The sequence below is a fragment of the Leucopleurus acutus genome, assembly GCF_964270905.1.
Source record: "Leucopleurus acutus genome assembly, chromosome: 10".
NCBI lineage: Eukaryota > Metazoa > Chordata > Mammalia > Artiodactyla > Delphinidae > Leucopleurus > Leucopleurus acutus.
The window spans coordinates 63,470,409-63,960,129 of NC_139153.1; the positions used below are offsets into that span (position 1 = coordinate 63,470,409).

General features: G+C 38.0%; 2 protein-coding genes across 2 annotated transcripts; both read right to left on the reverse strand.

Moving 5' to 3' along the window:
- Positions 1–8,732: 8,732 nt before the first annotated feature.
- TINAG (tubulointerstitial nephritis antigen) lies at positions 8,733–110,706 on the reverse strand (the record flags this gene model as incomplete). Its single annotated transcript, XM_082848569.1, has 11 exons — positions 8,733–8,867; positions 24,059–24,104; positions 46,583–46,706; positions 62,365–62,410; positions 63,907–64,087; positions 66,351–66,501; positions 70,060–70,183; positions 95,333–95,447; positions 101,435–101,524; positions 102,152–102,215; positions 110,352–110,706. 11 exons carry the CDS (start codon positions 110,704–110,706, stop codon positions 8,733–8,735), a joined length of 1,431 nt encoding a protein of 476 aa, XP_082704695.1.
- A 28,771-nt stretch (positions 110,707–139,477) lies between these two features.
- MLIP (muscular LMNA interacting protein) lies at positions 139,478–428,786 on the reverse strand (the record flags this gene model as incomplete). The annotated part of the gene is made up of 15 exons (XM_082847426.1): positions 139,478–139,550; positions 139,875–139,963; positions 150,682–150,735; positions 189,127–189,333; positions 222,165–222,293; positions 233,951–233,995; positions 244,582–244,626; positions 257,430–257,489; positions 257,606–257,689; positions 257,773–257,838; positions 268,075–268,146; positions 277,763–279,322; positions 293,521–293,913; positions 295,567–295,722; positions 428,724–428,786. The coding sequence occupies 15 exons, from the start codon at positions 428,784–428,786 to the stop codon at positions 139,478–139,480; spliced, it is 3,096 nt and encodes a 1,031-aa protein (XP_082703552.1).
- Between the last annotated feature and the right edge of the window lie 60,935 nt (positions 428,787–489,721).

A 489,721-nucleotide genomic window follows, 5' to 3' on the forward strand; every position in this document is an offset into this window, starting at 1 on the left:
TGCAAAAGAACCTCTCCTTGACTTCTCTGAGATTGCTCCTGCCTCCGGACCTCCCTAGAACATTATCATCTGCCATCCAGGCCAGACTTTCTCTAGTCTACTCCTACTTTTCCTTCAGTAACGAACCTAGACATTCCTCCTGAAAAGCCCTTCTGCTGCCAATACTCTGAACTAGACCAATTCCTCCTGTTACGTTTCTAGTCACATGGAATTTTCTGTCAAAATATCCCTCATAATTTATTGTAATTATACATTGGATGTCTATTTTTTCACTTCAGACTAAAAATACACATTTCTGAAAGGAGAGCCTAAGTCTGACTTCTTGTCCCAAATATCAGCAGTACCTGGCACAGTCTAATATAGAGCAGACCCTTGACAAATTTCTATTTAAATAACAAGCTTGGACATGAAAGAGACTCCTATCTCCAAAGTTCCAAAAAGACCACATGTGTCTGTGTCTGCATGTGTGCACACGTTTGCACGTGTCTGTGTTCTCACCATAGACAACATCAGATTATTAAAACCATAGGTAACAAATGAATGTTGAAACTCTCCCACTGCAAGAAGCCCAGAGAATCCTGGAAGATGCAGATTTCCATTTCCATCTCCTAAAATGAGACAATGTGTGTTTACCTCCAGATTCTATCTGGAAATTGGGAACCCCCTCCTTTCTCCCGCTGCCCCAGGCAGTCCTTGGAGGATAATTTGAAAACTAGAGGAGAGTCTATTCTGTCTTTCTAGAAGCCTTTATACACACACAGCATCCTTGGGTCATAGATTTTCCAGAGCAGTCATGATGTCAAATAGAAGATCTCATTATCTCCCTAAGCACACTTGTAAATATCTGACGTGGCATCCTAATGGTTGGGTCAGAAAATATGGACACTGGCCCTACACAGAACTACTCTGAGGGCAAGATGCCCACCCTTAGCAACCTGCAGCATTGGGTGTCAGGAGTGGGAAAAAAGTTTCAAAGAATTGTTTGGACCATCTGTATTCCCTCCACTCTGCCTTCACTGCACCTGACACCACCTTAAGATGAGGAGAAAGGTATTCTGTCATTAAAAGTCCCTGTGTCCTTTTTAAATTATATCTTCTGGAACTGCATGTACCACCTACTAAATTAAGTGGAGCCTATATACAGCACTTGTCATTATCACTCAATACATAGCAAAGGCTCAATGAATGATGGTTTGATTAATGTGTTAACTTAGTTGAACGTGATCCCCAAAGAGTAATAGATATTTAGTAACTTCTCAGAGGCCTTAAAGCTGCTTTACCTGATAATTTAATATTCATAAGGAAGATTGAGTCTTAGTTTTACTGTACAGTTACCCCTTGAACAACATGGGTTTGAACTGCATGGGTCCACTTATACAGGGATTTTCTTCAATAATTACTACATGATCCATGGTTGGTTGCATCCATGGATGTGGATGTGGAAAGCTGACTGTAAAGTTATACATGGATTTTTTACTTTGCAGAAGTTCAGAGCCCCTAACCACTACATTGTTCAAGAATCAACTGTAATTCACAGGTGTCTTTCAAAACTGTATTAAAATAGAAAAAAAATGTTATTTTTACTACTTCAACTATATCATCATCTTAATTACTCTATAATCCTTCTAAGCACTGTTCATATGCATATCATATGCATATGTAAAATATTCTGACAAATGATCAAAAGGAGGCTTTTTCTACAATGGTGTTACTTCCATTTTAAATTAATATTTATTTCCAAGGAAAGATATCTCATGCCGTATTAATTCATGAATCAAAAGCATAAATTAGACAGAGTTGGTTAAATGCTAAAGAGATTGCAAATGGTAATTATCAATAGTAACTGCAACAGTAAGAATAAAACTTTCTTCCTTTGCACAAATATCTCTTTACTGGGAACATACCTGTGAATTTAACATGGCAAACACTAAATACTGTAAAGAGAAATACAACATACTACAAAATCAGAAACAGATTTTTAAATACCAAAGTCATTTACAGCTTGCTTGACTTTTCTGCTACTTTATTTTCTTTGTCTCTGTAGGAAACTGGTGGGCTAAGAAAGGAGAGATCTATGGTTAGCAGTTTTTAAAAAGAGCATGTTATCACTTGAAATGAAAAAACTAACACTTAATGGCCTGGCCACAGAGAGTGGCTCTTCCTGGAAACATGGTTTTCATAAGTAAATATATCTGTGAACTAGCCTGTTGTGAATTTTCCAGTGTCAAACGTATATTAGAGACCTAAACACTAAAACATGTTTCTTACAATGCAAAGTACATCAGTGCAACGAGTTACCAAATCACATAGTTGATATATTATGCTATTAAATTATTTATACATTGTATTTGTAAATATACTGAATAGAGATGATCTAAGAGAGTACATAAGAAGTAAAATATAACTGCTCATACAATTGATACAACTTTTCTCCAGGTTTAACTAATTAGAAAGTGTGTGGTTTTTTTGTTTTTTGTTTTTTTTGGTTTTTTTTTTAGCATTTAAGTAATTACAATTATAAAGAGCTAAAGGGAATTGTGATTATACTGAGAGGCATCTTTTAGAGAGCACAGTACAGAAATACTTAAATTAGAACACCAGAAAAGCTCAAAATTAATGAGTTAAGGGTTTACTTTAAGAAGTTAGAAAAGAATTCCAGAATAAATACAAAGAAATTAAAAAGAAGATAACAAAGATGAGATCATTAACTCTACAGAAAATAAAGTCGCAGAAGAGAATATCAAAAAACCCCAATCTGTTTCTTCAAAAAGGAAAAGGAAATAGACAAATCTCTGATAAATTTTTTCAAGAAAGAAAAAGAGAGAATGCATATATTAAAGGATAAATAATATTAGGAAGGAAAAGTGAGAAATAAATGCAGATCCAGAAAAATTAAAAGAATGTTAGTAAAAATATGAATAATATAAACCAATATCTTCTAATAATATGAAAACATGAAATGGGCAAATATATATATATTTTTATTGCTTACATATGTTGCATATATTTTCTCCTCATATACCTCACCTGTTCATTTTCCTTATTGTGTCAATTGTGTCTTTTGGTGAGCAATGTTCTAAATTTCATGTAGCAAAATTTACCAAACCTATTTATTTCATGGTTAATGCTTCTTCTGTCTTACTATTTATTTCTTCTTGAGTCACTTTGTGTTTTATATATATATTTATCTCATATAATTTATATAATTATATAATATTTAATATATGTATATATAAAAAACACAAAATGACTATACTTACTATTTCATAAAACAGTCATTTGTGAGATAATACATATAGTTGAATCTGCAGATGTGAAACCCGGGGGTAAGGAGTAACTCTCATCATTGAACTATGCTATTTTATACATAAAAGGGACCTGAGTATCTGCGGATTTGGTTATCTGTGGGGGCCCCTGGAACCAATTCCCCATGGATATTGAGGGACAACTGTAATAAATATTGAATGGATAATGTGTTATTTAATGAGGATTTTTAGGAGAAAAGGGTCTGTGGACATACATGGAACCACTGTATACAACATGTACAGTTGTATACAATGTTGTGTATGTTGTATAAAATGAACCATTATATACAACTGTACATTGTATACAGCTGTACATTGTGTACAACTGTACATGCTTATCCCCACAATGAGTACGTGGCCAGGTGAGTGAGGACTGAGCCAGCCTGGGCTTTGCCAGGTGTTACTACTACTCTAGGACTTCCCAGTGGCCTAACTGTGACCTGGGAGTCTTTAAAATAGTGGATGTAACACAAGATATATCTTAAATTCTGTATAACTGACACTTTTTCTCCTTATAATCTCAGAAGAAACACAGAGTTAGCTCATTTTATAGGGGGTGGATGTTACAGACAGGGGACCAGGGAACAGATGATGGAGGGAAAAGTTATTTCCAGCTGCTCTACTTCTAACTAATGAGGCTCTTTCTGCCAGTTCTCAGGAGAAATCCCACTTTATTGGGTTTACACATCAATGACTTTTTAAAGATTTCCTTTGGATATCTTACAAAATGATGTACAATAGTGTTCACAGCTGAAGGTGGAGAAGGTTTTCCTCCCTTCATTCAACCACCCCATTCCTGACAGCGCTGGACTGATTCTCCCTCCTTCATTGGCCACTCTGGGGAGGGAATGTCTGTGTGTCCTTTAGGACTTTCCTTTCTGATACAATGGCACCTGATGGAGTGATGCTTCTCTATCTTGAAACATTTCATAAAATGTAGTTTATGAGATGATACCCACTCTCTTTTTCCTTTTGAATATGGAATCAACCTCTACCCAAAGAAAAATAAATGTCCTAGATCATAATCCTTTTGATAAGCAATCATGGTGAAACAACATACAAAGTCCCTATAAATTACTGTGAAGAAGTGGGAAAAAAATCTTTCCCTACATAGATTGTAATACATTCCCTATAAGTCAAAAGAGTTTAACCAATAAAAAGGACATATAATAGCAAGCATTATAGTACATAAGACATAATTAAACAAGGTATTGAGAGCATGAGCTAGTCGATCATTGAGAAATTATTCCTTTATTCAATCTTAATTTCCAATATCTATATGGAATGAACCAAAAATGTATTTTCTGTTCATCCTATTATTTATTCCTGGCCCTCATCCTATTCTCCTCTGTATCTGGTAAAGGGTGGAAGCTGACCTTGACAGCCTAATTTCATCATCTCCTGTATCAGTTGTCTTTCTGCAGGATCAGCCAATGAGGGGCACTGATGAGAGTTCGGAAAGCTTGAGCAAGGGAGAAGCCTCAGTGTTTCTTTCCCTTCCTCTCTGCTTCAGGTGGCAAATTTGGCCACAACATGTCTTTTCATAACTCCAGCTTCCACCAGACAGTCCAGTCATGCTCCCAGCTACCACCAGGAAAATTGCAGTCCCCAGATCCCAGTGACCCACTTCTTCACTCTGTCCTGTCAGTCTAGGGCTTATGGCAGCTTCCTACTTTTGCTCATCCCTGGACTGACTCAGCATCCTTTATTGCTTTCTCTGCTCCTCCATCACCTATGTAACCAAGTCTTTTCATTATACTCTTCCTGTTGCAAATACTTAGAGACGTTCCCATTTTTTCTGGTTGAATATCAACTAACAAACAATTCCATTTTATGGGTTTAAAGAGAATCTTTGAACATGCATTTTAAAAACCTGGAGAAGGCTTTTTATTGTTTAGGATACAATGAGATGGGACTCAAACATGGTGAAGCAAGAGAGGGCCTGAGCCCTGTCTTCAAGATCTTTCCTACTTCTTTCTTATGTATGTTTCCTAATGACACCTGAAGAAAGAAGCATTGTTCAATGTGCTACATTGGGACTATTTCCCCAGTTTTCCAGGAAAAACTAGACATAGTAATCAGTTTCAATTAGAACCCATGAAGAGCACATAAATGGCAAATACTTTGGATTGAACAGGAAGAAAACCAGGTCTGTGTGCTCACAGTATCACTCAATCTGAGACATATTGTCTTGGCTGAATTACGTGATCACAAGGACAGTGCTTCCCTCCTGTGCTCTAAACACAAAATAATAAGACTTCATATATGCAAGCAAAGACTGGAATGCTAAAGACATATGGACCAAATGTGTCATCCTTCCCATTGCTCAGTTCAGGCTGAGGTGAGTAGAGCACACCTGTAGGCCAAGAGAAGCCACAGTGTAGGGGGATACTGTCTAGTCATCTGTCAAATCCGTTCTACAAATAGCCACTCAGTCCCCAGTGTGGGCAAAGGAAGACGCCAAGCACTATTTTTTGAAGGTCACCTCAGGGCCTTTAGATAAGAAATAGAACCAAATATCCTCTTTAAAGTTGTAAAAATGAGAAAAATCTGATTATTATATCTTATTAGAAGATAATGAATACATATGCTCTATAGTAGGTCCTGTACTATACAGTAGTCCTTGTTGTTTATCTATTTTACATATGGTAGCGTGTATCAGTTAAGCCCAAACTCCCAATTCATCCCTCCTCTCCTTTGCCCTTTGATAACCATAAGTTTGTTTTCTATGTCTGTGAGTCTGTTTCTGTTTTTTAAATAAATTTATTTGTATCATTTTTTAGATTCCACATATAAGTGTAACATATGATATTTGTCTTTCTCTGTCTGATTTACTTCACTTAGTATGATAATCTCTAGGTCTATCCATGTTGCTGAAAATGGCATTATTTCTTTTATTCGGGCTGAGTAATATTCCTGTGTGTGTGTGTGTGTGTGTGTGTGTGTGTGTGTGTGTGTGTGTGTGTGTACACACACTGGATCTTCTTTATCCATTCATCTGTCAGTGGACATTTAGGTTGCTTCCATGTCTTGGCTATTGTGAATACTGCCGCTATGAATATTGGGATGCATTTATCTTTTCAAATTAAGAGTTTTCTCCAGATCTATGCCTAGGATATGATTGCTGGATCATATGATAGCTCTATTTTTAGTTTTTAAGTAACCTCCATACTGGTTTCCATAGTGGCTGCAAAAGTAGGAAATTTTAAAACAGCAGAATCTGGACCTACAATCTAGACCCACAAGCCACAGTGTGAAAATTCATTCCAACAATTTTCGTCCATTTACATACTGAATCAACTTAATCCCATTAAGTATTTTTAAAAACAATGTTAGCCATCTGGCATATTTATGCATTAGCATTTATTACTTCTTCAGTCTTCAGCATCTGAAGAATGTTTTAAAAGTGTAAGGCTTCCCTGGTGGCGCAGTGGTTGAGAGTCTGCCTGCCGATGCCGGGGACGTGGGTTCGTGCCCCGGTCCGGGAAGATCCCACATGCCACAGAGCGGCTGGGCCCATAATCCATGGCCGCTGGGCCTGCGCGTCTGGAGCCTGTGCTCCGCAACGGGGGAGGCCACAGCGGTGAGAGGCCAGCATATCACAAAAAAAAAAAAAGAAAAGAAAAAAGTGTCTTAATACCTGTAGCAAAGACACTGCTGGTGCCCTCCCCACATCACCTCACCTGTGCCATTTCAGTGGCCATCAAACTCACATCCACCTACTGGAACCTGCTTTTCTTTGTCTATGGATTTTTTCTTGACACTGGAAACTGTTTCTTACACCCTTGTGCCAGGTAAGAACAGCCAGGAAATTCATGGCCCCAGGAGCAGCCCTCAACCAATAAGCTTCCTTCTTTGGTGGCATTTATCTGAGGGATGATATAGAGAGTCCCTAGTACATAAGAACTAGTTGCCTGATGCTTTGCTTGGTAATGTGCCTTTCATTGTCTGCCTTTGCTGCCCTGAATCACTGCCCTACTCCCTTCTCAGGGTTCCCTTCACCGCCAAAACCAACTAGTATTTACACTCAAAACCTTGTCTCAGGGAATCCAAACAGACAAACCCAAATTATGTCTCAATCCTCTGGAGGCACATCAGCCAACCACAGCAAAGTGAATTAGACTCATGTATAGTTTCTAGGGGAGAAGTAAGTGAATAGATGCTTCTTCTGATAAAGCTGCAGTGATTACTGGAGAAAACAATCATTAAGGAAACACTTTACCTTTCTGTGCTCTATTTTCTCACAATTTCAGCACATCTGGCTTATCTAACCAGGGTACCTTTGGGCACAACCCCATTAAAAAAAGCCCTACTCTGGAAATCCAGATAATAGAGGGCCCAGAAACAAAGGCTATGGATATCTCACCATTGTCATTATAATCCACCATGCTCACTAACAGATCAGCTTTGCTTCTTCATTTATTAGTTTGCCATTTAAGATGCCAGTGAATTATTAAAAGATTGTATCCTTTCCCAACCAGGATGATGATAGTATTTTTGTTTCTCTGACTATAGAGAATTAAAATTAGTTGCAAATTAGTGCCAATTTAGCTTACTTTTCAGCATCTCAAGCAGTGAACTGTGAAATGGTTGTGATAAAAGTGTGTTTATTCTTTCTGAGTCATGGCATCAGGTTGCTGTTTGGGGGAGGTAAATGTGTGATCTTTCCAGATACAGTTTTGCAGCTCATTTTAATAGACTTTACACAAAGGGCACTGGCTTCCAAAAACAGGAGTATGTGTGTATATCAGGACGGTACTTGCATCGTCAGCATCAGCCCCTAAGTCTTTTCATTACTTATCATCTTTCCCACCTCACAAGCCATTACACAGTAGGGTAAAGAGTAGCTCTTTCCTGTGAGAGTGAGTCACCTTTTGAGTTCAGATTGTGAGTTCAGCTTAGACAAATGAAAAGAAGCAAAATGTGAGCTTATTGAGGGAAACAATCTATTTCCATCTCTTTCTGGCAAAACATAAGCAAGGTCTGAATTAAGAAGGCATTATTGGATTGAAAAAAATCGTAACAATGGTAAATTGGTGTTTTCAGTGCTTTTTGTCAGTTCTCATTGGTCAAAGAGAGAGAAACCAGATCACATCTACAAACAAATGCTGTGAATGTTTAGAACAAGTGCCATCACACTGTTAAATGATAAAAGTCAAAAAGAACATTGTCAGGAGAGGGAAATAAAGACTTCCAGGGAACTCGAAAGGTATTTGAAGCCACTTTCCATGCTCTGTTAGTGTTTTTACATACTCGGTAATATAAAGGAAGCAGGAGCTTAGAGCCCAGGGTGAAACAAGAAAACAAGCACGTTATACTAACAAGGCGAAGAGGCAGAGATTCCACTGTCACAGAGAACGTCACGTTGCTTAATTTCAACTTAAAGGGTGACTTGAATGCCTGGCCTTATGGAAATTTAGTGCTTTGTTATGGTTCATCTGAACTTGTCAGTTGGCCCCAAGCTGCGATAATCAACTTTTCAATGTCAGACTCATTTACTCCTCGAAGAATCCTGAAATAGCCATTCTCTCCCCAGGACTTTCCCCAGGAATTGGCAGCAATCTGCAGAAAAAAAAAAAACAACAACTGAATAATACTTGGATATTTTTTAATCCAACCTGTAAAGTTACAGGGGACTCTTATGTAGCTTTCTTTATATGCTTTTGACTTATAGATTGTGATTATTAAGAACCTACACATTTTGAAAAGAAGAACAAAACAATTTATTATTCATTAATTACATTAATATGCATATATACTCATGTTCATGATAACCAGAATTGATGAATTCCCCCAGAGTACAATAATAACATATGAGACTTTGAAATGCCACATCAGAAAATGACACACGCTGCAGTTACAGAGTGTCTATTATGTGACTGGCCCTGTGCTAAGCACGGGAGGAACCATGATAAAAAATATCCTGTGTTCAGGGAGCTTATGGTCTAATGAAGGCTGGTCAATGAAAGGCAAGTACTAAGGTAGATATATGCACATGGAGAAGCATCTCACTCATCTAAATGGTTCAGGGAAGTTGTCATGATGTACCACATGTGATGCATATTAAAGCCTAGGAGTAAATTAACCAGATTAAAAACATGGAGGAAGGGAGATTCAGGTAAACAGTAAAAACATAAATATCAAAGCATGAAGCAGCATGAAGCAGAGAAATGAAGCAACAAAATTGTTATCATTAGATCATAAAACAGAAGCAGGTTGGTAGTTTATGAGGCTAGAAGGGGAGGAGAGGAAATCTATACTGAGAAAATAATGGTGAAAATGATGACAAGTTGTTGAGTTGCTTCCAGCAGGAGTGCAGGTGGACAAATTTATATTTTGATTACATTATTCTGTATGAACTGAAATGGATGAATTTAAAAGGGTAGGAAAAAAACCCCACAGGGATGTAAACAGCTCTTTGCAGGAAACCGTCCTCAGCAGGAAACCCCTTTTCTTGTCACTTTAGCAAAGCTATATTTTAACTAAACTTAAACCGTCCACCCCCACGCTCTGCTCATCTCTGACCCAAGCACAGTTTTCAAATCTTTTGATCACACACTACCTTGCCTAATCTGTTGGTTCTTCCCATAGATCAAAGAAGTAGAAACGAAGAATAAATAACTAACAGATGACCAGATCTCTTCCCTAGCTTCCCCTTCAGTGATCTCCAGAACAAACTGTGTGAACAAGACAGAGACTAAAGAAAGATCACAAAAGTGCACAAGCCTGCAGGCAGTAGGGGATGGCAAGAACTCTGACCCCCTATCCCAATGATTAACTGAGATTACTTCCCCTTTTCCCTTTAAAACTTTCATGGCCAAGAAGAATCTTTGGAGTTGGTTTTTGGGGGACACAAGTCTGCCTTCTCCCCAGATTTCTGACTTTCTGATTAAAAGCAATTTTCCCTTCCACCTTTATTTCTGGACTCTCAATTCTGTTGCATTAATCTATTTGTCTGTTTTTATGCCAGTATCATACTGTTTTGATCACTATAAATTTATAGTATAACTTGAAATCAGGAAATGTGATACTCCTTGCTTTGTTTTTCTTTCAAAGGACTGCTTTGGCTACTTGGGGTCTTTTTTGTTTCCATATAAATTTTAGGATTTTTTTTTCAATTTCTGTAAAAAATGCCATTGGAATCTTGATAGGGATTGCATTGAAGATATAGATGTTTTCGGTAGTATTGAAATTTTAACAATATCAATTCTTCCCCTTCATGAACACAGGATACCTTTTCATTTATTTGTGACATTTTTGATATCTTTCATCAATGTCTTATAGTTTGCAGAGTAGAGACCTTTCACCTCCTTGGTTAAGTTTATTCCGAAGTTTTTTCTTTTTTGATGCTATTGTACATGGGATTGTTTGTTTTCTTTATTTCTTTTTCAGATAATCTGTTGCTAGTGTCTAAAAGGCTACTGATTTTTGTATGTTAGTTTTGTTATCCTGTAATTTTACTGAATTAATTGATTTGATCTAACAACTTTTGGATGAAGTCTTTAGGATTTTCCAAACAGGTATACCTTGGAGATTTTGCAGGTTCAGTTCCAGAACATTGCAATAAAATGAATAGCACAATAAAGTGAGTCACATAAATTTTTTGGTTTCCTAGTGCATATAAAAGTTATGTTTACACTATACTGTAGTCTTTTAAGTGTACAATAGCATTACATCTAAAAACAAATGTGCATACTTTAATTAAGGATACTTTATTGTTAAAAAATGCTAACCATCATCTGATTATTTAGCAAGTTGAAATATTTTTGCTGGTAGAAGGTTTAAAATATTGCAAGAATTACCAAAATGTGACACAGAGACACAAAGTGAGCAAATGCTTTTGGAAAAATGGTGCCAATAGACTACTCAATATGGCCTATTGCCACAGATCTTCAATTTCTACAACAAAACAAAACAAAAAAAACAATATTTGTAAAGTGAAGTGCAATGAAACATGGTATGCCTATATAAACTGCAAATAGAGACAGTTTTACTTCTTCCTTTCCAATTCTGATAGTTTTTATTTCTTTTTCTTGCCAGATGGCTCTGGAAAGGACTTCCAGTACTATGTTGAATAGGAGTGGTGGGAATGGGCACCATTGTCTTGTATCTCATCTTAGAGGAAAAGCTTTCAACTTTTCACCATTAAGTATAATGTTATCTGTGAGGTACATTCCTTCTATACTTGTTAAGAGTTTTTATCATTAACAAATGTAGAATTTTGTTTTTTCTGAATCTATTAAAATTGCTATATAATTTTTTCTTTCATTCTATTAATGTGATGTTTCACATTGATTGGTTCATGTGCGTTGAACCATCCTTGCATACCAGGTATAAATCACATGTGATCATGGTGAATGAGTCTTTTAATGTGCTGCTAAATCAAATTTGCTGGCAATAAAATGCTGTCTTTTTTTTTTTTTTTTTTGGTACACAGGCCTCTCACTGTTGGGGCCTCTCCCGTTGTGGAGCACAAGCTCTGGACGGGCAGGCTCAGTGGCCATGGCTCATGGGCCCAGCTGCTCCGTGGCATGTGGAATCTTCCCAGACCAGGGCATGAACCCACGTCCGCTGCATCGGCAGGCAGACTCTCAACCACTGAGCCACCAGGGAAGCCCTAAAATGCTGTCTTAATTGCTGTAGATTTATATAGTCTTGAAACCTGATAGTGTACATCCTCCAACTTTGTTCTTCTTTACTGTGACTATCTTGGGTACTCTAGGTCTTATGCATTTCCATTTAAAGTTTAGAATCATCTTTTCCGTATAATCCTCTCTCCCCCTCCAAAAAAAAAAAATCTCTGCTGGGACATAGATTAGGATGTTACTAAATTAATAGATCAATTTGGGAAAGTTAATCTAGAGACTTCCAGGTCATCAATATGGTATAATTCTCCTTTTAGCTAGGTCTTCTTTAATTTCTCATAACACTAAAAATCTTGCACATTTTTCATTGACATATTCCCTAGGTTTTTATTTATTTATTTTTGGCTGCATTGGGTCTTCGTTGCTGCACACAGGCTTTTCTCTAGTTGCATCATGTAGGGGACTACTCTTCATTGTGGTGCACGGGCTTCTCATTGTGGTGGCTTCTCTTGTTGCGGAGCATGGGCTCTAGGCACATGGGCTTCAGTAGTTGTGGCATGCAGGCTCAGTAGTTGTGGCTCGTCAGCTCTAGAGTGCAGGCTCAGTAGTTGTGGTGCAGGGGCTTAGTTGCTCCACAGCATGTGGAATCTTCCCAGACCAGGGCTCGAACCCATGTCCCCTGCATTGGCAGGTGGACTTTCAAGCACCACCAGGGAAATACTTCCCCAGGTTTTTAACTAGTTACATCATTTTTTTTTTTTTGTATTAGGACTTTAATTGGGCAAAAAGGTTATTTTCTTCACAACGGTTACATTAATAAAAGGCTTTAAGCTGAAATTAGTCATTAAACCTAAGTCACTTGTATTTTCAAAAAACCAAGAAACAAATATAGACCAAAAATAATTACTTTCTCTTCAAAATATTTATAAAACTGGAAAGACTATCATATATAAAAAATTCTAATACTTCAAAGTAAAGCTGTGTTTTCCCTGGAAACTTGCTAAATTTTTCCTCAAAGATGTAGCAGGAGTGCAGTATAGCAGAAACTGGACAGAGGACAGTCACAGTTTATGCCCCTGACTAGATATTTCCTATACTTTGTCTAAGCCATCCAACTTTTGGTACTGTGCTACAGCAGCCCTAGCAAACTGATATACTTCTGTATTCCCTAGGGTTCATTTTTGATGTTGCCTACTAAATATCCCAGTAATATTCCTTAAAAAGAATAATTCAGTATAACTCTTTAAAAAGCCAGACCATGACCTAGAGACTCTGTTCAGCTTATCTCCTCCCAGCTTATCTCCTCCTCTCTATTAAATTAAACCTTCATTTAATAGAGACAGCACTTCACTTTCCTTTCAGAAATAGTTCTGTAATTTGTTCTCAGTTTTTCAAAAATAAAAAATATATTGTTGAGGGACTTCCCTGGCAGTCCACTGGTTAAGACTCTGCACTTCCACTGCAGGGGGCACGGGTTCGATCCCTAGTCGGGCAACTAAGATCCCATGTGCTGCACAGTGCAGCCAAAAAAAAAAAAAAAAATCTGGGAACTAAAAGAGCTAAGCAAAGTCCCAGAAGGCAAGAGGGAGAGGTAATATGAAAGAGAGGTTGAGAGACATAGAGGATAATACGAGAAGTACAATCACCTATTTAATAGAAAGGTCCAAAAGTAAAGGAAGGAAAGATGGTATATTCAGCTATCATAACTGAGACCTTTATAATAGTCATCAATACTGTGAATCCTCAGAATTGGAACACAAAAAGCCTCAATTCTTACACAAAATTTAACACTACAGATACTACAGCAATATAATCAGAATTATTTTGGTAATGTCAGGTCTACTCTCAGATTAGAAATTTCCTGGAGAGTAATATCTCTCTCTCCTGGAATTTTAATTTCTGTAAGTAAAGACAGCAAGGTGTTTCTCTCACTGCTATAGATATAAGTAGAAATAATTATGAACTAGATGCAATACATGTAAGAAAAGGCAATAAGTTCATTATGAATTACAGTAATTATGACCCTTAGTAAAATGACATATCCCATCCAAAGAATTTCACACAAATATAAGAGTCTAAAATATATCCTAATTTTCAGGGACTGGCAATCAAATCTGCTATTTTAGGATTCAATATGAAGTATAAAATACTTTCACCAGTAAGGGTTGGATTAAACAAATTTTCCTTTTAACACTTCACTCTGATTCTCCCTTGTCGCTTCTAAAACTATGATTTTTTTTGTTTATTTATTTATATATTTATTTATTATTAGTCATCCATTTTACACACATCAGTGTATACATGTCAGTCCCAATCTCCCGATCCATCACTCCCCCACCCCCACCCCACACCGCTTTCCCCCCTTGGTGTCCACACATTTGTTCTCTACATCTGTGTCTCAATTTCTGCTCTGTAAACCACTTCGTCTGTACCATTTTCTACGTTCCACATATATGTGTTAATATAAGATATTTATTTTTCTCTTTCTGACTTACTTCACTCTGTATGACAGTCTCTAGATGCATCCACGCCTCTACAAAAGACCCAATTTTGTTCCTTTTTAAGGCAGAGTAATATTCCATTGTAGATATGTACCACATCTTCTTTATCCATTCATCTGTCGATGAGCATTTAGGTTGCTTCCATGACCTGGCTATTGTAAATAGTGCTACAATGAATATTGGGGTGCATGTGTCTTTTTGAACTATGGTTTTCTCTGGGTTTTGGGTCATATGGTAATTCTATTTTTAGTTTTTTAAGGAATCTCCCTACTGTTCTCCATAGTGGCTGTATCAATTTACATTCCCACCAACAGTGCAAGAGGGTTCCCTTTGCTCCACACCCTCTCCAGAAACTGTTGTTTGTAGATTTTCTGATGATGCCCATTCTAACTGGTGTGAGGTGATACCTCATTGTAATTTTGATTTGCATTTCTCTAATAATTAGTGATGTTGAGAAGCTTTTCATGTGCTTCTTGGCCATCTGAATGTCTTCTTTGGAGAAATGTCTATTTAGCTCTTCTGCCCATTTTTGGATTGGTCTGTTTGTTTTTTTAATATTGAGCTGCATGTGCTGTTTATATATTTTGGGTATTAATCCGCTGTCCATTGATTCATTTGAAAATATTATCTCCCATTCTGAGGATTGTCTTTTGGTCTTGTTTATGGTTTCCTTTACTGTGCAAAATCTTTGAAGTTTCATTAGGTCCCATTTGTTTATTTTTGGTTTTATTTCCATTACTCTAGGAGGTGGATCAAAAAATATCTTGCTGTGATTTATATCAAAGAGTATTCTTCTTATGTTTTCTGCTAAGAGTTTTACAGTGCCCGGTCTTACATCTAGGTCTCTAATCCATTTTCAGTTTATTTTTGTGTATCGTGTTAGGGAGTGTTCTATTTTCATTCTTTCACATGTAACTGTCCAGTTTTCCCAGCACCACTTAGTGAAGAGACTGTCTTTTCTCCATTGTATGTCCTTGCCTCCTTGGTAATAGATTAGTTGACCATAGGTGCGTGGGTATATCTCTGGATTTTCTATCCTGTTCCACTGATCTATGTTTCTGTTTTTGTGCCAGTACCATGTTGTCTTGATTACAGTTGCTTTGTAGTATAGTCTGAAGTCAGGGATTCTAATTCCTCCAATTCCATTTTTATCCCTCAAGACTGCTTTGGCTATTCGGGGTCTTTTGTGTCTCCATACAAATTTTAAGATTTTTTGTTCTAGTTCTGTAAAAAATGCCACTGGTAATTTGATGGGGATTACATTGAATCTGTAGATTGCTTTGGGTAGTATAGTCATTTTCACGATATTGATTCTTCCAATGCAAGAGCATGGTATATCTCTCCATCTGTTTGTATCACCTTTAATTTCTTTCATCAGTGTCTTATACTTTTCTGCATACAGGTCTTTTGTCTCCCTAGGTAGGTTTATTCCTAGGTATTTTATTCTTTCTGTTGCAATAGTAAATGGGAGTGTTTCCTTAATTTCTCTTTCAGAGTTTTCATCATTAGTGTATAGGATTGCAAGAGATTTCTGTGCATTAATTTTGTATCCTGCAACTTTACCAAATACATTGATTAGCCCTAGTAGTTTTCTGGTGGTATCTTTAGGATCCTCTATGTATAGTATCATGTCATCTGCAAATAGCGACAGTTTTACTTCTTCTTTTCCGATTTGTATTCTTATTATTTCTTTTTCTTCTCTGATTGCCGTGGCTAGGACTTCCAAAACTATATTGAATAACAACGGTGAGACTCAACATTCTTGCCTTGTTCCTGATCTTAGAGGAAATGCTTTCAGTTTTTCACCATTGAGAATGATGTTTGCTGTGGGTTTATCATTTATGGCCTTTATTATGTTGAAGTAGTTTCCCTCTATGCCCACTTTCTGGAGAGTTTTTAATCATAAATCAGTGTTGAATTTTGTCAAAAGCATTTTCTGCATCTATTGAGATGATCATATGGTTTTTATTCTTCAATTTGTTCATATGGTGCATCACATTGATTGATTTGCGTATATTGAAGAATCCTTGCATCTCTGGGATAAATCTCACTTGATCATGGTGTATGATCCTTTTAATGTGTTTTTGCAGTCTGTTTGCTAGTATTTTGTTGAGGATTTTTGCATCTATATTCATCATTGAATCATTGGTCTGTAATTTTGCATCATTGGTCTGTAATTATCTGTTTTTATAGTATCTTTGTCTGCTTTTGGTATCAGGGTGATGGTGGCCTCATAGGATGAGCTTGGGAGTGTTTCTTCCTCTGCAATTTTTTGGAAGAGTTTGAGAAGGATGGGTGTTAGCTCTTCTATGAATGTTTAATAGAATTCACCTGTGAAGCCATCTGGTCCTAGACTTTTATTTGTTGGAAGATTTTTAATCACAGTTTCAGTTTCATTACTCGTGGTGGGTCTGTTCATATTTTCTATTTCTTCCTGGTTCAGTCTTGGAAAGTTATACCTTTCTAAGAATTTGTCAGTTTCTTCCAGGTTGTCCATTTTATTGGCATAGAGTTGCTTGTAGTAGTCTCTTAGGATGCTTTGTATTTCTGCGGTGGCTATTGTAACTTCTCTTTTTCGTTTCTAATTTTATTGATTTTGTTCCTCTCCCTCTTTTTCTTGATGAGTCTGCCTAATAATGGTTTATCAATTTTGTTTATCTTCTCAAAGAACCAGCTTTTAGTTTTATTGATCTTTGCTATTGTTTTCTTTGTTTCTATTTCATTTGTTTCTGCTCTGATCTTTATGCTTTCTTTCCTTCTGCTAACTTTGGATTCTGTTTGTTCTTCTTTCTTTCTTGTTCTTCTTTCTCTTCTTTCTTCTTGTTCTTCTTTCTCTAGTTCATTTAGGTGTAATGTTAGATTGTTTATTTGAGATTTTTCTTGTTTCTTGAGACAGGCTTGTATAGCTATAAGCTTCCCTCTTAGAACTGTTTTGCTGCATCCCATAGGTTTTGGATTGCTGTGTTTTCATTGTCATTAGCCTCTAGGTATTTTTTGATTTCCTCTTTGATTTCTTCAGTGATCTCTTGGCTATTTAGTAATGTATTGTTTAGCCTCCATGTGTTTGAGTTTTTTACGTTTTTTTCCCTGTAATTGATTCCTAATCTCATAGCATTGTTGTCAGAAAAGATGCTTGATATGATTTCAATTTTCTTCAATTTACTGAGGCTTGACTTGTGACACAAGATGTGATCTATCCCGGAAAATGTTCTGAGTGCACTTGAGAAGAAAGTGTAACGTGCTGTTTTTGGATGGAATGTCCTATAAATATCAATTAAATCCGTCTGGTCTATTGTGTCATTTAAAGCTTGTGTTTCCTTATTAATTGTCTGGATGATCTATCCATTGGTGTAAGTTAGGTGTTAAAGTCCCCTACTATTATTGTGTTTTGTCGATTTCCTCTTTTAGAGCTGTTAGCAGTTGCCTTATGTATTGAGGTGCTTCTATGTTGGGTGCATATATATTTATAATTTTTATATCTTCTTCTTGGATTGATATCTAGATCATTACATAGTGTCCTTTCTTGTCTCTTGTACCATTCTTTATTTTAAAGTCTATTTTATCCGATATGAGTATTGCTACCCCAGCTTTCTTTTGATTTCCATTTGCATGGAATATGTTTTTCCATCCCCACACCTTCAGTCTGTATGTGTCCTTAGGTCTGAAGTGGGCCTCTTGTAGACAGCATATATATGGGTCTTGTTTTTGTATCCATTCAGCCAATCTGTGTCTTTTGGTTGGATAATTTAATCCATTTACATTTAAGGTAATTTTCAATATGTATGTTCCTATTCCCATTTTCTTAATTGTTTTGGGTTTGTTTTGGTCGGTCCTTTTCTTCTCTTGTGTTTCCCACTTAGAGAAGTTCCTTTAGCATTTGTTGTGTAGCTGGTTTGGTGGTGATGAATTCTCTTAGCTTTTGCTTGTCTGTAAAGCTTTTGATTTCTCCATCGAATCTGAATGAGATCCTTGCCAGGTAGAGTAATCTTGGTTGTAGGTTCTTCCCTTTCATCACTTTAAATATGTCATGTCACTCCCTTCTGGCTTGTAGAGTTTCTGCTGAGAAATCAGCTGTTAACCTTATGGGAGTTCCCTTGTATGTTATTTGTCATTTTTCCCTTGCTGCTTTCAATAATTTTTCTTTGCCTTTAATTTTTGTCAATTTGATTACTATGTGTCTCAGCATGTTTCTCCTTGGGTTTATCCTGTATGGGACTCACTGTGCTTCTTGGACTTGGGTGGCTATTTCCTTTCCCATGTTAGGGAAGTTTTCAACTATAATCTCTTCAAATATTTTCTCAGGTCCTTTCTCTCTTTCTTCTCCTTCTGGGACCCCTGTAATGCGAATGTTGTTATGTTTAATGTTGTCCCAGAGGTCCTTAGGCTGTCTTCATTTCTTTTCATTCTTTTTCTTTATTCTGTTCCACAGCAGTGAATCCCACCATTCTCTCTTCCAGGTCACTTACCTGTTCTTCTGCCTCAGTTATTCTGCTATTGATTCCTTCTAGTGTATTTTTCATTTCAGTTATTGTATTGTTCATCTCTCTTTGTTTGTTCTTTAATTTTTCTAGGTCCTTGTTAAACATTTCTTTCATCTTCTTGATCTTTGCCTCTATTCTTTTTCCGAGGTCCTCGATCATCTTCACTATCATTATTCTGAATTCTTTTTCTGAAACATTTCCTATCTCCATTTCATTTAGTTGTTTTTATGGGGTTTTATCTTGTTCCTTCATCTGGCACATAGCCCTCTGCTTTTACATCTTTTTATCTTTATGTGAATGTGGTTTTTGTTCCACAGGCTGCAGGATTGTAGTTCTTCTTGCTTCTGCTGTCTGCCCTCTGGTGGATGAGGCTATCTAAGAGGCTTGTGGAAGTTTCCTGATGGGAGGGACTGGTCTAGTTACATCATTTTAGGTCATGTTTATTTTTAATTTCCCATTGTTTCTTGTTACTATATAGAACTATAATTTGTTTCTTATATTTTTCTAATATCAAGAAAACTTGTTAAATATGCTTACTGTTTCTAATAGTTTATTTCTATATATATATTTTGATTTTCCATATTCATAATCATGTCATCTACAAATAACATCAGTTATATTTCTTTCCACACCCCCCTTTATTTTTTGTTTGTTTTACTGTACTAGGTGGAACCTTCAGTAAAATTTTGATTAAAATGTTGAGAATGAATGTTTTATTTTTCAGTGATAAGAGAAAAGCATTCAGTATTTTACCATTAATTATGATGTTAGCTATAGGGTTTTTGTGGATAAAGTTTATAAGGTGAAGGAAGGTAGGTTCTACTCCTAATTTTCTGAGGTTTTAGATCATAAATGACTTCTTTGGTCAGCAGGATTCTAAAATGACCCCTAAATTCCTCCTCCCTTGTGTAATTTCCCCATATAATCCTTTCCATTTGAGTGTGGGAAGGACCTGAGAATATAATGGGATATCACTTCTGTGATTAGGTTATGTTATCTCACAAAGTTGAACAGATTTTGAAGATGTGATTCAAATTCCCAATCAACTGACTGTGAGTTAATTAAAAGGGAGATTATTCTGCCTATGTGAGCCCTGTAGAAGAGAGTCTAGAAATCAGAAATTGCTCTTTCCTAATGATCTTGAAGTTACCATGTTTGGAAAGGATTTATGAGAGTACATATGAGGGGGCAGGTGGCAAAAAAACTGTTATTATTGCATCTTCTGTACAAATTAAGATAATCATGTTTATTTTTCCATCTTTAGTCTGGCATGTGAGGAACTATATTCATTGCTTTTACATGTAAAACCAACTTTGCACTCCTGCAATAAACCTCACTTGATCATAGTATATTGTCCTTTTAATATATTTTACAGATGTGATATTTTGTGTAGAATTTTGTGTTCATAAGAGATATTGCCCAGTAGTTTTCCTTTCTTGTGTTGTCCCTGTCAAGTCTTAGTATTGGTGTTATGCTCGTTCATGAAGTGTGTTGGGAACAGTTTTTTCTCTATTTCCTAAAAGATATTGACATAAAATTGATTTCATTTGTTCTTTAAATGTTTGGAAGAATTTACCAGTGAAGCAATTAGAGACTGGTGTTTCCTGTAAGTTTCTTTTTAATACAGAATCAGCTTTTCAAATAGTATTATAACTAGACTTTTCTATTTTCACCTTGTGTGAGTTTTGATGCTTTGCTTTCCAAGGAGCTTATTCATTTCATCTATATTTTCAAATATATTGGCATAATGCTTGCATAGCATCTTATATTACCTACTTAATATCTATTGAAACTGAAGAAAGTCCTCGTTTTTCATTTCTATGTTAATTTTTTTTTTCTCTCTTGGTTTCTTTATGATCCTTCCTAGGAATTTAATCTTTTCAAAGAATCATATCTTTGCCCTCTTGATATTCTCTATTGTATGTCCAATTTTTTTCATTGATTTCTGTCCTTCTCCTTTTCATTCCCTTCATTCTATTTTTTGGAGGTCTGAGTTCTTTATCTAGCTTACTGGATTACTATCTTCAACTTTTCCTTTTTTAATATATGCATTGGTTTTAACTTTTCTTTTTTTCAAATACATGCATCTTCTATTACATTAAGTACTGCTTTAGCTAAGTAACACAAGTTTTGACATAACATACTCTGTAAAATTTCAATCCTTTCAGTTTGTTGAACGTACCTTATGACCCAGCATATAGTCAACTTTGGCAACTATTCCATATGCACTAAAAGAATGTATATTCATTAATAGTTGTATCTAGTATTCTATGAATTTTAATTACATAAAGCTAGCTAATAGTATTTTTTTTAATCTTCTATATCTTTACCTATATTTTAGCTGCTTACTCTGTGAAAAAATAAGTGGGATGTGTTGAAATATACAACAAAATTGTGGATTTGTCTTTCTCTTTTCTTCTGTAACTTTTGCTTTATATTTTTGATGCTGTGTTATCTTAGCTTTTGTTTGAATGAAAATGTTTCTGATTGCCTTCTCTGAAGAAAGTTGCCACTGGATATAAAATTCTAGTTTCTCTTACTTAGAGTTTATTGAGCTTCCGAATTTAGGTTGGTGTCTTTCTATTTTGGAAAACTTTTGGTCGTCAGTTCTTCACATATTGGTTCCACTTCATTCTCTCTCTCATCCTTCTGAGAATGCAGTTACATGTATGTTAAAACATTTGATTGTGTCCCACCCGTCTCTTCCCAGTGTTCTGGATTTTTCATTATATTTTCCTCTGTGTACTGCAAGTTGGATATATTTTATTGCATTTATTTAAGATATCTAAGTCTGCCTGCTATTTAACCCATATGTTGAGTTCTTAATTTCAGACATTGCACTCACACCTACAATAATTCTTTTCTTTTTGTGTATTGAAATCATTTGTTGAAATTCTCTATCTTTTCATCCATATTTTAAAAATTTTTTTACAATGGTTATTACATCTATTGCTTCTATTGATAGTTTTTTCCCTTGGTTATTGGTCACATTTTTCTGCTACACATCTCAAAATTTTTAAATGCATGCTGGATACTTTGTCATAATAATTACAGTTGTCCCTTGGTATCGGTGGGGGATTGGTTCCAGGGGACCCCTCTCTCACTGCACCAAAATCCACAGATGCTCAAGTCTGCCAACTAAAAACTGACACCTGACATCTGCCTCTACAAGGATAAAGTCATTAGCCACTTCAGTCTCTGAGTTTCAACACACCTGAAAGGAGCTCAGGGTGTAGATGAGGCACACTGTGCTCTGGGAAAAACTGGAAGAACAGGCCTTCAGATAATTAGATATTTTCAGAAGAAGATTTTATGAGTCCAAATTCTTACATCTTCTCATATATAGAAAAGCACTAAAATCCTGAACGGAGACATCTGCTCCTTGTGACTAGCACTAACCTTCATGAAACTAGCAGCAAACTTCTGCAAAAATGTGTGCTTGATTACATGTATTCCCTCGTCACTAAAATCATATATACACAGACCTCTTCCCTATCTCTTCTGAGCAGTTCTTCAGAGCTATCTGAGATGCTGTCTCCTGAGCTATAGTCCCTATTTTGCCCCAAATAAAACTTAACTCACAACCCTCACATTGTGCAATTTTTTTAGTTGACAAGTCCCTTATTTAAAATGGCATAATATTTGTATGTAACCTACACACATCCTCTCGTATGCTTTAAACCATCTCCGGGTTACTTATAATACCTAATGCAATGTAAATGTTATGTAAATAGTTGTAAATGCAATGTAAGCGATATGTAAATAGTTGCCCGTGTACAGCAAATACAAGTTTTGCCTTTTGGAACTTTCTGGAATTTTAAAAATATTTTTGATCCACAGTTGGTTGAATCTGTGGATGCAGAACCCTCAGATATGGAGGGCGGACTACATAGAGATTGACACTGAGATTATTTTCCAAAGAAGATTAGCCTTTTCTTCTCCTAGAGAGATATGATAAGGGACTATTCCCCTCAATTTAGTAAAGAACTGAGTAAAATCAGGGCTAGAGAAAAGTTTTGGTTAAACTTAATTGCACCTGGTTTCAAATATTTCAGGGCTGTATCTACCATGTGTGTGTTTCAGGCTCTTTTCAGGCTTCTCCTACCCCGGGTTTGGCAATGCTGTAGATGATTTCACTCTGCCGTCCCCCAACCCTTAACTACTCACATTATTCTGCATTCAGAAATATTCCAGGAGGCTCAAATAATATATTCTCTTTCACATATCATAAATGTTAACTATTGAACACTAATTTTATTGACTATCTCAAGCTATTTTAATAAGGAAAATGATATTTAAGAAAGCTCAGTTCAAATACAAAGAAATGTCATTCTACTCAAAAGCATAACACCTCCATATGTCAACAAGACAAATACGAGTGGTGACCACATACTTGGGTGATTGATTTTTGTGAGTGCCTTGTGGAGAAATCTAATTAACAAGAGTCACTTGAGTGAGCACATGCCCTAATATTTAGTGTTTTATAAGTTATAATATGCCCTGTAATGCATACATTCAAGTTCAAATTCTATGATGAATATCATTACCTAAACTTTATTTCTGGGGGAAAAAAGGTATATAATATAAGGACCTGGGATAATTTTCTTTATTGTAATCAACTGAATATTTGAGATAATATATTCCAATCTTCTTCAAACTTTCTTACATATAACTTCTATTATTTTTTTAGACTAGATATTAGTTTTTTCTCAGTAAAGAATCATGTATATGTTATAGTTGGCAAAAACAAAACTATATATATATATGTGTGTGTGTGTGTGTGTGTGTGTGTGTGTGTGTGTGTGTGTATTTGATACTAACATTACAAAAGCATCACCCATAGAAAAAATAATGTAAGAATACAAAGTTGATTGACACATATGTGAGAACTCTAATCATTTCTTTAATTTTAATATAGGTGATAATAGAACAAAAGTTATTCTGTTGATTCTCATTTTGAAAAATAATACTGATTCATCTGTTACAATTTGAGATAAGAGGAGTTGTAAAATGTTACTATAATATAAATGATTATAATGGATTTTCTGTTGGAGAAAATACCAGTATTACAAATATATTACAGTGACTTAGGATATGACTAAATAATACAAAGCTGGGAATACAGACACAGATGATTCTAAAATACTCACTTCACAGTAGAAATTTAATTGAAAAGCATTACATACCCAAAATTTTTCTTTCCGCCCCTTTGCTCCTCTCAGTGTGCCCCATCTAAAAATAACAATAAAAAACATGGTTTAAAATGTTTGAGTTGCATATTGATAAAATTCAAATTATTATCAGAATTATATCTTTTCTTTTCTCTTTGCCTCATTGTGTTTTATTATGGAACTGTCATCATTGCCTACAGAAATGTGCATGTATCATTTTCATTTTAACCAAAACTTCATTGACTTCTTCAGAATATACTCATCTATGTCCAAATGGCTTGAAATCAAATTCTTTGACCAAAGGATATAAGTCTTAGGGCAGCGGGGATGCAGGGGTTTTAAAGTACTTAAAGATGCCTCCTTTCTTCATATCTCACCTTCTGAAACTCTGCCAAAAATCTCCAAGACTACTGATAAAAAACATAATGTAAATGAAAATAACTGTTGTAGAAAAGAGCATTTATGTAAAAATATTCATATGCATATATTATTCTAGAAAATGGCTGTATGCCTAATGTGGCATTTCTATATATACATGTACCTATGGAAATCAAATACTATATTCTCAGTACTGAGCCATTTTCAATGTAGCAGGTAACAGTTCATAAAATATACAGGCCTACAATACCTCATTTCTTTTCTCTTGACTAAACCCAGTGACATAGATGTTACTAACATGTTCTATTTACTAACGAAATATCAAGACCTGTCCAAGATCACAGAATGTTGTTGAGCCAGCATTCCAAATTTCATGTTCTTAACATGCCATATTGCCTCTCTTGTAAATATACAGTCCCCAACTACAGTGTGTCCTGAATGACATCAGTTTTATGTTGAGAAAGTATATTGACCACCACTTTCATGCACTTTGGTGGATTATGAGAAAATAATCCTGCCCACTTCAATTCATTCCTAATACCCCAAATCTCAACGTCAGAGTTGTATGCCATTGTATAAAAGAACATTCTGGAAGAGGTATAAATTTGTTGTTCAAATATTTTCAACATATTCATTTGCCAGAAAGCTGTTTTTCATAGGGTATAAAATAGAATGATGGCACCACAGCATAGAAGTATTGCTTAAAGATGACAGGTTTATTGTAAGGATCTTGGGGCATTCAAGAGAGTATGCAATAATGCATTTGGATCCTTTGGTACGAGAGTGAGGGAAGAAAAAAGTGATTTGGGAAATAGGAAAACACTAAAGAACAATTTTTCTTTAGTTTGTTCCTGATGGAGACTAGGACTGGTAATTGCACTGATTGCCATGTCTTTTTTAGTTATCTATGCACAGAGCAGTGGACTGAAACACTTTAGGGTTTCAAATATTCTAGCCGCTTTAACATGTAAGTTCAAACTGGTTCAGTTTTCAAAATCATTTTGCAGTTTTGTAATTGTACCTACCTCCTTGTAACTTTTCTAAAAAAGCTATCACCATTGAAAAAATTTACCAATCATACTATGTGCCCCCAAATCTTCTAAGGTCATTATGTACTTCAAGCAGTGACCATATCTGAAACCTTGAGTTGCTCATTTTCTACTCACGACTTTTATGACAATTTCAGGAAGCCTGTACCACTCAAGCAAACTTCCTTTCAGGCAGTCTGAACACTAGTTACTTTAGCTATTTACATGAAATACAAAATATCAATACAAGACTAAATCAGAAAAATTTAAGGAATCGTATGACTCCAAAACAATACAGGCAGGAGAGGATCCCCATATCTGAGATCCCACCAGACATGGTGAGAAGTTGAGATCCGTCTTGCTTGAGGCACTAAGGAGCCTCATAAGAAAGAACTCCCAATCAAGAAAGAGGTATTCAGACATGACAAGCTCAATCCAGTAATTAAGCCCTCATCAAAAGCGAGGAAGAGACATTGAGAGTAGGATTTGTTCCCAGCCACTCAGATACATCCAAACTTAGCTCCACACTGAACTCAGCTAAGTTTGGAGTTGGAGGAGAAGCAAGTCAGACTTGTTACTAAAATCTGATAGAGCTATTTCACTAAAAACTGTATATTCCATAAAACACTTTAATGATAATCAAATAGAGGGTAATACCAAAAGTGGATAAAGGTTTCTTTCCCACTTTGGAAGATATTTCTAACTTCCTGGGCTCCACTGCATTGAGAATGGTGCATGGGAAGACAAAGTAGTATAACAGAGGGAATTGGAAGACATACAGGCAAAATACACTATGAAGTAAGTATTGCATTTATTATTAAGTCCATTTTAGATACTACTAGGCACTCTCAGAAATATTGAGACATTGTTTTGGGGCATGAAGATCCACAACTGCACATAGGGTTAAGATTTACCAAAATGATGACTACACATAATTCCATTAACAGCAGATCAAAGATTAACTACAGTGGACCCTTGAACAATATGGGTTTGAACTGTGCAGGTCCACTTATACAGGGGTTCCTTTAACTAAATACATATTACAGTACTATAGGGTCTGCAGTTGGTTGAATCCGTGGATGAGGACTATGGAGTTAAAAAAGTAAAAAAGTTACATGCAGGATTCCAAATGTGTGGGTCAGTGGCCCTAACCCCAGCATTGTTCAAGGGTCAATTGTAATTCTAAGGAAACATTTCCTCACAAAGGAGGAGAGGCACTTCAGAATGTAGTTGTATAATTTTTCTTATTGTAGTATTATCAAATAAGTTAAAAGTGGACTAAGCTACTTTAATTTGGAGATATCTAGGAAATACAAACTATCACTTTTGTTCAAATGGCCATATTTTTCATATGTTCCTATATATTTTGTTATGATTATCTAAATAATATTTTTAGTGATATAATAGCATAATTATCTTGCAAATCTATCAACTCTTTGAAGTTGCTATAAATTTCTTTTCAGGAAGTACTGTTGTTTATTATAACCTTAAGATGCATTATTTTGAGCACCATTTTTAACCCAGGGAGAATGCCAGCATTAAAATTATTATAAACATTCTCAAAATGGACAGAAAAAGTTAATCAAGGCTTCAAATAAAGGTGAGGGATGAAAAGGAAAATAAGTCTGCTGAAGCTGATAGTTTCAGGGGCTTGGATGCTTGTGAAAAAAATTATAAACAAAGAATGTGGACCTTTATGCAAAATTCAGTTGGAAAGAAAATACCACAGCTCATCAGAGAAGCTAATGTTCAGTTCCCCTATGTTACAACCTCTGTGTCAAATGACAAGCAAGTTTCATCCATCAGAGGGTCTAATGTTTGCACTGCAACCTTCAGCTATCTTTTGTTTCCTCTATCTTCAGTAGACTGTTCCTCAGATGGCAATCAAATATCCCATAAAGTCGCAAAGGGGTGTTGTAGAGAAATAGGTGAGTGGGTTATTTTCTAAATACCCCAGGTTCTGAACAACTGGGAAAAATCACTTGACCACAGGTAATTTTTCATTGGTTTAAGAGTGAATTCATGTAATTAAAACATTTATCCAAACAAAGATAAATGTTAACTAGTACAAAACAAGAAGACTACTATTATTCATTTACAGAGAGAGTCTCTCTATTTTTGACCTAAGAAGGGCATTTTTCCCATATATATACTTTCCTGAATTGTGGTACTGATTGTACCAATAGGTTGAAAATTTTAGAAATATGTATATATTTTCACAAATATCTTCTTGTCAGGCAGTGGGTGTCTTTGAGGACAGGACATGAGGATTTTCATTACAGTCATACTTGCTCTAAGCCTATGTACACACTTCTTTCCTTCCATTACACCTCTTCATTTAGGACTATTCAAAAACATTTGTTTAGACGAATCAGAACCTTAGCCGTCTTCTGCCGAGATTGTTTCCTTAAACTTGTTCATCTAAAACAACTGTACAGGGACTCCCTGGTGGCGCAGTGGTTAAGAATCCATCGGCCAATGCAGGGGACACGGGTTTGATCCCTGGTCCCAGGAAGATCCCACATGCTGCAGAGCAACTAAGCCCATGTGTCACAACTACTGAGCCTGTGCTCTAGAACCTGTGCTCTGCAAAAGAGAAGCCACTGCAACAAAGAGTAGACCCTGCTCGCCACAACTAGAGAAAGCCCACGCACAGCAACGAAGACCCAACACAGCCAAAAATAAATAAATTAATTAATTAAAAAAAATAAAACTACTGTACTATGGGTTCACCAGCTGGAGAGACCTTAAGAGCAGCTGTTCTTGCCTTGAGGGATTCAATTGCCTATGAACTTATACTATTCTTTTCATTTTTTCTACCTCATTAAATTAAATCATTTCCACTATTTGTTAAGACACATTAATGCTCCTTTTTCTTACAATTTAGTGACTCCTTGGGAAATGCTGGTATTGGAAAACTTCAGGCAGCTTGCAGCTCATTGCCATATTACCTGATGATGCCTGAGGAGCGATGGTTCCTACACTGAGTCTATTGCTACATCTCTCACTTCAAGCACATGATCACCTAAGCTCTTCCTCCTGGATTATTCTTATATGCTCATTTTTAGGTAGTTCTGGAAACACTACTCTTTTGCATAATATTAAAAGTTTTTCTTGGAGATATCATAAATTCTTCAAAGTAAACTTTAAAGAATGATGTAAGATTTTGTATGGCTAAGGTCCTTTGAAAAGGATGTTGTTCTTTTCAGACAACAGTGCTAAACAATACTAGACCTCTTAAAACCCTATTTTAAGCTCTGCCTAGATAGTAAAACAATTGGAACTGAATAAGTACTTTGTATAAGACTTTAAATGATATTTTTTTTTCTCTTCCTTGGTTTTGTTTGATTTTGCCATTGAGGTCAATTTATACAATGTGGTCGTATTAAACATGGTAAATAAGAGAAAAATGAATATACAATTTTCTTAAAGTAACATTGATATTCTTATAAGTATCCCTTTTAATAATGAAAGTACAGCATCTCTTGTGTACTTCACCCATTTGTTTCTGCCTTTATTCAGCAAACTACTCTTTAGTACAAAGAAAATGTATCTTCTACCTTCAAGAAGCTGATAATCTAATGGGAATGACGTTGGGAAGTAAAAACACAAACAAGTATAAAAATAATTTGAATTCTATAATTGCTACCTTTATAAAAGCATGTTTCACAATTTTTCTATGAGTTACAGGTGAGGAAATTAACTGTGGAGGGCAAAGACAACTGCCTTCACAGAGTGGAGTAGAAATTCTTCAGGTGGAAATGGGAGTGTAGAATTGTAGGTACGGTAAGTGCAAAGTCACAAGAGAGCCATGAAAACCTCATCTCAGCCTATTCTTAGAGCAGCACTTGGTTCAGTGTGACTGGAGAACAGAGGTGGGAGTGGCTGGAAATAAAGTTAGAAAAGGAGATTTGGCTCAGCCCGTAAAGAGCACTCAAGGCTACCGAGCTTGGCATTTATAAAGTGATGGTAAAGAGTCATCCACATATGGGATGTGACATGATCCAGATAGTTTTTCACAGAGACAACTCTGGTGTTAGCATGAGGATAGATTCCAAGGGGGAGGAGATTGAAAGCTTAAGATGAATATTTTCATTAAAGCAAGACATAATGAAATACTGAATAAGAATGTAAGTTTTCTCAAGCAAATGTTGATTCTTTTAACAGTTGTGTCTCCAACATCTGGGATAGTGACTATCACACAGGAAACCCTCCATAGATATTTTTTGAGCAAGTACACTGGCAGTGGGAATGAAAAGGAGGGCACAGATTTGAGAGCTATTTTGGAGATAAAAGGGAGGAATTTATTGGCTAATTTATTTTGACTGAAAGGAAGAAGAAGGAGTCAAGGTTAACTGCAGGATTTCAAGATTGAATGAGTAGGGAGGTACATCAAATGTGGCAAATCTTGGGGTACACTTCACACTGTAGAGAGATGTGTTCCTGATGACCAGGTTGATTGATCATCGCCAAGACTAATTACAGAGTTGCTTCATCTTCTTTAGAGTAGTTCTGCATATACACCTTTAAATTCATGGATTTTCAGGGTTTCTGACAGGTAAACCACTGAAGGAACCAAGGAAAGCTGATAATTAGAAATAATTGTGAAAGAGACTTTCTGCAGAGTGAGGAATTCTTCTGTGACAAGAACAATTATTTCTAACTCACATGTCAGGATCATATTTGCTTAGGAATCAACTTCTTTAAAGCAGATCTCACCTCCAGCTAAGAATTCGGAGTTACAAGAAGAAAAAAAATTACTTTATATTGATGGTAGGCATATTACACTGTAGCCCAATCATCTAGATCAAAATGTTGCAATGCTTCTGGTGATCTGTTACTTCTGGGGTCACAGCATGTACCCAATAGACTGACAAGAGGAATTCAAACTCATGTTTTCTGGGCAGACCAATTCCGTATTAGTGAATATAGATCCAGACAGATAAAAAGCAAAGTTTCTAAACAGTGGACATGTAAAGAAACTTGATGCAGTACAGACAACTAGAACAGGAAATTTTGGAGGAAAACAGGGAACAGATACATAAGAGAGACTGATATGAAACTCCAACCCTTCTTATTAAGGAAATGAAAGTCAGATAGGATACAAGTATAAAGAAACCACCAGATGAGTTTCAAGTCAATAACAGTGATATGACTACTCTGGATATAGGAATTTACTTCTAAAGGTGAGACAGCAGATAGATGATTAGGTCCCTTTAACACAAAGATTTGAAAGATAACTGCAGTAATAATGAAGCAGAGATACACAGGCTTTTTTTGTCTTATGAATGTTCTAGCAGAGACACTTAGTAACTTTATTCAAAAAAATACTCAGGCTTGGTGAGAGTGGCAGTGTTGAATATGACGAGAGCCATCACAAAGTGCTAATTAATGTTAGATCAGAGATGAATGAAAATAGACAGCATGGGAAAGCAAAATAAAATGAGGGTCTTACCCATTCCCCTTCACTTTCTACTGAAACGAAATGTACATTAAGCCAGGGTGCACTGAATCTAAGACTGGGTACTTTTATTGATGCATTCTGCCAAGGAGCTACAAACTTTATCATTGATTGAAGAAGTAGATGGAGATTTCTGAAAGATAATTATTTTGTATGAAAATGTCAGAGAAGATTGTGTGTACTGTGTGCTCCTCACTTATTAATCATCCAAACAACACTGTTTATTGAACTGCTGACATATTGCTTACACTACCCTCTCTTAATATTTCAGGAAGCAAAAAGATTGCTGAGTATACTGTCACATTTAATTTGACCTATAAAAAGGATTATGGAGGAAATTGATGACAAGGTTGTACCCAGTTTATGCTCTGGTCAGAAGGATCTGCTGTGAAACTGGGAGAAGTATCCCAGAATATGTGTTAAGATGTCCACACCATGTGAAATATACTAGGGAGAGATTGCAGAACCAGAACTGTCCATCATCGTCAATGACAAAGAACTAGGGTAATATCTAATGATGACACACCATGAGGGAAAACTTCAGCCCTTTGATGTTAGGAATAGAAATGGCTTTCTATTTTCTTATAAAATCTTAGCACTGAAAGGAGACTTCAGGGGTTGGAGTGTATGACTCACAGGCTAAATCTGGCCCACAGCCTGTTTGTTTGTTTTTTAGTTATTTTTTTTAATTGAAGTATAGTTGATTTACAATGCTGTGTTAGTTTCAGATGTACAGCAAAGTGACTCAGTTATGGAACAGCCAAGCTCATTCTTCTACATATTATCCATATCTACAAATGACAGAGTTGAATAGTCAAGACCATAGAGTTCCCCAAATTAATCTGACTCTAATCCAATTTCTTTGCTTCATAGATAAGGCAACTAAAGCCCCAAGAGGTTAAGTAACAGTTCAAAATTATATGGTAAGTGACTAAATTGTCACTAGTATCTAAGGAGCAACCTATAACATTAGCGACAAAAAGTAGGACCAGGAGAAGATAGAAATGGATGGAGTCATTTCCAGCTGTGAAGAGGAAGGGCATGATCAGCCTTGAGTAATTTGCAGAAGATACCAAGAAGAAAGGGGCACACCTGAGAGAAGAGAAGGAGATAATGCCAGGGTTTACCTTTTGTGTCTTCATAGAGGAGTCGTGAAAGGTTTGGAAGGGGAGGGATTGTAGGCAACCATAGAAAGATAAAGCTGGTGATGGTGAACAAGATGGACTAAAATGAAAAAGTGTGGGGCAGGCAGAACAGCTTGGTCATGATAACAATATTCCAATCAGGGTTGCGTTCATCACATCCAACCAACTCATTTATATCCAAAAATGTAATGACCCTAATGATTAGAATCATGGGGATGGAAAAGAATAATATTTGTTACATTTATTTTGAGGATCAAAGTAAATCAAATGCGTCACTTAGTATCACAAATAGTACTCATTCATCATCTGTGAAATTCATTTTTTCTGCAACCTTTCCCCTTTTCGGGTAACATAGACTTGGCTCTACCTTCTCTTTGGTCATATTGAAGGAGTCCGTCATATCCTACATGCTTTTGTTCAGAGGAGACATTATAAATCACCATAGCAACACACGCCTTTTAAGAAAATCTCCCAGTTCATTCACTCATCAGAATTGTCCTGTAGATTATGTTTTCTGGAGCGTAAGAGAAAATCCTGATCCTAGATTCCAAAATGGTAAGCTTGTATTATATACTTTCTAAAAATGTGCTGTGATTATCCTGAAAGTGCTCTCTCTTTCAAGGGACAACCAGTCCACGCTTCTTCCTGACAAAAGAAGTCAGAAGCCACTCTACTTCGTATTCCCGATATCCCCCCAACACCACCACATGTCAGGAAATTCACAAGCATATGCTTTACCTAACCTCCATTGTGAATTCTATCATATTTGAAATTTTAAGGACAACACCTACCACAGAAGGTATTTGCTTTTAAAACAGAATCACCACAAGTAATGTATTAAGCTGAATTTTGAAGATAACCCTGTACCAGGGATAAATAACGCTCCATCAGACAGGCCCCCCAAATCTTAAGTATCCACAGACATTAAAACTCATCTTAGCAAGAAAGTAAAGTATACTTTCCCAATAACTGAAAGCCATAATTTTTATATTATTATATTATATTATTATATTATATTATATTATATATTATATATTATATTATATATTATATAATATATTATATATTATATTATATATTATATATTATATTATATATAATTTAATATAATATATTATATAATATATTATAATATATTAATAATAATTAATATATAATAATTAATTAATAATTATTATTATATTAATAATATAATATAATATAATAATATTATAATAAGATACTATAATAATAATAATTTATATATATATTATATATATAATATTATATATATTATATATTATATATTATTATTAATTATTATTAATATATTATATAATAATATATTATATATATTAATATAATATATATATTATTATATATATTAATATAATATATATTATATTAATATTTATAATATAATATATATTATTATATATATTAATATAATATATAATATATATAATATATTACTATATAATATATTAATAATAATTAATAATAATATATAATATATTTATATATTATATATATTATATATTATATATAATATATAATAATATATATTATATATAAAATAATTAATTATAATATATAATATATAAATAATAATTAATTATTGTTATTAATATATTAATATTAATATATTATAATAATAAATATATAATTTATTATATATAATATATATTATATAATATATTATAATATATTAATAATAATAAATATATATAATAAATAATTAATTATAATATAATATAATAATAATAATAATATATATTATATTATATTATAATATATAATATATATAATATTATATATTATAATATAATATATTATATATTATAATATATTATTATATTATAATAACGGTAAATATTTATTGAATGCTTCCATACATGAAGCATACAAGTACTGTGTATGCATGATCCCATTTATTCCGCACAAGCATCATTTTATCCCCAGGTTACAAAAAGCTAAACACATCTCAGTAAATGGCAGCAAGAGATTTTTGATATAGATTGTCTGACTTCAACACACATACTCGTAACACTGTGTTGTGTCCCAGGGGTCTACTAAACAAGATTAGTATTGAAGCGGCTTGAGCTTAGCATCGATTCTGCAACTAGACAGCATGGGAATCTCTGGAAAATCTCTATCACTATACCCTCTTCTTTTACATTAGGTTATTGGGTAGATAAAATCTGGGTCCTTTACAGATCTTAGATGGATAAGATATTTTAAGTTTGAAAAGTAGTATATTCTTTAATCAATTTAATTAAATTATCCTTTTAATACTTCTTTTATTTTTAATAGTATTTACTACTAAAATACCTCAACCTGGTAATGAAAGTGAAATAAAATAACAGTTTAGCAGTCAAATAGCTTCGTATTTAAAAGTTGCATTTAATAAACATATAGAAATCTTAGGATATAGGGAAGAGAAAAAAAGTTTTATAAAAATGAAATCCTTGAAAAATAGAATTTCTCTAAAGAAAAATAAGTGCAGGATACTTAATAATAGTCTTTAAAAAGTAAGAAAGTTTATGTTATCTTCTTTATAAATAAAACATTCAAGTTCCAATTAAGTTGCTCTGAGTTTGTTTGTTTTAATCTCATTAGGAAAATAACTAGATAAACATTGAAAAAATGAGAACAATGCAACAATGTGAATACTATGTAATATTAAAATAAAGTGGTAGAAATTGAATGATAGTGTGTATTTTGAACAGGGCACCTCAGAATCAAACCTTAATAAATTTATGTAAGAATTTAATAAGCTATAAAAAATGCATTTCAAAGAGTAAGGAAGGAATGGATTATTCATTATGTGGTCTTGGTGCTTTTAGCTCAGAGTCTGGAGGAAAAAATTAGATCATCACCACACATCATCACCCAAATATCTTCCAGGTAGATCTTTGACTTAATTACTTTAGAAATAGAACTTTAAAAATTTAGAATAAAAGTTAAAGTATTGCCCAGGTCAAAATCATTAAAAATAAATTTATGAAGCCAACAATAAACTGGGGTTTAGTCTTAAAAATGAAGACTCTGTTAGAAAAGCAAATAAAGAGCAAGAATAATAAGTTCACAGTAGAGGAAATGCAAAGGCTTAATTAACATCCTAGTAACCTTTACTCCAGGGTCATTTCCTACTCTAGTCCTGACTTGTACGTTCTCTAATGCACCTGCACTCTCTTAGGTGAGGTTCCCCTCCTCTATGCTCTCTAACATTTTGATTCCATCTGTGCAAAACCAATGCACTTACATTATATGGGTTTTTTGTTTGTTTGTTTGTTTTACTTCTTGTAGATTAGTCAAGATGGCAGAGGAGAGAGACCCTGAGCTCACCTCCTCTCACATTGTATGTTTACAGGACTGTTCTCACTACTAGATCAAAAACACTTCCAGCCCAGGCCAGTGTATGAACATGGTTTCCCAGAGCTCAGGTCTGCCACGATGTGTCAGGGGAAGAAAGATTACTTTTCGTTTTTGAATGTTATTCAGTTTGTGCTACTTGCTTTATAGCAGAAACTGCACAGTGGATCTAGTCTATTGAGATCCCATTTCTATTCTTTGGTGACAGTTTCTGCTCTCAAATTTACCCACATCTCAAAGTAGAATGACCCAGAACTAGGAGACTGAACTGAACCGAACATCACAGAATAGGAGATAGAGAAATGCCACCTGGACACTTGGAACTTTCACTGTAAACCAAACAATGTCGTTGTGAAGGCATATAAATTCATACAGAGATGATGGAGGACAGGGGGTGAGGGCAAACCCAGAGATGCTGAAGCAGTCAGACCAGGTGAGGCTCCAGGACAGGTTAGTAAATTATCATTAATAGCAGAATACCCCGAGACTGGGCTACCTCTTAGTCTCAGTTTTCACTAGATTCCTCCTCACTCTACACCCAACCTATTTACCCTTTCCAATTTCTTAAGTAGGTAATATTCTCTCTCACTGTGAGATTGTCCATTTGCTGCTCACTTTTCCTGGGACATGCTCTTCTCTTGCCATGTACCTTTAACAATTCCTACCTGCTTTACTCACCTCCACAGCAGGTGCTACCTCTTCCCACAAGTCTTCTCTGGCCCCAGAATTGGAGTTATGTGCCTTTCTATATGACTCACACCCTCACTACTCAATTTAAATTCCTATCCTATTTCCATCTCCACGCTTAAGACATTGTGCGTCAGAACTGCTTGTTCCTCTCTGTCCCGCTCTGTCTCCTTCTCTGCCTCCTCTCTCTCTCTCTCTCTCTCTCTCTCCCTTTCTATCTCTCTCTCCCACTTGCTTGAAAACAGGAGCAGGATATTTTTGCTATTGGTATTCTTAATGTCTAGCACACTACATGATTGACACATATTACATACTGAAAAAAAAGTTTCTAATTGAAAAATTAGGCAAAGGTCTTTATGTGCAGATTAAAGATGTGTGGTCAAAGCAAGTGAGAATAGAATTTTTAAATAGGAAAAAAAGGATATATTTATTTTTACCCTAAGGACACTTTTACTAAAAGAAAAAATATAGCAGTTTCTTGAGAAAACCTAGATGATAAATAAACATTGAGTGAATCTTGACACTGGACCTTCCTTGTTCCTATATATACGTGTGTGTCTGTGTGTGTGTGTATATATAATATTTATATAGAAATGTAGTATGGTTAAAAGAGTTGTTTTGAAGTCAGAAGAACTTTAAAAATTTTCTAAAACACTCTGTCTCTTATTTCTAGTAAAATGGAATACTAATTCCCATCTTATAAGGTTTTTTGAACAGGAGGATTGTGTGACGGTACTACTTCAGTGATTATGGATATAGTTGGTACCAAATGCATTTATTAATTGATTCAATCTTGTAAAGCAGTAATTCTTAGAATTTCCCAGTGAAGATTCTCTAAAAACTGAACACAATCACAGAGAGTCTGGGAAATGTAGATCAAGTCAGCTCTCCACAAACTCAAATTTGTGTCTCTGTTTTTTTTTTTTCTTTAAAATTTATGCAAATTTGGAATTCTGCTCCAAACTATAGCTCTATTTGTTCTCATGTTATAATGTCACTGCCAAATCTTTTATACTTCCCAGCCTCATTTGCAGCTGGGTAGAGGCATGTGAATGAGTTTTAGCCAAATGAATGTGAATGGACTTGTAAGTGCCATTTCTGAGTCAAGGCTTTAAAAGAAGTGAATTTAAGAAGCCCTCCTCATGCTCTTCTTCATTTTCCAGAGGCAGAATAAAATCAAAACGTGTGACCCTAAGAGATGGCAGAGCAACAAGGTAGAAAGAGCTTGGAGTCCCTGAAACCATATGGAAGAAAACGACCCCAAATCTAGGATCTCCCATCTTGAACTAATATATGAATAAGAAATAAACTTTAAGATATTTGAATTATTAAATATTTTGAGTTTATTTATTGTAGCAGCTAGTGTTATTGAAGCCAGTGCACCCCAAGACCCAAATTAAATGTTTTTGCATTGTCTATACTAATTATCACATATTTATTTTCATTTTCTAAATAAGTGTAGTTGAAAGTTTCATTCTACTGTCTTGGACTTCACCATGCATTAAAAACCTCTAATTAAAACTTCTGCTTAGAACTTACCAATTTGCCAAGGGTTAAACATAACATAGCATGAAATTTCAGGCTTACCATTAGTGGTTATTCAGAAAAGAAGAAGGAAAAAAAGATGAATGGGGGAAAACAAGGGGTGGCCCTAATATAGCTATGTTAAATAATTTATAATCTCGCTAAATAATGATTTACGCTCCTGGAGTCCTTGCTGTTTATATGTTTAGACAATATGGGGAAAATATATGAGAAATTTAACTCTGAAGCATTATTTTTAAATTGTTTTTGAAATATAGTTGATTTGCAATGTTGTGTTAGTACAGTAAAGTGATTCAGTTACACATACATATATATAAATATATCAATTCTTTTTTTACATTATTCAAACCAAATTTAATAAGTAGAAAAACCATAATGTGAAACTTATTCTTTTTTGTTTAGCATTCTTTCACTACAATACATGAAGAACAAAGGCAAACAAGAGAAATCAAAAACCGACAAGCAAACAAAATCAGAGAATATTTATGAAAAAAAGTACAATATTCACAGTTGTAAGTCATTTTCCTGATTTTATGCTACTTACTGGTAATTAAGAAGAGCTATGATTGATTTTGTATCAGTTTTTGACAAACTATGAGCCTAGAGTGGCCACTTATTTTTGTAAATAAAGTTTTACTGGGACTTGGCCATATCTAATTCATTTACTTATTATCTGTGGCTTCTCTGGAGTTCTAATGACAGAGTTTATTTGCAGCAGGAATTTATGCCTTGCCAAGCCTAAAATATTTTAAAAAATTTTTATTGGTGTATTGATTTACCTTGTTGTGTTAGTTTCAGGTGTACAGCAAAGTGAATCAGTTATACATATACATATATCCACTCTTCTTTTTTTTTTAGATTCTTTTCCCACATAGGCCATTACAGAGAATGCTGTACATATACAGCAGTTTCTTATTAGTTACCTATTTTATATATGGTAGTGTTTATATGTCAGTCCCAATCTCCCAATTTATCCCTCCCTCCCATCCCCTGGTAACCATAAGTTTGTTTTCTGCATTCGTAACTCTACTTCCGTTTTGTAAATAAGTTCATCTGTACCCTTATTTTAGATTTCACATATAAGCGATATCATATGATATTTGTCTGTGTCTGACTTATTTCACTCAGTATGGCAATCTCTAGGTTCATTTGTTGCTGCAAATGGCATTATTTTGTTCTTTTTTATGGCTAATATTCCTTTGTATATATGTACCACATCATCTTTACCCATTCCTCTGTTGATGGTCACTTATATATATTCTTTTTTTAATTCTCTTCCATCATACATTATTACAAGACAAAGCATTATTTTTATAGTCTCTGGGGGCAACTATCTTTAAATGGATAGATAGATAGATGATAGATACCTAGATACATAGATACATAGATGATAGATAGATCAGTATCAAACATTTAGGATCTAAAAGCAGACAATGAATACTACAAGATAATTAGGCACTAAGTCATATAAAATTATGACTTAGTCACTCTCTACCACTGTATTCATAATCTGTAAAATATTACCTCATTATTACATGATTACTTTTCTCTCATAAACAATAAAAAGATTAAAAATCTAAAAGGTAAGAAAAATAAGTTAGACAATCATAAAAATCACAGCGATTAGAATCACCATGGTCTCTAGTCCAATGATTTTTCTATTTTCTTTGAATCCATCAACCCTCTCTTTTCAGCAGGTTTATTAAGCTTTCACCATCTCAGCAACACTTAGGTCAATACTCATACCCTAAACCCCTTGTTTTTCTGACTCCTCATTGCACCCATCTGGAAAACTGTCCATCTTGTATGAACTCAACTACCCACTTCTCTTTGCATCCACCCAAGTGGCTGACTACAACTGCAGAAAGCACATACAAGAGCGCAGAATGGTGCCATTAGCAACACGAGGCAATTCCTGTAGGTAGGTTCCTGGGGCAACTCCCTCACCTAAACATCCAGAGGACGATTGCAAACCATCTCTATTCTCAAATTTCTGATCATGTATCCTCCCACCACCTCTTCCCTCTACAGATAACCTTGCCTCCTGCTTCCTGGAGATTAAAAAAAAGAAGAAATATGATAGGAATTTTCCTCAACCTACCACTACGTTAAATGTTAAAAGTTTCATTTAACCTCCTCTCTTCCTTGTCTCCTGATAAAATAGACTTGTAACTCAGTCTTTCTCTAAGACCAATGTCTTCACAGACTCTGGATCCCAACCTTACAGTTTCCCAGTTTTCTCGAAATCTTACACTAGCCACTTTTGGGATGAATTGGGAGATTGAGATTGACATATATACACTAATATGTATAAAATAGATAACTAATAAGAACCTGCTGTATAAAAAAATAGATAAATAAAATTTTAAAATAAATAAATTAAAATTAAAAAAAACCTCACTGGCCTCTCCTTCTTTTTGTAGACTCATCATGTTCTAGCCAGTCATGAAATACTGGATTTTCCCATGGCTTAACCTCAATCAGTCTTTCTATTCTGTTCAGTACCATCCATCTTCAACCCTTGTCTCTATTATGACCTTGAGATCAATATATCTACCTGTCTTCTCTGACATCTATCAGCATTCTTATGTCTCAAAGACATCTTGAAATTACCAGACCCAGTAGTGACTGCCTTCCCCACTTTGTTGTCCACCATGATTCCAAATCCATATCCCTTCTTCCAGCTTTTCTCTTTAAATATTTCTTGATCCACCTATATCTCCCCAACTCTTTCACTATCTTACCAGGTCCAGGCTGTTGTCTTCTACTAGAATTACCACCATTTGCCTTTTATATCACATCCTTTATAGTTAAAGCAATCTTTTAAAAAATAAAAAGAAAGATCATGCCACTTTCCTATTTAAATCTCTTCAGTGACTTCCCTTTGCTCTTAAGATCCTTAATGAAATACTTAACATCCTTGACTAAATTCTGTAAACTGGTCTACAAGTCCTTGCCTTCCAAGATTCAGCAAACACAGCATTCTTTGCATTCATATAGTGTTTTGTATCCTTCTGACCACAGGGCCTTTACACAAGCTGCTCCGTTTGCCTGCTGCTAAACAACCTATAAATCTTAGCTCATACTTTTCTTCCTCAAGGACATTTGCTGGATCCTCAGGTCTAGATCAAGTACTTTTTTCTTTTATTTATTTATTTATATTTATATGGTTGCGCCAGGTCTTAGTTGCATTAGGCAGGCTCCTTAGTTGCGGCACTTGGGCTCCTTGGTTGTGGCATGTGAACTCAGTTGCAGCATGCATGTGGGATCTAGTTCCCTGACCAGGGATCAAACCTGGGCCTCCTGCATTGGGAGTGCATAGTCTTACCCACTGCACCACCTGGGAAGTCCCTAGATCAAGTACTAAACATCCTCTTACCACTTTCTTCCCTGCCTTTATGAAATGTGGCATAACTTTACATTTTTGTGTGTTTTGGGTTAATATCTAGTTGCACTGTGACAGCAAGGACTTTTTTTTTTTCTCATCATGCCTACTACTCAGCACAGCACCGGGAACAACATGGATTTTCTTTGAATTTTTGTTGAATATATAGAAAAGAGAAATATATAATTCATTCTATCTGTGCCCAATTTTAAGTCACATTATGGGTTTGCATCACAGTTTACAGAAATCTCTGACTTGAATTCTTAATGATTTACTCAAACCAAATAAATGTCTTCACAGTCATTTATTGGAAACATGCCCAGTTTCTATCACTTTGCAACATTTTAAATTTATTTTAGGGTGTTCGGTTTAATTTTAAAAACTGCAATTCTCATTCACAATCTACTTGAAAACATTTTTGTTATTCTTTCCTCTGTTCTTCTCAGACTGTTTTCATGTTTACTTTCCTTTTGGCCTCCATTTCCCAATTGTTTGTCTTCTCTCTCTCTGAGTCACTACTCAATATTTATGCATTAAAAATTTGATATTGTTGACACCAGACACACACACCCAAACTTTAGCACCAAAACTCTGGCCTTTTATAAAATACTATTGTATTTGCCTAACAGCTATATATCAATTTGTAGAATATAAATTTGATGAAGACCAGAATCTGTGTCTATTTTGTTTCCTGATGTATCCCTACTTCTAAAACCACATCTGGAAGATAGAGGTACTCAATAAATGTTTGCTGAAAAAATAAACTTTCACAAAAAACATTATTGAATGATGCCAAAAATATGTCCTAAAATGATTTTATTGTTCTCTTCTGTAAAGATAGACTCAATCCTCAATAAAATTCTGTCATACAAGCAGGATTGACAGTGATTTATCCCCATTATTTCCCTTAATTTTCTAAAATGTCTGACTGCTAATATTTTTTTTTCGTTTGTCGTAGTGGTAATTCCTGGAATCATATACAAAAGTAAATGGATTTAATGCACTGTTTTATAAACTTCCGAGTGAGGGTTTCAAGAAAGCTCAGAAACTTTGGTGGGCAGGGACACAAGATGAACTGCAATGTATAAAGAGATGTGGAATAGAACCATAACATAAAGAACATTGGCCACGATGAAAATCTTATATATCATATTTTTTTATTATATGACACTTTTTTTCCCCACATTTTAGCATCTCAAAAATTGAAATGAATCTAACAATCAATGGAGTTGTTTAGTATAATTGATAATATTTTATTCTTATTATTGGTATATAAAATAATGCCATGTTTCAAAACATCTGGTATTTTTAATTCAATTAAATGCTTTTATGACTTCAGTATCCATAACGGGGTTAGACAGAGGTTATGGAAAGAGAAGAGAGAGGAGTGAACTAAAATTATGAGGAACAAAGAAAGGCATTACAAATGTATATCTACCTATCACTATTCTGTGTTTTATATATGTAAAACCCTATATGTATGGAAATATATGCCAGAAGCAGTTGTGAATGTCTCTACCTTATTCCCTAAACTCCTTAAGAGCAGGACTATGTATTAATCCTCCTTGTATTCCCCAGTGATGAGCATTCAATAGAAGTTTAAATTTATTTGTTCAAGTAAGTTAAATCTAATAACTTTGTCTTTAACAGAATGGACAGCAAATAGAATTTGTTGCGATAAATTTGTAAAGTACTTCTATGAAGTACATTAAGCTCTCTGATAAGGAACATTAACTTACTTGGGCTATTTGATTCCTCTCTAATTCACTGATGCATTCATTTTCTAAATACAGTAATTACCAAATCAGTTATTACTAATAGAGAAATGAATTAAAATCTACTGCTCCAGGGCATTTAACAATGCCTAGGGGACCTAAAATATTTCTGAAAAATAAACAAATTCTCCAGAAGTTGCTTGCCTACTAGCAGAATTAACCTTGTTAATTGTCACACATGTGAGGTAAATTTATAAATGTCTCAATCTTCTAGGAGTTTATAAAAGTGAACACATTACTGCAACTGACACACTGTACACAGAAAATATACAAACAGTGCAGAGTGATTAAATAGAAACACATTCATAATTTGTTCAACCTCAACATGAATAAATTTAGAAGTAGAATGAAGAAAACATGGCCAGCATGTTTAAATACATGATAGAGATGATAAAGGATCAGTTCTGATAAATCAAGGAAGGCACCACATCAATGTTGCCATTTCCAGAGTTCTCTGAATGATAGGAAAAATTATTTCAATTACCAAGTGTGTGGGAAAAATTTTTTCCAAATCATGGATATTACTAGAGAAAACAAAAATTGATAATGAAACATACACAGGAAGGAGGGGTTTAGAAGAGATATGACTTTCAAACTGAAGGAAAACAGAACTCAGGTGGTACTGAATTCCCAGTTCCAGTGGCAGTATAAAGGCATTCTTATTCCATTTGCCTTCCTGAAAAGTCACTGAACAGCTAAGAAGGGGAAAACAAAATAAAACGAAACAAGTTTTAAAACCTCAGTAGTACCTTCCTTCTATCTTTAGTAAACCAGGCAAACAGCCACAATCCAACCCCCCAAAAACAATAAACAACTTTGAGGAATAATGGAAAAAAACACATTTTGTTCTGTATCAAAGCAAAAGTAGATTCTGAGAACAAGACTCACCGCAACCCTCTCCCTCCCCCTCTAGACCTGAATAGGAATTTTTTCCCTTTAAAAGTATGTGGGACAATCCAGAACTGTTCCCTCAAGCTGTTTATAGCAAGGGCCATGAGCAAGGCTAGGTGATCAGACTGTCAGTCCCTCCCCATCCTACCCTGGGGGGATCAGCTGAAGAGGAAGTCACACTGGGAGCCCACTGGGCTGCCCAAGTCCTGGCCAAGCCACCAGGGACAATGGTTGAAAGATGAACGTGAAGCAAAAAGGAAAGGCAAAGGGTAGCACATGGCAGCAAAGACCGCTGGAGGGCATTTATTGTGAGTCCCACAAAGCTCTCTGGGCTGAGAAATAGGGGCAGAGTTGATCAGATGAGTGTGGGTCCAAGAATTACAAACCAATCGAAGCTGAGCAGCTACCTCATTGAAAGATGAGTATCAGGCTAGAACTAGTGTAGAGTATGCTAAAAATATTCATTATTTGAATAGAAAAAGCATGAGGTGTATGAAGGACCAGAATTGTATGCTTTGGCTACTTCAGCCAATAAGATAGACACCTGCTCTCACGGAGCTTCGTTCCAGTAACGGAGACAGACAATACACAATCATCAAAAGCTAATTAAATTAGTATGTTAGAAAGTGATCATTGTTATGGAAACAATTTTAAATAGATCAGGTGAGGGGGATCAGAGGTGCTGAAGCAGAGGGCAGGTGGCAGTATTAAATAGGACAGTCAGGGATGCCACGCTGAGAAGATGAGATCTGTGCAAAGACTAGATGGAGACACAGACACTAAGGAATCAGATGTCTGATAAAGGATCAGTGTAGGCACAGGGAAAGACTCTGGGTGTGGGTGCCTGAAACATAATGGAGCAGGAGATCAGGAAGAACAAGGTACAGAACAGAAATTGAGATCAGATCACTTTCTTACTGTCTATTGTAGGGTTCTGATCAAAGGAGTGATGAAAATCTGATTAATGCTCTAAAAGAACACACTGATTTCTCTGTTGAGAATAGACTGTCCAGGGCAAACTTAAATGCAAAAGGAGCTGTTAGAAGCTTCTCCAGTAACCCATGTACAAAATGATGGGTAATGGTGGTTCAGGCAAGGGTGGAGATGATTTAGATGGTGAAAAGTGGTTGGATTCTGGTTATAAGTTAAAAGAACCAGCGGAGTTTCCAACATCTTAAGAGTGAGTGGCAAGGAGAATAAAGGATGATTCTAAGGTTTCCAGTGAGAGCACATGGAAGGGTCATCAGCTAAGAAGGAGACGGTAGATGCTGTGTAGTAAGTGTAAAGGGGGAGATCAGGGGTTCTGTTTTGGAAGCACTGAATGTGAGCCATCCATTAGGTACCCAGGTGGAGGTGTCCAGGAGGCCTTGGAATGGATGAGTCTGGAGGTCAGAATCAGGTCTGGGCTGGAGATATAAATTCAACCAGTGTCAGGGTTCGATGGGACTCAAAGCCAGGATGAGCTCAGAGACCGATGACTTCACCAGGAAATAAGTGAGGGGGGAAGGGACTAAGACCTCAGTCTGGGGCTCTCCAACATGAAGTATGGAAGTACAGAAAAAGGAAAAAGAAGAGCAAAGAACCTTGAAAAGTCACGGCAGTAAGGAAAATCCAGAAGGAGGGGACAGGTAGATGTGTATTCTGACAGATGAATATAACAATGGGGACATCGCTGAGAACCTTGACCCAGGTACTGTTGTGAAGAGGAGGAAGGAAGTAAAAAAAAGTGATTGGAGAGGTTTAAGAAAAAAATGGGCAGAGAAGAAGTGAAGAGAGTACAGACGAGTCTCGCTAAGAATTTACTGTATGGAAAGAACATAAAAGGAATGTAGAGGAAGTGAAGATGAGAGAAAATTTTTTTGTTGTTTTGTTTGTCTTTCATAATATCTGAGAAATAATGGCGCATTTGTATGGTGGGAAAAATAAAATTGATTACAGAGAAGAAAACGGGAAAATTGCCTCTGAATATTCTTGAATATGGAGAGAGGTTGAGGTCTACACTATAGCAAGAGGGGTTTAGATAGGATCAGAGAAGGTTCAACTCTGTGAAAAGTGGGAAGAAAGGGAGGAGTACTTATGGGAAGAGCGTGTGATGCTGGGAGCTGTTTCCTGATTGCTTGAATTTCTTTGGTGAAATACAATGCATGGTAAGAGCACAAGGTCACATTATTGGTGATTCGAGATAAAAGGAAAAATTTTGAGATCATCACCTGAAGAGTGGGACAGTAAGCATTTCATCTGAAGCGGAATGAGACATGAGAAAGCTTGGAGACTGGGCAGAGTCAGAATGAAATTGAAAAAGTGCTCCCCAAGGACCACACTCTCTGAGTAAGGTCTATTTGTGAGATGACTTACTCTTGAAATGCAACCAAATTTTGAACTTCTTTCTTGCTCTTGCAGAGGTGAATGTATTTGACCTACAAATTTGATAAATTTCATTTCTACAATTCTCACATAAATATAAAAAGTAATCTTACATTGAATGAAAGGTGATCCTACCCTCTCTTCTTGCTTAATCTCTACCATTTGTTATTCCATCCAAAACCTTCTCCCCAAACCCTGATACACTGTGGTTTTGTACCCTTTCCTCGATTATTCCATATGCAGAATCTATTACAGTAATCAATGTCCCTTACCCATAGAACAGATTCTTAGGATGGATTCCCAAGTAAGTGAGAGACAGAATTACCTTTCCCAAAATATTGAGTTAATTTTCCACCAGACTTTAAAATACTGACTAAACTAATGTCAATCCTTTTATAATTTTTAATTTGTTTGAGAATCTCTCATACCAAGAGGAATTCCAGAACCTAAATGCACACTACATACTCTTATTTTCATTTTTATTTTCCAAAAGCACTCAATGAAGATTTTTAAGCAAGTGACTTACCCAGTGAGTTTGACTGCATGTGTATGAAGCTTTTGATATTTTTCTGATTCTTCATTTGTGCTGGTAACATGTCTATATATCCCTTTCTTATAATTGAAGAAATCCTCATGGACTTGCATTATGGCTAAAATACAACACAACAGGATAAATGACACAGTTTTAAACCATTATCTTTAAACGCTTCCAGAAATTCTCACAGAACAGTCCAGGAGAAAATTGCCAGGGGTAGAATCTAAGAAGGAATTTTGCAATTCAGCCTAATTTTCTTTCCTACTTAATTGGCTGCAATATTTTCTTGTTCTCTTATAAAAATAACTTTTAGCTACTTAGAATATTACTTAAGGTCACATTATACTTTTAGAATGCCATCTATTTTTTAATAGATCTTTATTGGAGTATAATTGCTTCACAATACCATGTTAGTTTCTGTTGCACAAAAAAGTGTATCAGCCATATACATACACATGTCTCCATATGCCCTCCCTCTTGACCCTCCCTCCTATCCTCCCTATCCCACCCCTCTAAGTCATGACAAAGCACTGAGCTGATCTCCCTGTGCTATGCTGCTACTTCCCACCAGCCAACTATTTTATATTCGGTAGTGTATATATGTCGATGTTACTCTCACTTCACCCCAGCTTTGCCGTCCCACCCCATGTCATCAAGTCCATTCTCTATGTCTACCTCTTTGTCCCTGTCCTACAACTAAGTTCGTCAGTACCATTTTTTTTTTTTTTAGATTCCATATATATGCATTACTATACAGTATTTGTTTTTCTCTTTCTGACTTACTTCACTTTGTATGACAGACTCTAGGTCCAACCACCTCACTACAAATAACTCAATTTCATTTCTTTTTATGGCCAAATAATATTCCTTTGTATATATGTGCCACATCTTCTTCATCCATTCATCTGTTGATGGACATCTATGTTGGCTCCATGTCTTAGCCATTGTAAATAATGCTGCAATGAACATTGTGGTGCATGTCTCCTTTTGAATTATGGTTTACTCAGGGTATATACCCAGCAGTGAGATTGCTGGTCATATGGTAGTTCTATTTTTACTTTTTTAAGGAACCCCCATACTGTTTACCATAGTGGTTATATCAATTTACATTCCCACCAGCAGTGTAGGAGGGTTCCCTTTTCACCACACTCATTCCAGCACTTATTCTTTCTAGCTTTTTTGATAATGGCCATTCTGACTGGTGTGAGATGATACCTCATTGTAGTTTTGATTTGCATTTCTCTAATAATTAGTGATTAGTATCTTTTCATGTGCCTCATGGATATCTGTATGTCTTCCTTGGTGAAATGTCTATGTAAGTCTTCTGCCCACTTTTTAACTGGATTGTTTAGTTTTTTGATATTGAGCTCCATGAGCTGTTTGTATATTTTGGAGATTAATCCTTTGTCAGTTGCCTCATTTGCAAATATTTTCTCCCATTCTGAGGTTTGTCTTTTTGTCTTGTTTATGGTTTCTTTTGCTGCGCAAAAACTTTTAAGTTTAATGAAGTTCCATTTGTTTATTTTTGTTTTTATTTCCGTTACTCTAGGAGGTGGGTCAAAAAAGATCTTGCTGTGGTTTATGTCAAAGAGTGTTTTTCCTGTTTTCCTCTAAAAGTTTTATAGTGTCCAGTCTAACATTTAAGTCTTACATCTATTTGGAGTTTATTTTTGTGTCTGGTGTTAGGTAGTGTTCTAATTTCATTCTTTTACATGTAGCTGTCCAGTTTTCCCAGAACCACTTATTGAAGAGGCTGTCTTTTCTCCATTGTATGTTCTTGCCTCCTTTGTCATAAATTAGGTATCCATATGTGCGTGGGTTCATCTCTGGGCAGTCGATCCTGTACCATTGATCTATATTTATGTTTTTGGGCCAGTACCATATTGTCTTGATTACTGTAGCTTTGTGGTATAGTTTGAAGTCAGAGAGCCTGATTCCTCCAGCTCCGTTTTTCTTTGTCAAGATGGCTTTGGCAATTTGAGGGCTTTTCTGTTTCCATACGAATTGTAAGATTTTTTGTTCTAATTCTGTGAAGAATGCCATTGGTAGTTTGATAGGGATTGCATTGAATCTGTAGATTGCTTTGGGTAGTATAGTCATTTTCACAATATTGATTCCTCCAATCCAAGAACATGGTATATTTCTCCATCTGTTTATGTCATCTTTGATTTCTTTCATCAACGTTTTATAGTTTTCTGAGTACAAGTCTTTTGCCTCCTTAGGCAGGTTTATTCCTAGGTATTTTATTCTTTCTGTTGCAATGGTAAATGGGAGTGTTTCCCTAATTTCTTTTTCTGATTTTTCATTGTTGGTGTGTAGGAATGGCAGAGATTTCTGTGCATTAATTTTATATCCTGCAACCTTACCAAATTCATTGATTAGTTCTAGTAGTTTTCTGGGGGCATCTTTAGGATTTTCTCTGTATAGTGTCATGTCATCAGCAAATAGTGACAGTTTTACTTCCTCTTTTCCAATTTGTATTCCTTTTATTTCTTTTTCTTCTCTGATTGCCATGGCTAGGACTTCCAAAACTATGTTGAATAATAGTGGTGAGAGTGGACATCCTTGGCTTTTTCCTGATCCTAGTGGAAAAACTTTCAGTTTTTCACCATTGAGTATGATGCTTGCTGTGGGTTTGCCATATATGGCCTTTATTATGTTGAGGTAGTTTCCCTCTATGCTCATTTTCTAGAGAGTTTTTATCATAAATGGTATTGAATTTTGTCAAAAGCTTTTTCTGCATCTATTGAGATGATCATATGGTTTTTATTCCTTAATTTGTTAATATGGTGTATCACATTGATTGACTTGTATCTATTGAAGAATCCTTGCATCCCTGGGATAAATTCCAGTTGATCATGGTGTATGATCCTTTTAATGTGCTGTTGGATTCTGTTTGCTAGTATTTTGCTGAGGATTTTTGCATCTATGTTCATCAGTGATATTGGTCTATAATTTTCTTTTTTGTGATATCTTCTGGTTTTGGTGTCAGGGTGATGGTGGCTTTCTTGAATGGATTTGGGAGTGTTTCTCTCTCTGCAATTTTTTGGAAGAGTTTGAGAAGTGTCACTGTTAGCTCTTCTCTAAATGTTTGATAGAATTTGCCTGTGAAGCCATCTGGTCCTGGACTTTTGTTTGTTGGAAGATTTTTAATTATGGTTTCACTTTCATTACTTGTTATTGGTCTGTTCATATTTTCTAATTCTTCCTGGTTCAGTCTTGGAAAATTGTACCTTTCCAAGAACTTGTCCCTTTCTCCATGGTTGTCTATTTTATTGGCATATAGTTCTTTATAGTAGTCTCTTATAATCCTTTGATTTCTACAGTGTCAGTAGTGATTTCCCCTTTTTCATTTCTAATTTTATTGATTTGCATCCTCTCCCTTTTTTTCTTAATGAGTCTGGCTAAGGGTCTATCAATTTTGTTTATCTTCTCAAAGAACGCACTTTTAGTTTTATTGATCTTTGCTATTGTTTTCTTTGTTTCTATTTCATTTATTTTTGCTCTGATCTCTATTCTTCCCTTCTGTTGACTTTGGATTTTCTTTGTTCTTCTCTCCCTAGTTGTTTTAAGTGTAGGGTTACATTTTTTATTTGTGATTTTTCTTGTTTCTTTAGGTGAGATTGAATTGCTATAAACTTCCCTCATAGAACTGCTTTTGCTGCATCCCATAGGTTTTGGGTCATCATGTTTTCATTGTCATTTGTTTCTATGTATTTTTTAAATTTCTTCTTTGATTTCTTCAGTGATCTCTTGGTTATTTAGTAGTGCACTATTTAGCCTCCAGGTATTTGTTTTTTTTACAGTTTTTTCCTGCAATTGATTTTCAATCTCATAAAGTTGTAGTCAGAAAAGATGCTTGATATGATTTCAATTTTCTGAGGCTTGAGTTTTGACCCAAGATGTGATCCATCTTGGAGAATGTTCCACATGCACTTGAGAAGAAAGTGTATTCTGACACTTTTGGGTGGAATGTTCTATAAATATCTATTAGTTCTATCTGGTCTATTGTGTCATTTAAAGCTTGTGTTTCCTTATTTATTTTCTGTTTGGATGATCTGTCCATTGGTGTAAGTGGGGTGTTAATGTCCCCTACTATTTTTGTGTTACTGTCGATTTCTTCTTTCATGGTTGTTAGCATTTGCCTTATGTATTGGGGTGTTCCTATGTTGGGTGCATAAATATTTATAGTTGTTATATCTTCTTGGATTGATCCTTTGATCATTATGTAGTGTCCCTCCTTATCTCTTGTAACAGTCTTTATTTTAGAGTCTATTTTATCTGATATGAGTGTTGCTATTCCAGCTTTCTTTTGATTTCCATTTGCATGGAATATCTTTTTCCATCCCTTCACTTTCAGTCTGTACGTGTCCCTAGGTCTGCAGTGGGTCTCTTGTAGACAGCATATATATGAGTTTTGTTTTTGTATCCCTTCAGCCAGTCTGTGTCTTTTGGTTGGGGCATTTAATCCATTTACATTTAAGGTTATTATCAGTATGTATGTTACTATTACAATTTTCTTAATTGTTTGGGGTTTGTTTTTGTGGGTATTTTCCTTCTCTTGTGTTTCCTGCTTAGAGAAGTTTCTTTATCATTTGTTGTAAAGCTGGTTTGATAGTGCTGAATTCTCTTAGTTTTTGTTTGTCTGAAAAACTTTTGACTTCTCTATTGAATCTGAAGGAGACCCTTGCTGGGTAGAGTAATCTTGGTCGTAGATTTTTCTCTTTCATCACTTTAAGTATATCTTGCCACTCCCTTCTGGCCTGCAGAGTTTCCACTGAAAAATCAGCTGTTATCCTTATGGGGATTCCTTTGTACGTTAATTTTTGTTTTTCCCTTGCCACTTTTAATATTTTTTCTTGGAATTTAATTTTTGCTAGTTTGATTAATGTGTGTCTTGCTGTGTTTTTCCTAGGGTTTATCCTTTATGTAACTCTGTGTGCTTCCTGGACTTGGGTGACTATTTCCTTTCCCATGTTAAGGAAGTTTTCCAGTATAATCTCTTCAAATATTTTCTCAGACCCTTTCTTTTTCTCTTCTTCTGGGACCCCTATAATTCAAATGCCAGTGCATTTAGTGTTGTTCCAGAGGTCTCTGAGCTTGTCTTCATTCTTTTTACTTTATTCTGCTCCTTGGCAGTTATTTCCACCATTTTGTCTTCCAGCTCACTTATTTGTTCTTCTGCCTCCATTATTCTGTTATTGATTCCTTCTGGTGTATTTTTCATTTCAATTATTGTGTTGTTCACATCTGTTTGTTTGTTCTTTAGTTCTTCTAGATCTTTGTTAAGCATTTCTTGTATTTTCTCAATCCATGCTTCCATTCTATTTCTGAGATTCTGGATCGTCTTTATTATCATTACTTTGAATTATTTTTCAGGTAGACTGCCTATTTCTCTTCATTTACTTGGTCTTATAGGTTTTTACCTTGCTCCTTCATCTGTGACATAATATTTTGCCATCTAATTTTTTTTTTTAATGAGTGTGATTGTGTTTCTGTCTTACTGGCTATTTGGTCTGAAGCTTCCAGCACTGGAGTTTCTAGGCTGTTGGGTAGAGCTGGGTCTTGGTGCTGAGATGAGGTACTCTGTGAGACCTCTCTCCAATCAATATTCCCTGGAGTTGGAGCTTCTCTGTTAGTCCAGTGGTTCAGACTTGGAGCTCCCACCACAGGAGCTTCTCCCCAACCACATGGTCATAAATCAAGATCCTGCAAGCTGTGTGGTGTGGCAAAAAAAAAAAAATGAGCAAGAGAAATAACAAAGTAAAAAATAAAATTACAATCGGAAACAATAAATATGTTTGAAAAACTTTAAAATAAAAATATAGATGAATCAATAACTGGAAGTTACATCAGTACCACAATAAAAAAAAAGAGGAGGAGGGAATGGAAAAACAAAAACCGGTGGGGGGATAAAGGCCTTGGCTGTGGAGAGTGTGGCCTAAGCAAGGGTGAGGTTTGGGTATTGGGCGGGGCCAATGCTCAAGACCCACAGGGCTGGAAAAGGCCCTGGGAGATGTGGGGGGTGGGACTTAGGTTCAAGGAACAAAAGGGGCCCAGGCATGCTACCCAGCCCAGTCTCAGGGGGAGGGAACCTGACCTGGGGGGCTAGCAGTCTTCCTGGGCTCGAGAGGGCAGGACAAATGCCCTCCTCTCCTCTCCTGCTCCTCTGATCTGTGGTCTGGGAGGGCTCCTCCCGCCTGCCTCTCCTGATCTCCCCAGCCTCCCTCCTATGCCCCCAGGACCAATGCAGCTGGTCGGTGGAGGGTGAGGGAAGGTGGGTTTTGAGGACAAGGGACTGGGCAGGGAGCTCAGCAGGCTCCCCATGCCTGAGTGGGCCAGGCAATTGCCCTCTTCTTCTCCTGCAGGGCCTCTCTCACCTGCCTCTCCTGATCTCCCCAGCCTCCCTCCTAAGCCCCCAGGACCCAAGAGGCCTGGATGGGGCTTTGGATGGGGGTGGGGGAAGCGGCTTCAGAACTCAGCAGGCTTCACTGCCCGAATGGACCAGGTGATCGCCCTCAGCTCCTCTCTCACTCTTCCCAGAGAGTCCATCCCACCTGCTTCTCCTGATCTCCCTGGCCTCAGGGAGGCTGATCTTGTCTGACCTCTATTTCTCCTCCACCTACGGTCCCCCTATGTCCTACCGGTTCATTTTGGAATTCCTCCCATCTCCCTGGGGGTCAGAGTCCCTGACCGTGACCAGCAGACTAGTTGTGATGAGACACTAGTTGTGAGGAGACACTAACTCTGCATCTTCCCACACCACCACCTTGACTCCTCACCCCATCATCATTTGTTTTTTCCTCTTGCACACATTTTATTTTATTTTTAATTTTTGAATTTTCTTTTATTTATTTTTTTATATAGCAGGTTCTTATTAGTCATCAATTTTATACACATCAGTGTATACATCTCAATCCCAATCGCCCAATTCATCACACACACCCCACCCTCCACCACTTTCTGCCTTAGTGTCCATACATTTGTTCTCTACATCTGTGTCTCAATTTCTGCCCTGCAAACCAGTTCATCTGTACAATTTTTCTAAGTTCCACATATATGCGTTAATATACGATATTTGTTTTTCTCTTTCTAACTTACTTCACTCTGTATGACAGTCTCTAGATCCATACACGTCTCAACAAATGACCAAATTTTGTTCCTTTTTATGGCTGAGTAATATTCCATTCTATATATTTACAACATCTTCTTTATCCATTCATCTGTCAATGGGCATTTAGGTTGCTTTCATGACCTGGCTATTGTAAATAGTTCTGCAATGAACATTGGGGTGTATGTGTCTTTTTGAACTATAGTTTTCTCTGGGTGCTGGGTCATATGGTAATTCTATTTTAGTTTTTTAAGGAACCTCCATACTGTTCTCCATAGTGGCTGTATCAATTTACATTCCCACCAACAGTGCAAGAGGGTTCCCTTTGCTCCACACCCTCTCCAGCATTTGTTGTTTGTAGGTTTTCCGATGATGCCTTTTCTAACTGGTGTGAGGTGATACCTCATTGTAATTTTAATTTGCATTTCTCTAATAATTAGTGATGTTGAGCAGCTTTTCATGTGCTTCTTGGCCATCTGTATGTCTTCTTTGGAGAAAATGTCTATTTAGGTCTTCTGCCCATTTTTGGATTAGGTTGTTTGTTTTTTAATATTGAGCTGCATGTGCTTTTTATATATTTTGGATATTAATCCTTTGTCCATTGATTCATTTGCATATATTATCACCCATTCTGAGGGTTGTCTTTTGGTCTTGTTTATGTTTTCCTTTGCTGTGCAAAAGCTTTTAAGTTTCATTAGGTCTCATTTGTTTATTTTTGGTTTTATTTCCATTACTCTGGGAGGTGGATCAAAAAATATCTTGCGGGCTTCCCTGGTGGCGCAGTGGTTGGGAGTCCGCCTGCCGATGCAGGGGACACGGGTTCATGCCCCGGTCCAGGAAGATCCCGTGGAGTACCTAGGCCTGTGAGCCATGGCCGCTGAGCCTGCGTGTCCGGAGCCTGTGCTCCGCAACGGGAGAGGCCACAACAGTGAGAGGCCCACATACCGCAAAAAAAAAAAAAAAAAAAAAAATCTTGCTGTGATTTATGTCAAAGAGTGTTCTTCCTATGTTTTCCTCTAAGAGTTTTATAGTGTCTGGCCTTACATTTAGGGCTTTAATCCATTTCAAGTTTATTTTTGTGTATGGTGTTAAGGAGTATTCTAACTTCATTCTTTTTCATGTAGCTGTCCAGTTTTCCCAGCACCACTTATTGAAGAGACTGTCTTTTCTCCATTGTATATCCTTGCCTCCTTTGTAATAGATTAGTTGACCTTGGTGCATGGGTTTATCGCTGGGCTTTCAATCCTGTTCCATTGATCTATATTCTGTTTTTGTGCCAGTACCATATTGTCTTGATTAATGTAGCTTTGTACTATAGTCTGAAGTCAGGGAGTCTGATTCCTCTAGCTCTGCTTTTTTTCCCTCAAGACTGCATTGGCTAGTTGGGGTCTTTTATTTCTCCATACAAATTTTAAATTTTCTGTTCAAGTTCTGTAAAAAATGCCTTTGGTAATTTGATAGGGATTGCATTGAATCTGTAGATTGCTTTGAGTAGTATAGTCATTTTCACAATATTCATTCTTCCAAACCACGAATATTGTATATCTCTCCATCTGCTTGTATCAACTTTAAATTCTTTAGGCAGTGTCTTATAGTTTTCTGCATACAGGTATTTTGTCTCCCTAGGTGGTTTATTCCTACATATTTTATTCTTTTGTTGCAATGGTAAATGGGAGTGTTTCCTTAATTTCTCTTTCACATTTTTCACCATTAGTATATAGGAATGCAAGAGATTTCTGTGCATTAATTTTGTATCCTGCAACTACCAAATTCATTGATTAGCTCTAGTAGTTTTCTGTGGCATGTTTAGGATTCTCTATGTATACTACCATGTCATCTGCAAACAGTGACACTTTACTTCTTTTCCAATTTGTATTCCTTTCAGTTCTTTTTCTTCTCTGATTGCCATGGCTAGGACTTCCAAAACTATATTGAATAATAGTGGTGAGAGTAGACATCCTTGTCTTGTTCCTAATCTTAGAGGAAATGCTTTCAATTTTTCACCATTGAGTATGATGCTCGCTGTGGGTTTGCCATATATGGCTTTTATTATGTTGAGGTAGGTTTCCTCTATGCCCACTTTCTAGAGAGTTTTTATCATAAATGTTGCTGAACTTTGTCAAAAGCTTTTTATGCATCTACTGAGATGATTATATGGTTTTTATTCTACAATTGGTTAATATGCATATCACATTGATTGATTTGCATATATTGAAGAATCCTTGCATCCCTGGGATAAATCCCACTTGACCATGGTGTATAATCCTTTTAATATGTGGTTGGATTCTGTTTGCAAGTATTTTGTTGAGGATTTATGCATCTATATTCATAAGTGACATTGGTCTGTAATTTTCTTTTTTTATAGTATCTTTGTCTGGTTTTGGTATCAGGGTGACAGCAGCCTCATAGAATAAGTTTGAGAGTGCTCCTTCCTCTGGAATTTTTTGGAAGAGTTTGAGGAGGATGGGTGTTAGCTCTTCTCTAAGTGTTTGATAGAATTCACCTTTGCAGCCATCTGGTCCTGGACTTTTGTTTGTTGGAAGATTTTTAATCATAGTTTCAATTTCATTACTTGTGATTGATCTGTTCATATTTTCTATTTCTTCCTGGTTCAGTCTTGGAAGGTTATACTTTTCTAGAATTTGTCCATTTCTTCCTGGTTGTCCATTTTATTGGCATAGAGTTGCTTGTAGTAGTGTCTTAGAATGCTCTGTATTTCTGCAGTGTCTGTTGTAACTTCTCCTTTTTCATTTCCAGTTTTATTGATTTGAATCCTCTCCCTCTTTTTCTTGGTGAGTCTGGCTAAAGGCTTATCAATTTTGTTTATCTTATCAAAGAACGAGCTTTTAGTTTTATTGATTTTTGTTTTTGTTTTCTTTGTTTCTATTTCATTTATTTCTGCTCTGATCTTTATGATTCCTTTCCTTCTGCTAACTTTGCACTTTGTTTATTCTTCTTTCTCTAGTTCCTTTGGGTGTAACGTTAGATTGTTTGAGATTTTTCTTGTTTCTTGAGACAGGCTTGTATAGCTATAACTTCTCTTTTAGAACTGCTTTTGCTGCATCCCTAAAGTTTTGGATCATCGTGTTTCCATTGCCATTTGTGTCTAGGTATTTTTCAATTTCCTCTTTGATTTCTTCAGTGATCTTTTGGTTATTTAGTAACGTATTGTTTAGCCTCCATGTGTTTGTGTTTTTTACATTTTTTTCCCTGTCATTGATTTCTAATCTCATAGCATTGTGGTCATAAAAGATGCTTGATATGATTTCAATTTTCTTAAATTTACTGAGGCTTGATTTATGACCCAAGATGTGGTCTATCCTGGAGAATGTTCTGTACGCACTTGAGAAGAAAGTGTAACCTGCTCTTTTTGGATTGAATGTCATATAAATATGAATTAAATCCATCTGGTCTATTGTGTCATTTAAAACTTGCGTTTCCTTATTAATTTTCCATTTGGATGATCTGTCCATTGGTGTAAGTGAGGTGTTAAAGCCCCCAACTGTTATTGTGTTACTGTCAATTTCCTCTTTTATATCTGTTAGCAGTTGCCTTATTTATTGAGGTGCTCCTATGTTGCATGCATATATATTTATAATTTTTATATCTTCTTCTTGGATTGATCCCTTGATCATTATGTAGTGTCCTTCCTTGTCCCTTGTAATATTCTTTATTTTAAAGTCTATTTTATCTGAGTATTGCTACTACAGCTTTCTTTAGACTTCCATTTGCAGGGAATATATTTTTCCATCCCCTCACTTTCAGTCTGTATGTGTCCCTAAGTCTGAAGTGGGTCTCTTGTAGATAGCATATATATGGGTCTGGTTTTTGTATCCATTCAGCAAGCTTGTGTCTTTTGGATGGAGCATTTAACCCTTTCACGTTTAAGGTAATTATCAATATGTATGTTCCTATTCCCATTTTCTTAATTGTTTTGGGTTTGTTTTTGTAGGTCCTTTTCTTCTGTTGTGTTTCCCACTTAGAGAAGTTCCTTTAGCATTTGTTGTAGAGCTGATTTGATGGTGCTGAATTGTCTTAGCTTTTCTTGTCTGTAAAGTTTTTGATTTCTCCATTGAATCTGAATGAGATCCTTGCCAGGTAGAGTAATCGTGTTTGTAAGTTCTTCCCTTTCATCACTTTACGTATGTCATGCCACTCCCTTCTGACTTGAAGAGTTTCTGCAGAGAAATCAGCTGCTAACCATATGGGAATTCCTTTGTATGTTATTTGTCATTTTTCCCTTCCTGCTTTCAATAATTTTCTTTGTCTTTAAGTTTTGCCAATTTGATTATTATGTGTCTTGGCGTGTTTCTCCTTGAGTTTATCCTGCATGGGACTCTCTGCACTTCCCAGACTTGGATGGCTCTTTTCTTTCCCATGTTAGGGAAATTTTAAACTATAATCTCTTCAAATATTTTCTTGGGAGATTTCTCTCTCTATTCTCTTTCTGGGACCCTTATAATGCTAATGTTGTTGCATTTAATGTTGTCCCAGAGATCTCTTAGGCTGTCTTCATTTCTTTTCATTCTTTTTTCTTTATTTTGTTCCACAGCAGTGAATTCCACCATTCTGTCTTCCAGGTCACTTATCCATTCTTCTGCCTCAGTTATTCTTCTATTGATTCTTTCTAGTGTATTTTTCATTTCAGTTATTGTATTGTTCATTTCTGTTTGTTTGTTCTTTATTCTTCTAGATCTTTGTTTAACATTTCTTGCATCTTCTCCATCTTTGCCTCCATTCTTTTTCTGAGGTCCTGGATCATCTTCACTATCATTATTCAGAATTCTTTTTCTGGAAGATTGCTTATCTCCACTTCATTTAGTTGTTTTTATGGGGTTTTATTTGTTCCTTCATCTGGTACATAGCCCTCTGCCTTTACATCTTGTCTATCTTTCTTTGAATGTGGTTTTTGCTCCACAGGCTGCAGGATTGTAGTTCTTCTTGCTTCTGCTGTCTGCCCTCTGTTGGATGAGGCTATCTAAGAGTCTTGTGTATGTTTCCTGATAGGAAGGACTGGTGGTGGGTAGAGCTGGCTGTTTCTCTGTTGGGCAGAGCTTAGTAAAACCTTAATCCACTTGACTGCTCATGGGTGGGGCTGGTTTCCCTCCCTGTTGTTTGTTTGGCTCGAGGCAACCCAATACTGGAGCCTACCCAGGCTCTTTTGTGGGGTTAATGGCAGACTCTGTGAGGGCTCATGCCAAGGAGTACTTCCAGAACTTCTGCTGCCATTGTCCTTGCCCTCACGGTGAGACAGAGCCACCCCCACCTCTGCAGGAGACCCTCCAACACTAGCAGGTAGTTCTGGTTCAGTCTCCCCTGGGGTCACTGCTCCTTTCCCTGGGTCCCAATGCACACACTACTTTGTGTGTGTCCTCCAAGAGTAGAGTCTCTGTTTCCCCCAGGTCCTGTCGAAGACCTGCAGTCAAATCCTACTAGCCCTCAAAGTCTGATTCTCTAGGAATTCCTCCTCTCATTTCTGGAACCCCAGGTTGGGAAGCTTGACATGGGGCTCAGAACCTTCACTCCAGTGGGTGCACTTCTGTAGTATAAGTGTTCTCCACTTTGTGAGTCACCCACCCAGCAGTTATGGGATTTGTTTTTATTGTGATTGCGCCCCTCCTACCATCTCATTGTGTCTTTTTCTTTGTCTTTGGATGTGGGGTATCTTTTTTGGTGAGTTCCAGTGTCTTCCTGTTGATGATTGTTCAGCAGTTAGTTGTGATTCTGGTGTTCTCGCAAGATGGAGTGAGAGCATGTCCTTCTACTCTGCCATCTTGAACCACCTGCCATCTATTTTTAATTGACAGAAGCACAATTACCAGGAACTGAGACTTTGCAAGAAGCCTACTACCCTTGACTGATGATCACTATTTCTTGGGCTTCTTGGGCTTCTCCACAAGTCTCTTTAAATTCCAATTAAGTAGCAGCAAAGTGTGAACCTAGCAAACAGGGTGTAAAATAATTGTCCTTCATCCTTGGAAGTCAATACAAAACTTTCCTTGGTGAGTTTGAATAAAAAGCAAACCCTTGGCAAAAGAATACTCTGACAAGATTGCATCCCTGCAGCTCTGAAGAACTAAGCCAATAGTGTATTGTTTAGAAAGAAAGAGCTTATACTTTATAAAACTCTCCTTCCTTCCCTCACCTAGATTATTTCTTTTCTGTATTGTGTGCTGTTTTATTGAAGGGCTTGGACAATTCAGGGTGAACACTTTAAACTTCTCCTTTTGAAGACTTGAATTGAAAATATTTTTAGTTGGGCTAGTTAAGTATACCTTGACAACTGTGCACAATGCTTGTCTTAGTTTGATGTACATTTTAAATAAAATAAGAAATTTTTGATAGATACTAAAATGAAGCTTCTCTTCCAAAGTCAAATATTACTTTTGATTCCACTTTTTATTTCATTTATTAATGTTTCATGCCTTTTCTGTTGCTGTCTAAATATTCTCAAAAGAGGTTAAATCTTCTTTATTTACTTTAAAACACCTTTCCATAGGATTTCAAGAATTTATATAACTGTACGCTATGCAGATCTTTTCTTTTGTTCTCTTTACAGTACATAAACTTATTTTTAATTCTATAGATTTCAGAAGAATGCACATGGTATTATTTATTCAGAATTCTATTGCCTTTTACATTAATTGTACCAAGCAGGAGAAAGTCCTGTACATTAGCCCAGGCAACAATATGTAGACAACCATGTTGCATTGACAGCAAGATGAGGCAACCAGCATTTATAAAAGTGTGAAATATTGCTATTGGTTTTCTCTTCCATAGAATCATTGACTCCATTAGCTTTTCTCAATTCTAAGCACTGTGAATAAAATATACTCTTCAATGTGGAAAAATACCACTGTAAACAAAAGAAACATGAGTGAGATACCATGACAATTAACTTGAAGACGGATCCTTCCTTGAGTTTCTGACACCAAAATAGACTTGATGAACTTGATCAACGTATAAGTACATAAACTACTGTAGTGCAATTATACTTCTGGAGAATAGCAGCAAACTTATTACACAGAATTATGACACATCTGAGGGTAGGACGGTGGGCTCTATCTCATGATCCTGATTCAGGCTAGCAGGAGGAAGGTTCTCAGCAAACATTTGTTACATAGATGTTGAATAATCTGAATTTCAACATTATTATTTACAAATTTTATTTCTTTATTTTTGATTCATTATGTAAAATTCATGACCACTTATATATTTGACCATAAAATAAACCTAAGGTGTTCTCAATTTTAAATCATTATGATGCAAGTTTCTTCTGACTGATTAAAAGAAAGAGAGAGAGAAAAACTTGAAACAGTAATATAACTATTGTAGATTCAGAGAGGTTTAAATAACTTGACCAAAGTCATTTAAGTTGCAAATGTCAAAACTGGAATTTCAAATTCAGCCTTGACTTCAAATGCCTGTGTTCCTTCAAATTTGTCACATAAACTCCACTTAACGAAGCATATATTTAAATTACATATGAATTCCCCTGTTATTTTACCAGCCTTCAAAAATTACACAACTGTAAGGAGGAAAAAAATTTCTCTTTATTTGTTTCAGTTTTTGTGTATTGTTCCAGGATTTTAAAAGTTAAATTCAGGGCATGATTAGAGTAAGTTTTGGTTTTCCAATAAATGTTAAGTGATGATAAAGATCAATAAAAATCCTTCCATCACAGTTTTAAAATCTGTGGTTCCTGCAAATGTTGAACCAGTACTAATTAGGCCAGCATTCAGAAAAACAAAAATACATTTTGGCCAATAGCTCCTTGGGTATATATCAGATGTTTTCAATTTAATTTTGTTATGTTTAACCAAGTTCTTTAATTTATTTATCAATTCCACTGCACTGATACTATATTATGGGCCTTTCAGTATTCACACCCTGAATTTCTATTTTAGGCCTCACTGGTTTTGTTTTTCCAAGAATTTCAAGGCAGTGTTTAGCATAGAAAATATACACTGTGAACCTATTTTTGTTCATGCCATTGGTGCAAAATCAAATCAAATAGGTAAGCAGAGGAACTATGTATCAGAAATAATATCTTCATATCAAAATCAATGGACAGAAAGTCAGTATATTATTTCCTTACTTACTGTTAGTTTACCATACATAACACATTTACAAAATTGATCAAAATGGAATGCATGTTATAAAACACAAAAATTATACTGGCCTATTCGATTTCTTTTGGGTTTATAGAAAAATTAAAGTGTCCACTTTGTTTCTACTGCTAAACCTTGATTTTTTTTCAATCCATTACCTAATCCATTTAAACCGAAGTGAGAAAATTTCTAACATTATGTATGAGTCCTAAATATAAGTAAACAATTAAATGAACTCTATCAGTTAGTATTTCCTGTTCGAATGTCTTTTGGATACACTTAGCAGACTTTCATCCAATGTGTCATTAACATTCGTTTAAGAATTCAATGTATGAATGAGTTTATCTTCTTCAAATAAAAGGTCAGCTAATTAGGTTATTAGGTGAGTGTATCTCCTATAATTACTTTGGTCTTACAACCACTGAATCCTTAAGAGTAATTTAAAAGTAAAAAATTTCTATCATTTATTAAACTCTTTATACAGGAGCTAAAATGTAATGTTGTTTATTAAAGGAATAAATAAGACACAACCATATTTCAACCAAGCTTACCTTGAACTGGTCCATTTTGCATGATTTCTTTCATTATCTCAGTTTCCTGGAAGGAAAAAAATCAGTGAGCATCATTTCTGTTATCAGAGCACACTAAACCTATTGTTTGGTGTGTAATGTTAGGTACTGTACAATCAGTTTAGGAATTATGCGACCCAGTGTGCCTTGACCACTTGCAATTTACTCTTAATCATCTTTTGAAATACATGTGAACTGCCACATTGATGAAGTTGCTAAAGACAAGACACATACACGTTTCAATGACTCTTACCACTAACAATAATTTTGGAATGAAGAAAAATACAAAGATGTTTATGGTCACAAAGGAAAACTAATTCAGTTAAAGCTCTGTTTATCAGTAGAGATTAGTGTCATCTCCATTCTTAGGATCACAAAAGTGATCCCAGAAGATAGTGAGGTTCCTCAATTTTAGCATACAAATATTTCTCTGTTGTCCCCTGTGTAATGCAACCCTTAGGAAAGAGGCAGGTCATTCATTCATTTATTCATATAAATGTGAGCACATTGATCAGAGTAAAGACAAGAAACTAGGACAGAAAAAAATATTGACCTTGCCTCTGTCCTGAAGATATTTGCATTTTGGTGGAATAGACAGGCACTAACAAAACTAATTGCATTATGAGATACTAAGTTTTATTACAGAGACAAGCACAAAGTGCCATGGATGCAAACAAGAAAGGGACATTTGTTCTGCCTAGGAGTCAAGAAAAAACTTCTCAAAGAAGATGAAGTTTTGACCTACTTCCTTGACATGGAAGTAGGTGGGATAACCATTTGGGTAAGAGGAATCATCACCTGGCTAAGTAGAGAAGCATGAAGGTCATGGTGCACCTGGGGAGCAGACAGCAGGTCAACTTACCAGGAGCATTATGGGCAGGTGGGGGGGTGGGTTAGAGCCTGGTGGGAAATTAATCTGTGAAAGCAGTAGGTCAGAACCAAATCATGAAGCCCTGTATGTTATGGTAAGAATGTCAAACTGTATTCTATAGGTATCTGGAAGCCATTGAAGTTTCAACTATTCTGAAAATGAGAATGTCTTGCTGACACTGATACAATGGAGTACAATTTTCCTAGGCTTTTAACATGACAAACTGGAATCCAAGAGAATCTTTTTTCCATTATGACTGTGTCCATTTCAATTATTCTGTGGAGTAAGGCAAAGGATTGATAAAATGAGCTACTATCACAAAAAAGTCAGTGAAAAAGGTTTTGCTGTAGCTTTTATCTGTCAAGTATTTTTATATATATATATATATATGTATATATATATACATAAAATTATAAAACTTTATTTCCATGGGCATTTTTGAATTTAAGGCAATCATTTGGACTGCTAATACTACAAAGATCAAAAATTATACCCAAATTGGAGGTCTTTAATAGACATCTTAAGAATATCAAAAATTATACCTGAAAGCATAGCATTATTTTAGAATATACTAGTTTTTAAATAGTTTTAGTAACAGTAGTATATATTTTTGAGAAAGTTAACTCTTTCTAATTCTTGCAATTCAGACTTACATTGGAAGAGACCCTGTATGGAGGAGAACATTGGTAGATCCTATTGGATTTCTCGATGCTGTTGGGACAGGGCTTGGTGGCATGTCGCTTTCCCCGCCCATCAGACCTACTTGTCATGGCGCAGCCATTATTGGTAGCATTTTGATCCTTGAAAAGTGGATAGCATGCATGGGATACCAGTCTATGAGGAATAAGCAAAGATGTCAAAGTAATACTTAGGAAAATGCCATAGTTACCTATCTATATGCAATTTTACTGAATAAAACATTTGTAAATTATTCTGGCTATGTACATGCAAGTTTAATGACATTGAACACAGTCGTTCAATCATATTAACTGTTCTCCACTCCATTCCTATTTCTTCATTATAATTTTTTTTTCATGGAAAGGCATTTTATTTTAAATATAGCAGTGTGTACATGTCGATCCCAAACTCCCAATCTATCCCTCCCCTGTACCCCTTTCCCCCGGTAACCATAAATTCCTTCTCTAAATCTGTGAGTCTATTTCTGTTTTATAAATAAGTTCATTTATATCATTTTTTTAATATTTTAAAATCTTGCTCAAATCCATTATAATAAATAAATTTATCTACTGAAGAGAATTTTCCAAAGATGAAAACTGTTCATCAATTAAATCTGTGGTAATATTAATAGGGAAAGGACTCCTTAAGTCTGCATCTATAATGATAATGTAGAAGAGCCAAATTTAATGTGAAAGAGAATGAACTTTATCATACTCAGATGTAATATTCTGATAAATTATGTAAGTTTTAGAATTAAGGGGTTTTTTTTACATTTTTATTAAGTTATAGATACCTTCTCATAAGACTTCAATTATTATGTGTCTGTAATTTATGATACTTTAGAAGGAATTGTATATACTAATATAGTATTAAAGTTAATAAGGTAGAAAGTTATAAGATTTATACAAACAATAAAATAATTTTGATTTCTTATTTTGAAATTGAACATTGAAAAGTACAAATTATTTGGATCCAAATCTAACATAATTTATTGAATATAGAAGCAGGTAGTAAGGAAAATAAAACAATGGAATTGATTTTATGGATAGTCAATGTTGAGCTGGCCATGGAATTATCTGGTAGAATTGCCTCAAGAAAATTCAATAGTGTTCAACAAAGTAAGAGAATCCGAGCAAAGGAGCATGATGAAAACAAAGCCATTTCCTAAAAAGGTCTCAACTTGGGGACAATGAGGACTATGGATTGAAGTGTGTCAGCCCACATTCATATGTTGAAGCCCTAACTGCCATGTAATGGTATCAGGAGATGGGGGTCTTTGGGAGAAAATTAGCTTTAAATGAAGTCATAAGGGTGGGGCCCTCATGCTGGGATCAGTGCCCTTATAACAGGAAAAGACACTAGCGCTAGACGAGAAGACAAGCCAGGAGGAGTGTTCTCACCAGGAACTGAACTGACTAACACCCCAGTCTTGGGCTTCTCAGTCTCCAGAACTGTGGGAAACAAGTGCCTGTTGTTCAGGCCACACAGTCTATGACATTTTGTTATGTTAACCTGACCAGACCAATACAATAAGATTTCACTGACTCTCATGTTGTTATATTTTTAAGCTCCTAAAAGGCTTTAATTTTTATTATAGTACAAAACAGAGGCCAACCAAGCACTACTACACCAGGAAGGTATTAGCCCAAGTTGTCCATTCTAAGTACCATCTTATTAGGCAAAACATAAGAAAAACATTTTAAAGGACTTTATATAAAATTCCTAACACCCACTCTCTCATAGCACCTAACTTCTCTGTAGCAGACCCAGATCACTCAGTGGAGGAGGAAAGAACACAGGGGCAGCACATACATGTACTACTAGTTATCAGCTGCAGTTTCCTTAGACAGATATCTCAGCTTTTAAGTAGATTAGTTCTTATAGGTGACACGAGAATGCTGTGTGAGTATCAGACTACACGAGCATAAAGAAATGCAACCTGCCTCTTCTCATCAGATGGGATGGATAGTGACAATGATGTTCATGAGTTGTGGCAACTATACAGGAAGTTTTTATGTTATTCCTCTGATTCTTAACCTAATTTTTACCTGGGATTATTTATTCATCTACTTGGGGAACTAAAGTTCTCAAGAGAGGTATCAGCAATGTCAACTACTCTCCTCCCTCCGTGGCGACTCAGTAGAACCATTTGGGTCAGAGCCACAAGAAGACAATGCTTACTTGACTCTTCATTAATTTAGCTAGAAATATATACATTCTTCAAACAATTGTTTCCAATAGCTTATAATCTCAATAGATACCAAATATAGTATATATTTAAATATAATCCATGTGTTTATATAGATACAGCATATATATTTGTAAATTTTTTGGGAAACTCTTAATATATATGTTTTCTTATTCTAACCTAAGCCACACTCTTAAGAATCCTAGAGACGTGTGTTGGGCAGCTATTTACCCACGTTTTCTCAGGTACCACCAAGCCCTATCAATGCTTCCACTGTTGCATCCATGGTGGTTCTTGCCACAGCAAGAGATCAAATTCTGAGGGGATAGGTTGGCTGTGTATCGACCTTTGGACTGAATCGCTATGCGGTCAGCTGCTACACCTGTTTCAAAGAGAATATTGATTAATAGTCAAGTGACACATGGTATTGTCAAGAATTTACATAGCGCTTTTTGTTTGAATCTTAAGCTAGTCTTGGAAACTTAATGTAACTAAAAATCAAGGCTAAATGTGATGAATATATCTGTGTATTCCAACAAATTCAACTGTGTCATCATTTCAGTTACAGTTTTTGTCCAGTTTTGGCATTGCTTCATTGTCTTACCAACTTCACAGACTTCTCTAGTTCCTTGTTCCTTTCATGTTCTATATATTTCTGAATTTTTCATTAAGAAATTTGCCAAGTGAAACTCCTTGAGGGCAAGAGCCATATCTTACATTTATATCTCCTGTACCTAAAACATATAATCATGGCTTAAAATATATTTTTGAAGTGAATGTAACTAAACTCAGGAAATCAGAAAAACTGATCATAGAAATATTAATTGGAAATTCATCCATGTTAATCTGATATATTGGAATACATTAAATCTTTGGTTTTTAAACTAATCGAGACTAACATGAATCTACATTATAAACTATCAAAAAGCTACATAGCACATTTTTATGCTTACAATTTTCTTGAACATTATGATCCTAATCTTATCTTAGTAGATGTGGAATTCACCTTGTTATATATATATATATATACATATATATATATGTATATATATATATATACCTTTTGTGATTGAACCCTCTATTTGTTTAAATAATTCCCTAGCATGGTTGTTGTTAATCAGTTTGTTCCTTTCCCCAACACACAGTTGTTGACCACCTACTAGGTGACAGGCACAGGACTAAGCAGTAGAAATTGCAACAATGAACAAAAACCAAAAGAGTCATCATACTGTCCTCATAGAATAATAGACTAGGGAAATTAATCAACCAGTGGCAGAAAACTACTATGTGAGCATTTTGATCATGCTACCATGATAATATGTGTGTTGAGATCACAAGAAAATTGGAGTCAGTGATATTCTGGTACAGATTTTTTGTTGTTGTTGGAGACCTGATATAGTCTTGTTCTTAATCTCTTACTTTTGATGAAAGGCAACAAAGTCATAACCTTCCTTCTATCTATGCACTTTTCTCAGAAGTTATTGTTTTCATTCATCAAAATTATCTGTGTACTGAAACCCCTCAAGATGCTAGTTTAGAATTATTCTAAAATAATTCATTTTAAAATAATTCCTTTACATATGTATTTCTTCATATACATGTTTTTTATGTAACTACAGCATATGTACAATTCTGTAGTGTAATTGCTGGCACATTTTAGACACTCAGTGTGTGTTGAATCTATATCCTCCTACTTCCTTCTCAATTCCCATCTATTTTGTGCTAGGTACATTTCATAAGAGCAAATGCCATTATACTACCATCTCTCTTAGTCTCAAGAAAATAATTCCCTGTTTCATAAAAGAAAATAGAAATTCTTTGATGCTTCAACTTTCAGTACAAGCATTCAGAATCAAGTATATTTTTTAAATGTTAGTGTAACTATTCTTGGTTCAGAAAAGACTTTCACAAATAATACTGAAGGAGTCAGAAGCCTGGCTTCTGGGATCACTTCCGAGACTTCTCGCCTTTCACTTTGGTCAGGTCACTTCCCCTCTTTGTGCCTCTTTTACAAAACCAAAGGCTTGAAAAAGGGGACCTCTAACATCGCCTCCAGCCCCATGAATCTGTAGATTTCAACTAAAGGATGAGGGTTTAAATTGTGATGATCTTCAATACATTGCTTTTTTACAGACATTTCTGAATCTCAGTGAAGGTTTAATCCAAATTCACTTGAAATACTTGGAAAAGGTCAGAAGATTTAAGAATGACTCAGTTCAGCAAATTGCTTTCCACTCTCTCTCTGAAAACTTTCATTGGGCTTTACCTCTGAGACTCACACTATTATTTTCCCTGCTTATTTTATTCTGTCTCCAAGTTTGCTCTGCAGTATGTATTGCCCTCACCATTTCAAACTCCTTCACCTATTAACTTCTGACATCTTGCTTGAATTTTATTTGGCTGCATAACAATATTTTTATATGTGTGTATATTTTAAAATTGTATTTATCCCATTTTATAGTTTTTAGCTTCTTTGAAAGACTTTTCTTATTTTAACTACAACCTCCTGACAATTTTCTAGGTCTTTAAGAGACCGCAAAATATTCTCTTCTTTACTTAACACATTAAAAAAATATATAGCATCAGCCTGATTTGATGTATTGAATACACAGGATACAAAACTGTGTCATCTGTTAGGTAGAGGGACAAATCCAGACTTAGCCCTGTGCTGAGGCCATCTATGGGGCTGTGACCTGGGGATACCAGAGTACACAGGCCAAATCAGCCTAGTAAATTACTTTCAGTATTTTACCACCAATGTCTTTCCTAAGACATGTTCGGAAATACTGGTCTACCTTAAAGTAAAATTCTTATATAACCCCTAGGAGGTGTAATACATTAAGCACATGAACATAAAATGACAAATGATTTATATGATTAAATCTGTCCCCACCCAACTAGAATAGGGCTCAAAGAGGTCAAGAGAACGTTTATACTGGGGGAGTAGGCATTAGTGTAGAGGTAACAGATGGAGATGCTCCAGAGGTGAGTTCAGCCAAATGTATCTTTTCTAGAACGAACTAGCTCATACTATGAAGTGATGATATTTAGACAAAGGATCAGCACTCCTCTGTGCCAAGGAGTGCAACCCTTCAGAGCTTATGAACTTATTTCATGATGCTTTCAGTACTTAGTCTTTTGAGCACTTTTTTGGAATTATTTTTAAGCCTAGACCACAGTTTTATGAAACTGATCTTTGATAGTAGACAATCAATGTCATATTAGTCTTAATTGCTGTAATACAACCAACACGCTTTTGAGGATAATTTGGAGACCAAATCTTGGGATTAACCTGAATATCGATTTACTGGACTTGTGAAAATATATGAAAGTTGCTGCAACAGAGGTATGTATTCCTCACACAGTGGAAGCAAGAGCAACCCTAATTTGGAAACTACTCTTATTAGAAGATCGATTATATCACTTTAGAGTCAGAATCTACATAGTTGCTTTTATCTAAAATGAGATAAAACCCATTTAATCCATTATTATTAGTTCTGAATTCTTACTTTACATCAAATCTACTAGTTTAATAATCAAATATATTCTTGCAGATCTTATCAAGAAAAAAGAACATAAGAATTATATGTCTGTGTGATATACATATTAGGATTACAGATGGTACTATAGGTAAAGAGGAACTTTATACTCTTTTTATTTGGCCTTAACTCTCAAAGAACAAATAAATTTTGGTAACTTCTTTGCTGCTCTTTTGATCTACTCTCTATTTAAAATTAGATGCTAAAAATAAACGCCAATTTTCAGAGTAAAAACATATTTTTATATCATTTTCAGGCTGCTTTCTCTGGCCAGAGTAAGATTTTAAATTGACCAAATGTTAATATTTAACCGTTCTAAATTAAAAACCCTTTTAATTACTATGCCAAGATCTAGAGTCAAAGGGAGATTTATAAGGAAGTAATTAAAATGATTTTATTACTTGCAGTAGAAAAAGCCCAGGATGCAGCACAATTTTTTTGATCCAATGGGCCATGGGTCCATCCAGGCCATTTGTAAGAAGCAATAAAGAATTCTGGAAGATCAGTTGTTTCAGGTAAAGAAGCCTAAAGAAGAAGTAGAGGCAGAGGTGTCAACGTTTTTCAAATATATTCCAAAAACCATTATGAGAAAACACCATGCCCTTTTAAAATGTTTGTCACTGTTTTTTATTTTGTACATTCAATTTTCTGAATGGCATCCCTGAAAAGAGTTATTTGTGTAAGATATCTATTTCACTCTATCTTTAAAAATGGCAATTCAATGTGGGGAATCATAATATATATAGTAAAAAATCGTAAGAACAAACATAGAATGTGGTACCATATGGTGCAATAATTTCGACCATTGTTTCTGTCATCTTGAATCAGAGTTTTGGTTATCCCTGTGGAAGACCACATGATGTTATTTAAATTTGGCCTCATAAACAATGTTTACTTTTATATCCCTCCTACATTGGAGAGTGTGTGCACTTCGGATGTGAAATTAATTTGGAAACAATGCATTTGTGACAAATATGCATTAACTCACTTGGAGCCCCAAGAAACACAAATTTTGTACCAGCTATTGGGAAACAAAACTGGGATAAATTGATGGATAGCTATAAAATCCTTGAAGAATAAAAAGAACTTCAGAAATCATGTAATGTCAAACATACAATGAATGCCAAGATGTCTTCAGAGTCTATGTTAGGTCCTGACGATTTCAGCTGCTCTCTTTCCAAGAAGTCAAATTAAACCTATGGACCTTGCTCTGTTCATGTCACTCAAAGAAAGTCTGAAGCCCTATAACCTGGTTTTTTTCTTTCAAATAAGTTTCACTTCCATAAATAATCAGTATTCCAACAAAATAAGGATGTGTTTATTAATTTTCTATCACTTATGCATACACATACATTCACACACACACATAATTTTTGAGAGTGCTTTAACGTTTTTAAAGTGTTTTATTTTCTCAATAGCTTTATGTGATATAATCAGGGAAAATATTATTTACTCTATTTTACAAATGAGGAAACAAACCTCTAAGAGTTAAATGACATACTAAGTCCTCTCACTTAAATAAGAAATACCCCTGAGACGAGACCCAGATATTAGATTTCTTAACACTGTGTTTCATTCATCATTTAGCCACCTTATCAGAAATAAATGGATACTTTGCAACAGAAGTAAAATGTTTACTGAAAATTTTTATGATTGTTCATTGAACAAGTCAGGCTACTGATCCAATATCTTGCCCTGCAAAATTACTTCTGACAAGTATAAAACAACTTAAGAGAATAAAGGAAAATTTTAAATGTACACTTCTGCTTGAAAATATATCCATCCAAAATATTTATAAATTCGAATTTCAATGAAAGAGTTCAGTTTTGACTCAAAAAACTATTATCATCTGATAAGAAAGTGATTAAATCCTGAGTTTCATTACTAAAAACACTGCTATTTAGGTGATAGAAGAAAAGTGCCAGATCTTTAAGCAGATCATGATAGGGTATCTACATGATAACTTAAAGAACAGTATCATAGAAATCCTAGAAATTCAGGTGATTTTAGATTCCTGTGCCATCAGATTGGCCATAGAATTGGAGCAGAATAAATTTACTGCTCTGAGTAGATAGTTTCAGGAACATAGACTAATTCTCCAAAGGAGCCTTTCTACCTGGGACAGAGATACACGTACCCTATACATTACTCATATTTTCCAATTGTATTACTATTGGCTAATCAGTGTGCTTTTAGGAATTTATAGTATTAAGTTGCCTCATGTTCCAGAAAAATAGCTAGAGTGTCATTGTTATTTTAATTTATCACTTTATAATTCTAATTTAATAGCAGAACTAGGATATTTCCGTTCTGCTCTGTGGAAGCAGTAAAAATATAACTATGACTTCAGACAGATCTCATCAGGATTAGGCTATTCAGAATCTGATGTCCCCATTCCAAAGTTGACCAGAGAACTTTGCACATGGAGGTATTCCATAAATATCTGATAATAATGAGGAGATACATATCTAGCTGGTAGATTTCATCATTTTAAAATATCATTTTCCTCCTAAAGGCACATTAAATTAAATTATAATGACAGCATGCACTTGTTTTCTTATGATTTATTGTTTAAAAATAAAAATCTATGAAAGGATAATCCTTCTCCATAAGATAAGGCAATAGAAAAACAACAGGAAAAATGCCATATTCATTAAAAACATGTTTACCAACCCACTAAACCAGGTCAATTCATGAAGCTCACCTGTTGGCTCTGTCATGATTTTTACCAATTAATTAATATTGTGTTTCCTAAAAATAAACCCATAGGATTTGAAGCCCAGTAAGCACATATTACCTTACAATTTTATTTACCTTATGATACCAGATGATCTGATATAATAAACTCATGGCAAATTTTACATCTCATTACTCCATAATTATTTCATTCCCCTATAAAGTAAGAGTGTTTTTAAGGGCTTATAAATAAAAGTAAACACCACAGAATAACAGCTTTTAGGAATTGGTAATAGAAGTCTGGCTTCAATAAATGATTTTTTTTTTTTTTTGGTCAAAGGATAGCTTCATAAAGCAAAAAAGTCAAGCGAGTCAGCTGACAGAGACAAAAATTCCAAAATGATAGTGGTTTAAGATAGAAATTTAATTTTAAAAAGTTTTACACTATTACATATGGGCATTTTTAATTATTTCCATTATAATGTTGAAAATTTTCAGTCATAATCTAATTCTATTTCAAAATTAATATTAGTCAAACTTGAATAGTCTCCCTGCTTTAATATTTCAATTTAAATATTAAAGATACTGTGAACAAATGTAAGAATTAAATTCAGTGGTGAACACTGGAGAATTTTTTACAATAATTCGTGCATTTTAATCGAATCAAAATCTCTAAAAGTAATGGAAACCTAGTCACAGAACAGCTTGAGAACAAACCAATCAAATTCTGGACATTCAGGACATTCTTATTAAAAGTCCATATAGGGGCTTCCCTGGTGGCGCAGTGGTTGAGAGTCCGCCTGCCAATGCAGGGGACACGGGTTTGTGCCCGGACCCGGGAAGATCCCACATGCCGCGGAGCGTCTAGGCCCGTGAGTCATGGCCACTGAGCCTGCGCGTCCGGAGCCTGTGCTCTGCAACGGGAGAGGCCACAACAGTGAGAGGCCCGCATACTACAAAAAAAAAAAAAAAAAAAAAAGCCCATATCTACACAATATCCACTCAGTGAATCACTCTCTTCATCCCTAGTTGCATTTACTCCCACTTAAACTTGGATAATGAGTGACCTGAGAATCAGAAGAAGGTAACAGAGAACATCATTCTCTTCTGACCTTCACAATCCAAGGTCAGTGGCCATGCATACTAAGAAATGTCTTCTAAGGTACTTGATATTGGCGGGGAAAAGGCTAAGTTTTTCGTTGTTGACGGCAAAATGAATTTTTCATCTTCAATATTTGCCTTGATGTCTTAACTCTGAAAGAGTTATGCTTTGATAATTTGCTAGTTACTGTTTTTTTTTAACAATCTAATTTCTTGTACATATAAATAATCAGTGACCACGCTATGGCTGGTGGTGCCAGTTCTCCAGGGCTCCTCGTTTGAATAGGCTTTCTTTTTATTCGTAGTGATAATTTTAGCTCAGTACCTGCAAGCTCAGAAAAATGACTATATTTCCTGGTCCCCCTTGGATCCCAGGTGTGGCCACATTATTAAATTCTGGCCCATGGAGTGTAAGCACAAGTGTCACTGGCAGCTTCTGAGAACTCTTCCTTAAGAGAAGTTTGGCACTTGATTTTACTCCTTTTTATTGATCTTTTTTAAAATTTTCCTGTTGGCAGGAATTTGGGTATAGATGGACATGCAGCAGCTTCTTGAACGATTATATGACCTCGGATATAAAGGCTCTGGAAAATAGAACAAGGAGGAAGAAGCCTGGGTATCCAACACCAAGGAGTGCAATTCTACCATCCACCTCCAGTTTTGTTGGTAAGAAATCAATTTCTATTTAAGTCACTATCATTTTGGACTTTTGTCACTCTCTGATGAGCCCAATCAAAGCTAAAACAGCACGCAGAACTGACATTAAAGATGCTATGGCAGGAGAGAGGGGGAAGATGGTGGAAGAGTAAGACGTAGAGATCACCTTCCTCCCCACAAATACATCAGAAATACGTCTACACATGGAACAATTCCTACAGAACACCTACTGAACGCTGGCAGAAGACCTCAGACCTCCCAAAAGGTAAGAAACTCCCCACGTACCTGGGTAGGGCAAAAGAAAAAAGAATAAACAGAGGCAAAAGAATAGGGACGGGACCTGCACCAGTGGGAGGGAGCCTTGAAGGAGGAAAGGTTTCCACACACTAGAAGTCCCTTCACGGGCGGAGACTGCAGATAGCGGAGGGGTGGAGCTTCGGAGCTGTGAAGGAGAGCACAGCCACAGGGGTGCGGAGGGCAAAGCAGAGAGATTGCCAGGCCTTTGCAGCTGCACGCTCGCCCTGCCTTCCGTACCCCTCCCTCCCCCGGCCTGAGTGAGCCAGAGCCCCCATATCAGCGTCTCCTTTAACCCCATCCTGTCTGAGAAGAATAGACACCCTCTGGCGACCTACACGCAGAGGCGGGGCCAAATCCAAAGCTGAACCCCGGGAGCTGTGCGAACAAAGAAGAGAAAGGGAAATCTCTCCCAGCAGCCTCAGAAGCAGCGGATTAAAGCTCCACAATCAACTTGATGTAACCTGCATCTGTGGAATACCTGAATAGACAACAAATCACCCCAAATTAGAAGGTGGACTTTGAGAGCAAGATTTATTATTTTTTCCCCTTTTCCTCTTTTTGTGAGTGTGTATGTGTATGCTTCTGGGTGAGATTTTGTCTGTATAGCTTTTCTTTCACCATTTGTCCTAGGGTTCTATCTGTCCGTTTTTTGTTTTGTTTTGTTTTGTTTTGTCTTCTACTTTTTAAAAAAATTTATTTCTGAGTAATTATATTTTAATAACTTTATTTTATTTTACCTTACTTTATTTTATTTTCTTTTATCCTCTTTCTTTCTTTCTTTCTACTTTTTCTCTTTTATTCTGAGCTGAGATGAAAGGCTCTTGGTGCTGCAGCCAGGAGTCAGTGCTGTGCCTCTGAGGTGGGAGAGCCAACTTCAGGACACTGGTCCACAAGAGACCTCCCAGCTCCATGTAATATCAAATGGCAAAAATCTCCCAGAGATCTCCATCTCAACACCAACACCCAGCTTCACTCAATGAACAGCAAGCTTTAGTGCTGGACACCCTATGCCAAACAACTAGCAAGACAGGAATACAACCCCACCCATTAGCAGAGAGGCTGCCTAAAATCATAATGAGTCCACAGACACCCCAAAACACACCACCAGACATGGACCTGCCCACCAGAAAGACAGAATCCAGCCACATCCACCAGAACACAGGCACTAGTCCCCTCCACCAGGAAGCCTACACAACCCATTGAACCAACTTTAGCCACTAGAGACAGATACCAAAAACAATGGGAACTACAAATTTGCAGCCTGCAAAAAGGAGACCCCAAAAACAGTAAGATAAGCAAAATGAGAAGAGAGAAAAACACACAGCAGATGAAGGAGCAAGATAAAAACCCACCAGACCTAATAAATGAAGAGTAAATAGGCAGTCTACCTGAAAAATAATGCAGAATAATGATAATAAAGACAATCAAAATCTTGGAAACAGAATAGAGAATATGCGAGAAACCATTAACAAGAATCGAGAAGAACTAAAGATGAAACAAGCAATGATGAAAAACACAATAAATGAAATTATAAATACTCTAGAAGAGATCAGTAGCAGAATAACTGAGGCAGAAGAACGGATAAGTGACCTGGAAGATAGAATAGTGGAAATAACTACTGCAGAGAAGAATAAAGAAAAAAGAATGAAAAGAACTGAGGACAGTCTCAGAGACCTCTGGGACAATATTAAACGCACCAACATTCAAATTATAGGGGTTCCAGAAGAAGAAGAGAAAAAGGAAGGGACTGAGAAAATATTTGAAGAGATTATAGTTGAAAACTTCCCTAATATGGAAAAGGAAATAGTTAATCAAGTCCAGGAAGCACAGAGAGTCCCATACAGGATGAATCCAAGGAGAAACATGCCAAGACACATATTAATCAAACTGTCAAAAATTAAATTCAAAGAAAACATATTAAAAGCAGCAAGGGGAAAACAACAAATAACACACAAGGGAATCCCCGTAAGGTTAACAGCTGACCTTTCAGCAGAAACTCTGCAAGCCAGAGGGACTGGCAAGACATATTTAAAGTGATGAAGGAGAAAAACCTACAACCAAGTTTACTCTACCCAGCAAGGATCTCTTTCAGATTTGATGGAGAAATTAAAACCTTTACAGACAAGCAAAAGCTAAGAGAGTTCAGCACCACTAAACCACCTTTACAAAAAATGCTAAAGGATCTTCTCTAGGCAAGAAACACAAGAGAAGGAAAAGACCTACAATAACAAACACAAAACAATTAAGAAAATGGGAATAGGAACATACATATCAATAATTACCTTAAATGTAAATGGATTAAATGCTCCCACCAAAAGTCACAGATTGGCTGAATGGATACAAAAGAAAGACCCATATATACGCTGTCTACAAGAGACCCACTTCAGACCTAGAGACACATACAGACTGAAAGTGAAGGGATGGAAAAAGATATTCCATGCAAATGGAAACCAAAAGAAAGCTGGAGTAGCAATTCTCATATCAGACAAAATAGACTTTAAAATAAAGGCTATTAGAAGAGACAAAGAAGGACACCACATAATGATCAAGGGATCGATCCAAGAAGAATATATAACGATTGTAAATATTTATGCACCCAACATAGGAGCACCTCAATACATAAGGCAAATACTAACAGCCATAAAAGAGGAAATCGACAGTAACACATTCATAGTAGGGGACTTTAACACCCCACTTTCACCCATGGACAGATCATCCAAAATGAAAATAAATAAGGAAACACAAGCTTTAAATGATACATTAAACAAGATGGACTTAATTGATATTTATAGGACATTCCATCCAAAAACAGCAGAATACACTTTATTCTCAAGTACTCATGGAGCATTCTCCAGGATAGATCATATCTTGGGTCACAAATCAAGTCTTGGTAAATTTAAGAAAATTGAAATCGTATCAAGTATCCTTCCAACCACAACACTATGAGACTAGATATCAATTACAGGAAAAGATCTGTAAAAAATACAAACACATGGAGGCTAAACCATACACTACTTAATAACAAAGTGATCACTGAAGAAATCAAAGAGGAAATCAAGAAATACCTAGAAACAAATGACAATGGAGACAAGACAACCCAAAACCTATGGGATGCAGCAAAAGCAGTTCTAAGAGGGAAGTTTATAGCAATACAATCCTACCTTAAGAAACAAGAAACATCTCGAATAAACAACCTAACCTTGCACCTAAAGGAATTAGAGAAAGAAGAACAAAAAAAAACCCAAAGTTAACAGAAGGAAAGAAATCATAAAGATCAGATCAGAAATAAATGAAAAAGAAATGAAGGAAATGATAGCAAAGATCAATAAAACTAAAAGCTGCCTTTGAGAAGATAAACAAAATTGATAAACCATTAGCTAGACTCATCAAGAAAAAAAGGGAGAAGACTCAAATCAATAGAATTAGAAATGAAAAAGGAGAAGTAACAACTGACACTGCAGAAATACAAATGATCATGAGAGATTAATAAAAGCAACTCTATGCCAATAAAATGGACAACCTGGAAGAAATGGACAAATTCTTAGAAATTCACAACCTGCCAAGACTGAATCAGGAAGAAATAGAAAATATGAACAGACCAATCACAAGCACTGAAATTGAAACTGTGATTAAAAATCTTCCAACAAACAAAAGTCCAGGATCAGATGGCTTCACAGGCGAATTCTATCAAACACTTAGAGAAGAGCTAACACCTATCTTTCTCAAACTCTTCCAAAATATAGCAGAGGGAGGAACACACCCAAACTCATTCTACGAGGCCACCATCACTCTGATATCAAAACCAGACAAAGATGTCACAAAGAAAGAAAACTACAGGCCAATATCACTGATGAACATAGTTGCAAAAATCCTCAACAAAATACTAGCAAACAGAATCCAACAGCACATTAAAAGAATCATACACTATGATCAAGTGGGGTTTATCCCAGGAATGGAAGGATTCTTCAATATATGCAAATCGAGGGGGAGTTCCGGGAAGATGGCGGAAGAGTAAGACGCGGAGATCACCTTCCTCTCCACAGATACACCAGAAATACATCTACGCGTGGAACAACTCCTACGGAGCACCTACTGAACGCTGGCAGAAGACCTCAGACCTCCCAAAAGGCAAGGAACCCCCCCACGTACCTGGTTAGGGCAAAAGAAAAAACTAAACAGAGACAAAAGAATAGGGACGGGTCCTGCACCAGCGGGAGAGAGCTGTGAAGGAGGAAAAGTGTCCACACACTAGGAGCCCCTTCGCGGGTGGAGACTTCGGGAGGCGGAGTGGGGGAGCTTGGGAGCCGCGGAGGAGAGCACAGCAACAGGGGTGCGGAGGGCAAAGCGGAGAGATTCCAGCGCAGAGGATCGGGCCGACCGGCACTCACCAGCCGAGAGGCTTGTCTGCTCGCCCGCCGGGGCGGGCGGGACTGGGAGCTGAGGCTCCGGCTTTTGTCGGAGCGCCGGGAGAGGACTGAGGTTGGCGGCGTGAACACAGCCTGCAGGGCGTTGGTGCGCCGCGGCTGGCCGGGAGAGAGTCTGGGGAGGGGTCTGGACCTGCCGAAGAGGCAAGAGACTTTTACGTCCCTCTTTGTTTCCTCGTGCACGAGGAGGGGGGATTGGGAACGCTGCTTGGGAGAGCTCCGGAGACGGGCGCGAGCCGCGGCTAAGAGTGCGGAGCCCAGAGACGGACATGGGACGCTAAGGCCGCTGCTGCCGCCGCCAGGAGGCCTGTGTGCGAGCGCAGGTCACTAGCCACACGCCCTTCCGGGGAGCCTGTGCAGCCCGCCGCTGCCGGGGTCCCGGGATCCGGGGACGGCTCCCCCGGGAGAGCGCACGGCGCGCCTCAGGCTGCAGCGTCACGCCGGCCTCTGCCGCTGCAGGCCCGCCCTGCACTCCGTGACCCTCCCTACCCCCCGGCCTGGGTGAGCCAGAGCCTCCGAATCAGTGGCTCCTTTAACCCCGTCCTGTCTGAGCAAAGAACAGACGCCCTCCGGCGACCTACACGCACAGGCGGGGCCAAATCCAAAGCTGAGCCCCTGGGAGCTGTGAGAACAAAGAAGAGAAAGGGAAATCTCTTCCAGCAGCCTCAGAAGCAGCGGATTAAAGCTCCACAATCAACTTGATATACCCTGCATCTGTGGAATACCTGAATAGACAACGAATCATCCCAAATTAAGGAGCCCTGTGGATGAAAGGCTCTTGGTGCTGCAGCCAGGACTCAGTGCTGTGCCTCTGAGGTGGGAGAGCCAACTTCAGGACACTGGTCCACAAGAGGCCTCCCAGCTGCACATAATATCAAACAGCAAAAATCTCCGAGAGATCTCCATCTCAACGCCAGCACCCAGCTTCACTCAACGACCAGCAAGCTACAGTGCTGGACATCCTATGCCAAACAACTAGCAAGACAGGAACACAACCCCACCCATTAGCAGAGAGGCTGCCCAAAATCATAATAAGTCTACAGACACCCCAAAACACACCACCAGACGTGGACCTGCCCACCAGAAAGACAAGATCCAGCCTCATACACCAGAACACAGGCACTAGTACCCTCCACCAGGAAGCCTACACAACCCACTGAACCAACCTTAGCCACTGGGGACAGACTCAAAAAACAACAGGAACTACGAACCTTCAGCCTGCAAAAAAAAAAAAAAGGAGACCCCAAACACAGTAAGATAAGCAAAATGAGAAGACAGAAAAACACACAGCAGATGAAGGAGCAAGATAAAAACCCACCAGACCTAACAAATGAAGAGGAAATAGGCAGTCTACCTGAAAAAGAATTCAGAATAATGATAGTAAGGTTGATCCGAAATCTTGGAGATAGAATGGACAATAGAATGGACAAATTGCAAGAATCAGTTAACGAGGACCTAGAAGAACTAAAGATGAAACAAGCAACGATGAACAACACAATAAATGAAATTAAAAGTACTCTAGATGGGATCAATAGCAGAATAACTGAGGCAGAAGAACGGATAAGTGACCTGGAAGATAAAATAGTGGAAATAACTACTGCAGAGCAGAATAAAGAAAAAAGAATGAAAAGAACTGAGGACAGTCTCAGAGACCTCTGGGACAACATTAAACGCACCAACATTCGAATTATAGGGGTTCCAGAAGAAGAAGAGAAAAAGAAAGGGACTGAGAAAATATTTGAAGAGATTATAGTTGAAAACTTCCCTAATATGGGAAAGGAAATAGTTAATCAAGTCCAGGAAGCACAGAGAGTCCCATACAGGATAAATCCAAGGAGAAATACGCCAAGACACATATTAATCAAACTGTCAAAAACTAAATACAAAGAAAACATAGTAAAAGCAGCAAGGGAAAAACAACAAATAACACACAAGGGAATCCCCATAAGGTTAACAGCTGATCTTTCAGCAGAAACTCTGCAAGTCAGAAGGGAGTGGCAGGACATATTGAAAGTGTTGAAGGAGAAAAACCTGCAACCAAGATTACTCTACCCAGCAAGGATCTCATTCAGATTTGATGGAGAAATTAAAACCTTTACAGACAAGCAAAAGCTGAGAGAGTTCAGCACCACCAAACCAGCTCTACAACAACTGCTAAAGGAACTTCTCTAGGCAAGAAACACAAAAGAAGGAAAGGACCTACAATAACAAACCCAAAACAATGAAGAAAATGGGAATAGGAACACACATATCGATAATTACCTTAAATGTAAATGGACTAAATGCTCCCACCAAAAGACACAGATTGGCTGAATGGATACAAAAACAAGACCCATATATTTGCTGTCTACAAGAGACCCACTTCAGACCTAGAGACACATACAGACTGAAAGTAAGGGGATGGAAAAAGGTATTTCATGCAAGTGGAAACCAAAAGAAAGCTGGAGTAGCAATTCTCATATCAGACAAAATAGACTTTAAAACAAAGACTATTAGAAGAGACAAAGAAGGACACTACATAATGATCAAGGGATCAATCCAAGAGGAAGATATAACAATTGTAAATATTTATGCACCCAACATAGGTGCACCTCAATACATAAGGCAAATACTGACAACCATAAAAGGGGAAATCGACAGTAACACATTCATAGTAGGGGACTTTAACACCCCACTTTCACCAATGGACAGATCATCCAAAATGAAAATAAATAAGGAAACACAAGCTTTAAATGATACATTAAACGAGATGGAGTTAATTGATATTTATAGGACATTCCATCCAAAAACAACAGAATACACATTTTTCTCAAGTGCTCATGGAACATTCTCCAGGATAGATCATATCTTGGGTCACAAATCAAGCCTTGGTAAATTTAAGAAAATTGAAATTGTATCAAGTATCTTTTCTGACCACAACGCCATGAGACTAGATATCAATTACAGGAAAAGATCTGTAAAAAATACAAACACATGGAGGCTAAACAATACACTACTTAATAATGAAGATATCACTGAAGAAATCAAAGAAGAAATCAAAAAATACCTAGAAACAAATGACAATGGAGACACAACGACCCAAAACCTGTGGGATGCAGCAAAAGCAGTTCTAAGGGGGAAGTTTATAGCAATACAAGCCCACCTTAAGAAGCAGGAAGCATCTCGAATAAACAACCTAACCTTGCACCTCAAGCAATTAGAGAAAGAAGAACAAAAAAACCCCAAAGCTAGCAGAAGGAAAGAAATCATAAAAATCAGATCAGAAATAAATGAAAAAGAAATGAAGGAAACAATAGCAAAGATCAATAAAACTAAAAGCTGGTTCTTTGAGAAGATAAACAAAATAGATAAACCACTAGCCAGACTCATCAAGAAAAAAAGGGAGAAGACCCAAATCAATAGAATTAGAAATGAAAAAGGAGAGGTAACAACTGACACTGCAGAAATAAAAGAGATCATGAGAGATTACTACAAGCAACTCTATGCCAATAAAATGGACAATCTGGAAGAAATGGACAAATTCTTAGAGAGGCACAACCTGCCAAGACTGAATCAGGAAGAAATAGAAAATATGAACAGACCAATCACAAGCACTGAAATTGAAACTGTGATTAAAAATCTTCCAACAAAGAAAAGCCCAGGACCAGATGGCTTCACAGGCGAATTCTATCAAACATTTAGAGAAGAGCTAACACCTATCCTTCTCAAACTCTTCCAAAATATAGCAGAGGGAGGAACACTCCCAAACTCCTTCTACGAGGCCACCATCACCTTGATACCAAAACCAGACAAGGATGTCACAAAGAAAGAAAACTACAGGCCAATATCACTGATGAACATAGATGCAAAAATCCTCAACAAAATACTAGCAAACAGAATCCAACAGCACATTAAAAAGATCATACACCATGATCAAGTGGGGTTTATTCCAGGAATGCAAGGATTCTTCAATATACGCAAATCTATCAATGTGATAAACCATATTAACAAACTGAAGGAGAAAAACCATATGATCATCTCAATAGATGCAGAGAAAGCTTTTGACAAAATTCAACACCCATTTATGATAAAAACCCTGCAGAAAGTAGGCATAGAGGGAACTTTCCTCAACATAATAAAGGCCATATATGACAAGCCCACAGCAAACATCATCCTCAATGGTGAAAAACTGAAAGCATTTCCACTAAGATCAGGAACAAGACAAGGTTGCCCACTCTCACCACTCTTATTCAACATAGTTTTGGAAGTTTTAGCCACAGCAATCAGAGAAGAAAAGGAAATAAAAGGAATCCAAATCGGAAAAGAAGAAGTAAAGCTGTCACTGTTTGCAGATGACATGATCCTATACATAGAGAACCCTAAAGATGCTACCAGAAAACTACTAGAGCTAATCAATGAATTTGGTAAAGTGGCAGGATACAAAATTAATGCACAGAAATCTCTGGCATTCCTATATACTAATGATGAAAAATCTGAAAGTGAAATCAAGAAAACACTCCCATTTACCATTGCAACAAAAAGAATAAAATATCTAGGAATAAACCTACCTAAGGAGACAAAAGATCTGTATGCAGAAAATTATAAGACACTGATGAAAGAAATTAAAGATGATACAAATAGATGGAGAGATATACCATGTTCTTGGATTGGAAGAATCAACATTGTGAAAATGACTCTACTACCGAAAGCAATCTATAGATTCAATGCAATCCCTATCAAACTACCACTGGCATTTTTCACAGAACTAGAACAAAAAATTTTGCAATTTGTATGGAAACACAAAAGACCCCGAATAGCCAAAGCAATCTTGAGAACGAAAGAAGGAACTGGAGGAATCAGGCTCCCAGACTTCAGACTATACTACAAAGCTACAGTAATCAAGACGGTATGGTACTGGCACAAAAACAGAAAGATAGATCAATGGAACAGGATAGAAAGCCCAGAGATAAACCCACGCACATATGGTCACCTTATCTTTGACAAAGGAGGCAGAAATGTACAGTGGAGAAAGGACAGCCTATTCAATAAGTGGTGCTGGGAAAACTGGACAGCTACATGTAAAAGTATGAAATTAGATCACTCCCTAACACCGTACACAAAAATAAGCTCAAAATGGATTAAAGACCTAAATGTAAGGCCAGAAACTATCAAACTCTTAGAGGAAAACATAGGCAGAACACTCTATGACATAAATCACAGCAAGGTCCTTTTTGACCCACCTCCTAGAGAAATGGAAATAAAAAGAAGAGTAAACAAATGGGACCTAATGAAACTTAAAAGCTTTTGCGCAGCAAAGGAAACCATAAAGAAGACCAAAAGACAACCCTCAGAATGGGAGAAAATATTTGCAAATGAAGCAACTGACAAAGGATTGATCTCCAAAATTTATAAGCAGCTCATGCAGCTTAATAACAAAAAAACAAACAACCCAATCCAAAAATGGGCAGAAGACCTAAATAGACATTTCTCCAAAGAAGATATACAGAGTGCCAACAAACACATGAAAGAATGCTCAACATCACTAATCATGAGAGAAATGCAAATCAAAACTACAATGAGATATCATCTCACACCAGTCAGAATGGCCATCATCAAAAAATCTAGAAACAATAAATGCTGGAGAGGGTGTGGAGAAAAGGGAACCCTCTTACACTGTTGGTGGGAATGTAAATTGATACAGCCACTGTGGAGAACAGTATGGAGGTTCCTTAAAAAGCTACAAATAGAACTACCATATGACCCAGCAATCCCACTACTGGGCATATACCCTGAGAAAACCATAATTCAAAAAGAGTCATGTACCAAAATGTTCATTGCAGCTCTATTTACAATAGCCCAGAGATGGAAACAACCTAAGTGTCCATCATCGGATGAATGGATAAAGAAGATGTGGCACATATATACAATGGAATATTACTCAGCCATAAAAAGAGACGAAATTGAGCTATTTGTAATGAGGTGGATAGACCTAGAGTCTGTCATACAGAGTGAAGTAAGTCAGAAAGAGAGAGACAAATACCGTATGCTAACACATATATATGGAATTTAAAAAATAAAAATGTCATGAAAAACCTAGGGGTGAAACAGGAATAAAGACACAGACTTACTAGAGAATGGACTTGAGGCTATGGGGAGGGGGAAGGGTAAATGGTGACAAAGCGATAAAGAGGCATGGACATATATACACTACCAAACGTAAGGTAGATAGCTAGTGGGAAGCAGCCGCATAGCACAGGGAGATCAGCTCGGTGCTTTGTGACCGCCTGGAGGGGTGGGATAGGGAGGGTGGGAGGGAGGGAGATGCAAGCGGGAAGAGATATGGGAATATATGTATATATATAACTGATTCATTTTGTTGTGAAGCTGAAACTAACATACCATTGTAAAGCAATTATACTCCAATAAAGATGTTAAAAAAAAAAAAAAATCAACACACAAAAAAAAAAAAAATATATGCAAATCAATCAATGTGATACACCGTATTAACTAATTGAAGGAGAAAAACCATATGGTCATCTCAATAGATGCAAAGAAAGCTTTTGACAAAATTCAATGCCCATTTATGATAAAAAACCCTCCAGGAAGTAGGCATAGAGGGAACTTTCCTCAACATATTAAAGGCCATATATGACAAACCCACAGCCAACAGCATCCTCAATGGTGAAAAACTGAAAGCATTTCCACTAAGATCAGGAAGAAGATAAGGTTGCCCACTCTCACCACTCTTATTCAACATAGTTTTGGAAGTTTTAGCGACAGCAATCAGAGGAGAAAAGAAAATAAATGAATCCAAATTGGAAAATAAGAAGTAAAGCTGTCACTGTTTGCAGATGACATGATACTATACATAGAGAATCCTAAAGATGCTACCAGAAAACTACTAGAGCTAATCAATGAATTTGGTAAAGTAGCAGGATACAAAATTAATGCACAGAAATCTCTGGCATTCCTATACACGAATGATGAAAAATCTGAAATTGAAATCAAGAAAACACTCCCATTTACCATTGCAACAAAAAGAATAAAATATCTAGGAATAAACCTACCTAAGGAGACAAAAGACCTGTATGCAGAAAATTATAAGACACTGATGAAAGAAATTAAAGGTGATACAAATAGATGGAGAGATATACCATGTTCTTGGATTGGAAGAATCAACATTGTGAAAATGACTCTACTACCCAAAGCAATCTACAGATTCAATGCAATCCCTATCAAACTATCACTGGCATTTTTCACAGAACTAGAACAAAAAATTTCACAATTTGTATGGAAACACAAAAGACCCCGAATAGCCAAAGCAATCTTGAGAAGGAAAAAGTAGCTGGAAGAATCAGGCTTCCTGACTTCAGACTATACTGCAAAGCTACAGTAATCAAGACAGTATGGTACTGGTACAAAAACAGAAATATAGATCAATGGAACAGGATAGAAAGCCCAGAGATAAACCCACACACATATGGTCACCCTGTCTTTGATAAAGGAGGCAGGAATGTACAGTAGAGAAAGGACAGTCTCTTCAATAAGTGGTGCTGGGAAAACTGGACAGGTACATGAAAAAATATGAGATTAGATCAATCCCTAACACCATACACAAAAATAAGCTCAAAATGGATTAAAGACCTAAATGTAAGGCCAGAAACTATCAAATTCTTAGAGAAAAACATAGGCAGAACACTCTATGACATAAATCACAGCAAGATCCTTTTTGACCCACCTCCTAGAGAAATGGAAATAAAAACAAAAATAAACAAATGGGACCTAATGAAACTACAAAGCTTTTGCACAGCAAAGGAAACCATAAACAAATCCAAAAGACAACCCTCAGAATGGGAAAAAATATTTGCAAATGAAGCAACTGACAAAGGATTAATCGCCAAAATTTACAAGCAGCTCATGCAGCTCAATAACGAAAAAACAAACAACCCAATCCAAAAATGGGCTGAAGACCTAAATAGACATTTCTCCAAAGAAGATATACAGACTGCCAACAAACACATGAAAGAATGCTCAACATCATTAATCATTAGGGCAATGCATATCAAAACTGCAATGTGATATCATCTCACATCAGTCAGAATGGCATCATCATAAAATCTAGAAACCATAAATGCTGGAGAGGGTGTGGAGAAAAGGGAACACTCTTGCACTGCTGGTGGGAATGTGAATTGGTACAGCCACTATGGAGAACAGTAGGGAGATTCCTTAAAAAACTGCAAATAGAACCACCATATGACCCAGCAATCCCACTACTGGGCATATACCCTGAGAAAACCATAATTCAAAAAGAGTCATGTACCAAAATGTTCATTGCAGCTCTATTTACAATAGCCAGGAGATGAAAACAACCTAAGTGTCCATCATCGGATGAATGGATAAAGAAGATGTGGCACATATATACAATGGAATATTACTCAGCCATAAAAAGAAATGAAATTGAGCTATTTGTAATGAGGCGGATGGACCTAGATTCTGTCATACAGAGTGACGTAAGTCAGAAGGAGAAAGACAAATACCGTATGCTAACACATATATATGGAATTTTTAAAAAAATGTCATGAAGAGCCTAGGGGTAAGACAGGAATAAAGACACAGATCTACTAGAGAATGGACTTGAGGATATGGGGAGGGGGAAGGGTAAGCTGTGACAAAGTGAGAGAGTGTCATGGACATATATACACTACCAAACGTAAAATAGATAGCTAGTGGGAAGCAGCCACATAGCACAGGGAGATCAGCTCGGTGCTTTGTGACCACCTAGAGGGGTTGGATAAGGAGGGTGGGAGGGAGGGAGACACAAGAGGGAAGAGATATGGGAACATACATATATGTATAACAGATTCACTTTGTTATAAAGCAGAAACTAACACACCATTGTAAAGCAATTATATTCCAATAAAGATGTTAAAAAAGAAAAAAGAAATAATTCCCAAAAGAAAAAAAAAAAAAAGATGCTATGGTAGGGCAATACCATATTTCATTGAACCCAGGACATCATCAAATGTAAGAAGCCTCCCAATTTTAGAGTTGTAAAAAAATGAAGAAAATGTGCCTCTGGAGATTGATGAACTGATATTTCCTAAAACGACTTCATTAGAACACTAGTTCTGAGAAATTGTAATAGATAATTACAAAAAGAGGAGCTGATTAATCAAACAGTTCTGAGAAACTGGTTTTAACAATTAAATAGATTTTTGTCCTCAATGCAGTAGTTTTTATAAACTACCTAAGTGCTGCTGAGAGTCTCTAAGAAATGAAAATAATGTTTGTGATTTTTAATGTGCATGACCCAATGCAAGGTATTTTACTTACTTTCCTTTGATTTCACATCAGTTTTACTGTGAAGCAGATCAGAGGACTAGTGTTTCATGGAATGCACTTTGGCAAGAACCACAGTATGGACTAGATAGACCCAAATTTGGGGAGTCCATGTAACCAAGCCAGACCATATGAGGCCTTCCAAAATAGACCCACACCCATGTCCTCTGCCTGCCTTCTGTCTGTAGAAAAACTTTAGTCAAAGAATAAATTTAATCAGAGAGGTGAGAAAATGCAGAAAGAAAGGGAAACAGTCAAGTAAGACAAAATAAGAATACTTTAACCATTAAACTAAGTCAAGGACCTTTAGTTCTTTCTCAAGGACTAGAGATAATATTCTGAGCCATGTCCTTTGAGCTGTTTTGCAGATACTGAAACCCTTACCAGGTGGAAGAAGTTAACTGTATGCTGCCCACAAGCACTTAGACTGCAGACCGGTGGAGCTGGAAGGTTGATAATGCTGACTCCCAATTACCTCACCACCAACCAATGAGAAGAATGTCTACAAACTGACCACGCCCTGCTCCTTGAACACTGTAAGACTCCACACTACCCCCTCCAGGGCGGGACACACGGTTTTGAGGGCATTAGCCCTCTGTGGCCCCCTTTGCCTGGCAAAGCAATGAAGCTATTCTTTTCTACTTCACCCAAAACTCTGTCTCTGCATTTCTATTCGGCACTGGTGAAGATATCAACACACAGGCTCCTTATATCAACACACCAAATCACCTCAGGAATCTACCTTTTAATAGCCCCAAATTTTTGTTCCCAGAGAAGGGAAAAAATGAATTTTCACATTTCTTTTTGAAGATATGTCCTGCAGTGATCAATTCAGCCCCATGGCATTGGTCAAGTCATGCTCAATTACATCACAGTGCTATGCATCAGACCTTAGTAAAGAAAATAAACTGACAACTCGGAAACTGATTTGACAGATGAGACATTCACTCTGCCACAAGTTAAGCTGGATAAGGAGTGAGGCCAGTGCGTATTTCCTGAAGTTTGCTGAAGGGTTTGAGGTTCTATTTGGAGAAGGAGAGAAAGAAAGGAAAGAGCCTGGAGGAGACGTGAGGAAATGTTTCAATGCTCTTTGAATTTTAACTCTTAATTCAGAGACAAATCATTCTGTCCCTGGTTCTTTACCCACTGAGCAGAGGAGATTCTGAAATGAGCTGAGCGAAGTATGTACTTAAACAGAATCCACCATAACATCTGGCTGTGATGCTCTTTTGCAGCATCAGTGGCGCCTACTCTATGCTATACAATTATTATAAAAGCCTGACGCCAATTGCCTCATGTTCATATGGAGCTAAACATCAATTTTATGGAAAAGAATAGTTATTTTTGTTCAATAATATATTAAGAATATAACTATAGAACTGTGTTTTTCACTTTTCTAATTAGTGTTTTGGTTTCTACAAGATGCTTTACACGGGTGACACACATTATTGATATTAAGTAGATGTTTGTTCAGGTAGGTTAGTTAATTAAATTAAATTTTAATTAAATAATTAAATTAAAACTAATCAAATAAAAAAATTCAATAACATATGAGAGGTAAAAACAAAAGCTGGTAGTAGTCACTCTGATTTTTTCCAAAGGTACCTTTCATCCCTCAGTACTTACTATCACTAAAATATTTTTCAGAGAGGAAAAAACAAATTCTTCCTAGAGAAATAGATCCAGTCAATCAAATACCATGTCTTATCTAAATAATGATAAAGTATCCAGACGATGAAATAAATTTCCCTTTCTCGTCTCAATGATCAGTGGTTTTAAAAGTTATTACATAACACATAAAATACAATTTTACTTTAACTTCCAGAAAACAATAGAAAAAGATGTTATTTTTTCTTTGTTGGTAATGCCAACTTAGACACACTAAAATCTTCTGTATTGGGTGACTGAGAAAAGATGTACTAGTAAACTATGAGGCTGACAAAAAAAAATTTAGAACATTTTTACATACATCAATCGATACTGTATAATATAGTAAAGCTACAGGCTTTAAATGCTATACCAGCCTTCTTAATGTTTCAATAATTTCTAAATATTGATAGCTCCACCTAAGATGCGATATTTATCTGTGATAGCTTTGTTAACTTTATTGTTCTCCCTGGGAAATGAACAACAAAACTATTAAAAACATATTTTTTAACTAAGCCAAGTAGAAAAATGAACTCTGAATTTCCCTATCTCTGTTTGAAAATAGTATGTTTTATTCAAAACGTTTGCAGTATTTATAATATAATATAACACAGGGAAGCCTCTTGAAGTTATCTCCCAAATTTAAATTCCTGGAAAAATAATCAGGTACAGAACGGTTGCTTTGATTAGATTTGATTTGACATGATTTGATTTGATTTGATTTAGGAGCATAGTAGAAGAACTTTCAGGTTATCAAAGATATATACTCTCTGTCAGGGCCAATAAACCCAGAGCTACACCTTTCTTTATGAAAGAAACTGCTCCAAATGATTAAGTTCTGGGTAATTTAGCTCTTACAAAATTTACCTGTTTCAGAAACTTGCTAGTTTCCCAAGCTTAATCCAAGGGAGAAAGAACCACTTTGTATACTATATAATAACATTTCATTAATGCTCTACTATACAGTCTGTGTGCTAAAACACTCCTTAGTCATCATTTCATGGACTTCGTACAGCCCTGTGAACTGGGTACCACTGCTACCATCATTTCAGCCAGACTAAGAGCCAAGCACACAGGATGCAGAGCTCATGTCCATCTCGGTATGTGAAATGGGGCCACGTGACTAAACGCACTGCCTACATGTGCCTATTAACAGACTTCAACTGTGATGCTTCTGCTGGATCCAAAGGACCTCAGCCCATGCCAATTTTGCATACAGTCATAATAATTGCTTTCTTTCTGAGACATTAAGTTCTGTTTTAGCCCTGAATATACTTCTGCTCTCTCCAGCACTTTTCTTTCAATATTTTAGCTTATGTTAGCAGCTCCTAAAGTGTGTTCTGTGGAATCTAATCTAATCTAATCTTGGGAAGTATTAACAGTCATTATAAACAAACAAAGAAGAAAAGGTTCTCTGATGTCATGAGTTTAGGAAACACTGGGTGGAAAAAAGGTCATTGGAGGAAGAGTTCTTAGTGTCCTCAATATACTAATGAATAGTGTGCCTCTTCGGAAGAAAGATACAATACACCATTTCACAAGTGTATTTGACCACAGATGGGACACCTGTATTCCAAATCTTGCAGGATTGGTGGTCCATGGCACAAATGTTGAGAAATATTGAAATAAGATTTTAACTGTGTAATCACCTGTTTTGTACCATAAGGAGACAAAAGGCTCAAGTGGCAGAATTTAAAGTTTCTGTAGGGAGCTACATCAGTCCCGTTGTGAATCTATGCAAGCAAATACACAGTCTCAAGGGACTGACAGAGAATCGTCTAATCATTCTTAACATATTTAGTGTACAACAATTTGGAACAGAGCTGTCCAATCAAGGCATTGCTTTGAACAATCTCAAGAAAACGCTTTTAGGAAAAAGTTAGTCAAAGATTGATCAGCTGGCATTTTTGACCTGACACTAGACATAATTTTAAAGTGGGTGAAGCGAATCTTCACACAAAACAAGAAGCTGCATGGTCTAGGCAGGACCCTCTTAGCCTTCTTTCTTTCCCTTTTTCTCACTTCCTCTCATCCAGTCTGCTTGTACCCAGAGAAAACAGTAAGTTTTTGTTTCCTTTTGTCTGCCCTCACATAGGACTGCCATCAAGGAGAGGCTCCCAAAATCCTTAAGTTAGTTTTTTCTAACCGTCCATGATCAACATATTTCTATTCCTCATTATTATGAATCACACTCCACAAAAAATCATTTGAATTGAACTAATTCATCCAGATTAAACAGATTTTTTCATATTTATATAATCATGGAACTCTTTGTATAAGACCTGTTGATATTCTTCTAATGTACGTTCAGCAGACACATTATGTGACTAGTGACTGAAGTCAAGCAACGTAGCCAGGGAACCAGCTAGAGGAGAGCTTTCCCAGGACCTGGGAATGACTCATTGCTCATCTTTCCTACCCAAGATAAAGAATTTGGTGAATCTCTGTTCTCATCCAGGTAATGGGCTCAAGGAAAGGGAGATGTTTTAGGCTGGGGATGCAGTGAATTTTCTCAGAAAAATCATTCCCACTGTTGGCAACTGCCTACCCTAAGTGTGTATATATATATATATATATACCATCCTATGTTGAAAATGGTATTTTAAAAAATTGGGGAAAAGTTGAGGGGGAGGGAGTTATCCAGAAGCATACCCACGCAAAAGAATTCATTTTCACCATTCAGAGGCAATTTGATGTATTGAGGGTATTTTCTATGTAGTCACCAGGCAAAGAATTAATCTATTTTTTAAGCTCTTCCTGTGGCTACCAGTTTAACTTCGTTCATATAGACCCCACATTCTTCATTGAAGTTCTTGTTGTATTTCTGATTTTCTGATATCTTCTGACCAGGTATTAGGACAACTCCAACACTCAGAAACTTTTTTTTTTTTTTTTTTTTTTGCCGTACGCGGGCCTCTCACTGTTGTGGCCTCTCCCGCTGCGGAGCACAGGCTCTGGACGCGCAGGCTCAGCGTCCATGGCTCACGGGCCCAGCCGCTCTGCGGCATGTGGGATCTTCCCGGACCGGGGCACTCGTGCCCGCGTCCCCTGCATGGGCAGGCGGACTCTCAACCACTGCGCCACCAGGGAAACACTCAGAAACTTTTTGAAAGGACCTCAGCCCTCAAGCTACTGTGCCTTAGAAATGGGAAGCTATGTCCTTGTGTGTAACAGAAGTCTTACAGATCAGCCAAATTTTCCTTATTGCTTTCCTGGAATTGCTTAGCTACTTTATTACATGAGTTCATAGCACTAAGTAATTTAAATTCTCCCAGAGTACTAATCATTAAGATTTTTCATTTAAATATCACCATAGTCACTTTTATGCAAACAAATCCCTAGGAGCCAATAAATGATTTAGAATTAGATTGCCTTTTTCTATGCTACAGTGAGTGGCAACCTGGGAAAGAAACATACCTCATTTTCTCTATAATATAAAATACTCTAAATTGCAAAAAAATAAAGCTTCAAAAGGAAATGTTAGAAAGAATCAAGAAAAAATGTATATTGACACCCAAATGAGTATTTGGCTAACTGGGACCCCTCACTAAAAGCAAGAGAAAGAGTAATCCTTATAAAGAGGGTGAATTTATTATTTTCCTAAACACTTCTGTCTCTTTTTTTCCAGATAGATAAGGACAAAATTGAAAAAGTAAACAGCCAGAAAAAATAACTCTTTTCCAATTGATCTTATAAGTAAGTCAATAAAAGCTATGAATATGAGCCACACCTCTAAAGATGTTATGTCTTACTGATTGTGGAAAAAATCCAAAAATATATCTAAGCTGATCATTTCATAAAGTTAGTTCTGGCTCCAAGATGAAAAGACTTTTTGCTGTTTTGAACCTGAACTGGCCAAAGCTAACTGATTAAACCGGAAGTCTAGGAACCATTTGGGGGCAGATCTTTTAAAGTCCTGACTCTGCCATTTAAGTAATTCTATGGTGGCTTTTCTCTCCTCTCCATCTCCGTGTGACTTGGCCTCTCTCTGTGTCAATGTTCTTGTCTTTAAAATGTGGAGAATTACAGTATCCACTACATCAAGCTGGGAATTGGATGAGATAATGTATGAAAGTGCTGATAAGAGTGATTGGCACACAACTACTCAATACATGGCAGCTATTATGATCTTTTCTGATACTAGTTATAATTTAGCAGGTCCTGCTACTGGAATTTGAACTGGAATAATTAGTCAGGGGATTACATCTTTTGAAAGCAAAGCACATTGAACATTTAATGAGGAACTTGTGGATTTACAACTCATCCAACAGCATAAATAACAGCCCTGCTTGCTCTGAGATGCTGAGAGCTTCCGGGCAGCCAGGACCTGCCACCTTCATTGCAGAGGGAAGAGCCAGTTCTCCAGCAGCCAGGAAACCCCTCTCTGCCCTGGACATTTTTTTAAATTTAATTTTTAGTTTATATTGGAGTATAGTTAATTTACAGTGCTGCGTTAGTTTCAGGTATACAGCAAAGTGATCCATTTATCCATATACACATATCCATTCTTTTTCAGATTCTTTCCCATATAGGTTATTACAGAATACTGAGTATAGTTCCCTGTGCTATAGAGTAGGTCTTTGTTGATAATCTATTTTGTATATAGTAGTGTGCATATGTTAATCCCAAACTCCTAATTTATTCCTCCCTCCCACCCTTCCCCTTTGGTAACCAAAAGTTTGTTTTTGAAGTAAGTCAGACAGAGAAAGACAAATATCATATGATATCACTTATATGTGGAATCTAAAAAAAAATGATACAAATGCCTCGGGCATTTGTAGCAGGCCTTGAATACAATCAAAATCTCAACTGAGAGACACCACAAATGGGATGGTAAAACTGCAGCTCTAAGTTAGACATCTGTGATAACTAGACAGGTGGAAGATTCTTTATGCAAGGTACATATTATCAGAAGATAACACCACTTGAAAATGAAAGGGAAAACCAATACAATAGTATTAGAAACATGAGGGTGTTACGAAACATGGCAATTTCATGAAGGAGTTTGCCAGCTCATCAGGGAAATTTGAAGCTGTTCTTTAAATGGAAAATGTGAGGATTTTTGAGGATAAACTTCTGCTAGTCATCATAGCATACCTGTCTGCAGTTACTGGCATGTATTTTATCTTCATTTCATAATGGAGTACCCAAGAGCTGTCAAAACTCTGTTTTGATGAATTCACAAAATAACTAAGTTTACTTAGAAAAAGAAAAATAAGGACAACTAATGACTTGCTTAAGCATTGGGTCACCGACAAGCCAATCATCAGAAACATGAATTTCTCTGCAATGATTAGCAATGTAAATGAACACAATCATTCCTGAAGAGAGGAAACTATATCTAATTAATATTAGTGAAATTTCAAAGTCCACATGAAAATTTGGGGGGATGTAACAACCATTTTGGGGAAAGGTTTTTTTTAATTTATATAACAAAATTATCTCGGAAAGCACTAAACTCACTATTTTAGTTATTTAAAATTGCTTTATATGCACCTATGAACACACTTATACAAACACACACATACATGAGTCAAACAGAGAGGATACCTACTGCCACTTCATTCATACTCAGAAGCAAGGGGCTGGGTGGCAGGGTGCCAAGGCGATATGTGAAACCCTCCTCCAAAGTCATTCCCCAGAATTGGCTGTAGTTCTGGGCTGTCCATCTGCCTTACAAATTAAAGAGAAAAATAGGTACAGGTTACATGATGTCACTTTTATCATTACATGTTCATTTATATTTCTGAAATTATATAGAAGCAAATCTGACAAAATTGGAACTGTTACTGAAAGCTAGATATTCATTATATTAAGGATGCATTATTGATTAATAGGGAAGCATATCACTCTTCTTAAAGTGGGTCTATATCAATTATTTTAGTGTCTCAAATGAGGAACCTAAGGCTGTATTAATATAGACTAAATTTAAGAATATTGAATCTCCACATACAGTAAAGGGATTTTAGTGATAATAAGGCCAATATATGCAGTTTCTTCTAAATGTCATTAAATGTATTTTAGAAAGAAGCTTGAATGTTCAGAAATGTACTTATAGGTTAAATTGGGAAATCTGTTTTATTTATAATTTAGATTTGAAAAGAAGCTGACCATGTAAAAACAAGTATCCATGAAAAATTGAGGATAAAATAGTTATACTTAAAAAGATTACAGCAACACTAATTAATTTTATTGAAATATTTTATTGAAATATTGAAATATTCTATTATATATTAAATGAGTTAATTTGTGGTAAATGCTCAATAATATTAGTCATTATTAATATAATATAAATTTAACTGATGTAAAATTAGATAACAAAAAAGTACCTTTTTTTTAGAGACATATTTTGTGCCCTTACATAAAAAAGTAAGCTTTGTTTTCAAAACCTAATGTTGAGGGCTTCCCTGGTGGTGCAGTGGTTGAGAGTCCGCCTGCCGATGCAGGGGACATGGGTTCGTGCCCTGGTCCAGGGGGATCCCACATGCCGCGGAGCGGCTGGTCCCGTGAGCCATGGCCGCTGGGCCTGCGCGTCCGGAGCCTATGCTCCGCAGTGGGAGAGGCCACAACAGTGAGAGGCCCGCATAACGCAAAAAAAAAAAAAAACCTAATGTTGAGATTTCAAGACAACAATTCCTTAAGAGATGATAGGAGATGAAAAATGAGAAAGATGAAAGTAATTTAATCATTGTTTGTTTGAATTAGCTACAACTTAAGGACAATATATTTTCAGTACTTAAGGCAAATCTAAACTCTATCATGTTGTGTTTATCACCAAAATTGTTTACAGTGTGAAAGGCTCTTATGAATGATTGAAAATATGACTCAATTTTCAATACTATGCCTGGTGGGCTTCCCTGGTGGGCTTCCCTGGTGGCGCAGTGGCTGAGAGTCCGCCTGCCGATGCAGGGGACACGGGTTCGTCCCCCGGTCCGCAAAGATCTCACATGCTGCGGAGCGGCTGGGCCCGTGAGCCATGTCTGCTGAGCCTGCGCGTCCGGAGCCTGTGCTCCGCAGCGGGAGAGGCCACAACAGTGAGAGGCCCGCGTACCGCAAAAAAAATAAAATAAAATAAAAAATAATATGCCTGGCAAGTTAATTCTTTTCTTTTACAAGATCTGTTAGTTCATAAAACTTGAAGCAACTTTGAGCCACAATTTTTAAATGTAATCTCCATCATCCAGGGAATTTCAATAAAGAAACTTTTGAATATATTAGACATTGCAGGTTTATTTAAGAGACCACCAGGATCAGCCTTAGGCAAAATCACGCAACAGTAAAATATGTTTTTGGTGCCCTACACTAGTAGTTTTCAAACATTGAGACATTTGGGGGCCACTTAATTAATCATTCAATTTAGTGAATAGGGATCAGTATTTTAAAAGATAAAATAGACTATAAGACAAACAATAGGAAATATTAGAGTTTATAGGACAGAGTGAGGGTAAGTAATATTTATATACATTTAAGTATATGTACAAGTGCATGTGTGTGTGTGTGTGTGTGTGTGTGTGTGTACTAGGTCATAAAGTTACATGTATGATTTACTATAATTTATGCTCAAAAAAGCATGAATAGCACCACTGCTCTGCATCATCCTTTTTGACCTAGGCTCATCACTTTGTTTTTTTAATTGAAGTATATTTGATTTACAATGTTGTGTTAATTTCTGCCGTACAGCAAAGTGATTCAGTTATATATACATATATATATATATATTCTCTTTCATATTCTTTTCCATTATGCTTTATCACAGGATATTGAATATAGTTCCTGTGCTATACAGTAGGACCTTGCTGTTTATCCATCCTATATATACTAGTTTGATTCTGCTAGTCCCAAACTCCCAATCCATCCTTCTCCTACCCCACCTCTCCCTTGGCAACAACCAGTCTGTCCTCTATGTCTGTCATCACTTTCCTTTTAACTCAAGTTAGGATTTACTGAACATTCTTAATTTATCTACCACATTCTTCAGTAAACACTGGGAACATAGAAATAAATTTCTCTACCTTCAGAAAGCTCATACTCTAAAAAAGCCTACAAAGAGGGAAATGACTTCAGTATGTATAATTTCTTAGCGGTAGGTCAAAATCTGTTCGGAGTAGAGGACTGAAACATAACTCTTCCTGAAGGAGTTAGAAGAATTTGTTATAGAAAGTGACTTTTTAGTGCTCAGCCTGGAAGGATGAGAATGAATTAGACAGCCAGATGTGAGAGAAGAGATAATTTATTCTAAATAAAGGCAACTCTGGAGCAAAGCAGGTTTGAAATTTGGAATAACATTTAGGGAATAGCAGATAAGTAGAACACTTAAACTCTGAGAGCGAGCAGAGAGACAGGGGTTGGAAAGAGTGTAAAAGATGAGGGAGTAAAGCATTTGGGACAGATTGTTATTTATGCTGAGGAGTAAAATTATATTCTAAAGCAATGGAGTGTCATTGAAGACTTTTTAAGAACCTGAGTGGCAGAATCAAAGCTTTGTTTTAGAAGGATAACCATGAAAGTATAAAGGATTGGTTGGAATTTGGTCAGACGAAACAGAGAGTAAAGTCAGGTCATTTCAAACTAGGCTTGATAAAGAAATGCACTAGAATATAGCATAAGAATAAAGGAAATACATTTCTAAAGTAAACTTTGTGAGGATTACAAGAGTGTAGTGACTGAGAGTGAAGAGGAAAGAAGCCTCAAACTAACTTCAGATTTTCTGGCTTAGTTGACATGGTAGTGGGGGATGCCAGTAACCAAGGACAAGTCAAAAGGTTAATCCTTTTGGTTTGGAGTATTTTTGACTTTGAGAAATCAGTAAGAAATCAAAGTCAACTTATTCAATAGATAGTCTATAGACTTTGAGTTCATAAGAAAAATCAGGGTTAGAGATAGGATGGATTAAAAATGGGTACAAATTCTTTGTAGCTCTTTCCATCAAGAGATGGAGTCCATTTTTCCAACTGTTGAATGTGAGCTGGCCTGGTAACTTGCTTTGCCTAGTAGAAAGCAGTGAAATTGACAATGTGCAAATTTCAAGCTTTGGCCTCACCTGAGGCCATTTCCACCCTCCACTCATGTCCTGCTTGAACACTGTCATTATGTGAAGAAACCAAGGCTGTCCTGCTGGAGGCACATGGGCCCCCCAACAACCAGCACCAACCACCAGAAATGGGCAGGGGGCCACCTGGACAATGCAGCCCCAGCTGAGGCCCTAGATGTCTGTGGACACATGAGTAACCCCAGGAGAGACCAGGAAAAGAGCTTCAGCTAAGTCCATCCCAAATTGCCGGTATGAACAAATAAAAAGCTTGTGCTTTCAGGACACTAAATTCTGAAGTGGTTTGTTTCACAGCATCTGATAAACTGAGACTGTTCTCTCTCTCCCTTTGTTCCACTAACTTGCTGATTATTATTTGTGCTACTAATTTGCCACTTATAACTGCCCTATCACTAGAAATCCTTTTACAAAGTTATGATATGTGGATTCCTCTAGATTGTAAATTCCTCTAAGAAATTATTTATTTGTATCCTCAGCAGTGCCAAAAGGGAAACACATGTTTTGTTAATATTAATTGCATTACAACATAATACAGGGAATAAATAAGCACTGAAGTGGGCTATGCAGAATGAATAAAGATTTGGATCTAAATACAACCAAGATGCCAGAAATAAATGTTTTAAAGCAAAGGCTGTATATATTTGTATGTAGGCTATTTTAAAAAGCGCTTAAAATAGACATTGAATACTATAATATGACTCTGTTTTCATACATGAAAATAACTTGAACATCAGGAACAGTAAATATCTGAGAATTAGAACTTTCTTTTTTTTTTTGCCTTACGCGGGCCTCTCACTGTTGTGGCCTCTCCCGCTGCGGAGCACAGGCTCCGGACGCGCAGGCTCAGTGGCCATGGCTCACGGGCCCAGCCGCTCAGCAGCATGTGGGATCCTCCCAGACCGGGGCACGAACCCGTGTCCACTGCATCGGCAGGCAGACTCTCAACCACTGCGCCACCAGGGAAGCCCTAGAACTTTCTTTTAAATTCAAGGACTTTCTACACTCCCTCCTGTTGTTTCCTGGTAAATAATTTTAGTTTTACTCCTTTTCTTCATACTTTGTCTCTTTTACTTAACTTTTTTCTTTGATCTGAGTATATTTTCTTTTGCTGCAATTTTACTTCACCTTTTTTTTTTTCAAGTCATCTATGTTTGCTACTAAAAGGCAAATCCTGTGCCTCTTAAATTGACCTAGAGTACTCTCAGAATAAACAAATGATGGAAAGAAAATTCTTCCTTCCAAGGAAGGCAGCATTCCCAACAGATCTGTACACTCTTATATGACTTTCTTTCCACATTGCTTTGGACGGTGGTTTCTCCTGGGTTCTGTTACAGTGGAAAGCTTGCCTGCTTATCTTGGCTTCTTGGAAGTGTGTGTTTGTTAGCTCAAGCATTTGAATCCTTTTAGGAACCTGATTCAGATAATCTCTCATGATGACACATACTCTCATGTCCTTTTAATGATTTAAATATCACTTAGCCATAGAAAATAATTGTTTTTCCCTAGAAATACTTAAAATGTCATCATATTATCACCTAAAATATTGTCAAAACACATACACACACACAGAGGAGTTGAGAATGGTTTAAGAATATTAATATCAACAAATGTGACTTCCAAGTGTCTTTTGTGTCTTCCAAGAAAATACTCTGGGTGCATCGAAAATTAGTGTCCCCACTGTCCTGGGAAACATATGTCTTAGGTGTAGCAAGAAGTGATTATTTCTATGTTCTAAAAATGCATTTCAGGATGACTTCACTTTTATAGTTGCTTGACAATAGGTCTTCTCACGTGAAATCTTTTCCTGAAGGTAGAAAATGTTTTCAAGAGTGTATAGAAATTTGATCAGTGACAGTGGAGAAATCCTGAAGCAGAAAACAGCTGGCCCATCCCTTCTCCCTTCAGTTCAGTAAAGAAAGCCAGTGTCAGCACTTACACCTAATTCCCTCTATGTAAGTGGAAAAGTGACTTAATTTATTAATCTATCAGAGCGCATCAAACAGTTACTTCCTTTAAGTGTCAATCAGTTCAAGCTTCTGTTTATTAGCAAAGTAAAATGGCTCAACCAGTCTTTTTACTAAACCGTGAGTGAAATTGGCTAGATATCAGTCATGTCGATGACGCTGTCTAGATGGACTGGTCGTTTGGGGGATCATCGAGATAAAATACTGCTTTCTGAAGGTCGGAGTCTACCCAGGTTAGATGAGCATATGATTGGCTGGGTCAGGGCAGCACCGGAAGGAAAGATGATGAACATGAATGAACCTGTTTGCTTACTTCCTGATTTTGCCTGAATACTTATTTAAACTAAAGCTCCCCCTACTAGCCTCACTCACACCTTGACACTGCTCCTTCCTAAACAATTTAAGACCATGCTCTATTTTTCCTCTTTGTGCATTTTAATTTTAATCATTTAATGTTCCCCTCTGTTCATTCCAATTTCACATGCCTTTCTACCACCCTCCCCATTTCTCACCCACTCTTTTTTTTTGTTTTTGAAAGAATGATAATTTTTAGAAGGAAATGATAGGAAATACATTGTTTAAAACCTGAGGGGCAATGAGGGGGCGAGGCGCCAAAAAGCCTAGAAAGCAAGATTTCTCTCACCCATAGTCTCCTTTATTGACATGTTCAATTAATCCTGGTTGAACAAGGCATACGTGCTGGGAACATTTCCATTGCTGTCCTGAGCATGTGCTGTAAAGATACAAAAGTTATGAAAGTGTCCTGGTCTTTAGGGAGTATACTTATAAAATTAGTAACCAGAGTTGCACCTTGTTAAGGCATAAAAGATATTTTTGACTAATGTTAACCATATGACTATTTAATTCTTGGCAAAAATAAATCACAACACGTGCATTAGCTACCACTCAATATCTTCCACTTCAGGCAATTAATAAATGAAATGATCACTGAGTCATTGGAGTTTGAAAACATAAGACAATGGAGACAGTAGATTCGACACATTTGTAATTGTAAATTTTTTGCAGGATAATCAATTTCAAGGCAGCTTTGTTTTATATATAGTTACTGTGTTCAAGAACACGTGATTTTCCTGTAGTGTATCAGAATGTTTAAAATTAAGAGGTTTGTGAAAGCAGGCCACTGTCACAAACACCAAACTCAAACGTTAAAAGAAATATTCATGATTAACTTTTAAACATTTATTAAAATTAAATATGCTTATAAAAACTATGGGTATGTGATATCTTATGACTTATGATTCTATCTGTGTTTAAATATATGCTTTGTTTCACAAATGTTCCTTTGAAGAAAACATACACAGACAGTAGAATTCAGTTCTGTGCCACTTAAATTCATTACCAGGAATTGCAGTTTTCTTTAATTACTGATCCTTCTTCATAACGTTGACCATCTCTGTGGCAACCTGTCAACATACCATGTAAACAAATCAAAATTCTAAATTGAGTAATAAGTAAATTAAAATTGTATTTAGTTTTTTCAAATATGCAAAAAAATTTGGTGCCCATCTGAAGGAAATTCACATAGGGTTTGTGTCAAAGTTTGTATATCGAATTCTTATGGGCTTGTTCCATAAGCTTCTATCTTTACATTGTGTATTTGTTCCAACTGAGAGGATTTGTAAAGCATAAAAACTAGATTACTGAGGTATTGATCACTAAACGCACTCAAAAAAATAATGTATTCAAGTAAGTAAGCAGTAAAACAGTGTTTGAATTAATTTATGGCATTTCTTATCTTAAAAATCTAATCAACTCTCATATGTAAATATGATTAATTACATATGCTTAGAGGAAGGAGCTCAAAGTGTTGGACCAAAATATAAAGCTATTTCAGTGAATTCACCTTACAAAGATAAACTCTATTTTTTTTTTTAACTCTATTTTTTCTTCAAAATTTAGATCAGGAGAAAAATTTATACGGTTCCAGTCCTTTGTGTTCCAAGTCTAAATGTTTCTCAACCATTAACCAAAACTCGTTGCTATTTTACCAGACTCTATAAACTACTCCAAAGAGATGAATGGTGAATTATCATTATATGAAAAACAATCAGTAAAATATGGTGAAAATAATACCCTGGCTACAAATTAAATCCCTTTTGAAAATATAACTTACACAAATTTAAATTCATGCTGAACTAGCAAAGGTAGCAAAATTCACTCCTTTGTCATGTGAAAACTTTTTTGACGGAGACATGTCACTGATAGATCACAACAATGGCCCCTAGTTAAATAAAATGAATTCTAACATTTTATTCATACAATCACAGGAGGAAATCTACATGTTTAGAAAGTATTCCAAGGGACCTGGCTTAACCACCAGCCACAATGTCACAAAAGCCACTTACAAATTAGCTATCCTCCGATTTTTCCAAAAATTGTTTCACAGGAAATATTTTACAAGTGCCCCTCTTCAGCGTGCACTGTGTTCTCACAGTTCAATCTTTTGCTTAATGAACCTAAAACTCTCCTTGTATTTGCATCTATCCACCTCTTTTCTATGGATTTTTGACATTCCACTCTCACGAGAAGAGAGAAGGAAACCACCTCTCTCCTGAACCACAGGGGAGGGGAAAGATTTAACTTTAAATCAAGTTCAGAGTTTTAATTACTACCCAGGATTAAACACTTTTTGTAAATGAATTTCTATGTTTGTAACTTACAAAGACCCTGGAATTTTTACTACCTAAGAAAGCAACAGAAAATTCATGCAACAATTCAAGTTTTATTCAAAGTCAAGGGAAGTACTTCCTTGACTAGTTCTAAAGGAGATGAGGGGTAAAATCAAAGCTGATTTTTAAAAATTTATACTGAAGTATAGTTGATTTACAATGTTGGGTTAATTTCTGCTGTACAACAAAGTGATTCAGTTATACATATATATGTTCTCAAACCTGGTTTTTAATCAAAACCGATGAATGTTGCTTGTCCAGGATACCAGTTATATAGATAAAGGGACGAGAAAGCACAAAGGTCCTAAGGAAAAGAAGGATGTCCCTTCTCTAACCTGTACCCCAGCTATTAATTTTGAAGTAAAGAGAATGTTATCACCGTACCCACCCAAGATCATTAGTACTATGTCTAGTGTTAGCAAAAGTTCCATTTCTTGGTCTTCCCTCCTTAATATCAAGTCAGAGTTGACTATAAGAAACAACGTTTGCTGTAATCTCACTTGAGAGTTGGCTTCTTGAACAAACACCATAATCTGTTCACTTGAGTCTGGCCAAGGTGCTAACAAAGTGAAGCATCAACTTCTACACAATGCAGAAACGCAGTCCACTCCCTTCCTCCACTCTTCCCCACTCTGGTGTATCCCTCATCCCCTGAACAGCATTTAGTGAGATCTTTTAAAATCTACATTGTGTCATCCTTTGCTTAAAATCCTCAAGTTATTCCCCATCAAATTTAAAATAAAACCAAACTTCTTACAATGACCTATAAGACCTTATCCAAAATCTCTCTTCCATAATCTTTGTCCTCGTCACTCCTGTTGTGCTGGCTAAAGGGTTTCCATGATACTGATGAGGATGGAGAGAAGTGGATGAACATAATTTGGAGGCAAAGCAAATGGGACTAGCTCTTGGATTGAGTTTGGAGAATGAGGAAAAAGAGGAATTAAGGGTGTCTCACTAGGATTTTGGCCTGAACCATAGAGAGGCTGTGAAGCTAATATTGAAATAAGGAACAGGCTTATGGCAAGAAATCAAGAGTTCTGTTTTGCATATTTTAGATTTAGATTAAGTCTAGGTTAGCCATCCTAATGGAGAATATCAAGTAGAGTAGTAATGGAAATTTGGAGTTAAGTCATGATTGGAGCATGAATTTGAGAGCCAGCAACATACATATCTTTAAAGCCTTGAGACTACGTAAGAGGCTGCTTGAGAGAGGGTTTGTAGGTAAGAGAAAGACATCCAGGACTGAGCTCAAACTCTGTAGCTAACAGACATTCAGAAGAGGAAACAGGGAAGGAGTGACCTATGAGAAAGAAGGAAATTCAGGTGAGGGTAGAGTCTTGAAAAGTAAGAGAAGAAAGTATTCCAAGCAAGCAAAAGTTGTCACCTACACAGAGTACCACTGAGGGATCAAGAAAAGAACAGACATCTTAATATTGCATTTGGAAACATGGAAGTCTTCAATAACACTGCCAAGACAGAGCTCGGTAAAGTAGCAGGAAACAAGGTCTTGTAAGAATGAGCTGATGAGAGGCTTGGAGTCAGGAAGTGAAATGTTTCCTTCAGATATTTTTGCCGTTAAAGGAAAGAAGGAAATGTGATAATAGTTGGTTAGGGACATGGAGTTGAGGGAGGGCTTTTTCAAAGTTGGGAGTTACAACTACCTACTAACCTCCTGCAAGAGAATATCTTGTAAATGATGTTTGCTCACTTTCTTAGTTATTTCCTTGGGGAAAGTCCCTAGAAGTGGAAATTCTGGGTCCAAATTGATGTTTGGACATCTTTAAGGCATTTAATTCATATCGTCATTTTTTTTTTCTTTTCAGAATGATTTTACCAATTTATATTCACCAGCAGTTGAATGAATGAGTTATTCTGTGTCACCCTAATGCATAGACTGTAACTTTGGTTCCCATGTTAGGTACCACCTCATCATGGAAACAGAGTCAGGGTTAGAAATTAACCTTTGATGCTGTCTAGCACCATCTCCCAAGCAATGCCTGAATCCTCTTTTGGATTCTACTAGTTTTGAATGAAAAATATTTCTTTTAAAATGCTAATTTGAGAACATGATTGACGTTTAAAGGTAGCAGAAAAATTGGGGGAGTTAAAAAAAAAATTTTTGTAAATCAATAGTTTTGTAAAATGATTGATCCAGGAGAGAAAGGGAGAAACGATGTTTTAGGAGAGAAAGAGGGAGAGGAGAGAGGAGAGAAGAGGAGAGAGAGGGAGGGAGGGAGGGACAATTGTAAGGGTGGAGATTTTGAAAAGATAAGAGACAGTGGGAATAAAGACAGACCTACTAGAGAATGGACTTGAGGATATGGGGAGGGGGAAGGGTAAGCTGTGACAAAGTGAGAGAGTGACATGGACATATATACACTACCAAACATAAAATAGATAGCTAGTGGGAAGCAGCCGCATAGCACAGGGAGATCAGCTCGATGCTTTGTGACCACCTGGAGGGGTGGGATAGGGAGGGTGGGAAGGAGGGAGACGCAAGAGGGAAGAGATATGAGAACATATGTATATGTATAACTGATTCACTTTGTTATAAAGCAGAAACTAATACACCATTGTAAAGCAATTATACTCCAATAAAGATGTTAAAAAAAAAAAAAGAGTGAGGAAGGAGACATGAGCCAAGAAATGCAGACAGCCTCTAGAAACTGGAAAAGGCAAGGAGAGGGATTCTCCCCTAGACCCTCCAGAAGGAATGCAGCCCTGCTGACAGCTTGACTTTCTTCCAGTGAGACCCATTTCAAACTCTGGCTTCCAGAACTGTAAAGTAATTATTTTGTGTTGTGATAATTTGTCATAGCAATAGGAAACTAATACAGTGCCCATACATCATTTGAATAAATGATATATTCACACACACACACACACACACACACACACAAAGAGACACTGGGATTTAGAGCTCAAGAGGAGAAATCTACTCCATGGAAACAGTAACCAATATGGGGGTACTTTGAAAATTATGATGATGGAGAGATGAGAAAATTCCTGGTGGCTTTATTTCCTCAAGGAAAAATGTATAAAGCACTTCAGAGTGAGTTAATCAAACTGATTACACCTTGACATGATAGATAGATGATAGATAGATAGATAGATAGATAGATGATAGTAATGGTTGTTGAAATTAAAGGAGTTTTGAAACTTTAACAGCCATTAATACAAAAATGAGGCAAATCAGATATTTGGAAAGTGAAATCCATCTCTTGATTTGAGAAAAGATGACAATATGATGTAACTTATTTTAAAATAACTTCATCATAAAGTGTTCTAATAAATGTGCTGGTCTCAATGTCACTTCAGGGAAGGCAGTTGCCTGCTCTAATCAGGAGTCCGCATTGCAGGGGCGGTCAGTAGCACTGATCCTGAAAGGTCAGACTCCAGGTAAGCTGCTACAAGGGGTTCCATTATCCATCTTTTAATGAACACTAGAGTAGCAGTATAATGAGTATCAGAAATGGGCTTTCACTGGCAAAATTAGTGGCTTGTTAATCAGCGTAATGGATATAAGTAATCAGCTCTTATCAGTTAAATTAACAGCAATAAATTGATGTAGATTAGCTAAAACACTTAAAAATCACATCCCACTCTCATACTCCACAGTTTTTATGTATCTCTTAAGGTCAAAAGCCTTCACTCTTAGACCTGGTGCCCTAGGATTGATCTTTACAAGGTCCTGTGTCCAGCCACTGGGTGGGAGGATTTATCATAACCTGACACCCTCTGTAATATTATCACATGGGAAAATTCCAGTAAATTTTTCAAGCAAGGTAGATGTGGGAACATCTAACAGGATGGGGACCTGAGACTTCATGGAGCTTACAGAGGTTTATGGATTAGTGTATATCTCCTTACCAGTATATATTTTTGTAACAGTATGCACGGCAGAATTTGGACTGTGATTTATCTTCATTGTAATGTGGTTAAGGAGGTCATGAAGGGATAAATAATCCTCATTCAATTCAAATGTGTCAGTGGTTTACATCCATTTTTTACCAATGTGAACATAAGAGTTGTGTGTAATCAAATTAGCTTAGGTCTGTTCACAGCACATGGTCCACTAGACTCTTTTCTTAAGATCTGCTACACCGAGAGATTTTGTCTGGAAAAACCACTCTGGTACTGTTTCAAATTCTATCACTTGTTTTCTGTATCTGACATTTGAAATCCTCCAATGACTGGAAATAACCAGCAGAGATGGGACAAAACCCAGAAGGAAGATGTTTGCTCATATGTCCAAACCAATTTACACAAAAGGTACATATCTATTTGTTTATTTTTTGACACATTTATATTTTTAAACCTTAAGATAATATACATAGTTTTAAGTCCCAGGTTGAAAAAGAAATGCAGTATAAGAGACTAGACAATAACATGTAACTAGATACTTGAAAAATATTTAATAAATTAGTGAACGAACTAGACAATACCATGTAAGTAGATAACTGAAAAATATTTAATAAATCAGTGAATAACTGAAAAATATTTAACAAATCAGTGATGCTTTACTAGCATCTCAGAGGAAAGCCTCTTTATATGGCAAAAAAAAAATAGTATAAATAGTATATCATTTTCTATTTATTTTAGTTAATTTTGTACAATTTTTAAATATTGTGTAGTGCTATTTTCTTTTAACCAGCTACTTTCATAAGGAAGATAAAACAAAAGAAAAAAATCACCTTCATGAGTGCAAATATAGTTTACTGTGAACATTTGCTACTAAATAAACTGATGAATTGCTTCCCTCCATCATGAATGGAATAAAAACTATGCTGGGAACATAAGTTCTACCTAAAACATGACCCTAAATTAAAGTCTTAGCAAAATCCTAGCTTTCAAGCAAAAATGGACATTGAAGAAGCAGCAATTTCTTTTCCAAATGGGTTACATGATTCAAATAAGAAAAGCTCAAATATGTTTTATCACATCAAAAGCACCACAGCTGATCCATAATACTTATCCTCAACTTCCAGGAAGCTGACCCTATTCGTACTTAACATCTCTCAATGAGTTCTCATAACAGGATAAAATCCTAAACTCTTGATGTGGCCTATAAATCCTGGAAAAATCTGACTTCTACTCACCTCTCAAACCTCATCTTATGTCACCCCCAACCCTCCACTGATCATGACTCTCTGGAAGTGGTGGCCTCCATCCAATTCCTAGGCAGCACCAAGCTCCTGGCTCCCAGATCCCTTTCTGTTGGCCCTTCCTCAGGTCACCTCACTCCTCACTCCTCAAGTCTCCCACCCAAGCTAATGTTATGCATTATTTTACATGTTAATGTTATATTCTGATATACTTTCTCACCGCACCCTAAGCGTTTCCTTCAAAGAATTTAACACAATTTGCAATTGTACGGTGAATTTGTTAAATATCTTATAACCCCCACATATAACTTGACTGTCACTTCCATGAGGATAATGTCTTGTCTTTTTTCTTCCCCATGGTTGCCCCCAGCAAAAGCACAATGACTGGCCTGGTGGAGGTAGTCAATGAATATTTTTTTGATGAATGGCTAGGTCTGCCATTTCTAAGAGACTATCTGCCACTTTTTAGGGTGAAATAAATGTTTGCTGAACTGTTTACTGGTAAAGACAAAGGCCTGGCATTATTTTTTTATTCAAATTAGTTGATTTACAATGTTGTGTTAATTTCTGCTGTACAGCAAAGTGATTCAGTTATACATATATATATTCTTTTTCATATTCTTTTCCATATGGTTTATCACAGAACATTGAATATAATTCCCTGTACTATACAGTAGGACCTTGTTTATCCATCCTATACCTAAAAGCTTATAATACATGTGTGTTTTAAGGAGTACTTCCTCAATTTTACAAACAAGATGACATTACTGAGAATGAAGGCAACAGTCAGCATCTGGATCTTGCTAGGAGGATACCAAATCCTAGCTTATCCTACATTTTCTTCTAATTGTAATCTCCACTCACCATCACCCACTTAAAGTCATGTGACATAGCTCCGAGGAAACCTGCACTTCTGCCTGTATAAGTGGAGCAATAGAATTTTATTTTGTGTTTTTGGCAAATTTTGGATATATCGATTGCTCAGATTCTATAGCCATTTTACTATAATTAGACCAATACAGGAAATACCACCATTCTCCTTATGAATTATTTGTATTTATTTGCTCAGTCTTAGACTTTTAAAACTACCTTATATGGAGCACTCTTTTGTTTTTAATAGTTTAAAACCCCAGATTGGCAAAATGAAACAAAACAAAAACACATTGTGACTCTATTTGGTATTACTTAGGCAGAGAGGGTGGTCAACTTTATTTTGCCTTTGCACTGGTTTAAATGACATTGCTATAACATAGGTTCTAATGCTACAAGGTCCAATAGTCTCATGAAATAGTAAGTAAACTGTTACATAAATCTGCAGAGGATCAGGCTTGTGAACTTGATGAGATTCTCTAAGAGGTTACACTCAAAAAAGTGTGAGCGATATTTTTCTTGTCAATACATATTACAAAAAAAAGGAAATAAAGAATTTTAAGTAACTTTTATATAAGTTGAGTGAGTATTCAGGACAGAATCTAGACCAGCCTTCGTGGCTGTCACAGCAGAACTTTCCTGAAGGCTCTAGTCTGATGCGTGTAACCGGCATCTAAACCAAAGCACGTTAACAATCCTAAGAAATTTATTCTGGTGATCAAAATATTCATTTTTCATTTCAACTTAAAAAAGGAAGGGAGGAGGGAAGGGAGGGAGGGAGGAAGGGAGGGAGGGAGGGAGGGAGGGAGGAAAGAGAAAGAGAAAGAAAAAGAAAGTTGGACAGATCTTGTTATGAACTAGAATAATGCTTGAACACATTCCCAAAGCCTACCTTCTGGATACCAAGGCTTTGTGTGAGGAGGCCATCCCTTCTTTCCACGGCAAAATGACTTGTAATCAGGACAGCAATCAGAATTCTCCCGTTCACAGAATTTATCACAGTAACACAGTGCATTTCTCTCATAGAACTGAGTCACACAGGCATCATCTCTGTCTTCACAACAACCAAAACTTCTACAGTATTGCCCTTTGAAAATGGCTCTTTTGAATCGAGTACCTTCCAAAATGGTGTGATTCCTAGTGAAATTAGCTCCTCGGTCCACTTCTCTTTGAGATAAATACTGTCTCTCCATCCAAATTTCTGTGGTGAGATAAGAAAGGATTAAAATCTTATATCCAGTCCACATTCTCCAGAGGTCAGGTGTGGCTCCCACTTGCTATTATATTCAATACCCTTGGCCTTGGGGCTTCTCCTTAGAGCCTGAATTCTAATCATCAAGACAACTCAGCCTGAATCCTGAAACTGATCCTTTACTTGAACTGAGTGTAATTCTTGTAGTTAAACATTAAACAAGAATTTCAATGTTTGCTCAAGATAAGGTAAGTGTTAGAAAGAGACCATTGTCATTCCTCCAACGTTTAAATTTTATATTTAATATAATGAGAAAAAATGTCCATCGCCATGAAAATAAATACCTAAAAATCTTAGGTATAGATGATATATTGAATATTGCTTGCTTCCAAAATAATCTAGATTCTTAAATCAAAAACCTCTCTGGAATACACATGGCCCAAATTATGGCTGTAATAACTACTGGCAAAGTGTAGGGAATTCAAAAGTCAAAAACAATTTTTCATCACCTACTTGCACTGCAACTAAAATCCAATCTCTCCTGAGGTTGTCTGCTAGGATCTGTCATAACAATAACACATGCCCAGTCACACACTGGCTTGACTTTTCCATGTGTACCCCAGTCACCTACCAGAAGCATTTTGATTTCAAGGCTTAGTGGAGCCTAATTCAGCTAGAAATTCCCTGATGGTGACCTTAGTTTTCTCTACCTGAATCTCTACTTGACATCAATGCAGGAATCTGCAGTATCTGAAAAGCAGCTTATAGTCAAGAAAAGTCAATCCTGTGTGCTAAAGAGCTTGGGCGGGGGGTGCGGGTAGGGGGCAGTTGTGAAGGAAACTCAAATGTCAAGATGTCTTTCGTGTTTCTGTAAAGCTGTGCAGTTTGCTATACCGTATTTATTCATTAACTATAATAACTCCCTTTGGGTTGTGGATAAATAACCAGCAGACGATGATTCAGCAAGAGTGGCCAGGTTGCCTAGAGGAAAGGACTTCTCTTGATGATCAGAAAACCTGGACTCTTGTCCCTGAGCTTACTGCTGAATTGGCTTTATGATCTTGGGCTCACAATTTTCTTCTCTGGTCCTCAGTTATTTTCCTATAAAATGAGTGCCTTCCTCTCCAAGGTTAATCCATATTGCCAACCATTCGAACTTGTTCCCCGACTTTGCTCTGTAAATTATCTGACTCACACTTCTATTTTCATTGTTTCCCTTTCTTCTGGCACCTTCCCCTCAGGCTATAAACCAGTGCAAGTCTCTTTATCTTTTGTCGTTTTACTTTTACATCATCATGGTGTCAATTTCCATAATCCCACTGTCTCTCCAATCCCAAAACTGCTGGCTCCACTTCCTTGCCACCAGCTGAGTCACTAAACTACTGCAAAGTACTGTCTCCAGTCCCACCCATCGCTAACATCGATTCCCATTGACCTGTGTCCATCTTGATCACACCTGAACCCTTTGCAGCATTTAACCCTGTGTAGTGAACTAGTCAAGAACAGGAGCCAAAGAGTTAGACTAATGAAGTTCAAATCCTAGTTTCACCACTGACCAGCAGCACATCTTTGAGAAAGTGGCTTAGTCTCCCTATACTTTAATTTCATCATCTGCAACATTTAGATAACAATATTTATTATCATATCAGGTAGGTGGGAAACTTAAATGAGGTAATACATAAAGTACTTAGCACATCATTCATGCTCAATAAATGTTAGTTATCATTCAAAAGTACAATCTCCAACTAAAAACTCTTTCCTCCTTTAAATCCGATGCTTTCATGCTCTCCTGCTTCACGTCCCATTTTTCATAAAACTCCCAATTTATCTGCTTACTCTTGGACTCACTTCCTTCTCTTCTCTGTGGTCATTTAAAGTGTTCTCATCAAAATCCTCAATCCTTTCCCTCCTTGGTCCTCACGTATCATCTTTCCTCAAAACACCCAGCATTGAATCAACCTAAAAGCCATAGGTTACAAGACTCTGTATGAGGTGGACCTCCAAACCTGGTATCTCTCTGGCCTCAATTTAAACCATTTTACCCCTCAACCTTATTGGTCTGGTCATCACAATAACCTTGCCCTTCCTCACCATGCCAGGCACACTCCTATCTTAGGACCCTTGCACTTGCCTGAACCATGCTTCCCTGATATACACATGGCTCAATCTCTCATCTCTTTCAAGCCCTTTTTCAAATGACACCTTCTCAGAGAGACCTTGCCTACATTTCCTACCTAAAATGACACCACATCTCCAGTCCCAGCTCACTCTATCCCCATTCTCTGTGCCTATTACTGATATATTAACATTATATTCATCAATCTTATTTATTTTCTGTATTTCCTCTCCAGAAAGCTCTACAAAATCATAGAATTGTGTCTATGTATAATTTGTCTGTTGACCATTTTATCTTCATCACTTAGTTCCTGACACATATTAGGCACTCAAAAAGCATTTATTCAATAAATATATGAATCCTACAATTTGCATTTTCTACCCCTGTACTATGTCTACTGTTGGAGATGATCCACCAGCTTGCAGAATTGCTACCACAACAAATTTTTTGACTTTGGACTCAGCTACGCTCTTAAGTGCTTCTCATATTTCTTTAACTTGTTCCCTTTGGAGCCATTACAAACCTTGATTTCCTAACTTCCTAGAGAACGTCACTTTTAGGGAAGACATTCTCTCAGAGGTTACCAAGAAAACAAAGACAGCAAATGTTAATCCCATGCCTTCCTGTCATCAAACTCATAAACCAATCTACATTTGCAGCCATCCTCTCCATCTTCCTTCCAGACACAGAAGATGAGGTGTCATCCTGTTCCTGAGGAATTCTTCCATCTATGATTTTTAGTCTTCCACCATTTCTCTTAGTCCTTCACTTATCACTTGGTTCATAGACATCTTCAACCCTTTTCTCATCCAATGACTTCAGCCCCTGGGTAGGATTCAGCAGACGCTGTTGACACTCTGTCCATATTCCCATCATCTGTACCATTTTAGGAAAAGCTGGCTGAAATTGCATCCCTATGAGTTAGTGACCAGAGCTCCCTCCTTCCCCAGCCCCACTGCATAACAATCCAGAAGTGCTAAGAATTAACACCCTCCCTGTAATCCAGAAGAAGCCCTTTAAATAATGCATGGAAGAGTTGATATATAAGTACCCCACTCTCCTTATTCTTTGATGGGTTATGTCTGATACCCACATACACATAACTCTCACCCTGAGGTAAGATTGGGAGCCCCACAGTCAGAAGGGATTGACAGTGGTGCCCTAACTTATTTGTTTATAACACATGGTTAAATATTACAGTTTAAGTGTATCTACTGATTATACTATCTCACTTCAATCATCTCACTGTCTCAAAATTTACGAAAGCCTTCAAATATCCCTGCAAAGAAACTTCACATTGAAAGTGACATATTTGACACAAGTTCTACTACTAATATATTCCTTTAGACTAGTAGTTTTTAATAGAGGATGACTTTGCCTCCCAAGAGAAGTTTAGCAATGTCTGGAGACTGCTTTGATTGTCTGGACCACAAGCATCTGGTGGATGGAGGCTAGGGAAGCTGCAGAGCTTCCTAGAGTGCACAGGACAGAACACACAACAGAGAATTATCTGGCCAAAATTGTCCATAATGACACTGGCAATTAATGCTGATTGACAAATTACAAACATTTTAAAACAACTAACAAGAAATCAGAAAAAAATAAAATGCTCGTATTTACTTGCAATTTGGATTTACATGAAGGTTGATCAGATGAATCTCCAATAAATGATTCTTCAACATAATAATCAATAACTGTAATACAGTGGGTGGATTTTCAAAAACTGGAGGTGTAACATATGCATAACTAGAAGGGTTAGAGTCCACCATGCCACACCCTCTTTCAACATGACCATTCTCCTTGGATGAGCTTCATTTCCGATGAGAAGAAAGTGTTGCATTTCCTCTTTCTGTGATTTTTACTACCTTCATTACACAGGAACAATGGAGGAAATCAACACCTTTGGGTGTTTCCTAGGAAAGAATGAAGGCAATCAAATAAGTTGTCTTAACACTAGATCTTAGCTAGATCCTATGAAAAAGGACTGGACACTGGTGATTTTAGTCACATTTATCCAATTGTCCCCTCTTATCCACAGTTTCCCCTTCCGTGGTTTCAGTTCCCCACAGTCAATCGTGGTCTGAAAAAATTAAATGGAAAATTCCAGAAATAAACAATTCATAAGTTTTAAATTGTGCACTGTTCTGAGTAGCGTAATGAAATCTCACACCGACTAGCTCCATCCCACCCAGTATATGAATCATCACTCTTTCTGGCATGCCCAGGTTGTATGTGCTACCCACCTATTCATCCCTTAGTGGCCATCTCGGTTATCAGATCGACTGTTGGGATATCCCAGTCCTTGTGTTCCAGGAACCCTTATCTTACTTATAATGGCCCCAAAGCACAAGAGTAGTGATACTGGCAATTCAGATATTCTCTTACTGTGCCTAATTTATAAATTGAACTTTACCATAGGTATGTATGTATAGGAAAAAACATAGTATTATACATACAGGTTGGTACTATCCAAGGTTTCAGGCATTCACTGGGGCTTTTAGAATGTATACCCTGTGGTTAAGAGTGTAGTACCATAACTGGAAGTTTTTAGATATATTTAAATAGGCAAAAATGGGGAGAGAGGGAGAGAAAGAGAGAGAACTCAAATTTTAGAGTAAAGAGTTTCAATGAGACATAAAGAAAACTTTTGCCTACAAAGTGTAGTTGTCTTTGGATTAGGTTGCTAATCGGGACTGGAAGATTTTACACATTGTAATTACAATATATGTCTGTATATGTACATATATATGCCTATTTAATACACAATACACATTGTGTGTTAGAGAGTGCACATAATCTCTTTGGATCTTGCAGTAGTCCATGATGGTAGAATTTATAATTATTATCCCTATTTTCATTTTTACAAATGAAGAACTAAGACTCAAGTGACTACGCAAGTACACAGTCAATGATGAAGCTGTTGACCCCAAGATCAGGGCACACATTCCTGCCCCATCCAGCCTTTCTGTTTAAGTATTCACCTGGCCATCTTGACTAAACTCTGCCCTTAGCCCAGGACATGGATAATCTATCCAGATTCTTTCCAACCCAGTGAGTCCTGAGGTGGGGAGAATATGAGAGGGGGTAGAGATCTAGCAAAGGATCATGGGGTTTTTCACTGACTGGTTCTACATTGTAAAAACACTCAAGTGAAACCCTAATCCTCTGTGGAAGTTTACCAGTTAATGCAGACTTGGTCTCTAAGTATACATTACTGAGAAAATTGAAAAAAAAAATTAGTAGATCAATGAAATGGAAAAGAGAATCTTACGATAGCTCCCTAACAAGTAATAGTTCAGGATGCTGGGCCCAGGTCTAGGCATGTAGCAATTTGTCTCAAAATCTTCTCACCTCTCACAGTAATTAAACAGATAATTTGGGTTTACTTTCCCCTTGTCTTTTACTTTTTTTGAAATAGCAATGTCAACATCTTTTTCCATTAAAAATTTTTTTTCCAACATAGAATTACATGTACAGCTATTTATGTAGCATGCATTTGCAGATTAAGAGAGTCTAGTGGGAATATTTGATTTAGACCAATAGGCACCAAAGCAAACCTCTAATGGGCCAAGAGAATGCATCCAGTTTGGGCCTGGAAGGAAAAGAGGCACTGACCAAGGCCGCATTTTACCTCCCACCTGGTCTCCACTCTGCTTCAAAGACCTCCTACAGAGATTATGCTGCCCATTCTTTGTTTTGTTTTGTGTTGTTTTGGGGTTTTTTGCGTTACGCGGGCCTCTCACTGTTGTGGCCTCTCCCATTGCGGAGCACAGGCTCTGGACGTGCAGGCTCAGCGGCCATGGCTCACGGGCCCAGCTGCTCTGTGGCATGTGGGATCTTCCTGGACTGGGGCACGAACCCGTGTTCCCTGCATCGGCAGGTGGACTCTCAACCACTGCGCCATCAGGGAAGCCCGTATGCTGCCCATTCTTTGCCTTGATGTAAATAAGGGAGGAGCCTATGAAATCTCATAATGATAAGACCCAAAAAGAAAGAAAAAAAATCAAAGAAAATGAAAGAAAATTCAGGAAGGCAAAGGAGATCATAAAAGACTACAAAAGAGAAAAAGCTAACAGAAAAAAAGGTTATTAGAGGAAAAGGTGTGCATATGAGTGAGAACAAAATTTTCTTTCACATCAAAATTCTAATTTCAATATATTTAAACAGGAAACAATAGGGGATGCAAACAGTTATCCTCTAGAGCTAATAAAATTTTTTTAATTAATGCTTTATTTCACATGAGGCAGTTGAAAATAAGAAATAGGTCTGCCATCTAATTCTCTTAGCATGCTTTTAGCAGAACAACACTTTGAGAAAAGGCAGTTTTAGTCACTCATTATTTTATTCAAAAAAAAAATATATATATATATAAAACTTCAAATGTACTCCAGACACTACTATATTTGGGGGATGCACAGATTAATAAAACCGAATCCTAATCCTTACAGAGCAACCCAGTATAGCCAGGGAAGCCAGCTTGTAAAAACATCTTTGCAAGGAGCCTTGATAATTGTTATTACAGAGACCATCAGTGGGTTTTATAAGAGCACAAAGGATGCAGTGGCCAACTCTTCCTGGTGGAATTAGGAAGGATGTTACTAAGGAAATGACATTTCATTTGAGGCTTAAAGTAAGTAAGTAGGATATTTGTCATGTAAAGTAGACATAATTCTAGACTGAGAAACAGAACATAACACAAGACACATTTGAAAAATTAGTAGAGGCCAGATACTTTTGGATCTTGAATGACAAGGACACACCAAGTACAGACTTCACTTTAAAAATAAGAAGCAATATTAGTCAGTTGTTTTCCCTCACCCCCAAACTTTTTTAAGTAACAACATATATTTTCCTTTAGGGATCTACTCTTCCTCCAAGCCATGGAGTCTTGGTGAAGGTGACCATCATAGGTCTTCATCTCACCACTTCTGGAGACCTCATGTGACATAAACTGAGCCTGTCACTCTCTCCTGAGAACTGAATCTTGAGTGGAGTGACTGGTTTGAGGTATTCAGATACTGACACCCCCACAACTGGCCAGGAGGTACTGACCAAGATCCTCGGTCAGTCACCTTTCCTTTAATTTCTGTGAATACCAATATCCTTCAAAAAATTCTTTTGGGGAGACCTTCGATTAACCATAGTCAGTATCTGTCATTTTTAACTAATGAATCCTTGGGACAGGAAGTTATTCCAAATTCATAACAAGACAAGGATATGGTCAGGATGGCATTTTTTGGTAGATCATCATGTTAGCAAAACAAAGGATGGATCAGATGAAGGTGAGACTGGAGACTGGGAAACTATTGCAGGAGTCTCAGCAAGGATGATGAGAACTTGGCCTTGAAAAGTGGTTCTGAAATAGAGTAAAATAAGAAAGATATGAAGCAGGTAATACTTGTAAAATGTTTCACTGAATGTGGAGATAAAGGAATAGGGGTCACCCAGGGTGAGTTCCAGGGTTCTTGCACTTATGACTAGATAGTAGCAGTAGCTACAGAAGAAGAAGTTTGGGGTAAAAGTTAGCTCAGTTTGGAATCTATTTTGATTTTCTGGCGGCTTATCCAGATGGGGATGTCTAATGAGAAACTGACTTCCATCTTTGCTAGAGTGTAGATTTGCAAGTCATCAACATATAGTAAGAGCCATGAACATGAATGGCAGTGCCCATGGTCAGCCAGGGCTAAGGCAAGACTCTGGAAGGAAGCTATTTGAATAGTTTAAATGTGTTTGTAAATGTGTTTGCAAGGAATTTTATTTTAGAATCTCATGGGCTATACTGAAAGGTTTTTTTTATAATTTTTTTCATAAACTATATGAAAATTCCAAATATTCCTCAGATATTTGTTTTATGAGAGACATGATGATATATCAGAATGATTCTTAGCTTTGGATTCAAGTCAAAAGTAGATCGAAATTCCTTACCAGCCATGTGACATGAGTCAAGTTATTTTATCTTCTTATGGGCTTGGTTAACTCACGTATCAAAATAGGAAGCATAATACCAATCTTATAAAGTTGTTTTGAGGATTAAATAAATAATCTATGAGAAAGTACTGGAAACATGCAGAAGCTCCTTTCCTTGCAAAGGATTAGTTCACAAAATGCTGATCTTAAGCCAATGTATTTAAAATCCAAAGGGACTCCACTGTTTCAGCTTGTGGTCCTAATTCATTCTCCTAAAATGACTTAAAATTAAACCTAATCTTATCTTCTTTGTTGATTTGTATTTATTTAGAAATCTTTTTCAAAACCTAACTGTTTCATCTATATGAAAATATGTGAATAAGGCCAGCCACTTTCTCAATGATCTCTGCACAAGTGATAGGGGCATTCCTAGAATATGGCAATAGCGTTTACTGCCTCATCACTACTTTTAATTTGCAAAATGTGAAAAAGCTTTGAGCCTGTGGAATCTCCACTAGCTTGAGGTAATCATCCTAAATGTACAATTCCAGTACACCTAATGTTTAGAACCCCTTTCAATTACAAACCCATCACCTCCCTCTGAACTCCTAACCTAGTGGTTTGCACACTGGCTGTAGAATAGAATCACTGAGGAAGTAAAAATTATGAAAAAATAAAAGTAAACCAGTCTCCAGGTCTTATCCCAAGAAATGATCTCATTGGTACAGTATGAAATATGGTAAAACTCAAAAACAGCTGCTGGAACCACACACTCAAAAGCTGTTTCATTTTTTCAATCACTTTTTTTCATCTCTTGTCTATTAATTTCAATGTTACAGACCCAGGGCCTTCCTTCAAGTATTTCATGATTTGTGATATGTCCTCTGGATTCATTGAAAAATGAGTCATTCCATATACTTGTGCAATACTCATCCATTTCTTTATCACTTTTAATTTTTATCTCTAGGCTTCCCTGGTGGCGCAGTGGTTGAGGGTCCGCCTGCCGATGCGGGGGACACAGGTTCGTGCCCCAGTCTGGGAAGATTCCACATGCCGTGGAGCGGCTGGGCCCATGAGCCATGGCCACTGAGCCTGCGCGTCCGGAGCCTGTGCTCTGCAAAGGGGGAGGCCACAACAGTGAGAGGCCCGTGTACCACAAAAAAAAAAAAAAAAAAATTATCTCTAGTTTCCATCCCATCATGTCTTTTTCACTTTGGCACTTATTTTGTACTTATCTACCAGAATGGGGTTTATCATGATGATAAATTATCTCAAAACTAACACATGAGTGGCAGTCTATGACTCAAGAAACACAATGACCAAAAATGACCTAACATTACTACTAACCCCATCTATTGGTGATGGGTGCTTTTAATTGCAGCGTAATTTCATTCACAGAGTGAGAGTCCATGAATTGAAAATTTATAAGTGGAAACGCTTCTGTGAAATAATGCCATTTTCAGCAACATGGGTATAACTAGAAATGATCATACTAACTAAAGTAAGTCAGAAAGAGAAAGAAGAATACTATATATATCACTTATATGTGGAATCTAAAATATGACACAAATGAACCTATCTATGAAACAGAAACAGACTCAGACATAGAGAACAGATTTGTCATTGCCAAGGGGGTTGGGGGAGGGATGGAGTGGGAGGCTGGGGTTAGCAGATGTAAGCTTTTAGATATAGAATGAATAAACAACAAGTTCCTACTGTATAGTACTGGGAACTATATTCAATATCCTGTGATAACTATAATGGGAAAGAATATTAAAAAAGAATGTATATATATGTATAACTGAATCACTTTGCTGTACAGCAGAAATTAACACAACATTGTAAATCAACTATACTTCAATTTAAAAATAAGAAAAGCTTCTGTACCAGATATATAATAGTCACTCAATATATATTAGTTTCTTCTCTAGATTATGCCCTTGCTCCACCCCTCTCTTTCCTATCATTCACCTTTGGATAAAAATATGCATTAGGCAGACCTTAAATTGTCTAACCTTAAATTCTAAACTCTTGTGGGGTATTAATATTTGGCAATCTATTTCCTTTTTTTTAGAATAGAAGGGAGTTTGTATTCATAAGCGGGGATCCTGAGGGCATTCACTTCCCATTTACTCACAGACACAGTGGTAACAACCCATTCGAAAATGATGATGTTCAATCAGACCAGAATGAGGCAAATGAGATAAAACACTGTGTGAGATGGTTGTATGTGGGTTGAGGGAAGGATGACGGTTCCAGACAAGGATAGGGCTCCCTGTTTCTCATCATAAATAGGCACATTTTTGTGTGTTTTACAGACATCATATGTTGTGGGTCCTTCCCTCCCCAGCGTGAAGCAGGAACCACAGCTGATTGGAAAACCTGAGTGATTTTCAGCAGCTGCTCTAGTGAAAACCAGGAGAGAGAAAGGGAAGTGTTTCCATTATCACAAACAAAAGGGAGATTGGAGATGAAGGACTACCTCTAAAATATTTCAAAGCTCCAAGAACAAAAAAAAAAAGGAAAAAAAAAAGAAAGAAAGAAACAGGAACACATCCCTTCCACAATACAGAGGGATATAAATAACACACCTGAAATGATCTCATTCAAAGCAGTGTGTTCAAGAAAAGAAAGTGTTGTGTTTGGAATTAAAGAGGACCAAACTTGGGTTTCGACTTTAGCCCTGAAATTTTGGTGTATTGTTTTTAGAAGTCACTTAATACTTCTGTGAATCAGTTTCTAAGTGAAATGACAATAAATAGACCAGTTCAGCATATTTTTCTCCCATGCAGGCTGTCTGTGTGAAGGACATCAACAGTAAAGACCATGAGCCAAGCTGAACCTTCTTCCATGTTTCTGCCCCTCCTGCAACATGGTGCAAATCTCATGCCCATACATTTTTGCTGCTGGACTCAGAGTCAGTCTAGGCATCTAATGACCATCTGAAGCTGTATTGGCCTCTGTATTCCAGTACTGAATTAAATCTTGGAGACAGAGTTTTGGGTGAAGGAGAAAAGAATAACTTTATTGCTTTGCCAGGCAAAGAGGGCCACAGCGGACTAATGTCCTCAAAACTGTGTGTCCCAACCTGGAGGGGATAGTGAGGAGTCTTATAGTAATAGTTCAAAGATGGTATGATCCACTCCTGGACATTTTTCTGATTGGTTGATGGTGAGGTAAGTGGGAGTCAGAATCATCAACCTTCTGGTTCCAACCAGTCTGGGGTCTACGTGCTTGTGGGCAGCACACAGTTAACTTCTCCCACCTGGTGGGGGTTTCAGTATCTGCAAAACAGCCCAAAGATATCATTATGTGTATCCCTTGAGGGGGAACCTGGCCCCCGCCCCAAGGCTGCACTATTGTTTCTTGACTGCTCTTCCCTTGTCTCTGCATCCCTTCCCTTCCCTGATTAATAAATACTTGAACCTGCCCATTGGAACTCATGGAAGGTCATGGAGGCTGAATGAAGCCTATTTTCTGTAATCAAGAAACAAGGGACGCAGAATGGCTTTTGTGCCCAGGAGCCGAACAGGGTCCTGCTTGGTATCACATCTAATGAATTAGTATCAGATTCTGTCTTACATTTTTATACCCCCAAAGCAACAAAATCTTCAGCATTATAAAGTCTAGTTCAGTCGTGTAAAACTTACACCACCAAATGGCTTTCCTAGCTTCGGTGTGTAAAATAATGACATTCAGCTTATTTTATAGCTGTCCACAATAATATTTTGGTACTTATGTTAAAAGGTTCCTTTTAGATAATTTTTCAAAACAACTCTTAGTTTGAGTTTGAGACATCACTTAGATAAAAACTAGTTGCAGATTTTTAATAGTAATTTTTTGACTTGCCTGCCCTTCTGTGAGGTGGAAGTTGGTTCTTACACTTACATTCAGGCACCCAGATGCCTACAGTATCATGAAGAAGGGAAAAAGAGAAAATTGCTTTATACTGTATGACAATATCGAGATTGACTTATGCAATTTTAAAAGTAAAAGGTAAAGTTTTCTTTTGGAATTCTATTGCTTTCTCTAAAGGACCAACCAACAAACAGAGACCGTTCCCAGGAAAATGATATGCTCAGATGATTTTAGATCAGATTATTTAGGAATCTCATTCCTCACATAGCTTCATTTATTGGCTATGATGCCTTTTGAAATCTATATCTCCATCTAGATTTTGCTTCAAATTCCTCATCCACATTTTAACTGTATACTGGATATGTCCACTTAAACATCTCTCAGTGATCTTAAACTCAACATTTGTAAAACTAAATTTACCATCTGCCTTTTCCATTCCCCTCTCTTTTTGCCTCCATTCCCACCCACAACACACACACACATACACATACATACACACACACACACACACTCTTCCTATGTTCCAATATTTGTCAGAATAGGCTAGCCTTATTCTGTATGAACAAACAGCCCCAAAATCTCAAAGCATAACATATGAAGTTTATTTCCAGCTCACACAAAGTCCTCTCTTGACTGGGCAACAATCCAGAGCAGCTGCCCTCCACGGCATGACTCAGGGTTCTCAGCTGCTGTGATTCTGTGGCTCTACCATCTCCACATATGGCCTCCCTGCTTCTTGCCAAAGAGAAAGAAAGAGAGGAGAGGATGGCACCAAGCTTTCTATGGCTTCATCTCAGAAGTAGCAGTCATCACCTCCACTCACGTCTTATTAGCTGGCAATGGTTACACGGTCTCTCCTCACTGCAAGGGTGTTGCCAAGTCTAGTTGTCCACGTGGCAGAAAGAAGGAACAGGAAATAAAAATCACACAGCATGGTCTTTAACTAAATTTCAGATTCCCAGGCCAGAACCTATGACTTCATCCCTTTCTCTCCATCACGCCCACACTCCATCCATGCATAAGTGGATACCATTAATTTTGCTTTCTCTATATCTCCTTAGTCAGTCCACTTTTCTTTATTCCCCCACTTAGTAAATTCAAACTCATATCACCTCTGTCTTTGATGACCACAGCCACTTTCTCACAGGGCTCCCTGCCCACAGTATTCTCTCCATTCAATTATCTACACAGCAAACATGGTGATCCTTTAAAAATACCAACATGATCATGTTGACTTAACCTCCAGCTTAAAATCCTTCAGTAGCTCCCCGTTGCTTTAAAAAAAAATGCCCAAACCTGCAAATATGATTTATAAGACCCTGTATTACTTGGTATGTGCTTACCTCTCTAACTGCACCTTTTACAAATTCACGCCTTGTAGTGGGTGCGGTGCTGCGCTGCTCAGAGCCCCTTCAAGTCCCAGGCCCTTCTCTTGAGTCACTAGAAGGTGGCCAGCTAATGGCTCATGGCTGAAACCCTTTTCCAGAATTGCCTTCTACCAAAGGAAGCTGCCTCACCCTAGTTTACTCCTTCACTGCCACCCCACTCCCCGGGCAACATTATCCAACGTCAGTGGAAGATACAAAGTCCCTCTACTTGCTTCAGTCTGTGATACATTTAAAGAGCCATCCTGGTTCTAGAACACACTATGTGGGAGCCCGAGATCCCTGTTGTAACTTCATCACATCCCAACTTCTCCCACTGCCCAGTCCTGCCTCCCTCCCCCCGTGACAGGTGCTGTCAACTGAACACACTTTCCAATAACCTCCTACACTGACATCTCTGTCCTCGACTCCATTTCTGGGGGAACCTAAAACGTGCCTCAAACTCTGTGCTGAAGCCACTTGAAATACTCACAGCACCTAGAAAAGTCCTTCTAGACCTTTGCTCATGTGATGTCTGAGGCCAGGAACACCAATCCCACCTCCTTGATTTTGCCTGATCTACTCATCCTTAAGGACGTGAAGATCACATCAAGTCAACAAAGAACATCACAATCTAAAGAAGCCCTCTCATCAAGTCCATACTGAGTTAGGGGATATATATATTTCCTTCTGCCCTCAAAACCCTACCTACTGTATAGCACAGGGAACTTTACTCAATATTCTGTAATAACGTATGTGGGAAAACAATCTGAAAAAGAATGAATATATGCATATGTATAACTGAACCACTATGCTGTACATCTGAAACTAACACAACATTGCAAATCAACTATACTCCAATAAAATTAATTTTTTTAAAAATGAACATACCCAGACTCTGAGCAATGCAATCTTATCAAATTACATTGTAGTCCCCTGTGAAGTGGGGTCCTGTGTACTCTCAGATATACAGTGAAAACCATTTGGAGTGACAGGATGGACCTACCATAAAATCTGTGATCCCAGCTATTGGCTCTGGGCTTAAAGCTCAAATACATTGTTTTTTTTTTAAATTCTGAACATAGCCCTTGCTAGCGCCCTGGGCCTTTAGCACCTTCTTCTGACCTGGGAACCTCTGAATCCTCAGAACTTTGCATGGAGGTCTTGGGGAGACAGAGATCTCCCTGGATTCCTTCTATTGCACCTCCACCCCACCACTTATAGGGCATGTGGATGTGGCAGCAAGCTGAAGGCTAGGATTCATCCAGACATCTTCAGCTTCTCCCATGTTACATCTTTCCTTTCTCTTCTCTCACCAACCTCAGGGGTAACAGCTGGCTTTCTCCATCTTCCCCCAATACCCTGAGATTTCCTCTACTTCTTCAGTGAAGTCTTCCACTTATCTTTGGATATGCTAAGGGCATAGAGCAGGACCTAGGGAGTCTTCCAGGGCAGACCCCTTCCCCATATCCTCTGCTTTAGCTCCTCTCTGAGGTACCCAGATAATAGTATCTGATGCACATTTCCTGAGTTATTTTACAGATGCCAAAACCCCAGCAATTAACTACTTGATGATCATGAGTATGTAGCCGCTAGACCTACTGGAGCCTGAGGATTCATAATGCTAACCCTTGTTACCTCACCATGAACCAATCAGAGAACCGTGCACTAGCTGACCACTTACCATGGGATGCCCTTCCCTCACGTGGCCTTTAAAAATTCTTGCTGAAACCCATCAGGGAGTTCATATGTTTTGATCACTTAGCTGCCCTGGACTCCTTGCTTGGCACCTGCAGTAAACACTGCACTTTCCTTCATATTGACCCAGTGTCAGTAGATTGGCTTTACTGTGCATGGGTGAATGGACCCAAGTTTGGTTTGGAAACAAAGGAAAATAAAGTCATTTAGAAAATCATTTTCTCTCTCTGTTGCAGAGCTACTGACTACCTACAAGGGTCAAGAAAGCCAGCTTTAAAATTTAAGACCAATCAGTGGTCTCTTTTTTAAGCAATTTCTTCCCTTCTTCCTTGAAACAAGAAGCCTGGAGGCTCAGCTTGAGCTGCAGAAGAGCTGCAAGGAAACACGTTCAGGAAGGATATGAAAATGTGTGGGTTTCATATTTGCAAGAAAAAAGTCCCACGTCACATCTATTCATGTGTCTGCTGCTCCAGAATATAAGTGTCCTGTCAGCAGTAAATATTTTTATTTGTCTTTGAAAATTCAGTGACTAATAAAGTGCATAGTACATGGCAGGTGTGCAAACATTATTTGTTGAAAGACATTAAGAATATCTCCACCTCTGACTTCAGGTCTATTACAATATTTCTCCTGTTCTGAAGAGCTCCATCTTCTATCTCTTTAAACTCTTGCTTCTTCTCTTTTATTTATTTTTTCCTTCAAAGTTAGGAACTGCTTATAATTTTATTTTGTATTGGAGTATAGTTGATCAACAATGTTGTGTTAGTTTAAGGTGTACAGCAAAGTGATTCAGTTATACATATACTTGTATCTATGCTTTATCAAATTCTTTTCCCATTCCCTGTGCTATACATTAGGTCCTTGTTGGTTATCTATTTTAAATATAGCAGTGTGTATATGTCAATCCCAAACTCCCAGTCTATCCCTCCACCCCCATTTTTGCCCCCTATAACCATAAGTTCATTCTTTAAGTCTATGAGACTCTTTTTGTTTAGTAAATAAGTTAATTTTTATATATATTTTTTAGATTCTGCATATAAGCAATATTTGTCTTTGTCTGACTTACCTTCATTTAGTATAATAATCTCCAGGTCCATCCATATTGCTGCAAATATTACCTCTTCTCTTTTAATTTCAGTTAAAATGTATACTCTGAGATACTGGTCTCCTCCATTTTCACCAGTAATCCACACATTTGGATTAATAAGAAAAACAGGCTACATCCTTGTACATATAGTAAATATTTGCACTTGTGGTATACATTCAATGTATTTATTTTTTGTTTATTAATAATTTATTTTTTAATCTTTTTAACTATTGCCCAGACTCTAATCTCCTAAAGACAGAAAATTATTTTTTATACCACTTGTCTTTGACTGGTATAAATTTTTTCTACATACAATAAAAATAATGTTAACCAGCACACAGAAATATATAAGTAAAGGAGTTAGACTTTAGAATCGTGAATAACTTCAAGATATTGATTCCAATTAGGGGTTGAGGCACACATGAATTTCTAAACCTGGCTAAGGCTACATAGCTGTAACAATCAAAACAATAGATAACATTTTTTGAACTATTACTCTAAACCAGACCATGTATTAATAATTTTACATGTACTACTTCACAGCATCTTAGAACATTACTACTGGAAATGTTACTATTTTACAGGTGAGTTTAAATAACTTGTTCAAAGTCACACAGTTGCTAAGTGTCAAAATCATAATTCAGATTAAGACATTTTAGTCTATAGTCCATGATTTTAAATATTACAGTACAACACTGGCTACTTTCTGCATATCTGAGGAATCTTTCTGTTATTTCTATGAAACACACTTTCTACTCTACATACTAGTTTTCTAATGTGATGAAAGGGTTGTTATGCAGTGAGGCGATTTAAATGGACTCTAAGAGTATGGTGCTTTAACCTCAGTTTGAGTCCTCTGCTTTAAACCCAGGCTATCTCTTCTTAGGGTGTGTTTTAATGAAAGTTCCCCCAAAATGTTCCAATTTATTCTAACAAACCACCCTCCTTAATAAGTCTAAGCTAAGCTAAAAGTAACCTGGAAAACCTATATCTGAATATAATTAGAACATGGACATACTTATTAGGAGTAAAGGCTGCTGCAGGAAACATATGTACAAGGAAATCTTTGAAAAGAGATCTTTTGTCTCTAAGTGCTGCTGCGGCCACCCAAGAAGCTGCAGCTGTGAGTTTTAATATCACTATCAGTCAGGTTAAACTTCTTTTGGTTACATGTAACAGAATGCAACTTGAACTAATGAAGGTAAAAATAAGAACATCATTGGAAGGGCACATGGAGAGCTAATGTAAGCAGGGAGGCAGGTGCCCCTTAAGAGTCAGTGGGACCAGTGGCTGCAAAGCCAGAGGGAATTCAGATGAGTCCCTCTCATCATATTTCCCTCCATGCCTTTCCTTCTTTTGACTCTCATTGCAAATCACATTTCTGTGTTTATCTGTATCCAGTGTGGAAAAGGACCCTGAAAGCTTCTGAGACAATTCAACATCCAGCCACCTACATAGGAGGTGAAATTAATTCTCTCAGGTCAAAATCCAAATTTATGGAGAAGAAATGTATTAGTCCAGCCTGAAACATGTGCTCATTATGACCAACTAGATGTGGACTGAGCTATATTCTTGAGCTGGGATTTTGTTTCTGTACAATTGAACTGGGAGCTGGGGGTGTCATCACAATTGTATGTGCACCAATGCCCCTGCAAGAACTGTGTAGGTAGAAGGCTGGGAGTTCCTAGGAAAAAAGAGTATGTGTTGGGTAAATTAATAGATGTTCACCTTGAACAAGAAAGGTGGAAAGCATAGCTATAATTCTCAAACTTGTTTGTGTATGTCATAGACTTTGAAGAATAAAAGAATCACAACCTCAAACACCCATGAATGAGCGTATACATGGTGTACACCTTCCTGTATCTGATGCAGAGATTGGCTGAGTATGAGTGACGCTAAAGGAAAAATAAAGGACAAAGACGCTTAATGGGACTTGTTCTTGGTAATCCAAAGGAAGGCACAAGAAAACTAATCTTTATTGTGTAGGGTACAATATCAGCTCTTTTCACTTACTATCTCATTTAATCCTCACAACAATATTTTTATGTATAAAGTGGTCTATAGTTTCTCCATTTAGCAGGTGTGAAATTACCTAAAAGAGGTAATAACTTTCCTAAAATCAATTTTTTTAATTATAAATTATTTATTTATTTATTTTTGGCTGTGTTGAGTCTTTGTTGCTGTGCACCGGCTTTCTCTAGTAGCGGCAAGCGGGGGCTACTCTTCATTGCAGTGCGCGGGCTTCTCACTGTGGTGGCTTCTCTTGTTGTGGAACACTGGCTCTGGGCATGCAGGTTTCAGTAGTTGTGATTCACGGGCTCAGTAGTTGTGGCTCACGGGCTCTAGAGCACAGGCTCAGAGAAATGCACACAGAAATGCATTTTAGAATAAGAAGGGAAACAAAAATTCAAGCTCTGAAGAATTTGGGCAGCAAAGTATAAAATACAAATAATATAGTAAATCATATAGATGGAGAAAACATCAGGGAAAGAAGGAAAGGAGAAAAGCCTTAGCTAATGAAAAAGCTCAGGATCTGGGAGTATAAAGGCAAGAATGACTGTGTAGTGATGGAATCTATAAGACATGCTTGGTAACTAGTTCAGGATTTCCACTGACCATTGCCTAGGAAAATCATGTCATATAAGTCAGGACTTGGACAGCCAGCCTGGTTAATGAATAGTCTGCTAGTGAACTCTGAAGCTCTGACCACAGTTCCCTCGGCCTAGTCGCCAGGGTTAACAACCTCATTCAATCATTTTTGCTTAGTGAAACATTATCTGGTACATATTAATCACAGAATCTCTGAGTATAAATTCCAGGAAGATTCTGAGCTATCACTCAGTGAGGGAAGGGGTAGAATCCTCACTTCACAGATGAAGAAACTGAGGCACAAACAGAAACACTGACTCAGCCACACTCACACCAAGCATCAGGGGTAGAGCCACTGTCCTACCTCCTACCAGCACACCAAGAAGGGAAAAGGCTGAGCCTAAGGCAGGGCCAGTGTGTCCCCAAATAGAGGACGAGTCCATGCTGGCAGTGGAAGGGCCCTGAATCTGAGGTCAGAGGGCACGGTCCTCAAACCAGCCACTTCAAATATAAAGCCAGTTACCAAAACACAGCTCAGAGCCTCCAGAGGTCCTCACCCTTAATGAAATAGTCATGTTCAACTGTTGTTCGGTTCTGAGAATAGTCTAATGTTCTTATTTTAGGAAAAACAACTGGACAGAAGATTTCAGTTCACCAAGGCTGATCTCCTCCCCAACACAGGGACTGTGGCCACATGGTGATCTAGCCTTTCAATCCCCTCATTTGATGGAGCCTTTTTACCTCTCTTTTCTGAAACATTTTTAATTAAAACATTTAACCTTTTTTTTTAATTGAAGTATACTTGATTTACAATGTTTCAGATGTACAGCAAAGTATACATTTTTTTCAATTTTCCATTATAGGTTACTACAAGATATTGAATGTAGCTCCTGTGCTTTATAATAGGACCTTGTTGACTATCTATTTTATATATAGTAGAGTGTATCTGTTAATCCCAATCCCCTATTTTTTTTTTTTTTTTTTGCGGTACGTGGGCCTCTCACTGCTGTGGCCTCCCCACCACGGAGCACAGGCTCCGGACGCACAGGCTCAGCGGCCATGGCTCACGGGCCCAGCCGCTCCGCAGCATGTGGGATCCTCCCAGACCGGGGCACGAACCTGCGTCCCCTGCATCGGCAGGTGGACTCTCAACCACTGCGCCACCAGGGAAACCCTCAATCCCCTAATTTATCTCTCCCCCCACACACCTTTCCCCTTTGGTAACCATAAGTTTGTTTTCTATGTCTGTGAGTCTCTTTCTGTTTTGTACATAAGTTCATTTGTATCATTTTTTTGATACACATATCACATATAAGTGATATCATATGATATTTGTCTTTGTCTGGCTTACTTAGTATAATAATTTCTAAGTCCATCCTTGTTGCTGCAAATGGCATTATTTCATTCTTTTTATGGCTGAGTGGTATTCCACTGTGTGTATGTACCACATCTTCTTTATCCATTCATCTGTCAATGGACACTTAGGTTGCTTCCATGTCTTGGCTATTGTGAATAGTGCTGCTTTGAAACTTTTAATAATACAATGATACATGAAACCATGAATGCCCTTGCACTGGCACTAACTCAGCCCTCCAGTTCCACACTGAGTAAGCCAGAACTTAGTTTAGTTTCAATTCAACTTGATTCATAGCCTTCAGCTCATTCTCCCAAATTTTTTGACTCGGTATGTAATTCAGTTATAATGAGAGACAGAGAGGCAGAATGAGAGATTGTCATTTGTTGCAAGTTCAATTCATTCCAGGTTCACTTTGGATGCAAATGTTTGGTTTTAGCTTTGGTTTGGTTTTACTTTTCTAATGTCACTCGTCCTTAAATAGGTTCTGCAAAGAAAGGGCTGAGGTTTAAATACCAGGAAGACTCAGAAACTCTTTCCATGGTTCCTAGAATGCACCCTTGTCATCTGTGCCCCCAATGCCTTTACACCTGCAGTGCCCTCTCTGCTAATCTGTCCATCCTCCTTGGCCTTGGCCGACCGTACTTCATCCTTCAGTCTCAGTCTCACCTCCATTCCTCAATGAAACCACATCCCATTCCACTGCTAAGCACTCCGTGGTAACTTCTGTCTTTCTGTGAGTCTGCAAGCAACCGGAGAGTCCGGAGGGAACTGCAGCCCAGCTCGGCACACTGCTTGGCACAGAGCAGATGCTCGACAACAAAAAAAAAATTGTAAAATAATGGAATGAATCAATTGATTAATAAACCCCAAACCCATCCTCCTTGAAAGCTGCTTTTGCTACCTGAGTTAGCCAGAAATCTTTCCTTAGGTGGGGAATATTTGACCCCAAGGAGGTCTAGTAATGATGTGAATTCAGTCATGTTACTTAACATCTTTGTGCCTCAGTTTTGTCATTTGTAAAATGAAAATAACACTAGTAAATGATGACATAATACAAATAAAGAAGCTACAGTAATTCTTGGGGTATAATAGGAACTCGTTTAATTTGAACTATTCTTATTATTGTGAGTGTAGTAGTATATCAATGGATGATTATATGGGTGATATACTTAGGGTGGGTGGATTATGGATTGTGAAACAGTTGCACACCACCCAGCTCTTTTTTCATTCTCAACAGGTCCCAGACATCTAGATTATTCCAGTTCCCATACATTCTCCAAGAGATTTGAAACAGAAATCAGTCCTTTGAGTAGCCCCACAAAAGTCAGAATGTTGGCTATAGGTCCAGTATTCTCTTTCCATCTCCAGGGAGAAGCCAGGAGTTGAGAGTTTTCCTCTCAATGTGGCACTACCCCCAGGGTAGGGATTGTTAAGAGCCATGAATTTTCCTACTGGCTTTGATGCACCCGGTTTTGTGCTTGTCCGGAGTACGGGAGCCTCTTAACTGGCTTCTGGATCTCTCGCAAAGACAACTGATCCCTGTATTGTTATTGAATCGGTGTCTCCATGGCAGGAAGGAGGAAATAGGGCCTCCTACTGTAATGGAGAGAGACCATATGAGGCCTTCCAAAATAGACCCCCATGTCCTCCACCTGCATTTTGTCTGTAGAAAAACTTTAGTCAAAGAATATATTTAATCAGAAAAGTGAGAAAAGGCAGAAAGAAAGGAAAACAGTCAAGCAAGACAAAATAATAACACTTTAGCCATTAAACAAAGTCAAGGACCTTCAGTTCCTCCTCAAGGACTATAGATAATATTCTGAGCCATGTCTTTTGAGTAGTTTTGCAGATACTGAAACCCTCACCAGGTGGAAGAAGTTAACTGTGCGCTGCTCACAAGCTCATAGACCCCAGACCGGTTGGAACCAGAAGGCTGATGATGCTGACTCCCAATTACCTCACCACCAACCAATCAGAAGAATGTCCAGGAGCTGATCACACACTTCACAAACCCCCTGGCTCATCCTGTCTTTATAAATCTTTCCCTGAAAGCCTTCAGAGAGTTTGGGTCTTTAAAGCAGTAGCTGCCTGGACTCTGCTTGGCGCCTGCAATAAAGCTATTCTTTTCTAATTCGCCCAAAACTCTGTCTCTGAGATTCAATTTGGCGTAGGTGCACAGAGGCTGGGTTTTGCCATCAACACTCTGCCATCTTGCTGACTTCCCCCCCCCCCACACCCCATTGTGTCTCTTTCTAAGAGCTAAGTAATTCTTACTAGAAGACCCTGAGCAGATTTCCTCTTAAATTTCATGGACCAGAATCAAGTCTCTTCTTACACCATCAATGACAGTGGGTTCCAATGGCACTAGGAACTAGCACAAGTAGGTTTTAATTTTAGAAGCAAAATATTGGGAGAACTTTTCTGCAGAAAAAAAAAATAGTGGTTTTTAGAAATTGGGAGGAAGGAAAGATGCAGTAGAACACAAAAGGTGTCAACATTTCAGGAAGACTATGTTTTGTGAAGCCTGTACCTATATAAGCAATTTGAGTCAGCAGAAATCAGCCTGTCAGCACCCTGTAGAGGTCCAATCTTGCATGATTCTGGGGAAGAAATAACACATAGGGCAGCCAGAATGATCCATTCACCAGACCAATTTCCTAAAACTGGGGCCTGGCTGCAGAACCATGGGACAACACTCTAGGCATAAATCTCTGTGCATCTTAGAGAACCTAGCTGCCCCAAGTATGATGTAGATGATTGAGATACCCTGAATGGGAGATACAGGGTCTAGCTAGAGCCTATGATGTTTCCTACCAAACTCAGGATGCCCCATTTGGGTGGTGTTGTTGACCTGTACTCATTCCAGCAACTAAAGAGGGGTCCAGACATTTTTGAAGAAAGCACTTCAAAGCTCAGCCACCCCTAAACTGGAGATTCCAGAGCATCAGCCCCAGTTGCCCAGGGATACGGGGAGTACAGGGGATCTGGGTTGATTTAGACAATCAGAGGGAACAGTCCTTGGGGAGGAGGAATAAGAGCACAGAGGAAAGTGTTGTCCAAGAGCTAACTTGCAATACATCAGGGCAGGAGTCATAACAGGTTTCCTCTTGAACGTGAATTACAGCCATTGGATTATGGCTGCTTGGACCTCTGTGTGGGAGGTTCTGAACCCAAACCTAGACTCCGTAGCTCAAGACCATGATCAGGAAAGGATTCTTCATGAGTACTGGATGGGGGTTGGGGAAACTGATGTCAGATGTTTTCCACTCTGGCTGAGAAGAGTTGTCTCAACCCCTTACACCTTGGATCTCTATAAAAGCTTACATAAACCATCATATTGGTACTCACTGGTTTGTATTGTAATGTTCAGGATTATGTTTAGATTATTCTAGAGCCATCAGAATGGAAAAAAAAGAATACTTATAACTCAGCTGCCAGTGATGAAGTACAGTGCAACTATTAGTGGTGTGTATAGGTATGTGAGGGAGAGAATGTGTGTGTGTGAGAGTGTGCATGTGCGTGTGTGTGTGTGTGTGTGTGTGTGTGTGTGTGTGTGTGTGTTGTGATGTAAGTTTGTAAGTGGAGAAGCACTCAGAAACTGGAGAATTGTGATTGGATTAAAAATGAAAGATTGATTTGACACCCCATCTGCTTTTGTTCCCTGTCTACCCTACTCCCATCCCCAAATCTGGTGATAGTGCTAACAGGCTGTGACACTGCCAATGCCCAGGCCCTGAGATGTCGGCTTGAACAGCTTTCCTGCCCTGAGAGCTGACTGGGAAGTGTCTGCAAGGAAAACCTTCACTGAGGTTGTGTATGGACTGGCCCTGACAGCCAAGGACACTCTTCGCAGGAAATATTTGAAACTCACTCCCCAGGGCAATTCAACAAAGCATAACCTTATCAGGTGTACAAAGCATATTTTCTTAGTTAAATTCTGTCTCCAGGCATATATGGCAGTAGGATGCAAGCTGAAAGGACTGTTCAGTCACCTGCAGGTTTCCATTTATATTTCCTATTAATTGTAGAGATAAATCACTTACTAGTCAGGAGAGGGCCGGACATGACATACTGGTAATAAGTCTAAAAAGGTATCTTATAAAACAAACGTGACTTTGGGTTTCACAACTGACAGACAACCTCAGCTTTGTATATTCTGCTCCATTTAGATCTTCTAAAGGAAGCACACCTCTCACATAGCCAGTCAATAGAAACAAAAAGGTTTTTTGGGCGTTTTTTCCAGATAGTCAAGCGCATTATTTTTAACCTCTTTATTGGCGCTTTACAATGGTGTGTTAGTTTCTGCTGTATAACAAAGTGAATCAGCTATACATATACATATATCCCCATATCTCCTCCTTCTTGCATCTCCCTCACACCCTCCCTATCCCACCCCTCTAGGTGGACACAAAGCACCGAGCTGATCTCCCTGTGCTGTGCGGCTGCTTCCCACTAGCTATCTATTTTACATTTGGTAGTATATATATGTCCATGCCACTCTCTCACTTCGTCCCACAGCACTTTTCACTGTTTCTCCCCATACTCTGAGACAGAGTGAAAAGCACAGGTCCCCTTCACCATAGCTTATCATTCAATTCATAACCACAAATTGAGACTCCCAAATGGTTCAAGTCTAAGGTCAAGTCTCCCCCATCCCCTTTGCTGTGTAGGTTAGCCCTGGGGCTTGAGATTACAGCTGCACCAAAGACCTGAATATGGCAAATTTTCTAGCATAGAGGTCCCTAGAGTTAAGGGATCAGCCCCTCGGGCAAGCGTCAGGTCAGAGCCTAGGATGAGTTTCAAATTCAGGGGACCTGGCGATGAGGGAGAACATGACAGAGGAATGTTTTTCAGTCCCATCCTCATTATTATCCAAAATTTTGCCTCTCTATTGGTACTGCCATGAGGCACGCTTTCAGCTAAATATTGCACAGGGATTTCTTTTTTCCGTTGGGTTGAATCTTTCACTGTTTTCATTTTAGAGATTCTGTTCAGTATCTGAGTCACCATCTGTAGCCCCCTGGAAAAATTTTGTCTTTTATTTACATTATTTACTAAGCTTCCTTTGCCTGTTGTATAGCTTCATTTTTTTAAAAGTTATTCCCAGAGTTTTCAGTTAAGGAAAGTCTAGACTCAGGTGCCTAAGTGATATTGAACAATTCCAAATAAATCCATTAGAAAACCTTTACAAAAATAAAGTGTGTTCATTAAAGTATAAAATAAAGAAAAAGGATTTCTAGTCAAATATATTGAGAATAATATGTTCTAAAGTATGAGGGAATTATAATTTTATGACATACCACAGGAATATGTGGAAAGTCCCCAAAATGTAATATATATATATATATATATATATATATATATATATATTAAACAAATTCAGTAATATTTCCTAATTACTATTTAATTATTCTAAGGCCTCTAGACTTGCTTTAGGAAAACAATCTTTCCTTCTTACAAACCAAATGACCTTCTCACACAGTTTATTTAATTTCTAATAGAGAAAGATTATTTCAAATGTGAAAATCCAGGGCAGTCGAGTTAAAGAAAGATTTTTGTTCCTAGTCTTAATTGCAGAATTGTCTGCTTGTTTAATAAATAAAATCCTGAGAATTCCCCTTATTCCTTAAGCTTTCCATTAACTAGTCCTTCCTGTATGTTCTTCAGAGACTATAAAGAACAATATTCAAGAGACTTCCCATTTTTTCCAAATTAAAATTTCATAAGGAAATAATGAGTCTTATTAGAAATGTATCATGAAAAGTCAAAAAAAAAAAAAAACTTTACAAAGAAAGAAATCAGGGCTGAGTAAAGGTTGATAGTCCAGCTTTAGAATGACAACCCCAGTTTCCCTTCCTCTGAGTTGAATCAACTGTGAGACATATTCAACCTTGTGTCCTAGAACCTCCCTGCACAGGGGGGTTGAGCTCCAGGGGGAGGAGCTCCAGTCATCCACTGTAGTAACTGGCCTTCTGATGGATTCTTTACTGGTTCCTTCGCTCCCCTGACTCACTGCCTCACTCCGTTACCAGGGATGCCTATGGTCACCTCCCAGGTAAACTCATCACGCTAAATACTTGTCTTCAAATCTGCTTGCCACAGAACCCAAATAAAGATACACCCTTGGCATCTGTCTATGCCACACTACCTACTCCCACTTCCTTCCTCCTCACAAGAATCAGTTGTGCTCCTAAGCTGCTCAGGACACTGATGCTAGTACCAACCAACCTGAAAAGCACTCTGTTCTCCATGTTCTCCCTGCAACCAAATTGTCCATCTTGTTTTCATGGTCTCAACACTCTGATCTTTGCTGAGAAGCTGAACAGATTGGACTATGATGTTCGGATGCAGGTTGTTTGGGTAGAAATAGCATGGTAGGAAAGCCAAAAGGCCTTGTACTAGGTTTATCCATCAATACCTTATTTGACTGAGGTCAAATAATCCTTCAGAAATAAGGCTTTCATCGATGATATGAAAACAATAACACCTAAGTGACAACTGCTCTGAGTTAGAGGGTCTAGAAGTCTCTGAGAATTGGAAAACCTGAGGTGAATAGGACACCATATTCAAACAAATTTCCTGTCTTATAAGTTGCCTTCAAAGATGGTAAAGCCTGAGGTTTCAAAGCTCATATCTCCAAGTAGAGAGATACTCAGGGACATAAGAGCCCTAACACATTGCTGGTGTGAATAAAAATGAGGACATGCATTCTAGAGAATAGCAGTCTGGGAGCACTTCATCAAATTAAGCACATACAGACTTAAGCAATTCTAAACCTGGGTATATAGTCCAGAGAAATTCTCACAAAGTCCACAGGAGGTTACATGCAACAATACACATCACAGCTGTTCCTGGTAGAGGGATGCATCCTGAGAGCTCACCGTGGGGCAGGTGGGCAGGTGAGATGTGAAGACCGTACCCCAGGTAGCTGTGAGGAAACAATCCACTAGGTATTTATAGAACAATGTGGATAGAGCTTAAAAAACATGTGCTAAGTGGAAAAAGAAAAGAAACAAAATATAAACTATAATGTCATTTACTTTTATTAAATACATATGCAGAGAAAAACAATGCACATCCTCAAAACATATATCAGTAAAGAATATTTAACACAAGAATGTGTGCTTTTAGCAGAAGGGAAGATAGAAATTGTTATAAAAGTTAATCAATCAGTCATCCAATCAACAAGTACACAGAAGAGGGGGTCTTGCCCAAACTTATAACAGCAATGAACTAGGGAGTGTGATCAACTCAACCTTTCATTCTCAAAGTCAAAAATGAATGGATAAATGATTGAATAAATAACTTGGCCTTAGAATCTGATTATCTGAATGTTAATTCTGTCTCTACCACTTACTAGCTTGATTTAACCTTTTGAAGCCTATTCTTACAAACATAAAATCTGAAAAATACTATTACCTGTCTCACAGGCTCATTGTGAAGGTTAAATCAAATTCATGGTGCCTGACACATGATCAGAGCACACTGAATACTAGAGATGGTTATCAATAATCTAAAGTGATGCCTCACACAATTTAGCAGGTAGAGATTTTTGTTTAGGGGAGGAGAGAGAGCAGAAAGCTTTATTAAAGTTCCACTGCTTCTCACGCACTAATGGAGGAGATGATGAGAACTTTGTGTTTCCAGGTGCCAACTGATGACTGGCAATGGAGCCTTCCAAAATGGCCTGTGGCAGGATGATGGGGGTGATGGAGCAGTGGTCTGAGGGAGCCATGGCTCAGACAGAGCTGGCTCCCAGGGGAGCATGTGTTGTGTGCGAGGGTATAGTCTCCACTGAGAGTCCTCTGCTACCAGGAGCTCACTGTCCAGAACTATTGTGGACTCTTAGTGTGTTGCCCGAGTAGAAGGCTAGAAAAAAGAAACCACTTAGAAAAGGTGAGCACAGGATACTGAGGATGGCAGCTGGAAAAAAAGAGACCACTGCCAATATGGTGGGCATTGGGCCTGCTGGAGGTTGGCTCCGGGATTGTCACCAACAGTGTGGTTTGCTCTATAGTCTTGGCTGCTCCCAAAATTATGGGTACAAACTAACACTGAAGTAGCCTTTGCAAGAATCATGTGGTGATGGTCAGAGAGACAGTGATGTTAGAAACATTCCAGCAACACCACCTCAACATGACTGTCTGTCCCATCAAGCACAGAACCCAAACAGAACAGGAAAATAGCATGCGTTTTGTGAAAATACCAACTTTCTCACATTCAAGAGCTCCCCCAATGAACTCCTGAAAGCAGGCAGGGGCTCCTTTTTAAAAAGTTGCTGTTCTTTTTTTTTTACATGAAAAAGAAATTAAGCAGAAGGGGAATAAATCTTGATTCAGGGAGTAATGTGTGCATTAAATAAAACTGGTGTTGGGCTTCCCTGGTGGCGCAGTGGTTGAGAGTCCGCCTGCCGATGCAGGGGACACGGGTTCGTGCCCCAGTCCGGGAAGATCCCACATGCCGCGGAGCGGCTGGGCCCGTGAGCCATGGCCGCTGAGCCTGCGCGTCCGGAGCCTGTGCTCCGCGATGGGAGAGGCCACAACAGTGAGAGGCCCGCGTACCGCAAAAACAACAACAACAAAAAAAACTGGTGTTGAAAAATCGTCACACCCATCCTTCTATTTCCCTGTGATTTGGCTGCTAAACAGAGGGGCATGTTAATATTGCTGTCAGCTTAATAGAAGGCATTCAAGGCTCTAACAGTGGTGGGAGAAACTGTAGGTAAATATCTCCTATGTCAGGTATTAGTGAGTACTTCCATGTTATATGCCTGCAGGAAACTTTTTTTTAGTTCCACTGCAGTTCATAAAGGAAACACTAAGACTGAAAAAAATAGTAATAAAGTTAAATCTAGCAAGTGATTAGCACCAGCACTCCAAAAATCTTCAGCCCAGTCTGGGTTTTCACTTCTTCATCTTCATTGCTGCAAAATAAGAGAAAATAGTAGTCAGGTTAATGGAGATATAGAATTTTAAAAACTATGCCCCATTCATATTCAGGTGTAGCATCTCATATAAAAAATGGTTTGGAGTAGGAAGTTTTTGTTTATTTTTTTCCTCAGTAGCTGTTTTCTTGTTATACAGTTAATGGCAGGATAAAGACACACAGCTGTATCTTCAGATCAGACCCTGATCTCTCAAGAGCTCAGCAGAGCAGTTCTGGCCTACTGAGGGGGGTGACCATGGCTTTGAGGGGCTGATGCCACCTTAAGGAACAGCCCTGCCATAACCCACCCACACTTCCTCACCCTTCAATCGCTTGGTTACCTTTTCCTTTAGTACTGAGTGCGTCGTTCCGTAAAATGTAACCTCTAAAACACGGAGGAGGTAAAGTGAACTGGGATTGGATTAAGTCCCAGCTTTCACAAAAGGGAACATTACAAAAGTGAGAGACAGCAAATGAACCTCTTGCTATGGAGTATGGAGTGGAGTGGTTGCACTGATTTCTTTATCCATCAATCTCTATTTGATAGGGTTACACTGTCTGGAGCGGACAAGATAAACTTAACTGAGTGGAGATTGGTATTAGCAGATCATACCAGTCGAGAAAGAAGTATAAAAGAAAATATCAGATAGGAGGGCAAAAGAGAAATTTAGTTCTAAAACTGTACTCTAATAGAACAATGTGATGAAATGACGTCAGTGGAAGGAAATGACCGTAAGTTTGTATTTCCAGGTGCCAATGCATGGCTGTCAAAGGAGCATTTCATCCCAAAATGGCTGCTGGAAATTGAGGGAGGTCAGTTTCTCTTCTTTGGGCAACTCTCTCTGTTTTTTGGTTTTTTTCTTTCTTTTTTCTTTTTTTTTTTTTTTGCAGTACACGGGCCTCTCACTGTTGTGGCCTCTCCCGTCACGGAGCACAGGCTCCGGACGCACAGGCTCAGCGGCCATGGCTCACAGGCCCAGCCGCTCTGCGGCATGTGGGATCTTCCCGGACCGGGGCACGAACCCGTGTCCCCTGCATCGGCAGGCGGACTCTCAACCACTGCGCCACCAGGGAAGCCCTGTTTGTTTGTTTTTTTAATTTTTATTGGCGTACAGTTGATTTACAGTGTTGTGTTGGTTTCAGGTGTACAGCCAAGTGAATCAGTTATACATATATCCACGCTTTTTTAGATTCTTTTCGCATATAGGTCATTACAGAGTGTTAGGTACAGTTCCCTGTGCTATACAGTAGGTCCTTATTCATTATCTATTTTATATGTAGTAGTGTGTATATGTCAGTCCCCAACTCCCAATTTATCCCTCCCCCCTCCCATTTCCCCCTGGTAACCATAGGTTTGTTTTCCACATCTGAGACTCTATTTCTGTTTTGTAAGTAAGTTGTTTTTTTGTTTGTTTGGTTCGTTGTTGGTTGTTTGGTTCGTTGTTTTGTCCTGGGCTGGATCACAGGGTGAAGAAGCAATCGTCTGAGAAAGCTGTGGCTCAAAGTTGGCTCCAAGGTGGACATGGGGTATGTGCAAGGCGTAAGGAAAGCAGACAGGAAAACTGCAGGTGGCATAGCCAAGTGGCTGAGCAGGATGGTGAAACAGGACACGTCCTGCATCATGCAAGAGGAGCTGCATTTGTTAGATGAGAAGGAGTAGGTGGAGGAAAAGTTGCTAAAACAAGAAGTAGCTTCACTCCTGCACTGATTTGTTCTAGCCACAGAAAATCAATAGTCATGAAATAACTGAGTTGTAGCTTTCAACATCTGGAATTCTCTGAAGGTTTCGAATGAAAGGAGAAAAAGCCTCAATTCCTCCTTTTCTTTCTAACAAATAAAAATTAGCATGTTTTTGATTTTCCTGAGAGTAACAACATTTGGTAGTTACTCTCACAAAAGATTTAAAGAAATCATCTTCTTTGGCTAACCTTTATGAAGGGCTATTTATTTTACATATCAATACTAAGCACTTTACATGCATGAATGCAAATCTTCACCATAATCCTTTGATCTCATATTACAGAGAATGAAATTGAGGCTCCAAAGATTAAATATCATGCCCAAGGCCACAGTATTTGAAACTAAACCCTCGTTTGTTCAATGTTTCTTGGGTTTTTTTTGTTGTTGTTCATGCAGTCATTAGTTTGTTTCATCCATATTAAAACATATACCACGTCTGGCTTATAAATGGTAAACTCTCTGTCACCAGAAGAGTTTCAACAGAAGACTTATAAGGCTATACGGGATTATAACATTCAATAAAATATTGGACTAAATGCCCTCTCAATTATCTTTCAAATGTAAGATGTTATAATTATAGGAATAATTAAATGAGATTGAAGAAGAATAAGTATCTCATCCTCTGGCACCAGGCTGGCAAACTGAGCACTATTTCTCAGCTCTTCCTGAATGCGATGGAAGGTCAAAGTAATGTTTGCCACCACGATTCAGCAGCTGGTTTGAAATGGCATGATGCTATGACAGATAGAGTCATGATTTTGGGCCTTTTGTGGCGTTTCTACTTTCCTTTGCCAATCTGAGTATAGGTAAAGAGCTGAATAACCTGGGAAAATCAAATGTCTACATTTAAGAAAGATGGAGATCATTAATAAAATAAATAAATCATTATTTTCAGACTAGACCGCTGACAGTGAAGGCTCAGTATTATATCCTATCACCAGTTGAACAACAGAGTTATTTTGGATAAGAAAATATAAATAAGAAAGACCTTAAGACATTTACAAAATCATAATTTTGAAAGGAGTCACATTCCAAAATTTGTTTTGCTTAGAGTTAACTTTGGGTAATAAATGATGTAGCTGTGAAACTTTAATCCAATATTACAGAAAGAACGTTCTTAAAGAATGTGCTGTGTAAATTGATTTTTCCTTCCCTTTTAATACATAACCAACTCTGAATATTCTTATCTGCCAAATGAAAGCAGAATGATCTACATATATGTTTTTATAAAGATGAAACCAGAGCAAATTGTCATTTCCAGAAAATGTATATCATAATTTATTGACAGCTACATATTCATTTTTTTCTGAAAGATTTTAAATATATTTTGGACATTTACATAACTACTAACTATGGTGTAAAAATACAAGATCTAGTATCAGAATTTATTATCCGTAAGCCAGAAGTGATAAGATGTTCATTAGCTAAGGTCCTGCAAAGGTAGGATGGTAGGTGGAGAATGTGGATATAATTAACTCTAGGAAAGACAATATTGAATCTGGGGTCAAAACGTTTAATATCTGGGTTACCTGACCTCCACATAGTTATTAACCCTGATTCTATTATTTTGTTTGTTTATCTTGAAAAACTAGCACACACAGGAATGTCTGTCCTTCTACTTTCTGACTTCTGCTCAGCTTTTTACTGTGATTCACTACAATATAAAAATCAACATTGAGCTCTTGAAAAGACTTTGAAGGAGAAACCCCCAAACTGTCAACACCCACTTCTCCTACAGTATTATCAACGGAGTCCCTAGAAAAGAAAAATCAGTGAGACTTCTTTCTTTTTAGTGGCTATTTCAGGGTCAGACTCTGAGATTTCAGTTCTGCCCCATGTCAGCCAGGTGTAAGGACAAAGAGAAACGTTCGAAAAGAGGCTTAATTCCCCTTGTTGAAAATAAGTGAAGAGATTTCCCTCCCTTGTTCCTAGAGCAATTTATTTTAGAAAACTTGTCTTTATAAGTACATTTTCCTCTCTTTGAAATGGTGATAAATCCTTGTGAAAACTAGATGGGCATTTTGTCAGCTTTAAGACTCAGGAAAGTCTCAAGGACTTGAGAACCATCTCCTTTGAAGGTAAACATCCGAGGGAGATAGCAGCCTTATCTCCGAGTTTCTCCTAGTTTCTGAGGGAGGGTGGGAGCCTAACTTTAGCTGACACCTGGCTCTAAGTTATAAAACTACCTCCTGTCATAAAGATATGAGAAGTTTCTTTTTCCTTTGGGTAAAGCCAATGAACTAACATAGATGGTCCCCCCAATTAACAGGTGATTTAGGATGAACTGTGTGTAATAAATGGTACTTGTCAAGCCCTCTTACTTGAGGATAAATTGAATTATTGTTTATCTTGAGAACATATATATAATGGGTTACACCTGCTCGGCTATATGAAGCGTGAGATTTCTTCTCTCTTTTCAGTCTCTTAGTGTTTGTGATAGGTATCACATTCTGGTTTGAATGCTTAGTCAATAATATAAGTGTTTTCTTTCTCCAGCACCTTTGTGAAGAGGACTCCTGGGTTGGCAAATATATATATTTTAAAATTTTATTTCCTCAACACAGGCTGTGGGCTTACAACACAGGAAGGTCATCTTGATGGGGTCCACTGTTGCTAAATCTGGTTGTCAGAATGTCCTTGCCCACCTGGATGGCTGGGCAAGGTAGCTACTCATTCAGGTATTCATATGAGGTTTCTTTATAAGACAGATTTACTCTGGCCCTCTAGCAAGTTGTCGATCAAAGCATATGAATCTTCTTTTCATCAGCAGTTAAAAATATCCAGATACCAAGTTCTTCTCTACGGTTACAACCTTGAATGTTGCAATCCAAGATTTACCAAAGCTTGATTTTGGTAAATAATATTTATGGGAAATTGCCTGAAGAGAATAGAGTGGGCCCATTCCTCTTGGTAATTTCATTTTTACCCTTAAATCAAACCAGAAAATGAGAGTTGCTTCCATGGACAAATAACTTATTTTTCTCTTTTATGTGTTCTAATCTGGAGAATAAAGATAAAGGAATGAGACACCTGTCCCATAAAATTAGAACTCGAGTCATCAATGGAGGTTCTGGTATTCAAAATAAAATGAACACAAAAACTTATATTTTTGTTTTTGTTTTGCAGTTTATATACACTGCAGGAACAAATCAATCCTAGATGGTCACCTTGCCAGCAGAATTGTTATCTTGGGAACCCTGAAGTGTTTATTAAAAATCCGCAAAGAGAAGGAATAAGATAACAGGAGAAGAATTTGCCTAGTATGTGTTCTATGGGCAGGTAGTGAATGATTAGCTCTCCAGTTGTGTTAATAACAAGTGGATATGAAAGGTCAGAACCAAATGCGTTTAATCATGTTTTTGAAAATCAATTGACCCTCAGTTAAAAATAAAATAGGCCTAGGACTGAGTGTAGCAGGTGATGTGAAGAGTGGCAGGTCGGTTTTTATCTCATCCCCAGTATGACTTTCACATTTAAACCTGTAGAGAGAGAAGTGGGTATAGAGACGTGTTGTGGATCCAAGTTGTTGAATTCACCAGATGTGATGAATACAATCATAAATTATGGTTGCTAGTGGAATTTAATTTTTTCTAAGTAACTATAATCAAAAAGCATTTATCTCAGGCAGAGAGTCTGCTTTAAATTAGATGGTGTTGTATGTACACCTACTTGGAGATTACTGCATTGGTGTCAACAGTTGTTGGTGGGAATGTAAATTGGTGCAGCCACTATGGCAAACAGTATGGAGGGTCCTCAAAAAACTAAAAATAGAGTTACCATGCAATCCAGAAATCCCATCCCTGGGCATATATCTGGACAAAACTAGTTCAAAAAGATACCTGTGTCCCTATGCTCATAGCAGGACTATTCACAATAGCCAAGACATGGAAACAACCTAAATGTCCATCAACAGAGGAATGGATAAAGAAGTTGTGGTATATATATATATACATATCTATATATATATATATACACACACACACACACAATGGAATACTAGTCAGCCATATAAAAGAATGAAATAATGCCATTTACAGCAACATGGATAGAACTAGAGATTATTATACTAAGCGAAGTAAGTCAGAAAGAGACAAACACCATATGATATCACTTATATGTGGAATCTAAAATACAACACAAATGAACATCTCTATGATGCAGAAACAGACTCACAGACATAGAGAACAGACTTGTGGTTGCCAAGGGGTTGGGGGAAGGGAAAAAGGATTGGGAGTCTGGGATTAGCAGATGCAAACTATTATATATAGGATGGATGAACAACAAGGTTCTACTGTATAGCACAGGGAACTATATTCAATATCCTGTGATAAACCATAATGGAAAAGAATATGAAAAAGAGTATATATATGTATAGCTGAATCACTTTGCTGTGAAGCAGAAATTAACACATTTTAAATAAACTATACTTCAATAAAATTTAAAAAATAAATGCAAGCACACTCAAAAGAAAAATATATGAAAATGATCTTCCTTTGAAAATTGATCAACCAGCTGATCACAATGGTTAAGTCCATTGTTTAGGGGTCTCTCTTCTATGAGGATTAATCAGTGGCCAAGTATTTTTTAAAGTGCCAAATAAAATGCTAAATAAAACATTCTTTGGAAGTACTAGCCCTCAGACTCAACTCACAACAAATGCTACGCCTGACCCCAGCCTAAGTATTTTCCAAACCTGTGTAGAATGTCAAAGGAAGCATAAAGCATTAGGTTTTACTAACTCAATTACAGTGAATCTCAGCATAGAACAGATATCTCAGAAGTAACCTACCATAGATTAAAGTACAGGTTAAACTTTTATGACATTAGACAGGAAGAATTTGTGACCCAAATTTTTGTTAATTCAAAGCATTCCCTGAAACACCATTTCTTATGATCCTCCTGCTTTTACTTTCAAATTTGTGTTTCCAAGGTTCCAAATGATTGACTTTTCTAGACTGCCAATGAAGGAGCTAGAATTTGAGGATCTCAATTCCTGTTGTACATGTAAATCACCAGTGGAGATTTTAAACCAGCATTTGCCCACCCCCAGAGATTCTTTTTTTTTGAGTTTAACAGTTTACTTTGATTTTGACTTTTAAAAAATACTTTTAAGCATTGCTTTAAAAAAAAAAAAACGTGATTTTAAGAGCACCAGAGCAATAATGAGATTTTTTTTTCCATTTCAATTTCTCTGATTTCTAAAGAGAATCTAAAACTTATCAAGGGACCAGCGGAGACATTTTTTTTTTTTGGATTGATAGTTTTTTGTTTTATTGGAGTACAGTTGTTTTACAGTATTGTGTTAGTTTATACCATACAGCAAAGTGAATCAGCTATACGTATACATATATCCCCTCTTTTTTGGATTTCCTTCTCACTTAGGTCACCACAGAGCACTGAGTAGAGTTCCCTGAGCTATACAGTAGGTTCTCATTAGGTATCTATTTTATACATAGTATTAATAGTGTATGTACGTCAATCCCAATCTCCCAGTTCATTCCAGCACCCCCTTCCCCTTGATATCTATACATTTGTTCTCTATGTCTGTGTCTCTATTTCTGCTTTGTAAATAAGATTGTCTATACTAATTTTTTCAGATTCCACATATATGCATTAATATATGATATTTGTTTTTCTTTCTGACTTACTTCACTCTGTATGACAGTCTCTAGGTCTATCCATATCTCTACAAATGATCCAATTTTGTTCCTTTTTATGGCTGAGTAGTATTCCATTGTATATATGTGCCACATCTTCTTTATCCATTCCTCTGTTGATGGACATTTAGGTTGCTTCCATGTCCTGGCTATTGTAAATAGTGCTGCAATGAACATTGGAGTGCATGTGTCTTTTTGAATTAAGGTTTTCTATGGGTATATGCCCAGTAGTGGGATTGCTGAGTCATATGGTAGTTCTATTTTAAGTTTTTTGATTTCATTTTCCTAGAGTGGAACCCTGTTCTTGGGGCTTTTAAAAAGTCCCAGGAGATACTAATGTTGAGCCAGAGCTGAGAACCACTGACCTAGATGAGAAGTCAAATTGTCATTTTGAGTTAGTTGTCTTTAAATGGATTTCATAAATCATAGGACTTGTAAAAATGATGATCATATTAAATCAGATAAATCTGAGGTCTCTGTTTTTAAATGAATTACTGATCTATTTGAAAAACTAGTGTCTACAAATAGCAGGATCAAATGCAAGAAACAGGAGTCTGGCAGTAAGAAAGGGAGACTGCTGTCTTTAGGAAATGAGAGAAAACCAAGAGGGAAATTCTCAGATCTGATCAAGGTTCTTCCATGAGTGTTTATTTGCACTGGATTTGTAACTAGCTTTACTCCTTAGTTCATATGGTCGTAAGACGAGAATTGCTTTATAAAAACAGGTAGTTTTCTTGTTTGGTGCTTTATAAAAACAGGTAGTTTTCTTATTTTGTGGGTAAATACATATCAAAAAGAGGGTTTGGGAAAAATACATGGGTAAATATTACAGTCTGATCACATATCATAAGGAATTGTAAAAAGTTGTTAAATTGCTCCCAAATGTGCCAGTATAACTAAGAAGTAAAATCCAGCATACTAGGTGGATAAAATGGTAGTTTAATTATTTATGTTTCTTTTATTTTTTTTAGTTTAGTTTTATATTTTTAGTTTTATATATTTATTTATTTTTATTGAAGTATAGGATTTACCATGTTGTGTTATTTTCAGGTGTATAGCAAAGTGATTCAGATATATATATATATATTCTTTTTCAGATTCTTTTCCATTAGAGGTTATTACAAGATACTGAATATAGTTCCCTGTGCTATACAGTAGGACCTTGTTGTTTATCTATTTTACACATAGTAGTGTATATCTGTTAATCCCAAACTCCCAATTTATCCCCCCTCTTTCCCCTTTGGTAACCTTGCTGGTTTCCTATACCTATGAGTCTATCTCTGTTTTGCAAATAAGTTCATTTGTGTCAAATTTTAGATTCCACATATAAGTGATATCATATGATATTTGACTTTCTCTGTATGACTTACTTCACTCAGTATGACAATCTCTAGGTCCATCCATGTTGCTGCAAATGGCATTATTTTGTTCTTTCTTATGGCTGAGTAATATTCCATTTTGTGATTTTTTTTGTGTGTGTGTGTGTGTGTTTGTGTACATTTCTTTTAATACTAAGAGTAACTCACTATCTCTCACAACTGTTAAACTTCAAACTGTAGGGGTTTTTATGGTATTGCTTTATATATTCTAAACATGAAAGTTGAAATCATTTTTTCACAATCTTATCCACTAGCTTAATGCTAAGTTTTATCTCTAGGATTGTGATAACTGGTGCCCCAAAAGTGTAAATACTACATCTACTCTGTTCTTTTCAGCAATGGAGTCTTTCACATTACATAAGATTCTCTTAATTCAGCATTTGTTATCTGAACCAGATGCTTTTGTTATTTAAACAACCAACTGACTTTCTGTTATTGTGTAGAAACATTCTTATTTCTATCTGTAGTCTCTGTAAGCTTGAGCCAAAATTATGATGTTTGAAAGAGAACATTTGATTATTTTTTAACATTCATTGAAAATGTACAAAATTTATTCAAACTTTCTCCTTTTTTTGGAGCTACATATTTGTCCAATTGTTTTACTATTACACAATTTGCCACCATCACAGTGAAAGAGCTGGCACATTTGACAGAGTTAATCTCCTTAATATATAAAGGGAGTTTACAACTCAATAATAAAAATATTACTAGACCAGTAGATAAATGCTTAACATGATGCAAAAGCAAAATAGACAAGAATAACAGAAAAAGACAGAACTTTTAAATGCAAATAAAAATGAAAGATAATTTCCTCTTTTAAACTGCAAATATTTTAAAGCATGATTTCAAAGGGGAAAAAGATTTAAATAGTATAGATAGAGATTTAGATAAAGATAGCTGGATAGAGGAAAGTAGATTGTTTAAGAGCATAGGCCCCAGGCAGTCATATCTGGGTCCCCTTCTTGACTGTACAGACACTTGTCAGCTATTTGACATTAGGCAATAAATGGATTTCTCTTGGCCCCAGTTTCCTCATCTGTAAAATGGGAACAATAATACTTAACTTACAATGTTTTGTGAAGATTAAGTAAAATAATGCATCTAAAGTGCATAGCATGGTAACATATAATAAACTCTCAATAAATTGGCAATTATAATAATTCTCAATGCTGACATATATATAGTACACAGAAACAGGTATTATAACAAGTTTCTGGGAAGGTGAATTACTACAGTTGTTCAGCGATGCAACTTGGCTACATGTATCAACAGTTTCCCATATGTCCATACTCATTACACCAATAATCCTGATTTTTTTAAAAAATCAGAGATATGGTCAAGGATACAAATTCACCCCTATTCATAACATGCCTTTATATTTTAATGACTAAAGTATAGCAGAGAGACACATTGGTCCTGTATGATACGTTTTAAAATTTACAGAAATAGGGATGTCACTTTATGAAATACACCCTAAATTGTGGAAAATATGCTTGGCAAAATATTCAGATTGCATTTAGAACCTTATTTGGAATTGTATTATTCTTATTGCTCTTTTGTATTATTACTATTTTTTTCTATACTTAGAGGCTACAAAACTGAGCAGGCCTCATTTGTGAGGGTATCTGGAATGAATGAATAAGCTCACTTTTTACCATCTTAAAGATAAGTCCTTTAAAAAGCATTCTTTTTTTCCATATTTACCACTTTGTCTGAAGGGATATAGAAAAAGAAAACATTGTTCAGTGATTCTTGCTCTTAACACAAAATTTAAATTTTTTTACAAAACTTTTTTGTGTCTCTTTGGCATAACATTTATAAAAATAAAAAGGTTTTTTGCATTTATTTTTATCTGTTAGCTCAAAATGTGAAAGTGGTTAAACATTGCATGAAATTCAGAGGTATGTTTGAGATGGCACACGCTGGTCTGTATGCTACCCGCCATATGCAAAATTCACTTGGGGGATGGGAAACTGAGCTACCACGAGGTCCTGAGACCTCTGACTCAGAAGACACATATAAGTATTATTGGATATCCATTGACCCTCTAGAAAAAGAAGACAACAGTGGTTTCACATATGAATCCAAAGAGAAAATCACGAAGACAGAGGGGATAGAAGTTAGTTTGTGACCAAGGTGCTACACACATGGGGACCTCTAGTACAACTTCCACATTGAGAAGCAGCAAGAATTTACTCATGTGACTATCAGAGTAGACCAGTTCATTCTTTCTTTTTTTTTTAAAAAAAAACCTGATTTTATTAATATTTTTAAAAAATAAGATTGGTTTATTTCTATAACCTAATATCACATGGAAACAGATAACCAGATCTCAATTGTATCTTCCATTTACCTCTTCGGAATCAAGAGTTTCGTGTTCCGGAATAGCCATCATTGGATGACTCAACTTCACAGAAAAGACGCCCAGGAAGTGAACAGGGATAGAAGTAAGGAGAGATAAATGTTTAAATTTCATTTAAGTTGACAGTTAAATGATGATGTAAGTATATTATTGCTGATCATATTCTACCAATGTAAACATTAAGATTTGATTGTTATTAAAAACAAAGGAAGATATTCTTAACATAGAAAAAAATTTTAGCAGATGGTGAATCCTTGGAGCCTAAGACCACATCTTATTTATCTCTGTGTCCCACATAAACTCTAACAGTGTTTGGCACACAGCATAGACAGTTATTAATGTTTATTGAATGAATGAATTGTTAAAACACACTGGTAGTTATCAGAGAGAGGAAACAAAGTTAAATTTATGTTGCCACTGTCACAATAGCTCTCAAATCGAAAAGCTCCAAAGCAAAAGAGACAAATCACGCTTAGACCTGCAATGCAGATGCATCTGTAGTGAACGCTTAAGTGAAATGTAAAACATTGTGCATTATTGTAAGCATTAAGAATCTCAAAACACCAGGACTTCATAAACATTGTAATCTTACCAGATGACACTATCATCATGCAGTTTACGACACAGCGACACTTTAACAGAGGGAGGTTCTTTTGTTTATATAGGAATTTTTATTATTGCATGGGTCTTCTGAGCACTATACATACACTTAAACCTATTCAGACAGAAGAAAAGTCATAGATATGCAAGCAAATGAGACAGAATGAGGGACACAGACAAGGAGAAAACAATCATTTATAATAAATCTGCTTACCCCCTTTATTTTTTAACCGTCTCTCCTCACTCCAACATTAGAGTAACCATAATACCTGATTTTACTGGAGCATCCCCAGTTTCTACAACTATCCTGGGCAAATCCGGGCTGTGGAAATAATTGGCTCCCTTTTACTCTCAACCTGGTCCTGATTTGATCAATAAATCATCGGATCAGTGATCCGCCCCTGATGCTCCAGGGCGATTCCGGGGGTCTTAGCGATACACTCTTGGCCCTAGGAGGACATCACCAGAGGCTGCTGGGGAGGCCAAGGAGGTCAAATCTCACTTTCCCTCTGTTCTAGCTGACTTTCAAGAAAGGAGCCTGCTTTTATTTAAAGCTAGAGCTTCGTTAAATTCCAACCATCAAACTCTGTCCCAACTATGAAATTCTTGGAGTGTCATAACATCAGGGATCCCAGCTTCCTGAGACCATTACCTTAAATAGAAACATGATCTGTCCCTAAGCCAGCTAGAGATTCAAATAGTTTTCCAAAAATCAGCTGAAAGCACCTACTTTCTCCTGTTCATCAGGGTCCCCTGAGATTGTAAACCTGGCTTAGGATCAGATGCTATGTACCCCTTCAAACTTCAGACCAAGACAATTGGTCCTAGAGACAGCAAAATCTTTAGCATACCTAGGCTAAATGGTATGATAATTCTATGAATCATTGAAGTTTGTACCATGGCAAATCCCCATTCTCCTAGTCTCCTAATATAGAGTAGAATAAACATCCTAAAATTTGAAAATGTTGTTGCCCCAATAAAATATTCAACTGAGATTGGAAAAGCAATTGAGTAATTATGTGATATCTATTTTACATTCTATCCCATCTTTCCAATATAGGTATTCATTCATTTAAATCCATTTTATTCTAATCTTCAGTTTCAAAAACTATGTATTAACTATGCTAACCAACAAAAGAGAACAGCAAATGACTGATCCTAATTAATTGTTAATCCCCAAATCATTTATATTTGGCTTTGGAATGTTTTCCTCTATTTATGATCTTGGGTCCCAATAGGTTTGCTTTCTTATTATCCTCAAGGTGACCAAAAACATTACATAAAATGTGATACTGTTAATGGAGTTAGTCATAGTAATTTATTGTGTGCTCACATGATAAATTCGTTATATGTATTTGTTTATTTAGTGTTGACAGCAACCTAGTGAGGTGAGCGCTAATTTTACCCTGATTCACAGATGAGGAAACAAAAGCACCAAGAGGCAGGATAACTTCTTCAAGGTCCAGAGCTAGTGGCAGAGTCATGATTGGAATCCAGAGTGACAGTCTCTGGAGACCGTTCTTTCAAAGCAGTAAGAAGTGGTAACATGTCACTGGGAAGAAGCTCGGGAGACAGGAGCGGGGAGACAGAGGGAGGGAGTGGTGTGTGTGCCATTTTGCAAAAGGGAAAGCCATGTGTAAGAGTGTCAGAGTCAGAAGCAGTTTGGAGTGGTTGGTGTAGCTGGTGTCTTCATTCAGGAGACACAGACAATGAAGTTCGTATGTCAGATGAAGAATCTGGGATTCATTCTCTAGGCAGTGAGAAACCACTGAATCTCCAAGCAAGAAGGGGACACGTGTGATCAGATTTTCATGTCAAATAATGTCACCCTGGCTGATGTGCAGAATATAGATGGGGGAGGGGGTTGGAAACTATGTAAGTAATCAGAGAGACAGAGCATAAAGAAGAAAGTCTAAATGAAAGAGTTGCCTTAGAGAACAGAATAAATTCAAGATTTCCTGGGTGACTCTAGGCCCCCCTACTCTCTAGTGTGAGTGAAGGAGCATCAGGCAGACACATTGATATTTTGTTGATTAGGGAAGAAAAACTACAAAATGTTCCAGAGGAATACTGTTGAAGTTGGCATGTGTGCAGAATGCAGAAGTTTTGTAAAACATGAGGTCTGGAGATGTCATATGGGGAGAACAAATATGGCAGGAACATCCTCTCACAGTCAGAATGAGAATGATGACACTAAAACATTGAAATAAATTCCATATAGGTGGATGGCTTGTTATCCAGAGTCAGTGGATACAGGAAGACAGAGTCCTCCAAGCCTGTTTACTTGGTGGTGAGTGTTCTAGAGGACAAATTACTATTTTGTCTCAAAAAAAAAAAAACCTGAAAAGTTACAAATTTTATCATCAGACCATTATTCAACATAGATGGATCAATGAAATGGAAAGCTTGAGTGAAATGAGACAAATCATCCTTTCATCCTGGATGGAAACTCCAGTCCCAGATATTGTATAACATCATCAGACCTTTGCTCACTCACCACTGTGGGCTAATCAACAAGCTGTATTTGAATGAAATCTTCGGTTGAGTTTTATTACATTCTTTATCACAGCTGCCACCACACAAATATAAAGCCTTGTGGAGTGTTTGTTATCCGTGTGGGGCTTTCTCATAAATGTCACTGCATCTCCAGAGCTAACTTCTCTGACAAAGACAGATAAAATTACCTCCAACCAACTGGAGAGAACCCTACAACTAGAAAAGAAGAAAATATGCCGAATGTGGTGAAATCAATTAAGTCTTAATCTACCCGAGGAATGGCATTCAGAGCTGTAACTTTGTGAAAGAGCTCTCCCGCCTGTGCAAAGATGAAGTAGATTTTCTTGCCTTCCAAAAATGATGAAGTGTTACAAGAAACGTTCCCATTTTTAAATCACTGAGGGTGCTACACCTGCTATTCAGAATTCACTCCTTGGGATTGCTTTTTAGCTGAACCACATCCTCTTGTAAACCTCCTTTGCTCCATTTGTCTTCAGGAAGCTGTCCCCCCTACTGTCTCCCACTGAGATTTGTGAACCACTCAAGCTAGAGTGTAACCTTCTTAAGAACATCTCTCAGAAATAGACGTGACAATTATTGCAGTGATACCTACATAAAGCACTGTGTTTCCTGAGTACAGTGTTGTCATCGTGAGACTGTGAGCCACTGCATGTCATGTACATTCAATGCTATTCACTTTTAGGTCGATTGTACCTGGCAAAGGGACCACTCAGCACAGGAGACACAGAATGTGTATTGAATCAATAAATTAATAATGAAAGAGAGAAGGAATGAAATAGAGAAAAGAGAACTCTGCATTAGTGAAGACTTAGAATTGTTTACTGCATTCCCCAAAGTCTCTTCATTGATAAGAAATTTTGCAAACTAGAGATGTTTCAACCAGCACTATGGCACGTGTGCATTCGGCTTAAGTCTTTCATGATTCTTCTGCTTAAAGTCAGACAGAGGAAGACAAATGTCATATGATATCCCTTACATATGGAATCTAAAAAGGTGATATAAATGAACTTATATACGAAACAGAAACAGACCCACAGACATGGAAAACAAACTTATGGTTACCAAAGAGGAAACGGGGGAGGATAAATTGGGAATTTGGGATTAACAGATACACACTACTCTATATAAAACAGATAAACAACAAGGACCTACTGTATAGCACAGGGAACTATATTCAATATCTTTTAATAGCCTGTAATGGAAAAGAATCTGAAAAAGAATATATATATATATATATGTGTGTGTGTGTGTGTGTGTGTGTGTGTGTGTGTGTGTGTATAAATGAATCACTTTGCTGCACACCTGAAACTAACACATTGTATATTAATTATACTTTAATTTTAAAAGAAAGAAAAAATAATAAATAAAAAGAACTGAATTTAGTTGTCAGTGCTTGAGTCCACAGATTCTACTTGCAGGTTTGTGTCTTTTTCTCTTGAACTGCTCAAGGGTCCTGCAACCCTAGGCCTGCAATCGTCTTGATATGCACATGGCTGTCCCTGTTAGATGAAGCTAATCTCCAGGTCAACACAGTGCCCACCACTCCCAGTGAGGGAGGTCAAGGGTCAGAAGTCACCTATGATCATGCTTATACATAAATGTCTGATTTACTTCACTCACCTAGGGGATCTGCCTGGCCAAACAAAACACTTGAGTTTTTAATCTCTGATTTACAACACATCCCAGCCCATAGGAAGCACCTGGCGAGTCCTGTAAATTTCAGTTTCTGACACAGCTGGTCTGGGGAGGGTCCTGAGCGTCTGCATTTCTAACAGGTCTCAGCTGAGACCAACAATACCATAAGTTGAGGAGCGAGACCACAGCCAAGATTTTTGTATGAACTGATGGAATTGATGTTTTTCAAATATTTATCTATTCACAACTGAAATTAGCTGTATTCAAAATGTCCTCGTCAGTTAAGTTACACTGTGCTTGAGTAATTAAATACTTTACCACAGCACTTTTTTATTGAGTACGTGCTCATGTACCAGACACTTTACTGGATGTTAGAGATATGACAGCAAGTGAACAGGCATCCTCCCTGTTCTTGGAGACCACAGTGCAGTGGGAGAGGAAGATATTAACTATATAATCAGGAATATACGGAAACAAACACAATATAATGTGTTCTGAAGGACAAGTTCAGAGTGCTAGGAGGGTTCATCACAGATAAATCAGACCTGGTCTAGAAATAGGAAGGAATCTCTTCCCAAGAGGCTGAAATCTACAGGATAATTCTCATCATAGAGATAAGAGAGACACAGTTCATGTGGTGTAAGTAGCTGAAAAGAAGTTACTCACCGTTGGGCTGATGGGAAAATAAGGAGAAAATTCAGAATGAATGGACCAAACGAGTGAGAAAATCAGAAACCCAGGCTAGAGAATTACTGTGCAGGGATTTTGCCTGCATCAGCTCCACTTCGGAAGTCAAGGATTAAGCCCTTGAAAATACCCATTAAATGAATCAAGGCTGTTTAATATGAGTCCGTCTCATTGCCCAGAAAGACTGCAAGCTGCTAGAGGACAGGGTCCATAATATGCTAGCACTAGTTGGTTGATTTTACTGCTCAAGATTCTATGCCTGGTTGCAGCAACATGGATGGACCTAGAGATTATCATACTAAGTAAGCCAGAGAAAGACATATATCATATTATATCACTTATATGTGGAATCTAAAAAAAAATGATACAAATGAATTTATATACAAAACAGAAATGGATCCACAGACATAGAAAACAAACTTACGGTTACCAAAGGGGAAAGGGGTTGGGGGAGGAATAAATTTGGAGTTTGGGATTTACATATCCACCTACTATATATAAAATAGATAAACAACAGGGACCTACTGTATAGCACAGGGGACTATACTCAATGTCTTGTAATAGCCTATATGGGAAAAGAATCTGAGAAAGAATATATATATATACACACACACATATATATATAACTGAATCACTTTACTGTACACCTGAAACTAACACAACATTGTATTAAATCAATTATACTTTATTTTTTTTAAAAAAAGTCAGGAGATTAGACTATGTGCATTAAAAAAAAAAGATTCTATTCCTGGAACAAAACATGGGAAGTGCTCTGAATTTGTCCTTAATGAGGTCAGTTCACGATATGTGCTATGAGGACACACCTACTTTCATGATGATCAGAAACATGCCACTCCTATCCATATGTCTTAAAGATTTCATCTGCATTAGCCTGGGATATTTTTTTTAAATTATAAAACTTCAGTAGCTTGAATATTTATTTTTAGAATTTAAAGGTACAGCATCTTTTTTGGGTGATGCCCAAAGGTTTACACATTTGTCTATGTCACTACCTTCTGATGTAAACTGGGAAAAACCATTTTGTCTCTGGACCTCAGTGTTCTCATCTTTAAATTCTGGGTGCTAACTAGGTGATTGCCAGTTCCTTCTATCCTTGGATGAAGCAAAAATCTCTTCATTGATAAATGATGCTGTCTCCGAAAAAAAAGAGTTCTTCCTTTTTGGAATCTCCTGCACTGAGCCACAGCTGAGGCAGAAGTTACACCTACAGGGACGGTAAAAATGACCTCTCCATGGAATCTTACCTGGGATCTTTAATATCAGTTCTTAGCTGTGCCACTTGCTCCATGTGTGAAGTTTTATAAACACTATGAAGTTTCGCAGCATTCCTTTGGGTATTCCCTGAGTATTCTCAAATGCTGAGCTGGAATTTGGTACATGTTAATTGTTTTAAAAACCCACAGGCAACTACCTGTTAAGTTCTGATCATTAATATCATTATATGGGTGTCTAAGGACCAGTTGAGTCTTATACCAGTAAGAAAACAGGAATTTTCTGCTCTGATCTTTGTAATAGGTCTTTTGAGATATGGCTGTAAATTCCGCAATTATACTATTTTTTATTCTTGGCCTTTTCTTTCCACCCTAGGAGGCCCAGACTCGGGACACATTTGAATTCCCTCTTCCTCAAAAGACCACCTTCAAAAGGGCAGCAGGATGGAATTTTTTCTTCTATGTGTTCATCCTGTTTTGAAGGCAAACACCACCTCCCCGTGTTTACTCACATTTTTCATCTAAAGTTGCTTCTTTCTTAACTGAAAAATCTTAATCCCCTGGGGGATTAACCACCTCATTCACTTTCTTCATTGCACACTTCCCGGGTTGGAATGGAAAGGAAGCAAAATCTACCTTCTAACAACATTTTAGGACTCAAAATAAATTCCGGAACCTGAAGTTGGAATTGACAAGGAAGCATATTTGCTGTTCTCTTTCTTTCCTCTATCCTTTAAGGGCACAATTAGTTGCTTAGTACTACAGGCAAAACATCCTTTTCAGTTGTTCTCAGAATCTAGTACTAACTCTAGTACAATCATAAACCAAATGTCTCCTTCACAAAAGATAATGTTGGCAGAATTTTTCTCCCTCTATTCTCTCTCTTCTATAGAACAGAAAGGGTATTAGCCATTTTATTCCAATGTGACATACAATCCCTGCCCTGCCTTAGCCCCACCCCAGCTATTCCTAATTTGTAACTAGTTGCAAGAAACTTAGCCTAGAACCCAGGAGTATGTCAAGAGATGTCAACTGGTGTATCATAAAAATTTGGAAGTGTTCCTGAAGATGAAGAACAGGCATGACTGTGATGGGGTCAGTCTGTGCCCCCATCACCTCCAGAGACCCCGGACCAGACCCCACTCTGCTCTCTCCTAAAACGACAACCCCAGCAGCATCTTTGAGGGAAAGGATATGTGAATCGTTGGTAGGCAGATGAGCTGAGGACAGTAAGCCTACAGGTCAAGTGGAAGGCTGCCTCCTGCATGGTGCCTGCCAGTCCTGCCTCCCTGGACTCGGACCTTGTTCCTTCATCCCCACATCTCCCTCTGCATTATTCCAAGCCACATTTCAGGAACGATGTAAGTACCTCCTAACACTCTTATCGTGTCAGTTATATGCCTTTGAGCTTTCAGTGCACGCATATTCTCTGCCCCACCACCAGCCCCTGCCCCAACTGTATTGTCCTGCCAGGCGCTGCAACTTGGTCTTAGATGGCAGCCATTCCTGAGGGATTCCGACAGCCTTGCTTTCTGGAGCCTTGTTGTAATCTAAGATCTCCCCTCTGGAGACTGTCTTCTTTCACTCCCTGCTACGTTCCTGCTAGAACCACATCCTAACATCAAGGTATCTCTTTATCCAAGTTAAAAATCATGAAATAGGTGGGGTATTTACTGGTTGCTAAAAACCCATGGAAAAACTCTATGTTTAGTTATGTTATGTTAGTAGGTTTCAGCCATTCCAAAGAGTGAGTGAGACCTTTTGAAAATCAGGGTAAAAATGCTACCATATTTGTCTAAGATTTTTATCACCTAAAATTAGATGCACTGATAGAATATCATATAAATACAGAAGCATAAAGTATGTTCTCAGTCATACAGGGCCTGAGAATATTTGTCAAATAAAGACCCACCTTAAAACTTTCTTGGACCAAGGACTCAAATAAGAAGATAAATAAACACAGAAGGAGGGAGCAAAAAATATAGGAAGGTAAGGTAATAAAACACCCTGAACAAGTGTATCATTGCCATAAAAAAAAGCCACAAAAAGCTATGGGAAAGAAAGAGAGAAATTATAACCATAAAATCCCAGAAATAAAAATCTAGAATTGGACAATATGAACATGATGAAGGATAATGGAAGGGACCAAATGAACTTGTCTTCCTGGGAGAAAACATAGATATTGACAGGGGTGTATAAAAGTGAGTATAAGCCCTAAGCTAAGGGCAACCATAACAACAAAGTAGGATGAATAAATTCTATGCTAATAAACCCATATCTCTTGGATGGAAAACTGGAAAGAAGAGATAAGAAATTATAGTAATGGAAAATGTAAAATAATATGGCAGAATTAATGTCATGTAATAAGATAATCTCAGACACGAAGAGAAGTCTCTTGTGATAAAATAATCAAGATGGGAGAATATACACTCAATAAGAGACACACACAAACAAGAAGACATATAAAAATTGAAAAAAAGGAGGAAAAGATGTATATGTCCAATATGAGCCAAGATAAAACTAGAAGTGCAGCCTTATTATCTTTAAAATGGAATTCAAGAAAAAGTTTTATAAGGGGCCAAAAATAATTATATACTGGTAAAAAAAAACTCACTGAACAGGAAGATGTGACCATCATAAACATGCATTCCTAATAATATAGTCCCAAAGTTTTAAGATGTCCTAATGATTGAGCTGTAATTCTTTGAGGAGTGATCTTACACGTCGTTTGAATGTCTTAAGAACTAAGGAAGCATTTCAGTGTCCAGTTGGAGCTAAGTGAACACTTTTATACAACCTGAGGAAAGGTCCAATCCCACTGTGATATCCTTCTTGTGCAAAAGAGATTTCTATTTGATTCAAAGGACATATGGAACATATGGCTTATATGTGGACAAATGGGTATCATTATTTGATGGCTGTTAATCAACTGTCTAGTTGTACTTTGATCAGTCACACATGGGTAAACGTCAACAAATTTAGTAATCGGAAACAATTTTATGGTCATATTTTAGTAAAAGAAGTAAAACAGTAGTTACATTAAGCAAAAGGAAGCAACATAGGAAACTTGCCCTTAAGTTTCAAAATAAGAGACTCCTTTATGTAAATGCCACATATCACATATGGCTTTTGTTGCATGGAATAAGTAGAAAGGTAAAATAAATGAAAGCAATGAGACCAACAATTAGGTTGAACTATGTGAAACTGATAAAACTGATGTTTTCCTACATCAAGAACTATTGAATAAGGCAATTTCATAGGGATCAACCCCATATAAAAGATAGTTGCATATCTAACCTTCTTTTAATGCTATTCCTTTTCTTAAATATCTTTTAAGAAATACATATTTAAATATCTTTTAAATATATGTATGTATTTTGTATATATGTATGTGCCGAAGTGAGCACAGAATACATACGTACAAAATACATATATTTTAAAGACTCAGTTTGCAAAGATAAACGCCTCCATCAGGGATTTCATTTATTTCAGAGCCCGCAGCTGCCTCCTTCTACAGACCATCGCCCTCAGCTGAGAAGAGCATCCCAACGCTGAGTTCCTTGACCCTCTACCCACACCGAGACCCACAGCTGATGATGACTGGTAAGGTGTATCCAAGGGCAGCTCCTTTGCCTCAAGTGTGGGTGACCTTGCAATTTATGCTCCAGAGCCCTCTCCCTGTGAATTAGGCAATGGCTAGTCTGTCTGAGATCACTCTTCCTCTTCTCCTTGCCCTTCCAAATCACAATGTACACCCTCCCTTACAGGACGTTTTTCTGGAGAGCCATGCCCTCAGCAAATCACAAATACCAGAAACCCTGTCTCAGGCTCAGCTTCTAAGGAACCTGGTCTAAGACACCAGGCAGTGGGGATGGGACAGGTGGCAGCTGAGTGCTTTGAAACACCAGGGGCTCATTTTTCCTTAGTGCCTCCATCTGAACAAGGTGCAAACAATGCCTACGAAACACAAGCATGGTCTATCAATTCTAAGGGGCCAGCATGTTATTTTACAAGAGCTTTAAAACGAATCTTTCTCCAAATATACTTTTCCATGCTAAAAATGCCATCCAGCCTGCATCCTACTGCACGTCTCTTTCGAATTAGCAAATTCTTAATTTTAAGGTGATTTTATTAAAAGAATTACAATGAAAACTTTCAGCTAGATGGCAATACGTGGGCTTAGGGACAGATACATAAAAATTGGATTGTTCTTCTTTCCTGGAATAAATACACAAGTCAACTGCTTGTGATTATATTAAGTACATTTTTAAATGATAACTGACAGTGAGATAACACAAAACATGCCTGGTTTCAAATGCCAGCCTGTCATTAAGGCACCTATTGTGTTGATATGTTCTTTTTGCCCTCTAGTGGAGAACCTAACAAAATATAATTAATACTTAATTTTTCAGAACTGCTTCTATTAAAATACCTGCTCACTGGCATTCCTTTTTTTTAATGTTAAAAGTCCAATTAGTTTGCATTTAGCCATTTTAAACAGAATGTTCTTCCTGAACATATTATACAAATTCATCCATTTAGAAAACAATTTGGCATAGGCCAACAGGGCTCAGGTTTTGGTTTCCGGAAAAATCTCAAACATTAAAAACCAATTTTGAGTTTATAGAGGTTCTTCTCCCACTCCACCCACCTCAAATGTTCTCTTCTAAAGCATCTTAATAGTTATCCAATTCTCATTAACTCCAAAAGTTGTCAGAGAAGTTTTAGAATTAGGAGCAAGGCAGGTTATCTCCATGATGATAGAAAATAAATTACCTTGATTTACTCAGAAGGATTTCTAATTATGTAGACAGAACACAAACAGACATTATTAATGAGGAGGATAAAAAGAGGTTTTGCTTCCAAAAGTCAAGATGACTTTTTTCAATAAATGTGGCTACCTCAGTAAACTTTTGTCAGAGTTTTAGATAAACAATGGCTCTCTTAGCCATTAACCTTTGGAACTGTGGCTGCCAAAGAAGGTGGTTCACAATAAACCCAGGCTCTGGCAATCACTCACACTGGCCCTTGGGTGTGTCACTTGGCATCTTTAGTCTTCAGTTTCCTCATCTGGAAAGTGAAGGAAGTCAGGTGGCCTCGGTGGTTACTTAGTTCCTGTTCTGATATCTCCGTCCTATCCTGTCATTTAACCAGCAGGCAGCCTGTGATTCCAGAGGGGAGATGTCCAAGAGGGTGGTGATGCAGCTTCAGCGATAGATTTTTTTTTGGGGGAGGGGGGGCAGTTTCTTAAGAAAAATTAGTCAAGTACCAGCTTTTACGCCCATTCTGTGGAATCCTGTACACATTATTTACATTTTCTGAGCCTCAGTTTCTCCATATGTAAAATAAAGGGGATAAAACCTACTTTATGATTGTTTTGAAACTGAAATAAAATACTGTCTACAAAGGAAGTGGCCTGTGGTCTACTTTTTATAAATATCAATTCCTCTTGCACAAAATCTTAGAGATGCCTCACCTCACTCCCTGCTTTCTTCTCACAAGTTCAGATGAGGCCAGAGAGGAAGAGTGGTCCAGTAGTCTTACTTCTTGCTAACTTTAAACCGTATTTCCCAATCCCAGTGGTTTCCTCAATACTCTGGCTTGCTTTCATTTTCTCAAGCTCATCCTGTTCCTTTTCTTTCCTGCCTGGAAAACTTTAACCATGCTGTTCCCTCTGCCTGGATGTCCAGCCCGGCCCCATCTTTTGCTTCCTTCCAAACCTCAGATGAGACATCATTTCCTTACTAAGCCTTTCCTGATTCATCACATGAGATCAGGACCTCTGTTCTATGTGCTCATAACTACTTGTTTTCTGCATAGCAGGTGTCACAACGATCATTTACAATGATTTTTTTTTTTGCTTATTTGTTATATCTGTTTTTCCCCAATAGAGAAGAGGTACCTGGCAAAGGCCCTTGCTTTCTAATGCATGACCGTCACAGACACAGCTCTTTGCAAATAAGGGGTACTCAATAAATCTTTGTGAAATGAATATAGTGTGCTTTGTCAACTGCCAGACTCCAGAGTTCCTAGATTTTGTGTTGAAATTAAAAAGTTGCAAGGTCTATGCTCTTTGTTATTGGTGGGGAATTAGGCTATTTGTTGGACAAGGATTTTGTAAACTTGAACCCAGTCACATAACTTAGTGTTCATTTTCTCCTTCTGAAGCTATGCCCAGTTATAAACTGCTTAGCTCAAAGGGGTGTTGCTTTATTCTTTATATATTTGTAGAAGATTTTTCACATCTTTAGATCTAAATATTTACAGCTTACATTAGAAAAGCAAGTTTTTATTTTGAAGTCCCTTCAGCCTTTGAAGCAGTTGATGAAAGTTAGAATTACTTTAAATTTTTCCATTCTCCAGCTGAGTCATAATCTGCTTTAACTTCTGTTGATTGATTTTGTTAAAATATCAAAAGAAACCTCAGAAAAGAAATCTCATTTCAGAGGAGCTACTAAAAAATTTAACTCATGTTGGAAATATGTCTTTAATATTAATATTTTAATTCATTTATTGAATTTCTATAGGTTCATAGGGTCAGTTCTCCAAGTAGCTATGCAATGATTGTACCAGTTAAGATAGTCTCAATAATGGTAAAAATATAAACTTCACAAATGGATTAAATTTGAAAATTAAGAAGTAGGAGATAAAAATAGGGGAAAAAAGAATGAGAAAAGTCAATATTAAAGGTGAAATATCCAAAACTTTTAAAGAAAGGATGGTCATGATCTAGGAAGCAGGCTAAAGCCAATTTATAGAGAGACCTGTCCCTCTGACCATCCTGGATATAAAAGTTTCTTTCCTTCCTTGGCTTCCTACCTCATTCATAGTCCGTGCACCTACCCCCTAATACTCTGTTATGTGAAAATAAAAGTCAGTAGGACCCAGTTCCCTCAAAGATGTGACTGTCTATTACAATCGTCTTTTTTTTTTCCTCCTATTTCTGAAACTGTGTACTTCTCCTTCATAATACATTTTCTAGGTAGATTCCTCACTATTCTAATAGATGTCTCACCCTTGGCTTATTATAAGTGGAATGATCCTTTATGTAGAAAAGACAAATAATGGATGGAACTGGGCTGAAAACACCACCGTTTTGCTCACTGAACTCTCATTTTTCATCACAGAGAAGTTATATTTCCTTTTTATTCTTAATCTACAATCTCAAAAGCAGCTGCTTGGAAAACAGCCTAATAAAACGGATCAGTAAATATTCTGTTGACATATCATAAGGATAAAATACATTTCAAGTAAAATACTTCGTCTTTCTTAGTAAAAACATAATTCTAATATAAAAGATTGTTATATTTTAAAATCTCTTTTTATGAAAAAGACACTTTAATTTCTTAAAAAGTAAATCATAAGAAAGTGCATGTTGGCAGCTGTGGTATTTTTTCAAAGAGAAATGACTTTTAATGATTGAAGTAGTGCACTGGAAAAAAGATATGTACCTCTGATTCAATAAGTCCAAGAATACTGGATGTATAAACACTCAACCCAATTGTAAATGCTACAAGCACATAGGTACAATTTTGACTAAGAACTCAACCTTACATTTTACAACTTACTCTAATAAAAAAAAAATCCTGTGACCTAAGTATGTATATATACTATTTAACAGTTGTTTTTACTTACTAGCGGTTTTATGAGAAAAAAATCAATTATAATCAAACACTTATAAACATGTCAGTATAAACAGTTTTTTTTTGTAAAGTTATTTTTCATAATGAAGTTCATTTTCTTGCTGAATTATTACAGAATTTAAAAAGCAAAAGAGGAAATTTTTGCTATCATGGAAGAAGCATAGACTTTTCAATGGAGTAAATACTTTAAGATCACTCAGGCCAGTGGAAGTTCTGAGTTTAGAAGTTCCAACTAAGTTCCATTAATTTGCATTTGTCTAAGATCTCCAGGTAATTCTGATGCAGTCAGCCCAGTTTATCTCCAAGAGTAAGAGTTTTGGAACCAAACCCAATACGCTACTATTACTGATGAGAAAAAGAAACCCACAGAAGGTTAGGTTGTTTATTTGAGGTGTTTCTTGTTTCTTAAGGTAGGATTGTATTGCTAAAAACTTCCCTCTTTGAACTGCTTTTACTGCATACCATAGGTTTTGGGTTGTCGTGTTTTCATTGTCATTTGTTTCTATGTATTTTTTGATTTCCTCTTTGATTTCTTCAGTGATCCCTTGGTTATTAAGTAGTGCATTGCTTAGCCTCCATGTGTTTGTATTTTTTACAGATTTTTTTTCCTGTACTTGATATCTAGTCTCATAGCATTGTGGTCAGAAAAGATACTCGATATGATTTCAATTTTCTTAAATTTACCAAGGCTTGATTTGTGACCCAAGATATGATCTATCCTGGAGAATGTTCCATGAGCACTTGAGAGTAATGTGTATTCTGTTGTTTTTGGATGGAATGTCCTATAAATATCAATTAAGTCCATCTTGTTTAATGTATCATTTAAAGTTTGTGTTTCCCTATTTATTTTCATTTGGCATGACCTGTCCATTGGTGGGAATGTAAATTGATACAGCCACTATGGAAAACAGTATGGAGGTTCTTTAAAAAACTAAAAATAGAACTACCATACAACCCAGAAATCCCACTACTGGGCATATACCCTGAGAAAGCCATAATTCAAAAAGAGTCATGTACCACAATGTTCATTGCAGCTCTATTTACAATAGCCAGGACATGGAAGCAACCTAAGTGTCCATTGACAGATGAATGGATAAAGAAGATGTGGCACATATATACAATGGAATATTACTCAGCCATAAAAAGAAACAAAATTGAGTTATTTGTAGTGAGGTGGATGGACCTAGAGTCTGTCATACAGAGCGAAGTAAGTTAGAAAGAGGAAAACAAATACCATATGCTAACACATATATATGGAATCCAAAAAAAAAAGTCATGAAGAACCTAGGGGCAAGACAGGAATAAAGATGCAGACCTACTAGAAAATGGAATTGAAGATACAGGGAGGGGGAAGTGTAAGCTGTGACAAAGTGAGAGAGTGGTAGTGTATATATGGACATATATACACTACTGAGCCAAATGTAAAATAGATAACTAGTGGGAAGCAGTTGCATAGCACAGGGAGATCAGCTTGGTGCTTTGTGACCAGCTAGAAGGGTGGGATAGGAAGGGTAGGAGGGAGGGAGATGCAAGAGGGAAGAGATATGGGGATATATGTGTATGTATAACTGATTCACTTTGTTATAAAGCAGAAACTAACCAAATAAATAAAGCTAAAAAAATAGAAACCCACAGAAAAAGAGTGAAGTATGTGACACAATAGCATTTATGTAAATTTAATTATAGACACACAAAATAATAATGCAACTTTTGAAAGCAAATATACTAAAAAAAAAAAACGGAAACAAAAAAACACTTCAGTATAGTTGCCTAGGGGAGGAAGGAAAGCAAAGTGAAAAATCAGAATGAAAGAGAATACATATGTGAATAAATTTGGAGGGATTAAAAGTAATGAATAGATTGTAATAAAAGAAAAAAGACAATATTAGATGAGAGTATTGTCCTACTAGCTATGTTGATGGATTATTTCTTTACTCCAGCACCAAAATTCTACAAATAATAGACAGCATGTTGAAAAATATATAAAACTGGGTACTTAAGGTGGAATGTGAAAGTTTCATTTACCAGTTGATCATGGTAACAATTCTATGCTAGAGACTCTATTTTTATTGCTATTTTATAGGTAAGGAAACTAAAGAAAGAGTTTGAATTGCTTTTCCAAATACAGACATAAGACAATTCATTTATTCAACCAAATTGTCAGTAACTGATATCTTATTATAAAGTCTGTAGACAAACTTTAAGCTGTATTTCACTATAGGTATACCCACTGATCAAATCAAAACACCTGCTAATGAGAAGGCTCAGTAAAAATAACTGAAACCATATCATTTTTAAATATTTATTGATTGATTAAAATGGTTTGTTACATTAATACACCTATAAAATATTTACTTACAAAAAAGCTTTTTTTAAATAAAATTATTTTTAAAAATAGGAAAAGACATTAGTATACTTAAAAAGAAAATTTCTGGGAAAGATCAAGATGAATGGTTATCCTATGTAGGAGTATACATTTTCCTCTCTCTGTGGGAGACCTTAAAGTCTTGCCCTAACATCTAGCAATGGTGACAGCAGCCTGGGCGTCTGCACTAGGAGTGGTCATGACCTTGGGGAGACAGCAGTGAGCAGTGGCTTGAAGTGAGATCTTAGTTCCCTGCCCAGGAATTGAACCTGGGCAGCCTGGGTAAAAACCAGGAATCCTAACTGCTAGTCCACCAGGGGAGAGTGGCTGGAACTAGAGCCACCCTGGCTCTTGTCCCCCTTGAAAACAAGAATTTTTCAAGGAGACAGAAGCTGTAAAAATAGGCACAAAGTTTATTATTAGAGGCACAGCACAACATGTGGGAGAGCACACAAAGAAGCAGTTTATTTAAGACAGAAGCAAGGCAGAAATACACATCCAGAGAAGAGTGCAGGTGTCCTCCTGAATGAGGAGTGCACTCTCCTTCAGGAGTTCTCCTGAAGGAGAACTGCCCACTTATATAGGGCAGTTCTTCTGGGTCTTTGTTTACCTCTGTCCAATCATCTCACTTAGTTTCCCACATCTGCCCTGGCCCAGGGCCCTCTCCGATACGTGTATGCATCTTTTAGCCAAGATGGATGCCAGTGTTGGGGGGCAGTCCTCTGGGAGATTGACAGCACCCAGAGGGATAGCATCCCCTGCTTTTTTGACCCCCAAGGAGCCTTTCTGCACATGTGCAGTCAAGGAGGTCCCCTTGACCCCAAGAATGATAGATGTGGTCATCTTATCCCTTTACTCTAGCAGAGCTCAGCTCCTGCCATTAACTTTTTCCTTGAAGTTGGAGACAAGCCCCAATTTACTCAGCTTGACAAATTCCAGCTGCTCATCCCCAGAGCCCATCTACCTCCTACCTCAGACAGGGCTGAGAAGTGTTCTGGACAGGAAGAATAGAGGTGGGAGATGAATAACTACCTCTCTCCTTCTCTGAAGGGAAAGCTAGAGTGGAAGGGATTTTCAGAGGCTACTCCAGAGAGAAGCACTGAAATATTCAAATTGAAAATGCTGGAAATATAAGAAATAACATCCTGTCTCCATAGCCTATGGTTGTGCTAAATAAAAGGTCAAAAATGTAGGTGGGATAAGAAAAGAGGAAAAGGTGCACAAAGCTGAGTACTTCTGTGAGTACCCACTGTGAGTACTTCTGAGTACCCACTGTGAAAGTGGGCCAGAAGAGTTAGAATTTGGGTTAGACTAAAAAGACAGGGCTACCTCAGATATTGTGAGAGTGGAAGACAGAATAAATGAGGCAGAGGCTGGAGAAAAGGTTAAACATTTGGGAGAGCGATAAACTTCCCACAGATGCACGTTATATGCATGTAGGTTTTCTCACCTGAGGGTCAAGAAAGTAGCTGAGACCCCACGGCGATGTATTAATGGGGCCAGAGAAGAGGAGTCTTTCTAAATGAACTGAATTCTTAAAAACAGAGAGTGGGTGGCACTAGACCTAAACACAAAAGATGTGTTGTGGGTGGTACTTTATTAGCTTTGAAGATAAACCTTTTTAAATGCATTGCAAAATGGAGGAAAAATTGGCAAAATGACTCTAGATGAGAGACAATTTTAAGATAGTAGCCTCACACACCCAGACACAAATTCCTTGGTAGCTTTATTTTTTCAGCAGTTATAGGTAGCAAATCATAATTATCAAAAATAAAGAAAATTCTCTCTATTTTTGATAGCCAAAGTTTTGGTTTTCAGGATCCCGGACTTCAAATTTAGATCAGAAACATGGTATGTGTGGATATATATTTTATAAATCATGGAACCACATGTGTCATCTCAGACCCTGACATTTTAATACCAGCCTCTCAACTTTAAAAAGCCTGTCCCTGCTTCTCTTGGCCTGAGGGCTCTTTCTGAGGAGGACTGCTCCCCTCCCCAACCTCAGGTTGTCCAACTCTGAGTTGTCTGCTCTCCACTGGCTCCCAGAATCCCTTGGGAAACTCAAGCTCCAGTTATCTACAGTGGCACCTTGCTTGGTGATACACCTTTTATTTTACCCTTGTCTCAGTCTCCACTACCTTAATTGCTATTCCTTGGAACCTCCCAAATTAACTACTAATATATGAATCCTTTTCTCAGGGAAATCCAAACCAAGATATGACTGATTCTCATTACTTGCGGTAGTTCTGTCCCATAAAGTAACTACAACCATGGAATTAGCAAATCCTGAACCATAGCTCTGAGAAGAAATACAGGATTGGGTTCCTGTGAGCTTCTAATTACATTTTCATCAGCCAATCAGACATCACCTTGTTTACCTTGTCTTCTGTTTAAAGACATCTGATTTAATATATATTATTGATTCATTAACACTGAACTCACAGCTAACAGCACCATAACTCATGCCTGAAGGAAGCTTACCTGACATGCACATTTTCTCTGTAAGGCACATCCATCACAACATTCTTGCATTTGAAACACTAGACAGCACTGCAGCACTAGGCTTAGGGGCCATTTAAAATAGCAAAATCACCAACAAAAAAGCACAATAATTCCAAACACGTGGGACCAGATGGTCCGTGAAAAGAACCATTACTTATAACGTAAGAAAAACAAAACAAAACATCACCTTGTTCACCTCAGCTGGGAACATGTGCACAGGTCAATCAAGTTTTCCACTGTTCCCATATGTCCACACATGACCACAGAAGTGCAGTGAGTACTGACTTTTTAGTGAGTAGGCAAATTCACAAATATGGAATCTTGTGGAATTCCCTATGGCAAAGGGAGCAGGAAGAGAAGAGGAGAGAATATGTAGAGTCTCTAAGCTGATGGTTCTGAGATGGCCTCAGAATTTATCTGCTCCCAGAATGTAGGTAACAATAGCAATACATGCTATAGATGCTCCCATACATGCTATAGATGTTCAGGATTAGCTGACCTAGAGCCAATGAAGTCATGTCGTGCAGGTGAAGAAAGAAGGATGCAGTGATGTATGATAGGATTGATGGTCATGTACCAGCCAGAACTGAGGACACGCCAAAGGATATCAGCATCCACATATAACAGAGGAAGGTCAGAGACCTCCTGGTACCCTGAGGTTTGGGTTTCTAATAAGGTTGTGCTAGGAGCATTTGTTTTAGGGTTAGTGGTGGAGTTTTTAGTAGTGTTATACATTTTAGAGAGTGAGAAGGTGGAGATTGTGTTTGAGTTTAATGGGTTGGGAGATTGGGTTGTTTACGATATAGGGGATTTTGGGTCTTTTAATGAGGAAGCTATGGGAATTGCTGCTTTATACAGTTATGGTACTTGATTGGTGATTGTTACAGGTTGGTCATTGTTTATTGGTGTTGTGGTTATTATGGAGATTACTCGGGGTAACTAAATAAGAGCATACCAAGGGTAATAGTGATAAGGAAAGATAAAAAGTAGAGTTTGATACGGGCTTGTTGGTTTGAGGTTAGTATGGAAGCCTTTAGTTGAATAAAGGCTGTAGTTTTTGGTAAGATGATTTCTAGTCAAGTTAGGTCTAGTAGGGAGGTTGCTAGTTTTTGGCTTATTGATAGGTTTAGGTGAGGGGGTAGGCGATGTATGATTGTGGGGAAATATCCTAATAGAGTGGAGAATTTAGTAGGGTTTGAGGGGCGGTTGTGTTTGCGTCTGTCCATCCGAATCATCAGCCTATGAGTAAGAAGGATATAATGCCTACTCCTTCTCATCCAATGAAGAGTTGAAAGAGATTGTTAGCTGTGATGAGGATAAGTACAGTGATGAGGAAGAGGAGCAGGTATTTGAAGAATTGGTTGATGTGGGGGTCAGAGTGTATATATCATATTGAGAATTCTATGATTGATCATGTGATGAACAGTGCCAAGGGCATGAACATGAGTGAAAAGTAGTCTATTTTGAAGCTAAGTGTTAGTTTAAGGGTTTGGATGGTAATTCAGTGTCAATTTGAAATAAGTGCTTCTTGGTTTGTGTGAAGATATATTATTATTGGGATTAGGTTAGTGAAGAAGGTGGAAAGGACAATATTTTTTACATAGTGTTGGTATTTGTTGCTTTTGTAGAGGTTTGTGTTGGATATTATGATTGGAGCAGTTAAGATTAGTAATGTGAGTAAAGAAGAGGAAGTGAATAGGTTTATTACTTTTATTTGGAGTTGCACCAATTTTTTGGTTCTTAAGACCAATGGATAACTGTTATCCTTTAAAAGTTTGAAAAAGCCACATTGTTAGGTGTGGAGGCATGAGTTAGCAGTTCTTGCAATACTTTTTCGGTAAATAAGAAGTTTTGTTCTTCTGTCACTAGTTTCACAAACTAGTGTTTTTCTTAAACTATATTTACAATAAAGGGGACCTAGGACAATTTTGGGGTTTAGTGATAGAAGTAGTAGGAGAATGACGTGTAGGGCTACTGAAGCGTGCTGTCGCGTGAAGGAGGGGGTGAGGTTGTTGATATGGTGAGTATGTTTGCCGCGTTCTGTTGTGATTAGCATATACAGGGAGTAGAGGGCGGTGATTACAATATTTGTTCCTATTAGGATAATAGTGAGGTTTGATCATGAGGCTGATACAACCACGAATAGTTCTCCGATCAGGTGGATGGTGGGGGGTAGAGCGAGGTTTGTGAGGCTTGCTAGTAGTCATCAGGTGGCTATTAGTGGGAGAAAGATTTGTGGGCCTCGTGCTAGGATTATGGTTCGGCAGTGGATTCGTCCATAGTTTGAGTCTGCCAGGCAGAATAGTATAGAGGATGTGAGGTCATGGGCGATTATTAGAGCGGTAGCTCCTATGTAACTTCAGGGGGTTTGGATAAGGATAGCTGCGATAATGAGTGCTATGTGGTTAACTGAGGAGTATGCGATGAGTGATTTTAGGTCTGTTTGATGTAAGCAGATAGAGCTGGTTATGATTATTCCTCACAAGGAGAGCATGAGGAAAGGGTAGGCTACATGTTCTCTCAAAGGGTTAAGCATTGATGTAATTCATAGTATGCCGTAACCTCCAAGTTTTAGTAGTACAGCTGCAAGGACTATTGAACCTGCGATAGGGGCTTCTACGTGTGCTTTGGGTAGTCAAAGGTGTAGTAGTCCGTACAGAGGTATTTTTACTAGGAAAGCTATTATACAGGCTAGTCATATGAGAGCGTTGGATCAGGAAGTGGATAGTGGTTGGACTCAGTGTTGTAATAATAGGAAATTTAGAGATCCTGTTGTATTTTGCAGATATGTTAATACTACTAATAAAGGGAGGCACCCGATTAGTGTGTAGAATAGGAAGTAGAGTCCTGCATTGAGTCGTTCTGTTTGGTTACCTCAGCGATTAATAATAATGAGAGTGAGGATTAGTGTGGCTTCAAATATGATGTAGAATAAGATTAGTTCTGTGGCGGTGAATGTTATAATTAGGAGTGTTTGTAATATAATTAGTATTGTATATAAAGCTTTTTTCAGATGAGTGGTTCTTTGAGAAGGTGGGATTGGCTTGCTATTAGTATCAAGGGAAGAAGTCATATTGTTAGGATTAGGAGTGGTGTGGAGAGGGGGTCGGTGAAGAATGTTAGGGAGTAATTAAGGCTGTTGTCCTTGAGTTGATTGAGGAGGAGTAGGCTTGTAAAGCTGATTAGTAGGCTATGAGTTGTGGAACTAATTCAGATAAAGTTGCTTTTTGATAGTCAGGTTAGGGGTATTAGTATGATAGTGGGAATGATGAATTTTAGCATTGGAGGAGATTGAGGCTTTGTACGTAGTCAGTGCTGTATGTGTCAGAGATTATGACTAGTAGGGCTAGTCCAATGGCTGCTTCACAGGCTGTGAATACTAGGAGAATAATTGGTATCATGCTGGCCAAGGTGAAGTGTGAATTTAGGATTGTGAGGGCTGCTAGGATGAAGAGTGATACCATTATACCCTCTAGGCCGAGTAGTGCAGATATTAGGTGGGATCGGTATATTAATAGGCCTACAAGAGATGTGGTGAAGGCTATTAGGATATTTATATGGATTAGAGACATTTGGTAATTGTGAGTTTGAATCACAGTCTAGTGGGTCGAAATCACTTGTTTTGTTTTAAACTAAGTACCATATTTGTCTCATTCTAAGCCCTTTTGGGTTCATTCATAGGCTAAGCTGGCTGCTAGTAGGGAGATTAAGAATAAGGTTATAGTAAGTATTGTGCTTAGGTTGTTTGTTTGGGTTGCTCAGGGGAGGGGAAGTAGGAGGGCGATTTCCAAGTCAAAGAGAAGAAAGGTAATTGCTACCAGAAAGAATTTTATGGAGAAAGGTAGGCGGGCAGATCCTATAGGGTCAAATCCGCATTCATAGAGGCTTGTTTTTTCTGCATACATGTTTAGTTGAGGGAGTCAAAAAGCGATAAATACGAATAGTAAGGCTAGTGTTGTATTTGTTAGTAGTCTTAATAGGAGATTTATTGTTCTTTTTCGGAGTGTACCAAACTAACTGATTGGAAGTCAGTTGTACTTATTAATACTAAAAGGACTATGAACCTCATCAATAGATAGATACGTAGAGAAATAGTCATATGACGTCTACGAAATGTCAGTATCAAGCAGCGTCTTCGAAACCGACGTGGTGATTTGATGTGAAGTGGAATTATATTTGGCGTATGAAACAAATGATGAGAAAAGTGGATCTGATGATGACGTGTAGTCCGTGGAAGCCTGTGGCCACAAAGAAAGTGGACCCGTAGATTCCATCTGAGATTGTGAATGGAGCTTCGAGTAGGGTAAAATAGCTTGGAGTAGGGTAAAATAAAGGCTGAGTATGATTGTGATGAAAAGGGCTTGAAGTATATGTTTGCGGCTTCCTTCTCTGAGACTGTGATGGGCTCAGGTGATAGATACACCAGAGGCTAGTAATACAGAGGTGTTAAGGAGTGGGACTTCTAAAGGGTTAAAGGGGTGGATGCCTATTGGTGGCCAGCAACCACCTAGTTCGGGAGTGGGGGCAAGGCTTGAGTGGTAAAAGGCTTAAAAAAAGCCTGTGAAAAATAGGACTTCTGATAAGATGAATAAGATTATTCGGTATCGAAGTCCTTTTTGGACGGTTGGTGTGTGGTGGCCCTGGAAAGTGTTTTCTCGGATGATGTCTTGCCATCATTGGCACATTGTTAGGATGTTTGTGAGTAAGCCCAAGATTAGTAGAATTATTGAGTTGAAGTGGAATCATATGCTTAGGCCTGATGTTATAAGAAGTGCTGGGAGAGCTCCTGTGAGGGGCCAAGGACTGGGGTTTACTATGTGGTATGAGTGGGTTTGGTGGGTCATTATGTATTGTCATGCATGTATAAGCTTACTGGGACAGTGAATACGTAGGCTTGAATTAAGGCGACAGCGAATCCCAGGATGGTTAACAGAGTAAGAATGGAGAATGTGATGAGAGCTGTGAATAGGCTGGTGCTTATTAGTGCAAGAGTTGTTTTTCCAATTAGATGTAATAATAAGTGGCCTGCTGTAATGTTGGTGATTAGTCATACGGCTAGTGCTACTGGTTGAATAAGTAGGCTAATAGTTTCGATAATTACTAATATGGGAATGAGGAAAGTGGGTGTGCCTTGTGGTAGAAGGTGGGCTACGGATGTTTTTGCTTTGTTGCGGAAACCTGTAATAATGGTGCCAGCTCATAAAGAAATAGCCATTCCTATGTTTATTGAGAGTTGTGTGGTAGGTGTAAATGAGTGGGGTAATATTCCAAGAAGATTTGTGAAGGCAATAAATAGGAGAAGTGAGATAAGTATTAGAGATCAGCTTTGTCCTTTAAGGTTATGTGTATTTATTAACTGTTTTGATGTAAATTTGGTTAGTCATTGTTGAATGGAAATTGTGAGATTGTTAATTAGTTGATTTGGTGTTGGGAATAACATAGTGGGGAATATAATAATTAGAGTGGTGATAAGGATGCCTAGTATTACTGGGACCATGAAAGGGGTAAATAGATTTTCGTTCATATAATGTTTCAAGGGGTTTGTTGTTTTTGTGTTTTGGTGAATATTAATTTGGGGTTGGGGGAGTAGAAATGTTTTGAGATTTTTAGTTGGAATAGTGTGAAGAGGGTTAGGAATATAGATAGGATAGTAAGGAGTCATGTTGATGTATCTAGTTGTGGCATGTCATTAAGGGGAGCTTTGGCTCTCAATCTTTAACTTAAAAGGTTAACGCTAGTTTAGCTTCTTAATGAGATGATAGTATGGATGCAGATCATTTTTCAAAGTTCTCTAAGGGTACTAGTTCGAGAACAATTGGTATAAAACTATGATTTGAGCCACAGATTTCTGAACATTGCCCATAGAATAAGCCTGGTCGTGTTGATATTAAGGTTGTTTGGTTTAGGCGTCCAGGGATTGCATCTGTTTTTAGGCCTAGGGAGGGAACAGCTCATGAGTGTAGCACGTCTTTGGAGGAGACTAGTATTCGGATTATTATTTGTATAGGTAAGACTATTCAATTGTCCACTTCTAGTAGTCGTAGTTCTCCTGGTTTTAGGTCTGATGTTGGGATTATGTAAGAGTCGAAGTTTAGGTCTTCATAGTTGGTGTATTCGTAGCTTCAGTATCATTGGTGGCCTATTGTTTTTACAGTCAGAGAAGGGTTATTAATTTCATCTATTATGTAGAGGATTCATAGGGAGGGTAAGGCAATTAGAATTAAAATGGTGGCTGGGAGGATAGTTCAAACAGTCTCTACTTCTTGGGCGTCTATTGTGCTGGTATGTGTTAGTTTGGTTGTAAGTATTATGGTGATGATATAGAGGACTAGGGAGCTAATTAGGAAAATAATTATTAATGTATGATCATGGAAGTGTAGGAGTTCTTCTATAATGGATGATGTTGCATCTTGAAAGCCTAGATGAAAGGGATATGCCATGGAGATATACAGAATTTTCACTTGTGACTTAACTTTGACGAAGTTATGTAAGGCTTTACTAATAACTCATTTATAAAGAAAGATATAGTTGTTATGGTGTTGGCTTGAAACCGATTAGAGAGGGTTCAATTCCTTCCTTTCTCGATCATTTTGGGTTGACATATGCTAGTTCTTCAAATGTATGATATGGTGGAGGACATCCATTTAGTCATTCAAGGTTTGTGGAGGTGAGGTCTACTGTTAATACTTCTCGTTTGGATGTAAATGCTTCTCAGATAATGAAAATTATTAGTATAACTGTTGTTAGTGAGATGAAAGAGCCTATTGATGAAATAGTGTTTCATGTTGTGTAGGCGTCTGGGTAATCGGAATATCATCGAGGTATGCTGGATAAGCCTAAGAAATGTTGTGGGAAGAATGTTAGGTTTACACCTACGAATATAATTATAAAGTGGATTTTTGCTCATGTTGAGTTAAGTGTGTATCCTGAGAATAGTGGGAATCAGTGGACAAACGATCCTATGATGGTGAAGACAGCTCCTATTGAAAGTACATAGTGAAATTGGGCGACTACGTAGTAGGTATCATGGAGAACAATATCTAGTGATGAATTAGCTAGAACGATGCCAGTTAGGCCACCTACTGTGAAGAGGAAAATAAAGCCTAGGGCTCATATTAGAGCAGGGGATCATTTAATATTCCCTCCGTGAAGTGATGCTAATCAACTAAAGACTTTTACTCCTGTGGGGATAGCAATGATTATAGTGGCTGATGTAAAATATGCTCACGTGTCGACGTCTATACCAACCGTGAATATATGATGAGCCCATACAATAAAGCCTAAGAACCCGATAGAAACTATGGCTCAGACTATTCCCATATACCCGAAAGGTTCTTTTTTTCCTGAGTAGTAAGTTACAGTGTGTGAAATTATTCCGAAGCCAGGTAAGATTAGAATATATACTTCGGGGTGGCCAAAGAATCAAAATAGGTGCTGATACAGGATTGGGTCTCCTCCTCCTGCAGGGTCAAAGAAGGTTGTGTTTAGGTTCCGGCCAGTTAATAGTATGGTAATTCCGGCTGCTAAGATGGGTAGTGATAATAGGAATAATACTGCTGTGCCTAGGACTGATCATACGAAGAGGGGTGTTTGGTATTGGGTTATAGCGGGTGGTTTTATGTTAATGATAGTTGTAATGAAATTGATAGCTCCGAAGATTGAGGATACAATGGCTAGGTGTAGAGTGAAAATGGTAAGATCTACTGAGGCTCCTGCATGTGCTAGGTTTCCGGCTAAAGGGGGATATACAGTTCAGCCTGTGCCCACACCAGCTTCAACCATTGAGGATGCTTTTAGTAATAGGAAGGAAGGAGGAAGTAGTCAGAAGCTTATGTTGTTTATATGGGGAAAAGCTATGTCAGGTGCTCCAATTAATAAGGGAACTAGTCAGTTTCCAAACCCACCGGTTATGATAGGTATGACTATGAAAAAAATTATCACGAAGGCATGGGCTGTTACTAGTACATTATAAACTTGGTCGTCTCCGATTAGTGTGCAAGGTTGACCTAGTTCAGCGTGAATTAATAAGCTTAGGCCCGTGCCTACTATTCCTGCTCAGGCGCCAAATAACAGGTATAAGGTGCCAATGTCTTTGTGGTTAGTTGAGAATAGTCAGCGATTTATGAACATAGGTAAAATGGCCGAGTAGGTATTAGACTGTAAATCTAAAGGCAGAGGTAGAGTCCTCTTTTTGCCAAGTCCTGTGGTGAATGATCATCTTGAATTGCAAATTCAAGGAAGCAGCTTCAATCCTGCTGGGACTTCTCCCGCTTTTCTTTTCTCGGGGCAGGAGAAGTAGATTGAAGCCAATTGATTAGGGTATTTAGCTGTTAACTAAAAGTTCGTGGGAGATGTATCCCTCCAATCTAGTGAGGATTTAGCTTAATTAAAGTGTTTGATTTGCATTCAATTGATGTAAGGTATAGTCTTGCAATCCTTATTAGGCAGGGGTTAAGTAAATTATACTTGCTTAGGCCTTTGAAGGCTCTTGGTCTGATTTAACCTAAACTCCTACAGTAAGATGGAGAGTATTGGTGTGAGAGGTAGGAGTATTGTGGATATTACGATTGCTGTTGGTAGAAGGGTTATTTGTTTTGTGGAGTGAAATTGTCGTTTTATTTTTATGTTGTTTGTAGAGGGGAATAGGGTTAATGCTGTGGAGTAGGCGAGGCGTATGTAGAAATATAAGTTGATTAGTGCTGTAATGGCTATGAATGTTGGTATAATAAGAATATCGTTTTTTGTTAATTCTTGAATAAGCATTCATTTGAGTATGAAACTTGAAAGTGGAGGGAGTCCTCCTATGGAGAGTAGGGTGAGCATGGTGAGGGTTGTGGTGTTGGGTATTATGTTTCATGTTTGGGATAGTGATAATGTAGTGGTGGTTGAGTTTTGGATGAATAACATGAACATGGTGAAAGTTATTGTGATATAGATTAGTAAGTTTAGTAAAGTTAGGGTTGGGTTATATAGTAGGATAGTTGTTATTCATCCTATGTGGGTGGTTGATGAGTAGGCCATAATCTTTCGGAGTTGTGTTTGGTTTAGTCCGCCTCAGCCTCCAACTAGGATAGAAAGTAAAGATATAATTAATATTAGATGTAGGTTGATTGATGGTGAGATTTTATAGAGGATTGATAGGGGTGCAAGTTTTTGTCATGTGAGTAGGATTAGGCCTGTAGTTAGGGGAATGCCTTGTGTTACTTCGGGTAATCAGAAGTGGAAGGAGGATAGTCCTAGTTTGATAGCTAGGGCCATCGTTATTAGTATAGATTCTGTTGGGTTGAATAGTTTTGTGATGGTCCATTGGCCGGAGTGTAGTAGGTTAATAATGACTGCTATTATGAGTAGCGTGGATGCGGTAGTTTGTGTTAGGAAATATTTAGTGGAGGCTTCTGTGGCTCGGGGATTAGAATTTTTTATTATGATGGGGATAATGGCTATTGTATTTATTTCAAATCCAATTCAGGCGAATAGTCAATGAGAGCTGGTAGTTATGATTACTGTGCCTAGGATGAGGGCTATTAGGATAATGATAAGGATGGATGGATTTATTAGTATGGGAAGGGTATAAACCAACATTTTCAGGGTATGGGCCCGATTGCTTGTTTAGCTGACCTTACTGAAGATTATAGTGTAACATGGTAGCACAGAGAACTTTGAATTCTTAGGGGTAGGTTCGATTCCTATTATTCTAGAAATAAGAGGGTTTAAACCTCTATTATTTACTCTATCAAAGTAACTCTTTTGTCAGACATATTTCTTGTCTTTTATGTTTGAGGGGTAATACCTGTTGTTATAATGGGCAGTGAGACGTGTCATATACAAAGGACTAGTGTTAGGGGAAGGAAATTCTTTCAGAGTAGGTGTATTAATTGATCATATCGGAATCGGGGGTAAGATGCTCGAATTCATAGGAAGGATATTGTGAGCAGTAGTGTTTTGTGTTTTGACAATGAGGTTTTTTATGTATAGTTCTGGTGTGTAGGGGTTGTGGAATGCTCCTAGAAATAAGATAGTTGTGAATATATTTATTATAATGATGTTGGCATATTCTGCTAGGAAAATAGGATGAAAGGGCCTGCTGCATATTCTACATTGAAGCCGGATACAAGTTCTGATTCTCCTTCTGTTAAATCGAAGAGGGCTCAGTTAGTTTCTGCCAGGGTGGAAATGAATCATATTATAGCTAATGGTCATGAAGGAAAAAATAGTCATAGTTGTTCTTGTGTTGTGGTTAGTGTGGATAAGGTAAAGGAGCCGTTTATTAGGAGTACTGATAGGAGGATAATGGCTAGTGTTACTTCATATGAGATTGTTTGTGCTACTGCTTGGAGAGCTCCAATTAGTGCATATTTTGAGTTGGAAGCTCAGCCAGATCACAGGATAGAGTAGACGGCTAGGCTGGATATTGCTAGCATGAATAATATTCCTAGGTTTATGTTGATGAGGGGATATGGTATGGGTAGGGGGCTTCATATCGTGAGGCCTAGGGTTAGGGTAAGTATGGGTGCGATGATAAATATAGTGGTGGAGGATGTAGCTGGTCGTAGGGGTTCTTTAGTGAATAGCTTGATTGCATCAGCAAAGGGTTGGAGCAGGCCATGTGGGCCCATGACGTTTGGTCCTTTTCGGAGTTGTATATAACCTAGGATTTTGCGCTCTACTAGTGTTAGGAACGCTACAGCTAAGAGGATAGGGAGGACGAGTGTTAGGATGTTAATTATAAACATTTTGTTGGGGAGAGGATTTGAACCTCTGGGTGTAAAAGTTTAAGTTTTATGCAATTGCCGGACTCTGCCACCTCAACAAAGCCCTGGTCTTGGGCAGGTATGATTTGCGCTTATTTATTAAGCTGAGATTAGATCATTAATTGTTTGAAGGCGCTTATTTGAAGTTGGCCTTATTTCTCTTGTCCTTTCATACTGGGAGAAATGTGTAATAGATAGAAACCAACCTGGATTACTCTGGTCTGAACTCAGATCACGTAGGACTTTAATCGTTGAACAAACGACCTTAATAGCGGCTACACCATTAGGATGTCCTGATCCAACATCGAGGTCGTAAACCCTATTGTCGATATGGATTCTAGAATAGGATTGCGCTGTTATCCCTAGGGTAACTTGTTCCGTTGATCAAAACTTTGGATCAATAAGTGATATTATGCTTTGGCTAGTAGGCCTAGGCTTTAATCACTCGGAGGGTTTTTTGTACTCCGAGGTCACCCCAACTGAAATTGTCAACCCATATAAAGCTTTGTTAGCCCTTGGTCGTTTGGGTTTGTGATTTTGGGGTTGATTAATTGAAGCTCCATAAGGTCTTCTCGTCTTATTTTGTTATCCCCGCCTCTTCACAGGGAGGTCAATTTCACAGATTAAAAGTAAGAGACAGTAAAACCCTCGTGTGGCCATTCATTCAAGTCCTTATTTAGAGAACAAGTGATTATGCTACCTTTGCACGGTCAGGATACCGTGGCCGTTTAATGATTGTCACTGGGCAGGCAGTGCCTCTAATACTAGTTATGCTAGAGGTGATGTTTTTGGTAAACAGGTGGAGTTTGTGTTTGCTGAGTTCCTTTTACTTTTTTAAATCTTTCCTTAATGCACGCCTGTGTTGGGTTAACAGTGTTTTTAATAAATAATTTAGTGTTGGGTTATATTTACTAGCTGTTAATTATCAGTATATTATCAGTTACTGATGTAAGCTTGAGAGAGGAGAAAAATTTCTTGTTACTCATGTTAACAGTATTGCTTCTATAGTTGTATAGATTAGTCCAATAGTCAGGCTAGGAGTGGGTTTACTTATTGTTGGAATTAAAACATTGTTTTATTGTCGAGCTTGAATGCTTTCTCAATTGGTGGCTGCTTTTAGGCCAACTATGGTTTATGTTTATATTACTCTCTAGTTAATGTTGTATCCATTTCTAAAAAGCTGTACCTTTTTAGACTAACTATTAAATATACGTTAAGACTTGATGTGGTTTTTAGTATTATTTAATGTTGAACTGAAACTCCTTTCTTGGACAACCAGCTATCACCAGGCTCGTTAGGCTTTTCACCTCTATTATAAGTCTTCTCACTATTTTGCCACATAGATGAGTTTGTTCTGGTTACTGCTTGTAAGTAGCTCATCTGGTTTCGGGTAATTTAGCTTAAGGTCTCTTTGCTAAGTTGTTACTAGTTAAGTCATTATGCAAAAAGTACAAGGGGTAAGCTTTGCTTTTTTTTTACTTTTAGTGTTTCTTTCATCTTTCCCTTACGGTACTTTCTCTATAGCGCCATTGGTGATTAAATTTCTATCTCCTATACTTTAGATGTATGATGAATGTTTTATTTGATTAGTTTATGGTAGTAGCTGTGGGAGGGGGTGTGGGCTAGGTTTAGTTCAAGATATACATGGGTTGTGGAATCTTCTAGGTGTAAACTAGGTGCTTTGTTTAAGCTACATCTTGTTTTATCCAAGCACACTTTCCAGTATGCTTACCTTGTTATGACTTGTCTCCTCTCGTAGCTTAGCATGGGTTAGTGAGCTGGGGCTTTGCTGTGATACTTGAGGAGGGTGACGGGCAGTGTGTGCGTGCTTCATGGCCTTATTCAATTAAGCACTCTGCTCTTAAATTACTACTAAATCCTCCTTTGGTTTTTAGATTTCATAAAAACTTTCGTGTGGGTATGAGGGGTGTTCTTAGTATAGAAAATGTAGCCCATTTCTTCCCATCCCATAGGTTACACCTTGACCTAACATTTTTATGTATGGTAGTTATGCTTACTTTCGCTCCCTTTTAGGGTTTGCTGAAGATGGCGGTATATAGACTGAAGTAGCAAGGGTTGGTGAGGTTAATCGGTGTTTATCGGTTACAGAACAGGCTCCTCTAGAGGGATATGAAGCACCGCCAAGTCCTTTGAGTTTTAGGCTGTTGCCAGTAGTACTCTGACGAATAGTCTTGTTTTGTGACTATTTAGGTTTACGACTAAGCATAGTGGGGTATCTAATCCCAGTTTGGGTCTTAGTTGTCGTGTACTCAGATTGTACTAAAGTCACTTTTGTGGTTTAGCTTAGTTTTAATTATGGCTTTTTACAGCTTAATTAAGATTTGACTTTATTCTGTGTGATTCCTTAACACTCTTTATGCCGTGTCTCTATTAATTTGGGTCAATCGTATGACCGTGGTGGCTGACTCGAAGTTTACCAACCCTAGTTAACATGACTTAGTCAAACTTTTGTTCATGGCTTAATTTTTATCACTGCTGTGTCCCGTAGGGATGTGGCTAAGCAAGGTGTTGTGAGCTGCTAGTGTAGCATGCTTGATACCCGCTCCTTTTGATCTTTGTGATTTGGAGGGCATTCTCACCGGGATGTGGATGCTTGTAATGTGTAAGTCTGTTAAGAATTAATAGAAAGGCTGGGACCAAACCTTTATGTTGATGGGGCTGGCGAGCCCATCTAGACATTTTCAGTGTCTTGCTTTATGAAAAATTTAAGCTACATTAACCTATGGGGTGTAAAAGATGTTCGTATAATTTCATTATGGGGCTTGTGTCAGATTTAGTACTGATTTATGAATAAAATGGTTCATAGATCTAGGGAGGAACCTGTATAGGGGGGTGGTGAATATCTAAGCAGATGATTAGTTTTGTATGGGATAAGGGGGGTTTGATCCACTACGAGATACAGTTTTTTGAGCCCGGGGGGAATAGTGGAGTACTATGACCTGTAACCATTAATTTAATTGCACATGTTGGTTGTGCTAGTCAAATAACAAATACATACAAGTCCAGCTACAATTTGCTTGACTGTGACGAGACCTTTTAAGGTCATAGCTGAGTCTGTGCAAATCCCCCCCCAAAAAATAAAAAATACCAAATGTATGAAATCTCAGTTATGTGTGAGCATGGGCTGATTAGTCACTAACCCATCGAGATGTCTTATTTAAGGGGAACGAGTGGGCGATTTTAAGTTAAAATTGTCCTGAAGTAAGAACCAGATGTCTTATAAAGATCACTGTTAGCTACCCCCACGATTTATGGGCCCGGTGCGAGAAAAGGGACCCCTGCCGAGCGGGTTGCTGGTTTCACGTGGCATGCTGATTAAGCTCGTGATCTAAGAGTGGCCATAGTGTTAGCTGACTTGAATTTGTTTCAGGACATGTCCTATGTACGATCAATAATTTTATGTAATATGTAAAATTAATAAAATTTAATACGAGCTTTAACTGCTCATGGGGAAAATAATTGAATGCACAGTTATACATAGCATGTACATATATACATTTACAGGAAGACACTATTATTGACACGTGGAGGTACATGTGTGTATGATTTATATAACAAAAGTATTATAAAATAAATTATTTTCATTACTGACATAGCACTGTAGCCTTGTGGTTATTCTACAATAAACCTTTTTCAGGGAATAGTTTATGTAGAATTTCAGCTTTGGGTGCTGGCAGTGAGGTGCAATGCTTCTTCCTTGAGTCTTAGGGAGGTGTGGTTTTCTCCTTTTCCAGTTTACAAAGCTGGGGTATTTTGTTATACTACAAAGACTCTTCACTTTAGGAGTTTATTCTCGATAAGACTAGTTACTGGTATTAACACTAGGATTAGGAGAAAATATAAGATGGATGCTAATTGGCCTACAATTATGTATGGGTGTTCTACGGGTTGACTTCCAATTCACGTTAGGGTTAGGAGGTCTGCGACTAGTATTCAGAATAAAAGTTGGCTGAAGGGTCGGAATATTACGCTTTGTTATTTAGATGTGTGGAGTATTGGGATGAACATTAGGACAAGGATTGAGAGTAGTAGGGCTAAAACTCCTCCTAGTTTGTTGGGAATTGATCGTAAGATTGTGTATGCAAATAGGAAGTACCATTCTGGTTTAATGTGTGCTGGGGTGCTGAGTGGGTTTGCTGGGGTGTAGTTGTCGGGGTCTCCTAGCAGGTCAGGTGTGAATAAGGTTAGTGTAAGTAGGGTTAAGATTAGTAGTAAGGCACCTAGGATGTCTTTGATTGTGTAGTAGGGGTGAAATGGGATTTTGTCTGTGTTGGATGGAATTCCTGTGGGATTGTTAGATCCTGTTTCGTGAAGAAATAGTAGGTGGACGGTTGCTAGTGCTAGGATGATAAAGGGGAGAATGAAGTGGAAGGCAAAGAAGCGTGTTAGTGTTGCTTTGTCAACGGAAAAGCCACCTCAAATTCATTTGACTAGAGTGGTACCAATGTAGGGGATTGCTGATAGGAGGTTGGTAATGATGGTTGTGCCTCAAAATGATATTTTTCCTCAGGGTAGGATATAGCCTATGAATGCAGTAGCTATAACTGTGAATAGTAGTATTACCCCAATGTTTCATGTTTCTTGGAAGGCGTGGGAGCCATAGTATAGGCCACGTCCTACGTGGGCGTAAAGGTAAATGAAGAATATGGAAGCTCTGTTTGCATGTAGATATCAAATAATTCAGCCGTAATAACGTCTCGGCAAATATGTGTGACAGATGAGAAGGCAGTTGTGTCTGGTGTGTAGTGTATTGCTAGGAATAGGCCTGTTAGGATTTGTACGATTAGGCAGAGACCAAGTAGGGAGCCAAAGTTCCATCATGAAGAGATGTTTGATGGGGTGGGAAGGTCGATAAATGTGTAATTGAGGATTTTTATTAGTGGGTGTGTTTTTCGAATGTTGGTCATTGGTGTTTTTGTAGTTGAATGACAACGATGATTTTTCATGTCATTGGTCATGGTTGAAGTCCATGTGAGAATAATGATGACATACATTGTTTGTACTAGAAGCATTATTTTTGTAATTAGTTTTTTGGGGGTTCTTCAAAGCCTTCACCTATTTATGGGGGTTTAGGATTGATTGTGGGTGGTGGTGTTGTGTGTGGGATTGTTTTAAACTTTGGTGGTTCATTTTTAGGTTTAATAGTATTTTTTATTTATCTGGGGGGAATGTTGGTTGTGTTTGGTTACACAACAGCTATGGCTACTGAGCAGTACCCTGAGGTTTGGGTTTCTAATAAGGTTGTGTTAGGAGCATTTCTTTTAGGATTAGTGGTAGAGTTTTTAATAGTGTTATACATTTTAGAGAGTGAGAAGGTGGAGATTGTGTTTGAGTTTAATGGGTTGGGTTGTTTATGATACAGGGTATTTGGGGTTCTGCCAGAACAGAATTGGTTTGAGATGACATGAATGATAAGTCTGAAGTGACAACATGGCACCCTGGGGGAACTGACAAGCAAGCATCTGAAGGTATAAAACTGGATCTCAGAGGAGAAGCAGAATTGGACATGTGGATTTGAGGATTATCAGTACAAGTAAGATCACCCCAGAAGCCTGTGAGTAGGTGAATATCTGAAGTGAGGCAGTTAGAGAGAAGAGGCAGAGGAGGACATGTCCACCAAGAAAACAAAGAAGGAACAGTCAGGGAGTTGAAATGTACATATTATCCCAAGAGCAGAATGATGACAGAGATTCAAGAGTGAATGATCAACGGTGTCAACTGCTAAAAGGCATAAAAGAGATAGAAGACTCAGAAAATTCAGCTGAGTTTGCTGACAAGCAGTTTACCCTTGAGAGAGAAATTTCAGTAGAGTGGTTGAGGTGAAAGACAAAATGCCTTCAAGAATGAATTAAAGAGTAATTTACAGAAGAGGGATGGCCACTGATCACTTTGAGAGAAAGTCTTGAAATTTCTAGGTTTGTAGCATCAGCAAGGAAAAGGAAGGGGAAGTATTCATTTTATTTTGTGTTTTGAAGTTTCTGCATACAAAGAAGATGGGTTCAATGGAAAAAGAACAAATGAAGATGTAAGAGAGTGATGGCAATGACAATTCAGGAAGGCTTATTAATACAAAGACCTAACTCTTATATGGTTCTTGTTATGTCCCAGGCACTATTCTAAGTGCTTTATACATATTAGTCCATCTTAATCTCATAATATTCTATTAAGACAGTACTATTATCATCCTCACTTGGCCACTATCACCATCTGGAAGGAGTGGGTTCAAGAAATGAACTCAGATGGACTGACTAAAGACACCATGCTCGATCCATTGGGCTATGCTAGTTATAAGGGTTAAAGAAGGAAATAAGAGTAATGACTCCCTTCATGAGACGGGGAAAAGAGAGGAAATACTGGTTTAAGCACAATAACAGGGAAACACCTGAGCATCTTCATATATGATAGGACATCATAATGAAGTTCATCATATGAACTAATGACAGTAAGAGAATAGAACAGGGATTAGTGTAAGTATTTAGGACAAGAGAGAAGCACACACTACAGATGAAACAGAAGAACAAAACTTGTCAAACATCTTCTGTAGCCCCAGTTGATAAGGGAGCCCCAGAGGCAGTTATGTAAGGTCAAGTTCAATGTGGACCTCTGGGGGAGGGGAGGGAAGGGAAAGTTTGAGTTTGGAGATGAGCCCAGCAGATAAATCTGCAAAGTGAGATCTGGGAAGGATGTTAGGATATTGGAGAGAAGTTAATTTAAATGACAGTTATGTTTTACAATTTTAGACAAGAAGCTATTTTCAGTAAAAAACAAACACAAGTCTTGATAACTTGGTATGCTATTGGCTGAATATTTACAACACAGTGTTTGTAAACATTGATATCAAATTGAGTAAAATTCATACATTTTAATAGGAGCAATTAAAATACAAAACTAAGCAACTGAATCTTCCATCAAGAAATGTTGTCTAACTACAACATCATCATCATCATCATTATTATTATTTCAGGTGTGAAAATATCAATAAATCTCAGACAGTGAGAGATGAAATCTATTGTGAAGCTTGTATAGACTGAAAATAGTTGTCTAGCCTCAAATGGCTTTCATATATTGTTTTTCACAGCCTGACCAAGCAAAGGCTAAATTATGAATGAAATACTGACTCTACCTTTGCTAAATGGCTCCAGAAAACACCACTAAAAATGTCAAAAGAAGAGCTATTTGAAGCAATTGATATCTATAAAATACAATTATAATCCTATCGTAGATGATAATTTATATAAGAAAATGGTTGTTAGTATCAGAATTTTTAACACTATTTAATAGCTAAATGGATGTCATAGATATTGGCTAGTACTAAAAGAGGGAGAATTACATATAATATAAAATCATTTTAAAATATCATACTCTCCCTGAAATACTTCTTTTTCTAGACCTAGAATGAGAAGCAACCAAAGGCCATACAAATGTCATCCTGAACTTTGCCTAAAAACATTTGTTTTGCAGAAAACGGATGTTTTAAAAATTTAATTCAGGGTTGACAACTCTGTCATGATAAATGTTATTAAATATAAAAAGATAATTTTTCCTCATATAATTATATTCACTTTTTAGATGATTCTTTGTGTTTAGACTGGGTTTATGAACATTTTTTTTAATGCTTTAAGGCCCAAGGAATATTGTTCAACTACATATGACCTTGATTGATTTCCAAATATAGAGGTGTATTTCATTAAATATAGAGAATTTGCAAAACAAATGTTTTAAAACAAGATTTTACATTTTAAAAAAAGATTTAATTGCAGGTTGATTTTGACTAGTCAATTCTTTTAGAAAAGTTTCAAGGTCTGAGAGTCTGTGTTAAGCCAGAATGTCTTTATGGTGATGTTCAGAAGAGCAAAGGATGCTTATACATAAGCCTTATGTGCTATTGACTGCTTGCTTCTAATAGAATATTTATGATTACATTCCAAAGCCAACTATAAGTATTTTTGCTTTTTTAAAAATATATATACATATTTTTTAGGTACTGAACACCTCATTACTTGTTACATATCCCATCACTATACATTATGAGGAAGATAGATACATTTTTAAATAAAATATTAATATTTATTGCAGATATCTGCAGAAATTCTAATTATTTATTTGCCCACTGACTGCAATTATAAATGCTTCCTCATCAAGGTATTGTCATTTTAAGAAGCTTTTTAAGAATGTTAAACTAAGACTAGAAGATAAATTAATAATGGCATCTTTTAAGGTTTTGAAACATGTCTTGGGATTTCCACCTTGAGATTAGAACATGAAACAATGAGCAATGCAAATTAGGAAATGACTTTTAAAGGAAACATAAATATTTCATAATTCCCCAAGGTTAATTATTATCTTTTTTTAAGGACATGTGTCTTCACACAAATATTTAACATTCTTAATATATTTAAATATTCTTAATATATGTTTCGTCCACATATAAGTTTCGAAAGTTAAGCATGAAGAAGGTTCACAGCACAGGGCATTCTCACCTTATTATATGCGTTGTGACTAGACAGGGTATGAGAATTCTCCTGTTCATCACTCAGGGAGAAGGAGGACAAGTGACTGAAGGGTCCTGGGGTAAGACAGTCAGCATGTGGGAGGGTCTGTGGATGCATCAGAGACTTAGCAGGAGGATGGAGTTTAGTTTGATATAAAGGATGGAGAGAAAAAGGCTTGGGAGGGACAGGCACATCCTGGGAAGAAGAAAGGCATAAAGAGGATGTTAGTGGGCAAAGGTCAAGCTCACTTGGAATTAAGTCTAAATATTATAGACTTTGCATCAGAATCTTTTACTAGTTGGAAGAAAACCTCCCATCATATTCTGGATCCTCACAAGACTCCTGCTTTTATAGTGCATTGTCTGTCTCTTCCAGTAATTCCCGTTGGTCGCCCATCTCCAGCCTCTCTTGCAGAACTGATCAAGTGCCCACAGAGTCTCCCAACAGGGCCATGTTTGTTTAAGGAAGGAGAGAGCTCATCCCAAAGTGGGGAGGATGGGACTAGAAGAATTTTCATTGAAGAGGTAGTAACAGTGGAAATTAATTTAAAGGTGCTTGTGATTTGGTCTGGAAGAAACTGGGGGCAGAAAGGGGGAGGGCATCATAGAGGGTATCAAATCATTGTATAATTCATGGTGCCATGAGTTTCCGGTTGAGCTGAGTATGGGGAAGGGCTCAGGAAGAGGTGAGTCTAGAAAGAATGAACGAAGATGTCCATTCCAGGCAGGGTGTTACTTTGGAAAGAAACTGGAGAACAAACAGACGTTCTCAAATGTAGAGGGGAAAGGTAATGAGGTCTTAACTAGAGAGGGTCTTTCCATCCCCTGGAAAGGGATGCCTGCCTGAGGAAGTCTTTGAGAAAGTAAGAGCTGCTAGATGAGGCCTTGAATTATGTGAACAGAACAAGGAAACCACAAGAGGGAAGTCCTGAATCTACAAAGAAAACTCACAAGAAAGACATATATATATATACCCATCATAAAAGAAAAGGGCTACTATTTTGCAGATCTTTTTAAAGCACCTCTTATATTCCTGAAATTTTTAATGTAAGGTAATAAATTGACAGTGATTATCCTACAGTAAAACCTCTTAGGGGATAAAACTTCTAAAATAAAACCTGTTTTATTCACCTTTGAGACCTCAGCATCAAGCATAATGCCTAATAGAGCAGATGTTTAATGCAGTAACAATTGAGTTTTCAAAAGAATATAATATTTTCAATGAGGTCAAGAATGCCATTAGTAATGAATGAATGTGTTTGGCTTTGTGTGAAATGGAAATTCAGTACAAAATAATGCACATTGCTCAAAATGACATTCAGCTAAACAGGTAAATTCAACTTTTAAGACTGTACAATTAATATTTCTTTTCATGTAAGCTGAATTGATTTTGCCAAAGCCATGTATTTTTAAGCCACCGATTGGTTTTCTAAAATTTATGCTGAATGTGTTTGCTGTATCAGTAGATGCCCCCACAATGGGTTCAAACTTACTTTAAAAACTTACTTCAAAACATACTTTAAAAAACTCTTGGAAAATTTTAAGCAGGTTAGAAAATTAAATTCTAGGGTTTTTAAGTTTGTAAAAATGAGGGGTTTTAACCTTATGTACCTTGAAAATATGACTAAAAGTGTTTTATTAGTTTCTTGTTTGTGCTTCAAGTGTTTATTTTATATATCAAGCAATTACAAATATACATTCTCATTTCACACACACAGACTACAAACATACACTTATTAAAAAGATAGCATCCTATACACAATGTTCTGCATCTTATTTGTTTGAGGTTTTTTTTTTTTTCCATTTGATTACAGTTTTGGAACATTTCTATATCAGTACATGAAAGCTATGGATTCCCTATAACACACATTACTGAGTTATCTCACTGATGATAATCATCATTCAGTGATTCTCTTGGAAGTCCCAGGTATATCACCTAAAATATTAAATCACCTAACACAGTCATAAATTTATCTCTTCTTTGCCAGTTTTTATACTTTTCAGGACTTTCTTTTGTCTAATCCCATTGGCTATTGCCTCTAACATTATTATTATTAAATAATAGTCACGTTAATGTGCAATTTAATGGAAGGGTTGTAGTATTTGCCCACTAAAGATGGCTTTTAGATTAAAATGTATTCGAATTGAGTTTTATTTCTCAATCAACCATTTCATTATTTTATCAACAACTAATTAATCAGTGTGGAAAAGGATTAATATGAAAATTGAGTAGTAAGCACAAAGACTAGCTGTGTAAGACAAAGATAGCATTGTTATTGATAATTGACAGTGCCTAGGAAGAGGAGCTGAACAGTCTCTGGTTTATAGTCTGGCTTCAGCTTTTTTTGTTTCCCTTGAATGTTTTTTTTTAAATTTATTTATTTATCTTTATTGAAGTATAGTTGATTTACAATATTGTGTTAGTTTGGGTAGACAGCAAAATGATTCAGTTATACATACATATATCTATTTTTTTCAGATTATTTTCCCTTATAGGTTATTACAAAATACTGAGTATACTTCCCTGTGCTATATAGTAGGTCCTAGCTGTTTATCTATTTTATATACAGTAGTGTGTATATGTTAATGTCAAACTCCTAATTTATCCCTCCCCCCACCTTTTCCCTTTGGTAACCATGAGTTTGTTTTCTATGTCTGTTTCTCTTTTGTATATAAGTTCATTTGTATCATTTGTCTCAGATGGTTTAAGAATCCATTGTGAGAAAATGTCAGGAGGCAGCCTGTAGTGTTCCAGGGCAATCCAAGAGTTCCTTATAGGGAGCAATCTAACCAAGGTCTAACCAATCCGGAGGGAAAAGTTTGAAGAGGGTGTGCCGCTCTGTGTTCTACGCTTCTAAGCTCTCTGGGCTAACCTCCATCTCTCAGGAGTCGGTCAAACCTGAACACTTCTGTAGGGTCAGATGGTATCAGCTATTCCAGGCAGCTGGGCAGGGAGGAGAGAGCAGAATTTTATCAGCATTTGCACAGGCCAAAGAGAGCTAAGAATTTTGGACAAGCTCACTTGAGCACTGTCTGTGGTCAGGACTGTACAAAGCAGAAAGGACCGTTGGTGGTGACAGCCTCTACAGGTATGTCACTGGAGGCACGTTTTCCAATCTGTGCTGCTTGTCTTCTATGCTTTGTGTAGGTTGTTATCCTGCGATTCTTTTTACCTTTGTCCTGGGAATTTGCTTTGCTTTTCTCTTGTGTTTGATCTCCTGTTTCCAGTAGCCCATGTTTTTTCTTTTCCATGTTTCTTCTCATTCACTGGGACTTAAAGGAGCTTCCTGGGAAAATGGAATTTGGGAAGCCAATTTTTGACACCTTCCATGTTGAAAACTTTGTTCCGTCCTTGCACAATTTTTTGTACTAAATCATTTAATTTTTTTGGATTAAATCATTTAATTTTTAAAATTAAATCCAAAATTCTAAGTTGCAAAATAATTTCCTTCAGAATTTTGAAAGTATTGTTACACTGTAATAGTGTTACTACACTGTTACTATTTTACACACTTTTTTCAAAAACATATTTTTTATGTATGATTTCTACAGCTTTTCTGTTTTACAGTTATTTTTGTCAATTCTCATCAGTTCCTTTCTTTTACTTTTCTTATGAGCAGGCGATCTTACTGTTCTTTAATTTTCCAAATTGAATATTTAATTGATTTATTTTTATTCTCTTATTCATTAAACATATTTAGAGTTATAAATTTTCTTCCAAGGGCTATTTTAACTATATTCTATAAGTTATAATAGATGATATTTTCATTGTCTTTTTCTCCACATAGAAATTTTATTTTGAATTTCCCCTTTAAAAAATAATTTGTTAAAGAGCAAATTTTTCAACATACAGATGGCAGGGACTTTTTGTGTTTTCTAAATTTGTTATTAATTTATAAAATTTTTGTGATCAGAGAAATTTCTCTGTATTATTTTTATCTTGGAAGTTAATAGTTTTTTACTGAGGTAGAGCTGATTTACAATATTATATAAATTTTAGGTGTACAACATTGTGATTCACAATTTAAAGATTATACTACATTTATACTTATTATAAAATATTGGCTATATTCCCTGTGCTCTACAATGTATCTTTGTAGCTTATTTATTTTATAAATAAATAACTACATAGTAGTTTGTACTCTTAATTCCCTACCCCTATCTTGTATTACTTTTATCATGGCAACTAAAAGCTTTTCCTTTTGGGCCTAATCTCAATACATGGTTGGGTTTTGTGAAGAGTCCACAGATATGCAAAAGAATAGTTTCTGTTTTGGTTTGGCTTTTTTGCAGGATACGGAGCCCAACTACATATATATTAATTCAATTTACTTTAGAGGATCTATTTTTACCTACTGTCCTATGTAATCTATCAACAACTATAAAATGAGTTAAAGTATTTTACCACCAATATATTTTCACTTTTTCTCATCCTATCTCTTGCTTTTGCCTTATGAGCGTTGATGTTATATTTTAATGTTTAGATACTCTAATGATTGTATTTTCCATGTAAAGTTTATCCTTTAGCAATATAAGGGGGTCTTGTTTGTCTTGTTTAAGGAAATTTTGGCCTGAATTCAACCTTCCCATTCTGAACATTATAACTTCTCCTTTCCTTTTGTTTGTAGCACCTAGAACACTTTGTTATCCTCAGCTGTTCTCAATCACTTGGTTTAAGAGTCCCAGCTTAAAGACTGCTTTTTCTGTTATCTAATCTAGGAACTTTTCTTTTCCCTTTTTTAAAAACTTATTTATCTCAATAGTAAAGGAATCTTTCCTAGACCATAAATTTTTGCAAGAGGTTCATATGAGGAAGGGACAACTGCCTGAGATTGTCTTTGTGCTCCAAAGATACAGGCTTTGGGGTGTGAGTCTGTTTAGTCTTTATTTTTCCTCAAACAATGAAGACTGTCAGCCTATACAGTATTTCACATAGCAACTTATCTGTGTCCAGGCTGTCACAGAAAGAGAGAGCCTCCTGCAAATATGACTTCCTCTGTGATTCACTCTATAGCCTTACCTCCTCCGATTCCTAGAACAAAATCAGTTCAGGGATCTTCTGTTGCCAACATATGCACCCATGCAAAGACAAGGGATTGGGGGTTTGCATATTAAGGTGTATCCCACACATCCAAGATGGGTATTTTCCCAAAGAACAGTGATTTCATTAAATTCACTTATTTTAGAGAATAAAATATATTCTGACTTATTTCTGGCTTATTTTTCCTTTAAAGTCTGAAAAAATGATTTTATTAAAGTCACTTATTTTAGAAAATAAAACATGTGCTGACTTATTTTTCCTTTAAGTCTAAAAAAATGTCACTCATATATTTCATATTTAGAACACAAATGCTATAAATTGAGAATATTTTTAAATTTATACTTTGATCCGGCTAATAATAAAATTCCAATATAACATAATTTGCTTATTCTTACTTTTTCAAATCTTCAGTGGCATTTTCTATGCATTTTCTAATGGTATTTGATACAAAGGAATGAATTTCAGTTCATCATTCTTTTGTTTTCTATGTATTATATTATGAACAGGAAGAACACATGTCTCCCCAATTAAATTGGGTTTTCAATTTTTCCTTTATTAAGATTCCTCATAAAAGACTCTCAACATTTACTTAAGCAAAACTTTAAAAATTATAATATTGAGTACTCTTTGTCTTCAAACATTCCTGAAAATTGAACATCATTTCCAAGCCCCAGATGCCTACTTTGGAAATGTCTTACTAATTATGATGTCATAATACAATTTTTAGTTAAATTTCAAGGCAAAAATATAAGGTTAGGGCTAGGTATGTTAATAATGAAAGTAGTTATGAAACAGAAACAGACTCACAGACATAGAGAACAGACTTGTGTTTGCCAAGGGTGGGAGGTGGGGGAGAGGAATGGATTGGGAGTTTGGGATTAGAAGATGCAAACTATTATATGTAGGATGGATAAACAACAAGGTCCTACTGTATATAGAACAGGGAACTATATTCAGTATCCTGTGATAAACCATAATGAAAAAGAATATGAAAAAGAATGTAGTGTATAACTAAATCACTTTGCTGTAGAGCAGAAATTATCACAAAATTATAAATCAACTATACTTCAATAAAATTTTTAAAAATAATGAAAGCAGCTATAAAATCTTATTGCAAATAATTTCAAAAATTTCAAAAAATTAGCCTACTTCTTGTCAAATTCCAGTAGGTTAACACTGATAAATATATAACTTATATTTATGGTTGATAACATAGCTTATCTAGACCTAGGTGTTACGTGATGACCTCTGTCATTTCTTATTGTTTATGTCTATATGAATAGTGGAATATTCAATCTAGATTATTTTGCAGGAGTCTTTTTAGTAAAGTTATCTTCTCACTCTCTGAAGATTATTTTAGTCAAAAATAATTGAAATGATAAGTCATATACCCAGTTGGGCACATGAACGGCAATAGGGTGCAACAGGCTTAAGGAATAGCCAACTAAGGACTCTCTGTCCATTGCAACAAGTTGGAGAGCCATGACTCTGTTTTTCACCCTCAGGACTATACTTATTAGATTCTTGTAGTTGAAAGAATCTCAATGATGATGGAAAGTACGGGATGGGGCAAGAGACCCTTACTCAGGAAATCTCACCTAGAATATAGATGAGCTGTGTCTAGCATTCAGAACTACAAAAGAGACCAATGTAAAACCATATACAACAGGAAAGCTTAAAATCTTTTTTACTGCTTTAGGTTAGGAGTTAGCCAACTTTTTCTGTAAAGGCCCCGATACTGTATTTTTTTTTAACATCTTTATTGGAGTATAATTGCTTTACAATGGTGTGTTAGTTTCTGCTGTATAACAAAGTGAATCAGCTATACATATACATATATCCTCATATCTCCTCCCTCTTGTATCTCCCTCCCATCCTCCTTATCCCACCCCTCTAAGTGGTCACAAAGCACTGAGCTGATCTCCCTGTGTTATGCGGCTGCTTCCCATTAGCTATCTATTTTACATTTGGTAGTGTATATAGTCCATGCCACTCTCTCACTTTGCCCCAGCTTACCCTTCCCACTCCCCGTGTCCTCAAGTCCATTCTCTACATCTGTGTCTTTATTCCTGCCCTGCCCCTAGGTTCTTCAGAACCATTATTATTTTTTTTTAGATTCCATATTTATGTGCTAGCATACAGTATTTGTTTTTCTCTTTCTGACTTACTTCACTCTGTATGACAGACTCCAGGTCCATCCACCCCACTACAAATAACTCAGTTTTGTTTCTTTTTATGGCTGAGTAATATTCCATTGTATATATGTGCCACATCTTCTTTATCCACTCATGTGTCAGTGGACACTTAGGTTGCTTGTATGTCCTGGCTATTGTAAATAGAGCTGCAATGAACATTGTGGTACATGACTCTTTTTGAATTATGGTTTTCTTAGGGTATATGCCCAGTAGTGGGATTGCTGGGTCATATGGTAGTTCTATTTTTAGATTTTTAAGGAACCTCCATACTGTTCTCCATAGTGGCTGTATCAATTTACATTCCAACCAATGGACAGCTCATCCAAAATGAAAACAAATAGGGAAACACAAGGTTTAAATGGCACATTAAACAAGATGGACTTAATTGATATTTATAAGACATTCCATCCAAAAACAACAGAATACGCTTTCTTCTTAAATGCTCATGGAACATTCTCCAGCATAGATCATATCTTGGGTCACAAATCAAGCCTTGGTAAATTTAAGAAAATTGAAATCATATCAAATATCTTTTCTGACCACAACGCTATGAGACTAGATATCAATTACAGGAAAAGAATCTGTAAAAAATGCAAACACATGAAGGCTAAACAATATACTACTAAATAACCAAGAGATCACTGAAGAAATCAAAGAGGAAATCAAAAAATACCTAGAAACAAATGACAATGTAAACACGATGGCCCAAAACCTATGGGATGCAGCAAAAGCAGTTCTAAGAGGGAAGTTTATGGCAATACAATCCCACCTCAAGATACAAGGAACATCTCAAATAAACAACCTAACCCTACACCTAAAACAATTAGAGAAAGAAGAACCAAAAAAAAACCCAGATACTGTATTTTGTAGGCTTTGCAAACCATATATTCTGTCACAATTACTACTGCTATGATAGTGTGAAAGCAGCCTCGGATAATATATAAATGAATAAGCATGACTGTGTGCCAATAATGCTTTATGGAAGAGGTGGTGAATCAGATCTGACCCACAGGCTATAGCTTCTAAACCTAAAGGTTTGAAAAAAACACACATTAATAAAATCTTTTTAACGTTTGACCTGCACCCTACCTCCCTTCCAATGAATTATCTTGAGGTTGGTACATTTTTCTTTGGAGATCACTATTCAAAATGATTCTTGAAAATGAACATCATTCTATGCTGTTTTGGTATTCAATAGATGAATCTCATAAGGTTCTAGTTTTTTTTTTTTAAGGTTCTAGTTTTTGAGGGAAGAACAGGAATCGTAAAATTCTCTTGTATGTGTTTTTATCAGTGAGATATGTAACATAGTTATTTCCCATAAAATTCTTACAGTGCTTTTCACTTACTTGAGAATTGTCTTTTTCAATGTAAAAATACTTAGAACAAAATTTTCAAAAGAAAAGAAGTTTTATTTAAGAGCTTTATTTTTAAAAAAGAATTGACAATTTGGCTTGATTATCATATCCTGCAAAACTTCAAGAACACACGAAGTTATGAAGCAAATAACATCTTTGTTCATTACAGAAAGATTACCAAAAACATGCAGAGAATAAATTCATTTAGCTTTATTTGTTAAAAGAACTACAGAGCCAGTAGAATTAGATATTGACAGAGACATCATAAAAGTAATGCTATAGCAATATCTGACGCATTCATCACTCTAGAAGAAGCCCACTTTCTACTCAGCCATCAAGTCAAATTGTTTAACCATAAAAGCTCTTTCCATTGCAACACTCAAAAGGACATTGGAATGCATATGGGTTCTTCATTAAAGCCTACACATCTGAGGCTCTTTTGTTCCATCTGTTTTTTTAAACCTCCTTTCCTGTGGTTTGGTAGTGAAAGGTGAAAATCCATTTTCCCTTTGCTCTCACTGTCCCCTCTACACACCACACACAGTTATCTGTGCCTTTTGAAACTCAGAGCACCACTGTGTGAAATTACTGGAGCCTTTAACTCCATCCTTTCTTCCCTCTTCCCACCTCTTTGGGAAAATGAATTTTTTTCTTTTTTTAACAACACATTTTCAAATGCAGCACTTATAGTCAGCTTTTCTTTCCTGCCTGGAGCCTATAGTAATCCAAAATCAGAATTTTAGCATTTCTGCTAAAGTTTTAATTTAAAACAACACCCCGTTCATAAAGTCAAGGACGATTACAATGTATTTCTTAAAGAGTGCCTCCTTCGGCCAAAGAGGTATCAACATTTTACAGACATGATCTCAGGAACTCCAAATTACTAAGAAGAGATTCTAATCATCTACATTTCACTAAGATCAAGCCAAGATAACTTAGGTCTCTTAATTTTGAACATATGGCATAACTTCTTGCTTATCAGCCCTAATTTTAAAGCATCCATGTGAATTTTAAAAACAGACATACTTAAAGCAACACATCTATTTCAGATCCTGACTTGAACAAAAAAATTTGAACTTGTTAAATATGAAAAAGTTAGCATATGCTTAGCTACTTCAAATTCCCTATTAAAAAAACTTAAAGGACTAAAACATAATTGTGAAGATAGGATTTGGACTATTTAGTTCTGAAAGTTTGTGGTTGTCTGAAAGCAAGTTTCACAGAGCAGATAACATAGATAAAGTGTGAAGATATTTGACTAAGATATGCTCAAGAGAAAAGAAAGAGGAAGTATTTTATAATCAATCACAGTGGGCACTAGAGCATGAAAATGCTGAGTTTTATGTTTTTCTATACATATAGTTTAATTTTCATCTACATTCTGACATGGATGCATTTGGGGGAAAAGGCGCAATTTAAGTTGAAGAAGTTAGAAAGTAACACAGAAAAGAGGCTTCTCTGATTTCTCATCATGGTGGGAAGAAAGAAGAGAATGTATTTGGCGGCCCTTTAGTAGGAAGTCAACTCCTTTCTTCCAAAATTATAATGCTCCTAAAAGAAATGATAACAACAGTAAACATTTAAAAATTTGCATTCCCTTTAAGGTGTCCAGAGCTCTTTCACAGTGACTGTTTCATTTAATCATGAATGGGTATGAGTATGGGTACCATTAAAAATGAGATTAGTAGCCCCATTTTTCTAGGATGAAACTGGAGTTCAGAGAGTTGACTGATCTTCCCAGGATCACACCAAGCCCATGTTCTTTCCATTGCATTCTATCGTAATGTTTCTCTCCTTTGCAGGAAGCAGGAAAGTTACTGCTGGAGCAGTAGGCTTCAGTAACCAATAGTGAAGGTAGGGTCCCTTAATGGATTAGGCAACCAGAGGGCCAGGCCTTGGAGTCTGTAGCCTGAGTGTGAAGTAGACAGGTAAGAGCGAGAAAGTACAGAGGGTTGCAGAGAAGGTTAAGAGTAGCAGGAAAGAGACAGAGACCAAGGTTCAGATATTTAGAACCCACTAGGATATAAGCTCCATGGGATCAAGGATATTGTCTGCTCTGTTTCCTGAGAAAGCACCCATATCTTTATTGGCACAAACATAAATGGCTGGATGCTAAGAAGAGACAGAAGGGAAGTGAATGTGGATAGAAGTAGTGACACCATCCATCAGGGACACCATCCACAGCAAGGACTACAAGCCCAGGAATACTTTCCAGTCCCTTCTCCCCTACACTCCTGTGCTCTGTGGTCCTTCCACCAACATGAGCAGCTAAGGCTTAATACCATCTTCATATCTCAGGGTAGGATTTTGGTGGTGACTGTTAAAACTGAATTTCAAAGAGAAATTCAATACATTTAATGTACAAGATACATTAAATGTATCCTTCATATTGTTCTTGTTAACAAAGTATTATAATTTTAAAGAAAAATGATCTTGTGGTTTTTAATATCCTGAGGTTTTGTTCCTTTGACTCTACTATTGTTTTACCAAGAAATTTAAGTGAAAGTGTTGATGTTCACCAACTAAATTGTGTTTCCTGTACACAGCCTGTCACCCAGTCTAAAATCACTTTTCAGAGAGATCTAGAAAGGCAAAAATTATCCCCAAAGTTCATCACAAGGATTATCCCAGAGTCTTTTGTGATTATGAAACAAAGGAATCAAAGCATGGTGTCTTCTACACTTAAAGGATGCAGAAACAAGAAATCCAGACACAGCCAAGATTTCACTTTCATTATAGAAAGCATCTTTGTTTAAATTTTAGGTTGCCTACTTAGCCTTCCTATTCAGGATATTTGCAACGGAAATAGTTGTCAAGTTTGCCAATGTAAAAAAAGGAAAAAAGTAATTTTAATAGCAAATACCAGGACCCTGATACAGGCTGTTATATATGTGTGTCTTTCATATGAATACACACACACACACACATATATAAATGTATATATGTTATATATACATTTATATATGTATATATAAATTTAATTTTGAAAAGAAATCATTTCTCTCCCAGGGATTTTAGTTTAAGGAAAAGCAAAACAAAGTATAGTTATTCAAAGGGAAATAATGACAATGAATCATATTGATAATTTCTTATTACTCCACAAATAGGAAGTAAATAGGACATGATTTTTTTAAAAAGGAAAAAAATCAAAATAAAAGAAAATATTCCCTACCCCAATTTTCTCAATCAAAAAGAAAAGAATCAAAGTAAACTCTGTGGGGGTAGAACTAGTCTTATTTGTCATGATTTTGACCTAGACAGTAGATTATAAGATTTTCCATCTCTCCAAAGTTATGACCTGATTAATACTTGCTCTTTTTTTTTTTTTTGGATCATCTAAGGATGTGAAATATCAGAAGGGTTCCAGTAATATTTAAGGGCACGAACACAGAATTTCATAGTAAGGAGGTACCTTCGAAAGTACTTCATACAACACACTCATTTTGCAGATGTGTAATTAAATCCAGGATCAGGAATGACTTAGTCTAACAGCATGCATTTTAAGAGTTAACATCAGACTGCCTGACTTTTTGAAATTTCTCTTTCAGTTAATTGTCCTTACACCTAACAATTGGGGAAATACAAGAAAGAGAAATGTCTAGAAAAGTGGTAAAGCCATAATTTTGCTGACATAGAGCCAAGGAAAATGTATGTCCCTTGTCAAACAGGGCTATCATTATGAGTAGTGGCTCTATGGAATGTGGAAATTCTCATAAATGGAGGCTTACTTACCTCTTTTGTGTAAATCAAATACGGAAAAGTTCTTAGTTCAAACACAAAAGAAGGCACCTAATCAATGTTGTTTGAAAGGAAATGCCCCTGGCAGGGGTAGCTTTGAGCATCATTAGTCATAGAATTCTTGGAGCTGGAAGGGAGGCAATAGGTGGGCCAGTCCAGGGTCTCTCAACCCCAGCATTAGTGACATTTGGGGTAGGATAAGTCTTTGTTGTGGGGGACTGTCCTGGATACTGTAGGATGTTTAGCAGCATCCCTGGCCTCTACCCACTGGGTGCCAGCAGCATGCTCAGCCTCAGTCATGACAGTAATATCTGGGGCAAAGTCATGCCAGTTGAGAACCACTGGTCCCCTCATTTCACAAATGCACTGAGTAGAACTGGTTAACCACACAATCACAACTAGAACACATACTTCAGAGCTCTTTCTGAAAAAACAACCTGCCCTAGTTTCCCTTTGGTTCAATTATGTATCATAATGAATAAGGGCATCAGATTTGCATGAATGTGGTTTCTGAAATGTGAGGTGAAACTAGCCTGACTTTAGAATATGCTGCAAAGAGCCAGTCCTTCTATCAAATGCAATTCATGAGGGCCTAATACTTCCCAAAAGCCATTAAGCCACAGATTGAGAAAAACACCTCTATTTTTCTGAGCCTACCCTATGGGATAAATATCATATATACTTGCTTTTACTTGAGCAGGTAAAAGATGCTAAGCCTCTCAGCTCTACTGGACAAAGATAACTGACAATCTGGGTCCTGGTAAGTTGTTTCTTACCAAATGCATTTTCTGTTTTCAAGGAAAAGTAAGGTAAAAAATATTAAAGATCTAAAGGTTCAAAAAACAAATTTGTATTTGGATGGCTGGGCTACAGTAGATTAAATTTCACTTAGGATGTCTAGATTTGGAGGTTAGAACATTATTTTTAAAAACCCTATAAACCTACCAGCTCTCCCATCTCAAAGGAATAACCAGTTTTGAACTTACAAATTTACTACAGATTGTTCTTTTCACACAGCCTTTGAGATAAAGAAAAGTACATTTTTAATCCTGGCGCTTTTTTTTTCCATATATTTATTTTAAATCACTTGCTTCACTAACCTGATTTCAGTTTTCACAGGTTGGACTTCTAAAGCTGTCTTTGGTTTCTTTAACGGAACTTAAAAAATAGTTTATTTACCAGTTTTAGCTCTCTGTTTCATTCTGTCCTGTGCACCCTCTTGATTGCTCTTCTCATTTGGATTTATTGTTTTCTCTGCCAAAATGACAAACTCACAGTTATTTTATCTTAGATCACAGTGAGGAAGAGAAAGTTTCCAAGTCTCTTCATATGACTCAGCTTCAAATTTCTATATCTTGCTGTGACCTTTACATTTGTCATCATGCAAAACTGGCCTAATCTCACCCACACTTTAAAATATCTAACAATCTCTCCAATGGTTAGAGATTATAACATTTATTCTAAACACATCAATCTTAGCATTTATATTCAAAGAATACATACAGTTTTTTACTACATCCTCCTCTAAACATATTCTACCTAGAGTCCATTTCTCATAGGTCAAAGAAAATGTTCATAGAGAAAAGAAAACCACAAGCCCCTCACCCAGGTTGCATCTCCTATGTACACTTATTGATAACTAGCCCCCCAGATATGTTAAGGAAGTTGTAGAATTGAATCTGTTTAGAGGGGGAGGGAGGAGATCATTGCAGACAATGTCCTGGGAGAGGTGTGACATACAGTATAAAAGACAAAACTATACCAAAGCCATGTTGTTGTCACCATATAGTTCTATTCACAGGCTGACACTGACTCAAAGTTCAAGAAGTTTTGAGAAATAGACTCCTCTGAAGTAAAACATAAGAACACATCTTTTCTCTTGCCAACAAATAAAATGAACTTTCTAAACTTTGAATAATATTTATTTTGGCTATTACTTAAAATTATTTTTACACAGCTACCTTCTCCTCTTAAAATTCTGTTGTCTGATACTTTTCAGGTGAAACCAATAGAGAATTTTAAACTCTGTTTTAACAAAACCTTATTTTAAGTACTATTTGTCTTGCCTTTCCCTGGCTTTTCTCACACAAATATAAAGGAAATAAAACCTTACTTTAAAACCGTAATATACAAAAATGTTTAAATAAAACAATTTTTTTTAATTTTAAAAATTTGAAGAAAAGAAACTTAGCCTTCCAAATAGAAGTAATAAAAGTTTAGATATAATGACTACAGCTTTTTATTTCATAAACTTCAACCCTATTAGATGTAGATAAAAATGAAAATAAAGATTGAATTCAACCAAAACAAAAATAAAAAAAAAAGGAATATAATTTACATGAGAGGTTCTAAATATGGTAATCATCACCTCTCATAAATAAATATATCTGGGGACAGCACGAGTTAACAAAACATAGGACATATTTATATAAAGCTTTCAGATTATCATTGTTTCCCAATAGACTGGGGTATAGTCAGACACTACATATTCACCAATTTGTTAAACTACTATTGCTTCAAAGCTTAACTAATTATTAGAATTCAGTTGCTTAACTAATTATTAGAAGTATTCCATCTATTATGATAGAAGTGGCAAAGGTCTTCTTTGTGTGTCTGTTTTAAAGCAAGTAAAAAGACTCCCTCTTGTGAAAGCACCGGAATCACAATTAACTGCTGAACCATCATTGACAGGAAAACACTGAACTCACCAAAAAAGATACCCCACATCCAGAGAAAAAGGAGAAGCCACAATGAGATGGCAGGAGGGGCGCAATCACAATAAAATCAAATCCCATAACTGCTGGTTGTGTGACCCACAAACTTGAGAACATTTATAACACAGAAGTCCACCGACTGGAGTGAAGGTTCTCAGCCCCACATCAGGCTTCCCAACTTGAGGGTCTGGCAATGGGAGAAGGAATTGCTAGAGAATCAGACTTTGAAGGTTAGTGGGATTTGATTGCAGGACTTTGACAGGACTGGGGAAAACAGAGATTCTACTCTTGGAGGGCACACACAAAGTAGTGTGTGCTTCGGGACCCAGGGGAAGGAGCAGTGACCCCATAGGAGACTGAACCAGAACTACCTGCTAGTGTTGGAGAGTCTCCTGAAGAGGCAGGGGGTGGCTGTCTTTCACCATGAGGACAAGGACACTGGCAGCAGAAGATCTGGGAAGTAATCCTTGGCATGAACCCTCCCAGAGTCCATCATTAGCCCCACCAAAGAGCTGGGTATGACCCACTGTTGGGTCAGCTCAGGCAAGACAACCAAGAGGGAGCGAATCCAGCCCCACCCATCAGCCCCACCTTCATCCTCAGTGGATGAGGATTAGATAGCCTCATCCACCAAAGGGCAGATAACAGGAGCAAGATGAACTACAGTCCTGCAGCCTTTGGGACAAAAACCACATTCACAGAAAGATAGACAAGAAGAAAAGGCAGAGGGCTATGTACCAGATGAAGGAACAAGACAAAACCCCAGAAAAACAACTAAGTGAAGTGGAGATAGGAAAAATTCCAGAAAAAGAATTCAGAAATATGATAGTGAAGATAATCCAGGGCCTCAGAAAAAGAATGGAGGCAAAGATTTAGAAGATGCAAGAAATGTTTAACAAAGATCTAGAAGAATTAAAGAACAAACACCTAGAAAAATTAAAGAACAAACAAACAGATATGAACAATATAACTGAAATGAAAAATACACTAGAAGGAATCAATAGCAGAATAACTGAGGCAGAAGAATGGATAAGTGAACTGGAAGACAGAATGGTGGAATTCACTGATGCAGAACAGAATAAAGAAAAAAAAAGAAAAGAAGTAAAGGCAGCCTAAGAGACCTCTGGGACAACATTAGATGCAACAACATTCACAATATAAGGGTCCCAGAAGGAGAAGAGAGAGAGAGAAAGGACCCGAGAAAATATTTAAAGATATTATAGTCAAAAACTTCCCTAACATGGGAAAGGAAAGAGCCACCCAACCACCCAACCCCAGGAAGTGAAGACAGTCCCAAGCAGGATAAACCCAAGGAGAATGACGCCAAGACACATAGTAATCAAACTGACAAAAATTAAAGACAAAGAAAAATTATTGAAAGCAACAAGGGAAAATGACAAATAACATACAAGGGAACTCCCATAAGGTTGACAACTGATTTTCAGTAGAAACTCTACAAGCAAGAAGGGAGTGGCATGTTACATTTAAAGTGATGAAAGGGAAGAACCTGCAACCAAGATTACTCTACACGGCAAGGATCTCATTCAGATGCGATAGAGAAATCAAAAGCTTTACAGAGAGGCAACAGCTAAGAGAATTCAGAACCACCAAACCAGCTCTACAAAAAATACTAAAGGAACTTCTCTAAATGGGTAACACAATGGAAGAAAAGGACCTAAAAAAAACCACATTACAGGGCTTCCCTGGTGGCGCAGTGGTTGAGAGTCTGCCTGCCAATGCAGGGGACACGGGTTCGTGCCCCGGTCCAGGAAGATCCCACGTGCCGTGGAATGGCTGGACCCATGAGCCATGGCCACTGAGCCTGCGTGTCCAGAGCCTGTGCTCCGCAGCAGGAGAGGCCACAACGGTGAGAGGCCCGTGTACGGCCAAAAAAAAAAAAAAAAAAAAGAAAAAGAAACACATTACAAATAAATACTGGTAATAGGAATATATATACCGATAATTACCTCAAACATGAATGGATTAAATGCTCCAACCAAAAGACGCAGGCTCACTGAATGGATACAAAAGCAAGACCCGTACATATGCTGTCTACAAGAAACCCACTTCACACCTATGGACACATATAGACTGAAAGTGAGGGGATGGAAAAAAATATTCCATGCAAATGGGAATCAAAAATCAAATACACTAAACTTTAAAATAAAGAATGTTACAAGAGACAAAGAGGGACACTACATAATGATCAAGGGATCAATCCAAAAAGAAGATATAACAATTATAAATATATATGCACCCAACATAGGAGCACTTCAATACATAAGGAAACTGCTAACAGCTATAAAATGGGAAATTGACAGTAACACAATAATAGTGGGGGACTTTAACACCTCACTTACATCAATGGACAGATCATCCAAACAGAAAATTAGTAAGGAACCACAAGCTTTAAATAACACAATAGACCAAATAAATTTCACTGATATTTATAGGGCATTCCATCCCCAAACAGCAGATTACACTCTCTTCTCAAGTGCACATGGAACATTCCCCAGGATAGATCATATCTTGGGTCACAAATCAAGCCTCAGTAAAGTTAAGAAAATTGAAATCATATCAAGCATCTTTGCTGACAACAATGCTATGAGATTCGAAATCAATTACAGGTAAAAAAAATAACAAACACAAACACATGGTGGCTAAACAATACGTTAATAAATAACCAAGAGATCACTGAAGATATCAATGAGGAAATCAAAAAATACCTACAGACAAATTACAATGAAAACACAATGATCCAAACTGTATGGGATGCAGCAAAAGCAGTTCTAAGAGGGAACTTTATAGCAATAACATCCTACCTCAAGAAACAAGAAAAATCTCAAATAAACAACCTAACCTTACACCTAAAGCAATTAGAGAAAGAAGAAAAAAAAACCCACAAAGTTACTAGAAGAAAAGAAATCATAAAGATTAGAGCAGAAATAAATGAAAAAGAAACAAAGAAAGCAATAAGAAAGATCAGTAAAACTAAAAGCAAGTTCTTTGAGAAGATAAACCAAATTGATAAACCATTAGCTAGACTCATCAAGAAAGAGAGAGAGGACTCAAATCAATAAAATTAGAAATGGAAAAGGAGAAGTTACAACAGACACCACAGAAACACAAAGCATCCTACGAGACTACTACAAGCAATTCTATGACAATAAAAAGGACAACCTTGAAGATATTTTCAAATTCTTAGAAAAGTATAACCTTCCAAGACTGAACCAGGAAAAAATAGAAAATATGAACAGACCAATCACAAGTAATGAAATTGCAACTATGATTAAAAATCTTCCAACAAACAAAAGTCCAGGACCAGATGCCTTCACAGGTGAATTCTATCAAACATTTAGAGAAGAGCTAACACCCATCTTTCTCAAACTCTTCCAAAATATTGCAGAGGAAGGAACACTCGCAAATTCATTCTATGAGGCCACTGTCACCCTGATACCAAAACCAGAAAAAGATACTACAAACAAAGAAAATTACAGACTAATATCATTGATGAATATAGATGCAAAAATCCTCAACAAAATACTAGCAAACAGAATCCAACAACCCATTAAAAAGATCACACACCCCAGGTATGCAAGGATTCTTCAACATACACAAATCAATCAATGTGATACACCATATTAACAAATTGAAGAATAAAAACCATATGATCTTTTCAAATGATACAGAAAAAGCTTTTGACAAAATTCAACACCCGTTTATGATAAAAACTCTCCAGAAAGTGGGCATAGAGGGAACCTACCTCAACATAATAAAGGCCATATACAACAAACCCACAGCCAACAACATTCTCACTGGTGATAAACTGAAAGCATTTCCGCTAAGATCAGGAACAAGACAAGGTTGTCCACTCTTGCCACTATTATTCAACATACAGTTTTGGAAGTCCTAGCCACAGCAATCAGAGAAGAAAAAGAAGTTTTGGAAGTCCTAGCCACAGCAATCAGAGTTTGGAAGTCCTAGCCACAGCAATCAGAGAAGAAAAAGAAATAAAAGGAATACACGTGGGAAAAGAAGAAGTAAAACTGTCACTTTTTGCAGATGACATGATACTATACATAGAGAATCCTAAAGATGCTACCAGAAAAATACTAGAGCTAATCAGTGAATTTTGTAAAGTTGCAGGATACAAAATTAATGCACAGAAATCTCTTGCATTCCTATACACTAATGATGAAAAATGTGAAAGAGAAATTACGGAAACACTCCCATTTACCATTGCAACAGAAAGAATAAAATACTTAGGAATAAACCTACCTAGGGAGAAAAAAGACATGTATGCAGACAACTATAAGACACTGATGAAAGAAATTAAAGATGATACAAACAGATGGAGAGATATACCATATTCTTGGATTGGAAGAATCAGCATTGTGAAAATGACTATACTATCCAAAGCAATCTACATATTCAGTGCAATCCATATCAAATTACTAATGGCATTTTTCACAGAACTAGAACAAAAAATCTTAAAATTTGTATGGAAAACACAAAAGACCCCGAATAGCCAAAGCAGTCTTGAGGGGAAAAAATGGGGCTGCAGGAATCAGACTCCCTAACTTCAACAATACTACAAAGCTACAGTAATGAAGACAGTATGGTACTGGCACAAAAACAGAAATATAGATCAATGGAACAGGATAGAAAGTCCAGAGATAAACCCACACACCTATGGTCAACTAATCTATGACAAAGGAGGCAAGGATATACAATGGGGAAAAGACAGTCTCTTCAATAAGTGGTGTTGGAAAAACTGGACACCTACATGTGAAAGAATGAAATTAGAACACTTCCTAACACCATACACAAAAATAAACTCAAAATGGAGAGACTTAAATATAAGAGTGGACTCTATAAAACTCTTAGAGGAAAACATCAGAAGATCACTCTGACATAAATCACAGCAAGAGCTTTTTTGATACACCTCCTAGAGTAATGGAAATAAAAACAAATAAATGGTACCTAATGAAACTTAAAAGCTTTTGCAAAGCAAAGTAAACTACAAACAAGATGAAAAGAAAGCCCTCAGAATGGGAGAAAATATTTGCAAATGAATCAATGGACAAAGGATTAATCTCCAAAATATATAAACAGCTCATGCAGCTCAATATTAAAAAAACAAAGAATCCAATCCAAAAATTGGCAGAAGACCTAAATAGATATTTTCCCAAAGAAGACATACAGATGGCCAAGAAGCACATGAAAAGCTGCTCAACATCACTAATTATTAGAGAAATGCAAATCAAAACTACAGTGAGGTATCCCGCCACACCAGTTAGAATGGGCATCATCAGAAAATCTACAAACAACAAACACTGGAGAGGGTGTTGAGAAAAGGGATCCCTCTTGCACTGTTGGTGGGAATGTAAATTGATACAGCCACGATGGAGAACAGTATGGAGGTTCCTTAAAAAACTAAAACTAGAATTACCATATGACCCAGCAATCCCACTACTGGACATATACCCAGAGAAAACCATAATTCAAAAACACACATGCACTCCAATGTTCATTGCAGCACTATTTATAATAGCCAGGTCATGGAAGCAACCTAAATGCCCATCGACAGATGAATGGATAAAGAAGATGTGGTATATATATACAATGCAATATTACTCAGCTATAAAAAGGAACAAAATTGGGTCATTTGTAGAGAGGTGGATGGATCTAGAGACTGTCATACGGAGTGAAGTAAGTCAGAAAGAGAAAAACAAATATTCTGTAAGGCAGAAATGGAGACAGAGATATAGGGAACAAACGTATGAACACCAAGGGGGGAAAGTGTTGAGGGGGGTGATGAATTGGGAGATTGGGATTGACATATATACACTAATATGTATAAAATGGATAACTAATTAGAACCTGCTGTATAAAAAAATTAAAGAAAATTCTAAAATTAAAAAAGATAAATAAATAAAGCAAGTAAAAATCTAAGATTTTTAAACCTACATAAAGCAATGGAAGAGGGACAGGAGAAGAAATCTTTGCTGTGGAAACCCGCATCCTTAGCAATGTGGAAACCTGCACTCCTTAGTTCCTGTCTTCCTTGGTACATACACAAGGTCAAGAGAAATCTTAAAGCAATAATAATAAAAATAATGATAAATAAATAAATAATAAATGGGAGAGATAAAAGCCTAAGTTTGACAAAGAGCTCCTATATGATTATATCCTGGAAGAAAAAGTAAATATTGTCTCTATAGGAAAATTTCTTTAACATTAAAAGTTTATTGTGTTGATAAATTATCTATTACATATCGTACATAACCTGTATATGATAAATTGTCTGTTACCTATTACATATAGAGGAAGGGAAGAAGGAAGGAAGGAAGGAAGGCAGGAAGGAGTAGGGAGGGAGGGACAGAGGGAGTAAAGGGAAAAGATGAAGAGAAAAACTCACAAGGATTTCATTACTTGAATAATCAAAAACAACCTGGAAACAGTTGGAGAAGCCAAATCTCTGGTCTTAACTCTTCCAAAAGAAATGTAACCCTGCAAGCAATTTTGGTTCTCTTCCTTCAAAACTATTCAGTAAACCACTTAATCATTTCTAGATCTAAAAATGTTAAACATTTTAAACTGAAAAAATTTCTTGATAAAAGGTTAGCAATGATAAAAAGATAATTTTATGACAAAAGAGATTGAGCCATCTTGATTGAGAAACAAATGTTGAAAAAGTAGCAACTTGTGACAAAGCCAGTAGTCATTCATAATAAAAATCAATATTATCTAGTTCACCTTTTAACAAAGGTGTTTGCTCTATAATTGTAACACATGGGTGATAAGGAAGTGCAGGTGAAGGTCACAGTAAAAATATAATTTGATGTATATATGTCCATGCTACTCTCTCACTTTGTCACAGCTACATATATACACTTCCAAACGTAAAATAGATAGCTAGTGGGAAGCAGCCACATAGCACAGGGAGATCAGCTCAGTGCTTTGTGACCAAACTAGAGGGGTGAGATAGGGAGGGTGGGAGGGAGGGAGACACAAGAGGGAAGAGATATGGGAACATACGTATATGTATAACTGATTCACTTTGTTATAAGGCAGAAACTGAAATTAACTCACCATTGTAAAGCAATTATACTCCAATAAAGATGTTAAATATATATATATGTATATATATATATATATATAATTTGATGAATAATTAGATAGAAAACTGAAAGTCACCCTCATTGTCATCAAAGTTGAAAGTCAAACAGATAGTTTGGTTGGGAAGTCAGATGTCTAAGAAAACTCAGAAGAAAAGAAAGAATGTAAATACTACAGTAAAGAAAATTCCCTGTAATTACCCATTTACATTCTCTTTGGTGTGAAGGAAACTCGTTAAATGGTCATTTTCACACAAAAACATGCTCTTTTCCCTATTGAAGCAAATTAGGAGGAAAATAAAATTTAAGAGGCATACATGCTGGAAAGCACTATTTCTCATTTTTAAAAAAAGAAAAAAGGAAAACATTTCCAGGAAAATGAGATGAAACTACAATACAACCCCCTTTCAATTCTGTCCACAATATTTTTATACATTTTTCTAGGGCTTCAAGAAAGAAATGACATACCTAATATCATGGGTTGAATTACTAATTTATAAAGAATGAGAGAAAAATATTTTATACCACATTTTATATAACTGAGGTTAGCAATTGCTTTTTCTACTAAGTTGAGACTCTTCAGGGCAGAAATCACTTTTGTCTAATTAAATACATTAAATGACCAGAAAGCAATCAGTATATTTTGCAAACTCACGAGTAGTCAGATAAACAAAACACCATTCCTCTTTTTGGTATCTTCATTTTAATTAGTGAATTGATTTTCTAAGCCTCTATGTCTTCTGGATGCCCATTTGTCCAATCAATTCTATTAGTTATTTAACTCTGCCTTTAGTTATCAATAGAACTATGCCTCAAAATACATCACCATAGTTTTATATCCGTAGGTGGAGTGTGAGGATATTTTGTAAGAACTCAAAAGGACCACAAATTGATATAATAATGGATTGAAAGTTAATTTCAGAGAAGCATAAACTTCATTCTGAAGTGTCTTTGTTTAAAAATCCATCTAATATAGAATGATGAGAGGAGACCTTCAAGACGGCAGAAGAGTAAGACATGGAGATCACCTTCCTCCCCACAAATACATCAAAACTACATCTACATGTGGAACAACTCCTACAGAACACCTACTGAACGCTGGCAGAAGACCTCAGGCTTTCCGAAAGGCAAGAAACTCCCCACATACATGGGTAGGGCAAAATAAAAAGGAAAAAAACATAGATGAAAGAAGAGGGATGGGACCTGCACCTCTGGGAGGGAGCTGTGAAGGAGGAAAAGTTTCCACACACTAGGAAGCCCCTTCACTGAAGGAGACAGGGGCTGGGTGGGTGTGAAGATTCAGAGCCACGGAGGAGAGTGCAGCAACAGGGTACACAGAACAAAGCAGAGAGATTCCTGTACAGAGGATCAGTACTGACCAGCACTCACCAGAATGAGAGGCTTGTCTGCTCACCCACTGGGGTGGGAGGGGGCTGGGAGCTGGGGCTTTGGCTTCAGAGGTTAGATCCCAAGGAGAGGAATGGGGTTGGCTGCATGAACACCACCTGAAGGGGGTTAGTGTGCCACAGCTAGCCAGGAAGGAGTCCAGGAAAAAGTCTGGAACTGCCTAAGAGGCAAGAGACCATTGTTTCAGGGTGTATGAGGAGAGGGGATTCAGAGCACTGCCTAAATGAGCTCCAGAGACAGGCACAAGCTGTGGCCATCAGCATGGACCCCAGAGATGGGCATGAAATGCTAAGGTTGTGGTGGCAGCCACCAAGAAGCCTATGCACAAGCACAGGTCATTATCAACACCTCCCCTCCCGGGAGCCTGTGCAGCCCACCACTGCCAAGGTCCCGTGATCCAGGGAGAACTTCCCCCAGAGAACACATGGCATGCCTCAGGCTGGTGCAACGTCATGCCGACCTCTGCTGCAGCAGGCTCACCCCGCATTCCATACCCCTCCCTCTCTCGGGCCTGAGTGAGCTAGAGCCTGCTAATCAGCTGCTACTTTAACCTCATCCTGTCTGGGCAAGAACAGATGTCCTCAGGCGACCTACAGGCAGAGTCTGGGCCAAATCCAAAGCTGAACCCCAGGAGCTGTGCGAACAAAGAAGAGAAAGGGAAATTTCTCCCAGCATCCTCAGGAGCAGCAGGTTAAACCTCCACAATCAACTTGATGTACCTGCATCTGTGGAATACCTGACTAGACAAAGAATCATCCCAAAATTGAGGCAGGGGACTTTGTGATCAACTGTAGCTTTGGGGTTTGCTATCTGCATCTAATTTGTTTCTGGTTTTATGTTTATCATAGTTTAGTATTTAGAGTTTATTATAATTGGTAGATTGTTTTATTGATTTGGATGCTTTCTTCCTCCTGTTTATATATATTTTTTGCTTTTTCTCTTTTTCTGAGTGTGTATGTATATGCTTCTTTGTGTGATTTGTCTGTATAGCTTTGCTTTTACCATTTGTCTTAGGGTTCTGTCTGTCCGTTGTTTTTTTTTTCTTTGTATAGGTTTTAGTGCTTGTTATCATTGGTGGATTTGTTTTTTGGTTTGGATGTTCCCTTCATTCTTTCTTTCCTTTTTTTAAAATTACTTTTTAATTTTTAATAATTATTTTTCATTTTAATAACTTTATTTTATTTCTTTCTATCTTTATTTCTTTTTTTCTCCCTTATCTTCTGTGCCATGTGGCTGAGAGGGTCTTGGTGCTCGGGGCAGCTGTCAGGCCTGTGCCACTGAGGTGGGAGAGTCGAGTTCAGGACATTGGTCCACCAGAGACCTCCTGGCTCCAAATAATATCAAATGGTGAAAGCTCTCACAGAGATCTCTGTCTCAATGCTAAGACCAAGCTCCACTCAACAACCAGCAAGCTACAGTGCTGGACACCCTATGCCAAACAACTAGCAAGAAAGGAACACAATCCCATCCATTAGCACAGAGGCTGCCTAAAATCATAGTAAGATCACAGATACCCCAAAACACACCTCCAGAAGTGGTCCTGCCCACCAGAAAGACAAGATCCAGCCTCATCCACCAGAACACAGGCACTAGTCCCCTCCTCCAGGAAGTCTCCAGAAACCACTGAACCAACCTTAGCCACTGGGGGCAGACACCAAAAACAACAGAACTATGAACCTGAAGTGGGCAAATAGAGACACAAAACACAATAAGTTAAGCAAAATGAGAAGACAGAGAAACACACAGCAGATGAAGGAGCAAGATAAAAACCAACAGACAAAACAAATAAAGAGGAAAGAGGCAGTGTACCTGAAAAAGAATTCAGAGTAAGAAGAGTAAAGATGATTCAACATCTTGGAAATAGAATGGAGAAAATACAAGAAATATTTAACAAGGACCTAGAAGAACAGAGAGCAAACAAACAATGATGAACAACACAATAAATGAAATTAAAAACTCTCTAGAAGGAATCAATAGCAGAATAACTGAGGAAGAAGAATGGATAAGAGACTGGGAAGAAAAAATAGTGGAAATAACTACTGCAGAGCAGAATAAAGAAAAAAGAATGAAAAGAATTGAGGACAGTCTCAGAGACATCTGGGACAACTTTAAATGCACTAACATTCAAATTATAGGGGTCTCAGGAAAAGAAGAGAAAAAGAAAGGGACTGAGAAAATATTTGAAGAGATTAGAGTTGAAAACTTCCCTAATATGGGGAAGGAAATAGTCAATCAAGTACAGGAAACGCAGAGAGTCCCGTACAGGAAAAATCCAAGGAGAAACATGCCAAGACACATATTAATCAAACTATCAAAAATTAAATATAAAGAAAAAATATTAAAAGCAGCAAGGGGAAAAAAACAAATAACATAAAAGGGAATCAGCAGAAACTCTGTAAGCCAGAAGGGAGTGGTAGGACATGTGATCAAGGGAAAAACCTACAACCAAGAATACTCTACCCAGCAAGAATCTCATTGAGATTCGACAGAGAAATTAAAACCTTTACAGAAAAGCAAAAGCTAAGAGAATTCAGCCCCACCAAACCAGCTTTACAACAAATGCTAAAGGAACTTCTCTAGGCAGGAAACACAAGAGAAGGAAAAGACCTACAATAACAAACCCAAAACAATTAAGAAAATGGTAATAGGAACATACATATTGATAATTACCTTAAATGTAAATGGATTAAATGCTCCAACCAAAAGACATAGACTGGCTGAATGGATACAAAACAAGACCCATATATATGCTGTCTACAAGACACCCACTTCAGACCTAGGGACACATACAGACTGAAAGTGAGGGGATGGAAACAGATGTTCCATGCAAATGGAAATCAAAAGAAAGCTAGAGTAGCAATTCTCATATCAGACAAAATAGACTTTAAAACAAAGACTATTACAAGAGACAAAGAAGGACACCACATAATGATCAAGCCAAGAAGAAGGTATAACAATTCTAAATATTTATGCACCCAACACAGGAACACCTCAATACATAAGGCAAATGCTAAAAGCCAAAATGGAAATCGACAGTAACACAATCATAGTAGGGAACTTTAACACACCATTTTCACCAATGGACAGATCATCCAAAATGAAAATAAAGAAGGAAAAACAAGCTTTAAATGATACATTAAACAAGATGGACTTAATTGATATTTATAGGGCATTCCATCCAAAAACAACAGAATACACTTTCTTCTCAAGTGCTCATGGAACATTCCCCAGCATAGATCATATCTTGGGTCATAAATCAAGCCTTGGTAAATTTAAGAAAATTGAAATCGTATCAACTATCTTTTCTTACCACAATGCTATGAGACTACTTAACAATTACAGGAGAAAATCTGTAAAAAATACAAAGATGGGGAGGCTAAACAATACAATACTTAATAACCAAGAGATCACTGAAGAAATCAAAGAGGAAATCAAAAAATACCTAGAAACAAATGACAATGAAAACACGATGACCCAAAACCTATGGGATGCAGCAAAAGCAGTTCTAATGAGGGAAGGTAACAGCAATACAATCCTACCTCAGGAAACAAGAAACATCTCAAATAAACAACCTAACCCTACCCCTAAAGCAATTAGAGAAAGAAGAACAAAAAACCCGCAGAGTTAGCAGAAGGAAAGAAACCACAAAGTTCAGATGAGAAATAAATGAAAATGAAATGAAGGAAATGATAGCAAAGATCAATAAAACTAAAACCTGGTTCTTTGAGAAGATAATCAAAATTCATAAACCATTAGCTAGACTGATCAAGAAAAAAGGTAGAAGACTCAAATCAATAGAATTAGAAATGAGAAAGGAGAAGTAACAACTGACACTGCAGAAATAGTAAAGATCATGAGAGATTACTACAAACCATTATATGCCAATAAAATGGACAACCTGGAAGAAATGGACAAATTCTTAGAAAAGCACAACCTTCTGATACTGAACCAGGAAAAAATAGAAAATATAAACAGACCAACCACAAGCACTGAAATAGAAACTGTAATTAAAAATCTTCCAACAAACAAAAGCCCAGGACCAGATGGCTTCACAGGTGAATTCTATCAAACATTAGGAGAGAGCTAACATTAGGAGAGAGCTAACATCTATCCTTCTCAAACTCTTCCAAAATATAGCAGAGGGAGGAATGCTCCCAAACTCATTCTACGAGACCACCATCACCCTGATACCAAAACCAGATGAAGATGTCACAAAGAAAGAAAACTACAGGCCAATATCACTATTGAACATAGATGTAAAAATCCTCAACAACATACTAGCAAACAGAATCCAACAGCACATTAAAAGGATCATACACCATGATCAAGTGGGCTTTGTCTCAGGAATGCAAGGATTTTTCAGTATACGCAAACCAATCAATGGAATAAACCATATTAACAAATTGAAGAAGAATCATATGATCTTCTCAACAGATGTAGAAAAAGCTTTCTACAAAATTCAACACCCATTTATGATAAAACTCCTCCGGAAAGTAGGCATAGAGGGAACTTATCTCAACATAATTAAGGCTGTATATTGACATATGTGACAAACTCACAACCAACATCGTTCTCAATGGTGAAAAACTGAAGCCATTTCCTCTAAGATCAGGAAACCTCTCACCACTATTATTCAGCATAGTTTTGGAAGTTTTAGCCACTGCAATCAGAGAAGAAAAAGAAATAAAAGGAATACAAATCAAAAAAGAAGAAATAAAGCTGTCACTCTTTGCAGATGACATGATACTATGCATAGAGAACCCTAAAGATGCTACCAGAAAACTACTAGAGCTAATCAATGAATTTGGCAAAGTAGAAGGGTACAAAATTTATGCACAGAAATCTCTGGCATTCCTATACACTAATGATGAAAAAACTGAAAGAGAAATTAAGGAAACACTCCCATTTATCATTGCAACAAAAAGAATAAAATACCTAGGAATAAACATACCTAAGGAGAAAAGACCTGTATGCAGAAATCTATAAGACACAGATGAAGGAAATTAAAGATGATACAAACAGATGGAGAGATATACCATGTTTTTAGAATGGAAGAATCAACATTGTGAAAATGACTGTACTACCCAAAGCAATCTACAGATTCAATGCAATCCCTATCAAACTATCACTGGCATTTTTCACAGAACTAGAACAAAAAATTTCACAATTTCTATGGAAACACAAAAGACCTCAAATAGACAAAGCAATCTTGAGAAAGAAAAACAGAGCTGGAAGAATCAGGCCCCCTGACTTCAGACTATACTACAAAGCTATAGTAATCAAGACAGTATGGTACTGGCACAAAAACAGAAATATAGATCAATGGAATAGGATAGAAAGCCCAGAGATAAACCCACACACATATGGTCACCTTACTTTTGATAAAGGATGCAAGAATATACAGTGGATAAAGATAGCCTCTTCAATAAGTGGTGCTGGGAAAATTGGACAGCTACATGTAAAAGAAAGAAATTACAACACTCCCTAACACCATACACAAAAATAAACTCAAAGTGGATTAAAGACCTAAATGTAAGGCCAGACACTATAAAACTCTTAGAGGAAAACATAGGGAGAACACTCTATGACATAAATCACAGCAAGATCCTTTCTGACCCATCTCCTAGAGAAATGGAAATAAAAACAAAATAAACAAATGGACCTAATGAAACACAAAAGCTTTTGCACAGCAAAGGAAACCATAAACAAGACGAACAGACAACCCTCAGAATGGGAGAAAATATTTGCAAATGAAGCAACTGATAAAGGATTAATCTCCAAAATTACAAGCAGGTCATGCAGCTCAACATCAAAAAAACAAACAACCCAATCCAAAAATGGGCAGAAGACCTAAACAGACATTTTTCCAAAGAAGATATACAAATTGCCAACAAACACATGAAAGGATGCTCAACATCACTAATCATTAGAGAAAGGCAAATCAAAACTACAGTAGGCATCACTTCACACCAGTCAGAATGGCCATCATCAAAAAATGTACAAACAGTAAATTCTGGAGAGGGTGTGGAGACAAGGGGACCCTCTTGCACTGTTGGTGGGAATGTAAATAGATATAGCCACTATGGAGAACAGTATGGAGCTTCCTTAAAAAACTAAAAATAGAACTACCATATGACCCAGCAATCCCACTACTGGGCATATACCCTGAGAAAACCATAAGTCAAAAAGAGTCATGTACCACAATGTTCATTGCAGCTCTATTTACAATAGCCAGGAGATGGAAACAACCTAAGTGTCCATCAACAGATGAATGTTTAAAGAAGATGTGGTACATGTATACAATGGAATATTACTCAGCCATAAAAAGAAACGAAATTGAGTTATTTGTTGTGAGGTGGATGGACATAGTGTCTGTCATACAGAGTGAAGTAAGTCAGAAAGAAAAAAGCAAATACTGCATGCTGACACATATTATGGAACGTAACAAAAAAATATGTTTCTGATGAACCTAGAGAGATCAGCTCAGTGTTTTGTGACCACCTAGAGTGGTGAGATAGGGAGGATGGGAGGGAGATGCAAGAGAGAGGAGTTATGGGGATATATGTATATGTATAGCTGATTCATTTTGTTATAAAACAGAAACTAAGACACCATTGTAAAGCAGTTATACTCCAGTAAAGTTGTTAAATTTTTTAAAAAAATAGAATGATGCTTCCTGGCTCATGCCATTTTGATGTAAAAGTTGTTGATTAATAAGTTTCAATTACTTGATTAAGCATTTGGTTTCAAACTTTGCTTTTAGTGCTCAGGGGCTATCTCCAGGCAACTTTTCAGTTCATTATAAGTTCAAAAGTCTGCCTGGTTGTACCTTCTTATGCTACAATAAATACATTTTTGTCTTGTCTCATCATCTTTGGTGTGTAACTTTTTGTAACAGAGTTTTGAAATCATATTTTATGGCAGTGAGGCTGCTAGGGGAAATTCATGGATTTAACAATCCTATCCAACATCTCCTGTCATGTGGGACTGTCCCCAGGACAGGGCAGATCAGTGAATGTGAGCTGTTTCAGTTTGGCTCAGCTGTCGGGCTAAAGAATTTTCCATTACATGGATGGATGGTGAGATCAACTGAGTTTAGAACCATTCAATTTATTCTGTGGCAGCAGCAAAAGAGAACGCACTAGCGACCAGAACTGAATTTGAGTTAAGTTCTGATGAAGTAGCCATGCTGAGATCATAAATTGTTATTACTCAATTCATTATTTAAGGAGCTTTCAGCATTTATGCTTGTGAGCTGTCTTTTGTGTCTGCCTCCACTGTAGATTTTGGCCACAATGAAGTGGTGGTTATAGCTCCATGTAGAGGTCAGTTGATAGTATATGCAGCTTCCCGGTTTCCTAGTATATTCATTTTTCCTCTCCTGCAAGGTCAATGAATAAGATCAGGGAAGGTCTGGAATTCACTTTTAAGTGCTCTGCTAGACTTCTTTCAATTCTGACAGTCTGCTGACACAGAAGTTGGGATATACACAAGAATAAACTGATTGAAAGAAAATATAAATAAGTCTATGCACCACCAAAATACTTGCAGAAGAACTCAAATTATCTGAAAATACATAGGTTTATGTGTACATAAACAGAGCTTTAAACTTGTTGTATAGTCAGGAAAAGCTAGAAAAGAACTGGCAACTCCTTTTAACGAAAAGAATTTCTTACAGCGGAAAATGGAGTTTATCATTCCAGAGGACAATAAATTGTGATAAATTATAGTTAGGTTAACTTGACATTCTACAAAGAATCTTGTTTAAGGTAAAATGCATGAATTTAAAATTATACTAATACAAAAGAACAAAACTTTTATTTTACAGAATTAGATCATATTTGAAGAATACGTTGCATGGATAATATGTGAAATTTATTTTAACTGTTGGCAATTTTGTCATATAATACTAGATTACTTTTATAAATTTTTATAATAATCCCATACTGTCTAAAATGTCACATTAAGCCTCTAAAATATCAGTGTCATATAAGCAATAGATATATAATGAATATTTTCATTGATGATGGAAATATGCCTTCCGAACAGGAATTTCCATTTCTTTTATGTGCAGATTTAGTGAACACACCTTATATATCAATAAGATTTCCCTATTTAATTTAATTAATTAAGGGCTCCCTTTTATTTTATAAAATGAGAATAATTGCCTCTAATTACCATTTTCAATGATATTAGTGTCTCCTAAAAATGCTTAACTTATTGAAATCCTATCAGTCTTCACAAAGTATATATAAATAAGCAGAAAACATTATCATCTCCATTTTATAAATAAAAACTGTAGCTAAGCATGAGAAAGTATTTATAATGAACTTTTTCAAGGCTTTTAGCCTACTCACAGTTCTTAGATTTTAAATAACCCAGATTTTAGAATTTGAAGGATCCTTAAAAAGTACCTCTTCTGAATGCCTCATTTTATGCATTAAGACACAAACTGGGCGAGATGAAATACCTTGCTCAGTGTCATAGAGCTAGTATAATACGAGACAAGATATTTCTTATGCTTCACAAATATGACCGTAATTTCCATTTTCAAGAATATTGTTAGTTATCATTTTCCAACTGAACTTTAAAAAGAGTATAGCACCTTACATTCTTTTGCAAGTCTATTCTATTATAGATTACCAAATGTGGTGGTGATCTTGCATATCCTGGTTGTACCCACAAAGATTTCTGGATTGCTTGCATTGCTGAAGCATGTAATAATATTTGAGATATAAAATATATAACCCATGTCGCTTTGTTGCATTTGAAGAAGACAAATAAGGATGTAAGGTTTCCCTTTGAGATAATTTATGAAATTTTATATTGCATAAATGTGTATTTTCATGTTTTTCCTGAATATCTTATAAAGCACCATCAACAACCTTCCATTATACCTTCTTCAACATATAGGATATATAAGGGGAAGATAGTATACCTTTTTTGCACATAAACCAAAAAAACAATGATGCCTTAAAAGAACTTAAGCCCTTATTCCCTATCTAGTAACACTCAATCTAGGGTATCACGTCATCTCTATTATGTTGATATGAATCCAAACAATAGATCTTCTGTCAAACATACTAATATACCAAACCTAAAGCATTGCATTGCTTCAAAAGGAAGCAGGATATTAGAACTAAGACTGCAGCACCTATATGTCTCATTTAATCAGTGACTCCATGATGTCTTTATAGGAAGTAATATCTTGGTCCCCAAAACAATACCAACAATAGGTAGAAAAATTTTAGGAAAAAACATTTAAAGACTTCAAAATATCATCCTGAAAATACTTAAGAATTGTTTTATTATGTAAAAAAATAGATCTTTTTTATTACTAAGGATATTCCAATCACAAACATTTCCTTGCACACACCATATTCATAGAGGCATCTCTATATTTTGTACAGTTATTTATTCAAATATCAAAGACTTTCTCATATGCACACTCACCTGATCAGAAAAGAAGTCACTGTGCTCTTCCAGGTATTTACTGAAAGGGTTGGGTTCATAGACGTCCTCCTCTTTTCTCAGTAATATTTTGGATTTTACAGGTACGGGGCGAATTACTCCAGGCTTCGTCTTCATGAATATCAAATTTTTAAAAAATAAAGGAAAAAATACTATTAAAATGAATACATAGGTATATTAAGTCATTCATATATTCTCACGCAATTTTTTTTATTTTAAAATGATTTTATAAATACATAAAAAACAGCTAGAAATCAAATGATTTTTAACTAATGTAACTAGTTTTAGTTACCTGTTACAGCACAATCAACTCATTAAGATCTACTATTGTGACGTTCAAAATGCAAAAACATCTTCCTTTATCTAGTCAAACATGTTCCTATATCCTTGCCAGTGTATTCAGTCAATAAATATTTCATTTGACAAATATTTATTGAAAGCATCCTCGGTGCCAGACAGCGTACTCATTTGGGGCATGATAGGATAGACGAATCTAGTACAATCCAGCAAGCCCAGAACAACTTTCTTTTTCTGGAAACCCTAAAATCCCAGAAGTCATGTTCAGACTGTGTATGATGAAACCAAGGGTGGCTTTCTGACACAAGGGACTGGGGGCTGGGTAGCAAACAGAAGTTCTCTTCCATGAATACGGAACAATGCTTTAAACTGCTCTGTGGCCATGCTGGGAGACTGAAATTATAATACGTGGATTTGGGAGCTATGGGAAAGACTTAATCTGCCATAAAAGCAGATCTGATGAGATCAAGAAAAATACAGCAAAGTGTATGGAGAAGAGACACACTTGAGGGCTTTCCAGAATTGAATTCCAAAACATTCCTGGGACCCAGCTGAATTTCTTCTCTGAGGCTTCCTAAGATTTTCCTTTTCTTTTACACAAAATTCCCTTTTTTTTTTTCCAACTCAGTTTGACTTCTATAACTTGCAATCAAAAGAGTTTGAGTGAATAGACCAGTCATTTCAGATTTGTGGATTTGTACCCAATGTCAGTCTGAAGAGAGAGAGAGAGAGAGAAGAATCTAGTTTGGGGCAATTTCAAAATGATGTTTCACGAACACCAAAATCCCGTTACACTGTAAAATGTCACAAAATGATTGATAAGTTTACAAAAAAAAATCCCAAACAAGAATTCAGTAAAAAGTTGTGGGGGCTTCCCTGGTGGCGCAGTGGTTGAGAGTCTGCCTGCCGATGCAGGGGACACGGGTTCGTGCCCCGGTCTGGGAAGATCCCACATGCCGCGGAGCGGCTGGGCCCGTGAGGCATGGCCGCTGAGCCTGCGCGTCCGGAGCCTGTGCCCCACAACGGGAGAGGCCACAACAGTGAGAGGCCCGCGTACCGCAAAAAAAAAAAAAAAAAAAAAAAAAGTTGTGATGCTTTTTCTGTTTGAGCATTTTGCTGTAATCATTCTTCTCAAGCCCATTTCCTTTCAGAAAATAGTAAATTAGCTCTCCTCAGTCTGTGCTGATGCTCTCGAATTAAGCCTTAAGGGAGGACATCTATCTCTCTGCCCTATAAGCCACCCGTTATGTTTTGAGTCTTGAATAAATGCCACTCTGCAATATTTTTTTCAACCCATATTTTCCCAGCTGGCTTTCATATCTATGCCAACTGGGGGAATAAAGATTGAGAAAAAAATCTCTATCTTCCCCAGGCAGGGAAATATCTCCCTCTTAAGAAACTCTGATTTCTCTCCAGGGGAAAAGATGAGCAAGTAACAACGAGTTATGCGTGACGTCACACAGTTGAGTATACATATGAGAGAAATATCCTCCAATGAACTCAGCACGAGAGCAAAGCTCAAGCAGGTGCTGATTTCTACAGCCACCTGTCATAGGGAGACGCCTGATACCTGGGTCATGATCCGAAACTGTCCAGATTTCCTGTCTCTTTTTTCCACGTGACTTCCTGTTTCATTTCTCCTTCCTGCTGCTCCTACTCTTGTACCTTCTCTCCTGTTCCTTTGGGAAGCAGGCAATCAGTACAACTCCGGTACTCAGGGCTTACCGGGTTCTAAAACCAACATGGAAGTTGAAACACTAAACTTGGCGGCACCAGCCAAAAGATGAAAGCAGAGGGAAGAAATCTGACCAGAAGCACTTGATATGCTGTGAGAATCCCCCTGCCAGAGAAACTTGATGCCCTGGTTCCTGCATTGCTAGCAGGTGGATGTTGTGGGTCATCCTGGCCTGGAAACTTCCACTCAGATCATCTCTCTCGGGATCATCATCCTCCAGGGTGAATCCAGAAAAGACAGTCCTCTGGTTGGCTGGATATCAAGTAGCTTTAATATCAGAATCAGTTACTGACCCTTCATGCTTATTTCTCTGCCAGGTTTGTTGCTTTTTTTGCTATGAATTTCCTGGATTTGACAGTTGTCTGGCAATTGAACAAGGATTCTTTCCCTATTTCCTCTATTTCCACCTGCTCTTTTCTTGGACTCTGTGTTCCTAGGCTTTGGTCTACCTGAAATCTCTGAATTTTCTTCATTCTAGTTTACTTATTTGGTCTCAATACAGTTGCCCCAATTCTTCCATTATATTCATTACCTCTTTCCTTAGTCCTGTTTTTATTCCTGCACCATAACTTGCTGTCACTTACCAGCCAGCATTTCATGGACAGGGAAGCCAACTCCGCAAAGGAAGACTAAACATAGTTTGCCTTTGACATTGTTCACACTTCCTGCCCTATAACCTTTTCTTTTCTTTTTTTTTTTTTTTTGCAGTACACGGGCCTCTCACTGTTGTGGTCTCTCCCGCTGCGGAGCACAGGCTCCGGATGCACAGGCCCAGCAGCCATGGCTCACGGGCCCAGCCGCTCCGCGACATGTGGGATCTTCCCGGACTGGGGCACGAACCCGTGTCCCCTGCATTGGCAGGCGGACTCTCAACCACTGCGGCACCAGGGAGGTCCTGCCCTATAACCTTTAACCATACCCTTCACACCTAACTGTGTCTCGGCCTTTGGTCAAATTGAAACTCAAACCTTGTTGGCCCAATTCTGAGCCTCATGTACTCTCCATAAACCATGGTACACTGATCAATCCTGTACATGGCAGCCTCTGCACCTTGCTCATACCATTCCACATGCTTTGAAACCAGCCTCAAAACACTTGAGGATTCATTGTAGATAATCATCATTATCCCATAGACCCAGATTCCGTATCTTACAGGCACTACATTCAATATTTTAAATCGATTATCTCATCAATTCCTTATCAACAACCCTGTGAGAGACTTAGAATCAGTCACATGCCAAAGCCATACAGTTAATATGTGAACAAGTCGAGGTTTAATCCAGGTCTAGTCTGATCATAAACCCAGGGTTTTAATTACTCTGATGTCTACTCCAGAGATAGAGACAGGGAGAGAAACAGCATAGAGAGAAACTTAACATGATTTTTAAACACCCACCTCTCTATAACGTCCTCTGGGCAATCACTAACAAAGTCCTAGTATTTTTATGTTTTTGTTTCCTTCTAAATCCATTGCTTCTGTTTTATTTCCACTGCCAATTGCCACATTCATGACTTAGGCCATGGTTAACTCATTACATGTCATTTTACTGTTCTTTTCACTAGTCTTAGTAAATCCAGTTTTTCTTACCTTAAGCAGGGCACAAACACTACATTTAGCCTCCTAAGGGATTCTGTAGTTTGCACAGCCAGACATCAAAATTTATACTGATATTTCTCTGGACTTGGTATAAAATCCAGTCCCAAGAAGCAGCATGATATTGGTGGGGGGAAAGTATAAGGACATAGATTTTGATTTTTGCAATAGTGTTAATAGACTGTATGACCTTGGAAAAAAGCCATTCGACCTGTCTGGACCATCAACTAAAGGATCCTAATCCTCCTGCATGATTAGGTCCTTTAATAATGAATAATGGCACATTTGATTATTTACATTCCTGCCTCCTCAAGAACCACACCACACAAAGTTATTGCATAAGGCTTAGAACAGACTGTCCTTTATCAATTCCTAATCTATGCTGTCTCCTTGCTCATAGTCACCTGGTATCTTCAGACTCTAAGTAGACTGGTTCGCTAATTCTGGCAAACCTAATTTGCTAAGTCTGCATCCAAACAAAAACAAAGGAAATTAGATTAACAAGTGAGAAGACTCTAAAAAGGTGAGCTACTCTAAGACGATCATTGCCAGCAACATGACAACTAAACTCACACGAGGAGGCCCTTCCTTCATTTTTTAGCTGCTAAAGAATCGAAAGATCCAGCTAGACTCGTGAGTGATACAAACAAATGTCATTCTTACAATGCCAGGGAAAGCAACACCATAATTTTCGTTCCAGCCTATGTGGAGAAATAAAAACAGGTAATGACTCCCATAGTCAGCAAAAGGAGCACAGAAAGAACAACAAGAAGGTTCTCCAAATAGCAAATTTCAATGTATTGTGATGAACCTCCTGAGAATTGATTTACACTGGATGTAAGACTTTTCCCCCCTCTTTTGGAGCTATATTTTGAAAAAAAAAAAAGGTTAATCTTTCATTCTTGCTAGTAAAATATTTCCCCCACCTTTAGAAAAGAAGCATTATCATTGCAGAAAAGGGTAGGCAGATGTTTTATTTTTAACTGGAACCAGAATACTGTGATTCTGATAACAGAATACTGTGATTCTGTTATTGTAAGTTTTAAAATCTGAGAACCTCATTAGAGCCAGGAGTACATATGGGCTTTTATTGGATGGGGAGTCTGCCTGTTTATATTCTTCTTGACACAATTCCAAGAGTGCTAGGTCCCAACAATCATGGACAACTCTGCTCTCCATTTGCTTTGATGAGAAGAGTAGTTCGCACAATACTGATAAAGTCTTTTTTTAGAAACTGAAGTATAGTTGATTTACAATGTTGTGTTAATTTCAGGTGTAAAGCAAAGTGATTCAGTTATACATATATATGTATATGTTGCTATACATATATATGTATACATATATGTATTCGTGTATATATACATGTATGTATGCATGTATTCTTGACATATACGTATGTATGACATATATGTATGTATTCTTGACATTTTTGAAGTGCCTTAAAGACAAAGCAACCATTGTCTTGGAGCTCGGAAGCATTCCTCTATCAGACCATCTGTCAGATGCTCTCTGCAGGCATTTTGCCAAGTGAGACCTATTCTATGTCAGTAACTGTAGTGTCTACCCAGATGAATAAGACATAACACTTGTACTCAGAGGGCTCACAATTCAGGTGAGTTAAGCACAGAACAATCACTGAGTAAATCAAGCCATGTCACAGGACTCCAGTCAAAGCACTCTAATTCCTCACCTTCTCACCTAGAGTAAAAACCCAAACCCTTACAATGCCTGCAGGATGATGCCTACAAGGCTCCATATGACCTAATCTTTCACTCTCCAACCAGTTTCTCCCTTTCCAATCTTGTCTCCTGCTACTGCCCCTCTCTCTCCCTCACTCTCCACTCTGGCACACACTGTGTTCCCTACTCTGGGAGTTTGAACTTGCTCTTTGTATTGTCTGGAACTCTCTTCTCCCTTTCCAGGACTCTCTCTTTCAATTTTTCAAGTCTCTGCTCAAATGCCACCTTATTAGCAGACAGGTTTTCCCCATGTAAAATATCAATCTCCACCTCCTCTTACTCACCCTATTTTTTTTCCATAGTACTTAACACAATCTGAACTCAGTTTATGTTTATTTTCTTCCTTTCTCCACTAGAATGTATTTAAGATCTGTGAGAGCAGAGATCATTGTTTTGTTCACTGTTATCTCTCCAAAACCTAGAACTGTGCTGGGAACCTAATAGATGCTAAATAGACATTTGAAGGATGAATAAACTAATTGACAGGCAGAAGTTCAATATGCTGGCTATGATCCAGTATGGGTCTCCCCTTATTTTTCCTGGACTGACTTTTTGATTACAGTATAACCAGGAAGAAGGAACTTCGCCAGATAGAAGATCCACATGCCTTTCACCCCTAGGGGACCAGAAGAATGAATGTGAGTTGGTGAGCTCCACCCTCAGAGATAAGAAAGAGTAGAAAGCCGAAGTTATCATCTCCAATGATACAGGAAGTCAAGACCAGAGACCAGAGGCCACATCTTTAAGGACTTTGCAAGATTTTAACTCTATTTTTAAAAAATCATTTCTTTTTCCCCCTGTTTGATTGCAGTGATAAGCAATAAGTCTTAACATGGAAGAAAATGATATAATCTTCTTTGGAGAATTCAAGAGTGGGTGGAACTTGGGAGATCACATCTAACTCTATTATTAGTCTTAAGGGAGAAAAAGTCCACGAGATACAGTATGTGGAGTCCCGGGGCCTGGGGGCAGGTTTTAATGGCCTGTAGGGCACTGATCCCACTATTCATTTGTGTTTATAATTCATCAGGTATACACTTATCCTTGAATATTGCTACTCGGGCACTGTGAAAATCGATATTGTTTCTGTCCTTTGGAACTTATAATCATAATTCTATGACAACAAGTAGGTACTGCCTCTGGCTGGAGACCAAAGTTGAAAATTAACTGTCAACACTGACCTAGAGAATCCATTATATGGATAATGCCTTCTTAGAACCACGTCTTTCATAAATTAACTCCAACTAGTGGACTGGTGTTTTTAATTGCCTTTGACTGAGGTGGTAAGCTCTGGAGTCATGTGATAAGAAAAGAAAAGAAATAAAGAATAGGATCCCAGTTTTCAAGGGTTTGTTTCTATCTTTTTGAAGAAATAAGATGTGTAAAAAAAAAAGCAAGAAAGTAATAAAACACATCATATAGAAAATTCTGTGAGTCTGACTAATTTGATGGATCCAAGGAGTTTGTGAAAGTACCATCGCTGCTTCTTTTAGCCATTTGCTTCTGTCTTGTCTATATTCTCCAGTGTTATTTTTTTTTTCTTTAGAATTTCTGTGGCAACAAGCTCAGAGGAACTCAAAAACATTCTCCTACTCAAAACTGTTGACAAAAGCAATATTTTCTAAATTATTTAGCTGATTCACTCACAATTAATAAAAATTTATTAACTCTAATTCTTTTTTTTAATAAAAATATTATATGCTTGAAGCAAATACTTAAGCTTTTTTTTTTCCCCCTCAAAGAAACATTTCAAAACACTATAGTACAGAGTAAAGCTTCCAAGATTAGGGAGGAGGGGGCAGACAGTTTTTAATACCACCCATTAGGTGTGAGACTGTTGACACATGGTAGATATCTAAACTTCAGGATTTTTTCCATCAGAATAATGGAAATAACAATCAATGCCATACTAACTCACAACATGATTGTGTGAATCTAAGGAGATCATATGCGTGACAGAAATTTGTAAAGAAAAAATATCATAAAAGGAACTTGAAAGGAAAAAAAAAACCTTTCCTTTTTCCTGTTTTTGCACTTTGTATTATATAATACAGAATATTGATACCAAATGATCTAGACTACCCAGGAAAATACTTATCTGATGAGCTTCTTCCAAAAATATATTTTATAATTACTATGATAGCTGTATTAAAATAAACGTATGCAGGATTTCAATAATTATAAACCACAGCTCACAACTCCAAAAATATTTTTTGGAATGTACACAACACAGATTGGCCAGTTTAAAATATTTCAACAGTTAAAAGAAAATAGCATGACTCAGACCTGAAGAGGCATACATGATAAATGCTGTAGCACTTGAGCTTGTAGTGTCAAGGAAAATTAGTCAAGGACAAACCACCTTCAAGCTTGAAGAAGACATTAGTTCTATGCAAAAGCTTTCAGGGCTGCATTTTCTGAACAACAGAGACCTCAAGGGCCCTTAGAAAGATCAGTCATGCACCACTAAAACAGGACACATCAGTTGGCTTTCAGAACTGGGAACAAAGTATCTGCAAGGTTAAGCGCCTCTTCTGTACAGTGTTCCAGTAAGCTCCATTTTGCTTTTACCTATATATAACCATGTGGTTTATTTTTTAAATCTATTGTTTTGTACTCTCTAAATTCAGTATTCCATCTTGGGCAACAATGAGCATTTTGTAATGGCATGAAATTTCAAAAGCAAAAGCCAAATGTCTCCTAAACCAGGTTCCCTTACCTATTGCCAAGGAAGACCAGTGTTTACCCATTTTATAAAGCCTAACCTGTTTTCCTACCCAGAGAAAAGAGACCCCACCAGCCTCTGTTAATATTATGATGAGTCAGCTCAGCAATTAGGAAAGCTTTGTGAAGGTTCAGCCTAGATCCGGAATCTTCCTTTCCTTTTGTTCCCTTTCTGATGCCAGGGGATGCACTATCCACAGGTGTGAAGCCTCAGGACCCTAACTGATCCTACTCAGCCCCTTCTCTTCAGAAAATGATCACATGTGCCGGTGGAAGTCACACTCCCGCAGAGGCCCTATTTCCCAACTCCTTCATCAGCCTTTTTTATTCCCCTTGAATTATTTAAAATCAATAATGATTCCTTTTGAAAGTCACGCGGAACAAAGATGACCACGAACACTGTGATCTTAGTTGATCTACTCAAACTCTGTGACCCTCTGTTTCTTTATCTGTAAAAAATGGCCACTCGTTAAATCTCAGAGATAATATTTCAGAGACTTTATATGCAATAATAACACCCCCCACCCCATATGTACAGGGCTACATTGGCAACTTTACATTTTATGATATGTGAGCCTTACAAAAACGCTTTCAGGTTGACAGGGTAGTTGTCCCAACCTCCATTTTTTCTAGATGTGTATTTAAAACATCCTCATCTCTAAGTCCTTCCCAGTTTTGATGTATTGCATTACTGTTCAATAGAAGAAGAGAAACTGAGGCACAAAATGGTGAACTAGTTTCATAAGGACCCCCAAAACACTTCTCTCTGAGCCTAATGCTACATAATTTGGTTTTCAGAGTAAACGGTGGAAATATTTTAAGAGTAATGGGCAAGGTCATATTTCTTCTTTCCTTCCAGTGTTGAATGGGTACAGTTGCAATGTAAACAAGCAAATAGCTAAGCCACGTTAAAAAGAAAAAATATGAAAACATGATATATTCTTAAAAAGCCAAAGCTCAAAAGCAAAATGGCTTCTGTGTTAAGCTTGTGCTATCATAGCAATTCAACATTTATTTTCACTTCAATTTATTACATTTCTCCCCTAAAATAGGAATCAAATAATTTTAATTGCTTACTTTATGCAAAACACAATATTTACTTACATAATTTAACTATAATTTATCATGTGTTCCCCAAAATCTTATATTTATGTGCTATACACATGTACACACACATATAAACAGAAAGCAATATGTATATGTGTGTGTGCTATCAGAATTACCTGTCATATGGCATCTATATGTATAGTATATGTTATAAGCACACACACATACTGTGTGTGTATATATACATATTTGTTTTTCAAAGGCATTCTTATTTACTGAAATTACTCAGAACTTAACCCTGAAGAGAGTTCATGATGGCAAATATTGGAAATCCATTCATAAAAATATAATTCATTCATAAATTACAATGCTTAGGAGTGAAAATATTACAAATCCTTAAAAAAGCAAATCCATATAGCATCCCTTGCATGCAATTACTTCTACTCTATTCTATATTCACAGAATGTAAATACAGGGTTAATATCATGAAGTAGAAGTCAGTGATTGAATTGAATAATTACATCCATCCAAGAGATGTTCTTTTTGTGTGTGATAGCCTGCTTGATAATAATCCCTTCACAAACCTACCTAGATTTCAAGTGAATTTTGGGATTAAAACTTAATTTAGAACTTGGTTAAGAAATTCCTTGAACTCTCTAGAGAAAATGTCTAAAGTAAATGCAAAAATAATATCATCAAAGTCAGTCGAAGCAACACTTCGTATTTTTCTCAGAACACAAACATCAAATTCATAGAATTATTTGGCCAAAAAAGTTCACTTATTACATTTACAATGGGTCATTTATACTATGTCTTAATTTATGAAATCATTATCTATATTTGCTTCTTTGAAATAGTTTCTTAAAATATTGTCAAGAACTGATATTTATCTATCTATCTATATATATGTATATGTCAGCCTGATAATATATATTCACACACATTCAACATCTAAAATCTGTTGTATCTATGTTGAGTATACAAAATATTTCTTAATTTTCACACATTACTCTCAAGAAACACGTACATATATCATTATTTTAAATATTAAAATAGTTGTAACAATAGTTCCATAGTAAAGTGGGAAACTGTTCAACTTCACAATGTTATTGCACCTCTTATTTCCATGGCAACTCCTTTGCTCCCCTGAACTAGTAACCATGGACTCACTGCCTTAGAGAGGCTTGGACAGAGTGTAATCGTTGTTCATTTAGAAGATTGAAGCCCAGTCTCCCAGATTCTTGACTTCTCCACTGTCAGCCCAGTAGTTAGCGTTAGAGCAAGAAGTAAAAGATGGGTCTCCTGGCCCTGTTCCAGCATTCTTTCAACTATCCTATACTGCTGCCCACTATTCTAAATCAACTGACACTAAAATAACACTTCACACACACATACATGCAGACACATGCAAACACACCCCATATACACACTGCATGTACAAACACCAACATGCCTAAGCCATTTGCTTCAATCATGCTATTTTAAGAGTCAAACTACACTTTTTATGATTTCCCAGCACTACAAATAAAAATATCATTGTCATTTTGGCATGATAATGACAAGATGACTTGTTGGCTATGGATGTAGGACACAGAAATAATTGCTTAAAATAGGGGGAAAAATCAGTATTAAACTGATTTTGTCTTCTTAATGTCTTACAGTGCTTTACTAGATATTTTCATTCGATTTTACTGAAGGTGTTTATAATTAGTTATAAACAATAAAAATTAAAAGATAATAAAGAAAATATTTAATAATATCTAGGTAACATATCATGGTTCCAATTTGCTCATCACTGTAACAATAATACAAAACACTGTTAGAAAAAGTAATTTTCCTACTTTATCACATTTTTATCTATAAATAACAGATTCTAGAGCCTACATCTGTGTTGTCCTACACAGTAGCCACCAGCCCCCTTGTTGGGCCCTTGAAATGTGGCTAGCCTGAATTGAGGTATGCTGTAAATGTAAAATACATAGCAGATTTCAAAGATTTTACCCCCAAAAAAAGAATGTAATATAATCTCAATTTTATACTGATTATATATTGAAATGATAATATGTATATAAATAAAATATATTATTGAAATTAATGTGACCTATTTCTTTTTACTTTTTTAACGTGGCTCTTAGAAAATTTTAAATTACAAATGTGGCTTGTATTTGAGGTTCACACTATATTTCTATTGTTCGTCCCTGGTCTAGATCATCCACATGCTAATCTTCCTGTCTGAAATATCTCATTTCCTCAATTGCAGAACCTACTCTACATGATCAAAGGCTACATTGTCTTTGAACCCTCTTCTGATCTCTCCCATCCGGAAGTGAGTCCTTGTCTCTAACCTCCATCTGCATCTTCCTTCTGGCCTTGCCCATTCTATCCTAACACCACTACTAGGATGCAAGTTACTGGCAAATAAGTTCTATATATGTTTTTATGTATGTCTGTGACTTGCAAAACAACCACATGGAGCTTTAGTAAAGCATCGGTGAAATTTTACTAGACAAGTAAGCAAATAAACTTATATACAGTCAATTTGTTCTCAGTTCACATTTGTTCATATAAAGCTGTCTTAAAAGATCAGAATTTTCTAAAGTACCAGGTCTATGTCTAGTAAGAGGATACGTACCAGCTGACTCTCAGATACCGTAGAAGATGGTGAGGCGAGGTTTGCCTGCAAAATTATAAACATAGTGTTTATTTAGTGAAATTCATAATTTAGTAAGATAATATATCTATGTTTTCAAGTATTCTGAAGTTTTTTATTGCTAAAATAATACATGTCCCTTGTAGAATTTTGACATTAAGTAAAAGAAAAAATATCATTATGCCACCAAAAAATGATTTTTTTTACATTTTTTGTACATTGCCTTACAATATTTCTCCTACACATTTTTATTCAGCTCACATAATAGTAAATATGATGTTTTCTATGTTGCTTTTCCTTAACATCTTAACACAAGTACTAGCGTAAGACATAAAAAATTCTTCAAGGTGTTGTAATATGTCATGCTCTGTATACTCCGTATTTTACTCAAACTTACCAACATTGTTAGCTACTTATATTTATGTACAGCAAAATGAAACAAATAACAGATTTTTTCATTAAATTACTCATATTAGAAAATAAAGTTTTCATGAAAAAAATTTTTAATTGCTTTAAATTAAAGAGGAGGCTAATATTGTTTCATCATCCTTGGTTCCTGAATTTCACTCCTTTCTTCTGGATTTAGTTTCCTTCTTGCTGAAGTAAATGCTCTGGTAGTTTTTTCAGAACTTCCTGTCTTGGGCTTTGTCTGAAAATGTTTTTATTTTGTTCTCATCCTGAATGAGAGTGTACTTGGACATAGAATTCTAAGGTAATAGTTATTATTTCCCAGCATTCTGAGGACTGCCCACTTGCTCTGACTTCTGTTACTGCTGCCAATGTAAACGTCATAACTTGGATCATCCGTCTTCACATTTGCTTAGTGTTTAAGATTTTTCTCCATTCTGTAATTCCACTATGATGTGTCTGGGCATGGACTTCTTTTTATGTGTCCTTTTTGGGGGCTTGGTGTAGTCCTTCATTCTGAGAATGCATATCTTTCTTCATTTCTGGAAAATCCTCCAGGAATTACTTCAAATATTGCCTCTCTCCCATTATATCTAATCTCTTCTTTGGAGCTTTGATTAAATATATGTTGGGTCTTCTGAATCCATTCTCCATCTCTATAAAATTCCCTGTCATATTTTTTGTCTCTTTATGCTGCATTCCTGATCATTTCCACATATAAGCCTGACGGTTGACACATTTTTCTTCAGCAGTATATTAATACATTTAACATGGCCATTGAATTTTATATTTTAATGACATTATTTTTAACTTCTAGAAGTTCAGTTTGGTTCTTTATCAAATCTTATTTATGGTATCTGTAATTCCTTTTAACTATTTCAACATTTTATTATATTTATAAATTCATTCCAGATTTTTCTATAATCTCTCTTGGCTAAATCCCTTGTTTCTTGTACCTGCTGACTCTCCTTCATGCCTCTGCCCCATGATGTTCTTTACTCATTTGATGGCTTTTTACTTTTGATTTTGAGCTCCTCTTCAGTCAGGGTAATTTCAGTGATGATTTCTGTAGGTATCTGAGAAACCCTGGGTTGGGAAACCATGCCTACAATACATTTCACATTTGCCCTAATGGGGGACCCAGGTATTTCACTGATTCTGGACCAGTTTCCGTTTTATTTCATCGCCCTCATATTCCTGAACTTACAGGGTGGCAGGTCCCCACATCTTCAACTTTCACAGGTTTAGGACCCATTTTCTCATGGATGACTATATTACCACCCAAGAGTGTAAATTAAAGATGGTGGGAGGATTTATGTCTATTTCTATCACATGCTTCATGGCCATGTGGCCTTCTAGGCTCCTGGATGCACACAAAGGATTCATCCACAGCTCTGACTCATTATATAGTGAAAGTTAAACTCTAAGCTCCTGGCTACTGTCACCTGGGTTCTGACATACCTGTGTTCCCCCAGAGCTTAAGCTTCTTCTTAACTTTCCCACCTGGAGCTCCCTCTTCATTTCTGACACTCACAGTTACTCTTTCTTTCTTGTAGATTGGGTTACATATATATATTTTAATAGTTATGTTTTCTCAAGCTTTTCTGCCCTTGAATGGGAGACCGGGCTTCCACATCAGGGAAGTGGTCAACATACAGATGCACAATCATAAATATACTTGGCTGACACATGATAAAGTTGTGTTCCTACACTATCTCTATTCTTTTTGAAATTGCAGATATTTTCGGGGTTATGACAGATGTGTCAATATTGCTTTTACTCTCTGAGAAGTGAATGATAACTGAAAGCTGAGTGGTTCCTATGGTATCGCCAAGTATGTAAGAGTGTGAGTCACCAAACATAACGACCAGGCACCAGCTGTCCTTCTCATACTGTGTCCAACATGGTTTGTTTTTGATTTTTTGACTCATGACATTCTTCACCAGGATGGTCACTGCTCACTGCCATCCCTGCTTGCTCTACAGCAGCAGTATGTCCTGGCTAATTGCTCCCCACCTCTAATTGCTGTGGACCAGGTTACCATGCGCTGAGGTTCATGGTTATTCTGTGCTGCAGAAAATTACCCTGCAGAATGCCTATCCCAGTGATTTTTCAATTCACCTAGGGTTTCATTTTTAACCTCATAATGTAATATGAGTAATAACGATTTCTTCTAATGTCTTAGGATCTTTTCCTTTTGGTTAATTCTTCATTATTGCAGTAATGAGAGAATTCTCTATGAATTCCCTAAGTTAAATGACTTCTATGAAATATGCTGAACTGAATGTATCTTGACAGGAACAAAATATAGTTATATTTTTACCTCAATACTTATAGGAAAAAAGAAGTCATACACTAAAAATAAAGTATTTGCACAATTTAACTATATTACTAACATTTTTCAGTACTTTGTGCTAAATAATACCAAACTATCATAGGGAAAAAAGAGAAAGTGCTCAGGCAAACACATTAATTAAATTAGGGAAAAACACAAATATCTTAGTATCCAGTCTCCATAAGTCACCAAAATTTCTTCACTGGGAATTATGACATAACAATAAGGTGATTTAGACATCCCCAGTACATTTTTATTTCATCTAATATAATGGACTTCAAATCACTATTATGAGAAACTATTCCCAGAGGAAAAAACAGAATTAAATTTGAACCTCAGGGTAGAGTTAATATTTATAAAGCTACTGCAGATCCTTTATCAAAGAAAAAGAATATTGGCTTATGTGTATCATCACAAATATAACCAGATGCTTTCAACTAACCCAGTTGTGTCAAACTCTTTGAGAAGCTTCCCTCTGCTTGCCCAATACATGTTAATGTTTATTAAATTCTGTAGCTATAGTTATGTTACAATATTGCAGCAATGATTTTTGAAAAGTAAAGAAAGATTGTCTGGTGAGCTGAGATTGGAATGGTGAGTAGCAAGAGAAGGCTACTATATTTAAAAAACTGCCAGTTGGTCAACTAAACTAAGGAAGGGAAGCAACATGAGGTACCTAAAAATAAACTTGAAATTGGACTTGAACAGCACTGATGCTTTTAGTCATTTGTTCTATCCACGCTAATACTAACCATGAAGAAGGTTAGAGATGAGTATAAGAATGACTCTTGTGTGAAACAAGATCCCATAACCTGTATTCTACAGCCTTTGACATCATTTTAATTACAAAAGAAAAAAAGTGAGAGGAAGATAGAGTAGGAAGATTTTAACCAGCATATCACCATTAAGAAACAAACAAAACTTTAAAACAAACAGAGCAGTCAAAAAATTGGGAAGTCAAAATTTCATATTTCAAAGAAAACCTATTAAAGCGGTAGGTTATATGCAAACTGAAAGAGTTAAGACTAAGGAAAGAAATGAAGATTTAAGAACCACTGAAAAATAAATTGCTACACAAAAGCCACCACTTAGGCCAAGCCCACTTTGGAGAAACTATTTTCTTCTTCCAAAGACCTCATGCCAGAGGCACATAAAGTATATCCAAGCTCCTCAGCTGTTGTCTAGATTTGCTTTTCCTTGCAATCTGCAGCTTTTCCCCATTCTCGACTCATGGGTGTCAGGCATCACACTAGCAGACACCTTTTGGGAGATTGGGACAAAATCAAATTGTATCAGGTAAAAGGTGTTGAACAGTTACTTTTGCCTTCTACCCTATGCACTTCTACTTTGGGCAATATTTTTTTCCCTTTCAGCAGTCATGTCCCTCCTCCCTGAATATAACATCCAGTTCAATAGGATTAAAATGTTTCTCTTTGACCTTTTCCCTGTTGACTTTAATTGTCCTGAGTTTTCTTTTCTTAAGGCTCAAAGAGCTCTAATTAGTGATAATGTGTTAATTGAATTATTTTAGTTCTCCCAGACTGATAAGACTGATCTACAGACAAGCAAAAAGGTAAAACTTAAAATATCAACAGATCCCCTAATAATTCCTGAGTTGCTGAGCTTGGCATTGAGGAAATATAAAATTATAAGATGATAAGACACTGTCTTACCCTTTAGCTAGAGAGCATTCCTGTTATTTGTAGATAAGGCACTACTCAAAAGATTGAATCCAAAAGAAGATGAGGTACATATATACAAGGGCCTATTACTCAACCATAGAAAAAATGAAATAATGCCATTTGCAGGAACATGTATGGACCTAGAGATTATCATAGCAAGCAAAGTAAGTCAGAAAGAGAAAGACAAATAACATATGATATCACTTATAAGTGGAATCTAAAATACGACACAAATGAATATATCTACGAAACAGAAACAGACACACAAACATAGAGAACAGACTTGCAGTTACCAAGGGGGAGGAGAGGTGGGGAAGGAAAGGATTGGAAGTTGGGGATTAGCAGATGCAAACTACTCTATATAGAATGGATAAACAGCAAGGTCCTACTGCATAGCACAGGGAATTATTCAATATCCTGTGATAAACCAACATGGAAAATAATATGAAAAAGAATCTATATATGTATAACTGACTCACTTTTCTGTACAGCAGAAGTGAACACAACATTGTAAATCAACTACACTTCAATAAAATTTTAAAAAGTTGAATCCAATGGTGAGCATGGTAGGCACCAAGGACAGAGAGATATATGTATGAGATGTCATATTTTTCTTGCTTCATACTGTTTATTCTACTTGTAGACCTTACCCTATATGAATATCTCACTAAGAGCTATATTATGAGTTAGTGATATGTCCCCAAAAGGTCTAAATATAAAAAGTAGAGTTGAAAGTATTTAAAAAGTTTGACTCAGTAACTTAGGGAATGATGATTCCACATTGTTATGAACATAATTGGTAGGCAGAATAAAAGGGCATAGTGACCAGCGACAGTCACAGTTTACATGTGCAAAAGAGGAATAAAAAATCAGATCAAGGGAAGTGTGGCTGAAATATGGTGCCTTCATTTTTGGTGACATCTAAAATGATGAAGAGAAGGACCAAGGCATAAAGGATGTCTCATTAAATCATTTCTCTTCTTCCTCATTTAGCTCAGCCTATATAATTAGCTTCCTTTCCCTCCTCATCCCCTCTCACACATGCATACCTTGGAAACATTTCTGAACAGTGGGAAAAAAAAAAAAAGGAAAGAAAGACAGAATGAAGAATGATCAGTAGAGTGGAATTTCTTGCTTATATTGTTCATAACTCATCAAATCTCTGGTCACAACCTATAGAAGCAGATTTGGATCCATGTCTGGATTTAAGTAGATTGGATTTTTCACCTCTTACTCTTAAGATCTATGGCTGCATTAGGGCACATCACCTCTGAAACACTCCAGCATAGCAATGTTTCCAAGCATAGCAACAAGGGGACTGTGTGAGTTGGCTTAATTGGAGAAGATGACCTTTATTTGAACATCTGTATATATAGAGGGAAATATTCTTAATAAAGTTTGACACATTTTTCATATTCTGTGATATTTTTAAAGCAATATGCTTCCACTGTAATGATATTTTTCTGTCCCTCAAGCTCATTAAAATGAGATTTTACCTCTATGCTATATCATATTCAATAAAGCTGTCTTTGTTAATTCTCTGGCACTTAAAAGTAACTTCTTAAATGTAGAGAGTTTATTAAATAAGTTGTTATCAATAGAATGTGACTCCAAATGACAGTTTTTTTGATAAACTAGTAATAGGTCCAAATATTTGCCCTATTTTCTGAGGTTGCTCTTTATTAAGAAAGCATACTGTGGTTTTGAATTACATGAGTGAAATGAATTTATACTGGTAGCAGTTAATGAAAAATAATAAACATTTACTAAGGCAAGTGTAATGCAAAGAAAAAAAAATAACACTCCCCTCCAAAGATGATAGAGTGAAAACAGAATGAAATAGAAATTTAATTAGAAAATTCATTCCATTACATAGAGGGAAGGAAACTCTTTAAAAATGAGTGCCATGAGAAACAATCACTTATAGATTAACTGATAAATTATGAGTTAATTTACATGTAAGCAAATAATTTAAAACATTAGAAATATACTAAACATTATCATCTTAGAAGTTGTCACCAAATATGAAATTATTCATTCAAAGTTTAAGCTGGAGTTTACTGGGGATGAAGAATTAATTTAAACCCAGAATATGAATACTAATGGATAAAATATTTAAGGAAGACAAATTATTTCTAGCCCCTGTTGGTACACGCAAATAATAACAACAGGGGCTTTGACATGAGGAAGACCTGGGTTGGACTTTGCCTTCTCTGTGACTTTGTTTCCTCCTCCATAAAATGGAGATTTGAAATAATCATACCCACTTCATAGGACTGGTATAAGGTTAAATGAGATAGTTAAAACTGATTTGCAAGGTAAGAACTCAAAACACTAGTTATTATGATTGTTGAATTTGGCATCTGTTAAAAACAATCAAGTGAAATACGAATGATAAATTAATCAATCCCACAGGTGACCTGTGGAGATCAGGACCACTCAACGTGTTTGTTCGCCTTGTTTAAATTCTATGACACTTAAGAGAACCTCAGTTAAATTACTTTAAACTGCAATTCAAGTACACGATGAATTGAAGAAAAACCTGGACTTTAATTAGTCTAAGTTGAAGGTCCTTTACTGTATCTGGCTCATCCTAAAAAACAGACTAAGTGAAATGTAACAATATGTGCAATCAAGATTAAGAAAAGTAAATGAATTGTTTTACATGGATTTTTTTTTTTGATGAAGGAAAGTCAGCTTTTTATCAAAGTCCCCTAAAGAGGAATTAGTCATATCATTTCTCATTATTTAATTAAACCACTCTCATCATCCCAGGAAAATTGGAAATCCAATGGACATACTGACACATTGAAAACTAGCAACTTTGTACATTTGTTTTAACATCAGCCAGTGCTCTGGCTAGCTCTCCTCCAATTTCTGCAAGATTGCCCTTTCCTATTTTGTTTACTGTCTCCCACATGGTATGCTTCAGAAATGGGGGCCTTGCTGTTCTATTCATCCCTCACACCTCAGTGACTCCACATGAGTACTGGGACATGGCAGACACTCAAATATTTGTCAAAACAGTGGAAAATTGAATAATAGAGCTAGGAACTGACTACACTTTCTACTCATCACAATTCACAGACTATATACTATACTTTTAAAGAGCCCCCAGAAATAGGGATTTTGAGTGGACTGTGCTAAGCAGCTGAGGCCACCCTCAAGTGTAACAAAACTTTTTTTTTCTTTGTTCTAATTTAAGTCTTCCCTTTTTTTTCTCTGTGGTGCAGACATTGGTAAACTGCATGATCCCTGCTTTAGAATAGAATCTAAGAAGCTCTACAAAGGCAATGATACACCAAGTCCCAGCAGCTGAATACTGTGAAGATGCCTACTTTCTTCAAAGCTTTGAAGAGAGATGGTAGAATATTGAAATGTTACAGTTTGTAGGATTCTCAGATTTGCTTTTGAGTTTCCATGGGAGAGGAAGGGAGAAAAATGTGAAGATTAATTAAGGGAAAACTATTCAAGTTGCACTTAATATGAGGCATTTGTAGCTCTGCTAATATGAATATTAGAATTTCTAGAAAAATATATTACAGTGTCAGGAGGAGAGATAAATTAGGAGGTTGGGATTAACATATATTTACACACTACTATATATAAAATAGATAATCAACAAGGACCTACTGCATAGCACAGAGAACTCTACTCAATACTCTGTAATAACCTACATGGGAAAAGAACCTGGAAAAGAATAGATATATGTATAACTAAATCACTTTGCTGTACACTGGAAACTAACACAACATCATAAATCAGCTGCACTCCAGTATAAAATTTTAAAAAATTAATAAAAATAATTTTAAAAATTTAAAAAGTTTTTAAGAAAGAAAATATTACAGTATCATTCTTTTTTAAAACTCAGGACATAGTGTATTCAAGGTCAATTGTTGACATATGATTAAGGCTTATAGCTAAGGAACACTTCTGTTCTAAAATTTCATTTTTCTCCTCAAAAACACTATATCAGACATGACTTAGTAAATGTAATAACTGAAGCCAAATATTTACAAGTGTGACTTCTCTCTGATGGCACCAAAAATTAGTTTTCCCATTCCACCATAAAATCATCCCATCTAGTCTTTCAAAAGACATGGACATATTTGAGGTGTCACAAACAACAATTCAAATGTCATTTTATGAGAGAAATTAATAAAGCTTTTCCAAGAAACCAAATTTAATCAAAGCCAATAATTTTATCTGAATTAGAGTTTATATTTGTTCGAGGCTATATTAAATCTATTTGATGATTCAGTGTTAACTTTGAATGACTCAAATGCTCTCACAAAGTTTGCGGCAAATATTAACCTCCTTTAATCAAGTCGGATAACTGACAGAAGAACAATGTGACATAACCTCTAACTATGGAGATTGAAGCAGCCCCTCCAGAATTGTTTCCATTGTTATCAAATTATCCACCTCCAGAGGTGTGGGAGGAGGCATCAGCTCTCTGTACCTCATTATAAATGAGTCTAAATCAGATGCACTTAGGTGCAAATTAGGAGTAGATGAGAAAGGAAGGTGAGAGTAAAGAATATTCTAGCTACTTTTTCTTGGGTCTCGCTCTTGTAGAATGTCTCAGTCACAAAAAAATAGAAGCATTTTTAGGGACTTTCTTTTCTTATATTCAACTGAAGAATCAAGGAACTCGGCTAAATCATGGTGCGTCTAGTCTTTCCAAGATAAGGAGGGGGAAGAGAAGCGGGGAGACATGGATGAAGGGAAAAACAAAGGAAAAAGAGAGGGAAAAAAGGGAAGAACCATTATTTATTGAATCATTTCTATGTGTCAGACTACAGTAAGGGCTTTTCATATGTTAACAGTTATAAATCTTACATCAACTAAATATTAGTATCCCAATTTTATAGATGAAAAACATTAAGGCATAGAGAGGTTAAGTGACTTTCCAGGATTCATTAGCAAGCAGCAACACTGTGATTAAAACTTGGCTATAGCCCGCTAAATGCCTCCACTCTTTTAAGTATTACTCCAAATGACTTCCAGTAATAACAGAAAATAACAGTGAAGGCTTCTAGAAAATGTTCTAAGCAGTGTTCCTATCCATACCTTCCAAACATTATTTTCTGAATGTGATGAAGCTCAGTAACTTCACCCAATTTATTATCTACCTTAGGGAGGTTCTAAAGAAGGCAGAAATGTATAAATTACAAAGAAGATATGTCACAAAATTTATATTTACTAATTATTGACTCTGAATGATGATGATGATGAAAACTACATAGTAGAAAATATGAAGTATAAACTAAAGGGAATAGTTTACTGGTTTGTTTTAAACTAAAAGCTAAACACTTGCTTATGAGACAATCTTGCTTATACTAGAATATGTTGGGTCAGAAGCAGAAGTTGGCCACATGATGGATTATTAGGTAAATAAAGAATAGGAATGGGATGAGGCTGTGTGTGTGAGTGTGCATCTAGGATGTTCGGAGCCAGATCTCCACAATTAATTGAATCAAGTGTGTGAGTCTATACCTACGTACCCATCATTACTATATTTTTGCTCATAGGTGGAAATCGATTTATTTGAAAACAATTTAAATGAAAGAAAGCAACAAACTAGTCCAAATCAAATAAATTGGCAATCCCATTAGAAACAGACAAATCTTAATGTTTCAGCTATGTGAGTTGACTCTTTCATAATAAGCATGATAAACCATTACAGAAATGAAAATGTCATCTAAGCCTTGATAATTAGAAAGACAGAAAGCAGGTGCTAGAGTTCTGTTTGATTCAGCCAAACTAATCAAATGAGACCTCACTTAAGAAGGAATTTATTCAATAAACTTACCTGACATAACGTGATTTTCCACCTACCCCTTCCATTTATGAAAAATTCAACTAATTCAATTTAAATGACTATATAATTGAGTTTCCTCCAAAGCATGCACATGCACCCATTACAAAAGCAGTATGGGGCTTTCCTGGTGGCGCAGTTGTTGAGAGTCCGCCTGCCGATGCAGGGGACACGGGTTCGTGCCCCAGACCGGGAAGATCCCACGTGCCGCGGAGCAGCTGGGCCCGTGAGCCATGGCTGCTGAGCCTGCAAGTCTGGAGCTGTGCTCCGCAACGGGAGAGGCCACAACACTGAGAGGCCTGTGTACCACAAAAAAATAAAATAAAATAAAATAAAAAGCAGTATGTATAATTATGAAGGGACTCACATATTTGGTTTCTCGACCAGCTGCTCTTGGAAGAGTTGTAGGCATCTGTATGAAAATAAAAGCAATTACACTACTGAAGTAATCAAGAAAATGTTAAAAGATCAACTTCTGGGATAAATATGTTCACCTTTTTTTTTCCCTATTAAGACTTTCTAACCATTGCTTCCTCTTTTCTTTACAAAACCCCCGTCCCTTTGAAAATTATTTCATTAAATACTATCACTTTATTGTTTTTTTCATTGCTGTTATTGATCAGCTTTCTAGGAAGTTTTATCTTATTTATTGATGATGTTCATTCATGGATCATAATAGTTCCTTATGTAATTTTGGCAATTTCAAAATTCACACAGAAGTCTCTATCCCCTCAATTCTTTGAGCCGCTCAACTCCAAAGATACTCTTATCCACTCCTTTTCAATCATCCGCTGCCAGGACCATTCCTAGATGTTACCTTCACAAATAAAATGGAAAACTTTTGAAATTTCATTTTCACATCCTCCTCTTAGAACTCTACTTCTCATCTACCATCTTCATTTCTCAAATATCTCCAAACAACATTTCTTCAGCCTCACTGAGACTTCAAAATCAGTGAGCCTTCCCAGCTCCATTATGGCTTTACTGCCTCTCTCATTACATGTTTCATATTCTCAGCCATTTTAATAGTACCTTAATTTATCTTGCTTCCTTCTCTCCTTGTGACAAACTCACAAAAACTAACAACAACAAAAACCTGGATGGACCGTACCATATATTTTCTCTAAATTTGTACTGGAGATGCAAAACATGGCTGAGGAAACTCTCTCAATTAAGCTAACTGATTTCATTAAAAATTATGAAATAATATTGTACATCAACTATATTTCAATAAAAAATAAGAAATTAGCTATGGATACATGCAAGTGCACTTGGGTTGCAGGGAGGAATAGACTACAAAGGAGCACAAGGAAACTTTTTCTTTTGATGGAAGTTTTATATCTTGGATGTGGTGGAGGTTACACAACTCTATGCTTTGTCAAAACTCATAGAACTGTATACTAAAAAGGAAAATTTTACAGTAGGTAAATTATACCTCAATAAACCTGACTTTTAAAACAGAACTACATAAGCTATAATAAAGAACTGAACATAGGGACTGAAGAATATAGTAGATACTGAACAGATCCTTGAACTGGAATATCAGATTGACGAATCTTCTTAGAGGCATTAGGAAACAATAAATTAAGAAAATATTTAAAGATTAAGAGCTATAGAATACAGAAGCAAAAGTGATAAAATCAGTCTAGTAAGAGTTCTAGGAGGAAAGAAATGTTTGAAAAAAAATAATGACTAAAGCTATCTTAAATGTAAGGGGGAAAAAAGAGTGAAAACTTCAGATGAAAGGTCAAAGAGATACATAAGAGAAAAACAAAGCACATTTAGACACATAATAGGAAAAATCAGTAACATCATAGATAAATATAAAATTCTAAAAGATAACAGTGCCACTCTGTAAATGATCACTCTGTAACAGAGGAGTAAATATCATGCTGACAAAATACTTCACAAGTTATGTTGTTGAAAAAAAAAGAACCTAGGGCAAAAACTGTTGAAAAGAGGGGACCTATAATTTTACATCCAGCAAAACCATAATTTAAAAGAAGGGAGGGCAGAGTCAAGATGGCAGTGTGGGAAGATGTGGAGTTCGTGTCTCCCCACAACTAGGGTACATGCCAGACACTGGTGGGGGACCTCGATGCCCAAGGAAATGAGAGGAACCCCCAAATGAACCGGTAGGATGTGGGGGGACTGAGGGGGGAGGAGAAGTGGAGGCCAGACAGGATGGGTGCCCCTGAGGGGTGGCTGAGAGAGGGGAGGGGTTCCCAAGTGGAGGGACCCTCAGGGGCTTGGACTGGGGGGAGTGCACCCAGAGTTTCCCCTGCCCAATAGGCTGGGGAAGTCTGCCTGGCTCTTGGGCCATGTCCTAAGCATTCAGAGTCACCCTCTAGGCTGCATTGGTCCTGGGGGCATAGGATGGAGGCTGGGGGGAGAACAAGAGAGGCAGGAGGGAGAGACCTTCCAGGACCAGAGGAGAAGGAGAGTCACGGAGGGCATTTGCCTTGCCTACTTGAGCCTGGGAAGCCTGCTGGGCTCCCAGGTGGGGCCCCTGCTCTCTGAGACCAGAGGTGGGAGGCACACCTGGGCCCCTTCTGTTCCATTAAGCCTAAGCCCCACCCCCCATACCTCCCAGGGCCTTTGCCAGCCCTGTGGGTCTTAAGCATAGGTCCCATCCACTGCTCAAACCCCACCCTTGCTTAGGACACGCCTTCCACAGCCAAGGCCATTTCCACCTTTTTGGTTTTTTTCTCCTCCTCTTTCTTACTATTGTGGTTCTGTTTTGCCTTCTGGTTGTTGTTTCATCTATATTTTTATCTTTATATTCTTTCTAACATATCTGTTAGTTTCCTAGTCTAATTTTATTTTTTACTTTATTATTGTTCTTTTTTTTTTTTTTTTTTGCTGCTGCCCTGCGCAGTTTGCGGGATATTGGTTCACAAGCCGGGAGTCAGGCCAAAGGTCCTGTGATGGGAGCTCTGAGTCCAAACCACTGGACTAACAGAGAACCTCAGACCCCAAGAAATATTCATTGGAGTGATGTCTCCCAGAGGTCATCATCTTGGCACTAAGATGCAGCTATACTCAACAGCCTACAAACTCCAGTGTTGGAAGCCTCAGTCCAAACAACAAGTAAGACAGGAACACAATCCCACTCATCAAAAAAAAAAAAAAAAATGAGAAGGCAAAAAATATGTCACAGATGAAGGAGCAAGACAAAAACCTACAAGACCAAATAAATGAAGAGGAAATTGGTAATCTACCTGAAAAAGAATTCAGAGTAATGATAGTACAGATGATCCAGAATCTCGGAAATAGAATGGAAGCATGGATTAGGAAAATACAAGAAATGTTTAACGAAGGTCTGAAGAACTAAAGAACAAACAAACAGAGATGAAAATACAATAACTGAAATGAAAAATATACTAGAAGGAATCAATAACAGAATAACTGAGGCAGAAGAATGAGTAAATGAGCTGGAAGACAAAATGGTGGAAATAACTGCCAAGGAGCAGAATAAAGAAAAGTGAATGAAAATAATTGAAGACAAGCTCAGAGACCTCTGGGACAACACTAATCACACCAACATTCAAATTTTAGGGGTCACAGAAGAAGACGAGAAAAAGAAGGGGTCTGAGAAATTATTTGAAAAGATTATAGTGGAAAACTTCCCACTATAATCCTTTCCCATGGAAAAGGAAAGTCACCCAAGCCCAGGAAGCACAGAGAGTTCCCTACAAGATAAACCCTATGAGAAACACATGAAGACACACATTAATCAGAAAAACAAAAATTAAATTCAAAGTAAAAATATTAAAAGCAGCAAGGGAAAAACAAAAAATAACATACAAAGGAATCCCCATAAGGTTATCAGCTGATTTTTTAGCAGAAACTCTTCAGGCTAAAAGGGAGTGGCAGGATATACTTAAAGTGATGAAAGAGAAAAATCTACAACCACGATTACTCTACCCAGCAAGGATCTCATTCAGATTCAACAGAGAAATCAAAAGCTTTTCAGACAAGCAGAAGGTAAGGGAATTCAGCACCACCAAACCAGCTTTACAACAAATGCTAAAGAAACTTCTCTAGGCGGGAAACATAAGAGAAGAAAAAGACCCACAAAACAAACCCAAAACGATTAAGAAAATGGTAATAAACATACATATCGACAATAACCTTGAATGTAAATGGCATAAATGCCCCAACCAAAAGACACAGACTGGCTGAATGGATACAAAAACAAGACCCGTATATATGTTGTCTACAAGACACCCACTTCATACCTAGGGACACATACAGACTAAAAGTGAGGGGATGTAAAAAGACACTCCATGCAAATGGAAATCAAAAGAAAGCTGGAGTAGCAATACTCGTACCAGATAAAATAGACTTTAAAATAAAGACTGTTACAAAAGATAAGGAAGGAAACTACATAATGTTCAAGGGATCAACTCAGGAAGAAGATATAACAATTGTAAATGTTTATACACCCAACATAGGAGCACCTCAATATATAAGGCAAATGCTAACAACCATGAATTGGGAAATCGACAGTAACACAACAATAGTAGGGGACTTTAACACCCCACTTACACCAATGGACAGATTATCCAAACAGAACATAAATAAGGAAACAAAGCTTTAAATAACACAATAGACCAGATAGATTTAACTGATATTTATATAACATTCCACCTGAGAGTGGCAGAATAAACTTTCTTATCAAGTGCACACAGAACATTCTTCAGGATAGATCACATCTGAGGTCAAAACTCAAGCCTCTGGGCTTCTCTGGTGGTGCAGTGGTTGAGAGTCCGCCTGCCGATGCAGGGGACGCAGGTTCGTGCCCCAGTCCGGGAGGATCCCACATGCCGCAGAGCGGCTGGGCCCGTGAGCCATGGCCGCTGAGCCTGCACGTCTGGAGCCTGTGCCCCGCAATGGGAGAGGCCACAACAGTGAGAGGTCCACGTACCGCAAATAAATAAATAAATAAAATAAAAATAAAAAATAGAAAATTTAAGAAAACTGAAATCATATCAAACATCTTTTCTGATGACAACACTATGAAACTGGAAAACAATTACAGGAAAAAAAACTCTAAAAAACACAAATACATGGAGGCTAAACAGTGCACTACTAATACTAAATAAGTAAGAGATCACTGAAGAAATTAAAGAAGAAATTTAAAAAATACATAGAACCAAAATGACAATGAAAACACAATGACGCAAAACCTATGGCACTCAGCAAAAGCAGTTCTAAGAGGGAAGTTTATAACAATTCAATCTCATCTCAAGAAACAAGAAAAATCTCAGATAAACAATCTAACACCACCCCTAAAGCAACTAGAGAAAGAAGAACAAAGAAAACCCAAACTCAGTAGAAGGAAAGAAATCATAAGGAACAGAGCAGAAATAAATGAAATAGAAATGAAGAAAACAATAGCAAAGATCAATAGAACTAAAAGCTGGCTCTTTGAGAAGATAAACAAAATCGATAAACCCTTAGCCAAACACATCAAGAAAAAAAGGGAGTGGATGCAAATCAATAAAATTAGAAATGAAAAAGGAGGAATCACAACTGACACAACAGAAATACAAAGAATTATAAGAGACTACTACAAACAACTATATGCCAATAAAATGGACAACTATGAAGAAATGGAAAATTTTTTGGAAAGGTACAATTTTCCAAGACTGAACCAGGAAGGGTTAGAAAATATAAACAGACATATCACAAGGAATGAAATTGAAACTGTAATTAAAAATCTTCCAACAAACAAAAGTCCAGGCCCAGATGGCTTCACAGGTGAATTCTATCAAACATTTAGAGAACAGCTAACACCCATCCTTCTCAAACTCTTCCAAAAAAGTGCAGAGTGAGGAACTCTCCCACATTCATTTTACAAAGTCACCATCACCCTGATACCAAAACCAGAAAAGGTATCACACACAAAAAATTATAGACCAATATCACTGATGAACATAGATGCAAAAATCCTCAACAAAACACTAGGAAACAGAATCCAACAGCACATTAAATGGATCATACACCATGATCAAGTGGGGTTTATCCCAGGGATGCAAGGATTCTTCAATATATGCAAATCAATCAATGTGATACACCATATTAACAAAATAAGGAATAAAACCATATGATCACCTCAGTAGATGCAGAAAAACCTTTCGACAAAATTCAACACCCATTTATGACAAAATCTCTACAGAAAATGGGGATAGAGGGAACCTACCTCAAAATAATAAAGGCCATTTATGACAAACCCACATTAAACCACATATTCAATGGAGAAAAATTGAAAGCATTTCCTCTAAGATCAGGAAAAGACAAGGATGTCCACTTTCCCCACTCCTATTCAACATAGTTTTGGAAGTCCTAGCCACAACAATCAGAGAAGAAAAACAAATAAAAGGAATACAAATTGGGAAAGAAGAAATAAAACTCTCACTGTTTGCAGAAGACATGATACTATACATAGAAAATCCTAAAGATGCCACCAGAAAACTATTAGAACTAATCCATGAATTTGGTAAGGTGCAGGATACAAAATTAATGCACAGAAATCTCTGGTCTTCCTATACACTAACAATGAAAAATCAGAAAGAGAAATTAAGGAAACAATCCCATCTACCACTGAAACAAAAAGAATAAAATACCTAGGAATAAACCTGCCTAAGGAGGTGAAAGACTTGTACTCAGAAAACTATAAAACACTGATGAAAGAAATCAAAGATGACATAAACAGTTGGAGAAATATGCCATGTTCTTGGATTGGACAAATCAATATTGTGAAAATGACTATACTACCCAAAGCAATCTACAGATTTTTTTTTTTTTTCTGTGGTACGTGGGCCTCTCACTGCTGTGGCCTCTCCCCTGCAGAGCACAGGCTCCGGACGCGCAGGCTCAGCGGCCATGGCTCATGGGCCCAGCCGCTCCACGGCATGTGGGATCCTCCCGGACGGGGGCACGAACCCACGTCCCCTGCATCAGCAGGCAGACTCCCAACCACTGCGCCACCAGGGAAGCCCAATCTACAGATTTAGTGCAATCTTTATCAAACTACCAATGGCATTCTTCACAGAATTAGAACACAAAATGTTGCAATTCATATGGAAACACAAAAGACCACAAATAGCCAAATCAATCTTGAGAAAGAAAAACGGAGCTGAAGGAATCAGGCTCTCCAACTTCAAAATATATTACAAAGCTACAGTAATCAAGACAGTATGATACTGGCACAAAAACAGAAATATAGATCAATGGTAAAGGATAGAAAGCCCAGAGATAAACCCAGGCACATACAGTCACTTAATTTATGACAAAGGGGCAAGAACATACAATGGAGAAAAGAAACCCTCTTCAATAAGTGGTGCTAGGAAAACTGGACAGCTATATGTGAAAGAATGAAATTAGAACACTTCCTAACACCATACACAAAAATAAACTCTAAATAGATTAAAGGCCTAAATGTAATACTGGACACTATAAAACTCTTAGAGGAAAACATAAGAAAAACACTCTTTGACATAAACCACAGCAAGATATTTTTGGACCCAACTCTTAGATTAATAAAAACAAAATAGAAAACAAAATAGTAAACAAAAATAAACACATGGGACCTAATTAAGCTTAAAACTTTTGCACAGCAAAGGAAAACATAAACCAGATGAAAAGACAACACTCAGAATGGGAGAAAATATTTGCAAACGAATCAATGGACAAAGGATTAATCTCCAAAATATACGAACAGCTCATGGAGCTCAATATCAGAAAAACAAACAATCCAATGAAAAAATGGGCAGAAAGCCTAAATAGACATTTCACCAAAGAAGACATACAGCTGGCCAAGAAGCACATGAAAAGATGCTCAACATCACTAATTATTAGAGAAAGGCAAATCAAAACTACAATGAGCAATCACCTCACACCTGTCAGATGGCCATTATCAAAAAATCTAGAAACAGTAAATGCTGGAAAGGGTGTGGTGAAAAAGGAACCCTTTTTCATTATTGGTGGGAATGTAAATTGATAAACCACTATTGAGAACAGTATGGAGGTTCCTTAAAAAACTAAAAATAGAACTACCATATGACCCAACAATCCCACTACTGGGCGTATACCCTGAGAAAACAATAATTCTAAAAGAGACATGTGGGCTTCCCTGGTGGTGCAGTGGTTAAGAATCCACCTACCAATGCAGGGGACATGGGTTCCAGCCGTGGTCTGGGAAGATCCCACATGCTGCAGAGCAACTAAGCCCGTGCACCACAACTACTGAGCCTGCACTCTAGAGCCTGCGAGCCACAACTACTCAGGTCACGTGCCACAAATACTGAAGCCCACCTGCCTAGAGCCCATGCTCTGCAACAAGACAAGCCACTGCAACAAGGAGACCACGCACTGAAACGAAGAGTAGCCCCACTCACCAAACTAGAGAAAACCCGCATGCAGCAATGAAGACCCAATGCGGCCAAAAATAAATAAATTAAATAAATAAATTTTTTTAAAAAATCTTAAATAAAAGAGACGTACCACTATGTTCATTGCAGCACTATTTATAATAGCCAGGACATGGAACTAACCTAAATGTCCATCCACAGATGAATGGATAAAGAACATGTGGCACATATATACAATGGACTATTACTCACCATAAAAAGAAATGAAGTTGAGTTATTTGTAATGAGGTGGATGGACCTACAGTCTGTCACAGAGAGTAAAGTAAGTCAAAAAGAGAAAAACAAATACCATATGCTAACGCATATATATGGAATCTAAAATTTTAAAAAATGATACTGATGAACCTAGTGGCAGGGCAGGAATAAAGCCTTAGACATAGAAGAGAATGGACTTGAGGACATGGAGGGCGGGGGAGGGGGAAGCTGGAGCAAAGTGAGAGTAGCATCAACATATATACATTACCAAATGTAAAATAGATAGCTAGTGGGAAGCAGTAGCATAGCCCAGGCAAATCAGCTCTGTGCTTTGCGACAACCTAGAGGGGTGGGATAGGGAAGGTGGGAGGGAGGCTCAAGAGGCAGGGGATATGGGGATATATATATGCATATGGCTGGTTTACTTTGTTGTACAACAGAGACTAACACAGTATTGTGAAGCAATTATACTCCAATAAAGATCTATTAAAAAATAAATAAATAAATTTAACTAAAAATAAATAAATAAATAAAAGAAAGGGCAAAATAATGATGATCTCAGGAGCACAGGCAATAGAATCAATACAAAAAGACCTTATTGAATACAACCAAGAGGTCAACAAGAAGAAAAATAAATCCAGGAAAAAGCTATGCATGTGTAAGAAATAAGGATCTAAATAAAGTATGTGTCTAAATAAAGAAGAAATCAAGAAAAATATAACCATATAAAATTCAGATCTAGAGGTCCAAAAAATACTAACAAACTACGTCTACATACACATGTATAGATAGATAGATAGATCGATCTTGATTAAAAACAACAGGAAAGTGAAAAATCCTGTGGTACTTAAGTTTAGAAAAAGATATATGTAAGCTTTAAAATTGATAGGAAAATAAACATAATTATTGTCTTTAATAATTTAGAGGTAAATATGAAAAGTAACAAAAAAGCAAAGTAAAATTTTCAAACCAGTAAATATCAAAATATCCAAAGGAAAGCAGGAAAGTCAAAAAAGAAAACATTTCAAGTAGCAAATATAAAATAAGATAGGAGATATTAGTCCTAATATAAGAAGAATTACAGTAATTGCTAATGGCTTAAGGTCCCAGATAAACAGAATTACAGATCAACTATAAAAGTGATATCCAGAAATATGTTGTCTTGAAGAAAATAAGATGAGTGTACAAAAAGATAAAAAAATAAATAGAAAATAGTAAAAAAAAAAATAGAAAAAAGTAATAAAAGATGCATCTAGGAAAACATGAATTAAAAATTACATATATGTTATGTATCAATATATAAGGTCACAATTTTCATATGAGACTAAAAAGAACAGCCTCAGGTTCACAAGGACTTTATAGGCTAATAAAGGCTAGAAAAATCAAAATGATGAGAATAAACACATAAGCAATAGCAATATAGTTTCAAAGTCAAATCTTATGAACACTTCTCTAGCCTTATTCGTTCTCTTTTTCTTGGCAACAATCACCACGATCACACTCTCTTAAACACTGTGCTCTTGTAGCTTCCATGTTACCACACTGCTCTGAGCACAACAGACTTTCATTCTCCTTGATTGGACCTGCAATATTTTGTTCCTGGGAGCTCCATACCGGATGTCCACAGCATCGACGTACCAGTCATTCCCCGATCTCTTGTACCAGCTCCAGCCACACAGGTTTAAGGCCTCCCTGACACACATCTTGAACTTACCTTATCCAAATAAACATAACCCTCTTCCCTCTACCACACTGAGCCTCCTTCACGTTTGTCTACAGTCGAGGCAAAGAGCAGGAGCTCTTCCACGATTCTCCTCTCCTTCTCTGCACACATCCAAACCCAAGCAAGGCTGCAATATCTCTTTCATACTCAGTGCTTCTCTGCAGCTCCTCTGCACCAGGCCACCGTCATGGTTCCTCTGACCTCGGTAGCCTCATCACAGCAGCCATCAGCCAGCTTTCTCAATGGTTTCATATTATTCCCCCCATATTTTTATATCTTCCCATTTTCCCTGGAATCCAAACTTCATGGCATGGCATGTAAGTATCCTCGCCGTCCCTACACCCCTTTCTCACCTCATTTCACACTGTTCACCATACTGCAACCACACTGGCCTTCTTCATGCACACTAAGCTCTTTCCTGCCAGGATATTTGCACATGTTTACTCCTCTTCCTGAAAGCTATTCTCCCTGATCTTTCTATGACTGGCTTCTTTCCCTCATGGTCTCAGTTTGAATCCTACTTTCAGATTGTTATATCCAAAGTACACCTCTCAGTGTGGAGAAAAAGAACCCCCCTACCTTGTTGGTGGGAATGTAAATTGCTGTAACCACTATGGAGAACAGTATGGAGGTTCCTTAAAAAACTAAAAATAGAACCACCATATGATCCTGCAATCCCACTCCTGGGCTTATATCCAGAGAATACTCCAATTTGAAAAGATACATGCACCCCAATGTTCATTGCAGCACTATTTACAATAGTCAAGACATGGAAGCAACCTAAATGTCCATTGACAGATGAATGGATAAAGAAGATGTGGTACATATATACAGTGGAATATTACTCAGCCATAAAAAATAATGAAGTAATGCCATTTGCAGCAACATGGATGGACCTAGCGATTATCATACTAACTGATGTAAGTCAGACAAAGACAAATACTGTATGATATCACTTTATATGTGAAATCTAAAAAAAAAAAAGTACAAATGAACTTATTTACAAAACAGAACAGACCCACAGACATAGAAAACAAATTTATGGTTACCAAAGGGGAAAGGGGGTGTGGGGAGGGGTACATTAGGAAGCTGGGATTAACATATACATACTCCTGTATATAAAATAGATAAACAACAAGGCCCTACTGTATAGCATAGGGAACTATACTCAATGTTTTGTAACAACCTATAAGGGAAAAGAGTCTGAAAAAGAATACATATATGTATATTTGTATAACTGAATCGCTGTGCTGTAACCTGAAACTAACACTACATTGTAAATCAACTCTACTTCAATTAAAAAAAAGAAATACGCCTCTCCGATTACTCTGCCTTGCTCACACTTATCACCATAGTACCTCACAGTGCCAAGCCCATAGTAAGCACTAATAAATATTTGTTAAATGAAAAATTGCCTTAAATTGAATGGCCTAGAATAATGTATCTTTAACACTATAAGCATTAAATATTTGTTAAATAAATCAATAATACAGGTTATTACTCACATGTTACTTAAGTCCTATTCCTATTACATTTAATGTAATATAGGGTATTTTTATATGTTCAACAAATGAAATGAGAAAAAAATACATTTAAAATTTATATAGTCTCTGGCAAATCAAACTTTTCTATCTTTAGATTAAAAGACTTAAAGAATATACAAAATAGGTTACAAATAGAGAAGCTATAACTATCCATTTGCAGGTTCTCTCTACTAAAATGTAATAATACTGACAATGAGTGATTACCTGGCTTCTACATCATTATTAAAGGATATTCGTCTATAACGTTCCAATTGAAAATTAAAAATACTGTTTTAGTTATAGGCAATTCTGTACATTTAAAATCTACATTTTAAAATGTGTACATTTTAAAATCTGTACATTTAAAATCTGTGTTTAAAGAAACACAACTTTGTAAATCAACTGTAATAAAAATTTTAAATAAGTAAAATACAATAAAATCTACTTGATACATACAATGTCCAGTTTTGAAAAAGAATATGCAAAAAGTATTTATACTAATTCCAAGAGAGAAAATAAAACTGACCAAAAAAAACTAACAATTATCAATAAAAGAAAAACTACAATCATTTTGAAATTTGGTTAAGTAGATCTGTACAAAGCATTCAAAAAAAAATAACTTGGAGAAATGTAATATTTTATCCCAACAAATGAAAAAGGCTACATGATAAGAAGGGAGTACTTAAATATTCAATTATAACAATGCTTTAGTAGTCCTCAAATGATCTAAAATATCCAGGATTCTGTCCCTCTGAGTCAACGAACAATGAAATAAATTCAGTTAATCAAAAGAAAAGAATTCCAGAAATAATACCAGTGTTAAAGCTCTAAGACTAACACTACTTTAGTCTACCTCATTTTCAGTTTCTACAAGTGTAAGAGCTCTGAATTACATAAGGACTGAAGCTATGGTTTGGGATGAGAATAAGTCACAAATTCTACATACATTTCTATATCCTAAATGCCAACATATAACAACACAGTCTAATACTTTGGCTTTCAAACTGTTTTGAACTTGACCTACAGTTAGAAATAGATTTTACTGCAATCTATATACACATGCCTATACCTGTACATGTAAACGAATTGAAATAAATGTCAACAATACCTACTCACTGCTTGGGATAATACAGTCTGATTGATAGTTTACATTCTTATTATTCTATTTTAATATGCTGTTTGCTAACAACAAATAAACAAACAAAAAACAAAAAAACCACAATGCTAGTTGCTATCCACTAATTTCCCAAATCACTACTGGGCCTTGACCTGCAGTTTAAAAATCATTAATATTACTATATTATGGTTCAGTAAATTATATTAAATACATACATACTTTCATTGTGTCAGAACCCAAAAATGTCTGTAGGGAACTTGAAGGAGAATCAGAAGAATGCTAGAAAAAAAAAAAAAAAAAGACAAGCTTATGATGCATCCATCCTAGCCAAGCAAAGGGAAATGAAGTGAAGCAAAGCAAAGGTTTGAATTGCACGGTCTAGTCTAAGGCATTACCATAGACAAGGAATCCTGTAAGACCTTATCAATGGTAGCACAGAGCTCTTCAGTTTGCTGCCTGAGCTGTTCAGGGAAACACAACTGGAAGAATTGAAACCAGGTACTGGGTTAGCAATGAGTTTCGGGATTGCATTTCAAAAGCAGAGGTGATCTGAAGCCATTACCTCCAGAGGTGGATCTAATGTGTTGTCCTTGGAGATGCTCTCTGTCTTGGCTGGTTCGTCTAGTGCCTAGTGATAATAAATGAAATAGTTCTCATGTGAGGATTTTAGTCAAATATACATGTAGTAAATTCTGAATTCAAAGAAAGCCCTGTATGTCTCAATGTTTCCAAGAAGAAATATCTTTGAAACATTTGATGAGCTATTCTCTGACCTGGAGGCATTGCCCACAACTGCCTACTTTCTCCTGTGGAACTAGTATCTCCAATATAAGGAGTCTTGTAGTTCTTGTAGGCACAAGCCCCATTGGCTTTTGTAGCTAGGTATTTTGGGGGCTTGTCCCTTGGGTGGGAGCCTTAAAAGCTGGGACATTAGATGTACAGCCTAAAACCTCAGGGCAAAGTTGGGAGCTGGGGTTTCCCTCCCAATTGTTTGGCACTGTGCCAGGGATGGGGTTGATGGCAAGAATGTATCTCAGCCATTCCTGCCAGGTTTCGTATGGGTATTTTCTTATTAATCTGAGATGCTGGAGTCACTCAGCTGGTTTCTGGATTTCTCTCAGAGGGAATTTCTCCATGTGCAGCTTTATATTCAATGTGTCCCTAGGAGGAGAGAAGTTCAGAAGCTGCCTATGTTGCCATCGTGGTCCATCCCCTTCATCATTTCTAATAATTATTTGTGTCCACCTGCTTTTTTCTTAATCAAGTTCCATGTAGAATTATCCATTTCTAATCTCTTAATTGGACTAACTTTTGGCTTTGATCTTCTTTGGCATACATTCCATTTCAGTAGTTTCTGTTCATATCTTTACTATTTATTTCCTTCTACATTCTTTGAATTTATCCTATTTTCCCTCAAAGAATCCCTTTTGTTGCATTCTACAAGTTGTGATATGTTGTATGGTCACTGTCATTCAATTCTAAATACATTTTTAGGTATTTCCATTAAGGTAGTTTTTCTTTCTAATTTTTTTAAAATATAAGGGTTTTTTTCCCCCAATTTTTAAATTACCTATTTATTTAGTTATAACCATAGAACTTTTCAAAATAGCCATTTCTTATGTAGTGTGAGATTTATGGTATAAGACATGATTAGTTTTTTGTAAATATTCCATTTATGTTAAAGAAAACATCTATTCTCTAATTGTAAATATTCCAGTTACAATTAGAGAACTGTAAATATTCCATTTATGCTAAAGAAAACATCTATTCTCTAACTGTTGGCTGCAGAGCTGTGTGTGTGTGTGTGTGTGTGTGTGTGTATCTATCAGATCACGATTTTTCATTTTTTTCAAATCATCTTAGTTTTACTACTTTCTTTCTTTTTCTTTATTCTATTAGTAATTGAAAATCATCAATTAATTGAAAGTCACCATAAAATCTCACAGAATTGTAGTGAGTCTGTTAATTTCTCCCTGTGATCTTAGCAATTTTTCTCAATGTAGTTTGAAACCATTTTATTAGCTACATTCATAATTAGAAGAAGTATACCTTCCTCATGAATTAAAGATTTGTCATTATGAGGTAACCCTCTATATCCCTATTAGTGCTTTGTGTCTTAATCTCTATTTTGCCTGATACAACCAAATGTTTTTATTAGCATATACCTAAGATGCAAAATGGAAATAGTCTACATCGCTGAGTCACCGACAGAGAGCCACACTGAATGGCCAAGTTGAGCTATACCTCACTGTGTTGCGGGGAGGAAATAAACATTTATTATGTTAAGCTATCCCCCTTATTTCAATAACTCACAAAGGAAAATACTGTCTGAAAATCATTTTTGCAAAATCTATTTCTCTGCATTAAATAAAATATAAAATATTGGCTATGATAACCTAATAGAAACCCTTGAGACTGCCTCTTTCCTACCATAAAAAAAATCTCTTTTCCTCTGCTTCTCCATCCTCTATATATTTTTTTCTTTTTTTTGCAGTACGCGGGCCTCTCACTGTTGTGGCCTCTCCCGTTGCGGAACACGGGTTCCGGACGCGCAGGCTCAGCGGCCATGGCTCACGGGCCCAGCCGCTCTGCGGCATGTGGGATCCTCCCGGACCGGGGCACGAACCCGTGTCCCCTGCATCGGCAGGCGGACTCTCAACCACTGCGCCACCAGGGAAGCCCATCCTCTATATTTTTGATTAATCATGAGTAATGGATAGCAGGGAACAGAAGATGTCGTAAAGATAACTCCTTGCTGGTGTTCAGACAGCTTAATTTTTCCTTGACATGGTGTTCTAATCACCTCCTATTTACCCTGTTGGTGGGGAGGGGAAGGGCTTCCCACTCTGTGGTGATGGGGATGGCCGAATACATGACACCTGACACTGGACAGGTGAAATCAACAGCAGTTTAGTAGTCGGAGGTGGTCACGGCCCAGGGGAAGAAACTGTGCATTCCATCAGGGCCACATAAGAGCTGTGCTCGGGGAACAGTGAACAACAGGGACTGTGGAAGGCAGGTTTTGTAGGATCAAGAGAGTGAGGCGTCCCTGCTTCCTTAGAAGGGTGTGGTCGGCTTGTTTGAATAAGTAGGCACTGCACCTGGTCGGTTTGATAGGGAGGGTTAGGGGACCTTATCTGGGGGAGCAGAGTGGGGAGGTGAGCTTGCAATTAGACCAGCTGAGGCCCTCCCAATTCTACCAGGTGCCAAGCAGGTAGTATTGGGCTTTAATTTTAGACTTTACACTACATATGGCTTCTAACTATGACGATCATTATAGAGAAGAAAAAAGTCAGAAATTAATGACCCAGAGGGAGGGGATATAGGTATACATATAGCTGATTCAGTTCATTGTAGAACAGAAGCTAACACAACATTGTAAAGCAATTATATTCAAAAAAAAAAAAAAGCCATACACTGGGAGAAAATACTTGCAAAGTTAAAAAAGGAAAAAAAAAAAGAAGAAGAAAAAAATTAATTAGTGACCAGGATTAACAACAAACTCCTTAGGAGAGAACCTTGGTCTAGCTCTTCCTTGCTCTCCAACAACACCTTCTACCCACTCCTCACTTGCATGCTGCTCTTTAACCACAATGGATCACTTGAGTTCTTTGAACTTGTGCTGACCTTCCAAGCACACGTTATTAACTTTGCCTAGATTATCCCTCCTCCATCCTCAGCTCACGTAGAATTCGTATTCATCCTAAAAATCCTAATCCAGCTCCTTTATAATATTTTTTGGCGTTTGCACCAGGCAAAATCTGCCCCTCCCTCCCTGGGGCACTGCATCATTCCATACATGCCTTAAGCATATTGTATCATCATTACTCTTCAACTGTATCTCCTCTCTACTGGACCATTTGTCCTATAACAATTAGGAAACTATGGTATTTATCTTGGCAGTCTCAGGATAGAACACATGATATGTCTTCAGTAAAGATCTTTAGGATGACTTGAAAGGGCAGACTGACAAATAAATGGAGTTAAATGAATAAATGAATCATAGAAAGAAGATGATCTTAATATGCCTCGGTAAAATGCTCTAGAGAAGGAGTTTAAACTCTGAATATTTTAAGTAACAATTTATTTTCCCATATTTCAATTAAATGTGTTTACCATCAAAGATCTGAGTATGTGATCCATGTTAATATAATGAGCAAATATTTTTTCAGCCAAGATCAAATAGGGTTATAATCTTGGTTACTTTGTGGGAAATTACTATAGGCAAACACAACTTTTATTATGCTACTTAAAGTATTGAAATTTACTCAAAGAATGAAAAAACTACCTACTCAGAATGCTTGGAAAATTAAGGAAGATAACTAGTATTCAGTCAGTAATGCTGAAACTTTGAAATGGAGATAATACTCGAACTGCATTAAAATTTGGAAGGGGGATTATTCTAAGTTTGAATAGCCTTGAAATTCACTAGAATTGATTTTTTTATTGACAAGGAGTTCTCTGTCAAATATATCATCTTGATCCACTCCTTCTAGCAGCCATAAAAAGTAGGTTTTTTCTCTGTAGTACAAAAATGTATTAAAAGAAAATATATTAAATCTCCATTAATGTGAAGCCTGACCGTAGATTGCTTTTTGACAACTTAGCCTGGCAGGATTGTACTGATGCTTCTTTAGATTTATTCATTTTGAGTGAAGTTCTCTCAGAATATTCTCCAATTAAAGATTTTATTTCAAAAACATATATTTTCTACCAAACTGGCTGATAGCCAAGTGAGGCATAAATGGAACATGCTTTGAATCCTTTTTTTTTTTTTTTTTTTTTTTTTTTTTTTTGCGGTACGCGGGCCTCTCACTGTTGTGGCCTCTCCCGCTGCGGAGCACAGGCTCCGGACGCTCAGGCTCAGCGGCCATGGCTCACAGGCCCAGCCGCTCCACGGCATGTGGGATCTTCCTGGACCGGGGCACAAACCCGTGTCCCCTGCATCGGCAGGCCGACTCTCAACCACTGCGCCACCAGGGAAGCCCTGAATCCTATTTTTAAAGATTCTTAACTAATGGTTAGAAATAGTCTCATTAAAAGGGGTTATATTTTACTCAGCACAACCAACTTTGGGGCCCAGTTTTTGAAAAGAGACATAGTGAATCTCCTTTTAGAAGAAAATAGTTTCTGAGCTCAGCATGACATTATAATTAAGAGGCAAGAACTAGGAGCAAGCATTGTAAATCAAAGTCTTTATGAGAATATATGACCGCACACTGTAATAGGTGTTCCCCATCCAAAAGGAGCATCTCTCATGGAATTGCAAACACTGTTAAGTCAGATATATTGAATCAGCAGACTTATTAGAACCTGCTCTCTTTGGAAATAGGATTATGTTCTAAAAATCTGAAAACAGAATGAATTAGTTGCACTCTAAGAGTTAGAAAGTAAACTGCTTCCAAAGAGAGGATACTCTAAAAGGGCTTGTAAACTTTTTGTGATGCCTGGACTATCTAACTGGATTGGATTTCAAAATTGAATGGGCGAGTACTGTATTTTAATAATGATAAAATTAACCTCCCAAAAAACAATTCAGGCAGAAACCCCAAAACTGCTATACTTTGTTAATCTGACCAGCTATTTGGTAGAATAAATCCTGTGAGAACAAGAGATTTGCTTGATTTTCAGTCATTAATACAAAACCATTTGTAGGATTGGAGATATTCTCAGCTAAATAAATCTCATTTTGATTCTCTAGTTGGAGATTCAGGTCTGAATAGCGTTCAGATCTGAAGAAAAGGGGGAAATGTATGCTGTAAGCCAAAGGGGCCTCCAATATATAAAATTACAGCTTCTTTAAAGGTCTAGGAATATTTATCAGCAGATTATTTTCATATGATTGGTTTAAAAATTTCAAGAATTGAGGAAATTTACTTGGTGTTTTTAATCCCAAGATCTCTGGAGGGTTAAATGTCTGTTCTTCTCACACAGAAGGAAGGGAGTTTTGGCAAATCATTACGGCCAGTTTCAAACCTGTTCCTGAAGACTTAATGGCAAAGCCACCAGACTTTTTCTTCATTTAATCAAGTATATCAGAAGGGTGTTCCTGATTCCCAGCCAGCACCTCCTCTACTGTAATTCACCACCTCTCTTTTAATAACTCAAAAAATTGGGCTGCTTTGTAAACCCTCACTAACTCAAGTCTTGTCAGAACTAAGCTATTTCCAATTCCCTTTAACTGTTCCTCATTAAAAAAATAAAAATAAATAAATAAATAAACTTTTGCTGCTCTAATTTAATGAAGATTTAAATATATTCTAGCAAGTAATAAAAAATTATCCAAAACATCACCTTTTGCTCAATATTTCACTTTAGCTAATTGATGTCACTGTTGCATGGTGAACATGGAAAAGCTAGGGGACAATCAGATCCCACTTAAGGTCCATTTCAACAACTCACTAGCCCTGAAGCTTTGGGAAATTTAGTTGACATTTTGGAGCATCAAAATTTTCACAGAGTTGTGAGGATAGTAAAGCATTTAGCTCAGTGTCTGACATGCTAAAGTACTCAGTATGGCAGCCATTGTGATTGTTATTATTTAACCATTAAAAATTACCAAGTCTAAAACCAACTTACTTTCCTTGTAGCAGAAGGCCTTTTATATCTTTTCCATGGAATTAGAATTGATGAAGCTTATTCTACCCTAAAGGAAGACGCTTATCATCATCCTAATTGCCATATACGAGGCCCCCTTATTTTTACAATCCTATGAGCAAAAAATTGCTTTAAAATCGTGTGGAGTAAAATTGGAAATTTAAGCGACCTACCCAGGTGCAAACTAAATTAATTCATTCAATGAATGTTTAACAAAAACGACTATGTTTTCTCAAATAGTTTATAGTAGAAAAAAAAAAACCAGTATGCATACTTTAATATGGTTTACTAAGCGCCTTAAAAGAAATAGTTGCATGGTAGACAACTGCCCAAGAAGAACCAATTGGTATAGATTTGGGTCCTGGGCACTTTTCCATTGTTAAAGAAATTGGGAACACATTTACTTCTTGAACTAACCTAAATTAAGAGATGTCTCTCTAGTCTAGACCATATGCTAATTCGGTAACCAGATTTTGTTAAATTTTTGAGACATGCAAAGATCCTAAAATAGTCTCACCCAAAGACATATGTTTAATCAGATTGGAGTTTACCAACTCATGTTTTAAAAAATTAAACTGGCAACTTAGAATAAAATGATTTGACAATTGACAAGATATCTCAAATCTTTACCTTTCTATTTTTGTAGCACAGTTTTTACTACTGTCTTCAAAACAGTTGTTCTTTATCCTCCTTCCACCAGGAAAAATAAAATAATTTTTCTCCTGTAACTTTCATTTAAATAATTAATCTTATAATTTATAGGTGCTATTTATAAAATTGAGCTACTCTAAAATTCTTTCAAACACATTAAGCTTATGAATTAAATGCATAGTGATATCATTCGTTGAGAAACAGTACCTAACCATAGCCTTGATTTTATCCTGAGAAATAATTGTGAGGAAGGGAATAGATAAATTACTTACAAGGAAAAAGTGTATTCTTTCATGGAAAAAAGTTAATCACTCTGATATTGCGAATATATATTCGCAATATTTGATTTCAAGGAAATATCCCTTCATCTTTCCTTCCCTTAATACAATTGCTCAATAAAAATAATAATCCATTTATTTAGAATATGAAAATGTGCCCTTCAGTTTAATTTTAACTTTTTACCTATTGCTATCAGACTCAGATGATTAAGAAGAAAAATTAATCAATAAGAGAGAGAGAGATCTTCAACATTCTCTGAAAAGGACAGCAGTACCCACATTGAGACTAAAAAATAATGTCTATATCAAACTTATTTCCTCTACAGAGTCCAGTATATTGTTGAACATATTGTAATAAGGACAGTCACAAATGCACGTTCATCGATTATTTTGTTCCTGCTTTATAATCACTTGTATTACATCCTCATCTCAATCTTAGAGAATATGATTATTAGCAGGAGATTAAGTCAAAGACCCCAACACCAACACATTAAAATATGATGGCTGTAAAGACTTAGTTAAGGCTTTAGTTAAAAATTCTTCCCTCCTAAAAGTTCATGGGGAAAAAATGATAGAAAATGGAATAAGCTATAAATTTAAGTTTGATACAGACAATAAATCACAGAATTGAAGTATCAGAAACCTCATGTCCCCTGCCAACAAAATGTACTCTTTTGAAAATTATGGGCTTCATCAAGGGGTGATTAAAACTGAAACCAATCCAAGGATTCAATGAAAGCTTAATGTCTGATTGGAAGGGATGCCTGTATTTCAATTTGGAGAAAATTTTGCTTTTAAAAATAGTATTATTTTTTAAAGTGATTCTGGTTCTTCATTAATTATACTATATGCTATAAAACAGAATGTGGTTTAAAAAATCTGGTTGGGGGAGAGAATTAATTGTCCATCTATCTTAAGACGAAGTAAATGTGCTTTTTCTATCTTCAAGGCGTTCCACAGCACAGACCCTAACAGAATATTGTAATGACACTGCGCCATCATCCTACCCCCTAATTGTGCTGTTCTGTAAGATATTAAAGGGATCTCAGAAAAGCTTCTGTGATTTAAAATATTCCAAAATGTTAATCCTCTCCCAAATAGATGAGTCTCTGATGATTATAGTTTTAATTTACTCACTCAACTCAGAAATAAGTCCCTTTGATTTTAATGGCATAAGATGAGTTCTATTGTATAAACAGATGGGCAAAAAGATAGAAATTACCAGATTTATTTTTTAAAACCAACAACCATGAAAGAAACAGCACAATACCATTCAAGAAATATTACTGAAAATAGAAATAAACTCTCATAAATCTTGGGATAATACTTTTGTTATTTAAAAATTCTTACAAAGTAAAATCTCTTATTGAGAAATACATAACATGGGAAAGCCAGCAAAAAAAAAAAAAAGTGGAATTATAAAAGGCTCTAAAGAAAAACAAACATCATGTTATATCCTGTGACCTTTGAAGAATTCAAATATTTATTGTCCAAAACCAACATCTTAGCCAAGAGACCATTATCCACTCTAGATAATTTTATTAGATATTTTAAATTAGATATCATGATATTTAAACTTAGATATTTTAAACTAGATATCATGATATTTACATGTTGTGGTACTAAAAATAAAAATAATAATTTTACTGAAGAGTATGTTTTATTCAAAATTAAAAACACAAAACCTCTCCCAAATGAACTTGCATTAGGTTCAATGCAAAGCAATACCACCATAGACATTTATGAAATGGGTTTGTGATGCAATTTGAAATTAAGCTAATCATTCCTCATTTTTAATGACTGACTAATGGATTATAATCTCTAAAATCCACTGAATTGGAAGAGAAGAGAGCTGGCCAGCACGAAGGAAGGACACTGTGGCAGAACAGCCCCTATTCTCTCTTCCTGGCTACTGAGTGGGAGAGCTTCTCCCATTTCTGTGAAGGCAGGCACTTGTGACCAGATTTTGGAAATGTCCATCTGAAATGGGGAGAAGGTCTATGGTGAGGGAACACTTCTACTATGACTCCACATAATATTTAACTCTAGAAAATAGGATAAGGGGCATCTGGTGAAGGTGTCCCTTGTTGAAGCCTCCTGAAACCTCCTGAAATTGGTGTTTTACGCCCATCTCATCTTTCAATGAACCATAGAAGGTCAAAATTCAGAAGAGAAGCTAGAGAAAAAGTTACAGATGGCCCCCTCATCTCCCACCTCCAGTTCAAGGCATTCAGATATATAGAGCATAGACTCTGGGCCACAGGTGGATAATTGGGAATTTGTTATCAGAGATACATGATATAAGAGATACTGCCAACCAATGTTCACCTATATACCACTTAGAATATCCCACTAACAATTCCTACTTTTTTAGACAAAAGAATATATAACAGTTTTATTCTCCAGATCATGCTAAAATAACAAGAATATAGGCTCATAAGCCAGTGGTCAAAATACCACCTGGTTGCAAACATTAACATTCTGACAAATTATAACATTATTTGAAACACTATAATTGCACAGAAAAAAAAGGGGCTTCATGCAAAGATAAATTGCCAAAATAAATATCATAAATATAACATAAGAAATGTATCATGTCATAGACTTGGTAATTGATTTCACTTCAATTCTGATATGATCCTCCACTGGGGCTTCATTTGAGTATTTGTAATGACTTATGAAACAAGGGGCTTTAATTTAATTTACCTACTGAAGCAGAATCCTGTAATTTTATAGTTAATGACTCAATAGCAAGTCAAAAATACCCTGGAGCCATGTAAAAGTAGCTGGGTCATCGGAAGGGATCTCAACCCCTCCCTCCCATTCATGGAGGTCAGATCAATGGCTGAGAAAAATGGATAAAGATGTTCAGACCGTGATGGGATTTAAGAGGCTAAGTTGGATGTTTGGCTATAATATTTCCACCCTGTGGAAACCACTATTAATCATCAAATTTCAAAGGTGGCCAGTTGCCCACACGTAACCCCATTTTACCTCTACTCTATTGATCAATGTGAATAGAGGTAGAAGCTCTTAAATATTAATAACCATTTAAAATTCCAAAGGACAGGGATGTACCCAAATCTGAATCAAGTTTCTCAGAGCTGCTTAGTAGCTTGGATAACTCCAGGCTCCTACCAAGACTCTACCAATAAATCAGTGATGTCTCCGATTCTATCCAAGATGCTTTCACTACGTCATCCTAAACTAAGAGCAGCATTTTATTTTAGTAAAGGCAGAACTTGAAAACAGAATTTTTTTTTAAACATAACAAAAATGACATAAGCAATTTTAGAAAACATCACCAAAATTCACTCTGCTTCTGAGCCAACACTGACCTTCTGTTCCAAAAGCAATGTGTTTGTTGGGATTGCTGCAAAAGCCTTGTAGCTGGACTTGGTCTTGTATTGCTAGAATGGGGGTAACCAGAAAGCAAGAGTGGAGTTGAAAAGGGGAAAGAACGTGACATAAATTTAGACTAGCTCTACCAAGTTAAACCACATGTTATCAAATGAAGAAAACAGTGATTATGCTTCAACAACTTGTTTTTGACAGAAAAAAATTAGTTTATCATGTTAATATTTTATTAGAATGAGAAGCAAAGAAATATCACAGTAAAATATCAGCCTAGGGATTATAGGCAAGTATATGCTATATCATTTCAGAACTTAAAAACATTCATTTTTACAAAGTTATATATAGATTTCTCATTAGCAGCATACCCTGAGAAGAATACTATTGTATAAATATTTGGGGTATTTTTGCTTGATTCTCAAAGGAAAGCAATTCTTTTTTTATAGTGTCATAATTAACAAATATTATGCCAATAAGTTTAATTGAACTCAATACATTCTCTTGCATCATTCATAAAAACAATGATCAGAACACATAAAATTTAGCAGTAATTTTTAGAGAGTAGTATATTTTGAATAGAAGTGATATCAGCAATTTAACTCCATAATGGAAAAACTAGAAGGCCGTGCTCTTGATCTTAATTTCATTTTTTTAAATCTCATCACCCTTTCCTGCACTTTCTAATACAGTGATGTTAATGAATCAAATGATAAAACATTCTGAGTTTTCTTTCTTTTTTTTTTTAGCGGTGCGCGGGCCTCTCACTGTTGTGGCCTCTCCCATTGCAGAGCACAGGCTCTGGATGCGCAGGCTCAGCAGCCATGGCTCACGGGCCTAGCTGCTCCAAGGCATGTGGGATCCTCCCGGACCAGGGCACGAACCCATGTTCCCTGCATCGGCAGGCGGACTCTCAACCACTGCGCCACCAGGGAAGCCCAACATTCTGAGTTTTAAGTAAAACTCAGAGTAATCTAGTTCAGTTTTGGGAAGTATTTGGGGGAGAGGGTTGAGCGTGAGAAAGTTGTAGAAACCAGTATCATATACATAACCAAAGGCCCAGTTTTGATATTGTTCTGCGTCCCAAGCTGCTTAACTAAGCTCAAGCTTCCTCTCACTTCAAGAGCTCTCAGGCAACTTCCCCACTCGCCCAGAGCCAGCGGGAAACTGGCACGCAGCTCCAAGCTGTCTTCGTCCCCTGGAAAGAAGACCGAAGGATCTACAGAAGAAGACATCAAGTAAAATAAAACCTTGAATTTTATGGATGGGATTGGTGTAACCCTCATTCAACTGGTGTGAGGAAGGTAAGAGGCTGGCACATTCATATTCCTTAGGAAGAAGTTCAAGTAGAAAAAAATCAAAATGCCAGACCTGGAAGAAGAAAGTCTCTGGTCCCTTCAAGACTTGAGCTTACCTACTGAAGCAGAATTCTGTAATTTTATAATTAATGACTAAAGTCATTAATTATAAGTCTCTCTATTGATCCAGCACTGCTATGGTCTCCAGAAAATAATGTATTTGGATAAGCACTAAAATAAAATGCCATCTCAGCACATGGAATTAGAGCTGACACCTATGACTAAGCGAATAACATGCATTGCCTCATTTAATTTTGCAGAATCCCTATAACTAAAGAGTCATTAGGAAAAGAAGATGTGGTGAGCTCAGGTGACTCATCTAAGACCACAGCCCATAAAAAACAAACAGATTTGGAATCTAGGTCCATCTGGATCCAATATCCATGCTTCTCTATAAGATACTTTTTCCCAAGGAATATCTAAACAGACAAATAATGCAGAATAAAATATGTTATTAATGCTCCACAATGGTTTGTGGATATTTAACTGTAGCAATAGTTGCAACAATAATAATAGATAACAATCACTACAAGCCAGGTACTCTTCTGAAACCTTAATGTGTATTATCTCATTTAGTTTTCACAACAAACCTATTATGTAGGTATTACATTATGTTTACCTTATATATGGAAACTAAAACAGACAGATGTTAAGAAACTTATCCAAGGTCATAGCTACTAAATCATAGCTGGGATTTGGACAAGGGTGCTCCAGCTCAACAACTGTGATTTACCTGCCATATGCTCTTGCCTCTCCTTTCAGGATGCGTAATCATTTATAATGCTTGTTCTCCTATCCAGAGCTGTCCTAAAGAATATAGTTGACAAAGCCTCTACAGAGCAATATTTTATTATAAATGTAACGCCATATAATCTTAGAATTAGAAGTGATACAATCTGTTTCAACCCCCTCATCCAAGGCATCAATCTCTCTGATTCTCTGTTCAGGCACACCATGAACAATTGCCTACCTCCCAAGGCAGCACATTTAGGTCTAATTGTTAGAATTGGTACAAAATTCCCCTTTATATTGAGCCAAAATATGTTTCCTGCTAACTTACTCCTATAGGACTTTGGTCCTCTTTTTCCCTGCTTGGACTAAGAGCTCTCTTCTGTGTGATAGTTATACTGCTGTTTCCACCTACCCCTTCCTTACTGATCCTCAGCTGAAGAATGTCACTATCCCTTTCCTCTGTCAATATTCCTTTAAATATTTTTAATTTAATTTTTATTTTATATTAGATTATAGTTGATTTACAATGTGTAAAAAAATGATACAAATGAACGTATTTATAAAACAGACTCACAGACTTCAAAAAAAAATTTATGGGGACTTCCCTGGTGGCGCAGTGGTTAAGAATCTGCCTGCCAGTGCAGGGGACACGGGTTTGAGCCCTGGTCCGGGAGGATCCCACATGCTACGGAGCAACTAAACCCATGTGCCACAGCTACTGAGCCTGCACTTTAGAGCCGATGAGCCATAGTTACTGAGCCCACGTGCCACAGCTACTGAAGCCCACGTGCCTAGAGCCCATGCAATGCAACAAAAGACGCCACTGCAATGAGAAGCCCGCACCCTACAACGAAGAGTAGCCCCCACTGACCACAACTAGAGAAAGCCCACACGCAGCAGTGAAGACCCTACATAGTCAAAAAATAAAAAAAAAATTAAAAATAAAATAAAAGAACATTTACATTTCTTCTAAAAACAAATAAAAAATAAAACTTTATGGTTACCAAAGTGGAAACGTGGGGAGAAGGATAAATTAGGAATTTGGGATTAACACACTATTATATATAAAGTTTTTAAAGGTGTGTTTATCTAGATGTATTTTTAACACAAAGTAGAATATCATCATCACTGACATGATATTGACAATAAACTCAATTAATACAGTGAAGATGATACTCATTGGCATTGCCTCCTTGGTTTTTGTGGTGTGTTTAGAATACACAGAATGAAGTTGAGGTCATTTTATATTGTTGGATCACATTGTGTATGCTATCACCTAAAATTCCTAATCCTTTCGTCTTTTTCTTAACATTTGTTGAAATTAACCTCTATCCTGTAGTTATGCTTTTTTCCTTCTAGATCCAAAAATAGTACTTTAGGTATTATCTCTATCCAATTTCACTGATTAGATTTGTCAGTCATTGTAAACTGCAAAGATAATAATTTTATGTTATTTCATGAACCATTTTTTAGGCATATCATCTTTATCTTCATTCAAGTCACATACAAGGATAGGGAGCTCTTGCCTACTGCATTCTGCCAACCTGGTGGGCATCAATCCATCTTGTAAATTTATTTGGATACGGCAGTTCAACTAACAGAGTCACTCAACAAAATATTGAGTATCTACTTTGTGACATGCATTGCTCTAAGTATCGGTGATTCAGCAGTAAACAAACACACAAAGCCTTTACTCTCTAGAGCTTACATCTTAATGAATTGAAACAAACAATAAACAAACAAATAAATAAGAAAGCAAAAGAAAAGCCATAGAGAGATAATAATATGCATAAAATTAAAATAAGGTAATGAGATAGACAGTGATCTCGAGGATGCTTTGGATTAAGCATTCAGATTTCACAGAAATATATCACTACTTCTCAAATATCTCTCCTTGTTCAAGATATCATGAAAGACATCACAAAAGCTAGAAGCTGGAAAGAATTCAATAAATGTCTTTTGCTGAAGAAAATGTCTGACTTCCAGTTATAACTGTTTTGGTAAACATTCACAACCTAAGAATTTGCCATAATTTTCAGAATTTACCTTCCATTTTTTGTGTTAAAAAAACAGCTTGCTTCTTTTTTCTGGTAAATCTCCTCTTTCCCATCATTTACAATACTTCTTTTGCAATAAAATTAGAAATTTCATCTGTTTTTTGAGATACGATTTATCTAGACCAGGAGATATGAACTTATTTAGAGCAACTAGTTGTCCTTTCTAGTTCTTCATCTATCTTGGGCTTTATGCATCTCTAAGACATATGTAGCCTTTCCTTCTCAGTCCAAACATCATTCTTGTTGCCATAAGAGATACTTTTTGTGTTCAGTATATTTCTTTTAGTTTCTCCTAACAATATCCAAATTTGGAGCATATTTCTTTTTTAGTATGTCAAGGCTTCCAGGTATGAAAGCAAATTCATTGGTTTCCCTTCCTTGGCTTAAAATTACAGATCATTCTAGTCACTGTAATTATAACTTAAATAATAAGAATAGGCTGTAATATTACAGGCTGGAATCACCATTAGTTAGTCATACAAGGTAGAACTGACCAGCCTGACTTTGAATCCAGCAAAAAATTCAGTGATAACTACTATATCTCTCCAATTTGCAATCTATGTTTTTAGTCATCTTTCCATAAATATCTGTTAAATATTCACTACATAACAGGTACAGGGCAAAGTTTAGGTTTAAAAAAGGAAATTGGGGCTTCCCTGGTGGCACAGTGGTTGAGAGTCCGCCTGCCGATGCAGGGGACACGGGTTCGTGCCCCGGTCCAGGAAGATCCCACATGCTGCGGAGCGGCTGGGCCCATGAGCCATGGACACTGAGCCTGTACGTCCGGAGCCTGTGCTCTGCAACAGGAGAGGCCACAACAGTGAGAGGCCCGTGTACCGCAAAAAAAAAAAAAAAAAAAGGAAATTGTATTTTGTATGTAAGTTTATCAGAGCTAATTCTATTTATAGGCAGTGCTAGATATTGTAGCATAAATCTTGGGTGTGAAGGTGGGAATAGCAAGAACACACCCTTCCCCTTCAGAAAATATTTCCCACCACTCTCCTCACCACCACCCCCATCACTGACACATAAAATTCACTACAGGCTCTAGTAATAAAGACCTATGAGATCTCAAAACAAACTGTACTATTTGCCTTGAGAATCAGGGATTTGAACTCATGGTTACACTTTAAGTACAGGTAAATGGCAGGACCTCAAATTACATAAACAAGACCCTGAGGAAGGGCCTGACCATACTCTCTCAAGAAGCATCACCTCCTTGGATGTCACCCTTTCAAAGAAACCTATCTCCGCCACCCAACATAAATTGGTGACAACCACCTCTTACCCTGCTATACTTTTCTCTATACTTATGATCTTCTAACATACAAGATAATTTACTTATTGGGGAGGGGGAGGGTCGTGGACTGTTTCTCTTTCACTATAGAATATGAATGTTCTTTTAGCAGGCATTTTTTGCAATTTTATTTGTTTCAGCATCTTCACAACTTTGAAACTTGTACATAATGAGCACTCAATACATATTTATTTTACAAATGAGTGATTTTTTTTGAACTCAGATTGACCATTTTTGCTCATAGAGGTACATTTCATTCTGTTCCCAGATTATGTAAGGATCAGCAGAAATGGAGAAAGTCACATAGAGGCTTGTAACCACCAAGTTTTCAGTGTGATATACTTGGAAATGTTATGATGCCTTAAAAGAATGAGAGCTTATAAATAAAACATCAACTATAAAAGTTCATAAAATATCTAAAAGCTCCCAACCGATTCCCTAAACAATCCATGTGTCCAGCTAGCTTTCAGGCCAGGACAGTGACACCACTGGAGCCCGCACAGAGCTTCAGACAATCATCATTGAGGGGCAAAATGTATGAGGTTTTGATGTAATGGCCATCCCAAATTTCCATATGGAACACCATGATAACTCACTAGGAGAAAAATGTAAATTATAATGAAGGCAAAAGATATTGGGAACCCAAATACAACTCCATAGATTAATTTTCTGATATTCAGGTTTTCCCAAGGGGAAAAAGTGTCTCAGACAATATACACATTGATCAAAGAGCCATGGGAGCAACATTCAGGGAGACACCCATCCTGTCTAGGACCATGATTATAATGTGAAATAATATTTTTCAACCATATCTGAAATTAAAATATAGCCGTTATGCTAATAAAAGCAGATTCAGAACTTTAAGATTCTATCTATGAGAAAGAAACATCAAACATACCTTATACCTGAATTTAGCTCAGCCTAAGCTAGCTGTTCCAGTTCATTTTCATATCAAAGGACAGTAAGGCCAGACTTGGAACTAATATCTTTCAAGCATTGATGTTTTAATTTGATGGCTATCTGTATTCTAGGACCTCTTTCCTTTCAGGATCTGGCACTGAGTGAAGCTGATCTAAATCTGAAACTCTTTGACTTCAAAGAGGGTCCTGTGCTCAGATTAGCACCACAGTGGAACGAACCAGACAAGAAACAGTCCCTAAAAGCATATAAATTCTTTGATATCCCAAAGCTTTTGTCTATTTCCTCCTATCAATCTATAAAGTAATCTTAGCAATTTAAACAAAACGAGTCAAACATCAAAAGAAACTGCGATAAGATTTATCTCTTCCAGTATCCAACAGTGTCCATTTTACTGAACTTTTTACACTCAAGTTACAATTCTTGCAAAGAATAGTTTTATTTATATATATATATATATATATATATATATATACACATACTGATTTTTTACCTACAGAGATAACAGCAAGAAGCAAGGAGGAAATAAATATGACAAATATTTATATGATATATATATGATAAATATGACAAATAAATATGTCTCGAGAGAAACCAATTTTGCAAAAGTTATTATAAATTTTACCCATTATAAGAAACATTTTTTCTGTTCAAAGGAACAGATAAAAATGGATTCGTTATAATCATTCTCCATATTTTCATACATGTTCATCAAATTTAAGAAGCATTTCTACAAGTTGAACTTTATTAACTTGGATATAAAGAAAATAAGCAGAAAAAATAAAGCTAACACTGAAAATTCTTCAATATTGGGGGCAGTAAATGAGCTGGGGAGGAACAGGTCTTCAAAAAACTTGATTTTAGGGCAAAAAAGGACTTCATCAGAAGCCGCTCTGGGCTCACTCTTTTCCAACTCTCCAAAAATGGGACAAAACATGAACAAAACAGAGTGAACCACAAACAGAAACCCTCTAAGAAACCTGTGGAGTAACACTACTTTTCATAGAGGTAAAGAATAAGTGTAAGGCAGTATGGTTTAAGAGACAATTGCCAATAAATTCAGGAAAAAGTAATGTTTAGATCACCAGGGGTTTTTTTTCAATACATTACAAATGAATACCATAATCACACATATGTATTGAAAAGATAATCACCAGGTCATTTCACCTCAAATAAATCATATTTTCAAACTTAGAGTTAGAGAGAAAGTTAGATTTCCTCCATCCCATTTGCTTTGAAGTTTAAAATACAAGGACTTAATAATCTTGAAAAATACATTTTAAAGTGATTCAAATATTATACAAATTGATAATTCTAATCATCATTTCATTCGTTCATAAGAATTAATAAATAAGGCTAAAATGATAATTAATATGAGTTATTGCTTTGTAGCAATAAATCTCAGTAATAAAGAACATGGCTTCAGGAATCAGTAGATTTCAATTAATATAAATGTCAGCTCTGCCAGTATAAGAAATGTAACCTGGGCAAGTTATTCACTGAACTACAGTTTCTTGGTATACAGAATGAAGAAAATAATATTACCAATCTCATATGGTCATGACAAAATTAACTAACACGGTCCCTGTTAATTAAATTTTAACTACTTTGCTTAACTACTAGGATAGTCCTTGACTCACAGAAAGTATTTGATATCTGTTACTGTAATTATCATTACTATCATCACTATTCGATGATAAGGCCAATCTTCTTACATGTCCACATATACTCCTCTGGGATCATCTTCTGTATATTTGGTGGAGTTGTTTACCATTTCTGAAATGCCACCTGCTTTCCTCTCCATTAAGCTAAATCCTAAACATTTCCGACAGGCCTGACATTTATGATAACTTCCCTTACTAAACATATCCCATAATAATATTTCTCTTATACTGAATTCAGTGAACTCTTATACACAATCTGTATTATGTTATATTAATATTGCCTTATCCTTGTTTTCTAGCTTTACTGTAGATTTAATAACTCTCTATAGCTTCTCCACATTATATATATGTATATGTTGTTTTGCTGAATAAAATATATTTTTAAGATAAAGGATTATTTTCCTTAAAAATAAAACACATCCACAAAAAAGCTAGTATGGTGGTGGGCATACAGTAGATGTCTAATGCATGCTTTTTAAGTTGAATTGTACTGTAACATATTAACAGCATCATGTGGGCTGTTTCATCTTTTCCATGGTAAGTTCATCATCCCAACAGTGACAGAGTTGAATACAATCTCCATGGAACCAACTTGGACACTCTAAAATGGTGTTAATTCAATGCACTGAACTGAAAATCCAAACCCCCTCCTAATACAGACACTTTCATAATTTTATTTCATTTATAGAATACTGACTGAATCCTAAGTGTCTAAACTCCATATCTTAAATTACATGAGAACAGTTGGGAAGCTGCTACACTCTAGGGCAGAGTTGCCTTCCTCCAGGAAAAAGGAACAATGAATGCTATGGGTAACTCCTTCAAATGTTTCCCTTCTCATATTAAAGTAAATGCTGATTTCACATCCTTCCTCAATGGGTCGCTTCAGAGCATTTAAAAGTCAATACTTCTCCTCTCTTAACTTTACTTCCCTCTACCCAGCCTGTTCATCCTTTCTGTATTTTATAATCATTAAGTATTCAGTGTTCATAATAAATCAAATAATTTTCACATACAAAGGAAATTTCTATTCTCTTTGCCCAACATATATATAGCTAAATCCATATTGATTTAGCTTGAGGTGTATGGAGAGCAATAAAGAAATCATCATGGTGGAAGGGGAAGAAAATTACTACTAATAAATAAATGCCAGTAAAGGAAATAGAAAGTTGTCAGATTGTCTGGGCAGTTATATGGGGCTTGATATATGATAATAGTCCATTTTACAGTAATCCTGTCTACTATTTTATCAGTACAGGATATTTTGATGGATAATAGGGTCCATGTTATTAAAGAATCAGAAATGTATCATATTCCCAAATTCCATCCTACTGCTCTAAATTCCATCTTCGGGATCAATAATATAACTCATATTATGCCTGGAAAAAAATGCCCTTGGAGCCACAGATATAAAAGGTTACCATAAGAGGATTTGCAACATCAAAGAGGCTTTCAGAAACATACACAATTTTAGACCATTTATAATTCATCTACACATTCAAATATACCAAATCTTAGATCCCCTTGCACTATCTCCTTGTAGGAACAGAAAGAATATCATAATTGATGATTTTTCCCCTGAAAAAAAAATGGTTCCGTATTTCAAAAGAAACATGCACCATGCAACGTGCAAAAAAAAAAAAAAATACCTTGTGTTTCTTATTTTCAGGGCCTGTTGACATGGACAATGCACAAGGTGAAATCAGCTCGTTGGTTCTTGTTAGAGAGATGGGAGGTGATGGGGATGAAACAGATGACCTGTGGTCAGATATGGAGCTTTCGGATTTCCCAAGTCTTGAAGGCAGGGTAAGATTTGGGTGCAGCGCTGAGGGACTGAGGTGGCGCACCTCGGTGGGCGGATTAGCACGAGGGAGAGCGGAGCACCCCAGTTGGGGAAGAGAGGCAGAGCCAGCGCTGGAGACAGGGTGTGGGGGAGGAGCTAAAGGCGTCTGCCCCGGGCCAGAGAGAGGTGCTGATGCTCTCTTGGATCTGTTTATCAGGTTTGAAAGAGCTGGGGAAGGATGGTAGCATTTCTCTGGAGAGGGGAGCCTGGCTTTTGGGTTAGTAGGAGGAGACACCGAAGACGATGCCGACGAGGCTAACGTAGAAGGATGTGGGGAAATATCCCTGGGCTTTCCTGGGCCCCTGAGGTCAGCATCCTGTCTGCCCTTGGAAAACAAAGGAGAAAAGCTTGGAGGGACAGGAGGCAGACCTGTAGAACTGGAGGTACTGGTTTGCAGCTGGGAAATCATTGGGCTGCTCTTTAAAGAAGTGGGGGATGGCGTTTTCTCTACATTCAAAGAAGCAAGGCTGCTACTGCCCTGTTTCGGGGGAGAAAGGGAGGATGCCAGAGGAAGGGGAGCAGCTTTAGTGGAAAAAGGTAAGGGAAAGGATTGCTGGCTGAGATCAGAAACCTGGTTTTCCCTTTGCTCTGGAGACGCCGCTCTCAGGGAGCAACTTGAGAGGGATTTTTTAGGCGTAGGAGAGGTTTGTTTAATTTTTGGATCGAGTGTGAGGCTGGAAGAAGCCAGGGAGTTGAGAGAGAAGGTGGGACAGGATGCCGGGGAAAGGGGTCTTTGGTGAGAAGGGTTGGACTTGAGGATGGCAGTGAGGAGGGAAAGCCGGGAGGGCACTGGGGATTTCACCCCTGACGTTGAGAAGTTCCCGCTGGATGACACTTCGCTACAGACAGTGGAAGAAGAGCCGTGGAAAGGGGAGGGGAAGGGTTTGGGACTCGGAGAGAGTGAGTGCGTGACGATGCGGACCGGGATGTAGGAGGCTGAATTCGACTTCAGAGAAGCACCGGAGGGCAGCGAAGGAGAAGAGGTTCTCGGACTTTCTCTGGGACTAAGGACATGCGAGGTGACAGTCTTCTTGAGGACTTCAGACGTCAGGCCAGGTTTTTGCTGGACTGCACTTGGACTGGATGAGTGAGAACCTGATAATTGAGCGGGATGGGGGAACTGTGACGTCGAGGACGTGCCCTTCGGTGCAAAAAATGGTGCAGAGTGAGCGGAAGTTTGAAAGTACATGGCTGTTTCTTCCACCAGGGCCCCACTGACATCCAGCCTCCTCGGGTGGAACTCCTCCAGGACAGAGGCTCCGGCTAGGTCGACTGGGACAGGTGGTGTTTTCTGATTAGTTGGAGAAACAAAGGAGAAAGCAGGTGGTTTATAGGCAAGCTGCTCAGAGGCAGTGGGAGAAGTTAACTAGAGGAAAGAGAAATAGACAGGGTCATAGGACATCATTTGTGAAACTGTCAAAACATTCTTGTCACTTGTGCATTTATGCAAACAGTCTTATTAGTTTACACAAAAAGAGGCCCTTAAACCTCTGAGAAAATGGCAGAAATTCTGTTTTGCTAATGAGGCATTGCTTTGAATTTGAAATAAAATATAAATAAATGGTGAACTCTTAGATACTATATCTCATTTATTCTCCAGAATGAACATCAATATAAAATTGTATTTGCATGTCTCCCTTTGGAAGATAATTCATTGACAAAAATCTAAAAGAGTTATCTTCTTTTGGAATTGTGTGATTTGAAAAGATTTAAATCACCATCAATATAAATTTCAAAATGCACTTTGGAAAAGGAAATAGGTCTTCTTCCATTGCAAGAATATAAACCATAATATAATAATAATGACTACAATCCTTAAAAACTTTACCTCACTTTGAACGTTAAAAATTCTAAAAACTTGGACTACTCCTACATATTGTAAACCTGAAAATAATGCCCAGAATTCAAAAGATGCAGTGCTTAACATCAACATAACTGTAACAAACTGAGAGACTGAAAGCCAAGGCTGAAACAGAGAGGGAGTTTTAGCTTATGAAAAATATTTTCCCTAATTACTTGCCAGAATGAACAGTTAATAAATGATGTGAGTTATGTTGGAAGGAATGAATAGATACTCTCATATGGAAAGAAGCCAGAGTACATTATCTTTTTTTTTTTTAATTGGAGTATAATTGCTTTACAATGTTGTGTTAGTTTCTGCTGTAAAATGAAGTGAATCAGCTATATGCATACCTATATCCCCTCCTTCTTGGACCTCCTTCCCACCCCTGCCTCCATCCCACCCATCTAGGTCATCACGGAGCACCGAGCTGAGCTCCCCGTGCTATAGAGCAGTTTCCCACTAGCTATCTGTTTTACACATGGTAGTGTATTTATGTCAAACCTAATCTCCCAATTCATCCCACCCTCCCCTTCCCCCACTGTGTCCACATGTCTGTTCTCTACGTCTATGTCTCTATAGGTGCCCTGCAAATAGGTTCATCTAATCTGCCTGAAACAATGCAAGCCACCAATCCCACATCAAATAAAAAGAAAATAAAGAAATATTGTATCACTTTCAAGAGAAGCTAGGGAGAGCCTGTAAAATAACTGAGTAGCTCTATTCTTGCCCTATTTTTAAAATTATCCAGTACTTTAAGACAAATACTGAAATTATAAATGATTCTAAAGCCAAATCTTTTAAACAGAGGTTTCCCTTTAAAATTACTGATTTGAGTCTATTGATCCATAAGAGAAAAGAAAATATTTGTACCTAATACAGAATTTAGGGAATATCTGTTATTCAAAATATTAATTTGTTAAGTTAATATTAATTTATTAAGTTATATACTTAATTTATTAAGTTATATATTAAGTTGTATAATATTATATACATTGCATTACATAGCAGAAAAGTGTACGACCATAATAATTAAACTTAGCAAGAGCTTCATTTATAAACTCAGTAAAAGATATTTCTTGATTTTGCTCTATAACATGTTAAGAAGGTGTCCATCAGACCTAATGCAAAGATTTTCATATCATAGAGTTTTGAGTTCTAAAAATATTTAAGACTGATAAATTCAAACAACTCACCCCAAACTTCTAAGTTTCTGAGCAAATGTACCCAAAATATTCTTCTCTTTTTATATGTAAATTCATTTGTGTATTTGCAACACAGAATTCTTGCCACATAAATTATTTTTGAATAATTTTGGCATGCAACCCAGAATATCTGAAAATCATCAATAATTGAAAATCAAACAATTCAATCAAATTGAAAAAGAAAGCTTAACAATTCCCTCACATAAGTTTTGCTTAAAAACAATTCGCTTATCCAGTATTTGTAAAACCAACTCTTGTGTTTAGCCATAAGTGAAAGGTCTTCTCTAATTGTTTCCTATGATTGGTCTGTCCTCATGGAAGGAATGAAGAAATTTCGAGGCTATGTACAGTCTCTTTGCATGCTATGCCATAGCTTTTGTTATAAAAAATTGTAAATTAATAACAGCCACAAAAATTCCATTACCTTTTCAGTCATGTTTCCAAATAATTGTAAATTAATAACAGCCACAAAAATTCCATTACCTTTTCAGTCATGTTTCCAAATAACTTCAGTTTATATAACAAACTCATTAATTCATCCTGATTATCTACCAAATTATCATGTTAAAATCTCAGGACTGTGATTTTGAGGGTCTCATCAGAGGAAAAGACTGTTCCCTTCAATTTCCCCAAGACTATGGCTTCTAATTACCAAACATTCTATTACATGAAGTCATATCTTACCTAATATAAGTAACTCTTAATTTTACTGTACTTTCTAATAGCTTATCATTGAAGAACTTCTAAGAAAAGTTCAAAGGGAAAGATTCTGAAAAGTCTAAGAATGTTTTTTATTATATTTTCCTATTTGATGTATTAATAAGCATTTGCAATATGTTTTTTTCTAATTTGATGTTATCCTAATTTATACTGATATAAAAATGTGGCACCATATTTTTATAAAATTTCCAGGAGAAGGGAATGCATTTTTTAATGAAAAAGATTCATTTTCCTGAGTTCCTCTTATTAATAACTTTAAAAAAAGAGCGAGTAAAGACATGAATGATTTTATGCAGGAAGAAAGGATGGATACCTGTCAAATGTTCAGTCAAGTAGCTCGAAATAGGCCCTTTATTTTAGCTCTTTCCTGTAAATCCCTTACTGATGATAATAAACTTCTCTGATGATGCCTACAAATTATATCAATCTTTCCATCCTCTCCCATTAATAACCCCAGTTCTGTTCTCTAGGTTCTCTAATTCCTTCTCTCTCAAACCTGTTCTCTGTCTTCTCCACCATTTATTTCTAACCTGATATTTGTTGATGTCTTCGCTTCAGGCACCTCTCTAAAATCACCGCTGACTATGTTCTCCAATCCCCAGCCCTCTTCTGATTCCTTGAGTCCCCTTACCACATACCTCCTCCAAAATCATTTTCAGAACTCTCTTCTCCTAGAAAAACTATCCTGAGCTCTGAATACATTCACAGTAATCTCTGTAACAGAGGATGCTTACAATATTCTGCTCTCATCAAGTGGATGGTCTTAATCTTAAATCCATATTGGATCCTGCATAATAGAGGCTATCAGTTATTTTAACAACCAGTCTCTGTAGTATAGCTGCCTTGTCACTTTAGTCAATCTCAAATTAACTGCTTCTCAGCACTATTCACAGTAGCCAACACATGGAAGCAACCTAAATGTCCATAGACAGAGGAATGGATAAAGAAGATGTGGTATTATATACAAAGGAATACCACTCAGCCATAAAAAAGAATGAAATAATGGCATTTGCAGCAACATGGATATAACTAGAGATTATCATACTCAGTGAAGTAAGTCAGAAAGAGAAAGACAAATACCATATGATTTCACTTATATGTGGAATCTAAAATACAACACAAATGAACTTATCTATGAAACAGAAACAGACTCACAGAGATACAGAACAGACTTGCAGTTGCTAAGGGAGGGTGTTGGGGGAGGGATAGACTGGGAGGTTGGGATTAGCAGATGCAAACTATTATATATAGAGAGAATGGATAAACAATAAGGTCCCACTGTATAGCACAGGGAAATATATTCAGTATCCAATGGTAAACCATATGGAAAAGAATATTAAAAAAAAAAGAATGTATATATATATATGTGTAACAATCACTTTGCTGAAAAGTAGAAATTAACACAACATTGTAAATAAATTATAGTTCAATAATAAATAAATAAAATTAACTGCTTCTGTGTATATTCAGTTTTTCCTAATGTGTCCATGAGATTCCAAAACATCTGAATAAAAACAAAAATGTCTGATCTGCTGCCTGATGGTCTGAATAGTTCCCAAGATTTAAACCATGTTGGTCCATATAGTTGTGATCTTTCTCCTGAATCTGTACAGTTTCTGCAAGGCAGAAACTCCTGATTCTCCTTTGTCCTTGCATGCAATCATTACATTATAGCTCCTTGGCCTCCTAAACAAACCTGCTGATCTGTCCTCTTCTCACTGATGGACACTTGCAATGTGACTGAGCAGATTCTCAGCCTTTCTTACCTGAACAATTTAAGTCATCTTTTTGGTATTCCTATTTCTAGTTGCACCCAATTGCACCTATCTTCAGACTGACCTGTTAAAAATCTAATCAGGGCTTCCCTGGTGGCTCAGTGGTTGAGAGTCCGCCTGCCGATGCAGGGGACACGGGTTCGTGCCCCGGTCCGGGAGGATCCCACATGCCACGGAGCGGCTGGGCCCGTGAGCCATGGCCGCTGAGCCTGCCTATCCGGAGCCTGTGCTCCGCAACGGGAGAGGCCACAGGAGTGAGAAGCCCACACACAGAAAAAAAAAAAAAAATCTAATCAAAACACACCAATGCTCAAGATGTCACCAATACTTTCCCACATCTACCAAGAGCTCAAGATTGTTCCTTCACAACAGAGCCCCTCTCCTCCTAGCCAGTCTCATCTCCCTCATCCCCTGCTATTTTGCATTTTAGGTTTTAGAAATACTTATTTAATCTCAACCTTCTTGCCAATATTGTCAACACTCTAGCCATCTTGTTCTTTTGCTAATCCACTTGGCAAATCATTATTCTTAAATCAATTATGCTCCTAGACCTAGTCTACTTAAAGCTGTTATTTTAAAAATATAATGGAACCCAGGGCCACTGCACTTGATTTAAGAACTTGTCCTGTACAAGGGCACCAGCTGAGAGTGGGGCTGAACTTTCCTACACTAAGCAGAGGGGGTACATTTTTCTAATTCACACATGGGCTGGGTAAGGCACTGTAAATTGGTGTCATCATAAACTTAAGGTCTATAGTCTCAGCTGGGCTGTGTACCACTCAGCTTTTTTGTGGGTCGTTTGGGATTTTTTCTTTTCTTTTCTTATATTTTGACCTCAGCTTCCTCTCCTGTTCTAAACAACAGCCTTCCACAAAGTTAGCACTCACTAACCCTTTTCCCAGAACCTCCCTCACTGTGTGCAACAGATAACTGAAATTCCTTTTCTCCAAGGAAAATTATGATTACTGGGAAAATTAATTTTTTCTAGACCTATTCTTATCCCCTTTCCTTCATTCTAAAGAAAAATAATGTCTTTTCCCTTTTTAAGAGTAAATTTCCCTCTGTACTCTGAATCCCAGCAGCTCTTGCCTTCTCAGGGATCCCATTTCATTAACTATCCCCTGTATGCTATGTATTCATCCTTTTTCTTTTTTACTGGTTCTCTCATCCTAACATAAAGCAGAATACTTCCCATCATTAAAAAGATAATAATAACTATCATGCAGTAGACTGTAAAAATGTCCACATTTTTCTACTCTTTTCGTAAGAAAAGCAAAGTCCTTTTCCTCATTCACCCTTTAACCTCACCTAGCCATATGACTTGTTTTGACCAGTGGGATGTTAGCAAATGTGATACAAGACACAGTGGCTTGAAAAGCACTTGTGCATTGGGGCTTACTGGCTTGCTGAGTGCAGAGCATCACCACAATGTAAATGAGCCCAGGCTAGTCCACTGGAAGATGCCAGACCACATCTCAGCTAACCAACCACCAGACAGCTAACCAGCCAGCAGCTGACCCAGCAGCCAATTGCAGACCCGTAAGTGAACCGCAGCAAAGATCAGCCAAGCCTGACCCAGAGCTGCAGAACCACGCAGCTGAACACAGCCAAATTGTTGACCTGCGGATTTTTGAGCTAAATAGATGGTTGCTGTTTGAAAACACAATTTTGGTACTGTTTGTTAAGCAACAAAATCTAACTGATAAAAACACATGCACACATATGCACCAAGATCTGTGGTGCCTGTAAATACCCTAGTTACAGGTCTATGTAGATTTCTTCTCAGTCACACCTTTCCCTACCATCACTGTGTTGATTTACTTACTTATTCTGGCCAACACACCCTAAAATGACTTCTCAAACAGCCGCCCCCACACAGACTGCCTTAATCCCCTCCTCTTAAATGTAGATGGAGACTGTGAATTGATTCTAGCTAATAGAACCTGGCAAAGGTGAAGGGATTTTGCAAATGTATTTAAGGTTCCTAATCAGGTGACTTTAACTTAATCAAATAAGAGATCCTCCTGAGTAGGTATGCCCTAATGCAATAGGGAAGAACAAATCTGACTCCATATTGGATGTGTTTCTTTTACTTTAACCTGTGTATCTATTGCTTTAGCTACAAGTTAAGAATGTTGCCTATAACCTGAAATATGCAGGATAGCGCATTCTCAAGGCTCTAACCTTTAAAGGTGTAACACTTTTCCATTCATATAGAGATAAAAAGTTGCAGAACAGAGTAACATCTGTCTTGAAGGTTTATAGGAACATTGTGACCAGACCTACAGACCTATGTGGACAGCTGCAAAAACAAAGGATTCCAACACCAAGAAGTTTGCAACAACTAACTAAACCACCTGCCCTTTTTAGATAAAAGAAGACTGAATTCCAACTCAGGGAAGCTGGTTCCTTGGGGCACTAGTCTGCCATCTTCTTGGTCTGCTAGCTTTCCAAATAAAGTCACTATTCCTGGCCCCAACAACTCATCTCTCTTATTAGCCTGACATGCGGTGAACAGTACGAGCTCAGATTTGGCAACACTAATAAAATGAGCCCTTTAAAAGAGGGTCAGAAAGCTGGAGATCAAGGTAGCAGCTTTAAGAAGCAAGCTGCCATGAATTCTACAGCCTCGAGGAAATGAATTCTGCCAGTAACATGGGGGAACTTAGAGGCAGACCCTTCCCTTAGGAGAGTTTCCAGGTGAGATGAACTTGACATCTTGATTTCAAACTTGTGAGACCCAGCTCAGCTGTGCCCAGGCCTCTGATCTAAAAAACCCTGGAGAAAATAAATAGGTGTTTTTTTTTAAGCCACTAAATATATGGTAATCTGTTATGCAGCAATAGAAAAGTAATATACTTCCCCTGACTTCTTAACAGATTTTACCCCCAGCTCTTCTGCAGAAACTGTTATCACCAATATCTACAATGGTTTATTTTTTCCTAAGCCCCTCAGACACTTGAATCCCTTATCTCTTCTGATTTCTCTACAGAATCTGACTTGCAATCTCTTCCTCCTTTTCAAAACTGTTTTATCTGTGGCCTCTATATCATCTCTCTCTCCTAGTGTATTTCCTAGTATATTTGATGAGCCCTTATAATACTCCTTCTCTTTTCCACCCTCTTCTTGTGTGTCAGTACTTCCCTGGCTGTCCTCACTGTCTGGAATGCCTGGGCTCTGTTCGTCAGCCAAGAACACTTTTACTCATCTTTCACATTTCAGCTCAGACAATGTGAACCCTTCCTGGTGATCCAGGATGATCTAGGTGTCCTCCCTCTAGACGTCCCACTGTTCCTTGAACCTGTCACCTTTCATTGGCATCATTTTCAGGTGCAATTGTTTTCCAAGCTCCTTGAAGGCAGGTACTAAGTTCTTTTAAAGTTTACTCTCCTAGTTTCTAATGTCTGGCATGTTACCTTCATGCAGGAATGAGGAAATAAAGTGTCAAGTGGGTGTAGGAACAGAAAGCCAGAGAGGAGGGTGTGGTGTCACATCCTGACACCTCCCTCCACAGTGGCATCATCACCTCCCTCCACAGTTGGCCCCTCTTATTCTGCTCCAGACTCTGGGCATGAGGGTGGAGAGACTGATGGCTCTTAGATCCACAGGTCTGTCTTTTCCTCATCAGCAAGACAAATATTTGAGTTCTGATACCAAAAGTCGGGAGTCCCTCCTTTTAAAAGTCTTCCTCACCCTTCTGCTGAAATTGTCAAAGCAACTTGATTTTCCATAAATGTACTTCCTCTGCCCCTCGGGCTATTGGTACAATTGATCTCAACCAGAAGGAGCAACCAACGACCAGTGAGGCATCACAGGGATTCTGCCAGCATCAGAGCAGAGCCAGGGTCCCCCACTGAGTCAGAGGAACTCTCCTTGGTGTGTCCAGTGTCACTCACCATGGACAGTGACAACGTAGGTTAAGTGGGTGGAATAGGATGGAATCGTATACTCACCCTAAACAAGAAAGGAAATGGGGAGTTGGCAATGGGAAGAGCACTAGAGAAAGGTTTTTAAAGCAATAAAATCAGTTGGTCAGGGGTATGTATATCAATTAAAAGAATGAGGGCCTCTACGTTTTTAATCATCTCAACTGCCTCAAGGCAATTATACGATCAAGTGGGCCCAGCCAGAATCTGCGATACTACTTGGATGACCTCCCACCTGCTATGCAAGCCAGACTCCTGTTTTGTTTTCTTTGCTGCTGGGCCCCATGTAGCTCTGCTCTGCCTACAGTTAGGAAGTCATCCTGCTGATGGGCATGTACAAATGACTTCCTTGCATTTTAATAGAAACATGCCATTTTTCAGGAACCTGTGTCTCCAAGCTAGTCTTCTCAGCAGTTAGAGTAGCAGAAGACTAGCAGTTAGCAGAACTAACATGGAAGTTTAACCTCCCAGCTTTTTTCAAAGTCTTAAACCTCTAAATCCCTAGGCCCAAAGCTATGGACAATGTGTTTTAACAGGCAACATACAAAACAACAGCCAAGCTATGAGGCTGGAGTCCTAGGCTGTCTTCCCTCCTCTAATATAATTTTTCTCTGCTGTAAATTAAGAGAGTTATGTAATGATGTCTGTTCCCTATTTATATGGCAGTGTCATGGGAAAAGGAGGATCATTCATTCATTCATTCATCAGATACTCTCTTAGTACCTATAGTGTCTCAGGCATTGGATTTAGGTGATGCAGACAGAAGGCAAGAAGATTTTTTGTCATCACAGGGCTCACAAATCTACTGGTGTAAGAGAGACATATAAAAGCTACTCTGATACAATGTGCTGGTATGAATAGGGTATTTCACTATAGAACAAAGGCCCACGACTATGAAAAATGTTTCTATGTCTGATGCCCTGTCCAAATAATTTGTTGCAATCTCTTTTCCATGGATCCCTAAAATCTAGGTTCTTAATTAATATGAGTGCCAATGTCCAAATTTCCCAGACTTTTTTGTAAGAGCCTCCTCTATTTGGCCACCACTAGTTCTACTGATCTTATTTTTTGTGTCCTTTCTTCCGTTCTGACATCCAAGCTATGTTTGAACGGATATATAAAATGTTTCCCTCCTCCCATGTTCCTTACCCTGTGCCCCCAAACATGCTGCCATTTCCAACTTTTTAAATACACTGAATCATTCCTGAGAACACTTATGGGCCAGGAACTGTTCTAGGCCATATATTTAATCTCATTTAATCTTCCCAAGGAAGGTTGATAGCATCACCCCATTCTACAGATGAGGACACTAGAGTTTATGACCTCAAGTAACTGCCCAGAGGAGTGTGACCGTAAGTTGCCAGTCTCATTTTTGCTTTTTCACACCATCTCTCTACTGTGTGATCTCCCTTTCACTACTTATCCATTCCTCAACTTGATTTCTGCCCCATCACCCCACTCACATTGTTCCCATCAAGGTCACCAAATGACCTCCTAAGTCCTATATTTAATGGATATACTTTGAAGGCCCTACTTTATTTGGCTTTGTTTTGTATTTTATTTTGACTTGTATTAAATTTATAATATTTTCTATTGTGTTATATATTATATTATTTTCATAAATCATATTATAGAATAATATTTTAGTAGAAGGTGCCAGGCTGCTCTTCTGGAGCAGAGCTGGTCACATGCTGGACAACCCCATCCCCTCTCCCAGAGGAGGAGCCCAGAGGAGGTGTGTGTCCAAGCCGGTAATGAGACCAGACTCTGGGCTCTAACCTGGGAGAGCAGAAGGGCTCCCATATCCCAAATTGAGACAGCGGCCAGGTCAGACCCCGCATCCCTAGCCCCATCCCTACACATCTGGTTCTAATAATAATCATGCAGGAGAGGGTCCCTTCCCTTCCTTGCAGAGGACACACCTCCCTGCAGGGACCCCTAGTGCTTCACCTCCAACTCTATCAGCAAAAGGCCTTTTGATCCTTCCCTTCCCTTTGATCTTGGCCTCTTGATCTCCTAGCTTCTAATCTTCTCTAAATCAAGCAGCAGCATATATTAACCTGGCTGTCCCACTTGGCAGAATTACTTGCTGCAGGACAGTAAGAAAATCTGTCGTCAAGGCAGCTAGAAAATATGAAAGTACAATATTGGAGAGGAAAGCTGCCTTCTCCAGGAGGTCTCCCGGCATAAAACAGGGAGAACCATATGATTCCTATGTGATAATTCCATGTTCATTCTCAAAACATGTCATGCCACCCGAATGTTCTTTCACGGCTGGTATTTTGTATCCCAGAATGGATATGATTGATAACAGATTCATTTGAGTTTTACAAAGAAAACATTACTGAGCTACGTTTAAATTATTGATTAATTAATTAATGTTTGTATAGTTTATGTATTTGGCCTCATTTATAAACTACCTTTTATTCGAAAGTCTCTTTAGCTTTCCCTGCATGAAACCCCTCTCTCCAACTTCTTTGGTCCCCTCTCAGCCTCCTTCTTTGGCTTCTCATCTTTCACTGGCCCTTTATACTTGACTGCGTCCTGCGTTGTATCTTGTATCTTCCTGTTTTGCATTATTTCCATGAGTAAACAGCTCCATTCTCATAGCTTCAGCTCATATAGGAAATACTTCCAGTCTCCCATCTCCCTCATGTCCAGATTCATATTTCCAGCTTCTTTCTTGATAGCATTGCATTCTGCCACCAGGAATCTCAAACTCAACATTAGATATGGACAGTGACAACTAACTGTCCACCCTTCCCAAGACCTGTTATTCTTTCCTCAGTTTATGCCAACATTCATTCAATTTCCTTGGTTATAAATTTCATTCATCACTGATTTTTTTTTCCGTATGTGGTCAATGAACAAATCCAGTTCATTCTACCCCCAGAAAGTCCCTCTTTTTATTCCCACAGACACTGTCTTAGCTCCAGGCTTTATTGTAGGTCTTTCAGACAAATCATTCTGTTTTTATACATGTATATTCACCTCTCTTTTAAGTCTAATACTATCCCTAGGAAAGTCAACTCTTAGCCATCTACACCAACATTCAAGACATTAACATTCAAAAACATTACTCTTTTCTTTCTGAATTTTATTTGAAAGGCTTTTGATTCAACTGCTTATATTATACAGTCTTTTTAATTTTGACTTACACTTTAAAATTTTAAATTCTTTAATGATTTTTAACATAATGTACTTTTGCTTAAACATGCCACCTCAGCAAAAGTATTTGGAACACAAAATACACTCAACCCAATATTTATACTGACTTTGTTCAAGATAATATAGTAACCACTATAGAGAAAAAAGTGTTTAATAAAAATGGGCTTAACGTGGACCTTACCTCTAAAAACTTTACAGTCTGTTAGGTGAAATAAGGCATGAACCTAAATAGTTATAATACATGCTGGAATAGGATACTTGTTATAGAAGATGTACAGAAAAAGCTACCAGAATTATATTGAGGGAGAGTTTGCTTTCACTGAAGGAACCAAAGCAGGCTTCATGAAGGAGTCAATATCTGAGCAAGGACTTCAAAGATGTGAATTTTTAAATATTTATGCTTTTCATACACCTTACTGAACCTCATGTATATGCAAGACACTCTACTAAGTGCTAGAGGTACAGAAATGTACAAGGGACAGACCTTGACTTCAAATAGTTCTCAGTCTAGTGAGGAAGAAAGATAAAATCCACCATTATAATCAGGTGAAAAGGAGTTATATTGGAGATTTTCTAAAAAGACTACAAACTACAAGGAAAATGACAAAGATATAGGAGAGAAACTAACTCGTCTTCAAAGGGAATGTCTCTAGGGAAAGGTACTGCTTGGGCTGAGCTTAGAGCATCAAGTAGCTGTGGCCACATGTAGATGGGCTGAGAAGAGAGAAGAATCACACACAGAGGAATCAAGGACCAGGGATGCAAAGGTATGACGTGTATTCTTCGATGACAGTTCAGGAGAGCTGAAGAATAGAAGTACCAATGTGGATAGAAAACAACATCTAGGCTAGGTTATAGAAAGGTTAAAGGTCAGACTAGGAGCTAAGTAAATTTTTTTTAGGAATAGCTTCATAAATTATTCCTGACTGATAGTGATAATATATAGACAATTCTGTACATGGATTCATTTTTACCAGGTGGACCAGAAATAATTAACTACATTTCTGATTGAAAAGCTGATGTTGTTGGCATCAGGTAATCCAATTATGGGATAATCTTTGGGCTTTTTACACTAAGCTTCTGACTACTGACTGTACTAACTTCTCAGAGTGACTTCTTTAATGCTTTGGCCATTTCTGTTTAGCTTACATTTAACAGTCATCTCATTTTCACTTTTCTTTTTTTTAATGTTTATTTCATGATGACCTACTATTCATCACTCAAATGGATTACTATAGGAAATGGAATCCGGAACAATGGTTATTCCCAAACATTTCAGGACCCAGTTTTCCTCCATCTGCAGTAATCATAATGCTCATCCACCACTAATGAATTAGGCTGAGCTTTGCCTTTTCATTTGGAGCTTTGATACCATGAGCTATAACCTACTTCTAACTAACTGATTTTGGCAAAAAGGTCCCAAATGTGTGTTTTGTCTCTGGTTTGCCCTCTATATATTTGGTTACATGAAAACAAAATAAATGACCAACTCAGCAGAAGAAATCTATCAGTTGGGGAAAAGAGTAAATTGAAAATCCAAACATTGCTTCATTAAGAATACTTTTCTTTATTTATATTTGGTATCACCATGTCTTCAAAGGCCATGTTAAACTACACTCCACACGCTATGGAAACTTCCACATTGCCAACTTGCTTATTTCATCATCTTTCCTAAGGCAAGAAAGAAATGTTTAAGCCTACCACCACTTACTGAGAATATGTTTAATTATATGATTAGAATATTCCCAATAACTAGCTAAGAATAAATTTCAAGAAGAAATAAATGTTTTAATCCAATAGACCTGGGTGGTGCTACCCCAGTGAGAGTCTTCTATCACCAAAAGACAGCATGAGGATACTGGATGCTTGAGGGTGACATAAATACATCATTAGGAAGTCCAGTGAAGGCCGCATAAATAAAGATAAGGTGGCACCAAAGATAAGATGCCTACGCTACAGTTTTGCATAGGTCCTAGTAGTACCAAAAGGCCAACTCAACAATAAAAATGTTCTCCCAACTACTTTGGTATGCTTGCAAGTGGCTGGTCTAGCAGATTCTAAATAGAACATCTTGGTACTGACTCATCCTCATTGTCACAGGGAGCTCTGCACCCATTACTTACTCCCAAAGCCAAGCCAGTCTCTGCATTCCTGACATTCTATGCCTTGTCAAAATCATCTGATAACTTCATGACAACAAATAGCCAGTCATCCTATTTTTTTCCCTTCAAAATCCCACCCTCTTCACCCCCTTTCTTTCCTGCCGTCACAGCTATGAGTCTTCTCCTACTGTATCAAAGCCTTGACACCTTAAAGGAACCATTCAATCTTGCTGCTAACCTTTGGGGTGGGATCTTCTCCCCAAATCTCTGAGACCAGCCCTGCTTCTGGTGGTTTCCAGGAATACAGTCAATATTTCCCTGAAGTCACACAGGAGGAAATGATTTTCCTTACACACTGTTAATTCCTAGTGTATCCTTTTACTACTCTTTTACTAGTTTAAAAGTAAAGTGTCTGCATCCAGTTGATGTCTTTTTGCTGGATATTTCTCATCTCTGAAATGTGCTTCTTCATGCACCCAGCCCACCAAGAACTCTCTCCTAAGAAATTCCCTGTACTGACCTTTTCCAAGAATTTTCAGAAGGAAGGGTTAATATTCCCCCAAATCCACTCCAGCTAAGTGTTTTCCATATTCTCTTCAGCCAGTTCACAGCATAATTGTATATAATCCTTTTCCTTATGAAATTTATTTCTTTTGAATTTATTATCTATATTTACACTGTGATGGTTTATGATCTTGGGATTTTCATTTTTTAATATCTCTTTCCTTGAGAGTCTTGTACACCTTGCTGCCTTGAATAAATAGAAAGGTCTTTGCAGACAAAGGGTATGAAACATTTTTTTTTTTAATGACAAGGAGAAAAACCTACCGGCCCATGTTTTTGCTGAGGAGCCATCCCATGAGGCATTTCAGGATGTGACAGAACCTGGAGGTCTGCCCCCCGAGTTTTGGGGCGTACCACATCAGAGACCAGACTGGAGGAGATTGCTAGAGACGTGGGCCGAGCAGCTGTGGTGCCCATCCCTCCTGGGGGGCCTTGTTCACCTTGTCTGCTTGGAGCTTCATCTTCCCCCTCAGAGTCCACAATAAAGACATATTCAGCTTTGAAGAGGTCACTTTGCTGCATTCCTTGAGGTTCGTTTGCTTTAAATCCCCTTCCTTGGGAAGCCTTGTCCTTGACCTCTAAAGGATAAGTCAATGTTCCTCGGTCTCTCTCCCGTTGGCTCCCAACATTCAAGGTCAAGTACTCATTGGAATCAGACTGCAATAAATGTAGAGACATAAAAGCGTTGATGTTGCTTTGGTAAATGCTTTTTTGCATGTACTCTTTCTTAAAACCTTAATCTGCTTATAACCCCCAAGGACAAAAGTTTTTACAAATATATCTAAAAATCAGGTTGGCATAGGAGAGATTTAGGTTGAAGCTAATGGTTTACTTTTACTAACCCACTTGTTTGTCCTGGTCCAAGCCCAAACAATTTAGGGCTCAGGATCAAAGTCAGCAAAACCTGTTTTCAAATAAATCCTGATATGACTTTTTAAAAAGAGAGGAAGAGAGCAATGTTTTCCATAAAGACATTCACAAAACAAATGGGGATGTGTCATGGGTTTAGTTAATGGTCAAGCAAAACTTGTGGCTGTGTAGATACCATTGCCATCTGTATCCTTATCTTTGGAGGCTTCAGAGATCTGCAACCAAGATTGATTCATACATCTGTAGTCCCACACTCATAGCACCTAATCACAAAGGATCCCATGAATATATTATGTGTACTTGAGTACTGTTAGGGAGAAATTTCCCAGAAGTGATTTATGTGGCATTCAGAATTTCTCTGAAATAATTTGGTCCCAACAGTCTTTGAAATAAGATGACATTGTAAGTCCCAGGTTATATATTACTTCTTGCTAGATAAGATGTTTTCATATAGACAATGAGAATCAGATAATTTTATCTCCTACAAGTTGGCTCAAAAATACCACAAAGTTCCCCCAGTCACATTTTATTTATAATAAGATAGTATTAAAATACATTTTAAAGAGAAAAATTTTTTTACCCAAAATGTCACTACTTAACACAAGTCATTTTTAGGTTTTTGTCTGTTTGTTTTAATTTCTTTTTCAGTCTTCGTCTCTCTTTAGATAGGTACAATCAGGGTATAAATACAACTTTATAATCTATTGTATCACTTAATATTGTAAGATTAACATGTTCCATGAAATTACATAACCATTATAATTATAACTTCGTCAAGGTGATGTATTATCATATGCTTAGCTTTTCTCTAATTGTTAGATATTAGGCTCCTTTTATTTTTCTCTAATTATTTTCCTATATAACACTTTTTTTCCTCTGTACTATTTCTCTGGGATGCATTTCCAAGAGTTTAAACATTAAAGGGTTATACACAGTTGTATGACTGTGGATAAGGGTTTTCCACCAAAACTGTACAAATTCACAAAACTAGCAGCAAAGTGTGAGCCTGCCAACATATCCACAATTGCCCCAAATTCAGATATTACACTTTTTTAATGTTGCTAATCTGTTACACGTAAAATAACACCTTGCTGTTTTATCTAGTATTCTTTAAAGATAAATTTAAACTTTGTAAATATTTTGTTTTTATTATTTTAAGATACATTTGGGAGGGGAGGTGTCAGGAGGCCGAATATATCACGTGAACAGCAAACAAAAGGATATCAAATCAAAAGGGTTGAGAATAACGTATTGGAGAGAACCTGAGATTTTATAACACTGAAGTTCCTATTACATAGTTATATTTTTAGCCAATCTTAGATTTCCCAGTTATCTCACTTTAAGCAGAGAAAATAAACATCCATACAAATTTGCAAGTCATTATGATGGATAATTTAATGTTAACTGCTTGATATAAAAAATAGTAAAAAATAATCCTACCCTATTTACAGTTTCTGGAGTCTTATCACTTGGTTCCTCAGGAATTTTAACAATGAATTTAGAGGTGTCACCCAACTGGGAGTGGGTTGGTAGTCTTCTGACAGTGGGGACAAATGTGAAGATCAGAGGTTTGGCTTCAGAATCACCAGAAGAGACCTATGAGACACGTAATAAATTAGACTTTCAGTCTTATCAAAGGTTTATTTTGACTTTACTCTCTACATATTATATTTATCTCATTTATTTTGATAAATTGCCTATTGTCCTATGATCATGTGTATGGTTGGCAAAGAGAACATCTATTAAAATATTCATAGTTTATCCGACGCTTTTTTTGTGAAAATATTTATCGGAGAAAGAAATACAACCCAAGGAAGATCCTACTGTAGGACATGGCAACAGAAGAGCAGCTTGGCAAGTTGAGCTGCTGGAATGTTGCAAGTTAATATGGATAAAAGTTAATTTCAAAACAGACCAGATGCTGTGTTTGTGATGACCACACAGAGGTCAAGGACTTTTATCCATTTAACTCTGGGTTAGCAGGTTCAGTGTGACTCATAATCACCAAGCATGTGTGAAACTTCTGACATATATCATGAATGAGAATGCTAAAATGTGAATTGAAAATTGAAAGTTTACTTTTCTTGCTGCCAAGATACCAATGCCTCTTCTCGAGAATATACCTTCTCTTTCATTCATTCTTTATTCATTCAAAAACCATTTTGTTAAGCATTTGCTGTGTGACAGGTACTCAGGAGCTAGAGATATAACAGCAAATAAGAAACAGCCAATAGACCAGTCACAAGTCGGAAAAGCATACGCACAGAATAGGAAGGGAAAAGCGATAAGGGATGCCTACCCAGTCTGGGAAGCTCCATAAAACGCAGCACCTGGAATTTAAGTCCTAGTAAAGAGAAAGATAAGGGTCTTCCAGGCTGAGGAAACCAGCTGAGTGAAGGCATGGAAAACAGCACAGGGTGAGAATCAAGCTTGAGTCCTGTCCTTTTGACACTGAGAACCATGTGCTGTAGATTGGGAATGAGATCGTCTCATTAGCATGTCAGATAGGTAATGCTGGTTTTATAAGACCCAAGGCTAGCGATCAGGACAGAAAGCCAAGAGTAATAGATGGAGGACTAAATGGAAAGGCAGAAAGAGAAGATGGTGCTGGAGATTTCTCTTTTGAGACGTTTGGGTGAGAAGGAGGAAGAGAGATGGAAAGTAGTTAGAAAGGAAAGTCCAGTCAAAGAGGTGCCCTTGTTGGTCTGTAACAGGATAGACGTGAAGACGTCTGTAGACTCGGGGAAGGAACCAGTAGGAAGGAAAGTGGAGCAAAGTCCTGGAGGAAGCAGGCAGCGAAAGCTCAAGCAACAACAGAAAGAACATGGCCTCCTCTGAGAATGGAGAAAATTAATGGAGATACAGAAAAGCTCTGACTGTGAGGCAGTGAAAGAAGCTGGAAGGTGAGGGGACTCATTTGGTATGTAATCCATGTTCATGATGCGATCAGCCCCATCTAGTCAGAGGGAAACTGCCACACTGCCACCTCCATGCCTCTGTCACAAGAAATGCAATAGCCCCGGCAGGAACCCCCAGGCTCCTCTCCCTTCAGGTCGTGCCACCCTTGTGTGTCGTATCTCAACATGCCCTTTAAACCCGATCACATCAGCTGCACAAGAAACCCAGCCATCCCTGTGTCTCTGTGTGCAATGCACACCCCTAGTTTTGTTCCCTTCTTGTACCTGTAACCGAGAAGGACCCTATGAGGCCTTCCCAGAATAGATCCCCACCCATGTCCTTCACCTGCTTTTTGCCTGTAGAAAAACTTTAGTGAAAGAATAAATTTAATCAGGGAAGTGAGAAAAGGCAGAAAGAAAGGAAAACAGTCAAGCAAGACAAAATAATAATACTTTAGCCATTAAACAAAGTCAAGGGCATTTAGTTCTTCCTCAAGCACTATGGATAATATTCTGAGCCATGTCCTTTGAGCTGTTTTGCAGCTACTGAAACCCTCACCTGGTGGAGGAAGTTAACTGTTTGCTGCCCATAAGCACATAGACCCCATACCGGTTGGAACAAGAAGGCTGATGATGCTGACTCCCAGTTACCTCACCACTAACCAATCAGAAGAATGTCCATGAGCTGACCACACCCTGTTCCTTGAACACTACCCCCTCCAGAGCGGGACACACAGTTTTGCAGGCATTAGCCAACTGTGGCCCCCTTTGCCTGGCAAAGCATTAAAAGCTAGTCTTTTCTACTTCACCCAAAACTCTGTCTCTGAGTTTCTATTCAGTACTGGTGAACAGAGACTGAGTTTCAGCAACATACCATGATCCAACTCTTGGAAAATTTTCACCATACACTTTCTGGAATTCAGGCAGTTGTCACACATCCCTCCACATCCTTAACCTCTTCTCTACATGTTCTGACTCTAACTAAACATGGTTCCTGCTGAAGGACTCTGCTTCCCAAGAAGCTCTCTGTTTCCTCTCACACTGGGTGACCCACCAGAAGTAGGCTAGGTATCCTCTGTGCACTCTTTTCTGCTTCCAGACCATTCTTCTTCCCTCTTACCTACAAACTTCCAGGTTTGAAGCTCCTGCCGTCCACAAGTCTACACCATTCACTACCTCTTCTTGTTACAGCCATCTGCCCACCCCCAAGTCAAACCCTTCTTTCTTTGAAGATTTACTTCTGGGGTTAATTCCACTCCTTCTAACACCACACTTTTTATAATACCCAATATGCTATCCCATGGTAATTTTTCTAATAGCGTATTTCACTACCTTTACTCTTCCTTGCCCTTCACATCCTTAGCAACAACCAGTAGCCACAACACCACCATAATTTCAGGGTTTTTTCCTTCTCTAATCAACAGTTCTTTTCTTTCCACACCATCTCTTCAATTCTGGACTCCAACATTTCTGGGAAACCACCAAAATGAAAGTCTACTGATCCTTCCAACATTAAGTTTTCCCAGACTTCTTTTTTTTTTGGCCAGCCTTAATGACCAAGTTGACCACAACTCCTCCTGTGCATGCCCTTCAAATACCTTACCTTCTCTCACATCACCATCCACTTCGGGTAAATCATAGTGGTCACTCAGTCTACCACCTACCTATTCTCCTCCTGCACCACAAGGGTAAATGTGGTCACAGAAAAAAATCACACGACCCCGCTTGCTGGTTTCACTTCAAATTTATGACCCTGAGCCTCAATCTGGCACTTTAATTCTTCTCTGTAATCATACTATACAGTTCCAGAGCCCATTTACTCTCCCACTTGCTAGAAAACTCACACCTTCTCCTCTTTCTTCAAACCCCTACATCTTCTTCCTCATTCTCACTCTGAGCTGACAACTTTGTTTCCCACTTCACTGAGATAGTTGAAGCAATCCGAAGAGAACTTCCAAAACCCTCATCACCACATCTAGTCACCCACCTACATCTTTGTCCTTTTACATAGCCATCAGTCCTGCTACTACACTCCTACTTAAACCAAACCTCACTTGAATACATTGCCTTCTACTTACTTTCATTTACTCAACAAGATCTTATTAAATGCCTACCAGATGCTAGGCTCTATTCTAGGGTTTGACGACACACAGTGAACAAAAACCTGTACGCATTCTGGTGGGAGGGAGACAGGAAACCAAATAAATATGCAATAAAATAGGATTTTCAATTGTGAAAAGTGCTGTGAAGACTAGTATAATAACCCATAGGAGAGAAAATGATAGGTAAAACTTGGGTTAGCTGGAATCTAAAGGAAAAACTTAGAATTTGCTGAAAAATTAGATGTGCGATATAAGAGGCAGACAAGAGTCAACACAAGTACAAAATGTTTGACCTGAATAACTGAAAGAAATAAGATATTCTTCACTGAAACAGGGAAAACAAGAGGTGAAGCTGGTTTGAAAATAAAGATCAAATATGATATGACAAATATATATCCAAGTGGAAATGTGGGGATGGGAGAAAAGTTCAGAGGAAAGTCTGTCCTGGAGATAAAATTATTACAGTTGTTGACCTCTACATGGTATTGAAAACCATGACAAAAGATGAGATCATCAGGGGAGTCAGCACAAATAAGAAAAGAAGAGGTCCAAGGTTGAACCATCCAGCTCTACCATTAAGTGGTCCAGTAGCTCAGGAAGAAGTAGCAAAGGTGACACAGGATTTTAAGAGAAATGGAAAATCCTGGAACACCATTGATGTAGGATGATGCAGTGAGAAAGAAGCCTGACTAAAAATAAGTAAAAGGATTGACAGACTATTGTGAGGGCCCAGCCTAAATGTAAATCTGTGAATTTGTAGTAAAAGCAATTTGCTTGGCTTTTTGATAATGTCTCCAGGAATGCTCAACTGCCTATCATAGGAACAGAGAAAGTGAATTGCAGCATTTATAGAACTGATGTTCAGAGGTGGCTCTGGCAGAAGAATGTTGTGAGTGTCAGGAAACTGAGGGTACTGATGGGAGAAGAGCAAAGGGTCAACCATGAAGTTCAACGTGGACAGGGAAGAAGAGGGACTTCAGACTAAGGGACTAGTGGTCTCTTTGGTTCAGGAATCAGATTTGAAAGCATGGTGGGTGTTGGGGAGAATGGCCCAGGGTCACAGTATGGGTTATGAGAGCTTAGGATTTAGTAGGGTGGTAAGACTAGATGATTATAAGGTGTAGGCTTATAACAGAGTAGGGTTAGGGTTAGGGTTTCTAGAAACAATGTCTATTCCTTAGGGCATAAAAAATACACAGACAAACCCTTCTGAGCCAACTTTCATTTTCCAATATTATTTTCTGCCTTTAAAAATAATTGTCTATTCCCCCATGGCATTCAGGTTGCAATTCCCAGGCTTATCATCCAAAAATAATAAATCAATGCTTTCCTTTGTAGGAAGGGACATTAGATCCCTCATGAGATTCAGGGAACCCACTAGTCTTATCAGTGATACACAATACAACACACTTTCTAGATGGATTATTTTCTAGGAAGTCTTCTTTACATGACTAATCTCATCAATATCTTGATGGGTGGAGAGGGGTTTTAACAAGGAAATCACTGAGAGTAGTTCAGATAATTTATCATAGAATTTCATTTGGGTAGGAAATACAGATAGTCTTTTAGGAGTCAAAGAAGAGGTGAAAGTGTGACTTTGTCCTCAGGTGCTATAGGCCTGCCCTCATCTCCCCACATGATGACTACAGGTCTATCTTATGTTCTATCCAGATGAAATTTAAATGCTGAGGTATGCACTTCAGTATAAGTGCCCTGTGGTTACAAAATACATATAACCATTATTAACAGTAAGTGGCTTTGCCTTCTAAAGCATATACAGTGACCAAGATTTATTTCTCCAAAAATTTACTTCTTTACTTTAGCTTGCTACTAAAGTCTCTAAAATACAAATAGATCGTCACTACTGATACATTGTGAACTATTGACTTTTTAAAGGTTAATAGTTACAATTTTAGTGAATAAAATTGAAACAAAGTATGAATAAAAATGGATGCTTCAATGAATGAGGTATGCTTTTAGAACATATCCTCAAAGGAATTTCTAAACATAACCAAATGTTGACAATGAAAGCAACCGAAAATAAGTAAAACTGTTTCCTTCTTTTTTATTGTTACATTTTCTTACAGGAACATCCATAGCCTGCATAAAATTTCTTCACCAGGTAAGGAGAACAGTTTGTTTTTAATTTTAGTTGAGCCAACATATAATGTCATCAAGAATAACATTAAAAATGGAAAATCCAACAGTACTAAAGACTTTTCATCTTCCTAGTTTACTGTCAGAGAACAAGATCAGGGATAAATTCCTATCCTCAGATTAACCACAAAAAGGGCAATGGTTTGGTATTCACTTTTAAGCTGAGAGTACATTGTTAGCATGAGGCTCTTTTTATCACTTTTACCTAGCACCGTCTTATCCTAACAAGGATGTACAGAATTTTTTGCACAAAATTTAGTTGGAAAAGGATTTGAAATTATACTAGCTACTCTATACAACATTTAGATGAAGAGCCCCATGTTAGCCCGTGGACTGCTGAATCCCTTATTCAGGAAAGAAAAAGAAAAATTTTGCTCTTTACTGCATACCATAGCCCAGTTCCAATGGAGCCCAGAAATGAATTGCTATGGTGATGAAAAATCATTTTCCACACAAAGCAGAACCAGATGCATGTTAATATCATTGCATTGGTTAAATGCCAGTTAACACTTTCCATTGTCAGTGTTGTTTAAAAACGCATTTTAGTTCCTATCCTTGAGAAACTAGTTTAATAATAAAAATTAGAGCTGAAAGGATGAAAATATTTTCCTAAGTATAGTTTCAAGTGCTCGAAACTCTGAGACTGTCACCTTCTCACTGGCCACTCGACTAATAATTTAAGAAACTGTTTTCCCCCCGTGCCATGCAGGCTCACTGCTTCTTTGCTCAGTTTCAGGCTCCAGTGCCTTCCTTTCTTCTATTTCCCTAGAAGTTCTCTTCCTTCTGACGTTGACACCCACACTCACAGATGGCCACTAGCTTCTTGTTGAGAAGAGACATGACAGGGTGTCTCTCAGCATTTACACTGCGCCAAGGACTGTCCTGAGCATCTTCTTTGGTTGCCAGTAAGCAGTTTTGCCTTTATCTGCTCATCCTTTCCACTAACTGCCTATAACATTTCATTTTGATATAGTCAAATTTATCTACACCCTGGCATCTCTCCCTCAAACCCTCTTGCAGTAAACACCAGAGTGCATAGCCTTTCAAAGTTCTCGAAAGCATGAAGGAAAGACTTCCTTTTACCTGGGGTGTGGTCTGAATGCTCCCTGCTAAGATGCACGAGATCATTTGGAAGTAATTGCTCCCGCAGTCCCTCGGAAGCCCCCGGCTTTCTGGAAGCATTGATTCATCCCATAAGGGCGTGAGCAAACCAATGAGTGAGGTGGGAAGGGAGCCACTCCCTGAAACAACACACACACTCGCAGGGAAAAAAAGAATTCTAAAAAAGAGGTAACGAGGAATCCTCCCTGAACGAAAGGGTTTTGTCAGCTCCAAAGAGTAGATTTATGTTCAGACAATTTTTAGATTTGGAACTTCAGGAGAGGTCAGATTGACTGCTGAAATGGAGCCAGTAGAAGTAAAAGAAGAATTACCACCTATATGTGTTTCCCCTCTTTTCTTTTTATGCATGTAGTCCAATTAAACATTCTGCAAAAAGAACAGAGAAGCCAGATTGTACAGCAACAAGAAGCTGATCGAAGGACCCGCACAGCTGACAATCCCAGCAATCAGTTGGTCACACTCACTGGGAACATTTAGAGGTACAAATACATGCAAACACTGAGTCTAAATAAAGAATGAGAAAATACACAGTCATCCCTTCAAAAATCAATAGCTTTAATTAGTGGTCCTTGGCATGTACCTAGCGAGCAATGGTACAGGAGTGTCTCTAGTGACTGAAGTTTTGCTTTTAACTAAATTTGCTCTAAAATAGAGCTTGGAATCAAATATTTGTCAAAACTAAATTCCATTCCAATGTTCCTGGAAGACAGTGAGTTTCCTGACTATAGACAAACGTCAAAGCTTTACATGTGAAATTGATTGGAGTCTTCAGCTTTCGCACTTCCATTTTCTAAGTGTTGATTTTTCTCCAAATCTGTAATATCTATATTTGTGCTTTGGTGATGAAAGACGTTGTGTCACAAGGGCTGGTTATAGACCAAAGGCTCTGGGAAGGAATGAAGGTTTTATTTTAGGGACCTAGATTATACCTCTTAACATTTTCACCATTATCAGAAGCCTGAATTCTTGGAAACATTACAAGTGAACCAATTGTCAAAAGTGATACTGTTAGCACACTGGGAAAAACTATTCCAAATAACCCAGTACTTTCTGACCTAGTAAATGATCTAAATTTTTTAATGTGAGTGCTGTGTTACATCAGAGAACAAATTATGTGCCTTCTTCTATGCTATGTATATTTATGGATATTCAAGAGACTATAATACCCTCCTGCCCTTAAAGAGCTTACAGTCCAATTGGGAATATAAAACAGGTGTACAAGTACAGAGATGCAAAGCAAAAAAGAAGAGAAAAATTCCCATCCTGCAGTTCTCAAAGTTTATACATAAGCCACCTGGAGATCTTAAAATGCAGTTTCTTAAATATCCTGTGATAAGCCATAATGGAAAAGAATCTGAAAAAGAATGTATTGTTAGGTACATGTATAACTGAATCACTTTGTGTACAGCAGAAATTAACACAATATTGTAAATCAACTGTAAATAATTTTTCTTAAATGCATAAAATATTTTTTTTAAATGCAGTTTTTTGTCTTTTGGTTTTTTTGCGGTACGCGGGCCTCTCAACTGTTGTGGCCTCTCCCGTTGCGGAGCACAGGCTCCGGACGCGCAGGCTCAGCGGCCATGGCTCACGGGCCCAGCCACTCCGCGGCATGTGGGATCTTCCCCGACCGGGGCACGAACCCGTGTCCCCTGCATTGGCAGCAGACTCTCAGCCTCTGCGCCACCAGGGAAGACCCTGAATGCAGTTTTTGATTGCGGAGATCTTGGGTGTGGCCTCAGATTCAACATTTCCCACGAGCTCCCAGTGGTACCCAGCTGCTGGTCTGTGACACTCAGAGTAGCAAAGAGAGGAATTTTTGGAGGGTTGTGAGATCATAGTCACCTGGGGTAAGTAATTCAAGGATAAAGTGGCATTTGGACTCACTTAGAAGAGTAGCGGAATAGGACCTCTGAAGGTGAGATAGAATAGCCCTTATTTCAGGCAGAGAGAAAAGCTCAGGTGAAGGCACCTATCAGAACGGCAGTAAGCAGCAGGGGTAGCCACAGAGCAGGGAACCAGAGAGTCAGATTACCCACTGGCTGTGGGACCTGGGTCCAAGCCGGGGTTACAGGACTTCTCGAAGGCTCAGTCCCCCACCAGCAAAATATGGATCAAAATAGTATTTATTTCACAGGGTTCTCATGAAAATTACAATTAAATTCAGCATGTAAAGCTCTGTGTCAGGCAAATACTTAATAAATGTTACACCTGTGAACACTGTTGTTACTCAGTTTGGTAAATAACATACATGAGAATAAAGGCAAATAAGACTAGAAAAGTAGGTTCAGTCTAGATCATGAGATTTTTTTTAATTTACCATTTTAATTATTTTTAAGTGTACAGTTTAGTGAGTAGCATTACATTTACATTGCTGTGCAACCATCACCACTATCAATCCACAGAACTTTTTTTCATTTTGTCAAACTGAAACTTCGTTCCCATTAAACAATAATTCCTCATTCCCTACCCTAACTCCCAATCCCTGGTAACCACTATTCTACTTTCTACATTCACATTCATCTCTCCTCCCCTTTGTAGATCATCAGAGATCTTGAATTAAGATGTTTTGATGCTATTCAGTAGGGAATAGGAACAAAGATTTTTTATAATTACATAAATATATGTATATGCATATATATATCATCATATATATATATATATATATATATATATAATCCTAATTCCTATTCCTTACTGAATAGGGGAGCCTTAACAAATCCTAGAGACCACACTCATCTCCACTATCCATCCCTTGTCAGTGGTTCAATCAGTTTATTCTAAGTGGACTCAAACAATAAGGAAGCTCTTTTCCTATATCTCATTCTGTCCTTCTCCCTCTGTTATTTTTTCTCATTCCCTCCCCCAAACATAAAGCAATATTCACACATGTTGGTACAGTCAGATTTGGGAGAGGAAATACTTCAGCCCCTATCCTTTGTCCTACTTGATTTCTTCCTTGAGTCATTTTACAATGAGAACCAATGAAATTAATTCATTATTTTGCTATTTTGTTCTGTGTCTTATTGGGAACTTTTCTGTACTCATTTTCTTTCCCTTGTTTTCTTAGTAATTGTTGCCATTATACACTATTCCTTATATTGATAGAAGGCAATTTTTACTTAACAAAAAGCAGAACAGTCATGCATTATAATAGCATGCTTCAGCCATCTGCTTAGTAACTGCATATATACTCAAAGAGCACATGTATTTAGAACAATTTCTATAGAAACCATCCTCATTGGAATAGAAAATGATGGCACCTGGTCAAAAAATAGGCCTCAGTCTTGGATGATGAAGACCAAGTGAGTTACCGACACAGGATTGGGGGTGGGAGAAGGGGAGAGTCTAGCCTCCAGTTACAACTACTTTTTTCTATAGATAGGAAGGCCATGTAGGGTCTGCCTAAGACCCTGAAGCATTTTATAAACACAAACTTTTAATGATCTCTCTCCTATTAAGGAACACAAACTTTTCTGTTGAATAATCTATTCCCAAAAGAAAGTAAAGTTTGTTGAATATTGCAACAGACAAATATAATCCAAAATTCTCTTTAAAATCTGGCATTATTGATGGCTGAAGTAGGGCATCCCTCACCCTTCTGATTAAACAGATATTACTGCAATACCTTCCAGCCAAGAGAATCTTAAGGTATTACTTTTAAAACAAACAGTATAGAACAAATAGTCTCTCTTCCTGACATGGAAAACAAATTTGAAGAAAAAAAAAATAGACACCTCCACAAAATATTGCTAAGAAACATGTAAGTTATTAAACAGATCCAGCTGTCAAGACCATCCAGAAGTCTATTTGACTGCTCTTACGCCTTGTGCTTAAAAAAAAGTCACTAGAAATCCCATTTATTCATCTTAATAAACACCTGTTGAGTGACAGGCACTATTCTAAGCTCTAGGAGACATCAAGATAAAGACTTGGACCTCATTCTCATGAAGTCTCCTTCTCATGAAGGAGACACCTTCACAGCTACACCACCGGTGAATGAAGTTAGAGGAGAGGGCAAGTGATGTGCTGAATCTAGGCTGTTCGGGGAAGCAGCCTCAGGCCATCCCCAGGGAGCTTTCACTCAGCTTCTGCACTTAGTTTCTACTCCTGGTAACCAACATCAAAATCACTTCTCATTCTGTTTTAGCCCTGGGTGGTGTTTTTCCTCTGAAGATGGGAATCACCCAGGGTTTGGACCCCTGCTCCAGAATAATAGGTGATTGTAGGAATCATAATCACAACTCAGAATTAGCTGTATGATATTTAAATGAATCCTGACATCTCATAAAAAATGCATGAGAGGGGGCTTCCCTGGTGGCACAGTGGTTGGGAGTCCACCTGCCAATGCAGGGGAAACGGGTTCATGCCCCGGTCTGGGAAGATCCCACATGCCGCGGAGTGGCTGGGCCCGTGAGCCATGGCCGCTGAGCCTGAGCATCCGGAGCCTGTGCTCCGCAATGGGAGAGGCCACAACAGTGAGAGGCCCGTGTACTGCAAAAAAAAGAAAAAAGAAAAAGCATGAGATCCTGTTGTAACTGAGGAATTTCAGCTTCAAGTATGCTAAGCCTGACTCCTGCCCTAGTTCCCCTTCAACTTTAACTTAGTTTACAGAAGAATAAGCTAATGATGCATATTGAAATGGAAGATTACTTGTTCTATTTTGCTTTAACACTTGCTCCTTATTTTTTAGAGATAACTAACCAGAGACTCATGGCAAAATGATGTTCCAATCATAAGCAAGACGTGACAAAACTTTGGCACCAATGATCATGATAATCATTTCTGAAAATAGAACACTACCCTCTCCCCAGCATGTAGCTCCTTTCTCTTTTCTCTATATTATCTCCAAGCAAGACCTGGGGAGTTGGGAGTTGGTTCTTTAGGACATGAGTCCACCTTCTCCCCTGGATTGCTGGCTTCCTCAATAAAGCTATCTTTCCTTTTACCCAACACTTGTGCCTCAGTACTGGATTCTTGAGGAAAAAGCAGCCAAACCTGAGTTTGGTAACACTGTCACAGTCTAAGTTTGTCCTCATCTATATTGGCATGTGTGCTGGCCTCATCTGGATTTCTTCTATTCCTGTTACTACTGCTTGTAGAGTCTCTTCTCTTAAGGGTGTATCCTCCTAGGTAAAATGATACTAAAAGTCCACCTTAATTCAAGTAAACCAAGAGCTTCAAAGTATTGAAGAAAATCTAGCACCTAAGTGAAAATGTTTGACATACTTAGATATTCAGAAGAGGCAAATAGGCCTTGTACATGGTAGAATTTGAAAGGGGAACACAGACAATGATAAGAAACATATATCCAACAGGAATAAGTGTCTGGTGGTCACTCTCCCCTTGTGGAATCACTTTCCAGCTTGGCTTCTGGTATACCATTTCTCTTGGTCCCCTCATAGCCCCTGTACCCTCCTTCTCTGCCTGCTTTGTGCCATCTGACCCTGCAGCATTGAAGTGGCCCATGAGTCACTTCCTGGATAATCTTATCCAGTCCCATAGCTTTAATTAACATTTATAAGCCATTGAGTTCCAAATTTGTTTCCCCAGCCTGTACAGTGTCCTTGGATAATACACCCCTATAGCCAACTAACATCTTCACTTAGATATTTTACAAACATTTGAAACTTAATACGTCTGAAACTGAATTATTTGTGTTTCTCCTGAAATTGTTTCCCACCCCTCCCCCTAATTTCTCCCCACCAGCATATAGTTGTACTTATTTCTCATTGCATAAGCCAAAAATGAGGGCTTATATTGGTTTTTGTTGGCTTCCCATAATCCCCCATCAATATATCAGTATTGGTCAATATACTGATATTCTTGCTTTCTCATAACCTCCCATCAATATATTAGTATAACTTGTCAGCTCTCCCTTCAACATAAATCTAGAAAATGAATCTATCTCATTACTTCTACTTCTAACATCCTAGTAGCAGAATCTACCATAATCTCCTTTCTGAATCACTTTCTCATAAGTGGTCTCCCTGCTTCTACTTTGCCTCCTATAGTCAATATCTGATAAACCACCCACATCTCCCTTTGGCTGGAGGACTATCCCCAGATGCTGGAAGTGCTGTGACAGTGCTCAGCTGTTTATCTTCTCCAAGAGTTGTTCCTGGTTGAATAAAGCTCCTTATAAAGTCACCCCCCTTCTCAGGGGCAGCCTGTATCCAATGGCTGCTTGATGCATCCATACAAAAACCTGGCACCCCTGTTCCAATTTGAGACAATGCTGAAGGGTGAACCCAGTTTCAGAGCTACACTCAAGTTGGCTAACCTTTTACTGAGACTTCATTGCAGCCCAATTCTCCCTCTGCATAATCTTGTTTCCTTCCCATCTCCCACTGGTGTTGGTCCTGAGAGCAATTCCAAGAGGGAAAACTTCCTGTATGCTAATCTCTATCTCAGAATCTTCTTCCTGGGAAACTGATCTATCACATCTCCCCAGTTGCTTTCCACACAGTAGCAAGATTAAACCTTTAAAACATGTCAGACCACATCACTTCTCTATTCAACACCCTCCAGCAGCTTCCCCTGACACCCAGAGGCTAGGCCAAATTCCCTAAAATAGTCAACAGCTCAACAGGACTTGGTCCCTATGACTCTCCCTCCTGCTTCCTCAGCTCCAGCCACGATGAATTTTGTGTATTCCTACAGCATGCAAATCCCACTCCCTCGAATGTTTTTCCCAAGCTTATTACTGTCCCTTCACTTCCTCAGGTCTCTGCTCAAAAGTCACTTTAACTGTAAAACGTCCCTCACCACCCTACATGAGACTGCAACCCCAATTCAAGCCCCTTCCCCGTACTCTCTATCCACTTTTGCCCATGTTATTTGCTCTAGAGCCCGTACCAACTTCTCACGCTTGATTCCTATCTAATTTTGTCATTTAAAAAAATTTTTATTTTATATTGGAGTATACTTGATTTACAAGTCATGTTAGTTTCAGGTGTACAGCAAAGTGATTCAGTTATACATACAATACACATAAAATTTTATCATTGGTTTTTAAACTCCATAAGGGTAAGGATTTGGTTTTGATCACCTTTATTTTCCTAGAATAGTATGTGGCACTTATTACCACTCCATAAATATTTATCCAGTGAACTTCTTGACTGACTGAGATCTTTATTTGTGGATATTTCTTGCACTTCTTTTCTTCTAATGAAAAGGACAATTTTGATTAAATTTGAATTGACTCTCTAAAAGAAAACAGAATCATCCCAATCTCAAGTTTCTCGGTTCCACTGGGCCAGTTGCTGCTGGGGCTCACAAGTCCTTACTAAGAATCAAAGGTCTAGAGGCTAAAGGTCATAGCAAAATGAGAGTAACTGCAGTCAGCTTCCTCCCATGACTCTTACATACAAATACCTGTAGCAAGAAATAGCAAGACGCTCAGAGCTATGCACTGTCCAACCATCTAGGTCAAAAGCAGACAAAATTTGTTCTGACCTCAGATTTTCCACCAAATAGTTGTGAGGTTTTGGGTAAGTCACTTAACTTCTCAGGGACAATTTGTTTCTAAAACAACATTCTAGAATCAGTGTTGGTTTCCCGATGTGCCTTCTTTAGAATACCAGCCTTGCAAGATAAATAGTGATGAAAGGATTATGTAGTCAAATAAATTTAGGAATTGGTTTATTCCATATCGACCTTGTGGAGTTGTCTCATGGTCCAGAGGCCCTTCAAGCTTGGCTTAGCCCACAGTTTCTCACATTTATTTGGCCACAGAAGCCCTGGCTTTCCCAATGCCCACTTCCAACCCACTCACAGGGTGAATTGCTGAACTGGGCTGTCCACAAAGGTGTCTTTCTGCTGTGATATTTGATGAAGGCATGAAAAAGAGATATTTTGGTCAAACAAATCAAGAAGTTTCCACAAAGTTACTAGATGAAGTGCTATTCCTGATCTGGGTTTGGAAGGGAGAACAGTGAGATAGACAGATATTGGCAGAAGTCCTCTGAATTAGGAAGAAAGGAAGAGGTGGTCCACATTCCATGTCTAGTGGGCACTGTAAATACACATGGGCCCATGGGTCATGAATATATTCAGCAGCACAGGAATATGAACTGAAAATATGGATAATAAATTGACTAGAAGATCTTGAAACATATCCAGAGAGATATTAATAAAGTGTGGTGCAAAGCATTGGGGATAAAGCATATTATTTAATAGAAATACTCAGAGGTTCCATATATAGAGAATCACTTCTATATACATCATAAGAGAAACCTAAATTCTGGTCCACAACACAATTCATAAAGTCTTATTTGTAAGTGAATAGAGTAACACTAGCATCTTTAGAGTTTACAGCATAATTTCATAAAGGAACAGAGCAAAGTAATATTTATTTCCAAAATGACTTTTGGTATAGTATGAGTTAAACGTATTTTATTTAAAATAAAGGGGAAGAGGGGCGCCTTCAAGATGGCAGAGGAGTAAGACACGGAGATCACCTTCCTCCCCACAAATGCATCAAAACTACATCTACATGTAGAATAACTCCTACAGAACACCTACTGAACGCTGGCAGAAGACCTCAGACTTCCCAAAAGGCAAGAAACTCCCCACGTACCTGGGTAGGGCAAAAGAAAAAAGGAAAAACATAGACAAAAGAAGAGGGACGGGACCTGCACCTCTGGCAGGGAGCTGTGAAGGAGGAAAAGTTTCCACACACTAGGAAGCCCCTTCACTGGTGGGGACGGGCGGGGGGTGGGGGGGAAGCTTCAGAGCCACGGAGGAGAGCACAGCAACAGGGGTGCAGAGGGCAAAGCGGAGAGATTCCCGCACAAAGAATCGTTGCCGACCAGCACTCACCAGCCTGAGAGGCTTGTCGGCTCACCCACCGGGGCCAGTGGGGGCTGAGGGCTGAGGCTCGGACTTCAGAGAACTGGGGTTGGCTACGTGAACACAGCCTGAAGGGGGCTAACGTGTCACAGCTAGTTGGGAGGGAGTCCGGGAAAAAGTCTGGAGCTGCCTAAGAGTCAACAGACCATTGTTTTCGGGGTGCGCGAGGAGAGGGGATTCAGAGCACCGCTTAAAGGAGCTCCAGAGAAGGGCGAGAGCTGCGGCTATCAGCGCGGACCCCAGAGACGGGCATGAAACACTAAGGCTGCTGCTGCAGCCACCAAGAAGCCCATGTGCAAGCACAGGTCACTATCCACACCTTCCCTCACGGGAGCCTGTGCAGCCCGCCACTGCCAGGGTCCCATGATCCAGGGACAACTCTCCGGGAAGAACACACCCCGGCCTCTACTGCCTCATTCTGTACCCCTCCCTCCCCACAGCCTCTGTGAGCCAGAGTCCCCTAATCAGCCTCTCCTTTAAGGCCGTCCTGTCTGGACAGGGAACAGACGCCCTCAGGCGACCTACACACAGAGGCGGGGCAAAATCCAAAGCTGAACCCCGGGAGCTGTGTGAACAAAGAAGAGAAAGGGAAATTTTCCCAGCAGTCTCAGGAGCAGCAGATTAAATCTCCACAAACAACTTGACGTACCCTGCAACGGTGGAATACCTGAATAGACAATGAATCATCCCAAAATTGAGGCGGTGGACTTTGGGAGCAACTATAGACTTGGAGTTTGCTTTCTGCACCTAATGGGTTTCTGGTTTTATGTTTATCTTAGTTGAGTATTTACAGTTTATTATCAATGGTAGATTTGTTTATTGATTTGGTTTCTCTCTTTCTTTTATATATATATATATTTTTTTTTTCTTTTTTCTCTTTTGGTGAGTGTGTATGTGTATGTTTCTTTGTGTGATTTTGTCTGTATAGCTTTGCTTTTGCCATTTGTCCTGGGTTGAGAGTTAGGGTTTTTTGGGTTCTTTGGGGTTTTTCTAGCATAGATTTTAGTGATTGTTATCATTGGTAGATTTGTATTTTGGTTTGGTCGCTCTCTTCATTATTTTTCTCTTTCTTTTTTTTTATTACTTTTTAATTTTTTTATTTTTAATAATTATTTTCTATTTTAATAACTATTTTATTTCTTCATTTTTTCTTTTTTTGTTTCTTTCTTTGTTTTTTCTCCCTTTTCTTCTGAGCCATGTGACTGACAGGGTCCTGGTTCTCTGCCTTGTGTCAGGCCTGAGCAGCTGAGGTGGGAGAGCAAAGTTCAGGATATTGGTTCACCAGAGACCTCCTGGCCCAACATAATATCAAACAATGAAACCTCTCCCAGAGATCTCCATTTCAACGCTAAGACCCAGCTCCACTCAACAACCAGCAAGCTACAGTGCTGGACACCCTATGCCAACAAGCAAGAAAGGAACACAACCTCACACATTAGAAGAGAGGCTGCCTAAAATCATAAAAAGTTCACATATACTCCAAAACACACCACCAGACATGGTGCTGCCCACCAGAAAGACAAGATCCAGCCTCATGCACCAGAACACAGGTGCCAGTCCCCTCCACCAGGAAGCCTACACAACTCACTGAACCAAACTTACCTACTGGAAGCAGACACCAAAAACAACGGGAACAATAACAAACCAGAACAATTAAGAAAATGGTAATAGGAACATACATATCAATAACTACCTTAAATATAAATGGATTAAATGCTCCAACCAAAAGACATAAACTGGCCTAATGGATACAAAAACAAGACCCGTATGTATGTTGTCTACAAGAGACCCACTTCAGACTGAGGGACACATACAGACTGAAAGTGAGGGGACAAAAAAAGATATACCATGCAAATGGAAATAAAAAGAAAGCTTGAGTAGCAATTCTCATATCAGACAAAATAGACTTTAAAATAAAGACTATTAGAAGAGACAAAGAAGGACACTACATAATGATCAAGGGATCAATCCAAGAAGAAGATATAACAATTATAAATATATATGCAGTCAACATAGGAGCACCTCAATACATAAGGAAAATGCTAACGGCCCTAAAAGGGGAAATCGACAGTAACACAAAAATAGTAGGGGACTTTAACATCATACTTTCACCAGTGGACAGATCATCCAAAATGAAAATGAATTAGGAAACACAAGTTTTAAATGATACATTAAACAAGATGGACTTAATTGATATTTATAGGACATTCAATCCAAAAAACAACAGAATACATTTTCTTCTCAAGTGCACATGGAACGTTCTCCAGGATAGATCATATCTTGGGTCACATATCAAGCCTTGGTCAATTTAAGAAAATTGAAATCATATCAAGTATCTTTTCCAACCACAATGCTATGAGACTAGATATCAATTACAGGGAAAAAATCAGCAAAAAATACAAACACATAGAGGCTAAACAGTACACTACTAAATAACCAAGAGATCACTGAAGAAATCAAAGTGGAAATCAAAAAATGCCTGGAAACAAATGAGAATGAAAACACGACAACCCAAAACCTATGGGATGAAGCAAAAGCAGTTCTAAGAGGGAAGTTTATAGCAATACAATCCTACCTTAAGAAACAGGAAACATCTTGAATAAACAACCTAATATTACACCTAAAACAATTAGAGAAAGAAGAATTAGAAAACCCCAAATTTAGCAGAAGGAAAGAAATCATAAAGATCATATCAGAAATAAATGAAAAAGAAATGAAGGAAATGATAACAAAGTTCAATGAAACTAAAAGCTGGTTCTTTGAGAAGATAAACAAAATTGATACACCATTAGCCAGACTCATCACGAAAAAAAGGGAGAAGACACAAATCAATAGAATTAGAAATGAAAACGGAGAAGTAACAACTGTCACTGCAGAAATACAAAGGATCATGAGAGATTATTACAAGCAACTACACGCCAATAAAATGGACAACCTGGAAGAAATGGACAAATTCTTAGAAAAACACAACCTTCCGAGACTGAAGCAGGAAGAAATAGAAAATAGAAACAGACCAATCACAAGCACTGAAATAGAAACTGCAATTAAAAATCTTCCAACAAACAAAAGCCCAGGACCAGGTGGCTTCACAGGAGAATTCTATCAAACGTTTAGAGAAGAGCTAACACCTATCCTCCTCAAACTCTTCCAAAATATAGCAGAGCAAGGTACACTCCCAAACTCATTCTATGAGGCCACCATCACCCTGATACCAAAATGAGACAAAGATGCCACAAAAAAAGAAAAATACAGAACAACATCACTGATGAACATAGATGCAAATATCCTCAACAAAATACTAGCAAGCAGAATCCAACAGCACATTAAAAGGATCACACACCATGATCAAGTGGGGTTTATCCCAGGAATGCAAGAATTCTTCAAGATATGCAAATCAATCATGTGATAAACCATATATTAACAAATTGAAGGAGAAAAACCATATGATCATCTCAATAGATGCAGAAAAAGCTTTCAACAAAATTCAACACCCATTTATGATAAAAACCCTGCAGAAAATAGGCATAGAGGGAATCTACCTCAACATAATAAAGTCCATATATGACAAACCCACAGCCAACATCGTTTTTAATGGTGAAAAACTGAAAACATTTCCTCTAAGATCAGGAAAAAGACAAGGTTTCCCACTCTTGACACTATTATCCAACATAGTTTTGGAAGTTTTAGCCACGGCAATCAGAGAAGAAAAAGAAATAAAAGGAATCCAAATTGGAAAAGAAGAAGTAAAACAGTAAACTGTTTGCAGGTGACATGATACTATATATAGAGAATCCTAAAGATGCTACCAGAAAACTACTAGAGCTAATCAATGAATTTGGTAAAGTTTCAGGATACAAAATTAATGCACAGAAATCTCTTGCATTCCTATACACTAATGATGAAAAATCTGAAAGAGAAATTAAGGAAACACTCCCATTTACCATCGCAACAAAAAGAATAAAATACTTAGGAATAAACCTACCTAAGGAGACAAAAGACCTGTATGCAGACACTGATGAAAGAAATTAAAGATGATACAAACAGATGGAGAGATATACTACGTTCTTGGATTTCCAATCAAAGAATCAACATTGTGAATATGACTATACTACCCAAAGCAATCTACAGATTCAATGCAATCCCTAACAAACTACCAATGGCATTTTTCACAGAACTAGAACAAAAAATTTCACAATTTGTATAGGAACACAAAGAACCCGAATACCCAAAGCAATCTTGACACAGAAAAACAGAGCAGGAGGAATCAGGCTCTGGATTTCAGATTGTACTACAAAGCTACAGTAATCAAGATAGTACAGTACTGGCACAAGAGCAGAAATATAGATCAATGGAACAGGATAGAAAGCCCAGAGATAAACCTACACACATATGGTCACCTTATCTTGGATAAAGGAAGCAAGAATATACAATGGTGAAAAGACAGCCTTTTAAATAAATGGTGCTGGGAAAACTGGACAGCTACAAGTAAAAGAATGAAAGTAGAACACTCCCTAATACCATAGACAAAAATAAACTCAAAATGGATTAAAGACCTAAATGCAAGGCCAGACACTATAAAACTCTTAGAGGAAAACATAGGCAGAACACTCTATGACATAAATCACAGCAAGATCCTTTTTGACCCATGTCCTAGAGAAATGGAAATAAAAGCAAAAATAAACAAATGGGACCTAATAAAACTTAAAAGCTTTTGCACAGCAAAATAATCCATCAACAAGATGAAAAGACAACCCTCTGAATGGGAGAAAATATTTGCAAATGAAGCAACTGACAAAGGATTAATCTCCAAAATATACAAGCAGCTCATGCAGCTCAATATCAAAAAAACAAACAACCTAATCCAAAAATGGACAGAAGACCTAAATAGACATTTATCCAAAGAAGATATACAGATTGCCAAAAAACACATGAAAGGTTGCCCAACGTCACTAATCATTAGAGAAATTCAATTCAAAACTACAGTGAGGTATCACCTCACACTGGTCAGAATGACCATCATCAAAATATCTACAACAATAAATGCTGGAGAGGGTGTGGAGAAAAGGGAACCCTCTTGCACTGTTGGTGAGAATGTAAATTGATACAGCCACTATGGAGAACAGTATGGAGGTTCCTCATGAAACTAAAAATAGAACTACCATACGACCCAGCAATTCCACTACTGGGTATATACCCTGAGAAAACCATAATTCAAAAAGAGTCAAACATTGTACCACAATGCTGCAATGTTCATTGCAGCTCTATTTACAATAGCCATGACATGGAAGTAACCAAAGTGTCCATCAATAGATGAATGGGTAAAGAAGATGTGGCACATATATACAATGGAATATTACTCTGTTATAAAAAGAAACAAAATTGAGTTATTTGTAGTGAGGTGGATGACCTAGAGACTATCATACAGAGTGAAGTAAGTCAGAAAGAGAAAAACAAATACCGTATGCTAACACATATATATGGAATCTAAAAAAAAAAAAAATGGTCGCGGAGAACCTAGGGGCAGGACGAGAATAAAGACGCAGACGTAGAGAATGGACCTGAGGACACAGGGAGAGGGAAGGGGTAAGCTGGGACGAAGTGAGAGAGTGGCATGTACATATATACACTACCAAATGTAAAATAGATAGCTAGTGGGAAGCAGCCACATAGCACAGGGAGATCAGCTCAGTGCTTTGTGTCCACTAGAGGGGTGGGATAGGGAGGATGGGAGGGAGACACAGGAGGGAGAAGATATGGAGATATATGTATATGTATAGCTGATTCATTTTGTTATATAGCAGAAACCAACACAACATTGTAAACCAATTATACTCCAATAAAGATGTTAAAAAAAATAAAACAAAGGCGAAGCAATAACCTCCTATTTTATGTTCCAGGTATACTTACATATGAAGAATGCCCTCAAAAGCCTTCAGCATATACTACAGATACAAATTTTATCTGTATTACTCAGTTTTGCTGATGAAAACTGTGTTCAAAAAGTGATTTTAGGATAGCTCAGATAAAAGTTTTAATTGATTATTTTTAAAAGCTCTAAGCTCTTTACATTCAGGCTCTGCCCACCAGGACAAGTCATGAAACACCCCTGCCCACAGGTATCTGGTCACAGAGAGATCATAACCAATGTTTTGTCATTAGAGTCACATCTGCTCTTTCCGAAGCAACTGTATTTTAAATTAGCTTCCTTATATTGGTCAACATAAAGAATAGGCTAGATATAAGTGTGAAAATGTGCATACCAAGAAAACAACTACTACTTCCTCCACATATTTTATATTTTATCTTAATCTATCATTTTTTTCACTGTACTCTATTGAAATTCATGACTCTGCAGAATAACTGAAGACAGATGTCAGAAAGCCAGTGTCGGTCCATTCTTTTCCTGAACTACCTAACCATAATTAGAAGAATAAAATAGCAATAGAAGAAGGGTAGAACTAACTGACTGTGTTTGCAATACAGAAGAGAGAACATGGGGCTTTGGGTGAGAGAGTACTGGTGTGGTATCCCCACCCTTTGCTACTTACTAGCTGTGTGACCCAAGGCAGATTCTTGATCTCTCTGAGCTTCCTTTATTTAGGACCACAGAATTCATCACACAAACTGGGACACTCTCGAGTGTGAAAGATGGGGGCATGGGGGGCACAATTAGTAATTCTTTCAGGGCAACAGGCATAAAATGGGACTATAAGGGGCAAACCAAGGCATAATCAGCCTACTTACTTGCAATATTGAGGCCATAATATCTCAAAAGTGTTGTGAGGTTAAAAATGGCATGATGTAAGAGGCTACGGAGGAAGTTTAACAGCACGTATTCAGTAAGTTATTTTTCCCTTCTCATAAATAACAGTTGGGTATTGGTTGGGGATGGGGATGATGTGAAGGGCTAATTGTGTTATCTTTTAAAACATGGAGCAAGATAAATGGTTGACCTACTGCTTCTTCTGCTTGCAGTGCTCTCCAGCAACCATCTCCCTGCTTCATTTCTCTTCACACTGCTGAGTTCTAAGAAACTCAGAGGTTCTATGGTGAATCATTTTAATTTGCATGATGAGGTTAACACAATTGCTCACCCACAGTATACTTCATAAAATCACTACCTGAAGACCCCTTCCATGATTTCCTGGGTGAGATACAGCCACCTGTTGCTGCTCTGTTAGGCCTTGTACTTCTGCATAGCATGTGCTGTTATTAAAATTATGTGATTACATGTATAGTGAATTCTTTAATGTCTGGCTCCCCAGTTGGAACATAAGCACCAGGTCAATGGGTCATTTCTATTTTGTCTCCTGCTGTACCCCCAGCACCTAATATAGTGCTTATCACATAGCAGGGGGTCAATAAATTTCCATTAAATAAACAAATGACCATGGGCATACATGAGGGTTGTATGGAGGATTCAGAGAGGGCAAGAGAGATTTCTGTCTTCAAGGAACATACAGTTGTTAGGGAACCACTGACCAAAACTGCCCACCTTGGCCAACTACCATGATAACCACTTGCATGAGTTATCTCACAGTAGGAGTTCCCGACAAGGAACCTGGTGCTGCCAAGGAAAACTAACCAGGAGAATTTGGGAGGGTCCAAAAGGAGAGAGGAGATGCCAGCCCATAATATGTCCTACCAACCTCTCAGAATCCTTCGCGCTGGAATCCTTCTAGGCAGAGAGATGCATGCACCACCAGGAAGGACCCTGAGTCACACCAAATATGGGCCAGGCAAGATGATTGGCCAGAGACAACCCAGAAACTAATCCCATTACCATAAAACCTGAGACTGTGAGCCACGTGGCAGAGCAGTCCTCCTGGGTTCCCTTACCCTGCTGCTCTCCACCCAGGCGCCCTGTCCCAATAAAGTCTTCTGCTTTGTCAGCACGTGTGTCTCCTCAGACGATTCATTTCTGAATGTTAGACAAGAGCCCAGTCTTGGACCCTGGAAGGGGTTCCCCTTCCTGCAACACAGGAACAGATTTGATCAAATTTATACTATGTATAAATACCATTTAACGAGTTTTATGTGATACTATTCTGGGTACTTAATATAGATCATCTCTTGAATTTCTCACAACAAGCCAGCAAGAGAATTATCATGTCCATCAGACAAGTGAGAAAATTGAGACTTGGGGAGATTAAATTACTTGCCTAACGAGCACAAGATGTAATTGGATTTGAATCCCTGTCTGCCTGGCTAGAACCCAGTTTCATGTGGACTCTTATTTGCTGACTGCTTCTCCCAGCCTTACCATAGAGATACTCACTTACAGACAAGTGATAAGAAAGGTTCAGGAGAGAGCAGCCAGCAAAGATTTTGTTGTTAACAACATTAAAGAGAATTGGACTCAGGTGAATGTTTCCCTAAAGCCTCCAGTATTCATTCCCAAAATGAGGCTATACACTCTGACTTTTCTAGCTTTCATCACCATTATTTTCTGTCTCTATGTCATTCTTGCTATAAAAACAATGCATGGTTATTTTGCAACATAACTTTAAAATGGAAATGAGATATCAGCAAAAAATCCAATTGTATTGGTATGAATGCTAAAGCTACCTAAATTTCAATAGGGATAGTGCAACATAGACCCAGAAAAATATTGTTGGATCACTAAATATGTTTATGACAAGTATTTCCTTATATTTAATAAACAATATTTATCTTCAAAAACATCTAAACTAATGTGTGAACTCTGACATGTTTTATACCATCAATTTATTAATTCTACTAATGGAAACAATGAAATGTGGAGTCAGATTCAAACCATAAATCTACCAATAATTAGCCAACAACACTATGATAGTTATTTAAATTCCATGAGCTTTCATTTCTCCATCTATAAAATGGGCATAATAAAGGCATCCAAATCTCAGAGAGTGAATGTGAAAATTAAATGAGATGACATATAAGATCCTGATGTATGGCCCAACACACAGTTGGCACACAGTAAATGTTAATTTCTCTCTTTCTTTCTAGGACAGATGAAATGTATAAGGTTTAACAAAAATCTCTAATGGATACAGTCTCAGAATACTACCATGTTTTCTTGTGGTGTCCTCTATTTTCTCCCCTTAATGTGTTCACTCCAAAGCAAAACAGAAAGGCAGATTTTAACCATCTTCATCCTCATCTACTGTCATCCTAAAGATCCTTTACAAACGCTGTGAACTTGCCCACAACTGCAGAAAACCAGATTCATCAGGAGTTACAGAACACTCCAGCAGCACATTAATAGACTCAACGTTCAGTGCTCCATATCCTCCAGAATCAACCATGACTTACACCGAAGGGTTGTCCTGAAAGAAGGTGCATATGCATTTGTAAAAGAGTAATTCAGTGGGTGAAGAGATGCCAGTGAATCAAAGCACACTGGGATGATCTTTTCTTTTTTTTTAGGTTGACACCAGAATTTCCACAGAGGGAAAAACCAGCTGATCGCTACAGTAGCCAGTATATTGCCCCAGGATGAGAGGTGTCCCTGGGACCAACACTGCTGAGCAGTCTTCCACGAAGACAGGAATTAATGATGCCCTTTTGGATCACCACTGCATCTCTGGTACTTAACACTGAGTAGATACTAAATATATATTTGTTGAATGAATTAATTAATAGTGCATGCCAACCCTAAAGAAAAGAAGAGGTCAGAAATAAAGGTGCTAGGGGTCAAGTATAAAGAAATAGAAAATAAAAGGCAAATCTTTTCTCCCCATGACTCACCTTATTAGTGGTAAGTCAGTAGCTACCGTAATTTAGCCTTCCACTGTCACTTCTCTGACTACATCACATTAGATGACAGGATGCTTCCTAGTTCAGAAATGGCTAGGGTTTCAAAGGTGGGATTTTAAGAAGCAATACAGGAGATAATGCAAGGAAAACATGTTTCTTCATTAACTTCTCTCAGTGTGCAATGAAGTAATATGCAGGATGTAAGAAGGAAGATTTTCAAGTTAATAAAATAGATCATTTTAAGGTATTTTATACATCATGAAAGGGAAACTGAAATAGCAACCATCTTACCTGAAAAAAGCACTTTACCTACTTATCAAATTTGTCCACAGGTTAGAATAAAGAGAGCATTAAAAATTTGCAGTGGGGCTTCCCTGGTGGCGCAGTGGTTGAGAGTCCGCCTGCCGATGCAGGGGACACGGGTTCGTGCCCTGGTCCGGGAAGATCCCACATGCCGCAGAGCGGCTGGGCCCGTGAGCCATGGCCGCTGAGCCTGCGTGTCCAGAGCCTGTGCTCCGCAATGGGAGAGGCCACAACAGTGAGAGGACCGCATACCGCAAAAAAAAAAAAAATTTGCAGTGAAGACTTATTGAAGAGGTTGTCTTTTCTCCATTGTATACTGTTGCCTCCTTTATCAAAGATAAGGTTTTATGGCACTTGGACATCTTCCGACGTAGCTTTAGGCAACTTACAACTCACAAGTGCATGGGAGATTCCTGCATCTTTTGTGCTCTCAAGAAAAACCAGGGGGCTTCCCTGGAGGCACAGGGGTTGAGAATCTGCCTGCCAGTGCAGGAGACATGGGTTCAAACCCTGGTCTGGGAAGATCCTACATACCACGGAGTGACTAAGTCCCTGCACCACAACTACTGAGACTGCACTCTAGAGCCCGTGAGCCACAACTACTGAGCCCGTGTACCACAACTACTGAAGCCTGTGTGCCTAGATCCTGTGCTCCGCAACAAAAGAAGCCACCACAATGAGAAGCCTGTGCACCACAATGAACGGTAACCTCTGCTTGCCATAACTAGAGAAAGCCCACGTGCAGCAACGAAGACCCAACACAGCCAAAAATAAAAATTAAAAAAATTATTTAAAAAAATAAAATTTGCAGTGAAGAATGGCTCCCTCATTTCCATAAAGAAACTAGATTATCTAACTCATAGGGATTTGAGGATAATTAAATGAAATGATACATGAGACATTCTCAATATGAGGCCCACCATATGATAAAATTTCAGAAATGATCAGCTATTGTTGTAGCTGTAGGCTATAATATTGTGTTGCCCAATGTGACCAGCAATCTAACATTAAGTATATATTTAAAACCAATAAACGCAAGTTCTGTAATTATTCTAAAATTTCAAAAATATATATTATTACTGAATATATACTCCCAAGTACTTTTCTTTAAAATGAGTATTTTGAGTTCTTTTTTTTTTTTTCTGATCAACTTTTACTATTTTTCTTGCCTTTTTATTTTACATCTCTATATACAATGAAACTCTCTTCCCACCTATGATTTTGTTCATTGATTAGTCTGCATGGAAAGGCAAATCTATTCCCTTCAAATCTGCCGATTACAGTAACCAGCAAATTCTAAACAGAAACACTTTTCCAGAGTCTCTAATTTTGAATATCATAGTACTATTTTATTTGAAAATTGAAACATAAGATTCCAGGTAGAAATATTTTAAGAATTACTTCTCAGTCTTTTGAAAGCCCATATTGACATGAATAAATCTGGTTACCTGAAAGGGTTAGGAATGCTGTAAGGCTGGTATCTGTAAGTCTTAGATCCCAATAGGCTGCCCATGTGTCTCATATGCAGTTACATGTATATATATATATATTTGTTTTTTTTTTCAAATCAACATGTGACTGTGTAGGCGATGAGTGAGGCTTCAAGCTATGTGAAAATAAGCTCTAGAGGTTCTAATGACATTCAGCTGGACAGTCTGTAGGCATAAAGGAATTTGAGACACAAAAAATCATTGTTCCAGTGCAGAATTATTAAAATGTTTTTCTGTAAAAAGAGAATGCCCTCTTTCTTTCTGGAGATATTTACTAAGGACCATAATGTATCATTTCAATTCTCTCAATAAGCTTACCATCAAAAATGCAATATATGTTCCCTCAATATTTTCAAATTTCACTTAAATTATTTTTAAACTATTTTTTCTCTTTAAAAACTGACACGGGAAAAAATAAAACAAAACTGATCCCTCTTCAAAACAGGTTTTTAGGGAAAGAAGAATGAATAATCACTAAATACCTTTAACAATTCCTATGAAGATGGATGTGAGATTTTTACCTCAGAAAAAAACATCTGTGGACTCTTGCCATTTCATTACTTTTTAAGAAAACTTTGGCTTTTCTAGACTCCTAACCATGAGCTCATGAGCCAGACTGCTGGGTTTGGGTCCCAACTCTACCACTAAATAGCTGTGTGACTTTAGACCGATGACTCAATTTTCTCATCTGTAAAATGGGAATAATCAGAGTAGCTACCCCGTGGGGTGCACGTAAACCCTTAGAACAGAACCCAGCATGGAGTAAACACTCCATAAATATTCACGGTTATGATCAACCATTGTTAACAACAGGATGACCAGATAAGTTTGAAATAGTTGGTCCATTTTTTCCAACCTTCCTCCACCCATTCCCACATCCCATTTTCAACACTTACTTCGAAAGAATGAATGACCTCTTACTGCTCAGATAATTGACTTTTTTCTGAATGTCTGTGTTATAGACATTGTTGGCTCCTTTCACAGTCAAGAAAGTCTTTCTCTGGGTCTCTCGGACCCCCCCACCCCACCTAGTTCTTCCCCAGTCTCTCCTTTGCTTCTCCTCCACCAGGAGGAAGAGCCTAAAGACTCAGCACTTAATGTCTCCTCTTCCTTTTGCTTGATTCTCTCCATCCCAGTGGTTGTCCTCTGCTCTCATGGTTTCAACCCTCCTAGGAGCTGGCTGGCTCCCCACCAGCACCTCCACCTCTGCCCTCTCTCCTGAGCTCCAGCTTTTCCTCTCTGATGTTTGATACGAGCACCATAGTGCAAGTGGTTGGATTGGGGGGCTTGACAAACATGGGTTTGAAGCCTGGCTCTGCCGTTTGCAAGTTGTGTGACTTTGATCAATTTCTTAATTTCTGGAAATCTCCATCTCCTCATCTGTAATAGATCATTTAGAAAATCTACCTCATAGGCTCCATTAAACAATACAACAGATATAAATCATTTGACATAGTTCCTGGTCCACAGAAAACACGTTAGATGATTATTAATATTAATGTCCAATTGAATATGTCCAAAATCTTTTGCCATTCCACACTCTTATATTAAATAACTCTTCTTCTCCGTAAGTTCTAAAATGTTTTACTGTTCCCACCAATTTCAAGACACAAGATTTTAGGCTTTTTATTATTTTCTATCATTTGTTTCCATCATCTGAAAGAAAATATGGTAATATATTCTTCAGTTGTAGTAAAAAGAATGTTTTTCAGCTGTATATGTCATTGACTAGTTTAAAGGTTACATTCTACAGCCTCCCTTACTTATAGGTGTGGCCATGTGATTAAGCTGTGACCAATGAGATGTAATTAGAAGTAAGTCTCCTTAAAATGGTGTGGCATGCCTTTCTTTGTCTCATTCTCCATCCTGCTGTCTGGAATTTTGATGTGATGGCTGGATCTCTGGCAGCTATATGAGACCCTGATGATAGAAAGCTTCACTCTAAAGATGATAGATTCCTGAATTGACAGGGGGAGCCGCCAATCAAGGTCAGGACCAGCAACCTCTGAACATTTTTTTTTAATAATGTGAGAGAGAAGTAAATGTCTGTCATGAGGTTTCTCTCTTGTCTACAGCCAGATCTGATCTTAAGTGAATTAACAACATTTCGATTGCTGACTCTCCTCTGACATGCACCCCTTACTCTAGTCAGGCCCCCTTCCCTCACAGTCTCCCACTCACTTTGCCTGTACTGCTTTCTCGCCCTCAAGTGTCTTGGGCTTGCTCAGCAAAACGGTCCAGATCCAGCAAGAGCCCATAACTGATTTTTGAAATGCTCACCTCTCTCCCTCTCATCTGAATGTTGTAGCATTTCTATTCTGTTCCACATCATCAATTATCCCCATAGGATAATCTTGCCTCTTGGATTATCTGTAAGATCATTAATAACCTGGGGTCGCAAGTTGGGTTCTCCAGAAACAGATCCCGAGACAAAGTCCAGGGTGTCGGGTATTTACAAGAGATCAACAACAGTGAGAGGGATGGGGCAGAAGCAGAATTGGGAGAGGGAGAAGTTGAACTGTGATGCTGAGGCTGATTGTGTAGGGAGCTCAGGAGTGAGTATTACCACAATAGCATCCCACATCCAGCCAAAGTGGCCAGGCCTTTGCCCAATGTGGGCTGCGGTGGGAAGGTGTGACTTTAGCATGGCATCTCTCTGCAGGTGAGGCAGACCTGAGCGAGGTGACAGATAGAAGCTGTCTGCCCAACACACTCCCTGCACTGGGCAGTAAGACCTTCCTCAAAGAGGAAGCTGGGTACCCATCTCTGTGCCCACTCCCCTGTGTCTGAGTTCTATGCTTCTCTGCCCAACACACCAATTTTAATATTAAACCAACAATAGGTGTCTGATAAATATTTACAGAAGACTTACTCTATGCCTAGCCTAAGAAACGTAATCACTATGAAGTTCCTGAGATGAATCCACTCACACTTTTAGAAAAGGTCTTTAAAAGTGCCTTTATAAGAAAAGATCTTTTTAGTTCCCTGGTGGCGCAGTGGTCAAGATTTGGCACTTTCATTGCCGTGGCCCACTTTTGATCCGTGGTCGGAGCACTGAGATCCCGCAAACCGTGCAGAGCAGCCAACATAGGAAGGAAGGAAGGAAGGGGGTAGGGAGGGAGGGAGGAAGGAAGGAAGGGGGGAGGGAGGGAGGGTGGGAAAGAGGGAAGGAAGGAAGGAAGGAAAGGGGGAGGGAGGGAGGGAGGAAGGAGGGAGGGAAGGAGGGTGGGAGGAAGGGAAGGAAGGAGGGAGGGAAGGAGGGAGGATGGGAGAGAGGGAAGGAAGGAAGGGGGGGAGGGAGGGAGGGAAGGAAGGAAGGAAGGGGGGAGGGAAGGAGGGTGGGAGGAAGGGAAGGAAGGAAGAAAGGGAAGAAGAAACTTTTTAAAACCTTTTCCTTCTGCTTCCTGGAATCAGCACTGACTTCACAAAAGCTCTAAATCCGTTGTTTTGCAGAACATGCCTTTTTCTTAATTCCATCTAATGCCTCCCACCATGCTGCCAGGGCCTTCAAACACACACAATATGAAGTAGGAGTATGTGGGACGGAGCTGCCCATTCGACTTGCTTCTATGAGGAACACTGCTCTCCTGGGGGAAACCTTCCGAGGAAGAAAACTCACCAATCATCTGGAGATCGTGGAAGCAAGCTCACGACAAACACACTCTGACGAAGTTTCCCCCGTTATTGTTTCTGTTTTTCTCTGATCCTCCAATCCTCCTTCACTCTAAGCTCATCTGGGGGTCTCTGCAGAGTCTCGTCAATTTCTATAGGTCTTTTCACCCTTTCTGAAGGGTGAGTAGCCGTTGACATAAGGAAACAGGCACCTTTCTTGTTTACTCTGCCCACTTTCCTACCCCAAATACACCATCCACCCCCAACTGCACTCCAGTTACAGCGGGGGTTGGCACAGGATTTTGGGGGAAGGAAACCCAGAATTGAATGAGGTTCTGACTCTGGTCACTGGTTGACCATAGGGGAAAAAAGCAGGGGGAGAAAGCACCAAGGCTAAACAATAATAATAATAGTAATAAGTCAAAAACCAGTCGGAGGACCAGCCAAGACCAGCATCCTCTCACTTGATCCTGGTCATTTGTGAGCATAGGGAGGAGAAGGCTGTGTTCCTATGATGTATCTGGGTTGTGACCAATACTTTTATTTTAGCCTAGAGATGAGCAAGATTGAACAATCCCTAGGTGAGCTCAAGTTGGCGAGGCGACCTGCTGCAAATCTTTCTACCTCTCCTCTACCTGCCACTTCCCAGAATATAACTTTATGGTAATTTATCCACTCAGAGCATCACTCCCATCTGTTCTCTGCTACAAAGATAGCTACTTCCAGAGATTGTTGTCTTCGCCGGTTGGCTGGGGAGGGTGACGGTGATGCTGTCTGACACAGCGTCCACAGCAAAGTCACCTCAATGGAGTTCCCATTGGTAATCCACCACTTGGGTGTCTTTGAAATGTTTGTGTTTGGATGTTGTTTTCTTCATCTCCCTGAGCCAGAAGCCTTGTCAGAAAGTCAAACTTCCAAAGTGACAAAGTGCTCTGATCATAGAAAGGTGGTTTCGTTGCCAGGGAAACTGCTTGCAAGGGAGAAACAGATCCTATTTGTGAATTTATAACCTGAAGAAGAAACAGATGCTAAGTTTCTGAGTGAGTCTCACTTCGAATTGTACTTGATGGTAAGAATGGGTTACATTTCTTAGGCCATAGATTAGCAAAATTATACACTTTATAGGAAACCTTCTTACTGTAGCCTAGAAATTAAGAATAAAAACAAGTCTTTCTTCCCCTTTTCTTAGCTTTGCAAATCAAGAAAAGCAAACAACATTTTCCCCAGGAAATCCATGGGATCTGGGAAAATGACCAGGACTCATCACAAAGCCCAACACAGGTGAAGGCCTCTGGTACACACTTAAGCGTGATCTTAGGGTAAAACAAAAATCATGAACATTCCACATACATTTTCAAAGGAGTTGTCCAGAATGAAAAAATAAGAAGAGATTAGTGGCCACTTTTTTCAGAAATGGACAAGGAGAAGTTCTGGGCTTCCCTTCAAAATATCTCCCTTCATCTGCTGATGAAGCCTAAAATCTAGAACTTCATTCTTTTACCTTGTAGCAACGTTTCAGATCCTTTCCTGAAAATTAATTTTGATACCAGGGGAAGGGAAAAACTCCTTAGGTGTTAGGTATCTGGCAATAGAAGGGGTGGTTTCTATAAGAGGGTAAAAGAATTTGAAGCTGGTAGCCAAAGAATTAATTTTGCATCATGATCACCATCTTTACTACTAACACATCATCATCTCTATTAATATCATCAACAACACTATCATAATTCATCCTAAACTCTATTACCACTATATAACGAGAATAGCTGCTCTTCTTTGGAATTTACCATGTGCCAGAAACGGTAAGTGTTCTACATTCATGATGAAATAATTCTCAGGAGTTGGCAAACTTTTTCTGTAAAGGGCCAGAGAGTAGATATTTTAGGCTTTTGGGGTCACAAGTGGCACAACTACTCAGTCGGGTAAAAGCAGTCACAATAAACGTGCACATCATGGGCATGCTGGTGTTCCAGTTCATCTTTATCTACAAAAGCAGACGGTGGGCCAGATGTGGGCTGCTGGCCCTGCTTTACCAGCTCACATCATCTCATCAGCATCCTCACGAGGCTGTGGGCTTGGCAGGAGCATCTTCATTCCTCCAGTGAGGAAACCAGGCATATCAGAGATGGAGTCATTTGTCCACAGTCACACAGGGAGCAGATGGAGGGTAGGGTGAGACCCTAGGTCTAGCCATCACCAAGGCAACCAGCCATCTGCTCTCCACCTTGTCAGAGTGTGATACACGTACGCCTGACTGCTATTCAAGACGATTTTAGGAAATACATGTGTAAGCATTTTAATAGCTCCCCTTATTTTAATATGCATGAAAAAATATAACCAGAAAATCCAATGTTTGATTTTACTACTGTTTTTTCTTCAGATGAAACACAAGAACAATCATCAATGATCATTTTTGTGCCTTCCTATTTTTTAAAAATAAAGAAAAAAAATACCTGATGGTTGACAAGAGGGAAAATTTTTTCAATATTCATTCAGTATGTAGGTGCCATTTTGGTCTTTCAAAAAGTTTGCACTCTTTTCTCTCATTTGATTTTCACAAAAAAGAAGAAGAGAAGTACTATGTTATTATGCCCATGCGGCAGATGAGAAAAACTAAGGTACAAAAAGGTTAAATGGTTTCTCAAAGGCACGCACCATGACAGTGGCCTGGGGCAGAGGGGGCATTTCACCTGGCCCCGGCTCCCTTCTTTCCTCCTGCTGTGTCATCCACGTGGGTTCTCCAGGGCTCAGAGTTGTAAACAGCCAAACTCAGGAATTTATTATTTTTCCCAAGGTATCAAGGTAACTAAAAGCCAGCAACATGAGTCGGGTTTCTTTGGCCTGGGTGTCACAGGGCCAATCACCCAGATGAGCAAGTGTGTGTGTGCATGCACAGTGGCAGTGGGTAAGGCCCGCCTCCTGATTTCCACCAGAGCAATCTGAACGTACTTTCTGGACTAGCCATAAATCATTTTGTTAGAGCCAAGTGCTGAATGGCATGAATCTGAAATTCCATATGTGTGTTTAGAAGAGAGCTCACTTTAGCTGCCAGTGAGCTGTTGGCCCAAAGGCAAGTCACGAGGGCCCCAGATTCTGACTCAGGAAACACAGCTGCTGGACTCTGTCAGCATTTGTTCGGGTTGTTTTTGTTGTTGTTGTTCTCTGGGGGGTTTTAGGGGATTATAGTTTACTCATCTACAAAAGAAAACCTAGATGCCTTTCTGGATAAACAGATTGAGAAGAATACCTCTCGAGCTTTTCTAGCACAAACTTTCATATCTATCAGTTTCAGGAACCAATATACAGGGCAAACACAGCCAAGCCTTGAAGAAAGCATCGCGATGCCGAAAAATATCTCTACAGTTTAACTTAGGAAAACTTTTTTCATTCCCTGAACCAGTCCTCCCTTTAATGAGACACGGACTTAGAAAAAACGGGTGTCAGATAGTAACAAATAGATTTTAGGAAAAAAAATTTTCACTAGATCAGTGTTTTTCAAACTACAAGTTATGACCATGGTGAACTGCGGTCAGCATTTTTAAATGAATTAAAGAAAAGAACAGAATGGAAAAGAATCAAATGTAATAGAAAATATCCCAATAAACACTATTTGAGAGACGGTTTCAGATTTATATAAACACGTGCACACACACACACACACACACATACACACACACACACACACACAGGATTTGTGGGCCACAAATTTGAAAGCCATTGGACCAAATGATCTGAGAGCTTTGTGCAGCTGTAAGATTCAATAACTCCCTAACCTATTCTCACTGCAATAAAACCACTCAAACCACACACTGAAGTGATGGAAAGTCAATAGAATTTTAATTCTTACAAATCTCCCCAGCACTCAGTCTTGGCAATTGTTGCGAAATTCTTTATAACCATTCTATTATTATTATAAATTCGTTTCTATTATATTATGAATTCTATTACAATGCTCTGTAGATCATTACCGTAACACTATGAATACTTTAACTAATAGTAATGACACTTTTGCTGCATTATAGATACAATGTCATTATATCTATAATTAAATGTACTTTGGGAAAATATGATCAAAAAAGAAATAAGTTCTGAAAAACCTGCCTGATTTTTTGTCCCTCCTTGCCTACGTATAAGTAAAACAAGACCAAATAAAACATTCCGTAGGGACCCCTTTTTTTTTTTTAACATCCTTATTGGAGTATAATTGCTTTACAATGGTGTGTTAGTTTCTGCTTTATAATAAAGTGAATCAGCTATACATATATCCTCATATTTCCTCCCTCTTGCGTCTCCCTTCCACCCTCCCTATCCCACCCCTCTAGGTGGTCACAAAGCACCGAGTTGATCTCCCTGTGCTATGCAGCTGCTTCCCACTAGCTATCTATTTTACATTTGGTAGTGTATATATGCGTAGGAACCACTTTGAAAAGAATCAAACATGTACCAAGATATACAAAGAGGACAAAGCTTTCCAGTTCTTGTTTCCAAATGAAGACATAGTCAATGCTCGTGCTGGACCAGTATGTTATAATTTTCATTGAAATGGCAACTCACCAGTCTGTAGAAAAAATCCGGCCAAAAGAATTCAGCACTTGGGTTCCATTTCAATCTGGAAACCCCAGAGGACACTCTGCACCATTTGCAGAAATGGTGGTGCCAGGGTGTGTGATAAATTGAATGAAGAGGACAGGAAAGACACTTCAAGAATTCACTTTCTGAAACTGAAACCCTTTCTATTTTTAATCCTCTCTTGTGGGCATTTAATTCCAGATCCTAGTCAAGTCATGTTGTAAAAAGTATCCAGACTGACAAATTATCAGGGCCATTTCCTTTAGCTGCCATTTCCCTTTTGAAAACCATCTTCATGGATTAGTATTCAGAAACACAAGCTCAGTTTAGTGCCAGTTTTGCAGAAAACAGAAAAACTGAAAACAAGAATTAAAAGTAGAAATCGTAAAACTCGTTAGTACAAAGAAGTGAGACAGTAAAATAAGAATTTTTGAATGTGCTGAATGTCTACCAGTTTTCCAACAACTGGTATGAGTTTAATTAAAAGAAATCTATAGCTGGAGACCCAGGATTTAGAAGGATCACCAGAGTTGATCCTCAGAGCAGTGGCTGAGCACATGGGCTGTTCCCAGACTATAAGGGTCAAGTTTTTGCTTGTTCACACTGCAGTCAGGGGATGGTTAGATTTCACTGGTGTAAGAAAAACTAGCATAACGTACTGTATAGCACTGGGAATTCTACTCAATATTCTGTAATAATCTATATGGAAAAAGAATCTGAAAAAGAATGTATACATGTATATATATATATATAACTGAATCACTTTACTGTACACTTGAAGCTAACAAAACATTGTAAATCAACTATACTCCAATATAAAATAAAATAAATTTTTTTAACTAGCATTTATTTGGAACTTACTGATTTTTCTTCCCAAGGATCTTGAAAACACATCCTTACTCCTATCTTATTGACAAGGCAATCCATATAGTCTCCCAAACAGATTCTATGAATAAAATCTTCCCCACTCTCCATTTCATCTTATCTTCAGTTGATAAATATTTTCTCTCAAACAACATCAAAGAACAATGCCTATATTGGAGACATTGATATTCAACAGAAAAAGAAGATATTAGTTCAAACTTCAGTGAATAAGATTTTAGAGGCCTCCTCTCTGTCAGATGTCTTCCTTAAAAGAAACATAGATTTTAGAGTATTTCATTTTCCATATTTAATAAATGTCCTTAAAAAATAAAAGTTTTAATAAAATTCCAGTGACTTAAGTATCACTTATCAATCCAGAAGTGGTTCTCAACCCAGACTATTTTACTCCCCCAAGGACATGGCTGGAGATGCTTTTGGTTGTCACAAACATGGAGAGAGGTTTCCTACTGGTGTCTAGTGGGTAGAGGCTAAGAATGTTTCTAAACATCCTACCATGCACAGGTCACCCTCCACAACGATGATCTGTTTGGCCCAAAATATCCGTAGTGCAGAGGGTGACAAACCTGCTTTACAGTGTTTCCCCAACAACAACAAAAACAGCAACATGATTGCAACAGTGTTGTATTTTGGTCTGTACAGTTGGCTTAAATATTAGCTAAGTGACTTGCTCCCCCACCTTAACTTCAAGTAGATAGGATTCAAGTTCATGCTTAGCAAAGCTGCAGATCCATTCATGACCCCATGACTTAGCAACTCAGGCTTGCTGGAGAATTTTAAAGTCATGCATGTTAAAATCTGTGGTCCTGTCTTGTGTGTGTGTAGGTGGGGGGGGCGCTTCTCTCTCTCTCTCTCTCTTACACACACACACACACACACACACACACACACACTCTACTTAACACAGATAGAATGCCCTGCACACTACTTGTGCTCCTTCCATTGTGAAGGCTGTTACCCACACCAACCTCAGAGTGAGAGGGCTAAAATGATTACCTTGGAGTCAGAAGGATGAAGATTCTAACGGTCAAAGAAAGTTGCTCTGGACAGAAGGTGAAAATTAAAACCAACTAAAGTGAAAAACTTAGAATAAGGCTGTCAGACATGCCAACTGATGGCAGAGTGGGAGTATCTTGCTGAGAGGGTTAGAGTTATCTGTAAGTCTAGTGGATTCCAACAGAGAATAGGCATCTTCAACATAATTCTTGTGCATAACGTCTGTATCTCGAGACATCCTTATAAGATAGCTGGTGCACTTTATACAGCCGTCTGAGCCTTTTCTGCCAAAGGAGACATGGTAGGAGGATTATTACTGATGAAGAGTTGAGAAGGAAACATAAATCCCTCAGGGATCAGAGTCCCTCTGATGATGGGGAGATGAAGTCTGAGTCCTGCTGCTTATGTTTCTTCCTACTTCTTTTTTTTTTTTTTTGCGGTACGCGGGCCTCTCACTGTTGTGGCCTCTACCGTTGCCGAGCACAGGCTCCGGACATGCAGGCTCAGCGGCCATGGCTCACGGGCCCAGCCACTCCGCGGCATGTGGGATCTTCCCAGACCAGGGCACGAACCCATGTCCCCTGCATCGGCAGGCGGACTCTCAACCACTGCGCCACCAGGGAAGCCCCATGTTTCTTCCTACTTTAAATGTGCAACTGCACAGGAAAAGAAATCAAGAATCAGGAAACAAAATCTGATAGATTATCCACTTTCATCTCTCTAGGAATGATGTTTCCAAATTAGAGACAAGGTTATTTAAGAGGCGGGGAGGTAGCATCCATAAGGATTCATGGGAAATTTGTTGCAGAGGTGTGGGAGGGTGAGCAGGTTCAATCCAGGGACATACCACCAAGGCACTGGATCAAGTCCAATTTCATTCAGAGATATATTGATGGCCTTGTTTGGTAAAAGTCCTGTAGTTTTTGAAATATTCAAGTTTGGCAGCAGTTCAAAAGAAATCCTTTAAAAATATCTTTGTTCAATATAGATTTTAGTTTAAAAAATAAACTCAATATTTGGACTTAATTCAGGGTTTAGCAAATTCTTCAAGGATATTTGGTGTAATGGGACCTGGCCTTTCATTTTGTTTTTTTGAGATGGTGTTTCAATGGGATTCTGATTCTGGTTCCTGAAAGACTCAGACAGTCAGGTAGGAAAATTTTGTGGGAGGGACAGTTTCAGACTTTGAGCTGTTGCATGAGCATTCCGTCCGTCAAAATTAGAACTGTCCCGAAATCTAGACCTTTCAGCTCACCTGTCATTCCTCAGAACCAAAATGTATTTTCAATCACATTCTCCACTCTATTAAGAGAAGTACGGTTTTGAATCCTGAAAGGAAAATTATCTTGTGACCTTGGGATAAAAGCTTATTCAGGTAATATAAAATGTCAAGCAGCCCACAATTCGAGCTCAGCTAAGGTAATTCCCAATAGTATTTATATCCTGAAAAATAGGTATTTCAGCCTTGTTGAAATACTATTATCATAAAAGGACTTCTCTTTTTAATCATTAAAGTAATGTAACTCAGCACAGCTACAAGTGTAGAGAACCTCTGAAAATTCATATATATCTTTTAAATCCTAAGAAGTCGATTTGTTTCTAATTTAACTAAAACTCTCAGAGAAAACCAGGTGTCTTTGAAAAGAAAGATGCTTATGTTATACGTTTGCTATGGAAACAATTTTTTCTTAAAAATCCACCAGAATTTTGTCTAAATTTTTTTTTAATGTTCCACTAGAAACAGTTCAAATTCTTTGCTATTGGCCTCAAAAAACAAAGTTTTAATTTGGGGAAAAAACGCTTAATTTAAAAAAAATTTTAGGAAAGTGTATTGAGTTATCATCTACAGCATAAGAATGAGCATATCCATTTAAAAAGACAAAGAAAATCCCTTCCAGTGGGTCAGCATCCTCTATCATGTTGAGTATACAGGACACAAACACTTAAGTGTCAGTCTCACGGGTTAGCACATAAAGATTGTTTAGATTGAGGTGGGGATATCAAAGTGCATGCAGCGGGGCTTCCCTGGTGGTGCAGTGGTTGAGAGTCTGCCTGCCGATTCATGGGACACGGGTTCGTGCCCCGGTCCAGGAAGATCTCACGTGCCGCGGAGCGGCTGCGCCTGTGAGCCATGGCTGCTGAGCCTGCACGTCTGGAGCCTGTGCTCCACAACGGGAGAGGCCACAACAGTGAGAGACCCTCGTACAGCAAAAAAAAAAAAAAAAAAAAGTGCATGCAGTGGTCTCCAAGATTCCTGGAGTATGCACCCATCAGTAAAATAATCTGTACACATGCATCCATTATATGAATATTTATTTTTTTGTTTATTTACTTATTTATTCATTATCTTGTGCATGTACTCCTGCACAAATGTACAATGTAAATCTTGAACCTAAATGGCAATCAAAATAGTGAAAACAAAAATTAATTCAGATTAATAGTTTCTCCCCATGCCCTAATGATGTAGGAGATAGATGGGCCCCAGGCTGAGCAGCTGCAACCAGTCTCCTGCTGAGACTTCAAGATAAGATACTAGCAGGAGCATCAGGCTCTGATTGAGTAGAAGACAAAGAGACCACAATTTCCTCATTCTTGTGGTCAAGGGGATTTCCCAGCCTGGAACATGCACAGAGAAGGTCCTCAGTCTAGGGAGGCACCAAAGGAGGGAAGAGGCGCCAGCCCACAATATGTCCTGCCAACCTCCCAGAAACCTTTATGCTGGAATCCATCTTGGCTGAGAGATGCGTGTACCCACCAGGAAGGACCCTGACTCAGACCGAACATGGGCACAAGCAAGATGACTGACCAGAGACAACCTGGAAACTAACCCCATATAAGCAACCTAAGCTGCCCCTATTGCATGCAACTCACTCTGAGTTTACCCGTGTGCTTTTCCACATGTACTTTGCTTCTAATAAATGCTTTATCTGTTTCACTATCTTGGTCTCTTTGCTGAATTCTTTCTTCAAAGAAGACAAGGACCAAGGTCTTTCTTCCAGCCACCTCACTGCCAAGATCACTAACAGGTTGCCTGGCACAACCGCTGAGATGTGTTACCCATTCTGAGACCACAGCAATAGGTATAACTCAAGCTACTCAAGCACCATGCATGGCTGATTTTTATGACGCAGTGTATTTTGAGCTTCATGGGGATTGGTAAACAATACTCACCAAAGGTGAGAAGCCAGTTTGCCCTAACATTCAAGAGACAGATGTGCTTCTGGAGACATTCTTTGATGTCCCTGTAATTTAAAGAATGGGCTAGAGAGATGGTGGGGATGGATAAGGGGCATTTACATTCATGTATAAGGTTAAGACACAACCCAGGCTTTATGGCTGGTCATGTTCTCTGACCTCTTCCAACTCTGGCTTGGACATTGTCTCATTTGCCACAGAACCCCATGGAAGCAATGAAGGGTAAAATAAATCGATACTTTGCCAGTCCTATACTTGTGTGCCTTGCCAGTCCCTCAGATCTCCCACTTAGGTTATATCCACACCTTTTCCTTCCCTGAACCTCCAGCATCGGACCTTTGATGTCTTCAGGGAGTTGGATACCTCAGAGACCTCACACAAGTTTCTCTTTTCCTGGGATTTTCTTCAGAAAAGACAAACTCTTGTACCTTAATTCTAAAACCACCTGGTTTCAACTAAATGTCTGACATTTGGAAAACACATTAGCATAAGAAGATGCACATTTCTTCTTCGGAACAAGAGCAAATGGGAAAATATCCCCAGGGTTCTTTCTGAAGACTCCCAAACACAGCTGCTCAGCTCAAGAAGTTAAGTTCAATACAGAGTAAGCTTGGCCTTCCCCTCTCCCCCCAGGTGTTTTCCCGTTGGACACATTCCCCAGGCAGTGTTTCAGGATCTTCAGAAAGACAGGCCTTCTGGCAAAGGGTAAGGATCTCAAGGGAAAATAGAAGAGTCCAAAACAGGAATTTCCTTCACAAGCATCTGAATATATCCTATGCTTTTTAAAATTTTCTTGATCAGTTCAATAAATAGCAGCATTGCCCAGGCAAATCTGCTTTCTCTGATTTAAGCAAAGTAGTATTCTCCCAAGAAATGTGTCCACATGGGTTGAGAGCTTGCCTTCTTTTCCTTCCACTGACACATACTTCTAAGAGCATGTGCCCCACGGTGCAGAAGCAGGAGCACTCAGGAGAAGCCACAAAGAGCTTTCAAGGGTGTTCTTACTTACCTGAAATTCCTTGGCTGTTTTAATTGTATTCATTTTCCCTTTGCCCTTATTTTTTTCTCCCTCATTTCCTTTATTTTCCATTTCTTTTTTTCCCTTCCTTTTCTTGAAACACTTTCCCTCCATGAAATATCCACCTCAATTGAGTCATTAGGTTCATTCTTATTAATTGATAAACAATCTAAACCGCAAAGCTTATTGTTATCAATTTGAAACTTCCACATCCTCAGCAGTGTATGTCCCTGAGGCAGATTTTGTAACACCCCCGCCCCACCCTCCACCCTCACAGCTACAGAAGAGTTGCTGTTAAAATGTGTCATTTTGGCTTTGGTGACATATTGGTATGGAATTTTCAAAGGCCTTTCCCTACTGTTATCTCCTCAACTGTGTGCATTCATTGTTTGTTCAATAAATGTTAATCTGAGCATAAGTTGTGTATTATTCTAGGTCCTGGAGACACAGCAGTGGACTAAACACACAAAACTCCCTGCCCTCTTGGAGCCTCTATTTTACAGGAGAGAGACAGACAATATAAAAGAAAACAAGTTATGTACTAGAATGTGATAATGCTGAGAAAAAGATAACTGTAGAAGCTGGATAGAGAGTGCCATGGAGTGGAGATGGGAGTATATTTAAATAAAGTGAACAGGAAGCCTCCCTTGAGGGTGACTTTTAAGAAGAAACTTGAAGGAAGTGAGGAAATGAACCATGCAGATACCTGGAGAAAACACCCCAGGAAGAGGGGACTGCAAAAGTAAAGAACCAAAGAGGGGAGAAGATCTGACTTCTGTTCTGAGGAACAGAAGCTGGGGTGGCTGAAGATGAGTCATCTTGGGGAAGAGCCCCTGAGATGAGGCAAGAAGAGGCTTGAGAACAGGGGTCAGATGCAAAGGCTTGTCCGTTGCTGTGAGGACTTGGGTTTTTATCCTGAGTGAGACAGGAAACTCTTGGAATATTTGGAGCAAAGCAGTAACATGATCTTGTTATACTTTGGAAGGGTCATTCTGGCTGTATTAGGAATAAATAATAGGAAATGATAAGACAGAAATGAATAAGTTGGTGACTTGCAGTCGGGAGGGGGTCGGAAAAGCAGGATGATACTGAAGGGAGTCTACTTCTCCAGGACACTTTTTTTTGTATAGTTTTGACCGTTGATATAACCCTAGTCTTTTACATATTCAAAAAGATAAAATTAAATCAACAATAATGGGGGGAATCCTACGAGTGCCTATAAAAAGAAACAAATTAACATAGATATAGAAGTGACAACATAATCACACAAAGGAAAGCAAAAGAAATTAATCTAAGTAACTTTTGAGGTTTAATATATATACACCAAAAAAATGCATGAAACATCAGTGTACAACTGAAAGTATTTATAAAATCAAATATACCCTTACAACCATCTCTCAGATCAAGAAACAGAACCTCATCAGCAACCCCAGAAGCCCTCATCCTCCCTTCCAGTCACTACCAACACCCCAGCCTGCCAAGGGTAATTGCTACCTAACTTCTCACAGCATGGATTGGTGTCCCCCCCACTTTTTTTTTTAACTGCATATAAATGGACTCATATGGTATGAACTCTTTTAAGTCTGGCTTGTTTTTCTCAATATTATATGTGTAAGGTTAATGCATACTGTTATGTGCAGTTGTAGAAACTTTACTGTGGGAGAAAAGAAATACAAATATGAAGGCAGAAGATAAGGAAGAACCCCAATCTGTTGGATGTTAGAGGTGACAAGAAAAATATTGGTTTATCCTAGTTTTGTCTGCTGAAAGGACCTAGAGGCAATGATACCCCAGAAACAATGAGCATATTGGGCACCCAAATCTTGATTCCTATATGCCACTCCCCCCTAAAATGGACAAGGGTTGGAGAAATGACTGATTCCAAAGTTGAGTCAAGAGACGTACAAGATGATACTGAGACAGGCTGGGACCTGGGACCTGGGACCCTTTACTGCAGTGCTTGCACCTGGACAGATGCCTCCTTGAGGAACAAAATACAAAGAAACTATAAGGGACTAAAAATAGCTGCATGCATGCACAGATGGGGCAAATTATGGACAATAAGATACAAAAAGACCAAAACAACCCAAATGTCACTTCTGAAGAGCTGGGAGCAAAAGCAGGGTACTGCGCATGCCCCCCTGCACACAACACCACCAAAGGGGTGGGCAAACCACCTAAGCTACTGATCCAGCCCAACCACTGGACACACCTCTACCCTCATGCCATATAAGGAACCAGCTCACCCCCGCTCAGGGAACGAGCAAGGGAAACTGTTTCTTGTCCTCGCACCCTCTGCTGCAGCAGGGGCACCAATAAAGCCTTGCCTGAATTTCTTGTCTGGCCTCTGATCAATTTCTAATGATTAAGGAGGCCAAGAACCCTGGTCGGTAACAATACTAAAAATTACATATAGAACATAAATAGATGGGGTAGAGTGAAAGTTCTTCCTAGCAGGAAAGTGCCAACTAATAGCAGAAGCAATATAAGAATTAGAAAAAAATGAATACTAATGAAGGCTAAAGCCATCAGGTAAAAGTTCAGAAACAGGATATATAGTCTCAAAGTATCTCCTCATATATTACTTATTAATTGCAAAGGGAAAGGATATCTTTACAGTAGATGACTATGGTCGACACCAACTTATGTAAGTAACCAATGTGAACATCAACAATAAATTAACAAACTGAAATCATGTGCTTTCTCATGTGATATAACAGAAATCAAAAGCTTTAAAGATAAGCAAAATTTAAGAGAATTCAGTACCACCAAACCAGCTCTACGACAAATGCTAAAGGAACTTCTCTAAGTGGGAAACACAAGGGAAGAAAAAGATCCACAAAAACAAACCCAAAACAATTAAGAAAATGGCAATAGGAATATACATATTGACAATTACCTTAAATGTGAATGGATTATTTGCTCCAACCAAAAGACTCAGACTGGCTGAATGGATACAAAAACAAGACCATATATATGCTGTCTACAAGGGACCTACTTCAGACATAGGGACACATACATACTGAGAGTGAGGGGATGGAATAAGATATGCCATGCAAATGGAAATCAAAAGAAAGCTGCAGTAGCAATTCTCATATCAGACAAAGTAGACTTTAAAATAAAGACTATTACAAAAGACAAAGAAGGACACTACATAATGATCAAGGGATCAATCCAGAAGAAGACATAACAATTGTAAATATATAGGCATCCAACATAGGAGCACCTCAATACGTGAGGCAAATGCTAACAGCCATGAAAGAGGAAATCAACAGTAACACAGTAATAGTGGGGGACTTTAACACCTCACTTACACCAAATGACAGATCATCCAGACAGAAAATTAATAAGGAAACAAAAGTTTTAAATGACACAATAGACCAGGTAGATTTAATTAATGTTTACAGGACATTCCAACCGAAAACATCAGATTACACTTTCTTCTCAAGTGCACACAGAACATTCTCCAGGATAGATCACACCTTGGGTCACAGATCAAGCCTTGGTAAATTTAAGAAAATTAAAGTCATATCCAGCATCTTTTCTGACCACAATGCTATGAGATTAGAAATAAATTACAGGGGAAAAAATGTAAAAAATCACAAACACATGGAAGCTAAACAATATGTTACTAAATAACTGAGAGATCACTGAAGAAATCAAAGAGGAAATCAAAAAATACCTAGAGACAAATGACAATGAAAACACAATGACCCAAAACCTATGGGATATAGCAAAAGCAGTTCTAAGAGGGAAGTTTATAGCAATACAATCCTACTTCAAGAAACAAGAAACATCTCAAATAAACAATCTAACCTTACACCTAAAGGAACTAGAGAAAGAAGAACAAACAAAACGCAAAGTTAGTAGAAGGAAAGAAATCATAAAGATTAGATCAGAAATAAATGAAATAGAAACAAAGAAAACAATAGCAAAGATCAATAAAACTAAAAGCTGGTTGTTTGAGAAGATAAACAAAATTGATAAACCTTTAGCCAGACTCATCAAGAAAGAGAGGGAGAGGATTCAAATCAATAAAATTAGAAATGAAAAAAGAGAAATTATAACGGACCCTACAGAAATACAAAGCATTCTAAGAGACTACTACAAGCAACTCTATGCCAATAAAATGGACAACCTGGAAGAAATGGACAAATTCTTAGAAAGGTATAAGCTTCCAAGACTGAACCAGCAAGAAATAGAAAATGTGAACAGACAAATCACAAGTAATGAAATTGAAACTGTGATTAAAAATCTTCCAACAAACAAAATTCTAGGCCCAGATGGCTTCACAGGTAAATTCTATCAAACATTTAGAGCAGAGGTAACACCTATCTTTCTCAAACTCTTCCAAAAAACTGCAGAGGAAGGAGTTAGGTGAGGCCACCATCACCCTGATACCAAAACCAGACAAAGATACTGCAAGAAAAGAAAATTACAGACCAATATCACTCATGAATATAGATGCAAAAATCCTCAAAAAAATACTAGCAAACAGCCTCAAACAACACATTAAAAGGATCATACACCATGATCAAGTGGGATTTATCCCAGGTAGGGATGCAAGTCTTCTTCAATATATGCAAATCAATCAATATGATACACCATATTAACAAATTGTAGGATAAAAACCATATGATCATCTCAATAGATGCAGAAAAAGCTTTTGACAAAATTCAACACTCACTTATGATAAAAACCCTCCAGAAAGTGGGCATAGAGGGAACCTACCTCAACATAATAAAGGCCATATACAACAAACCCACAGCAAGCATCATTTGCAATGGTGAAAAACTGAAAACATTTCCTCTAAGATCAGGAAAAAGACAAGGATGTCCACTCTTGCCACTATTATTTAACATAGTTTTGGAAGTCCTAGGCATGGCAATCAGAGAAAGAAAAGAAATAAAAGAAATGCAAATTGGAAAAGAAGAAGTAAAACTGTCACTCTTTGCAGATAACATGATACTATGCATAGATAATCCTGAAGATGCCACCAGAAAACCACTAGAGCTAATCAATGAATTTGGTAAATAGCAGGATACAAAAGTAATGCACAGAAATCTCTTGCATTCCTATACACTAACAACAAAAGATCAGAAAGACAAGTTAAGGAAACAACCCCATTCACCATTGCAACAAAAGAATAAAATACCTAGGAATAAACCTACCTAAGGAGGTAAAAGACCTGAACTCAGAAAACTATAAGACATTGATGAAAGATGACACAAACAGATGGAGAGATATAACATGTTCTTGGATTGGAAGAATCAGTATTGTGAAAATGACTATATTACCCAAAGCAATCTACAGATTCAATGCAATCCCTATCAAATTACCAATGGCATTGTTTTACAGAACTAGGACAAAAAATTTTTTAATTTGTATGGAGACACAAAAGACCCCGAATAGCCAAAGCAATCTTTTTTCAAAAATTTATTTATTTTATTTATTTATTTATGGCTGTGTTGGCTCTTTGTGTCTGTGCAAGGGCTTTCTCTAGTTGCGGCAACTGGGGGCCACTCCTCATCGCGGTGTGCAGGCCTCTCACTATCATGGCTTCTCTTGTTGCGGAGCACAGGCTCCAGATGCGCAGGCTCAGCAATTGTGGCTCACAGGGCTAGTTGCTCCGCAGCATGTGGGATCTTCCCAGACCAGGGCTTGAACCCGTGTCCCATGCATTGGCAGGCAGACTCTCAACCACTGTGCCACCAGGGAAGCCCCCCAAAGCAATCTTGAGGGAAGAAAAAACAGAGCTGGAGGAATCAGACTCCCTGACTTCAGACTATACTACAAAGCTACAGTAATCAAGACAATATGGTACTGGCACAAAAACAGAAATACAGATCAATGGAATAGGATACAAAGCCCCGAGTTAAACCCACGCACTTATGGTCAACTAATCTATGACAAAGGAGGCAAGGATATACAATGAAGAAAAGACAGTCTCTTCAATAAGTGGTGTTGGGAAAACTGAACATCTACATGTAAATAAATGAAATTAGGACACTCCCTAACACCATACACAAAAATAAACTCCAAATGGATTAAAGACCTAAATGTTAGATTATAAACATTATAGTCACTATATAGGACACTATATAGGACACTATAAAACTCTTAGAGGAAAACATAGGAAGAACACTCTTTGACATAAATCACAACAAGATCTTTTTTGTCCCACCTCCTAGAGTAATGGAAATAAAAACGAAAGTAAACAAATGGGACTTAATGAAACTGAAAAGCTTTTGCACAGCAAAGGAAACTATAAACAAGACGAAAAGACAACCCTCAGAATGGGAGAAAATGTTTGCAAACAAATCAACAGACAAAGGCTTAATCTCCAAAATATATACACAGCTCATGCAGCTCAATATTAAAAAAAAAAAAAACCCAATCAAAAAATGAGCAGATGACCTACATAGACATTTCTCCAAAGAAGACATACAGATTGTCAAGAGGCACATGAAAAGCTGCTCATTGTCACTAATTTTGGAGAAATGAAACTCAAAACTACAAAGTGGTATCACCTCACACCAGTTAGAATGGGCATTATCAGAAAATCTACAAACAACAAATGCTGGAGAGGGTGTGGAGGAAAGGGACCCCTCTTGTACTGTTGGCAGGAATGTAAATTGATACAGCTACTATGGTGAACAATATGGAGGTTCCTTAGAAAACTAAAAATAGAATTACCATATGAGCCAGCAATCCCACTACTGGGCGTATACCCAGAGGAAACCATAACTCAAAAAGACACATGCACCCCAATGTTCATTACAGCACTATTTACAATAGCCTGGTCATGGAAGCAACCTAAATGCCCATCGACAGACGAATGGATAAAGAAGATATGGTACATATATACAATGGAATATTATTCAGCCATAAAAAGAATGAAACTGGGTCATTTGTAGAGACGTGGATGGACCCAGAGACTGTCATACAGAGTGAAGTAAGTCAGAAAAAGAAGAACAAATATCATATATTAATGCATACATGTGGAATCTAGAACAATGGTACAGATGAACCAGTGTGCAAGGCAGACACAGATGTAGAGAACAAATATATGGACACCAGGAGGGGAAAGCAGTGGGGGTGGTGGGGGTGGTGGGATGAATTGGGAAATTGGGATTGACATATATACACTAATATGTATAAAATAGGTAACTAATAAGAACTTGCTGTATAAATATTTTTTTAAAAAAAACAAAGGACTACAGGGCTTTCCTGGTGGCACAGTGGTTGAGAGTCCTCCTGCCGATGCAGGGGACACAGGTTCGTGCCCCAGTCCGGGAAGATCCCACATGCAGCGGAGCGGCTGGGTCCGTGAGCCGTGGCCGCTGAGCCTGCGTGTCCGGCACCTGTGCTCCACGATGGGAGAGGCCACAACAGTGAGAGGACCGCGTACCAAAAAAATTTTAAAAAAGGACTACAAAATAAATATCTTCAGTCTTCAAAATGTCAATGTCGGAAAAGACAAAGAAAAGCTGAGAAAATGTCCTATATAAAGGAAACCAAAAAGGCATACATCTAAATATTGTACATGACTCCGGGTTACATTCTGGATTGAAAAAAACAGTGTTATAAAAACAGTGTTATAAAGGATAGTGCACTAATTTTGCACTAATCTGGGCAAGAAAGAATGATTTGGGATGAGGGTACTAGCTGTGGAAATTAATATAAAATATATGTTCAAAAACAGTATTGTATCTATGCTAAATTTCCTAAATTTGATAACTGTAATGGGTTATATAGGAAAATTTTCTTATACTTAGAAGATCCATGTAGAAGTATTTAGGGATAAAATATTGTGATGTCCATATCTTACTCTCAACTGGTTCAACAAAAATGAAGAAGAATATTACAAATGTTGATGACAATGATAGACAGATAGATACATAGATAGATAGGTAGATACATAGATAGATACATAGATACATAAATAGATACATAGATAGATAGAGATATAAAGCAAATGTGGCAAAAATGTTAAATAATGGATGCATATAGGTGAAGGGTATTTGGTGTTAACTGTAGTTTTCTTGGAATTTTTCTGTAGCTTTGATATTTTTAAAATAAAAAGGTTAAAAGTTTGAAAAGAATATATCTATTAAAACGTTTTTGTTTTAATATGCATATTTTAGTTCTAACAAATCAGAAATATCAACTATCAATGTGCTTTTGTTAGCCAGAAGCAAAAATACAATTGAACTGTCACTGCTTACTTATTTTGAAGGTACAGACAGTTATTTGGCAATAGATGCTAATCGTACTGGCTTATTTAAACTGATTTGTTATGACAAGATATCCTAGGAAAGAACAGGGGTGGGGGGATCTAAAACTTTGCAAGAGAATAAAAATTTACACTTAAAACTAGAATACAGGGGCCGCTGGGCCTGCATGTTCGGAGCCTGTGCTCCACAACGGGAGAGGCCACAACAGTGAGAGGCCCGTGTACAGCAAAAAAAAAAAAAAGAAGAAGAAGAAGAAGAAGACAATAGACTACAGGGGGACAAGGGAGAAGAAAGGAGGGCAGATTGGAGGCTCTAATTTTGTATAGACAAGAAAGCATGAGTTTGGGACCAGGGCAATAGCTGTGGAGGAAGTGAGAACTGAGGAGAGTCAATATATTTTCAGAGTAGATCTATGATGAGGCTAATGGACTGGATATGAGGTATGACAGAGAGTAGTCAATGGTCACTCCAAAGTTTTGGACCTGAGTAAGAAAATGAGTATGAATAGATGCTTATAGGAGGACAAACCCTGGTAGGCAGCTCTATATACAATGACCTCTTCGAAGGAAGGGAGGATGAGGGGCTTCTGGGATTCTGGTGAGATTCTATATTTTGATCTGGGAGATGGTTATAAGGCGACATCACTACAGATGCTATGGACATTAAAAGAATAACAAGGGAACACTGTGAAAGACTGTATGGTCACAAAACTATGGACTTTGGGTTATTATGATGTGTCTATATAGGTTCATCTATCACAACAAATGTACCACTCTGGTGAGGGATGTTAGTAATGGGAGAGGCTATGGATGTGTGGAGGCAGAGGGTATATGGGAAAGCTCTATACCTGACCTTCAGTTTTGCTGTGAGCCTTAAACTGTTCTAAAAAATAAAGTCCTAATAATTTTTTTTTAATGGTTAGGTAACCTCTCACAAGGACCTACACCAAGAAAATGATAGATCCAGAACTCAAATCCATGTCTTTCTGACTCCATGGAACTGTGATCTTAACCATTTTAATCTAAAATACTTCTCAGAGACATGCCTCTCAGAGGTGCAACTCATGACAGTGGCCAGCTGGAAATGAAAAGATTGGACTAAAGAGAAAGGAGTTGGATGGAGATGTACTCTCAGTTAACCTGGCCATGTCCCTCAGTTATCCATTTAAGGAACTCCCATTTGGAGCCTGGGATTTACTAAAGGTGAAAAGTCTCCCATGGATGCAATTCCTGGTGAAAAGCCATCTACAGGATAAGTGCAGTGGATTTGAAATCAGACCTATCCATGCTTATTGGATCTTGCAAAAAGTAAGTGCTTGTTACAAAACCAGAATACATTTCTAGAGTAACTTGACATCATCTCAAAGAACCTTCAAGTCTTAACATATACAACTTTCAGACAGAATATAACTGAAGAAAAGACAGAAGTTTACAGAAATTCACAACAGCTGAATTTCTGGAACAAAAACTTAGTATTCAGCTGCTCCCTTGACTCTGAGATAAAAAGACCTTTACAATAGCCAGGATATATTGGGAAGAGTTACAGCTGTGCTACCCTGGGTGAACAAGCTTAAAAGGCAATGAAAATGCACTAATCTTCCCAATTTGAGGAATTCTAGAAGGAAAAAAATGCCTGAATTTGCAAGCAAAGAACACTTTTATCTCATTAGCTGAAATAAAAAATGTCCCCAGCTATTGCAGCTGTACACATATCCACCTGCTAGAAGGTATAGAAAAACAATCAAATCACTCTGGAATGCATTCTTGGTGGAATAGATAAATCCTCTTCTCCCTGTCCTATTTCACTTGCATCTTGCATGTGACCCTGACTGCATGAGCAATTCCTTGCAAATAAAAGCTGCAGGAACATTCTGTACCCATTTATTATTCCATCATCATAGGCCTGACATACCCAACACAAAATGTAATTATGTACAGCACCATAAACAACGTTATCTCCAGCTACTACTGTGGATAAATTTCAGTTTCAAAGGACACTATTGGAAAAAAATACAGTAATGAAACTTCATAAGTGGAGTGCAAAGTGTCACCTGAAGAGCGTAGCAATGTTTGAATGCCAGGCTACGAAAGAGAGAAGGGAGGGATGGAGAGAGAGAGGGAGAAAGAGAAATAGGAGGGAAGTTCAAGGAAGGACCAAGGGGGAAGAGTGAGAACCATGGCTTCTGAATTTTGCTATCCCAATGCATAGCTAAGAATATGTTAAGAAGTTAAAATTGCACTTTGAAATGTGTTTTTAATACATTTCAAAGTTTAGTTACATCTTAAATAAAAAGTAATTCTTTAAACTCATGATGCTCACTCCAACCCAAAATTTACTTAAATTACTTCTTGTTATATAAAGTTACAGTAAAATCAACTTTTCCTGGAGCAATTCTAAGATGAGCATCCACAGCAACTTGAACACTTGTCATCTTTACATTGTAAACAGTCACATCAACTACAACATAACTACTGCCATTTGAAAGAAGAAACACGAAGACAGGACATAGTAATCGTAGATGTCAAAAGTATGACATGGTGACAATAACAAGGAATTTCAGTAGTAATGCCAGAGAACTCACAGTACATTCAAGTTCAGGCTGCCTACATAGCCTGGTGCCACATGTCAAACTAGTAGATGTCAAGAAAGCAGTGATTGTAACGACAAGGTCAGGGTCAGCCGACAGACCTTAATTGACAAACACTTGCCTGTGCCAGCTGCTGATATTGATGAGCTGCAAAGACGGCAAAGCATTGTACAATTATGCCCTCCTTCCTCCCACTTCCCCAACAACTCTGGACCAGAAATAGAAATGCATCTGTTATTGCAATCTCATCTGAATATATCAACCTGTCTCAACCTTAGTAGTGTTCTAAGAGAAACTCTTTGTCTGGAAATGTAGGGAAGCCCTATTTTAAAGGCTATGAAAAGGGCCTAATCTGATTCGGTTGCAAAAGTGTCACTCTTTCAAGTGATATGTATGTATGTATGTATGCATGTATATATATGTGTGTGTATATGAATATATATGTATATATCAAATGACTAAGATTGACAGAAACAACTTTAAATTGAAAACCTTAAGTAAAAACCTCAGATTTACAATAGCATCTACATTAAATTAAGTGGCACTCTCAAGTCAACTCAAGCAATTTTGCTAGGTATCATCTATGTGCCAGGAACTAAGGAAATAAAAATGAAAAGGTCTGTTCTTGCTCTCACTTGAATTCATAGCCTTAGGAGAGAAAGAGACAAGCACAAAATATTGCACAATTAGTTAACTACTACGTTAATCCATAGATGGGGAAAATGCTATGCTCATTCATAGATGGGGAGAAAATATTTGTAGTACATAAAATCGAAAAAAAAAAGGATTCAGAAGTCAAAAATATATTTTAAGGGCTCCACAAATCAGCTTTTAAGAAATGGAATAATTATTTAAGAAAAAGTTTTAAAAAATGAAATGGAATAATTAGCAAATTATGGAAGGAGAAAATTCACAAAATGAGAAACACAAATGACAAAAACAAAACAGCAAAAGATATGCAATCTTCCTAGTAATCAGGAAAGCACAAATGAAACCCATAATGAAATGTCATATCCTCCCCACCAAATTGGCAACATTAGATGCTGCCAGAATGCAGAGCAACAGGTAGCATCACACACAGCTAAAGGGAGAGTAAGGCCACCTTGGAAAGCAGTTTGGCAATACCTCAGAACAGGAGACCGTGGGTACACTCAATGACCAGCAGTCTCATCCCTAGATGTATACCCTAGAGAAGCTCCTGCACCCGGCCCAAGAAATCACGTACATGAATATTGTATTGATGTTTTACATTAGAGGAAAATGAGAAGAAAGTAGTCTAAATGCCCATCAACTTAAGAATAGATAAATATATCTGATGTATTTATCCGTGAAATAGTACAAAGCAATAAAATTAACTCCCTAGAATTATATGTATCAACCTACCTCTCTCTTAAAAGTAGAATATTGTGAAAATAGCAAACTATAAAAGAATAACTACCATAACATGATTTGTGTAGTATTCAAAAAACCACAAAACCAGCTACATATAATTTTATAGATTATAGGTGGTATTAGTATAAAATGCTCATGAAAATTATGAACACTAAACCCAGGATAGTAAACTCTGGGCAAGAGTGAGAAAAATAAGATAGAAAGAGGTAGATAAGAAGTTTCCTTTAATATTGAAAGGTCATTATTTCTCTTTCTTATGGATCAGAACTACTTTAAGATACTAACAAAAAACTCCAAAATTGCAACAAAAGCAGAGGTAAAGGAGCAATTGGTTCTGCCTCAAGGTAAATAACACTGAAATTAAAGTGAATAAGATGATGGTGGGTCATTATGGTATCAAAAAATAAATCTGCCATGGAGAAGTCAGAATATCCTAAATTTTTCTGATAAAAATATATTCAGCCAAACACTGATTTAGAGGGCTCACTGCTTTCTATTCATTTGCTTGCAACTGAGACTCTGAACATAGTTGCTATGATCAAATATTCTATGTAATCTGCACAAGCATTAAATGTCCCTCTTTTCATCGCCACCGATGGAAACCTGGGAGCGTCTTACAAATATGAGAGTAGCGCCTCCCCAGGATCTTGCTCCTCTTGAAAATCAAATTGCTTGACAGCAACTCACTTTCAGAGCAAAATATTTTCTGTGATACTGAACAGTGCTTGATCCCACCAGTGGGCAGCCATGGAGGGATGTTGAGAGCAAGAGAGAGATGGCATCTGTCTGTTGATGTCGCCATGCAGTAGTTCAGCAGTGTAGTCAACAAACACTTATTAATCACCTACTGTGTTCAGCCACTGTCATGAGCAAATGGAGGGAGGTGAATTGCAAGTAATCTACTGCTTGCAGGAAGCTCCCAGAGAGACTCGTGAATAAACGAGGGCACCAGAGGCGGGTACATCATTGCCAGAGGGGACCAGGGAGGTGGGGAGGCTGGTCTGAACAGTAAAATAAAATAAAATGGCCCTTCACAGAAGTTTTGAAGGGCACTTCAGGCAGAATCACAAAATCATGACTCTTAAGAGTTGGAATAGAGCTCGTTTTAAACAAGGTCTGTGAGGTCAGGGTAAGGAAGATTGAGGGAAGCAGGGCATAATAGGAGGTGAAATAAATGTTCTTTCACCAAGACTGGTGATGAAGTCTTATCCAGGAAAAATTGGTCTGACTCAAGTGAAACAGAAAGTGCACAGTACTTTCATAGTTTCTTCTGGTTCTTTGGGTAGATGGTATATCTATATCTATATCATCTATATCTATATCTCTATCTATATCATCTATATCTATATATCTATATCTATATCTTTATCTAGATAGATAGATATAATTTTTTCTAAGACAAAAATTTATATATCTATCTGTAGGATAGAGAACCCAGAAATAAAACCCACCCACTTATGGCCAATTAATCTATGACAAAGGAGGCAAGAGTGTACAGTGGAGAGAAGACAGACTCCTCAATAACTGGTGCTGGGAAAACTGGACAGCTACGTGTAAAACAATGAAATTAGAACAGTCACAGCATATACAAAATTAAATTCAAAATGGATTAAAGACATAAATGTAAGATACTATAAAACTCCTAGAGGAAAACATAGACAGAGCACTCTGACATAAATTGCAGCAATATTTTTTTGGATACATCTACTAAAGCAAAGAAAATAAAAGCAAAACTAAACAGGATCTAATTAAACTTAAAAGCTTTTGCACAGCAGAGGAAACCATCAACAAAATGAAAAGAAAGCCTACTGAATGGGAGAAAATATTTGCAAATTATGTGACCAATAAGGGGTTAATATCCAATATATATAAACAGCTCATAAGACTCAATATCAAAAAACAAACAAACAAATAACTCAATTTTAAAAAGGGGCAGAATCCTAGAGGGGTGGGATAGGGAGGGTGGAAGGGAGACACAAGAGGGAGGAGATATGGAGATATATGTGTAGATGATTCACTTTGTTATACAGCAGAAACTAACACACCACTGTAAAGCAATTATATTCCAATAAAGATGTTAAAAAAAATGGTCAGAAGAACTGAACATTTTTTCTAAGAGGACATGTAGATGGCGAATAGGCACATGAAAAGATGCTCAACATCACTAATCATCAAGGAAAGGTAAATGGAAACCACAGTGAGATATCACCTCACACCTATCAGAATGGTTATCATCAAAAAGAACACAAATAACAAATGTTGGCAAGGATGTGGAGAAAATGCAACCCTTGTACACTCTTGGTTGGAATGTAAATTGGGGAAGCCACTGTGGAAAACAGTATGGAGGTTTCTCAAAAAACTAAAAATAAAACTACCATGTGACCCAGCAATCCACTCCTGCATATATGTCTGAAAAAAACAAAAACACTAAAATTTGAAAAGATAAATGCACCTCAATGTTCATAGCAGCATTATTTATAATAGTCAAGATATGGAAGCAACCTAAACTTCCATCAACAGATGAATGGATAAAGAAGGTGTGGTACATATATAATTTTTTCTCAGACAAAAATTTATATATATCTATATATATCTATATCTATATCTATATATATATATAGAGAGAGAGAGAGAGCAATGATAGGTAGATAAATAGATTTTTAAATCTGTTAAAATCTATTAATCTATTAAAGGTTAATAAAGGGACTTAATCTAATGACTTTGTTGTAAAAGTCAGAATATAAATATATGAAAAATATAAATATCAATTTAAAACATAAATATGTAAATTTTAAAATATAACTTTTTATCTGAGAACATCTAAGAGCCCTGGGAAAGGCCAGGGAGAGGAGAGGGTGAAACAAAGCATCTACTGTGTGCTCTACATAATAAAGTCATAAGCATTTGGGAGTTTAGAGTCTAAAGGAGGTGAGAGAAGCAAAGGCACTGGGGGAAGGGTATTCAGGGTTCTAGAATGAGAAGAGGCACCCAGTAGAAGTCTTGGGGAAGGGGTATTGTATTGCATTAGGAATTACAACAGGGCAGGAGGCCAGAGCCCAGTGAAAAAGCCCCACAGCTGGTGATGGCAGAGAAATTTCTAAGAACAGAATGTTCTGTACCCAATGTCAAGTACCTCCCATCCTGTGCTACATTGTAGATCCACCCCCACTGACTTTCTAACCTCCAGTAAAAGTCAACTTCATACAACAGTGTTGTGTTAGTGGCATTTGGAGGAATGCAGTGAGAGGGCCCATTTCTAATGTGAGATTAAACAATGTGAAAAGAGGAAGAGTGACAACCAGGGTGATGGTTGAAGGTCCATCAGAGAATGGTAATGCTAAAGGTGATGTTTCACAGCTGAAGTGTTTTCAAATATTCAAGACATCATAACTGCTCTACCTATTATATATGTATACATGTAAAAGACGGGACAGATACTACAAATAACAAATGGTGTAGAGGGTGTGGAGAAAAGACAACTCTCCTAATGTGATCCATCAATCCCACTCCTGTGCATATATCTAGACAAAACTATAATTCAAAACATACATGCACACCTATGTTCATAGCATTGCTTCGTCCTCCTGCTGCATGCGCCTAGCTCCCTGAGTGTGCCTCCGCAGCTTCTGGATGTTCCATGACTGACAGGGAACACTGGTGTGACAGCAGCCTACCAGGTTGAGGATCTGCAGACATATACATGTGGAAGCTACCTGCCATGTGTAAGATACATTATGGAAAGACTCAATTGGCAAAGAACTGATTGAGACTTCTGGCCAAAAACGAGTGAGGAACTGACCTCCTCAGTCTGCCAGCTTCTGAGGAACTGGCTTCTGCCAACAACAACCGTGTGGCTGATAGGGTCTTGGGGCTCTGGCCAGGTGTCAGGCCTGAGCCTCTGAAGTGGGAGAGATGAGTTCAGGACACTGGACTGCCAGAGAACTCCTGGACCCACGTAATATCAATCAGTGAGAGCTCTCCCAGAGATCTCCATCTCAACGCTAAGACCCAGCTCCACTCAACGACCAGTAAGCTACAGTGCTAGACACCCCATGTCAAATAACTAGCAAGACAGGAACACAACCCCACCCATTAGCAGACAGGCTGCCTAAAATCATACTAAGTTCACAGACAACCCAAAACACACCACTGGACGCAGTCCTGCTCACCAGAAAGACAAGATCCAGCCTCATCCACCAGAACACAGGTACCAGTCCCCTCCACCAGAAAGCCTACACAACCAACCGAACCAAACTTACCCACTGGGGGAAGACAACAAAAACAATGGGAACTACGAACCTGCAGCCTGTGAAAAGGAGACCCCAAACACAGTAAGTTAAGCAAAGTGAGAAGACAGAGAAATAAGCAGCAGATTAAGGAGCAAGGTAAAAATCCACCACACCAAACAAATGAAGAGGAAATAGGCAGTCTACCTGAGAAAGAATTCAGTGTAATGATAGTAAAGATGATCCAACATCTTGGAAATAGAATGGGGAAAATACAAGAAATGTTTAACAAGGACCTAGAAGAATAAAGAGCAAACAAACAATGATGAACAACACAATAAATGAAATTAAAAATTCTCTAGAAAGAATCAGTAGCAGAATAACTGAGACAGAAGAACGGATAAGTGACCTGGAAGATAAAATAGTGGAAATAACTACTGCAGAGCAGAAAAAAGAAAAAAGAATGAAAAGAATTGAGGACAGTCTCAGAGACCTCTGGGACAACATTAAATGCACCAACAATCAAATTATAGGGGTCTCAGAAGAAGAAGAGAAAAAGAAAGGTACTGAGAAAATATTTAAAGAAATTATAGTTGAAAACTTCCCTAATATGGGAAAAGAAATAGTTAATCAAGTCCAGGAAGTGCAGAGAGTCCCATACAGGATAAATCCAAGGAGAAACATGCCAAGACACATATTAATCAAACTATCAAAAATTAATTACAAAGAAGAAATATTAAAAGCAGCAAGGGAAAAGCAACAAATAACATACAAGGGAATCCCCATAAGGTTAAGAGCTAACCTGTCAGCAGAAACCCTGCAAATCAGAAAGCAGTGGCAGGACATATTTAAAGTGATGAAAGGGAAAAATCTACAAACAAGATTACTCTACCCAGGAAGAATCTCATTCAGATTCCATGGAGATATTAAAACCTTTACAGACATGCAAGAGTTAAGAGAATTCAGCACCACCGAACCAGCTTTACAACAAATGCTAAAGGAAGTTCTTTAGGTAGGAAACACCAGAGAAGGAAAAGATCTACAATAACAAACCCCCAAAATTAAGAAAATGGTAATAGGAACATACATATCAATAATTACTTTAAATGTAAATGGGTTATATGCTCCAACCAAAAGACATAGACTGGCTGAATGGATACAAAAAAAAAGACTCATATGCATGCTGTGTACAAAAGACCCACTTCAGACATAGGGACACATACAGACTGAAAGTGAGGGGATGGAAAAGATATGCCATGCAAATGGAAATAAAAAGAAAGCTGGAGTATCAATTTTCATATCAGACAAAATAGACTTTAAAATAAAGACTATTACAAGAGACAAAGAAGGACACTACATAATGATCAAGGGATCAATCCAAGAAGAAGATATAACAATTACAAATATTTATGTACCCAACATAGGAGCACCTCAATACATAAGAAAAATGCTAACAGCCATAAAAGGGGAAATCGACAATAACGCAATATAGTAGGGGACTTTAACACCCCACTTTCACCAATGGACAGATCATCCAAAATGAAAATAAATAAGGAGACAGAAGCTTTAAATGATACATTAAACAAGATGGACTTAATTGATATTTATAGGACATTCCATCCAAAAAAAACAGAATACACTTTCTTCTCAAGTGCTCATGGAACATTCTCCAGGATAGATCATATCTTGTATCACAAATCACACTTTGGTTAATTTAAGAAAAGTGAAATCATGTCAAGTATCTTTTCAAACCACAAGGCTATGAGACTAGATATCAATTATAGGGAAAAAAATGTAAAAAATACAAACACATGGAGGCTAAAAAATATGCTACTAAATAACCAAGAGATCACTGAATAAATCAAAGAGGAAATCAAAGAATACTTAGAAACAAATGACAATGAAAACACGATGACCCAAAACCAATGGGATGCAGCAAAAGCAGTTCTAAGAGGGAAGTTTATAACAATACAACACTACCTCAAGAAACAAGAAAAATCTCAAATAAACAACCTAACCTTACACCTAAACCAATTAGAGAAAGAAGAAAAAAAGTCCTAAAGTTGGGACTTCCCTGGTGGTGCAGTGGTTAAGAATCTGCCTGCCAATACAGGAGACATGGGTTCGAGCCCTGGTCCAGGAAGATCCCACATGCTGTGGAGCAACTAAGCCCGTGCACCACAACTACAGAAGCCCATGTGCCTAGAGCCCATGCTCCGCAACAAGAGAAGCCACTGCAATGAGAAGCCCACACACCACAAAGAAGAGTAGCCCCCACTCACTGCAACTAGAAAAAGCGTGCATGCAGCAATGAAGAACCAACACAACCAAAAATAAATAAGTAAATAAATAAATAAATTTATTAAAAACAAACAAAGTTAACAGAAGGAAAGAAATCATAAAGATCAGATCAGAAATAAATGAAAAGAAATGAAGGAAATGATAGCAAAGCTCAATAAAACTAAAAGCTGATTATTTGAGAAGATAAACAAAATTGATAGACCATTAACCAGACACATCAAAAAAAAAGGGGGAAGACTCAAATCAACAGAATTAGAAATGAAAAAGGAGAAGTAACAACTGTCACTGCAGAAATACAAAGGATCATAAGAGATTACTACAAGCAACTATCTGCCAATAAAATGGACAACCTGGAAGAAATGGACAAATTCTTAGAAAAGTACAACCTTCTGAGACTGAACCAGGAAGAAATAGAAAATATAAACAGACCAATCACAAGCACTGAAATTGAAACTGTGATTAAATATCTTCCAACAAACAAAAGCCCAGGACCAGATGGATTCACAGGCAAATTCTTTCAAACATTTAGAGAACAGCTAACACTTATTATTCTCAAACTCTTCCAAAGTGTAACAGAGGGAGGAACACTCCCAAACTCATTCTACAAGGCCACCATCACCCTGACCCCAAAAACAGACAAAAATGTCCCAAAAAAGAAAACTACAGGCCAATATCACGGATAAACACAGATGCAATAATCCTCAACAAAATACTAGCAAACAGTATCCCACAGCACATTAAAAGGATCATACACCATTATCAAGTGGGGTTTATCCCAGGAATGTGGGATTCTTCAATATATGCAAATCAATCAATGTGATACACCGTATTAACAAAGTGAAGGATAAAAAACATGATCATCTCAATAGATGCATAAAAAGCTTTCAACAAAATTCAACACCGATTTACAATAAAAACTCTCTAGAAAATAGACATAGAGAGAACTTACCTCAACATAATAAAGGCCATATATGACAAAACCACAGCCAACATCATTATCAATGGTGAAAAATTGAAACCATTTCCACTAAGATCGGGAACAAGTCAAGGTTGCCCACTCTCACCACTATTATTCAACATAGTTTTGGAAGTTTTGCCCACAGCAATCAGAGACTAAAAAGAAATAAAAGGAATCCAAATTGGAAAAGAAGAAGTAAAACTGTCACTCTTTGCAGATGACATGATGCTATATATAGTATATATAATCCTAAAGATGTCACCAGAAAACTACTAGAGCTAATCAATGAATTTGGTAAAGTAGCAGGATGCAAAATTAATGCACAGAAATCTCTTGCATTCCTATACACTAATGATCAAAAATCTGAAAGAGAAATTAAGAAAACAACCCCATTCACCATTGCAACAAAAGAATAAAATACCTAGGAATAAACCTACCTAAGGAGACAAAAGACCTGTATACAGAAAACTATAAGACACTGATGAAAGAAATTAAAGATAATACAAACAGATGGAGAGATATACCATGTTCTTGGACTGGAAGAACCAGCATTGTGAAAATGACTATACTACCCAAAGCAATCTACAGATTCAATGCAATCCCTATCAAATTACCAATGGCATTTTTCACAGAACTAGATCAAAAAATTGCACAATGTGTATGGAAACACACAAAACCCTGAATAGCCAAAGCAATCTTGAGAAAGAAAAACGGAGCTGGAGGAGTCAGGCTCCCTGACTTCAAACTATACTACAAAGCTGCAGTAATCAAGACAGTAAGGTACTGGCACAAGAACAGAAATATAGATCAATGGAACAGGATAGAAAGCCCAGAGATAGACTCATGCACATATGGTCACCTTATCTTGGATAAAGGAGGCAAGAATATACAATGGAGAAAAGACAGCATCTTCAATAAGTGGTGCTGGGAAAACTGGACAGCTACATGTGAAAGAATGAAATAAGAACACTCCCTAACATCATACCAAAAATAAGCTCAAAATGGATTAAAGACCTAAATGCAAGACCAAACACTATAAAACTCTTAGAGGAAAACATAGGCAGAACCCTCTATGACATAAATCACAGCAAGATTCTTTTTGACCCACCTCTTAGAGTAATGGAAATAAAAACAAAAATAAACAAATGGGACCTAATGAAACTTAAAAGCTTTTGCACAGCAAAGCAAACCGTAAACAAGATGAAAAGACAACCCTCAGAATGGGAGAAAATATTTACAAATGAAGCAACTGACAAAGGATTAATCTCCAAAATATATAAGCAGCTCATGCAGCTCAATATCAGAAAAACAAACAACCCAATCCAAAAATGGGCAGAAGACCTACATAGACATTTCTCCAAATAAGATATACAGATAGCCAACAAACACATGAAAGGATGCTCACCATCACTAATCATTAGAGAAATGCAAATCAAAAGTACATTGAGGTATCACCTCACACCGGTCAGAATGGCCATCATCAAAAAAATCTACAAACAATAAATGCTGGAGAGGGTGTGGATAAAAGGGAACCCTCTTGCACTGTCGGTGGGAATGTAAATTGATACAGCCACTATGGAGAACAGTATGGAGGTTCCTTAAATACCTAAAAATAGAACTACCATACGACCCAGCAATCCCACCACTGGGAATTTACCCAGAGAAAACCATAATTCAGAAAGAGTCATGTTCCACAATGTTCATTGCAGCACTATTTACAATAGCTAGGACATGGAAACAACCTAAATGTTCATCAACAGAGATGAATGGATAAAGAGGATGTGGTACAGATATATAAAGGAATACTACTCAGCCATAAAAAAGAATGAAATAATGTCATTTGAAGCAACATGTTACAACTAGAGATGATCATACTAAATGAAGTAAGTCAGAAAGAGAAAGATAAATACCATATGATTTCACTTATATGTGGAATCTAAAATATAACACAAATGAACCTATCTAGGAAACAAAAACAGACTCCCAGATACAGACTTGTAGTTGCCAAGGCATTGAGGCAGGGAGGGATGGACTGGGAGTTTGGGATTAGCAGATGCAAACTACTATATATAGAATGGATAAACAACAAGGTCCTACTGTATAGCATAGGGAAGTATATTCAATATCCTGTAATAAAACTTAATGGAAAAGAATATGAAAAAGAATATATATAACTAGATCACTCTGCTGTACACCAGAAAGTAACACAACATTTTAAATCAACTATACTTCAATTAAAATGTTTTTTAAAGAATTGTCCACTAGAAGCATTTGCATTTTTCAATTTTAGCAGTACCCAATATAAAACATAGTAGACAGCAAAAGCTCCGTTTACTAGAACATGCTTCAGTATACAGTTAAATTTGAATTTCAGGTAAACACCAAATAGGTTTTCAATATAATTATGCCCCAACAAATATTTAGAAGGAATAATTTTTAGTATAAGCGTGTTCCAAATAGTTCATGTGACATACTAAAACTCCAAAAAGATCTGTCATTTACCTGATAATCACGTCTAACTGGGCCTCCTGTGTTTCTATTTGCTAAAAATGGCCAAGACCCAAACAAGAGCTAGAGATCTACGTTGTCTACTAACTCTCTGTGTGGTATTTTATGAGCACATTTTTTTAGGGAGAAATGGGTGAAATGAATTGATTACATATCCATTTTCAAGCACTGTTAACCTAATCTGTGAAAGCTTGAAGCAGAAGGTGTCCCAAAGGGAGTAGCTTTGATACAACAAAGACCCCCCTGGCTATCAGGAACAGTAAATGGAACCAGTTGAAACATTTCTGCCAAAATGACAGTAGGTCAGATGGTCATACAACCTATTCAGGTCATTATTCCATTTTTCTGTTAAACTGATGAGTGAAAACGAGAACAACCTGGACCATAGCAAAGTGGATTCCAGATACATGAAACCGTCGATTTTGACCTGAATTTAAAGCTATTTTCTCATTAATGCAAAAATGGTCCATAACCTTCAGTAACAGTTTAAATAGTCCAACTACATGTCTGGCAAGAAAACATATGTCCCGAGTCATGTATTTGGAAGGTAAACGCTCTTGATTGAGCTTTATCCATATGTTTCTTAAAGCATTTGCTTGCTTGCTTGCTTGCAGACTATAAATGCTGTGCCAAGGTCAGCTGGTGCTCTAAACTGTTGCTGCTATGGGTCCCACTTTTTCATCAGTCTATAGATGGAAGTCCTTTTCCCAACCTTAATAAGACACACAGTCTCTGACTGCTATAGGGCATGTGGTTTTTAAAGCTTCCTTCCCATTTTAATTTTTTAAGGAAAAGTTGAGTTTGGTATGTTTTTCAAGAAAGATCACATTAAATAATTATTTTGAATATTGAATATATTTATATAGTCTACTTTTTATAGGTTGACCATAAATGGTCTAAACCAGGGGTCTGCAACTAAGGTCCACAGACCAATTCTGGCCTGCATCCTAGTTTGGAAAAGGAACTTTTATTGGAACACGACCACACTCATTTATTTACACATTGTCTTCTGCTACAACAGGGTTGAATAGTTACAGCCTATAAAGCCTAAAATATTGACTCTCTGGTCTTTACACAAAAGATTTGCCAACCTCTGGTCTAAATAAACATTTACCACCAGTCAAGGGGACAGATCGCTCCTCTGGAGCTGATTTGGATATAGTTAGAATAGTACGGCAGCTTTGATAATTCAGGCTTTGCATAGTGAAGAGAGACAAAGTCTAAAACACTGTCAACTTGGACATGTCTCCTCAGGCAAGTGCAACAAAAGCAAAACAAACAAATGGGATTACATCAGAGTCAAAAGCTTTTGCACATTGAAGGAAACCATCAACAAAAAGAAAATGCAATTGAATGGGAGAAGATATTTGCAAATATCTTTTTCTGATATCCAAAAAAAGGGGTTGATATCCAAAATATATAAAGAACTCATACAACTAATATCAGAAAAATAAACTGATTAAAAATGGGTAGAGAAAAAAAATGGGTCGAGGATCTGAATAGATGTTTTTTAAGAAGACATAGATGGCCAACAGACATGAAATGGTACTAAACATCACTAATTATCAGGGAAATGCAAATCAAAACCACAATGAAATACCTTCTCTGACATACCTGTCAGAATGGCCATTATCAAAAATACAATAAATAACAAGTATTTGTGAGGATGTGGGGAAAAGGGAACCCTTGTACACTGTTGATGAAAATGTAAATTGGTTCAGCCACTATGGAAAACAGTATGAGGTTTCCTTAAAAAACTAAAAATAGAACTACCATAGGATCCAGCAATTACACTTGTGGGTATTTATCCAAAGAAAACAGAAACATTAATTTGAAAAGCACTATTAGTGTTTCAAAACACTAATTTGAAAAAGTTCATGGCAGCACAAGCCATAGACAAGATATGGAAGCAATCTAAGTGCCTATCAACAAATGAATGGATTAAGAAGATGTGGTACACACACACACACACACACACACACACACACACACACACACAGGAATATTACTCAGCCATTAAAAAGTATGAAATCTTGCCAGTTTTGGTAACATGGATGGACCTGTAGGGTGCTGTGCTAAGTAAAATAAGTCAGCAGAGAAAAACAAATACTGCATGATTTCACTCATATGTGGAATCTAAAAAAACAAAACAAAGAAAACAAAACAGAAACAGTCCCATAGATACAGAGAACAAATTTGTGGTTGCCAGAAGGTAGGGGTTATGGGGACATGGATGAAATAGGTGAAGGAAACTAAGAGGTACAAACTTCTAGCTATAACATAAATAAGTCAAGAGAATAGAAAGTACACACAGGGAATATAGTCAACAATATTGTAACAACATTGTGTGGTGACAGATAATAACTGGTCTTATTGCAGTGATTATTTGTATAAAATGTATAAAAATATGAAATCTTTATGTTGTACACCTGAAACTAATAAAATTTTGCATGTTAAATATAACTAAAAAAATAAATATATGGAAAAATAAAGAAAAATAAATTAATTAAATGGTGGTGATGGTTGCATAGCTCTGTAGTATACTAAAAACCACTGAATTATACACTTTAAATGAGTGAATTGCATGGTGTGTGAACTATATCTCAATAAAGCTTTACACACACACACACACATACACACACACTGCCTGGCAAAGGGACTCTCTCCTCACTCAGTCTAATGCAAAAACCATTCTCAGTGGGTCATTCACCTCCATCCTTTGCTCCTGGCAGATATAAGAGCTAGTTATCCAGTTGCTATAAGAATCAAGTTAACAACTCAGTTTGATGTCTTTCTCCTTTTATCTTTTTGAAACTAAAAAATCCATTAAAGTTCTAGCCTCTGTCAAATCGCACCCTCACCACCAGAAAACACTAGCCGAAATCACGCCTAGACACACTCCCAAACCAGTCCTCCTAATCAGTTGGTACACACTCATTTGGGGAATATAGGAGATGCATTACTTTTCATGCAGGGCGGTTTTAGATGAAACTGTATTCAGGCTTCTATGTTGGTGGAACCTCCAGGACGCTATACAAAATTTATTCTTTGAAGTTTGGGAAAAGCCACGCAGAGACCATCTATGAGGCTGCTCTCTGTTTCCATCAAACACTGGCCACAGACACGCCTCATACAGAATATGTGTGCCTTACATTGCATTCATTTTAATTAAATCTTACTGGCAGTGCCCTAAAGATGCTTTCCTCCAGGAAGATGGTCCAGTAGCCTTTGTTCAAGCAAAGCCCAGAGACATCAACCAGGTGTGGATTGGGTAGAGGAAAACAGTATCCACACTTTCCTCCGACTGCGCAGTCAGCATGCGATTTTTAACTAGATTTATGATTATTTGGCTGTGGGGGGCTGCTTTGGGAAGGCCAATGGAGATTACAGTGAGGGGCCTTAGGTTTTCCATCCTAATCCGCCCTGGTACATCCATTCATCCCAAACTCATTGGGGCAGGGAAGGATGGGTGATTGCAGGGAGGTAAGTGCTTCTCCAGGAAGGTCAGAAATGTATCATCTGATGCTCACTAGAGCAGGAGGCTTTAGAAGGCTAAAAACCAGTGAAATCATTCACCTTATTATTGAAAAGCATTCTTAACTGGGATAGAAATTATCTTCTCACCCTTTGAATCATTTGTCAACCATAAAAAAATGAGATAAAAAATGGTTCTGTAATGATGAAATATACTCATTCAAATCCCCTCTTTTAACTGTAGTGAAACGAGTGACAAATGCAAGTCTTGGGTTGGCTTCGTGGACTGACCCCTGGGGGCATCACTTGACAGACTCTAGATAGAGGGAGGCAGTAGCCTTGGTGCTGGGCTCTGAGTCATTGGGAAGACTGCCTCAATGGCTTGGGAAACCAGGAGGCCATCAGGAATAAAAAGAGGAAGCAGCTCTTTGTGAGATATCACTGAAGTGATATCTTAACTTGCATCCTAACTATGGCCCCGTATAAGTAGTGTGAGAAAAAAATAGCCCTTTCATATCTTAAAACATTTAGAATCTGGAAACATGTATCATGGAATCTTTCGATTGTACAGTTACTAACAAAAATCATTAATATTTATCAGATAAATGGTATATGCTAAGCAATGCGGTAGAGATTTTCAACATTTACCAGACTCGTGATAGAAATCCTATATATAAGTATGACATACTTAAACGTTGCTTTAAAGAATTTAATCATAAACAACAAGGTCCTACTCTATAGCACAGGAAACTATATTCAATATTCTATGGTAAATCATAATAGAGAAGAATATTAAAAAGAGTATATATATATATATATATATATGTATAACTGAATCACTTTGCTGTATACCAGAAATTAACACAACATTGTAACTCAACTGTACTTCAATAAATAAATAAGAATTTGATCAAATTGGTAAAAGGTCTGATGTGGCTATTAAAATTCAACAAACCAATCACAAATCCATCTCCACACAGTAGACGAAAGCGAGGACAAATAAGCATAAATCACGTTGAATAAAACATCAGTAAGAGGTACACAGGTATTTCTCTGATTATTATTCAGGGCCTTGGGAAATTTTTTTTCTCAAATGAATACAGCAGCTGTGCTTTTGCAAATGAAGAAGTCAGAAAATTTGAAATTTTTGAGCAAATTTCTGTCTATAAAAATAATTTCCATTTATTAGCTGTTTACTGTGTATCAGGTGTTTTCCATCTAGTGTTTCTCATCCCTTACAGCCTACAGGCTCCGTATGATTTTATAAACAAGGAAACTGAACACTTGCTAACAAATGACACATTTGGGCTTTGAACTCAAAACTGATGTCCCCAAGGCTGGGCTCGTCCTTTGATGCTGCTCTGCTTCCCCAGTAGTTAGAAGTTTCCAGTTCAAACACAGGAACACCCATTAATTTGCATAAATTAGGCCAAACCCAGGCTTCTTTCAGTTAGGGGCAAACCTCAACCCAGTATATCAAAATTATTCACCTTTCAGGATGACAACTGAACTAAGACAGCTCCACGATGATCAAAACGTGCTTGTTTTTGGAAGTGAGATCATGAGAGCTAACAGAAATAAAACATGTGGCTTTAGGTCCTACTGTATAGCACAGGGAACTATATTCAATATCCTGTGATAAATCATAATGAAAAAAATATAGACAAGAATGTATATACATGTATAACTGAATCACTGTGATGTACAGCAGAAATTAACACAACATTGTAAATCAACTATACTTCAATTTAAAAATATATATATATAGCTTTGATTTCTCTTTTTCTCCAGAAAAGAAAAGCAATCCCAGGCCATTCACCTCCCAAACACAGTCTGGAGTCTTGCCGTGATTAGCATTGGAAGTCTCCTATCCCTATTCAATTCACAGGTCTGCATAGTGCAGGCAGGTCCCAGAGCTGAGCACTCAGAATCACTATAAAATCAATTACCTTTTCCCATCTATAGCAGCAGGCACATACTGGCAGCTGTTCGTCAATAGAGCCTCGAAAAAATAATAATAACTTTACCAAGATAACAAACTTGGCGGAATTTCTTTTTTAAAACTCCTGAAAAACATGACTTAAGAAAGTATGGCTCAAAAGCAAAAGAAATAGCTGGGAGGAAAACTGATGACAAAAAAAGTAAGCTTAGTTTGGTTGAACACGCATTTTTATGTGAATTCATGAATACTAGCCCATTTATGGCCAACTTATAAAAATTTTTATTACAAATTATGAAGTTAATATCTGATAGCAAACCTGATAATCATCAATTAAATGTAAGTTCTAAGTGAGCCTGGATGCACCTCTATTTAGTTGTGACTTTGCCAGAGAAATTTAAAATTCACACTATGGTGAAAATTTGGGATTCAAACTGTATTAGGAATAATAAAGATTGACAGTAATTTTAGGTCTGTGGCCTGTCCTCTAGACCAGTGGTTCTCAAAGTCTGCTTCTGGATCAGCAGCAAGGAATCACTTGGGAATCTGTTAGAAATGCAGATTCTCAGGCCCTACCTCAGATTTGCTCAATCAGGAACTCTGGAGATGGGGCCTAGCAACCTACATTTTAACAATCCTTTAGGAAATTCTAAAATTTGAGAACCACTATTTTAGGGTCCATGAACTCAGTGTTCTGGTTTACAAGAATTGGTTAAAATACATGTCTTTAGGACTAACAAAGGAAAAGTACACTACAGTAATTCTCAATTTACAGAAATGAAAAGTTTACTTGCAAACTGCTTTGGTTTTCTAGAAGAACATAGGAAAATGAACTAAAATTCTCAGTCCAATCCACAAAGCCAATTTAACTTCTAAAATTAGAACTATCATACTAAAAATGCAATTTAATAGGCACTGTAACAGAATGTCCTTCCAGAAATAACTATGGAAAGCTGAAAGCTGATACAGGGAAGTGGGCAAGTTGTATGAGGAAGGTAAAAAGACTCTCCCAATCCTGCTCCCCCAGGGCTCTTACCCCCATTTCTAGGCCAACCCCACTGGAAGAGGACAGAGTTTGAAAATGGGACAAGGTCACAGGGGAGTGGTGGCAGAGGCTGAGTTCTCCCTAATGGGAGAAGGGAGTGAGTGATGACTGTTGCCATTGGAGCTCTGACAATGTGCGGCAAGGTGGAGGGAGGGATGGCAAAAATCTCCAGAGATTTTGAATGTATCAGTCACTCACTGTAGAATTAGCACAGTAACTTTAATTTCTATAGAAATCATCCATATTTTTATATCACATTACAATATAATATTACAGCAAAATCCCCCCAGAAGCTGAGAAAGTCAACAGCAGCCCCTGAGGCAGAAGAAAAAGAGGAATGCTTGGAAAGGGTCTACTTGCATCCATGGGCTGTTTGTTACGCAGGCATTTGAAAGCAGAGACAATGAAATCAATCACTAGATTAATTTACACAAACTTTTCACAGAGGGGAGGAGAGCTAGATTATTTCTGATGACAGATTCAGACAAGACTTTGTTTCTGCTCCCATAAAACTCCTCAAAAAGATTCACAGAGGCATCTCAATGTAAATTAAATCATAGGATGCTTCAAGCAGCAGAATCCTGGGAAACTCCAAAACATGATTATTAACCAATGGATGCCACCATCATCAGTGCATCGTCTTACTTGGAATGTGCAGAGTCTAAGTAGCCAGAACTAGTTTCACACTAAAGCAGAAAAGATGAATGTCTAAATCGTGGGATTTGAAGTTCAACAGGAGGGTCTCTCTACCCCCAAATTATAGCACATGGCTCATGAGGTCAGAATTTTTTTTTTTTTTTCTTTGCGGTACGCGGGCCTCTCACTGCTGTGGCCTCTCCCGTTGTGGAGCACAGGCTCCGGTCGCGCAGGCCCAGCAGACACGGCCCACAGGCCCAGCCACTCCGCGGCACGCGGGCTCCTCCCAGACCAGTGCACGAAGCCGCGCCCCCCGCATGCCAGGCGGACTCCCAACCACTGCGCCACCAGGGAAGCCCCTGAGGTCAGAATTCTTTAAACTTATATCCATATGAACGTTATCTACAAAGGAAGTTACCTTGGGGAGTCCATATGTTTCTTTAGTGTTTCTGCCATTCCTCAAAAGATGTTTGAAATCTCTCTCAGGATTAAATTAAAAAGTAATTTAGGAAACATAAAAAACTGGTTTCACTGCCTTAAATGTCCACCCTTTTTCTTTTAATCCTAAACAGTTTACCTCATCATGACTTTTGCCTTTTTCTAACAACCTGCTATTGAAAGATATACCATGGACAAAGGAGATTAGGATTCTGTCTATAAAGAAAATTAAGGAAGAATTTTTCCCACGAAATTTCTAATATAAATAGTTTGCAAATGTTATCATAGCTTAAGGAAGTGACAACATTGATAGAGAAAGCATTTATACATGTTTGATTTTGTCATGTTTGTTACCACTATTACAGCAAAATATATACACACACCCCCAATAAATAGGACCATACAGTGCTTGAAATTCCATTATTATGTTTTGTAAACCATTTCTCTCTCCCTGAAAGTCTTATTTTAAAATGCAAATACCTAGGAAAGAAGTAATGCATTAAGTCACCTACAATTTATAGCAGTGGAATATATTACTTTTTGTTTGCATTAATCCCTAAGTGAAATTTAACATTTCCTTCAATTATGAATGTAATCAATCACTGTAGAATTAGCACTGTAACTTTAATTCCTAAAGAAATCATCAATATTTTAAAATATATCACATTACAATATAATATTGCAGGTATAGCAAAATATCACGGATCACTACTTTGAAATTACAATAGTTATTAGACCTATCTCCAAATCTTGTTATTTAATGAATGAAGCACATATTACTATATCACAATTTTTTTTTTTTTTTTTTTTTTTTTTTTTTTGCGGTACGCGGGCCTCTCACTGTTGTGGCCTCTCCCGTTGCGGAGCACAGGCTTCGGACGCGCAGGCTCAGCTCAGCGGCCATGGCTCACGGGCCCAGCTGCTCTGCGGCATGTGGGATCTTCCCGCACCGGGGCACGAGCCCGTGTCCCCTACATCGGCAGGCGGACTCTCAACCACTGCGCCACCAGGGAAGCCCTATATCACAATTTTTAAAAAACATTTTGGGACATTCCCTGGCAGTCCAGTGGTTAGGGCTGGACTTTCACTGCCGGGGCTAGGGTTCAATCCCTGGTCGGGGAACTGAGATCCCACAAGCTGTGCAGCAAGGCCAAAAAAAAAAAAAAAGATAGTTTGAGGTCTGTATTTCAATATAAGTGGTTTTCTTTATGGTATGTCTTTTATAGCGTGACTGTAAAAACCATATGCTAAGAAGGGAACCATCAGCCTCCTTCTACTGAAAAGAGGTGGCTCAAAAAAGGTTATATAATGAGTTCATTTATTATATTTATTTATTTTTAATTGAAGTGTATTTGTTTTACAAAGTTGTATTAATTTCTGCTGTACAGCAAAATGACTCAGTTATACATATACATACATCCTTTTTTATATTCTTTTCCATTACTATTTATCCCAGGGCATTGAATATATCTGCCTGTGCTACACAGTAGGACCTTGTTGTCCATCCATTTTATATGTAATAGTTTGCATCTGCTAATCCCAAACTCCCACTCCATCCCCACCCCCCCACCTTGGCAACCACAAGTCTGTTCTCTACATCTATGAATCTGATTCTGAGTCTACTTTCTTTTTGATCAGGGCAGCAAAAGATTACAGGATACCATAATAGCAGTTGGAAAGGGTTCCCCAAGGTTAGAAGGAAAATTTTGCATGTAATAAATTTGGTGTGCCCCGCCCTTTCCAGAAGCAAAAGCAGTAACACGGTCCTAGAGGCACATTACATAAACTGTCAGCTTGGAAATCATGAGTTGAATGTACCTACGCTCTCTATGACCAAAATGTCAGCAGAGAATCTCTAGTAAAGCAGTCTAGTTTAACAATTTACCATTATCCAGGATATCAACCATGTAGGAGGTGGTAAAAAAAGAAATGGAAAATTTGACATTATATCAAGCTGAGCTAATCCCAGCATGATACTAAGTAGCTGAGAAAATTGAAGGAGAAACAACAAAAGTGATGAATGAGGCAGGGGGACTGAGTCAGGAGATGAGTTGGACAGCTGTCTCAGGAAAACGGTCAAGTCATTGTGCATGGGTGTCAGGAGGGGTCCACCCCTTAACGCCTAACACTAAAGAATGAAAGCGATCATTTGGTGCGGTTTACCTCTGAAGGGAGCACAGAGGGGCAAATATGGAAAAAAATAAATAACTATAGTTGACACATTGGCACAAAGATAAAAAACGCTTAGCAAAAAAAAAAAAGATTGTTGAGTAAGTCAAAACTTTTAACTTGACCACTCCATATTTTGCCAGTATTTTTTCACAACTTTCCAAAGAATCTTATTGATGAAACACTAGGGTACCAAAGAGCAATATGATATATCTTAATCTCACTTTGTAGTTCAGTCCATATTATGCTTGAAATAAAAATATAGCTCATTTGAGTCTTTTTTTAAAGACATATTTTCTGAAATTGTTGAGTATTTTAAATAATTTGGAAATAAAGAGCATTATTTTCATCATCAAGCAACTGTAAAGGTGCCCCTTGAACATGTATATGTAAATATATTTGTATTATTTGTTATCTGTAAACATCCCAATGAGAAAGATTAATCCACTTAATTGAGAAGGAAAGGATAACATTCACTGAATGATCTTGAAATTGTCTCAAGAAGAAACAAATATATCACCTTTTTCTAATAAGTAAATAAATAAAATGGTAGGAAAAAAAAAATGTTAAGTGGAAGTGTGACCTCCAGAGGCACAAGGAGGATTCTCAGGACACTTGGAACACTTTGAATGTGAAGTGACCTATCAGATGTGTTCATGTATTAGTCAGGGCAATCAACACTGGCTGGGGTAACAAATATCACCAAAATCCGTAGGTGACAGTGGGAATGTAGAGGACATCTGCTACATTGTCCTCTTCTCTGGGATGTTTGCCCACCTCCAACCACCACTTTCACCTTAACTACTCTGGGAGTTGACATGTTCCCTCATGGTCCCTACATCTGGCAATGGACTAGGAGATGCACACCTGACCCAGAAGAGGTTAATCACAGAGATAGTCAGGGGAGGATGATGGGAGCTCTGTAAAAAGACAGACCCTGAAGCAAATCCTGGGCTCAAATCCTGGCTGTAGAATTGAGGCAAGTCACCTAACTCTTCAGAAGCCTTGAGCATACCATGTATCAAATAAAAGTTGTAATAATTCTGATCTCATAGAGTTGTTGTGAGAAACAAAGTTAAAAATTAATTGACAGTGTGTAAGATTGCTTCTGACAAAAAGTGTTCCATTCATTATTTCATTAGACCACGTTCAGTATTAAGAGTTGACCTAAGTGGGGCCAACAAGAGCTTTCTTCTGGATGTTTTAAATTGGGGAATGGATCATTGAAGCCCATTTCCCACAGGGATGGCAGAGTTTTAAGACAAAATTCAGGTGCCACTGGTGACCTGTCCAGACACACGGCAACCCCAGTCTGCGGTGGGAAAGAAAGAAGCTGACAAAGAAACCACCAGAGATGGGTGCCCAGGGAATAACCCGGATGCTATAAGTCCCAGCTTCAAATATCTCTGGAGGCCTGGGCAGCCCAATCTCAGCTGACTGGATTTTCAACCTTGGCTTGGATATGTGAGTCAATAAAATACTGCTTTGGCCTAAACTATATAAAGTTTGATTCCTATTACTTAAACCAGTCCTGATACTATAATGAAAATAGTCTAGGTTTCGTGGCATCCTAGGTTTTCTCAGTCTCTGCCTACAATGTTCAAGGTATAGGCTGTGTACAGAACAGCTTTAGCTTTGCAACTTGAATATTAAAACTACAGAGCTCACTTTGGGCAATTAGGCTTTCAAACCTAAGAGAATCTCAAAATGCTGATGGACTGTTTACAAGAGAACAGTAAAATTTAGCCTGAACTTGGAAAGTGATCAAATCTAATTCTAGAAAGTGAATTAGAATGAGCTGATGATTTTAAAGAAGGACAACTTTTATGTGTATTTCTAAAGAATCTGCCACTTTAAGGACTCTGCAGAAGCTGTTGAAGGTTAATTAGGTACAGTTCTAAAAGAAAGAGTTAAAGTGCCAATTTTAAATTTTTCCCCTTTGTTTTATTTCTGAACTAACTGTGATTTATTGAATGTGCTGGGCATTTAATGTAATGACATCTATGAAACAATACGTCAAACTCAATTTCTTTCTTCTTTTTATCAATTTCAGTATATTTGATTAATTCAGCTACAAATACATACTGTATCCTGAATTAATCTTAGTGTCCTGCCAAAGATCAAATGCCAACTCATGAAAATTGAAATTCTTGAGTGGTTCTCCCATTAATCTCAACCTCCATCTTTCCCAGAAGAGATTATGCCTTGATAAACAAATGCCTTTGGGAAAATTACAGTGCATTTGCTTTCCATAAGGATGTTGGAATTTCATAAGGTTTCCCAAATATTTTCATGTGTCAATGCCACTGATAAAGGCAGAAAAGCTTACCTAATTAGTTTGGGAAAGAAGTCTCATTGGCCTTAAAGTGGAAATGAGAATGGAGTTTTTTTCCTCTAGATATCACTGATGTTGAATATTTAGGTTTAAGATAAAACATCACTTCATCAAAGCAATCTCTTTCTCCACTTACCTCTCCATTTTTCTGGATGAGACGTCATTTTCCAATTAGTATTGTATTGGTTGTGGTCATGTGTTATCCCCCTTATTTGACTAGAAAGTCACTGAGGGCTGAGACTGTGGTTTTTACATCTTTGTAGCTGTCACTACACCTGATTCAGGTCTTTGGACAATAAGGAAGTTCCATAAGTGTTTGCTGAAATAACAAATCACCTGCAAAACTGATCTACTTCTCATTAAATTATAATAATGTAATGCTGGGAGAAACATTTACTGCCTTCCCTCAGTCAGTATCTATCTAAACTGCTTAAACTGAACTTTCTAAGTAAGGAAATTTTACTGTGTATTATACAGTGTGATCAGAATACCAGAAAGTCATCTTGCCTCTAAATATTCAGAAGTTTATGTTAATATGTATGCACACACACTCATACTGCTTAGAATTCCTTTCTAAAATGAGTAAAGAAAAAGCCATCAGTCATTCATGCATTAATTGGAGTTAGTCAAATTATTTCTTTCCTGAAACCTCAGGAATTAGGATAATGTGGGTTTATGAGCCAAGTATATTGCACACATTTAATGTTGCTAGAAATAGAAATTTGCTTATTACTTTTAGAGTGAGACCTGGCTATGTGTCTCTGATACATAGAAATGTTTATGCTTTTGACCTAATAATCCAACATTTGGAATTTGTTCTAAGTAAATAATGTGAAAATGAAAACAAAAATGAGCAAAGACTTTTTTTTTTTTTTTTTTTTTGCGGTACGCAGGCCTCTCACTGTTGTGGCCTCTCCCGTTGTGGAGCACAGGCTCCGGACACGCAGGCTCAGCGGCCATGGCTCACGGGCCCAGCCACTCCGCCGCATGTGGGATCTTCCCGGACCGGGGCACGAACCCTGTGGCCTGCTTCGGCAGGCGGACTCCCAACCACTACGCCACCAGGGAAGCCCAAGCAAAGACTTTTATAATAGCATTTTAAGAGGAAAGTATAAAACAAGCCAAATAATCAATAATAGGAAAAGTATTCGAGAGTTATAGAGAAATTTGATGACTAATTCTACTGATAAGATAAATGTAGAAAGGATATAGAAAAATGATGTTGAGCGGACAAAAGAAAATACAGCATAATATATACCTTTTGATTACAACTACATACAATTTCACTGGTATGCAAACTAGAAGAGATCATCCAAAAAAAAGATTACATATACAGTTATCTGAGTCAGAAATCCATTTTTTTTTTTTTTTTTTTTTGCGGTACACGGACCTCTCACTGCTGTGGCCTCTCCAGTTGCGGAGCACAGGCTCCGGACGTGCAGGCTCAGTGGCCATGGCTCACGGGCGCAGCCGCTCTGCGGCACGTGGGATTCTCCCGGACCAGGACACGAACCCATGCCCTCTGCATCAGCAGGCAGACTCTCAACCACTGCGCCCCCAGGGAAGCCAGAAATCCATTTTGAGAAGATTATTGCTAAAGTAAAAACTATTAAATCTGCAAAAAATTTGAGATGAGGACAAGGAAGAGTGTATAAAATTTATATTGACTAAGTAAATCATAGGTGGCCTGGACTGGACATTCCAGGAAGGGCTTCAGCAGCCCATGGAAAGAATAGCAAGGAAACCCACGAGAATGGAGGACGCCAAAAAATTAACCCAAGTGCTTCAAGTGCTGCATAAGTTTGACCTGCATGAAGAATCCCAGAGCTATAACCTCACTTATCAATAGAACTAATCATAAGTCTCAGTGGTATATCCTTCCTTATAGTTTCTCTAATGGCTTTGTGCTTTAGTTTAAGACTTTTGTGGTTGCTTTTCCCTGGGAAGAAACAATGAGTTCGCTAGAATTCATGCTCAGGGCAATCAATTCCTTTTATACATTTAGTTATCTTTACATATGCATCTAAATCCTCTTTAGAAAACTAAGAAGTCTCTATCCTTGATTCTTTTTAACTAGAGGTAGCTTTGATGAAATAAGAAATGATTCATAATAATTTAGTCCTAATAATAGCAAACACACAATGAGTGTATATTGGGCAACATCCTGGGGGTTTAGCACAAAGCAATTCATTTTCACCAGATAATAATCATATGATGTGGGAACATTTATAATCTTCAGATTAGAAAACCAAGGGAGAAAGAAGTTCATTGCCCCAGATTTTTCAACTAGTTTGAGCAGAGCTAGGATGTATACACCAACCATCTAAATGAAAATCCACTCAATCACTTTCAATACTACCTCTCTTTCGGCATTAGCTCCCTCCTGTTAAAAAACCATGAGGGAGGGCTTCCCTGGAGGCGCAGTGGCTAAGAATCCGTCTGCCAATGCAGGGGACAAGGGTTCAAGCCCTGGTCCGGGAAGTTCCCACATGCCGCGGAGCAACGAAGCCCGTGCGCCACAACTACGGAAGCGCGCGTGCCTAGAGCCCGTGCTCCGCAACAAGAGAAGCCAACGCAGTGAGAAGCCCACGCACCGCAATGAAGAGTAGCCCCCGCTCGCCGAAACTAGAGAAAGCACACACGCAGCAAGGAAGACCCAATGCAGCCAAAAATAAATGCATTAATTTAAAAAAAATCATGAGGGAGTTAATAATCATCTTAGCAACATGGAAAAACTCTATTAAGGGAGATCTCCTGAAGGGCAGCAACTTGCTAATTCCAGATTCTCCCAACCCTGAACTCAGAAGTAATTATGATACAGTGTATGTATACAGTTAAACTCCCTAATGCTTCAAAAATTATCAGTTGCTGTAGATGAGTTATTTGGTTTAGTGTCGATTAACTCCTTTGTCCTAGTGTTCCTGAACATCGTCTTCCTGCCAGACTCCTCTTAATAGTTCCAAAAAGCTACAAGCTGACATTGACTCATACAAGGGGAGAAATATTTGTCTTGTGGTTATCAAAGTTTGAGAGGCTTTTGAAAGAGACTTTGTGTAACACACACTCTTCCTTACTGTGCTGATAAATTAAACCCCCTGTGTCGTATTGGGCATTGATGCTACTGGGGAACAAGTTGAAGGGGACAAACCTCCAGGCTGCTGTATTTTAGCCATCAGCAGCCAGTGACCTGATACTGTGAAAATCTTCAAACTTCTAATGCTTCTTTCCCTGGAATTGAATAACTTAATCACATGCCCTGGACTACAAATAAATGTGTGCCTTTTTGTTGATTCTTGACCCTGGGGATTGACTGGAGTTAACACACAAAAATAGATGAGGAAAAATTAGGCGAGGTCCACCATAATTTCTCAGTCTTAATTTTTTATGATTTTCTATGGTTTTAAGTGAAAAATATCCCCACACATCTGGGTTATTTCCAAATTAGAGCCAACAGTTTTTAGTAGTCAGAAAAGCAGAACTCATCAGTATTAAAACCTCAAGCAAGGGAAGTCCAGACAAGAGACAATTTCTAAAGTAGGCTTCACTTGTTTCCAGTGAAACACTAATTGGAATTTCTGAGAAAGCAAATTATTTAATTTAAACCTATAAATGACCTTTCTAACTCTTTGTACCAATTAAATTCAGGGTTGCATTCTAAAAGTACCCAGTGCATTCTTTAAGTACAAATATCTGCCTTGGGCAATAAACTTTGGAAGATTTTTGTTCTCTGTACTAAGAAAGCTCACGCACATGCACACTACACACACCAATGCCCCAGCTCTGCCACCCCTTGGACACATGATCTGTCCAACTTATCATGTTTGTTTTTAAAAAGCTTTGACTTTTCAGGGTGAATCTATCTTGAGCAAATTTACTTACCATAACCATGTTTTACTAGATAAGTACAAATGGTTTAAATTGCTTAATACCTATCTGCATTACATTTGCACCTAGACGATAAGCAAAGATGTACAGAGTTAGTATATCATTGTTAAATATGCCAAAGCCATAATAACTTTATCATATGTAAAATATTTCCTGCAAATATTACAAAATTATTAGGCTTCAACTGTAAGTTTTTCTCCATTAATTTTTCTAAGTACACAAATACACGCACACATACATACATATTGACAAGAGAGTTTTCAGGTTAAAAGAAAAGCAAGGTGATAGGGGAAAGGCAGGGGAACTGAGGGATCAGATGAAGAAGAAAAAGGCCTCACACTCTGGCTCATTTTAATTCTGGCCCTGAACATTCATTTATTCATTCAACGAGCATTTATGGAGAACCTACTAAGTGGCAGACACACGATCTGATCTCTGTTCAAAAATATATAAAGAAGCTACTTTAAACTTGACTTTTTCCTTATTTTCATTTGTTTGCCAATGACCATAGACAACTTCCTTTATTTTTTTCCACTTAAGAAAATTGTGAAATGGATATTAAAGTTAAGCCAGGATTAACAGAGGCTTAGAGAAGAATTCCGTTGAGGGATGAGTAAGCACTTTTGTTTCTCACCTCTCTCCTCTTTCCCATTCATCCTATGACACTGCGGGGGGCGGAAAACTAAAGGGCCTCTGTTTTCTGGGAAAGGTGTGTAAATCAGATTACAGTTAAAGGTTCAGAAAAGTGAGCAAGTGGAGACTGGCCTAGACCATAGATTGTCTGAAAGTCTAAAGCGGTTTTGACTTCATCATGGAGAATTATAAAGTATTTTTTATTAATTTTTATTGAAGTATAGTTGCTTTACAATACTGTGTTAATTTCTGCTGTACATCAAAGTGAATCAGCTATATGTTCACATATATCCCCTCTATAAAATTTTTAAATAAGGAAATAGCCTGATTTATTGTAAAGGTGCTTTTCAGGCTATTGACCTGACTGTGGTCCGCAGAGTGAAACGGACAGAGAGAAAGTCTCTTAAAATATTCCAAGATATCAGTTGTAGGGGATAGATGGCCTGATGGATTGAATTCAGACATTTTAGAGAAGGCTTTGTCAGAACTTGACAACGGAGGGGAGTGGGGGATAGGGAAAGGAGGAAAGTGAGAATTGTGATTGGGATAGTAAGAAAAAAGAGAGCTAGCAGCAAGAGAACGAATACATGAGGATAGTGTTTGAATTGGACGTAAGAAACACTACCAAAAAAGTCTCCATAGTTCTAATGTTGAAAGTAATTTGTTCTCTGCTTTGGTTCATTTGCCCCCATCACTCAGATGGGGAAGGACCAGAATTGATGACTCCCTAGGCTATTACCTTGTTTATCACAAAGGTGTTTGATGTAAAATCAGGTCAGCTGGAAAAGATTTCAGGAATCTCCTAAAATGACATGATTTAAATGTGCAGAGTGAAAATAAGTACATTTCAAAGCAAAGATTTTTAAAAGAGAGTGTTTTTTAAAAAAATAGATATCATCAACCTGAGAAAGTAATGGGATATGTCACAAATCCCTGGGCCATCCTTGTGCTCTAGGACTTCTAAATTGCCCTTTGCTTTCTCTTCCCACCCCTTCTGAGATTTTCCTCTATACCCCTGTGACACTTGGGTCATTTCGCCTTTGTCTTTCACACCTGCGTTGTTAACATTGTCAACTACAATTGGCACTTGCCATCTACCGCTGCAAGGATTAAATCATGTGCAGCTGTGCATGCAGCTGCTGATCTTCAACACCCCCCTAAAAGGACTTCAGGGTGGAGAGCTGAAATGAAACGCTCTGTGCTCTGGGAAAAACTGGCAGAACAGGTCTTCAGAGAGATATTTTCAGGAGCCGATTTTATGAGCCCAATTCTTGTGTCTCCTCATATGTAGAAAAACACTAAACTCCTTCACGGTGACGACTGCTCCTCGTGACTGGCAGAAACCTTCTGCCAAAAAATATGTGCTTGATGACATGTCCTCCCCCTTCACCAAAATCACATATATACTGACCTGCCCCCTTACCTCTTTGGAGCATATCTGAAATGCTGTCTCCTGGGCTGCAGTCCCCTTTTTGCCCCAAATAAAACTTAAGTCACAACTCTCACATTGTGCATTTTTTTAAGTTGACAGTTTTATGGAGACCACAAAGGGACACAGAGAGGACTTCTCTCCTTCGCCTGAACTCTATGAGGAACCAGAGCCTTAGTACCAGCAGAGGCACCCATCTGCCTCCTCTGAGAATCCAGACGAATTTGCATAAGTCTCTCCTGGTTCTCGGATCTCCCGTATTGGTTGATGATCCTGAGTGTTATTTGGCGGTATATAGCAGGTACATGCCTCCTCCCAGTTGAAAGATACTGGGGGCGGGGGTGGGGGTGGGGCTGGTTAAAAGATATCAGTGAAATACCCACCCAGTTGAAAGATACTGGGGGGGACTGGGTTGAAAGCTACTGGGGAATACCCACCCAGTTGAAAGATACTGGTGGGGTGGGGCTCAGTTGAAAGATACCAGGGAAATACCCACCCAGATGAAAGATACTGGGGGGGGCGGCTCAGTTGAAAGATACCAAGGAATACCCACCCAAGTGAAAGATACTGTGGGGGTAGGGGGCTTGTTGAAAGGTACCAGGGTTTGCTCAGTTGTAGGAGACTGAGTGGTCTTCACTGAGTGGTTAGGTATGAGACTGATCCGATGCTTTTCCTCATTTTGGCTGCCTTAATAGAATTTGTTGGGATAAAAGTGAAGTTATTACATGAGAGCTTTGCTCTGAAGAAAAGGGACAAGACTCCTTCTGGCCAGTTACAGCTTTCTCAGGCGACTAGGAAATTTATGGGAGTGGTGGAGACAGAGTCCTCATGCCGTGCCGTGGTCCTATAGGGAAACCCACTCATTGATTAAAACACTTGCTCATCCATGGGTCATGGGTAAAAATTGGTCATTCAGCAATTCGAGCACCCGCGGTGATCTGAGACCACCGAAGGGAGAAACCAAGACATGTAAGAGGGCTGAAACGACTCTGGGGTGATGCCTGGAGGAGCTAAGCTCACAAGCAGCACACTGGCCACCACACAACTTCAGTAGTAAATTTTATCCCTGACAAATTCAACTTTAAAATGAGAAATAAAGCCTCTGAAACACAGAAACAAGGGGTATCAGAAAGCCAGCCTCTGACTAACACTCCAGCCAGGTTTATGTATGTACAAAAACGCATACTTTCAAGTACCTACTTAATTGGGGAAATTATACTAAAGGAGATCTCAACCTAAAATCGCCAAATTGGAGTTCTTTTGATATTCCAAAATTAATATTTTTGCATGCACAGTTTGAAAAAAGCTGGCTGTAAAATCAAACAGACTGAATGGAATGCTTACTTTGATTGGTATCTAGAAGCTTCTAAAAGCGAAAATGATAGAGTAACTTCTTTTTAAACATGTAACTAAAGCTAATAGAAATAATAAAGGAAACATTTCAGTGTACAGTAGGAAAGTAGAATGTATGTTTTCAGTAAAGAAGACATGAGGAATGGAATTGCATCTTATCAAGGGAAAAGTGTAGGTCTGACTTATAGCTGGCTGTTTCTGAATGGGAAATACAGTGATAGATACAGAAAGTGATAAAAAGTGCTGTGGAAAGTGGACCCCAAGAAGAGTTTTATGCATGGTCCAGATTGACTAAGGTTAAAATAAATTTGAGTAAATGAATTGTAAAAGTAAGCACGTGCAAAACTTGAATTTGGTTTTTCTCTCAAGAGGACAAGATATTTTTAAATGTTGAACTGCGTTTCACAACAGATTTCAAGTTTCTTTACCTTTTAAGTGATCTGTTCTGTATCTGCCTTTGAAATCTTTTATTGTTACTTTGGCTAAGTGAATAACAATAGTTTCATGGTGACCTGTGATCCTATCTGACTGAGTGTTCTAAACTCTTTTTGATATTTTTTGCTGAAACTTCCTAAATGAAACTCTAATGAAGTCCTTTTGACCTCTAGCTAACTTTGGGTTGCTTCAAAGGGCCTCTGAAACATCCCAAAGAGAGATATAAACTAGGTTCATTTTGTATGTTGAGTTACATGGGAATAATTGTCAAATGAGTAATAAATCTTCTTAGGTTATATTGTATGGCAAATGTTAATATATATATATATATATATATATATATATTCTGGAAATTATACGGAATACCTAAAATTCTGATATGTCCTGGTAAAATGTTATCAGTCATAATTCTAGTCATTATCTTAAAGTGTTGTATGTCACAGCAATAACCAAGTTACTCTGTCAATTGCATTGCATAGTAATCAGATTTTAAACATGCCTTCTTAAATCTTTTGTCATTATAGACACTTACGGTTTTATTCCAATGTCTTTGCAAATATGCTTCCTCTTCAAGAAGATTTATAGAAAGTACTTTTGGATAAATACAAGTTTCTGACTTTCAGACCATAATGCTGAACTGGGTAACAAATTGAAGAATTCAAGTGAAAAACCTGATGGCTTCATACGGCTGTTAACCAAAAGGATTAGTTACATAAGACTGAGTGAACTGGTAAATACGGTTATAACTTTTATGCTTTCTATCTGAAAAATTATTGGTTTGAATCTGTGTTTTCCAGATGTAAGGAAAACCTTCCCCTCAAACTAATCATGGTTTACATTAATATGGTAAATTATACCTTTGTAGGCAGAATTGAAACATTTATCTTTTTTCTCTACCTGCTCCCTCCAGAGTTTGTAAACTCTTAGGATCCCAGCAGCATTATCAGATAAATTATGAAGGCCAATCAATAACAGGTACAGAAACTTCAAGGTATTTTGGGGACCTTAAAAAGGGAGGAATTCATCTAGATCTGTTAGGTAAAATCAGTGATAAGCCCTTGGCATGACTTTCCTAGCCCTGAAACATCTTTTAAAAGTTCAGTCTGAAGAAGCAAGAAGAACTAAAGTCCTGCAGCCTGTGGAATGAAAACCACATTTGCAGAAAGATAGACAAAATTAAAAGGCAGAGGACTATGTATCAAATGAAGGAACAAGATAAAACGCCAGAAAAAGAACTAACTGAACGGAGATAGGCAACTTTCCAGAAAAAGAATTCAGAATAATGATAGTGAAGATGATCCAGGACCTCAGAAAAAGAATGGAGGCAAAGATCAAGAAGATGCAAGAAGTGTTTAACAAAGACCTAAAAGAATTAAAGAAATAACAAACAGAGATGAACAATACAATAACTGAAATGAAACCTACACTAGAAGGAATCAATAGCAGAATAACTGAGGCAGAAGAACGGATAAGTGACCCAGAACTGAATGGTTGAAATCACAGCTGAAGAACAGAATAAAGAAAAAAGAATGAAAAGAAATGAAGACAGCCTAAGAGACCTCTGGGATAACATTAAACACACCAACATTCGCATTATAGGGGTTCCAGAAGGAGAAGAGAGAGAGAAAGGAACTGAGAAAATATTTGAAGAGATTATAGATGAAAACTTCCCTAACATGGGAAAGGAAATAGCCACCCAAGTCCAGGAAGCAGAGAGTCCCAGGCAGGATAAACCCAAGGAGAAACATTCAGAAACACAGAGTAATCAAATTGACAAGAATTAAAGACAAAGAAAAATTATTAAAAGCAACAAGGGAAAAATAACAAATAACATACAAGGGAACTCCCATAAGGTTAACGGCCGATTTCTCAGCAGAAACTCTATAAGCCAGAAAGGAGTGGCATGATATATTTAAAGTGATGAAAGGGAAGAACCTAAAACCAAGATTACTCTAGCCAGCAAGGATCTCATGCAGATTCGATGGAGAAGTCAAAAGCTTTTCAGACAAACAAAAGCTAAGAGAATTCAGTACCACCAAACCAGATCTACAACAAATGCTAAAGGAACTTGTCTAGGTAGGAAATACAAGAGAAGAAAATGATCTACAAAAACAAACCCAAAACAATTAAGAAAATCATAGTAGGAACATACAAATTGATAATTACCTTAAATGTGAATGCATTAAATGTTGCAACCAAAAGACATAGACTCACTGAATGGAAACAAAAACAAGACCCATATATATGCTGCCCACAGGAGACCAACTTCAGACCTAGGGACACATACAGACTGAAATTGAGGGGATGGAAAAGATATTCCATGCAAATGGAAATCAAAGGAAAGCTGGAGTATCAATACTCATATCAGATAAAATAGACTTTAAAATAAAGAATGTTACAAGAGGCAAAGAAGGACACTACATAATGATCAAGGGATCAATCCAAGAAGAAAATATAACAATTATAAATATATATGCACCCAACATAGGAGCACCTCAGTAAATAATGCAAATGCTAACAGCTGTAAAAGAGGAAATCGACAGTAACACAATAATAGTGGGGGCACCTTAACACCTCACTTACACCAATGGACAGATAATCCAGACAGAAAATTAATAAGGAAACACAAGCTTTAAATGAGACAATAGACCAGATAGATTTAATTGATATTTATAGGACATTCCATCAAAAACAGGAGATTACATTTTATTCATAAGTGCACACAGGACATTCCCCAGGATAGATCACACCTTGGGTCACAGATCAAGCCTTGGTAAATTTAAGAAAATCAAAATCATATCCAGCATCTTTTCCAACCACAATGCTATGAGATTAAAAATAAATTACAGGGAAAAAAAACATAAAAAACACAAACACATGGAGGCTAAACAATGTTACTAAATAACCAAAGAAATCCCTGAAGAAATCAGAAAATACCTAGAGACAAATGACAATGAGAACACAACAATCCAAAACCTATGGGATGCAGCAAGAGCAGTTCTAAGAGAGAAGTTTATAGCTATACAAGCCTACCTCAAGAAACAAGAAAAATCTCAAATAAACAATCTAACCTTACACCTAAAGGAACTAAAGAAAGAAGAACAAACAAAACCCAAAGTTAGTATAAGGAAAGAAATCATAAAGATCAGAGCAGAAATAAATGAAATAGAAACAAAACAATAGCAAAGATCAATAAAACTAAAATCTGGTTCTTTGAGAAGATAAACAAAATTGATAAACATTTAGCCAGACTCATCAAGAAAAAGAAGGAGAGGATTCAAATCAATAAAATTAGAAATGAAAAAGGAGAAGTTATAATGGACACCACAGAAATACAAAGCATCAAAATAGACTACTACAAGCAACTCTATGCCAATAAAATGGACAACCTGGAAGAAATGGACAAATCCTTAGAAAGGTATAACTTTCCAAGGCTGAACCAGGAAGAAATAGAAAATATGAACAGACCAATCACAAGTAATGAAGTTGAAACTGTGATTAAAAATCTTCCAACAGGGCTTCCCTGGTGGTGCAGTGGTTGAGAGTCCGCCTGCCGATGCAGGGGACACGGGTTCGTGCCCCAGTCCAGGAAGATCCCACATGCCGCGGAGCAGCTAGGCCCGTGAGCCATGGCCGCCGAGCCTGTCGTCCAGAGCCTGTGCTCTGCAACGGGAGAGGCCACAACAGTGAGAGGCCTGCATACCAGAAAAAAGAAAAAAAATCTTCCAACAAATAAAATTCCAGGTCCAGATGGATTCACAGGTGAATTCTATCAAACATTTAGAGAAGAGCTAATACCCATCCTTCTCAAATGCCTCCAAAAAATTGCAGAGGAAGGCACACTCCCAAACTTACTCTACGAGGCCACCATCACCCTGATATCAAAACCAGACAAAGACACTACAGAAAAAGAAAATTACAGACCAATATCACTGATGAATACAGATGCAAAATTCCTCAACAAAATGCTAGCAAATAGAATCCAACAACACATTAAAAGGATCATACACCATGATCAAGTGGGTTTTATCCCAGGCAGAGATGCAAGGATTCTTCAATATATGCAAATCAATCAATGTGATACACCATATTAACAAACTGAAGGATAAAAACCATATGATCATCTCAATAGATGCAGAAAAAGCTTTCGACAAAATTCAACACCCATTTATGATAAAAACTCTCCAGATGGTGGGCATACAGGGAACCTACCTCAACATAATAAAGGCCATATATGATAAACCCACAGCAAACATGTCTCAATGGTGAAAAAGTGAAAGCATTTCCTCTAAGATCAGGAACAAGACACGGATGTCCACTCTCGCCACTATTATTCAACATAGTTTTGGAAGTCCTAGCCACAGCAATCAGAGAAAAAAAAGCAAAGAAAGGAATGCAAATTGGAAAAGAAGTAAAATTGTCTCTATTTGCAGATAACATGATACTATATACATAGATAATCCTAAAGATGCCACCAGAAAACTACTAGAGCTAATCAATGAATTTGATAAACTTGCAGGATACAAAATTAATGCACAGAAATCTCTTGCATTCCTAAATACTAACAATGAAAGATCAGAAAGAGAAATTAAAGAAACAATCCCATTCACCATTGCAACAAAAGAATAAAATACCTAGGAATAAACCTGTCTAAGGAGGTAAAAGACCTGAACTCAGAAAACTATAAGACACTGATGAAAGAAATCAAAGATGACACAAACAGATGGAGAGATATAACATGTTCTTGGATTGGAAGAATCAGTATTGTGAAAATGACTACACTACCAAAGCAATCTACAGATTCAATGCAATCCCTATCAAATTACCAATGGCATTTTTTACAGAACTAGAACAAAAAATCTTAAAATCTGTATGGAGACACAAAAGACCCCGAATAGCCAAAGCAGTCTTGAGGGAAAAAAGCGGAGCTGGAGGCATCAGACTCCCTGACTTCAGACTATACTACAAAGCTACAGTAATCAAGACAATATGGTACTGGCACAAAAACAGAGCTATAGATCAATGGAACAGGATACAAAGCCCAGAGATAAACCCATGCATCTATGGTCAACTAATCTATGACAAAGGAGGCAAAGATATACAATGCAGAAAAGACAGTCTCTTCAATAAGTGGTGCTGGGAAAACTGGACAGCTACGTGTATAAGAATGAAATTAGGACACTCCCTAATACCATACACAAAAATAAACTCCAAATGGATTAAAGACCTAAATGTAAGACCGGGCACTATAAAACTCATAGAGGAAAACACAGGAAGAACAGTATTTGGCATAAATCACAGCAAGAACTTTTTTGACCCACCTCCTAGACTAATGGAAATAAAAACAAAAATAAGCAAATGGGACCTAATGAAACTTCAAAGCTTTTGCAGAGCAAAGGAAACCATAAACAAGATGAAAAAAGTGGGATACAGAGGGTGGGAGGGAGATGCAAGAGAGAGGAGATATGGGGATATATGTATATATACAGCTGATTCACTTTGTTATAAAGCAGAAACTAACACACCATTGTAAAGCAATTATACTCCAATAAATTATACTCCAATAAATATGTTAAAAGAAAAAAACTACAATGAGGTATCACCTCACACCAGTTAGAATGGGCATCATCAGAAAAATCTACAAACAACAAATGCTGGATAGGGTGTGGAGAAAAGGGAACCCTCTTGCACTGTTGGTGGGAATGTAAATTGATACAGCCACTAGGGTGAACAGTATGGAGGTTCCTTAAAAAACTAAAAATGGAATTACCATATGACCCAGCAATCCCACTACTGGGCATATACCCAGAGAAAAACATAATTCAAAAAGACACATGCATCCCAATGTTCATTGCAGCACTATTTACAATAGTCAGGTCATGGAAGCAACCTAAATGCCCATCGACAGACGAATGGATAAAGAAGATGTGGTACATATATACAATGGAATATTACTCAGCCATAAAAAGAAACAAAATTGGGTCATTTGTAGAGACGTGGATGGACCTAGAGACTGTCATACATAGTTAAGTAAATAAGAAAGAGAAAAGCAAATATTGTATATTAACACACATAAGTGGAATCTAGAAAAATGGTACAGATGAACCAGTTTGCAAGGCAGGAATAGAGACAAAGATGTAGAGGACTAGTGTATGGACACCAAGGGGGAATTCGTATGGGCACCAAGGGGGAATTCAGGGGTGGTAGGTGGTGGTGGTGGGATGATTTGGGAGATTGGGTTTGACATATATACAGTAATATGTATAAAATAGATAACTAATAAGAACCTGCTGTATAATAAATAAATAAAATTCAAAAAAATAAATATAAATAAATAAATAAATAATAAATTAATTTAAAAGTTCAGTCTGAGACCCCTTATAAAACTTTCAGCAAAGAAAAAAGCCTGCATGATCAATTATAGTTATATCAATCAACAGGCCAAGTTTATTGAGACCAGATTTATTTGGCCAACAAATTACTCTTAATTTGGCTGTATTTGGTAGAAATTAGGGTACTTTTAGAGAGAAAATGATGCTTCAATGAATGTTAAATCCCAGTTTTGTTAATGGAGGTCTGTATTTACTAAGACTCACTTCCCAGATAGTTCCTTGCTATTATGTTATATTGACATAAAGTTAAATTGAATTATTAAAAGGACACTCTAAGTTTGTTTCTGAAACTTATCTTAGTAATCTATCTTTGGATGAAGATCAAATGCCTCACGACCTGCAACCAGGGGACTATGTATATTGGAAAAGACATCATTTAAAGACTCACTACAACCCAGATGGAAAGGCCCTCACCAGGTACTCTTAATTAGCTCATGTACAACAAAATTAAAGGAAAATGACTCAGATTAATTTCCAATTACAAAGCGTCCCTGCACGGGACTGGTCTACAGAGAGGACTGCTGACGTCAAAATCACCTTAAAACAATGCTCAGAGGAAACTACACTCACACCAGGACAAGATGAAGACAACATCAGAAGTAGACAGCTTACCCAAGATGCTCGACCTGACTCGTATGATCATTTATAATGTTTTCTGACTTCTTGGACCTTTACATATAAATCAAATGTTTTTCTCTCATGGACACGATCCTATGCTAGTTTTAAAAATCAATCCATTTGTTGGGGTATGGCCAATTACCTGTGTCTAGCACTTCTGTATTACCTTGGTGCATTTCTCAACTCCAAGGCTCTAATTGGACGGTCCTTAGGACATTTATTTTAGAAGAAAGAAAGTTCAGTCCTGTATAGGTTACTCTTGATATTACTAGATGGGATCCCCTCACCTAGACAACTAATAATACCTGCTCTGACCCTGGCCAGAAACATGAATTTTCCTCTAAAGTTACTCAAGCTCAATCAGAGCAACAAGCAAAATTTCAGGCAAGGAATAAAAGCTCCCACAACTATGGGATGGATTTATGTGGTTAACACCAGGTTATGGTCATTTAAGCTTTAAGGCACCCCTTTACCTTGGGAACAATTAAATTATACTAAGGATAACCAGCCTAGTAACTAGGAAATTGGGCTGGGAGCTTTATGGACAGTGCCGATATATCATTTCCCCTGAAAGATAAAGACTGGTACAGAACAGACTAAGTCAGATCACCTGAGGATACACTGGGCTGCACCTAATGGAAGTTCTTGGCTTAATTCTCACTTATGACTTTAATAATACTGCTAGTTATATTATTTGTATTTTGCCTGTTTTACAAGATTGTTGTTTCCTGCATTAACAAATGTGTGATTGAGCCTCCGACAAAAATATATAGTTTTAGATGAGATCAATGATTGTAATAGAGTAAATAGATATGGGAAGATACAACAAGAGGGAATTTTCCTGGACCATAACCAATTAGTAAGACAGGTGGTCCAGAGTCCTTAGTTACTGTTAAAAGACCTAGTCTGGTAATAGCACATTGAGTGGCCTATTAGCAAAATCTTCTTCAGACCTAGGAATGAGCCTTCCTAGCAACGTGGGATGAAACGGTCATGAAATGCCTCCCAAGGCATGGTTGAATTTATGACCATGAAGAGACCCTGTCAACTACAATTGACACTCGCCATTGGCACTTGCTATCTACCTCTACAAGGATTAAATCATGTGCTGCTGCAGCTGGTGACTTTCAACACCCGCCTGAAAGGAGTTCAGGGTGGAGAGCTGAAATGAGGCACTCTGTGCTCTGGGAAAAACTGGCACAACAGGTCTTCAGATAGATATTTTCTGGAGCCGATTTTATGAGCCCAATTCTTGCATCTCCTCATATCTAGAAAAGCACTAAAATCCTTCATGGTGACGACTGCTCCTCGTGACTAGCAGGAACCTTCTGCCAAAAAATATGTGCTCGATTGCGTGTACTCCCCCCTCACCAAAATCACATATATACCGACCTTCCCCACTACCTCTTTGAAGCAGTTTCTCAGAGCTATCTGAAATGCTGTCCCAGGCTGCAGTCCTCATTTTGCCCCAAATAAAACTTAACTCGCAACTCTCACATTGTGCATTTTTTTAAGTTGACTATATTATTATAGTTTGCGTTCACTTTTTACACTAATTCCCCAGTGGTAACTCCCTGAGGGCGGGGATGATACCTTATTCATTTTCGTATCCAGATACTGGCATAGTGTTTAATACATAAAAGGTCTCATTTTATTCAATGCCATTTAAATTCAATTTGTATGTTTTGCCTCCAGAATTACATAAGTTCTGCCAAGGTTGGACCCCAGTGCCCTGTATAAAGCCTTGGGCACAATGGAATAACAGTGACAGAGGTTACTTTCTTATTTTGTCCACTTTACAGTTAGGAAAAAACATACACTATCACATTTGATCTTCAAGGCAGTCCAGTAAGCCGAGGTTTTACTCCCAGGTATGGATAAAGAACAAGGTCACATTTTAAGCCATCAACTCAGGACTACATGGCTGGTAGGCACAGTCTGGAACTCAGCTTCCTCCTGATACAAGCTGCCACTGCTTATCTGATCCTCGTCCTCAAGACAAGTCACTCAGTTAACTGAACCATCTCCATTTCCTTGTTTCCATCTTCTTCCGGAACTAGTTGCTTTTCTACTAATAAGGTGACATACTTGCAAAACAGAAGCAAGTTGGGAAAACTGCTTCAAGGAGTGAAATTAACAAATTGTAGGTGACAGCTTCTAGTGACCCAGACACTTCCTCCAGATAGCTCAACCCCTTTGGATCTTTAGTAAACTTTCCCCCCATTGTCTGCCTTGACCATGGCGAGAATTGTGAAACACAACAGAAATATAAATTTCTTTACCCAAAGAATTGATAAAAGTCTAAACTTCAGTCCTTAATAAATATCCCTAGATCTCTCTCCCCCCTCTGCCCCCATCTGACTGCCTCCCAAGGGCATCGTGACTAACTATACATTGGTTTGTGGGACTTCTTACCCTATTAAATATATGTACAATTCTTCTATTTGTCTGTCTTCTATCCTCATACTGCGATTGAATATCCTTTCTTTTTTATTCTCTCTTCTAACCTTCTTCCTGCTAAATTATTGTCCTTATTAAATATTTTTTTATCCTCTATCATCTTTTGCAGCTATCTACTTCCAAAACTAAGATGTTAGCACAATTGTTACTCATGTAACCTTGACTAATGCATTGCCCTTGAGAGCAAAAATGTTTCTCACCCCCATTTCTTAGATTTTACTTTCATCTAAAGATACCTAAACGTTGTTGAAATATGTATTAGCTGAATGACTGAGACATATAAATGAGATAGCACTGCTCAGGTCAGGATGTAAAGTGGGAGTCACATCTTATAACTTTGATCACAGAATCACTAAACACGGCACCAGACGAACATTGTCATCTGGCTGAGGTGCTTCCTGTTTTCTCTGACCAGGCCTTTTGGAGACACTTAGGAGTATTGGTTTTAATAGCGAAAGGTCAAATTACAACACAGGTAAATAACATGTCCCCTAAGATTTCTTACATCTCCATTGAACTCGTTAAGAAGAAAGAGTCGCTAAAATAACTATGATTCAGGAAAATGTCATTTAAGCACTTTAGAATTTTGGCAAGAATGCTATATATTTAAGACATAATACTGTCATCTTTTAAAAGTAGAGTAGATAACTATAGCTTTCAGTGGCTCTGAAGGTATCTAGGCGTTTCTGGCGGAATATTTGAAACTACATAAAATTTCTCCAGACACAGCAATAGAATATGTCAATTCCACTTTTCCACTGCGCTAATTCTCCCCATTTATAAATTGAGTGTAATAATGTTATACGAGAACATTGCATTTACAATCTTAAAAATCTTTCCACCGAAGTCTACTTCTTGGACAAAATTTTGGGAGAAATCAGTGCATACCCATTATGAATGAAATAGATCTCATTTTCAATCCAGGTTCAAAATATTTTGAGAACTAGATGAGAAAACACCCACTGGAGAAAAGAAACTAAATTTGATCAGACAATGGAGTGATTATATATTTTCTTTTTCATATTCTCTTCCATTATGGTATACCCTGTGATAAACCATAATGGAAGAGAATAAGAAAAAGAAAATATATACATATATTTAACTGAGTCACTTTGCTGTACAGCAGAAATTAACACAACATTGTAAATCAACTATACTTGAATAAAGTTTTCTAAAAATTAAAATAAATAAAATTAAAAAAAAGAAATGCTAGCATTTAATCATGCCAATACTAGTAACTCATTATTTATGGTCAGCAGGATATTTAAAATAATATTCCCTGGTGAATCCAGGGTCAGTCACTCACTAACTATGTGACTTTGCACGTTTATATTTATGTCATTTCCATAAAATGAGAAATTTGCAGACGAGTCTTTCCCTTCTGACACTTACATTCCAAAGTTTTATTAATGTCATCAAACTTTGATTCATTTCCTATTCACTCAAGTGTTTTCATTCCTCATATGTTAGTCTCATTTCAATTTTGAGAATGAAGAGGAGGTATTAACAGGAATTAGCAGCAGTATTTTCATAGTATTATGGCAAGGCGCATAGGAATGCCTGAGTTCGGCCAGTCACCTAAACTTCAAGGAGTTCCAAGGGAGCTACATGCACCAAGACAAATCAAGTAGCATTTTATTAATAACTGTCCAAATACCAGATTCCCCAGTGAAAGGCTTCAATCAGAAGTCAGAGCTGATTCGAGGCTTATGCACCATCTTTTACTCCGTCCAAAACAGTAAACAGCACATTCCAGTTGAAAGGAACAGAGGGAAGAAAGGAGAGAAAGCAAGATGTGTGAACACACTGAGTCATATCTTTGAAGTTGCAGTGGTCAACATAGCCTCTCTCTCTCTCTCTTATTCTATCTCCATCTCTCTCTTTTCTCCCTGTCTTGAAAAAATACACCCAACCAATACATCACCTTCTAACTGATAATGTCTCATTATTCTTAGGGACTTGTTTGTTTTTGTTGTTGATATTGAAACCATTGGGGTCAACTACAGAGCTTTAAGCTCCAATTTACTGCAGCGGATGAAGGGGTTAAGTTCATGTCCATGTAACTTTCTCTGTATACCCTCCTTTTTCTCCTCTATCTCTCTTTATCCTCCCCTAGACATTTGGTTCCTACCCCAACTAACCGAAGTACAACAATTGTCGTTGAGCCAATATTTGATGTTTGTTTGAGGGGCCAATGTCACCAACACCTTTTTGTAAGAGGAACTGATTCTTCTCATCTAACCAGTGCGGCTTCTGTTCTTAGTGGCATTCTTCAGAGCTCATCTTAAAGGTCATGTTCTCAAGGAGGCTTTTCCTGACTTTTTGACCTAAATTAAAGAGTTTTGTGTCTCATGCTTCCTCTTAGTAATACTAATTACATAGTTATGTGTTTAAAGACTGCATTTCTTATTAGAATGTAAGCCCTATAAAGGCAGGCAGTTGGCCATAAGCCCAAACAGCAGGTCTGGGCTGGTTAGATAAACGTCCCGTCTCCCCTGGCACCCAGATGCAAGCTTATCCAGTGCAGTACTGCCCACACTTCAGTCCCACTCACGCCCTTGGCAGGAACAGGCACAAGCACACACAATGCTCTAAAGGCAGAGATCGGATCTGTGCTTTCGCCACTGTCTCCCCAGTATCTAACATGAAGTCTGCCACCTGGATAATGCTTGATAATTAGTTAATAAATTGAATTTTAGTATTCGAAGTTCCGACATTTGAACTGAAAGCCCTAATTATAAATCGAGGCTTTCAATTAATTTGTCCAATTAATTTTTCTACATTTTTCTCTTTCCGTCCTCTTAAAACACATACATACGTGTGCACACACACACGCACACACACACACAATATCTTCACACACATTGTACATTCTTTTTTTGTTCCTAGCCTCTAATCCAAACTTATTTGCTTATATTAGTCTGACTAATACAACCTAGCTTTACAATGAAAGTTTCACATGTAAAGTGGGAGACCCTAAGGAAGTTAACACAGTGTATTATTACAGGTTAGATTTTTCTCTTCTGTTAATAACTATTAATATGTTTGTTAAACACGTGGTCTCTATTTTCATGTGCCTGTCCCAAACAGTTTGGAAACACCTCCTGCATTCTCTTGATAAAATTGGAGCTCTACTTAACTGCAGAGTTTACATACTGCATCTTGAAATCCTCAAAGCAAAATATTTTACTGCAGTCAGGACATAGATTTGCTCTAAAATATACATGTGTAGGGGGGATAAATTAGAGGTTTGAGATTAACATATACACTCTTCTATATATAAAATAGATAAACAACAAGGACCTACTGTATAACACAGGGAACTTTACTCAAAAGTCTGTAATAACCTATATGGAAAAAGAATCTGAAAAAGAATGGATATATGTATACGTATAACTGAACCATTTTGCTGTACACCTGAAACTAACACTATATATATATATATATATATATATATATATATGCTTTTTTTTTTTTTAAAGAAGTTCCCAACAATTAGTTTTCCCCAAATAGACCAAACTGCCTCAAAACATTAAGGGACTTGCCATGACTGGACATGATCAAGCAGTATTTGTCACAGGTGTCCTAAAGACATTCCTGCAGGAAAAAAGAAAGTTTGAGAAGATTTGTATACTCAACGTTTCCTAAGAACACAGGTCCTGCTGCCTAAAAAGTGACTACCATCCCTATGAATGCAAATTCACAGGTATTTTATTAATTTATTATCCTATATGGACAACAGAATGTAATAGAATTGCTAGGAATACATTTTGTTGTGAGCTCACTGTAGTAAAAAAGAATCCAAGATTAATTTGCCTTCCTTCTGCACCCCAAGGCAGCACTCATACCAGGACTGCAACTATTCAACTTAGAGACCTCCCAGGGTTCAGATTCCACAATCACAGCACAAGTCTCCCATCTATCCAGTGGCACAGCTGTACTGAATAGGGCTTTCAGTGTTCCGGATTAGAACTAGGGTTCTGCAGGGGTAAATGCCATCTCTGCTACTAACTAGCTTTGCATGTCCTTGAGTGAGTCATTTAATTTCTCAACGCCTCATTTCTTTGTCCGAAAAATTAGGATGAAAACAATACCAAAATTATCTGGGCCACTGGAAAGAGTAAATAAATGAGCAAATATATAAAGTACTTAGAATCCTGCCTGACACAGGTAGGACTCAATAAATGTTAATCTTATGCCCTTGGGCAATTTTCTTATCTTTTCTGTGTCTTAGTTTTCTCATTCTCAAGCACTTACGAAAATAACGCTCCCACTTTAGGCGTTGTGAAAATCACAGGAGAGATGTAAAAATGCTTTGAAATAGATCAGCTTCTATACAAATGCCAGGAGTGAATAAAACGAATATTACGGACTGTTAAGCAAATTCTTTTCTTTCTGCCTTCCTTCAGTTGAAAGTACTTTGTAACTTTCTTCTTCACTCTGTAAGAGAAAAGTTTCACTAAAAACAAGTAGGAATTTTACATCCAGTTAGACAATAGCTGTAGCAATAGAGGCATTCTTGCTGATAAGCTTTCAGAGATGGGTTTTAGCATTTTTCTGCATATAGACGATCAGGGCTTTTTCAGAAAGCATTCTCTTGGAAGCAGAACAGGACCCTGGCTCCTGGGCCTCCCACTGTTTACTTCAGCAAGTATTCCCTGGAGCATCATTCACAGAGCGTCTATCAAAGGTGCAGGGAGCAGAATGACCTCTGACAAAGAGGAAGAGCAGCATCTTCTCTAAGTAGGGAAAGAAGATGGAGAGATGAGCAAAAGGCTCTCGGAATCACTCCCAAAGGTCTGCCTGACCTTTTGCGTTCAAGCTGCTGTACAGGGCGTCCTCTTTCAGATTTTCAGTGGAATCTTCCAATTTCCCAAACTTGCTCAACTTAGGGCCAGAACTTAAAGATGCAAATGCAAAGCCTTGCATTTAGAGCCAAAAAGAATTGCCTTTGTGCTTGATGAACGATGGGGCTTAACTCAACAGCGGTTCAAGTGCATCAGGCTGAGGGGGCAGGTGGCTTCTCATCAGGGCTGGTGCCGCCACGTGATACGCTCACAAAGTCATGGAAGCATGTATTTTAAAGTGAAGAGGTCATTTTTCTTATTATAGAAGTGGTTATTGTAGAAAAGTTTGAAAATATTTAAATATTTATATTTTATTTATATGTAATAGTATATATACATATATATACAACATGAAAATTGTCCTGAATCTCACAACTTAGAAATAATCCAGATAACGTTAGACCTTAGAGTGTAAGCTCCACATGGGCAGGGATCTCACATAAGAATGAGCCAGGAGACAAGATCCCAGCCCTTGAGGAACTCAGCAGGGCTCCTCTCCTTCAGATGTCCCCTGCTCAGGTCTGTCACTCTATTTTAAATTTCCCTCCAGTACTCACTGTGTAATCTTTCTCCATAGCACTGATCACATCTGAACATTATATATATATTATATAAATATTATTATAAATTATTAAATATTCAGTATATATTTACTGATCATTTTTCATGTGTCACATTCATTAAGAAAAATAGCAGATCATAAGTGATCAGTTGATTCCACATTATATATTTTTCCTATTTATTTTGTTTATTATCTCTTTATTCTTGCTAAAATGTTGGTTCGCTCTGATATTCCTAACTTTAAACAGTACCTGGCATGGAGCTGGCAATCAGTAAAGATTCCTAAATTAATGAGTGAAGAGAGATTAAATAAAAACACATTGCCATGTACCTTTTCCTAATAATTATGAACAATTTTAATTGGTTTAATTGATTTAATTTTAGTTGGTTTAATCATTATAAACCAGTCCAATAACAGAGGAGTGGGTAAATAAATTATAATTCTTCTACAAAATAAAATATATCAAAATATATATTTCTATATTCTATGGCATGTAAATTTTCCATTATGTTTGTTAGATGTTGAAAGTCAGATTATGAATGAACACACATAATATGATCCCATTTTCAATATACATACACATATATTCATATTGATGTACAATACTTGCTGTGTGTCTGGCATGATGTTATGCACTAGGGCCACATGATTAAAAATGTGTACTTAGGAAACTGACATATAAAAGATAATGATGTTACAACTAGATAAGCACTATAATGAATATACGTGCATTTCTTCTGCTTTAGGAGAGGTCTGGCTTCTTGAGAAAATGGCCAGGGAAAGGAGGGAAGAGTTATCTCACTAGAGAAAAGGCACTTTATACATACGCATTACTTTAATAGCCAAGATGCCGGGGGAAAATGTTATCTTTTTGGCGCACATGATGATAAAATGTTTTACTTACCATTCAAAAGCAAAGCCACACTTCTAAACCATTCGCGATCACAATGAGACTTGCAAGTGACATACAGATTGTAACAGTTTTGATATCTTTACTTTAGCCCTGATTATAGGTTGGGAACAGTGTGGAAATCAGAGAATTGTGAAGAAGTGTGTTTTTGTTCAGTGCTCACTCCATCCCATGGTGCTGTATCTGACACAGTCCTGAAATCACAAGAAGATTCTTCTCCTTGGTTTGTTCCACTGTCCCTAATACACCAAGGAAAGCAGAGACTTGGAAACTCAATCTGAGCCAACCACCCTGTTTGTCATCAGTACAATGTGTTATTTGCAAGTTCATCCAGTATCTTCCATTACAGGGTGTGGAGCAGCTAAGAATAGTTGCAGAATTTGACTCTAAGCTGCCTGCTGGGAAGCACAGAACTGACTGCGTGACTCACTGTGGGATGTAAATTCTTGTGAAAGCACTGATAGAGGAGAGCCCTTCGGCAAGGGAAGGAGAGGGCGCCTTTTAACAAGTTGACGTGGCTGCCAAGAACTTCTGCCCCTTTGGTCTTTTAGTGAGAAAGAGCAAACTCGGAGATAAGCGACACTCCAGAACATCACTAAATGGTACGAGGTTAAATTTCTCTCACATAGCTCAGATAACAACGTTGGATGCTTTCCTTTAAATAAAATTTAAATTCTGAAATAAGCGTTGGTCATAAACAGCACCATAAGCTAAGATAGCAGGGCCAAGGCTTAAACAGGCTGGAAGTGCTTACACGGTCTTCATATCAAGTGATTCCTGTATCATTTATTATCTCAGCCACTGGTGAACTTGCATCAGCAAGCCATCTCAGAATATCCCAGATGGATACCATTCTCAAATACCCACTTAAGAATCTGGAAATAAAATGAAAATAATACTAGCAGGGAATATTTATTCAGCGAGGCACTGTGCTAAGCCCTTCACTTGCAATTTCTAATTTAATTTTTACAATCACTCTAAAAATATATTAGATTATTATGTCTGAATTGAGTTCATTTACTTGCCCACAGTCACAAAACTAGTCAGGAGAGTATCCTGCAATTTGGCATTACTTTCTTCCATTTTTATTTCATGATCACCTGCTATAGTAAATCAAGAAAATAATATCATGTCACTTGAACTTTATAGCGAGATTTTGCACAAGTTTCTGCCTATGGTAAGTAAGACTATTAATTCCAACTTTATATTGTATTCACCTAGCATGCAAATTAGGAGAAAAGAACATTTTTTTTCTCTTAACCACGGAAGAGGAGACATCGTTAATGCTCACGATTCTTACATCAGATTTTTAAAGGTAGAAAAATATAAAGATCATCTTTTTAACATTCAAAAATTCCGGTGCCATGCACATTCTTTTATCTCGTAAAATAGCTGATATCTGTTTTGAACCACAAAAATAGCATTTCCACGTGGTTCAACCCTCCAGATAACACAGTGGTGCTCCAGGATATGGGCCCAGAGCCAAGCAGACCTGGGTTCAAGACCTGATAAAGCCACTTTCTTGGCCTGTGACCTTGGCACATTATTATTGCTCTCAGTCAAAGGTCCTTGCTTTGTAAAGTGGGGCTGATGAAAGTTCCCGCCTTTGTGAGAAGATAATTCAGACAAAGCACTCACTGGAGCACCCATCCCATTCTCGGCAGTAAAGGATGCTCTAAGATGACCATTGTATAAGTTACTCAGGTACGTTGGAGCCAACAAGCCCCCAATCCACATACCTTCCTCTTACAATACCTCTTCAATCTAAGTAGACCAGCATATGAATATGAGTCTTCATTTGCAATTCTATTCATTTTTCTGTGAAATAAGTGTCAAAGTCACTTTAGAACCCAGGAAAGGTTCAACTCTGCAACCTAATTTATTCTCTCATTCTAGAATTATTTACTTAAAATGTGTCACCGTGTTTTCTCATTTTTCTCTCTTGGACCATCACGTTGCCCATTTCAAGAAGAATAAATTTTTCCTCATAATTTCACTCTAAGAAGACAGAAAGAAGAGAACACTCTTGAATGTGTGGTAAGACTTGTCATAATAACTCAAGGGATTTTTAGCACATTATGTAAACATTACTATGTTTATCCATCTTAAGTAGATAATTATTTACTGTTTCAGTAACTTTGCATAAAATAAAAATAGACCTCTGTGTCTTTTAAAAACAAAAATGCTAATTAATTCTCTAAAATCAATGTTTTTAAACATCACCTAAATCTATTTTTGCCAGAGTTTCAGACAGAATATAGATATTCTCTGTGGATGGTTGAACAATAGATAGATGAACTTTAAGTTTTCTTCTGCCCCAAGACTCATGATTTTGATACGAGTTTAATACACTTCCCTGACTCCATGGTCCTTGTGCCTCTTACTCTACTTCATTGCTCCTGTAAGGCTATTTATCACATTTGCCCCATGGCCACCCAGTTTTACATTCATCACAGCCTAGGATGACCTTATATTTCTTCCCCAGGACCCAGTGATTGGACAAAGGGTTAAGCCTATGACCTACACCTGACAAGTTAGAGTCCTCACTCATAATTTTCCAGCTTGAGACTGTCACCATCCATCTTTGTCATGGTATCACATGAGCCTACCTAAGAGTGAAGCCAACACAGAGAAGCCAGGAGATGGACAGAGAGAAAGGCAGAACAGCAAGGTGATGGAGAGAGTCAGAGCACTGGACACGACATTTGAACTCCTGAACTCAGCTGTGCCTGAAGTCCATATATCCATGGTCTTCTTAGTTACACCAACTAATAGAGTCCTTTTTATTAAAAGCAAGTTGACTTGGATTTCTGTTACCAGCAACCAAAAACACATGTAAAATAAATGACAGAGACCTACTGTATAGTGCAAGGAACTATGTTCAATATCTTGTAATAACCTATAATTGAAGAGAATCTGAAAAGGTAGATAGATAGATAGATAGATATAACTGAATCACTTTGCTGTATACCTGAAACTAACACAACATTGTAAATCAACTATATTTCAATAAAAAAAAATTTTTTAAACATGTAAAATTGGTGGCATAATGCCTAGTCCACAGTAAGTTCTCATTAAATTGTATAGATAGGTGTACAATTTAATACAAAGAGCACACATTGATCTAAAGCAGCACTGGAAAAGCACTATACAATGTATCACAAACAAAACAAAGATGACTAAACCGTACTTCAGGATATAGCTCTTCAAATATTAATGCTATGCATTAACTATTAAATAACTTCAAATATTAACTATGTATAACTTCAAATGTTAATAGTCTGTAGAAATTAGACAGCCCTGGGTCCACGAAGGAGCCTGGGTGTGTTTGTCAGGGGAAGAGGAGTGGAGAGATGGTCACAGAAGGGATGGAGATCAATTCCTCCTGAAGGACTTGGGGAAACTTTCTGGGAAAAGTGGGCTTTCAGCTGGCTTTGCCGAAGGGTTGGATTTCTGGAGCCCGAGTTGGGGATATGGTGAAAAAAAAACCTTCCGAGGTGGTCAATGGCATGAGTACAGAAACCTGAAAATTCAGGGTATGTTTGTAAACAGGGCGGCCCTGGATCCATAAGAGTTCACGTGAAAGGTGTATCAAAGTAGTATTAGGGGGCTTCCCTGGTGGCATAGTGGCTGAGAGTCCGCCTGCCGATGCAGGGGACACGGGTTCGTACCCTGGTTCGGGAAGATCCCACATGCCGCGGAGCGGCTGGGCCCATGAGCCATGGCCACTGAGCCTGCGCGTCCGGAGCCTGTGCTCCGCAACGGGAGAGGCCACAACAATGAGAGGCCTGCGTACCGCAAAAAAAAAAAAAAAAAAAAAGTAGTATTAGGGAAATAATGCCAGGAGAACTTCCTGTCTTCAATAGGCTTTCAGAATTCTCAAAATCTCAAAAGAGTTTGGGGGACAAGTACAGTGATGCCCATGCAACTCATCAGAATATTAAGAATGCACTCCATTGTCTATGGTGACTGACTAAGGCAAGATACATCTTCCCCTTCAACCCTGGGGAGGGCTCCTCTTTCAATGCCCCAATCTGGATGTACCTCTCTTCCACATTACCATCTCTCTCCTTCTTCAATAATGAGCTAAGCTTCTTCAAAAGGTGGGCAATGAAAACTTCTATATCCCAGCTGTTGCTGAGAGGGTTAAATGATGTGCTCAGCCCAGTAGCTGTGGCAGAGTAAATTCTTAGCACGTGCTACATTTTCTTCTTGTCACTACTTTTTTTTTTTTTCATTATTCTCTGGCTTCTACACCCATTCATTTGGAACACGTTAGCTGAAGTTCAACAGTTACAGTAAGTCACGGGTCAGTGGTTTTCAGTCCTCATCTGTCCCCAAAGCTGCATCATTCCTGGCCTCCTCCTGACACTGCCCCCTCCCACGCCCCTGTCTGCTAACTCTCTACCATCATAGTTTTCACTTCACTCTTCAAATGTAGGGATGCTTTGTCTCTTTTTTTGTTTGTTTTCTTTGGGTTTTTTTGTTTGTTTGTTTTTGTTTTTCTGGCCGTGCCAGGTAGCTTGTGAGATCTTAGTTCCCAGACCAGGTACTGAACCCGTGCCCCCTGCAGGGGAGGCACTGAGTCCCAACCACTGGACCGCCAGGGAGGTCCTGGGATCCTCTCTCTATAGACACTTATTCCTTCTTCTGGTTAAAACTATGAATTGTGTGCACTTACTATTCTAGCTCTAATTTTGCGTTTCCAATTCTCCACTGGGATATCTTCACATGGTTTCATTGGCAGAAGCCCAGGCTCAATGCCTGCTGTGCAATTTGTCTATATCCACACACCTTACTCCTCCTCAACAAATGGCAGGCCATCCTCCTGCCTCCAAGCTCCTAGTACCCATCCTCCATCTCCCTCCCTCATAGCTGATGATGTGTCCAATCTCACAAATTTTGCCTGTGTAACGTTCCTTTCCGTGCACTGGCCTTTCCTCGTGGTCAGCTCCCCAACACCCGTTTCAAGCTTTCTGACCCACCTGCCCTGGAACTTTGACACTCACCAAGATTCACAGTTCAGGAGAAATCAGTTGAGAATCATGACTATTTCAACCATGAGTAACTTTCATGTGAAAGGCTCTGCATCGAATCCCAAAGCTGTGAACTCAGTTTTATTGTAGTATTTCCAAACATCATAGTTAATTGGGTGGACTGTAGGTCAGATAATTCACTTTTTTGTGTTTTCAATGTGACATAAAGCTCTTCCAAACTTTCAACTATTTGCTATTATTTTTCTCCCTTAGTAAGTGCCAAATTAGCTCAGTTTTTGTTCATTTTTGAGTGCTAACAAACAAGGCTATCCTCAGCAGCAAGCAGAAAAAAATCCTGAAGGAGGAGATATGATTTCAAGGGGCAAGAAATTTCTCTGTCCCTGGTTCACTGGCAATGAGGTATCATATCCAAGGTTTTTCCCCTTATGATCATGATTGCACTTGAAGAAATAGGTAAAAGGATGTTAATTTCAACAACTTATAAAAACAAAGTAATGGACACAATTTTAATGTTAAGTAAGAGTGGATTGTTAAATAACTTAGGGTACAGTCATATAATACAAGCCATGGAAGTATTAAATATGACTTATCAGCATGTTTAAAGATATAAAAAATCATCATAAATTAAGAGAAGAGAGACAGTTTAAAATTTGCACAGGGATGATTTCATTTTGTTATATGAAGAATGTATATCAAAATTAGCAGAAATAGTCTTGGAGAAATATGATCATGGAATATTTTTTTTCTTTTTGTTCAACTACTTTCTATGTATTCTACAATGAAAATGTGTTAAATTACAGGAAGGAGAAAAAAGGTAATGTTTTCTTAGCATTAGAAATAATAGTCAAAAAAAAGACCTATGCCTTAAGAATAGTCTTTAATTGGTGAACATTTAGTATTAATATAAATTAGGTTATTCAACATTTGTGGAAGTATATATTGATGGATTCTTGGTAAAGAGGAGATATGAGTTTCTGAAGACACTAGATGGAAGAGAAATATAGCCACCAATGACTGGGTTGGTCAAAGAGAGAGGAGGATAAAAATACCAGCTTCCCCACTTCATAATCTTTATTTTTTTTTTTTTTTTTGCGGTACGCGGGCCTCTCACTGTTGTGGCCTCTCCCGTTGCGGAGCACAGGCTCCGGACGCGCAGGCTCAGCGGCCATGGCTCATGGGCCCAGCCGCTCCACGGTATGTGGGATCTTCCCGGACCGGTTCACGAACCCGTGTCCCCTGCCTCGGCAGGTGGACTCTCAACCACTGCGCCACCAGGGAAGCCCCCCACTTCATAATCTTGCCTAGAGAGAGCCTGCCACCAAATACAGCTGATGGTAAAGAAATGAAAAATTCGAGGTCTCTGTCAAGTGTGCTGTTACTCTCTCAACATCCCTAGCAACTCACCTATATAATAAAATAGGTCATGCTGATTCACAGGGAAATCAAATTTATATTTTTGCCATGAGCCTATTCCTTGAGAAGTTTAAGAGTCTCAAACTCGGCCGTGCACACAGAGCCACTACGCCTCATGAATTTCTAATTTCTATAATTCCACAATTTGAAGCCAAGTTTAAGATAAATATAACATTTTAAAATAAAAATCTAGAATTCCCTACGTCAAACACAGTGTATGATCTCATGAACTATTTCCTGAGATACAAGCTCAATATGAAATTTTATTCCACACTTGTCTCTTGTAGGTGGGAGGAAAGTTGATGCACCTAAGCCATGCTGGAGAAGAACTTTTTTTTTTTATAGGACTACAATTGCTTTACAATGTTGTGTTAGTTTCTGCTGTACAATAAAGTGAATCAGCTTTATGTATACCTATATCCCCTTCCTCTTGGACCTCCCTCCCCACCCCCATCCCACCCATCTAGGTCATCACAGAGCACCAAGCTGAGCTCCCTGTGCTACACAGCAGGTTCCCACTAGCTATCTATTTTACACACAGCAGTGTATTTATATCAAACCTAATCTCACAATTCATCCCACCCTCCCCTTCCCCCACCCACATGTCCACACGTCTGTTCTCTACATCTGCGTCTCTATTCCTGCCCTGCAAATAGGTTCATCTGTACCACTTTTCTAGATTCCACATCTATGCATTAATATACAATATTTGTTTTTCTCTTTCTGACTTACTCCACTCTGCATGACTGACTCTAGGTCCATCCACACCTCTACAAATGACCCAATTTCATTCCTTTCCATGGCTGAGTAATATTCCATTATATATATGCACCACATCTTCTCTATCCAGTCATCTGCTGATAGACTTTTAGGTTGCTTCCATGTCCTGGCTTTTGTAAACAGTGCTGCAATGAACACTGGGGTACATGTGACCCTTTGAATTATGACATACAGATGGCCAACAAACACATGAAAAGATGCTCAACATCACTAATCATTAGAGAAATGCAAATCAAAACTACAATGAGGTAACACCTCACACAGGTCAGAATCAAAAAATCTACAAAAAATAAATGCTGGAGAGGGTGTGGAGAAAAGGGAACCCTCTTGCTCTGTTGGTGGGAATGTAAATTGATACAGCTACTGTGGAGAACAGTATGGAAGTTCCTTAAAAAGCTAAAAATATAACTACTATATGACCCAGCAATCCCACTACTGGGCATATACCCTGGAGAAGAACTTTTAAAGGAGCTTTTCAAAGCAGAAATCCTTGGTTCCCTGAGTCCTTTCCATTGGTCAGCTCTTGCTATTTTATTCTAATACTCGTAGCATTGATTTCACTGACCCAATAACCCCCAAAGTCTTCATAGTGGAAGCCCATATTAATTAATGGTTTTCTCATGATTACCTAAGGGGAAAGGGGAGGAGGGGTAAATGGGGAATTTGGAATTAAGAGGTACACACTACCGTATATAAAATAAACAACAAGACCTACTGTATAGCTCAAGGAACTATATTTATATCTGATAATAACCTATAATAACCTATAATGGAAAAGAATCTGTAAAAGAATATATATAATACAACTGAATCACTTTGCTGTACAACTGAAACATTTTAAATCAACTATATTTCAATTTGAAAAAACAAGAAATGTACAAAGAAAAAATAAATAAAATATCAAAAACAAACAAACAAATTAATGGTTTTAGAATGAATTTTAAAGTCTTCTTTTGAAATCATGTTATATTGCAAAAAAAAAAAAAAAAAAAAAGGCCTGCCACCACTGGAAAAGACTGCTTCCAAACACCTAAAAATTGGCAAAAGCAGCCACATGGTTGACCTACATATTCGAGCAATAATGAGCACATGCCCATTGGCTTGAAATACTTCCTAAACATTGCAGCTTTTCAAAAGAAAAAAAACCAAGGTGTGTATTTTAAACAGTATTGAGAGATCTTGGGACAGAGAGTGTCCCATTTGGGCCAGAGCAAATGGACTCTCACGGGCACAGACAGCAATTCCACGTCCCGCCAAGAGCACTCATCACATTTGCAGATGACAGCACAAAGCAAGGCAGTGCAGGGTGGCTGCCTGGCCTTCCATTTCCGCCCACTCCTACAGAATTGTGGCAGCTTTTAAAATGAATTGTGGCAGCTTTTAAAATGAATTGTGGCTTTTCATTCTTGAACCAGGAACCATGGGCCAAGGTAATTGTCACATTTGTCAAATTTAAGGACTAAATACTCAAAATGACCAGACGGTTGACTGTGTTTGCTGTGAATCCCTGAATCTGCACTAACAATAGAGTGATAACGTCAGTGTTCTTTTTTAAAAGTCCAAGAAGTTTGACTTCTACTCTACCTGCAAAGGAAGAAAGAAGCACTAAAGTCATCTCTTTGGTAACTTTTTAACATAAAGCAGCAAAACACACCACTTCCCATACATCTGAATCTCCTCTGTTCCACAGCCAATACCCCTCCAGGTCACCTTCACCTCACAATTATGGGTTGAGTGAGGCTTGTCTAGCTTCCTGCTTCTCTTTGTTCTCATTCATTCCTCACACTGTTGCCATGCTAAATCTTGTATAATGCCGTCTTTAGCATTTGGATCACTTGCAATACTTCCTAAGTATTAGCTGAGACTCTGGGCTTTGCTTTTTGCTCTCCCATGTAACTCCCCCATTTCCTTCTACCTGATAACTTATCACTGACTGGTATCTTATTCCCTGACCCTAAGAGAGAGTCCAGTCCATCTCTGGGCTAGGTATCTTTCTCCGTACTGGCTCTGGGTGGCTGGGTCACCTGATTCAGTTAACTGTACATGGAGGTGAGTGGAGAACATACTTGGCACAAAGAATTATAGGGCTGTAGGTAGAGCAGCTTTCCTTAGAGAGGGTTGAGGGTGGGCAAGAATAAAAACACCTGGGATAAACCCAAACACCAAGAAGAGGATTATGTAGCTGTTGAAACTGGCATACTGGGCTGAGCTTTTGCAGTTCAGCTCAGTTCCTCAAAATTGATTTTCTCAATTCATTACATTTTAACTAGCCACCAGGGAGATAGGTAAAAACTGGTTCTTATTCATTGAAAACATCATTTTTCCTCTAAAACAAATACAAAACTATCATGGGGTAAAAAATGCAAAATTCACATTTCCTTTTTTAAGATAAACTTAAGACATTTTCTAAAAATGTCTAACTTAAAGGAGACAGCAGTAGGCTACACAAAGTATTTGGGGGTCTTTGTTCCCACTCCTCTGACTTGAGGGGGAACTCGAAGGAAGCAGCACTGACTGGGTCTAAAGGTTTAGGGGTGTTGTAGGAAAAGGGTTGTGTTGGAGGGGGGCTCCACTGGCAGAGATCTCAGAGCACCTGGGGAGAAAATTTCTGAGTCTCAAGACCGTTGCCCACAGTTTGCACTGAACCCACATAACCGGCTCTAAATCTTTCCAGATGGCATCTTGTCCCCTGTTATATTTCATGCTCCTTTCCTATTCATGGTCCCTTCCCTACTTGCCAAGCGAGCTAAGGAATGATGAGAATGAGGATGAGGTTGATTATGTTGGTTAGTTTTATGTGCCAGGAAAACTGGGCTAAGGAATGTCCAGGTAGCTGATAAAACATTATTTCTGGGTGTGTCTGTGAGGATATTTTTGGAGGAGATTAGCATTTGAATCCCATGACTGAGGAAAGAAGATCTGTCCACACCACTCTGAACAGGCATCATCCAATTCTTTGAGAGCCCCAGTAGGACAAAAAGGCAAAGGAAGTGTGAGTTGTTTCTCTCTCTTTTTTTAGATTTTTGATTTTTTAATTTTTAAAAAGTTATACAATTTTTAAACATCAGTTTCCATTTACAGTTATTACAAAATATTGGCTACATTCCCCGTGTTGAACCTGCCTTACACCCAGTAGTTTTTGTCTCCCACCCCCAACCCCTGTAATGCCCCCCCCCCACCATCATCCCCACTGACAACCACTAGTTTGTTCTCTGTATCTGTGAGGCTGCTTCTTCTTTGTTATATTCACTAGTTTGTTGTGTTTTTTAGATTCCACATATAAGTGATATCATACAGTATTTGTCTTCTTCTGTCTGAATTGTCTCTCTTTTTGAGCCCTGCCCTCCGACACTGGGGTTCCTAGTTCTTGGGCTTTCGGACTTGGACTGAATTATACTACTGGCTTTCCTGGTTTCCCCAGATTGCAGACAGTGTATCGTGGCATATCTCAGCCTCCGTAACCATGTAAGCCATAATAAATTTCCTCTTATATGTCGAGAGAGAGCGAGAGAGAGAGAGATAGGTATCCTATTGTTTCTGTTTCTCTGGAGAACCGTGACTAATACAGTTATGATGATGTTGATGCTGATGGACTGATTCCTACCTTTCCAGATTTCAAAGCATTGTGATATACATTACATATATATACGTTACATATATACACATTACCTACATTTATACCCACTTATGTTGTATATATTATCATGGTATCTTAGCAGTTGTCATGTCAGATTTATAGAGGAGTAACTTCATCCCTAACTTATAAATGAGGAAACTGAGTTTCACCACGTTGTTCCTGGTCAGGGCAGAGTCTTGTGACTCTTGGTCTGCTGTCCTTGACGCTAAGAATTTGTCTGCAACTCCTCTGTTCTTTGTTTCCTCAGGATGTTTAGTTTATATCACAGAATACTTGTTTACAGGTATTTTGTAGGTATTTTAGTTGTTCTTATGTAAGTTCACATTTTGTCCCCAACTAAACTGTAACTTTCTGATGATAATCTCAGTTATTATATTGTTCAATTTTCTGCCTTTGTTGTCATAGACAGTCATGACTTTAAAGAAAAGTAATTTGTTTGGGATTCTAAAATCAGTTGCTAGGGAAACAAGCTAAAACTTCAGCCATAAATCTGTAAATATATTTATTGAAATCCAAAAAAAGAAGAAGGAGGAGGAAGGGGAGGGGGAAGGAGAGGAGAAGGGAAAGGGAGGTGGGTGGAAAGGAGGGGGGAGAATGAAAAAGCAGATAGTGGTTGATCCTCCCATCTCATACATCTCTCAGCTAGAAAATCACAAAAAAATACCTTAGGTTATGGGAGGAGCTTGGCCAAAGCAATGTTTTTCACATCTAAGGAGGTTGTTGTCAGTTCTTTATTTACAGAAAGGCTACCTAAAGACTTAGCCATGGACACAGACTATTGAGAAAAAAAGTGAGTTAAATCCTAGTGGACTCTGCTTTTCATCTGTCTAGCCTTAATTCCCCTCTTCCCAAGAAGAACCCTGATATGGTTAAGCTACTCACCCTTCCGCCACAAACCCCATGTGAATTGGGGAAATCGACCTGATTTTAGGGGAATATCCTAATTTCTAAGCTAGTGGTCTTTATTAGATGGTACCATCCTCCTCGTGGAGTTTGGAAGTGTGTGAGAGCGTTTTTTGGTTATCACAACTTCACGTGCTTTGGGCATTTTGTGTCCCAAATCCAGGGAATCTAAATGAGCTCCAATGAATAGGATGGCCTACAAAACCAGGAATTATACTATCCCAAATGTCAACAATGAGCATGTTGAGAAACACTGCTTTCAACAAACCAATGGCCAATTATTTGACAACTGTAAAAATTCTTGAATAGACACTTAAACAGTGATACACAACCGGCAAATCTGCGCATGAAAAGATGTTCAACATCCTTAGTTATTAGGGATACAAGACAAAACCATGATAAGACTCCAGCACATACCTATTAGAATGGCTATAATAAAAAATGCTGAAAATATAGGTAAAGTGCAGGTAAAGATACGGAGCATCTAGAATGCACACACATTACCGGTAGGAATGCAAAACAGTGCTGCTACTCTCAGAAAACAGTCTGGCAGTTTCTTATAAAGGTAAACATACACTTACTTACAGGATGCCGAAGTCTCCTCCTAGTTATTTACTCTAGAGAAATGAAGGCTCACGTCTACACAAAAACCTGTACACTAATGTTTGTAATAGCTCTGTTGATAATAGCCCCCAAATGGAAGCAACCCAATGTCCTTCAGTGGGTAAACGGTTAAACAAACCATGGCACATCCATACAATGGAATCTTCCTCAATAATAAAAAAACAAAGTATTGATCTAAGGAGGTATGCAACAGCTTCAATGGCTCTCGAAGGCATTATGCCACGTGCAAAAAGCCAGTCTCAAAAGGTTACATACTATACGATTCTATTGAAATGAATGTCTCAAAGGGACACAGCAAAAGAGACATAGTTTTGCAGAATAGGTCAGTGGTTGCCAGGGGTCAGGAGAAAGGGGAAAGATATAACTTCAAAAGGGCAATTTTGAAATTGCATATTATGTCCCCACAGGGGAGTTTTATGAGGTGATTGAACTGTTCATGTATAGATTTGTATACACGACTTTGATGGTATAGAACTGTACACAAAAAAGTCAATTATATGGTATGCTGCTTTAAAAATAAAATTTTAAATGAGAAAAATAATTACCAGGTATATTTATTCAGCAGCTTTTTCCTTTGCAGCAGGGCTTTCAAGAACAAATAAAAGTTATTTACCAAAGGATAAATGTACACATTAGAAAGTTATAACGCATAAAAGAGAGACAGAGAAAAATCACTGGGAGATTTGAGTGGGGAGAAATCATTTCCAGATAAGAATGAGGACAGGTCAAATGTAGCCTGGATCTTAAAGGATTGGTAGGTTTTTTAAATTTTTTTACTTTTATAATTAATAGTATTAGTACTACAGGAGTAATATATGCCCAGGTAACACATTCCAACAATACAGATGGAAAACTAATTGGCAAAAGACACACACACACAATCACTACTAATTCCACACCCCAGGGTAACCACTGTTAACTTGGACACAGCTTGGTTTATATCCTCCCAAACATTTTTCTGTGCACGCACAAATGCTAAATATATACAATTTATTGACCAGACTGAACTCAGTAGAGTACAAATATGAAATGGTTTTATTTTTCTCCAATGCCTGTAACTGTGCTATCAGATTTCTCTGTATCACCCCTTAAAACAGCTTGGGAGGACTCCACAGTTTTGTGGTGTCTTTCAGACACTATTTCTAAGTTTAGTCAGAGCAGCAGTTTTGGGGGGGAGAAGTATTAGCCTGTAATGATCTCAAACAATACCTAACATGTCAAGAATTTGAATAAAATTGCCAAAATGCAAGAGGAAAAAAAATCTGTCCAGGTTAATATTATCGTACACTTCTGATGTTGAATATGCATGTTTAGCTACATTAATAATTTATGAGTAGACTTTTGATTATTTCATCTATATCCCCAAAGATTTACATATTCAAGCTTGCCCAAAAAAACTTGAGGGCGTCCCTATCAGAAAAATGGAGAATCACCTCCCATTCAAGGTCACGCTATATCAAACATATTTACAAATGGATGATTTGGTTTTCTTTTTTAATAATAATAATAATGTCTTTTTTCCTTACTTAACAATATTATCACCTATGAGTTGTCAGTGTAATTATATCTATCTTTTTTTTAAATGACGTAACTCAGCTAACCAGTCACACTTTGACAAGCATTTAGACTGTTTCCAGTTTTTGCCATTACAAAATATTGTCACATGAAAGGTGGATATACCTTGTGCATTCATTTCCTAAGGCTGCTGGAACAAATTACCACAAACAACAGGAATATATTCTCTCACAGTTCTGGAGGCCAGAAGCCCAGAAGCGAGTAGTTGGCAGGACAACACTCCCTTGGAAAGATACAGAGGAATCCTTGCCTCTTCCGGCTTCCAGTGGTCCAGGTGTTCCTTGATTTCGAGCAGCTAACGCCAAGCTGCCCCCATGTGTCTGTCTTCTCCACTTCTCTTAGGACACTTGTCTTTGGATTAAGAGTCCATCCTGACCCAGGATGATCTCATCTTGAGGTCCTTAATTACACCCTCGAAGACTCTTTCTTCAAAGAAGGTCACATTCACATGTTCTGTCTGGTCACACCTTTTGAGAGCATGAAACTCACTACACCTTATAACATGTGAACACGGAGTCTGTAAGATCAGTTAAATGTGCCCGAACTAGACTATAAAATATTCACACCCAAATTGTGATAGACACCTCACCAACCCTGGATATTCTTGGCCTTTTTCGTATTTGCTAATAGAAAAGGATAAAGTGGTGCCTTGTTTTCATTTGTAATTCTTTGGTAATTAACGAGAATAAACATCTTTTTGCATCCTCATTAGCATTTTCTATTTCTTCATCTGGCTTATGTCCTTTGTTTATTTCTTTATGGTGATTTTTTTAAAATTTCACTCATTGATTTGCCATTGCTCTTGATTGATAGGATTTGGGTATATGAAAGAGAAAGAAGTGGATATTTTTAAACCTGGCCTCTCCTTCCTTCTGGAGGCTCTGAGTGTGAATAACTCAGGTCTGGAATTTGGGTGAGGCGTGACGGCTCCCACTGTGGGAGCCCAGGTCAGGCCTCTGGTCACCAGACCTAAGATGGGTCAGTCGGTTGGTTTGTCTGTTCTGTTCTGTACAGATCAAGCAGAGCTCAATCAGCAGTCTATCTCCACTAAGCAATAGAACACAGTAGCTGAAAACATAGGCTCTGAGTCAAACATCCTTCAAGGAAAGAACACACCAGTTCCTCACTGTGCTGCTTTGGACAGTCAGCCTTGCACAGTTGCAAAATGAGAAATATATACAAATAAGATGCTGAGAACACTTTGCACCTGTTTTTCTGTGGGGAATGCTCCCCCCCAACCCCATCTCCTCCTCATGGAGTGTCAGCTCCTGAGAGAGGCTTTCCTGAAGGTTCCTGAGTTGCCCCCACTCACTCTCTCGCTTCCATCTATCTCTATTCCTTCTTCCTGTTTTATTTTCTTTTTCCATTTATTGTTACCTGAAATTACCTTGTTTGTTCATTTGTTTGATGCACAACTGTCAGCTCTCTCACCGTCCTCCCCCATAACGTTGGTCCCATGAAGGCTGTGGTCCAGTTGGTTGTGTCCACTCCTGTATCCTCTGTACCTAGAGCAATGCCTGACCCACAGCAGATGCTCAAAGGACATTCAAGTAGTTAAAGTAGATGAATGAATGACTGAGGAATGAGAGTAAGTAGGCTTGCACACAGTAAGTGTTCAAAAATGTTAATGAGAGGCAATATCTAAACCTCTACGATTCTGCTTGTTAAATCAACAAAACAAAGAGGCCATTAGACTGAGTGGCTTCAACACTTTAGCTGCCCCCATAAGCAAACCAAAACCTAAGCCTGAAACACCTCAAGGTTAAGAAATCGAAACTCAGGACAACCAGTCACAAGCAGCCAACTAGACTTTCCCATATAAGGTGGCCACTTAAGCCACAGCCCATCAGATCATTTCCTTGCTTTTCTTCCCCTTCTTCTCTGTACAAGTCTCTCCCAGCTCCTGTCAGTGGAGTTCTCCTAATTACTTCCGGTTTGATGCTGCCCAATTCAATTATTTTTGCTCAAATAAAACTCTTAACATTTTTAATATGCCTCAGTTTATCTTTTAACATACTATACTCAGCACAAAAATAGAACTTGCAAACAAGTGCCTGTGCTGTCAAATCCTCTTTTGGGTCAAATGTACTGTGTTTATATTGTCATTGTCACTGTCTTATTTTTAAATGTTCTAGCATTTAAAAGGGGAGAACTCTGTAGCTATTATTTTGTTTTGCTCTAAAGATGGTTAACACTTTAGCATGGCTGACCAGTTCATCTACAACTCACTATAACACAGAACACACACTGCATTTATTACATTACCTATATTCTTTTCACCTTCATTTTATAGTTCATTTTACAGGATGTGGGCTGAGGGAAATGAGTAAAGGTGGTCAAAAGGTACAAACTTCCATTTATAAGATTAATAAATTCTGGGGATGTAATGCACAGCATGGTGACTATTTTAAAAAAAATCAAAAGAGACTGGGAGAGTTAAGGACAGAATTTAAATACAGGGCTCTTCATTGTCATATCTTTCCTGTTTAGATCACTGAGTAAACCTGCATCACGCAGTTTCACACATGGACCCACCACCCATCTGCTTCTTTGAAATCACGGTCAACAGGTCAGCACCACGCCAAAGAGAATTTTCTCTTTTTTTAACATTTTTTAAAATTTTTATTTTATATTGGAGTATAGTTGATTCACAGTGTTGTGTTAGTTTTGGGTGTACAGCAGAGTGATTCAATGATACATATGTCCATTATTTTTCGGATTCTTTTCCCATTTAGGTTATTACAGAATATTGAGTAGAGTTCCCTGTGCTGTACAGTAGGTCCTTGCTGATGATCTATTTTATATATAGTAGTGTGTGTATGTTCAATTCTCTTGTCAAAGAGAATTTTCTAATTTGTGTTTTCATCACTGACAGTCACTTCTTTAAACCTGAGAGACACAACAGTCTACACTGCAGCCAAGCCCAAGGACATTCCCTTTTGAAGGACAAGTGGACTCTGGCTTTAAGATCAGTCTCGGCCATTAACACACTTCAGTAACATTCACCCATTTAAAATCCAACCTAGTTATTCCTCTTGAGTTATTTTATTTGTGCTTGTTTATTTTTAAATGGCAGCTCCCAGAATGGTTTTCAGAGGAAAATGATTTATTAAGGTTCATAAAATGTCATCACACGGTACCACTTTCTCTAACAAATTACCCAGAAAACTAAGATGAAAGCCAAACTTAAACAACTTAAACTTTTTCCAGAACATGGTCAAAAATGACAGAAACACCAACTTCCAAAGAGCTCCCACAATTTTGCTCATCCCCTTTATTAGTGAAACTTTTATTGTTCAAAGATCTAAAACATGTCAATCTTTAAAAATTATTTAAATTGGTTTTATAGATTTTTATGGTTGTTATGCCTCTTCTACTCCAACTAGAGATAAATTTTCCAGTAGTAACTCTATTTCTATTAAGTTCTATGATGGGATTGTGGTCTTTTTGAGATTCTCTCTGAGTAGGGTTCTGATAAAACACCCATCTTAACTTTAATCATGGGCTTCATTAATAAAAAATTCCTCCAAAAGAACATTCTGAACACCTGATATATTACAAGTTCTCAGTTACCACCCACAACACATCCAGTTCCATAAGAGAAAAAGAAACCTCAAATTCCTAGGGAACATAAAGCAAGGCTGTGGTGATGTAAAAATGAAACAATGCATAGAAAATCCCAAGGACCATGTCTATCTCATGATATGTGCTCAAAATCTTTGTTGGTTTTGATTCTAATTTCCTAACGTGAAAAGTAAATGTACCTTCTTACATATGTGACAAGAATTATAAAAAATAAAAAAACGAGTGTTTATACATAACAAAAACTGATTGGTATGCTAAGTAAGAAAATTAGGATTCTAAAAGATACAAAAGAAAATGTGATATAGTACATGCTAAGAAGTCACAGTTTGGCAATGCCAAAAACAAAAACAAAACAAAATCCAGTAGACCTTTCTAAGGACATCTGAATGCAGAGACCAAAATGTCAGAAAGAGTGGTTTTCCACTGGGACTTCATGGATCAGTCACTGATTTTTAAAGATTCATCATCACACGGGTTCGTGCCCCGGTCCGGGAGAATCCCACATGCCGCGGAGCAGCTGCGCCCGTGAGCCGTGGCCGCTGAGCCTGCGCGTCCGGAGCCTGTGCTCCGCAACGGGAGAGGCCACAACAGTGAGAGGCCCGCGTACCGCAAAAAAAAAAAAAAAAAAAAAAAGATTCATCATCATTTTATAAGTAGAAAGAAAATTTTAAAAACAAAAAAATGAGAAAAGATGTACTCTCCCCATAAAAAGGACAATCCATTAAATAAATTGAATAAACATAAATTGTTTTATGAAGGAGACTGCATTGTTCTTATTTTTCTCATTTACTCTGGAGTGAGTAAAACCTTGTCGCAGACAAGCAGTCATCCACAAATCAGTTTTGGCAGCCAGTCTTCTAGAAAACACCATGAATTAATGAGAGCCTTCTGAGATCTTCATTTCTATCTCAAGGAGCTTCAATTCTTCCAACCATACGTAAGAGAAAACCTCACTATGAAACCAGTAACCTTAACTTAGACTGGAGTCAGATCAGAGAACAAGTCTACTGATGACACATCCGAGGGCATATCCAATAGTCTAGTAGGTATTTGATGGGTACTCAGGCCACATGTCAGGACCAGAGCTGACCCTCGGCAGAACTCTAAGGGATCAGGGGAGTCAGGGGAGGTGTAAACGAGAATTTTCTGAACAACATACACCTTGATCTAGGTGGTATCTTTATTTAATCTCCCATTAAATCATAAAAATATCATCAGTAGATATTAGCAACAATACTTAAAAAGAGAAAATTAAGGTTCACTGAAAAAAAGTGACCGAAGACAACACCATAGCTGGAAGGCACCAGAACTGTGATTCCATCTCTGAATCCAACGTGCTATTTTAAGCCCTCAGCACTTGCAACTTGGTTGGGACCTTTACCCCCAATCTTCCTTGCGATAACCATCCATCTCTTTATCAGAATGATCTTTCCCCTTTCAAAAGGCACCCCCAAGCCTGCTGACATTTTGCTTTCTCAACAAACCTGACAAACTTCTATAAATCCCCCCAAGGATGAACATATCACCCCTGCCCTTGTAATAGACATTGTCACTTCACAACAACACTTCCTTAACCCAAAATCATGATGGGGGGAAAAAGGTTATTGTTTGGAGGTATCTATCAAGACCTCTCTCACTGTGCTTTAAATCTCTCTCTCTCTCTCTCTCCCCTCTTTCACACACACACACACACACACACACACACACACCCCTATGTATACACAAAAGCATACACTCAATTTTAGTGACTTACAGATGTCCTTTGAGAGGAAATTCCCTATATGGACCCACTTAATTGTGTTGGGTTACAGAGCTAATCCAGGGAAGCAATGGAAGATTGGCAAGATTCCAGATGCCAAGCATGTGGAATTCATATATGTGCAGCTGGAGCAGTATAAAATGTCCTCCAGCTCTCAGGATCATAGAAACACAGTGAACTTTACTACCTGTCCTTTGCAGAGCACACACAGAATTATCAATCAAGTAAGAACAAAAGCAGAACATGAAATGGGAAAAAGTAATGCAGCCTATTAGAGACCTCCTTCCAACTCCCAAACTTTGTTTTTAATTTTATTGAATATATTTGATTTACAAGGTTGTGTTAATTTCTGATGTATACCACAGTGATCCAATTATACATATACGTATATATTTCATATTCTTTTCCATTATGGTTTATCACTGTAATTCATATTCTTTTCCATTATAGTTTATCACAGGATATTGAATATAGTTCCCTGTGCTATTCAATAAGACCTTGCTGTTTATCCATTCTATATATAATAGTTTGCATCTGCTCATCCCAAACTCCCAATCCTTCCTTCCCCTCACCCCCTCCCCCACTTGGCAACCACAAGTCTGTTCTCTATGTCTGTGAGTCTGTTTCTGTTCCATAGATAAGTTCATTTGTGGCGTATTTTAGATTCCACATATAAGCGACTGCCCAAACTTTTTGATTACTCCTTGCCTTGTGTGTCAACCAAGGACAAGATCAGTAAGAATCACAGATTTTTACTATGTCCCTGTGACTCTCAAAGGGTAACACTGAAGGAACATTTTTTCCAGCTCTACTGAGTTATAATTGACACATAAAATTGTAGGATATTTAAAGTGCACACTGTAGTGGTTTGATACACGTGTACATTGTGAAATGATTCCCCCCATTAACCTGATTAACACCTCCAGAATCTTACCTATTTATCTTTTTTTCCATTTGGTGAGAACATTTAAGTTCTACTCTTTTAGCAAATTTTAACTATATGATACAGTGTTATCAACTATAACCACCATGTTATACACTAGATCCTCAGACCCTAGTCACCTTATAACTGAAAGTTTGTACTCCTTCGCCAATATCTCCCAATTTCTCCCATGCCCCAGCCCCTAGCAACCACTTTCCTCCTCTCTCAAAACAACATTCGTAAGTCCTGGCATTATCCACACGTTCCCAAGAGGGTCTGCGTGTTTCTCCCCCATCTCTGATGCCCCGACAACAAAGTGTCTGTTTCTACTCTGTACTCACTGGGGACCATATTGGAAACCTCTCTTCCCACATCCCTCCTTCCAGGACTGATGTGTGAGAGAAAAATTAATTTTCATAGCGTTAAGTCAATATATTTGGGTCTACTTATAACACCTATTTAGACTACCCTCCTAATACAAGTAAATTAGCCTAAGAATTTTCCCATTAAAACTTTAGCGACTGGCTGGAATTACAGGGAAATAGGTATCAAGATTTTTACATGTGTTATTTGTAACAATAACCCTTCGTTATGAGCGCTATTATTATCTTCCCTTCACAGACAAGGAGTCTGACATTTAAAGCAGTTAATAAACTTCATTACAAGTTAATACAGTTGACAAGGTTAAATGCCCCACATGACACAGTGAACCGTGGGAGCCAGGAATTACGTCAGTGTGACTGTCAAGCCAGGGCTCTTCACCACCATGTATAGTATCCCTTTGTCCCTAAGAACACTGGGCTAAGCCAACTCAAATATTCTGAGAGAGAAACTGGCATTTTTTTAAACCAATAAACTGTTCTTTTTTTGCAAATGTTTTCATCTTTGACCAATACTTCTTCTACATTGCCCGTTCTTATTAACTGCAGCGTGGGGACCTCATAACATGGCTCTCTTACGGTATACAGACCTATGCTTTTAAAGGTTCAACCTCAACAATTAAATATACTTGTACAAGTGTCATTCCCTGTGGTAAATACCCCAGAAGGATTTGGATTTTCCCCTTTCTGTAAGTGAGGCATGAAATCTAGGCATGGTATGTCCATCAGAACTTTCAAGAATCTAAGCTCCACCCTCTCAGGAGGTCATAGAATCACATAAATTAAAACTGGGAGGAACCTCAAATGATCCAGTTTAATATTTTCTTTTTACCAATAAGGAAATTGAGACCCAGGGAAGTTAAGTGACTTGTCCCAGCCATGCTTAAATTGATCGTCAAGCTTTCCTCATTCTTTCCACAATTCCACTTGGCTTCACTCAGAGAACAAGAGGCCAAGGAAAAGAGCAACATTTAATGTTCCCTAGTTAACAGCATGACAAGATTTGTGATGCTGGGGGAAAAAAAGAATACCATTTACACCTTTGAACAAAATGCTTCCACACCTTTGAATAAAGTGATATAATATTCTATCCACTGGGAAATTGATAAAACTGCAGCTATTTGTTTATGGCCCTTCTCTTTCTCTTACCGGATTCTTCTCATTTCACAAGTGAAATTAACCAACATTTAGGAAAACTAGGCTGAACTCTCCCTCTCTCTTCACGGTCAGGGGCAATGGCTGCACCACTAACTCTGTAGCCCTGAAGCAAAGACATAAAAGACCATCTCTATCTCTGTCACACAAGATAACCTGATACACAAAAAGGAAAGCTAAGTTCAAGCTCTTAAAATGAATGTCAGTAAGTGGATTCAAATTGTCCTTTTGCTAAGAACAGAAGCAAACGACATTTATCTGTTAGAGAATGCTTTCAACTTTTCAAGAATCTAGAAGCCATCCCTGACCCCTGGAATCATTGATTCTCTGGTCTCCATGCATGTGTAAGTTAAATATCGGCTGCCCATGTGCCCTGGCTTGTCTGGGACAGTCCTGGTTAGTGCCTGTGGTCATGAAGCAATTATTAATAGGGCCCCCTTTTACCCTCAAAAGGATCCCTGTTTGAATAGTAAATCACATGGTCACCTGATTAAATAAGAATTAAAAAATCTGTCCATCACATAAAGAACTCTGATACTTAAAAATAAATACCAATAGTACCATAGAGGAAATTAAATGGTTGGTCATAAAAATGAGAAAAGTTCCCCTGAAACTATCTTATCATTCTTTAAAGTTATAAAGTTTCAGGTAGAAGGATATCTCAAAGTAAGTTCTTAAAAAGTTCAGACTTGCAAAATATTGCAAATGCCTCATTCAGAAAATATTTCCTATAATCTTTCTAAAACAGTAATCCTGTCCATCTGAGTCTTTAATTAAACTAATGTTTCAGTCCATCATTCTTAGTGTTCCTATAGGAGCATTATTTGTTATTTGGACCCAAACACTAATTAGAAAGCAAATAAGTTGTTACATACATTTATCCCAAAATGTATTCTTGTGCAAATTTAACCATAAAGAAAACTGAGTTTAAAGGCAACATGATATGGTGGTTAAGTTCATGGACTTGGAGACAGCCTGGGTCTGACATGAGCTCCACCATTTACTAACTGTGTAACTAATTTCTCTTACCTTGGTTTCCCCATACATAAAAGTAGAACAGAAATAATATCAAATTTGGGGGTTATTGTGTAGAGCTATACATCATATGTGTGTGTATGTATATAAACATATATATATGTTTATAAACATATATATATGTTTATAAACATATATATGTTTATAAACATATATATAATATATATTATATATATAAACACATTTATATTTATAAATATATTATATTTATAAATATAAATATATATATATATATAAACAGTGATGCCTAGGTCATAGCAAAAATATGTAAGTATTAGTAGTATAGGTGGCTGTTGTTGAGATGATGAAGTGTTTCCCTGGTGATAAAGAGAATCTATAGTATGTGGGATTCTTTCTATTATGGATAATTAGAGTATATATGCCTTTCCAATAAATGGTGCTGGAACATTTGGACATCCAAAGACAAAGAAGAAGAAGGTAGAAAGGAGAACGAGTAGAAGTAGGAGGACAGGATGAGGAGAACAATGACGAAGGGGAGGTGGAAGAGGGGGAGAGGCGCGAAAGAAGAAGAGGGAGAAGGGGAGAAGGGAAAGGGGGGAAGGGGGTGAAGGCGAGGGGTAAGTATCATCCTAAAATTTTACCTAAGACTTTAAATACATGGGAAACCAAAAACAATCCGTTTTACATCTCAAGTATTATAAAAACAAACCAAAGCCAAATGCACAAGGATTCCAGATATCTCCAGAATAGATACGCTATACTTCATCCAGAGTCTACAATTTATACTGCAGAGTAGGTTAGGGATAATCTACCTCGTAGCACTGGTATTTGATAGAAAAAGAAAATGAATCTTAGCAAAATATAAACTCCTCAAAAATAAACATAGTAATCCTCAAAGGATAGCGCAGATTTTATTGACATCCTAAGCATCTCGTTAAACATAACTGCCAGTGGTAGAGGTTCCTGGTATCTGAAAATATCTAATTAATCGCCATTTTTCATAGTACTTAATTTTCACAAGGGACTTGTAAACCCAACCTGTACTTGGAGCAAAAATGAAGTCCAACTAATTATTTTAAATGGTATTAAAAATCGTATCACTGTGGCTGTATTTCTACCCACTCTGAGAAAGTTCCATGCCTCTGTCATTCTTTCATTGCTCCAACGAACTAGTGCTTTAGCTCACATTTGGAGTTTGCCACTTTCCTCCTGTCACATGCTGGCCTATTGTCACACTCTGGCAATGCTGTCACCAGTGCCAAAATCTACAAGTCTGCCACCAATGCCATCACTGCCTGCCGACGGCCACACCAAGGTGTCCAGGGTTCTGCGTTGAGGATGCTGATGCCTTTGCCGAAGCTGCCAGCACCCAGCACACCGGCATTTAGTGCTTTCTACGCTGCTCAAAGACTTCATGGAAGACAACTCTGTCCATTTTTACTCACAAGCAAAACTGCTGAGGTCGAGTTGGAGGTCAACCAGAAGGGGAGGCCACCTGCCATACTCAGGGTCCCTTATTTTCTATGAACGAAACCATAAGAATCTCATCCGTCTTTTCCCCGAGGACTTGGGGATAAGTCTTTCACTGGGAAGCTTTTCAGTGTCTCTTAAAAACAGTCCTTTGAAAGTGCCAAGCTACCAGCTCTCCAGACATGGCTGTATCTTAGGATGAATTCAGTATAGGCTTAGTCTGTGATCCCTGCTACTTATGAAGTCAAAGTGCATTGCACACCCACACACAGACACACGTAAAAGTCACACCTGGGCAGTTGAACTGAGATTTATTGGGTATACATCAGGCACAGTCCTCGGTGCCATGAAAATCAAGTTCCTGACCTTGGGGGGTTTGCAGTCTGCTGGTGGCCCAAGGCTGTTTGACCAAAAGATGAAAACTCACCAGATGTCTACAAGTCTGCTTTCAGGTGAAGAATAGTGCACCAAATATCAGTTTACCTTGCGTTCTTCTCTGATTCAATCTCATCAGTTCAGCAGGATCATTAAAATGTGAGGTTATTATGAAAAAAATATCACTCTGAGCTATTTGAAATTTCAGTAAAACTGAAAAATATAGTTCAATACACAGTATTGCTGTCTTTGTTTAGACTATTAAGAGATGTGCTATCGCAAATATATTCACTGATTGCATGTTAATGTCCTGCCAATGTGGAGGGTCCATAAAAGACTCGTTCATTCCACACTGTATAATATCTGAATTTTTGTAGGGAAGAGATGGAGTATATTGTCCACTATACCACTGCCCTTAAATTTCCTCATATGATGTTATCATAGATTAGTAACTAATTTCCCTACTGTGTCCATTATTTTCACTTTTACAAAACAACATTGTAATAAACATTATTATAACTAATATTTGTATATTTCTTTGCTTCAAAGAATTCCTAGAGTAAAATGACCTGGCCAGTAGCTACGTAAGCGCTTAAAGCCTTGATACGTTTTATGTTCCAGAAAAGTTGTGCCAGTATAAGTCCTACTTGTAGTATAGGAACTATATGTTTTATAGAAAAATTCTTAAATAAAAAAATAAATGAACCATTGGTGGTGTTGGTTTCCCAGGAAAATACATTATGTACAAGGAAGAAAAATGCCAGATGAAGGTGAGAGACCTAAATTATGATCTCCTGAACAGAATAGTTTCTGGATTTAAAACTTTTTTCAACCAAACAGCACTGTTAACCATATTTCTGTTCTTCTTTTAAACATTCTACACACACACGCACTACGATGCCTTCCTGTTTACCTCTATTCTTCCCCTCCTACAAACATCCCACCTTGATAAGTCTAGTAGTCATTGGTATATTTTTTATTAATTGTATTAGGTATGTCCTAATTATTTGTACCTCACAATTTAGCCATTTGTTCTACCCCTACATAGTACTTACATTAATGTAATGTAATTATCCTCTGCTGAGACAAAGCCATAATGTCTTTCAGAATGGGCACCAGGTTTTTAAAATGCTCTTACTTTCGAAACTTTGTCCTCCTTCCAGGACAGACAAAATTAAAACTTCGAGTTCTGATGATGTCACACTTCCTCAGCATTGCCTCTGGTTTGAGATCACATTCCCTCTGCAGAGGACAAATCCCAAGTACAAGTCCAGGGTTTCTTCACCAGATGCAAGAAGTAAGTTATACCCCACTGCGATTCTCATTTGTCTAATGGCTCCCGTGTATTGAAGGCTTCTTGTATGCAAGTGCTTTTCCAAAATTTCCTTATTTCCAGTCCATATAACAGCCCTGGGAGGCAAGTCACATCCCATTTTACAAATAAGGAAGCTGAAGCTGACATAGGTTGACATAGGTTGAACACACAAGAGTCCTCACCACAGAGTCCCTGAATTTAACCATCACGATCACTATGGCACAAAAAGAAGGGTCAAAACTATAACTTTCTTAATTTTCAACTTTCAAACTTTTAGAAACAGCATAATTCTTTTAGTTATATGCTCAGAATATTTCTTGGCATGCCATGTACCATAGCTTATACAACACTTCTACATAATGCCTCTCTCTCAGTGAAGAATCAGGATGTTTCCAACACTCCCTACCTATTGAAAAGATTTTCCAACACAAAGCATTGAGGAAGAGCTTTAAAAATAAGTCAAGGGTCTTCTGGTTCAAGATGGCTGATGGAACCCAGGAGTTTCCCTCACATCCTTCCCTGCACCTCATTAAAAGGAGAGGAAAGAAATTTAAAAGAATAAACCCACAAAAATAAGAGATCTGGCATGGGAGGGGAATCAGCATGAAAAACCATATTGTAAATTTCTAGAAGATAAAAAGGAGATGGAGGTGTATTGCTCTATGAAGCAGAGCTGCAGCCGGAAAGCAACCCTTAAAAGATGCCTTTCCAAACCCTGGAGGCACAAGAGTCAAGGAAGGCAAATTCCACAGGGCATGACTGTAGTAGATTTGCAAAGGAGAGAATTCATTGGAGGTCTCTTAGACCCCCCCACCTTCTCCTTCCACACCCCCTGCAAAGGAGTACGGGCAGCCACGAGGTCGGCAAGCTACATGCAGAGGACTCCCAGGCTGGACGAATGAATGAATGAATAAATAAGGAGAAGCAAATAGAACAAAAAAGCATACAGGAATTCCCAGATTGAAAGCTGAGCTCCACCGGAAAAACAAAACAGAAATGGAAACACTTGATTTTCCATATTTCCTTCACACTATCTAAAGGAGTTCCCCACTCCCTGTGATAAGCTTATTAATTCATGCTGACTTTTTCTCATTCAGCTTCCCCATGACGACGTGATATCCCAGGAAATTATACCAGGTTCAGGAAAGCAATCCTATGGGCTCTCTCATCTGCTCCAAAAATAAATGTCATCAAGTCAGTTTTTAAGAGCATGAAGTGGTCTCTGAATGGCTACATCCTGACATCCAGCTTGTTTCAGAGAACAATCTGGGATGAGGTCTTCCCCAGAAGCTACCCATGCAAGGTAACGCCCACTAACTGAAAAGGAAATTGATGAAAGGACCCTTGAGAAAAATAGGGTATAAATAAAAGAGAGAAACCAGCAGTTAAACCACAGACATTCTCTTGCCATTTTAAAAAATCATCTCCTTATTTTTATGAAGATCAGATAGCAAAATAAAGCCCATGGCTCTCAAATATAATTCCATCACTAATACAGCAGCCTATTTGTCATTTCCTGGGGGGAGCCATACTCAGAACAGAGCTGGCTAGGTAAGTCACTGTAATTCCCACAATGAGAACCTAGGAGCTATCTCACCACACGTACAGGGTATTATAAATGTCACTGTGAAATCACAGCTCGGTTAAAGCCTGTCATCCATCCCTCTTCTGTTACTCACCATCACACAGAGCTCTAGCAAAAGATCCATTCAAACAGTGCATCTCAGACTTACATTATCAGCAGACACTGCTTTAATTAGCAGTGGTTTTCAAAAGACTGGATGGCTTCGAGAACTTCGTGTGAACCATAAGGTATAAATCTGGATCCTCATCAGTTTCACTTTACTCTTCACCTCCCCGCCCTGGGTTCTAACAGGCACAGCCCTCATTTTTTCTTCAAGGGAAAAGAAAAATCATAAGGGTGACTAGGATTTTGCCATTCGTGTGCAATCTACTTTTTCCCCAACCTCAGTGATGCAAAAGGGACTAAAATTAGAGTTGCAAAAGAGACTAAAATTAGAGTTGCAAAGGGACCAAGTTATCTGTGTCAGGCACATTGCAGGGAGCAGCGAGAACTACAAAAGGGAATGAATACGCCCTAAACAAACCATCTTAGAAATAATATTTAAAACATAGAGCTCATATTTTCTAAATTGTTATTCCCGATGAAAATAAAGTGTCCCCTTTATTTTATGTGATATCGTAAGAAAATAGAACACCTTATTTCGATAATATCTCAATATTAATATTGAGGCATTTACATGCTTCCTTCTCCATCTATTCCATAATTTTCCTGCATGATTCAGTCCTCAAATCTTCTCAAATCTTTGTCATTTCTCACTTCTCGGTGAAAACATCGAAAATATATGCAATTCAATGCGTGAGTACTGAACTGTGAACGTCCTACTGCAAGGAAGGTTTAATCTAATCACAAGGACTTCTGTTTTACATTCGGTCAGTGACGACATAAAAATATTAACGATTTCAATGTTTGAATAAAGAGGCATTGTTTGGTATGGCAAGGATTTAATCAGCACACAGCCAAAGGGTATTTTTCTACAGACTCATAAAGTTTTAGACAGAGTAGCAATCTTGGAAAATCCAACCCAGCCTCTCACCTTGTAAATAAGGACACCAAAGGTTAAGTGATTTGTCAAAAGCCACACGAACAACTTTCCCACCAATACTGGTCCTAGACTCAAATACAACATGCTTTTCACCACACCAGATGGCACTTAGGAAGAGGGAAGAAGGCCTCTTCTTTGGAATAAGAAGTCTTCAGCACCATACAATCACACACACACACACGCACACACGCACACACACACACACACAGAGGCATAGGTTCTCTGTTCTGATTTTCATAGATATGGTAGGATGGTCCTCAGAACACCTGCATGCCCTCTCCTACCCTAACTCATCATTTTCCCAGTCTCACCTCATTCTGCAATGATGCCCATTAAGACTCTGTTCCCACTGCTTAGTGGATTTCCCATTGATTCCTGTGATCCACCACCGTCATGGCATCTCGTCTCTTCCCTCCTTTTTTTATTTCATGCTACATATTCTTCAGGAATTTTTAAACATTTGTTACTAACTCTATGGAGAGGAGGACAGAGAGAGCTTAGAGTGGGATTATTTCTTATGAAAGAGTGCTTTAAGAGCCGTTATTTAGTTTTTCACTTTGATCTGCCAAATGATCAGGATTCACGGTTACTCTTTGCAACTATGCATCTTCAGCCAGGGTGAAACCAGACTCTTACTACTCATAATGCTTGAGGGCTGTTTCAGTGCTTTGGAGAGCATGTCTTAATCAATGAACTCCTGAATACCTGGTACAGACTGATCAAGCCTATATCCCCTTTACTGAGTTCTCAGAGAGTTCTTATCCCCATAAGTCATAGGAACAACGTAACTGATCTTACTAAAAATTCAGAAGTGACACTGAGCTCAGAAATTCAGAGAACCCTAGTTCTGAGTTTCCTGTTTGCCTTCCAGTCGAGGGATGCTTATTGAGGCATTTACTATAAAATCGTGTTCATTACCACCCACCTGTTTTTTGAAAATAATTATTTCCACAGAGTATGCTGGGTGTCAACTTATTACAGAGCTCTGGCCCTCTCTGGAGAAAAGGGAATAGTGAATTCAAAATATACTGATGACGAATGGGCTATCTTGGCAGGGGTGCCAAATAGGGGTATAGAATGCATAGTAGGCACCACAGACATGCCCAAGAGACGAGCAGCATTTTTAGAGATGCCCAAATGCCTACCAAGCTCCATGATGGTGCCACCCATAAAAACAAATGAGCCAGCAGCATGGAGGAGTTAAGGTTTGGGAACAAATTAACTCACCTCCTCTACCATCAAAATGATCAGACACAATGGACATCCAAGGCAACTTTCTCAGTAAAATCCAGAACATAGCAAGAGTCATTGATCCACTCTTACAAATGCAAAGAAATGGAAGAAAGTTTTCAAAATAAATAATCAAATGTCAAAGAAAAGGAGATGTCACATTGTTCATTCATTTGTTTTCATTTCCCTTCATTTTGGTCATCACCAAAATTAGTTTATTAAGGATTTAAGGCAATCAATTATGATATAAAGATAGAGAGATTCAGTACCTTACCTCCAGAGAATTACAACCCTAAATTTACCACTTATTGTATTATGTGATGCTATCTTGTCTGGAATTATGTATAGATCAGAAACAACACTCAAGCTATACTGAAAATAATCTCTAGATAACTCATCAAAAACATCAGCAGTATACACTTTTTTTTTTAGGTATGTCAGCTCCTACTGAGTACCTGTTACCAGGGACCCTAGTTAGATACAGTTAGAAAAATAGATATATAGATGTTGGTTTGAAGCCTTGGGAGCTTGCTGGGTGAAATTTGAAATTGGTCCCCATGCAGGGAGGGCAAGGAGAGACTGGAGAAGAGGCAGACCCTCCAGATTGGTGGGTAGCAGGTTTAATAAGCAGGGAACTTATATACCAGGCTTGTCTCGGGCATCAGCAAGAGGCATGGATCCCCTGGATCGCTTGCCAGAACCTTAAGAGTTTATAGAGCGGTCGTAACTGGGTTCAGTCAGATGGTACCACCCAGCATCACGTTCCTCTCAAGGCTGCATCCTTGGAACAGCTCCCACGGTGGGAATTGTGGGCAGAATGCACATTCTAAGGACAGGGGAGGGGTGAGGAGATTTCCACTGCCCGGGTCCTTCTCTTGGGTCAACCAGAGGTCATGTCCTCCCCATGACCTCCTCCAACAGTAGACATTTATAATGAAATGAAATATGTTACTGCATAAAATGCTTTACAACTGTTCCCATTGCTAAGACATTCTGATGGGTAATTATAATCTTGCTGTCCCTAGTCTATGTGAGAAAAAATAATTTGGAATGTTTTTGTTTTGTACACTTAGAATACGTCTAAGCTACTAAAACTTACCATTATTCTTTTATAATCTACTAACAAATAATCAAAACAATAATCTCCTTGATGGCCAAGACTTTCTTTATCATGCATGTTCTGCTGCAGCCCTTAGTACCTGTCTTATTCCAACTAGGCATTCAGGAATGTGTATTGATCTGAAAGCCTCTTTTTTGTTTCTTTCTGAGGACAATCCTACCTAATAGACACTAGGTTGCATCTCTGAAGATGCTCCAAACAAAACTCAAACTTGTCATCAGTTAATAACAACAGGAATTACAACCAAAACAGCAGTTCCGTGTTTTATTTGCTAACAGATTTCTTCTTAGAAAATAATTAATTTTTTTGTATTAATGAACCTATGAATTGATAACTAAAATAACCTTAAAGTGCTACCCTTCACTGAATTACCACAGAATTTTTAAATGTATACTTTGTGTTTTTATATTTTACCCATAGTTTTTTCTTCAGTGTCTTTTCTCTTTCATTGTATTTAAAAGTGGCAGGATTCTCTTTTCCTAAAATTGAGAAGAATGTTTTTTGTGAGACTCTAAGGAAATCTGCATGGCATCAGATAAGTCTTTCACCCTCAAATTTAAAATAAGTCAAAAAAATTTTAAATATTAAAGATAGAATTTTATTTAAAATACAAGTTTTTAGCTATTTATGTTAGATACAACCTGTTTAAAAAAACTGTCAGATGACAAATTTCTTTCTCAATCTCAGTTACTTTTACTCAAAAAAGCAATATTGATGATATTCAGCAACTGACTGCTATGTTAATTTGCTTCTAACAAACATCAATATAAAATGAGTTGAATGCAATACCCTTCTCATTATCATTATTTTTGTGATACTTACTCAACATTTATTGCTTGGGAGATAGAATTGTCTCTTGAGATATATTATACTAATGTGATAGAAATTATTGGACTTATGTGTGAGATCCATTTGTTCTTATCATCTTTTAGAGAAAGAAACCATTATGATGTCAGAATGCCCTGAAGTGCATGACCATTTTTACTATGTTAATACATGAATTTTTCCTTTTTGTTAAGAAATTTCAGTTGAAGATCAATGTAAGTGAAATTCTTTGTTGACGCCTTTAATAATCTAAAAGAAAGAGTTCAGAGAGTAATCAGAATTTCTGGCCTGAATTTTACTTATTTATTATTTACTTATTATTTATCTATTTAAGTAACTTCCCCAAGTACTGAACTTTATTTACTGTGTTCCCTCCCTCCCTGAGAACAGTTTCTGCTCAGTACAGATTGGATATTCTGCTGTCTTTTGATTGGCCCCAGATCTTCCTCCAGTCTTCTGGAAATTAATCAGAGGCCAGACCTAGGCTTCCCCTCCAGAGTAAAGTCCATGAACTCTGTGGCAGCTATTCCCTCTAAGGAGAGGATTTTGCTCATTTCTAGATTCATAGATGTGTTCCAGGTAGAGTCCGGCATGCAGAATGTGTGACCTCGCAGGCAGTGAAATTTTTATACACCAAGAGGATCATTTTCACTTTCGTTCACGTGCCCCATATCCACTATGTTTATTTGCAAAACTTCCTGTAAGAGATTGCCAGGGAGCTCTAGGTCAAATTTCACGCTAATTCATAGCAACTCTTATTCGTGTTTTATTTACCCTCTATCTGGTTCCATCAAGGTTTTATAACCACTAAGCCATTATGGTTAACATATCTGAGTTTTCCCTTTACTTTGAAACGCATTTCAGCTTTCTCTTTCTATATAAACAAACCCTGGGTATGTACTTGCTAAGTAAGTCAGGCCAGGAACAGTTTGAAAACATCAGTCTCAGCTGAGGGACTTCACATACCTTATAGTTTTTAATGCTCATGACAGCCTTCAAATTAGGTATTACTGCTCCCCAACAACAAGTAAGTTAACTGAGACTCAAATAGCTTAAACAAAATCCCAGTGTCCTACATTTAGAAGTTATGGAGTGAGAATTTGCACCAGATCTTTCTGACTCAAAACCCCTGGTTAGTTCTACAACAATACATGGCTTTTCAAAACAGTCAAAAAGCAAAGTAAAAAAAAAAAAAAAAAAAGCAAAGTAGTCTATGGCCATGACATGTTTAAACAACCACCTAGAATAGAGGTCCACAGTCGATATTCAAAATGACCCAAATCCTTAAGAAAAGGTTGTATTTTATCCAATGTATTTCTTCAAGACCTTGAAATTCTAATACACCTTAAGAGTTTTCAACCCAGTATTGTTCTTCTTTCTATCTTTCAAGAATATCACTACTAGTGCATACATCTGAACGTCAGAAATCCAAAACGATGCAGTCTCACGAGTTTAAGAAGCCACGGCCTTAAACCCAATATGGTTTTACTTTTTGCTACTTGCACTGCTTTTAAAATTAGCCGGCCCTGTTCTAACATTAACTCTGAAGCCACAGTAACTTTACAAACATAATTAGCCTCCTATACTCATCAGGTGGACCGTGAACAATACATTCTACTCTAGGTTACAGTACATTTTATGTTTGAGCAAATAGAAGTGACCACTATGTTCATTGACATTGAATTTCTTAACATCAAGGTAAAGCTACTTTTACAACTTTTATAGCCAAAAACTAAAAACTTTTTGAAGAGTGAACTTCATCCTTACACCAGAAGATCATTAACTTATTCCATAAAACATTAAAACAGTCCATAATTCTTATATTTCCCCTGACACATATTCCTGGTATCTCTGAGAGAAACTGGGCTTTGAACATTCGTTAAACCTCATATCAGTAAAGACAATAATCTCCCAGTATTGAGACAATCACAACAAGGGCTCAAAATAAGTGGATTCTGGTTTTAAAAATGGAGATAAACCACATCATTAACTAAATCAAATTTGCCCACATTCTGGTAATGACAATGCATTAATAATTTTATTACACTGTTTTCAGTAAAGCCCTTGAAATTCATTCATTTCAAGGTTGTTGACCAGAAAAACATGGAAACATAGGCTGCCTGGTACAACTTTTCCAAACTATGACAGCCGATTTTTACTCCGTCAGTCACATCATAAAGCTGTGTTTGCAAAATCTCACCAGTCTTACCGTCAGTTTCTCCTCTAAATTCTGGTTTAATAAGCTTCCTTTTTCATGCTTTTCAAATTCCATGTTGAAAGAGAATGAGAGAGAGAGACAGAAAAAGTGAGATTCCGATTCTGTCTAGAAAACGATGTGACGTGCTTACGTGTTAGATATTGCAGGACATTCCAACTTGTGAGAGCCCAGGACACTATCAGAAAGCCCTGGCGATAATTTCTGGTTAGCTAGTGTTTCCATTTATAGATGTTCAAACCCCATAAACAGAGCACTGAAGAGAAGTCAGGCAGCTGGCCTTAGATAATGATAAATGTCACTTGATGTAACAGCAAACTCTCCAACAGGAGAATATCCCAACACGTTAGGTTACCTGAGTCAAGAAAGATGTCTGTGACAAAAAGCCACTATCAAAGAATTCATTAGTAGCCATTGCAGCACAATAAAATATACTCTAGAATATGGGCCTAATAAATCAATTGTAAAAGGACAAATGTGATGGTCATATAGCAAATATGAATCAGCCAGTCCCATTCTTCCAAATTCCAATTTGGGTCCCGGTAGTCTAGACATTTATGCATTATTTTGTAGCTCAAAACTTTAAAAAGTCACTTAAAGGGAAGTTCAAAGGATAACTAATTAAAACTATTCAGACACAAAACACATATATTCAATGGGTGTCAGTTTTATTCCATGAAAAGTGGGCAAATGATATTTAGAAACTTCAGGAAAGTGTTGTGAAAGGAAAGTGTTTTCCTTCACAAAACTGATTTTTTCTTCATTATCCTGGCTTTTCTACTGGGAACAAAGTTATGACCGAGAAGATGAAATTCATTTTTCCAATGGAACAAATGTTCTCAGAATTCTTTAGAAAGTGTTACATGCTTGAAAGAAAATTAACTGTGTGGCATGATGGTAATTAGCTCTCCGGGGTTTTTTGTTCTTTTTTTTTTTTTTGCAGCAAACTACATATGCGAATGGCAATAAAACATAAAAATGGCTTTCAGAGTAAGCTAAGACTGATCTCTACGGTGGCCTAGTCTCTCAGCCTTTTCAAACATCATTTTCACAACTGTTTGTGATCCTATCTCAAATTACCTATCGGTTTTTCCTCCACTTTTAGGAAATGAGTTATGAGGCTCTGTCCTTTAGCGTGATTACAGCTGGTTCTCTATTGCCAGGCAGGGTTGCTCTAGAGCTTATTCTGCATCAGGATGGAAGGGCTGAGGATTCCAGAAGTGAAACATTTAGTAGAAATAAACCTAGCTAGCCCTGCTTCAGGATGAGAATTCAGAAATGGTCTATCAGACTCATGGGCCAAAGGGGCTTCCCTCTTTGGCTCACCTCTGAGATCCAGAAAGGGAATCACACATGTTGTCCTAATACGTTTGCAATGAAGTCTTATAGGCTGAATAGCAGGCAAGATTGGTATATGTCAAAATCAAGGCAAGAGTTGAAATTTTATGTGAAGGGAACTTCCAAAATCTCTCTAGGAAAAAAAAAGGCATGCTATGGCTGCAAAAGGAAACAGTTATTGCTAGTGTAATGCCAGAAGGTGAAATTCAGGATCCAGTTGGGAGTAGGGGGATGGTAGGATGCAGAGCCGGTTGGAGAAGGAGAAGATAACAGGTATGACAGGGACATGTCAGTGCCAGTGGGAGGGATGGAAAGTTTAATTCAACAAACATGTACTGAGTATACATAATGGGTGAAGATTACCCTAGATTCAGGCAGATTTTTAAAAAATAATGAATAAAAACAATAATAAAGTGAAAAGATACAATCTCTACTTTTCTTCCCCAACAAACTCACAATGTAAACGTGACTGTATATAAATAAGATATTATAGCACTCTTACATAGCCCAGTCCCATAGCACTCACCATGTGCCAGGAGCGGCTTTAAGACTTTCCATATATTACCTCAATTAATTCTCCAAACCACTTCTAGAAGGTAGATACTATTCTGCCTACTTCTTTCTGGTGTTTGTTAAACACTTCTAGGTAGATACTACTATTTTCTCCGTTGTTATGAGATGAATTGTGTTCCCCAAAAAATTCATACATGGAAGTCCTAACCCCCAGTCTCTCAGAATAAGATTATATTTAGAGATAGGGTCTTTACAGAGGTAATTAATTTAAGATGAAGTCATAAGGGTGGGGGCCTAATCCAATATGACTGGTGTCCCTGTAAGAAGAGGCGATTAGGACAAAGATACACACAGAGGGAAGACCATGTGAGGACACAGGGAGAAGATGGCCATCTCCAAGCCAAGGAGAGAGCCCCAGAAGAAACCAACCCTGCTGACACCTTGATCTTGGACTTCTAGCCTCCAGAACTGTGAGGAAATATATTTTTGTTCTTAAAGTCACCCAGTCTGTGACTTAACAGACTAGCAGTGCTAGCAAATTAATGCACCCATTTTATAGTTGAAAAAATAAGACAGTTACACAGCCAATAGCTGGCACTCAAGCCCCCTGGCCCAAGCACCTACCCACTGGGCACTTAAGCACCTCTGAACAAGTAATCTCATCCCAGGCACAACAGGGCAAGTGGGTCTGTAGCCCCAGCACTGTATGGTGAGGACCACTTACTCCATCTGTGTACAGAGATATGCTTAAATATATTTTACATATGTTTTAGGGACAGGGGCTTTCTTAGGTAAGATCATGCCCATGCAAAGCCAGCCCTTGTCCACTTGCTGGTCCAACAGAATAGATGAGCTACATGGGTCTCTTTCCTGTTCATCAGTCACGACAAACACGTCTCCTTCCCCTGACTGGAGAGCCCTCTCTCCAGAGTCACGTGGCTCCATTCTCCCTTCATCCAGAGCTTCCCCAGTGACCATCTAAAATAGCAAACCCTCTGTCCACTCATTTGCCGTTTTCTCCTTCATAGCTCGTATCACCTCTGGCAGTCTATTATTTCACATGATATTTGAAGTTTATACATATCTAACATTTATTTGCAGTTCATCTCTCCTACTACTGTATAAGCACCAGAGGGTGCTTTATTCACCACTTTATCCAGGCACTTAGAACATAATAAGAACTAAATAAAGAATTTGTAAAAGAAAGAGGGCAGGAATGAGAGGAAGGAAAGGAAAAAGCAAAGAAGGAAAGAGGGAGGAAGGGAAGGAGGGGAAACGAGGGAAATGTATCAAATGGATGTGACAAGACATTTAATGAACTATTATTTAAAAGACTTTTGGTAGGAAACACAGGAATAAAATGCATGTTTATCCAACGCAAATCATACTATAGATGAATACAATACATCTGCTGCTGGGTAGGGATGGGGTTTTTGAGGGTGATGAAAATATGGATTGCTCACTTATCTTACTCAAAACACTAACCATTAGAGTAAAGGAGAAATAAGTAGACTCAGGAAGCGGGAAGAATTGAATTTATTTGCAGATTCTGCCACTTTCTAGTTGGGTCACTTTGAGCAAATTAATTCTCAGAATTTCAGTGCCCTCTCCCTTTAATAAAGGGATGATATCAACCTCTTAATGTTGTGACAAAAATTAAAATATGGTAACAGGTGCAAAGAACTTCACACAGTGTCTGCCATCAAGCAGGTTCTGGGTGAAAATGCGTGCCATTATTTCCCTGGGCTTCGTGAAGTTTATCTAGGAAAAAAAGTTCACTTCAAAGATAGTATCAAAGTCCTAACAAATGTGGCAAAAAAATTAACAGAGAGAATGGGAGAAAATATTTGCAAATCATTTATCTGATAAGAGACTTGTATCCAGAATACATAAAGAACTCTTACAACTCAACAATAAAAAAAGGCAAATAAACCCAATTTTTGAAATGGGCAAAGGATATGAATACACATTTCTCCAAAGAAGACACACAAATGTCCAACAAGCACAAGAAAAGCTGTTCAACAAAATTGTGATTAAGGAACCCAAATCAAAGCCACAATGAGACAGCATTTTGCACCCATTAGGATGGCTAAAATCAAAACAGACAGTAACAAGCATTGGCAAGGATGTGGGTAAAAGAAAGCCTTGTACATTGCTGGTGGTTACAAAGTGGAACAATCACATTAGAAAACAGTGTGGGAGTCCCTCAAAACCTTATATACAGAGTTACAATATTATCCAGAAATTCTACGTCTAGGTATATACCTAAAGGTTTTGTATATGTTCATACAAAAACTTGTAAAAAAATGTTCATGATAGCATTATTCATAATAGTCAAAAAGTGAAAACATAAATGTCTATCAACACATGAAAGGGGACATATCATACAGAAGCATATTACTCAGCAATAAAAGGAATGAAGTATTGATACATGCAGCAATGTGGATGAACCTTGAAGTGAAAGAAGCTAGTCACAAAAAGTCACATATTACGATTCATTTATATGAAACGTCCAGAATAGGAAAAATCCATAGAAATAGATAACGGTTGCCAGAGGTTGAGGGGAAAAAGCAGACTGTGGAGTGACTGCTGGTGGGTAGGGTTGGGGTTTTTGAGGGTGATGAAAATATTCTGAAATTAGATAATGATGATGACTACATAACTCTGGATATGCTAAAAAGCACTTAATTGTATGTATACTTTGAAAGAATGAATGTTATGGTATGTGACTGAAGGTATTATTTAAAAAAAAAAAGAGGAAGATCTATAATTCCTTTCTAAGATGGGAATTTATGATTTTTCCCCAGGAATATAATATGAGCAACGGGTCGCTCCAAACAGGAAATTAAAATCTACTCTACGGTGGGCCAGCAAGAAGTTCATTCAAAAGTGAAACAAATGACCCTCAGCAAATGATATTCGCTTCAAGGCACTGCCACCTCCCTCCATTCCTTTGCCCCATCACCGTATGCCTTGTGGGGCTGGGGAAATCCCAGCTGCTCAGGTTTGGTGCTCATATTCAAAAACTGGGGGAAAGTAGAATTTGCAGCCATTAAAATGACTTGTTCATCTACTGGATCCAAGAGTTAAATATAGTTTTGTTTTGTTTTGTTTAATAGTGGTAACTTCCCCCACACCTGCCATTGAAAGAATCTTTCATCTCCACAACAAAAGCACAGATAAATGCTCTGCTGCTGAAACGTCACAAGGTAGGTAGACACCCACGAGACGTGAAAAACAAATGCTGTCTTCTTTTTAAAAGAATGACATGTCTGCAGAGCATGGTGTAGACAGCTGAAGATCTTCCTCATTGTATGTGCCAAGGATAAATATCTTTTTATTAAGATAGGATCCTCTTCTGAGACAAGGAACACCTTTTATATGGGTTTCTTATCATTCTACACAGCATTTCCCAGACATGGGTCCTACGTGCTCTCCACAGTCAAGTCAGAAGCCCATGTAACCCCACACCCATTTAGTAGTGATCCAGGACACTGCACTCAGCACATGCCTCCAGGTGCCATATCCTGTCCCAAGAACCACCCGCGTCCCACCCCAGGGCTGTGTTTCCTGTGGCACTCAAACACCAAATGCAATTCCTACTACACCCAGCGCTGAGAACTTATCTCACTCAAACAGCTAACTTTGGAACTGTTGGTGTTGCTTTTGGTTCAAAATGTATGCCTATGTCTCTAGGAGGTTCTGTTTGATGGTCCAATGGGATGAGGGGGAGGAGTGACAGTGAAAAACAAAACACAGAGACTGGCCCCCAGAATTCCCTGGTTTTCCCAGCATCCCTGCCTGAGTCTGTTTATCAGCTTTGGCCACTGTGAACCCTCAGGCAGCAGTTGTGAACTCTTATTCTAGAAAATCCTTCTGACTCTTATCTTCCGGTCTGTCTGTGCATCTGGCAAATAGGCAAAGACCCAAAGACTTTAACCTCCCACTGTCACCATTTGTAAGCCCCTTTATGGCTTCTGCAGGCCAGAGGTACATGCCCATAGCTTGTGAAAAGATAATGTCTACAGAGGAATTTCTTAAAGTTGAATTTGTCACTATGTAATAAATATTTTTTATAAGTGGAAGCTGCCAAGTGGACACAAAAGCAAACCCCAAAATATCATTATATGATAATTATGATAATGACAGCTTAACAAATTTGTACCTTTGTAATTACCAGTCTTCAATGAAACACAAACCTTTTCTACTGGAATATGATATTTTTGACTTCTGATACTATTTGATCCCTTATTTTGGTTCTGGGCCAATTTTTTAAATGATTCTAGGCAACACATTTTAGTCAACGGAAGGAAAAGAATATTTTCTTTACAAAATCACCTTTGATGGTAGAGCATTTGTTTGGAGCATTAGAAAATATTTCAATTAAGCGAGAGCTGTGAGAACTTTGAAAAGTGTTATCTTTTTTAATGTGTGCAACTGAAAAATGCAATTCTTTTATCAAAACTTATTGAAAAATAAAATGAGAGGTTTTTAAAACAAACACTAACACCAATCAACACTGACAAGAGCAATGATTCTGATACGAAACGAAATCCTTATCTCCAGAGCCTGTAACACATAAGCTGAAAAAAATCAGCCCGGGATCCAAGTCCAGCAAGTTTCATTTTCTGAACTGTGCTATACTCAGCACCTATAATATACATTATTTATACAGTATATATGTATATACACACATATATATATATACATACACACACACATATATAGTATATACACTATATTTACATATACACAAATATTTATATATACAAAAATATATACGCTATATGTGCAGGCCCTCTGAATAGTAAATACACTTCCCAGTACTCAGTTAGTGTTTCTCTTTCTCTCTCTCTCTCTCTCTCTCTCTCTCTCTCTCTCTCTCTCACACACACACACACACACACACACACACACACACACACACACACACCATTGCTGTCTCAGGAGTGAAGACAACAGCCAGGTTAAATTAACAAGATTTCAGGAAAAAGGATTCAAAGATGAAAGCCTTTACTTTTTGAATATTAGAATTCCAGTGTGTGTTTCTCATGTCAGAAAGGAGTTCCGGATTTAAGTTTTCCTGTGTCTTTGCAGCTAAGCAAAGCAATGAGATTTTACACCATCACTCGCTTCTCCCCTAACCCCAGCAGCTTAGCTGTTGTTGTGTGGACATGACAAATCACTTTGCCCCCAAAGTCACGGCTCCGGGCCCTTTGACAGCGTGCATATACCCAGGATATACTTTCAGCTTTATCAGTGGAAACTGAAACACGTTCCAAGGCAGTGTGCCCTTATACAGAAAGAATGCTTACCTTTCAACTGACTTGGAAGCAGCCTGCAGGACGGCCATCCATCAGGGAGGTCACCAGCCACATTCCCCGAGCAGCTGACCCTGTCAGTCTTTGGAAAATACTGTTTACTCTGTAACTAATGCTGGATCCCAGGCACAAGATACAGAAACAAAATTTTAAAAGAGTTAGGCGTAAACCTCATCCCCACTAGGACCTCTTCATGAAAACAGGAGTTGCGAAGTTTCCCCAGATGATTTCTTAATACGAAAGTCTCAGCAGTTCTGGAGATTTGGAGTCCAGCATTGAAAAGTTTTGCAGCACAGCAAACTATCTACTTTTTAGTGTACTGATGAAAATTCTTTAAGCTTCCCTAGGGACATAAGTGATAGACAAGTAAAAGGTTACTAGAAATGGAGTTTTCTCTTCTGTTTATTTTGATTAGATTTTTAAAAATAAGATTGAAAGTACTCCTGAAATGAAATGCCAATTGTTCCAGAGAAAATAGGTCAGAATTATACAAAGGGGAGCCCGTGACAGACTGAACAAACCCCACAGTCAGGCAGGGCACTTGCCTTGAGATCCAGCCACCAGGAAATACCCAGAGGGGCAGACTGTTGGTTCACCAACTGGCCTTGACACTCACGGCGAGGAGAAAGAGTCAGACACTCCAGACTGGCAGGTGGCAGATTAAATAAGCAAGGGAACTTCCATGTGAGGCTTGTCTTGGGTGACGACAAGACAAGCAGATCTCCATACCTGCCCGCCGGAATTTTATTTTATTATTTTATTTTTATTTTTTTAACATCTTTATTAGAGTATAATTTCTTTACAACGGAGTGACAGTTTCTGCTTTACAACAAAGTGAATCAGTTATACATATACATATGTTCCCATATCTCTTCCCTCTAGCATCTCCCTCCCTCCCACCCTCCCTATCCCACCCATCTAGGTGGTCACAAAGCACCAAGCTGATTTCCCTGTGCTATGTGGCTACTTCCCACCAGCTATCTATTTTACGTTTGGTAGTATATATATGTCCATGCAACTCTCTCACTTTCTCCCAGCTTACACTTCCCCCTCCCTGTATCCTCAAGCCCATTCTTTAGTAGGTCTGCATCTTTATTCCCGTCTTGTCCCTAGGTTCTTCTCACCATTTTCTTTTTCTTTTTTTTTTTTAGATTCCATATATATGTGTTAGCATACAGTATTTGTTTTTCTCTTTCTGACTTACTTCACTCTGTATGACAGTCTCTAGGTCCATCTACCTCACTACAAATAACTCAGTTTTGTTCCTTTTTATGGCTGAGTAATATTCCATTGTATATATGTGCCACATCTTCTTTATCCATTCATCTGTAGATGGACACTTAGGTTGCTTCCATGTCCTGGATATGTAAATAGAGCTGCAATGAACATTGTGGTACATGACTCTTTTTGAATTATGGTTTTCTCAGGGTATATGCCCAGTAGTTGGATTGCTGGGTTGTATGGTAGTTCTATTTTTAGTTTTTTAAGGAACTTCCATACTGTTCTCATAGAGGTTGTATCAATTTACATTCCCACCAACAGTGCAAGAGGGTTCCCTTTTCTCCACACCCTCTCCAGCATTTATTGTTTGTAGATTTTTTGATGATGGCCACTCTAACTGGTGTGAGATGATACCTCATTGTAGTTTTGATTTGCATTTCTCTAATGATTAACGATGTTGAGCATTCTTTCATGTGTCTGTTTGCAATCTGTATATCTTCTTTGGAGAAATGTCTATGTAACTATTCTGCCCATATTTGGATTGGGTTGTTTGTGTTTTTGATATTGAGCTGCAGGAGTTGCTTATATATTTTGGAGATTAATCCTTTGTCAGTTGTTTCATTTGCAAATATTTTCTCCCATTCTGAGGGTTGTCTTTTTGTCTTGTTTTATGGTTTCCTTTGCTGTGCAAAAGCTTTGAAGTTTCATTCGGTCCCATTTGTTTATTTTTGGTTTTATTTCCATTTCTCTAGGAGGTGGATAAAAAAGAATCTTGCTGTGATTTATGTCATAGAGTTTTCTGCCTATGTTTTCCTCTAAGAGTTTGATGGTGTCTGGCCTTACATTTAGGTCTTTAATTCATTTTGAGTTTATTTTTGTGTATGGTGTTAGGGAGTGTTCTAATTTCATTCTTTTACATGTAGCTGTCCAGTTTTCCCAGCACCACTTATTGAAGAGGCTGTCTTTTCTCCACTGTATATTCTTGCCTCCTTTATCAAAGATAAGGTGACCATATGTGCGTGGGTTTACCTCTGGGCTTTCTATCCTTTACCATTGATCTGTGTTTCTGTTTTTGTGCCAGTACCATATTGTCTTGATTACAGCAGCTTTGTAACAGTCTGAAGTCAGGGAGCCTGATTCCTCTAGCTCCGTTTTTCCTTCTCAAGATTGCTTTGGCTATTCGGGGTCTTTTGTGTTTCCATACAAATTGTGAAATTTTTGTTCTAGTTCTGTGAAAAATGCCAGTGGTAGTTGGGTAGGGATTGCATTGAATCTGTATATTGCTTTGGGTAATAGAGTTATTTTCACAATTTTCATTCTTCCAATCCAAGAACATGGTATATCTCTCCATCTATTTGTATCACCTTTAATTTCTTTCATCAGTGTCTTATATTTTTCTGCATACAGGTCTTTTGTATCCTTAGGTAGGTTTATTCCTAGGCATTTTATTCTTTTTGTTGCAATGGTAAATGGGAGTGTTTTCTTAATTGCACTTTCAGATTTTTCATCATTATTGTATAGGAATGCAAGAGATTTCTGTACATTAATTTTGTATCCTGCTACTTTACCAAATTCATTGATTAGCTCTAGTAGTTTTCCGGTAGAATCTTTAGGATTCTCTATATATAGTATCAACAGTGACAGGTGTACTTCTTCTTTTCCAATTTGGATTCCTTTTATTTCCATTTCTTCTCTGATTTCTGTGGCTAAAACTTCCAAAATTATGTTGAATAAGAGTGCTGAGAGTGGGCAACCTTGCCTTGTTCCTGATCTTAGTGGAAATGGTTTCAGCTTTTCACCATTGAGGACAATGTTGGCTGTGGGTTTTTCATATATGGCCTTTATTATATTGAGGAAAGTTCCCTCTATGCCTACTTTCTGGAGGGTTTTTTTCATAAATGAGTGTTGAATTTTGTTGAAAGCTTTCTCTGCATCCTTTGAGATAATCATATGGTTTTACTCCTTCAATTTGTTAATATGGTGTATCACATTGATTGATTTGCATATATTGAAGAATTCTTGCATTCCTGGGATAAACGCCACTTGATCACAGTGTATGATTCTTTTAATGTGCTGTTGGATTCTGTTTGCTGGTATTTTGTTGAGGATTTTTGCATCTATGTTCATCAGTGATATTGGCCTGTAGTTTTCTTTTTTTGTGACACCTTTGTCTGGTTTTGATATCAGAGTGATGGTGGCCTCGTAGAATGAGTTTGGGAGTGTTCCTCCCTCTGCTATATTTTGGAAGAGTTTGAGAAGGATAGGTGTTAGCTCTTCTCTAAACGTTTGATAGGATTCGCCTGTGAAGCCATCTGGTCTCTTGGGCTTTTGTTTGTTGGAAGATTTTTAATCAGTTTCAATTTCAGTGCTTGTGATTGGTCTGTTCATATTTTCTATTTCTTCCTGGTTCAGCCTCGGAAGTTTGTGCATTTCTAAGAATTTGTCCATTTCTTCCAGGTTGTCCATTTTATTGGCATAGAGTTGCTTGTAGTAATCTCTCATGATCCTTTGTATTTCTGCAGTGTCAGTTGTTACTTCTCCTTTTTCATTTCTAATTCTATTGACTTGAGTCTTCTCCCTTTTTTTCTTGATAAGTCTGGCTAATGGTGTATCAATTTTGTTTATGTTCTGAAAGAACCAGCTTTTAGTTTTATTGATCTTTGCTATTGTTTCCTTCATTTCTTTTTCATTTATTTCTGATCTGATCTTTATGATTTCTTTCCTTCTGCTAACTTGGGGGTTTTTTGTTCTTCTTTCTCTAATTGCTTTAGGTGTAAGGTTAGGTTGTTTATTTGAGATGTTTCTTGTTTCTTAAGGTAGCCTTGTATAGCTATAAACTTCCCTCTTAGAACTGCTTTTGCTGCATCCCATAGGTTTTGGGTCATTGTGTTTTCAATGCCATTTGTTTCTAGGTGTTTTTTGATTTCCTCTTTGATTTCTGCAGTGATCTCTTGGTTATTAAGTAATGTGTTGTTTAGCCTCCATGTGTTTATATTTCTTACAGATTTTTTCCTGTAATTGATATCTAGTCTCATAGTGTTGTGGTCAGAAAAGATACTTGATACGATTTCAATTTTCTTAAATTTACCAAGGCTTGATTTGTGACCCAAGATATGATCTCTCCTGGAGAATGTTCCATGAGCACTTGAGAATAATGTGTATTCTGTTGTTTTTCAATGGAATGTCCAATAAATATCAATTAAGTCCATCTTGTTTAATGTATCATTTAAAGCTTGTGTTTCCTTATTTATTTTCATTTTGGATGATCTGTCCATTGGTGAAAGTGGGGTGTTATAGTCCCCTACTAATATTGTGTTACTGTCAATTTCCCCTTTTATGGCTGTTAGCATTTTCCTTATGTATTGAGGTGCTCCTATGTTGGGTGCATAAATATTTACAATTGTTATATCTTCTTCTTGGATTGATCCCTTGATCATTATGTAGTGTCCTTCTTTGTCTCTTGTAATAGTCTTTGTTTTAAAGTCTATTTGTCTAATACGAAAATTGCTACTCCAGCTTTCTTTTGGTTTCCATTTGTACTGACATCTCACACCAATTCCATAAGATAGCTGGGACCATCCTCTCCCTTTTACAAATGAGGAAGCTGCACCCAGTAAGTGTCGAATAATTTGCCCAAGGCCCCAGCTCAAAAGGGACAGAAGGAGACTCAGAATCGAGATGGGCTCTACCCTCCATCTTAGCCTCTGGTGTTAGCGTGACTGGTCAGACCAGAGGCCTCACACTCTCAAGGAGGTAGGTGTGTGGGGCAGGTAGGCCAGGGAGAAGGACTTCGGAATTCTGTACAGTGGGAGTTTTAAAAGCAAGATGCTGATGGTCAAGCATTAATGGGGAAAGGAAGGGTCAGTTCAGATCATTTCCACTATAAGAATTTTGCTCTGGGAAAAGCAAGGGATGAGCCTGGGGTAGATCAGTCCAGCAAAGCCACCATGAGTGTTATGGCAACAAGGGATTTACTGTAGGAATTAGAGTTTTCACAATTGTGCGAGGAGCAGAAAGGTCTAGAAGACTTAGAGGACAGAAGAGTCATTAGCCAGCTTCCAGGGTACACTGACCCCACTGGACAAGACACAGAGTTTGAAGAAAGATCTGAGAAGCTGAACACAGTTAGCCTCTGAAGTGGGGCTGTAAGAAGAGCTCACGGTGGTTACAGGGGGGCTGTGGCCTCTAACAGTCACTGCCTCTTTGGGTCTGAGGTCAAGCATCTGATGGTGGACCTGGGGCCATAGTTTGTTAGAAGGTCTGGAAGATGAGAGGGCCACAAAGTGAAGGACAGCGAGGACAAGCTGGTACCCGTCAGGCACTTCTACATCTTTTCATCCCTGGATCTGGTGGACTTCCATTTCTATATTTCCACCCAAGTTCCTCTCTTGACCAAAACTAAGGGAAACTCACCAGGAAGGGGATTCAGGAGATATGATTCCAAGCTTAACCAGGTTATCAATAGGCACTATTCAACAGAAAGAGCTAATGCAGGAAAATCAGTTAGTTAGGTGTGTACGATATAATGTGGCTGGTGGAGAGGGGGAAATAGAAGATGGGAAAGACAAAAAACAAAATGAAAAGGACTTGGCAATCTACAAACAAATATAAAGAATTCATCTTTGGGGTTAATATTAGCTAATATTAAAAATATAATCACTTAATAATATGTTGTAGTTTACAACAGTAATCTATAAAAGTATAATAATCCAGTTCTAGCATTATCAAAGGCCCTTTGCCTCTTATAGCAAAGCTTATTGTTTCTAATAAGAACGTTTTAAACTGGCAATGTCATTTTGAATTAGCATTGTTAAAATTTCAAAAATGAAAATATGCTTCAGATAAAATGCTACCAAAACTTCTTAGAAGGAGAACATTTCTTGGAGGTGATACGCAGTTTTACTCACCTCTAATAGGTTTTCTTGTCAGTGTGAAAAATCATGCCGGATTTTCAGTTGTGAAAATTCTTCTTGTATTTGGAGGATTGAAGACCTATGACTTCAACAACCAAAAGAGTAAGACATGCTTGGGAGTTCTACTTCCCAGAATATTTGAGGCTGTAGAGCAATCGTTCTCCTGTTTCCTCCAACCACTGAAAAACCAAATCTCATCAGCAGTCCTATTGACCCCCTAACCCGTCCAAGATGATAACTTATTGAGGTTCCCCTATTTGACTTACAAGATAAATAAGCCTTAAAGGACACAGAAGAAAAGAGTCTCTACCTTCCTTTAAAAATAGCAAAATTAAACAGATTTCAGGTAAACCTATGTGGGTATCAAATACTGCCTTGTAAGTGATATCACAGGCACTGGATTGAGAGTTTAGGGGGCCAGGGGTCCAATAATTTCATCATTAAAATGAGTGAACTAGACAAGATATTCTCTATCTTTTCTTTTTGTTCTAGAAATCTAACACTGCCATAGTCATAGTTTCAATAAATTTCATCCACCATCTAAGCAAAACATAATGCAGAAAATCTTCAAACCTTAGTCGACGACCAGGTTTGAAGATTTAGAAGATAGTAGAAGACTCTGTCTACTGGCCACAGTCCCCAAAGCCTCCATACATATGGAGTCCCACTCTTTGGCATCTTTTTTTTTATAAGATGTCACAGAGGTTTAAAGTTGGACAGTTTTTTTAGAACAATATCACTTTCTGGTAAAACTTTTTATCAAGACCCCAAGACGAGTAATGATAATAACAGCCCCTTTCATCTGAAGGGCCTCAGCAGCTACTCACAGTACTGTTGGCATACACCGTCCCACTTGAATATCAGTGAAAACCTCATCATGTAGACAGAGCTGGGGACATTACAGCTATTTGCCAAAAGAAGATACTGCGGGTCAAGGAAACTAAATGGGTTAACAAAAGCCAAGTAGACATCACGTCTGAAGATTCATGGTCTTATTTTGCTCTTTTTGTCATAACCTGCTGAGGGATTTTTTTAGACTGTAATGTCTACCAGATAGCAATCGTTTTGCAAGGCACAAAAATTGTATAGGATAATTAGAAGTAAGATTCATAATAAAGAGGTGCTTCATGGTTGTTCACTCAAGCAGGCTGGTAGCCAGTGTAAACTCAATGATATGTGATAAGCTTGTGTCAGTAGAAACAAAATTATGTCACTGTACCTTGACAAGAATTGCTAGTGTGCAAGTTAACCCAGTAATGTTTCCTCAAGAAGATATATATGTATATATATATATACACACATACATATATATACACACACATAATATATATACACATACATTATATACACACATATATATAACACATATATGCATACCTACACACACATACATATATATTTACATATATATATACACATACATATGGAGAACACAAACCCTCTCTATATAAATAGTACATGTACTGTACTAGAGGTCGCAAATATAAATGCTTTCAGGAACCAGCCAACCTTAAATTAGTCAAGTGGGCACTTGTGAAACAACCAAAAATGAGGACCATGGTGAACTGGACACTGCCGGTCCTTATTCAGCTCCAGGCTATTGTTCCTATAGGAGAATACAGGCCTGGTATTTCCAGATCTTCGCATTTTTCTAGAGAAACTGGATTCTTCTATGAAATCTCCTGATTTTTAAATGTGGGAAACTAATTCAATTTTTTTATGCTGTACAAGAAAAGAAAAAAAAAATACAAACACGGCACTAATCACATCCATAGGTCCAATTAGGCCAGCAGACCACCAATATACAGCTTCTATTGAATTCCAGTGTTAATACAAGAAAGTATTTGGCTTGTTAGCCCAGGGGTCCCAGGATAGTGGAACCTGGGACTAAGTTCTAAGGAATGAGAATCAGGTGAAACTAAAAGACAATAGTATAATTACCAAGGATAGGATGAAGACTAAAGTCCTGAAAAAAGTGAAGTGTTTGCCTAAATTTCCATCCCTCATGCCTGTGATCCAGACATGGAGAATTACTTGTGGTTCTTGAGTAAACTGTGAACCCCATCACCTCTGGGCATGGCACATGCTGTTCTGATGCCTGGACACCCTCTATTTCCTCCTCTCACTTTTACTGGTCACCCTATCTTCATACTCCAGATTCCGGGCCACATCTCACCTGTTCCAAGTATCACTTAGCAACTCCGCACTCTAATCCTGTCCTTGGCAGTGCTACATTGTATAGCTTATCACACAGAACTGTATTTGTCTGTTTTCTTGCACTTCTTCTGGATGACTCCAGAGGGTCCTTGAAGGCAAAATCTCTGCTTTATTAGAGTTTATAGTCTCAACTTTTAAAATACTGTCTGGCACATAGTTGGTGCACAGTATTTCTTAAATGAATATATGCTAAATAATAATGTAATAAAAATATTTTATAGCCTTTCAGATAAGTAATTTGAAAAGTAAAATATGACTCCAAGTAGAAAAGTTATGACATTTCTATTTTCAAGTTATAAATCCTCCTGTATCTATTTCTTATAAGCTAAAGGCAGGTCCTTTCCCTGCCTTGATAGTAGATAAGATGGCTAGATTGATGGCAGCCTTCTTGTGACTATAAGGAAAAGGCAAAGAGAATTGCAGAGGTGTTAGACTTGACGTCATTTATCGTTGAACCCACTCTGCCATCCAGTGCTGTCTGGGCCTTTTATTTGAGGAAAAGGCACTGTTTTCTAAAAATTCTAATTAAAGTATTATAAAGAATAGGAGCATTTACTCAAGGATAGAGCACTATTTTAGGAGGAGAGACTTGTTCTGTTGAAGGTTAATAAAAGATATGATTCCATGTATGAATTAACCTTAGAGGAAATTAACCTAAAGGAAAATGCCTTAAAAGAAAAAACTACACATAATGAATTAAATTATTATTACTTACTCTCTCCCCCCAAACAAATGCATGTTCATCCCAAGTTAATCACTAAATTGAAAAGGTATTTTATTCCAGCAGAAAATGAACAGTCTTTAGCAAGTAGGTCATTTGTACCTAAAGCAAATAATTAGTTACACAGGACACCAAAGAATAAGGTAAAAATCTATACAATTACTTTAACCACTTTTTTCCAGTAAAATATAAGGAACGAAAAATACATTCAAGGTTACTTTCGAGTCACTGACTATGGAGTTTTTATAAAATACACTAAAATAAAATATACTTGAAAAGAAGGACACTTTTAATATACCAACAACTTCATTTTATGTAGACGGCTTCAAGTTATATGATTTTTAACTCAAATTCTAATATTTGCAAATGAAAGACAATCTATATGGAGTTGGATTTACTTTGTCCTGTTTAAAACAATTTCTAACAACTTGTTAAACTATGATTAAGGCAGCATGACTCAAGTACAATATTAGAAAAATATAAGTGGCAAAATATTCAATTGTTTTTCTAGGAGAGGAAGACAAGTAAAAAGCTTTATTCAAACATCTGAATAGGGGAAGACACATCCAGCGGCTCCATCCTCCATCCTGAAGTCACCTGGGTCTTGAGATCCCAGGTCAGGGTCCTCATCTGAAGTAGAAGGACACGTCAGAATAATTCCAGGTCCCTTGAGATAATTGAGATAATCAGAGGTTGCTGACAAATGAGATGTAGGGATTTCAAAAGGAAGGAGGCTAAACAAAAAAAGACGAGCCAAATGCCAGGAATCACCATGGAAGATAAGTAATCAAACAAATGTAATTGCCGACAAAGATGTGACTAAAGCATGAATAAAACAACAAGGCAAACGTTTTAAGCAGTAGAACGGGAAAAAGGAGACAATGGATCCAATTAGGGATAGAAAAGCAGATAACAGTGTTACACACTTCAAGAATGTCAGTCTGACTTTGCTATTTTATTGACAGTTTTGATGTGTGGGTTATTTCATGTATCATATGGTAGTAAATGCTGGGATCACAAGGGTTCACCTGTACGTTGAAAGGCCACATTACAATTTGCATAGATTTTGATAAACTGAAGAGAGCCTCAAAGAACTCAATGACAAAACATATTTTTCCTTTCAAAATATACTTTTAACTGCCACCAAAGTGAAATTACTTGCATAATGGGTGAAATTACTTGCAAAATGGTTTAATCAAAATCCAAATGCTAATTGATGAATGTATTATGTAAAAGCATCATTTAGTAGGCAGATTTCACCAAAATGAATCCTTGTTAGTTTTTTGTTGTGAAATACGGACAAGAAAAAGCCAGAGGGCAGATATTCAAATCCTTGTCAACAAGCCTCCCCCAGTTTAGCTATCCTATGGCTCTTATATATGCTATGACCCATCCAGAATGCCAGGTTCACATAAAAGTTTAAAACTGCAAAGAGCGGGAACCATAAAGTCACACTGGGATGAGGTCCCCCTACACTGAGATTTTACTATCTCGCAGTAAAATGTGTACATATACGCCTGTGTGCCTGGAATTTTATTCATAAAGAACATGCATAACAGAGATTAGAACCACAGTAGACTATATTCTGTGAAACAAAGGAACAGACAGTTGGAAACTAATCTGGATGAGAAGATTCAGTTAATCAGTCACAGAAAATGGAAGCAAGTGTTTCTTATATACTGTGCACACTACAGACAAATACACAAAGGCAAAGCTTGGTAGAGAGATGCACCAATTATTGTTTCCACGCTCAGCCATTTAGACCCCTGGTTTTGAAAGAACATTTCAGAATTACTAATTTGCAGATGGTAGGAGGCCATGTATGAAGTAATGTTAATATGTCCAACGTAAAATACATAATATTAAACAAGTGTACTTACTTATTTAATCTCATTTCTAACCTCAGGAAATCAGAGCGTCCTTCCTATCATTGTGGCCTAAATGAGGTTTTATCACAAAAATAAGTCGTTCAGAGTCCTCTCTTCCTGAACAATAATAAGACTATAAGGTCTGAGGATCTCATGTCTAAACAACTGTGAATAGCATCCAAAGGATAGAAAGATTACAAAAAGTAGATTTGCTTCCAACGACCTTGGTGGTAAACTTCTGGCTCTTTGAGTGACTCTCATGTTTTGTATGTGGTGGAAAGCCTGCGTTTCCTTTTGTCCTCATCAAAACAATGTAACTATCACCTTGCACACGTCTCTGCCTCGAATACACATCCCATGTAGGCGTCCCATTCCTCTAAGCCTATGCTTTTCAAAAAGTGATCCCATGACCCCCTCCCCCATCCACTCCATCAAACCCGCTTTTGTATGTTATGCTTGGGAATGCAATATGATACAAACCCCATGGAAGAGAATTTGGCCATAGCTAACAAAATTACATATTCATCTACCCTTGAACCCAGCAGTCCCACCTCTAGGACTTTATCTTGGAGCTAATCCTCCAAAAATATAAAAGTATATATGCACACGTTTATTCATTGCAGCATTATTTGTAACTGCAAAATATTGGAAACTGCTTAAATGTCCAAGCACAGGAAATGGTTGAATAAACTCTGGCACAGACACACAACAAATACTATCCCCTCCTAGAAACGAAAGAGGAAACTCTCTAGGAAGTGATGCGAGATGAGGTCCAAAAGCTCTCGCAAGTGAAAAATCGAAGCACAAAACATCATATCCCGTACCTTTGTTTAAGAAAGAAGAGGAGGGCTTCCCTGGTGGCGCAGTGGTTGAGAGTCCGCCTGCCGATGCAGGGGACACGGGTTCGTGCCCCGGTCCGGGAAGATCCCACATGCCGCGGAGCGGCTGGGCCCGTGAGCCATGGCCGCTGAGCCTGCGCGTCCGGAGCCTGTGCTCCGCAACGGGAGAGGCCACAACAGTGAGAGGCCCACGTACCGCAAAAAAAAAAAAAAAAAAAAAACAGAAAGAAAGAAAGAAGAGGAAGGGAACTAAGAAAACATACATATATCTACTTCTCTTTACAAAAAAATTACAGGGGAAAAATAAAACAGAAATAATTAAGTTGGTTACCTAATCTATTAATTATTAATTACAATTGATAATACTTATAATTAATAATTATAAATAATTATAACCACAATGTAGGGGGAAACCTAATTTGAATAATTTATAACAGTTTTGACCACATGCCCTGCTTGTCCTCCATCTCGGGCAGGGCAGGGAGATGGGAGAACTGGAAAGATCCTGAACTCTTTTTAGCAGGTTTGTTTTTGTAGTACATGTGGGTGAAGGTATTCTGATACTATCTCAGATGTAACACGGGATTGAGCAGATGAGTCAGTGTGCTGATGTTTCGGGAAGCCAGGATTCTCACTGGGAAAGGAGGGACACGTAAATGTGGGATGGGAGAAGGCAAGAAAGGTAAACTGGAATTGGAGATACTGGCAGAGACCCATGATACCTAAAATACGTGTGTGTATGTATATGCATGTACATATATATGCATGTACATCTGCCCGTGTGTAGAACATATGAATGTGTGCACGCATAATTATGTGTGTGGGTGCATGTGTATATGTATGTGTCTGTGCAGGTGCATGTGCCCATGTATATGTGTAGACCCCGTGCTTGTGTGCATGTGTACTTATACGTGTGGGTGCACTTGTATATTTCTTGGCTCTTTCCAGGAACAATGAGGACAGGTGAGGTGCAGAACTTGATCTCTAATACCACTCCCCACAGCAAGGAACCAGGGTCCTTGGAGAAGTGGCTGAAAGCCGGGCTGGGGAAGGGTGATCCTGGAGCTACAAGATGAGCCTGGAACATTCTGTTACACCAAAAGGTAAAAATGTGCTCCAAAGAATCATGGAAATATGACCCAGGCACAAGGAGCCATCTTGAAGGGACTCTACTGGCCAAATCTGGAATAATATGAGCTTAAAACTATATGAGGGGACTTCCCTGGTGGTCCAGTGGTAACGAATCCTCCTTGCAATGCAGGGGACATGGGTTTGACCCCTGGTCAGGGAACTAAGATCCCACATGCTGCAGGAAAATAGGCCCACATGCCACAACTACTGAGCTCGTGAGCCTCAACTAGAGAGCCTGCGTGCCGCAAACTACAGAGCCCATGCACCACAACTAGAGAAGAGAAAAACCCACACGCTACTACTAGACAGAAGTCCATGTGCTGCAATGAAGAGCCCGCATGCCTCAATGAAAGATCCTGTGTGTTGCAACTAAGACCCAACGCAGCCAAAAATAAATAAAATAAATAATAAAATAAATCTTTAAAAAAAAAAAAACTAAATGAGGATAATAATTAGAGGCCACTTGGGGTGGGGTGGGGAGGGGACACATGAAGCCATGCGTCCATACAGATAACACACATATGCATGCATACATACATGGGGGGGGAGGGAGAGTTCTTGGTTCCAGGACAAGGTCATGCACTGACAGGTACCCATGGAGGGGGTGCTGAAGTGGGTCATGATGACCTTTCCAGGTGTTACATTCATACCCTGAGTTTTGTTCTTACAGTTCAAATAGTTGACAATTAAGCCCAAGAGAATGTTGCTTCTTTGGGCTCTCAGGTGATATTCTCTTTCTTAACATCAATATTTTACTGCTAGGAAGAGAGTCACAATGTCTGATGAACGCTATCAAGGAGATGGCAAATACAGAGGACTGAGGTCTCTTTACAGTTTCTTTATGACTCCTCTGAACATTAGTGTAATATATCCAGAAAAATAAATTAAGAGGTTTAATTGAAGTTTTATGACAAAATGAGGACCTTTTTTAATGGGAATTTAAAAGTTCTGAGCATTGCTACTCAAAGCATTAAACAAATGAAAAGCAATGAAAAGAAAAACTCCAAACTGGCCTAGACATCCCCAGGTGACCCAGCAAGAACATTTTCCTGTGATGTGGTAATTGCACAAACTTTTGTCATTTTTCTCTCTGCCCTACTATCTTTCAGAGAGCCTAAAGCCGATCAATAACATTCATTTTAAGTCTAAAATACTGGCAGTTGAAATGTGGATTAAGTCCAATCAAGACCTCTGAAAAGTGCCACCAGCGCTTTTAAGTGACCATGATAAGAAGGCTTTCCAGTAGATTAAGAAAACAAAAGTAACATTCATACAGAAAGGCAAATAAAACCCCAGAAATGATGGAATGGAAGAACGCAAAGACCAGCAGAGAGGAACAGTGATGGCAGAGTAAAGAAGCCACAAGGGTGCACCTCTGAAACACTTTAAAGGTCAGAGGGTGAAATGAGAAAGCGGGGGGAAAGTATTTGTTCTAGACAGGCCAGCTGGGAGGAAATGTTTTCTGATTTCTATAGTATGGACCCAGCAAAGAAGCCAGCCAACCCATGGTGGGAGTCACTCATTTTGAAGCCAGTCTATTTTGTTTTAGAGATGCTTTAATAACCTGATGTCCAGCTAAGGAAATGTTGGCACTGCCAAGTTGAATAAACATGAAACAGCACCACTTGGGCTGAACATACCACCCCATTTGGGGTTAAACACACCAGAAATGTATCAGAATTTAAAATGTATATTTCTGAGACAATTCCATCCGTGGCTTTGTGAGAAAATATTTTTGAATATTTTAAATCATCACTGAGAAAAAGGACATTTCCATTTTGTAGGAAGTTTGTCACTTTTTCTTCTTTTTATTTCATTGAAATTTTTATGAGAAGCATATCAGAGCAAGCAAAATAGCTTTAACAACTTACTGAGAGAACCCTAAATCACATTTTCATGACAGAAATATATACATATATTATTAGAAAAAGTGCCTATTTCCAGAAACTAACTCTTCCTGGTCATCTGTTTTCTTTTCTTTTCTTTTTAACTATCTACTCTCACTAAATTTTCCAAGATACATATTTTGGGGTTTCATTATTCTTCAATACTGAAAATGGACTTATGTTTCAATCTTTTTTAATATAACTTGCTTTCTTCTAGGTTCTAATAAGAATGCTTCCTGAAATATAGATAAGAACACGATGGTATCTAAGTCCTAACACACAGGCACAATCCCGCCCCTATGTGAACAAGGATATCACCCCACAGTATCATATTAAAACCAGTTCTAAATATGACTTGGGCAGAATTGTTGCTTTATAGCTCTGTACCTTTTAAATTAGAAATTGTTCAGATTTCACGTAACCCAATTTGTGGTATATGCATATTACTTTTTAGACTATATCTAGCACATGATCAACTCAAAAATAAATTTCCCGATACCATGAACATGGCTCATGACCTCTACTTATAACCTGTGCAGCACCTTCAAGGTGAGGGAACTTACTCCTTCAGATTTTTTCTTTTCCTGATCGAAACGGTTAGATTCCATACCACCCAATTAGGTAATTAAAGGATCAAGTACAGATCCAGCAAACTCTGGAAACAAAGTTGCAAGGGCTGTAGAGTGGAGCCAGCTGCCTTAGAGACACCCTCCCGACCCAATTCATCCCTCCTCTCCTGCCCCCTTCCCCATCTGCCTGACCCCACCCCCAACAAGGTTGAGGCAATGTTGTGGTATTTTGAGACTAGCTCCAAAGGTGGATGAAGCCACAAAGCACAACTAGAAATATGTGAAGACATTTAGGGCAACTCATTAATCAAATTTTAAAAAACTGGGTGTGCAAACCTTCAGAGTATGTGGCATCTTATACATCAAGAATTCAGGAACCTTCTCCTCCCATGGTAAAAAGTGTTTAAGTGGGCTGTGTTGAGAGTCAATTTATAATAACTGACTATTTTTATGGTATTAGTACACAATAACTGTTTTTTTTTCTTTCTGCGATTTTGTGCAAATAATCCTTTCCTTTCTTATGTAAATAGTATTAAAAATTAAATGATCACGAAAGACTTTTAGGCATTTACTTTATGGGGCCATAATGTTTTCCAAGTCAGAGATAGGCTAACTGTTGCAGGTTGGGTTTCCCAAAAACAGACGCAAGATGGATTGGGGATCAACAGCTGTGAAGGATAAGGGACACAAAGCTGGATTGGGCGAAGGGAAAAGGGAACTTCAACTCCTAGCTAGGAGCTTCAGTGAGCGGGGTCCATTAGAGCTGGTTGGGAGGAGATGGCCAGCGAGGCTTTCATCCCTTTCGCCATGTCAGTCACTGGAAGCGGGCTGTTTGAACAGAGGGAGACAGGGCAAAGCATCTCTGCCGCCGAGGCAGACACACAAGGACACGTGACAAGTGCGGACTGTCTGCTCACTGCACTCCCCACAGCTGGCCAGCAAGCTCTTCCTTGAAGAAAGATCCAGGCAGTACATTCCGTGTCCACCAAGCTGGTAGTAACTGGCTAGACTAGGGCCCTACCTAGCAGCCTCTTTCAAAGTTATCTGTATCCTCTGCTCTGTAGAGCAGTTCCATTTAACAAACAAACATTTAAACAAAAAATATTTGACATTCCTACATGACTTTGGAAAACACAGGGAGAGTCGCTCTTAGGGAGGCTGCCTTGAGCTGCTTCCCATGTCTGTTGAGCCAGTTACATCAGCAAGGCTGGCAAGCACTCTCCTTTGTAAAAGCCATCGGCGTCTGGCCCTGGGTCAGAGCTGGGCCCACAGCTCTGCGGTCTGCTCAGGTTCAGGGAACCCCCAGCAAATGGCAGAGTGTCCTTCACTTCAGACATCTTCAGGAACTAGAAGTGAACCACGGTAATTTCTGGCTTGCTAGTCAGTTAAAACCACAGACCAACAAGAAGAAGTGCTTTCCAGGTGATGATGTAAACAGCAACCTCCCCAGGCCCTTCTCAAACAGCTGGGGTGCCTGAGGAGAAGCAACATTGGGAGCTGACTGCCTAACAGCCCCCCTCAAACAGGCCATTCCTAGACTTGCTTTCCTCCTCCAGCATAATCATGCTCATCCTCGTTGCTATGGGGATTACCCTGAGGGTAATCACTTGTGAACAACCGCAGGTTTGAGCAGCCCTCTCCAGTCTGATGTTTCTCTTGCCCCCTTGATCTGAACATGACGACACTGAGAACAGAGCCTGGAGTCCAGAGAACCCCCAAGGTCAATATCATGGTCCCGAGTTCTGGACTCCAATAATGCCTTATCATCATTCAAGCTTGTTGACGACTCGCCTACTCTGACTCTTGATTTTCATCCTGACTGATCCTCTTCCTGTGAGTCTTTAAACAAATCTTTTCTAGATCTCTCTCTCCTCATCTGAAAATAGGGTGGGTGGGTGTGTGGTTGGTGTAGATGATGACTAACTCCAAAACTCCAGGGGCTAGGACACTGCTGTATGGATCCAAAGGCACAGCTATGGGACCTCTCTTCTCTATCATGAATCAATCACCTGGCAAGTGAAAATAAAATGAATCACCTATTAAATGATAATCAGCATACCACTTTGGATATGTGGTGATACAGGCTTGAAATGATCTCCTTTCTCTTTCAACCAACCCAGAGTTTGCTTTAAGACCAACAAGAGCCTAACTTTGGTCCTTCAAAAGTTCATTCAAAAAAAGCAAACTACCTTAAAAAAAAAACCACAAGAAAACATTCTCAGATCCTCTACTGGGTGAGCCTGACACCTGCTGGCCTCCATCTCCCCTGCAGTCACATTTCAGAAGGAGCATGTTTTTGCAAGATTCTAATACTACCTATGCAAATGTATCTGATCTAGAATGGCAGAGTTTTCTGGAAAGGATCCCATCGCGGCACTTATGCAAGAGAGTGGCTGTGAGCAAGACTCCAGTGTATTTCAGTGATCCATTTAGGGATTAGGATTAAGAAAATAACATGTCAATAAATAAACTAATTTTTAGTCACACATACACACACAGAGAATAATCTGAAAATTCTCAAAGAAAACTGTTCTAAATTTCCCCTCATCATTTATAAGAATCTGTAATCTGTTAGTGATACTTATGTGTTTATAGAAAATCAAAGTGACAGATAATATGAGAGAAAATGAGAAAGAAGCAAAGGGAAATAGAAGGAGAGAGAAAGATAATAAGACAGAAACCTGGGAGTAGATGGAGAAAAAGAGGCAACTCCAGGTACAAAGAGGCAAACACCGAAGTAGCCAGAGCTGGAGGAATCTTGAGTTAGGAAGCAAGAGGGTAGACGGTTCACTTTCCCCAAACAAAAACTGAACAATAAAGTAGAGAAAAGTGATCCAAGAACTTTTAAGCTGTTTGGTGACTAACACACCTCACTTAGCTGGCTGCTCTCTTAAGCTGCCAGCTTTATCTCTGTGACAGCCCATGGCGAGAATGTAAATTCTGGTCCCTCCACAAGGCAGTTAAATGTCCCCGGAAGTGAAGAACACATTTCCAAGGCAACACTGAATTCAAGAGTTTCATTTAAAAGGGGGCTTCTTATGCAAATCAAAACTGCAATGAGGTATCACCTCACACCAGTCAGAATGGCCATCATCAAAAAGTCTACAAAATACATTCAGTATCTTGTAATAAACTATAATGCAAAAGAATCTAAAAGAGAAAATATATATGTATAACTTAATCACTTCTCTGTATACCAAAAACTAACACAACATTGTAAATTAACTATAGTTCAATTAAAAAATGAACCATAAAATGCAAATATGATAGTATTATTTTTTTTAAGTCTACAAATAATAAATGCTGGAGAGGGTATGGAGAAAAGGAAACCCTCCGACACTGCTGGTAGGAACGTAAACTGACGCAGCCACTCTGAAGAATAGTATGGAGGTTCCTTAAAAAACTAAAAACATAGTTACCATATGATCCAGCAATCCCACTCCTGAGCATATATCTGGAGAAAACTCTAATTCAAAAAGATACATGATAAAGAAGATGTTGGTATAGAAATGAACTTATTTACAAAACAGAAACAGACTCACAGACATAGAAAACAAACATATGGTTACCAAAAGGGAAAAGGGGGGAGGGATAAACTAGGAGTTTGGGATTAACATATACACTCTACTTTATATAAAATAAACAACAATGTCCTACTGTATAGCACAGGAAACTATACTCAATATCTTGTAGTAACCTACAATGGAAATGAATCAGAAAAAGAATATATATATGTACATATATATATATAACTGTACACTTGAAATCAACTACACTTCAATCAATCAATCAATCAATGGGGCCTTCTTAAGATGTCACTGAACACTTCGTTTCCTTATAATCAATTTCTAGCACTAAGATAATTAGTTCTGCTGGGAGGAGGGAATACAGGTGCAGCCAAGGTATTTATATTGGGATATAATAAAATATACACTAGAATTCATTGGGATATGCTTAATGCAATAATAAAATACACTTCCTACGCTATAATTTTTCTTATCTTTTGTTTGGGGTAGAAGTCAGAAGACCAGCGTTCTCCTCCTAGCTCTGCCACTCACTAAAGGTCATTTAACCTCCCTGAGACTGTTTCTTTATCCATAAAATGGGGACACCAACAACCTAGTCTAGCCACCTTGGAGGATTATGAAGATCAAATGAAATGACATCTTTGAAAACACTGTGAAATTTTCTGAGCTGGACTTTAAAAATGTGGAATCAAGAAACATTCTCCCTGGATAAGTGAGACGTGAACAGCCTTGGAGAAGAGAAAGATGCCAAAGGAGGGCCATCCCAGCAGAGATGGCATTCCAGAGGAACCCAACCCCATCCAAGTCTGGGTGAAAGCTCTCAGAAGCTATGGTAACGAGGCTTAGACACACCACTAGCAAGTGGAAATATTAGACACAGATGAGTTTCTTCTCTGGCTCTCAATATTGATTCAAATAAATGCCCTACCCTTTCTCATTTGAACAAGCTATTCCCTGCTTGGTTGCAAACTACCATGGAAGAAGAAAAATTGAATGTGCCCTTCCATTCTGTCAGTTAGAAGTGGCCTTATAGGGGCTTCCAGAGATGAAACAAATGAAGTTACTCCCGTGAGTAGGTTCCGACCTTGGTATCACATGGGTCCTTAACCACCCCATGGTTCTGTGTGCCTGTGACTCAGGCCACAGAGCAGGGATCCTGGATGGAGATGTATTTTTCCCAGGTCCTGGGCACCACTGTCTCTCAAGTGAATTTTGATTCCATGGAGATCGAAGGACACACAGAGGAGGCATGAATCAGAGGGTGATGTCACCCACTGAGGTTTTTCCACTTATTTGGGATAACTCGACTCCTACATGACTGAGCTAGTTCCTTGAAAATTTAGAACTTTGAGAACGGTCGAATTAGTTTTCACCTTAGAAATAACCTCATAATTGTGCCTAAAAAACATGCTGGACAAGCAGACTCTGAGAAGTTCCTTCCAGAATGACGATATCGGTTTTTTGTTTCTATTTACATAACTATGCAAAAGGTGGATCTACTTGTAAGTCTGTGAACCTCTGCAAAGGAGTCCAAGTAGAGAGCATGTACCCCAGGATAGGCAAAAAGAAAAGATCAGAGCTTCAATTTATATTTGTTTACCTCATCCTTTTTAAAAATCATAAGTTTGTATATGTTTTATGATGCGCATTATCGAATAATATCACAGTGCATTTAAATAATTTACAGATGCACACAATATATAAATAAAATTGTTCATTAATATCAGTGCCTTATCCCCCAAAATTCTGCAGAACACAGAAATACAATAAAGAATATTTAAAGAATATATTCTGTTTAATTTTGTCATATAGAAGATTACATGCTGCCTAGTAGGTTGGTTGATCCTTAAAGCTCAGTTCTGTCCCCAGTTTACAAGTGTCATAGACTAACATTAAAATTCTAGAACTTTGATCCTAAGTGAGTTCAGTAAGACAGGGAAAATGCATTAATATCAATGGATCATGACTAGAAGCAGAGCTGGGTCTAGTGTCATTACAGACATCAACATGTAACACACATGTAACCTACAAACAAAGCCATGAAAATACTAATGTCACACACATGGTGTGATGTTTATATTTTTCAATAGAAGTTGTGTCACAGCATTGGAACCCCCAAGGATAACCTGAAATTGAATGTTTCTTTAATTCAAAGTCTGGGAAGTTCAAGAACTTGATCTTCAAAATGGCACAATCAAGGCAAAACAAGTTAACCTGGTGATCACATCCTCATCAGAAAAGCTCATTTCCCTACGCTGACCTAACTGTCATATCTGAGGAATCACAGACAGAAGGGGTGACAAAACATTGGCTTAAATACAGCACCAGGGAGCCCTCTCTCTCTGTTACATATATAACTTACCGTCATTACTTGATTCACTTTCCGGAATGAGGTGCCCTTCGGAGCTGAGTCATCAGCAGAATCAGGTCAGCCAAGATCTGAGACAGTTCCTTCCTGTGGGGCAAAAAGTAACTCATCACGTACCTTTTATTACTTCTTGTTTTGAATTTTAAATTTTATCCACAGGACCCTCCATTCACCTCACTATGGCAGAATCTAATCCCCAGAGCCATGGAGATGGTGACTTTCTCCAGATTTAATGAAGACAACTGGCATGACCAACCCCCCCAAACCCCCACCCTACCCCCGCCCCACCAGGAATGACTCATTCGGTAAAGCACAGTGAGGAAGGTCATAAATTCAAATCCTCTGCTACTTCCAAGGACCAAAGCAGACAGAAAATGCATTCCAAAGGTGAATTGCCAAAGGTTGTCAAAATTGTGCTTCAGTTACTAGACAAGTAATTAATACAAGGACTTTTAAAAAAGAAATTATTGTTACTTATCAACCTAACATTTTATTATTTATCCAGGTTTGTGACTGAGAGAAAATATAGACTTTGTCAGCCTTAGTAAGTCCTCAGCTTACTTTCTTCCCTAAATTCTGCTTCTTACTTTGATAAACTATGGCCACTCAAAATACCCCCACCATGACACTAGCAACTTACACAGCAGTCTCACTCCTGGCCATATATCCAGAAAAGACGAAAACTCTAATTTGAAAAGATACATGCACCCCAATGTTCATAGCAGCACTATTCACAATAGCCAAGACATGGAAGCAACCTAAATGGCCATCAACAGAGGAATGGATAAAGAAGATGTGGCACATACATACAATGGAATATTACTCAGCCATAAACAAAAAGGAAATAATGCCATTTGCAGCAACATAGATGGACCTAGAGATTATCATACTAGGTGAAGTAAGTCAGACAGAGAAAGACAAATATCATATGATATCACTTATATGTGGAATCTTAAAAAATGGTACAAATGAACTTATTTACAAAACAGAAACAGACACACAGACATAGAAAACAAACTTACAGTTACCAAAGGGGAAAGAGGGTGGGGGAGGGATAAATTTGGAATTTGGGATTCACAAATACACACTACTATATATAAAGTAGATAACCAACAAGAACCTACTGTATAGCACAGGGAATTATATTCAATACCTTATAAGAACCTATAATGAAAAAGAGTCTGAAAAAGAACATATATATATATATCTGAATCACTTTGTGGTACACCTGAAATTAACACAATATTATAAATCAACTACACTTCAATTTTTAAAAAATAATAATAAAATAAAAGGAGAAAACTATCAACTTAATCAATCCATCCATCAAAACTCTAGTGGCAGCATGGACGTTGAGGAAAGACAGGTGTCCCATGTGCTCGAGCATTCTTTTAAATTAGGGCTCTTTATATCATGTAGTCATGGCTGATCTGCTTTAAAATATTACCACATGAAGAATTTTTTTAAAGACTCAAGGCAACAAGTGCCTTTAGGGATCCTATAGGCATCATCTTCCTCTTGTCTTGGAAGTAGAAAATATTCAAAGCTGAGTAGACTTCTCAAGAAAGCCACAAACACCCAGGGTACTGACTTCCTAGGACTTAGTAAGAGACAGTCACCTAGCTCTGTTACCTCCAGCCCAGGTCCAGCACCATATACACACCTTGGCCCTTACCCCTGCCACACACTTCTCAGAAAACTTGCTGCCCAAGATCCTGGGCTTCAAATCCAGACTGTCTAGTTCCGAATCCTAGTCTTCACACCTGCTAGCTGTGTGACCTTGACAAGGTCTTTCACCTCTTGGTGTCTCAGTTTCCTCACTTCCTAAGAAGTATCTTATTGTGTTGGTTTAAAGATTGAGTTAGTAAGTATAAAGGATGCTCTGTACTCAATGATAATGCCTGGGGGTTGGAGGGCAGGGTGGGGGGTGGGGTGGGTGGATGGAATTGCCCAGGATGGGAGGCCATGGCTCAGCACGCTAGGAGGAGGTGGAAGAAGGTGGCTTCTCCTCCTCTTGAATGAAAGCAAGCCAGGGAGGCTTCAAGAGAATCCTTGGATAGAAACTTGGGGCCTCAGGAAGGAGAGCTGGTGCCTCTCCCAGTTGGCTGTCTGCTTAGCTACCCTACTGCCCTAGACAGGAAAGAGTAACTTGGACAGAAATGGTAGATGGGGAGAGGCGAGTGGCCCATGTGTGGTTTGGCTAAACAGGGATGTTGGGTTTCCCGTGGGCCAAGTGCACACCATGGGAGGTAGCTGAACTTGAGCATCCTTGCTGTTTAGAGGGAGTATGCATGGAAGGCAACCTCCCTCTCTCTCTCTCTCTCTCTCTCTCTCTCTCTCTCTCTCTCTCTCTCTCACACACACACACACACACACACACACACACACACACACTGCTCCCAGACCCCAAAACACCAGCCTGGCCAGGGGGTGGTGGGAGGGGGAACTTTAGAATGGAAATGAGAATTTAAATTCTATTGAACTGAGGCTTTTAAATGCCCTAAAAATATCTGCAGAGTTAGTACAAGTGTCCGGAGAGTCATTACAAGGCAGCGTATGAGGTTTGAGAGACCGTGGTTGGAGTCCACACCAAGAGGAAAAGAACCCTGTTCCCTGTTTGAATTGCAGTGAGTTCAGACTGATGAACAAACTGGTGTCAGCTACAAATTGGCACTTGCCATCTACCTTTACAAGGATTAAATCATGTGCTGCTGCAGCTGCTGACTTTCAGCACCCCCTGAAAGGAGTTCAGGGTGGAGAGCAGAAAGGAGGCCCTCTGTGCTCTGGGAGAAACTGGCACAACAGGTCTTCAGATAGTTAGATATTTTCAGGAGCTGATTTTACGAGCCCAATTCTTGCATCTCCTCATATCTAGAAAAGCACTAAAATCCTTCATGGTGACGTCTGCTCCTCGTGACTGGCAGTAACCTGCACGAGACTAGCAGGAACCTTCTGTAAAAACAATATGTGCTTGATAGCATGTACTCCTCCTTCACCAAAATCACATATATACTGACCTTCCCCCCTACCTCTTTTGGAGCATTCCTCAGAGCTATCTGAAATGCTGTCTCCCAGGCTGCAGTTCTCATTTTGCCCCAAATAAAACTTAACTCGCAACTCTCACATTGTGCCTTTTTTTTAAGTCAACACTGGTTAGAAGAGCATCATGGTCATCATGGAGGTTACTAACTCTTAAATCCAGTTTCCGCATCAATACCACACTGCACATGTCTTACCAAAAGAAAAAATTAATCTTGTACAAATGTAATTACCTGGAATTATCCTTCTCTAAATAATACATATGGGGTTTTGCCTACTTCATAATCCTTATTCTCTGAAATCTGATGTCACCTCCAAATCACAGGAGTGGGTCTCAAGTTGATCTCTCTGCAATTCAGCCCCTCCCTCTGCCACAGCTGAATGGACCAGCAGGGATCACATGACCAGCGGGATCACCTGACCAGTAAGGATCACATGTTCTCTGAAATCCAAAAGTCCATCATATTTTACAAAACAACGAAAACCTCCTTCTACAGAGTCAATTCTATGAAATCAGGGCAAGAATGAAATAGTATTGGTCTAAAAAGTCAGGAAAGTGTTCTCCTAAAAATTCCATAGTACTTGGTCTGCTGTTTTAACTCATTCATGATTCTGATATGTTAGATCAAGTCTGGCTTAAAATGGAAAACTATAAAGATCGCCAGGCAACCAAGTCTTGATCTTTTCTCATTTTAGTCTTTTAATTTTAGTACTTTAAGTGGATTGACATGTAACTACAATGCCTATTTTAATACCCGTGTGTAGTAAAATGTTTTTTGTTTTCGATTTTTTTTTTTTTTGGTGTTACTTTCATCTTCATAAAGATAAAAATCATGAAATAGACCTGTGTTCTTCAAAGTGGCGTGAACACACCCTGGGGAGATGCACGCAACCCAAAAACAATCCACCAGAGTACAGGAAAGATATGTACGTCTAATGATGGACATAGTGTATTAGTGCAGTATGAGGTATATATATGTCTAAATAAATAGACACATATGTATCGGGTTCGCATGCTCAAAAATGACAGAGGTACTCTTGAAAAATTTAGACCCCTGAGACAGCCAAGAAATCTCCACTTTTCCTGACCTGCCGGCTTTTCAGTCCTAGAGCACAGTGCCATCTAGGGGTGCCTGAGGTAATACAGTCATGCTATTTGAGTAATTTTTCTAAGAAAAATAGTCTTGTCACTCAGATGGCAAGACAAACAAATAATAATGTTCTAAATAAGAGACACACAATTTTAACTATATCATGGGAAGCTTTGAAAACAGTATTTCTATAGTTTCCTGCTGCTGCCCCGAGGCTTTTTCCTCTGTCCCCCTAAAGGTAGATGCTTTCCTAAAGCTGCCACGCTTTCTTCCCTGCCTTATGCATTCTTCTCTCTCTCCCTGGCCTACGTTCCTTCCCACCTTGAATCTGTTTCTGATCACACCAGCGAAAGGGCTGCACCCTCCTCTACGCTTCATACCTCTTTCCCTTAGAGCACTTGTCCTGGTGACTTCTGATGATTTGTTTCCTTGCCTGTCTCCCTAGTCTATTATCTTCTAAAGCAGCACTGTTCAGCAGAAAGATAATAGAAGACACAAATGTAAGTCACACTTAATAACTGTAAATGTTCTAGTAACCACATTTTAAAAAGTAAAATGAAACAGGTAAAGTTTATCTTAATAGATTATATTTAATGTATTCAAAATATTATCATTTCAATATGTAATCAATATAAAAAATTACTAACGAGATATTTTCCACATATTAAGTCTTCAAAATCCAGGGTCTGTTTTACATTTATAGCACATGTTGATTTGAACTAGCTACATTTCAAGGACATAGTAGCTACATGTGTCTAGTGGGCTGTATTGAGCAGTGATTTCTAACGGCAGGGTCTGGTATCTCCTTACACTTAGTAAATGTTCAATAAATGCTTCGAAGATAAATAACTTTAAGCTAATAATGCTGCTAGATGTTCTCTGGGAAAATCTGTCCTTTTTGTATCATGCATTGGGTCTCTATAAATAGACACCACAAAAAATCTACAAACAAGCCTCTCTTACAGGAGAAAAAGAGTCTAGCAAATCTTATCAATCTCTCATTTTGTTCTAAAAACTCCTTTTAGAGGTAAGCTATGCACATGGATTTCAATGTGTTTAATAATCGTAAAATTAGCAATTGTCAGACTCCTAACGATGCACCTAGGTTTCTCCTTATAATATGCAATATATTGTTAATCACTTTTTACAAGTCTTCTTACCCTGCCAGCACAGCACACCTTTTAAAGGCAAAGACTGCCCTGTTGTGTGCGTTGCTATACACTCAGGGCCTATTTATGGCTGGCACACGGTAAGCATTCTAAGAAGATATTTGTTGATTTGGAAAATGTGAGAGCTTGGATCCATGTGTGTTCCACTTTTCTCTGGATTTGTGAGTTTCATCTATTTTTTCCATTCATCTCGAAAACAAGGAGTTCCTCACTCTGTGCTAAGTGTTGGAGGCAGGAAGGGTTAGGAACGCTGCTCCTTCCTTCAGTCTGAGCACAACCAATGCAAAATGTAATCCCTTCTCAGGACTCACCTTCGCAGACCACTCCCACATCCCTACTCAGAGCGAGGACTGGGCCTTACCCGTGCCCATAGCATTTCTGTCTGCCACTGTCTCCAGCAGCTCTTGTGAGCTTCCTACAGCCCAGGGAAGCGGGTAGGCCCTTCTTAGAGGCTCCAAGAAGTAAAATAATGCCCCCCACCGAGGGTCAACATGTTAATATATTGAACCCGTAGTAGAAGCCAAATATTCTGACACTTAAACCATGTTTCCACTATAATGGCTCCACCTCTGAAGTTTGAGAATGCATCTTCCAAGTCATCTAATCTGTAGCTTATTGTTGTCTTGTATTTAAAATGAACTTCTGCTTTTTCTTTTCTGTCATTTGTGTCTTACAGCATTAGTCCATGGGGATAAAAGGTACGGTGACCTCCTCCAGAACTCTGAGTGTGAAACCAGTGATACCAATACAAAATAAATGAGATTGGCGATCTGCAAAAATCATCTAGACACAGTGTTCAGAGCCGTCATGTGCTGATGTGCAGGCTGGGCACCGCACAACCGTGCAAAGTGCCAGTCGGGTGCACGGCTTGCAAACCACAACCAGCAGCCTTGCGAGTGGTTACCTCCCAGGTCCACAGGGAAAACAACCCCAGAAATCAAATCTAGGTCCGGCAGAGTGTAAACAAAGGTTGAATATTATCAAGGGTACTGAGACATCTGAGGAAGAGTGTGTGGCTGACAGGTGGGCCTCAGGCCTAGTCTGGCCTTCACACCCAGAGGGCAAATGCCTCCAGGGCAGGAACCAGGCCCAGGTTTGTTTAGGCCCAACTCTGTGCACAATAGGTCTAGTTCATGACCCAAAATAAACAATCATTTATTTCTTTCAAAGTGTACGTGTGTCTCTAAGGGCTTTGCAAAAGGCAAATTTTATGCAGGTTAATAATAATCACAGGGCTTCCCTGGTGGCGCAGTGGTTGAGAGTCCGCCTGCCGGTGCAGGGGACATGGGTTCGTGCCCCAGTCCGGGAAGATCCCACATGCCGCAGAGCGGCTGGGCCCATGAGCCATGGCCACTGAGCCTGCGCGTCCGGAGCCTGTGCTCCGCAGCGGGAGAGGCCGCAGCAGTGAGAGGCCCGCGTATCGCAAAATAATCATCATCATCATCATCATCATCATCACAAAGTAACTACAGGTCATTCTTTTCACTTATAAAGTCCTTGAAGAATACTAGAAAATGCTATTCAACACTAAGCTGGCACATAACTTGAGATCCATATCCGCTTTTTAAAAGTGAATGGCTCCTACTGTACAGCACAGGGAACTATATTCAATATCCCGTGACAAGCCACAATGGAAAAGAATATGGAAAAGAATACATATATGTATAACTGAATCACTTTGCTGTACAGAAGATATTAACATAACATTGTAAATCAACTATATTTCAATAAAATGTTTTAAAAATTAAAAAAAAATGTTTTTAAGTGAGTGGCTCTTAAGAAAGATGGTTTTGCCTAAACTTACAAATAATTTAAAGTAATCTGAAAAGGCTTCTGAAGACATTTCATTCTAGGAAGAGGAAACAATCAAAAACCACTATTTGTGATGCAGCTTTAAGTAAGCCTGTGACACAATTCAGTGGGTTAAGTCATATCTTCTCTATCATCCCTCCAGCTGTTTGCCTCTTCCTGGTATACCAGGCATTTTGGTGGAATTTTTCTTGAGCAGTCTGTCAGCCAGGCACCTGAGAACACAGAAGAATTGTATCAAACCTTTCTACCCACAGCTCACACTGGCTTCAAAAGAAGAAGTAGAAAAAGAAGAAGAAGAAGAAGAAAAAACAGTGGAAAAGAGTAATTGCATTTTCAATGATGGACATTCAGCTGCAAGTTCTAGAGTCAAGGTGAATTATTTGCTGACATGCAGGCCTTAGCCAAATTCACTTTCCAGCCACTGCAAAGCACAAGGAGAGGTGTGCAGGCGTGTTAAGCCCTCATTACTCTTCAGACTTCAGGTGTCATTTGTGAAATGATCAGACTCCACTGAACCCAAGCCCTGAGGCCAGGACACTGGCTTACTCCTTGATTTTTTTACCTTTCCTTTGGTCATGACTTAGTCAGATCTGATTTTGAGACTACCTTTTCAATTCATGAACACGAGCTAGATCATCTTAGGAATAAAAAAAAGTCTCCACAAACCATCCAACGGAAACATTTAATGTTTATGGAAGCACACAGCTTTCTGCTGGGCCTTCTGGAGCGTGCATGTGAGTTGTGGCCCCCGCCTTCAAGGGGCGTACAATTTAAATGGGAAGGCAACACACATACAAATGTGCACAAACAAGCGGTGCATAACAGCAGTGGAAGGCAGTGCATACAGGGAGGCAGTGATGGGTAGATAAGAGGGGAGATTCTAAGCCACCGTTTGGATTCAGATCCTGGTTCTACCATCCTGTGACCTTGGGTAAGTTACTTCACCTTGGGTAAGTTACTTCACCCATGTCTGTTTCCTCACCTGTTAAATGGAGGTGATAACTGGACTTACTCCACTCATTGTGTGATGAATAAATGAATTAAGAACAGCTTAGAACAGTGCTGGGTGCATAGTAGGGACTCAGCTCCATAGAAAGAAGCTATAATTTTATAATTAGGAACCAAATACATGGGATAGGAAGGGCTTTCAAAGTTCAAACAAGGGGAAAATTGCTGTAGGTTGGTTGGTTGATTAGAAAAGGTTTTACAAGGAAAATATTGCATCTGAAGTAAAACTGGAAGGGAAAATGTGAGCCAGAGGAAGAGGGGGATTCAGAGGAGTGGATATAGGACATCCTAGTTAGAGGGATGCTCTTTCATTGGAAAATAGGGGAAGATGAGGTTGAAGGATGGCTGGCCCATTGTGGGAGGGCCAGGCACCAGGACGAGCATGGTGGATTTTATCCTTTGGACAGTAGGAAGCTCCTGAAGTTTGAACAAGAGAATGATGGATAAGAGTAATGTCTTTATGAAGGTTAATTCTGCAGCACTTGGAAGTGAGGCTTGGAGGGGAAGCCATCCATGAGATAACTGCAATAATTTAAGTGCAAAAGGGTAAGAAACAAAAAGAGTTAAGAGTCTGCACAGGGGACTTCCCTGGCGGTTCAGTGGTTAAGACTCAGCACTTCCACTGCAGGGGGGCTGGGTTCGATCCCTGGTCAGGGAACTAAGATCCTGCAAGCTGTGCAGCGCAGCCAAAAAAAAAGAGTCAGCACAGATGCTTTCATGCAAGAACTACCAACTGACGGAGGTTCCAGAACAGAGATGAGAGAAGGAGTTGGTTGACAGCATTAGTGACAAAAAGAACGATGATGCCAGTGACATAAACAGGTAAATCCAGAGAGTTGACCTTATTTTTCTTTTTTTTTTTGAATTCAGAGGAGGAAACCAGAATTCCCTTCTAGACATAATGACTTGGAGGAAACAGAGCGCAAAGAAAGGCAGATGGAGACGTGAAATTATTACAGAAAAGAGAGCTGAGACGAAAAAATCAGTAGGGGAGCCTGAGATCATGGGAGCCAGAAGAATGGATGGATCCACAGAGCAGGATTCACGGATACTAAGAATTAATGGATAGTAAAGAAAAAGACACACTTGGAAGAAAGAGCACAGCTTCTTCAAGGAAGGAGTTTTGACCTTTTTTTCATCCGCAATGGCCATGATGGAGAAGTACTCAAAATGGTAAAGGATGACAATTGATACTGAAGCTTTGCTCTAAATCAATAAACAAGGGTGTGCAGGGCAAGACCCTGAGCTGGCAGTCAGGAGAGAAGGGGGTTCAGGGAAGTGGGAGGGGTGCCAACCACGTGGACTCCCGGCCCTAAAACTCCACGGGATTCTGTCCACCTCAAGGTGTGGTGCTGTGGATAACTTCAGTCGTTCTTCTTTGCATTATTTTTATTTTCCAGTATTCCCTAATTAGAATGTTTAACTTTGTTAAAGTACGGGGGAAACTATTCTAGAAACTTATAAGACATCTGTCTACAGGGATAGGCTTCATTTTAACAATTTTCAAGGAAAATGTAGATGCTTTGGACTACTTCTATAGGTATTTATAGATATAGGTATATTCTATTTAAGAGGAATTTACATATCACCTTTATGGAGGAAAATCAAATGCATGCCAATTATCTTTTATTTCTATTTTTAATATAGAAGATGCCTACAGTAACAAATTACTTTAAATTTTTTTCTATCTATCCATCTACATATATATGCCTAGGTCCTTGCCATAAATTCTAAAAATACTCAGACACCTCATTTATTTAGTCAGTGGATACTGAATGCATTGGGGAACACATTGGTAAGGAAAAATAAACAATATGTACCCTCTCTGTGGAGAAAAGAGAACCCTCCTACACTGTTGGTGGGAATGTAACTTGGTGCAGCCACTATGGAAAACAGTATGGAGGTTCCTCAAAAAACTAAAAATAGACTTGCCATAAAATCCTGCAATCACACTCCTGTGCGTATATCCAGACAAAACTATAATTCGAAAAGATACATGTACTCCTACATTCATAGCAGCACTATTCACAGTAGCCAAGACATGGAAACAACCTAAATGCCCATCGACAGATGAATGGATAAAGAAGATGTGGTACATATATACAATGGAAGACTACTCCGCCATAAAAAAGAATGAAATAATGCCATTTGCAGCAATATGGATGGTCTTAGAGATTATCATACTAAGTGAAGTAAGTCAGAAAGAGAAAGACAAACACCATACGATATCACTTATATGTGGAATCTAAAATATGACACAAATGAACTTATTTACAAAACAGAAACAGACTCACAGACATAAAGAACAGACTTGTGGTTGCCAGGGGGTGGTAGAGGTAGGGGAGGGTTAGATTGGTAGTTTGGGGTTAGGAGATGCCAACTATTGTATAGAGAATGGATAAACAACAAGGTCCTACTGTATAGCACAGGGAATTATATTCAATATCCTGTGATAAATCATAATGGAAAAGAATACGAAAAAGAATGACTGTATTATGTATAACTGAGTCACTTTGCTGTACACCTGAAACTAACACAACATTGTAAATCAGCTATACTTCAATAAAATAATTTTTTAATTACCCTCTTTACACAGAGTATGATGGATTTTTTTTTTCCCTTTGACGTCTTCCCCTTCCTTCCCCACTGCACCACACAAGTTGGTCATGTAAAACTGACGTCAACTTACAGCAGAACATCACACATCACCACTCGTAAGAGTTCTTTGGTCATCCCTACCTGTTGGAAATTCTTACCAACTCTCTTCCCCACTCAGACCCTCACCTCTGCCACATGGCTGGGCTCCTCTCCCCTCTGCAAACACTTCCCCTCCTCCTGCCCTTCTCAGAGACCTGGTTTTTTCCCACCTTCCAGTGGAAATTTTTAAAGTCCTGTTTCTTCATGATGCTGTGCCATTTAGTTCTCCGGCTGCTTCCCGGACTTGTCTCCACTTGTAAACTCTCCATCTGTGGTTCTCAGCGGGAGCGTGTGTTGGCCTCACCTGGAGGGCTTGTTAAAACAGAGGGTGCAGGCCTCACCCACAGAGCTTCAGAGTCGGTAGGTCGGGGTGGTGCCTGGGAATTTGCATTTGTTAACAGGAGCCGCTGCTGTTGCTGGTGACAGGCCACACTCTGCAAACCACTACTCTGAAGGCTTCTGAACAAGTTTTCCTAACAACAGAATCACCTCTGAGCTCCTGGCTCCCGTATCAGCCCCACAAAGGGAGAACTGGACTTTTAAATAAGTTGTTCTCTCTCTTGGGACTGAGCAGGACCATCTCCCCTAGGAACATTTTCTGTATCATCCTTAAAACATTTGTTCTGCCCTCTGTTCAGAGCTGTAGGGAGGATTCTGACTCCATCATTGGACGTTAGACTGCTGGCAGCTCTCTGATGATGAAAATAATCAATATGTAATCAATAATAAGAATAGAAAAATATACATGTATAACTGAATCACTTTGCTGTACACCTGAAACTAACACAACATTGTAAAGCAAACATACTTCAATAAAACAAATTTTTTAAGAACAAAAAGGATATATCCAAAGCAATTGATAGCATATCTAAAGTATCCCATCAATGCATAATCATTTTTTAATGAATGAACTTAACCTTTATTTATCAGCATATTTGAACCTTGAAAATATATTTACTGGGAAAAAACAAGTTGCAGTGAACAAGCACAATATGATGCCATTAGTATAAATTTTAAACCACAGATCCATACTATATACTAATGCGTATTCGTTTTTGATGTCTATCAATATCAACAAAATCTCCTTTTCCTAGTAGAACTCTCTGCACCTGCAAATATGTAAAACATGCTATGAAAAAGTGGAGGTTGCTTTTTCCTGTGTTTATTTCAATAAAAGTTAATGAACTCTGAAAAAAAAAAGAATAGAAAAGAGTTTTATTTGAGTCAAACTGAGGACTGTAGCCCGGAAGCCCGCTTCCCAGATTACTCTGAGAAACTGCTCTCGAGAAGCAGGGTTTTCAGCACAGTTTTACATCTTGTCAGAACAAAGAACATTAAACAAGTCAGGGAAACATCTCTCCAAGGTTTCAAAAAAAAACAGACCAGCACGTGCACATACAGCATGTCCAGCATGGCCTTGGTACCTGGGAAGGGAGTTCTATCATCCAAGGAGGACCAGCATTGGCGTCCCAGGAAAAGGGGCATTTAATCATTACTTTTAACATGGACTTTCTTTACTTTTCTTTAATAATTAAGGCAGATGTACAATGTATGTTTGATAGGCCACAAACAGGCTATTTTAGTTGGCATCAAATTCAAGTTAACTCATGTATAAGCCAGAATGACTTCCCTATAATCTCAATATGTGAAAATTTCTTTTATCATCTCAAACCTCACCCTTCCCTCTTCCCCTTGTGCCAGCATCTGAGGAAGCGGGTAAGAAAGCCAGGGTGCTCCCTGCTTTGGTGCAGGGGGGAAGATTCAAACCACAGCATCCTCTCTGCACGTGAACTCTCACCCCAGCCCACCCCCCCTGACCACAAAAGAAAAGGCCAGGTTCCTTCGCTCCTTCCCTTGCTAGCTCAAGCCATTCTGGACCTGCATGAGAGGCCTGCCTGCTCACCCTCAGAAATCCCCATTATGTAACTAACAAACCATTTCACACCCCTTTGGTGTGTTTATGATGTCATCAGCCTCAACACCTGAAGCAAACTCTGATTGAGGGTCCCTCCTGCTTTTGTAGGATGACCATAAAAATTCCCCCAGGGCTTAGAGGCTTTTTCCTTTCCTCTTTACATCTAAAGAACCCACAAAAAAATCATTCTATGAAACCGTATAGGTAGAATTAAGCAAAAGTTAAGATGGAATTTGAGATACCTTCCTCCGCCTTACCCACCAGCTACTGGAAACTGGGTACAGACATTTCAGGAAAAAAATTAAAGGAAACTACTCTGGTAATTCACACCAGCCCAGTAGAAAAGTTCTAAAGATACTGACATGACCAGACTGCCTTACAGGACAGACCATGGCAACCAGCCCCATTCACAGACACGGAGCTTCCAGCCAGCTTAATGCCCCACTTAAGAATGAGCAGACCGAGGTTCAGTTCCTGATCAGGGAACTAAGATCCCCCAAGCCATGCAGCGTGGCCAGAAAAGAAGAAAAGAAGCACCCAAATAAGGATCACCAGATATTTGAGGATAGTGTCTCATATGAAAGACAGAGACCAGAGAAAATAACAGGAAAAAAAGTAACTTATAGGAGACAGACACAATGCAGGAAGAAAAAATTTCTTCACAAAATATCATTAATATCCTCAAAAAGATAAGAGAACATATTGCAACCACGAAGAATAGGACACTGTTTTTTTAAGTGAGCAAAAAAATACTTCAAAAAAAGGAGCTCCGAGAAATCAAAAATATAACAGCAGAAATAAAAAACTTAGAAGGAAGAAGAAATCTTCCAGAAAGTAAAACAAAAATATGGAAAATAGAAATTAAAAGATAGAGAATTAGAAAGTCCAGTCGCTCAAAGATCCAAATAATAGAAAAATCCAGAGAGACTTCCCTGGTGGTCCAGTGATTAAGAATCTGCCTTCCAATGCAGGGGATACAGATTCAATCCCTGGTCGGGGAACTAAGATCCCACATGCTACGGGGCAACTAAGCCCACCCCCTGCAACTACTGAGCCCTTGCGCCACAGCTACAGAGAAGCCCACGCACAGCAGCAGAGGATCCCGCAGGCCACAACGAAGATCCCTCATGCCGCAACTAAGACCTGACGCAGCCAAAATTAAAATAAATAAATAAATAAATATTAGAAAAGAAAAAAGAAAAGCCAGAAAGAGAGAAGAGAAAAAAAGAGAGTAGTCAAGATAATTTTTTTCAATTCCCCATATTTGAAGAAAATTAATTTTCACCTTGAAAGGTACACAAAATTCTAATATAATAGATGAATATAGAACCTACATGAAGCAATAGCATTGTGAAATTTCAGATCAACAGGAAGGTAGGGAAGATCCTGAAAGCTTCAATTTTTTTTTTTTCTTGCAAAAGATCAAGAATCAGAACGGCATTGGAAAACCCAACCGAAACTGTGGAAATTAGAAGTCAAAATTACAAGGGAAAATGATTTCCAACCTAGAATTATATACCCAAACTATTGATTAAAAGTTACAGTGAAATAAAAAATATTTTCTGATAAGTCTGAAAAACCTTTTCTCAAATATACTTTTCTCAGAAAACTACCGAAGATTATGTCACACTAAAACAAGGAAGTAAACCAAGAAACAGGAAGACAAAGAAAGCAAAAAACAGGTAATCCAACATAAGAGCAAAAGAAATCACCAGGAAGATGTGCAGGAAGCTCCCAAGTAGACAATTCTGAAGCAGGTCTTGAGAGAAACTAGGAGAGTTTAGAGCAAGTTAGGAAACACAATGGGGGATTTCTTCAAGAAGATGAATAGACAGGACTTAATGCAGCTGATAAAATCTGGACAACTGACAGAGTATGGGGTTGAATTGGTGACAAGCATATAAAATAATGAAGCAAACCATTATTAACTCCAAGGAAAATAAAGCATGTTACAAAAGAGAAAAAGTAACCATTGTACGTCACTTGCCTTATCTGTAAAATAGCATTTTTAATTTTTTTAATTTATTGTATTGAAGTATAGTTGATTTACAATGTTAATTTCTGCTGTACAGCAAAGTGGTTCAGTTATACATATGTATACATTCTTTTTCATATTCTTTTCCATTATTGTTTATCACAAGATATTAAATAAAATTCCCTGTGCTATACAGTAGGACCTTGTTGTTTATCCATTCTATATATAATAGTTTGCATCTGCTAATCCCAAGCTCCCAGTACATCCCTCCCCTACTCCCAACTAGTATTTTTATAGCAAAAATAATAGCATTGAATATTCCTCTAACCAAAATTCTTGTATATCTCTATTAGGAGGGAGGGGAGAAGGCAGCAAGTCAAACGTATGGTAGGTCAAAAGAGAAAGTATTAAGCAAGACTATCAATCAATACATGATGATTAAACTACAAAACTTTAGTAACAATAAAGTTGTAGTAAAGAAGTAACAACAGAAATCTGCCATATAGGGATATGGAAATAAATCTCAATAAAACAGCTCACTTGGTTGGAAGCGGTTGTTGCCAAGGAGTGGAAATTTGGGAGATGCCCAGTGGAATGCTGCGTTTTTTATTGGAAGCCCCGTATACTTGTCTGACTTCTTAAGCTCTGTGCATGTGCAGTTTTAAATAGTTTAAATGTAAACTACTCCTAAGTTTACCAAATAACTTACCCTATAAAAAATTCCTAAATTAATTTTCTTTTTTAATACGTATACTCTTCCCACAAAGAATCTGGGGTGGCATACCAAAATACATATGTAACTAAAAAGTCAATACGAATACAAAAGAAAATCGAGGGAAAGGAGAAAAAGGAATACAAGTTTCTTGAAGAATTACCAAATTCATAGTAACTTTTTTATTGCTTTATTTACTCAACTGAAAGAAATGAAAATATAATGGCTACCAGCATTTTGTGTGGGGTTTCTTTTGTGGGAAGGAGATGTCTGTCACTCTTTTTAGATGTGAAAAAGGTGTTCCCAACCCATGGTAAAGCTGAGAGCCACTCAGCTAGAAAATTGTTTCTGACTCACAATTTGGAGCTGAGCTACTTTTTAAAAGTGAATCTATGCCATTAATGTTCACATATCAGCTCTGCTTCTCCCCCAAGGACTAGCACACAAAATAGGGGCAGTTATTTTTCCTGTAGGCCTCGGGGTGTTTTTAAAATATTTATATGTAAGTGGAATGTCTGAGCCAATGCTTCTCATCCCAGGCAAATTTCTGCAAATGGGAATATCTGTGACTGCGTTCCTCTGCAAAATAACTGTGTTCACATCTGGGCTGCTTTCTGTTTGTCTACATTGTAGATGCAAAAGCCTAGGAAACTGTCTAGGAGTTGCTTTCGTTTCTTAAAAATAATATTCAAATTACCATTAGGGACACGATTAGCTCTTAATCAATAGTCTTCCGTGTTTTGTATTTTCTAACATTTGCATTTTAATAACTTCTAGTTTAATAACTAGAAGCTTAATAAACTCTGCAAACCACCCAGGTCATGAGTTTAGATATAAGAAAGTTCTCGGGTTTTTTCAGTTCTAAGTTGTTATGTTTTATTTTCTAACACTTGTATTTTTCTTCACAAATAGCTATAATTTACCTAGAAGGAAATTCACCAAAATATTCAGAAAGTGTTCATTTTCTTTGTGTGGATCAGCATTTTCTAAAAGAAGAGAGGAAGGGAAGGGGGTGCCAAAAGAGGAGAAAACACCCCTGATAGAAATGAATCAACCGTGTGCATCAGTCCAGGCATGACTTTCTGAAAAGTTTTTATAAAACTCATTAAGATAGTGACGTTCTCTATTTCTCTATGCTACTCCTCTAAATGCCTGGCTTTTCAAGAGCTTGAAAAACCTAAGAGAAAGGTCTTTGTTTCCCACAGATTCTGTATGGGGGACTTGGACACCATACAGATTAAATCTCTTAAAAGATTTAGAGACTAATGTCCAGAGCAGGTAAGCTACCTACTTCGGGACACACAGCCAGTCAGTAATAGATCACAGACCAAGACACAGCCACCATCTCCCGAGCCAGTTCTGCCCTTGTAACCCCACTTCAGATGTCAGAGTGCAAGGTAAACTTTTTTTATATTATACTATCAAACTAAGAAAATTTTATTTTATTTTTCAAGCCTAAAAATAACTTGTGGTTTCTAAATTTGTGGGTCCAGAGAAATCGACTGCAATGGATAAATACACTGTGTATTTCAACTCACACACCACAGCACATGCTTGTGTGTGCATACACACACGTGTACACGCACACACATACACCAACACCCAATGAGGCCATCTGCCATCTAGCAGAATGCTTCCAAGTGGCAAGATGGCAACATATTCCTGCATGGATAGCTTTACCTTGAAGGATTGCTATATCTGCGTGTCATTCCTAGAATGTGAGTAACCTTGAGCGTCTCCAGAGACGTGGCTGGAAACTTGATGCAAACTGCTGAAAGCAGAATCAAAGAAATCACCCTCTTCTTCTTGGCCACAACCAAATCCTCACTGTGCATGTAGCTTCTTCGATTTCTCGTGAAAACTTTCCAGGGATTTCTTTGGTCACTGCTTTTGACTCTAATAGTCAAGAGGTTGCCAAAGAACTGGCTCCTGCTTCGGATTTCAAGAAGAAAAATAAATGTTCTGCAGCCTCTAAAAAGGTGATAAAGCGGAGTGATAACATTCATCTAACAATATATTGCTCACTCTGTTGGTGAACAATATTCTAAGGCATAGAGAACGTCTTTAATAGATTATTTTCACTCTTTGCCATATTTTATTCCTGCACTTTCTTCAGACATTCTAAAGATACCAGCACTTTAACCCTCCCAAATGGTCCTCCTTTCCACGTCTTCACCTTGTCTTAAGAGAGATGCCTGGGCCCAGCCACATCTTTAGTACATTCAAGTTTAAAGGCTTAACATTTTTTTAATATAAATACAGAGGGGGAAAAAAGTAAACTGCTTAAAAATAGAATCAATTATTTCATTAAGCCATTCAAAGAGACAGTGATTTGGAGGGATTTTGCTGACTCTGTAAAATTTTTAAACCTGGAGTTACCGAAATGAGAGACAACCTACTAAAAGAATCAGTAAACAGCCTTCAAAGCTGTTTAAAAGCTTAAAAGCTGTAGGCAATGCTGCCAACAATGAATAATTATAGCAAAAAATCTTGTTTAGGATACACAGAAAAAATTTTAAATCACTATAGAGGAAGCACCTTCATTTGCAAAAGTGATGTCCTATAAGAAACAATACAATGTCAACTGACTGTTAAGATCTAATAAGAAGATAATCTTCTGACTAAGTCCTCTGAGGCAAACTCCAGTATTGGGTCAAGCATTGGAAAGTTCAAAGCAAACTAAAAAAAAAATAAAAACATAATTTTTAAATGCACAATTGGAGCACACTGTGCATGAAGAGTATTTTGCTGAGGGATTATTATTTTTTTTTTTTTTTTGCTGAGGGATTATTTTTAACTCTTCTGCATACAGATACGTTCACCATTATTTCACTGACATTCATGAGATTTATTCAATTAATTCGAGTCATTAAATGATATTCTTCTTCCTCCCCACTCCCTTCCTGATCCTGAGAATAGAAAAGTCCATTAACAGGTCATGGCAGGAAAGTGCTTCTTGACGGTACCATGGCAACATGCCACCAAACACAAAGGGGACCAGTGCTGAGAGGATGGGGAGAATTGAGGCAACCCACACTAGACAGGGGGAAAGAATCACCCAAAATGGCAATATTATCATCTCCATTCAGAGCACACTTTTTTGGGGACTATAAGTAGAAGCATATTTCTTTAGTTAATATCTCATTTTATAGCTGCAAAGAGAAAGGCCTAAAACTAATTTTTTAAAAACCTAGTATATTCTATTTCCAAGGACCTATTCTCTCACGTTCACAGGTGGAAGCTCTATCTCCTCAGCTTCTTGCACTGGACTGACTCTTCCTTCCATTTTTCATTAGCTGAGCTGAGCATGTCCAGAAAACCACCTTTCCCTGTAATGAGCCCCAGTGGGAACCTGGCAAAGGAGCTCCTAGGAGGTTTCAGGAGCCTCTTACCACATCCTGGGAGGCAAGATGGGACCAGGTGATCGACTTCCCCACTAATTTTATCCTACATGGAGGGCATTGGCACCAGTCCAGCTAGGCTGGGGCCGGAAGCGTTTAGGATGCTTACCAAGAAGTGCCTATTAAAACAGAAATGCAGGTATCCATGCCCCTTACTCTGAGAAGGGGAAAAAGGAAAAGGACTCACTGATCACACACACACACACACACACACACACACACACACACACGCACGCACGCACACATCATCCTGCCATTTTTCAGAAGCCATCTTTTAGAAAGTTTCCTTAGAGCATTGCTTTGCCCCTTGATTTTCTTTCCTTTAATTATGGCAGAAATCACGAGGAATAATAAACATTTCCCATCCTTTACAAGTTAAAAAATAGGCAGGAAAATTTGAATTATTAAACAAGTCTGACATGGGGAAATAGAAGCAGAAAATCATTTTTGTCCCCCAGCTTCTCCAGGCCCTTTAAAAATCCGGGCTGTTCCTCTGATTTTTCTAGTCTCTTATAACTAAGGCAAACATCCTTGATCCAGAAGTGTGAAACCCAGGCCCCTGTCCGATGGGCGTGAGATGGGAACCTTCCTCGAGGGAGGCCATGCTCCAGGCAGGATGCCAGCCCCACAGAACTGCCCCCTGTCGTGGTGAATAAAGATCTGTGAGAAGAAGAGGATGGGGTCAGGAGGAAGGAAAGTACTCCCCTGACCGGCACTGATGTCTGGCTTCATGCCCTCTGGGCCGGGCCATGGGGAAAGCTGACTGTCCCCCTCCCTGGTGCTTGTGTATGTGTTTTGGGAACCCCCATCATCAATGTGGACCTTCCCCTGTAGTTCTCTCCACCCCAACACAAGCGTCTCCATCCTCAAGCTCCTAGGAGCCCTTCCCATCCTTAGCTTCTCTCTGCTGAGCCATGTCAGCCCCTCCAGGTGGCCCATTGGGTCCCTTCAGGGGACATCAGGCTGTGTCTCACACTTGCACCCCCATCTCAGCAGGAGAAAACTAATGATAAGCTCTGGGAAGTCCGGTCCATCCCTACCCCGAAGCAGCTCTCCTTAACTCAGCTGTCCAGCTGGTTTCTGGACTTAGCTTTCTCAGGAGGGCCCCTCTTCCACCTACTTAGACTTTGAGACTAAGAGGCCCAGACCTAGATGTCTGGAGTGGGTCCCTTTGAAGACCCTCCTGCAGGCCTTGAGGAGGGGGCAGATACCTGGGTGGGGGCTACTGGGAGAGGGGAGAGCCCCAGCAAATTCCAACTCTTTCTAAGGATAACTGGGGCTCCCTGAGTCAGGGCTGTGTCTCCCCTCAGACTGGGGCTCCCTGAGGCAATTTTTTTGTGTTTGCATAAAATGAGACAATTTTATATAGTATTTTTTGAAATGCACATAAAATATAACTGTATATTGGATAAAAATCGAAGTGGCCATTGGCCCTTTTAAACCTTTTTAGCGGAGTAATAAGGAGCCTTTTGTTCTCCTGGCCAATCTCTCACTGGACGCTGAGCACCCACATTGACTTTGGATTTTTTCGGTTGGTGATGGAGAAACGGAGACTTCAGCAAATCAAGGAAACAGGAGGTCATGGACTATTTGCCATTTTGTACAACTACGTTTTAAATATTCCCTAAGAAAAAAGTAAAAGAATCCAACCTCTCCAGCCCTTTGATTAGCTAAAACCATTACTGACCAATTGTATCCTGAGTGGTTTAGTCCTAATTCACGATGTAGAAGACAGTGAAGGCTCTCCTGGGATTAAGAACCAGAAAGAGGAGAAAAAATATAAACTATGTGCTTTGGGTTCAGAAGACAATTTTGGGCATTTGGAGTCAGGATACAGTGTTGTTTAAGAGGTCAATAATTTCCTAATCTCTTGCCACAAGATACAATAAATAATATTTTTTAAAAAAATGAATCCCAGGAGAAAATTTGAAATTGAACAAATACCCAGACAATAACCAGATATTTAAGGTTGCTGGTGTGGACACAACATCTGCAGAGCGGGCAGCACAGATGCTCATTCAGAGGTGGGGTGCTGCCAGCCCAACTGTCCAGTGAGTTGGCCGCTTATGTCTGCCCGTGGGTCCCCACCCCAACCCAGGAGCTGACCTCCACTGAAGGCCACATTAATTACTGGTCATGGGTGCAAAGGCCACCTTCCTGCTTCACGTGGGCTCCCAAGCTCCCATCAGACAGGCTGAAGCCTCTGCCCCAGTGGCCTTGCTGTTTGGCTTCCCCAGACGCCCAGTCCTGCTTTTCACACTCCCTTCAACGGTTGCCACAGAGAACATTTCCCAGCAAATCTCCTGCACGCAAACCTCCATCTCAGAGCCAGTGACCTGGGGAATCACAACAACAGTAAAGCAAACCAGAAGTAGAGTGGTTTCTAGTTTGTCTTCACGCCGTCATCTAGTTTCCCTGTTTGCCATTCAAAGATGGTAAAGAAACAACTTCAGACAGTAAAAGTCAGAGTACCAGGCACCCACAGGAATAGAAACAGTGCCTACACGCTGTGCAACTCTCAAAAGATGGGCTGTGTCTAGAAAGTGAACGGGGGAGTTTATCTCAGCCGTAGCTCTGGAAAATCCTCAATTTCTTAGGCTGAAATACCGTCAGACTGAGAGGCAGGCAGAGGTTAACTCGATACAATGCATAAATGTAACAGGGAAGCCTGGCCCAACAGAGCGTCCAGTGGTGGGGAAAATGGGGGTCGCCACTGAAAATGCCCATTTCGGGTAGGCTTTTCCCTGGCATCTTTAATATGTGGGGAACACCCACCTGCGATTCTTATTCCATGATAACATCGTATCTCTCTTCCAAAAGTTCACTAGATACCATGAAACTACATTTCTGCTTCAGAAGTTTTCACAACAGGCCTGTCAAGTAGGCAAATGCCTTTCCTCTTCTTCTGGAACCAATCTCTTTACCTCCCCCATGTGTTCTGTTTCCAAGCCCAATCTCCTCTCATCACCGCCCCTTCCTCACCACACCCATGTCACAAACACCCACTACACCTCACCTTCCCCTTCTTTCCTCCCCCGCTCCCTCCCACACAACTTCCTACCAGTTGAACCACAGATGCCAATCAAGTGTAAGAAGCTTCCAGGGCCTTCATCACCCTCCGCCATTTTTATTCAACTGGACTCCCCCCACCCCCGCCCCCACCCCCGCCCCCGCCCCCGCCCCTGCCCCCACTGCAGTTGATTGGCCAGGAGCCTGACCTGGGGGACCAATCAAGAGGCCGTGCTGGAGTAGCTTGTATTTCTGTGTCTCTCTCTGACTTTCTGTCAGCACCAACCCCAATTTGGCTTTTGAGCTGAAGAGTTTTGCAAGCACTGGGGCTGGGACTGCCTTTGCAAGTGACCATTGGAGGAGTCGAACAGGCCTGGTTCAGGCACAAGAGCTGCCACCGTGAGCAAGTCAGTTATCTATTTATGCCTCAATGTCTTAGTCATTCAAATGTGGGTAAGACCACCAAGCTCCGAGTGTTGTGGGAATTAAAACTGAATTGAACTGGTGTGTGTTCTGCAGCCTGGATAGTGCCTGAAACATAATGGCAGTCACTCAGTAAAGGAGAGCTATTATCTCTTCTTCTACTGATGATAAAGCCAGACGAGTCCCCTAGAGTGTGGGCTGGGCTTAGCGGCTTACTTCTAACAAAAGAGCAGGGAATGAGAAACGTAGGGAAGAGAAACTGGGTAACTCTACAATGGAGAACGCTGGCTCTGTCTAAGGTCCATGCAGAAAAACCCAGATGGCTTTTTATTTTGGTTTTGCTGGTGGCTTTGTCCTAGATCAGCCCCAGGTTGTTTCAACCCGATGACCAGTCTCCCCTGACCTGACCCAGGGCAGGGCTCTGGGAATCGAATCTGGGGCCGACATCATTTCCTGCAGGAGTACAGTGTGCAGGTCTGGAGTGGAGACGGATTTTGCAGTCTGCAGCATGAAGAGGAAAGATGGGACCACCTAGGGAAAACGCATACGTAAGGAACAGAAAGCAGAAGGCAGAATGCTGAGACTATCAGAAAACACCAAGGAGGGACCAAGGGACCCCTCCAAGGGACCAAGGAGGACGGTGAGAGATGTGTGAGGAGAAGCAGAGAAAAGAGAGTCAGGGGAGGCAAAGGCATGGACTTCAAGCTACAGAATTGGACCCATTACTGGGTTATGAAATCAATTACTTGGTTGTGACCAGCACTGAGGAAGAAGGAAACTGGAATTATTAGAGTTCTTGCATATAGTCAAGGATAAGGACTGTGTTGGGAAAGGTTAGTTTCAGCTGAGTAACCCATACTGGGTTACTACGTAGAAGTTTCCTTCATAAGTTGATTTGCAATAAAAATAATTGGAAAAAGCATGGATGGGAGTTCCGAGGAGGCGGGGGCTGTCCACAGAGCCAAAGCCGGCAGAGCCGACAGGTCTAGAAACACAAGCGATGAATCAAAATGTCCACCGGCGTGGGAGCTAATGCTACGGTGGTCATTATTTTGCAAATATAAATGTATCATGTCAACACATGCCACACCTTAAACTTACACAATATGTCAGTTATATCTCAATAAAGCTGGGGAAAATGTCCGTTGAATATGGCAACACGGAGGTCTGGTGAGCTGATCAGAGCACTTTCCACAGCGTGTTGGAGGAAGTGCCCATGGAACTGGGTGGAAAGGGTGGGGGGGTTAGAAGGAGGGAGAGCAAGACTAGACCTCTTTTTCAAGAAACTTGGCAGAGAAAAGAGGAAACAGGTAGTTATGGAGGGGACTTAAGATCAAGGTTTATTGCTTACTTAGGATACGATTTAAATAAGTTTATAGAAGCAGCTGAAGTTAAGGGGCAAAGTGGGTCACTGATGGAGCAAAGTGAGGAGAGAGGCTAAGGAGAGCAGATTGTGACCAGGGAGTGGGGCCTGGGGAAAGGAGAGCCCAGCATGGATGCCCAGTGGGCGCCCCTAGTGGGGAATGGGAAAGCCTGCCTTTTCCCCCATAAAATAAGGCAGGCATTCAGGTATCTAAATATGCTGCCTTTCCAATTTTTTAAATATTGTAACTCTTCCTGCAGGATGCTAAATAATTTCAATTATGGAGACAACAAGTCACAGAAAACGATATTGTTCAGCCAGGCCTAGGATGGTCATGGGGCCCAGGAAGGGCACCAAGGGTTTGTCCTAGCCCCTGAGCATTCTGAGAAGGGGTGGCCCTGGGACTCATGTCCCAGAGCATCCCACGTTGGCAGAGCAAGTGGCAGGAAGGTTGTACTGTCAGAGGCGGGGACCAAGGTGCAGGCTCTCTGAGTTCAGCCACTGCAGGAAGCCAGTGTGCCCAGATGGGCCTCTGGCTGTGATAAGCAAACAGGACACTTAGCGCCCTCTGGTGGCAAAAGTACCATATGGGACCTATGACTAGAAGCAGAAACTCCTGTAAACTTTATCTGTAAAGGGCCAAATAATATTTCAGAAGGCTTTGAGGGCCAATCTCTGTACATAAACAAATACACACACAGCTGTGTGACAAAATTTTATTTATAAAAACAGGCAGTGAGCCATAGTTTAAGGACCCCCCACACTTAAATGTTTTGATAGGAATATTGTCCAAAAAAAGTTTGTTATTGTTCCCAAAGCAAATCATGGCTCAGAGAAACACATCACTCAGTGACCACTACATTAAACAAGTCTTAAAAACGCACAACTTACTTGGAAATTATATGATAAATGATTAGCGCCACCAGTCAGATCTCTATGAAAGTATTGGCTTGGCCAGAAAGTTCGTTTGGGTTTTTCCACCAATAGTTTTAATGATATATATAATTTTGTTTTAGATAATAACAAGGCATATAATTTAACATTTATGTATTGATTTTTTTTTTTCCATACCAGATACTCATTTTGAAGATCATCTTTGCAATAACAAGGAGGAGGATAATGGATTGGGGGAGAAAAATGAAACCTTGGGACAGTTGACTTAAAACAATGTGACTTTAGTTTCTTAAGACACTAAAATGAGCGCATGAAGAACACAGGTGAGGTTTAGGACCCTGAAATGTTTAGAGACATCGCGGTTGGGAGATTTCCTCCAACAGCCCAGGTGTAAGAGAGGTTATGGGTTTGGAGATTTGGGGCTGCAGTTTGAGGCACAGACACACAAATGAATAGGACACAGTTCCTGCCATCGGGCAAGTCAGGAAGTGTTGATCCCATCTGGCCATGAGCATTCCCAGGCTTCCTCTGGGGAGCTGCTCCACAGGGAAGCAGAGTGTCTAATTCTGGTGGCACCTCCTCGACTCCCATTAGCTTGGTTATGTTCACAGAAGCCTCAAGCCCAGCCCTTGGCTAAAGAGACCAGATGCCCTTCTGCCCACCTGTGGGACCACTGCACGCACACTTCAGGTCAGCCGAGGAGCAGGCAATTCCTGAAAGCCTACTCTGTGCCAGCTTTGTCCCCTAATTCTCTAAAAATATCTTCCACTAGGTATCATTCCCATCTTAAAACTGAGTCAACTAAGACTTGGGGAAATTAAGAAAAACCTCTCAAGGTCTCAAAATTAAGTAAGTGCTATAGCCTTTTTTTTTTTTTTTTTTTTTTTTTTTTTGCGGTACGCGGGCCTCTCACTGCCATGGCCCCTCCCGCCGCGGAGCACAGGCTCCGGACGCGCAGGCTCAGCGGCCATGGCTCACGGGCCCAGCCGCTCCGGGGCATGTGGGATCTTCCCGAACCGGGGCATGAACTCGTATCCCCTGCATCGGCAGGCGGACTCTCAACCACTGCGCCGCCAGGGAAGCCCCAGTGCTGTAGCTTTTAAACCCAGCTCTGCTCAAATCTAAGGCTTCTGCTCCTCCCCATACACAGAGCAGTGATTCTCTTAGTGTGGGCGCTGGGCCAGCCATTACACTGGGAACTTGGGAATTTGGGAACTTGTCAGAAATGCGGATTTTCGGGCCCCAACCTAGCCCTCCCGAATCAGACTCTGGGGGTGGGACCCAGCAATCCAATTTAACACGGCCACCAAGTGGCTCTGGTGCACGTTGCCTCCAAGAAAGACAGAATGTTGTAGTGGTCCCAGCAGGAATGGGCTCGCCCCCGCCCCCCGAGCACCGAGGGGGGAGACAGGGCAGCAGGCACTGATTTTTCTGGCCGCCCCATGCCAGCTCCTTAACGAGTGAGGCGATCCTATCACCAACAGCTGTGATTAGAGGGAAAGAACCAGGCCAGAGCTTCAGCGTATTTTGTTGACATGTTTCTTCTAACAACCTATGTGCTTGTACACCAAGATGCGGTGAAGGAGGTTGGGTAGCTAGCTTAGAGTCAATCACCACAGGTGACAAACGCTGGGTTTCCAAATGTCTGCTTCCATCCAGGCCCTGGGCACACCACCTTCATCTGATGGCACCATCAACACGGGGTGACGGCTGGGGAGGGACGAAGACGCGGAAACAGGCAGCTGCTGATGGGGGGCAGTCACCATCAAGCAGGGACCCCATCCAACCGGTGATTTTTCAGGTGTCCAGGTGAGAATACAACCCCGATGAGGGTTCCCTCCCATCCTGCAGGGTTAGGGCTAGGCTTAGGGTAAATGCCTATCCAGCTGTGTCCGCCCTCATGGGAGAAAGTGGCAGGGCCAGAACCTAACAACCCCGCAGTCATCTAAGGGGGATGCTCCCTGACCCTCAGACGTTCCAGAATGACGACAGCCGAGAGCAACCCCCACCTGACAGACCCAGCCCAGAGCCCATTCCTGAAACTCCCCAAACCAACCCCGAAACTCGCCCCACCCAGAGTGCCTCTGGGCAGGACAACAATTCAGGAAGAATATTCTATGCCCAGACAAGTGAGTGTGTTGTTTTGTTTTTCCAAGCAGTGCTCATCAAGGTTTAAACAAACAAGCCCTCACACCTACGGCAGGGAAGGATGGGAGGCCGCAGCCAGGTGTGTTAACACAGGATGCTGGGGTCCAGACAGGAGCAAACCTGTCTGCAAACAGCCAGACCTTAGCTCTAGAAAGCCCCTCTAGAGAAGCTTCTGTGGATTCTATTTACATGGTATCAGGTGTCCATCAGGCCCCGATGCTCCTGGTTTCCTGCCACGTGAAGACTGCCCAAGGCTGTCTCTTCCTACAACCAGGGTGATCGAGCCAGTTTCCAACAAAATTAAATGCTGCTCAGTCACACAAGTTTTCTATTCTTCTGCTTTGCTGCGTCTATGATTAAACGAAAATTCCTAAAGGGGAGTAATCACTATTTGTCAAATCTTTCACAACACTTTTTTAAAGGAGAGGATCTGAAATAATAAATCACGAGTCACCTTTCCTATTTCCCCTCAAACTGCATCGAGATCAAGCTGCAGCACTCTAGATCTCCAAGTCTTCCTTATCTATCTTTTCTCCAAGGGGAGGCTGTGAAAGGCAGTGAGGATGAAGATCGTTCCTGATTAACTAGCTCACGCCAGGGCTAACTGCCAAGTTTTGAAACATGTTAGAGCTCTCTCAAGAGCCAGTTCCCCAACTGTCACTTCAGTCAATATTAAAAAAATATATATCGATTTTTTTCTGGCCACCCACTAACCAAATACTTTTTCTCCCAAGTTTCTCAAGGATTGCACACAGTCTGAGATGGTAGAACAGAGATCCCATGAACGTTTTCATAGCCCTTGCCATAGGACATGATGTGGGGTGGGCAGGGGGAGGGGTGGAGGGGAGTGGGGGGCATAGCATTTGCTACCCAAACTGGGCACAGAGGAAGATCCAGGTCTGCAGAGATGGTGCTAAATTTCACTGAGTTCTATGCCAGGCTTTGTCCATAACCCAGGCCTAAATGATCCCAAAATATTAAAACAGAGCCATCGCGTCTACAATAAATACAACTCTGAATATAGTTGCAGCTTCCCAGTGTTTTAGCTGAGGGAGGGATGGGGGCCAAAGGAAAATAAGGGAGTCATGGAGATCAGAATCTAGTCAACGGAGATGTGAATCAAATTCCAACTTTGTCATTTACTGTTGGATCTTGGAAAAGTCGTGAAAACTATGTGAATCTTGCGGGGAGAGATCAAGATGATGGAATAGAAGGACATGGGGCTCCCCTCCTCCCACAAATACATCAAAACTAGCTGAATACTAATTCTCTCCTTTGCAAAATGGAAATGCCACAACCTACCTCATGGGCTGTTCTGGAAAACTGAGACTGTGTTCAGTCAGCCTGGGGTGTGGCACATAGTAAGTGCTCAGTAAACAGCAGCCATCATAACTGCCATTTCACCAACACCAAGGGGCAGCTCATCATTTGCTTAGAAATTAAACTCTTGATCCCTTGCAAGGCCCTTGGAGGATCAACCCAATTAGATTCTCACCCAATCAGAGCTCAGGGGTCTGTCACAGGGAGGGACTGCCCACTCGCACAGTTTACACCGTCCATCTGCCAGTTGTGAGACACAAAAGCTCGTCTCAAACCTTCCCCACAGCCTACTGAATGAAGGTAACCAGATCAGGTTCTTCTGGTCGGCCTCCCCTTCCCGCCAGCTGTCACCTTTTCAAAAAGAAACAGTCCAGCAAGATGGGAGTGGACCGCACATGCACCAGCTCAGGCTGCATTGATTTCTTTTATGCAGTAGGTTTTTTTTCCCACTGATGCTCCATGTCTTAAGTCTACTTGCCCGTCCTGGTACAGAAAAGCCTCAGAGGTCTCCCTTGGAGAGAGAAGAGACAGAACACAGCAAGAGGGGCAAAAGGAGGGAGTTACAAAAATCAAAGGTGAAATAGAGTTAAGATACTAAATGGGCACAACAGACCAAAGCCCAGAACACTGAGGACTTGGCAGAGAGGGGATGTGGCCTGGAAACCCAGAGACCCTTTTCTCAATTAGGCGTTTAATGGTTTCTTGGTAGAAACTAGATTTCCCTTAAGGACAGCTAGCTTAGTAAAGTCCAGTTACAATGAAGGGGTTACCAGGGGACCATTGCTAACCTTACCATTAAGTGAGCTGACCAGACAAAACTTCCCTCGCCCATTACATAACTCATGGGTCTCTAGAGAATATCGTAGAAGAGAGAGTTTTCAGATGAAGTTTTCTTCACCAGAGAACTAGCATAGCATGTGTCCTCATTTCCGGGGAACAAGACACTGGTGATCACACACTGCTGAGTCCATGGTAGGAAGTGCAGAGCCGCTAATAACACCATTGTAATGACAACAACAGCAAAGACCTGTAATAGTTGCAGCCACACACTTCCTGAGAGCTTGTGTCCTATGCAACCCATTTCATCCTCACTCTGAGCCTGTAAGAGGTATCACTGCCCCATTTTAGAGATGAAGGACTGGGGAGGTTAAGTCGCTTATCCAAAGTCACATGGCAGGGCTGGGATTCAAACCCACGTCCATACGATTGCAACGGCTGTGCTGTGCTGACTCTCAAAATTTTAAACTCCAAAGTGCTACTTTAAAAGGTACACTTGCTCTCTGCTCCCCCCGAGTTTTTTAATTATTTCACTGTACAGTCTTCTCCTTATGGATGTATTTTAAAACATAATTTGGTTCCTTTAAAACGGCTTAGCATTTGCAGCAACATGGATGGACCTGGACATTATCACACTAAGTGAAGTAAGTCAGACAGAGAAGGACAAATATCCTATGATATCGCCTGTATGTGGAATCCAAAATAAATAAATAAATAAAAAATAAAGAACTTATTTACAAGGCAGAAATACACTCACAGACATAGAAAACAAACTTACGGTTACCAAAGGGGAAGGGGGGGAGGGATAAATTGGGAGGTTGGGATTGGTACTACTGTATATAAAATAGATAAACAACAAGGACCTACCATACAGCACAGGGAACTTTACTCAATTATCTTGTAAAATGACTCAGCATTGGTCTCGTGTTGGTAACTGCTGACACTGGGGGACAGGTATATGGGGGTCCACTACATAATTCTACTTTTGTATGTTCTTGATTACCCATGTTTTAAAGTTTTTTTAATTGGCTCTTTGGAAAGTTGGGTGAAGTCAACACTAAAGGCTGATGTGAGCTTTTAACTCTCACCCAGCTGCAAGGTCCCTGCTTGCCTCCCATTAACAAGCAGCGCCAAGGCTGTCCCTGGTCAGACTGCGTGTGTTTGTGCAGCCTCGCCGCCCGCCAGCCAGCATGCCCGTAGCAGGGGTGTCAGTCATCTTATACGATTAGAACTGGTTGCTCCGAGTAACTTTCCGACAAAGAAGGAATTTTCCCAGCCTCCACCCCATCCATTATGCGTGCCTTCTTGGGTGTGGTCCATTTCACAAGAGATGGCAGGATGGCTGTCAAAGGCTGGTGCAAACGACTTACCTGTGCTTCTTTACCCCAGGAAGTTTTTAGGTAGAAAGATGGGGTTGGTCAGGACCATTGCTCCAAACTTTCCAGAAAAAAACAGAAGATCCAGGCAAACTGTTGTATCAATAGTTTTCTCACCTGCCCCTCTTTTCATCATCAATGATTTCATGATTTTATCCCCTCTACATTTTGAAGGTTTTATCCACTTAGGTGTAATTTCCTTGCTAAAGAAGAGGAACTAGGGGCTACGAACAAGTGGATGAACAGGTCATACTCGTCTTCCCTGCTTTCACCTGTCACTCCCCCCAAGACAAACAGTCAGGCCTTACAGCTACTCCTCCCTTTCCTAAAGGAAGGGCCAGAGAGGGGGTGGAGGCTGACCGGGCTGTGGAGAAGGATTCCTCAGGAAAAGGTCAGAAACTTTTGGCACTGGCCTCACAAGGCAATCCTTTCACGTTTAAATTTTCCATATAACGACAAGAAACTTTGCTCCCTCATCTGCGGGCACCCCTTTCCTTTTCTCCATTTTAAGATTCTGGCATACTCGGTTTTATTTTATAAATATGATGCTTATGCCTGTTGCCTGACACACCTGATGTCTTTAACACTTTGATGGCCCTTGAAATTGCTTTGTAGAATCACTCCGTTTTTTACCAATAAAGGAAGAATTTTTTTAAATGAAAAAAGAAAACATGATGCTTAGGCTCATGGGCTGACAGAGAAGCAGATTGGCTTTATTTAAGGAGAAATCTTGACCCTGAAGAACAGAGAGAACTTCCATGGTGGTTTTTGTTTGTTTTCATATAAAGCCTACCCTTTACTATTCAGTTCACCATGGCTTTGATGGAACAGAGGTGGACAGAACAGTGTGTGTGTTTAAATTTTTCTAGGAATTTCTATGTACCTAATTATTTGTTTCCTTTTCCTTGGAAAAGGCCGGCATGTTCTTGGGTTGGGTCTGACTGGTGGGTGCTGTTTCCATCATGACGCCTACACCTGTCCCAGCATCCGGAGGGTAAGAGCATCGTAGTGTCACCCTGAGTAAACGACTAAGGTGAAGGTGACTTTTCCTGCTCAAGGAAGGGGAAGGAAACTAATCCCAAGACTGAAAACAAAAAGCAAAACAAAGCAAAAAACCCCAAGTGAATGTGAAGTAGAAGAGACAGGCCAAAGGAAACAAGTAATTAGGTATGTAGAATTTTCTAGAAAAATTCAAACACACACACTATTCTGTCCACCTCTATTCCACCAAAGCCATGGTGAACTGAGTAGTAAAGGGTGGGCTTTATATGAAGACAAACGAACAAAATACCAGGGAAGTTGTATCCGTTCTTCAGGGTCAAGAAAACTCTCCTTAAATAAAGCCCATCTGCTGCTCTTATCAGCCCATGAGTCTGTGGCATCATCTTTTGCAAAACAAAACCGAGTATGCCGGAATCTTAAAATGGAGAAAAGGAAAGGGGTGCCCACAGATGAGGGAACGAGAGATAAAACTGAGCAGCCAGAAACCACTTCTGTGCTGTGTGCTTTCAAGTCAGCAGTCTTAGAAACGTACACGCACATACAAACCACCGAAAAAGCAAAGTGAAACTCCTGGTAGTAAAAGAAGGTATCGCAGTTGGTTGGTTGAAAGCAGGTTTCTAAGGAGTCTGATTGGCCAGACAGCCCCAACCCAAGGTGAGGCGCCAGACTTGAAGGCAATGCTGGGCTCCGCCTCGGGTGGGAGGAAGGGGTACTCAGACCCACAGGAGGTTAGCATAAAACCACCGGCGGCACAGGTATTTGAGGAGAGGGAGGGCATTCTTAAAGAACTCGGCTGCCTTCTATCATTTGAACATACGAGGAGAAATCAACTTTAAAAAGCTGTAACAGCTCATGTCCAGGGTGACTTTATTTCATGGAAAGAATAAAAAGACAACACCAACAGCATGATTTTCCTAAACACCACACAGGGACAGGCTGTGTCCTCTTTTCATTCCTCTTTTATCACATCATATAAAATTTTAAAAAAAGAAACCAACAGAAACACACCAAAACATACCCCCAGACCCCTTAAATTAGCAGACTTAAAATTAAAACTTGAAGCAATATTTTGTTATACTTTGATCCAAACTCTATGTACAAATTAAATTGCACTTATAAAGACAGCAACATTTCTAACGGGGTTGTAGGTTCTTCTGCTTTATTGTGGTTTTATATCTCGATATAAAACTTTTAAAGCTTTCTTCAGTAAAAACCATACTTTCTTTAATAGTACATAATGCATTTCCCCACTGAATTTCTGAGCCGGTTTTTTCTTTTTGTGCTTTTCCGCTGTTTTATTTTACACATGGCACATACCTTCTGAGTAGGTACAAGCAGACACAACACTCATCCTAAGAGACTCATTCATGAAAAAGTCAGACTGTAAAAGAAATGAAATATTAGCAGTCTAGTCCTTTGGTTCATCTTA